General features: G+C 35.3%; 29 protein-coding genes and 1 long non-coding RNA gene across 61 annotated transcripts; 13 read left to right on the top strand and 17 right to left on the bottom strand.

The window, feature by feature from the left end:
• Positions 1-8914: 8914 nt before the first annotated feature.
• On the bottom strand, positions 8915-9829 carry LOC105225163 (trypsin alpha-3-like). The gene has a single exon (XM_011203505.4). The coding sequence runs from the start codon at positions 9794-9796 to the stop codon at positions 9023-9025; it is 774 nt and encodes a 257-aa protein (XP_011201807.2). The 5' UTR covers positions 9797-9829; the 3' UTR covers positions 8915-9022.
• A 22517-nt stretch (positions 9830-32346) lies between these two features.
• On the top strand, positions 32347-34612 carry LOC125778677 (uncharacterized). Of its 2 annotated transcripts, none has more exons than XR_007422858.1 (2): positions 32347-33050; positions 33201-34612. It is a non-coding gene; the product is annotated as an uncharacterized LOC125778677 (long non-coding RNA). The 2 variants fall into 2 exon arrangements; XR_007422859.1 differs by having other exon boundaries at positions 32347-33125.
• Positions 34613-51552: 16940 nt separating this feature from the next.
• Positions 51553-52491, top strand: LOC105230157 (serine protease 1-like). Its single transcript, XM_011210805.3, has one exon. It carries the CDS (start codon positions 51706-51708, stop codon positions 52432-52434), a length of 729 nt encoding a protein of 242 aa, XP_011209107.2. The 5' UTR covers positions 51553-51705; the 3' UTR covers positions 52435-52491.
• A 3104-nt stretch (positions 52492-55595) lies between these two features.
• Positions 55596-71490, top strand: LOC105225174 (trypsin alpha-3-like). The gene is made up of 2 exons (XM_049457906.1): positions 55596-57123; positions 71459-71490. The coding sequence occupies exon 1, from the start codon at positions 56203-56205 to the stop codon at positions 56962-56964; it is 762 nt and encodes a 253-aa protein (XP_049313863.1). The 5' UTR covers positions 55596-56202; the 3' UTR covers positions 56965-57123; positions 71459-71490.
• On the top strand, positions 62512-63371 carry LOC125778745 (trypsin II-P29-like). Its single transcript, XM_049457907.1, has one exon. It carries the CDS (start codon positions 62512-62514, stop codon positions 63271-63273), a length of 762 nt encoding a protein of 253 aa, XP_049313864.1. The 3' UTR covers positions 63274-63371.
• On the top strand, positions 70524-71371 carry LOC125778746 (trypsin II-P29-like). Its single transcript, XM_049457908.1, has one exon. It carries the CDS (start codon positions 70557-70559, stop codon positions 71310-71312), a length of 756 nt encoding a protein of 251 aa, XP_049313865.1. The 5' UTR covers positions 70524-70556; the 3' UTR covers positions 71313-71371.
• A 60170-nt stretch (positions 71491-131660) lies between the features above and the next one.
• LOC105225168 (trafficking protein particle complex subunit 11) lies at positions 131661-175494 on the top strand. Of its 2 annotated transcripts, none has more exons than XM_011203510.4 (16): positions 131661-132181; positions 132247-132490; positions 132554-132713; positions 132774-132957; positions 133169-133399; positions 133489-133628; positions 133685-133857; positions 133926-134059; positions 134123-134330; positions 134985-135175; positions 135251-135676; positions 135757-135911; positions 171737-172257; positions 172320-173183; positions 173246-173440; positions 174848-175494. In XM_011203510.4, the coding sequence occupies exons 1-16, from the start codon at positions 132039-132041 to the stop codon at positions 174872-174874; spliced, it is 3996 nt and encodes a 1331-aa protein (XP_011201812.2). In that variant the 5' UTR covers positions 131661-132038; the 3' UTR covers positions 174875-175494. The 2 variants fall into 2 exon arrangements, with proteins under 2 accessions (XP_011201812.2, XP_049315292.1); XM_049459335.1 differs by having other exon boundaries at positions 131699-132181; positions 133489-133622.
• On the bottom strand, positions 136840-137607 carry LOC125779017 (seminase-like). The gene has a single exon (XM_049459340.1). The coding sequence runs from the start codon at positions 137605-137607 to the stop codon at positions 136840-136842; it is 768 nt and encodes a 255-aa protein (XP_049315297.1).
• On the bottom strand, positions 140530-141488 carry LOC105225162 (trypsin beta). The gene has a single exon (XM_011203504.4). The coding sequence runs from the start codon at positions 141437-141439 to the stop codon at positions 140636-140638; it is 804 nt and encodes a 267-aa protein (XP_011201806.2). The 5' UTR covers positions 141440-141488; the 3' UTR covers positions 140530-140635.
• LOC125779015 (seminase-like) lies at positions 143110-143913 on the bottom strand. The gene has a single exon (XM_049459337.1). It carries the CDS (start codon positions 143875-143877, stop codon positions 143110-143112), a length of 768 nt encoding a protein of 255 aa, XP_049315294.1. The 5' UTR covers positions 143878-143913.
• Positions 143939-147481, bottom strand: LOC125779016 (trypsin-like). Its single transcript, XM_049459339.1, has one exon. The coding sequence runs from the start codon at positions 146343-146345 to the stop codon at positions 145578-145580; it is 768 nt and encodes a 255-aa protein (XP_049315296.1). The 5' UTR covers positions 146346-147481; the 3' UTR covers positions 143939-145577.
• LOC125779014 (trypsin I-P38-like) lies at positions 148213-152875 on the bottom strand. Its single transcript, XM_049459336.1, has one exon. It carries the CDS (start codon positions 152203-152205, stop codon positions 151438-151440), a length of 768 nt encoding a protein of 255 aa, XP_049315293.1. The 5' UTR covers positions 152206-152875; the 3' UTR covers positions 148213-151437.
• Positions 156772-157809, bottom strand: LOC125779018 (trypsin alpha-3-like). Its single transcript, XM_049459341.1, has one exon. The coding sequence runs from the start codon at positions 157678-157680 to the stop codon at positions 156916-156918; it is 765 nt and encodes a 254-aa protein (XP_049315298.1). The 5' UTR covers positions 157681-157809; the 3' UTR covers positions 156772-156915.
• LOC105225165 (trypsin alpha-3) lies at positions 160631-161948 on the bottom strand. The gene has a single exon (XM_011203506.3). It carries the CDS (start codon positions 161780-161782, stop codon positions 160997-160999), a length of 786 nt encoding a protein of 261 aa, XP_011201808.2. The 5' UTR covers positions 161783-161948; the 3' UTR covers positions 160631-160996.
• On the bottom strand, positions 167694-168579 carry LOC105225166 (trypsin alpha-3). The gene has a single exon (XM_011203507.2). The coding sequence runs from the start codon at positions 168534-168536 to the stop codon at positions 167760-167762; it is 777 nt and encodes a 258-aa protein (XP_011201809.2). The 5' UTR covers positions 168537-168579; the 3' UTR covers positions 167694-167759.
• On the top strand, positions 168898-169856 carry LOC105225167 (trypsin alpha-3-like). The gene has a single exon (XM_011203508.3). It carries the CDS (start codon positions 168950-168952, stop codon positions 169775-169777), a length of 828 nt encoding a protein of 275 aa, XP_011201810.2. The 5' UTR covers positions 168898-168949; the 3' UTR covers positions 169778-169856.
• A 1891-nt stretch (positions 175495-177385) lies between the features above and the next one.
• LOC105225161 (protein KIAA0100) lies at positions 177386-187921 on the bottom strand. The gene is made up of 17 exons (XM_011203503.4): positions 187754-187921; positions 187568-187694; positions 187261-187494; positions 187032-187193; positions 186840-186977; positions 186489-186776; positions 186263-186406; positions 185910-186195; positions 184515-185698; positions 184307-184450; positions 182552-182997; positions 182002-182482; positions 180906-181938; positions 180404-180846; positions 178605-179321; positions 177594-178514; positions 177386-177537 (listed from the first exon to the last, which is right to left on the bottom strand). The coding sequence occupies exons 1-17, from the start codon at positions 187804-187806 to the stop codon at positions 177481-177483; spliced, it is 6858 nt and encodes a 2285-aa protein (XP_011201805.2). The 5' UTR covers positions 187807-187921; the 3' UTR covers positions 177386-177480.
• Positions 187922-188347: 426 nt separating this feature from the next.
• On the top strand, positions 188348-193059 carry LOC105225160 (cell division cycle protein 27 homolog). Its single transcript, XM_011203502.4, has 5 exons — positions 188348-188877; positions 188937-189046; positions 189127-189202; positions 189265-190470; positions 190540-193059. Exons 2-5 carry the CDS (start codon positions 189023-189025, stop codon positions 192024-192026), a joined length of 2793 nt encoding a protein of 930 aa, XP_011201804.2. The 5' UTR covers positions 188348-188877; positions 188937-189022; the 3' UTR covers positions 192027-193059.
• A 1121-nt stretch (positions 193060-194180) lies between these two features.
• LOC109579467 (uncharacterized) lies at positions 194181-195994 on the bottom strand. Its single transcript, XM_029549749.2, has 2 exons — positions 195414-195994; positions 194181-195242 (listed from the first exon to the last, which is right to left on the bottom strand). The coding sequence occupies exons 1-2, from the start codon at positions 195740-195742 to the stop codon at positions 194567-194569; spliced, it is 1005 nt and encodes a 334-aa protein (XP_029405609.2). The 5' UTR covers positions 195743-195994; the 3' UTR covers positions 194181-194566.
• Positions 195995-196086: 92 nt separating this feature from the next.
• On the top strand, positions 196087-197526 carry LOC105225157 (uncharacterized). Its single transcript, XM_011203500.4, has 2 exons — positions 196087-196613; positions 196694-197526. Exons 1-2 carry the CDS (start codon positions 196171-196173, stop codon positions 197424-197426), a joined length of 1176 nt encoding a protein of 391 aa, XP_011201802.1. The 5' UTR covers positions 196087-196170; the 3' UTR covers positions 197427-197526.
• LOC105225158 (39S ribosomal protein L50, mitochondrial) lies at positions 197421-198362 on the bottom strand. Of its 2 annotated transcripts, none has more exons than XM_011203501.3 (4): positions 198227-198362; positions 198060-198169; positions 197799-198001; positions 197421-197734 (listed from the first exon to the last, which is right to left on the bottom strand). In XM_011203501.3, the coding sequence occupies exons 1-4, from the start codon at positions 198266-198268 to the stop codon at positions 197499-197501; spliced, it is 591 nt and encodes a 196-aa protein (XP_011201803.2). In that variant the 5' UTR covers positions 198269-198362; the 3' UTR covers positions 197421-197498. The 2 variants fall into 2 exon arrangements, with proteins under 2 accessions (XP_011201803.2, XP_019845406.2); XM_019989847.3 differs by having other exon boundaries at positions 198060-198166; positions 198227-198329.
• Positions 198213-230118, top strand: LOC105225156 (mediator of RNA polymerase II transcription subunit 13). Of its 13 annotated transcripts, none has more exons than XM_049459329.1 (14): positions 198213-198853; positions 203297-203859; positions 206869-207178; positions 216876-216969; positions 217033-217116; positions 217407-217870; positions 217948-218815; positions 219499-220146; positions 222298-222481; positions 222585-223261; positions 223551-228240; positions 228333-228459; positions 228747-228862; positions 228932-230118. In XM_049459329.1, exons 2-14 carry the CDS (start codon positions 203791-203793, stop codon positions 229313-229315), a joined length of 8715 nt encoding a protein of 2904 aa, XP_049315286.1. In that variant the 5' UTR covers positions 198213-198853; positions 203297-203790; the 3' UTR covers positions 229316-230118. The 13 variants fall into 13 exon arrangements, with proteins under 13 accessions (XP_049315286.1, XP_049315281.1, XP_049315283.1 ...); XM_049459324.1 differs by having other exon boundaries at positions 202194-203859; XM_049459326.1 differs by having other exon boundaries at positions 198213-198885; positions 202194-203859.
• A 7244-nt stretch (positions 230119-237362) lies between these two features.
• On the top strand, positions 237363-239756 carry LOC105225155 (uncharacterized). The gene is made up of 6 exons (XM_011203497.4): positions 237363-237572; positions 237641-238422; positions 238482-238720; positions 238786-239000; positions 239066-239328; positions 239389-239756. The coding sequence occupies exons 1-6, from the start codon at positions 237487-237489 to the stop codon at positions 239442-239444; spliced, it is 1641 nt and encodes a 546-aa protein (XP_011201799.2). The 5' UTR covers positions 237363-237486; the 3' UTR covers positions 239445-239756.
• An 857-nt stretch (positions 239757-240613) lies between these two features.
• LOC115066074 (odorant receptor 63a) lies at positions 240614-246271 on the bottom strand. Its single transcript, XM_049458616.1, has 10 exons — positions 246147-246271; positions 245965-246061; positions 245741-245879; positions 245492-245683; positions 242176-242280; positions 241954-242119; positions 241787-241892; positions 241518-241619; positions 241296-241451; positions 240614-241217 (listed from the first exon to the last, which is right to left on the bottom strand). Exons 1-10 carry the CDS (start codon positions 246269-246271, stop codon positions 241161-241163), a joined length of 1245 nt encoding a protein of 414 aa, XP_049314573.1. The 3' UTR covers positions 240614-241160.
• A 1362-nt stretch (positions 246272-247633) lies between these two features.
• Positions 247634-249891, bottom strand: LOC115066073 (odorant receptor 63a-like). Its single transcript, XM_029549744.2, has 10 exons — positions 249719-249891; positions 249530-249626; positions 249306-249444; positions 249058-249249; positions 248667-248771; positions 248441-248606; positions 248274-248379; positions 247991-248092; positions 247769-247924; positions 247634-247690 (listed from the first exon to the last, which is right to left on the bottom strand). The coding sequence occupies exons 1-10, from the start codon at positions 249841-249843 to the stop codon at positions 247634-247636; spliced, it is 1245 nt and encodes a 414-aa protein (XP_029405604.2). The 5' UTR covers positions 249844-249891.
• A 1868-nt stretch (positions 249892-251759) lies between these two features.
• Positions 251760-255753, bottom strand: LOC105225172 (odorant receptor 63a-like). Its single transcript, XM_011203514.2, has 10 exons — positions 255340-255753; positions 255172-255268; positions 254956-255094; positions 254708-254899; positions 254220-254324; positions 252545-252710; positions 252371-252476; positions 252094-252195; positions 251878-252033; positions 251760-251816 (listed from the first exon to the last, which is right to left on the bottom strand). The coding sequence occupies exons 1-10, from the start codon at positions 255462-255464 to the stop codon at positions 251760-251762; spliced, it is 1245 nt and encodes a 414-aa protein (XP_011201816.2). The 5' UTR covers positions 255465-255753.
• A 2193-nt stretch (positions 255754-257946) lies between these two features.
• LOC105225171 (odorant receptor 63a) lies at positions 257947-262482 on the bottom strand. Its single transcript, XM_019989835.3, has 11 exons — positions 262422-262482; positions 261151-261291; positions 259918-260014; positions 259706-259841; positions 259434-259625; positions 259145-259249; positions 258710-258875; positions 258534-258639; positions 258310-258411; positions 258089-258244; positions 257947-258021 (listed from the first exon to the last, which is right to left on the bottom strand). The coding sequence occupies exons 2-11, from the start codon at positions 261276-261278 to the stop codon at positions 257965-257967; spliced, it is 1245 nt and encodes a 414-aa protein (XP_019845394.3). The 5' UTR covers positions 261279-261291; positions 262422-262482; the 3' UTR covers positions 257947-257964.
• A 12179-nt stretch (positions 262483-274661) lies between these two features.
• On the bottom strand, positions 274662-486989 carry LOC105225153 (potassium voltage-gated channel protein Shab). 15 transcript variants are annotated; one of them, XM_049458611.1, is made up of 14 exons: positions 486296-486989; positions 471814-472141; positions 396855-396872; positions 364148-364654; positions 361286-362777; positions 339793-340636; positions 335241-335327; positions 312490-312638; positions 311596-312078; positions 294576-294689; positions 278744-279971; positions 278479-278672; positions 278136-278406; positions 274662-276181 (listed from the first exon to the last, which is right to left on the bottom strand). In XM_049458611.1, exons 5-14 carry the CDS (start codon positions 362765-362767, stop codon positions 275997-275999), a joined length of 5037 nt encoding a protein of 1678 aa, XP_049314568.1. In that variant the 5' UTR covers positions 362768-362777; positions 364148-364654; positions 396855-396872; positions 471814-472141; positions 486296-486989; the 3' UTR covers positions 274662-275996. The 15 variants fall into 15 exon arrangements, with proteins under 15 accessions (XP_049314568.1, XP_049314561.1, XP_049314560.1 ...); XM_049458604.1 differs by lacking the exon at positions 335241-335327 and having other exon boundaries at positions 278136-278418; positions 312490-312713; positions 486267-486988; XM_049458603.1 differs by lacking the exon at positions 335241-335327 and having other exon boundaries at positions 278136-278418; positions 312490-312713; positions 486273-486988.
• On the top strand, positions 301323-303489 carry LOC105225151 (uncharacterized). 2 transcript variants are annotated; one of them, XM_011203494.4, is made up of 3 exons: positions 301323-301958; positions 302029-302232; positions 302307-303489. In XM_011203494.4, exons 1-3 carry the CDS (start codon positions 301931-301933, stop codon positions 303245-303247), a joined length of 1173 nt encoding a protein of 390 aa, XP_011201796.1. In that variant the 5' UTR covers positions 301323-301930; the 3' UTR covers positions 303248-303489. The 2 variants fall into 2 exon arrangements, with proteins under 2 accessions (XP_011201796.1, XP_049314572.1); XM_049458615.1 differs by having other exon boundaries at positions 301323-302232.
• Positions 486990-502741: 15752 nt separating the features above from the next.
• Positions 502742-535762, top strand: LOC105225150 (protein spaetzle 5). Of its 2 annotated transcripts, XM_049457668.1 has the most exons (9): positions 502742-502890; positions 503407-503464; positions 521974-522104; positions 522652-522803; positions 528809-529093; positions 529161-529400; positions 529473-529669; positions 529759-529825; positions 535285-535762. In XM_049457668.1, exons 3-9 carry the CDS (start codon positions 522048-522050, stop codon positions 535451-535453), a joined length of 1167 nt encoding a protein of 388 aa, XP_049313625.1. In that variant the 5' UTR covers positions 502742-502890; positions 503407-503464; positions 521974-522047; the 3' UTR covers positions 535454-535762. The 2 variants fall into 2 exon arrangements, with proteins under 2 accessions (XP_049313625.1, XP_049313626.1); XM_049457669.1 differs by lacking the exons at positions 502742-502890; positions 503407-503464 and adding an exon at positions 514696-514844.
• The last annotated feature ends 40954 nt before the right edge of the window (positions 535763-576716 follow it).

Genomic DNA, 576716 nt, shown 5'->3' with positions numbered 1-576716 from the left:
CTTGACCTAGGGCAGATATACAGATACTAAAATAAAAGCTACCAACAATGAATAATAAAAACAAACGAAACTCATTATAAAACTCAATTTAATTTCCTGTACACGCCTACCCACCGCGCTCCCCTCACCCTCAAACTAATTCTTAAAAACAAGGGACAACGCAGCGCTCCAGCGAAGGACACAAATCCATAGCATGCCGTAGAGGCTGGACTCTGCTGCTGCACATAAAAATGTACGCGCAGAGAAAACCTAATTAGCCTCGGTGTAATTTTCACCGTCTGCCACAACTACAAACACACATACATATACATATATACCCACAAACTTTCTTCCGTGGAAGACAGCTTAAACACATCCACCGACTTTGAGGTTATGTCTGTTGCGCTGCTCTCTCTATGCGGCAAATGCTTTATGATTTGACCAACAAAGCAACAACTCTAACTGCAATAATAACAACAATAAGCGGGTCTAGTCGTGAAAGTTTATTAACCTTCAGGGGTGGACAATGCTCCCAGTAATGTAGTTAAGCAGATGAAAATCAGTGCACGTCCAAGTACATAGTGTACGGTATATTTCGGAATTCCCTCATTAACATGAAATGCGACAGAGAATTTTAAATGAGTATGAGGTAGGTAAGGGGGAGAGGGTGTGTAAGAGCTTAATGAATGGCGATTCAAGTACGCGAGCTTCGGTGTTAATAAGGAGATGTCGGAAGGAAGCTCATTTGCATTTTGACATTGACCCAATTTTTAGGTAGTTATATGTATATAACTGAGTATATATGGTTGGTATATGTATAAGTTATGACGTTTCTGGTGTGGACTGTTAAGAAAAATAATTACTAGAATTGAGGAATGAAACGAGAGCTCACGTGTTATAAACCAGAAGTTGAATATTGGGGATTTCGATGAACTTTAAAGTTTTTAAGTTTTATAAGGTTTGCAGAGAAATATAAAAGTGAGGTTGCCACATAAAAAAATTAATAAAAACAATTATTACATAAAAAATGTGAAGCTTTTAAGCTTTAAGCGTCTCTCTGGAAATTTTAAGGTTGCCATATGTAAAAAATTCCAGAAAATTTTGATAAAAATTATAGAACTAAACAAAAATTAATCAAAAAAATATTCCAAAAAAAATATTGAGAAATATACAAGTAGGGTTGCCACTTAAAAAAAATTAAGAATTTTTTAAAACATAAAAATATTTACTATATGAAAATTTTGAATCCAATTTGAAGTTCTTAAGCTCTAAGCGTTCTTCTAGAAAATATAAGGTTGCCATATGTTAAAAATTGCAAAAATTTTTAATAAAAATAATACTAAACTAACATTATTCAAAAAAAAAAACAATGTTACGAAGTACATCAATGCAGGAATAAAAATTTCAATTTTCTGATGTTGCCACCTTCATTTATACAATTTTTTTTTTATAAAATGATAAGCTCTTGAAAATATTACTAAATTAGTTTTGGGAAACAGTTTCAAATTTTGCCAAACAATTGATTTTGGCATAAATTTGCAAAGGAGTTGCCAGATTTTCTAACTTTTACCATCATCCAACGAATTAAAAAATTTTAAATAACATAAAAATGATTTTTATAATAAAACTAAGAATACAATTAGAGTTTTTTAAGTTTTAATTGCGGTCCCATAGACGAAAAATGTTGCCACATTTAACAAAATCAAAATATTTAAATAATTTTTTTTTTTTACATTATTCAAAAATAATATTCCAAGACATGTCATAGAAGCAAATTTTGTAATAAATAATATTATATGTTGATGTTGCCACCTTAAATTATAAAAAAGATTTTACAAAAAAATGATTTGTTGAAGATTTTACAAAATTAAGTAGTATTGAGACACAGATTTAATTTTTTTAATTTTTTCAATCGATTAATTACAGTATAAATTGCATCGGAGTTGCCATTTTCACCAATTTGTTAATACATGCTATAAATTAAAAATTTTCATTAACACGATAATGATTTTTTATTAAAACTAATAATATAATTTGAAGTTTTTAAGCTTTAAAAGGGATCCCAAAGGCAAAAAATGTTGCCACATTTATCAAATTCAGAAAATTAAAAAACTGCATTACATTGTCCAAAAATAATATTCCAAGGACATCATTGTGTTAGACTTTGCAATATAATAATTTTAAAATATTCTATGTGGATGTTGCCACCTGAATTAAAATTAATTAAATTCTTTTTAAATAATTAGTTGAATAGTTATAAATTAGTATGATTACGCATTTTCACCTACCTATCTACAAGATATTTCAACGGAGTTGCCACTTTTACCAACTGTATATTCAAATACAGTAAAAAAAATATTAATGATATAAAATTGAAAATGAAAATGCGTGTAATTTGAGAAAAATTTAGTACTAATTATCAAAATTATTAATTGATAGCGTTGCCATCTTATTCAAATTTGAAATAATATGAAATGATACCATGTTTATCAATAATAAATTATTAGGTAAGAGAAGCTGTCCTCAAGACTTTATATTTGGTCTCATTCACTTTATTTTTATTATATTCATATTTATTTTTATTTAATAGTGTTGCCACCGAATTTTAAAAATACTAAATTAGAACAAAAATTTACATAATAAAATATTAGAAAAGAAATTTTTGCTCAAAACTTGATGCAAGGCACATAATTTATGCTAACTTTACTATAATATTATTAAATGATATTGCCACATTATTTTAAATAAAAATTTCTTAAAGCAATCAACTGGAATTTTTTTATTGTGAGTATACAGTTCAAAACTTTTTCATACGCTTGTATTCTGGTGTTGATAATGTTAATTTTGGTACAGAGTTGCCACAATTTCTAACTTATATATTAATTTAGAACTAAAGAAACGCTATATTGCCTTCTTTTGTATATGAAATGAGTTTTATTTAAGAAAAATTGTGTATGATACTGCAATATTATAACCACATGGCGTTGCCACATGATTGCAGTGAAAAAAAATATTAAATTATATTGAAATTACGAATAAATTTACGCTTAAAAAGTAAAAAGTGTTCAAAAAACTCTGAAGTTGATCGCAGGCACGTTATTTACTAAAGTATTATTTTATGCTGTTGCCACCTGAATTTAAATATAATTATTTTTTTCCTAATTTACTAAAAATTAACATTATGATATGAATGCATTATTTAAAATGTTGTTTTACGTTTGAGGTTTGGTAAAAAATAATTAATATTGATACAGAGTTGCCACTTTTTCGAAATTATTGAACAGATTTATTTTAGTACTATAACCAAAATCTACTGAGATGTGTTATAACATAAGAAGAAAATAAAAAAATTGTGTACACATGGCGTTGCCACCTGATTAAAATGCGAAAAATGTGCAATTGTACTGTTATAAGTAATAAGACAAAAAAAAATTTTGAAAACTTAAATGGAATAATTTTTTTATTTTAGATTTAGAATTTTTTTTCCGGAAATAGCATAATTTTAAATTCAGTTTTTTTTTAAATCCGTGGGTACGTACTATAACTATACCCTACTTTAAATGAACCTATGTACACAATATACATACATAAGTACATATAAATTTATGGTGTAGTGCTCTCTAAAAGTTGTAAAAAAATGTATTTGCCACCTGTTGTTGTTGTCGTGTCGGCTCTCAAAAGGACACACGGCGCAACATTTTCTCAATTTCGTGAGAACCAACGCCTGTTCGGGCTAGCAGGCGCCCAGCCGATATAGCACAACGCTGAATAGCCGCCACGGACACACACACACAGCCAGCATCCTTCAGCGCATTTAATATACTTTCAACTTGCTGATAAAGAGACGCACATACATACATACAGAAACAAAAAAGCTGACTCGACTACAGCTGACAGCCAATCCAGCGACAGTATGCGTATATTTGTGCCTCCATATATAGATATACTATACATACATATATACATGAACATGTATGTGTTTGTGTTTGCGTTCGAGTGTTGGAGAGTTTTAATTAACTTTTTGCTGCACTTACAACTTTTAACTTTCAACAGCCTGACGACCTACTGCCATTGCTGCGACTACGTCTACGTGGCTTGTTAATGTGTGTCATCAGTGTTGGCCGGCCGGCAGGGCGGGCTTCTAAACCCCCCACCTCACCCACACCGCTTACTCTCGTTGTCGTTTGAAATTTCAATGGCAGACGAAATTTTCACTTTGCTCATTCATTTTGCCGCTTTGCTGCAGCTTTGCGCCTTGAGACAACGGCGAGAAAATGTCCTTGCCCTAGAACTAACTAAATTGCACAGCTCCTACATACACGCACACAAACACACAAATACCTTCATAATTACATATAGACGTTCTTTAACTAGTGTCATTGCTGCTTTTCATTCTGCTAATATTCAAGTTTCACAGCAAATTCCTCCGGTTGTGGGTTTTGGCGAGGAGTTTTAGGTGTAAATGAAGCTGCTTTGTGAACTTTGTTAAGAATGCGAATAATTGTGCCAGTTAAGCGGTCTTTGGGTATATGTAGCTGGATTTGTGAGAGTCTTAAAATTTGCATTCTCTATTACACCATTTATATACTCATAGTATTTATAACCAACGGTGTCAGTATTTCAAATGAAATTGGGTTAAAGCGATTTTAAGTGGCGCTGGAACGAAGCTGGTTACAAAAGTGAAAGTTTCGGATGACAATTCTTGCTTTGGTACAATATAAAGAAACTTTGGTGCAGTATTCAATGAAATGTAAAAATTAATTAAATCGGGTCAATAACACCTCTCGCTCCATATTTTCTTTGAAAATTGCGAGAGTCCGAGTAGAAAATGTTTGGCTACACTCAAGTGTAGCCATTCCCTACTCGTATTTTGTCTCTGATTCCCTTATAAATAAGATATTTTTTCGACAAAAAATAATTATACTTCTTTGAGATCTTTAATCTTGAAGTTTCTCACCCTTAGATCGAAATTTGATATATTGAAAAAATAAAAACACAAGTCCCCAGACAACAACGTCAGCCCCGAAATCCAATGCAGAATCACTCTTGCCAACAGGTGCTACTCCGGACTAAGCAGACAAATGAGAACTAAAGGTCTCTCTCGACGAACAAAGACCTAAGTCTCTAAGTCACTATTCATCCCCATCCTGATATATAGTGCGGAGACAAGAACAATAAAATCATCTGATGAGTCGGCCTTATGAGTTTTCAAGAGAAAAGTTCCGCAGAAAGATTTATGGTCCTTTGCGCGTTGGCCACGGCGAATATCGCATTCGATGGAACGAGGAGCTGTATGAGATATACAACGACATTAACATAGTTCAGCGAATTAAGAGACAGCGGCTACGTTGGCTGGGTCATGTCGTCCGAATGGTAGAAACATTCCAGGTCGGAAACTATTCAACGCAGTACGCACCGAAACAAAGGACGAGAAAGACCACTCCTTTGAAAAGACCAGGCGGAGAAGGACCTGGCTACACTTGGAATAATAATATAGTACAACTTTGAGGAAAGGTAGTATTATATATTAAGGCTTCAAAGCTTTCAAGCATATACAATTATCGTCGTATCTGGTAGTCTTTGTAGGCTCAGTATAAGTGAAGCCTATAAAAGCAGATTTGTGGGGTTGTACATTAGGCGGAACTTTAAGACGCACTCTCAAGATAAGAGGACTCCTTCGAGACTAAAAAGCTTCAAGCACTGCTTCCACAAAGCTTTGTTACGGCAACTGAGATATTGGAATCATTTTACGAAGAGAGATATTAAATTAGAACCCATAAAATAAAAACCCTGACAATTTCAATAAAATGATCCATGTAAGCTTTTTCATGAACTAAAGAAAAATCAAAGTAGAATCCGAAAAATAAAGAACCTTCATAAAATTAATAAAAAGCTCATTAAAAGCCTTTTTCATAACCCAAAAAACTAAAATTTCAAGTTTATATCCATGTTTAGGCTCTCTATCTTTAGACATTAAAACCCACAGCCAGTAACTCAGAAGTACGATAACGTTATCACGATGTAAAAGCTTGCAAGAATTATACAAATATCGTCGTAACAGGTTCATTGTGGGTTCAGTTTAAATGAATCGCCTAAAAACCACCTTAATAGATTTGTTGAGCATTATATTTGCAGGAAAAATTTAAACCCATAGACGAAAGATTTTATGGGGAAAAAAACTTTAAAGACAATTAATTATACTTTATTATAGTAACAACGATATTGATATATTTTTAAGAGAAATGATATTAAAGTAGAGCCCGGAAAACAAAAACTTTTCACAAAATCAATAAAAAGCTCGCTAAAAGCTCTTTGTCAAAACTTAAAAAAAAAACAATATTAATAGACTTTTACTATATAGTCTTGACTCTCCATCTGTAGAGAACAATAATATACAGCACTTCGCTCAGAAATATATACATATGTAAGTATAGTTAGCACTTAGGAGCTTTCAACCTTATAAAGGTTAAGTATCCTCGTATGTTTTGTAGTTTTATTATATGTGAACCATCTAATAGCCATTTTAATTGGATTGTTGAACCTTAAATGTTCCGAAAAATGAAGGTCAACAATACTTTGATAAGATATTTGGTCAATTTTTTGGCAAAAAAGCTTTAATGACTACAAACTATGCTTTCTCATGGCAACTACAATATTGATTAAGCTTTAATTAAAAAAAAACAGTTAAAAAAAGGCAGTATGTAATATATTTGGTAAAATCACCAAAAAAGCTTAGTAAAAGCTCTAAGATGATTTGCAATGTAAATAAAGTCCGTTTATTTCGTAAGTACCTTTTTTATAATGCTTTAATTGAAAACGCATTAAATTAGAAGTAGGCAAAAATAATTACAAATTCAGTAAAAAGCTCACAAAAAGCTTTTCGAATCTTTGAATTGAATTTCACTTAAAATGCTCACAAAAATATTTCCAACTTTTTGAATATGGTTTCACTTAGTAGACTTTTTAAGTCTACTAAAAGTTCTACAACTTTTTGTAGACAAATTGACTTAAACAGCTCAATAAAAACTCTGTAAACCTTTGTATACGTATTATCTTAAAAAGCTGACTAAATGGTTTCCAATAACTATTTTTATTGCTTCAATTAAAAGTGCATAAAATTAGAATCCGTGAAAAAAAATTACAAAATCACAAAAAAAGCTCTCTTTTCTCTCTTTGTATACAAATTCACTAAGAAAAGCTCACTAAAATCTCTCAAACACTTTGCAAAATGTAAGCAAAGCACATCAACTTTAATGCAATCGTTCTTCCATAAACTAAGCATTTAACCCTTCAAGTGAACATCTATGCTGTGACTCCCCAGTTTGAATTAAATTAAATTTTTCCCGCCTAAGCAAAGAATATATTTATCACACCATTAAATCGTACTTAGAAAATACACCAATATTTTTTTTTATTTTTATTTCTTAGTTTTTTTTTATGGTTTTGTTGGCAGAAATCAAAACATAATCAAGTTCAAGAAATCAACGGCGCATAATAACTTCCTTGTAGTCCGTCTTTGCGCCGCAGCGCATGAAAAGGTATCGCGTCGCCAACTTATCCGCATTATAACTTGAAGGGAAAACTTTTCATTTTCTTACGCGATTGCGATAAAAAGTAGTTTAGAAGCGCAGAAGCCATTTGCAAAACGCGCAAATAAAACGCTAAACAAAGCGGTGAAACTACATATAAACAACTTTATTTCGTGCAGACCCCACCCCGCCCCCGGCCGTTGCAGACCCGGCTACTAAGTGCAACATAAGTCGTGGAAAGTAGTAGAAAGTCACAAGTTTAGACGCTGGAGTTGTAAAACCGGGCCGGAAACGGATACAAGACGGCAGTGGCAGTTTTTCGCATTTGTTGCATGCATTTTCATATACTCACCGTTATATACCGTTACAATTTTTATAACAGCAAAGCAATAACAACTGCTGCGCCGCCATGTGGTGCTCTTTTTATGGCTGCGTCGGTTCAAGAATGAGTGTCGGTGGAAGTTTTAAGCTGCAAACAGTGCATCCTGCCAAGAGAGCGGAGAGTGTGGCTTGTTTGTGTGGCAATGTGTAAGTTGTTGTAAGTTCAGGCAGGCAAGTGCTGCATTTAAAGGTTAAAAGTTGCGTCTACTTTGCTATTGTAAGCCGGCTTGTGTTGCTTTGCCTTCGGTTTTCGCCAATTTCAGTTTTTATCCGGCTTACGTCACTCTAACAGTATTTTATTGTTTTATTTACTCTAAAAGTAATGCTATTGTTTTGTTTATTGAGAGAGGAGAAAATCTGCACAATTTCTATATTTTGCTTGAAATTGGTTTTTATAACAATAAATGATTGCCAATAGTTTTAATCAGCTTTAGAAAAACGAAAAACTTAAATATTTTCATTTGAAAAGTCATTGTGGAAATTTAAAATATAGAGGTTGAGGTTGAGGTTGGAAATACAGCATTTGATGTCAACCACACGAACTAAATATGTAAAATGCAGTTACATAATTTTACTTTCAGTTATAATCGTAGCTCGCAAACAAAATGAGCACTTTGTCTTCGCTATTGGAGCCCTTGATACCCTTTTCGTATGTGAACCGAATTGAGGCAAAATTTCCCAGTTGTTGTTTTCCAAGTAGTTTCCATTTACGTGTCGCCAGGGATATTTTGCTAGCCTTAATGAAACAGTCTTGCGACTGTAATATCGTAATTTTAAACTCACTGGACAAAAGCCTCATTATGCTCAATAAATAATAATCATATATTGACTAAGATATTGGCTAAAGTCAACCCAATAAATTGATATCTTCGTAATAAGTTACTTGTTTGCCAGAATGTAAATTAACAATGGCTCCAAAACGCCGACAGTTTCGAAAATCCCATTTCCTTTGTTAGAAGTCAAGGCTTACCTGATTTGTGCTTTATTTCCGGCACACTAAACCATTTATAATACATACATATGTATAATATATAGATTATTGTGTATTTTTAATAATTACTGCATTTAAATAATTGCAATATCTTTAATCGTAATAGCATTAAGTCAAGCAAAGATGACAGTACTTATTGCAATCACATATATTTCTGCTCCACTTCCTGCGCATACATTTTAAGTGCCCTTTCAATGAAACTATACACCTTGCTTATGTCTGTGTAAACGGTCGGATATTTGACACGCCCACAACCCAAACTCCACGAAACAATGCCAGCCTGTTTGCCATTGCATATCATCGGATCGCCAGAATCACCCGAACACGAATCCTTTTTGCCCGGTTCGGAAGCACACATCATAGACTCTGTAATACCATCGAAATCGCGATACTTGCGCTGACAAACTTCCCGACTCATGACATGTACATGGATCTCTTGCAATTGTGTTGAGAAGACGCCGTATTCTTCGATTTTGCCATGACCAATAACCAGGCACCTCGTACCGACAGGCACCGCGCTCTTATCCAATGGTATCACCGATGCACTCGGTATGACTGAGGAGAGTATCAACACCGCTACATCATAATTTAGTGTCCCCGCATTGTACTCGTTTGGAACCAGCGCGGTCTTTATCGTTCTCACCACTCCAGGGTCGCCCAAATTAATGGTGTCCGCGTGTACGCTCAGCTCCTTCACACTGTGGTCCTTGACACAGTGTGCAGCCGTGAGTACAGCATTATTCCGCACCAACGAACCGCCGCAAATAAACTCTCCTCGATAGTGCAGACGCACAAAATAAGGATATATCTTTTGTGTCACCGGACGCCCGTCAATAATTTGCGGGGACCCATAAATATGGCCAATTGCAAAATATAATATTAATTGCAAAACTAAAAGTCGACTGAATTGACACATGGTAAGTCACTGGCACAACTGAATGCCTTCCCGTGTGCGTCTTGTGTTTTTATAGGTATAGCTATCTATGTATATATACCTGTGAGGTTAAGCGAAATCGGCGTTTCTAGGCACTGTGTTCTAGCTCAGATTTTCAGTCAGTGACTGTATATTTCGTGCGAAATTTACAGAGACTTACATATATAGACTAATTTCTCGAGACTCATATTAAATTCTTAGTAGTGCTAAGCGATATTTTAATATATTATTTATCCATATTCATTAAAACGTTGTTTATACTCATTTTAATTGGAAGTATAATTTATAGTAACTTGTTTTTATTAGAAGTAAGATTGCTAAACAAATAAAGAGGAATTTTAGCTAAACAGATGAAATGCTCTTATTTGCTTATTATCAATGACAACACCCCATTTCCTCATAATTATTAACATATAAATAATGTCAACAACGAGAGTAAAAAGTAACTAAAACAAGGAAGGAAGGGCTAAGTTCGGGTGCAACCGTACATATTATACTCTAGCAAGTTACAAGAACAAAAGTCAGCGACACACTTTATGGTGGAAAACATCAACCTGGGGATCGAAATCCAAGCAATTTTAAATATATACATTAGGGTGTTTTTTTGTTTTTTTTTGAACTACTAATCAGTCCCGTCACTAAATTTCCTTGGAAATACCCTAAAAAAATTCCCTGAAAATTTTAGCCCTTAATATTAACATTAAGAACTGGACCAAGGTCTGTAAAAATTTTCCATAGAAAATACACTACAATCGTGAGTTTTTATCTTTAAATTCCTACAGATCAGAGGTATTTTATGGCATCGCTTTGATTTTAGACGCATATTTCTTAGAATTGTTCGCTCTACAATAGTGCCCAGTGCAACAAAGTCGTAACTCACACCGGCGAGGTAGTACGGGGCTCTAAACCAGATTTTTCCAAGAATTTCGCATTTTTTTGTATATATCTCGTAAATGACAGGAGCTATAGAAAAAACTTTAATGACAAATTTGTAGAAAATTTTATTTGCTATAAAAAAGGTTCGAGGTCAAAATCGCTATCATTAATACTTCTCGAGATATTCGGCTTTTTAAGTAAGGCTTTGTAGAATTTTAATACACACTATACATGGTGGCCGACTCGACCCGAAATAGATAACTTTATAGGATTACATTTTTTTATTTAAACGCGTTTTTCTGTTTTTGAAGTCGGTTGACAAGATTACTCGAGAACTACTCAACTGATCTGTATGAAAATTTTACACAGGTCTTTAAGATACAATTTTTAAGGACTTGGCCGAAGAATTTTTTTCGATTACAACTATTTGTTGCGAAATTTTCACTAAAATTTTCTTTTGTTTTTAAAAAATATCTGCCAAAAATTCAATTTTCAGTTTTTTTCTTTCGTCCAAGTTTTAAGATAACGTTTTAACTAAAACACGTATTTTTTCTCTTTAGATGTTCCTGTAAGGAATTATCCTCCCAACGCTGGCGCATATTTTTCCGAGGGGTCACCGGAAATAACGTCGCAATGGCTGAGTTTAAAATATTTTTTTTCCAAAAATTTCAGAATTTCTTTGATAATAGTGCATGTTTATAACAATAAAAATTCTAATAAAATATTTCATTTTTTTAATTAGATAAAAACTATTGAAAAAAGGATTTTTTTACGCGAGTTACCCCATGTAACCTCTTAGCTTACGTTACTACTTCTTCTTCTTCTTATTTGACACAAAAACCGTCCCGTTTTTATCGAACTATAGGGTGGGTCATCTAACGTTTTAAATTTGAATTATCTATATTTCGACATTGGAAACGTCAAATACCATTCGGAAAGTGACAGATATTCAGTAAAAAGTCTAAAATTTACGAAATGGGTCGCTATTCACTAGAAAAAAGCCGTCTATAGTTCGCAAATTATGCAAAAGATCGTTTGACCGAGGATGGTCAATTTTACCGAAAAATCATCTTTTCGGACGAGGCTCATTTCCACCTCGATGGTTATGTTAACAAGCAGAATTGTCGCATTTGGGGCACAGAAAACCCGCACGTAATCGTCGAGAAGCCAATGCACCCAGCACGAATCACTGTATGGTGCGGATTTTGGTCTGGTGGAATCATCGGCCCATTTTTCTTCGAAAATGAAGAAGGAACCGCCGTAACCATCAATGGTGAGCGATATCGCGAACCGAACCGAATTTTTCTACAAGCAAATTGAAGAGGAAGACTTGGACTTTGGTTCCAGCAGGACGGCGCTACGTGCCATACAGCAAACGCTACACTCAATCTTTTACGCCTTATCTTTAAAGTAAAATTTTTTTTTATATTTTTTTTCCTCATAAGCTGAGGTCAATTTGAAACACAAAGGGAGGTTAGGTTAGGTTAGATAAGTTTGATAGGTCATTTGAGATACCAGATGGAGTTCAGTTACTAGCTCCATGAGGAGTAGTCATCATTTAGGATGCCTGCGCTTGACTTTTAGTCAACTATGTCGGTCAGTGTATAAATTAAATGTATAAAGAGTGATCCATTTAGAGGTTCAATACTTTCTTTAAAGAAAAAATGCAGAAACTTCGAATTTAATAGGGAATGTTTATTTCCATTCGAAAGAACATTCTTTGGCATTTATTTTTTGAATATTGTCTCTGTCAAATGTTGGCTGCAGCTACGTCTCAAATTGTTCATCCGGTAAGTCTGATTTTCAATGACTCGTTCGACCTTTGCGACTGGTAACTGGCGAATAACACGCGTGATGTTTTTCTCCAAGGACTGAATCGAAGCGGGATTCTCCACAAAGACTTTAGACTTTACATATTCCCGCAGGAAAAATCCTAACGGTGGATATCACACGATCTTGGCGGCCAATCGACCAGCCAAAAACGTGAAATTATCTGCTCAGTGTTCTCTCAATAAATCCATTGATTGATGCGATGTGTGAAAAGTGACGCCGTTTTGTTGAAATCAAATTTCACCGAGATCAAGAGCTTCAATTTCCGGCCTCAAATAGTCGATCATCTTTGTGCGATAATGTGCGTGGTTGGGGGTTACGTTCTTACTGGCATTATTTTTGTGCTTCAAACTAGGTATTTAAGCACAATATATCTAAAAAACCCACTTCTGAGAAGTCTTGGATACAATGATCAGTTAATTATTCAGTCTTTAACAGTGCTGTTAATACCTCAGGGTCTACGGACTCTGCAGTTAATAACAAAGACTAGCAAATGTCTAAATGGTTCTCAGTCTATGTAAACACTGACTCGTACCGTTTGCTTCATTCGCACTGTCACTACATTATCATATGAATAACAGTTATCCACAAAGTAACAATGTCTAATTGAAATGGTAATGAGATATCACACAGCAAACATCCACTCAGACAATGCGGTGGTAAATGTGTCAGCAACAACATACAATGACAACAATAACAAAACAACAACAAACGATAATAATATATACAACCATATATATTGCTTGCCAATACGAAATTTGCACTTATCCCATCGATTATCGACGAACCCATTCGCATGAAAAGAGCAACAAAAGATCCACAGAAGTCACAAGAGTCACAAAAGTCAATAAAGGACACTTCTGCTGCCAAATAAAGAAGGCTAAATGCGAAATTTTGCAAATGGAAACAATTGCAACAAATAGCTGGGGTGAGGATGACAAATATAATTAACCTACTCACTTGACTCCTAACCGAAAGTACTCAATGTCGTAATCCCACAAAATTAACAAACGATCGATCGCACAACTGTCGAGCGCACACGAGCAGCAGGCAACGAATGCAATATTGCAATTATCGGCTGTGAGCCGCCCGATTCATCGATACATCGTTGCGACAGCGCAAATGAAGCGCAAAAAAGAGAGGGGGACCAGGTATACGAGGCATATTGTTGAGGCGTAACGAATTGATTTGACACAATAGAGCAACAACAGGGTGTGCTCCTCGATATACTCATGTGCCGTTGCAAGCAAAAGGTCATGCAACAACGCAGTGGCGGCATTTATCTATGCATTACAAAAATTTTCAAGCGAACATTTCAAAAATTCGTGTTGCACAGTTACGTTTGGGCGAGTGATGCTGCAGGGCGCCGAGCGTTAGTACCCCGTTGTCGGTATGTCGAGTTGTGGATTTGCATAATTTAGCTGTAATTTCAAAAAGATTCGCACGCACATATCAAAATGTGTGTGTGTTTGTTAAGCCAGCTTGTGAGAATATATGTTGCAAGTATGCAAATGATGCAACCCATTGTTGGTTGCCGCACTATCAATGCATTCCTCTGCATGAATGCTGCGGCCGCTGCGTCTCTCTATCGTGTGTGTTGTTGCTGATTTCAAAGTTGACTATTAAAATGATCGGGCTGTAAATTTCGGTAGGTAATTCAACCCTTTTGGGACATCTGTATGCGCTGGCAGCGTGTGAAATATGGAAATTACTTGAAAATATTCGAAGAGTAAATAGTGGCAGCTGCAATTTGAAGGAAGATATGTAAATGCTAAGGTGGCAGAATATTTTTTTCTTTCTCAAGAATGTGTGACTTCACACATATGAGCTCAACGTGGTTCAGGTAAAATTTTGGTATGTATAAAAATAATTTGTTTCATTCTTGGCGTGTTTTAAGGTTTATCGAAAGTCTGAGAGTTTACTGACAGGTGTTTTATTTTGCTCGATTACTTCAAGACAATTTTATGCCAAATTTTCTACCGAACTTAGTCTTAGATTTGTAGACTGATTTATAAGGTATACCCAAAAACTATAGTCATAAATCTAAGAGTCGAGTTCTTGCTCTTAATTTTATACCCGACTGTCCAATGCTTACATAATGGATGAACCAAGTAGAGCGACTTTTTTCAATAGCCACGGCTGATTTCTTCAAAAATTATGTCGGAAATACGTAAAGTCAATGTTGACCATTATCGCCCATTACACCCACCTCTTGGAGTTATGTTGTATTATACAGAGAAGTGAGGAAAGTTCTCTGATTGCCATTCACTTTATTGGAAGAACGATTCTTTTACATATGAACCAAGCACCCATATTCGTCTTGACAAGTATCCTCTGGGTGTTAAGAAAATCCGTTTAAGGCGAGCTAAATTTCATTATCGGCGAAAATTGATATATGCTGGGTTTGGGACCATAACACCGCCTATTTTCAATGAAAAGTAGCAAAAAAGCCTGGGTGAGAGACCTTCCTTTTGATGACATACAACGCAGCATTAATCAATGTAAGAAAGTGAACTACGACGTTATATATTTCGGTTAATAATGAAAATAGGCATATTTTATGAACGAAAACCTTTGTATTCGTGGATTTGGCTCGTCTTTATCCCACGTTTTGCTTCGGGAACGCATAGATCCATGATTCGTCATGAAATCTTATAAACGTCTTTTGAAGCACCGCGATCGTATTTTTTCAGCATTCTTTACATCAATAGTAGTTTTCGAGATATGTATGTTAGTGCGGGCGACACCACGGCCATTTCCAAAAAAGTATGCTGGTGGGAGAAATGCATGCCATGTCTCTATCTGAAATGTTACATGACGGTCTTATTTGTTAGTCGGTTACGGCATCGATGTTTTTAGGTTGTTTTTGGACGACCTTCACGGAATTCGTCTTTGAGCGAGCGTGGCACGATTGAATTCGTTGCCCATTTTTCATAGTGCTATAGGATGGTGCTTTATAGCCATACAAAGATTTTAGTTCATCGATGCACTCTTGTCGTGATAATCTACGTCGAAAGTTTTCACGAAAATGTTCACGAGTTAATTCCATTTTTTTGGCCGAGATGAATTTTTAATTCCCTGTAAATAAAACAATTCACGATTAAATGACAAAACTTTTGAGTGATATTATGCTAAAAAATGTCAAACTGTCCAATGGAAATGTCATTGCACCTGGCAACACTTAATACAGTATATCAGCCTATGAATGTGAGTCAGGTAGTGAACGAGGACAGACAACCACATACATATGTGAACAAACTACATCTGACTTTGATCTTAACAGTCTCCTTGAATTCGCAACTTGATCTTGAAACTAGCTTTTACACCAACAACAATGTCAAACTAAAAATGCATTACAGAATCTCATTGGCAACTAGCTCTGATGAGCCAGCGTTCGGAGTTTTCGAGAGAATGGTTCTGTGAAAGATTTATGGTCTTTTGTGCATTGGAAACGACGAATACCGCAGACGATCGAACGATGAACTCTACGAGATATACAACGAAACTGACATATGTTCAGCGAATTAAAAACAGCTGCTTCAGTGGTTAGGTCATGTCGTCCAAATGGATGACAACACTGCAGCCTTGAGAGTATTCGACACAGTACACGCAGGTGGAAGCAGAGGAAGGAGAAGACCTCCACTCGTGTCTGCGCCAATAAAGACGATGAAGAATATCCAAAAGTTATTTTTCAGCTATTAAGAAATTTTTAAAAAGCTGCAAACATAAACATCGATGAAGAAGCTTCCGCTGATATACAATACAAACTAAATTTCACATATTTCAGACGTCAAAAACAGCGGAACAGCACCACAAACCCACCTTTTCTGAGACGAAAATGATGAACAGACAATTTTTTGTTAACTTCTTAAGTGGAACAAAACAAAAAGAAAAAAAAATTAATGAAACAGACGAAAAAAAACTCCGACAAAAACTTAAATGCGTCAAATGCAATTCGAAAGTCTTAAAAATATATGTGGAACGTCGGCAATAATATAAAAAGTGGCTGAGAACCAGTAAAAACTGAAGCCGATGCGACGCGACGCGAATATGTTTGTGATTGAAACAAATTGTTGGCATTTACTTGCCGCCCTCCTGTCAGACGCTGCCGCCACGCTGAATTTCACCAAATCGGCGCTGAGACTTTGCAAGTCGCTGGCAAATTTATCATTTCACTTGCCAAACATATTTTCCACCATAAATGCCAAATTTCACGAACCGACAAGCGATAAACGGCACAACAGACGCCGCGATACGAAGCCAAAGCTGGGAGGATCCCAAGCGTGGAGCAGCACATTGAGCAGGCTTGGTAAGTGCCAAATGATTAATTACGTTTATTTACTACCCCTAATTTTATTAACTGCACTCCGGCATACACATACACGGACACACGGAGGCGAGTATTTAAAATGAGCGCCGCCTCTGGCCGTTGATTACTGATTGTTGGCCGAATTGTTGGTCATTGCAGCCGGAGAATTTATAATTTTATGCTTTTGGTCCAGCCCTTTGTTAATTTGTCTTCGAACACTTGTGCCACAGCGTGTTGAACGTTATACTTTTTTTTTGGCCACGAAGTTTATTGATTGCCTCTGTATTGCTACTTGGAGTTCCTCTGCCATTAGGCCATGGTATATGAAATATGTCAGCTGCAGTAGGCCTCAGCCGGAGGGAGGAGGCCATATTTTTGCCTGCATGCCATTGATCAGCGAGTTGCTTCATTACTCTTTTGGCTTTGGCTACTAAGACTAAATGACGCAGGGCTCGGTTCATGTAGATTTATGAAATTTGTTACTGTTTTTGAAGGGCCATTTGGGAAGAGTAAATCGTTAATTAAATGGAAATGAGTTGGTTGTGCCAACGGTTTGTTGTTTATGGCCTACCAGCAATGATGTCGGCACATAAATTAGAAGCGGGTAATAAGCAGAAAATATGAGTATGATATTGAGCCGGTCGCAAAAGCTGTTATTGATTTAGTGGGGTCACTCCAAAGTTTCCATTTTGAAGCCCAAAAAATTGAAGCCTGGTTGCGAGTAATCTCTCTGGAAACCGGTCCGCCGCTATAAAAATCTAGGGTTAGTTAAACACTGCAAATCCTCATGTAGTGTGATTATATGTTAAACTTAATAACCGCCAGACCCATCATTTGCATTGAAAATAGTTGGAATGTCTCGGATTGGAAATGATCAGAACCTCAACTCAAAGTTATTCACCTTAAATCTTCGAAAATTTCTTGAGGACCGAGGGAACGCATTTGCCACGCAAAACATAAAATAAATTGGAATTTGGATTCACTGCTTAAGCGGATATTAAACGATGGGAATTTAAAAGCGCTATGCTACAACTTCTTCTTCTTTATTATCGTTTTATAGAACAGTCTAGAGATTGACTGATCTGGCGTGATATGGTTAAGCCAGTGACACTGGTGGTGTTGTTATTAAGACTATTCCAAATAGAGATTTTGACATTGCCAGGGATTCAAGAAGTCCAACTCTCAATGACTAAGGATGAGTTTCAACAATCTCGTTTACGGATCTGCTTCTTAATTGGCGTAGACACCGCATATACGGTTATAGCCGATTTTACAATAGCGCGCCAAGTATTCTTCCTTTTCGCTAGGTCCTCCTCTACGTTGTCTTTCCAACGGAATAGAGGTCTATCTCTTCCTCTGCTTCTCCTGGCAGGAACTAGGTCGAATACTCTCAGAGCCGAAGTTTTTTTTTCCATTCGGATCCTGTCTCTTAATTCGCTGCACTATGTCAATGTCGCCGTATATTTCGTACAGCTCAGCGTTCCATCGACCGCAGTATTCGCCGTTGCTAAAGCGCAAAGGTATGCCTTCTCTATTCAGCTCTGCAACTCGAATTATTTCTTCCAGCAGTAAATTGAAGAAGTCGTACGAAAGAGAATCACCTTACCTGAAACATCGTTTATTATCGAACGGCTCGGATAGATCCTTTCCTATTCTGACGGAGCTTTTGGTATTGCTCAACGTAAGTTTACACAACTGTTTTAGTTTTGCGGGGTACAGCGGCATAAAGATAGCTCCTTTTCGCACTGTCAAAAGCAGCATTAAAATCGACGAAGAAGTGGGGTGTGTCGATCCTCATTTCACGCTTATTTTCCTAGATAGGCTATTCGTAGTGTCCATACCCTCGCAAGCTAAGGAGGCAATAACGAGACTCTCAGTGTGAAGCTCGAGAAAACTCATCTGGCTACCCAGACATATGGGAGTAGAAGGAAACCAAAAGTCAAGCGAGTAGGCAGTCAGGAACGCAATCCTAGATCATTCGCTGCTCCAGGGTAGCTTAAAGCAATTGATGCTAGAAGAACACCTCAGGTCTGGAAGCACTAGCAACAGTGTGGTATTGACGATGGGCTAACCAAAAACCTTTCACTTTTATGCAAGAACGGACTTAGTAAAATTGAGAAAGTTAAAAATGTTAAAGTGGAATCGGGCCAAGGCACAGCATGAACAGAGGAAGATGGGATACTGGAATATTACTTTTGCCTTTTAAGTTATCAGTCCTATGCTATAACTTAACCGACATTGCGTAGCTGGGATGAAAAATAACAGGTATTTTTCAGTTGCTAGATGACTAAAGCTCATACTTACTTAGCTAATTGAGAAGTGATATATATAGGATAGGAAAATGTGGCATCCTTGTTTAACAGAGGCAAATTTTTTCCATAAGAGTTGCATAAAGTTGCGGAATTAGAGAGAATTCAAAACACCAACAACAAACAAGATTGACCAAAGCTTAATTAGACAAGATGTGACCACCGTTATTAGTCATACTCAACCCATAATTTATTAATTTCAGAACTTTCCTACATGAAATATAATATCAATTGTAATTAATAATCCCAATAAATCTCACAAACCCTGCAAGTCAACATTTCCACCCAAATTCACTAATGAATTCAAATCGACAAAGAGGCAACCAATCGACCATGTCAACTATGATTGCAACTGCTTTACTCGCAATAAGCATAATGACAAACCACCGCTGCAACTGAGACTCAACGATTTTGCCACACTTGACAACGCCGGCTACATAATGTGCACATTATTAATGACAACTCAATCGAATGGAAGCGAAGAAGAAAGGCGCGCTAAAAAAGCAAAACCGCAAATCTTGTCAGCATAATTATGCCACCATAGGCGCTCGACGGTAACCTGCCGCCCGCCCAGTTGCTTAATTTGATGTTTGTCACCGCGTTAAGTGGCGCCACCGCCATCGTTGGTGCAGGTGCCTACGCAAAAACAACAAAAGTATTATACTTATTATTGGTGAGAGGGCAGACTTCATTTTGTAGCACAATTTCATTTTTTTGTTTTTTGCTTTTTCATTTTCAAATTTCTATGCCCGCTTGCGGCGACCCTCCCTCTCCATTCGCAACCATTGAGAATATGCTGCAATTTCGTTGTCGCTGCCGGCTCGTGGGTGCTCTTGTGCTAAGTGCACCATTGTGTTGCATGCAACCGCACTCGAAGTACGAGTATAATTGCTTTTTTGCCTTTCTTTTTTGCTATGTTTCCAACTTTTTCGCTTTTTTATGCATTTTTTATACCCTGAACCGGGAATATTAAGTTTGCCACGAAGTTTGTAACCCCTGTATAGAAAACCTTCTTTTTGATAAGATATCTCCACAAAAATTGGCATGGATTATTATCCAAAGTAGCCTTATAATTTAGGAAGAAATTGTTCAGATCGAACGACTATAGCATATAGCTGCCGTACAAACTGATCAGTCAAAATCAAACCCTTGTATGGAAAACTTTTTTAATTTGCTAGATATCTTCACAAAATCTGGCATGGGTTGTTTTCTAAGATAGCCTTATAATCTCAGGAGAAATTTTTCAGATCGGACTATCATAACATATGGCTGTCATACAAACTGAACGATCAAACTCAAGTCCTTGTATGGAAAACTTTTTTATTTCAAAATATATCTTCACGAAATTTCACATAGCTTAATATCTAAAAAAGTTCTATAATTTTCACAGAAATTATTCAGATCGAACCACTATAGCATATAGCTGCCATACAAAGTGATCAGTCCAATTTAAGCCCTTGTATGAAAAGCTTTTTTATATGAAAAGATGTCTTCACAAAATTCAGCATAATTTACTATCTAGAACAGTGCTATAATCTCTGAAGAAATTGTTCAGATCGAACCACTATAACATATAGCTACCATACAAAGTGAACGCTCAAAATCGAGAAAATTATCTTATTATAAACTTTTATGCGATAATCTTCCAAGAAATTACACCTGTGCAGGGTATTATAGCTGCAATTCAACAATGCAAAGTTAACATTTTTGTTGTTTTTTTCGATTTCTCCAACCATTTTTGTTTCAATATGCGCGCTTTCAAATTGCAATGCTATTTCTCCTATATCACGGCAATGCAAAATGCAAAAACACGGTAAGCAAATGACACCGGCAACAACAAAAATTGCATTACAACACCACCAACAACAACTGGCAACAACAAGCAACGCTGCTAAAACCACATGCAGAAAAGTTGTTTGTTGTTATTGTAGTTGTTGCTTTGGCTGTTGGCGGTTACAGCGTGTAACTCCCCTGCGATTACACACACCGTTCGGGGTGGCATAGGGGGTCATGCTCGAACAATTTCTACTGAAGTGCAATTTTTTCACTTTTGCCACATTTTTCCCCCCCGCCACTGTGGTGCTGCCGCAGTGCTCATAAGTACATAGCTATGTATTATAAATCAAGCTGCTTGCATTAAGCGAAAATGAGAAGTTTAAGCAAAAAAAAAAAACGAATTTTTTATTTCACTCATTACTTGCAACATTGTTGTAAGCGTTCGAGAGTCTTAAATATTCACGGATGTAACCACATTTATCTGCCACCACCTAGTTACTAACACAAATACCAGCATACATGCATACATACCGTGTTACCGCTGGCTACTGTTGTTTGCTGCCGTTTTTCATGCACCTTTTTCGCCTGCGTGCCACCTTGCCATTGGTTTGCGCTGCGGCGCTATTGTTGTTTTTGCTACTTAATTGCAAAATATTTGCGTTGCAATTCTTTCATCATTACGGCAGATACATATCTGGCAAGTAAAAAAGAAAAAAAAAAACACATTGTAAAAGTAAAAAGTAAATACCACACAGTCACTAAAGCAACAACAATGGGTACATTACAAAAACAAATTGTAATAATAAGTGGCAACTACAATGAAATATCTCTGAAATTCGTATCTCTGACAGTCGTCGACGGCGAATAATTGCAGTTTTTTCACCACAAGCAGCCAAGCGCCAGCGCGTTCCGCCCCGCCCACCGTACCGCCTTTCGCTCTGCACTTCAGTGCACATCGCTACTGTAATTAAAATAGTGTGCTCCCTGCCTCCATCTCTCTCTCTCGCTCTCACTTACTTCGGCAATGGCATTTATGAATTGCGTTGCGGAGCTCTAAGCCGGCGAAATTATACTGAAAATATTTTGCATTTTCCAATGAATATTGTCTAAGGAATTTTTATGCATACAAATTATAGAAACCCATGTCGGTATGTGTGTGCATATGTTTGGCTGTGTGTATGGAGGGAGGAGGCTATGAAAATGCTCCGCTGTTGTAATGCGTTTCAATTTCAGTTTAATTTGTTGCTTCTGTAGTTTAAAAACGGATTTCAATTCTCTGCTGACTACCGGTAATAGTAGTAATAAGGACTAACGGTAAACCTTATGCTATTGCATTCTCAGCTTGGTAACACTGCGGTGAGTGAGCACTATAATGCTAGTATTAAGAGTAGAATAAGTAAGAAAATAGAAGTACATAAGTATATGTATGTAAGTTAAAAAGAAATTAGTTAAAAAAGTATACAAAAAAATAATACATATTTCCGATAATGCAGACATATCCTAAGAACAATTCTTCAACTCAAGGCGAGATTTTTTATTTCAATTGACCGTAAGATCTGGTAGATACGGTAGTTCCATTGATCCCCGCAGTTCAAAGACTCTGAATAGGGAGTCTTGATGTCATCAAAAATTTTCCAACTGTGTGAGATGCGGTAACCAACTCGTGTTAAACTCCAGGAAGGAGCCTTAATGTGACCATCCCCGCAGTGCATCTGGATTAGGCTAAATGAACTGAGGCCTCGATGTCTTTTAGTCTTCTAAGGATTTTACACTTGACACAAACCTTACAAAAGAACATTGAATTGATTTCAATGGTGGGCTGGTGGTCGAGAGGTATACAGTCACTTGAGTATACATAGGTAACACCCTGCAGTAGCATTTTATCTCATCCGTCTCGTTAAAACCCTGGGAGACGTCGGAGTATGTTTCTGGCTATGAACGCGCCTCTTAAGAAACTACCCTAGCCTAGTAACAGAGATAACGTTGAAATCATATAAGACGACTACCTTTCCGGCAAGGGGATAGCGACTCTGATTTGTTATCCTTAGCATATGAACATTACTGGAAGATTAATGACAACAAAAAATTAAAAAAGACGACCGAGGGATAAAGTCGAAACCGACTTCAATGGACATTCTCTGGAGTGGGAAGCTATCACCCAGGGCAACGAAACCATCCCCTGAACAGAAATCGATCCAGCGGCTGAGATCGCAAGGGAGAGAATCCTCCTTCGAAAAGAAGCCACTCCGTAGAGCTTGGCGGAACGACCATAGTAGGGGAGATAAGTTCATCTCCGGTGAGGTATGAAAGCGGGTACCAACTGATAATTGCATTGTTTTCTAGCCGAAACCTCCGCACCGGAATAAATCGGGCCAGATAGAGAACATTTTAAACCTCAAATTGCACAAATGTAAGCTTTTCGTAAATAACCTGATTTTAGGGGCAAAGTATACATGGAATGAAAATAAGATTCTTGATAGAATTTTCAATTTTTTCAATTTATATGGGCTTAGAATAGCTTTCACCAAATGGAAGATTATTAAGTGGCGAAGCGTAGGTTTTTCTGCATAATCCAAGTTTTAAACTTTTCTCATCAAATTTGACCCGGACTGACAAAAAACTACATTTTCACCTTCATATAGTTTTTTTTGTTCCGAGCCTCTGCTTCGATGACTTTCAGTACCTTCAACGAATTTCGGTTTCAGCTCATTAGCTAGATTGTTGATCTCCAGTAATGATTTGTTTGATGAACATATCCTGAACCTTTATCTCTTTTGCGACCTATACTCGTCGACGATTTTTTTAAAAGATTCAGGTCTTTTAGTACGAGTCTAGCATTGGCACGCTTCATTGCTCATTGCCTTAACCGAAGTTTTTTGAGCCGATCCGTAAGATATGCTAAGACCGTCTGCTATCTCTCTAATGCCAACACTATGATTTTCAAGAAATGTTTCAGTAAGTTAACCGATGTTAACCATTAACTGAGGTGCATGGATGACTCGTATAAGGCAAGTTTTCAATGACTTGTGCCACACAAGGACTTGTGTACGTGATAAAGTAATGTCCCCAAAATATAATATTTCTGTAAAATTTTTAACGCATTCGTAGCCGTGAAGCACCAGACAAACTTTTCAATTGGAATGGACCAGTCCGGGTCAAATTTGATCGTGTGGTATGTCCTTCGGAACATTCTCTGGGGGTGATCTAGTGTAAAATTTTTATTTATTTTTCACAGTTCGATAGCTTAGATGCACAAAGATATCTCCCTAAAAGAGTTTTTCAAAATTCAAATTGTATCCGAAATTATCGCCAAAATAATGACTCTCTGCCCCAAATATACATATGTACATACTACGTCTATGATTAATTTCATTTTGCCGAAATGAAACGCTTTAAAGAATTCTCTGCGCGATTAATTCTACTTTATAGACAACCTGCCGTTATCTGTTTCTTTCAATGTTGCGTCAGAGTCATGTCTTTTATCTTTGTTGCCACATTTTTATTGCTCTCTTTTGTGTTGAAATACTCGTGCTCGTATTTTGTATTCTCCTTTGATAGGAGCAAGCGAAATGTCAACAACCATTTTTGGCAAGCTGCAATAAAAATTCCGTTATTACTGCACAAATCTGCCGAAGCAGCAAAAAAACGAAAAAAATCGTCCGCCACACGAATTGCCGCTGGGTGCTGTGGCTCTCCGTATGCACTCTTTGATGCCGTTGTGATGCGTTGCGGTGTCTGTCAGCACAGACGCCTACGGTCAGTGACGGCGACAGAAACAAATCGATACACAGACGTTGACGATGTTGACGGACAGTTGGACGCACTCGATGGGCATCCACGTGTTGCTATAACCGTGTCACAGAACAATGAGCGGTGGCTCGTCCAATGTATCAATATGCTGACCAGCTGGACAATCATTGCCACAGTGCGGCAGACACGGCGTCGCAATAATATTAATGCAATAACATTTTTGGTTGCGTGAGTGTGGCTGCCCATCAAGCGATGCCTTCTTTGGTCAGACAGTTGATCGTTGGCCGCAGTTGATGTGTTTGACTTTGACAACAACACGACACGCCATTGCATGGATTCGTCAGGTCTCGAGAGACTGTGCAACAAATAAACATATATAGTATGTGCAATTTGCGATTTTGGGTAGAAGGAGACGCGATATTTTGGTTCAGATTTATGTATTCCACACGCGCACAAAAATACGTCTGTCTAAATGTCGGCTCTAAACGCTTGTAGACGGAATTTTGAACTGACAGCTTATAAGGAATACAGGTCATAGATGTTGACCTTGAACCTTTCTAACGCAATTTGGTCACATGTTGTCTCTTAACTTTATGAGACCCTAAGGCGAAAGGTAAAAACCTATTTTAACAAAGCATGATTTTGGTAACATTGGTCCCATACCAGAAAGTCATAGTCCAATATGGGCCTACCCAAATTTATAAAAAGAGTTTAAGGAATATATGGATTTCTAAACTCATTAGATCATCGTTAGGTTAGGTTAGAGTAGAAGGCTGAAGGACTACTATATGTATGTATATATTATTTTGTGAGGTCATAGAAAAGAAGAAGTCTTATGTTGGAGCTTATAGATTAGCAAAACACTTAAAAAATAATACAAATTTGCATAAGCGTTTAATTTCAACTCCCGCCAGTTTGATGAGATGTCCAAAGTTTTTAAGTCTTGGCCTCCCAAACATGGGACAGTCAAAAAGGTAGTGTTGAGTTCATCTTCTTCCATACAGCTTCTGCACAGCCTTCCTGCGTAGACGCCAATAGGGCAATGACCCGTTAAAAGCCCCAAAACTAAGGAGAGGCTACACGTTCTGAGGGCAAAGAAATCACTAGATCTCCTGACATCAATCTTGGGCTAAAAGGGTTTTACGACAGCGCAAGAACCGATGGTGGTTCAGCGCTGGCCAAGCTTCCGCGAAGCCCAGCTATATAGTAGTAGAACACAAGAGGATACGGGACCACCGCTCCGCTCATCAACTCTACAGCTTACTGCAATTCCGCTGTGACTTGGCACCCATACCAGTCGTATCACAAAGAAACTCGATGCTATTGATAGCGAGGTTAGAGACAATCAATGAGTTCAAGGCTAGTATCGTCACTCTGCTATCTCAGTAAATGGTCACTTCTCTGAAGGAGCCTACACTCTGAAGCAACAGATCGACTACTAACTTAATGGCTATAACCTCGGCTTGGAAGACACTGCAATAGTTAGGAAGTCTGTAACTAGAGTTGATAGAAAGGTCCTGACAGTAAACAACCTTTAACCCACCCGTAACGAAGCTCAATACCCCTCTCCTCCAACTGCTTCTTTTCACCCATAGCTCCCACGTCGGTATATGGTCAGAGAAGGAGACGCCACAGTTCGGTTTTGCGACTCCTTGATCTAAGTGATCCGGTCCGATATCAAAGTGTTAAGGATATCCAAATGTTCCTTCCGGCGATGTCACTCTGCTGCAAAAAACCTTTCCCAGAAAAGGATTCATTTAGTCAAAAATTAAATTCTGGTAGTCCGATCAGTACCTTTTTACAAGTATATTTTGGATTTTTGGATTTCAGATAATTTTAAGCAAAAAAGTCTTCGTCACCACCAGAAACCATTTTTCGGAAGTTCTTATGCAGATCGACTACGGGAACAGGGAAATCCAAAAAAACGCTTTTTTTCTTACACGCAAATGGATTCAACTCCCTAAGAGAGTTATGAATTATTATTATTGTTAATAGAGAAAGTGCAAAAAAACGACGTTTGACCACAGTCCAAGGTATTCTTCGTGGGTTCAGGGTAAAATGTGTTTCAAGAATGATATTATTTCCGGAATTTATGCCAGGTAAATGGCAATGACTGTTGATGTGATGACATGTGATATGATACTCGTATTCACCTTGGAACCTGTTCATGTCTAAAACTGCTCTTAGTACCAAAAAGCTACAGTCTTCACTAAGGTAGCTCCAGACATAGTAGAATAAATGTATATTTTTGTCGAGCTTTAGAGTCGCGCGGATAAAAATTCTTCTAATTTTCAGAACGGTCTCTAAGAATCGCTATTAGTCTAATATTCATTCATCCAATTCAATTTTATAACGACTTTATATTATTATTATTATTTATATAAGTTAACTTATTTTGAGTTTAATTTTTCTTTTTATTTAAAATTTCATTTATCTGTGTAAACATTTTGTCACGCACTGTACAAGTTAAGTATTTAATTTTACTTTTTATATTTTTGGAGTAACATCCAACTAGCGCAGTGAACAGCCGAATTAAAAGTGAAACTTAAATCTAAGCTTAAGCTATCACCAACTTAATATTCTAAGCGCCGGCAGAGCGAGACGTCGGCAGCGACGCATATTGTTAGTGGCGTGCTAGTAGCGTCATTTAGTTTAGCGTTCTTTTAGTGGGTAGCGGTAAAGTGGCGTGCTAGTAGCGTCATTAAAATCCCTGTTTTTAGTTTGGCGTTCTTTTAGTGGGTAGCGGTAAAGTGGCGTGATGCGTTTGCCAAATTGTGTACCTGCATTCCAGGGCATTCTTAAGCTTACATGGTACAGCAGGTACAGCACACTGTGTAACAAAATATTTATTTTGTTAACTCCTCCCTTCTTAATTTCGAACGTCCGCGTTTGACAGCCAAGTGTAAAGTTTTATTTGGACAACTGAGTGACTTCGATGTAAAGAGTACTATGGCTGAGCTGCAGAATCGTGTTTCGTACTGTAAGCTTTTATTTATAAAATGTTTCAATGAGCGACATATGTATGTACATACATATGTAGTGTATTTGGCACTGGTATCGTATTCAATGACGGTTAGCTTGATTCCTTAGGCTGGTGATAGGTGCTGTTTATTCGCCCTTGCGCAATTAAGTGGTGTATTTCCTAACTATGTACATACATATTTTACATGATTTACTGCTTAAAGTATTTAAATATTAGAAAAAGGGTTACAATTCATTTTCATTTTTCATATTTTACATTCATATTTAAATATTGGAAAAAAGTTTACAAATCATTTTCATTTTTCATATTTTACATTCATATTTAAATATTGGAAAAAAGTTTACAAATCATTTTCATTTTTCATATTTTACATTCATATTTAAATATTGGAAAAAAGTTTACAAATCATTTTCATTTTTCATATTTTACATTCATATTTAAATATTGGAAAAAGGTTTACAAATCATTTTCATTCCTACAAGTGATTCTTACTCTAAATGTTTCTTAATTTTTTAATTTATATGAAGTTATAACATTGGCCTTGGCTCAGTTAATAACATGAGTATATGTAGTAATTTTTTCTTTTTACAATTTCAATTTCAATTTTAAATATTTTTATTTTTACTTTTTAGTTTTATTTTTGATAGTAAAGTTATATTCTATTTACTTTAACGTATTTTTTCTAATTCTGATGCATATTATTTTTGTAATTTTTCAATAAGTTATAATTTTAACTTTTTACTTAAAGCAGTTTTTAATTAAATTTTTATGAACGGTTTTACCCGATTTGGTGAGGACAGTACTGTTAAAGTTTTTAGCGACTATTTCCTCTTTATATCGTGGAGTTAATTTATTTCCTAACCTTTTATTTATATTTACATAAATTGTGTCACCTATGTCGTAATTCTTCATGGGCGTTTTGTTTTTATTATGATAATTTAAATCGGTCTCTTGTTTTTCTCGTAGCCTCTTAACGTTTTCTTGCCTATTTATTTCTATTTGTTTGGAATCGATTAGTGTTCTGTGGCCAAAGAAGAGCTCGAGAGGTTTTTTACCGGTTGTTGAATGGATTGAGTTGTTGTATTCAAAAATTGATCTGTCTAGGAGTTCCTCAAATGATTCATGCGTATTTTCTGATTTGAGGCAACGTATTATTTCGGTAAGAGTAAGGTGAAATCTCTCAACTTGACCGTTCGAACAGCTTTTATAGGGTGGAGCTTTGTGAATTTCTATATTGAATTGATTAGTCAGCATGAATGTGATTGGGCTGGAATTAAATGATTTTTCATTGTCGAATATAATAACTTTTGGTATTCCTAATGAAATTATGATGTCTCTAAGAGGTTGTTTCAGATCCTCTGCCGCTCGTGATTTAATTTGTTTAATAAGAGCATATTTCGAAAATTTATCTATGGCGGTAAGAATGAGTTGTTTGTTTGTGTGGTATATATCGATATGGACAATATGTCCGGGGTACTCAGGTATTGGTGTGCTTTGAATAGCGTGTTTATGAGGGTGACGGTCGTATTTATTAAATTTACATGTTCTGCACTGTTTCACGATTTTTTTAATCTTGGCTCTCATTTGTGGAAAATAAAACTTTTCTAGAATTTGCAACTTGTTTTCTTCGCTATTTCGGTGGGCACGATTGTGTTCATTAATAATTTCCTCATTTTGATCGGCTGAATTTGTTAGATCTCTTACTAACTTCCTAGTGAACTGTATTTTGTATCTGTTGAAACGATCGGCAAAAATTTTTTGTATCATACCTAGTGTTCGTTCGTCTGTCATGAGGCCATTAGTAACCGATGGGTTCAGATATGATTTAAGGATATTGGCTAATTTTTCTTCGTTGAAAGTTACATCAGTTACTGTGTGACGATGATATGTTGGGAATGGAATTTCAAACTTGTAGTCAGTGTTATTTCCTACATTGAGGATGATTTGGTTTTTGAATACGTTAAGGGGTACATTGGCAAATGGTATCAAATTCTGTGAGGAGCTTTCGTCGCTGTTCTGGGTCAACGTCATAGAGTTAATATGTGAATTGCGAGGGGGACGAGATAAAGCATCTGCAACTTTATTCCTTGTTCCGGGTTTGTACTGTAGTTCGTAATGGTATTCTTCTAAAATTGATTTCCATCGCTTCATTTTAGAATTGGAATTTTTGTTAGATAAGGCGTATGTTAATGGTTGATGGTCTGTAAAGATCTTTACTTTGGCAGTCCCGTACAAGTAGTTTCGAAGGCATTTCAAAGCCCAAATAATAGCTAGCATTTCTCTCTCGTTAGTGGCATATGCTTCCTCCGTTTTACTTAGGGTTCTCGAAATGAATATAATGGGTCTATTTTCCTGTGTTAATACTGCGCCAATAGCGTATTTTGATGCGTCCGTCGTTAGGTGAAATTCCTTATTATAGTCGGGATAAGATAGCATAACGTCTTCCGACAATAGAGAATTTTTTACCTTTTGGAATGCATCGATGGCTTCTTTGGAAAGGTTAATGTATTTCCTACTAGAAAGTCTTTTGGATATATGTCCTTCCTCCCCCCTTAAAAGGGATGTCAAGGGTTTCGTCAATTTGGCGTAATCTTTTATAAAACGACGATAGAAACCGGACAGTCCTAGAAATGACCTGAGGTCTTTTATAGTTCTTGGACAGGGAAAGTTTTTAATTGCCTCTACTTTTTTTGGGTTGGTTCGTATACCATTTTGGGATACAATAAAACCAAGGAATTCGACTTCTGTTTTCAAGAATTCACATTTGTCGATTTGCACCTTCATATTAGCGTTTTGTAAAGTTCGAAATATGGTTTCGATATTTTGGAAATGTGATTCGGTATCTTCACTAAATACGATTATGTCGTCAATGTATACGTAGCATATTTTCCCTATGTGTTCACGTAAAATATCGTCGAGTGCACGTTGAAAAATTGATGGTGCATTTTTGAGACCGAATGGTAGTCTTGTGAACTCGTATTTTCCGTGTCTTACGGAGAAAGCCGTTTTTTCTATATCGTTCTCTTTTAGAGGTATTTGGTGAAATCCACTTTTAAGGTCTATGACTGAAAATAATTTGCTTTTTCCTAGTTCTGAGAGTACGTTACTGATGTCGGGTATGGGATAACGATCAGGAATGGTGACGGTATTGAGTTTCCTATAATCAATAACGAGTCGATATTTTTTCTTTCCTGAAGCGTCTATTTTCTTTGGTACTATCCATACCGGAGAATTATAAGGAGACCGTGAAGGTCGAATTATGTTATTGTCAAGAAGTTCCTGTATTTGTTTTTCAACTTCATCTTTTAGGGAAATAGGATATGGATAATATGCCGAATATATTGGCCTTTCGGTTGTAGTTTTTATTTCACCTTTTACGATGGTTGTGAATGTAAGCTTTTCGTTTGGTTCAGCAAATAAATTTGAGTATTGTCTTATTAAATTTTCGATATGAAGTTTTTCTTGTTCAGTCATGTGTTCTGTTCTGATGCCAATGTTATTTAAGGAATTTGCAGATTGTTGTTTTATTTTGATTTTATAGTTATTGCAAATAGTCATATAATTTTCTTTCGTATGAATGATGGCGGATAGTTCTTTTAGGCTATCATTCCCTAATATTCCGTCGAAGGATTTTAAAGGTGGCAATAAAAAGAATTTTACATTGAAATGATTTTGTTTAAATAAATTTACCATTGTATGGTGAGTTATCTTAACATTACCTGCTATTGAATTTACGTAGAATATATTTTTATTAGGAATGGGGTTTTGAACATGTTTTGGTTGTATGTAATTTCTGTTCGAGCCAGTATCGATAAGGAATTTGAGCAATTCACCGCTAGTTGTTTTGCACTCGAAATATGGTAGTGATGAATTGCTTAATCTAAAAAAATGTATGTCTGTAAAGTCTTCAGTTTCGTTAGGAAATGTCTCGTTTATAAATTTTGTTTTGTTCGTGTATTCAATTAAGTTTTGTTCATAATTATCTTGTTCGTTTACGATTTCTGAATTATTGATATGAAAATTTCTTTGTAGTTTTGGTGGATTTTGATTATTGGAAAATCCACTTGTTGGTCTTTTCCCTGTGTATTTAGGAGCAAAAGATCTGTTCACATAGTTAACATTAGCTGTTTTTAGACTTGGATCTATGTCCATAGGTTGCGGTGGTTTTGGGGCAGTTGGCCTAGGTGGAGGAAATTTATAATCATTATGTCCGTAACGGTATTGGTTGTAAGGTCTATTTGGTTGGAATACCCTTTGAGGTGTTTGTGGCGAGCGAAATGGTTGAGGATAATCTCGATATTGGTTAAATGTGTTAGGGTGTGAACTATAGGAAAAAAGTGGTGGTGAGCTTGTGCTTAGCCCTTTTCCAATATTATTAGTATGTCTGGCATACTGAGCCCTAAAGTTTTGGTTTTGTAATTTTGTACATAGATATAAAGCTTGTGGTAGGTCTACTGGTTCCTTCATTCCCAATAATCGCGGTAGGTCGCCTTTAAGACCTCTAATAAAAGTATCTAAAGCCTTATCGCGGTATGTGCCTATTAAGACGTTCATGGATTCACTTCCGATTTCCATACACGAAATTTTATTTAAAATAAGAGACAAATGTTCATACACGGCTTGATAGAATTGTTCCACCGTTTTGTTGCCTTGAACTAGAGTAATCATTTGGTACTCAAGTGTGCCGAGATCCCGCTTATCTGCATAATGCAGAGTCAAACATCGTGAAATGCTGTTCCAGTTTAGTGGAGTATTATACGACTCCAAAACATTATCAGCAGTTCCAGTTATTTTATTTCTTATAGAATTTATAATACCAAAATATTTAGCTGTTCCTCTGATAGGTTCGTACAACTTTAAAATTCTATCAACGCTCTTCTTCCAAGAGCTGTATTCGATTGGATTTCCCGAAAATTCTCTGAGGCAGCGAACTACGTCAGGAACCTTATCTAGATCATCAATATTATGCCTATATTCGCTGTTAATTACTTCATCTGTACAGTTAAGTTCGTTATGATTAGTTTGTCTGCTGTCTTCGGTGAGGCATACATTTCTCACTATTCTTCTAATCAGAGCTTCTAATTCTGGTGTTGCGTTTACTTGCTCTATAATTGGTGTATTGGCAGGAGAGGGTACGGATGGTATATTTATTATTGGTGGACGAATAAGGTTGTTTGGGTTAGTCATTTTGATTATTTGTTTGATTATATATTTTTATTCTATTAATTTTTTGTAGTTTTTTTAGGTTATATTCGTATTTATTATAAGAACCGGAGGGTCCCCCCGAAGGTGGTGAATCGCGGTCTTTTTAGGTATTTTTAGTTATAGCTGTATAAGCCTCTAAAATGGTTATTATTGTTTTAATATCGAATTATATCCGATCTCTGGAGGGTCCCCCCGAAGGTGGTGAATCGCAGAGGCGTTTTAAGTTAGAAAATGGTTGATATTATGATTGTTCTCTGGAGGGTCCCCCCGAAGGTGGTGAATCGCAGAGACGTTTTAAGATAGAAAATGGTTGATATTATGATTGTTCTCTGGAGGGTCCCCCCGAAGGTGGTGAATCGCAGAGACGTTTTAAGTTAGAAAATTGTTAATATTATGATTATTCTCTGGAGGGTCCCCCCGAAGGTGGTGAATCGCAGAGACGTTTTAAGTTAGAAAATGGTTAATATTATGATTGTTCTCTGGAGGGTCCCCCCGAAGGTGGTGAATCGCAGAGACGTTTTAAGTTAGAAAATTGTTACTATTATGATTGTTCTCTGGAGGGTCCCCCCGAAGGTGGTGAATCGCAGAGACGTTTTAAGTTAGAAAATTGTTACTATTATGATTGTTCTCTGGAGGGTCCCCCCGAAGGTGGTGAATCGCAGAGACGTTTTAAGATAGAAAATTATTATAAGGATTAAAAGTTCCTTTTTAATGTGGTGTTATTTTATATTGATTTTCAACAAAATATTATAATTTTAATTTATGATTGTATTTTATTTTATTATAAGGATTATTTTAAATTAAAATTTAAATTTGCTTTTATGTTATATTGAATTGAAATTAATATTTCTTAATAAATTTAAATAAGTAGTAGGAAAACAATTTATTTTATTTTTACTAATAAGTATTCGTATATACATACATATATAATATATATTTTGCTGTCTCAAAAAAAGAGATTTTTTTTGAACTTTTTTTTTTTTTTACTTTTTTTTTGTTTTTTTTTTTTTGTTTAGTAATAACTATTTTACCTCATTTTTCAATTCATTATATTAATTTTTTGTGTTCAACTAAAAATACACTTTTACATACACTTTTGTGAAATGAATATCTGATTCAAATTCTTCTTTTTTTGGTAAAAGATAATATTTTTTGTTTGGAAAACGGTTTTTTCTCGATTTTTTTTTTTTTTGAATTTTTACTAATTTATATTAATTTTTTGTGTTCAACTAGGAATACCATACACTTTTTTGAACCACTTATTCAAATTTTACATTTTAGATAGAAGATAATATTATTTTTAACACTTTTCACTTACATATGTATTTAATTGATTGAATTATATAATTAAAAATGGGAATTAAAAATACTTAAAATTAGCATCTTACACGTGCATGGCTGGAAGAAGAGTCCCTTTTAGTCCTTTGCGTCGTTACTTGGGTTCCCCCGATGGCCACTTCCTCGCACGCTTCTCTTCCTCAAGCATGGGTAAGAGATCGAGGTTGACGATTAATCCGGCTAGGAGGATAATTGATTAAAATTCCTCTGCAAACTCCTTCAGGCTGTTGTGTGGTTCTCCAATCCGTTGGGCGCCAGTTAACTTATTTTGAGTTTAATTTTTCTTTTTATTTAAAATTTCATTTATCAGTGTAAACATTTTGTCACGCACTGTACAAGTTAAGTATTTAATTTTACTTTTTATATTTTTGGAGTAACATCCAACTAGCGCAGTGAACAGCCGAATTAAAAGTGAAACTTAAATCTAAGCTTAAGCTATCACCAACTTAATATTCTAAGCGCCGGCAGAGCGAGACGTCGGCAGCGACGCATATTGTTAGTGGCGTGCTAGTAGCGTCATTTAGTTTAGCGTTCTTTTAGTGGGTAGCGGTAAAGTGGCGTGCTAGTAGCGTCATTAAAATCCCTGTTTTTAGTTTGGCGTTCTTTTAGTGGGTAGCGGTAAAGTGGCGTGATGCGTTTGCCAAATTGTGTACCTGCATTCCAGGGCATTCTTAAGCTTACATGGTACAGCAGGTACAGCACACTGTGTAACAAAATATTTATTTTGTTAACTTATACAAGGACAAACAATTCTAGAATTGGAATGGTTCGAAAAGCACACAGATTTCGATAAAGATTTTACTCAGCATCCTTTCTTAGCTTGCAGACTTGAATTTTTAATGCACCAGCGTACGAGCATGAAAATTGTTCACAATCTACTATGTTTATACATACATATTGGATGTTTAAGAGGCTGAGCATGTGAGTGCATCCTTTTGCTTTTCCTTTCAATGCAAACGTCCCTTAAAAGCAGCAGCTCAAGACAAAGGCCCATTTTATGCCGCGTAGCAAATAAAAAGTAAACGAACGAAATGGAGTGCTTGACAACAAGCATCTCTGATATATAACATATACAACCTATATAGACACATACTTATATCCATAAACGAGTATATATACTATATTACATATTCCTGCATGCTCAACAAAAGAATATTGCCACAGCGAGCACAGCAGCATGTAAAGCATGCGCCTCAAATAGCCTATTCAAGTTGCTGGGCAAGGATATTGCCCGGACTCATACTCGCACTCGTACTCATGCAATATCATTGTCATCGTCGTCGTCGTCGTTGGCGTTGTTGTCGTTTCGGTTGATATTGCTGCGGGTGTTTGCTGCACTGCTTGTTTGCAATGAAAGGCAAATGATGTCGATGATAACGGGTGATTTTTTTGAGGTTAGGATTTTCATGCATTAGTATTTGACAGATCACGTGGGATTTCAGACATGGTGTCAAAGAGAAAGATGCTCAGTATGCTTTGACATTTCATCATGAATAGACTTACTAACGAGCAACGCTTGCAAATCATTGAATTTTATTACCGAAATCAGTGTTCGGTTTTTTTTTTTTTTCGGACAAATTTTGTTCAGCGATGAGGCTCATTTCTGGTTGAATGGCTACGTAAATAAGCAAAATTGCCGCATTTGGGGTGAAGAGCAACCAGAAGCCGTTCAAGAACTGCCCATGCATCCCGAAAAATGCACTGTTTGGTGTGGTTTGTACGCTGGTGGAATCATTGGACCGTATTTTTTCAAAGATGCTGTTGGACGCAACGTTACGGTGAATGGCGATCGCTATCGTTCGATGCTAACAAACTTTTTGTTGCCAAAAATGGAAGAACTGAACTTGGTTGACATGTGGTTTCAACAAGATGGCGCTACATGCCACACAGCTCGCGATTCTATGGCCATTTTGAGGGAAAACTTCGGACTTCGAATTCATCTCAAGAAATGGACCCGTAAGTTGGCCACCAAGATCATGCGATTTAACGCCTTTAGACTATTTTTTGTGGGGCTACGTCAAGTCTAAAGTCTACAGAAATAAGCCAGCAACTATTCCAGCTTTGGAAGACAACATTTCCGAAGAAATTCGGGCTATTCCGGCCGAAATGCTCGAAAAAGTTGCCCAAAATTGGACTTTCCGAATGGACCACCTAAGACGCAGCCGCGGTCAACATTTAAATGAAATTATCTTCAAAAAGTAAATGTCATGAACCAATCTAACGTTTCAAATAAAGAACCGATGAGATTTTGCAAATTTTATGCGTTTTTTTTTTTTAAAAAGTTATCAAGCTCTTAAAAAATCACCCTTTATAAGTGTCCTATGTGTGAATGCATTTTTATGTGTCTCCGTTGATGTGTTGTTGTAAATCAGAATTTCGTTTTACTGTTTGCATATCATCATTTGCAATATAAATGAGCGAAATGCTGAATATGACTTTCCGGCTGTCGCTTGCCGTCGGGCGGTTTGAGTGATGCTAGGAGAGTGAGTGCGAGAGGGTGCTTGTGCTTGACATGTAGGAAAACGTGAGCTCAGAAGTGAATGTATAGCCAATAAAACTATAATCCGAGAGAGAAGTTATTGGTCTTATCAGACTTTTATCATACTGATCCACAGGCAAACGTACATCCGAAGATCTATCAAAACTTACTGATTCAAACGAGGTTAGATCCTTCACTGCTTCACTCCTCACACGACCACGGTTATTGCCAAAGTACAGAGTAGCAAGGCGCTACGAAGATATCAGAACACTGCACTCCGGACTACAGGACGCCTCTTGATGTCTCACATAGAACACTTGCACAGTGAGGCCCGTATGCTCCCAGTTAAGAAGCATAATGAACTTATCCTCCAGCTGCTTGGAGCAGAACCGCCCCCTAGGAACATCAAGAGGTGCTTCCTCAACTACGTCGACGACATAGAACAATACGCCGACAAGACTTCGGACTCAACAAACTGCAGAATGTCATTCATTGACATTAACACCTTCACCGACTCCCTCTCAGTGAATGGATGCAAACCAAACCCCATTGCTGACATAAAGCTCGAGTTGTCACGAGAATCAAGAGTGACCCTTGCGCAGCTTCGTTCTGGATACTGTAGCAGGTTAAACTCTGACGAGTCCACGCATGACACTATCCGCCTCTTTGAATGCCCTGCTAACCATACACATCTGACATCCTTCTTCCTATGGTCCGACCCCGGTGGGTAGGTGGTGACCCGACCAGGTGGATATGATCGACGTTCTCGAAAAACGCTTTACCGACTACCTCAGAGCTGTGTTGCGGAACTCGCTTAGTAACAGAAAACTGCTGTACCAAACGACAGTTAGCGGTCACTACAGGAGCAGCACAAGGATCCATTCTAGGCCCAGACTTGTGCAACATCAGCTACGACGATATACTAAATCTCGAAATGCCAGACGAATCGTACTTAATTGGCTACGCGGACGTCATCGCTGCAGTAATTACAGCAAGATACACAGAAGAAGCGCGAATGAAGCTTAATCAGGTCAGACAAGCATGGCTCGGCTACACACGACTACGGATATTCTTAGGACACAAAAAGCAGTAAACTACTTAGGCGTAAGACTGGACCCCAGACTAACCTTCTGTTCTGGGTACAAATCCAGCATGCCGCAGAAAAGGCAGCGAAAATCACCTCCAAACATAAGAGGCCCCAACCAAGAAATGAAAAGAATCCTAAGGTCGACGACAATCCGCGTCCTATTATATTAAAAATCGAAGAGCCGTCATGCTTATACAATGACGCGACAGAAGACGACGTTTCACATACATTCTTTGAAAGAACGCACCCCCGTAGAATATCTGGTTAGCCCAATAAACGTGGACAATTTAATAAGCGTCAAGCTGGAGAGTCAAGCAAACTGGAGGATTATCCAGAAATCCCAGCAAACTTGCTACGCAGCATGAAGCGGTATCTGGACCAAGTGCACAGCTGTAAATCTCTCAATGAGTAAAATGGAACGCCACCCTGAAGTTATACAAATGTGGTCCCAGGGTGGGCGACGGTTCCTTAGAGTGAGGGTTTTTAGTGATCTGCAATTGGCACATACTGTTACTGTGACGACAGCACTGATGATGCGCAAGGCATTTTACACCCCCTCACATGCAAGAAACTATATTTTTTTATTTTAATTAATTTTATTTTATTTTAATTTATCTATCTTAATTTAATTTAATTTAATTTGGTATAATTTATTGTTATTTTATTTTATTTCGTTTAATTTTTTTATTTTATTTTATTTTATATAATTTTAATATAATTTATCTTTCTTTAATTTAAATTTAATTTACTTTTTAATTTAACTTAATTTAATTTAATTTATTTAATTTAATTTATTTAATTTATTCAATTTAATTTATTTTAATTTGGTATAATTTATTGTAATTTTATTTTATTTCGTGTATTTTTTTTATTTTTTTTTTAATTTTATTTTATTTTATATATTTTTAATTTAATTTATCTTTCTTTAATTTAAATTTAATTTAATTTAATTTGTTTTAATTTTATTTTTTTAATAATTTTTTTTTAATTTTTAAATTTTAATCAAATTTTTTTAAATTAATTTTCTTAAAAATTCTTTTACTTTATTAAAAAAGTTTCAAAATTTCCGCATGACCCATACGCACACCTACATACATGTACCATTCCACATGTATGCATTTTTGCCATTCTCGCAAGGGTGGCCTCAAGTGCCTGCACATTTTGCTCGCGCAGCTATAAAAAATATGAAAATTTTGCAATTTTCTTGTCTTGGAAACACTTATGTGCGCCAGCACATGCACACACTCACACTTGTAGAAAAATAAAAATGTACATTTGCAAACACGAAACTCGAAGGCGCATTTTTGGGGTTGCTGCCACAGCGGCTTGTCGACGCGCCGACCAACGACTCGCAAAAGCCAGCCACATTCTCGGCCAAAGCACCCCTGTTTGCACAACCAACTGAATATGAGCGAAAAAAATGCAAAAAACAAAGAAGAAGAAGAGAAGAAGTCAAAGTAACGTATGAGCACGATAAATATAGAAATGAAAGAAAAATACTTGTAAAATAAAAATGAGTATGAAACATAGATTGCACATGTCCTTACAAGAATCGCGCAAACAAAAGGATGTGCCCATTAAAGCATGCTGCCATTGCCACGCTGCCATTCAACCATTGCATCAGCGCAATTATCATGCCACCATTGCCATACCACACACTGCTCCTTCTCACCTCATTGCAAGCATTCGCGGACGCAGTCAGTGCGCGGAACGTGTGTCCACGGCGGCGGCGACGGCGGCTGGTGGAAATGGCCACCAAGGGACCACATATGCACACGCATGCTTGCTTTTGTTGCTGTTGTGATGTGTGGTGGTGGTTACATCACTTTGGCGCACACGTGATGCCAAATGTGAAATATTTTACAAACACATACACTTAAATGTGTGCTTTAGAAGTGTCCTTTATATGCATGTGTGTGTGTGTATGTCATTTGCACTGGTGAACGTCTAAGTTGCCCACTCCTTGCGTTTTTGCAGCGACTTTCAGCTAAAGTGGTTGCAAACATTTATTGTATTGCGCCGCACAAAGCAACAACAACAATAGCGCAATCTTATTTGCCCACACATACATACGCGTGTGTGTGCTTGTGCGGCGTGCTCTCACTTCCAAAGCCATTTCTCACATAATTGACTTGCAAAAATGTAAATTACGAGCGCACCCAGCCCCTAACGAGCAACCCTTTCCAGAGACTCCGCACCACACACTTAAATATATTCGCATTCTTCCATGCTGTGCAACATCATCATCATCATGTGGCAACAATAAAAATTGCAATAGAGTAATACATAATTTCCTTTTCATTTGCAGACGAACATGTGTGCCATTAAAAGAATAAAAATTGCGCAAAAGGTGAGGAGAAAGAAGAGGAACAACGCGCGCAGCAGCTGAAGCAACGCCACACCAGCGACGCCAAATGGCCAAGCAACTTTTACAAATTGCCTACGCACGCACATACAAGCACTCTCCTGGAGATATATTTATACATACACACACACATACATGCACATTAGTCCCCACAAGTGTACCGACTGTAGATTTGGGGGCAATCTACGCGCCGTTGCAACAACAGGTGCCACAAATGTGCCGCATCCACTTTCCCACTTGTTGCCACCATTTCAAACTGCAAACTGCTTAGCAATGTGCCCCCAAGTTTTGTTGGCATTTATTTATTGTCCTGCAACACATTTCATAGACACGTTCAACATTTTCGCAATTGTTATTAAAAGCTATGTATGTATGTATGTATGTATGTGTGCATCCTAGCGACGCTCTTAGTGTGTCCTGCACCTTGCTTTGTCTATTCAGCTATCCGTAGCTTCCTAGCAGATGCGTCCATGTTCTACAAGCTGATCATCTATGCTCCCCTGGAGGTTATGTATGACATTTTAAATGGATCTATGCGTATTTATGTATGTACAGGTATAGTGTTATGCGTAGTTTTAATACTCTTGCAACATGTTGCTGCAGAGTATAATAGTTTTGTTCAACTATCGACTGAAGCACCTAAAACTTATCGATGTAGAAATAATATTACATATCATCACATAAAATGCTAAACAACGTATCGTCAAAAAAAATTGAAAATCATTGTCAGATATAATAACCAATATATAACCATTTTATAACGAAAACTCAAATTTTTTTTCAATATGAGTGTATTATAACCAATAGTTAACCAATACTTAACCATTTTATAACCAATACATAACCATTTTATAACCAATATATAACCATTTCATAACCAAAACTCTAATTTTGTTTCAATATGAGTGTATTATAACCAATACATAACCATTTTATAACCAATACATCACCATTTTATAACCAATACATAACCATTTTATAACCAATACATAACCACTTTATAACCAATATATAACCATTTCATAACCAAAACTCAAATTTTGTTTCAATATTAGTGGTTTCTATTTTGCCGTTTTTCCTTCGCCTGTAAACTTATGAGAAGTATATAAATATATTTTCCCGTAGTTCCTAGGTGGAACATAGGGCCTAAACTTATGAGAAGTGATGTTACATTATTTTGCATATTAGGTGACGATATATCCATATATTGGGTAGTCAAAAAAGTTTTTTCGTATTTTTAATCAAACTTCAACTTATTTTTTTTTTATGTTTATACTAATAAATAAATAAATAAAATGAGACAATTTAGTGGAGGTAGTACTCGGCATCTCACATAAGAAGTGTGGTTCTAAATATGGAGGTAATCGATCACAATTGTAACAACCACAAAATGCCGTCATTCGGAAATCTCTACGCTCTGAGGCTTGAAAATTTTAAAATATGTGTGTGGTCATATCCAATAACAGGTTTAATGTACAACTAATAGCCTCAGGGTTAATAATTTTCCTAGACCCCATAAACCTAATAAAATATTTTCGAATTTTCGGTTAGCTTTAAATCCTACACTTGTATATCGGCCAATAAGTGAGTTATCTTAAGGAAACTCAAAGAGCTCCTTTTCTAAATGCATGTAATACATAAAATCGGGTCCTTAGATACATGGGAGCCGAATACGTGTAAGGATTTTCAAGCTTCCATAGAGAATTCTATGGATTTCTAGCAGGATTTATATCGAATGTATCAGTCAATGCGGGAGCTATCTTCCTAAAGTTTTGTGGAAATATTTCCTCGAAAATACTTGAGTAATACAATCAATATAAGCCCTACAATATCTTGAATATATGCGATATAGTGATTTCCGACTTTTCACCTGACTTTAAACCGTTACTGTCGATAAATATGTGTGATACTGCAATAGAGTTAAGTGGTCAAGTTTCTTAAAATTTATAATAAACTAATTTCCGATACTCCAGTCGATGTTATACTCATATATTTATTTAATATAGCCTCTTTAGTTGGATTTATATCGCATTAATCTCATTTCAGTGAGGTTAATTTTGGTACCAATATCCCGGATATGAAATAAAAAATAGTAATGAGACTAAGTGAGTCCCAGACATATAATATTTAGTAAGTCAGAAAATAAACAAATATGACTGAATTGAATGGATTTCAATACCAATCCATTCGTGAATCAATGAGTATTAAATTCTTTGGACTAGCATACTACTTTTGTAAATGAAGACTTTAATCCGGCTTTAATCTTTGCAAATTGCGAGAGCATAAAAGATTCGGTTCATTGCGAACTTAACTCTTCCCTACATGTTATGTATGTAAATTGCAAACAAACTAAAATTTCTGCACTTTCAATTAGCTTGAACGCATGCAACAACCCCTCAGAGCTGTACAAGAAAGCCGGATGGTTTCACATATTTTACTATTGGCTATCTATTCTTGATAAAAAATTGTTACATAAATACAGACATACGCACATTCTTGAATATCTATTCGGCCTTATCTCCACTCAAACTCCACTAATCCGCTGTCATGTCTTACAAGTTCTGCTCAGTCTATTTTGCCTTACTCGCTGTCCTGTTGTCCTTGGCATCCTTGATCTCCGTGTGTCGTCGGTCAATGACTCATGCCAGTTAGCTAAGCACTAGATTGTTACCAGCGCTAATTCATATATGAATTTGTTCAGCAGCTGCTCGAATTGTTAGTTCTACTTTTATTTTATTAGCACGTCAGTGAATCAGAAATGGAGTTTCCGGTTTGGGTTATCTTTATGAGTTGTATACAAATTTCAAAATTATATTACAAAAGCGTCTTTACTTGTGAGAAAGTGATGATCAAACTTCTCATCAGCTTTTGTGTTGATTCTTCTGAATATTATTCGGTCAATGGAATAACCTACAGCCTTTAAATCGCCCACAAACTGCTATTAGATTTAGTAGAAATGATGGTGATTTGAATACAGAACCCAAATTCAGAAAGTCACAGATGTCACACTCAGCTACGGTAGAAGCAAAGTCTAACTTTAGAAGATTATACGTAAGGCTACACAAATTAAAGTGATTTAGTCCGTACTCAGGTGTTCCTTTCCATATTTTTTCATCGAATAAAATCAAATTTCAACACACACGATCTTTGCGAGCAACGAAGTCCTTTTTCCGTGATATCAACATGTGATGCCCAACCCATAACCTCAGTAGAAGTATGAGGAGTTTATTACTTGATTTTTTTTTTGAAGGAGGACTTATCATATTCTAGGACAGGATAATATACACCAAGAGCCTACCGGATCGGATGGGCACTTTTCATAAAAATTTGTTGTCGGTAAAATTACACAAGGAATTTTGCATCAGCTTTTAGCCAAACTGGATGGTGAGTATTTAAAGGGATATCTACGTTAAAATTGGGAAAAACAAATTTATACTTTGCTAGCCTTTCAAGTAATCTTCTCGTTTTTCATCATATTTGATGAGATGGTATTCTATGAAATGTTATTTATTTTTAGTGTAACGTATACTCATAGGATTGGTTTATGAGGGTATACCAGAAAACCAAAACAATGCATTTTACAAACTCTGGAATAAAGAAAATGTTGATTCGAAGAGTAGTGTCTAAAAGGAGTTCGCTCTAGGAGATCGAATATTTTATAGGAGAATAGTATTAAAGCGTTTTACATCGTGGAAGAATAGTAACTTCACTTCTATTTATTCTCTCATTTCAAGTCCGAATTTTCTTCTTCAATTTCCGAAATTCGGAAATTTTCAAAAATTCTATTTTTTATGGCTGCCATCTCTCGTTAAAAAATTACAGCTCAAGAGCATGAAGTTTGTATCCTTCTCAAATAACAAAAACACTCCTTATTTTATAAAATTCTCGTTACCTGCTCCAAATTTTACTCTTTTTACGAGATTTTTATGTTTTATATGCTATAATTATGCACTGAGCGACCTCCAGCGTTAAATAGTCAAACACTATGAGCAGCTTCTTATGCTCGACTCAATCATATAAACTGTACTCACTCAATATTGCATGCTGTAACTGTTCCCTGCTCAAATGGCGAAAACATCGCCGCTGCAACCCCAGTCACTTCTCCTCAAAGAGGAGGAGCTGTTAAGCAGCCGAAAAACACTCAAAGCTGCACAACGAGCAGGAGGCATTGCTTTTAAGCTGACTGCAGCAATTAAATTGAAGCAGAATTTCTCCTTTACTCCGCTGCGCTGCAGTGAAGGGGAAGCGAGATAAATTTGATTTTGTTTTGTTTTAGTCCTGCTGACGCTTTTTATTGGCTGCTTATTGGGATGAGTTTCGCTGATCGCGAAAAAAAGCTTAAATGGTTTTTTGGTTAGGTGTGGGTGTGTGTATGTATGTATATATGGATGTATGTGTATATTTATATATCACAAAATTTTGCATTGACGGTTAGTGGGCTTGTTCTGCGGCTTATGCGCTAGTGCTTACGTATGTACATATGTTTGTAAGTATATACATATACATATGGCAGTAAATATATTCACATATGTTCCTCTGCTCTGCCCACAATACCGCAACTCGTTGTTGCCTTACGAGTCAAACTAATTACCTTTGCTTATAATGGCCTTCTAAATGCGATTGTCATGCAACAATTTGTACGAGGCAAATAGAAAAATTAAATAACGTTGGAAATTATTGCACTGCAAGGCAATGTTAATATTTGCATAAATACGTAATGCCATACGATTTGCTCATGTGCATTGATATGTATATAGATACACACATACATATGTATGTACATATTTTTTAAACCGATATACATATGTATGTATATCTTCTAAAGCTGTTGCGTCAAAAGAGCATAATTTATAGGAAGCATGTAGAAGATTTCTGAAAGAATAGCAGGAATAGATTTTTTGGCTTTAATTCGATCTATTTATTGCTTAAGGAGCTCAGCTACTGTAAAATTAGAAAAAAAAAAAAATAATTTTTTGCATATTTCAGTAATGAACCTTTAAAATGTTGCTATGAATATTAATTTAAAATTTAATTTCCTTATTATGATCCTCATTGTGCTTGTAGCAGTTTCAATTTGCCGGCTTAGATATTCCGCAATTCACGATCGTCTTATATTTGGTCTGCATTTTTATTATTTTCCTTTTCACATATAACCATGAAGGATCGTCTTATACTTTTTTTTTATGAAAAAGTGACTTCTAAATGTATAAACACCTTAATAGTATAGAGCGAGGTGGACAAGGACACAGGGGTAAGTAACTATACGCTTGCATCCAAACTCGATAATCGAGGGAAAGTTAGTGTCTTTTCAGCTTAATAGCCACTGCAGTGTATTCCAAGCGGAGAGCAAATAAATTAAATAAAGCTTTCTTGCTCCGACAAAGAGCATACTTTCAACAAGACAGCTAAGCAGCTTTGAAATCACTAAAGTCGATTAAAGTTTCACCGAAGATAGTAAAATAATGCATTGATATCTTAATGGATCTAACATCCTATTTCACGTTGTACCTACAGTGGGTTCTAGGACACAGTGATATTCCTGTCAACTGTGAAGCAGATGAAGTAGGCGTAGCAGCCATCATCATCATCATATAATTAGACTCCGAAAGGGAGTATATATGCCTCTTGCAACTAATATCTATGTAGATTGTATCGCATATTCGTATGTAGTTTGATCGCCATATGTCAATTTTATATAATGGGTCAATGGACTCATGACGCGTTCCTCATTTTCGCAAACAGAAAAACGTCACGGAAGCCAAATCTGGCTGTGAGATGACTATCGTTTCGCAATCAGTCAAAATCATGTTAGAAGGTGTCAGTGCATTCAGGTCGTTTGAGGCGAGTCTTGCACTCAGACAATGTTGTGAGTCGCTCCTTGAAATATATGCAATCTCTCTGATACCAACACTATGATTTTGAAGCACTTTCTTAAACATTATCGGTATTATCATCATTAACAGAAATGGATAGACGATTGACAAGTTTTCAAAGTTATTGCAATCTGGAAAAACATATTTATCGATTCAGTTTGCGCATACAATTTAAATGGACCAGTACGGGTCACATTTGGCATTGAGTGAATACTTGAATGACCAGGACTCTTACCAACATCTCTTCTAATTTTTCTGAAACTTTAAAGTTTAATTTTTAATAAAACCCCAATAAATGGTTTATAACTGTTAATTTTACCTACGGTTACTTCGAAATAATTTATAGACTACTGTTTAGTGGGGTCTTTTTTGCATTTCCTGAGCAAGTTTACCATAGTAATGTATGTATATGTTTTTAGTACCATCAGAGAGAAGAGACATAGGCTTGCCGACTTTTAAGACTTTTTTAATATAAAATTTGTTTAAAGAGTTTGTTATTTGTTCTTCAAATTTTTTTTTATTGAAAATAAGGTTTTTTTTCGACATTTGGTCAATATAAAGAGAAACAATAAATATTATTAAAAAACAAAGCAGTGTATTTGCTACATAAGAAATTAAGTTCACACCAATTTTCGTGAAATAAACAAATTTTTTATATAAAATAAATATAATAAACCCAAAAACTTGGTTATGTGATTTTTTCACATAAATTTTGAGGTTACTGAAAAAGGCCGTATGCAAAAGTTAGAGATATTTTCATTACCTACAAGATTGCCATATAACTTTTTTCTATAGGACGAGTCGTTTTGACGGAAATCGAGTTAAATCATTTTTAACCTCTAAAAATTCAGCCACCCTCCATTTCCCGACCTCAGATCGCCCGTATATTATTTTATTGCTTCTTATTTCATCCTAGTATAATTTATTTTTTTGTTTTCAAAAATTATCTACCCTAATCTATTAGTTCAGTCAAAGCAGACCAAAAACGACCAAAACTCTGTGCGAAATATTTTTTTTTTTTTGTAAAGACGCCATTTTGGCAATATTTTATTTGATTTCGACCGAAGGCTATTTTTTGGTCAATATCTTCTAGTAGAAAACTATTTTTAAATTTCATTCACAGTAAAGGTCGAAATCACAGCGGCAGTAAAAGATCTGCTTTTTAGCGCCGCCGCCGGAGGTCACATGCAATTCGAAAAATATTTAATTTTTTTCTCCAAAAATGTTGCTATTAGGTCTTAGGTATAGTCTCATAAGGTTTCAAGTTCTAACGAAAAAGCAGAAGAGATGACCTACTCGACGAAAATCAGGAACACAATTCCCCTAAGCTGCTCTTCAGCTTCTAAAGAGTTGTTTGAAACAATGGATCTTGGTAGTATCATAGACCATGCCACAAATTTTCCTTGGAATGTGTTGATGATGGACGAACCAAACAGCTGCTACTTCTAGGCAAAAGCGAACTGAGTAACATTATTGGGGTCATCACAGCGCGTCTAACCTTAAGTTCTTACCTTGAGAAAATTGGAAAAGTGGATTCGGCGGCATGCAGAGTTGACGTGGGGCATGATGAGACGCTGGAACATTATCTCAGCGAATGCCCAGTCTTCAACCATTAAGTTATTAATTAAGGTAGAATTTGATTCCCACCCACTACAGTCCTAATAATGACATAAGTGCGGCCAGATATTAGAGAGATGGAAAGAGAACTCGACATCTATTGTGAGTCCATTCGAATGATTTTGGTGGATATTTTGTGTATGAAGGCGTTCTTATTCTACTCGTCATGATAAAGCTGATTTTTTTTTCAAAAAGAGTACCGAAAACAGATCCCACATTCATGGAGAGCATCATAATGCCGATGAGACATGTGTTTAAGAGTTTGACATGCGAACAAGTCAACAAAGATCGGAAGGTAGGAAAAGCAAACCGAAGCCAAAAAGTGCTTATGAAAAGTGTTTCGAGGACTGATCTAGATCAGGTGGCGGTTGCTTTGAAGGCGACATAATAAATATTGATGAATATTTAAATATTTTGCGTTTTATTTACAATTTATTTGTTGTCAAAATGTATTTCCAGTCTTTGAGACTGGATTAACTGTAGAAATGGTACAGAATACCACCCGAAATCTCGTTTTGACCTTTCAGGGTCAATAAATATCCTAGTTTTGGATATACATATCTATTTTAGACCTTATTGGTAAATGATCTTATTTCTATTCAAATTTGTTAATTTTGGTTTACTTTTGTGTTTTAATAGTTATAACTTAGCACTAAATGCAAATAAAAACAAAATGTGACTAACAAATCTCACTCTCCCATTCTCTTATACACCTACACACCTAAACTCCCACCACATTCGCTATAAATTTCTTATATTTTTATGAAAATGTTCACTCATCGCTTCGAATAATTTGCGCTAATGAGCTCATTAAATGGAAATTGTGAAAATTAGTTTCTCTACTTAGTGCGCTATTCATTAGTCCACTTCAGGTACCCTCGCAGCACTACCACCACCAACTACCGACGAAAATGAAATTTACTATGCACACAAGTACACGACCGAGATCGTCAAGAAAATCAGGAAAATCCAAGTGTGGTAATTGAAAATGTAAAATCTGAATATATTCTACTTCAAATTGAATTCTTTTGTTCATATCTTCAGCCGCACACACACACATACATACATACAACCAACGCCACCACCTGTCCACTTGTCAAGTGGCCATGGCCCACACCCAAACCCCAGCCTGGCGTAACGGCCAACAGCAGTCGAACGCCTGATCAGCCAACCGAATCGAACTAACAACGAAACGAACCATTAGAAATGCCAACAATAGCGAAAGTTTAATGCCACTGGCACGACCGGATGTCAGGAAAGCGACGACGACGGCGAGGACATCGCCAGCGCCGAGAAGCTAAAATATCTACTGCGAGCATTTCGTGTGCCATAGCAAACGGCAAATGGGAAATGAGTATGAAAAGTTGATCAAAAACAAAAAAAACATAGAAAAAGTTCAATTTTCAAATTAAAAACGTAAATGAGCAAAAAATGTTAAATTGAAACGAAAATTACCTATTCTGATGCGAATTCGCCACAGTCGCGACATTTAGTGTCAGCGTAACACCCCAACCGACCGCCAGCAGCTCGAGCCGTTCCAGCGCGCTCAGTACCTATTTGGTAAGACGAAGTCTGTATGCTTCAGGCCGTCAGGCTTTATTAGGCATTTTCTGCTCAATTTGTGCCAGCGGCAGGATAACAAGAGAAATTATTTTTCCTTCATTTATTATAAGAAAACATTCCCGATATGAAAATGGCCAGCAGGCCACAAGTTGAATGTTAACTATGAAGACATGAAGGAATGACGCGAGCGACGGTGAAGATTGCGCGCAGCTGAGAGAAAGCCAGTGAATGGCTGCATGACTGGGCTTAAGTAACAGGTTATTAATGTAGCGCGAAGGCGCGCGTAAAGGGATCAGAGGTGCTCGTAAAACTATTATGTGAGAAGATATGTATATGATTTTTGATTTTTAATAAAATATTTAGTGGAGCTCACTGAAGTCGTAAAGTTACTGGTTCATTAGAGTAAACGCGTATTTTAAGCCCAAGTGATGTATGAATGAATATTAAATTTCAACAAATATGTATGTTACTACAGTAGGAACTCGATTAACCGGACTAATTGTTGTCGATATGCATTCGGATAATCGAAAATCCGGATAATCGAATGTATGAAGAAAAACAAATAGATATTCATATCCTGCAACGAAAATCAATGTTTATTAAGAAATGAACACTTACTTATGTATGTATGTACATATTTTCTTAGATTACACTACATACGTAATACTAAACTGCAGCATTAATCATGAAATACAATAAAATATTTAGGTACGTATGTACGAATAATTTGTCTACAATATGTATTTGGGAATTTGCATTTGGTAATCATGAAATAAGTAGGTAGGTAATAAGTTTAATTTGGTTTAAAATGGTAATTGTCATTTAACGTAAGCAACTTTTTCTCTTCATTGCTGCTATATCACGAATTCGTTTCAGTTGTAGTAGACTCACAGTATTACTCTAGGGGTATTCTCTCGCTCTTGCAAACCCCTTGCACGGTGCAAGAATTGCATATATTTCCTCTCGGTGCACTGGCACAACAACAAACACACGCAGAAAAACGCGCGGGGCAGCGGCAGCGACCCCACACTGCGCGAGCGGAATATGCAAGTTCCGACACGTTCATGATTCCATAATTTCTACGTAGGTACATATAAATTGGTCGCGATTGGTAGTCCGGATAATCGCGAATCCGTATAACTGAGGGCCGGATAAACGAGTTTCTACTGTATGAGCGAAAAATAGTAAAATTTTGTCCTTGATTTTAAAATTCCTAATTTCTTCTCCAAAATCTATGACATCCCTTCAAAGTAATACCTCTTGGCCACAATACACCTGTGTCAATGTTTTTCCAATCCTCGAAACAGTCGTTAAAGTCAATAAATGGCAAGAGCTATAGAAAAAATGTACATGACAAATTTGTAGAAAATTTTATTTGCTATAAAAAAGGTTCGAAGTCAAAATCGCTATCATTAATACTTCTCGAAATATTCGGCTTTTTAAGTAAGGCTGTATGCAATTTTCATAGATTTTTAATACATACCATCTATAAAAATTCTATAAAGCTTTAATTAAAAAGCTGAATATCTCGAGAAGTATTAATGATAGCGATTTTGATCTCGGAATTTATAGCAAAAAAATTTCCTACAAATTTTGCATGTACATTTTTTCTATAGCTCCTGTCATTTACGAGATATATACAAAAAAAATGTGAAATTCTTGATAAAATCGGGTTTAGAGCCCCGTACTACCTCGCCGATGTGAGTTACGACTTTGTTGCTTTGGGCACTGTCGTAGAATGAACAATTCTGAGAAATATGCGTCTAAAGTCAAATCGATGCCATGAAATACCTCTGATCTGTAGGAATTTAAAGATAAAAACTCACGATTGTAGTGTATTTTCTATGGAAAATTTTTACAGGCCTTGATCCAGTTCTTAATGTTAATATTAAGGGCTAAAATTTTCAGGGAATTTTTTTAAGGTATTTCCAAGGAAATTTAGTGACGGGACTGAAAAAGATTAATAGTTAAAAAAAAAAAACAAAAAAACACCCAAAAATTGCTTGGATTTCGATCCCCAGGTTGATGTTTTCCACCATAAAATGTGTACCTGACTTTGATTCTTGTAAGTTGCAAGAGTATAATATGTTCGGTTTTACCAGAACTTAGCCCTTCCTTACTGGTTTTCGTTACTTTTTACTCTCGTTGTTGACATTATTTATATGCTAACAATTAAGAAGAAATGGGGTGCTGTCATTGATAATAAGCAAATAAGAGCATTTCATCTGTTTCGCTAAAATTCTAATAAAAACAAGTGACTAATGAACTATCTTTCCATGCATATGGATAAATAATATATTAAAATGTTGCTTAGCACTGCTAAGAATTTTATATGAGTATCGAGAAATTGGTCTATAGACTAATTTTCTTTGTAAATTTCGCACGAAATATCGAGTCAACTGAAAATCTGAGCTAGAACACAACGCCTAGAAACGCCGATTTCGATTAACCTCACAGGTGTATATAGATGGGTATACCTATAAAAACAATAACGCACATGGGAAGGCATTCAGTTGTACCAGTGACTTACTATGTGTCAATTCAGTCGACTTTTAGTTTTGCAATTAATATTATATTTTGCAATTGGCCATATTTATGGGTCCCCGCAAATTTTTGGCGGGTGTCCGGTGACACAAAAAAAATATCCATATTATGTGCGTCTGCACTATTATGAAAAGTTCGATTGCGGCGGTTCGTTGGTGCGGAATAATGCTGTACTCACGGCTGCCCACTGTGTCAAGGGCAAAAATGTGGAGAAGCTGAGCGTACACACGGACACTATTAATTTGGGCGACCCTGGAGTGGTGAGAACGATCAGGACCACGCTGGTTCCAAACGAATACAATGCGGGGACACTAAATTATGATGTAGCGGTGTTGATACTCTCCTCTGCCATACCGCGTGCATCCGTGATACGATTGGCAAGGAGCGCCGTGCCTGTCGGTACGAGTTGCCTGGTTATGGGTCATGGCAGAACCAAAGAAAACGGCGCCTTCTCAAAACAATTGCAAGAGATCCATGTACCTGTCATGAGTCGGAAAGTTTGTCAGCGCATATATGGTAACTACGTTATTACACAATTTATGATGTGCGCTGCGAAAAACGCACTCTGTAATGGTGATTCTGGCGGTCCGATGATATGCAACGGTATACAGGCGGGCATTGTTTCGTGGGGTAAGGGTTGTGGGTTTCCGGACGTTTACACAGATATAAGCAAGGTGTATCCTTTCATTGAAAGGGCACTTAATTTGAATGCGTAAGCAGGAAGCGAAGCAGAATTGTATATTTTTGCAATAAGTACTGTTATCTGCTATTAATGCTATTACGATTAAAAATATTGCAATTATTTAAATATAGTAATTATTAATACTATACAATCATCAATATACTATATGTACATATATATGTATTATAAATGGTTTAGTATGCCGGAAATAAAGCACAGGTAAGCCTTGACTTCTAACAAAGGAAATGGGATTTTCAAAACTGTCGGCTTTTTGGAGCTATTGTTAATTTACATTTTGGCCTACAAGAAACTGATTAGAAAGATATCAATTTATTGGGATTACTTTAGCCAATACCTTAGTCAATATATATGAATATTGTCAATATTATTATTTATTGAGCATAATGAGGTTCTTGTCCAGTGAGTTTAAAATTACGATATCACAGTCGCAGGACTGTTTCATTAAGGCTAAGTAAATGGAAACTATTTGGAAAACAACAGCTGGGAAATTTTGCCTCAATCGTCCTATAGCCCAAACGTTGCCCCTTCTGACTATTTGTGTGGTACGGCCTCTTTGGACGGTTCACATCCGAACAGGGTATCAAGGGCTCCAATAGCGAAGACAAAGTGCTCATTTTCTTTGCGAGGTACGATTATGACTAAAAGTATTGTATGAAATGGTTTCTTCTCGGGAGCGCAGGAAGTTAATTGCCTAGAAGTTCATTTTGTAAAAAAATATTCTATAATTTTGTTCTAACGGCAGTTGATACTGAGATCGCATTTGAGAGTGTAAAAACTAAATAAATGGATGTGTCATGTGTGTTATATATGTGTACAGTTGCGATCAAAATCTCCGTAGAGTGCAACCGTAAAAACGGAACTGCTAAAAAGTATGCGATATCGCCATTATAAAAAAATATATATTTCATACCATAAAAGCCCGAACAGTAAGTAAAACAATTACAAAAAAAAAAAAATAATTTCAATGAATTATTATAGCCTCCCACAGCTGGGTGGTTGATATCGGCTTACATATGGCTGTTGCCGCCTTGACATCAGTCCACAAATTTTTGACAGTATTGATATTTGGGGCCTTAAGCGGCCATTCAACGCGGTTGTGACCTTTAAATTTCATTCCTCAAACCACCTTTTAGTAACTTGATTTGTGTGCTTGGGATCGTTGCTGTGCTGGAACATCCAAACAAGCGGCATTTCTTCACTTGCATATGACACATGGTTTTCAGGAGTATTTCGACATACGAATCAACAGTCATGTTTTCCTTAATTCAATGAATCGGTCCTATACCTTGCCAAGAAAGGCATGCCTAAACCATGATACTCGCATTTCCATGTTTTACCGATTTTGTTGTATACTAAACTTGGGCTGCTATACGTTATTGGGTGGACGTCTTGCATATTGACGCGATTCCTTTCCACCATACCGACATTTTCAATCAAAAGTGAACTATTGCTACCGGAGTCTAAATATTCAGTACCTAGGGGATTGAAAACAGTTCAATTGGATTCGATTTAATTTTGGGTTATAAGGTGTCACACACTAAAGACATTATTCGTGCAAAATTTTATCTCGTTATATTGATTGCTTCTTGATTTGTCTACTGGAAACTGAACGAATCAAGTGGAATTTAAAATTTAGCTACATATATGGGAAGTAGGCATGGTTGTTGTCCGATTTTATAAATTTCTAAATTTAGTCAAAATCCGTTGATCGGGTCCAGCGATATGGGATTTCACTATAAAGGGAGCGGTGCCACACCCATCATCCAATTTTCGCTCCAGCTCCCATAAAGCTCGCTCATACCATCTTGGTGGTAAAATTTAATGTCTCTGGCCTTTTCATTTGGTATTTAAGATGTGGCAACGCTCGTTTTCCGCATACAGTAGATATCGGTTATATGACGAAACGCTTTTATTCTACTTTTGGTTATATACAAAATTTTCATATTTCAACGCCATATACACGGTTTTATTATATGATATTGGTTGTTTGAATACAAATCGTTTATAGGCAAATATCGCGTTTATGCAAAAAAAATTTCAGCAAAATTAAATCGTTACCACAAATTTTAAACTGTTTTGAGCAAATTTCCCAACACTGAAACACTGAATTAATTCTATTGATTTATCGACTGTCAAACATATGATTTTGTAATACACCTGCTACAATGTCGTTTCGTGCCACAACAGCCAAATACAAAATTGCAGTTTTAAATTAACTAAACTACCAAAGATCAAAAAATCATTGCGGCTATGTAAAAGTAAGTATTAGCACTATATCGCATATTAAAATCAATGAGAGCAAGATCCGCGCAATAACAAATAGCAATACGAAACAGGAACGCTGTTGTGCTGGCTTACCCAAATTCGTTCTCAAAATGGAATTGTTAGCGGACCTGTATTGCTTCCTAAAGCACATGAATTTGCTTTTAAATTAAATGAAGATTATGTGCCAGACCGTAGTTGGTCGCAGAGTTGGTGCCAAGGCGAAATGCTGAAGCAGCTGGCGAAAATAATGCAACAAGTCCAGAAGCCTTCGTCTCTAACCGTTTGCCTCATATTCTGGACAAATTTTCTCCCGATTGCATATTTAATGCCGATGAAAATGGAAGCTGCAAAGGCAAGTATGGGAATCCATAGGGATTCATAACTCAAAAGCATCGTCTCACATTTCTGTTTCTATGCAATGCAACCGTCAGATACAAATGTACATATCGAACAATATTATTGGATTTTTTTGTCACCAAATACAACTGCCCTTATACAGCCGCTTCATCAAAGTATCTTATTTAAAAATGCAATATCGCCAAATCTTTATTAAAAAAAAACAAATTTGTGCGTTGGAGAAGGGCCTATCTACGATATAATTGAATTCCTGGAATCACTCACTATTTTGGAGGGTATCAATAATGCAAATCGTACTTGGAACTTTGTTAAGCAGCAAACAATTAGTAATTGTCTCTAAAAGGTAAATTTCACTTTCAAGATCGTACAGGTTAAAAGTAAAATTGTTCATTTCAGGCAGGCATTGACAACATTTAAGTTACAGATGAGATTGCAGCCACTGAAAGCGAACACTATGAATGGCGCACACTTGATAACGAATACATTCCATAATAACGATAATGAACTTGTCTGCTTTGGAACCATGTCCGGGGCTGATATTGTTGGGGACGTATTGGCAGCCAATTAAAATTCAATTGAAGATAAGGAAACGTTCGCGAAATCTGATACTTGCATTAAACACCGCTCAACGAAAGAGATCTTGCAAAGTTTAGACTCGCTACATGTCTATTTTTTGCATAACAATATAGATCCCTTAGAGCCTTTTGAAGACATTGAAAATTTAATCCAAGAAAGTTCTGAAAAAAAAACGTGCCAAAAGAAAATAAAATATTTTTTAAGTAACTCTTGACAATTTTCAAATGAAATGAACTGAATGAATTCAGTCCCCGACCGCCAAAGTAATCGGAATCGTGACATAAAAAAGTATGATCACATATATTAAAAGAATGTCTAGCACAACTAAGAATTTTACCGAAACTTTATATGCAATTCTGATGACTAATATACTTATGGGTACCGCAATTATTCCATATAAGTCTTTGTAAATTTCGCACGAAATAAAGAGTCATGAACTGAAAACCTGAACTAGAACACAGCGATAAACTCACAAGTGCGAAACGCTGATTTCGATAAACTCCACGGATGTATAAGGTTTGTATCTATAAAAGCACTACGCGCCCACGGGAACACATTCAGTTGTGCCAGTGACTTACTTACTATGTGTCAATTTAGTCGACAATTAGTTTTGCAATTAATATTATCTTTGGCATTTGGCCATGCTTATGGGCAACAAATGTTCGAGCGTATTGTCGACGGCCGTGCGGTGACACAAAAGATATATCCTTATTTTGTGCGTCTGCACTATCGACGAGATTTCATTTGCGGCGGTTCGTTGGTGCGGAACAATGCTGTACTCACGGCAGCACACTGTGTCAAGGACCACAATGTGAAGGCGCTGCGCGTCCACGCGAACACCATTAATTTGGGCGACACTGGAGTGGTGAGAACGATCAAGTCCAAGTGGGTTCCAAAAGAATACAATAAGCACACACTAAATAATGATGTAGCGGTGTTGATACTCTCCTCTGCCATATGGAGTGCACCGGTGATACCATTGCATAAGAGCGCGGTGGCTGTCGGTACGAGTTGCCTGGTTATTGGTCATGGCAGAACCAAAGAAAACGGCGTCGTTTCAAAACAATTGCAAGAGATCCGAGTGCCTGTCATGAGTCGGAAAGTTTGTCAGCACAAATATCTCGGTAAATTCGTTATTACACAGTCGATGATGTGCGCTGCGGAACGGGGTAACAAACACGCACCCTGTAAAGGTGATTCTGGCGGTCCGATGATATGCAACGGTAAACAGGCTGGCATCGTTTCGTGGGGTAAGAGTTGTGGGCGTCTCAAATATCCGGACGTTTACACAGATATAAGCCAGGTTAATGGTTTCATTAAATATGTGCTTAAGAAGTATGCGTAAGCAGGAAGTGAAGCAGAATTGTATGTTTTTGCAATAAGTACTGTTATCTTTGCTTGACTTAATGCTATTACGATTAAAGATTTTGTAATTATTTAAATATAGTAATTATTAAAAATATACAATAATCTATATATTATACATATGTATGTATTATAAATGGTTTAGCATACCGGAAATAAAGCACAAATTAGATAAGCCTTGACTTCTAGCAAAGGAAATGAGATTTTCGAAACTGTCGGCTTTTTGGAGCTATTGTTAATTTACATTTTGGAAAAAAATAAACTGATTATGAGAATATCAATTTATTGGGTTGACTTTAGCCATTATTTATTGACCATGGGATAACATTCGACCATATAGACTACGTCCAGCACGCAGTGATGTAAATATAGCAGCTGGAGCTGAGAGTGTCGGAGGATGGAATCATGTGTAGAAGTTCACGCAAGTGAGGAAAGTTCTCTGATCGCCATTCACTTGGGAGTGGCCAGAAACGATTCTTTTACATATGACTCAAGCAGCTCACGACTTCCGGTCTTTGACATCGTCGGGCATGCCTTCGTCCGGCCATATTCTTCAAAGAAGCTGATGCATGCTTCTTATCATTTCTTCGTCGTGGTTGAATAGCTCGGCCCCCGCCGCTTTTGTTGTTCTTAAGACGGGTAATTGAATAATAATGCTTCAGAAAAGCAAGCGTAAAACTGAACACTAGTGATAATCTTGATGTGGCATTAGGCAAAGATGTTACTGACAGTCATACCAACCTAGAAAAAAATATTTTGAGGAATGGGTTTTCACGCGAAATTTAAATTAAAAAGTCTTGCTATTTTTTGCCCACAGTAGTAAATCTGTACAATATTTATAAAGGTATTTAGACAAATTAGAAAATAATGTAAAACTTATTCCACGATAAAAAATTTAAAAAACGTTTCTGCAACAAATTTTGAAGCTATTGCCCTAAAAATATCTACGAAATATACATATCTACAAGGTGCTTTCCAAAGTAAACAGGACTAAAAAAAACAGAACAAATGGTTTTTCGGCAAAATCAATTTATTTTATTCAAAATAGTCTCCTTCTGCTTCAATACAGCTTTTTGCACGGTCCAAAAGCATGTCGAACGAGTGTTTTAGCTTGTTGGCCGGTATGGCCGCCAGTATGCCGGTGCAAGCCTTTTGAATGGCCTCTACGTCTGCATAACGCTTTCCTTTCATGGGCAAATGCATTTTTTCGAAAAGGAAGAATTCGCACGGTGCCATATCAGGTGAATACGGGGAGTGGTTAATGGTTAAAATGTGAGTTTTGGTCAAATAATCGGTCACAATGATGTCCTTCGAATGTTGGATTCTGAGCAATTTTTGGTCGTCAGTCAATTTGTGCGGAATAAACCGTGCGCACACCTTTCGTAAGCCCAAATGTTCGGCCAAAATGCGATAAATCGATGTTTTGGAGATATTCAATTCCATTTCCTTGAATTTCAATGAAGATTTCGGCTGATTTTTGATGAATTCACGCACAGTTTCGATGGAGTTTCCGGTGATCACGGATTTTAATTGGCCCACATGTTGATCGTATGTCCTCACGACCACTTTGAAAACGTCGAAACCACTCGTGCACTCTCCTACGGGACTGCGGGATAGGCACTAATCATCATAAACTTGTTTCATCAATTGGAACATTTCGGTAAAAGTGTTAACAATTTTAAAACAAAATCTAATGTTGGCTCTTTGTTCGAAGCTCATTATGGCACCAAAAACATAAACATACTGACACTTAAAACGCAATAACTTCACCTCCAATCGATGAAATGTCATGTCTCAAGAACAGAGGGCTGATTCTAACGCAGTAGTCGACACATAGATGGCTCCACTAGGGGCGCTAGATTCAAAAATCCTATTTACTTTGGAAAGACCTGTATAGGAATCCGATATTGGCGGTTCGGACGCCTGATCAGCCAACCGAATCGAACTAACAACGAAACGAACCATTAGAAATGCCAACAATAGCGAAAGTTTAATGCCACTGGCACGACCAGATGTCAGGAAAGCGTCGCCGATGGCGACGGCGAGGAGCTCGCCGGTGCCGAGAAGCTAAAATATCTACTACGAGCATTTCGTGTGAAATAGCAAACGGCAAATGGGAAATGAGTATGAAAAGTTGATCAAAAACAAAAAAAACATAGAAAAAGTTCAATTTTCAAATTAAAAACGTAAATGAGCAAAAAATGTTAAATTGAAACGAAAATTACCTATTCTGATGCGAATTCGCCACAGTCGCGACATTTAGTGTCAGCGTAACACCCCCACCGACCGCCAACAGCTCGGACCGTGCCAGCGCGCTCAGTACCCATTTGGTAAGACGAAGTCTGTATGCTTCAGGCCGTCAGGCTTTATTAGGCATTTTCTGCTCAATTTGTGCCAGCGGCAGGATAACAAGAGAAATTATTTTTCCTTCATTTATTATAAGAAAACATTCCCGATATGAAAATGGCCAGCAGGCCACAAGTTAAATGTTAACTATGAAGGCATGAAAGAATGGCGCGAACGAAGGCGAAGATGGCGCGCAGCTGAGAGAAAGCCAGTGAATGGCTGCATGACTGGGCTTAAGTAACAGGTTATTCATGTAGCGCGAAGGCGCGCGTAAAGGGATCAGCGGTGCTCGTAAAACTATTATGTGAGAAGATATATGATTTTTGATTTTAAATAAAATAGTTAGAGGAGCTCACTGAACTCGTAAAGTTACTGGTTCATTAGAGTAAACGAGTGTTTTATGTCGATGCTGATGTCAACAAATATGTATGTTACTATGAGCGAAAAATAATAATTTCATCTCCAAAATCTCTGTATCAACGTTTTTTCCAATCCTCGAAACAGTTGTTAAAGTCAATTTCCGTAATAGCCTTGAATGCGCGTAGTGATTCACGTTGAATGTCTTCAATTAACTCAATATTCGATATTGGTTCAGAATTTGTCGAAAAACTTACGAAGAATCAATGCAGTTTGCGAACGTGCATTATGGTGGTGCAAAAACCGAGAGTTGTCTGCCCATAATTCCGGACCATTTTTACGAATATCTTTACACAAATGACTCATAACACTCAAATAGTAGTCGTTGTTGACAGTTTGGCCGGTCGGAAGGAGTTCGAAGTGCACCACAACTCGACAATATAAGAAAACAGTCAACATTGACGTGGTTTTTAGGTTTCGGGTCACTTTTGCCACGACACATATTGGGATGACTGATTATCTGTTTCTATCGCCAGCAATGAAGTTTCCTGATATTCTGGTAGTCGGAAAGTATTGTTTCACAGACGTTAACGCGATGCGGTTTTTCGAAAAAACCTTAGTGATTTTGGAACCAATCATGCTTTTAATTTTCTTATCATCGTTCATCATTCCAACGATTCCAGTAAGATCTCTGACTTTAAATTGTCAATTCTGAAACTACAATTTCTTTATTTTATTGACGTATTGATCTTCAGTTGGTGTTGATGGCCGACCTCTTTGAATAATTTGCTGCAATCAAAAAACCTGCTCGAGACAAGCAATTATCAGTTTTCTAATATTTTGGATGTTTCAGCACCAGATACTTGATTCCACACACACAATTTAGTGAAACTTCTTTTTTGGATAATTTCTCTCAACGTAAAAATCGTGAATGCACCTAAAACCGGGTCCGTCCATCAGTCCGTCCGTTGAGACTGTAACTTGAGTAAAAATTGAGATATCTCGATGAGACTTGGTATGCAGGTTTCTTAGTACAAAAAAATTGCGAGGTCGTAGATGAGCGTAATCGGACCACTGCCACGCCCTCAAATTACCTTTAACCGAAAACTTATAAAATGCCATAGGATAGGTTATATGGCTGATCAAAGATCGCACGTGGACTACTATATGTAGTACTTTGTGAGGCCATAGAAAAGAGAACTCGTGTGCTCGAACTTATAAATTAGCAAAACGCTTAGTGACCAATACAAATTTGCATAGGCATATTAAGCGCCTATTCTCCCGCCAGTTCGATGAGATGTCTGAAGGTAGCGCTCCCAAGTGTTTAAGTTTTGACTTTCCAAACACGGCACAGTCACGAAGGAAGTCTTGAGTTGTTTCCACCTCATCTCCTTCCATACAGCTTCTGCAGATTGCGTTTGGTAGGATTCTCAGCCTTACTGCATGGACGCCAATAGGGCGATGGCCATTATGGTCATTAGAACACTTGCGAACGATCTTCGGCCAAATGACTTTTACGACATCGTATGTACCTATGGTGGCCAGCGCTGGCCAAGCTTCCGCGAAGCCCAGCTGTCTAGTAGTAGAACACAAGAGGATACGGGACCACCGATCCGCTCATCAGCTGTACAGTTTACTGCAATTCCGCTGTGGCTTGGCACCCATACCAGTCGTATCACAAAGACACTCGATGCGATTGTTAGCGAGGTTAGGCACTCTTTGACCAGCTCTGAACGAACTGTTAATGATTTCAAGCCAAGCATCGCCGTTCTGCTATCTGAGTGAAAGGTCACTTCTCTGAAGGCGGCTGCACTCCGGAACAGTAAATCTACTGTTACCTTAATGCCGGCAACCTCGGCCTTGAAGACGCAGACGCAGTAGTCAGGAATAAGTATAATAAAGTGTCATAAATAAAGACTAAATTAAGATATAAAAACGAAATTTGGCATAATCTTCTAAACTACTAAAGCTACAACAACAAAATTATCTGATATAAGAACTCCTACCGACAATGTGAAAATGGATGAAATCGGAAGATGACCCGCTCACTCCCAATATAACGGTGCGGTTAAAAACTACTAAAAGCGGGATAAATCAATAAATATGCCAGAGATGTTAAAAGTTACCTCCAAAATAGTCTAAGAAGGTTTTATGGGAGCCAGTGTGAAAATTGGACGATCTGCATGGCTCCGCCGACTTTTTGGTGAAATTACATATGGTATTTCGACAGTCATATATATTACGAGTATATATGTACATATATAAAATTGCTTGGATTTCGATCCCCAGGTTGATGTTTTCCACCATAAAGTGTGTCCCTGATTTTTATTCTTGTAACTTGCTAGAGTATAATATCTTCGGTTGCACCCGAACTTAGCCCTTCCTTACTTGTTTTAGTTACTTTTTAATCTCGTTGTTGACAATATTTATATGCTAACAATTAAGAAGAAATGGGGTGCTGTCATTGATAATAAGCAAATAAGAGCATTTCATCTGTTTAGTCAAATACCCCTTTCTTTGCTTAGCAATCTTACTTCTAATAAAAACAAGTGACTAATAAACTATCTTTCCGTGCATATGGATAAATAATATATTAAAATATTGCTTAGCACTTCTAAGAATTTTATATGAATATCGAGAAATTAGTCTATAGACTAATTTTCTTTGTAAATTTCGCACGAAATATAGAGTCAGCAACCGGAAATCTAAGCGATACACTCACAAATACGAAACGCCGATTTCGATAAACTCCACAGGTGTATATAGATGGGTATACCTATAAAAGCACGGGAACACATTCAGTTGTGCCAGTGACTTACTTACTATGTGTCAATTTAGTCGACAATTAGTTTTGCAATTAATATTAGGTTTGGCATTTGGCCATATTTATGGGCAACAAATGTTCGAGCGTATTGTCGCCGGTAGTCCGGGGACGCAACAGAGATATCCTTATTATGTGCGTCTGCACTATCGAGGACTGTTCAGTTGCGGCGGTTCGTTGGTGCGGAATAATGCTGTACTCACGGCAGCACACTGTGTCAAGGACCACAGTGTGAAGAAGCTGCGCGTACACGCGAACACCATTAATTTGAGCGACATTGGAGTGGTTAGAACAATCAAGTACATGCTGGTTCCAAAAAAATACGATGCGGAGACAGCAAATTATGATGTAGCGGTGTTGATACTCTCCTCTGCCATACCGAGTGCAACAGTGATACCATTGCATAAGGACGCGATCCCTGCCGGTACGAGTTGCCTGGTTATTGGTCATGGCAGAACCAAAGAAAACGGCGTCTTCTCACGACAATTGCAAGAGATCCATGTACCTGTCCTTAGTCGGAAAGTTTGTCAGCGCAAATATCTCAGTAAATTCGTTATTACACAGTCGATGATGTGCGCTGCGGAACGGGGTAACAAACACGCACCCTGTAAAGGTGATTCTGGCGGTCCGTTGATATGCAATGGTAAACAGGCTGGCATTGTTTCGTGGAGCGTGGGTTGTGCGCGTGTCAAATATCCGACCGTTTACACAGATATAAGCAAGGTGTATCGTTTCATTGAAAATACGCTTAGAATGTATGCGTAAGCATAAAGTGAAGCAGAATTGTATATTTTTGCAATAAGTACTGTTATCTTTGCTTGACTTAATGCTATTAAAGATTAAAGATATTGCAATTATTTAAATGTGCCAATTATTAATACTATACAATAATCTATATATTATACATATATGTATATGTATTATAAATGGTTTAGTATGCCGGAAACGAAATCAGGTAAGCCTTGACTTCTAACAAAGGAAATGGGATTTTCGAAATTGTCGGCTTTTTGGAGCCATTGTTAATTTACATTTTGGCCTACAAGAAACTGATTACGAAGATATCAATTTATAGGGATGACTTTAGCCAATATCTTAGTCAATATTTATTGAGCATAATCAGGTTTTGGTCCAGTGAGTTTAAAATTACGATATCACAGTCGCAGGACTGTTTCATGAAGGCTAGCAGAATATCCCTGGCGACATGTAAATGGAAACTATTCGGAAAACAACAACTGGGAAATTTTGCCTCAATTCGGTTCACATCTGAACAGGGTATCAAGGGCTCCAATAGCGAAGACAGGGTGCTCATTTTGTTTGCGAGGTACGATTATGACTAAAAGTGTTGTATGAAATGGTTTCTTCTCGGGAGCGCAGGAAGTTAATTGCCTAGAAGTTCATTCTGTAAAAAAATATTCTATAATTTTGCACTAACGGCAGTTGAGACTGAGATCACAATTTGAGAGTGTAAAAACTGAATAAACGTACGTGTTATGTGTGTTATATATGTATGTATGTATACAGCTGCGGTCAAATTCTCAGTAGTGTGCAACCGTAAAAACGGAACTGTTAAAAAGTATACGATATCGCCTTTATAATTTTTTTTTCATACCATGAAAAATAATTTTTGTTTGTTAGTATCGCTAATGCTCGAGACCCGCTGAACCAATCTTCAGGAAATTTTCAGAAGCTGTTCGCTGTGGTTTTGGAAAGGTTTAGAAATAAAAAACCTTGGGCCCTATTCTGTATCTCGATTCGTAAATGTATTCTATTCGAAATTCGGATTTACTTTATAATTATGCGAAAGTTGTACCACCTTGTGCCAGAATAAATACGTACAATTTTCGTTTTTGCTTTCTACTACTCAAAAGCTAACGAATATTTTATTCGAAAATTGGCTTGAAAATCCGAAAATCGAGTTACAGAATATAAAAAACCGAATTCGAGTAAATTTTTTTTCGAATCGAGTTACAGAATAGGCCCTCTTATACATACTTTTTATAAGTAAAAGTCGAAAAATTGGAAATTTCCAAAAAGTTACTTTTTTCCATACAATTTTTTTCTTTTGTTTTTCAATATTTTCATTTGTAAATTATTTGAATCGTTTAATTTCGGTCGCTTGCTTTTTTATTCCGGCTATTCAAAACAAAAATTATTGAAAATCATTCAGTGAAAACTTTATGTGTGTTTAAGACGAAGTGATCAATTACAGATTGAAATTTTTTACGAAGCCACGAGAGGTCGCGCTAATATCGGTCGGCGTTCTTTTTGCCTATGACATTCCAAGGCATATGAACGAGTACTCCCAGGATGCGATGACATACGTGTGGAATTATGGATCGCGGTGAAATAGCAAGCGATCGTCACGATGTCACAGCACTACTTTTCAAACAGCGATTACGATGTTTGATGGACTTTATCTTGAAGCAACGTATGTATACATATATGGTGCAGTTAGATGCTGGATGTACTCTGTTGAGCTGCAAAATAGAGGTTTGCCCGACGTACACATTCTTCTTTGGATGGTAGATGGTGGTTGCACCAGATAAAATTGATGAAATCATTTCTGCGGAAATACCTGATGCAGAGAAAGATCATGTACCTTGCGGACACTACAATCCCTTTTCGGATTGTATGTCTGACAATAAATGCACAAAGGAGTATCCACGTGCTTTTCTTTTGGAAACAAAAACTAGAAATGATGAATATCCACTCTATCGGCGTCGCTTACCAGACGACAATGGCAGAACATTCAGCATTCAATTTAGAAGTGTGAATATCGAAGTTAACAACGCATGGATCGTACTACGAGTATATTCACCATTATTGTCTAATTCACATTCAAAACTCATATCAATGAAATCGAATCATGGTGAAATCGATCAAATACGTTTGCAAATACGTCAACAAAGAAAGCAACATGGCGGTTATTGGCCCTGAACGAGATCAGATCAGCAAGTATCAAATGAGTCAATGCGTGAACTGCAAACAAGCGCTTTGTACCACCACCTCTTCGTCGATTTCAATGCTGCTTTCGACAGCACGAAAAGGAGCTGCCTTTATGCCGCGATGACTGAATTTGGTATCCCCGCAAAACTAACTCGGCTGTGTAAACTGACGTTGAGCAACACCAAAAGCTCCGTTCTGCTTTAGTTCTGCTTTCTCCAGACTGGACAAGAAAGCAAAGCAAATGGGTCTAGTGGTGAACGAGGGCAAGATGAAATATCTCCTGTTATCAAACAAACAGTCGTCGCACTCGCGACTTGGCACTCACGTCACTGTTGACAGTCATAACTTTGAAGTCGTAAATAATTTCGTCTATCTTGGAACCAGTGTAAACACGACCAACAATGTTAGCCTGGAAATCCATCGCAGGACAACTCTTGCCAACAGGTGCTACTTCGGACTAAATAGGCAATTGAGAAGTAAAGTCCTCTCTCATCATCATAGTTCCCGTCCTGCTATATGGTGCAGAGGCTTGGACGGTGACAACAACTGATGAGTGGACGCTGCTAGTTTTCCAGAGAAAAGTTCTGCGAAAGATTTATGGTCCTTTGCGCGTTGGTCACAGCGAATATCGCATTCGATGGAACGATGAGCTGTATGAGATATATGACGACATTGACATAGTTCAGCGAATTAAAAGACAGCGGCTGCGCTGACTAGGTCATGTCGTCCCAATGGATGAAAAGACTTCAGCTCTGAGAATATTCGACGCAGTATCTGCCGGGGAAAACAGAGGAAGACCTCCACTTTGTTGGAAAGACCAAGTGGAGAAGGACCTGGCTTCGCTTGGAAAATCCAATTGGCGCCACGTAGCGAAAAGAAGGAACGACTGGCGCGCTGTTGTTAACTCGGCTATAATCGCGTAAGCGGTGTCAACGCCAATAAAGAAGAAGAAGATAGAAGAAAAACCGAGAGTTGTCTACCCATAATTCCGGACCATTTTTACGAATAGCTTCACGCAAATGACTCAAGTAGTAGTCCTTGTTTACAGTTTGGCCGGTCGGAAGGAATTCGGAGTGCACCACAACTCGACAATACAAGAAAACTGGACACATAACCATGACTTTTGCACTGCTTTGACGTGGTTTTAAGGTTTCTGGTCACTTTTGCCACGATACATATTTGGTCGACTGATCATCTATTTCTGGGCCGTAAGCAGATCCGAAACTCACGACCAGCAATGAAGTTTCCTGACATCCAGTAATCAGAAATCATTGTTTCACAGACGTTAACGCGATGCGGTTTTTCGAAAAAAAACTTAGTGATTTTGGAACCAATCATGCTTCTACTTTTCTTATCATCACTCATCATGATGCCGGTAAGATCTCTAACTTTAAATTGTCGGTTCTCAAACTCCAATTCCTTTATTTTATTGACTGGTGGGAGGAAAATAAACACCTTATTCAAGCTGAGGAATATTTCATTCTAATTTTATTTTTAAATTTGTAAACCTTATTTACTATTTTTGGGTTCTTAGTTATCTACTTAAATATTTGTGTGTGGACTGCACACCACACTGGGTTGTTTTGGTCTATACAATGCAATACATGTGTGTGTGTGTGTTATCATATAATAGATGTTGCATGGTTTGGGTTTTCAAGTGCACATGTGCATTTGTAATCAATTGCTCAAACCTAATGGAAGGCATACATGCAAAAATTAGTTGGTTGATTGAGTTGGGCTAGATATTGCCCTTGTCGCAACATACGACACAACTTTTTACACAATTTTGAGGCCAACTTAATTTTGAATATTCACTTCGTTGCTTAAACATGAGTTCGGAAGTTGTTGCTTTACTTATTATAAATGACGCGCTCTCTTTGACAGCCGAAATAAAATGGCGAAATCGTTTGAAATCGCACGACCAACCCAAACCCGATTCAACTAACATCACAAAATATCAAAAAATTTTGATTTTCATCCAATCAGTTGGTACAACTCATACAACTGCCCCATATATGTACGTAACAATCAGTTGTACAATACGATGAAATTGGTACAATAATTGTTGCGTGTATGCCTTCCATAAGTAAATATGTTTATATTATAGTTCTTGAGTGCAGGCGTATTTCATATAAATGCATACGTCCCTCATATATGTATGTATGTACATGCATGTATGCAACAATAAATGCATATATGTATATTAATGTGATTTGTACTGCCTCTGCCTTATCTAATATACATACATATGTGGATTGTATTATTATTATTACTACATAGTAAGATTTTTCTTATCTTATTTAACATTTGTGAAATATACAAAAGGTTTAATTATAATGTTGTTGTTGTCGTAGCAACGAACATGTTCAATTTTGAGCATTCTCCCAGGCGACAAAAGTAACTACAGTTTGTGATCGTGTCATGTTCGTCAACTAAGTGACGTTCACGATGACTATGCGCTTTTCTATGTTGAATTAATGATAGCTTGCTCATAACTATTTCTTCAAATTCGCTATAAAGGTATCCTGCCGACTTTTCTTCTTTCACATCGGACGACGTTGTACCTTTGATTTGACGCTTCTTTTTTTGCACTTTAGTCTTCTCCTCTTCACTGCTTTCGTCTTTCGGTAATTGTTGGATGTGATTGGTTGGTAGACATCCCATCCGTTTCTTCTTCTTGGCTTTTGGATTCAGTACCGCATCTTCCGCTGTCATACCTCCATCGTCAGCGACTTTAATTGTCATGTCTTCATTTGGCTCTTCATAGCAGGCAGGTCAAGATCCATTGTTGCTTCCGCCGAAGTGATAACTCTCCCGGGGATTAAAATGCCTCTTAAAGTCTTCTTTTCCCGTGGTTGTTATAATCACTTGTTTAAAGTCATTATCCAAAATTTTAGCTCTCCAATATTCCATTTGTTCTTCTATTTTCTTGGTTTCTGCCAGAATGCATGTTTTTTGATCGCATTTAGTTATCGACTTGTTGTCAGCTAACATTAAGTCGTGCTCTTCCCTTGTGTCATCAACTTCAACATCTCTTTCTGCAACATCTTTTATCTCATCTTTTGAATTCTCCTCAATTTCCAAAGGAGATATTTTATTCTTCACATCATTAAATGTGCATTGCTCCTCAAAAGTAATTTCTTCTACGCGTAGCTTACCTTCTTTCGATATGTCATCAACGCAACACTTCTCGAAGCGTATATCTTCTACCCGCAGCTCATCTTTTCTATTTTTTAAATTGCTTTTTTTGTTTCTTTAATATAAAGATAGATCTTCTATCTCAACATTAAAATATGAATTTTTGTAATAGAGCATCAATTCGTGGATATTTCTTTCCATGTTGCTACATCAATTCTTGAGATGGTCTTCGTAAAATTCGATTTCAGTTTCGTCTCTAGTATTTATATTTATTTTTGCCTCTACAATTGTAGATCGAATTCTTTCCGATCTTTTTTCAATTGCCTACTCTATGAGGTCTATCATTTTATCAGTTGGGCTATTTCTTCTAGCATTTATGACCATCTCTTTGGTAGCGATTTCCATTTTGAGCTCATGCACGCGCTTTCTATTGTCTTCAGCTCTCCTCCATACATTGTCTATATTTATTTCCTTAAACCTAATATCTTCTACGCGCAGTTTCTTCTCAAATGTCGGTGTTGAAGACGCAGACGCAGTAGTCAGGAATAAGTATAATAAAGTGTCATAACTAAAGACTTAATTAAAATATAACAACGTAATTTGGCATAATCTTCTAAAGCTACAACAACAAAATTATCTGAGCACATATATTATAAGAACTCCTACTGACAATGTGAAAATGGATGAAATCGGAAGATAACCCCGCTCACTGCCAATATAACGGTGCGGTTAAAAACTACTAAAAGCGGGATAAATCAATAAATACGCCATGGATGTTAAAATTTATCTCCAAGATAGTCCAAGAAGAGGTTTTATAGGAGCCAGTGTGAAAATTGGACGATCTGCATGGCTCCGCCGACTTTTTGGTAAAATTACATATCTCGGCAGTAATATACATATATTATATATGTATATTAGAGTGTTTTTTTTTAAACAATTAATTTTTTTTTAATTCCCGACACGAAATTTCCTTGGAAATACCCTAAAAAAAATTCCCTGAAATTTTTAGCTCTTAATATTATACGTAATATTAAGAACTGGACCAAGGCCTGTAAAAAGTTTCCATAGAAAATACACTCCAATCGTGAGTTTTTCTCTTTAAATTCCTACAGATCAGAGGTATTTTATGGCATCGCTTTGACTTTAAACGCATATTTCTCAGAATTGTTCTTTCTACAAAAGAGCCAAGTGCAACAAAGTCGTAACTCACACCGGCGATGTAGTAAGGGGCTATAAGCCCGATTTTTCCAAGAATTTCGCATTTTTTTGTATATATCTCGTAAATGACAAGAGCTAAAGAAAAAGTGTTCATGACGAATTTGTAGGAAATTTTAATTGCTATAAAAAAGGTTCGAGGTCAAAATAGCTATCATTAATACTTCTCGAGAATAATACTTTCGAATTAATACTTTCGATCCCCAGGTTGACGTGTGTCCCTAACTTTGATTCTTGTAAGTTGTAAGTGTATAATATGTTCAGTTGCACCCGAACTTAGCCCTTCCTTGCTTGTTTTAGTTACTTTTTAATCTCATTGTTGACATTATTTATGGGGTGCTGTCGCTGATAATAAGCAACTAAGAGCAATTCGCTGAAATTCATCTGTTTAGCTAAAATTCCTCTTTCTTTATTTAGCAATCTTACTTCTAATAAAAACAAGTGACTATAAATTATATTTCCAATTAAAATGAGTATAAACAATCTTTCCATACATATGGATAAATAATATTATATAATATATTAAAATATCGCTTAGCACTACTAGAAATCTCAAGAAATTAGTCCATATATGTAAGTCTTTGCAAATTTCGCACGAAATATAGAGTCAGCAACCGGAAATCTAAGCGATACACTCACAAATGCGAAACGCCGATTTCGATAAACTCCACGGATGTATAAGGTTTGTATCTATAAAAGCACTACGCGCCCACGGGAACGCATTCAGTTGTGCCAGTGACTTACTTACCATGTGTAAATTCAGTCGACAATTAGTTTTGCGATTAATACTATGTTTGGCATTTGACCATATTTATGGGCAAGTGTCCGAGCGTATTGTTGGCGGCAGTGCGGTGACACAAAAGATATATCCTTATTATGTGCGTCTGCACTATCGAGGACTGTTCAGTTGCGGCGGTTCGTTGGTGCGGAATAATGCTGTACTCACGGCTGCACACTGTGTCAGTGGCAGAAATGTGGAGGAGCTGAGCGTACACGCGGACACCATTAATTTGGGCGACACTGGAGTAGTGAGAACAATCAAGTACATGCTGGTTCCAAAAAAATACGATGCGTATACACTAAATTATGATGTAGCGGTGTTGATACTCTCCTCTGCCATACCGAGTGCACCAGTGATACCATTGAATAAGGACGCGGTCCCTGCCGGTACGAGTTGCCTGGTTATTGGTCATGGCAGAACCAAAGAAAACGGCGTCCTCTCGAGACAATTGCAAGAGATCTACGTACCTATCATGAGTCGGGAAGTTTGTCAGCACAAATATCTCGGTAACTACGTTGTTACACAATATATGATGTGCGCTTGGAGATTGGGCAAAAAGGATTCGTGTAAAGGTGATTCTGGCGGTCCGATGGTATGCAACGGTAAACAGGCTGGCATTGTTTCGTGGGGCTTGGGTTGTGGGCGTGTCCAATATCCGGGCGTTTACACAGACATAAGCCAGGTGTATGGTTTCATTGAATATTTGCTTAAAAAGTATGCGTAAGCAGGAAGTGGAGCAGAATTATATGTTTTTGGAATAAGTACTGTTATCTTTGCTTGACTAATGCTATTTCGATTAAAGATATTGTAATTATTTAAATGTAGTAATTATTAAAAATATATAGTAATTATTAAAAATATATTAGCAAGGCTTAGCATACCGGAAATAAAGCACTTATCAGTTAACCCTTGACTTCTAACAAAGGAAATGGGATTTTCGGAAGTGTCGGCTTTTTGGGGCCATTGTCAATTTACATTTTGGCAAAAAGAAACTGATTATAAGGATATCAATTTATTGGGTTGACTTTAGTCGATATATTAGTCAATATATGATCATTATTTATTGAGTATAATACTAGTACTTTGTATGTCTGGTATACGAGTATGTTATAACGGCTGATCCAAGTAGATACCCTTTTTTCAATAGCCTTTTTTTGACAGATTACGCGTGAGTAGTGCCAAGTTGTCATGTTATATTTCTTGAGTATTGTTTGACATTTCATCATGGGAAGACTTATCCATGAACAACGTTTACAAATCGACAACTTTATTACGAAAATTCATGTTCTGTAAAGAATGTGTTTCTCGCGCTTCGCTCAACTTATGGATAATATTCGACCGAATAGACCACATCCAGCACGCAATGGTGTAAATACAGCAGTCGTAGCTGAGAGTGTACACGAAGACCATTTAGGATCGATTCAGCGTCGTTCGCAACTATTCGGACTGACGTATGGAACGACTTGTCGCATGTTACGTCGTGAAAGTCGTTGAAAGCGTACAAACTACAGCTTTTCCAAGAAGAAAGACCTTCCTTAGTGGAACCGCTTCACTGTATGTGCTCTTGAAAAGTTCCAAGATGATCCGACGTTTTCGAGCCAAATTTCTCAGCGATGAGGCCCATTTCTGGCTCTTTGGGTATGTTAACAAGCATAATTGCCGCATTTGGTACGAAGAGAAACCTGAAGAGATTCAAGAAGTACAATTTTAACCAGAAAAAACAAAGATTTGTTTTGGTTTTTAGCTTAAAACATTCTCTCTGCTAATTTACCTAATTTAATATTAGTTTTAGTAGAGATTATTTGATCCAGTAGGTGATCACTTCCGCACTTAACGTAATTTAAGGAAACTTCGGACGATAGGGATTCGCCTTGTCTGAAATCTTGTTTGCTATCAAACGGTTCGGAGAGATCCTTCGCGATCCTGTCGGAGCTTTTGGTGTTGTTCAATGTCAGTTTTCAAAGCCGTATTAGTTTTACGGGGATACCAAATTCAGACATTGCGGCATAAAGGCAGCTCCTTTTCGTACTGTCGAAAGCAGCTTTAAAATCGACGAAGAGGTGATGTGTGTCGATTCTCCTTTCACGGGTCTTTTCCAAGATTTGGCGCATGGTGAATATCTGGTCGGTTGTTGATTTACCAGGTCTGAAGCCACACTGATAAGGTCCAATCAGTTTGTTAGCGGTTCGCTTTAATCTTTCACACAATACGCTCGATAGAACCTTATACGCGATATTGAGGAGGCTTATCCAACGGTAGTTGGCACAGATTGTGGGGTGTCCCTTTTTATGGATTGGGCATAGCACACTTAAATTCCAATCGCCGGGCAGTCACCATCCTTTTCAAAAATTTGTCGAGTACGTTCCGTTTCAGCAGCATATCGCAGGCGTTGATTCGGTCCAGAAGGTTTTTTTGCATCAAATCATGCAGCACCCAAGCATCAAGCTTTTTTGTGTATCCAGCCTGCTGCAGATGGTTTAAAATGGTTTGGTGACTAACTCCCTTCTTCTGGTCATGAGAGGCCACATGCCGGTCTAACTCGATTTTTACATCGGTATTCGTCGTCACATGTCTTCCGCCAGGTGGTTTATTCATGGTGTCGTTTTCACCGACTCTGAATCGTCGAAAACATTCCTCCGCAGTTCGAAGTGATAGAGTACCATCCCCCAAAACACCATTTATCTCACGGAACGTTTCTCTAGCGCATTTGGATTTAACGGAGGAAAACTTTAAAATAGCGCGAATTCGGCGTTAGTGAACTCCATGTTTACACGTCTATAACTGTAGAACGCAATATCCAAACTAATCATTTATAGCGTCGTTTTGTAAGTTCTGTCAAGACCTTTCAAAGATATATAGTATTGCCAGATACGAGCTCTGTAGCGCTTTATACATACATAGCCGCGAAATTCAAAAGACAAAAAGGCAGAAGAGAGATTTCCGAAGTTTTCTTCTGAATGTTACAAATTTCGTGTTCAAGGTGAAAATATCAGCATCATTTATTTATCCATTATGCATATCTCACAAAATTGTTTTAATTTAATTGTATTTTGACTTTCATATTATTTATTATTACTACTTCTTATTAATATTGAAATAACGAGCAGCTGCAGCATGAAAAATATCACATTATATGGTTAATTACAAATCAAAAGACTATTGAGCGCTTAAAGCGATTTTGGATTGACATTTTTTGCATTTAATTTTAATATGGTTTTCTCGTTACAGCAACAAATTCCGCCTACATTCATTTGCCGGCCAGAATTCAGCCATTATAACAAAGCAATTCAAAATGGCAAAAGAGCAGAACGGCGCGAGGGAGCGGCAGTGGGTAAAAATCAACTAGGAAAAGTACATAAAACGCAATCACAATCATCGACAATAATCTGCAGCAGCAGCGGCAGTGGCAGCGGCAGCAGTACACAAAAAGTGCTTATTATAAAAATTCACAGTTTTCAATGAGATGCAAATAAAAAGCGAACGACAAAAAAAACAACAACGACAAAAACGGGAAAATAAAAACAAGAGGCAAGCAAAAAATGCGCGCTGAAATGGCTTTTAAAAATCATAATGGCAGCTAGTAACAAGAGTTTGAAATACAGCACAAAAATCCGCATCGCAGCAAGCAAAGCGCGCGAGCACACCCACCCCACGACACGACGCCACCACGCGCACTCACAACTACCTACCCAACGCCCAGTAAACGGCACACCACCACGCGCGTCGTGCCGCCAGCCGGGGCTGACGAATGAACCAAAGAGCTGCAGTTTGAGACCGATCAACCGTCCCAGGCAGGAATGCATAGTACGAGCAGCCGGCTCGGCAGCAGCCACCGCCGCCTCAGTCACACCTCAGCAGCAACAGCGGCGGCTTCCTCACCGCTCCACGCAGTGACGCTACTGCACGAGCGACCACTTAAAAACTTATTCGCATTTGAAACGGCAACCCACAAAACAAGCGCACCGAACACGCGCCACCGCTTTCACTAACGCCATGCCACACCACACCGCACCACGTCACGTCACATCACCCCGCCCACCGTCGTCGTGTTGCGCATTATTTTGGTCCATTGACGCCGCTGGGCGCACTGACTCGCTACAGCCACCATATTAGCACCAATACTGAGCGACTCATCCGCCTGCGTTGCTGGCTGCCGCATAGCACTTATGCACTGCCGTTAAGTGTACGTATATATGTATGTATGCACATAAATATGTAAATATTGTGCACAATGCCGAGCTCAGCATATAATGTAAAAGTCCCGTTGTGATTTGAAAACGCACCCTTGTGTTTGTGTTGCCAACGCTCGGGCTGCTGATGCCGCCTAGGTCACCTCTACGCCATTCTACGCTGCCGCTGCTGCTGTCCCGTTTCGGAATACGTCGCTGTTGATGTGTGTGTGTGTACGTGAGGCCAGTGAAGTCGCTATTAATGCAGCCGACCGACCGCACCATGGCCGCAATGCCAGCGCTTTGTCCGTCTTTTGCCGCGACCAGCCAGCAAACAGCATGTCCTGCCAACCCGCCAACGCCATGGCCACCCCACGCCCACTCCACGGCTCAGATCAACGCTCGTTGGCGCGATTTGACTATGCTCGGGTTGCTGACTTGACTGGGCACGTCAGTTTTTTGAGTTTGTTGCATAGGGCAATTTTTATAATTTTAGTCTTGTTTGCGATGAAATTTATTTTCACAGATTCTTTTCTGTTCCTTGACAAGCCGTGACTTGTGCGCTTGTTTATATTTATTTATAGTCTTGTATTGGTTTTTAAAGACATGCACTGCAAGAAATTATGTGATAGAATCGTTTTGAAGAAATCTATGAAGCAACTTCTCAAAGAGTACCGTCGGAATGAATAGTCCAACTGAACAAGTCATTCTGGCAGAAATATCCTAACAATTGCAATTTAACGCATCTTTCCTTAGGGAACAGGTCCATAAATAGACAAAAGGCAATAGGCCTTCGGAAATGCTCTTTCCTTAAACCTTAGGTCCGTCACCAGACAATGAAAGCGATAGGTCTTAGGTACAAGGTTGCTTTGCTAAGATCATATTGGTCCTTCAAATACTCTTACAGAAACTAACCTCGCAAAAAAGTAGACAACCTCACTACTAGAACCCAAAAGTAACCTTATAAGAAATGGAAAGACTTAAAGACTGCCACCACTGTTTTTCTTCCAGTGAAACGGATGTTCAATGAGAATCTGGAACATTTAAGGTTATTTCTGGGATTCGTTCTTATAATCCTATATATTTTCCAAAACTATCAAGGAATACCATCTCAATTAGAATGATTTTTTGCGTGTGGCTCAGATATTAATATCGACTCTGCATTTTCTGTCAAGCTACCATAACTCAACTCTCCACAACTCAAAACTACATAACACAAGATGAGATAAATATTAAGGCCAATCTTAAAGATCGTTAATATATATTAAGATATCATAAAGGACCTTTACAATAATTAATAGTTGAATATGGAAAAATTATCCAGATTTCAAGTCAAGGACTTCTATGAAACCCATCGAAAGTCTTAGATAAATATCAAAACCTTCCAGAAATACCAACTCAAGATGAAAGCTAAGGAAAATATTTCAGTATTCGATTGATGAAGATAATTAAAATTACCCGGACTTAGACATTATCCCAAAATAATTTAATTATGACAACTCAGCTGTTGCACAATTTCTCGAACTCTTGAAGATGCCGACATACTTCGGAATTCCACCTAAGGACGAAAATTAGAACTGAATAAACTGTTAGTTAACGGAATTTTTAATGGGAACAACGGTAATTTCTCATGTGACGTCCTAGAAGAACGGTCAGTTGCTCCTTGGTGTGGTCCAGATAACCTTAAGCAATAGTTTTCAATTCGATTCCATAAGAATTGTCTGCTGGTGTTATTCAGATAACATTAAGCAACACTTTTAAAATTGTAAGAAAAGAACTAACACTTCTTACAGATTTCATAAACCTCTGGTAACCGCTGTATTTTAACAACGGAATCATTGGTTGAGCTTCCAAAAGACCCAAAACTGAATGAAAGAACATTTTATCATTTCCTGTAATATCAGAATTAATCATTTTAGGCTTGAAAGAATGAATAACGGTGATTCCTGTTTCTGGATCAACTTTTTATAAAGAACTCCGAAGAATATTGAACCCACCAAGTCATATTACTAATTTTGCATTTTTTCATATTTCCTTCTCAGTCAGTCAGTCAATCAGTCTCTGCTCACACACTTTCGGGGAAAGTATGAAAGGGAAGAAGGTGCTGTAGAAAAAGGAGCTTTTTACGGATGAATCAAACTTGCGCGGAGGCTTGATGGAGGTGCACACGGTCAGAAGTTATCTATTAACTTCAGCTTCAGACCTTCTGTTCATTAAATCGTCTTCCAAGCGAAAAGGGAAGTCACTGTCTCACAATTTTCAGAATGGGATCAGGTAACAGCTCCACTTACTTCCTTCGGATCCCCACTCATCGGTTGGATCTCAAACGAGCTCGAGCGGATTTTTTCATATTTCCTTTTGGTCAGTCTCTGCTTACATACGAGGCAGTACGGCAGTGAGCTTTTTTATGGATGGATCAAAGGTTGCGGTGAGGGCTGGTGGATGTGTATACGGTCGGAAATTATTTATTAAATTCAGGCTTTCTGTTCATTACATCGTCTTCTAAGCGGAAGTGGAATCAGGTAGGAGCTCCACTGCCTTCCTTCGGATCCCTAATGTATGGTTGGGCCTCAGGCGAGCTCGAACGCTGATCAGACACTACGCGATGTCAAGGGCCTTATTGCCCATGGTAAATCGTGAGAGGTGCAGTGAGCTGTTCGAATATTTTACCAATTATAACTTGCAAAAGCTGCTTGGAAGAGGATGACATATAATCATCTTAACTCTTCCATCCCGCCTTCACTAATATCAAGGCTAAAATACCGCTTACCTCACAATTTTAGATATCCAGATGAATTAGCGTTCATATAAATTAAGTACCTAAGCTTTTTCGTAATATATTCAAAGCGTTTTGTCGAGAATTATCATCTAATTGCAGAAGTTTTTATCTGAATTCACAAAGGACTGTACTTGGCAGTTAAAGAATGAACCGCTCATCATTCTGTGGGATCAACCAACTAACCTAACTTAAACCAAACTTTAAGTCAGCCTGAATTTTGCTAATTTTCTTGGAATCCATCTTCTAGCGTTTGACCAGTACAACGAAGTAAGCTTTGCCACAATTTCTCTCAGTGCCTTTGACCCCAGTGTCTTTCATTTGAATATCTTCTTTATACTTTTCTTCACCGTTTTTTATTACTTTTCATTTCACATCAACGCAATTCACCACCCCAATGTTGCATGCAGAATGGTTGAGTGTTAAGCTCTGCTTATGTCCGCTTTTTATTTTCTTTTATTTTACAAATCATTTTCCTTTTCATTTTCCTTCATTTACTCTCATCAGCTTTTAATTTTATGTTCTCTGTGCCCTTCACGCTCGCCTTGCCGCGCTCCCATTCAACGATTACGTTTTTATTTTCGTTTTTTTCCACACAAATACAGTTATATACCTATATTTTTGTGACTTGCTCGCTAGCGCCTTGCCGTATATTCTTTCCCCCATGACTTTTATACAATTCCACTTATAAGGCGACACAAAAACGTAAAAAAGCAAGAAAGAAACTTCCTTATAAGCACTCTTCTCCGACCCGCATTACTAATGAGATCTCTTACAACGAAGAAGGGGCGTACTTCACCAACCCGAACCTAATGGACAACAAGTACGTGTGTACGTGTGTACCGCTGTGTAATTTCATGCAATTTTCTTTCTTTCTACTTTTTGCTGCAAATATTTCTTTTGCTTTGCCTGCTTTTCCTTTCCCCCTCACATCTTCTTATTGTTGCGCCGCTGGCGCTGACGAAGTCTCCATGCTGGAAATAGCATTGGCGTTGGAACAGCCGTGCCCTGTCATGGACTAAATGGCAATGTCCGCTACGTAGTGGCGTCCCCACACCAGCGCACCGGCTTTCGCCCGAAGATGTCCTTTCGCTTAGGCGTGTTTAAGACTCGCCAGCAACAGTGCAGCTAACGGTAAGCGTGCATAATGGCGGACGGGCTTGTGCGTTGCTAGTTGCTGGGTGGTGCAGGGAGATTATACATATATAAACACACACATATATATATACACACACACACACAAGTTCATCTTAAACCAATTGCCAGCGCATTTGTTGGCTGTAAACCTCTCAACCACTTTTCAAATACGCTAAAAAATTAGAAAAATGTAAATTTATTTTAATTAAGATAAATAAGTAACAAAGTGTTTGATGGAAATTACCGTTAACGATGTTGCTTGTTTCGGTATGATTTTCAAGTGGACACTTGCCAACAATCGCACAAGCAGTCACCGTATTTATTTATGATAATGTATTATAGATGTGACAAAAGCGTTACTTTAAAATGCGTATAACGGTACTACTGCAGTTAGTGGGACGGAGAATTTATGCGAAAATCAGATAATATTAAATAGGAGTATGATAAGAGTTTAGTTGACACATCCAATCATTATTTTAAGCCAATCTTTGAAAGTGACGAAGCGAACTAGCAACTGGTATAAATGCAAGAGACTGGCATAATTACGTAAAAAAAAGTTTCTGGAAGTTATACCATTTTAATGAGACATTCTTTTGCTCTTTTATATTGGATTAATTTGACAAATTTTACAAGAAAGCAGAACTAAAGTTTAGCTAGCCGAGAAGTGTCGAAACAATGCGTCAAGGTAATAGAATAATAGAATTTATAAAGGTCTGTTAACTGACAGTGACTCTAAATTAAAGATGCTTACTGTCATCTGATGCATTAAACTTAGAACTTTCGTCAACTACCCTGGAAAATACAATAAAAATAGGTACTTCAAATTAATATTTTGGCATTTTGAAAGCTCTAGGCAAAGTAGATGGAACTCAATGAATGAAAATCATGATAAAATTGCTTTAAATTTACTCCAGATCCATCATACTCTATGGATATGGTTTCCAACGACAGTTTTCCTGCTCGCTGGAAAGAAATTTGGCGTCGATGTACAATATATTAATATTCTGGAGTTCAAAAAATTTGAGATTAAGATACGAGTATGAGATCCGGATCATCACCTATATCATAATTTGATTAAAGAATGCTATACGCCGTTCTCCTTGTGTTAGGCTTTAACAATTACACAGAACACAGAATGCAGACAGTAAAAAAAAAACAGAAACAGAAATAATCGGAGAACAACTTAATACATTTCTCTCCTTCCGATTGCCAGATTGACCATCATATTTTAGGCGTGAGTGCTGAGAAGATCTCTACGGCGCTAGCATCCAAGAATGTAGGAATGATGGAAGAACGTAATCAAGCATTCTGGGGAAATATAATAAGTCAATTGTGGCCCAAGATGACACATAAATGTCGTTATTAGAATTAGATACATATGATATTTAATCTCAACCATCGAATGGCGGGTGTATAACTACACTACGACAGCAAAGTGAACCACCAAGGATGGGTATGCTAAGCTTAGACGTGGTGAAATGAGCACCAAAGACGATTGTTACCAAGGAAGAGATTAAAAAACTCCTCAAGATAGTTTTGGATGACCATAAAATTAAGTTGTTCGAGATAGCAAACACTCCTAAGATATCAAATGAACGTGTACGTCATATCATTCACGATTATTTGAGTATGAGAAAGCTTTGTGCAAAGTGGAAGTCGCGCGAGCTCACTTTTGACCAATAACAACGAGGATTTGGTGATTCGGGCCGTGTTTGGAAATATTCAAGCGTAATAAATCCGAGTTTTTGCATCGATAAATGACATTGAATGAAACATAGCTCCACCATTTCGCTCCGAGTCCAATCAACAGTCATCCGTAAGGATGAACCCGCTCCAAAGCGTGAAAAACCCCAACATTCGGCTGACAAGGTTAAGGGGTCTGTATTTTTGGATTCGCCTGGAATAATTTTTAGTGACTACCTTGAAAAAGGAAGGACTGTCAACAGCAACTATTACATAGCATTATTGGACTGGGAAAAACAAAAGAAGTCGTGTCAGAAATCAGTGAAAACGATGAATTTGCCTTCGAATTGCTACCGCATTCTCCAGATCTGACCCTCAGTGACTATTTCATGTTCACAGATCTGAAAAGAATGCTCGGTGAAAAGAAATTTTCATTTCGAGTTAACAGGTGATCGCCAAAACTATTTTGAAACATAGGACCAATCATACTACAAAAATTGTATCGAAAAGTTGGAGGGCCGCTATAAACATTGTATCACACTTGAAGGGAACTATGTTGAAAAAAAAATAAAACGAATTTTGCCAAAAGAAAATGTGTTTGACTATGGAAGGCCGGGACCTTTTCAATTGACTTCTTATGGAGTAACCAATAATATAGTAATTTCCGGGGTTCCGTACTCGGAGACAGCAATGAAAGAATCAGATAGACGGAGATCAGAATCAGATGGCGGAGTCCAAGCATAAGAAACAAAAAGTTTTGGTTGTCGTGAGATGTCAAGTAAGAATCGCCGCGATAGTTTCGTCAGCTCTCTAATTAATCAAAACGCGAAGGTAATATTTGTCGTTAAACGAAGATATGTATAATCATTTGTGCACCTTGTTTTAAAGTTATTATTTTTTCTTCTCCCTGAGAACTAGATATACATGTGATGGCTACGTCTACCCTAAAGATTGAAGGAACAACGGAAGTAGCGGAAAACAGATTTCCGAAACATAAAGAATGTAAGACCTTGAATTTGTAGTGGATAATCTCTATCACAATGTGAGATTTTGGGTCTGAATCGTTGGATAAATTTAGAACGAGAAAGAAATATATAAAAGTCTAACGCCCCAGCTTTTCTGGCTTTCGAAGTTTTCGACCTAGTTTATGTCTTTTTTTTGTTAACGAAGAAGACATTCCAAGACATCAACTGGAAACCAGAAAATATATTAATAAATGGTTTAGCCCTGTCCATCTGCCTGCGATGAGTATATACGCGAACTAGACCCCCCGTTTTAGAGATCTCGATCTGCATCGTCTTTCCAAGAGCTACTTATTTGTCGGAATCGACGACATTGAACCACTCACTATAGAATATAACTGCCATATGATGAAAATGAAGTTCTTATATGGAAAACAATATATCTTTACGCAGTTTGGCATGGGTTATATATGAATTTATTGTTCAGATCGATCAAAATCACGATATTTTTATAATATATATTTCATTCATCCTGTTAGGAATGCACCTGTGAAGTACATGATTTATATATACTCGTACATATAAGTATGTATGAATGTATGTACGTATTTGCACACCCATCATCATTGAATAAATATATTTTTATTTGTTTGATTTATTTTAAAAACTTTTAATTAACGGCTTTTTATTATTTCATTTGTATTTATTCAATGTTCCATCTCGCTATTGTTTTCCACTTTCAAACATCCCCACACACACACACACCAACACACCTACAGAGCGGTATGCATGAGTGTCTGAAATGCGCATACAAGTGTATAGTATGCCTACTTGTGTGCTCGATGGCCACTTTTGCTGCAGAAAATTTCAATAGGCTTCTTTTAATGAAGCAACTTTTGCGATAGCACCATGGAATGCCTTCGGTCAAACAGGCTTTAAAAGCAAGCAAGCTGATTAATGCGTAAACAATTGCGTCTATATGTACATATGTGTGTGTGTGTGTGTAGGATGATGCATATGTAGTTGTAGGTGCTCGTTTAAGGCCGACAAGTGTAAGCACTAATTACACTAAGTTCGAATAATAAAACTTTCCAAACAGATTTTCAAACTTTAACAGAAAAAATAAAATAAAATAATAAGCTGGTTGGAGCGAGTAAATTAAGTGCTGCTTCAGGAGTAAAATTAAAAATCAAATGGTTTTTTGTACAACTGTATTTTGGTTATTAAATAAATTGTGTAAAAGGACTTTCGTAACCTAAAATATAATAAATAATGTTTTCTGTTCGTTGGTTCCAGCAGTGGTGTCAGACCAGAGTTTATAAAAAACGCACTCGGAAATTGTAATTTAAATTCCCTGGATAAATGGTATTCCAAAATAATATATTTTGTTAAGTTGCTGGGACAATCCATAATTACTATGCCAAAGTATTTGTCCCAAATTTTCTATTTCTAACCAAGTTTCGTGTGCGAAATCGTTGCAAGCGTTGGAAAAGGCTTACGGTGACCCCGTTTTATTAAAAACAGAAGCCTACAAATGGTATAAAGCCTTCAAAGACGGTCGAGAGATCGTTGAAGACATGCCTCGTTCTAGACGACTGGATAAAAATATTTAAAAAAAGTGAAGGATATGGTGCTTGGAAATCGTCAGGCCAGTGTTAGAGAGATGGCAAGAAACGGGTTCCAATGATTTCGATGCATATTTTGGGTATGAAACGCGTTCTTGCTTAACTCGTTCTGATAAAGCAGAATTTTTTTCAAAAAGCGTGTCATAAACAGGTCTCTTCGGCCCTGCTTGATCGAGCGAATTCCGATCCCACACTCATGGAGAGCATTATAACTCCCCATGAAACATGGGTTTATGAATTTGACATGCAAACAAGTCAACAATCATCGGAATGGAAGAAAGAAACGAGCCGAAACCAAAAAAACCACGCCTATGGTTATAAATCTCCACAAAATAATGGTGGATGTCGGTAAAGTGAAGTTGTTCGAGATATCAGGCACTCTAATGTTATCAACTGAACGTGTACATCATTCACTAATATTTTGATATTAGAAAGCTCTATGAAAAGTGAGTATCGCACGAGCTCACTTTTACCAAAAACAACGAGGAGTTGATGATTCGGTGCAGTGTTTGGAGATATTGAAGCGTAATAAACCCGAGTTTTTGTACCGATATTGGACAATGGATGAAACGTGGCTACTTAATTTCACCAGTCCAAGTCCAATCAACAGTCATCCGAGTAAACTGCACACAATGAACCCGCTGTAAAGGATGGAAAAACGCAAGAATCGGCTGGCAATGTTAAAGCGTCTGTATTTTTGAATGCGCATGGTATACTTTTCACTGGCTACCTTGAAAAAGGAAGGATAATCAACAGCGGCTATTACACAGCACTTTTGGACCGTTGGGAGGACGAAATCACCAAAAAATGGCTCCCAGCTTGGAGCTAAAATGAATCAAGCCAACTTTTGTTACCTTGTTCTGTTTTTCAAATAGTTTTAACCGGTCTTGCAACATAAAACCAAGGGTGATCTAGTCGCGAATACCGTGCGTTTTCAGCAACCGGCTGATTCTATATACGAGTATTTAACATGTTGTTCTTGATAGTATTTCTTATTCATAATTTCATCCAATTTTTAGCTCATAATAGAGTAGGCCCTTCTGATTCCACCAAATACAGAACATTAACTTGGCCTCATGGATATTCGATTTTACCATTGATTTGGCTGATTGGTTCAAATTCACATATGGTTATTTAAGTTTAGGATTAACTTAGAAGATGAATTTTTCATCATTACTCACAATCCAATGCAGAAACGGCACCCAATTTTCTTACTTTGAAATGTTTTAAAATGGCTGCTTGAGTGACTCTTAAAGGTTATGTGAGCTCTTTCTATTCGCTGTTTCTTAATTTGCTGATCGACTACGATATTCGCCGTCGCCAATGTGTGAAGAACTATAAATCTTCCACAGAAACTTCCCCTCTCGTAACGCAGACTCATCAGAGGTTGTCATCGTACATGCCTCTACACAATATGTAATCCCCGTGACAAGGCACTTCTAGAATTTGGATTTTGTTCGTCGAAAGAGAACTTTACTTCCCAATTGCCTACTCACTCCGAAGTAGCAACTGTAGCAAGAGTTATTCTGTGTTGGATTTCAAGGCTAAAGATGTTGTTGGTATTAATACTGGTTCAAAGATAGACGAAATTATCTACGACTTCGAAGTTATGACGTGGTGATAGAAGAAGTCGCACGATAGGAGTCGCCTTGTCTGAAACCTCGCTTGGTATCGACGAAAGAGGTGCTGTGTGCCGATCCTTTTTTGTAGATATGCATATAATTTTCTATATTTTTCATTGTGTTTGAAACGTCCGTTAGAAAAAGAGTTCAACTGTCACATTCCATCAAAATCCAACCAGATGCGTACAAACCGGTTTCCAGTTGTTTTTATCCATTTTATAAATACAACCGAGTGTATGTACATATGTGCATACATATGTACATATGTATATATATGCAATAAATTTAATGAAATTTTTTTCCACAATTGTTTTTCGCCACATGGGAATGTGAAGCTGTCCCGCTTCCTGTCTCCGGCCTGCAATCCCATCCCAAAACACACACTCACTCAACAATAAAACTAATTTAAAATCCAGATAAACCCCGAAATAATAGCGTTATTATTTTTTCTATTAAAATTTCAGGTATTTTTTCGTGTTTTTTTCAATTTCAATTCTACATTTGCCAACGAAATGAGTTGAAAAACACCAAATGCTACTTAATATGCAAAATAGGCGAATGGAAGGGTTAAACGCTGCAATCACTGCGCTGCCAGATGCTAGCAAATGTGAACTAATTGTTGTTGTTGTAAAAGTAATGTGTACTCTACCACTTTTACTCCCCTCGCTTAGTTGCGGACGTGAAAAGACGATCGCAGCATCATATGCAAATTATGTCACCGTGCTTTACATACACACATATGTACGTGTGTGTGTGTTTGTGCAGGATGCGTCCAAATAGTTGATATTTCGGCTTGCTCCTCTTACGGGATGGTAAGACGATCGACATTGTTGGTCTAGCAAATAGTTGAGAGGGAATTGTGTGTGAACAATCACCCTTCAGCTGGCATTATGTGCCAAACAACAACAACAATAAAATACACTGACTCATTGTAAGAAACCCAAATGTCTGTTGATGATTTCTTCCTGATTTACGTTTGTCCTTGGCACGGGCACTTCAATGAAATGACATATATTTTTTTTATAATATTTAATTATTCAGAGATTTTCAAGAAGTTCGGAAAAGTGCTCGGCGTTATTGAAAATAAAAAAAAAATATATTAAAAATCTCTTTCCCACGATGCCAGCGCTGATTAAAACTACAAACAGCCAACAACAAATGTTGTTGTGCTCAAACAATATCCTTGCTCTACAATGTGTCACACTTCAGCTTCCTGAAGGTAAAGTGCCGTTGAAGTGAAAATCTCTAAGCATCACTGGCATTCAACGAAAGCAACCTTTTCAATTAGTTCGGGCGCACAAAGATTCGTTTTTATGCAAATTAAAATATTTATTTGGGTTAGCTGTATGAATGTACCGCCGGCTGCCCGTAAGGCGAACAGGTTCCGCTGAAAGCGTCGCTTTTCTTTTATTCCTGCTTTGAAAACTCAAGACCTTAATTGTTTATTGTTGCCTTAAAGGTTTTTTTTCACATTCTACTTGCATAGTGTTGCAACTTCTGTGTTTTTTAATTGAACAGCAGGATTCAATAAGTTCCTGCATTGGAAATTAGTTGTAACCGGTTACACTTAACCAATTAAAAGCGCGTTGAATGGCAACAACAAAACGTGTATGGTATTTAAAATGCTAATTGTTTAAAGATTGTTGTACAAAGCACTAAAAGGGAAGTACAGAATAAGTGAATTAATTTTTGGAGAAAGTGAAAAATTCCATCGAAACTTTATTTAAATTTTTTTTGATGAATTCGTGGCGAAAACTGGTGAAATTGAAATAAATCCAAAGGTTTAGAGTTTTTGGGAATATTTTCTAATAGTATAAGACAGTGGCGGATTCAGAGTGCGGAGAGGGCACGGTGTTAATTTCCCTTAAAAGCTATTTCTGTATCCGCCCCTGGTATAACATATGATCAAAATTGACCGGACTTTAATTTTCATGTCAATTTTGATTTATATATATCAATTAAAGTATGTTTAATCTAAGATGCGAAGTTTGTCTAGCGGTTTTTACCATGAAAAAATTTTAAGAACGAGTTTGCCTGAATTTTTTTATTTTCGAAGGACTCATGCCTTTAAAGTCTTTGAAAATATATGGTGGAAATTTTGGTGGAGTCTACTTTGATACGAAGGCAAATATTTGAGTGGCACAAAGCATGCTGTGAAGGTTGTGAAGTCATCGAAAACTCATGCGAACCAAAGATGCACCTTTGTTATCGATGATAACAGTGAAAAGTGAACATTATTTGCAAATAATTGTATTGGCATCAGAGAGACCTTAACATATTATGGTTATTATGAAACGTATCATTTCTGACTCATACCAAAGACCTGAATCTTTAACAAAAACGACGTCGAGTAGAGGTTACAAGAGAGACAACGTAGCTGAGGATCTACAATCCACAAACGCATCATTACCAAAGTATCCAGCACTCCAGAAATGAATCAAACCGAAAAAACAAAATTATCTGAAGGCACTGAAAGCCAAGCCAACAGAGGCTTATAGTAAGTACTTGATATAGTTGAATTAAGCATTGGTACGCTTGTAAAGACTCAGAAGACTATTTTGTAGAAGTATTTTTAGTATTTTGAGAATGAAGAATTGTATTAAAATACATGAAAAGGTGTGTTTTTTTGTCAGTCCAAGTTGATCAGATGGTAAGTCCGTTTTTGGCGATTCGTTATGTTACTGTGTTTTAAGTACCTAATCCAAACTCCTTAACAAAAAGTTTTAACAGCGATCGCAAACCGTTTACAGTTATTGAAAAAATATATTCTTATTTATCTACATGTTCATGTTAGAATTGCGAAGTTAGCTTTCATGGCTGTTGAGATATCAACAAGTGGATCACCGTTGGACTTTTCAGTGCAGTGCATTTTGAAGCCAAAATAACTGTTATCGATTTCCACCAAAATCTTAACCTTATTGGAAGAACGTGATCATCAGATTTTTATGGAAAAAATTTCATATAAGAGATCATATATGGATGCTACGGCTTTGGAATATCATCACTGAAGTACCTTTGTCGAAATTACAACTAATACAGCAGATAATCTTCACTAGTCTAAACCATAGGTGTGATTACATAGCACTGTTTCTAACAGGTATGTCAAAACCAATAGAAGCACTCAAATCCTTGTCTGGTTATGCAAAGAGAAATTGGTTATCTTTCAGTAATGAAAAAGTTGATCATTTTGTAGCCTACTACTCTCTCATGCACTGGTGCTACACAGCTATTGTTAGACCAATTCTGCTCTACAGTACAATAGTATGGTGGACAGGAGTACGGAAATCTACTCACCGGAAACCAATGAAACGGGAGCTTTAAGAACAACTCCAACGGCGGCTCGTGAACTGGTACTAAACCTGCCACCTATAGACCTCTTCGCTGAAAACTGCGCAGAAAAATCGGCGGGAAGACTACTGACTACAGGAGAATTTACATATAGGACCTTCGGCCATAGCTCGGTGGGTAATGGCGGCTGGGCAAACATCGACTATATGATATCACTTTTCAACTGGGATAGAATTTTCAAAGTAAACAAAGAAAAATTGTTGGAGTAAACGCTCTAAACATTTATACAAATGCCTCGAAAATGGAGGATGGAGTTGGCGAGGAGATATACAGTCCAGAGTTATGCATAAGGCAGACTTTTGAGTTGCCGGATCACCGTACTATATTTCAAGCGAAAGCCCCGGATCTGCCCTCTAATGCACCTGCAGGCAATTCCAGGATCAACATCTACGTAGACAGCCAAGCAGCAATCAAGGCAATAATCTCGTATCGCATATCAGCCATAAGTGTTTTCGGAAGCAGGGCAGCATTGGAAAGTGTTGCGAGAAGAAGGTAACTTCACTTCTACAGGGTGTCAGCTCATAAAGGCATCGAAGACAATGAAATAGTGGACGAGATTGCCTAGAATGGTGTACGGCTAACACTCGAAAACGTGGTTATTGTTGGCATTGTCTATATGACAATCTAAAAAGAAGCAGGTAAAGAAAATCAATACCAGATGGAACGAACTACCTGGGCCAAGTCATGTACAAAACAATATTTTGGAAATACAGAAAATTCCTATTGGCACTCGATAAAAGAGACTGTAGGAACATGAACGGAATACTAACTGATCGCTGTCTGGTGGGAGAATGGGGCTGCCAGGTTGATAAGACTGCAGGAAATGTCTAGAGCAAGACACCAGGGAGACAATGAAATATCTCTTGTGCACTTATCGCGCATTGGCAAGACTACGCTGTAAGCATCTGAAGTCCCCACGGTATAATACAATGGAATAGGTATCAAGAGGGAGGCCACAGAGTCTATTAAAACTCGCGTTAATCTCAGGCATCCTAAAGGATGACTACTTCTCATGGACCTAGTAATTAATATCCATCTGGTATCGCAAAGGACCACAACTGCTCTATGCGTGGCTTATTGGCAAACCAGACCAATCTAACCTAACATTATAAAATATTATACTCTTATTTGTAGTACTATATAACATAGTCTGGCATATATGTAAACTGCAGCGGCCTTTGACGCAGGATATTTTAAGTTTTTGATACTTGTATATCGAACTAAAACTTGGCTCACGACCTTTTCTCTCCAAGAAGCTACTCATTTGTCGAATCACTATGACATGTAGCTGTCATATTAAAGATTTACATAAAGTCATAATCATATACAAATACATGAGTATCCACATCATTATAGATTCATAAGTTACTATATTTCCTAAGACTCTCATTCTCATAAACTTTTAATAACTTTACATTTACATAGACCCATACGAGTATTCACCAAGTACAGTATGCGTGTGAGCTTAACAAAAGCGTAATGAATCGTATGCATAAAGAACACATGTAAATTTGAAATTCATTGAGTCACCATAATTTAATGGCATCAATGTGTTCACCATATTTTCCACATCAGCAAAGTCAAACCATCGAACACAACCAACCAACCAACGAATACGCGCAAACAACCGCCCACCCACCGGCCTTTGGCAATGGTTAAATAGATCATCATTGACTGAAGTAATAATGTTGCAAAAAGTAATTATAGTGACTGAGTGCTTCAGCAGACATCCCATTAAAAGCTAAAGCTAAAGCGCCTATGCAATTTTAACGCCGCAAAATCAGCGCTTCACAAAGTCGTTGCTTTGTTGCAACTTGCCCACACTCGTCCCAATAGATAAGGTGAATGCAAGCGCTTTTCTATACCTTATATTAGAACTGCGAACGCTTTTTTGTGCCGCTCACCCACACACACATACACACGCACGCGCACATAAGTTGTGGGGAAATAACTATGTAAATCCAATGCCAATGTGCCTAACGGTAGTTAAAGTCAGCAAGCTAGCGTGTGGGTGCAGGTGGCAGCTTAAAGAAATCGCTGGCTAGCTGGAATGCATAAAAATGCGCCAAGTATGCCGCATGCACTTGACAATGTGCCGCACAAATGAAGCTATGTACATGGGTGCGTACGCAACGGCGCGCTTCCCAGAGAGCCAAAATGTCAGGTTGCAGGTAAAACCAAAAATTGTCTCCTACGAGTTAGAATACGCCCGAGTTCTAGTTCTTATTTGTGGTGAGCTTTCCCGAAGCACTCATGTTCAGTGTTGAACAGGTTTCATACTTCGGAAGAGTTCAGAAACTTTCTTGGAGTATCGATATTAACTCATATTCTGTAGATTTGGTCTCATAGTTTTTTTTTCTAACCCGACCGGGTCTTGAAGCACCAAAACGAATTTCGTTCACGCAAACACTGTTAAGCGTACTAGAAGCGAAGTCCTGCGAACAGCGTCAGACCTTCTTCCCTCTTTTTCCCACTATAATCTTAAAAATAATTCGTTTTGAAAACCATAGAGCATTATGTGCCCATTTGAGTAATTTCTTTGAGATTTTAATACAAACTGATTAAAGTCATTAATTTAATATGTTCTGTTGATATCTATGGTTTTGTAGACATAGCTATGATCTAGTCCTATACACATTCCATTGAATTTTGGTATTAAAATTCCTGTTATATGCCACAAAGAATCGCCAAGGAAAAAATGTCTTCTAAATTTGCTAGTTTCACAACTTTTCTACCATTTTTACCACGGGTACAAGTTCTGATCGAGAAACATTAGAAGAATGTCCAGCAAGATGAGACAATATATTTCGCTCCAAATGGATGATGTCTTTTATCGCAATCATTAAGACTTTAAGTAGCATTTTAAGACTTTTCTTTACCCCTAGTAGATACGGCAAACAGGGTTTTTAGAAACTTTTTTTAGAAGCAGTTTTCCTAGACTAGTCTAAATTGAAACGTAGGAAGAACTGGTGTTACGACCCGACTTCTTTTATCTCGAAAAGCTTAATAGCTATACAATAACTTTGGCCATTCTTTATACTATGAAGCCTCAAGAACCTCTTAGCTCTTTAATGCAGACTTTAGCTCCCCATTACCCACTCTTAATCCAAGAAAGCTATTAGCTGATGAATCGATCAAATTTGACCCGGACTGACAAAAAAGAACAACATTTTCGCATATTTTATTAAACAAAACCTTTACTGTCGTCTTCAAAATAGGTTTCTGAGCAAATAATGCCATACTTCTTCTTCTTCGTTTATAGCCGAGTTTACAACAGTGCGTCAGTCGTTCTTCCTTTTCGCTGTTTGGCGCCAAATGGAGATTCCAAGTGTAGCCAGCTCCTTCTCCACCTGGTCCCACCGGGTACTGTGTCGAATACTCTCAGACTTGGAGTGTTTTCATATATTCGGATATTGGCATTGGTTACTGCAATTTGTTCATACTATTGCTTTTCCGCTTTCGGTTCATTCTTGGAGCGTGATTTACTGGATTGTTGGACAGTTTCGACGTAATATTCATAAAACCACGTATCGTCACCAGTACTGATGGGTTTGATGAATCTATGTTCCTCAGGTATGTTGTCTCTCTATCTTTTGGGACTTCTACTCGACGTCGTTTTTTGCAAAAAATTCAGGTCTTTTGCTACTATAGCATATATGTATCTCCAACAAAAACAATTATTATTAAAAAACAGACGACTTCTTTCATATCTCTTCGAGTTTTCAATTGAAAAATATTTTTCGAATTGGATTGTTGTCCGATTTTCTTTATTTTCACCCATAAAATGCATGGGTTATGGATGATCCATTTCGAGGTTTCCTACTTAAAAAAAACACAGAAACTTCAAATTTATCATTTGAAAGAACATTCTTTGGCATTTATTTTTTTAAGATTATCTCTTTTGATTGTTGGCCGCGGCTACGTCTCAGTTGGTTCATCTGTTGAGTGCAATTTTCGAAGACTCGTCCGAGCATTTCGACTGGTAAGTGGCGAATGACATGCGAGATGTTTCCCTTCAAGGCCTGGAATGAAGCAGGATTGTCCACATAGACTTTAGATGTTACATATCCCCACAGGAAATCTTGGTAGATTTGGACCCAAAACTTGGAATTTTTTGCTCACCTAAGTGTTCTTTCAATAAATCCATTGATTGATACGATAACGATATCAAAAGTGGTTCATGTTCAAGAATCCAAAGGTCGCCGATTGATTCTCATGAGCTCACAAAGCACAACAAACCGTTGTTTTTTCTGCATGAAATGGCACGGTCGCCAAGTTGACTCTTCAATTTTTTTGCTTATTCGTCCCAATCGGTGGCTCGGAAACCGGTTTTGAAAAAAATGTGCACTTGATTCCCCCTAGGCAAAACCATACCATGATCAAAGGTGTTTTCGCATACGAAATCCGAAATCAACCTGCTCTTAATAAATATACACAAGCTTTCTCCCAACACGGACACGAGTATGGTTCAGCAACTTCTAAGTCTAACTTTATACCCTCTCAAGACCGTAGACCTGTTATTGTTCGTTGGCTTACTGCATAGAATACTAATACTATATTAATTCCTAAATATGTATGCGCATAAATAGATTCTACAGAGAGCGAGGTTCATTATAAACCATTCACATTTTTCTGCAATTCTCTTTTTTTCAAGTCGCTGCACAAATGCATAGGCACAATGCGCACACTTTGAATGAAAGGTCGCGGGGCCGGTGTGAAGGAATCCGACGAAGAGTTTGAGCCTGAGCTCGCGCTGCAAGTAGCAACTATGTGTTGCTTTGTGCGTCGAAAGCGAATGCAATGAGGTAACAAGCGGCAATGTACGGCATTGTGGCACATCTTATGATAGATAGGCAAGTGTAGTAGCAGCAGCGGCAGCAACAGCAATAATGTGCCACTTGAACACACCCAATGAACAAAACACGCGCGTACGAGCCCATTCACTTGTATCTATATATTATGCGGTATATGCCTATAAGCATATCTAGGCATATCAATGCAAATACACTTGTGTATTGGTCGCTGTGTTGGTGTGGCACGCTCCTTGAAATGTTGCCACCTCTCTAACAAAGCTTAAGTATTTATGTATGTATGTGTGTGCATATAAAATGAGTCTCCCACTAGGACGTCGGTGCGCTCCTTCCAATAATGAATACAAGCATACATATTTATGCTCATCGACTCATGCATGTATGCATGTATGCAGGTATGTGCGTGCCACTCGCATATTTATTGCATATGAAACATTAATGCCCGCCTATTTGCAATGCAATACATTTTCTCCATATTCATCACACAAACATACATATATTCATATGTAAACGCTGTTGGTATCGGTTGCATTTATAATGCAACGTGTCGCAAGTCATTATACGGTGGCAAAGTGCGTCGGCTCACATGCGAAGATAGCGGTGCAAAAGAATTTATATTCTCTCACTGAAAGAGACTTTTTCAAACTGCAAATACACGTGAAAGAAAGAAGATATCCTTGACCTCACGCTCCCTCGCCTGTTTCCTGTGTATGCCTACGTCTGTTTTGCTTGGCCCACGCCGCCTATTGCCCAGCTTATGTCGGTTGCTGTCGTGTTAGCAACGTTGCATTAAATTTTTATTTCCCATTGAAGATGTCCCGCTGGTATTTACCGCTAGTTCTCCCACTTTGTCGCCGATTCCCCAGGCCTCCTTTGTCAAATACGCTTGTCACAGTGGCAAGGACAACCTAAACTCAGCTATTTCTATTTGGTCGTTAGAGTGCAGGGTGACACAAATGGGGACTTTTTATTGGAAATTAATGAAATCAAATTAATTCAGCACTAGAAAGCTCAGATTTCCTCTTATTTACGAAAAACGATTCCAATTACATAAGTTCTTCCTTTTCACTGTTTGACGCCAATTGAAGACCTGGTGTTTCCAACGGATTGGAGGTCATCCCTTTCCTCTGCTTCCCACGGCTGGAGTGTTTTCATCCTATCGGACGACATGACCTAGTCAGCGTAACCTCTGTCTTTCAATTCCCTGAACTATGTAAATGTCATCATACGTCTCGTACAGCTCATCGTTCTATCGACAGCAGTATTCACCGTTGTTTATGCGCAAAGGACCATAAATCTTCCGAAAAACCCTTGCGTCGAAAACGGACCGAGATGACCTTTGCCCAAGTTCATGTCTTTGATTTTTTATCGCTAGATATCGACATCATCGACGTACGCCGCCGACCCTTTTAGTTTCGAACGTCTCGGTGCGGTCCTTTCCGATCCAGACCGTGCTTTTGGTATTACTTAAAACTCTTATTTACGACAATAATTCCATTTATGGAACTATGACCCGCTAAGCAGCTTTCCGAAACTTTAGTAACAGTATCTTATGAATGATTTACTCGATATTTGCCTCAACAGCATTATTCGACAGTGCATCATAACAACAGCCATATTCGGCTCTGCTTCACGGAATATCACACGTTGTCGAAGCCAAACAGCGCGGCTATAACCGCTTAAGCCATGTTCAATAAAGAATAAGAAAATGTCAAGATGGCTCCAAAATTCTAACCTATGCCGAAAAATACAGTTCAAGTTCGTCCAAGTCCTTGTCTAAAATGTTCCACTTAAAAAAAGTAATGTTTAATATCTAATCGACGATAAAAAGATCTTTGAAGCAACAAAATGGACCAGTGATGTTACCACTCCAAAAACTGATATTCTCTAACGATACTTTATTTTCCAGACTTTCCTTTTCCCAGAACGTGTTGGCGCCGTCATGAAAACAAGCTTCCAGTTCTCTATTAAGAAACGATATCGAAAGGGAAAACTTTGCATATTCGATTGCTGAATTATTGACGTCGTAAGCAATTAATAAGAGATCTTTGGATTTGGGTGCCGTACCCACGACAGTCCCGTCTACGTAACCGAATGGAACCGGGTTTTTAGCCCGCCAAAGACTCTTAACTCGGTAGCATTCCTCCAAACTACTTTATGGATGTTTTCTGACACTACAAGAACAATCAAAAGGTCTTTTGTATAATATCCATCAGGGCGTACCAGTTCCATAACCTAACGATTCCGTTTCATCTCATTCAATTAAATTTCCAATACACACTTTCTGTCAACATTTCGTTTGACAAAGCATGCTTCCCTGCGACTTAAAATGAAGTACACCAAATGCACCACCCGTTATATATACTTGCAAGTATATACATTTGAGTTCGTCAAATGTATAATTCATTTCATGCAATTTTATTCAACGCAATTTTAATTATGTTTCAGTTGGACGGACAAATCAACAAATGCGCTGACAGTGTGCTGGTCGCGACGCGCTAAATGTCTTTTACGAGAGCATATTTGACGGCACTGACTTCCCAGAAACCGTTGCGCACACATAACCATAACCATAACCACCAGCAGATCTCCAGAGGCCTTGCGTCGGCTTGTTAGGCATATTTCCTTGACAATCAGCCAAAGAATGTCATTCCATTTGGTTCGTCGGCAACTATCCTCTGTCTGCTCTAGCCACCTAGGCTTCATAGCCGCTGCGTTCGCTGCTTCCTCTTGATTTCCATTTTTCTTGTCGGCATTAGTTTGTTTAATTTACGCTGAAGCTCCACACCAAACAGCTAATGCAATCGCCAATGTAATTATTTTTCTCCAGCGAACTGTCCCGATTTCTCCTTTACGGTCTTCCATGGCGTTGATGGGAACACGGTACACGCCCCATAATATTAACACTGTATAATGTGAAGGCCACCTAACTTAGTATTACCTTATAGATATGTATAAGATTAATTAAACTGCACTTGGAAAAATTAATAGCTCCTTTTAATAGTTTTAGAGGCTTTTGAGTAGCTTTTACTCCAATCGGGTAGATTTTTGAATCCCTAACTGTTCGTCTACTGGCCTCACTATAGTTCATTATCTAGCTCGAACTTGGAGCTAAGTCCAGCGAAGAAGTAACCCCAATTTGAAGGTATACCAACTGCCTAACTTCGAAACAATACAAGCCACCTTCAATACTTTAAGTTCAGAGACTAAAATAGTTCATTCAGTTATCTCTCTCAAGTTTTTGATTCACCATACCTGAAGAGAATTCCATAAATTTACCATAAGGAGAGTTTTTGCTAACTTTGGATATATGAATGGACCTCGTTCCACTCTTCAATTTGCCAATCGTCTACTCTAAGTGTGTGAAAAAAGTTCAGGCCTAAGGAAATGCTGATCATTCGGTTAGCTTTTGCTTTTTAAATCATCGAAATCAAATGTCCTACCTTTGAAATATCTCACTTAGTTTAAAATTTTCTCCGTGTACTCTGCAATCAACGCCCCCAGCGACATGCCACCGTATAAGGTTTGAGGTTGTCTCAATGAGCATCTTGTTGGGAATTGTTGCGAGCTTATTCGCTGTTTTGCTTTTAGAAGTGTGGACAAAGTGCATTTTAATTATGAGTAAATATTTGAACCAGCGCGATGAGATGAGACACAAACAGACTTCGGAGGCACTGAGGTATGGCAAATTTATTTGGATTTTCTAGATACGAGTAACAAGGTACAAGTATAATGGCTTACAATGTCAATACTTCGTGAATGTGAAAATACAATCGATATAAATATATTTAAAAACTATAAATGTGACTTTTTAAAATTTAGAGAGAAACTTTTTATGACAGAAATATATCATATAAATACAAGTATATCATTGAACTAAGAATCAGCCAGTTTTGGACAAGACAACGCCAGGCCACATATACATAAATAGTAAACCGCCAGAAGCTCCGACAGCTAATTTGGCAGCTTATTATGGATAACTACTACTTGACCCTGTCTTTGGCGAATGATTTTATTCATGAAAAATTCGCCACAAAAAGAAAAAGTTTCGAAAATCGATTGCGTCAGTTTCTTTCCAAGGACGAGAGTTTCAGTGAGCGTGGCATTATGAAATTTCCTCTAAAATATCATCAAAATACCGGCGCATTTTTGACCGAATCGAATTATTCTAACTATACTTACTAAACATTCAATTTTATGAGTCGCTATATACTTAAGTATAATCAGCAGAGTCATAACTACTTCCAAGGACTGCAGTGAAATGTATAAATACATAAAGAGCCGACAAAATGGTTTTCGTTTAAGCTCAATTCTAAGCAATTCATATGAGTTGGAAGAGTTATTATAAACACATAAAATCAATCTGTAGAGTAGTCATACTGATTAGGATAAAAAATTTATATACACCAAATGATCCTTAATTGTTTTAAATCAAATTATTGACGATTATTTTCATTAGAACTTAATTTTGTCCAGAAGACTTTTACAAACCCAAAAGTTCCTCTAGTCTAGATTTTGAAGAAAAAATATCATGATGTACTAGGTTTTACCAACTATTTAAGAGGGACCTCCTCCGAACCACCAATACTAGTCAGCGATTCTGAAGGTTTATCTAAATAGAGAAGCTTCATATAGCGAATATATATATATATTCATTGCTTAATAAGTTTAGACTCTCCCTCAACGGACTATAGACCTTAAGGAGTTATATCCACTTACAAGTCAAAAAAATGTAAATTGGCTGTATTTAATGTACTATCTTGTTCGGGGGTTCATTTTCAAAAATTTCGGATACCCTTGATCCCCTAGCCGATATCCAGCGGGATCTCGGAAAAAAGGTTTCTAGTGGTAAGAAATATTTTCCCGCTTAAAATTATGACAAAATGGCAGATTCGCAAGAAGAACTGCATAATTTAGAGTGTCTCAAATTTCTGATTCATTCGGTTATTAATTGCCATTCTGGTATATTGAATAGTCCACGGCCTGGCACACACATGGCGATACTAGAATCAATTCCATATTATTTTTAGTTAGCTCTAATCTTCAAAAGTCACATGTTATAAATTTGTCAGCTGTCGGATCATTAGTTTGTGATTTAGATCATTTTGAGTGAAGTAAATAACTTATTATTATGATATTATTGAAAAAAAAAATGGATAAAAAGGAGTTTCGTGTGTTGATAAAATATTGCTTTTTGATGGTACAAAATACAGTTGAAGCAAAAATTTGGCTTGATCACGAGTTTCCGCGCACTGCCTCAGGAAAATCAACCGCCAAGGATTGGTATGCTAAGTTTAGGCATGGTGAAAACGAAGACGGTGAACTCAGTGAACGCCCAAAAGAAGTTGTCACCGATGTAAATATCAAAAATGTCAACAAAGTACATAATTTTGGATGACCGTAAAATGAAGTTGTTCGAGATAGCAGACACTCTAAAGATATCAACTGAAAGTATACATCATAGCGTTGACGAATATTTGGGTATAAGTAAGCTCTGTTCAAAGTAGGTAGATGCAAAAATGACGAGGTGATTATTCGGAGAAGTGTTTGCAAATTTTCAAGCATAATAAAACCGAGTTTTTACATCAATATGTCATAATGGATGAAACATGACTCCATCACTTCACTCCGAAGTCCAATCAATAGTCATTCGAGTGGACTGCACACGATGAAACCACTCCAAAGCGTGAAAAACACAATAGTCGGCTAGCAAGATTATGACGTCTTTATTTTGAGATGCGCGTGGAATAATTTTTATTGATTACCTTGAAAAACGAAGGACTTACTTACGTTATTGGAACGTTTGAAAGACGAAATCATCGAAAACAGCCCTATTTGAAGGAAAAGAAAGTGCTGTTCCACCATGCATCGTATCACAAGTCAGTGAAAACGAAAAATGAATTGGGCTTCCAATTGCTTCCGCATCTACCATATTCTCCAAATCTGGTCCCTAGCAAGTATTCTCTGTTTTTATTCCCTATTTTTGTGTTCTCAGATCTCAAAAAAATGCTCGCTGGGAAGAAATTTACGTGAAATGAAGATGGTAATCGGCGAAACTTAGGCCTTTTTTGAAACAGACATAACCAATAATGTTACGTTATTTTGCATCTTAGGTGACGATGTGTACATTCGAGACTAAAAAATCGATTTATTGAAATTCAGAAGTGGAAATATATGTAAGTGCTTGATGGCCTAAATAGAAATATAGATCCCAAATCAGTTTGATGAGGATTATAAGACATCCACTCTAACTGACAGAGAATTCGGTGTCATTTTAACGTCATTTTTTTCATGAAACACCCTGCAGTAATCAAGAAGTCTGTACTCAAGTTTAGTGAAAGCTTCACGACAACGCATGACAACTTTCAATCAACTTTTTATAAATTTTAATCTCATTCGATGCACTGCTTGTTAAAATCTTGACATCTCTACAACGTTGATCCTTGTATTTTTTATATACATACATATACTTATGTATATACTATAATACATACATCTGTGCATTATATATTCAGGCGTAAACAGAAATTAAAATTGTAACATAAATCCATTTGACTTTATCTAACATTCAAATCGTACACTTTCAAAATTTCTAAGCAAAAAACGTAATTTTATACCAAAAAAATAAAAAAAAAATGTATTATGAGTAGAAAAAAATAACATTTTCACAGCTTTAAACGCATTTTGTGACTATTGTTGTTTTTTTTTTTAAGAAGAACTCATACATTTATATACATATATGAAAGTTCACGTGTATGGAGGCACGAGGGGTGGGCTGCGTTAATGGGCATATAAAAACGGTAGCCACCCCTCAACGGCGTTGATACTAATGCTGATGCTTACGATGATGATGATGAGGATGATTGTAATGTTAGTTGGTGGTGGCAGTGACTCCCTGGATTAGTACCCAAGCGAGAGCCACCGTCGTCAAGCAACAACGTCAACAACAAAAAGCCAAAAAAACAACACTTTTTGGGCAAAAAATAATTTAATTGTTAAAAAAGCAACTATTTCTAGTGCTGAGCGTCAGAAAAAAATAAACGAGTTAATGTCAGTAGTGTCGCGATGTGCTGACGGCTTGTTAGGTTGTTATTTTAATTCAGATTTCATTTTTTTTGCATTGACGCGCTCTCTTTTTTTGCTTTTATTTGACACGCTCATAATTTCCGGGTTAATTTTAATGAAATTTTTCAAAAGTTTTTTGCCACACCGAATTTTTTTCTATTTTCAATTTTCATTTGTTGGTCCCATGCTGGCATATTTCACTATTGTCTAACCAATGAAGAAAAAAGTCCATACAACCGAAGCCGAACCGAAGGATGCGAACAATATGTAGCAATGTTTCCGGAGTGTGTGCACTCGTAAAAAGTAACAGCGTGTATCTGCTTCAAGGAAAAAAAAGGTGTCGACAAAAAAGTATTACGCTCTATAAATTTTAATGAAAATACAGATGTGCGTTTTAACGGCAAATATGTTATGTAGACCCTGAAACACTGAGCGAAGGCAAAAAATTCGATTTGCGTCGCCTTTTAGGACAGACTATCCGCTGCATTGAAGCGAGTGTGCATAAATCTTGAATTGTTATAGTTCTTGACAGCATAATATAAGAGAATAAAAAACAGTTATGTAAAAAATTGACTTTTGTTGTTGCCGCGATATGTATTTCGTAAAGCTTGCAATAAAACAATACCGAATTTTGAGACTGACATTATATTGTTGTATTATAAAAATATAAAAAGTCTAGAGATTCTTGCAGCCATTTTCTCAGGCAAAAAACACATCAGAGTCGGGCGTTTCTGGCGGATTGCTTCGAGCAAATTGTGTATAACTTGCAGGTATTATTTCCTATTGACCGTACGATGCTTTGGCAAGAACTTATGATACAAGACGCATCGGCTATCGAAAAAAAAACTGTTAGCAAAACCTTCACATTCGACCTAACTTAGCTTCCATTGAGATAATTGAGCTTTAGTTTTCACGTCATAACCATAAACCCATTATTCGTTACCAGTACTCTCTGGAGCAGATACTCATTACGTCGCGGACTGAGTCCAACATCTCTTGAGCAATGTCAACGTGAGGCTGTTCGAAAGTGAGCAATTTTGGCACAAATCTCGAAGACGAACCCAAATTAGTTCAGGTAAAACAGATGTCACGCAGTTAATTTTATATATATATATACTTCATTGGATTTCCAACGTTTCGCTGTGGATGTTACAAACATAGTGGAAAACTTAATTTAGCCTGTTCAGGGTATAAATATCTTCAAAGTTAAACATTTTTGGTAAGGAATAATATTCCCATATATCAAAAGAAGTTGAGTACTAAAATATTGAAAATCCTGCTTTCTTATACCACGAATTTGGAGGTTATAGTAATATTTCACAATCTGGAAGAACCTTAGTATAAACTATGCTGATACCATGGTCATCTATAAGGTTTTCGTTGGTGACTCTGCTGAAATAATATCCAGTATGATGCCCATTAACATCCAGGGCGATGAATACGAACAGGTATACAAAGCCGTCTATCGAAACTAAAAGAAAACAGAGAGTCAAAAGCAGCAACGATGGCAAACCTCACTCAAAGGACAGTGAACCGACAGACTGATACCGGACATCCATACATGGAAAGACAGACGGCAGACCTGGATTTCCATCTAACCCAAATACTAAGTGTACATGGGTGTACATAAGTGTTTAGAAGCTACCTGTAAAGATTTCATCACGACATTAGTCCGAATTGTCCGACGTGTTCAGAGTACTTTGAAGACTCTGGGCATGTACTTTTTTATTGCTCTCGGGAAAAACTTAAAACTACACTCGGTGGTAGTTTAACGGTGGAAAATTTGACGACGCTCATGTATCACTCCTCTGAAAACTGTAAAGCTGACAGGCAGCGGCAGCCTCAACTGAGACATATAGAGCATATTAGGCTCTCGTCAGTCCGTGCCATAGAGGAAACCTAAATATCTTATCACTCCCATGAAGTAATACTTAATCAGGTGATTCCGTTGGAAAGCCTGGAGTTGCAAGTAGAATAGGTTTAGCGGGTTGAAGTTCCGCACTGCGGCTTTTAATGCTTCTCCTGCTTTAAAAAAAAGTCCAAAGGGCTTTATTAAAGATCTTTGTAAGATATGGCGATCGTTCAATAAATTTACTATGCCGAAAATAGATTATATTAGAATAATATGTTGTGATTAGGAAATAGTGTATGCAGTTCTGGAACTAGGAAACGGAATACAAAATGAGCCCGGATAAAATAATTATTGAAAATTGTAGATCTGTAGTTAGATATTTCGAGGTTATATCAAAATATCGCTTTGTGGAAGGACCTTAGTGTAAACGCTATTTAATCAAATGTGGGGATATGACACGTAAATATAGGTGAAACTATGTTCGAAGACTAAAACCATTTAAATTAGATAAGATTTGCAAAACATATTACCAATTCTGATATTTTCTTCTACAATTGTCTTAAAATTATCCTACGAAAAATTTCTGATAATACAACAGCGACATCTACACACTTCTATAAATTATTCCTGAACGATTAAAAAACAATAGAATCAATAAAATTGGCATCGTTAGGAACAGTTAGAGCAAATAGCAGTCATCAATAAATACAATAAATACCTAATTGGCAAACATTATACTCTACACTGTAGGGTACAATGAAGGTTTGCTAAAATGTAACAAACACAAATTGAACAACAAACAAGCAACAAAGCAATTCTCACAATAAATGCTTAACGCCCCATTAAACCAATCACAATGCTACCAATGAATACATTAAAAAGTTTTCCATCATCGATCAATGGAAAAAGAGAAAGTGATCGACCGCAATTGATCGATCACAACAGATTCCAATTGAAAGGGGAGATCCGACAATAGCGAAACACACACGGAAGGGATCGCGACACATTGTTCGGCTCGGATTTAATTTTTTTTCGAGCCGACTGCTAAAAAAATGAGGGTTAACAAATTGCGTCGAGGGGTGAGTTGCAGTCGCACGGTGAAAAGTCGGAATTCAAACAAGCTTTGACAGCATGCAACACATTGAATAGACAGCGCTCATCATTGCAGGAGAGTTCGAAAAAACACAATTGTTAAATAATCAAGGCAAAAAATGTTAATAGGCTTAAGTCATTTTTTGCCAGCAGCACTTGTAAATTTTGCTCAACACTTGAATTTGTCAGTTCAGTTTTTGGTACAGGCGTCTGCCAATTTTGAGGTTACTTATCACGGACCGCGCTTCAGCCTATAACCCTGAGTTGTGCGTATTTAATTGACTTGTTAACTTCGTGATAAAAAAGAGCAAACAGTCAGGCAGTCAGGGAGTGTGTCAATAATTCGTCATGTTTGCAAAAAACGCGGTGCAGTACATTTTTTTTTCAGCAGAGGGGTGAGCTCTTTTTGAAGCCATGAATAAAAAAAAGATATAGCTTTGCTGAAAAATGAGTTTTTGAAAAAGTGATTAATTTTCATTACTTACTTAGTTCATGAAATGTGGCAATAAAATGTGGCTTTTAAAGAGATTAATTACTTTTTCATTTCTCATAAAGATTAATTGTCCGACTGGTAAAATTAGAATTTTATAGTGAATAAATACACTGGTCGCAATTTTATACGTTGGTTTCGGTATTTTGTTCTCCCAGCATTTGACGATGTGATTTGTCATTTTCATTATTACACTAAAAACATAATAGTTTTAAAGAGAAATTCTAGTCTAAAATTTTTAAAAATCATAAAAATTTAAATTTGTAGAAATGACTAGTTCATAAAGGCGAATTCCTAATAATTTCAAATAAACCGGTTTACAGTACCTGAAAAAAACTTGAGTATCTCTTTGAAAAAGACAGTTTCAGGCAAAGCGCGTTTAAATTTTGAGATCCGCCCAAACCGGTTTGAATGCTGAATTAGCAAAATGTTGATAAGCATATCCGCGAATAGTTTTAGTTTTGAAGAATTCTATTGTATACCTATACTTAAATGGTTAAACATTGAAAATATAAAAAAAAATCGGTCGAAGAATCGGGGATACTTGGTCTAGGACCGGAAGTCGTGAGCTGCTTGAGCCATATGATAACATATAGTATACGCGATTCTTCACTTATCCTCCAAGGCTGGTTTGTTTTTTCGTCTATAACCGTGTAAGCGGTGACTACGCCAATAAAGAGAACTAAAATAGCCCCTTAATGTAAGTTTGATGGGCGGTAATTGGAACAACAATGGACTGGTTTCGCACCATGTTTACTCTAATAGATAATTCGCATCCTCAAAGATGCCATACAGTGCGTTCCGAAGATACTATTGCTGCAGTGGAGCAGGCAGAATATCAAAGAAGACCCGGATGAGTCCATACGCAATCGTGCTTCGCAATCGATTCTGTGCCCATTCACGTACGGAAGACTTTGCGGAAGGATCTTGATTTCGAACAACCATTGAGCCCATCGCACATTCCGTAAATGGACTCAAAACGATATGGTCACCGATCCCAATTTTCACCATTTGTACAACGCTAAATCTCACTTTTGGTTGAAAGAGTACGTGAGTACACAAAATTGCCGCATTGGAAGTGATAATAATGAAGTCGGCCATGATGTTGCAGTCAATGGGAAACACTATAGAGCCATGATTAACAACTTTTCTAGCCTGAAGTGGAAGGATATTGATGTAGATGACTTTTGGTTCCAACAAAACGACACTAGATGAGAACGAAATATACATCGAAAAATGTACTGTAGCGTGCCCTGTAGGATCGTGTGTTCTAACACCGCTGGACTATCCTTTGTCCGATTTATGCGAAGTCGCTTGTTTACATAGGAAAGCATGAGTCGATTGACGCCCTGAAAGAGAATAATCGGCACGTTATTGCTGACATTAGGCCTCAATTACGGCAAAAGGAGGTCTCTCTTTACCAATACTTTACTCAGCGATTCTTCAATTTCATTAGTTCATCTGAAAATACGTTTTCTGAGAAGGTCTTTAATAGGTAATCCTTCGTGGCGACGATAACCTTTTTAAACTTTGGAAACAAAAAAAGTCATACCGGACCAAAGCTGACTGTGGCAACAGTAAATAGTACAATTTGACTAATTTGACCGTAGCTACAGCAGAGCTGTTAGTCAGTGCGTTGTCATTGTGGAAGAGCACTTTCCCTTTCGCCAAAAGGGATCAACTAATCAATGTAGAACACAGCACCTTGTAAATCCCAAAAAAATGTGTGTTGTCACCTTCGAGGCAGGTTCAACGGCTAAAGTCTATTCTTTCAACTGTTCACTCATCTCTAGGATATGGCAAAGACATCCAATATTTCTACCAGGTTATGACGCATGTAGTTTTTTGAAATGCCAACTATCTTAGCTATCTCTCCTATCTTCAATCGGCGATTTGTCAATATGAGATCGAAGATTTTTACGACCTTACACTCCATGGGAGCCGTTTTCGTGCTTACCTGGGCTTAAAATATGCGACCACTTTGAAAATCAGTAAATTAATTTTTTATGGTCGCAATCGAAGAAAAAAGAGTTAACGTTTACAGCATCTCATCTCTGTCCGATTTCACTGTGGGATTTCCTTATTAAAAGTTTCTTAGAATATAACATTGAAGCAGTTTAAAGAGATTAACGCAAATGCGAGATCTTCTAAAGAATATTTCAATCACTTATCGGTCAAAAAGTAAAAATTCTTGAGCTTTCGGCAATGATTAGTGCTTACAAACCTTTAATCTCACTTTTAAAGCATCACTGTACAATAAGGGAGAAAAATAAATAAATCATCAAAAAGCTTTAATTTCAATCACGAATTCTGCCGAGTCGAATAATTATTTTTATCCAGCAAAGCCCTCACGGCATAGCCCATCCACACACAAATTTTAGTAGGCAGTGGAATTAAATGCGTCATAGAACAGCCAACGAACCGGAAGTTCAAATAAAAAATAAAAATAGCAAACGCCCCAACGGACCGTCATAATTGCGGTTTGGTATTTTTGTTGCCTCTTTAGCGAATGCAATGCGACCACCAGCAGCAAGTCAACCAATGGCTCCTTCTTCTTTTTTTTTTGTGCACCGGCAAACCGTCACATAAATATGCCTACAAGCTACCAGCGCTCCACTCACCTTCACACTGGCGAACGCCAAATGCTAAATTAACACGACCGACCATCTGGCCGTAAGGAGCGCGAAAGAGTGGGAGACGAGGGAGGGGCAAAAACGAAATCTAGAAAATTGCATTTCCTCAATTTACGTGAAATTTCCATAATACTTACTTATTTCGCAATTATTGCGGTTATTTATTTGCGAACAGCTAGCAGCCGCTGCGACCGCAGCCAACTTCAAGTAGGAGGTGATAAATAGCGAAATTCGCGCTTAATAAACGTAGGGTTGGCTAAACCTTGAAACATTGCTCATAAACGCAGCTACCAATTTTTTAAGCGCTGATCAGAAATTCCCTATGTAAAAGCAAGCTGAGACTCTCCGAGGACACTTACTGGCATCTTCTAACTATAATCTAATTATGACTGCGACTTTGATGTCACAGGTCTTCATTTCGGACATACACTGCGTTGCCAACGCGCCAAAAGAAATCTAGCATTGCATTCGCTGTGCGCTTGCAAGACTTTCTTTGCACGTAGTGTATGCAACGCAGCACATATCCCAAGGGTTTCCTTATTAATTTTCAGCGTCTCCATGCAGCAACCATGCTATGTGCCATCTTATGACTCGAAGAACCACCCACTATGAGCTGGTTCTTTTTTTTTCTAGTTAAAGCTGAGTAATCGTAGCATTATGGCTACCAATAGCTGCTGCTGCTTTGAGCATCATAAAAGAAACCCGGAGACTCGCGCCATTTCTCAGAGGGAAATCTTTTCAATTACAATTCGTGCAGATGGTTGCCTTTCCTCTTTAGCATTCGCTTAAGTTGCATTCTTGCTTTTTTTCCTCGACATTTTTTCACTTTGCCAAACTGAAATCATTGCGTCCTTATGGTATTGCTTCCTTTAGCTTCTCTACGACTCTGTGGCTCTTCTTGGCCGCCGCAAATTTTCATTAGAAGGTGCTTTTTCGTTTCGTTTGCTCTTCCTGTGTTGACAAGCTAAGCTCGGGGAGCTGCAGAAACAAAGAAGTTTGCATTGAATACCGACCTCTCGCCCAAGCTTATTCTCGTTCGAAAAGAAAAATCCGCTTTGGTAAATTGGACAAAATAAAATAAATGAAATGAACAAAAGAAGAAAGCATATAAAAAAGAATTCACTAAAAATTAGTGAAACATAAAAGTATGGAATTCTTTTGAGATTTCTTAGAAATATTGCCATTGCAGTTCATTTTCTGAAGGTGAACTCAAAATGGCACTTTCGCACAGTGCTTTGTGGCAGCGAAGCATCAGAAGGTGTAGTCCAAAGGCACAGTTATTAATTTTCTCTCATTGTTTGAAAACGCCAGCACTAATCAAGTGATTTGCAAACTGTAAAATAGCATCTGCGGGAAGATGAAGGTGACAAGAGGAGAGTATGAAACAACCGTAGCACAATCGTTTTTGTTACATAGAGATCGGACACTGAAAGTAGGGAAGGAGAAAGGAACTTATTTTAACTTCATAGAAAATACTGATCCTACGAAAGCAAATATCTCCAGATACAAATATAGAGGGATCATAGTTTATATTTGACTTAACTGCTCAACAATAAATGAGTTCTAACTGGTACGAAAGCTAGAAACAGAACATTTTCCATTTTGTAAAACGAACCAGAATGAAAAATTAAAACCAAAGGTTACGCTATATGAGCATGAATCCCTTAGAAAGATCTAGCCCAATCTGTATGGAAAGGTCCACCGTATACTCAATATATTATAGTTTTTCCTCTCCACTGGTTGGCTTTTCACCAAGCATCGGTAAACGAGAAAACTTTTATTTTTACGAGTATAATTCTTGGTCTAATATCGACTTCTCAGTAAAAAATAATCCGTTCTGAGTAACCAATGAACAAAATATCATTTTGATGCCATTAATCTTATAATGTGATTTAACTCACGACTTAGAAATTGGAGTAATCAAACCAGACCCCGACATCTTTCAGACAATCTGTGGATTCTATACCAAAAATATTTAATATGTTCTAAAGTGAACCGTATTTCAGTGAGGACGTTCAGAAGTCAGAAGGGCGTCCTCCTGCAAAATTAGGACAGAGTTCTTATGATGGAATATTATTGCCATGTGACTGGTCGCAATTGCTGGATATTTTTCGACAATAACTCGCTTCAATTTGATTAGTAGTTGTGGGTAGCGTTCCTAATTAGTGGTTTTACCCGATCCCACCAATGTTGATAGTAATTAAAAATTAGTAAAGTATTTATAATGATAGTCTCTCCAGCTAATTTTGTGGACTCAAAATTGGATGGAGCCATGTGAAACAGTTCACGCAAGTGAGGAAAGTTCTCTGAGCGCCATTCACTTGGAGGTGGCCAGAAACGATTTTTTTGAATATGGCTGAAGCAGCTCACGACTTCCGGTCTTAAACCGAGTATTCTCTAGGTAGCCAAAAAACATCCGCCTGAAGGCGTCCTAAAGTGAGAAGGCGAGTCATGCCCTCCACAGGGTTGTGCGGGTTTGGGACCCATCACGTAAAAAAAAACACCCAATGAAAAGCTTCGGCTGTTGGAAACTCAGCTATCTCCGCGTAGGCGGTGTCTAAGCCAATAAAGAAGAAGAAGAAAATTTTAGCCAAGTAGAACCCCACACAACACATCTGCATCGTTTTCAATAGTTCCTTGCCGATAGTTCCAATTTTTGAAGTTAAAAGCCGCTGATCAACGTGATCATAAAAATATACAACTATGTGAATGTGTGTATACAAATTTACTCGCCACCAGTTTTTATAACCAATTTTTATTATTTATAACCCATTAAGACTCATTTACATTTAAATGCTTTGAGGTTAGGCGTGTCTTTTGATGCGGTTTAAAGTCATTAAATTCAGAAGTCAACTCCTCTTCATAGTACTTCCCCACTCGTAAATCTCTCACTTGACTATAAAATGTACGATCGCTAACACATACATACATATAATTGTATACATTATATACATATATGGAAAGACGTGCCTACAACTCCAGCAATAGCCACTTGGGAGTATCGAAATAACTTTGTAAGTAGTGGCAAATAAGTTTATTGGTGACATTGATTAAGAACAGAAACTTACAAGGCACGCAGCTAGCGGGTAGCCACTATTTTAGCCAACAAGTTTTAGATTTGTAAAAGGTGGTACAAAAGTTAATATTTATTTTAATATCAGGTTTTTAGTTTTTTTTAAGGAGAATTAGGATTAAACGGTTAAAAAATTGTATTTTTATTTCGTAAAATGTTAGTAAAAATATTGAAAATATGTTCGTAAAATTTTAATGAAAACTCCGATTCATTCAAACATACACAAATTTCAAATTTATTGGGGTATATTTATTATCATTCGAAAAAACATTCTTGGCATTTATTTTTTTAAGATTATGTCTTTCAAATGTTGGCCGCGGCTACGTGTCCGATGGTCCATCCCTTGAATTCTGTTTTCGATGACTCGTTCGAGCATTTCCACTGATAACTGACGAATGACACGCGTGATGTTTTGTTCCAAGATCTGAATCAAAGCGAGATTTTCCGCATAAACTTAAACTTTACATATCCTCACAGGAAAAAGTCTAATGAAGTGATTTTACACAATCTTGGTGGTCATTGTCCGGCTCAAAACGTGAAATCATCTGGCCACCGAAGTATTCTCACAATAAATTCATTGACTGATGCGATGTGTGGGAGGTGGCGTCGTCTTGTTGAAATCAAATGTCACCGAGATCACGCTTCAATTTTAGGCATCAAATAGTCGGTTATGAAGTGGATATAACACTCGCCATTGACAGTTACGTTCTCACCCGCATCAATTTTGAAGAAATAGGGACCGATGATTCCACCGGCCCATAAACCCTACCAAACCGTTTTTTTTTCTGAATAAAATGACAACTCCCCAAATATTTTCTGTTTACATACCCATCGAGCCAGAAATCGCTGCACAAAATTTTGTTCGAAAATATCAGATCTTCTTGGAACTTTTTAAGAGCCCATAGAGCGAAGCGAAATTTCTTGGGAATGTGGGGCGGCACAAGCTGTTTGTAAGCTTTAAATTTAAGATATTGCCATAAATGCATCAGATCGTCTCATTCGTCAGTCCGAGTAGCTGCGAACGGCATCGAATCGACTATTCATGGTCTTCCTGTACACTCTCAGCTACGGTTGGTATATTTTCTTCACTGCGTGCTGGACGTGGTCTATTCGAATATTATCCAATAATGAATGCTGGGTCTCAAGATAAGTGATGATGTTTCGATTAGAATGCTCACGTAGGCCATGTTTTTGTGATTTTTTTTTTCTAACGACAACAGTTAAAATATATTTATTTAACGAAAAGTACATTAAAGATGGCATTCATATGTCATTGTGAACTCCAAACCATTTACGTTTTATTAAAAAAAAAAAAACTTTTGTACCGCTCTTATTGAAAAACCCCGCTCTTAAAGATGAGGCCACTGACTCCGAATTTAGATATCTCCGTCAATTTTGCTTTTGTTGCTCATAATTTTCACAGATCTTAAGACATTAATGGCAAACCTTACGAAAAAACGAAAAAAATATTGCGTCGTTTGCTGTCCCTATCGGTCTACTTTTGTAGCGTCCCTATTGAAAGAAGCATGACGTCCGAGTTAATGCAAAAACACCGCATATACCAAATCACCATCAGTAGCAATCGCTGCAGGATTGCAGCCTACTCCATATTTCTGTTGAAATGTTATAGATTTTAGTTCATGAGAGTAGCACTATAAAATTAACTTTGAGTTACCGGCCATGATCTTAAATCGGATCATTCTAACAAAAACAGTTAAATTAATGCAAAAGTAGTCGATTTCTTTTTAACAGACCTATATAGTAATAGTATTTCTTTGCTACTGCGGATTGAGTAGGCAATAGAGAAGTAACGTCCTCTCTCGATGAATAAAGGCCTAATTTGACATGTCACTCATGCAGGGGCATGGACGATGACATCATCTCATGAGTCGGCGTTACGAGAGAAAGGTTCGGCGGAAGATTTATGGTTTGCACATTGGCAACGGCGAATATCGCAGTTGATGGAACAATGACATTGACATACATAGCTCTGCGAATTAAGAGACAGATGGTACGCTGGCTAGGTCATGTCGACCGAATAGATCAAAACACTCCAGCTCTGAGAGTATTCGACGCAGTACCCGCCGGGGGAAGCAGAGGACGAGGAACACCTTCACTCCGTCGGAAAGACCAGGTGGAGAAAGACCTGGCTGCACTTAAAATCTCCAGATGGTGCCAAGCAGCGAAAAGGAAGAATAACTGGAGCGCCCTTGTATAACCGCGTAAACGGTATCTACATCAATAAAGAAGTGGTGTCCGCGTTGGAACGTTGTCATGTTGGTCATGTCGGTTATATGAACTGGTTTTGTATGAAAATATTAATGAAAATGTTGTGCTCATGAAATTTGTCCAGTTATGGGACCTGTCCAGTTATGAAGACTGTCCGTGTCAGTCCACTAAGGTTTCGACAATTTTTGTTTTTATCAAACCAATTTTTCGATCAAAACTCAAAACTCACAACTAAAAAAATTCGAAAAATATTTACACTCAACTTTTGATCTACCCACTATCCGTAGTAAATGCATTTTATGAATTTTAATTTCGCATAACAGATTATTTGACAGTTTCACATGCGTTGATGATATAAATGTGCTCACGCCTGCAACCAGGCAACTGGAACCGCAACGAAGTGCAATACGCCTACAAGCATAAAAACGCTCATAAATATAAGAATGAAAAATTCTTTATGCCAACTACCTACAAGCACACGTGCATACCCCAACATATATATAAATGTACACACATACTATTATATATACATACATATACTTATCGATAGCTTGGTGGAAGCTTGCAGGTGAGCAGTCAGTCCATATCAGGTTTCCCGATAAACAACTGAACCTCAAGCCAGCTGCAGCTAAGCATTTGACATGTCAGACATTAACTTGTCACTAGACAAGTGACAAAGGCAATGCAGCCTAAATGCAGTAACACACATACATACATTGATATAAATACCGCATGTACTTATATATACATAGCTATGAGATTTTTATTTATTTTGCTTGCTTACGCCTTTTGAAATAACTTGAATTTATGAATTCATTGCACAATTAATAAAGCGCAAATTCACATTTGATTTACAATTCTCATTTAACACATTGACATAAGCCACAAACAACAGTTATTGCCCCTACGCTCCTGAGCGTGTGACCAATTGCTCCGCAGCTAAGTTTGGAGCTTAATTGTTGTTAGACATGCAGCGCCATTAAATCTTAGCGGCGATGAATTTATGAAGGCGATTCACGACAACTAGAACATATGTATGTGTTTGTATTTGTATATACCAAGCTTGAAGCTACTTTGTAGAGCGGCTAATTAAAATTCATTACCATGATTTGTATTTTAGTAGCGTCGCTAGCTTTTCAACACCTCCACCAAAGCCGCCGTTTAAAGACAATTTTTTAAGATTAAAGGTAAATCAGAGCTGTAGCTCTAATAACTCACTGAATACATGACGTCTCGAAAATACGGCGATAATCACGATAATTATTAATGGCAATTATTGAGACAAAGCTAATCATGAAACAGAGCTGCTGCCTCACAACAGTTAATCTGGATCACACACAAACAAATTATATATTTAATAATGGCTTCTGAGATATCAAAAAATATATTCATGGGCATGTTTTTCTTTCAGACTTTATAAAACATGTATTTCAGACATAGTTGACAGTACACCATTGGGCCGTCTGAAGCAAGCAATCGACCAAAACATGCCACCTTTGACCAATAGTAGAGAAATTGTCCTCCATCAGAACGACATTGTTTGTAAAAAAAATATAAGGTAATACAATAATATTAACTTTGATAAACTTTAAGACTTTATGACAAATTCCTCAACCAATGGTGCTTTAAATCGTCAGGCAAGTGTTAGAGAGATGACAAGTTAGTTCGACATCTCTCGCGAGTCCCTTTCATGCTGATAATCAGGTTTCTTTGTACATACGAGTATTTGATCTTGCGAGTTCCGATCCCATATTAATGGAGAGCATTATAACTTCCGATGAGACATAGATTTATGAGTTTGACATGCAAACAAGTCAACAATCAGCGGAATGGAGGGAAAAAACGAACCGAAACCAAAAAGAAACCACGCCAAAGGCGCTCAAAAATCAAGGTGATGCTAATTTTTTTCAATATTCGAGGTTTGGGCATCATGAATTTGTTTCGGAGAGACAGACGGTCAATAAGGAGTTCTAGTTGCCCGTATTGAGGGGTTTTACGTGAGAACATTCGTTGAAGAGGCGGGATAATTCATGAATCTAACACGATAACAATGCACCATTGCATCGATTCCACGATGGTAATTAATTTAGAGGCAAAAACGCAATGAATACTATCGATCAACCACCGTATTCACCAGATTTGGCCCCGTGTGATTTTTTCTTGTTCCCCAAACAGCAATTGCTACTCCGTGGAACCGGTTTTGAATCGATCAAAGAAATTAAATAAAATTCGCTGAAGAAGCTGAATGCCATCCCAAAAAGTGCTTATGATAAGTGTTTCAATTCATTCAATAATTGAAGAAGACTGTCAACATAACATTGATTTTTAACCTCCTTTGACGTGGTGTTGTTGGCTTCGGTTCACCTTTGCTAGGATATTCGGCCGATTGATACTCTGTTTCTTGGTCGTAAGCATAGATCCAAGACTCATCGCCAGTACGTATTATTACATATATACTGATTGTCGGAAAGCATTGTTTCACAAACGTTAATGCGACTCTATTTTTAAAAAATTTCAATGATTTTGGAATCAATCGTGCTGTCGCCTTTCTTAGGCCCAAATGATCTTTTAAAATGGTTTCCACTGCCCTTTTTGATATTCCAACGTCGCCAATAAGATTTCTGACTGTTAATCATCGTTCCTCAAGCACCGATTCTTTTATTTTATTGACGTGTTGATCATTAGTCGATCTTGATGGCCCCCTGGACTCATCGTAAAAAAGCGTTTACCAAACATTAATGATTATTTTGAAGTGACATTTGCAAAGATGTCACTGACAGTCATACCAGCCAAGGAAAAAAATCTGTCGACGAATGGGCTTTCGCGCGAAATTTAAATTAAGAAGTCATACTATTTTTTGCCCACTGTAGTATTTTAAGAATATGCAGTCTAATTTTTAAAGGAAAAACTAAATATTATACGATTTACAAGCGATCTCTTAGGCCGCTAAAAAAGTTCTCCACTGCTGCAGTGATTCCGACCTTTTTTGTGGATGAAACTTAAGAAACTTGACTGCCCCCTGGTGGCGCCATCGATATATCGACTGGTGCGTTAGAATCTGCTATCTTTATCGATTGTCCAGTAAGAATTTCATGACATTTTATCGATTGGAAGTGAAGTTATTGCGTTTTAAGTGTCAGTATGTTTGTGTTTTTGTTGCGAAAATGAGCTTCGAACAAAGAGCCAACATTAAATTTTGTTTTAAAATTGGTAAAACTTTTACCGAAACGTTTCAATTGATGAAACAAGTTTATGGCGATGATTGCCTATCCCGTAGCAGAGTGCACGAGTGGTTCCAACGTTTTCAAAGTGGTCGTGAGGACATAAATGACGATCAAAAAAATAAATGGGCCAAGGAAAATCCGTGATCACCGCAAATTCCATCGAAACTGTGCGTGAATTCATCAAAAATCAGCCGAAATCCTCATTGAAATTCATGGAAATGGAATTGAATATCTCCAAAACATCGCTTTAACGCATTTTGACCGAACATTTGGGCTTACGAAAGGTGTGAGCACGGTTTGTTCTAGACAAATTGACTGACGACCAAAAATTGCTCAGAATCCAACATTCGAAGGACGATTATTTGACCAAAAATCACATATTAACCATTAACCAATCCCCGTGTTCGCCTGATATGGCACCGTGCGACTTCTTCCTTTTCGGAGAAATGCATTTGCCCATGAAAGGAAAGCGTTATGCAGACGTAGATGCCATTCAAAAGGCTTGCACCGGCATACTGGCGGCCATACCGGTCAACGAGCTAAAACACTCGTTCGACATGCTCTTGGAAAAGCTGTATTAAAGCAGAAGGAGACTATTTTGAATAAAATAAATTGATTTTGCCGGAAAAACTATTTGTTGTTTGAAGTCCTGTTTACTTTAGAAAGTACCTTGTATGGTTCGTTTAATGACTTACGAAAAACAAAATTTTCCCAAATGGCGGCATTATAAAAAGAAATAGAATCAACATTTTTGTCGTTTTCGGCATGCCAAAATTCGATTTTAGATCATAGAACTATATACAGAACATGCTGAAAAAATTTCGTAATAATTTTATCATTCATCTTGGAGTCTTGTAATCACTGCAGCCAATTCGAAAAGGCTGTTACTCAAAAACTATATGAAATATTAGTTTAAACTTTCAGTATTTCATTTTTTTAAGGTATAAACTATCGAAATTTCACATCAGCCGTGCCTAAGGATTGGAACTGAGTAAGCTTGTGCCTGAGATCTCTAACCTAAAACCCATATATTATTTCTCTCTTAACAGCTGACCTGTCTCACACGTCACCTTAGCATCTATCTATGAAAATCGTTGCAATCGTCAGCTGATAGATGCACACTTTCCATTAAAGGCCCATTTTATCCATCGTGACAGCTGCACTAATACGAACAATACGCTTTAAGAAGTATTTATATATGTATGTATATGTGAGCAAAAAGAGTTGAAGTTATGGTGCTGTTACAGCGGGAGATGTAATAAAGCTATTTAATATCGAAGCCATGCAAATCAGCGATCGATAAGTACCTCTACAATGCACACACTCATACATACAAACATACATAAGCTACCTTTATTTTAATAAGCCTCTAAGCATGTTTGCTCTGCTCGTTTTTGTTGTATTTTGTATTTTGTTTGTGATTTTCAATTTTTGTTTGATTTTTCATGGCGTTCATCCATGCATCGGTCAATAAGCACATCTGCCCCGTATACCGGGATGTCACGGCCAGCATCAGATAGCAGCACTCAGCAAATATATTCACACACACACGTACATACATATGTTCGTTGGAAAGCAGCATCAGCACATGGGGTTGCTGAAGTCCAGGTTATTTTAACCCTTTCCTGTTGGCACGCTGCGCTGTGTCCTGCATTGCCAACCATTCGCTGTGGAATAATTACACACGGAATTCCATTGTTTTGTGCTAGCAGCTTCGTAGCTCAACTGTCGGCTCTTTTAACTACAATCAGCTCATTTTTTGCGCTTTTATGTCCATCATTTTCTTATATTTCTTCTTTTTTTGCGGTTGTTATACCCTCAACAGGGTGTAATACGTTTGTTAGAAAGTCTGCAACATTTGGAAGAATATATGGGTGACCCTATAGGGTATGTACATACATACATTTATGGATGATCAGCGGGGAGAGTTGAATCTATTCAATCATGTCCATCTCTTTGTCAGTATAAACGTGAACAGATCCCTCAATTTCTGAGATATCGATCTAAAATTTTACATAAGTCTTTTTCTTTTCAAGAAGCTTCTTAGTTATCGGAACAGCGGATATCGGACCACTTTAGGTTATAGCTGCCATACAAACTGATTGTTCAAAATCAAGTCCTTGTAAGGAAAACTTTTTTGTTTGACCTGATATCTTCACAAAAATTGGCATGAATTATTGTCCAAGACAAACTCAAAACCTCAGAAGAAAACGTTCAGATCGGATGGCTATAGCATATAGCTGCCATACAAACTGAATGATCAAACTCAAGGCCTTCTATGAAAAACTTTTTTTCTTAACAAGATATCTTCTCGAACCTCAGTCTGTATTATTGCCCAAAACCATGCTCCAATCTCCGGAAAGATTGTTTAGATCGGACCACTATAGCATATAGCTGCCATATAAACTCAATCAATAAAAATCAAGATAAATATCTTTTATACTCATTTATGCTATAATAAATGCAGCTGTGTAGGGTATAAAAGCTTTGGTTCAGTCAAAGTTATCATTTTGCATTTTTTTGCTTTTTTACTTTATTTTTTTGTTTTTTGCCCTCCGAAAAAAGGACGAACTTCAACGCACTTAAATAAGCAATTACAGACCACAGGGCAGAATTAAAACAACAATAAAAACGTATAGTGGAATAGCGAACGGCAGCAGTTCTATGCAACAGCAGCAGTGGCAACACCAACAACAACAAAGCCAACAATCATTGCAACATCGGACAGTAGAGCGTTTGTATGGCGATAAGTGTGTGGGGAAACAGATGCAACGAAGTAAATTCCCGCACAACAGGATACGTGTGTATGTATGTTTGTAACAGCAACCAATCGTTCAGTCTTTCGCTGTTCGCTTTTCAAAGAAAACAAGGAAAAGGTAGCAAAAATAGCTTAAAAGGGGGCAACGGGCAGCAAAGGATGGTCTGCGAACTAGCCAAGCCAACCCTTCAATGCGCAGTCAAAAGCATCCGCCGTCCGTCCGTAAAAAAAGGGTTAAGGGTTAAAGCTGTCAAAACTGATTTAAATTCAAATCTCACAGCAGCGCTGACACATGAAACGAACGGCTAGCAGCGCTGTGTCCCCGGCCGCGGACATTCAACTCGTTGACGCCGCTGCAGAGAATGAACAAAATTAGGCTATTGTTGCACACGCTGTCCCGTATAGGGAAGGCAAATGAGGACAACAAATATACATATGTGCTAAATACAAATATATATGCATATAAATGCAAAGAGAGATATACATGTGTAGTACACATACACACATACGAAGTGAGAAGAAATTTTCAATATTTTTTAAATTCGAGTCCCCCACTTTAAAACCCATACAGTCTCTCATTAACACTCGTTGTTGCTGTCACACAATTCCTGTTTATTGATTATCAGCGCGCGACCAACGCTTAAAAGCTGCGGCCACAGGCGACATACCCAGTTTTCTAGTCAACTTCAGCAGTCTTTTAAAATTCAATTTCATTACAGCGGAATTCAAAACTTTGCACATTTAATTGAAAGTCGGCGAGCTACAACCGGTTCGGCGTTACGTCTTTCCGCCGCCAAAATGTGGAAAAAACGCAATCCGCTTAAGATTTTAATCCTTTTCGCTGACGCCAAGCCATTTCTTCCGTCCGCGTTCGCTTTGACCCAGATTTGGCTGGTGATTTACAAGGCTGCGACTTATTAGCTGCAGCTCAACAGCGCTTCACCCAACCTCCCGACCCTCCCTGTGCATCCTTTCTCCCGCAACAATGGTGAAAGCGGCCGGCGCTTCAGCGGCATCATGACCGTGACCTTTCACGCGTCGTCTAATTAAGTATGCAATTAGAATTCGACCTTTTCGCATGTTAATTACTTTATATTCTTAGTACGTTGACCCTTTTGTCGGTGTTAAGGGATGGTCAACTATGCGCTGAGTTTTGAAATTCTTTATGTCCAAGCATATTAAATTGTTGCTTAATCCCTGACCATAGACAATTCCGCTTTAAATTGCATTCAAATTTAATGGGTTCAAGTTGTAATGTAATTGTTTTTGTATTTACAACAATTACATATGTTTTTTTTGTCATTATACAATATGTTATTCTTCCTCTTTGTTTCATTGTAGAGATAGAAATAGACCTAGAGATAATATTTCTGAAGAAACAGGTTTTTATAATTAGCCATTTATGTGGATAATTATACAAACATTACATGGTAAACAGTTTTTTGAGATAAAAATCAGATTAATTGATAATTAATTGTCCTCAATCTTTAAGCCAGCAAATAATTCGAAAAACTTAAACTTTTATTTTAAGGTTACACGACTCAATTTTGTAATTTATCTAACCCGATTGTAGATCTTCACTATGAGAGAAGTAATTTAGCCTTAAGAGAAAGATAAATATTTTTGAACGCTCTCTACATATTTGTAGAGGACTGAGATGTAGGGTTGATCAATGGAACGTGCGAGAATTGGTACGAAAATTGAAAGTAAACGGTTAAGACTGTCTGCTATCACTTGGCACAGAGCTACCATCTACCTAAAATATTCTTGAACGGTATATTCAAAATGTTCCTTTGTAACCGCAGTCGTGTCAAGCTGTCATGTTATTTTTGTTCAGTATTGTTTGGCATTTCATCATGGAAAAACTTACGTCTCAACAACGTTTACAAATCATTCAACTTTATTATGAAAATTCACGTTCTGTAATGAATATGTTTTGCGGACTTCGCTCAACTTATGGACAACATAATTGGCCTACAGACCGCACTATTCGCAAAACCATCACCCATCTTGAAATCCAGCATTCATTATTGGATAATATTCGACCTAATGGACCACGTCCAGCCCGCGAGGAAGAAAACAAAGCAGATGAAGCTGAAAGTGCAGACGGAGACCGTGGAGAGTCGATTCGACGCTGTCCTCAGCAACTTAAACTGGCGTATGCAACAATTTGGCTCATTTTATGTCGAGATCTTAAATTGAAAATATACAAAATACAACTTGTGCTAAAACTGAAGCCCCTCGACATTCCCAAGCGACATCGCTTCACTCTATGAAGTCTTAAAGAGTTCAGTGGATTTATCGCTCCATTTTTCTTCAAAATTGATGACGGTGAGAACGTAACCGTCAAGGGCGACCGTTATCGCCCCATGATAATACACCTTTTTATTCCTGAAAATGAAGCTCGTGATCTCAACGACATTTGGTTTCAACAAGACGGCACCACACTTCGCTTCAATCAATGGATTTATTGATTTCACGTTTTGGGCCGGTCGGTTGACCACCAAGATCATGTGATATCACATTGTTAAACTTTTTCCTGTGGGAATATGTAATGTATAATGTCTATGCGGACTATATCGCTTCGATTCAGGCCTTGAAGCAAAATATTACGCGTGTCATTCGTCTGTTACTAGTCAAAACTCAATGGATGGACCATCTGAGATGTAGCCGCGGCCAACATTTGAAAGAGATAGTCCTCAAAAAATATATGCCAAAGAATATTCCTTCGAATGTTAACCAACATTCTTTATTCAATTTAAAGTTTATATATTTTTTCCTTAAAAAAGATGGGATCACCCTTTTTAGATTAAAACAATTTCTTCGCAGATGTCACCGTCACTTTGGTCAATAGCCCGTTCCAAATTTCCTAAAGATTTCTTGTAAAATTAAAAACTTTTTCATTCAACCACGTCATTCCGATCGTGCAGTTTAACAGCTAAGTATATATTATACGGGTTCGAAATCGGCTGTTCCATCAAATGCACAGCACACCGAAAGATCCCACTTTGATAGATGAGAACGGACATCCTTTTGACGCCAACAATCACCAACTCAACGACAGTTGGCATCCGGCATAATTTTTAGGCCTCACCTCATTAACACCTATAGGACAGTATTCAATTTCGGCGAAATGAAATTTTATAAGAGCGGGCAATTCAGTACACTTCTTACGTTCCGTTCTAGGCCAGAGCTGACCCTAATAAGCTCGCGCGGGGTACATTGTTCCAATGCCAGAATGCAAGCGGATAAGGTATCACCAACTCATTCCCAGCCATGTGTGTTTGGTGAGTGAGCCATCACTCGGGCTCATCAGCGATTTCGATTGGAACATGAGCTTAAACAAATCGAATGCCGAAGTATCGCGTTGCTATTGAGCGCACTGGTACTTAAGCCTTCCAACTACACTTCCGAGCAGTATATCTTCTGCTACCTTTATGGTCATCGCCTATGAAAAGTTGCTTTGGAGGTCCCGACCGACGTCGCCTATCTATCCGTGAAATTGTGTTTAGTTCCGAGCCCTTGAGCGATGGCGAGCCGAAACCCGAACACACCCAAAAAAAGAATACAGCTCGAAACGACTAAGTTTTTCAAGCTCAATATTGATGCCAAAGTCTGGAAAAGACGATCTCATCATGGATATTGGTATGAATAGATTATTCTAACTTTCTATCGTTCTGTTCTGTTTTTTATATTAAAACAGCTGCATATGGTTGGCATTTATATTTTTTGTCTTATCGTGAATATCACAATCAAACGATGCAATGAAAGGTACAAACTAACTGACTTTAGTATTAGTTTAGCACGCGAGTTTATGTTTCTTGATCCCTTCACATATGTAGCATACGACATTTAACATAATATCCATAAATCTTTTAACGGCTCGTTTCTAAATGTCCATAAATTTCTCTAATGTTCCCGCAGCTGTGTTCTTCACTTCTTTAAGCAGCAAAACATGTGTTCTCATGCGTTGGCGTCCCTTCGATTATTGTAGCTTTGCAGGTGAGCCAAGTTCAATGCCTAAGTATACTTAGAGAAACATACTTATACCTACGTATGTATACAGCAAACCAACTTTACTTAAAGCCCTAACGGCGCTCATGATCGTGTTTGAAAATATGTCAACATTATCTCGATCTTGCAGGTGCATTTGCGTGCAAAAACTCGTCCTGCTTGAACCGTCAAGAAAGTGGGCACAATAAAAATGCAAACTAAGCTCAATTGCCTAAGCGATTGCAGTGGCAAATGTTTTTGAAATTGATTTATCGATTTTGCTGTCTAATGATTTTGAAACGGTTGTAGAGCACGAGCCATTATTGCTGTATCAGACATTAATTTATAGCGATAAAAACAACCTGCAGCTGCAGCACAAACAAGTAAGGAAGGGATTAGATACGAGCGCTGCTATTGACCTTAGATTTAGGAGTACATATTTACTGTGGGCAAAAAACAGTAAGACTTTGTTCACATTTTTTAAAATTCTTTATTTATTCTTTAAAATCTATGAAGGCCCATTCAAAGTAATCTCCTTTGACTCGAATGCACCCCGAAATGGTCGTTTTGAGTTTGCCTGAAATCCTAACAGTCACACAAAGCTAAATCAGGCGAATATGGTGGTTGCGGCACGATATTGGCTGAAAATTTGGCGAAAAACTCACGAAGAATCAGTGCAATATCCGAAGGTGCTTCATCGTGGTACAAAAACCAAAAGTTGTCGGCCCATAATTATGGCCTATTTTTACAAATAGCCTCGCAAAAACGACACATAACACTCAAATAGTATTCCTTATTGGCAATAATTCAGCGTAGACCACACCTCGATAATCGAAGAAAACTCAACATAACCTTGATTTTTGCTTAGTTTGGCGTGTTTTTTCGGCTCCGGCTCCCCTTTAACACGATATTCGGTCAATTAAGCATCTGAATACGGGTCGTGAGCATAGATTCAAGAGTTATCGCCAATGATTATACGTTTCATGGCATCCTGGTAGTCGGAAAGCATTGTTTTAAAGATGTTAACACGACGCTGTTTTCGAAAAAATCAAGTGATTTTGGAACCAATCGTGTTTTCATTTTTCTTAGGCCCAAATGTTTTTCCAAAATGCTTTTAACTTATCTTTCCGATATTCCAACCATGGCAGTAAAATTTTTGAGTGTAAATCGTCGATTCTCAAGCACCAATTCCTTTATTTTATTGATGATAATAGCCGTCCTTGACGTGGTTCATCAAGAATTGGGACTGTCTCCCACCACAACCTGGCGGATTGAGCACGCGCAACAACCAATTGCGAGAATAGTTTGGAGATTCGATTATTTTCAGAAATTGTCACATTGAATGGCCTCCAAGAATCTGTGATTTAACACCATTAGACTACTCATTGTGGAGTTATTTAAAGTCCATTACAGTCCTTTAAGGCAATAAATATGTACTCTCCTCAAGCGCTTTAGAAGTCAATATTAAACGTACTATTCATGACATACCACTGGATTTAGTAGTAAAAGTAACTTGTGAAATAATGGGGTATTCATTAAATTCGTCACTCTTATTTGGAAACTTATCACTGGTATAATCCTATCCGTTGGTGGCCGTAAACCAGCTGAAGAGCTTCGTAGTTATATTGTCCAGTGTAGGGAGCTTAACTGCGCTTTAGGGACCATCTGTCCTTTTCCCTCCGTTTTCATACCTTTATAACCCAGTGGCGTAGCTATAACTTCGGGCGCCCGGGGCCAAGGATGTTCTGCCCGCCCCCTTTATCTTACCTACCTACACAAGTTTCCATTGAGGTGGTTCGAACTAAAAGTGACCTTTTTACAAATATTTTCGATATTAAAGTATATAAAAATTTAAGTACTAGAAGCCACTGCAATTCTGAGTTCCGAAATTCTCACAATACGGTTTTCCTTTCTTGAGAAATTAGAATAGTAAAATTGTCAGAATCTTACCTCTTATGAAAAGCCCCTATATAGCTTGTACAATTTTTTGACACAATTTGCAAAAAAATTTTTTGCCCCGAATTGGAGTTTTTACAATACCAAATTTTTTGAAAACTTGGAGACTTACAAGTATTTGTTCCCCCCCCAGCGAATATGGTAGACATTGGTCTTGACACAAATTGTATAACGAACCCAGAGACCTCATACAATGAAAAACTCGTCGAAATTAAACAAAAATTCTAGCCAACTTGCCGAATCCTATCCAGTCTTTTTGGAATAACAAAGATTTTATACAGTGACATCCAAGAACGTCCTAACTTTTATTAAAGAGAGCGAAGAAAACAAAGAACAAATTTGTGATTTTTCGCCAGAAAAAAATTTATTATTCATTTTTTTCAATGGGACTGGAAGCCTACAAAGACGTTAACGACAGCTTTTAAGAATACTACCCACCTATACCTGTATCAGTCGCATCTTGAGAAAGATCTTTTTAGCAAACTTAAATTGATAAAAAATCCTTACTTGAGAATCGACCATAAGTCAGAGTATACTGTTCCATCTTTCGATCGTGACAATTCTTCAATTATCGAATGAGAACCTGCTTCAACTTTTAAATTACAATGAATATGATATGTGATTTTGGCAGCTAGAAAAGTGCATCTTTAATGTTATAATCAACTATTTTTAAGAAAGGATATAAGCCAAAAAAAAAACAATTCAAAGATTGAAGATATTCGAGTAAAATTAATATTTTTCATTGTTATTTCAGATTATTACATTGTGAGTGTACAACTCTTTATCTTTTATTATTTATTATTTTGTAAAAAAATTTGTTAAAGTATTTTTCTGAATATTAAAAAAGAGGGAGAAGATCGTTTTGGTCGCCCCCAAGACGTGTTGCGCCCAGGGCCACGGCACCCCTTTGCTTGTTGGCATAGACCATAGACTAGATGTAGCACCACAAAAAATAGTCTAACGGCGTCAAATCGTACGACCGAGGCGGCCAATCGACAGGGCTATTTCGTAAGATAACACCATCACCAAACTTGGTTTTCAATAAACAGATTGTGACATTCGCTATGTGGCTTGTGACAGCGTCCTGTTGAAACCACACATTGCCCAAGTCATCCAATTTGGGTCAATGAGCGGTAGAGATTTCCATTCACAGTAACGTGCCGGTCTTGATCATTACGGAAGCAGTAAATCCCAATGACGCCGCCGGCCCATTTTTTCGGGATGCAATGCCCAAGGAGTACGTGTGGATTGCTGCTTGACCAATAACGCATATTTTGCTTTTTGACAAAGTCATTCAGCCAGAAATGAGCCTCACCGCTGAAGATGATTTTTGAAAGTCCGCATCATTTTCTTGTTGTTTCTCAGTCCAATTCACGAGTATTCGACGATTATAGTGGTCAAGCGACTTCAGTTCTGGCGTCAATTTGAACTTGTAAGGATGTAGGACAAGACATTTTCGCAAAATTTGCCACAACGACGTCATAGAGATGCCCAACGCTTGAGAACGACGTATGAGAGACCGATTTGGGTCTTCCTCAAATGATGGAATGGAAACACTGTACTATGCCTGTGGAGAAAATGTTCTTGGATATTTTGGCTGTGCTTAGAGAACGACTAAATGAAAGTATCAGTTGACTAAAAATTATAAATTCTTGAACCAGAGGTCATATAATACAATACATTATTGTTCCGTTAACTACTTTCCGTATATTTTCCTAAGAAATCAGAGTGATTCATAAAACTTCCTTCAGAACTTATAAGTGCTTACAGGTTGTTTTTAAGAATAAGAACAAGGTCTCTATTTTATTGATTCCGACTCGTACTCTACTATTTCTGCACTGGAGAGAAAAAACAAATGGCAGAGTCAAAGGTTACGGTGATGAGCGAAAACGGAAAGACATGAAAATCACACTGATGAGGCGAAATGTAAGCATATTGGAAGCTTATAACAAAGCGAGCAGCCAGTCTTTGTGGCAATACATTTAGACAGTAGTTTTCAATGAAATAAAGAAAGTTGAAAAACTGCCAGCCCGGCAAGCAGTCAAAGTACGATGGGGAGCTGGCAGAGCGGCCGTGTGGTTTGCGAAATACTAGCAAGTGCTTTACAGTCATTTATTCTTTACAATTTTCTTTCCAATTTCCATACACCAATTTGGATGAGTTTTGTTTCTTGCTTTTTTCAGTGCGCACACGACTAGCTACCCATCAAACTCGACAACCCAATTTCAGGCACAGGCAGGACGTAGTCAGTCCCAGCACCATTCCGTCCGAATGCTGGAAACGCAAAAGAGACGGTGGCTTACACCACTACACATGCACTTAAGACAATGTCGACTACAACAAACACAGCTAGTATGTGGAATTACAGAAATCTAGAGAGACCGTTTGATGGGGTTGCAACCTGTGCTGCCGCCGTGAATGCATCATGCATGCAAACCTGCTCGAGTTAATTGCAACGAAGCGTAAGTCAATGTTGAGCCAGCGTTTGTAGAAGTGCAACCGCTGTTGCGATTGCAACGGTACTACATACATACATATGTATGAATGTATGCATGTTAGCGTGTATGCAAATGACTGGCGCGTCCAAGTCCAAGGGCGTACACGCTATGTAGGTATGGTACGTATGGCTACCGACCCGTTGCCGGATTGTTGCCGGTAAACGCCGGCGTTGGTGGTTTGGCTTTGTAGTGGTTTGAGATGGCAGCAACAACGCTGCGCTCCCCAATACCGTCAAGCGGAAGACGTCTGGTGAAAAGGTGAAACCCGGAAACCGGACTGGCATTGAATGCGGTACGGCACGGCTTTGTAATTACCTCAAATTGCGGGAAATACAAAAACCGGCTGCTGTACAATGAATGAATGGTGCCACACAACGCTGAAGTACCAAGCGACGGCATTAAAGTCGCTTGCAACGCGGACAACACGGCACGATGCGGCGGGCAACCTCAAGTTATTCAAACTTTCAACTTTTCAACATTTCAGCAGTTGTTTGTTTGCACGCTACAATATTCGCCTAATGGATTCATGGCTACCTTCAGTGGTCCAATTGACGGACAACCAGCCGCGCTGATAATGGTAATGGCTATTGGAAGCTCGCTTTGATCGCCCGACTATCGCCAAAGAACTTTATTTTATTTCAATTGATTCTCGAGGTGCTGCACGGAGTCAAGCACTGAGAGCGCTGCACCAAAAAAAAAAAACAAAAACTAATTAAATTTTCCAGCAAAGTCCGGTTGAATTTTTTGCTCCGTTTTTCTCTCGTTGTTGTTGCTTTTTTAGCCCATCAACAATATTTAAAATGTCGGAAAGAAACTTTTGCCAAGTTTTCTGTTTGCCAGTTAGTCGTCTTGTTAATAACGGCCAGCGGAAGAAATGTAAAAATGTAGCGCGAGTGTAGAGCGAGGGGAGTGCGGCAAGGCAAAGTGGGCGCATAATAGCATCTGCTCTGCTCTAAACAGCTGCTGCAGAGTTTTGCTTTCCTTTTTCAACCAACAAAACTGCAATATTTTCTGCTTCATTTTTCCTTTTTTTTTTTTTGTACTCCGTTTCATTTTTATTTCTGCCAACAACAAAGGCAATGGGTATTTGAAAAAAATTGGAAAAAATGCTGGCGCACAGTGAGGTGTCCGTTCTCCTCTTTTGCCATAGTGTTGGTAATTAAGACCGGCAAGCCTGCGTGTGTGTGTGTGTGAGTATGAGCGAGCTAGTGCGCTCGAAGGGAAAAAAGTTGTAGCCGAAGCAGCGTACATGCAGGCTCAGGGGTTGATTTTTTATTTCTGTCCGCGCTGATTTTTTTCCACAGTTTTTCTCTTTTTTTCACGACTCGTCTCATTTGTTTAGACATTCAGCAGTCGACATACATACATACATACAGACGTAATACGATGGCAATACATATCGACTTCTCGTCGACGTCCTCAACTAGAGCAAAGGCAGCAGCAGCAGCAGTGGCGGCCGCGTCAGCGTCAGCGCAGCGCGGTTCACCATCACACCAAACGCCAACCCCCGGCAGGGTTTGTCGCTCGAATACGTATTCTATATGTATTGGCAGGAGTGAGGGAGTGCAGTCACATGTATAGCTTGCGGTTCTAGTTGTGTAGTCGGACATAGCCGTAGTTGTACCAATGGCCGTGTTGGTGGTTGGGGTGGCACAGTAGTTAGTGCAACAACAACATGCTTGCAAACAAAATCAGGGGTCTCATTGTCGCTGCCTGGACAAGCTGAGGGGTTGCAGTACTTTTTATATTACTACTTATGTATGTATATTTCTTTATATACATATATAGTCAGGCTGTAACCGCCATTTTTTCTGCACGCGTTTTTTTAGTAATTTTTTTCATGTCATGAGTAGAGGGTGTCATTGCAAAGTTGTTAGGGGAAAACTCTGTGGGTACTTCATATGAGGGTGTGTTCTATACGCTAATTTGTATGTAGAGTGGTCCAATCATACTACTCTTAGACCTTACGTAGTTATGCTTTAGGGCTATTCGTGCTGTAGGAGTTTGAAAATGGCGTTCATAGAGAGAAACATGTCTTCGAAGTTAGGATAATTTGGCACTTTTTCAATCATTTTTAACGGAGATTGCATGGCGATAGAAGTCCTTCGATGTCCATATCAGCATGAGTTACAATTTATTCCAAAGACCTTGAAAAGCAAACTGGGAGTTCTACATTTTAAGTTTTCGTGCAAAATTCGAATTCCTTACTTTCAGTAGCAATTGTTAAGTGTGTCAAAATCTAGTTTCGAACTAGTTTTATTTTCTTCTTCTTCTTTGTTGGCGTATACACCGTTTACGCGGTTATAGTCAGTGAGCCAGTCGTTCTTCCTTTTCGCTGTTTGGCAGCAATTGGAGATTCCAAGTGTAGCCAGGTCCTTCTCCGCCTAATCTTTCCAACAGAGTAGAGGTCTTCTTCTTCCTCTGCTTTCCCCGGCAGATACTGCGTCGAATACTCTCAGAGCTGAAGTCTTTTCAACCATTGGGATGACATGACCTAGCCAGCGTAGCCGTTGCCTTTTAATTCACTGAACTATGTCAATGTTGTCGTATATCTCGTACAGCTCATCGTTCCATCGAATGCGATATTCGTCATTGCCAAAGCGCAAAGGTCCATAAACCTTCCGCAGAACCTTCCTCTCGAAAACTTATAAACCAACTCAACAGATGTTGTCACCGTCCATGCCTTTGCACCATAAAGCAGGGCTAGGATGATGAGTGACTTGTAGAGTTTACTCGTTGTTCGCCGAGAGAGGACGTTATTTATCAATTGCCTACTCAGTCCGAAATTTTATTTTACTGCATGAGATATTCCGATGTAACCCAAAGTTCAATTTTATCTTTTATTGTAGTTCCAATACAGAGTTTGTCCGGAAAGTTATAGGGCTGAGTCGATTTAAAAAAAGTTATTGAACCAATCGTTACAATTCTTTCAAAATAGGCTCCTTCTGCGTCGATGCACCGCTGCGAGCGCGATTTCCAAGCATTGAAGGTGTCGCGTAAGGCATTCTCTGGAATAGCCTCATAGCCGAGGTGAATGCAGCTTGACCTCCCACTGCCGTCTCAAAATGCTTGCCTTTCATTGGCCTTTTCAAGCAAGGAAATCAAAAAAGTCCCGAGGGCCTCATCTTGACTGTAGTTGGTTGCGGAAGCGTTGGGATGCCGGCCTTGGTTAGGTAGCTGTTCACAAGAAAGGCGGTGTGAGCCTGTGCGTTGTCATGGTGCAACTTCCAATCGGCTGCGATGTCTTGTCTGACCCGATTGACCTTTCGTTTGAGTCTCTTGAGGTCTGGACAATTAAACGAATACTTAGTCGACGGTCTGAGTTCAAAACTTTGCGCATACAGCTCACATTGTTGGTGTTCCCGACCTCTATTCGACCCTCCAAAATAATATAATAAAAATATATAATATGATCCATAAGACTATACGGCAAAATTAAAATTTTTCAGGGTATTGACAGAAAATTTTTTTTAAATATTAAAATCCTTTAATAAAAAATGGAAAAAGCTTAGCGGAACACCTAACGAAATACAAGGTCCAATTACGATAGGTGATCAAAAATTTATTGTTGTTTTTTGGGTTATCTAATCGACACTTGGGTTACAAGGTTCAGGTCGGTTGTCATCGAAGTCATCTAACGGTACGTCCACGAAACGTACTATTTCAATGGGATCAGACCAGAGGAAGAGGATTATTATATGAGTGGGGTTGGCTGGGCATGCAAAAAAGTGGTTCGAGTCAACTCGTTGCATGCTGGACATATATTTGGTACGACGGGGTCAATTTTGGGTAAGTACGAGTTTGACCTGCTACAATATCCAGAACGAAGTTGCGCAAGGATTTCTCTAGATTCTCGCAGCGAGCTCGTCATCTGGTTGGTGGTTTGATTCCGCGTACGACATTCACTGAGAGTAAGTCGGCGAAGGTGTTAATGGCACCACTGCGAATGATGGTCATTACATGTCTGAAGTGAGTTGTATTCGAAGTCTGGTCGGCATAGTAGCCGATTTGGTCTTAGTAGTCAAGGAAAGTCCTTTTGACGACTGCAGAGATGGTTTAGTAAGAAAACATCCCAGCAGAAACTGCTTGGACAGAAGTTCGTTATGTTTCTTAACAGGAAGCATACGGACCTCGCTATATAAGGGTTCGACCGGAGACATTAAGACGCATCCTTTTATAACCCGGAGCTCCGTGCCTGACAGGTCTGAAGCGTTCGTGTACTTTTCACTGCATCCAGGCGACCATATCGGTGCGGCGCAGTTTAGAACCGGACGGTCGATTGCCTTGTATGCGGGCTAACGTCTTGAGGATTTTGTTGCTACTCTGTATTATGGCGGTTATCGCAGTCGTATGAGGAGTAAAGGAACACATCCTGTCGAATGTTAACCCTAAAATCTTAAGGTCGGAATTCTAACATCATCGACTGCAACGTTTAGGTTCAGTCTGTGATCCTTCGTCCAGTTCGTGAATATGATCGCTTTATAGTATTTGTAACCTTTTGATGTGGATTTTTATGTCGAGGCTTCCTTCAACCAGTTCTCTTAGAGCTTTATGTCCAAAGTTTCTAACTAAATTGTGCTAACAGGCTCCCTTATTAGAGAAACATATTTAGCTATTGGAAAGTTTAGACCAGATTAATACTTGAATACTCATGTTGTCGAGGGTCAAGAACACGGTAATGACGAACCACGTCCAGGACGGCCATCAGGCATCAACTGATGAGCAACACGTCTATAAAATAAAGGAATTCGTGCTTGAGAATAGTCAGAGATATTACTGGCATCGTTGAAATATCGAAAAGATCAGTGAAACAACTTTGAAAGATCTACTGGGACTTAAGAAAAGTAAAAAAACATTGGTTCCAAATGTTTTTCGAAAACAACTCGTGTTATCGTCTTTGAATCAATGCTCTCCGACTATGCTTGCGACCCGGAAACACACGATCAATCGGACGAAAAACGTGGCAAAGATGACCCAAAGCCTAAAAAAACCATCTAATTCAGGAATTTGACTTTAACAACTGTTTCTAGAATCGGAAAAAACGTTGTCACACATAGAATTTAAATAATAAGTTAAAAAATTTAAAATTATGAACAAAGTATTATTATTTTTTGATCATAGTACAGAAATAGTTAGGTATAAAAATTGCTATAGCTACAATTTATTTTAAATTCCTTACATATTCATATGTAATTTTGTAGTCAGGAGTCTTGACCTCGCCATGTCATCAGAAATATTGTAAGATTACAGAGTGATACATTGAAAACCCAAAGAGGATTATTATTAAAAAAATACCCTGAAGAAGATAAGTCTATTAAGTTTGTCACGAAGTTTGACTTCGCTCCCTTTATTTTACCCCAACAAATAAATTATAGAACAAATTAAACAACAACAACATACTAACTAATAATACAGACATTTGGGATCGGCTAATTTTACACGACACAAATATGTATATATGTATGTATATTTACTCCATGACATAATTCACGTTCATAAACACAGCAGAAAGTTATTTACATATGTGCAAATACACATAAACAACCCTCTTTCAAACGGCTTTATAGAAAGTTAGAAGTGACTTGACTGGTATGTGCTAAAGCACGTATAAAAGCTTTAAGCTTTCTAACAGAAAGCTCCGCACGGGCCATGGTCTGTATGTAGTAAGGAGATATTATTTTCTACAAAAATAAAGTTTAGAAACAGAAAAGCTGAGAGAATTATAAACATTAAAACTCCTAACAGGAGAAAACAAGTAACAAGACCGCATAAACGAAAAATTGTCTGTAATCTTGCTTGCTATAAAAATACGTTTCAATTACTTTGGAAGTCGATGTAAGACTAATAATTCATCTGTATTATGCAATATTAACAACAATAAGTATAGACTAGTTCGTTTTAATAATTCTTATATTTTGTAAAATTTTGGTGTTTGTACTTGTATCTAAAATCCTTTTTGGCCCAGTTGATTCAACTGGTCCTTTATCTTCGTACTCGCTCATTACAAATCCACACAGTTGGGTCACGCCGAAATGCCGTCATTATTTTGCAAACCAGTCTGGCAACGTACCACATCAGCTGTTTATTTTGTTAACGTCAGATGAGACGTCAGACCAAATTGTTTCCGTCACAATTTCTAAGCAAATTTTTTCTATTATAGTTGTTTTGTGGGAGTGCAACTCATTTTCGATTAATTCCAATATAAAAGTGTTGAAGGTTGTATGTGAACAAACCTAGCTTTTACTAAATTGAATATATATGTGTAGAGCAAACACGATTACTTGCTACGCAATGCTGTTATAGTCTCACTGGATGACCAACAATATAGAAATCGCTCTTCTAGTTTTTCCAATAAAATCTTACTGTGTTTTCCTACGTACTCTTAACTACAGTGTGCCACCAACTCTGCTTCAGCTTGGATAGAATTATAGTTTCAGCTTAGTTATCAATAAACATGTCAGTCGATGTTACTGTCCTGCCGTCAGAGCTATTGGTTGCACCACAACCGCTAATTGGTTTCTGTGGACTGGACACGACGCACAATGTTGTACACAAAGCTATATGGGATGCATTTAGCACCAATAGGAAAGCTGATAGGTAAGCAAATTGTTATATTTTTATTAAATACAAATATAAATTTTATGTTTTTTTTTTTCTTCTAGAGCTACCGTGCAGTTCAAGCTACTGCCACCGGGTTACGAATTCCCTGTGGCTAAGCCAAAACGTGCTTCCTACGACTGGTACCAACCTAAAGGTATACTTAAAAGAAATTGGATGCTAAAGCATTTGCATGTACTGCCTGCGGTAGTTGTGTTATTCCAAGATATGGAATGGAACGATCCACAATGGTCTGAGAAGCAGGTCCAATGTGCGTCTACAATTCAAAGCCTTAAAAGCGCACTGCAGGTATGTATTACATTTTTTCAGTGATTTTTGAATAATACTAAATTCAATATACATGTATTATAGGAACGAAATACGCGCTTATGTCTGGTGTTATTGCAAAAATCTTCACCGCTACCGCCGGGAGAAGATTTACTAGCTTCTGAACGTGCCGCCAGTTTAACCACAGCTTGCGGTATCAATAGCAAAATGTTATTTATCCTGCCGCATACGGAGCATTTAATGGGTGCGTAATGCAAATAACTAAATGTGTTCAATTTAAACAAAGATTCTCTGTTTTACGCAGGTTACACACTACGCCTGGAATCTGCGTTCCTAGACATGGCTCAATCCTACTATGCGCTTATGTCTAAGCGTGTGCGTGGTCATCGTGATCATTTAACTGTGGCGCACACTACACTTAAAATACGTCATCAGTTCAAATTAGGGTTTGTTGCGGAAATAAGACAGGATTTTAGTACCGCACTGAAGTAAGCGTTTTTTTTTATTACATAAGTACTATTTTTTTATGAGCTGAACATCGCCAAGAAGTATTTAACATCGTGAAGAAACTAAAAAAAATGTATATATAAATCCTCAGTGTTGAGCAAAGTCGATTTGGCCATATCTGTCCGTCTGTATATACTCGAAATAATAATTATTTTAAAAGAAACCTAATTACTAATTATAAATGTATTTCAGGCATTATACTCAGGCTTACGCTACGCTCGATGAGATACGTATAACCGACACTAATTGCCTTGAAATGAAAACTATAGCCGGGTTCCTGAATTATAAACTATGTCGGTTAATGTTTAAATTGAAGGTGCCGCGTGATGCAATCAATCATTTTATAAGTCATATAGAGAAATATAGAAATCGTGTAGGCTTTAAGGACTTAATATTCGAACACTATGCCTGGCTCAGTACGCAGTAAGTCGACAACTTTTAGAAGCAATAAAAATAATTATAATATTTTAAGGGAATTTTTATGATACACTAATTTCATTTCTCCTCTTTAGGCATAGCGTATTTGCGGAACTGTTTTGCGAGGCGATCAAAAATGGTTTACCTGCGTTGCAAACTCAAAATCCTGGCATTTACTACAATAAAGCGGCGGAATATACCAAAAAGCGCAAAGAAGCATTTCTTGAAAGTAGCGGTGAATAAGCGTATTGCATAAATCGAACTCCGAAAATTTCATTAAATTTCTTTTAGCTATGTTACTAAGCCCCACTGATCCTAACACACCAACCGGCGTACAAAATAATAACTCGCTAGCATTATACACGGAATTCTTTGGCATACGTGCTGTCAAAACTGGCGACCCCATCTCGGAGCAACAAACGAATTTGTTGATACGTGAGAACGAAAAATCTTTCAATCACTCGGTGAGCACAATAAGCTTAAATTTGCCAAAAAAATACGAACAAATAACAACAGTCCTTTATAATTACAGAACGCAATAATAAATTTACTTAGCTTAGCACGTGCACAGTTCAAAATTTACAAATGTCCACGTTTTCGTAACAAACTCGCGATTGAGATGGCCGAAGAGTATTACAAAAGTGGCGATCACGCCAATGCATTAACGTTAGTACTACAAATTTCAAACAATTGAACGCCTACGATATAATTTCATCAATATATTTGCAGGCTTTACTCAGTCATGCTGACAGATTATCGTCGCGAACAGTGGTCCTCTATATTCTCAGATGTTTTGTTGAAGACATTGCGTTGCGCCTTCTTAACAGCTTCCATAACCGACTTTATAGCTTGCAGTATTGAAGCTTTAGCGCTGCGCGTTAATTGCGAACAAAGCGAGCGCATAGTTGTGCTGGAGAATCTGTGGAAGGTTTTCCAAGTGAGTATTCATATATCATATATAAATTAAATTATATTTTTGAAAATAATTTTAGCCTGATCAGGGTATATTTAGCTTGCAGCACAAAGAAGCAAATATCGGGCACCCTATAATATATTTATTCAGCTTGACTCGCCGAGTCGATTTACCCATGTCTGTTTGTCCGTCCGCCTGTATATACGCGAACTAAGCCCTCAGTTTTTGAGATATCGATCTGAAATTTTGCATATGTCCTTTTCTCCTCAAGAAACTGTTCAATTGTCCGGTCCGCCGATATCGGACCATTATAGCATATAGCAGTCATACAAACTGAGCGATGGCAATCAAGTTCTTGCATGGAAAAAATTTTTGTTTAACAAGAAATTTTCACGGAATTTAGTGTGAATTATTGCACAAGACAATGCTAGTAATCCATTAAAAAATTTCATATCGGTCTACTATGGCACACAGCTCCCATACAAACTGCGATCAAAATCAAGTCTTTGTATGGAAAACTTTTTGGTTTGAAGAAATATCTTCACGGAATTTCGCATGATTATTGCCGAACCATTATAGCACATAGTTGCCATACAAATCAAACGAGCATTATTTATTTATTGGTGAATGGTGCATGTTAACGTTTTTTTCTTGTTTTTTGTTTTTATTTTTGTGTAGGGCGCAGCGCCCATCTCGCAAGGTCAAAGCGCACCTGAAATTATAGAGCGTTGGGACAATGCCTTCGCAGCTGCAAAGTCACCCATTACAATAGATATGGATAAGCTCACCAAGCTTATAGAAATGTATGCCACTTTCAATCATTTGGAGTTGAAGAATGACGATACCATCAACGTGCAACTAATTATTAAGTAAGTTGGTGAAATTATGATTTGGAAAAAATAAAAATAAAATAAAATTAATGCCAAACAATTTACTCCATTTAGGCTGCTCACCGATGTACCTATTAAAATACGTCACTGTGTCATCATACTGACAGATGGCACACACTTTTACCGATTGCCAGCTAGTAAATGTAAATCATTCCAGAGTTTGAGCGAAATGCATGCCAATGAAAAGCATAACGAACAGCAACAACAACAACCGGAAATTGCAATACAACACTTCGATCCGAACTTGAAACTAGAACCGCATCTGTACTATCAAGTGCATTTCTATACCGAGGCGTATCAATTTTTGGAAAACACGCAATTGCGTGTGGCACGCATTGAAGCACAAATGGGTTCGGAAAAATTGACTGTACATTTAACAAAATCAGCATTTTTTGCACGCCATCCATTTCGTCATTACAGTCGTAGCAGAGATCTGGATGACAATATTGAAATTAATCAAGTGTGTTACATTACTCCCACGTAAGTTGCAACACAAGCCGGAAAATTGTAATTTTCCGTTTTTATTGTTTTTTTCTAAATGGTTTGCAATTTGTTTTTAGATTCCATTTAAATACGCAATGCAATCTAGGCAAAGAAACGCAAATGCTAGTGAACGAATACTATCCGATAGCGACGACGATAAATAATCCGTATAATGTTTTCCTGCAAAATGTCAGTCTCAATATAAGCGTGCCGAATAGTTTGCGTAATCAAGGTAAGTCATGAATGATGATGATGAAAAGAAAGTATAATGAAATCTATTTTTGATATAGAACATTTAAATATTTAATTTAAAACAAAAAATTCTAACCTATATAGTAAAAAATTACTTAAAAGTCATAGTATTAAACATAAGAGAGATTCGCGACAGTAAACTGATTCGAAAAACAAAACCAGAAACGTTAACCCTTCACAAATAACAAAATCTTCCATACAAGAAATCGATTTCGACCGTTCAGTTTGTATAGCAGCTAAATGCTAGAGTAGGTAGGAGTGCAGCCCTATCGGGCTCAATTAGCACTTGATGTGCCATTTTGATAAAATGCTAGAGTAGTCTGATCCAAAATATTTGTACGGAGATTGTAGCGATGCTCTGAAAAATAATCCATGCGTAATTTCTAATTTCGTGAAGAAATGTTCTCAAATAGAAATATTTTCCAAACATAAACTTACTCGTAAGACTTGATCGGTAAGTGTGTATGACAGTTATATGTTTATTATTTGAACAATTTTTTCGGAAATTATAGTTGCTTGTGACAATGATTCATACCTACAATTTCGTGAAGATATCTCATCTATTAAAACAGTTTTCCATACAAGAACTTAAATTTCATTGTTCAATTTTTATGGCAGTTATAAGTTATAATATTCCGATACCGATGGTTTCGGCAAATGAACAGTACACAGTATACGTCGACGACAACCTGGATAACCCTTGCCATCCTAACGGGGATTGATAACCGTTAGAACAACAACAACAAATGAGCAAATGACCCTGAACTTTATGCTTAAACAAAACTACAGCTGTAATTCTTCAACATAGGAGACACTGTAAACAACAAGTAAAACATAAACTTATTAACTTTTTCCAATTAAGAATTCGGGTAAATATTTATTGCGGCAAACAAAACAAAATATTGACATTATTGTGCCAATGCACGGTTTATAAATCTCCGCACCATCGGTACACTTGTATAGACACCAGGGAAGTTTGGACGTGCACAGCCGTAACCAAACGATACAATGCCGCACACACGTCCATTGTGTACCGCCGGGCCACCAGAATCACCCGAGCATGAGTCTTTGGTTCCAGGAACACCAGCACAAAACATGGTCCTTGTCAGAGCTTGAATACCGCTATATCGTCTTCGGCATCTCGCTTTTCGTATAACTGGTACATTTACTCTACGCAAAACATTCGATGCAGTACTACTACTTTCCGAAGTCGTTCCCCAGCCTAAGACTGTCATTCTAAGTCCAGCAGTTATTGTAGTATTGCACAGGCCAATCGGTTGTGCATATGTGCCATTGATAGCTCTGGCTAACTTCAATACAGCCACGTCCATTCTTTTAGTTGCTTCCGTGTATCTTTGTGGTACGAACGCTCTTGAGACGCGGCGTCTTATACCCGCCTCTGATAACCTAGTGGTATTTGCATGTATGATGAAGCCAGCGCGTCTCTTGCCTTTGATACAATGTGCAGCTGTCAGGACGTGAGTTGTCGATATCAAAGTGCCACCACACTCGAATTTACCATTGTAACGGATTTGCACCATATATGGTGCCTTGGCAATGGTCGTAGTTTGACCACCAACAATCCGAAGAGTTGCATCAGCTGCTAATGTTGTTGTGTGGCATAGCCACATAAACATGAAAGCAGAAATTACTAATTTCAAGTGCGTGTACGACATTGTAGTGCTTTGCGTTGACTGTGACTGACTAGCGTCCGAAGTTTCCTTAAATTGCGTTAGGCGCGGAAATAATCGCCTACTGGAAGTAGGAGCAACTGTTCAAATAATCTATACTAAAAACTATGTTTATATTAAATTACGCAAATTAAGAAAGCGAATGTTTTAAGCTAAAAAGTTTAGCAATCAAACGACTGTTTTTGACAATGCAAAGCTCTTTTTGAATTAAAAAAGACATCAACTAAATATTTGCTAAACAATATCTACTATTTACTCCAATTAAATAATTCCTTAGAAAGTTGTAAAAATAATTCAAATAAGATATTTTTATATTTTTCAAACCATGTTCTTTTTCATTTATTTGGTGGTAACATATTTGTTTGTTCATAAATAGTATACATACATACATACATGCATATATATGTCTGGTACTTTTTCATTCATCACTCTTTAAGTAAACGTTGAAAACAAAAAAAGTTAAATAAAATATTCATTATGTAATAAAATGTTAAGTTACATATTTGCTTGTTATTAATAACACCTTAGCACTTTTTAATTGTAAAATATTGTTGTACAAGTCTGTACCTCAAGTATTTAATTACACTTGCTTGCTCAAACAGTGAAAAAAAACTATTGATTTACCTACGCATGTCCAAATAAAGAAAAAAAATATTAACAACTTTTTGAACCAGCTGAGCTCGTGTAATAGTCGCGATAGTAAATCAAATAAAACTTAAATTTGGAAAATAATTGTACGCATGTCCAAATAGCGAAAAGAACTAATAGCAACAGCTTTTTGAACCAGCTGAGCTCGTGTAATAGTAACTTCATATACTACGGCGACGGTAACTTAAAAAAAAAATAAATTTGAAAAATTAAATACAATAGCCCAGAGGGAGGTTGTTGTTGTTATAGCGGCAGAGTTTGCCGAGTTGACAGTCCTTGGCCGGATAAAAATCCGAATCCGTTCCGGTTACATAGACTCGACTGTCGTGGGAACGAAAGTTCGTAGACCACGGTAGATAATTTTAGAAAAGTCCACCAACCTTATCCGCTTCCTTTTCCTGGCCTCAGATCGCCCATAAATTATGCTTTCTTTCATTTTTCTTATTGTATCTTCTTTTTCAAATGAATTCCAACCTAGTATGATTTTTTGTTCCACTTTGCATCATTTTCAAAGGTTTCTACTAGCCTACTACTTAGGTATAATGTTACATACCCGTTTTCCTCACACAAAAAATTTAATTATGTTACAAAGGAGAAAACAGGATATAAAAATAGGGACTCTGGTTGTATATGTGGTTGTTTGTCTTGTAATTGGTTTCATATTTATCACATGTTTGGCATAGATCCATAATCCAAACTATCAATAACCAAATCGCTAGCTCTCAAGATCGCCATCTGCAAGAACTATGTTAAGTCCTCAGGTTTTCATTACCTCTGATTGTTTTGTGCATATACAAACATATGTACATAGCACTAAGCAAGCGATCCGCAGTTTCGAATCTTAATTTAGTTACTTATTAAATTAAATGCACTCACCTGTAATTATTTTCACATTGTTTGCTTATCCTAAGCGCCAATGATTATAACATATTTTTCATATTTTTTCACAAACACCACACCACTTTTCTTTTGCTCACTTATTTCACCGATCACCACTCAGCAATATTGCTTTCATACACGCACACAAATAACGCATGGATTTATTATATATTTGCTTTCAATGCATATCACTTAATATTATCAATGCATTTAGAAATAAAACGCACTTAAAATAACATTTTACAGAAATTAACAAAATTTTATTTTAATTGTCAAAAAAGCGGTAAACGTTTTCACTCGCGCCAACGGAAACTGACAGCAGGCAATGCAAGGTAGCCATAGCTAACTGTAATTAGAGTTGCATTTCCTTTGAAATAAATCTTAATAATCTCGAAGCAGAAGTGTTTTTTTATAAATTAAAATTAATATTTAAAATATTTGTTAAAAAATTATTTAACTTGAAAACCTATATTCAAATTGTATGCCAAAGCTAAAAGACCAAAACCATCAAAGCAAATCGAAAATATAAATATAATATATGTACATATGTATGTATGTGTATTTTTATACGAATATTATATATTTATAATATTTTTTAAATAAAAGTATGTGTGTCTAGAATATTCATACAATCATGTAATTAAAAATTAATTCCGTTAAAAATATTATACTATAATTATAAAGCTTATTATTATTATCCTTTGTGAACAACTTTTCACCGCTAAGGTAACCCTCTGTTATGTCTGTTATGTCAAACTTCCGCCGCCATTTGAACAGTTCCGATTATGTTTCGCAGCCGTAGGTGCAAAATTGTTGAAAATTTTGATTATATCATACAAATGTGTTGTTAAATTTAGTATTTTGGTTAATGTACAGTTTTGTGACATATTTTTATTTAAAAATCAGTCAAAAATATCGGTAATAAGTGTTTAGCAAATGTTTCCTTGAAAAAATTGGGCGTCATTTACACAATTGCAGATGGCTCTCGATTGCTCGCGAAGACATGTGCATAATAAAGGTATAAAAGTAATGGCCAAAACTATAATTAATATGTACAACAAAATATGTTTAAAAGAAGAAATTTTGCCTGAAATATACGCATTGCAAATGATTACGTGAGTTGCAACCGGTAACAAGCGCTCCGTAGGAACAAAATATAATAACAGCCGCGACATCTGTATGTAAGTAGCTAAAATTTTGCTACATTTGAATGTATTGCAACAGCTGTGACTAGGTAAATATTGTATATAAATTTGAACAATAAGTAGATATTTGTAAATTACTTATATTTTCTATTTCCAAGAATACCCATACTTAACGAATATATGTACGCTTTGGTTCGCCGGAACCTTAGAAACCATGTCGACAAAATCACAAATATTTGGTAACTGCAAATAAAATTTATTCGGTGAAACACGTAGATACATATGTACATATGTAAATACATAAATATGCTCGTACGAATATTACATTTCAAAACTTCAATTTATTGGCAGTGTAGCATTAATAGTTGTTTCACAAAAGCATTTACACGACGACTAGCCACATTGGTATAGACACCAGGATACTCTTTGCGTGCACAACCGAAACCCCACGAAACAATACCACATACTCGTCCATCATAAACGACCGGTCCACCAGAATCACCAGAGCACGAGTCCCGTTCACCCGGTATGGTTGCACAGAACATCGTACTGGTTAACAAAGCCTTACCCAAATATGCCTGCATGCAATCACTCTTGGCAACAACACGTACAAATGTCGTACGCACTTGATCCGGTGGTTGATTATTGTATTCACTGGTTATACCCCAACCACTTATTTTCACAAACTCCTCGCTGGCAGGCTGTTTATTACACAAACCAATTGTAGAAATGTTTGGTCCACTCAACGGCTCGTTCAATTTCAATATAGCAACATCCATATCTAGTGTTGAGGTTGAGTAGAATGGCGATACAAAGTGCTGCTCCACTTGACGCATCACACCCATTTCGGATAGTCGGCTAGCGCCTGCGTGCACTGTTAAATCCGCCGCTGGCACGTTTTTCACACAGTGCGCCGCGGTGAGTACACAGCGTTGCGTTACCAACGAACTGCCGCAAATGAATTGACCACTACGCCGCAAATTCAGCAAATATGGCACCTCGCCGATTGTAGTCGGCTGGCCACCCACTATTTTACCATCCAATAGTGTGGAGAATGTGTGCGCTACACTGTTTGAAATAATTTGCAAAAACACCAGAATAAATCCTTCAATATGCGGAAAACGTCTATGCAGCGCGAAATACATTTTTCAAATCCGTGTTGAAATTTGTATTCGGTCGTTGGCTGCTAGTAAATAGCCTGCGAATTTCATTTTAAAAGCAAGTTCTATTGAATATGCGTATAATAACAGCAAAGTATTATTTCGTGATTTTTATGAATAGAAATTTTCCGATCCTTTGTATTGCAATGCTATTAGAGACACGTGTTGAGCAATCGAACCAAATTAAATATATTTACTTAGCGAGTTTATAAAATTATACCAATTTAAATTGTGTATTGCTGCATATTTACATGTATTGCTACAAATAAAAGGGGGTTTCTCTTTATAAATTATCTCGTTCGACCAACGGCTCGTGTAGTGCATTAACTGCTGTCACATTCGGAAATTTAAATAAATAAGTGTTAACAACAGCAGGTTCCGAATTTTTGCCATTACTTTCCGAAATTAAAATTAAAAATTTTTCAAAAATTTCGGATTTAAAACTTTAAATTTACTTAACAATAGCAAAATCAGAATTAAAATTTTAAATATAAATTGTTTGAATGTGTAAGTTTGCCGAAGCTCTGCTGTAGAATATTGAAGATGATGGCTCTGTACGAACTCTTGTTAAAAATGATAGAAAATGAAAAATGTACTTTCAAAAACCTCCAAGGCCTGAATCGAAGCGAGATTGTCCGCATAGACTATAGACTTTACATATCCCCACAAGAAAAAGTCTAAGGGTGTGATATCATACGATCTTGATGGCCAATCGACCGGCCCAAAACGTTAAATTATATGGTCACCGAAGTGTTCTCTCAATAAATCCATTGATTGATGCAATGTGTAGGACGTGGCGTCGTCTTGTTGAAACCAAGTATCGGCGAGGTCACGAGGTTGACGGTTACGTTCTCGCCGGTATCTGTTATGACGAAATATGGACCGGTGACACCACTGCCCTCCAAACCACACCAAAACGTTGGTTTTTCTGAATGAAATGGCAGCTCTTGAATCTCTTCAGGTTGCTCTTCGTCCCAAATGCAGCAATTTCGCTTCTTTACACACCCATTAAACCAGGAATGGACCCCATCGCCGAACGAAATTTGGGACAATGATTCATATCCAACATTTCGTGAAGATATTTCGTCAAATAAAAAAGTTTTCCATACAAGAACTTAAATTTCATAGTTCAGTTTCTACGACAGCTATATGTTATAGTATATAGTATACAAACAGAGGGACAGACATACACGGCTAAATCGATTCAAATTGTCACGCTGTTCATTTATACTTGTATATACATATATATTTTTAACATAGTCTCTGTCATTTTCTTCCGTATGTATAACCTGTTCAGGTATAAAAATGCTATAAACAATAACTTCCACTCGGAAATCTTATGTTATAGCTATTCACAACCAATTTGCAGTGAATACTTAAATCAATATAGAAATACTAGCTTTATTTACAAATATAATAAAATCATAAAATTTATTTGCTTTAATGCTTTTTTACTCATCAAGTAGAGCACATTTTGTAGTTGATATTATACTTGACCCTGAACTTCATGCTTAAACAAAACTACAGCTGTAATTCTTCAGCAAAGCTGACACTGTAAACAACAAATAAAACAAAAAGTTATTAACTTTTTCCGACTAAGAATTCGGTTAAATATTTATTGCGGTAAACAAAACAAATTACAATAAATATTGACATTATTGTGCCAATGCGCGGTTTATAAACCTCCGCACCATCGGTACACTTGTATAGACACCAGGATAGTTTGGACGTGCACAGCCGTTACCAAACGAAACAATGCCGCACACACGTCCATTGTGTATCGCCGGGCCACCAGAATCACCCGAGCATGAGTCTTTCCTCCCAGGAACACCAGCACAAAACATGGTCCTTGTCAGAGCTTGAATACCGCTATATTGTCTTCGGCATCTCGCTTTTCGTATAACTGGTACATTTGCTCTACGCAAAACTTGCGATGCAGTACTACTACTTTCCGAAGTCGTTCCCCAGCCTAAGATTGTCATTCTAAGTCCAGCAGTCAATCGAGTATTGCACAGGCCAATGGGTTGTGCATATGTGCCATTGATAGCTCTGGCTAACTTCAATACAGCCACGTCCATTCTTTTAGTTGCTGTCGTGAATCTACGCGGTACGAATGCTCTTGAGACGCGGCGTCTTATACCCGCCTGTGATAACCTAGTGGTATTTGCATGTATGATGAAGCCAGCGCGTCTCTTGCCTTTGATACAATGTGCAGCTGTCAGGACGTGAGTTGTCGATATCAAAGTGCCACCACACTCGAATTTACCATTGTAACGGATTTGCACCATATATGGTGCCCTAGCAATGGTCGTAGTTTGACCACCAACAATCCGAAGAGTTGCATCAGCTGCTAATGTTGTTCTGTGGCATAGCCACATAAACATGAAAGCAGAAATTACTAACTTCAAGTACCTGTGCGACATTGTAGTGCTTTGCGTTGACTGTGACTGACTAGCGTCCGAAGTTTCCTTAAATTACGTTAAGTGCGGAAGTAATCACCTACTGGAGGTACATAGGAAGCAACTGTTCAAATAATTTATACTAAAACTAATATTAAATTAGGTAAATTACCAGAAAGAATGTTTTGGGCTAAAAACCAAAACAAACCTTTGTTTTTTCTGAATAAAATGGCAGCTCTTGAATTATTTTCAGGTTGCTTTTCGTTCCAAATGCGACAATTACGCGTGTTCACATACTCATTGAGCCGGGAATGGGCCTCATCGCAAAACTAAATTCTGCTCGAAAACGTCGGATTATCTTGGAACTTTTCAAGAGGGCATACAGTGAAGCGATTACACTTGGCAAGGTCATTCACCTTACAAAAGCTGTAGTTTGTACGCTTTCACGACGTAAAATGCTACAAGTCGTTCCATACGTCAGTCCGAATAGTTGCGAACGACGCCGAATCGATCCTCCACGGTATTCGTGTGCTGGACGTGGTCTATTCGGTCGAATACTGTGTCTCAACATACATAAGTGATGGTGTTTCGGATATCAGTACGCTGATTATAATGATCATCATTTGAGTGAAGCGTGGAAAACACATTCTTTACAAAACGTTAATTTTCAAAATAAAGTTGAACGATTTTTAAACTTTGTTCAGGCGTAATAGCCCTGACAGACGACAGCGCTTATTTGCATTAGCGGGCTTAATTTACATTTACTTGCGCATTTGACCCATGTTAATGCAAATTTGTAATGCACAAGAATTTCGTGCATTTAGCTGAATTTACCAAATTTGAGTAGGCAACACTGCTCAAAAATGGCCGATTTTTGCTATTTTTTAACAGATGTCGCTGGAAGTCTGCCGACTCTTTTGCGTTTACAGCATCAGAGGTAAGCAGTTCCGTTGCCGTCTGTCACCATAAAATTTCAATGCGCATTAGCGTTGCTTAATGCGTATTAATTTTGCTCATCTGTCAGGGCTATAAGTCTTTCCGTGATGAAATGCAAAACAATACTGAACAAAAATAACATGACAGCTTTGCACTACTCACGCGTAATCTCCCGTAATCTTGATCACCCGGTGTAACATATTATGTAGCAGCCATGCAAACAAACCGATCCAAATCAAATCCTTTTTTATTTGACACGATTTAAGCTGTACAGGCTCTGATTTAGTTATCAACTGCTCAACCCCTTTGTTCCATCACAAGGCGCACTACGGCGTACTTTCTGAACTATGACATGTCATGAAACATTCATACGACTGTGATATCGTAATTTTAGACTCACTGTGTCGTTTCAGCGGTGTCGTAATGCCGTGCAAACCTGATTGTGCTCATTAAATAATGGCCATTAATTGACTAATATATCGGCTAAAGTCAACCCAATAAATTGATATCTTCATAATCAGTTTCTTTTTTGTCAAAATGTAAATTAACAATGGCTCCAAAAAGCCGGCAGTTTCGAAAATCCCATTTCCTTTGTTAGAAGTCAAGGCTTAACTCATTTGTGTTTTATCTCCGGTATGCTAAACCATTTATAATACATACATACTCGTATCTATAATATTTATTATTGTATATTTTATTTTAAATAATTACAATATCTTTAATCGTAATAGCCAAGCAAAGATAACAGTACTTATTGCAAAAACATACAATTCTGCTCCACTTCCTGCTTACGGATACTTTTTAAGCGCATATTCAATGAAACTATACACCTTGCTTATATCTGTGTAAACGGTTGGATATTTGACACGCGCACAACCCACGCTCCACGAAACAATGCCAGCCTGTTTACCATTGCATACCATCGGACCGCCAGAATCACCTTTGCAGGGTGCGTGTTTGTTATCCCGTTCCGCAGCGCACATCATAGATTGTGTAATAACACGCATGCCGCGATATTTGTGCTGACAAACTTCCCGACTCATGATAGGTACGTGGATCTCTTGCAATTGTTCTGAGAGGTCGCCGCTTTCTTTGGTTCTGCCATGACCAATAACCAGGCAACTCGTACCGGCAGCGACCGCGCTCCTATCCAATGGTATTACCGATGCATTCGGTATGGCAGAGGAGAGTATCAACACCGCTAAATCATAACCATAATTTCTTTTCGTCATAACGTATTCTTTTGGAATCAGCACGTACTTGATCGTTCTCTCCACTCCAATGTCGCTGAAATTAATGGTGTCCGCGTGTACGCTCAGCTCCTCAACATTTCTGCCCTTGACACAGTGTGCTGCCGTGAGTACAGCATTGTTCCGCACCAACGAACCGCCGCAAGTGAACTCTCCATAATAGTGCAGACGCACATAGTAAGGATATATCTTTTGTGTCACCGCACTGCCGTCGACAATACGCTCGAACATTTGTTGCCCATAAATATGGCCAAATGCCAAACCTAATATTAATTGCAAAACTAATTGTCGACTAAATTGACACATAGTAAGTCACTGGCACAACTGAATGCGTTCCCGTGGGGGCGTAGTGCTTTTATACATCCGTAGGGTTTATCAAAACCGACGTTTCGAATCGCTGAGTTCTCGCTCAGTTTTTCAGTTCATGACTCTTTATTTCGTGCGAAATTTACAAAGACTTATTGGAATAATTTCGGTACCCATAAGTATATCAGTCATCAGAATTGCACATAAAGTTTCGGCAAAATTCTTAGTAGTGCTAGACATTCTTTTAAATATGTGATCATACTTTTTTATGGCACGATTCCGATTACTTTGGCGGTCGGCGACTAAATTCATTCAATTCATTTCATTTGAAAATTGTCAAGAGTTACTTAAAAAAATCTTTTATTTTCCTGTGGCACTTTGGTTTTTCAGAATTTTCTTGGATTAAATTTTCAATGTCTTCAAAGGGCTCTAAGGGATCTATATTGTTATGCAAAAAATTGACATGTAGCGAGTCTAAGATTTGAGCGGTGTTTAATGCAAGTATCAGATTTCGCGAACACTTCCTCATCTTCAATTGAATTTTAATTGACTGCCAATACGTCCGCAACAATATCCTCTCCGGACATGGTTCCAAAGCCGACAAGTTCATTATAGCATTGAGTGTATTCGTTGTCAAGTGTGCGCCATTCATAGTGTTCGCCTTCAGTGGCTGCAATCTCATCTGTAACTTAAATGTTGTCAATGCCTGCCTGAAATTAACGAATTTCTACCTTTTAGAGACAATTACTAATTGTTTGCTCGTTAACAAAGTTCCAAGCACGATCTGCATAACTCATATACTCCAAAATAGTGAGTGATTCCAGGAATCAATTATATCGTAGATAGGCCCTTCTCCAACGCACAAATTTATTTTTTTAATAAAGATTTGCCGGTATTACATTTTTAAATCAGATACCTTGATCAAGTGGCGGTATAAGGGCAGTTGTATTTGGTAACAAAAAAATCCAATAATATTGTTCGATATGTACATTTGTACCTGCCGGTTGCATTGCATAGAAACAGAAATGTGAGACGATGCTTTTGAGTTTTGAATCCCTATGGATTCCCATACTTGCCTTTGTACCTTCCATTTTCATCGGCATTAAACATGCAATCGGGAGAAAATTTGTCCAGAATATGAGGCAAACGGTTAGAGACGAAGGCTTCTGGACTTGTTGCATTATTTTCGCCAGTTGCTTCAGCATTTCGCCTTGGCACCAACACTGCCACCAACTACGGTCTGGCACATAATCTTCATTTAATTTAAAAGCAAATTCATGTGCTTTAGAAAGCAACACAGGTCCGCTAACAATTCCATTTTGAGAACGAATTTGGGTAAACCAGGGCAACAGAGTACCCGTTTCCTATTGGGATTTGTTATGGCGCGGATCTTGCCCTCATTGATTTTAATGCGCGATATAGTGCTAATACTTACTTGTACTTAGCCGCAATGATTTTTAGATCTTTGGTAGTTTTTAGATAATTTCAAGCTCCAATTTTTTATTTGGCTGTTAGAACACGAAGCGACATTGTTACAAGTGTATTACGAAATCATATTGGGTTGTCAAAAAAGTCTTGCGGTATTTTCGCTAGTTGGCGCTGAAAGCGTGTAGTTCTAGTTTTATTCGTCGCATCGGGTCATGCTATACCTTTTTGGAAAGCTCATTTCACACGCTAACACGCGTTTGATTGATTGTCGTTTCTTTTAAGTCGTTCGTGAGTTATAGCGTCGCAAACATGGAGCAAAATAAAGAGAAAATACGGCATATTTTACAGTACTACTACGATAAAGGCATAAATGCATCTCAAGCCGCCAATAAAATTTGTGCAGTTTATGGACCCGATACAGTTTCCATTTCTACCGCACAACGATGGTTTCAACGTTTTCGTTCTGGTGTAGAGGTGGTCGAAGATGCGCCACGCTCCAGAAGGCCTGTCGTCGAAAATTGCGATAAAATCGCTGAATTGGTCGAAAGAGACCGGCATAGTAGCAGCCGTAGCATCGGTCAAGAGCTGGGCATGAGTTATCAAAATTTCATTTCAATTTCAATAAAAAAAAAAAAAAATTCAATAAAAATACCGCAAGACTTTTTTGACAAACCATTATTTAATATAAATATTTTCAAACTTCGGGATGACTTTGTACCACATATATCGGCCAATATGTGAGTTATTCCAATGAAAAAAGAGAGCGTGTTTTATTCACAACAGTGTATCTTTGTGGATAAAATAGATAAATTTGAGCGAAAACATGGCCTTGTCCCTATATAACTAACATCAGGATTTTCAAACATCCGACTAACTTTACTCTGATAAAAAAATTGGTTTCTGTAGGCAAAACTTATGTCGAAATCCAAAATATTTTTGGTTGCTCACAATGGTACGTAACGCTATCAAGTACTAACCAAGTAATAAAAAACATGGAAAAAAGCCAGCAATGTCAGCGAAATAAATCGATTCTTTTGTCAAAAGATGCCTTTAATGTATGTATGTATGTAGCTGCAATTATTGAAACTGTACACCGACTTTTACGCGATCACGACATGAGTGCCCACAGTCCAAGAAAAGTGCCGTTATTGTCTAAAACGCAAGTTGAAAAAAGACTTCGATTCGCCAAAGACCCTTTAAAGTGGTCTCCGACAAAATGGCGGAACATTTTATGGTAGGACGAATCGAAGATTGTTAAGTATAGCGGAAAGGAATCGCGTCAATATGTAAGACGTCATACCATACCCTTATACCAGCCGAAGTTTAGTATACAACAAAATCGGTAAATCATGGAAATGCGAGTATCATGGTTTGGTCATGCCTTTTTTGGCAAGGTAAAGGACCGATTCATTGAATTAAAGAAAACATGACTTGTGATTCGTATGTCGAAATACTTGTGAAAACCATGTGTCATATCCCAAGCACACAAGTAAAGTTGCTAAAAGATGGTTTGAGGAAAGGGATGTAAAGGTAATGGAATGGCTGCTAAAGTCCCCAGCTATCAACTCCAAAATTTGTGGACTGATGTCAAGGCGGCAATAGCAAGATGTAAGCCGACATCAACCACCCAGCTGTGGAAGACTGTGAAGAACGCATGGGGGTCTATTTCCAACGAAAGATGCCAAAAACTCGTTGACTCAAAGCCACGACGCTGTGCTGCAATACCAGAAAATTAAGATTCCGCAACTTAATACTAAGTAATTTCATTAAAAAAAAACAACATCCATTTTGAAAAAGAAATAAAAAAATAATATTTTACTTTCGGGTTTAATACGAGGGCTGCTATATATATTTCTGGCCTAATGATGAAAATATTCATATTTATCAACGAAAATGTTTTTTTTTTTCGTTGGATTTGGCTCGTCTTGGAAGACTCACACGGTCGATTGCTGTTTTGTTTCGGGCTCATACGCATAGATCCATGATTCGTCACCTGTGACGATCTTATAAACGTCTTTTGAAGCACCGCGATCGTATTTTTTTTGCATTTCTTTACACCAATCCACACGAGCCTTTTTTGAGCGATTGTCAAATTGTGCGGGATCCAACGAGAACAAACCTTTTTTACGGCCAGGTGTTCATGCAATATCGAATGTATGCTGGTAGGAGAAATGCATAGGCATGCCTCTATCTGAGGGTATGTTACATGACGGTCTTGCATTATCAGTTCACGTACGGCATCGATGTTTTCTGGCACAACGGCTGTTTTTGGACGACCTTCACGGAATTCGTCTTTGAGCGAGCGTCGGCCACGATTGAATTCGTTGTACCAGTTTTTCACAGTGCTATAGGATGGTGCTTCATAGCCATACAAAGATTTTAGTTCATCGATGCACTCTTGTCGTGATAATCCACGTCGAAAGTTGTGAAAAATGATCGCACGAAAATGTTCACGAGTTAATTCATTTTTTGGCCGAGATGAATTTTTTAATTCCCTGTAAATAAAACAATTCACGATTAAATGACAAAACGTTCTGAGTGATGTTATGCTAAAAAATGTCAAACTTTCCAATGGAAATGTCAGATTGCACCTGGCAACACTTAGTGTTGCCTAGTCCAGAAATATATATAGCAGCCTACGTATGTTACACTACCAGGTTATTGGCCGTCAAACTTCCTCATAAATTTTATTGATATATTTAAGTATAATTCATTGAAATTAGTTTTTTTTGTTTCACTTACTGTTTTTTTTTTATAAAGGCGATATCGCATACTTTTTAACAGTTCGTTTTTACGGTTGCACACTACTGAGATTTTGACCGCAACTGTACACATATATAACACACATGACACATACATTTATTTAGTTTTTACGCTCTCAAATGTGATCTCAGTATCAACTGCCGTTAGAACAAAGTTATAGAATATTTTTTTTACAGAATGAACTTCTAGGCAATTAACCTCCTGCGCTCCCGAAACCATTTTATACAATACTTTAAGTCATAATCGTACCTCACAAACAAAATGAGCACTTTGTCTTCGCTATTGGAGCCCTTGACACCATGTTCTGACGGGAACCGTCCAGGGAGGGCGTACCACACAAATAATCAGAAGGGGCAAGGTCTGGGCTATAGTGCGATTAAGGCAAAACTTCCCAGCTTTTGTTTTCTAAATAGTTTTCATTTACTTGGCGCCAGGGATATTCTGTTAGCCCTAATGAAACAGGCCTGCGACTGTAATATCGTAATTTTAAACTCACTGGACAAAAATCTCATTATGCTCAAAAAATAATGGCCATTAATTGACTAATATATCGACTAAAGTCAACCCAATAAATTGATATCCTCATAATCAGTTTCTTGTTTGTCAGAATGTAAATTAACTTTTGAAATTTCAAATTTGGCTCCAAAAAGCCGACAGTTTCGAATAACCACATTTTCGGTAGTAAAAGTCAAGGCTTACCTGATTTGTGCTTAGTTTTGTTTCCGGCATACGAAACCATTTATAATACATTCATATGTACAATATATACAAAATTTTAGATTATAATTTTTATAAATAACTACATTTAAATAATTGCAATATCTTTAATCGTAATAGCATTAAGTCAAGCAAAGATAACAGTACTTATTGCAAAAACATATAATTCTGCTCCACTTCCTGCTTACGCATACATTTTAAGTGCCTTTTCAATGAAACTATACACCTTGCTAACATCTGTGTAAACGGTCGGATATTCGACACGCCCACAACCCACGCTCCACGAAACAATGCCAGCCTGTTTACCATTGCATATCATCGGACCGCCAGAATCACCTTTGCAGGGTGCGTGTTTGTTATCCCGTTCCGCAGCGCACATCATAGATTGTGTAATTACGCGGATACCGCGATATTTGTGCTGACAAACTTCTCGACTCATGATAGGTACGTGGATCTCTTGCAATTGTTCTGAGAGGTCGCCGTTTTCTTTGGTGTAACCATGACCAATAACCAGGCAACTCGTACCGGCAGTGACCGCGCTTTTATCCAATGGTATCACCGATGCACTCGGTATGGCAGAGGAGAGTATCAACACCGCTACATCATAATCATAATTTATTTTCGCCATAACGTATTCTTTTGGAATTACCGCGTACTTGATTGTTCTAACCACTCCAGTGTCGCCCAAATTAATGGTGTCCGCGTGTACGCGCAGCTCCTCCATATTTATGCCATTGACACAGTGTGCTGCCGTGAGTACAGCATTATTCCGCACCAACGAACCGCCGCAAGAGAACTCTCCATAATAGTGCAGACGCACATAATAAGGATATCTCTGTTGCGTCACCGCACTGCCGTCGACAATACGCTCGAACATTTGTTGCCCATAAGTATGGCCAAATGCCATACCTAATATTAATTGCAAAACTAATTGTCGACTAAATTGACACATAGTAAGTCACTGGCACAACTGAATGCGTTCCCGTGGGCGCGTAGTGCTTTTATACATCCGTAGGGTTTATCAAAATCGACGTTTCGAATCGCTGAGTTCTCGCTCAGTTTTTCAGTTCATGACTCTTTATTTCGTGCGAAATTTACAAAGACTTATATGGAATAATTTCGGTACCCATAAGTATATCAGTCATCAGAATTGCACATAAAGTTTCGGCAAAATTCTTAGTAGTGCTAGACATTCTTTTAAATATGTGATCATACTTTTTTATGGCACGATTCCGATTACTTTGGCGGTCGAGGACTGATTTCATTCAATTCATTTCATTTGAAAATTTTCAGGTGTTACTTAAAAAATCTTTTTTTTTCTGGCACTTTTGTTTTTCAGAATTTTCTTGGATTAAATTTTCAATGTCTTAAAAATGCTCTAAGGGATCTATATTGTTATGCAAAAAGTAGACATGTAGCGAGTCTAAGATTTGAGCGGTGTTTAATGCAAGTATCAGATTTCAAGAACACTTCCCCATCTTAAATTGAATTTTAATTGACTGCCAATACGTCCGCAACAATATCCTCTCCGGACATGGTACCAAAGCAGACAAGTTCATTACCGCATTGAGTGTATTCGTTATCAAGTGTGCGCCATTCATAGTTTTCACCTTCAGTGGCTGCAATCTGTCTGTAACTTAAATGTTGTCATTGCCTGCCTGAAATTAACGAATTTCTACAATTAGACAATTACTAATTGTTTGCTGCTTAACAAAGTTCCAAGCACGATTTGCATAACTCATATACTCCAAAATAGTGAGTGATTTCAGGAATTCAATTATATTGTAGATAGGCCCTTCTCCAACACACAAATTTATTTTTTTTTTAATTAAGATTTGTCGGTATTACATTTTTAAATGAGATACCTTAATCAAGTGGCTGTATAAGGGCAGTTGTATCCCTTTGGATTCTCATACTTGCCTTTGTACCTTCCATTTTCATCGGCATTAAATATGCAATCGGGAGAAAATTTGTCCAGAATATGAGGCAAACGGTTAGAGACGAAGGCTTCTGGACTTGTTGCAACGCTGCGACCAACTACGGTCTGGCACATAATCTTCATTTAATTTAAAAGCAAATTCATGTGCGTTAGAAAACAGCACAGATCCGCTAGCAATTCCATTTTGAGAACGAATTTGGGTAAACCAGGGCAACAGAGTTCCCCTTTCGTATTGGGATTTGTTATGGCGCGGATCTTGCCCTCATTGATTTTAATATGTCATATAGTGCTAATACTTACTGGTACTTAGCCGCAATGATTTTTTGATCTTTGGTAGTTTTTAGATAATTTCAAGCTCCAATTTTTTATTTGGCTGTTAGAACACGAAGCGACATTGTAGCAGGTGTACTCGTATTACGAAATCATATGTTTGACAGTCGATAAATCGATAGAATGAATTCAGTGTTTCAGTGTGCTTAAGGTGTTAGGTGGGTTTGAAAATTAAAAAAAATCGTTTTTTTTTTCTGTATTTTATTAAATTCTACAACACCTCTAGAATATTGTCCCAAATTTTCAAGTTGAACCGAGTAATAGTTTCGGCGATACAGTCTTGAGAACTTGTGCGGTTGAGGCTGGCTGGGCTAAGTGCGCCGTCTTTAAACGCGTTTTTCTCGAAACTGAGTTTTTAAAGTCGTTGTACACGATTTCTCGAAAAGTTTTGGACCGATTAGTTCGAATTGTGCACACATCTTTAAAATAACATTATCTGTTTTTTTTAGTTATTTTTTTATTTCATTACATCTGATTTTTTTTTAATCAATAAATGGCGAAAATTTTGCTAAAATATTAGATTTTTTTTCAAAGTCTGAGAAAAAAATTAAAATTTTAATATTTCTTTTTTTATTTCCTGCGTTCAAAAAAGAGATTTATATATGTACTTACGGAATGTACTTAGTTTTGTAATTTTAGATGAACCAATAAAAAGTTATGCTGTCCACGGCGAGAGCACTTTTTGCGTAAGACACCCAGGGAGATAAGGTCTCATCGGCTGAATTTTCAACATTTTTATATCAAAAGTTCAGAAGACATTGCTCAAATATGTACCTTTAATATGCCAAATACATATATTCAAAAAAATGTCAAAATATACTTTTGTTTGTACCTCTGAAAATCACCTTACCCCTTAAAACAGATTAAAATTTGTGGTACGATTTAATTTTGCTGAAATTTTTTTTGCATAAACGCGATATTTTTGTTATAAACGATTTGTATTCCAAAAACCAATATCATATAATAAAACCGTGAATATGACGTTGAAATATGAAAATTTTGTGTATAACCAAAGGTAGAAATCAAGCGTTTCGTCATATAACCGATACCTACTGTATGAGGAAAACGAGCGTTGCCTCATCTTAAACACCAAATTTAAAGGCCAGAGACATTAAATTTTAGACTCCGGTACCTATAGTTGACTTTTGATTGAAAATGTCGGTCAATGTGTGATATACATATACATATATAACTGAAATTAAGGGATCCATCTCTTATAATGATATGTCTGTATACCAAAAATGGGTTCAATTGAACCAATACTTCCCTTAGCCCCAATATATTTAATATAAAGACTTTCAAATTTCGGGATGACTTTGTACCACATATATCGGCCAATATGTGAGTTATTCCAATGAAAAAAGAGAGCGTGTTTTATTCATAACAGTGTATCTTTGTGGATAAAATAGATAAATTTAAGCGAAAACATGGCCTATATAATTAACATCAGGATTTTCGAACATCCGACTGACTTTACTCTGGTTAAAAAAGAAATTGATTTCTGATGGCAAAACTTATGTCGAAATCCAAAATATTATTGGTTGCTGACTTTTACGCGATCACGACATGAGTGCGTACAGGCCAAGAAAACTGCCGTTATTGTCTAAAACGCAAGTTGAAAAAAGACTTCGATTCGCCAAAGACCCTTTAAAGTGGTCTTCGACAAAATGGCGGTGACACCAGTGACTAGGTCAGACGAATCGAAATTTGTTAAGTATGGCGGAAAGGGATCGCGTCAATATGTAAGACGTCCACCCAATACCGTATACCAGCCGAAGTATAGTATACAACAAAATCGGTAAAACATGGAAATGCGAGTATCATGGTTTAGGCATGCCTTTCTTGGCAAAGCATACTCGTAGAACCGATTCATTGAATTAAGGGAAACATGACTGCTGATTCGTATGTCGAAATACTTGTGAAAACCATGTGTCATATGCAAATGAAGAAATGCCGCTTGTTTGGATGTTCCAGCACAGCAACGATCCCAAGCACACAAGTAAAGTTGCAAAAAGGTGGTTTGAGGAAAGGGATGTAAAGGTAATGGAATGGCTGCTAAAGACCACAGATATCAATCCTGTCAAAAAGTTGTGGACTGATGTCAAGGCGGCAATAGCAAGATGTAAGCCGACATCAACCACCCAGCTGTGGGAGACTGTGAAGAACGCATGGGGGTCTATTTCCAACGAAAGATGCCAAAAACTTGTTGACTCAAAGCCATGACGCTGTGCTGCAATACTTGAAAATAAAGATTACGCAACTCAATACTAAGTAATTTCATTAAAAAAAAAACAACATCCATTTTGAAAAAGAAATAAAAAAATAATATTTTACTTTCGGGTTTAATATGTTAAACTACCAAGTTTTTGACCGCCAAAATTCCTAATAAGTTTTATTAATATATTTATAATTCATTGAAATGAGTTTTTTTGTTTTACTTACTGTTCGGGTTTATGGTATGAAATATATTTTTTATAAAGGCGATATCGCATACTTTTTAACAGTTCCGTTTTTACGGTTGCACACTACTGAGAATTTGACCGCAACTGTACACATATATAACACACATGACACATACATTTATTTAGTTTTTACACTCTCAAATGTGATCTCAGTATCAACTGCCGTTAGAACAAAGTTATAGAATATTTTTTTTACAGAATGAACTTCTAGGCAATTAACCTCCTGGGCTCCCGAGATGAAACCATTTTATACAATACTTTAAGTCATAATCGTACCTCGCAAACAAAATGAGCACTTTGCCTTCGCTATTGGAGCCCTTGATACACTGTTCGGATGTGAACCGTATACTAGAGAGGGCGTACCACACAAATAGTCAAAAGGGACAAGGTCTGGGCTATAGGGCGATTGAGGCAAAATTTCCCAGCTGTTGTTTTCCAAATAGTTTCCATTTACTTGTCGCCAGGGATATTCTGTTAGCCCTAATGAAACAGGCCTGCGACTGTGATATCATAATTTTAAACTCACTGGACAAAAATCTCATTATGCTCAAAAAATAATGGCCATTAATTGACTAATATATCGACTAAAGTCAACCCAATAAATTGATATCCTCATAATCAGTTTCTTGTTTGTCACAATGTAAATTAACTTTTGAAATTTCAAATTTGGCTCCAAAAAGCCGACAGTTTCGAATAACCACATTTCCTTTGTTAAAAGTCAAGGCTTACCTGATTTGTGCTTAGTTTTGTTTCCGGCATACGAAACCATTTATAATACATTCATATGTACAATATATACAAAATTTTAGATTATAATTTTTATAAATAACTACATTTAAATAATTACAATATCTTTAATCTTAATAGTATTAAGTCACGCAAAGATAACAGTACTTATTGCAATCACATACAATTTTGCTTCACTTCCTGCTTACGGATACTTTTTAAGTGCCTTTTCAATGAAACTATACACCTTGCTTACATCTGTGTAAACGCCCGGATATTTGACACGCCCACAACCCATACCCCATGAAACAATGCCAGCCTGCTTACCGTTGCATATCATCGGACCGCCAGAATCACCCGAACACGAATCCTTTTTACCCGGTTCCGAAGCGCACATCATATATTGTGTAATAGCGCCGGTACCGCGATATTTGCGCTGACAAACTGCCCGACTCACGACAGGCACTTGGATCTCTTGCAATTGTCGTGAGACGACGCCGTTTTCTTTGGTGTAACCATGACCAATAACCAGGCAACTCGTACCGGCAGCGACCGCGCTCTTTTCCAATGATATTACCGATAAACTAGCACTCGGTATGGCAGAGGAGAGTATCAACACCGCTACATCATAATTTAGTGTTGCCGCATTGTATGTTTTTGAAACCAGCGCGTTCTTGATCGTTCTCACCACTCCAGTGTCGCCCAAATTAATGGTGTCCGCGTGTACGCGCAGCGCCTTCACACTGCCGCCCTTGACACAGTGTGCTGCCGTGAGTACAGCATTGTTCCGCACCAACGAACCGCCGCACTTGAACTCTCCTCGATAGTGCAGACGCACATAATATGGATATTTTTTTTGTGTCACCGCACTCCCGCCAACAATACGCTCGGACACTTGTTGCCCATAAATATGGCCAAATGCAAAATATAATATTAATTGCAAAAGTAATTGTCGACTGAATTGACACATAGCATGTCACTGTCCCAACTGAGTATGTTCCCGTGTGCGCCTAGTGTTTTTATAGATACACACATCTATATACACCTGTGGAGTTTATCGAAATCGGCGTTTCGCATTTGTGAGTGTATCGCTGTGTTCTAGCTCTATTTTTCAGTTCGTGACTTTTTATTTTGTGCGAACTTTACAAAAGCTTATATTGAATAATTTCGTTACCCATAAGCTTATCAGTTATTAGAACTACATATATATATATTTATATCAGATGTTGAAGTCCCTATCGTTTATCATTTATTTACACTCTCAATTGTGAGCTCAGTCTCAACTACAGTCAGAGCAAAATTATACAGATTTTTTTTTTAAAGAAAGTGAACCTCTAGGTATTTAACATCATGCGTTCCCGACATGTACCCTTTTTATACAATGCTTCGGTCATAATAGTACCTCGTCAACAAAATGAGCACTTTGTCTTCGCTGTTAGAGTCGCTTTTAGTTTCCTAACAAAAAAATCAATAAAAGCAGTAAAGTTCAAGTGTTTTTTTTTACATAAAGTTAAGATGACGTCATCCCACTAAGTGAGCTGCCAAATAAAACATTCCTCCTTCTATCATGTATTTTCCCCTGCCCCCAGACTGCTTACGCATTACTTGAGACAAGTTAAAGAAGTTCGATATATTTTTAATATATTTTGTAAATAACGATGGTAAAGGTTGTATCGTCAGATGGCGCTGTAGAGAAGTTGTTCTCAAAAATAGTTTCATATTCGTAAAAAAGGTAAACTTTTGAGTTTAGCATCTGCAGACCGAATAAATACAAGAATAAAAACCAATCACAGGCCCGACTCACAGGAAATAATTCCTATTGACGAACGAATACCCTAAAATTTTGTGAATATTGGAAAAACTTCCATTTTTGAATCCATTTCGCTTAAAGTAAAATTTTATTACAATAATGGGAGAGCAATAATTACAAACTAGTTCTCTTGGAATCCGTTCGAATTAGATGAAATATTTTTGTTATAATAACGGGTGTTTTTAGGTATGCGGTATCGCCAAAGCGTACTTAACAGAAATGTCAAACATATGCGCTTACTTTGACAGCTAGCTGGCTGATAAATACATAACCTACAAAAGCAAAATGAAAATTTGAAAAAAAAAGCGATGTTTCTCAACGTAGTGTCCTTTTAGCTCGATAACCTGGAACCCAGCGATGGTCTATTTTCTTTAGCACTTCTATAAAATATTACGCAATAGTAAATTTCTCTCTCGAAATGCTCTTGTCTCACCCTGTGTGCTTTGGTTTGCAAATTTGAATATGAATCTGTATCAAACAGTAGAATAGCTATTATTTGCTGAATTAAAAAAATTTGCATATATACATAAATGTAAGTATATATGCACATATATATGTACGCATATGGGATTTTTGCGTTTGATTGATCAAAGCAATTAAAAAACTCATTAAATAATTTGTCAACATTGCATATTATTTCTGAGTACAATGGTTGCTGAAACAATACGCAAAATGTCATAACTTTGAATATACATATGTACATATGTATATGGAATGTTAATGTAGTTCTTGAACAACAACAAACAAGAAAACATTTACAAATAAGTATCAGGTCAACGAGGATTGTTGGATGAGGCAAAACTTCCCAGCTGCTGTTTTCCAAATAGTTTTCAACCGGTCTTACAACATAAAGCTGAGGGTGTTCATGATGGAAAATTATTGTCTCGTGCGTAGTTGCCAATTCCGGGCGTTTTTCGGCAATCACTCGCTCCGATTTGATGAATTGTTGTCGAAAGCTTTTTTCAGTAATGGCTTCACCTCGTTTCAGAAGCTCATAATACAGCACGCTCTTCCGATACCATCAAATACAGCTAATTTACTTGTCGTAAGGCATATTCAGCTTTGCCGTTGATTTGGCTGGTTGACCAGATTTTTAAAATGATTTGTTACGTTTACATACAAGGATCGTTCCAAAGTAAACAGGACTTTTTGAATCTAGCGCCCCTGGTGGCACCATCTATATGCCGACTGCGTTAGAATCTGCTATCCTAATCGATTTTCCGGTGAGAATTTCATGACATTTGATCGATTGGAAGTGAAGTTATTGCATTTTAAGTGTCAGTATCCCTGATCACCGGGAATTCCATCGAAACTATGCGTGACTTCATCAAAAATCAGCCGAAATCATCACTGAAATTCATGGAAATGGAATTGAACATCTCCAAAACATCGATTTATCGCATATCGAACATTTTGGCTTACGAAAGTTGTGTGCACGGTTTGTTCCGCACAAATTGACTGACGACCAAAAATTGCTCAGAATCCAACATTCGAAGGACATCATTGTGACCGATTATTTGACCAAAAATCACATTTCAACCACCTGATATGGCACCGTGCGACTTCTTTCTTTTCGGAAAAATACATTTTCCCAAGAAAAAGAAGGGTTATGCAGACGTAGAGGCCATTCAAAAGGCTTGCACCGGCATACTGGCGGCCATACCGTCCAACGAGCTAAAACCCTCGTTTGACATGCTTTTGGACCGTGCAAAAACCTGTATTGAAGCAGAAGGAGACTATTTTGAATAAAATAAATTGATTTTGCTGAAAAACCATTTGTTCTGCTTTTTTAATTCCTGCTTACTTTGGAACTTTACTGCTTTGCACTTGAAAGTTAAGATCAGTTAACATGGTTGTTTCAAGATTCACAAGATCAAGATCAAAAAATTGTTCGCGCACGAAGACTTTCCAACCAAATGCGTGCCTGTTTTTTGAAGCAACTGGATATACCTCAACCTTGCCACTAGAACAACTCAAATAAATTCTGAGTGATATACATACGACCATCTGTTTGTCAATTGTCTGTAAAGAAATCAAGAAAACCAGACGGTTCATTCTTCACAACGCAATGTCTAACTCTCACACATCGACTGAAACAACTGCACTTTTGTGTACTCAAAATATCAAGTAATGAGTCATCCGGCGTCTAATCTTGACTTCGGACTCGAAATGACTTATTTAATTCCCGTAAAAAATATTTTTATTCCCGCAAAGTATAAGTCAACGTTTTTCAACACCTGAAGCGGCTGAACGCATGTTTTCGAAAAAAATTATTGCTTTTGCAGTTAAAATAATTTCGACAAATTATTACGACAAACCTGTCAGATAAAATGTACTACTATTGCAAAGTGGTATGCCTGTTTTCTTTTATTTTACATTTGTGTTATGATATATGCATTTTTCATAGATGAAGTAACTCGTATTAGTGATTCACTCCAAATAGTCGTTAATTCGATACTTAGAAAACTACTAAAATTCACTTAAACCGCTCAAGCGTTCTTTCGATAAAAGTATAAACCCTGCTGATATCGGTATAAACGCCTGGAAATCTGGAATCCGCACATTTCACACCCCATGATACAACACCAGCTAGCCGTCCATTACATACCATTGGTCCACCGGAATCACCTGCACATGAATCTTTTCCCAACTCCCAAGCACAGAGCATATACCGCGTAATATATGCAACACCTGCGTATCTTAGTTGGCAAGCGGTACGACTCAACACCGGTATCCAAACTTCTTGTAATTGTATCGGATTAAATTCACTTTCCTTTGTGCTCCCATGACCGATAACCACACATTTCGTACCAACAGTCACTGCAGTCTTTTGCAATTGAATTGCTGTGAAACTAGAATTTGGTACGGCAGAGGCGAGTATTAACACAGCAACATCGTAGTTCGAGGTACGTTCATTGTATAAATTCGGGATCACCACTTTTTTAACTTTTCTCGCAATTCCTTCATCTCTTAAGTTAATAGTGTCCGCATGTACACGCAATCCGTTTACGTTGGCGTCGCTGACACAGTGAGCTGCTGTGACCACCGCATTATTCCGCACCAACGATCCACCACACACGAATGAGTCTTGGTAATACACACGCACAAAATAGGTGTACTTCTTCTCTGTAACCGAGGTGCCACCCACAATTCTCTCGCCAATGCCTGTGCAAGGTATGTGGTGCCATGAAAGATATATCACTAGTTGGAAAATTAACTTTAGTTTGAAACCCATAGCGTAGTCTTTTGAAACTGAGTACATTCACAGCCGAGTACTATGTATTTATTGAAGTCAAGCCTAAACTCGCGTTTTCGCACGAAAGAAAGTTATTTAGATTTATTTTGACAAGTTTTAACATTCTACATTATATCTGCTTTTAATTATCTCATAAATATTTTAAGTATAGGTTAGTGACTTTAAACTCATTAGTTCATAGTATTGAAAGTCCCGAACAATATCGTTGATAACAGTGTAAAAGTCGTTAAAAATTGCACGTCTTATATTCTATAACTCGTCCCGTTCGTTCATTCATTCATCTAAACCTTGAATTCTCAACATGTTTAAGCGAACTTGTGTTTGATGGAAGCCCCTGCAGCCTAACAACTTTAACATTTTCTTCCTTCTTCATATTTGTTCTACCATATATAACCTACCCACTCCTAAGCTTAAACTACGGGCTTGAAAAGCGTTGCTGGTATTACCTTCTCTAGTATTACGTATGCAAAAATTGCTCATTATTTCGAATCACGTTTCCCCCGTACGCAATTAGTTTTTTTATGTTAAAAAAAGTTAGAGAAAGTTATGAAACTAACGAGCAATTAAACATTAATTAACAAGTACGTCATTTGTACTATGGAATATTTCGATATTTGTCAAAGTGTTTATATTTAACTAAATAATTCCTTCACGTAACTAGTATCTCCTCCATATAGGTAAGGTAATCTCTTCCCAGCGCATGAAGGACTTAAGTGGCAAATACCACTGGCTCTTCTTCCAAGGGGCAGCATTACCAGAAGTATAAACTTCATTAGGCAGTTCAAGGTTACCCTCAGCAGTAAGGATAAATCGAACGATTTCGCTCTCGAGCTACTGCTTAGGAATAATACAATGAAGTGGTACACGAACCTCTCGAAAACGTTGGAGGGAATTTGCGCAGGAGTCGCAGGACCACGCACCGAACTCTCCATACTTATAGATACTTTTTCGAGCATATTCCAAGCAGAGGCCTTTGCTTCGATGCATATAGATAAACCTCCAATGCAACCATCGCAATTATCATATATTTAGTCAAGCGGCACTCAAAGCGATCTCTGCCTACGAGATAAATCGCTATTGGTGCAGGAGTTTATAGAACGATTAAACATTCTATCAGATCGTAACCATGTGCACCTTATCTGGGGTAGAATGAACTCGCTGATGAGCCCGCCCGCTTCACAGCATCCACCAACATGGTAGAATACGAACCTTTCATTGCGGTTAGTCCACATGCCATAAAAGAGCTGTTCCGCAAGGATGAAGGAGTGGGTAGGAAAAGGTATTGACAACAACTCTTAAGGCATGCGCCATGCCAAGTTGCTAATGGGTGGTTATAAATAAATACGTAAGCAGCCTCCTATGGGATAAACTCAGACTACTTATCGCCTTCTACACTGGTCATTATAAACTCAAAAAGCACGTATATAGCATGGACCTAGCTTCTTATGCGAATTGCCGGTTCTGCAACGTGGAGCCTGAAACTCCAGAACGCCTACTAATTGACTGCACAGCTGTCTGTAGATGCAGGATAAAGGCTCTTGGATCCAAGTTTCAAAATTAGTATCTCACAATAACACCTAGCAGTTTATTGGAATTTATCAATATGCTAGGGCTAGGTGAGTCGTTGTAACTTAGGGGTTAGAGGGCACAATAGACCTTAGATCGCTGAGCAATCCTCATTAATTTATCTAATCTATACGAATTTTGGCTGGACTGAAAAAAGTGTCTAATAAGCCTCAGAAAGACTAACAGGTTTCATGTGATGATTTTTCTATAATGTAACATAATTATGCATTTAAGATACTGAAAAAATGTAAACTATCTTTCCAAGTTTTGATCGTTTCTACTTGGAAAAGATATTAAGGCAGGCTGTCCAATCTTACAAAAGAAAGAATTGCCAAAGGCCAAAGAAGCGCTGTCAAAAATGATTTTTCGGAGCTTTGCAAGTAGAGAAGAAGTAAAATTTATTTTTTTAAGTAGTTTGCCTTTTATATTTCGGGATTAGAGAACAAAAACATGGATTCCTCGAAAATTGCCAAATTAAATTCAAAATATTATCTATTAAGAGCTATATTTTTACATGCCTTTGAACCAATTGTCGAAGCACTTTTACCACTCTGATTGAGGTATCTCCAAAGCATGCGTTCTGAACACATCAACCGCCTCTTAAGGTGTCGAAAAACGTTATGAACAGGAATGAAAAAAGTCATTCGGTGCCAAGCATTACTAAATTATGGAGAACGTCTCATCAAATCGATGTTTTGAGTGCTCAAAAATGCAGTTGAGTCAGGCGATGTATGAGAGCTCGTCTTATCGTGGTGAAGAGAGAAAAACAACAGACAAGCAAATGTTTACGTTGCCATAGACATGTTTCGAAACACCGTTATCATATTCTTTTCACATTTCTCTCGACCAATCGACTCGAGCCTTTTTTTGAACAATTGAGAGATCTAAAGAAAAACCATTTTTTCTACTACAAAATAATCGAGCAATATTAAATATATTACGCTGGTCCCACTAATGCCTATAGTTGTCTAAATCACACGAAAATGTTCACGATTGAATATTTTAAGTTACTATAATCAGCACAAACATTGTTCGTATGACAAAACATTTTGAGTATGTACAACAACAAAAAAATGTCGCACTTTGCAACACAATTGTGAATTGGCAGTTTGTAATTGGACTACTTTTAGGCGTCTCTTGATATATTTTGCTTCTATTCACCACAACAAATCGAACATGTAGTGGATCTGTAACTATATTCGTGCCAAAAGTTGAACGTTTATTTAAGAAAAACATCTACAATAGTTTTATGCAAAGCATTGCCCATTTGAATCTATAACATTTTCCCATATTTCTGGCAATTTCTGGATTCCATACCAAAATAAATGCGCCGGTTTGACGGTCATGAATGAATCCAACCGATTTTTTTTACCGTATTCCAGTAAAGGCATTCTGCATCGGCCGGAACAAATGGCACTCCAAAGGGACATTAAGTTGAGTGAGACAAAACTTCCTAGCGGCTGTTTTCCAAATAGTTTTCAATCCTTCTTGCAACATAAGGCAGAGCATTACCATGATGGAATATTATTGGCTCGCTTCAATTTGTTGAGTTGTCGGTATCGTCCTCATTAATGGTTGCGTCTGGTTTTAGACGCTCATAATATAGCATGCACTTCTGATCCAAGTAAATACTGAGCATTACCTTATCGTCATGGATATTCGGCTTACCGTTGATTTGGCTGTTTGGCCAGCTTTCACATATGATTTTTAACATTTAGTGTTGTTCTAATGGATCCATTTTCATCACTACTCACAATCCGCTGTTCTTTTTCTTGCTTTTGGGTGTATCCGACACCTTTGAATGGTTTTGAAATGGCTGCTTGAGTTTGGCAACAACCTTCGTCGAATATTGCTTCCAGGTACTCTTCTTCAAACTCTTTTGGCCGTCGAGGACGTTCTTGGTCTTCCAAACCAAAATTACCAATTTTAAATCGTGCAAACCAAAATTGGCACGTTCGCTCAATTAGACCAGGTTCACCATAAATTTTCACCCAAATACACTGAATTCGGGTAGGATTTTCTATATATTAAAATAATGAAGAACACCTAACTGCTAAAACACTTTTCACACAGTTATTTCCGCTTATTGGAACAAGTCTCTTGACACTCCGTACGAAAGTATGGTATGTGGTTATAGATCCAACGGAATTCAGAAACATTTCTGCTTCCAAACCCCGAAGTTTTACTTCGAAAAATATGTCATTTTTGTTGATCTTCTCCAGTGTCGCCAAATAATTAAATTCATATCCGATTAAAATTATTGTCCAAATAAAGAATTTTTTTGTGTGTAAGTTTACAGCTATGGCTTTTCTTTTATTTTTTAGTGAAAATATAGCACCTACTTGTTTATAAAAAAAAAAATTTATTGAAATTGGTAAAATAAGCTAATTTTTATAAATTTTCAAAAATTATACTAAAAAATATCAACTTTTCATTTTTTGATGGAAAAAAACTTTATGTGCTTTGCCTTGCTTAGCCCTCTTACTGTAAAAAAATGAAAGTTCCGAGTCTGTACTTTCAATTAAAAAAAAAACAACCGCCAATTACCGTCCCTTTTAGTAACATCGATTTTAATTTCAAAAGTCACTTCCAATATTTTATACAAATGGTCAATAAGACAAAAAATGTAGTATACTTTCAGGCTCTCATGTAAAGGGCAAGGAAATTATTGTATTACACAAGCTTCTTTTTACAATGCTGGATGGTAAAACCACTCAGATGGTGACACATACCACTGCAGCAGCAGTATGCTACATTTGTGGAGCGAAACCTACTGAAATGAACAACTTAGAGTTAGTTTCCATGAAAACAATTAAGCCTGAGGCATGTGAATTGGGAATTTCATTCTTACATGCTAGAATCAAGTTTATGGAATGCATTCTCCATATAGCTTATAATTTACTATTTCAGAAATGGGCTGCAACCTTCCAAAACAAAGAAATTAAAATACAAAATAAATTAAAAATACAAGCAGCCTTTAAAGATAAAATGCGGTTGCGAGTTGATTTTGTTCAACAAAGTACAGGAACTTCTAACGACGGGAACACGTCAAGGCTTTTTTTTAAACCCACAATTGGTTGCGGATATTACTGGCGTCAATGAAGACCTTATCGATCGATTCAGGATAATTCTTCAAATAATTACATGTGGCGAAAAAATTGATAGTGACAAATTTAAATTATACTTATGCCTGTTACTGTGCACAAAGTACTAATGCCAGGAAGCCAACAACAAAGACTACAGGAAGTATCGATTGATGTTTTCGAGAAAGTATGATCGAATTTAAACAAATACTGATGTCTTCAACAGACTTCTTATAACTTCGGATCTTTACATAAGTAGCTTAAGGCGTCATTCGAACAAAATTTCTTTAGAACTAGATCCCATTGTTAAAGATATGGTGCTTGCATAATATTACAAATAAAAACTAACACAATTTTTCCCCTGTTACATATTCAATTAAAACATTGCATATTATATTGGATTTTTATCAAGGTAAAGGTATAAAAAACGTCACTTCGCGTTTAAGTTTAATTTTTTTTTCATCAGGAGAACTCAATTAAGAAGTGTCCCGAATTTCAAGTCCCTAGGTCCAAAAATAAAAATTTTGGCAATTGCAGTTATATGGGAGGTGGGTGTGGCAGTGGGCGGTTTTCCAAGATTTTTTCAAAATTTCTTAATTTAGTCCAGAGAAGTGTTTCTGCAAAGTTTCATTGTTGTACGACCACTCCTTCTATTTTTTTCCAAGAAATGTATGGAGCGGTGCCACTGTGCGCCGTACGAAAGTATGGAATGTACCCTTGAATTCAGCATCATTTCTGCTTCCAAACCCCGAAGTTTTACTTCGAAAAATATGTAATTTTTGTTGATCTTCTCCAGTGTCGCCAAATAATTAAATTCAAATCACTTACTTATGGCCGAGTAAATAGAAGACCAAAGTGAGATAAAACCATATTATCTCATATTGTTTTAAGAACGATCTATTACAGTATTTGGTTAGAGGAACACACTTACTCAAAACACAGGAACAACAGAGATTGGACCTGTTTCAAACAGAAAATATAAGATAACGTTTTCAAAATCACAATTTAAATGCCAGAGCGTGATCTTCAACTCAGTTGACGATACGCACGTTCGTTTCGTCACCATTTAAATGGTAGTCAATTTTTGTAATACATATTCCAAATACATTTTCGAAGCTTCTTCATGTATAGTAATTTTCTAAAAGTAAAAAAAATCGCCAATCTGCTATATTATTTCAGTCTCATTTTATTTGTATTAAAGTAACTATATGATTATTTTGATACAATGTAAGTAATAGAGATATTATTATATTTATTATTATATATATTCCCGATAAACCAACCTATGCTAACTTAAATTTAACGCATTATTATTGATAAATTTTCATAGTCTCCTAACAGTGTTTGTACAGTACAGACATAATCCACTTCTTAACCATATTTAATCTCACATAGACACCCGGCGAATCGGCGCGACCACATTCACGCCCTTTACCCCACGACACAACACCGACAAGGCGACCGCGCGCCACTGCAGGCCCACCGGAATCTGCCAAACATGCATCTTTTTCACCCGGCACCGACGCACAGAACATCGTGTCGCTTACATTACGATAATCATCATAGAAGGCTTTACATTGCGCCTGCTCTAAAACACGAAGACGCACCGTGTGCATATGATTCGGTGGTAGGACAGCATGTTCACGCGTGAGACCCCAACCGGAAACGGTTACATATTCGCCTTGTGCGAGCGCAAAGTCACCGATTGCTATCGGTTTGATATTCACACCTTGTAGTTTCGTATGCAGACGCATAATGGCCACATCATGCTCGAATGTGCGATTATTATACTCGGGCGGTACGAAAACTTGTTCAACTGTACGCCGATTTTCCACATCAGACAGCCGAGTATTTCCACCTCGCACAACAAAATCGTTCGGCGAATTGTGGCCGATGCAATGAGCTGCCGTTAAAACACAACGTGGCGTCACCAGCGAACCACCACAATGGAAGTAGCGATTCAAACGTATATTCACCAAATGTGGCACTTGTTCGATTCGTGCCAACTCACCGCCGACTATGCGTCGTTCACGTTGTATTTCGCTAGTTGCCAGGTACGCCAAAGTCCTTTGAATGAACAATAACAAGATTACCGTAGGCGAGAGTCTCATTTTGGTGCGCTTAAAGTACCGCTAAGCTCATTCACAAGTGCAACTCAACTAATGTAAAAAATATACAACAATTCTGTTTTTTATAATGCCTAACAATTAAATAAATATTTACTGCCAAGGTCAATTTGTGTAGGCCTTGTAATTCAAGTTCCAAAATAAATATTTCCCAACGACTTTACAAGGCTTAATGCCAGTTGTTGAGCGCCGAAGTGGAAGTGGATTATGTAAATATGCTCTCTCAATGTAACATAAGCAATAAAAATAAATAAATAGCGCTTTACAACAACAATTGAAGATCATGGACGCGGTAGCTTGAAAAGTATAAAAGGTTGACGGAAAGGCCAGACTGTTTTCTTTTACTAAAGTGCCATTGAAATACTGCTGAAAGACATAGAGTGAAAGTTGTCGGCCCGATGTCGAATCATAAAACGTGCAGTTTCGGCATTTTGCTAATTTATCTAGTTCTATACAACTATTTTCCACACATTACTGCCACAAATATAACGATCGCCGATCAAGTTCCGTCATTAACGAAAAGCACCATAACCAAGAAGATCATCGGCGGTGATTTCGTAGCGTTACGGGGCGCACCGTTTATGGTGAATCTTCGTCGGGATGACGAATTTATATGCGGTGGCACTTTATTGCGTCACAATTGTGTGCTTACTGCTGCCCACTGTGTCGTCGGCACGTCTGCCTCTCGCCTCGACATACAAGCCGGTTCAACGCTACTCTCGAACAGTAGCCAAAGGTCCGCTGTGCAGTCCATTTTCATACCGAGGCAGTACAGGAAAAAAACGAACAATTTTGATGTAGCCATTTTGCGTTTGGACACATCTTTGACGGGTCAGCGTGTGCAATTGGTGAAGCTCAGTAATGCCTTTGTGAGACCGGGACAGCGTGCACGTGTTTATGGTTGGGGTAACCGGCGTGAGGATGGTAGGAGTGCTGTGGGTTTGCGCGCCGCTGTAGTGCGTGTCATTAGACGGAGCAAGTGCAATCGCGAGTATCGGCAAGACGGTGAAGACGATTTAAGTAGAACAATGTTTTGCGCTTCCTTGCCGGGCATAAATGATTCCTGTGCAGGCGATTCTGGTGGTCCATTAATGTTTCGCGGTCGACAGTATGGCATCGTTTCGTGGGGTACTGGCTGCGGTCGTGCGAACTATCCTGGTGTCTATACGAGCATTAGAGCTGTGCAACCGTGGATTAATCGAATTGTGGCACAACATTGTCAATAGGAATTAATTATTTGCTATTAAAATATATTATCCTTTGAATTAAGACTTTTATTTTAGAATTACTTCATGAAATATGGCAACTATTAATTGTTAAAATAAATGATTTGATAATGAATGGTAATCGCAAGAGTTGCAGTGAGCTCTTTGCTTCCAGCAGGGCAAGCTTTCTTTGATTTTGGGAGTTCAAACATGTTATTGACCTATCGGCGTCCATGCTGTATGGTTAAAAATCTTATTTGATGCCAGCTGTAGAAGCTGTGCGAGATCAAGACTTAAACACGTGGGAACTCAGACTTTCATATATCTCTCCCAGCTGGTGGAAATAGAAATTAACCGCTTAGGCAAGTTTGTGTTGGTCAGGAGGCGCTTTGCCGACTTATAAGACCGGATACAGAAGTTCTACCTTTATGGCTTTACAAAAGGACTGCATACGCGATCCACATCTTCTTCGTTAGGAATATCTAAAGAAAGCATATTAGAGGTAATATGAAGTCTGTCGCAAAACAACGAACGCATGCCAAACAGCTGAGAATGTGAATAGATATTTGGTTCTGATACTGTAGGAGTCCATCATGCGAAACCTTGACTTCGCGAGATTTTTAATATCAAAAATGCACAACGCAAACTGCGGAGACCAATCGATAAATAATGTTTCGATTGCCCTAGAGTTAAAAATAAAAAGAAGACGATGAGCAACACACGAGTTAACACAAAAAAAATTTCATGGAACGGCTACATTAAACAAAAGCGATCGTAGTCGAATAGTAATGAGCTGGCATAAATAGCGAACAAACCAGGATTGACTTGAGAAAGGTTTTGGTGTGTGTTTCGTGGAATTAGTAGGGAATTATCATCTTTGAGGTGTTCTCTTAAAGCCAAACACTTAATTCAGACCTGTTCCGTCAACAATTGGACTGTCTAAAAGTAGCAATCGCCCAACACCAGGTCACATACAACGAAAGTGACTCGACAAAAGCTTCGGAAGCTACATATGTTTGCAGGTTCTTCTTGGTAGTTTGGACTTAACGCCAATTAAATACACCTGTATATGGAGATTAGCTTTGCTGGTGAAAAATTTGCCTCTAAAGAAACTTGGGAAAGCGACTGGTACATTTTATGCTCCCAACACGAAGGTTTTCCAAGAGAGTATCCAATATTAAATTACCTTCAAATTGGCCACATATTATCAAACAAAACGGAGTAAGTTTGTCCTTAATCTGATCATTCTGGTGATCTATTTCAAGTCGGTTATCATGGCGCGATAACGGTCGCCATTGACGATTACATTCTCACCGGCATCATTTATGAAAAAATATAGACTGATGATTCCACGGGCCCGCAAACCACACCAAACCGTTATTTTTTCGGAATGAAGTGATAGCTCTTGAATTTCTTCATTTTGCTCCAAAAATTTGGGTCTTCTTGGAATTTTTTAAGAACCCATAGAGCGAAGTGATGTCACTTGAGAAGGTCGATTGGTTCCAGTTCTTGCACAAATCTCGACGTAAAATGCGCCAAGTCGTTCCATATGGCAGTCCGAGTTGCTGTGAAAGGCGCAGAATCAGTTCTCCACGGTATTCGTGTGCACGCTCAGCTACGGCGGCTATATTTTCTTCACTGTGTGCTGGACGTGGTTTATTCGGTCCAAGATGGGTGATGGTTTTACGAATAGTACGCTAGGCCGATTAAGATCAGCGAAGCGTGAGAAACACATTCTTTACAGAACGTGAATTTTCGTAATAAAGTTGAACGGTTTGTAACGTAACGTTGGTCAGAGGAAATCTTTCGTGATCCGTCAAAAAAGGCTATTGAAAAAAGTACATCTACTTGGATCACCCGTTAACTATGCTAAATAAAACTCTGAATTAAATGTAAAAATAATTAATTTTTTTTTAATTAAACTATTCGCTCTCCAATCAATGAATTAATTATCTCTCTCTCTCTCTCTTTCTTTACCAGTATTTCTTACCACAGATCTATCGCCCGGTCGCCAGAAATTGCATTCGCACATACAAATCGACACTGGCGAATTGTCCATGCAAAGTTCGAATTCAGTGCTTTACTATGTCTTCAGTTTGGTAGAGACACCAATAGCGCTACAGCAAAAGACATCCTATGTCATTGACATACAACGTCCAAAGACAGCGACCGCCATGACACAGATCGATAGTGGCACAACCAGCAGCGTGGAAAATTCGCCCGAAAACGTACGCAATTTCATTCCTCCGGTGGATGTGCAGCCGCTTACGGTCTCAACACCTGTCCAGATTGAGTTCCTCGACGAGAGTCGACTACGCAAAACGCGCGAAGACACCATCAACATCAAATGTGAGCTCGACTTTCGGTTCTCTGCACGTTTCTACACGCTTAGCAAGCGACCGCTAACGAAGGTATATCGTGGTGAAAATTTCCTACTACGCGCCAATATCGAAGTGCGGGCACCGGTCGATATTGACATACTCGAAACGTACTTCATTTGTGTAAGTGTTTCGAATACATTTTTACTGTTCCATTAAATATATATAATTTTTGTATTTTTCAGGATCACAACTTGGTGCAGTCGACTTACAGCTTTAAGAGGAAAAAGTTTACGCAAACCTACCGCAATCGCGACAAACTCGAGGACGTAATCGTGCTACGTACGAACGCCACAACCAGCGATTGGGCCACTGCGAAAGATTTCGAACGCACCAAAAGTGGCGACATACAGTCGGAGCTCTTCAGTCGTTCTAGGCATGCGCGCAAACTCAGCGCCATTAAGAATATGCAGCGCGACGCGGTTGTCGGTGATGCGACCGACGTAGTCGCCAGTGCGCACATGAACAAACACCTCATGGGCAAAATACCGAACAACATGACAATAATAAATAATAGTGCCGGTTCTACGAATTCGCTGTTGGCGCCCAACAATGCGATGACTGCTTCGGGTTCATCGTTTGATGAGAAATTCAACTCCACAACGCTGGAGGCGGCAGACGGTGTTGATAATTCGACAGCGTTGTCGGCGACGGCTCGTGCATTAAATACGCGTGTTGTCTTCAATAAAGCAATAGAAGCGATTCAAGTCACCGGTCACTGTCGTGGTTTCTTCAAACGTATCGTTACAGCCGAACCTGAAACGCAAGCTACAACAACAATACAACAGCAACCCAATTTCGGTGTTTATTGTATACGTTGGCGACGTAGTGGCCATAAAGAAGAGAACGAATCGAAATTTCTCATACAAGGTCTGGAGATCGAGGAGCCGCCACTGAATATTTACTGCACCATTGAGGAGAAAATGTTCGTAAAAATGCCTATGACCTATAAAGTTGTATTACGCAATCCCACCTCGAATGTGTTGCATTTGGTAGCCACCCTAAGCATTAGCATAGCGGATAATTTTATTTGCTCCGGACACAAGCAAGTAAGCGCAAAAGTACTCAAACATGTCATAGAGTGAAAATTATTATTTTTTTAATCTTTCAGCTCGATATCTCCATTTATGCGTACAGTGAAAAGGAGCTGGTCTACAATCTCTACCCACTATGCGTTGGCTGGGTGAACTTGCCCGAATTAACAATAGAATACAATATGAAGGCCGATCCCGGCAAAGACGACTCGCATAACAATGTGCTCAGCGAACTGGTGCAACGCTCAATACCGAAGAAGGTGTTTGTATTGGTAAGTTAATACCAACATAGTTTCAGAAAAGCAGCTACAAGCTTTGTAGTTGTAATAATAAGTATTCCCAGATATTTTGCACTCGCTTTATAAGTAATTTTTCCTTCGTCGGCGAAAGCCAACGAATTAAAGTATGGTAGTTTCTTTCGAATCGTCTCTACAGGGCGCAAGATCAATTTAATATGTGATAAACGTCATGCGAGACCTATTATAGGTTACTTATGTTGGGTATATCAGTGCTAAATCTACATGAATCCATTAAAAGAAAAACGCAAAGCATTTTTTGTGAAAAAAATTACTCTTCAGAGTGGCTTATAGATATCATTCCATGAGAAATATATCAAGAAGGTCATGTGATCAAGTCAATCGGTCTAGCCGTTTCGGAGAAGTTTTCTTCATCGACTCTGAAATCAACATTTCCAGAAAAAACTATTTGCCGGTTCAATCTCAAATAGAGGGTATTCTCAAGTACGTGTATATAACTTGAGGCCAATGATATCAATATCATTCACGTACGGCAGCAGCTGTACACTCTGTACCTTCTTTATTAAGTTCTGCAGCTTGAATTATTTTCTCCAGCAGCAGTTCGAAGAAGTCGGACGATAGGGAGTCGCCTTACCTAAAACCCTGAAACCTCGTTTGGTATGTAATGGATCGAAGAGATCTTTTGGTACTGCTTAACGTTGGTTTGCACAGCGTTATTAGTTTTTTGGGGATGACTACTGTTGAGCAGTATTAAACTCTCCCCAAATAAATTTGAAGTAAATAAATTGACAGTCTTTGATAGGATATAAGACCAGAATTGTCATAGAAACGGATACAAACCCTTTGAAGGAATGCATAACTCATAATTCGATGTTGCTTACGTGATTGGTGTGAAAAAAAAATTTTGAATGGCCGGACAGCCGGGTCTATGTAATTGAAACTGGCTGCGATTTTTACCTAGCCATGTAGTGCTAACCCGACAGTGTTCGTCAAAATTAAAGGAGGAAGTTTTTTGGCGTAATCAAACCAACAACAACGACATATTCAGAAGCTTATAGAGATATTTTGCTCAACATGCTGCCTCTAAGGGGGTCGAGTAGTTCGGAAATCTATGTTTTTGTCCACGCAATGTCTATGACACTGTCGAAAGCAATTGTTAACGATGTAAAACACGAATCAATTCCGGTATTCGATTTTCTCAGTCGAAAAGTTATTAATAAATTTTTATTATTAAAAAAAAATATATTATTTATTTACCTTTGCAAACCTATTAAAAATTTACAAACAATTTCGATTTTTTCTACATCCTTCAATTAAATTCAAGTAAATAATTTCCACATAAAACATTTGCAAGTGCTCTTTATTGTTACTAAAAATTTCTTCACTTTTTTGTTTACAAATTTCTTTTTCTCCCTATTGCAGCCACCGCTGAAGCAACAGTTGAAATAAATAAGGATTGCAGTGTAATTAGTGTGCGGCGTCAAGGATCTGCTGTTTAATATTGTATTTAGGCTAAATAGTTCCAGAATGTCGAGAATACAGTGTTTAGATATGTATACCAACAAACTGATGAAGGAATATGTATGTATAACGGTTTTGATATTCACAAACAAAATGGATATCTATTTTGAAAACTTTGTAAAAAAAAACATAGAAATTATTGAAATTTAGTAATTCTAAAGCAATTTTACTGTAATGTCTCTTAACCATTGTTTAAGTGAGGAACTACACAAAAATTATGTATGTAACGGCATAGATAACATTTAATAGACATCTAGTGTTACAGTATATTTTACATTACTGCATAGCATTGTATTTTCTTATACACTTATTATTTCGTATTTTTTACTTTTTTCCTGTTTTTTTTTCGTATGGTTTTCGTGTGAGGGTAATACATATTGCATAAAGTGTGCTAATTAAAATACATTAATTATTATAGTAGTTTTTTAATGGTTATGATACAAACGTTCGTACTAGCATTATAGTGTTGTGTATAACTAAAATTAATTTAAATTGTAACTGTGTTAAAGAAATCTAAATACACATTATTAAAACTATAATAAATAGAAGTGTTGATGTATTTTATTGCATTGGTTGGGTGTATATATCATCTGATCAAAATTGACGCGGACTGACAAAAAAAAAATATAAAAAAAATATAAAAAAATATAAAAAAATATAAAAAAAATATATAAAAAATTAAAAAAAAAATATAAAAAAAATATATAAAAAATTAAAAAAAGTATAAAAATATTTAAAAAAAAAAATAAAAAAAAAAAAAAAAAAAAATAAATAAATAAAAATAAATAAAAAAAAAAAAAATTAAAAATAAAAAAAAAAAAATTAAAAAAAAATATAAAACAAAATATAAAAAAATAAAAAAAATATATAAATAAAAAATAACAAAAATAAAAAAAATAATCTAAATCTAATGCGTAACAAAAATAAAAAACTATAAAAAAGTAAAAAATATAAAACAACATAATAAAAATATATGAAAAAATATAAAGCAATATAAAAAAAAATATGAAAAGATATAAAAAAATATGAAATAAATATATAAATAAATATAAAAAATAACAAACAAAATAAAAAACTATAAAAGAAGTAAAAAATATAAAACAACATAATAAAAATATATAAAAAATATAAAACAATATAAAAAAAAAATAAAAACAATATTAAAAGAAATATTAAAAAAAAAATATTGCAAAAAATATGAAAAGATATAAAAAAATTAAAAACATTTAAAAAGTATAAAAAAATATAAAAGCAATATTAAAAGAAATATTAAAAAAAAAAATATCGAACAAATATAAGAAAAATATAGAAAAAAAAAAAAAAATATATATAAATAAATATGAAAAATAACAAAAATTAAAAAGCATATAACAAAATATAAAAAAAAATATATATAAAAAAACTAAAAACAAAAAATAAATAAAATAAAAATGAAATACTAAATATAAATCAAACAAACATAAAAAATATAAAAACAATCTAAAAACATATTAAAAGAAATAAAAAAAACGAAAAATATGAAAAAAATAAAAAAATATAAGAAAATAAAAATAACAAATAAAAAAAATTAAAAACAAAAAATATATAAATAAAAACAAATTTAACATAAAAAAATAAAAAAAAATTAAATATAAAAATACAAATAAAAAACATTTTTGATAAATTATCGCTTTGAAATTAGGCTTCTGAACCAATACAAGTAAGTCAATGTTTAATACAATTTTCATACACTAGTTATAAGCTTTGACTGGGATGACCTTCAGCATTTTCATTTTCAGAATTTGGTTTCTTTTTCCGTTTCTACTATTTTCTGGCGCGCCAGTCGATAGATTATTGGACATTTTCGACGTCAGATTCATAAACATAAACCAGCGTTTGATGAATCTAAGGTCCTTTGCTATTTTATCAAGCATTTCGTTAGCGGCTACCACTCGTCGTCGTTTTCAAAAAATTCGGGTCTCTTGGTATGAGACTAGCATTGAAAAGTTTCATATCCAAAACATTAAGCGAAATGAGTTGAGTCGACCCATAAGATATTTTCAGATCCTCTGCTATCTCAGTGATGCCAACACGACGATTTTCAAACTCTGTTTCTTTAACCGTTTCGTTTTTATTATCATGTCAATAACAGCGGTGGATGGACGAGACGCGCATGAGACAAGTTTTAGGTGAATTCACGACATTTATTGAATACTTTGTGCCACTCAAATACTTATGTTGATGATAAAGTAGACGCCCAAAAACACTTCTGCAACTTCCAAAAACTTCGCGTCGTAAACAAACAGCTGCCAAACAAACACTAATTGACATATGGAGCTCCAACTGTGCTCGAACATGAAAAAGGTGTACAAACTGCTATAGTCTAGGGAAAATATTTTAATAATTCCTTTTGAATGCGGTTTAAATGGGACAGTCCGTGTCAAATTTGAACAATAGGCATGTATGTATGTATTTATATTGTATGTACCTATGTAGAGTATAATGTATGTATGTGTATAATTTCAGCACTTAAATCTCATAGTTATCACGGCATATCACTTGTTACTCGAGGTGAATTTGAAAACTCCTCTTCTTTGGCTGCGATTTTCATTCTACAAAAATAAATGAATTACAACAACTCACTAAAACTACAACACATTGCACTCACCAATAAGCGATTACCAAACAGCATTTTTGCTTTGTCCTCCTCCTGCGGCGACGAACGTTCGCCAGTCGATGTACCCGGTTGTCGGCGATGTATTTGCAATTTCTGCTTTATTGCTTGTGATAATATCACGCGACGACTCACTGATTTCATAGCTAATAGCAAGTCTAACCACGTCCAAGTGACATTGTGGTATTCAAGTGTTGGTATGACTAGCGAAAAATCCGTTATGTCCTCAAGATTCTTCTCTTTGTTGCCCTTGTAACTGACACGCACAGGCACTTCTGGAATTTTTATATAGATAAACAGTTTATTCTTCTCAGCGCGCTCTTTCATCTTTTCCACATCGTCCTTTTCAATTTTCACATAGAATTCCGAGTCTTTCGAACCCTTTTTTGTTTTCGATGGTTTCTTAGTTGTTTTCGATTGCACGGCCGATGATGAGCTGGAACTGGAGGAATTCTCTTCAATATCATCTACAGTCTCCGTTTCGGAAGCGTCGCGATCGGGGAAGCAGAATTTCAACATTGTGCTGTAGAATTTTTTCGTTATAGCAATAGTGATGGGCGCCACATTGATCTCGAAATGCTCCTTCACTGAAATACCACCCACCGGCGGTTTCTCACGACAAAAGACGCGCAAAACACGTTTATGCGTGTCGATTGGCATATCTTTTTGGATTTCTGTGGGCATTAAGACTTCACGATATATCTCACGCGGTATCAGATTGCTCATGCGTATATTGCCCAGTTCAAGTAAATGTTCGACAGAATCGTCACTTTTCGACTTTTTCGTATACAAGAAGCCACTTAGCACCAGATCGGATATGCCGATTTGGCCATCGGTTTCTGTGAGACGCCACTGGGCGCGCTTAAAGCAGATCTCATTTGCACGCACGATGGTTAGCGATTTGTCGGAGCGCACCTGGTGTTGAAAAGCGAAAAATAAAGATTTTGATTGACAATTAAATTATGTTAAATGAAATGAAAACATTAGTTTATAACACCCACTCACATTCGATATTTTGCTCAGCTGCGATAGCTGTGTTTCCTTATAGCACAACAACATCATGTCGAGCTCCTCGCTAAGCGTATTCAATTCCTCTTTACTTTCGCGTATTTGCAATTGTACACGTTCGAATTCGTGTCTCAGCTCCAGCGTGTCGCCCTCTTCGGCACGATCCTTGCCAATGAGATGTATGTCCTTCTCCAGCCCACGGATCTTCATCAATAAACTGCGTATCATGGTTTGTTTCTGTTGTATCGGTCGCTTCTGATCCTCCGTGGAGTGTAGCTGCAATTGAAAACGCATGCGCGCCAATTTCTCCAAAGCCTGTTTGCGTTGCGGTTCTACGTACAGCAATAGATTGTTCACAATATCTAGAATCATAGCGTATTGCAAGGAATTCGTGCAGACATCGAGGTCGTGATGCATTAAGGTGAAGGCATCCACGGGATCATCTTGTTTCTCCCACGGTGATAGCGTTTCCTCGGATGGTGGTGGTGGTACTTCGGTTATGGAATTTGGATCTATCGTGTCGCCATAGCTGACATAGAAGAATTCACATTTACAACGCGACACAATGCGCTGCAGCTGCACAGGCTGTGTTTCACCTGGATTCTCAATCGATAAGGCACCCACAGTCTCCGAAACAACACCGCCCACACTGCGTCCACTACCGACTAGATGCGGAATATCTGGCAAATCATTGATCACAGTATCGTCTTTATCCTGAAAAAGAAAATATTTTTAGTATAAGCAAAGGTTGTTGACCTGGCTAAAAGAAAACAAAAGGATCGTTGAACTCATAAAATGTAAACAAAAGGGCCACTGACCTCGCAATGCAAACAAAGAGGATATTAAAGGATGTTGTCATGGCTAAATTTAAACAAAAGGGTCATAACCCCATAATGTAAACAACTTTGTTGTATGGGCTAACTGTGAACAAAGGTTGTGAACTTGACTAAATATAAACAAAAAGGTCGTTGAGATATCAAAATGTTAACAAAGAGACTATTGACCTCATTATATATTGGTTGTTGTCTTGGTTAAAAGTAAACACAGGTTGTGGACCTCTTAAAATTTTAACAAAGGGGTCCTTGACTTCGGCAAAATTTTAACAAAAACTGTGAACAAAGGTTGTTGTTGTTGTAGCGGCAGAGTTCTGCCGAGTTGACAGTCCTTGGCCGGATAAAAATCCGGGTCCTTGACCTCGCAAAATGTTAACAAAAACTGTGAGCAAAGGTTGGGGACTTGGCTAAATATAAACAAAATGTCATTGAGATATTAAAATGTAAACAGAGAGACTATTGACCCCATAAAATTTAAACAAAAGTGTCCGCGACCCCAAAAATAAACATTGGTTGTTGACTTGGCTAATGTAACCTAAGGTTGTGCACTTGGCTAAATTTAAAAAAAGGTAATCGACCTCAAAAAATTTAAACAAAGGAGCCTCATAAAATATAATCAAAGGTTATTGCCTTAACTAAATGTAAACAAAGGTTGTGGACTTGGCTAAGTGTCAAACGTCAGTGACCTCGATAAGCAAAATGGTTATTTAATACAAAGATTTGCTACACTGGCAGATATTTCTTCCGCTTTGATCCTTGAAATTTCATAGAGCATAAAATGTACGTTTACTCACGAGCTACGCCATTCCTCATTTGTTTAATATTGATTTTAAAATTCATAATTGAATGTCAAACATCCGTACCACATATGTATGTATATCTATCCTATTGGTTTCTAAGAGTATATAACGTTTGAACCCACCCGAAATTAGAGCGCCCTTAAATCATTTCAAATACTCTTACCTGAATATTATCCACCGTCAGCCACATGATCTCCTTTTCAATGAGCGAGTCATCTTCACCAGCGCTCACTGTGGCATAGTACTGCATGCACTCGAGCAAACCCTTCCAGGTCGTCTTGGATACCAACGATCTATCACGCCAAACGGGACGGTGTACACGTTGCAGAATCTCCGCTTTCGCCGCGCTAATAATTACATAACCCGATGTCTCACAACCCTTGAGCAACACTTGGGAATTTACCAATGATATGGACCAATTCTCATGTATCACATCTTGCGCCGAACACGCCTGTAAACCTTGTAGCTGTAATTCGCGTGATTGCGTGCTTTGGTCGTCGCTGTAAACGTTGAATTTGTGATCGGCCTCAGCTATTAGCTGCTGCAGCATCGCTGTTGCATGGCTGGCGGGTTGTACCTTCTTGATGGCGCTATTGGCATTGGTAACTGTAAGTTTCGAGAGATTGTTAATATATATTTATAACTTGGATAAGTGGAGGACTTACTCGGTAGCACCTCTGTGGTATTATTTGTGAGTGTGATTGTGCTATCGCTACGCTTATTCTTTATAACATTGGAATTAGTCTCCTTGCGATAGCTCTTCACGGCCTCTGTGGATAAGTTATTCTTCAGCTTCTGTGACTTCATGAACGAATCGAAGAGCGCGAACGCCACATCACGATTGTTTTTCGTCCAAGCGCCTTTCAAATCGTAAACGACCAATTTATGTGTGGGCGTGGTATTCTTGGTCTTCGACTCCTCATCTTGACTGCTGCCGGTTTGTATGAGCGCCTCACGTCCGTACGAAACTTTGGCCACACTTAAAAAGTAAAAACGCACTATTTTGAAGGCATCACCGACACTGGCCAAATTCTCCGCACTACTATCGAGCTTTTCGGTAAGTATGCTCTTCAACCATATTTCAGCGTCATTCAATTCACAATTCATATACACGGTCGACCAGTCAGCACGCGGCCTGTGAATCAGCCCATCATCGATGGGACAAAGCGATAAACAGTATTCGGAACTAAAGGACACGCGACCGCCGTTCAATTGGAAACCCTTATGCAGCGCATGGGACATCCAATAGAGCACTTGAAAGTGATGTAAGCTCATTTGTAAATTTGCCTTTTTATAATGGCGACTGAGTTGCTTCTTGCGTGGGCGCACATTGTTGAATACCGGACCGCGGCGTGTTGGACGCGTAACACCGGACAGTATAAGCTTGAGGCTCTCGAACCAACGCAAAGTGCTGCCGTACAGAACCAAGCTTGGAATGTCGACTTCCACTTCCTCACCATGCTTCGGTTTCGTTTCAAATGAAATCCAAATATTTAGGTTAAGCGAACGGAAGGCGCGGAAGGAATCGTGCACTTGATTGCTGGAATACTCGGGCAACTTGTCGGGCGCACAAGGCATAACTGCGTGATGATCATTTGGATTGGCCAGGCAAACCCAATTTAATTTAAATGTTAGTTTAAGATTGGGAAAATGCAGCAGCCGGCAATCGTCGTAACGTGAAGCTGTGCGTACCGTTATCTACGAAGGCATGTCAAAGTTGCAAAAAATTCCTTATAGATAAAAAAAACTCTTAATACTCACATTTAGTTCACCTTTGAACATGATCTTTGCATTTGTCCACACAATGCCGGCGTTGTTCCATGTCAGCTCCATTTCCTCGGTTGTATTATAGGGATCCAATGAAGCATGCAACAAAACCGTGAATTGCTTAACAATCATTGTTAGACGTCCATGAAACAGCAAGCGCATTTTATCCCAGAAAGGCAAGGGCGGACTTGGATCTTTAGAGGGTGCCGAAATTTTCTCGAAACTGAGATTACACTGCGCCATCACCGGCTCCCAGCAGGGACCAAAAGCATAGCTGCAAAACTCCAGTTCACAATCGAAGTCGTGATAGAATTTTTGCGACGGCATGCTGCGCTGTATAACATCGGTGCCGAAAGGCTCGCCAACTTCTATGAAAACATCACGCTTAGCGCGCTTGGACGCAGCTTGCTCAGCGCCGCATAAATTACCAAAGAGACGCATCGATTTGACATAGAACATGGGTTGTGGAAAATCACTGCAGGAAAAAAAAAAAATCAAAATTATCTTCAAATATAGCTAAAAATAATCAATTCAGTAAAATCACCGCAGCATGAATTTCCACTCTGTGCAACTGATATTCACGCTGCGGCACCAGAGTGTGGTGAATTCCAAGCCCTCCTCCGGCCAGGGGCTTTCACAGTCAATGTCGCGCATTATACGCGTCACATTCTCGGTACCATGTAGCGATGGATCGGCCATTGCCATTATTTCCACATCCGTCATAATCCACGCCAGCAAGCGCGTGCGCACCGGTCCACTCTCTCTTATTTTCTTCGAGCGTTGTATATAAATTTCGGAATTTTTTTGCACTAAACTTGCATAGAGGCTTTCTATTGTGCTCGCCGGCACCAGACAACGCTCGGCAATTTTCTTATCGAATATAGCCTTGCGTTTGAGACCCTCCAAATATTCATCCACAAGCAGCACATAATTGTCACGCAATTTCACCTCAAACGGATCGTCGCTGATTTCGAGCAAAAATTCTTTGATCTTAAAAATTATAGAAACAAATTAAATGTTATTTTTTAAGAGTGTAAAAAAATTAAGTAAAAATATATACATACATATATGCTGTAATACATATAAAAAATAAAAACATACATATATGCAAAAAACAAAATATATAAAAATATAAGAAAATTGGGAAAAAATAAAATAACTAGGAAGCAAAATTATAAAAGCAAAAAACCGTTAACTTGTGCTGCATTGAAGATATAATACCCTCCACAGGCGCATTTATTACAGCATAGAAGGGTATAAAAACATTTCAATCTTGCTTTTGATTGTTAACTTTGTATGACAGCTATAAGCTATAGTAGTCCGATCCGAACCATATATTCGGAGATTGTGGCATTGCCTTAGAAAATAATCTGTGCTAAATTTCGTAAAGATAACTTGTCAAATAAAAGAGTTTTCCATACAAGAACTTTATTTTGAACGAACAGTTTGTATGACAGCTATAAGCTATAGTAGTCCGATCCGAACAATATATTCGGAGATTGTAGCATTGCATTAGAAAATAATCTGTGCTAAATTTTTTAAAAATAACTTGTCAAATAAAAGAGTTTTCCATACAAGAACTTTATTTTGAACGAACAGTTTGTATGACAGCTATAAGCTATAGTAGTCCGATCCGAACCATATATTCGGAGATTGTGGCATTGCATTAGAAAATAATCTGTGCTAAATTTCGTAAAGATAACTTGTCAAATATAAGAGTTTTCCATACAACAGCTTTATTTTGACCAATCAGTTTGTATGACAGCTATAAGCTATAGTAGTCCGATCCGAACAATATATTCGGAGATTGTAGCATTGCATTAGAAAATAATCTGTGCTAAATTTTTTAAAAATAACTTGTCAAATAAAATACTTTTCCATACAAGAACTTTATTTTGAACGAACAGTTTGTATGACAGCTATAAGCTATAGTAGTCCGATCCGAATAATATATTCGGAGATTGTGGCATTGCGTTAGAAAATAATCTGTGCTAAATTTCGTAAAGATATCTTGTCAAATAAATATGTTCACCATACAAGAAGTGGATCTTCAGCAGTCCGATTATATGATTTGACAAGTGAAAATAAGATATATACTATATCTGTCCGATATCGGCGATTCCGACAAATGAGCCGGTGCTTGGAGAGAAAAGGACGTGTGCGAAATTTCAGAACGATATCTCAAACATGAGGAACTACATATGTACATATACTTTATAGGGTCTTTTGATAAGTGAAAATAAGTGTTTGTTAAAACTAAGTATCTAAAATAGTAAAGTATATAAAATTTTTAATTTACCTGTATGACCATATCACTTGGGAGCGGTGAGCTAGCTGTAAACGGCTTCTTCTTGTAGTTATGCACCAATTTCAGCCACTTAAAATGCGACACGAACTCATTTTGCACCGCATCATAAAAATCGTGATCGTAGGGAAAGATGGCCTGCAAGTAAAAATAAATATTGTTAAACTGCACTCAAATCAGCATATTTTAAACACTAACATACCTTAAAGGCGCCAATTGTTGTTACCCACACTTTGTTTGTGGGCAGCACAAAGCCCTCGCAATTCACACGCTCCTGCGTGAGCATATCCAAGCGTGGTAGCGACTGCACGTCGATTTCCTTCAATGTGAATATGTGCTGGTCATCGATTTTGATGAAAAGATTCTCCGCAGAGATGAAATTCGCTTCTTTATGACTGAAGAATAAGTTCTCGACAAACCACTGCATCGTATGCCGTTCGGAGAGTTTAATCTCGAATACCGTGCTCAATTCAGCCGATAGTTCGATGATCCACTTTTTCTTAGTATGCGGTGGCTTGATTTCCGCCGTGTGTTGCGGCAAAGCCAGCTCGGTGCGCAAATCGCTCATGTCACGTGCCAAAGTCAATATATGCATGTGCAAATTCGCGTTCCACATGGCTTCCGTATTACTTGGAATGTAGACCGACACTTTATTTTCGCTTTTTTCATGCTCAATGCGTATTGTTTTGCAACTGGCGAATATGTCGGTGAAGTCGTTGAGGCATAGCGATGACGCATTCATGGAACGCATAATGGCCATTTGAAAGTCCTCAAATTTGAAGCTGGACACCTGTTGCTTGCGCGATAGCGATATATCTGAGAAGCTTAGGAGCAGACAAGCTTGATGGTGATTAATAAAATATGCTGTGATATCCTTAATGCGCGCTGATATTAGTAAGCCACCAGAAATGGAATTTGTGCCGGTGTTTGGAACACGTGACACACGCTTGCCAACGCCACTTTCGTTGGAATTGAGACCACCATACTGTTTTATACAATTGACAGACTTTACTATAAATTCAGCAAGACTCATGCTATATTCGGTGCGTAGCGTGTGTATGGACACCTCTAGTTTCGTGACACTGGCGTATGAACTCAATTTGACCAAGCTGAGTCCGAGAAAGAATGGCGAGCCTGGAGAATGTGATTTCTTTAAATTGTTGGTGTCATTTATGGAATTCCCCAAGGACCACCACAATGATTCAATCATTAATTCTGTGCTCCAATGACGCTGATTCAAGAGCAAATTCAAAAGTCGATTGCCATATAAGGAGCTGCGTTTCTCTTCGGTTTGTTCCAATATGAATCTGGTATGACTAACGCTCATAGCAGCGTTTTCATCGTCCAACTTCATGAGCACGGAAACGTTCCAGAACTCTGCACAGCCTAAATGAAAGAAAAACAAGACAATACGTTAAATAAGGTTACTAGAATATCCTTCACAACTGACAAGTTTCCATACAGTTCGTTTGTATGGCAGCTAAATGCTATAGTAGTCCGAACCGAAAAATTTATACGAAGATTACAGCGTTGCCTTGAACAATTTTCTATGGCAAATTTTGTGAAGTTATTTTGTCAAAAAAAAAGTTTTTCATACCTTTAACCACTATGCGCTTTAATATGCTTTCAAGTATGCCATTATTCGACGGTTTGGACGTTATAAGCAACGGATCCAGTATATTCTCGTTGGGTGTTGCATAAAATGTATCCGGGCCTAAACGTTCCGGCAACGAGCGTTTCATTGCATTTAACTGTAACGGCTGCTGACTTATACGCTGACGCGATAAAAAGTTATTGTGTACCCAATCGTAGATTTCAGAATGGTTATATATTATTTGGAATGTTTTAAGCATTACATATAAATTTAGAACATCATTTTCCAGCTAAGAAGGAATCGGTAAAACAATGTAATTTACAAATTTTATTGTGTGATAGTTAAATTATACTCACCACGGAATCAATAGTAAATTGTTCAACAAAAAGTAACTTTTCATATTTGGTATCAATGTCCAAATGCTGTAGCAACACTTTGGTAAACAATGCTGGAAGGGACGCATTTTCATTCAGAGATTTCGAATTGAATTCCCCAGTAATCTAAGCAAGTGTATAGCAGATGCATAAATATAATACATATACGAGTGTAGCACTCAAAAATAATCATTAATTTCACACTTACACTGAATAATTGAATTTTTGCGCTAAAATCATTTTGGGAATTCTCTTTCACTGCCGAAAAGGTAGCTGCTTTAATCACAAAATTAAAATTCTTGGGTATAATGGGTGAGATCTTCTGATATGACTCGTTACTGAAACTCTTTCGACGCTGCGAAAGTGAATTAGCCGTGCTTATCACTCTGCTCTCTAAATTTTGTTGTGGTTTTGTACGTTGCTTCGCTTCACTTAAGAAATCGTATAAACTACCGTGTATGGTGGAACGTGCATTATTCATTGCCAAAGAGAGTTTCTAAAAAATAAGAGAAAATGTTTATAAAATGAAAATATTGTTCTATAAATCTAATTTGCTTACGTCCACTGATAAAGGGCCGTGCGCAAAGAGTGTAGCATCTAAGGCAATGTCGAAACTAATCTCGCCCAAACAAGGTTGTATCTTATTTAGATTTTCCAAGGATTGACGACGTGAAGGACAATGTCTCAACATTTTCGCCTGAAAAATAGAAAAAATTTATATAGAGAAAATCAGTAAAAGTACAGATCTTACCTGAGCATCGTTAAGCGCCGCATTAACTAGTAAAGTTTTATCGTTATGCACAATACTGCCATCCAGATGTAACTCCCTTGCTGTTGCATGTATGAACCAGCCGGGGTCGAAATTATTATTCATAAGTACCACGGAAATATTGTTTATGTGCATAGCCATAAACTAAAAAAAAATACAAAATAAATAATTAATATAATATAATCAGTCATAAGCCATTATATATTTTTACCTGAGCGAACGTTAGTATACTCGGTGGTACTTTAGCTCGCCGGAAATCTGGCACATCTTTTTCCTCCTCCTGACGAGCTTTACTATGTAGACGCTCAGAATCCCGAAGTGATTCTGCTGTGACATCATTGCTTTGTATATCTTTGTTTATACGTATATCCCGTATATAGATTGATAGCAGTTTCGTTACCTCTGTGTTAAAAAAACTGCTACGAAGACAAATTTCTTCAATTTGCTGTAAATAAAAAAAATAAATTAATTTACTATTTTTTGCATAATTGGTTTATATTGTTCTGATTAGTGCTTACCACAATAAAACCACTTTTACTGACATCTACATTTCGCAACGCAAGATAACGTAAGCTAATGCTTCCAATTCGTACTTTTACCTTAAACTTTTTAACTAGATACCAACTGATCCCTTTTGGTAGAATGCTGAAAATCGTGTAAAAATTATCAAGTCTCTTGCAAAAGACATTTATCTATATACTTACCAATATGCCAGTAGAAATACTAACAAAACCAATATTATTAATTTAAGCAACATTTTGTAAAATCATCATTTCTATGCACTTTTCCTAATTACCCATCGATATTAACATGAATTTTGTGATAAGTCTGAGAAATAACTTTGTTGACGTTTCCCCACCTTATAAATTACAACAGCTGTTTATGCTAGTATATGTCAAGGAAAAAACATTTAAATACAGGGTGCTCATATTAACTGTTTACAGTGGTTAAATCGACCATGTAGTTAACGTAAAGAAAATTAGAAACAAATGGAAAAATGTTATATATATAGTCATATATATATAATTTAAACACCATTTTATAAGTTTCAAAATAATTTAAATATAATAAAAATAAATTTGTTTGCTTAAGGTTATAAATGTATATGTATGATATACAAAAAATATAAGCCTTTATAGTTTCATATAATGCATAATAATAAATTAATAAGGGCATATTAAATTGTTTTCTTATCAAAGCTTTTCGTTTTTCATAAGTTCGCCGATGCGTTCAGTAGCAAACCATCTTTGTCTAAACATCTCTGTTTTAAAGTTTTTGTTCTACTATTTATATAATGTGGCATCTCCAAGTTATGTGATTGGACCTCTGCGTTGACGAAAAAACGAAGGGTTTTACAATATTTCTTTATAAAATTAGAAACCAATAATTTTGTTATAAAAATTGGAAAAGTGTTACAGCACATAATAAGTGAAGTATTTATTATCTATTGAGGTTTAAATATATCGACGTAAATAATACAAGAACATTGGAAATGGTGATGGCCAATGCATAAGCACCAAAGACTGTCTGTCAGTCACAGGCGTCCCCCGAAGTGAAGTTGGAAAAAATAACAAAATTTTCTTTCCCAATTGTAAAAAGACAGATCTTGCAAAAACGTTTCCCTTTTTTTTGATATTTTAAAGTAAGGCAAAATGTACAAATTAATGATATAATTTTACATTAAAACTAGTTTTTTGTGGTGAGAAATAACATTTTTTTGTGTCATGTGTGACGTTTTGTGGAAAACAGGATTAAAATACTAAACTCACAAAACTCCATGATAAAACTTTTAAAGTAACAATTTTTCTAAACTACTGCAAGTATAAAGGTACAATATATTGGAGAAATTGTTGAAAATGAAAGTGTTTAAATATTATTCTATTTTAGGTGTTGTGCTTCTGAAGTAATACGTGTAAATTGATTGTAGAAGAGTAAATGCGAAGGGTTGTATTTACAAACAATTAACAGATAACATGATTATACAGGAGCCAGTGCAGGTAAAAAAAAATTTTAGCTTTTATTAATAATGTAAATATTAATACATATATAAACTATTTACTATTTGTTCTTTCCAAAGGCCGCCATTTGGCATTGTCTAAACTTTTACGATTACAAAGATGCCGTTTTCCTGTCGGAACGTCTCTGCTGTGAAGGTAAGCGGTCGTCTAAAATAAATTCTACAACCAATGAAATTTACATTTATATTTTATTTCAGTCGAGACAGATGAAACAATTTTTCTGCTCGCCACTAGCTATTACAGATCCAATCTGATACACCAAGCTTATTGGTTACTTAAAGAGAAAGCACGTCGTTCGCCGTATTGTCGGTTTTTACAAGCGAAATGCGCTTTCCAACTAAAGAAATATGCAGAATCCGAGTGTGTGCTTGTCAACGGCGGTTTTGGTGATATAAAAAATCTGGAAGATATTGCGAAAGAATTTGGAGAAATCGCATGTTTTGTGCTGCAATTGATTGCCCAGATATGTGTAAAAACTGAAAGAAGTAAAATGGCTGCAGAAGCACTACGCCGTGCACTAAAACTCAATCCCTTTATGTGGCAAACATTCGCCGACCTATGCCACATGGGCGAATATGTAGATCCAGCTGCTACGTTCCAAATTTCCAATACCGATGTCTTCAATACATGTCAAGGCAGCGCAAATTCTAATTCCATGGTTTTATGTGGTAATACGGGACAAAATATAACGCTTAACGATAGTGGTACTCAGTATTTAAGTAACATTGGCATAAATAATCCTTCTTCGGATATCCTAATGAATAATACAAATAATAGTTCAAATTACATACTTTGCACACCAGTAGAGCAACAATGGCAACCGCAATCACAGCCGAATATCATTACCCTCCAGAGTCTAATCACCCCAAACAATAATAGCAACAATTTAAACAATTCAATGTCCATGCTACGCGGTGTCAACACAGCAAATATATCTGTTGGCAGTAGTTTGCAAAATTCTGGCATGATGATGCTGGAAGATACACCAATTGGTTATACCACCAGCAACAACAGCACTGAACACACTAGCTTAAATCCAATACAAAATTTCGACGTTGGAGCCGGTACTCCATTTCGCCGGCAATTCAAATACCTCTCAGCAATCTCGCCAACAACACCCAGCTTCGGCATTTTACCCATTCATAGTCCATGCGGTGGTGATTCTTCTTTTGTCGGCACAGGTCATGCACAAACGAATACAAGTGTTCTGAACACACCTTCACCACAAACATTAATGGAAGCAAATCAGGAGTCTAAAGTAATTGGAAAGAAAATGAAAAGTCATGTTAGTAGTCTTATAAATCGAAAAGAAAGTGGCACAACCACCAACAAACCTGCAGTTTTTACACAAACTGGCAATGTTACTCCACGCACACCCAATAATCAAGGTGGTGTATCGTCAGGTACGTCTACATTTATATATTTCAAAATATATGTAGTAAATTTGAGATTTTTCCTAATTTAATTTCCAGGTTCACTTATTCCCAACGCAGCTGTAAGACGCAGTTCTCGCTTGTTTAGTAATAGTGCCTATTCCGTAAAAGAAAACAACAAATCTCCGAATATTACTAGCAACAAGTTTGCACTGCCACGTTCTCCGCCACGGAAAACTAAGACGCGCATGCCTAAAATTTCTCTAAATAACGAACTGATCGAAGATAAAAGTATTATTATCAATGCGGACAAGTTGAATGAGAAGAACGCACGAAAAGACAAAGAAAAGATTGAGACAATAACATCAGCTACTGGTCACAATCGTTCCATCGAAGACACCAAAGTGTTACTGAACAATAGTTTGAATAACGCACAAACAATGGCGCATCATGTGCTCTCACTAAAGAAACAGTCAGCAGATGGCTTAATGTCATTATTGCGGGATTTAGGTGAAGGTTATAAACTGCTCACACTTTATCAGTGTAAAGCAGCTATTAAACATTTTGAAAGCAAAATACCAAAGCATCACTTGTGCTCCAGCTGGGTACAGTCCCTCATTGGTTTAGCTCACTATGAACTGCGCGCATACGAATCTGCGATTTCCGTATTTAAAGACATACACGAAAATGAGCCTCATCGTTTGGAATTTATGGAGATATACTCATCCTCGCTTTGGCATTTGCAAAAAGAAGTCGATTTATCAGCTCTAGCACAGGACTTAATCAATCAGGATAAAACATCACCGATCACTTGGTGCGTGGCTGGTAACTGCTTTTCATTGCATAAAGAGCACGAGACGGCAATTAAATTCTTCAAACGGGCTGTACAGGTGGATCCCGATTTTGTTTACAGTTACACACTGCTTGGGCATGAACTCGTTTTAACCGAAGAATTAGATAAGGCTGCTGACTATTTCCATGCTGCTGTTGCCCGCGATCCGCGTCACTATAATGCGTGGTTTGGTATGGGTACTATATATTCCAAGCAAGAAAAATACGAGTTAGCTGAATTATATTACATCAAAGCATTAAAAATCAATCCGCAAAATTCAGTGATTCTGGTGCATATTGGTGCAATGCAATATTTTATGCAGAAAAAGGAGCAAGCACTGCAAACTTTAAACACAGCAGCAATGTTGGATCCGAAAAATCCATTGGCACGTTTCCATCGTGGCTCAATTTACTTCTCATTGGGCAAGCATCAGGAGGCATTGCGCGAACTCGAAGAATTGAAAGAGGTTGTACCAAAGGAATCGGTAGTTTTCTATTTAATTGGTAAAATTCATAAAACCCTGGGTAATGTGGATTCAGCACTTATGCACTTCAGCTGGGCCACCGATCTGGATCCGAAGGGCGCAAATAACCAGCTGAGAGATGCTTTTGACTCAGCTGTTGTACCGATGTTTAGTCCCGCCAGAAATGATCAGAGCGTAGACGCAGATCAGGATCCAGAACCGACCTCCGATCGTTCAGATGACTCAACGCAAGCACAACAAGACATAAATTATGACAGTGATGCGTATTGAATTGCTAGATTGAGTGTTTGCTCTATTTCTCCACTCTGCACTTACGAGTGTTAAGCGTATTCAAAACAAAGGTGAAACCAATTGATTTGTTAATGCTTTTTGTGTTTAATATTAAGTGAGTGCTACTTCGGTTGATTCACTGACCGACCCAATTACAAACACACGTAAAAAGACGAAAAATAAAACAAAAAAATTTAATTCGAAAATGTCCCTTGGAATAAAATGATACTGATACGAATATTTACCTAAATTTAAAATTTGCTAATCGAAAGTAAGCTAGGTCAAAGAAAATCCGATTAAGAAATACATAAATAATTGTGAATATGATTGTTTATATATATATATACATCATAAATTGGCATACTTTCCAGTTATGTTGTATAATCCATTTTTTTATATCTATATCAATTGGTTGGGATATGATGCACCAATATAGCCCATAATTTTTAGCAAAAGTAAACCCAAACAATGAGTTAAAGTAAACGCAAATGTTAAAATGAAAGTCGTAGGTAATATTATTCAAAATATGTATTCCTAGGTACGCTAATGCAAATTAAAACTAAAAAATAAAATTATTTTATTTTTTAATGTCTAGAGGCATACTTAAGAATATGCAATATTAGTTTACTACAGTTGGTAAATTCTTGAAAAGAATTTGTAAATATTTCTAGTTTACAATTTATACATTTAACAAGTTTTTTTTGTTTTCTGCAGCTATTAATTATGAAATACAAACATCAAGTCGTTGCCGCTGCGAGGGTCATTAAATTAAGAATATAAATGCTAATAACTAATTACGTTAAATAACTTACCAGTTATTAAATTGTTCTAATTGTCTGAAAACGTTGACAAATTGGGACTGGCTATGTTTGAAATGAAATTAATGTAAGGTCATAATCGAAGAGGGGCGGTTAGCAAAATAACAAAAAACTCATGAAATAATATATGGCATATTTGCAAATCAATAAATACCTACTGATGTATGTGGAAATTAATTTTTTTTATATATCCGTCGTATAAGTTTTCCTCGTCATTTCTTGTTTTTTTTTATAAACGGGCGGGTTAAGTACAGCACCAATACTGTACATATAAATATGTATATTAAACGCAGTGTGTGCTAAAATAACTATGTGAAAAGATCTTATTGCAAAATTTCCCTTATTTCTGGTCCTTGTCGCCTCCAACTTGTGGTACGAACTGTAGACCTAGAGCGGAGATTGTAGCGTTGCTTTGAACAAGATAGCTTGTCAAATAAAAAAGTATTGTATACAAGAACTTGAGTTTGAGCTGCCAATTTGTATGCCAGCTATTTGTTATAGTTACCCGATCTCAACAATTTGACCAGAGACTTTGCGCTGCCTAATCCGCCATTTAATCTACGCCAAATTTCGAGAAGGTAACTTGTCAAATAAAACAGGTTTCCATAAAGGGACTTGCGTTTTGGTCAGTTTGTATAACATGTATCTACATGTGTATGTATGTATATGCCATATCAGTCCAATAGCGGTGATTCCGAAAAATCAACAACTTTTTAATAAGAAGAAAAAAGCATCTGCAAAATTTCAGATCAATATTTAAACAAGTAAGGAAGCGCTAAGTTCGGGTGCAACCGAATGTTTTATATTAAATTAAAACACGATCTGTAATTTTTATTGAGATATCTCACATATTGGACGATATATACTGCATAAAATCAACCAGAAGTTCGAAAATCTTTATATTAGACACATGCGGGCTCTGGGAAGTATTGACCGGATTCAACCCATTTTTGATTCACAAAGTTACTATTGTCTGGAAAGGATTCTCTCTGAATTTCATTTTTGGTCAAAAAAAGGCATACTTTAGAGGAATTATTAGTGGACAATCTTATCCCGTTATATTAATTACTTTTGGATTTGTGTTTGGGATATAGGCGTCCGATTTCACCCATTTTTACCAAAAGTTTATCGGTGTCACGCTTATACCATCACGGAGGTAAAATATATTGCCTCTCACCCGAATTTGCTGGTTGTAGCTTTAGTGGTTTAGGAGACACGTACATAAAACTTAATATAGGGCCCACAGGCGCCCCTTGCTACTGCGATACTCCGTGCCAAACTAAGTCTCAATTTTTACTCAAGTTACAGCTTGTACGGACAGACAAACAGTCCCCCGGATTTCAACTTTTCTCGTCATCCTGATCATTTACATATGTTTTAGGTGATACGTACAACCGTTAGGTAAACAAAACTATTATACTATGTCGCAACATGTTGCAAGACTATAAAAACTGATGGACTGCTTCGCTTATATACAGACGGACATAGCTAAATCGACTCAGCTTATCACGTTGATCATTTATATATACATTTTAAAAGGTCTTCTACGTTTCCTTCTGGCAAAGGGTATATTATCAGGAAGAGGGTATTAATATAGTTTTTTTTTTTTTTTTTGAATTTAAAGACAAACCAATTAATATGCGTTTAATCAGTTTGACCTACTTTACACTGTTATTTGCTTATATTTATTTATAAAACCACTGTGAATTATTGTAGATTTAATTATTTATTGATTTCAGTGTTATATTTAAAATTTGCTTCCGGTTGAAAAGCAAAAATTACTTTCTGTAAAGTCTCTGTATCCAACTTCATTATTTTTTCAATCAAATCACGCAAATAATTAAACTCTATATTTAACACATATGCCAATGTTTGTAAATGCAATAGACGCATTCGAAATACTACTTTATCCAATTTTAAAACATCGCGAATGTCATCACATCCGAACAGTTCGCGAAGAGATTCCGGCAGCGATATTGTAGAAGTGGATGAATCTAAATCAAGTGATTGTGTTAATTCTGGCGTGGGAAAGTGTATTTCTGGTTGAACATTTGACTCCATCGCTGCAAAAGACTGCAATTGTTGTGGATTAATTAAAGTGTTGGTGTAGTTTTGATTGACAAAATGATTCGGATACACCGGAGGTAATAGCGAGTTTTTATTGTAGGAATAAAAATCATTATTCTGCCTCGGCTGTGCATTTGCCGCAACTTGCAGCAATGGATTTCTTATGGGGTTAAAATAATTGTCAATTGATATGATAGGTGTTTTCACTTCATCCTCATTTGAAGCAGCTTCGAATCGACTTTTTTTATGTTGTCTAACGTTTTTAGACCTACTATATCCTCTTTTTCTGCCTCTTTTAGTAGTTGGTGCTGCAGATGGCGCGGTTGGACATCTAAATTTATATTGAAGATAAAAAATTGGTTAGAAATTCATAATTTTTAATATGAGCTCTACTTGATATATGTATGTATATACATATACTTGTAGAAGTTCACATGTTGCATGTGGCTACTTTTTATACAGATATACAGATATACAGATATAAAGCTCTTTTTGCTCTTACTGTTTATTGTTAGTCCGCTTTATATATTTCAAATTTTTTTCTTTTGATGTGTTATTAGTACTTGTATTTACTTCTTGTACCTCAACGTTGGGTTTAGAAGTATTTAACAATGTATTTTTGTTAACGTCTGTGCCTTGATCCTCACTTATTTTTTTAAATAACTGAGATAAGCTTTCATTACTGTTACTTCCGTTAACCGTTTTGGCTTCTAAAATTTGAATATGTTGTTTAAAATTCCGATCTTCAGCAAGTAATTTGCTACTATCATCTAAACAATTAGGTTTATCCGCAACATCTTTATATTTAATAAGTCGTTGTGATCGTCGCATTTAAAGGAATTAATATTTATTATTGTATTTTAATAATTTAACTCAACTGCGGAAGTGGCTTTGTTCCCTTCTTTCCCTACTGTTAATGTTTACACCTCCTCTACCTTGGTTTACACAACGACCAACTTTTTGATGACATTTATGAGTATATGAAACGTTATGACCATTTTCCGTGTTAAGCACATCACTTTAACTCCTTAGGTCATTGGTTCAAATCACAAGCGGTGGATTATATACAAAACCTAAAAACAATAAGTTTGAAAGAGGCGTGCTTATTTCATTTGCAATTGTGAATTACTAATATCGAAAGATTCCTAATCGATATTTTTTGTAACCGATATACTTATTGTGAATAGTAAAATATCGTTTGTATCTGATTACCATTGGATTTTTGCTCAAATTGTGAAAAGTTGTATTTGCTGAAAAAAATGGCGGAGAACGACAATAAACAAAATTCGAATGCTAATTTACAAATAATACGTGATCCTAATTTGGCAAAGAATCGAATTTTTGTTGGTAATCTTCCAACGTGTACCCGTGAACAGTTGGAGAGTATATGTGTCCCTTATGGCAAAGTATTAGGATCACTGGTGCAGAAAAATTTTGGTTTCGTTCAATTCGAATCAGAGGAAGTAGCTAATAAAGTCGCTTCATCACTATCCAAATCTGTATTTAAAGGCAATGTAATTACTGTAAGGAACGCAGCATCCAAGCAAGCCCCTAAGCGACCGGCGTCTGATAACGTTGCACTTCCAACAAATATAAATACCGGCTTTTTTGGAGGACCAGAATCTATGCCAACAAATACTACGGCCAATATGAATCCAGATTACAATGACTGTGAAATTATTGTAATTGATCGACGAAATACGTAGGTTTCATAATTTAATTTATATTTACATACATACGATTTCAGATATAGAAAAATTAAATTTTATTTTACAATTTCAGAAAATATGCGGAATACATTGAACAGCGTCTTAAAGATATTAATTTAAGAGTGGATGTGCTTTTTCCGAACGAAGATGTGCCACTCGGCAAAGTTTTAATAAATATCTCGTCCCGAGGTTGCTTATATGCAATATTGATAACGCCCCAGCATGAAGAACACAATAGTATAACAGTCAATATATTATATGGTCAACCAGCAGAGCACCGAAACATGCCCGTGGATGATGCAATAATGTTGATATCAAAAGATTTTCGCCAAAAAATTGCCAACGATTTGATGAAAAAAGTATCTTTTGCTGCATCTCTACCGAAGCCCATGACTGGGGTAAATATGGGTAATCCTATGCAAGAATATCGCCATCCCAGTGCTATTCAAACGCTTTTAAATTTACTTTCGGACAATATGCCGCTTACTGTTCTTCAATATGATAGAATAATAAAATATCTTCAAGAACGGCGGGAGCATCAAGTAAAAATTGAACTTGGTGATGCTGCAGATGTAGGAACAAAAGTGCCCGATCCTGAAATTGAATTGCAAAAGAGAATCCTAGATATAATGAATAAACCGTCGGTAGCTGAAACCCATTACAAGTTGTTATATCCCACGTTAGAAGCAGTAAGGTCCGATTACCGAGCTATGGATCTCTTGAAAGATGTTCGCGTTCAGAAGGCCCTTGAAACGTTAATGGATTCTAGTTTGGTAGGAACTGTAGAGAACTACATGAAATATTAGTATAATATAAGTTTATTATATTTAACCAACTCAATCGTATTATAACAACTTTGCAAAATTAAAATAACCAACTTATGGCCAAGAGCGCTTTGCATTATAACCTTCATATTTGCCTCGATATTTTAAACCCGTTACAAGAGTCGAACTCTTTGGGAAAGCGGTCTGACCATTAAACTTTGAATCGGTGTCAGGATTAAAACGTACGTAATCATGTTGTATATGTAAATTTTCTGGAAGTTTGGCATTCTTTAAAGCATCATAAGGTACAGTGGTGTTCACAGAGGTCTCGTAAAATTTTACTACATCACCTGAAAGTAAGTTATATTCTTCAATTTACCTAATAATTAAAGTGGCGGTTTTTTTTAGTTTTACCTATACTTTGCAATTCATGAACTTGTGAATTTGGAACACTATGTTGAAAATCTTGAAAACAAGCATCTAAAAATTTAAATTTTTCTTCCAAATTTTCTAATTTATAATCGCTTGCGAAGGATATTTTTAGATTGTTACATATTGACCGCACTTTGTCCGGAACATTTTGAGGAGGATGATATGGCTTGTGTGATCGTAGGAACCTGAATAAAATTGTTAAATCAATTAACTTTCTTTTAAATTTATTTAAATCATAATTACCCCTTGCAAGCCAAAGATTTTCCCACATCAGTCACATTTCGTTGCGCTTGTGCCTGTGCTTTCTTAGTTACCGCAGTTGAATATGCTGATATTATGTGCCATGTTTTCTGCTATATTTGTAAAAAAAGATTTTATAAACATCTTATGACATTTAAAATAATACTTACATTTAAATTTATTGAAAATTGTGCACTTTTATATAAACTCATCTTGATGTTTTTTACTTCGGTATCAGATGTAATAACCTCTTCTTCTTAAAAAAAAATAGATCACAATAGTACTATTGGAATAGCCGAAATAGACGGTTAATATTAATTAATAGCTTTTATTTGTTGTGTGATCGTTTCTTAACAATAATCAAATATATACATTGTAACAGAAGATGGCCGTGATTTTACTTGGATGTGTATTAGGTATTTGTTCGCTGGAATTTTAAACTATTACTTATCCAACTTATAAAGCTTTTATTTATTCATAATTTACGAAATATTTCAGAATTACTTTCTGAATTTGAAGCAACATATATTTATGTAAAAAAAATTTTGAGATTTTTTGAAGAAATTCCACGGTATTATTGTAAAAATACACCTAACATTTTAAAACAATTGTATCGATATTTTAAAGTTCTTTTATCGATCCGATAAATTATACTGATATTTTTTGGCAGAGGTTGTCATCTTTAGTTTCTAAACTGTTGAACTTGACAGCGAAACGCCGATTCAATGGCTTCACAACATTAGAAGAAAGCACGGTGTAGAGAATTTGGATTGGTTTCTGTTTAATTAATAATAGAAGTAATTATTATTTTAAACATAATAGAATTGTGGTAAAAGAATATTTGTGCAATTATTAAAATTAAACAACTCGTATATGAAGTAAATTTTGCACCAGTGAAGGATTTTGCAACTACGATTGGCGAGACCAATATATAATCGGTGTTTATAACAGCGTTTGTTAAAATGAATACGATAGATAATTTGTCAGCAAAGTGAGAGGAAATCAATTATCCCACCCCCTAAATACAGTGTTGTGTTTTCACGGCGTCAATACATTTTAACTGAATTTGTAACATTAATTTGTTATAATTTAATAATGCTATTATGAATAGCAAGGACATTGACTTAACGCAATTTGTCGGAAAAAAATTTATTAGTTGTTAAAAATGTTGTAAATTTGTTGAAAGCTTTCGAAGTGAATAATAACATATACTTTTAAACTTAGATAAATTAACATATTGCAAGATAGGGGAAATAAATTTCTTTTTAAATGTCAGTGTTTAAACACAAAAGCAATAATTGTGAAGCATGGATTTATTCAAATTAAAGTGTAGTAGTTCTCCATTGTAAACTACATTTAAATGTAGAAAAATACATCCCTGATTGTTTTTACTAAGAATTGGCTTTTTCTCTTATAATCGCCATTTTCGATTCCACAGTCGCAAATGTCATGTCGTCGTTACCGTCAGCTATTCGATTTGATTTTGGTTGGTAGTGTTCGGTATTCGTATATTTAATGGAAATTTTGTTTAAAACAATCGCTATATAAATTATCTCGCACAAGGCAAAGTGTAAGAGAGCTTTAAATTAATAAATTGTGTGTTGCTAAACATAAAAATAATCGAACGGATAAATATTCAAAAGACTTGAAAATATCGATTGGTCTTTAATAAAAAAAAGCATAAAGAGTACGAATGGAAAGTGGAGCAAAAGTGTACCATATGCATGTGTGCATACTGCTCATATATGAAAGAGATTGTGTGTATAAGTAGATGCGTGAAGTGTGGATTACTCTTTATATGTGCTAATAGGAGAATTTGAAAAGGGAAGAACGGAAGAAGTAAGCGGGAGAAATAAGTGAATTGTGCGAAAGTGTACAAAAAATAAATACAATTGATTTGCATAGAAATAGCTGAAAGTCTCTTATTAACGCTTTAATTAGTATAAAAAATAAAAAGTGGTGTGCTGTTCAAGTAGTTTAACAGTTCATGCTCAAAAACTTAAATTTTGAAAGGTTGAACAACGGATTGTTTATAATTTTTTTTTTTATTAATTTTTTCTAATGTTAACATTGCGTTTATGTACAAATATGCATTATTATATATAAATAATTTTTCAAAGGTAGTAGAGATATAATTCATTATATCCAAAAGAAAATAGCAGATGCAATAAAAATTTATTTACAATAAAAATAATTCAATTGATCGAAGTAAAGAAACAACAGTAACAAAAACAAATATTTGATTAAACTAAAAAAATTGTAAAAAGCGAATAATGCCAGTAAGGATAGCGTGATAGAGCAGAAGCTTGGGAGAAATATAAATTAAGAACCGAAGAGAAACTAAGTTGTTGTATTTTGTTGCAGTCGCTGCTGCAATTGTTTTTGTGGTCATCTCTCATCGATTCATTCGAGAATAGAGTTAATATTGGCTAATCTACCGCCCCAACGATGGTATTTAGTAATAGCAAGCTCATCTATATATGTATGTATATTTTGAAGCTACAAACTTCAACAAGGAAATAAATATAAATATTCAAGTAGTTTTAAAATTACTTTGCTATATTACAATTAAAGTAAACCATGAATTTCACAATTAATGATGTTCAAAATGAATCGCAGTAGAAGTCAGATTAATATCAATGCTAAGTAAATAGCTTTTAATTTTACTAAAAAAATATTTAAAATTTGAATATTCTATTATTAATCCACGTCGTTTACCAACTCTCTGTAATATTTTCCATTTTCTTTCATAAGAGTTTTAAATGCTATTCGAAAAATTTATTTTCTGATATAATTCTTTGGAGAGATTAAATATTTTTTTTTGTAATTTTTTAATGTTTTTTTTATTTTATTTTAAAAAGGATTTGAAAATTCATAATTAACATAGTAGTTTTTGCATTGCGGTGCTTTTCGTATAAGAATAGAACTTATGATTCTTTTAATCTGTTATCTTACTACATCATTTGAGTCATTTTAGTTCGAGAAGTGATTCCTTATTGTACAATATTTAGTTACATACTTGCTTTCCGCATTTCTCTTAAAACATTTATTTATGTATGTGCGTACATAGTTCAATATATATTTGTGAAAGAGTTTCGCATTGCTAAGATGAAAACTAAGATTTTAGGGCCACTGTTTGATTTAATGAGGGTCTATGAGATAACGTCGACTAATATACGGTGGGTTATTGGAATGTGGGCTCCGACTTGACAAAGTAGCTGAGGTCGACCGCTATGTGTCGGCTTTTTATTTTAATAGAGCGCAAAAGAGAACACCAAACGCCGCGTTCCGCACTCAAATACTCTCTTTTTATGCCTATCATATCGAGAAAAATTTTATTTTTCGAAATCTCTTTCATTATTTCTCTCTCCTTTAACTAAGCCCTTTAAATATTGTAATATACAAGTTGATGTATGTGTGTATTATACATATGTACAATTCGACGTTTATTATTTTTTGTAGGAAAAATAAATCAAAAAAATTTATTCGCTAGTTTTGACATTTAAAATCGAAAATACTGAGAACAAATGCAACCCTGTTAGGTGTTGTTGTTGTGGTTGCTGTCTCTTTCATCTGCGATTCGGTTCATTTCCATTCCGAAGTAGAAATAGAAGCACAAGTAAAAAAGACAAAATTTCCATTGTGTATAGACGACTTTGCAGCACTTGTATGTCGTTTATTCGTTGGTTAACATTTTTTCGTGTTCGCTATCGCTGTGGTCAATAATATTTCTAGTGAGGAGGAAATTTTATTAAATAATATTGCAAAACCGAATAATAAGTGAAAAAATAATTATTTTTACGAAAAAATTCAATAATTGTATTGTTTATAAACATGATATTACTCATAACTACATTAATTCAAGGTGTGTGTGTTTTTTTAATATAAATAGTTTTTTGTATTGAAAAAATTCACAACTCTTACAATACGGCAGAAGTAAAAAGATTTCATGTTAATGTACGCACTCATGTATGCACATTTGTAGATATGTATATACCTACGTATGTAAGGAGGAAAAGTGCACATCTGTTCGTTGAATGCGTTAACAGTGAAACAAAATGCAATAAAAGTTACAATCTTAGTGAAAGCATAAAAAGTGTGATAAATTTTAACCAAATATGTTATTTTATTCACCAGGTTTGATATAATCAAAGAATATAAAATTCAAAATTTTCTTAAACTCATCTAAAGTAAGATTCATACGCATCATACGAATAATTGAAGAAAAATGTCTACACAAAATATTTGAGCATGCAGTGGAAAATTTAATAAACTACATACATTACCTACCTATTATTTTATATTTTGTCTACATCAACATCAACGATTAACGAAAAGCCAGCAACAAACGGTGAACCACAAGCAAAGCAACCAGTCATTCAGCCAACGACCATCGACTTTCATCGCAATTCGCTCTCTTCTCATTATGTTGCGTCGCAACAAAGCAAAAAAAATCTGAGGGGCATCGGTATTAGTCGGTGACTGTTGTGTCGGAAACAGTAGTAGCAGTGTTGGTGCTACCCTTCATCATCAACAGTGAACAAGAAAACTGAAAAAAATATACTAAATAAAACCAAAAAATATTAAATGTGTTCATAGTCGCGCGCGCCGCTGTTCTTTCTATCTATCGTAACGTCACCGGTTCTCACATTGTGCACCACTCGTCTGCTCGTTTGTTGGCCGCTTACTCGTTCGCACGTTTAGTTAGTATCCCGTTCAGTTGTGCTGTTTATCGGTGGCGGTAGTGTGGTGGTGTTTGTTGTTGCACGAGTCGTCGTCATCGTCATCAGTGGCAAAACTCGTGCAAAAATTGCGAAGAGCACAAATTTCATTGTCGCTGAACTGTGGTGTTTATTTGTGTGTATTAGTGAGAAATCGTAGCTGCAGTAGCGACTATAGTCGATCGTAAACGTCGGCAGAGTTGTTAGTGTTTGTCAATGTACTAAATGCACACTGGTGTTAGTAAAAATTGTGGTTGGTTGGTAATTTCGAAATTGATTTACCTGAATCCGAATGTTAATTCGAATCGGAATCCTAATCCAGTATAGTGTTAAAAATGTAAAGCGGAATACAAAGTAAAAACGACATTATAACAAATAAAAATTTAGTGCTTGGAAAACCAAAGAAAGTGTTTAATAATGAGAAAGCAAGAAAAAGAAAAGATAAATATAAAATAAAAGCATGAAATCATAAACAAGTAGTAAAAAAGTATCTAAATATTCGTTTTTTTTATTACCTAGCGACCGAAATAAATTTAAAGGCGAAAGAATAAGTGTATGTGAGACAAAGATAAATAGTGAAAAAGAAATAAAACAGTAACAGTAGTGCAACAAGGGCACTTCCTAATTCCTACCTGTACGTCAGACCGTTATAAAGTGTGCGTGTGTGTATGTGCTTTGCGAGTTTATCAATTCGCTTTCGCATAGTATGCGATACACGGTAGTAGATGAAAGCATAAAAAGTTATAAACGGCAAAATAACGATAGCACTATATAATTTAAATGAATGTAACAGTAACTGAGCAAACGACACGGTAATGACGTAGGCACGTTAGAGAAAATAAAGCAAAAATATCGTTTAGTTAATCAAAATACAGAAGCTACGAAGCTTTTGTCTTATGTATTGCTGCTGTGTAGTTCTCATTTAATTGAAATTTTTGCTGAGACGCAAATTGCTTATTATCAACGATAATTGAGAAAATGAGGAGCTGTTGTGTTAAAAAAATACATGAACTATGACGCATCAAAATCATCAGACCAACGGCGCTAGTTTGGAGGATTGCCATACAAACTTCTTTGCCCTGGTGAGTTCAACATTTATAAAAAACAATATGAATATATATTTATGTGCTGTTACAGCCATAAAATCAATATAATTGTTTCAAAAATCATTTGATCACAAATATACTCCAGAGTTCATATTTTCAAAAATTCCCGACAATATGTGAGAGAGTGTGTTTGTTTGTTGTCTTGTTAGCAGAAGAGAATTTGAGCCGCATATTTTGATTAGTTCACCTACTTACATAAAAAATGTTTGTTAGATTTTACAAAACAAACTTAAATATGTTTTTTAAATTCATGTTATTGACTTGAGCATAGCATTTTTGTTTCTTACACCCACCTGACTTGTTGTGTTTTCACATTTCGCAGTTTCACTGAGGGTCTTGTTGTTATTATACAGTGTACATACATACATACATACGTGCGAATTAATCAAAAACTCTGCCGCGAACACAGCAAAAGCTGTGTTTCTTTATTAAAAAATGAATCATTTAATATACATATATTTCAAGTAATAAATATTAAAAAATATAAAATTTTTATTTGTACATGTCTCTATATTTTTCAAATCTCGGTGGATACTCCTTCTGGTTTCTAATACTTAATCTTTAAATATAAATTTATAGTAGTATGTTTGCAAATAGTAGTCACCTGTATCTTTGTCACACTTAATCATGCATTATCTGTTAAAACCACTGTAACTTACATACATACATCATTATATAAAGTGGATTTTATTTCGCGCTGCCTTTCATAGTCTAAATATATGTACATACATACATACATATGTGCATATATAATTTTAATTAAGTAACAATTTGCATTACCGGCTGTTTTTACTTCGAAGTAAAAGTAAATTATAGTTTTATATTTAATTTTTTTTTTTATTTTGTAAACGAGTTAAGATTACATTTCGAGAGTAGATCAAGGTTGTAGCGAAAGAAGAATGTCTGATTCATTAATATATAGGGAGCACTCGTTTTTTATTTTTCTTTCCTCTATTTATGACCAATATTTGATGTTTTGTGTTTTCGATTTCGTTGTAGCATTTGTTGTGACTGTCAGTTATATTTATTTATGTATACACTTGTACACATTTCATACTTACATTATATATATTTATATACAAATATATCCGCCAGTGTGCTTCAGCGCATCATTTTCTTCACTTGTTCCGATGCGGCTGTATTTCTCTCCCGTATATTTAGCTCATTCGTTATTCCTTTTTTTTATTTATTCAACATGTATGTGTGTGTTCGTACTCATTTCCAAAGTCAAAGCAAATAAAAAATGACAACAGTTTCATTCCTAATTGGTGCTGGTGTTTTGTTGACTTCGGCGAGTAGGTGCTGCTTACATTTAAACGTATAAATGTTTGCTGTTTACCACAGTGAAGTGAACATTGAGAATTGCAATTTTTTGGCGCTTGCACTACCAAAGATAATGCTTACGGCTGAAGACCGTTCGCATGTTCCACATTCTTTCGCCGCTTTGGCCATGTTTTCGTTTTCAATGCATACTCATTCTCTTTTCAAGGTGTGCATGTACATATGTATGTAAGTATTTTTATACACATGCATACTTACATACATATGTTTATGTGTATAATAGTACGAATACAAGTAATATTTGTTTTCATTTTTGCTGCTTGTAATTTCCTTCTTGTTCGTTATGCTCTATGAGTATCGCCAATTATATTGAGCAAATTGTGTATTTTCATCTACGCTACAACTTTTCTCAATTCCTATATTTTCTGTTTTCATAGATATATTTACATAGAATTGGCGTCAACTTTTGCACTTGTTATTTTTGTTGTTGTTATAGCGGCATAAAACGTTTACATATTTTTAAAGAATGCTTCGATTTGAACAGTTTTTGATTAATAAGAATATACTCGTCTTATACATTGTTCGAAGATACTACTGCCTTACAGTACTTTTCTTTGCTCATTTGTATGAACCCTTGATATCGGGCCACTTTTGCATATATGTATGTACATATGTATGGTAGCTGTCATACAAACGGACTAATAAAAACAAAATTCTTGTATGGCAAGTATTTTTATTTGAAAAGATATCTTCACGAAATTCCACATATGTACATAGTTTATTGTCCAAAGCAGCGCTATAATCTCCGAAGAAATTGTTCATATTAAACTTTTATAGCATATAAATGACATGCACACTAACTCCGTGTTCAAAACTTTAATTTTTCATGATATGTTCACGAAATTTGGCATGGATACCGCTAAAATCTTCGAATATATTAGGGGTACTCACACCAGTTTTGTTAATTCGTTAGTCGTTACTCGGTAGTTTTTTACGTGGGTTTTGTTTTTGTAAAATTAACAGATTATCGTTTTACCGACTAACGAAGTACCAGAGTGGCAAGGATGATAGTTTTTTCGTTACTTGGTAACATCGCTCAGCTGTTTTGCTTGCGTTGTTGCCTCAAAATTTAACTTAATTCATTGCAAAAAAATACATTTGCCGTCTACTACAAATTAGTTTCAGACAAATTTTTCAAAATTAAATATTTAATATAATTGAATCAGCTGTTTTGAAACAAAATTTACACCCACTACTGATGTACAGCAAAAAGTATGTTCACAGTTAAGTGTTTTAACGAAGTATCAACTAACGAACTACCAGATTAACAAGTTCGGTCTGAATACCCCTATTGATTAGTTTGGATGACTATGGATATAGCGTGTGTATTTGATTGCAAGGCATTCGCCAACATTGTGGATATGTAAACTTTGGAATTCTACTTCTGGTAGCGTTAATTTATTTATTTTTAATAGGTCTTGTTATGCTTAAAGTTGAACATAATAATTAATATTATAATTTTTTCACAAAATCCGTTATAAAAAAACAAACAAACTTTTTTATATACTGACTTAAATTGAATTATAAAAATAAGTTCATCCAGAACATTGCCGTTTTCTTACATTTAAATATTAATAAAAATACACATATTGAACGTTTTGTAAACGTAATCAAACGAATTCTAATGATAATTTTTCTTTTCAGACTGATTTATGCGGAATTAAATGGCGTAAGTTCGTAAACAGCGAACGAGTGAATGCGTCAAGTGATCCATTAGATGATCCCATCCTGCGCTCCTATTCACGATGTATGCAAGCTGACATTCTATGTGTGTGGCGTCGCATACCGTCCACCAAGCAGGATAATTCGGATTTAAATCCGATTTTTGAGATTAGCACATCGAAAGTTCATCCGCCACTTTCGTTAGCCGCCGCCAAAGAATTATGGATATTTTGGTATGGCGAAGAACCAGATCTTAGTGAATTGGTGGATGCGGAATTGTTGAAAGTTGCCGGTAAGTCAAAATACTATGAATTAAATTTACTATGTATAATTTGTGCATAAATTGGACGATTTCATAGAGGTTAAAGCGATTTTATTTTGATGGTTTTTTGATTTTTCGGTTCCGGAAACGTAGGGCCGGCTGTCGTGGGAATTGTTAATTGTAGATAACCGTTACAAAAACATAATATTTCCGCCTATATGTTTCACTGTCTTTTTTGTGTACCTGTTATTCAAAGATTAACCTTTAAGACGATAAACAGTTCATTTTCTATCAGGACCAATTCTATTAATTTCAGTTTAATTCGTCTATTTTTCCAAAAAATTAAGTGCTTCCCCCTATGTGTTTTCGCGAAAGGTAATAGATTTTGAATGTGTGTCCTTAAACATCTTCCTTGACATATTTAGCCCATATTCTTTATTAATTTCCTGCATTATTTGATTTGAAGACTTAAATGGGTCGGCAGTGCTTTACTGCTTCAGTAATTGTTGACTTTCGCTGTGGTTTTCCTATTTTTGTTTTAGGTCAAATAGATCTCGTTAGCTTTCATGAGTTTGAGGTGATTATAAACCATTTTCTAGAGCGATTCAATTAAACAGCAATTTCCGCAACAGTTTTCCGAATTTTTTCATATTATTAAAAAAAAAGTACCGTTTTACTTTTTCCTCCGGGTCTGAAATTCTCAGGGAAGCCCGGTGTTCTGCCAAAAAATTCTTGCAAAACTTTGTCTCCAACGATTCACTGCAATCGTCCACGGCCCTGTATATAACATAAAGTAAAAACAGTGTTCATACGTACTTATGTACACACAATAATATTTTCGATTAATTATTTTTTACTTTGTTTTCGTTTCAACCCGTTATCGTTTGTATTAAACAATGCCGCGTGCAACACTTTCTCTTTTTTGTATTTTTTCGCTAAATATTCTGTATGCAAAAATATATTGTATACAACAAAGGCGATAAACAAATAAAAATGATTTAAAAATGCAATCGTGAGAAAAAGGAAAAAGTTGAATGCCCGAGAGTTGGATGAGATGTGCATGGGAAGAAAGTAAGTTAAAAAGCGGATAAAGCACAGAGCAGGTGATGATTGCGGCAGTTCATAAGCCTATGCACATAGTAAATGCACAGCTGTATGTGTGTGGTTGTGTGAACGCTTATACAGGTTAGATGCGACGTGATTGCGCGTGGCTGGTGGCTGATTTTTTTCTGCCGACAGTTTGATGGAATTTCGAAATGCTTTGTTTGTAACTTCCTGTGAGCTGCTCTCATGATATTCGTATTTGCATATGTGCAGATACTTATTGAAACACATGCGTGTTTATGTTATTACAAGCTGATGCCATTGATCAAAACTTATATACACATACATATAAAAAAGAGCATAATAACTTGTTTTAGTTAACTACTTAGAGTTATGAGTGTGTGTATGTACATATGTATGTATATAAAAAAACGGTAGTTTTGAAGTGCAAAGTTAAGATTAGATTCGGGCTTTCGCCAATACATATTCTTTGCGAAAAGGCTGAACGGCCTTGCGGCTACAGCAACAACCACAATGGTCTCATCCAATTTAACGCAACTCATCCGTCGTCTCACATCTGCCGGTTAGAAGTGTTGTTGGTGAGTGTGCCATTCATCCGCCCGCTTGTAAGAAAATTGGCAACGGCGCAACAAGAGTTGGTTTTAATACCAGTTGTGTGATAGACGTCACAATCTGATTTTTATATTCGTACACATTAATATACAAACGCGTATGTCCGTATACCCCACAGTCTTTGGCGTAAAACAGCTGTCGTGTAAATGCTAATGTAGTAGTAAACACCTCACCGCTGCCCACTTTCTTACCTACATAAACACATATGTACATACATATTTACATAGTACGAGTTTTATAATTTTTCGAATTTTCTCATCACGCAGTTATGTGTATTGTTTACGTTCGTTTCGCTACCACGCTGCTAGAGCTCTTTGACTCTTTACTGAGTGTTGAGTCAATATTTGTATCGCTCTCTTTATACGACTTTTCTTCTCGAACTGCTGCAATCTCATTCTCTATGCTTGGTATGCGCAAAACAATAATAAGTTGTAGATATAGTAAAACCTGTTTGTTCGAGAGTCGAGAGGGTACGTCATGGGAAAGCCTTAAATGCACATACAAACATACATACCGACATAAGTATATGCCTTTTTGTATTTACAAATATTCATATAGCTACATATGTCTATGCACATTTGTAATCGCTGTCCCATACTTAACAACTTGTTTAACTATTATTCCCCATGCAGACACTTGTAGACTTGAATAACTGGCATTTCTTTAAATGGATAAAGAAATGTATTGAGTTCAAAAAATAAGGGCTTGACATTTAGAATTTTGAGGCTTCTTATGTTGACCTATTAAAACATCAATATACAACTATTTAAGAATAATGTCAAGTGAATCGGAAACGAACTATTTGCTATATACATATGTACATATGTAATGTATGTGTAATAATACTCTTCATGCTTTCTTCAATTTTGAATTGCCGTTCGGAATATATCATTGACTTTTATAGTAGTCATTACTTTTTTTTGACTGTCCAAATTTACAGTAAGCAGCTTGGGAATTGTACAATATTTTCGAAATCCCTTGAAAGCATTTTTGCATATACGAAAATGGTAGAGCTAAATTAGTTGAAAAAGATTTTTCAAAATAATTAAAAAATTTTCTGTTTTCGCACTTTCAATTCGTAAACATCAATTTGTGCCAGTTACGGCCTTCGGGCGTCATGACTACCCCGTTACACCCCCCTCTATTCAGAACAATAAAATGAAATGAGGGATGTAATTTATTGTATTTGGATAAAAATTTATGTTATTATAAATTATCTGAAGAAATTTACATTTTTTTATAAACTTGTTTTAATAACAACTGAGTTGGTTTAGCTACATATGTACATACATATGTCAGACCGACTTTCATCTGAATTTTTCACACACCCTTCCAATCGATTCAAATTCCCATGCCGATCATTGCTCTTTATATTATATTCCCTTATACAAAGATTTCATCCTTGTGAATTGAATTTCATACACATACACATACATATGTATGTATATATGAATATATTTACATGCTGTGTGAAATATGCGCTTCGAAAATTAAAATGTCATATAAACATATTTTGTTTTTGTAAAGCAGGCAGTAGTCCAAAAGTCAAATAATAATAGTTACTAGTTTTTCCGTTCTTTAAAAAGTTACTTAAATTGTGTTTACGGGAAAATCTTTAGTAGTGACACATTTAGCATGTGATATTTGTAGGCATTTACATACATATGTACATGCATACATATTTTTATGTTCAGGTTAGCGTTCGCCAGTGTTAACTTGCGATTATAATGACCCTCATTGGAAGTACTTGTACATAAGCACACACACACGCACAAACGCATCAAAATTAACAGACAAACACAGCTATGGATTTCTGCTTGAAGATAAAACAAAATTTGCTGTTTTTGCTTTGCTCTCATTAACGGTGTCTACTCGCACGCCCGTTTGGTAGCATTTTACTTCGTTGATTTACCCGCATCCGTAGTAATACGTGCATACATACATACATATATACAATTTTGTGCGAGTTTCTTATTTCAGTGTCGTGCTTTGGTCTCATTTTACGGGTTATTGCACTGCTTAACAACGACGGAATGGACCCACTGAATATGTAGATATGTATGTTTCTAAATACATACATGTGTGGATGTACGGCCAACACATTTTAAACGGCACAGACCGGCGAGACCTGCTTAGGTAAGGCGGACGTTCGGTTGGCTTGTGATGCCTGCTGACAATGAAGAAGCAACTGTGAATAACAGAAAACGAAGACCGAAACGGAGACTAAATCTAAATTTATGCTGTTAAAATATGAAAGAGAAGAAAACAACAGAATTTCTGTTTACTGAAGCTACCTGGCGCGCTGTTAAGCTGTTGGTGGTGGCACGCTCTGTTCTTTCCAATCGTAAACATTGAAAATTTGCGCAAAAATTTAAGGCATAACACAACACAAATATATCTGTTAGATACTTACCCATACATGCATGCGTGTATAATACAATAAAAACAGCTTTTCGACTCATTATAGGCATTTACCGCTAAGATTTGTTGTCTGATATAACTGTTATTCATATGTTAATGGCAAATGTTGTCGATATACTAACCAACATATAACATTATCCACAGTTTTGTGCAGTCACCTCTTCGTGAGTAATTTCTGCGTTTAGTATATATATGTATCTGTATGTCGGCGTGCCATGTGTAATTTCTCATTTATTTAGTAATTTACGCTAATTGGAAGCTTGGAAGTCCGGGTTTAAATCTCTGTACTTAACTATTTTTTTAGCGTGTGGAAATTTTTAACCTCACATTATTTCTATTGCAACTGTAATAAATATTTTTATGTCAAATTCACCCCTAAGCAGAATTGTAGAAAGAGGCAATGCTGCACCACAATGGCAAACCATCAACATCCATACATATGTATGTGTTTGATGCTCTCAAGGGAGGAACTAGAAAGAGCGAATCGCTTAATGACGCCGGCGTTATCGGTTGTTGGCGCTTTGTTTTATGCATGTACATGTGTACATACAACTGTTGTGGTTGTGCGTTTTTGGACCACCGGACACAAAAAGGTACAAATTCACAAACTTGGGGTGTGTAACACATCCCGCCGCCTATATACATGAAAATGTACATGCTAAGTAATGTATTTATGTATGGTATGTACATGCATCAATAACTGCACTCTGTTACTTGCCTTTTACATAGGTGTTAGTATATACCTTTTTACTATGAACAGCCGTGTAGCAGAGCATAAAAATGTACACGTGCTGGATAATATAAACGGCTTTGTTGTTGTGTAACTTCCTTCCTTCATACATTCATATGTATGTAAATATGTAGCCGCACATTCGCTTATGTGATTGCAGAAACTATTGTTTAATGGCTGGGAGTGTATTTTGCCATTGTTGAGGTTGAATTTATGAACTTGGTTGGGGGTGAAGTAAGGGGGGTTTGATCGCCGTTGTGAGGTTGGTGCATCACGGTTCAGTCGACTTATCGTCGTAATGCTGGTACTGTTTGCCACTTTGATTGGATGGTTGTTTTACAAAACGGTGCACACGAACTTAATATTTTATTCTTTCATTTTCGCAAACGTGTATTGTGGGTACGTCTTTGGGATACATGGGTCTATATTTGGGTGTGTGCAGTTACAAAGTTATATACATATTAAGATATTAATTTATATTTTCTTTTATAATTTTCTTATTTTTATACCCTTAGCAAGGTATATTAAGTTTGTCACAAACTTAATGAAACCTAAACGGGAAAATCGGAGACTCTTAAACTGTGTACATATACATATGTAAATGATCAACATAAATCGAATTAGCCATTTCCTTTTAGCTGTCCGTCAACTCGGCAGAATTCTGCCGCCACAACAACAACTGTCATTTAAAGTTAACTGATCGATCACCACGAAACTTTGTTTGGAAAACTTTTTCATTTCTCAAAATAATTTCGAAAAGTTTGGCCTGGATTATTCTCCAAGGCAACGATAAAATTTCTCAATATATTTTTCAGATCGCAACACTGTAACATTTAGTTTGATTTGATCGAACAAAACCAAGCCCTTGTATGAAAAACTTTTGCGTTTGACAAGATGTCTTCACTAAATTTGGCATGGATTATTGTTCAAGGCAACGCTACCATCTCCGAAGATATTGCTCAGATTGAACCGCCATAGCATTTTTTGTAATTATGTACTTGTGTTTTTATCACATGTTTTTAAATTCAAATTCCCTGAGTCCATGATAATGTCAAAGATTTGTATTTATAACAATAATATTTCAAATATATTTGCGGCTTAGTTTTTAACTAGCTATGCGCTATCTCATATCAGCATTCTGATAAAGCAACAAATGTGCATACAATATAAAAAAAGTTGTGGTGTATGACCACTTCCTCAGTAATTAGATAAAAAGTTAATTTTTATTTATTTAATATTCAATTTAAATCTAAATGACAATAAATTAATTTTGTTGACAAAAAAAAAACAATATTGTTGATTTTATACTGGGTGGTAATTTAAATCTGATGATATTAGTAAATAATAGTTTTTAAAATATTTGCAACCCATAAATTCCTTTTTTTTTTAACTTATACACATATGCACTATTACCCTCCTCGCACTACAATTCCCAAAACGGCAACATTGCATACGATATGTGTCAATAATATCTCGGCAATGCTTCAAATACAAATATTGCCGCATATAGGCAAGAATCCAAGAGCAGTGTATACCTGTGCATGGTTGTGTGCATGCAAAAATTAAGTTGTTGCTATTGTTTGTGTTTTATTATCCCGCTGTCGTCATTACTTATTATTTCTTTCATTTTCCTCTATTTGTTGTCGTTTGTAAACATCACCAGAGTGCGCCACTAGCAGCTACCTTATCAAGACCTCTTTTTCCACAAACCTTTTATTACAATTTGTCTTTCTTCTTACTTCGCGCGAGCACCAAGGTGAGATAGGTAAATATATTGCTTTCATCACACAGATATTACTTCGCGCTACTTACTCTCGTATCTTCTACATATACTACACTTCGCGTTATAGGTAAAATAAATTATTGTCGTCTTTTTCTCGCGCATTCGCTCTCTTTACTCCTTCTCTATTGGGCATCTACTGCTGTCATTTGCTGCTCTCTGGCGGTCAGGGTGGTATTGCAGCATTATTTATGATTGTTCACATCCTCATCGCTCACAGTTTCTTCTGATCTCGCTTTTGTATTTGATTTCTTTATTCGTTTGCTGCTTGTTGCCATTTGAGATTGGTTTATTAGCTTATTCTTATTCGTTCATTCATTAATTTTATTTGTCGATTTGTATTTTGACATCTCTTCATCTCTGCTTGTGTTTATTCACAGGTTTATTTTTAAAACGTGCTGTTATTATTACCGCTGTCGCATGTTATTATTATGATTGTTGTTATTGTAAATCTCATATCACTGCGAGAGCGCATGGAAAATAAAAGCAGATTCAATGTATTTTCACTATAATATATAATAAGGGGTGACCTGACCCCATAGTTCCTTGTACCAATGCTAATGTACACACATATACGCTGTCGGGGGTTTTTTTCGACCAAAATTCTCAGCCGTACTTTTTATTACCTTCTTTTTTTTATATGCATACCCTTTACAAGTGGGTTGAATTAATTTGTTAGGCTTAGCAGATTATGGTATTGACTTCAGATTAGCACATTTTTGGCGCCAGTATAAATATTTATATTTCTATATACAACTTCAAATTGAATATGTAAATATGTATAGCATTTGAAAAAGTTACATTTTGTTATTTTGTATAGAAATAAATTTTAGCTTAAACAATATTTGTTATTGTTGACACAAGTTTTACTATTACAGAGTCGCTGTTAGAGTTATACACGGTAGATAGAAATTATTTTTTAACCACTTTTCTATAATTTAATTATTCTTAACTTCTTTACTGTAAATTTTATTTGTTTTGTTATATTTAGAGTTTTACTGTTTGTCACCCCGCATATAAATTGTTATAGTTATCTTTATACCCTGTCTAGGCAACATTAAGTTTATCACAAAGAAGACTCCATAAAATATACTTGAACTTCCCGAAGTCGAATCTGCATAATTTACAAAAAACTTCGAGTTAGAAAGACTTCGAGTTATGGAAGACAATTTGTATGAAATTGGACTTCTATTACCAATACAAGAGTTCGGGTTTGGAAAACTTCGAGTTATGAAAGTTCAACTATATATACTTATAATTGATCAGCGCGTTATACCAACTGAGTAGATTGAGCCATGCTCATCTGTTTGTCTGTATATACGAGGACTAGTCCCTAAGTTTTTGCGTTGTTGCCCTGAAATTTTGCACCTGCCGTTTTAGCACAAAGAAGCTCAATTGCTCGTAGCGATCGAGCTATTTCAGCATAAAGCTGCCATATAAACTGAGCGATCAAAATCAAGATCTTGTATGGTAACCTTTTGTATCTGAAAATATATCCTCACTAAAATTAGCATGAATTATTATCCAAAGCGACGATACAATGTCCGATAATTTTTTTCAAATCGGACCACTATACTATAGCCTATATCATACGAACTGTCATATCAAAATAAAGCTCTTGGAAATTGTGAAGGGTATTCAAGCTTCGATGTAACAGAAGTTAACTTTTCTTTTTTTATGCTGGTGACACGATACTACAATTGATTACTAACAATTAGTAATTATAAAAATAACGGTTAATAAAATTAATTAATATAATAAATAAAAATTAATATTTCATACCTTAGGGTTTATATGGAATTACCTTTTAATTAACCACTCATACAAAAAACTTTCTCTTCCGTGATGTGCTACTTCTCTTCGTTATCTATTCGCTCATACAAACATACATACATATGTATATCTATGCAAAACTTTTCATGTTTTTTGCCTTCCGATTTTCTCTGTTTAATTCTACTCAATATACTTACTATGTACATATATTTTTCAAACTACCTTTTATAGCCGTGCTTTTGAAAAAAGAGTATCTTTGTGTTCACATTCGAATTAATCTTCGACGTTCTCATAATTATAATACATAGTAGCGCTGATAGGCATATCAATTTGTTTGCATTGAAATTAGTTAAAGACATTGTAATTGTTATATGCTTGAGACAGTAGTCTTAAATCAACATGTTTATACACAGTCTGTTTGGTTTATTTACATTGTGGTTCATATGAAAAAAAAAACACTCATACCCAAGGTCTAGTTTTCCTCCGTCAAAATAGTTTTTATGCCGTCATTTTACATTAGGAAATTATTATTTTTTGCTTTAGTTATTTTCTTTACAGAAGGTGAGCTTTTTTATCTGGCATTGACAAAGCGCAAAAAAATTCCTTATCGTTTAGTAATGTTCTGTTTAAAAAGTAAAATTGCTTCGCACTGAGCATGCTCGCTGAGAAGAGAGACTGTAAAATGTATATAAACACTGCAACCTACATTCATACCCACAAAGTCTCTATAAATTGTTTTACATGTTGCTGTGCCTTTTTTTCGGATGCACATTTTTGCAATTGTTAGTTTCTCACTTGTATTTGTATTTTATGTCTTTTATACATAAGCTACATACATATATGAGTATGTGTGAGTCTGTTTAGGTATCAACTTTTGACAGTTGTTTACTTATATTATTCGTTCTAAATAGCCTCATAGTTGAACATTGTTGTAGGCGCGGGTTGAAATCATTTAACTGCCTTTATTTGCACTTGCATACAAACATATACATATACTTATGGGCATGTAATATTGTATTTTCGCCCCGCAAAACCAACTACATCTTTCGAGTATTTCAAAAATTCAATATTTCGCTCCAGGTGTGTTCTGCAGTGAGATCCACACGTATGTACATATTTGTACATTTCTGATGGCTAGATTCTGGAGTGTGCCGTGGGTGTTAGAATTATAACGAATTCTCTTCTGGAATAAACATATGTACTTATATACATATATGATTTTTAAACTGTCGTCCAATTAATTTGCAAATTTTTTTTTATTATATTTTTCGTATTTTTCTTCTCATCTGTATGCATTTTAACAATCATTTCTAATAATACTTTTTCTTTTGCAATTTTTATTCCAGCAAACCAAGCACTTTGGAATGGAACATGGGAACGAGGTCTTACTTACGAGTGCCGCTCGCTACTATTCAAAGCTTTGCACAATTTAATGGAGCGGTATATATAATAATCAAAAGTAATTAACAATTGAATATTAATAAAAAAAAAAAATTTCTGCAGGTTCGTGCTGACCAAAGATATTGTGCGTTTTGGTAAATGGTTTGTTCAGCCGTGCACTTCCAATGATCGACTCTTTGGCCGAAGGTGAGTGACACATACATAAATATATTAGGGCATACAAAACATACTGCTGTTGTTTGGATAACCAATAATATAAAAACTTGCTGTTCCCGTACAGTTGTAAGGCAATAAGTTGCTTGGAAGTCCTAGAGAAAATGTATAACAAGTTCTCTGTGGTTCTGTTTTGAGATACAACACGAATCATCGTTCAACTTGTTACATGTATTTTTTTATTATAAGAATTTTTAAAGTGGTGTGAAAATCTAATAATTTTCTTAACATTCTAATTGACATCTTGTTTTTTTGGTTTTCAGTTCTCAGCACCTTTCATTCTCGTTTACGTTCTTTGTGCACGGCGACACGGTATGCGCATCGATCGATTTGAGGGAACACCCCGCGGTGCGTCCCTTATCAAAGGAGCATTTAACTGAAGCGGCGGCGGCTTTTGCTGCCGCTGGTAATTCGCAAACACTGTCGCAATCTCATGAACATGGCAATGTAACGAATTTGCCAGAAGATGTGGCAAGTCCACACAGCCCCAATAATGGCGGGGCTGTGGGAGACGGTGTCACCAACTCAAACTCTCCGAATTCCTCTACTACACCCAAGCCGCGACGAGTAATACTAGCGCCATTTGGTATGGCGGCAACACTAACCGGCAATAGTTTTAAAGCTACTGATCCAATGGCCGAGAAGATCTTAGAAGATTGGGCATCATTTTTCCCACTGTGCAATAAGGAAAACTCTGATGTGCCACCGGTGGTTGAAGTTGTGTCGGGTAAATATATAAACATTTTTTGTGGGCATAATTCAATACTAATTTTGCAATCCTGTATAATTTTCTTTGCTGTCTAGGTGGACATAAAATGTATCATCCCTCAATTTATGTACTAGTCACTGATTTGGATGACATGGAGGAAATGGAAGCGGCTGCGTCGCAAAAGGGCTCACTGGGCACAACATCTTCGGCGGAGGCTGCCGCACTGGCGGCTATTTCATCTGCGAATACAAATGAATTTATAGGCAACAGTCGAAAGTCCACATCAACGCAACAACCCGCTAGCTTGCAACAACAACAACTGCAACAACAGATGCACACTGTCACTACTGTAACAACAGTTGCCACGTCGTGCAGCCAAGCGAACAGCAGTGGGGTTGGCGGAAGTAATGGCATTAACAGCAATAGCAGTATTGCAATGGTTGAGCAACATTTGCATGAACTGTCGGCAAGAGCGCAACCCTACTATGACACCACGGCGAGCAGTTTTACTAGCAACACAACTAATACTCACGCCTCACCACAGGCGGCTACCGAAATGCCAGAGCGCGTATGGCAGGATTGCATAACGAATACGTTGCATGTGACATATGCGGCCAGCGTTGCTGCCACAGCAATGAGTACTGGCGCCACAACCGCTCAAATAACTTGTTCATCCCTCTCTACTTCCACCGGCGGAGTAACAACCACAACTGCCACAGGCAGTGGTACAGTAGGTGGCGAGGACTGCAATTCCACCAGTGGTAATAATGGCAACAACGACAACAATGCCGGCAACGGTGGCGGCGGTGGTAACAGTAGTGGCGGTTGTAGTTCCATGGACACGCAAAATACCAACACAAAAATTGGCGACGCCAATGAAGTGGAGGCCAAGCTACGCATGCAGCAAATGCAATTTTGGGGATTTGTTGATCCAACGGAAAAGACACCCTGTACATGCACAAAGTAAGTTCTCAAAGCAATGTATTACTTAAATTTGAATGACTGCAGTTATTTACTTGTGTGTCTAACATTTTTGGATCTGTGATTTCTTCGAATATGAAATTTGAAAAGTCACTAGTAGGCGTATATGATAAGGAGCACTTACAGTTAAGAGTTAGTAAAACGCATAAGTGTCTATCAAATTTAATTTATGTATTATGATTCAGTCGTTGATTATTTCACAATATTTGACCTTCAAAAATGTTTAACTTAATTTTTATTTTAACGCATAATGTTCATGAGATAGTAAACAAACAAGTCTCCTAGTGTTTATTGCAAGTATTTCTGTTTCGTATTTATCTCGTTTGCAAATTTAGCTTATCTTCTATATACATATGTGTACTGCATGAAAAACCTTCTGTATTTTACACACTACTCTTTCCCAAACAATATTAATTTGCTTTTTGATTGTAATATGACTATAACCTCAAATTTCAAATGTTTACCTACAGAAATGTCATGTGAATTCTGCTTTCTTAAGATTCGAGTGCCAAAGTTAATTAATTTATTAGCTGTCTTTTTTAACAACACATAAATCTCTATAATATATTACAATATAAACGTAAATACGAAAATTGTTAGGGAGAGCACAGGAAAGAAAACATATATTTAGTGTAAAGAAAAAAAAATTGGCCAACAATTTTCAGACTTTCATCGTCGTCGTCGACACTATCCGTTCTCACACATACTACTTCTACTAGCAGCAAAAAAACTGCAGCTTCTACTACTTCTTTGTCAATGACATCCCCTATATATAGTGTTTCCGGGCCGGCTTCGTCAGTGCGTCTGAGCAACAGCATGATGATGGCATTGGGTGGCAAAATGCACACCGGCTCGGCGGGATGCGGCAGCGGCAGCAGCAGCAGCAACAGCTACAACAATAGCCACCAACAACAACAACAATATCGTACTGCTACACCAACAACATTCTTTTCGTCGCCATCAACGGCAACGGCAACAGCATCATCGTCTTCGTCTGTATACCACAGCAATGTAAAAAGTATTACATCTCGCACAACAGTGTGTATTCCATTCCATCGGCGACAACAATATGACTTATACAGCACCGATAACAGCATCACTACTGGCGGCGGCGGCGGCAGTAACTATTTGAATACAAATCTATGCAATTCGCTATTGCAGAGTCGTAGCGAAAGCGTTGGCGGTGGTGGCGGTGGCGTTTGCTTTGACGTCGTTGACGGTGCAGGGAACACAGTAGACGCTGCCGCAGCTGCTGCTTCCAATGGCATCACTACTATGCATTATCAAACTTCAGACACCATACCAAAGCAAAGGTTTGTGTTGTCGCACTCTCTCTTTCTCTCTGTATTTCTCTCTCACTGTCTCACTTTCTCTTACCACCTCACGCTCTTACTCGCAGTTATTCTCTTATCAACATGTATACACTTGCTCTTTATCCTGTTCCATATCATTATTAATCGTTTTTTTTTGGGTTGGTTGGAAATGGACTGCAAACTCCCACACAATTACTTGTCTGCTATGGTCCCACATAAATTCTCTCAATTCATTAGAATGCTATTTTCTCACACACTCAAAAGATATGGTGCTAATGTTTGCATAAAAGCTGGTGAAGTTGGAACATATTCATACTCCCCAGAAAATAACAAAACTAATTTTGGCAGTCATACATATAGTATAAATATATATGTATATATTTTTATTTTAAAAACTATTATTATGGTGATGCAACTACACAAGTTGTTTTTCTGTAAATTAGTAACTGAATTTCATATGTATTTAGTTTTACACGATACTGAAATTGTTTTGATTGTACAAAAGCGCATTCATATAGTATGTACAAATATACATACATACATATGTAGTGTATTAGGTGAAGTTGAAGCCATAGAAATGTAAAGAAGTAAGGTTATAATAAGTTTTAGTTCAAAAAGTGGTTAAACTTAAACATTTCACTTGCTCCTCTTACATTATAGTAGGTTTAATTCGTGTAACACAAATCCTATTTATATGACTGGGTTTCTATGAAACAGTTAAAATCTATTTTTAAAAACCAATGGTACATTGTGGTATCATTTGAAGACTGTTATATAAATTTTCATGGAGAGATCTTAAAATTCAGGTCATTGGACTCTGAAGTGTTTTGAAAAAAGTTAAATTGCGGTGCATCTCGTAACTCGATGTTGGATCAGCTGAAATCAAAAAATCAAAATTATATCGTTAGATAGATAAAAATTGTGTGAGAGGTACTGACTTTACAAACGAGAGTTACTGTCCATTTAAATATAATAATATTATTATATTAATATTAATATCAATACACCATCTGATCAAATTTGGCTCGGACTATTGCCCGGATTGGTACCACCTTATGTAGGTGTTAAAGTTTGAATTTGCTTGAAATTTTGTATTTCAAATGGAGTCGCGGCTACGTTACCGAAGAAAATGTTGCAAAGTGCTTTGAGCAGTCTACTTTATTACGATTTGAGGTGCACGAGACTTTCAGAAAAGGTCGTGAAGTCATCGAAAAATTGTCTTATGCGAGTCTTCCATCTGTCCTTTTTAATGATGAAAACATCAAAAAGTTATAAACAGTGTTTGAAAATCATTGTCAGAGAGATAACAGCGCAATTCTTATGTATTATGGAAAATTGGATAACTCGTTGCCATACTTAAAATGAGACTATTTTGAAGGCGGAAAATTAGGTTTTGTTCAAAATGCGTGAAAATATTTTTTTTTTTTGTCAGACTGGGTAAATTTGATCAGATGGTATAAGCTTGCAATTACAAACAAATTAGAAATTTCGAAAGGCTTTTGGTTTTGGTAACTAAACGATTCTTATTTTGCTGCCACAAATATAAACTTATAACATCATTATAAATACATAAAACTCGAAAGCCCCAAAAAAAGTTGTTACTTGCCTAACAGCTGGGTGATGGTCACGGTATTTGCATGTCAACTTAATGAGAAATATTTGCATATAATTATACTCAGTTTTATTATTTATTAAGCATGCGTTAATATAAAAAATATGTATATTTTACAAGTTTAGCGAATACTTGGCTATGGTTTGGGGTCATGCATTGAGTATTGAACATTAATTTGAATTGAATTTATCACCGCCACAATGCACACGAACAAATTGTAACAATAACGCTGAACAAGAACAAAATATTGCTCTAATAATTGTATGAATACAAAGTTTAGACACATAAAATCGAATATTCCATACTATATAAAAAGCTGTATGGTTGTAGCTGAACATTTGCATATATACCCTTTACAATATATAATCGTACATCAAAACTCTTAAAAATCAGTTTAGGAAGGTGTTTGAATGCATAACAGCATACCAACATACATATGTACATAAATAGCATACATTTTGCTAAAAGACAAAATCATAATAAATTACTTAAATTTTGTTGCCAAACTAATTTTTATATTATGCAATTTTTGTTTACAGAACTTTGAATCCCGCATCGATGACGCCGCACGACACACCGCACGGCGGCGCTTCAACTTATTCGCGCAACTCTGTGGGCGACTTGATGCCGGTGCCCTCGGTGGGTTCGCCTGGCACACCCGCACAATCGCCTCATCCGAACTCAACGCTATCACAGCCAACGTCTGTACCACCGGCCGATCAAGTGAGTGCTTGAGGTTTATACTAGTTCTTTTTAACACCCTTTCATTATCGACTAAATATTTTTCAAATATACAATTAACTATATTTTTGCTTCTCTCGCTTAGTTGTTAACAATGAGCCCACGTGCACCACCATCCGTGCCGAATTTGCAACAACCACCAACACCGATTGATCATCTATTGGACAAGAATACACCGGCACCCACACCCACCGATCAGCATGATAATAAAAGCATCACAACATCGCCCTATGTGCGACCTACGCCAAGCGTAGAGCCGCCACCCTCTGTTGAGGCGGGTAATGGTGGTGGTGGCGTGACTGGCGTGGGACCAAATGGACCTGGCAGCGTGCCACAACCACCAAGTGTCGGGCGTAGCACTCCGACTATAAGCGGCCAACAACAGCAGCAGCAACAACAACAACAACAAGGTTCACAACAGTCACAAGCACAAATTATGGGCACAACGGGTTCGGCTGGTCCCCAATGTGGCACTATAAGCATTAAGAAATTCGAGATACAACAACCGTCATTGACCACACTAAGTGTTGATCAAATTAAAACCGAACCGGGTTATGCGCCGACACCATTGTCGGGTAGCGGTAGTCGAAATGGCCTGCCAGTAGTGTCCACGTCGTCTGCCATTTCGGCGGCAGATGCGATCAACGATTATTGGAAATCGTTTAAGATGCCAGAGATAAAAGTTAAGGATATCGATAGTTTCGCCAATGATGACTGCTCAAAATATAATGTACTGTATGATTTCACGTATCAGAATGCTTGGTGAGTATTTTTTGAACTGCTTTAATTCCCTAAAATATACATTACAGAGTTCTTGGGGAAATTGCAGTTCAGTTTGTGCATATTTCTATCTTTAGACTCTAAGATAAACAAAAGCCTGTGTTTATGTGTTCTGAATAACAGTTTTACATTCCATAGTGAGGGTATAAATTGCACAATTGATAAACGCACAAATATATTATACATGCAATTTTTTTTTCTATAAATTGCAGTCGCTTACAAATTTGTTTGCATTACTTAACATCAATTAACTTTCAATTTACTCTTTTAGGGCGAATCATCCAATGAAACGTTTCAAGCTCAACGATGTGACCAAACCGTGTCGCAGCATGTGTACCAAAAATCTCTACGAAGGTCATACTCACTCGAAACCGCTTATGCCGTCACCGGGCTCCGTATATGGTTCGCAGCTACTCTCTATAGATGCTTCCCTCAATTCGCTTACGAGTTCCGCCATGAATGCAGCGTCTGCGAGTGGTAGTAGCAGTGGCGGTTTGGTAGGCATAGCCGCGCATTGTGGCAATTTGACAAATATCAAAGAGGAAAATGTGGGTAGTGATGGCAATGGTAATGGCGGCGGTTATTTCCGCGGGCTCGACATACAAACCACAGATGCGCTACAGGGTACAGCTTCACCTTGCAAAGATGGCAAAAGCAGTGCCAGTGGTGATCTGTATACCGCTGAAGGCTTAAACCCAACAATGAACGATCTTGAGCAGCTGTTTGAGACATCAAACGATGGCTGCGGCAGCGTGCAAATACATACACCGCCCGACTCGAACAACCCATCCAATGGCTCTACCGCAACGACCACAATTGACGATCTTAAGCGCAGCACTGCAGTTGCTGCTGCTGTGAACGCCAGTGCGGTCGCAATCGCTGCGTTGCAAAACTGCACGAATACACCGAATGCCTCGAATAGTATAGGTAATAATGGTAGCAGTAATGGTGGCGGTAACGGCGGTTCCAGTATGGCGGAAGATCTGACTAAGATGTTTCCTACACCACCATCACATGAACAGCACCATCCTAATTCCAGCCCGTGCCAAATGGACATCCAAATGACGGATCTCAGTGTAATTACTGCTGCAACCGCTATATCGGGCGGCTTGGATGCCGGTATGGGCGGTATGATTAAAATCAAACAAGAATATTTTGCCGAACTGGGTAGCCCCGTTGAAGAGCCAATTGAAGATTGGTCATATGTTTATCGGCCGCCGAAGCGTGCAAAGTTTGTGGGCTCATCCAAATACGCGCCTCTAACAAACCTACCTAGTCAAACGCTGCCGCCACTGGCGTTACCAACAAATTGCACCTACAAACCATCATGGACAACACAGAAATCGCGTGCGGTGGTCGCTGCTCAAGCTGCGGCAGCACAACAGCAGCAACAACAACAGCAACTGCAACAACAACATCAACAACTACACGAACTACTCTCAGCAGCGCCGCGCACACCGCTACAGCAACCGCGCACACCTTTGGGGCCCATACCATCACCAATGCACTCAAACACGGTGCCCACGCCGTTGAGCAGTGGTGGTGGTGGTGCCGGCGGTGGAAATAATCTTTTGCTGAATCAACTAAACTGTCCGCAGGCAGCACTCACAAATACGCCCGGCAGCACGAGTATGCAGCAAATGATGCAACGCGCCGGCATGTCACCGATATCACCATCACCCGCCTCGGTGGTACCGTTTCCAATGATGCAACCACAACGGCATCCACCGCCACCTTATGAAATGGCTGTGGCCAGTCCAGCCACCTCAACATCGTCGTATTTGAATAAACAGTATCATTCGCAAGAGCATCCTCCAACACCGCAAAGCGTTGGTATGCCTTCAACACATCTTCCTAGACCGCTAAGCGCAGCGGGTAATCTGCCATCCGCCGGCGTTGCGACTGGCGCCGTGGTGGCGCGTGAGTTGCCCGAAGTTAGCTCTTTGATTGTGAATATTCTGCTATATGACACAGCGTTAAATGTCTTTCGAGATCACAATTTCGATAGCAGCACCGTTTGTGTGTGTAATGCGGATTCTCAGAAAGTGGGTAACATACGTGGTGCAGATTCAGGTGTTTACGTGCCTCTGCCAGGTGGAAGCTTTAATCCGTTACCGCCTTCTACAAATGCAAGCGGGAACCCAGCTGTTGCCGGCATCAGCGGAAATAGCGGTAGTGGTGGTGGTGGAGCTGCCGCAGGAAGCATGCGCCTGTTAAGTGCCTTTGGCGGTGGCAGTGCTTTGGATTCACCAGCATCGCTGCCAGGAACATCGGGGCACACGGGTTCAGGTTCATCTTCATCTTCGAACACACCTGCCAGCAATCAACATATTACGGGGTACGTGGACGACGATCCGGTAGATTGTACCTGCGGTTTTAGTGCTGTAGTCAATAGACGACTTGCATTTCGTGCTGGTCTCTTTTACGAGGATGAAATGGAGATAACGGGTGTTGCCGAAGATCCCGCCCGTAACAAGAAACAGTCATTACCTTCCCTGATAGCAAATTTGGCGGCTGCTCTGACGCCAACTGCTGCGAAATTGACGTCCTCTCTAGCCATTAAGGGCGCTAATCCATTGTTACCTGCTCAAGCAGATAAGGCTAACCACGTACAGCCCGACGCGCAAGCACTCCAACATGCGCACGTCATCTTTGATTTATTACTTGAACAATGTTCCATCATACAAACGTCTAGCAGTGCAGTACACCGAGCTTTACAACGTCACCGACATCGTTTAGCTCGACAAAGCCGACAACCACAATCGGTGGCCGCCATCTCCAATGTGTTAGAATTCGTCGACGCAAATGATGTAATATGTTTGGCACTTGAGCAGGCGAGATTAGCTTTCGAAAGTAACCGTATGGATGTGAATGAATTTTCTAGCCAAAACCAGCTCTCACCTTTCGACCCTAGCCGTCCTGGCGCGGCCAAACGGAATCATCAACTCTTTGGTGGCAGACTAACAGTGCATAAGTGGCCGTACATTCCAGTTGGATTTTCACGCAGTAACAAAGAGATTGTGCGCACCATGAACTTCATACAACCCATGTTGCAAAATGCATTCCATTCGAAATCTCGCAGTGCGGCGGGCAGCAAAGATGCTACTTACACAGTAAGCGGACCATTGACCTGGCGACAGTTCCATCGCTTGGCTGGACGTGCTTCTGGCCAATGCGAACCACAACCGATACCATCGGTGATAGTTGGACATGACAAGGATTGGGTCTCAGTAGCACCACTAGCCATACACTATTGGGACAAACTTCTGCTGGAACCCTATGCTTATGCGCGTGATATTGTGTATCTGGTTGTGTGTCCGGAAACTGATTTTGTGGTGCAGAATACGCGAACATATTTCAGAGAATTGAGTTCTACGTATGAAATGTGTAAATTGGGTCGTCATACGCCCATTCGCGGTTGGGATGGTTTGTTGACGGTGGGTCCACGTACGCCCACAGATAATACACCAAATAGCACGCCACTGGACGATTGGTTGCGCACCTTAGATAATACCGCTGTAGCCGAAAAAATACGACTGTATGCGAGCGCGTTTCATAACCAAATAGCGCCGTACCTCAATCGTGTGCCCGGCGACAAGACGTTGCTTAATCCACCTGAGAATAGCAGTTGTCAACCGGGAGCAGGACGCGAACGTGGCACCACTAGTCCAATGGGCAGCATGAGTTCGATACACAGTTCGGCGAGTGGTGTTGATCAAGACAAAACGCATACCTCGCCCAAGATCGAGGGCATGGATCAACAGCAGCAACAGCAACAACAACAACAGCAGCAACAACAACTCCAACATCAGCAGTTGCAACATCAACAGCAACAACAACAACAACAGAATTCTGGCGAATCGATCGACATGAAGCCAGACATCAAACCCGACACAAAACCACCAATTGTACTTAGCGATCCTTTGGGTATGGGTGAAACAATGGAAGATATAAACCCACCGGCAATTGTGCTCTACGTAGTTGAACCTTTCACGTTCGGTTCCGACTCACCCGAATTGGAGCGTTTAGCTTGTATAGCCTTGTTGCGTTGCTATGCTGAGCTATTAAAGTCCATACCGGATTCGGTACGTGCAAATATCAATATTCAAATCATATCGTTGGAATCGATCGTTGAATTGGGACGATCGCGTACACGCAAACGTTTCTCCGACGAAATTCGTTGCTTGGCTTTGAACATATTCTCGCAGTGTCGTCGACATATGGTGCACACGCAGGCCGTGAAGAGTTTGACCGGTTTCGGCACAGCCGCCAATATGGAAGCATTCCTAAAGAGCAAAGACGACAAGAACCGACAACCATACAAAATGTACACACCGCCGTATGTATTGGCGCCAATGCATGAGAAAAATGACAAGACAGACTTCTCTCGCCAATCATCCAGTATGCGCGCACTGAACGAGCAAAAATATTCAGTCATGTATTGCAACTATTGTCTGAGTGAAGATCAGAGTTGGTTGCTCGCTACTGTGACCGATGATCGTGGTGAGATGTTTGAAAAGATCATCATCAATATTGATGTACCGAATCGTGCGCGCAGACGTAAGGCACCGGCGCGACGTGTTGGACTCAAGAAGCTGATGGACTTCATAATGGGTTTGATCTCACAGACAGCGCATCATTGGCGGCTGGTTGTGGGCCGTATTGGGCGCATCGGTCACAGCGAACTAAAATCATGGAGTTCTTTGTTGAGTAAACAAAATCTACAGAAAGCTTCCAAGCAACTAAAGGATATTTGTAAGCAATGTTCCTTCATGTATCCACCTGGTATACTCAGCGCCTGCTTGGTGACGTTGGAGCCAGATTCAAAACTGCGCGTAATGCCTGACCAATTCACTCCGGATGAGCGGTTTTCGCAGATTTCCATGCAGAACCCGCTATCCACTCCACAAGATGTAACATGCACACACATACTAGTATTCCCGACAAGTGCCGTTTGCTTGGTAAGTCATGGTCAATCCATAACACATTAAGCAATCTAAATTTTTGTAATCTTGAAAATATTGATGATGAATATGTTTCCGCCTCTTTACAGTCATTTACACGTCAATTTCAAAATGAGCCACAAGTAGATTTGGAAAATGATATCATATTCGATGATGATGACGAAAATGGCGGCTTCACTGATGCTGAGCTCATGGGTGATCTGCTCGATTGGGATCGTAAGTATTTTTTTATATATATTGAGTAGGGTATATTAAGTTTGCCACGAAGCTTGGAACGTCCAAAATAAAACAGCGTGCCTATAGAAGTTACAACTACAACAAAGTATTTTGGATTGTGTTATTGTCAATAGAAATTGTTCAGATCGGACATCTATTGCATATAGTTGCCATACAAACTGTTAGCTCAAAATCAAATTCTTGTATGAAAACTTTTATGTTTTTGTTATTATTGTTTTTTGTAACAACGTAAACTCACACATCCACTTATTAACTATTTTTTTTAGCTCAACCTGGTCGCTTATCGAATCACTGCAGTCCCGATCGCATGGAAGATAATCGCAGCTGGCCGAGTGCCGGTGGCAATAACTTCAACTCGGCACAGCAACAGGATGTTGAAGAGGTAATTTCACCTACTCACTATAATAATTATAGTATATTAATAAACTAATTATTTATTTCGTCCTTGTAGGTGGGCTCAATAAATCAGCAACCGCTAGCCGTGGGCTACATGGTTTCTACAGCGCCAACTGGACGCATGCCTTCCTGGTTTTGGGCAGCTTGCCCGCATTTGGAAGATGTTTGTCCTGTATTCTTGAAAACGGCATTGCACCTCCACGTGCCAAACATACAGACCGCCGACGATATACTTAACTCGACAAATGCGCATTCGTCAGCCATAGATCATCCACTGGATTCCTCACTCACTGCCGATGTATTGCGTTTCGTGTTGGAGGGTTACAATGCCTTGTCCTGGCTGGCATTGGACTCCAACACACACGATCGTCTATCGTGTTTGCCAATTAATGTGCAAATGCTTATGGATCTGTACTATCTGACTGCAGCGATAATGTAAAAGCTACAATTTAAGCAAACAAGTCAGATTGTATATACATATATATATATGTATAAAGAAAACGTGTCGTCAATTGTGTATTGTAATATATATATATATATATATATGCGCTAAGTAGTTAATATGCGAGGAAATGTGTTAATGTGCAGTATTTTTATACGATAAATGTGCAGGGTGTCGATAATGCGTACTCAAAATAATGATTGTTGCAATTTTAGGTATTTTATTAGTTTAAATTAAAGTGAACAAAAACTAAACAAAACAAAACAAACAACAAGCATTCTAAACAAATTGGTCGTTGCAATTGTGTGTGTTTCGAGTCTAATTTTGTGTGTTTTATATATTTATTATAATAATGTTTGATAGTTTAAACTTTTGTGATATAAAGTTGAGGTTAAGAACCAAAATCAAATAATTTCATACATACACTTCCATATGCACATATGTAACAGCAAATACTTCAATATTTGATATGCATTTCGTCATAATACATATGTATACCCAATGTGCCGTTCAATATGCAAAGAAACGATTTTCGATACTTATATCCGTCGAACGTTCTAAATGGTGTAAGCATTTGTGTGCTTCCGTTTGCCAAACTTCCAGACTCCAATTTGCTTTTACAAGTGTACGCCATTTGTTTTTTTTTGTCATAGTATACAAGTTTTTTTTTTATATAAAATTTTATTTCAACGAAATAAAAGTGGCTTTCTAATAGTTCTATTTTTTTAATATTCACCAAAATTTATAATTTGTTTAGACTTCAAGTAAATAATTTTTCTTGTTTTTTTTTTTTTATATATTTTCTTTTTTGGTTGTGTTTATTAAAATGTTTAATTACAACTAAGCGCTGAAACGCTGCTTACAATGTCATCGGTAGTAATTAAATTAGCCGAAATTTTAATGTTTTCTTGATAAAGTTTTTTGTTTAAAAAATGTATTAATTTAAATTTGTTAAAAATTTAATTAATTTAATTTTTTAAATTTATTAATTTATTTTTTTTTTATTTATTAATTTATTTTTTTTATTTATTAATTTAATTTTTTATTTTTTAATTTTTTTATTAATTTACAATTTTTTAATTTTTTTTAATTTTTTTTTATTTTAATTATTTTTTTTTTTTTTTATTTTAAATAAAAAATTTTTTTTTTTTTTTTTTTTTTATTTTTTTTTTTTTTTTTTTTATTCATTTTAATTTTTTTTTATTATTTTTATTTTATTTTTTTTTTTTTGTAATTTTTTTTTTAATTTTTTGTTTTTTTTTTCTTTTTTTTTTATTTCTGTTTAATTTTTATAAAGTTTTTTTTTCATTATTTTTTTTCAATTTTTATTATTTGTTTTTTTTTTTTTATTTTTATTATTTGTTTTTTTTTTTATTTTTATTATTTTTTTTATTATTATAATTTTTTCTTATTATTATTTTTAATTTTTATTATTTTTTTATTATTATTTTAATTTTTATTATTTTTGTAAATTATTATTACAATTTTTTTTGTAATTTTATTTATTTTTCTTATATAAAATTTTTTTTTTGCTAATATTTTGTTAAATATTGTTTATTTGTCCAGAAGCCATGGCGCATTTTATTAAAAAAAAAATTGGAATGACTTTGTATTCGTATGAAAAAGTTTCCATTCAACTATGTTTTACCATTTCAATGCAAAAAACATGAATTGCCTTATATTTCACACAAAATTTAAGATTAAATAAAAAGTAATATTAAAACAAGTTAATAATAAAGCGGAAAAATGTAAAAGCAATGACACAACAGTTTTCAATAATGACTAAGCATTATTGTTATATACTATATAAATATAAATTACCTATAATTTTACCACTTTTGTAAATACATATAGCTATAAGTTGAGCAGCAGGTAGAATTTAACGAAACCAACCACTAAAATTATAAAAGGAAAAACTCAATGAACAAAACTAAACAAACCGATTATGCGCAAATTCATATAAGCATTTTATTAAAGTTGAGAGGCGGCTGGCCGCAGTGCCACCAATTTGAACGTCTCGAAGCAAGGCGTAACAAACAATTGCATAATTTTAAGTAAAACTAACACATTTATCATAAGTAGTTACACACAATGATTAAAATCGAATTAACAACTTATAAGATACATATATACATATATATACATAGAGTTAGTTGTAACGAGGAATATTTTGTAAGACAATTTCATTTAAGTGTAGATATAATAAAATTATAATTTTATACATAAATGAAGTTTGAAAACCTAAAAGGATGAGCAGAATGCACAGCAAAATGTTGTAAATGCTGAACTTTAATAAGCAAATTTAATACATAATGTATGTATGTAGTTCATAATTAGTATTAAACATTTTAAATTTAAGCATATTTAATGTATGGGCGAGTTGTAACTATAATAAAACAAAATATATATACATATATATATGTATATAGAAATATATATTTCTAAATATACAAACGTCTGCATATGTAAAATAGAACTTTAATATTTACTAACTAAATTTCACTGTCGTATCACACGTGTGAAATTATTGCCGTTTCGGTTATCAAATACACACTCATATGTATGTATGCATGAGCGCCTTTGTGGTGAAAACATTGTTAGCATAGCCTATGTAATTTTAGTGGAAAAAATTAAACAAATTATGTATGCATGTGTGTGTGTAAATTATATAAATAAGTGGAGTATGTGTAGGAGTTGTAGTAGAAATGCAAAAATACTAAACTATCATTTTGTAAAAACACACAAAAAATGAAAATCCAAGCGAAAAATTTCAATAATTCACAATTATTTAACACACTTATTTATTCAAATATTTGTATATATAAATTATTGTTATAAGACAACATTATGTATTATGCTAATGCACAAAGCTCCATTAACTGCACGCCAATATACCTATAACCCAAATGTGTGTGCATTTTCAGCAAGGTTTTAGTTTTTTTCTATTTAAAAAAATACAGATTAAAAAAACGAAAATGAATTTTTTTAATTAAAAATTATGAAAATTATTAAATGTTTTTATTAAAGATTACGAAAAACTTGCGTAAAATTTTTTTTTATTTAAATTTTTTTATTTTTAATTATTTTTTTCGTTTTTTTTTTAATTTTTAAATTTCTTGTTTTTTTCTTTTTATTTATTAAGTTTTAGTTTATTTTATATTCATTTTAATTTTATTGTTCATTTATTTATTTTTTCGTTAATCTAATTTTTTGAACAAGTTTTTATATTTATTTATTTTGTTTTCAAGATTGTTTTGATTTTATTTCTTATTTTTATACATTTTATTTTTATTTATGACATTTAATTTTATCTCATCTTTTTATTTTTTTGTTTTGTTTTTTTTATTTTTATTTATATTTATTCTTTTTAATCTTATTACTTTTTTTAATTTTTTAATTAAATATTTTTTAATTAATTTTTTTAGTACTTTTAATTTTTTTAATTAATTTTTTTAGTACTTTTAATATTTTTTTTAATTAATTTTTTTAGTACTTTTAATTTTTTTTAAATACTTTATTTTATTTTATTTTTTACTTTTTTATTTACTTTTTTAACATTTTGTTTTTTTAATTTATTTTTTTTAATTTTTTTTTAATTTTTTTAATTTTTTTTTTATTTTTTTTTATTTTTTTTTTTTATTTTTTTTTTTATTTTTTTTTTTTTATTTTTTTTTTTATTTTTTTTTATTTTTTTTATTTTTTTTTTATTTTTTTTATTTTTTTTTTTATTTTTATTTATTGCTTAATTTGTTTTTTTTTTTTTTCTTTTCTTTGTTGCACTAATTTACATACATACATACGCTTTTGTTTTATGAAATGCAGCACACTTCTCTTTAATCCTGCCACAATCACTCTCCCTTAATTCGCAATCCCTTTCTCTTCAGCTATTTGTAAATAAGCAAAGTGGTATTTGTAAACGAACAAACAAAAAGTACTTGTAGTTCTTAGGCTACTTCGCAGCTTTGCTGCATTTCATTTACAAAATGTAACTCTTCAAACTTTTTATACATTTAACTGTATGTGTGCATGCTTGTGTGTAGTGTGAATTATGAAAATGTACAAAGTGTAGTTTAAATAAAGATTATAAACAATTACTAGCATTATTGCATTATTGTTGCAACGGTCCAGCAATATAACGCATTATATTTATATTTTGTAAATATCAGTTACAGCAGCAATAGCAGCGTGCTAGTGGCGAAAAAAGCATATAATTTAAATAGCAATTCGTATATGTATAGTGCTGGAAGTACTATATACAAATATATATACTTATACTAAACAAATATGTAATGAAATTATTTAATACAATTGGAATGCAAATGCCTGATACTGTTAACTTGCAGTGTTCAGCAATATAACGGTTAATTTACCTATAAGTTAATTTTATTTTGCAACTATTTTAATTAACAGCAATTTATGCAAGCCTTCATGCATATACACAAGTATCATTTAAAGACGTATTGCTTAACTATATATACCATACATACATACACATATATTTCTGCATAAGAATTTTTATATTTTGTATTTAGCTACTAAATCTTAAATCTTAAAATGCGCATATGTTTTGTAATATTATTTGAATATCATAAATTGGGTCCAAACATCTCGTTTTAGTTAATTTAATTTAGTTTATTTTTTAAATACACAATTACCTAAGTTTGTTATAAAAAAACATTATGATAATAGCTATGGAATGTAAACGTTTTGTTTTATATGTAAATTACTTGTATTTTAAACATGGACAAATTTATAAAACGGAAAATACAACATATATTTTTAAACACACATAGATTTGTGCACGATTTTCATTGGTTTCATTTTAGATAAAAATAAATAATAGTGAAGAGTGTTTATACATAGTATAACTAATATATTATACATACATATGTATGTTTGTGTTTACAAACCGAGCAGGATTTTGCAAAAAAAAGAAACTAAAATGTATGAAAAACGACATAAACTTGAAATCACAAATTTCTTGATTATTCATACAAAACTTTCATGAAAACCAAAACTTGTCTATTCTACTTTGTATGTGGAAAACACTAGTACCGTTTAATGCCTAATCCTGCTTTTGAGGTTAGAACTTATCTTTTACTTTTTAGTATACTTACTCACTTCTTATAAACAAAATATGTTTATTTAAGTGCAATTCTGTTAGTGAAAATAAAAAATAGTGCTGATTTTGAAATGAAATTATGTATTTAATTAAATTATTTTAAAATTTATTATTTGTACATACATACATACATATGTACATATACGATCAATTTAATTCAACAAAAAACTTTTAGTTTTCTTCATTATATATTTATTTTTATTTTTTTATATTTACTTTTATTTTTTTATTTTTATTTTATTTTTTTATAATTTTTTTATATATATTTTTTTAATTTTTTTATATATATTTTTTTTAATTTTTTTTATAATTTTAAAAAGTAGAGATATCTTGTTGAAACTTGGTATGAGCTTTCCTTGTTAAAAAAAAAGTACGAGTGTTTTACTCAGAGTACTTTTCTGCCTAAAATGGATAGAATTGGGCGAAAAACTTAACCTAACCCCAGTATAACTATTACCAGGATTTACGACGTGAGCAATATAAATCTAGTGTCTTTCGAAATGCAATGTTTCAAACAGATTTTGTACTTTATTGGATCTATTAAAATTTGGAATAATATTCAAAATAGTAATGATTTTTTTTGCTTTATAATTGGTTGAAATTTTATGTGTGTTTAAAAAGTGGTTTCAATTTCGCAATAGTCAAACAAGCTTGGTAATAATTTATAAGCAAAAGTATTGAGTAGCATTAATTGTAAAACAAATTTTGCTTCCAAAGTTCAATATATGTATGTATGTATGTATGTATGAAGCGGGTTAGAATGCATGTTTTTATATACATATACCTACATATAGATATGTATGTATAAGCTTAGGTTAAATTGCAGGACTTTCTAGTGCTAGTAAAATTTACATTGAGTGGCTATATAAACAATGTGCACATAAATGTACATATGTATATAAAAATTACGCATAAGTTAAATTTAAGTAAAAATAACTACATATAAACACTATAAACATACATATGTACATACATATGTAAATGTGTGCGGAGCCAAATTGCTCTTTTACAATGAAAAGTATGCGGTCATAGAATGTATAGAACAGGGCTGTACATACAATATTTCATATGTAGGTATATTTGTACATATGGATATGTAATTACTAAATATTAAATATAAAATAATGAGTAATACATATGTATGTATAAAAAAAGTTGTTTATTATTTGTTGAGCAGAGTTTTTGTTAAATTTTTAAACAACAATAAAAACAAATTAATATCATGCCTACACAAGCACTTATACATTTATACATATGGATGTATATACTCTATTGATAATGTTAATTTATGAATATTTTTTTGTTTCAAAATACGTTTGTATATATTTAATTGTAATTACTTGTACATTTTTGATTTTTATTTTTACATTGACTCACATACATACATACATATATACTAGCGAAAGTTTTATATGTGTACATACATAAATGACTCTGTTAAATAGTTACTAGCTATAAACAATTTTCAGTTAAACTGTTTTGTAAATATGTATGTTAATTTTGTAATTACTTAATATTAAAAGTTAAGTTTATAAAAATGCATACTGCGACACTAATGTATGTATACAAATATGCACAGTTATGTGCATCAGAAAAAGTGTAACTACGCTCATACTTATACACATCTTCACATACATATAAATATATTAAAAATATTTACAAGTAAAACTAGTAGGCCAAATTATTTTTAAAGTCCTTCTGTAAAAACTGGAATATTTCACAGAATTGCCGCTTTCTACGAGTATAAAATACATGAATGCATGTCTTGAAATAACATGCTTACAATTACATACATATGTACGTCGATGGAAATCTCGTTAATACGGCTAATGCATCGAAGAGCAATTGCATTACTTACATACATAAATTGATGCATATATACAAGCATATAATAATATTTAGCGAAAAGTTAGTATAAACTAAATAAACACAATTATACACATACTTACATACATGCATAAAGGCATAAAAGCAATGATATGCTTTGTGGTGTATTGACAAAACATACCATAAAATTGAATATAAGTTGTAGTTTAATTACAATTAAGTGCAGTTTAAATGAATATATATTATGATTGTAACTATGTGGTAAGTTAGCGTTTAAGTTAGGCATTTTTGAAAGCAAATACAATTTTTCAATATAAAATACTTATTATTGTTGTTGTTTATTTAAGGAAATACAATTTGAATTGTGCCGGTAATGTATGTAATTTACAATGATTGTTTCATAATTTTGCCGAAAAAGTAGTAAAGAGGCAGTTCCATCAAAATTATCAGTATACCGAACTGAATTATTGTTTGTGACCATTGTTCCGTCCCCACGACAGTCGGATCTAAGTAACCGTAACAGACCCGGATTTGTCTAGCCAAGGACTGTCAACCCGGCAGTCGGTCCATTGTCTTTACTAGCCCGATTTACTGACTTCCGCCTTCCTGACTGTCTTTATGGTAGAAGCCTTGTCAATGGGGAATGTAAGATTGCTTGATGAGACTGCAAAACTAGATACATATGTATAGTATAGACTATTTTGATAGGGAAAACTTTCTTCATACCACTTTGTTTGATAAGGAGAATATATTTATATTTAATGCTTGATTCATGAACTAATCCCTTGTTTACTTTAAATGATGGTCGAACCTATACGTATCAACCGTTGTAACCGAATATAAGGTACACTGATTTATTTGTGGGATGCTGTTGTGGTAACATTTCTTCAGTGACTAAGTTCGTCGTTAAAAGAGCATTTATTTTTGTAAATGCAATTATTAATAAATTTCTTAAATCATGTATACCTTTTACGATGCCTTAAATACTTTTGCTAACGATTTTTTAATTTTTACTGAAGTATATAGTAAGCTTTAATAAGCAATCGTTGTTATCGATAGCAATAATCGTGTCCAATTGCTATCAACATTGTACGCTATTGTGAATGATCAAATAAGCACGTGTATTATTTGTTTACAATTTCTAAAATGACATTTAAAACATTTACCGACTAATAGTCGGTGCAAGTGAAATATTTTGAAGTGTTTTAAGGAAATTAAAATGAATAACAGCGCGCAGCTGTGTGAACCCATGGAGCAGGAGCCGGGAGCAAAGAGGCGAACAGTTGTTGGTCCATGGAAAGATGTGTACGCTAGTATTTTTTTTTACAAAACAATGCTTAAGTATTGATAGTAATTGGTACATTTTATTGTAGTAAGGAATTCCGCAACGTCTACGAATTCTTATTCGATGAAGATACCGATGTGGATCAACAAAAACGTGGACTAAGTCAAATTAATGTTTGGAGCTTGCGACGTAGTACACAATGCCCAGCGGGTGTGCTCGCAACTACAGCACTTTTAGAAGTGCAGCACTTAGATAAGGCTGAGGGCCAACAAGCATCTTCTGAGAGTGTTCTGCAAACGTTGTATGCGAGCGCCTTCACGCGTTTCTTTAATTTCATGTCATCGACGATGCAAACACATAATATGCGTACAATGTATGACACAGCACGTATGCTGGGACTACCATCGTTTGTTGTAGATTTGCGACACATCTGTGCGCACGGACAAGTTCTGCCACCCATTGACATGCTACGGACCTCCGTAAGCTATTGTTTGAATTGGTTACGAAATTACTATTGGTCTCCACAACTAGAGTCAATGTGTGATGTGGAAGCGAGTAAAATACGTCGCAAGGATAAAACGCTTTTCGAAGAGAATATAACAAAATTATTTGTAATATATGATGCAGCACTGGAATGCTATTGTAAAGGTGCGCATAATATGAAAAGTGGAAAGCGACATATTAGCGGCAAGCGGCTGGCACAATTGCGTGTATATTATGCTGAAAGTAAATTAACTTCTCTAAAGGACACGCTCGAATTAGTTGTAAAGGAAATAATTGCATTGGTCCATCGAGAGATCGGAATCAAAGATATGTCTGAAATTTTCATAGAAGCTCTATTCAAGATGAAATATTTTTTTAATATTGGAGGTAAAAACGATACTACTAAAACTTTGATGGATGAATTATAACTTTTTATGTATTTTTAGAGTCTCATAGCTCTGGTGAGCCACTTGAATTTTTAATTGCTGCGACGCAGAGCTTTTTCCGCATGTTGGCAGTTTATGGCTTTATTGAGGATGTATTTTATAGTTTTATAGAATTGGCAGAGAATACAAGCGCATTGGAACAACGGCGAACTGGTGCTAGTTTTTGGGCAGTACGAATAGCCGCCGGCTTTGTGGCGTTTAGAAAATGCAAGCAAATGTATAAAGCTGAATTGGATGAGGTAATTTGCAATACAATCTAGTTGCTACGTTTGAACCAGATACATTGTTGTTTTACTGTTTATAGAATCCCAACACCACAGATTTTGATTTCACCTGTTTGAACCAAGAAAATATTTCGAAGAAAATGAGGAGACATTTAATTTATGCAGGCGTCGATCTTAAATGTACACCAATATTTGGGGACTCTATGCGTCGACCTTGGGTCTGGGTGGTTGAAAGAAGTTTTGTTGAGCAAAAATTGCGCGATATCAATCAATATAATGCACCAATTATTAAAAGGTTTGTTAGTTTGTAACTCCGCGATTCCTAACTAACCATAATTATATATATAAATATTTATTTAGCATACTGCCGCTGGTGGAGCCGCCGCTAACAACTTCGGAAATTCGAGGCATCTCGCTGCTTATTGATGCCTACTTTGGCAAGCGAGTTGGTCTTAAAAAGAATGCTGCTAAACAAACAAATGAAGACGAAACCATACACACCGCTGCTGAACTATTGCAAGCGCTTGAAAAGGAGAACAGCACTCATGAAAAAATGGATTGCGAAGTTACAGAACAAGTGGTAAATGATAAAGAACAGTATGGCATTTGGACGATAGAAAAAAGTAGGCATTTCATTATGTCGTTATAATATCTACAACTAATTATTTTTAAAATATTTGCAGATGATGAATTAATCAATTGGACGGTATGTCCTTTGGGGCGTTTACCATGGGAGTAATCAATTGATTGACTCTAATTAAGTCGAGGACTATATTTCCCTACTATAGACATGTGTGTAGATAAAGATCAATGAAATATGATAATGATATATTATAAATATCAATGTTTAATTGATAACCGCGTTTTCATTTTTTAATTGTTTTATACTTGGTTTAACATAAAATATTTTGTATATGCCTTTAGCCAAATGGTGCTGACAATTTTCGTCTAATGCTAATTTATTGTATTTTTCTTACATCTTGCATATGAAATAAACGAATTGAGTATAAATTTGAATAAAAATGCTATGAAGTTAATCATGATACATTCATTATTCGTGTACATTTTCCCATGTAAAAGCTTGTAGTTCTCCCATTCATACTCGTAGATCGCAGGTTCGAATACCACCACGGGTGAGTAAAATTTTAATAATAATTTTTTAAAGTTTTTTTTTTTATTATTAAACAATTTTGCCAATTTTTACTCAATATCATACCATTATTTACAATTTATCAAAGTAAAACAAAATATTTCAAATACTAAAATTTTTCCATACACAAACTCATATTTTAGTATGATACTCGATTCGTTAGGTCGCAGGTTCGAATACCATCAAGGGGAAAATTATTATTTTTTAATTTAAAATTTTATTTTTTTTTTAAATTTTTTTTATAACTTTTTTTATTTTAAATTTTATTTTATATTTTTTTTTCTTAAAAAAAAAGTTAATATTATTATTTTTTTACGTTTTACTCTGATATTCAATTAACAATTTTTACTCAAAATCATTATTTCTTTTTCTAAAATAATATGATTTGCTGTCATGCGCATCCCAGCAAAAATTTTAATTTACGTTTTACTCTAATATGAAATTAATAAATTTTACTCAAAATCATTATTTCTTTTTTCTAATATAATATGATTTGTTGTCATGCGCATTGCTTTCGCTTACGTACGCATACACGTATGCACATTAAGCGCAGCTGTCGTTTCTAAAATTAGAAACAAAGCGAAAGCAAACTGGTTTGCTGCAGAAATATGCTCGCAGTCAATGAACGAACGAACAAACAAGAAGAGACATGTACGCACAAGTAGGTGAATGTGACCATATGATTTCGACTGGAAGGTTGGCATCTTCTGTAATCACGCTTCTGTGAAGTCGGATTGTGGGATGGCCTGAGGCCGGGAGTCCTGTGTGGTGGACCAGATCATGTTGACGGAACGTCCGCACTAAGCTTGCCATCAATATGGGTGTCAAGGAGGAGTCCTAGACATTCAGGTTGGCTAAGGAGGGATGAACCGGGCCAGGGGTGAAAACCAGCAGCCAAGAGTTCCCGTGGTAGGCAGTAGTGGGATAGCGTACCGGAGTGAAATGCCACTACCAGCCTGGTCAATATGGTCAGACCGCAATCTTTTTGATGTTTTTTTTTTGTATGTTTTTAATGTTATTATTAATAATTTTTGGTGACCGCATTAATTTAAATTTATTACTAAACTATTTTTAAAGCTGCTAAGTACATCAACAACGTATAATAACATTATAAAGCTAAATATAAATTGCGCTAACTCGATTTCCGACCTATTACCCGAATGTCTTCGCAAAAATATGCACAAAAATAGGGTTGTCGGTCATGCCATAAGATTCCGTGCAGCAAAAAGTAAAAGTCTATTAAATTAATATGTGAAATTATTATTTATTTATTCGTTTCCGTGACATTCACAATTTATTAATAATTTATTTTTCTTGAAGGTTGCGCAGTAACAAGAAGTACGAACCACTCATTCTGAAAAACTGCAAAAATATTTAAATTAAATTATTAATTTTATTGTTATATTATTATTTCTATAGAAAAGTTCATAGTTTGCTTACCGCAATCAAGGTGGCCAAATTCATCAGAGTAAACCAAGATACCTCCAAATTAAAATGTCGATTAGTCCTCATAATCATCATGCGTAACAGTTGTTTGAACTTGCCGCTTTCTTCATACCAGTTGCAGCTGTACAACGCTAACGGAATCTCTTTGCTCTTTTTGAGTAAAAAATGTATGTATTGTATTTTTTAAATCAAAATTTTATAATAATTAATAATTACCACGGTTGTTAGGTGCTGGCCATTAATACAGTATAAACTAATTTGGGTTCCTGATGCCAAAATATAAAATATCATACGAATAACGACAAAAATGCTGGATTTCTAAAGATTTATAAAAAAAAATTTAGAAAAAAAATTATTAAAAAAAAAATATAAAAAAATTGTAGAAAAAATTTTAGAAAAAATTTAGAAAAAAAAATTAGAAAAAAATAAAAATCAGAAAAAAATTATAATTTTTTTTTACTTTGAAATAAATTGTGTTTACTTACTAAACCGAAACTCATTTCGAACAGTACGATACCAAATATAATCAAGCTCAGTACGAATTGTGACAAGCTGACCTGTTTGAAGCTCTTTTGAATCTGCTGCACATAACTATTATGAAAATTTATAAAAAAAGTGTTTTTTATTCTCAGTATATAATGCTAATACTTACATATATATTCGCTGATACGTAATGATGGTATAACGTAGATACTCAACCCGCCTCTCAGCCGGTATCAATGGTGAGGTGGATCGTAGCACTAACAAATTGTGGACCTTCACCAAGCCAACAGCATGCTGGCATAGCACGATGAAGACGCCTTCGAAACTCATCGCAGCTGCCGGGACTAGGAATTAACTATGGGTTCTACCTATATAATTAATGTATACTCACACATGCCAGCGATATAGTTAGCACAGCCCGTGATATACATTTGCAATGGATAGTAGGGGAATGTCATGCCCTTATCTTCCCAAAATGGATACAATGCGGGAAGTGCTGAAATTATGCAGAAAATAATTTTAAATTCAGTAAAGTGAACTAAATATTTATCATTTCAACCCAAGTCATAAAGATAAGATAATCGGTAGATAAGGTAAAACTACTCAATGTTGTCCAGTTTCTATAACCATGACTGCAATCCTCGCATTTTTTCATCAGAACTTAACTATAGCTTGGTGGTCAAGCTTCAGTTTCTGATTAAGCATATCAGCTGCTTATATAGGGTAGGCCATCTAACGTTTTAAATTTGAATTATCTATATTTCGACATTGGAAACGTTAAATACCATTCGGAAAGTGACAGATATTCAGTAAAAAGTCTAAAATTTACGAAATGGGTCGCTATTCACTATTCTACAGTTCGCAGATTGGGCAGAAGATCGTTTGACTGAGGATGGTCAATTTTACCGAAAAATCATCTTTTCGGACGAGGCTCATTTCCACCTCGATGGTTACGTTAACAAGCAGAATTGTCGCTTTTGGGGCACAGAAAACCCACACGTAATCGTCGAGAAGCCAATGCAATGGTGAGCGATATCGCGCAATTAACCGAATTTTTCTTCAAGCAAATTGAAGAGGAAGACTTGGACAACATTTGGTTTCAGCAGGATGGCGCTACGTGCCATACAGCAAACTCTACACTCAATCTTTTACGCCCTATCTTCGAAATTTAATATTTTATATGGCCCACCCTACATTTCGCATATTTTCCAGTAATCTCAGGAGTGATCAAACCTACCAGTAACTGAAGTCCACTGCAAACATAAAAAGCTAACAAAAAATTCGAAATTCATCAGTATCAGGGACTCTACTCTAAACTCTAACCTTCAATAGACGATACGGAGTCACGGTACTCTCTTTAACCCGACCACAATCCAACTTTGTTACGATATTATGGATGTACAACAAATCCAAGATGTATCGACTGTAACGAATGAAGAGATTCGAGATGTATGTGATCGGTTAAACTCATCTGAAGTTCCGGGACTAGATGGAATTCGAAAAGCGCTGAAAATAATGGTTTTTGTGAACAGATACCCGAAGAAAGTATAACACACGCAATGTAAAGAAAGCTGCTTCGCCAAGTTAAGGAAAGCCCTATATTACTGCCAAAAATAAATAAGCTTTAGACATACTCATCCAATCTGCAAATTACTCGCTGAGAAAATCCTAGGATAATTCATGATGCTGGCGGCCTATCCAGCCAAATCCACAATCGAAGCTGTGATTCTAATAGAGACACTGGGTGAAGGCTCTATTAGTGGAAATAGAATTCAATAATGTCATGAACATTCCGATTAATCCCTAAAATTGACCTTTGGCTAAATAAATCACAGTGATAGATTTCTATTTAAGCCAAATTCTCACTATTAATCGAGGATTTAGAGCATACGTTATTCCATTACCCGAAATAAGAGGACGAAAGATGGTATTAGTAAAATATATATATTTGGTATAGACTCAATACCTGAAAACTTAGTAAATCAAATGGGGGAATCACTCGAATAATGTGGTTCGGTCACAAAATTTTTAAAATCATAAAAAGCCGGAGAACAGCAGCGGAGAAGGGAACTTCTATACGGACCCCTAGGGTATATGCAAAAGAAACGCAAATGAAAACAAGTAAGGAAGGGCTAAGTTCGGGTGTCACCGAACATTTTATACTCTCGCATGATAAAGTGATAATCGAGATTTCATTATCCGTCATTTACATATTTTTTTATTTTGCTGTAAAATTAATTAGAATTAAATTCTGAGAGATTTACCGATATTTTCGGTGAAAAATTAGGTTAGGTTAGGTTAGGTTAGGCACTGAGTTCTTCATGTTCGATACAAGGGACCTTGAAAAGTTATATATATGTATGTGTAAAGTTTTATTCCGCTATCATCATTTGTTCCTAATGTGTATATTATAAAGAGAAGGCATCAGATGGAATTCAAAATAGCGTTATATTGGAAGAAGGCGTGGTAGTGAACCGATTTCACCCATATTTCGTACATGTCATCAGGGTGTTAAGGAAATATTATATACCGAATTTCATTGAAATCGGTCCAGTAGTTCCTGAGATATGGTTTTTGGTCCATAAGTGGGCGACGCCACGCCCATTTTAAATTTAAAAAAAAAGCCTGGGTGCAGCTTCCTTCTGCCATTTTTTCCGTAAAATTTAGTGTTTCTGATGTTTTTTGTTAGTAGGTTAACGCACTTTTAGTGATTTTCAACATAACCTTTGTATGGGAGGTGGGCGTGGTTATTATCCGATTTCTTCCATTTTTGAACTGTATATGGAGATGCCTGAAGGAAACGATTCTGTAGAGTTTGGTTGACATAGCTATAGTTGTTTCCGAGATATGTACAAAAAACATTTTAGGGGGCGGGGCCAAGCCCACTTTTCCAAAAAAATTACGTCCAAATATGCCCCTCCCTAATGTGATCCTTTGTGCCAAATTTCATTTTAATATCTTTATTTATGGCTTAGTTATGACACTTTATAGGTTTTCGGTTTCCGCCATTTTGTGGGCGTGGCAGTGGACCGATTTTGCCCATCTTCGAACTTAACCTTCTTATGGAGCCAAGAAATACGTGTTCCAAGTTTCATCATGATATCTCAATTTTTACTCAAGTTACAGCTTGCACGGACGGACGGACAGACAGACATCCGGATTTCAACTCTACTCGTCAACCTGATCACTTTGGTATATATAACCCTATATCTGACTCTTTTAGTTTTAGGACTTACAAACAACCGTTATGTGAACAAAACTATAATACTCTCCTTAGCAACTTTGTTGCGAGAGTATAAAAATATAAGGAGCCAGAAACAGCAGCGGTGAAGAGAACTTCTATACGGACCCCTAGGGTATATGCAAAACAAACGCAAATGAAAATGACTAGAATATTTGGGAAGAACATTGAACGAGGCAGAGTTGTATACCAACAGAATGCATTCTGATCAATGCATATGCATGAGCATTGCTGAACCCTCTTTCCGACGACATACTTTGTTTAGTTAGGGTTAAATGTCTTCAAGTGTTCGATGCTTTCTTTTCGTTAAAAATATGTATAAGAACAAAAAGGCGGAAGGGAGACATTTTCCAACCATATATAATATAATTTTGTTAAATATTAAGATAGCTTAAATACAAAGACCTCCAGAGTAAATCTTTTAAGGTTATGCAAAAGTATATTATGCAGTACATGCAGTACTTACCTAATCTATGCTCATAATCGGGTGTTTGCTTCAGCTGATGATAGAGATTGACGAAGACAGCGCCAAAAAAGTAAGTGGAAGTAATACCCACACAACAACAGAAATAAAATAATATTTGTCGACGGGCGTTTTGCCAAGCCCCACTCATTATATCATCGATCTCCTGCTTTAACTGGCGATTTATTGGAAAATCTGTTGGAAAGGGAAATTACAGTGCTTACAACAAGGTAAACATAATTAAGAACTAACCATGTTCAAATATTTCTATTTTGCGTATTATTTCATGTGTTAAAGTCTGCTCTAGACGGCGATAGAAAGTACGTTGTGTGAAGAGGTAATACACCATTTTTACAACGGCCATAACAAGTTGCAGAGCAATGCAAACGGTCTGCGAATTTGTTGTTAAGAAGTAGAATTTGATAAATATACAAAAATATAAGTATTTTGATATTATTATTTATGATAACACAAACCTCCGCTGAAAGTGGTATGTTGTCAATATGTCGGTGGAAATAACACCACTGCCCATATAAGGATAGAATACTGGTCAACACCAAAATCACATTGAAACTGGCGTGGATATAAGGATAAAAAAATAATTATAGTATAGTTTATTATTTTTTTGCTTTAATTAATTCTGTATATTCACACTTACAGTTTCAAAGCATCTTTTATTTTACTAGGCGCTGTCAAGTTCACACCCAAACTGAAGGATACTCCAAAAAGCACTTTAATTGAATTGTAATTGCGTTTATATATTTCTTCCACACTTTCTAACATCCTCTTGGCTATGGAACTGATTACTTTGTGATTACTTAATTGTTGGCTCTGATATCTTAAATGCTGCGCTTCCTCGTCCTTGCTGTCTATTTAAAGTATTCACGAATGGACGTATAACTAGCGTTTAAATTTTTATTTCCGGTTTTTTATTGTGTGCGTGCATTAAGTAATTCATTTTGGGGCGTGAATACATTAAAATTTTTAATTGCTCTGGGGTAGGTTTCTTAAGAGTTAAATATCTGCTTTCGGAAACAAAAATAATTAGTTCTGTAATGTGCATAGATTGCAATAAAAAAATGAGGAAAACGCAATTTTTGCTGTACTTTCTTTACTTTTTCGTCGGTTGATAACACTGATTGATCAAATTTTAACTGGTTTGTCATATGTCTAAAATTGTATATGACAAATTTTGACACCAAAAAAGGTGTTTTCTTAAAAAGTACAAAAGGAATATTCGACGTCGAAAAGCTGTAATCACAATAGACAGCCAAACGATTTTCTGCTCAACTTGAACTGCTGCTCTCTGAGAGCACTCATCAGAAGATCTATATAAGGAAACAGCATTTCAAGCTTCTTACGTACAGCTGCAACCGACACCATTGCGAGGTGGGATAGATACCGAAAGTTGAAGAGGGAAACGAGACGCAATTTAATACAAAAAAAGAGAGATTCTGAAATGTGTGTGCACGACGTTGAAAAGGCCAGGAGAAGAAGGACCTGCCTACACTTGGAATCTCCAATTAGGGCCAAGCAGCGAAAAGAAGAAATGACTGACGCGCTGTTGCTAACTCGGCTATAACCGCGTAAGCGGTGTCTACGTCAGTAAAGAAGAAGAATAAGACTACGTCCAGCACGCAGTGAATAAAATATAGCAGCCGTAGCTGAGAGTATGTACGAAGATCATGGAAAGTCGGACTGACGTATGGATCGACTCGGCAAGATCTTATATTGGAAGCGTATGAAATACATCTTGTGCAAGAACTGAAGCCGCTTTATCTTCCCTAGGGAAATCGCTTCGCTTTATGGGCTCTTGAAAACTTTCAAGAAGATCCGATGCAATTGCCGTATTTGGAACGAAGAGCAACCTAAAGAGATTCAAGAGCTGTCATTTCATCCAGAAAAAAACACGATTTGGTGTGTTTTTTGGGCCGGTAGAATCATCGGACTGACTATTTGATGCCTGAAATTGAAGCTCATGATCTCGGCAACATTTCAGCAAAAATTTTTCTTCAGAGCCATTTCCTACATTCCTGTAAAAATTCATATATGAAATTAAAAAAAAAAAACTAGTACATTATAGAGTTTATAATAAAGTTGTTCTTTAATTATTTATCTATGCCAAATTTACAATTTATTTGGAATTTATTTTTCTTGAAGGTTGCGCAGTAACAAGAAGTACGAACCACTCATTCTGAAAAACTGCAATAATATTTAAATTAAATTATTAATTTTATTGTTATATTATTATTTCTATAGAAAAGTTTATTGTTTGCTTACCGCAATCAAGGTGGCCAAATTCATCAGAGTAAACCAAGATACCTCCAAGTTAAAATGTCGATTAGTCCTCATAATCATCATGCGTAGCAGTTGTTTGAACTTGCCGCTTTCTTCATACCAATTGCAACTGTACAACGCTAACGGAATCTCTTCGCTCTTTTTGAGTAAAAAATGTATGCATTGTATTTTTTAAATCAAAATTTTATAATGATTAATAATTACCACGGTTGTTAGTTGCTGGCCATTAATACAGTATAAACTAATTTGGGTTCCTGATGCCAAGATATAAAATATCATACGAATAACGACAAAAATGCTGGATTTCTAAAGATTTTCCAAAAAAAGTGTTATAAATTGTACAAAAAATTTTTGAAAAAAAAAAATTATAAAAAAAAAATTGTAGAAAAAATTTTAGAAAAAATTTAGAAAAAAAATTAGAAAAAAAAAAATAAAAATCAGAAAAAAATTATATTTTTTTTCTTTGAAATAAATTGTGTTTACTTACTAAACCGAAACTCATTTCGAACAGTACGATACCAAATATAATCAAGCTCAGTACGAATTGGGACAAGCTCACTTGTTTAAAGCTTTTTTGTATCTGATGTACATAACTATTATGAAAATTTATAAATTAATTAAGTGTTTTTCATATTCAATATATAATGCTATTACTTATATATTCGCTGATAAGTGATGATGGTATAATGCAGATACTCAACCCGCCTCTCAGCCGGTATCAATGGTGAGGTGGATCGTAATACTAACAAATTGTGGACCTTCACCAAGCCAACCGCATGCTGACATAGTACGATGAAGACGCCTTCGAAACTCACCGCAGCTGCCGGGACTAGGGATTGACTATGGGTTCTACCTATGTATATAATTAATGTATACTCACACATGCCAGAGATATAATTAGCACAGCCAGTGATATACATTTGCAATGGATAGTAGGGGAATGTCATATCCTTATCTTCCCAAAATGGAAACAATGCGGGAAGTGCTGAAATTATGCAGAAAATAATTTTAAATTCAGTAAAGTGTTTATGTACTTGATCTAATTATTTATCATTACAACTCAATTACTCAATTTTCTATAAATCTATCGGTTAATTGATATTCGAATGGAATTCGAAAAGCGCTGATAATAGCTGCGACGACATACAGGTGTTTGTCTAGTTTAAATTAAAAGTCTGATGCTTCCTTCTTGTTAAAATATGTATATAATTTGAGTATAGACAATATTAAAACAACCCAATTAGTGGCTCCCTTGAATATGCAGTACTTACCTAATCTATGCTCATAATCGGGTGTTTGCTTCAGCTGATGATAGATATTGACAAAAACGGCGCCAAAAAAGTACGTAGACGTAATACCCACACAACAACAGAAAAAAAATAATACTTGGCGACGGGCGTTTTGCCAAGTTCCACTCATTATGCCATCGATCTCCTGCTTCAGCTGGCGATTTATAGGGAAGTCTATTGAGAAATGAAAAAAAGTAATTTCCTCAAGATAAAACCAACCAATAACAAACCATGTTCAAATATTTCTATTTTGCGTATTATGTCATGTGTTAAAGTCTGATCCAGAAGGCGATAGAAAGTACGTTGTGTGAAGAGGTAATACACCATTTTTACAACGGCCATAACAATTTGCAGAGCAGTGCAAACTGTCTGCGAATTTGTTGTAAAGAAGTAGAATTTGATAAATATACAAAAATATAAGTATTTTGTTATTATTATTTATGATAACACAAACCTCTGCTGAAAGTGGTATGTTGTCAATATGTCGGTGGAAATAACACCACTGGCCATATAAGGATAGAATACTGGTCAACACCAAAATCACATTGAAACTGGCGTGGATATAAGGATAAAAAAATAATTATAGTATAGTTTATTTATTATTATTTTTTTGCTTTAATTAATTCTGTATATTCACACTTACAGTTTCAAAGCATCTTTTATTTTACTAGGCGCTGTCAAGTTCACACCTAACCCGAAGGATACTCTAAACAGCACTTTAATTGAATTGTAATTACGTTTATATATTTCTTCCACACTTTCCAACATCTTCTCGACTATACAACTGATTACTTTGTGATTACTTAACTGTTGGCTCTAGCATCGTAAATGCTATGCTTTCTAAGACGCAATGGGTTAACCAAAGCTCGTCTCTGCCCTAAATTATTCTTGTCTAATTAATCACGAATGGGCGTAGAAGTAGTATACACATTTCCTTTTCCGGGTTTTCTAATAGAATTTGATATGACCATTTTATATCGCTTGTGTGCGTGCGTTATGTCAACCCTTTTGAGGCGTGAATACACTAAATTTTTAATTGCTCTTGTGTAGGTTTTGTGTGGCTCAAATAATTGCTTTCGGAAATGAAAATTTCGCTAGTTCTGTAATGTATTGTATATAGATTGTAATAAAAAAAATTGAGAAAGGCGCGATTTTAGCTGTATTTTCTTTGGTTACTTTTTAGTCTGTTGATAACACTCTTCTTCTTCTTTACTGGCGTAGATACCGCTTACGCGATTATAGCCGAGTCAACAACAGCACGCCAGTCATTTCTTCTCTTCGCTACGTGGCGCCAATTGTTTATTCCAAGCGAAGCCAGGTCCTTCTCCACTTGGTCCTTCCAACGGAGTGGAGGTCTTCCTCTTCCTCTGCTTCCCGCGACGGGTACTAGTTAACAAAATTTCATCTTTTTTGTCATATGAAAACTCTTATGTAAAAATTGGCACGTTAGGTTTCCTTTTGGTACCAAAACAAAGTTTTTTCTTTAAAAGTACAAACTTTAGTTACATTTTGAGGCATTATTACTTAATGTAGAAAAAATACTTATGGTTTTCGTGCATATTTTTTAGACTCCTATAGAAATACGCTAGCATTCCTGTGCTCCACTTCGTTTGATAACGCTTCTCCAATAAGGAGATGTCCTGATGGTAGCTTTCGTCTTCTTCGTCCCTCACTGCACCCAATTTTGCCGGAAAGAAATCTAGATGAGAGCACATCACATGTATTTTTAAGAACATAAACATATTACATATAATCCAGATCACACGTGAGTCGTGTCAAACTGTTTTGTTGTTTTTGTTCAGTATTGTTTGACATTTCATCATGGAAAGACTTACTCTTGAACAATCTTAACAAATTGTTCAACTTTATTACAAAAATTCACGCAAAGAAAGTGTGTCGCGCGCTTCACTCAACTTAAGGTCAACATAATCGGTCCACTGAGCGTATAATTCACTACACTATCACCCGTCTTGAGATCCACCATGCATTATTGGTCGAGATCTTAAATTGTAAGCGTATAAAATACCGTTTGTGCAAAAACTGAAGCCGCTCGGCCCTCCCAAGAGTCATAGCTTTGTTCTATGGGCTCTTAAAAAGCTCCAAAAAGATCCGACGTTTTCGAGTAATATTTTGTTCAGCGATGAGGCCCATTTCTGGCTCAATGGGAATGTAAAGAAGAAAAATTGTCGTATTTGGGATTAAGAGCAAACTGAAGAAATTCAAGATTTACGATTTCATCCAGAAAAAACAACGGTTTGGTGTGGTTTGTGGGCCGGTGGAATAATCGGTCCATATTTTTTTTCAAAAATGATGCCGGTGAGTCTCGAAAGGGATCACCATTCCTTTGTATAAGTTCATTTGCTAAGGATATGTAATTTTCCGATTTATGGTTCCCTAGAAAATTTGGGTCAACGTTCACTAAACATTACCTCGTGAATTTTTCCTGATCATTAAATAAGACTGGATTTTGCCTCCCATCGAAGCTGTATTGACCACGTAAGTACGCTTCGCATCATAATCGAGTAAACGCTAAAGTAGCGCTCGCCGCTTCATATTATATTTACCTAGATTCCTGTAAATATTTATATAAGCATAAAATTAAAAAAAAAAAATGGTATATTGTAGTGCTCATAACAGCGTTGTTCTTCATTTATTTGACGCCAATTTTAAAATGTATTTGTAGTTTATTTTTCTTGCAGGTTGCGCAATAACAGAAAGTACGAACCGCTCATTCTGAATAACTGTGAAAAATAAATAAAATTGGTATTTAAGACCATTTACAGTAGTTCATTATTTGCTTACCGCAATCAAGGTGGCCAAATTCATCAGAGTAAACGAAGATACCTCCAAGTTAAAAGGTCGATTAGTCCTCATAATCATCATGCGTAACAGTTGTTTGAATTTACCGCTTTCCTCATACCAATTACAGCTATAAAATGCTAACGGAATCTCTTCGCTCTGTCAGAGTAAAAAATTTATCTTTTTTATTTTTTATATATAAATATTTTTAATAACTACCACGCTAGTTAGTTGCTGACCATTATAACAATACAGAATAATTTGAGTGCCTCCTGCCGCAAAATACATTATCATGCGAATAACGATAACTATGCTGGATTCCTAAAAATTTGTGGAAACAAATTTGTATTAAAAGAATTTATTGAAAATTTTGTTAAAATATTAAAAAGTAAAAATAAAAATATTAAAAATTAAAAAATAATAATAATAAATTATTATCGAGAAATTTCTTAAAGTTTTTTTTTGCTTTAAAATAAATTTGTTTGCATTTACTTACTAAACCGAAACTCATTTCGAACAGTACAAAACCAAATACAATCAAGCTCAGTACGAATTGTGACAAGCTGACGTGCTTGAAAATTGTTTGGATCTGCTGCGCAAAACTGTTTTGAAATTTTAAAAAATTTTTGACTTGAAATTGTTTTTAATACTCATTATATAATTCTATTACATATTTATTCTTTGATAAGTAATTATGGTATAGCGGAGATATTCAACCCGTCTCTCTGCTGGTATCAGTCGTGAGGTGGATCGGAGTACCAACAAATTGTGGACCTTCACCAAGCCAACAGCATGTTGACATAGTACGATGAAGACGCCTTCGAAACTCACCGCGCCTGAGATTTATAAAATTTAATGTTAATTTTTTCTATTAATTAATTTAATAATCCCTTTCATTTCTTAATTTTTAATGTGGTATATACATATATACATTGTGACAAAAAAGCATCCGGAAATTATATTTCAAAAAATGCAGTTTTCTAACTTGGTATGACTGTCCTTAATTACTATGCCAAATATGAGCGCGATCTGTCAACCAGTTTATTTACAGCAGCTACTTAAGTCGGTACACCTCAGAAGTGCGTTGGGATTTTTACAATAGATACAATTATCGAACAAAGAATTTGTCTCAAAATTTGTCTTTCTAACCGAATTTTGTTTGCGGAATCGTTGCCAATTTTAGAACAAGCTTACGGTGATACAGACTTATCATAAACACAAGCATACGAGTAATAAAAAACCTTCAAAGACAACCGAAAGATTGTTGAAGACATACCTCGTTTTGGACGACCTTCGATCTCTTCAACTAATGGAAATATTAAAAAAGTGAAGGATATTGTGCTTGAAAATCGTCAGGCAAGTATTAGAGAGATAGCAAGAGAGATCGACATCTGTCGCGTGTCCGTTCGAATGATTTTTGGGAATACTTTGGGTATGAAACGCGTTCTTGTTCGACTATTTTCGATAAAGCTAATTTTTTTTTTCAAAAAGTGTACCTCAAATAGGTCTCCCTGGATATAACCTTTTTACTTTAGAAAAAAATGGAAGAAGTGGGCCCTGTTGCGAGCGAGGGCAAGACAAAGCACCTGAAGACTACAAGACAAACATTTCTCGCATCTTGGGAAGTACGTTATTGTTGGCAGCTATAAATTTGAAAAATTGAAGCATTTTGTATAACTCGGAACGGGCATTATCACCCCCAACAATCTAAGTCAGGATATCATGCGCAGAAGAACTCTTGTCAGTAAGATATCCAATATGAATTCTCTCGACGAACAAAAATTACGCTCTATAAGTCTTTTATCATTTCCGTCCTACGATTCTACGACGCAAAAATATAGGTGATGGCGAAAAGATATCAGAAAACACTTAGAGCATTCTATCGAACTGTTTTCCGTAAGGTCTTTGGACCCGTCCGCGTATGCGATGTGTACCGAAGAAGATGAAATCACCGACTGCATGAGCTCTACGAAGGCATATACATACATACATATATGTATACAAGTAGATAAGCGCATACAAATCTAACGAATGTGCTGGTTAGGCCAAGTCGTACGCATGAAACACGATGCCCCAGCGAAAAGCTCCTTCGTTTCGTAAACCATGGGAGGACAACGGAAACAAGGCCGACCAAGCATCCAATGAAAGGATTAAGTGCATAGAGACCTATTTGTACTGGTGATGAAAAACTGGCGGGCTCTGCAAAGATTAGAGGCAACTAGTGTCAAAGCAGTAGAAGAAGACTCAGAATAGTATAAGATATTGACGTGTCTCAAACTAAGTTCTTTCTTACCGAGTTATATTTTCGTTCGTAATTACTAAATAGATAACTCATTTATACTCACACATGCCAGCGATATAGACAGCACTGCCAGACAGATACATTTGCAATGGATAATAGGGGAATGTCATGCCCTGATCTTCCCAAATTGGATAGAGAGCAGGAAATGCTGAAATTATACAGAAAATAATTACAAACTTTGTAAAATGTATTTTTTTTATGGGTTAACTAATTGTTTGTCGTCATAACGCTTTTAAAACAAAACGGTTTTTGAAGAAAGTTTTATCTTTTTAAGGATCAGATCTAGATCGAGAAATTTCTGGGGCGATATACATAAACAAGATATATTTAAGACAGGATTAGTTCGATTTTTCTCAGAGCTCGAACGACGAGTAATATTATCAGTTCAATTATAATTGGGAAGAAGAACTCACTTGCTTTATCACCAGAATTTGTATCATGGTAGCTGTAAGTTCTTCAATTGAAATTATTGAGTGCATTTCAAGGTTATGAAGAATTATACCATTGGCTTTTTTAACATGCGGTACTTACGTAATATATGCTCATAATCGGGTGTTTGCTTCAGCTGGTGATAGAGGTTCACGAAGAGGGCGCCAAAAAAGTAATTGCAAACAATACCCACACAACAACAGAAATAAAATAGTAATTGGCGCCTTGCACTACGCCAGACACCATTCATGATACCATCGATCTCCTGCTTCAACTGGCGATTTATAGGGAAGTCTATTGGGAAATGAAAAAAAGTACTAACTACAAGTTAAACCAAATCAATAACAAACCATGTTCAAATATTTCTATTTTGCGTATTATTTTATGTGTCAAAGTCTGATCCAGAAGGCGATAGAAAGTGCGTTGTGTGAAGAGGTAATACACCATTTTTACAGCGGAAATGAGAGTTTGCAAAGCGGTGCAAACGGTCTGCGAATTCGTTAAAAAAATAGAATTTCATAAACATAAAACATGAATATATAAAAATGTTTAAAGATACCACAAACCTCAGCTAAAAGTGGTATATTGTCAATATGGCGAATGAAATAACTCCAGTGGGCATATAAGGATAAAAGACTGGCCACTACCCAAATCACATTGAAACTGGCGTAGAAATTAATATTAATTTATAATTATAGTTTAATCTAAATTTATCTGTATATAGTCCCACTTACAGTTTTAGGGCATCTTTTATTTTACTAGGCGCTGTCAAGTTCACACCCAAACTGAAGGATACTCCAATAAGCACTTTAATTGAATTGTAGTTGCGTTTATATATTTCTTCCACACTTTCTGACATTATCTTGACTATGATATTCTCTTAACTATGCAACTGATAACTAAGTGATTACTTAATTGTTGGCTTTAGCATCTTAAATACTGCGCTTTCAAAGACAGAATGGGTCAAGCAAAGCACGCCCCTGTTAAAATTTATTCTTGTCTAATTATTGCCTTCGCGAATGGGCGTGAAACCAGCACTTAAAATTTCATTAATGTTCACACCCAAACCGATTATGACCAGTTGAATTTGATATGACGATTTTATTGATTTTTTTGAGTGCCTTAACCAACCCTTTGTGGGGCGCGAATCCACCACTTAATTTTTAATTGCCCAGACGCAAGCTGAAATCACTTATTTTATGAGTCAAATAATTGCTTTGAGAATGTGAAAATATTTAGTAGTGTAATGATTTTAAGATGGGTTGCTACAAAATAAGTTGAAAAGGGCGCCATGTTTGCTGTATTTTTTTGTCGTTGCTTTATTATCGGATGGCAAACAGCAGTCTAAAAGGTGCAGAATTGATTTGGGATTTTGTGAAAAGCTAATTATCTTCTCTTAAAATTGCTAGTGCAAAATGGTTTAGACTTAAAACTAGTTTTATAATATCTAAAAAAAGAAAAATTGTTTGCCATTGTATCCTTAAATCCAACCTTAAGCACGTCATTTTCAGTCTTCTGTGCGACAGTGTGATTGAAACGGTATGGAGCAACGCACGCGCTCGACGAAATATGGGTAGGGGAGCCCCACAAGGTGTAGTTCTCTCTCCTCTTCTTCTATGGGTCCTGGTCGTTAACGACCTGCTTGACGATCGCGGCTGCCAGATGATTGCCTATGTAAGGTCTAGACGATGTAGCACTTATGGTTAAAGAAAAGTTGCTAAGTACCGTGTATGAGTTGACGCGCGGGTATCTCAGCGCCATAACAAATTGGACAGTCGGAAGTGGTCTCGCCATCAGTCCAAGTAAAACCGACATAGTTTTATTAACTAGATTATATAAGATCCCGGCAACGGTGCCAAAAATGGGAGATATCCGTCTGCAACCGGTGGATGCAGTGAAATATCTAGAGCTCATCTTGGATAGGAAGCTTTCATTGAAATCGATCGAAGGGAGAGCAAAAAAGGCATCGATGGTCTTATACTGCTGTAGGGAGCTTTGCCAAAGATTGGGGTCTCTGACCGAAAGTAGTCCTCTAGCTTTACGACATCATAGACTCATTAGGTTCTATGGAGTTTTTATGTGGTGAAGGGCTCTAGAAAAGGCCACAATTGCAGGGTTGTTAGCATGTGTTGGGTATTAACGTCCTCTCCAACCATGGCACTTAACGCCATCTTGCACATAGTGCCCGTAGACAACGTCGAAAGGTGTATGTCTGCGAAAGTTGCTATCAGACTCAAAGAATCTGGGTTCTTAAAAGAACACGTATCGGAACACTTGGATATCCTAACACACTTTGACTGCATACCGGATCACTTCGGTCATGGAGTCGCCAAAGCGAACTCTGGCGGCTCCTTCTCTGCCCATATGCCGACGAGGGAGTTGTGATTGGAAAGAAAGCGGTGAAGGACGGGTCAAAGTTGGGGAGAAGATTGGTGGACAGTTTTCTGTCAGGAACTCTTTTTCAACTGAAGCTTCAGACTTTCTGACTATTGCAGTGTCTACCAAGCCGATGCTGCAGCCATTAAGGAAGCAGTAGATTTACTGCTCAGGAGTGCAGTCTCCTTTAGAGAAGTGACTACTCACTCGGATGGCAGAATGGCGATACTAGGCTTGAACTCATTAACAATGCGTTCAGGGGTGCTCAAGTAGTGTCTAACCTCGGTATCAATAGCATCGCTCCCATATGCTCTAGTGTTCTACTACTAGATAGTTGGCATTCGCGAAAGGTTTGCCAGGGCTGAGCCACCATCGGTACATGCGCGGTTAAAAAAGCCTTCGGCTGAAGATCGTTTGCAAGAGATCTAGAGATCCTTCAGTAAGGCTAGCCTCTCCCTAGTTGTGGGGCTTTCAACAGGCCATTGCCATATTGGTGACCATGCTGTATGTTTGGGAATCTAACCAGACGCTATCTGCAGAAGCTGTATGGAAAAAGATGAGGTGGAAACCACTCAACACTTCCTTCTTGATTGTCCCGCGTTTGATAGCCATACCTTCAGACATCCCACCGAACTCTCGGGAGCGGAAATTAAACGCCTGTCAAAATTTATATTGGCTACTAAGCGTTTTGCTAATTTATAAGTGCGAATACAGGAGTTATTCTTTTCTATGGCCTCACAAAGGACTTCATATAGCAGTCCACGTGGGATCTATGATCAACCATCTAACCTAACCTAACCTAACCTAAGTGGCTTTGAGTAGAATATGAATGAAGTGGGTCTAGACTTTACTCTAAACCTCATATCTCATATAATGATTTCCGGTCCTTTGCTTGATGCTTTTCTCAGCATTTCCCTACTTGTTTAAGTTCTTTATTGAAATATTAAATTTAATTTTTATTTATAATATATAATGTTATTAAATCAATCTTCTTGAAGATTTTGCAATAGCAAAAAGTAGGATCCACTCGCTCTCAGCAACTGTGAAAATAAAAATTATTTAAACAAATGAATTTTAATATTACTTATAGAGTCGTAATTCACTTACAGAAATCAAGGTGGTCAAGTTCATCAGGGTAAACCATGATACTTCCATATTAAACTCTTTGTTTGTTCGCATAATCATCATCAATATGAGGTTTTTGAATGTTTTGTTCTCGCCATACCAATCGCAATTGTAATAAGCCAGTGGGATTTCTTCGCACTTATTAAACAAAAGAGTTGTTATAGTAGAAAAAAATTTATATATTTTTAATTATGATCTATTACCGCGCTAGTAAGTGCCTGACCATGATAGCAGTATATAGTGATTTGAGATATTGAAGCCGATATATACATGATCATACGTATGAGGATAACTATGCTGGCTTCCTTAAATATTTAAAGAGATTTGTGTTTGAAAATTAATGTACTCTCCAGTTGATATATGTAAGTAATAATATAGTTTAAATATATATACTAGTATATATATAATATATGTATGTACAACTTACCAAACCATAACTAATCTCAAATAACACAAAGCCCATTACAATCAAACTAAGCAAGAACTGTACCAAACTGATGTGCTTGAAAATTATTTTGATTTCTTGCAAATACCTGCGAGGCGTAAAATGAATTTTTCGCTTAAAAGTGCTTAGAATTTTTAATATAAATAGAATTGTATTACTTGCTTACGCGCCGATAGGTAATTATGAGATATCGCAAGTACTCTAGCCGCCTCTCAGCCGGTATCTGCGGTGAAGTGGCGTGTTGCACCAACAAATTGTGGACCTTCACTAAAGCAACTGCATGCTGACATAGCACCATAAAGACGCCTTCGAAGCTCACAGCACCTGTGATAGGTATAAATTTAATGTTAATTTTTTTAATTTTTGGTTAGTTTTTATGTCTTTGAATTATAAATACATGTATATTATTATTCAATTTATATCATGCCAGGAATTTGTTTTGGCACTAAGAACAGCCTGTTATTTGCGACTCTGCTTCAACCCGTCGCCTCCACGTATACATGCGACTCACCATGATTTTTCTTCGCACTCCCTTGCTATGTTTTATTATTCTACCGTTCGGAAGTACTAGTTAGAAGTATTTTTATACTCACCTAGGCCTGAAACATAGAGCGCAGCACCGGTCATATACATTTGTATAGGATAGTAGGGAAATGTCATGCCCTTCTTTTCCCAAAATGGATAGAGTGCCGGAACAGCTGGTTTATAGAGAAAATAAATATCAATAAAGTATTCAATGTCAAGTACTATGAAGGACATAAAAGACTACATATTCTAGACTACATATTCTTTTATTTAATAATATCGAGTTTGAAGTAAGAATTAAAGGACTTGATTCCTACGATAAATGAATTATGTCAATCATAAGTTGGCAATACTTACGCAGAAAGAACTCATAATCGGGTGTTTGCTTCAGCTGATGATAGAGATTCACGAAGAAGGCGGTAAAAAAGTAATTGGCAATAATACCAACACAACAACAAAAATAAAATAAAAATAGACGTCGAGTATTAAGCCAAACTCGATTCATTATATCGTCGATCTCTTGCCTCAACTGCCGATCTATTGGAAAATCTGGAACGAGATTTTTGTTAAATTGCTTCAGGATACATTTGACCACCATATAATAAATAATATAAATTTATCTAACTAACCAGTAAGTATTTCTATTTTGCGTATTATTTCATGTGTTAAAGTCTGATCCAGCAGACGGTAGAAGGTGCGATGTGTGAAGAAGAAATATATCAATTTAATGGCGGCCATGCCAATTTGCAAAGCAGTGAAAACGGCCTGCGAGTTTAATAAATAATTTTGAATCTAATAAAAATACAAAATAAATATAAATTTTTTATATAATATTACAAACCTCAGCGATAAGTGGTATGTTGTCAATATGTCGCTTGAGATACCACCAGTGGGCAAAGAGTGAGAGAAGGCTGCTTGCTATCAAAATAATTTGGATACTTGCGAAAGAATAAATGGAAACATAATTCAGTTAGTAATCAGCGAGAGTTTTAGTTAATTAATAGGCGATTTTTTACTCCCACAACATGTTGTTGTCGAGTGTTATAGCATTGTTCACCTAACTGTTGTCAAAAATAATCGAGATATATAGGATGAGTAGACGAGTTGAATTCCAAATGTCTGTCAATCTATATATTTCTTCAAAAATAATGCCGGAAGAACGTAACCGTCAATGGTGATGCTTTAAATTGAAATATATGAACTTGACAACCTTTGGTCGCCACTTCCTATACATGGCATTAATCAATAGATTTATTGAAAGAACACTTCGGTGAGCCGATAATTTCATGTTTTAGGCCGTTCGATTGGACACAAAGATCTTGTAATATCACACCGTTAGAAATTTTCTTGTAAGGATATGTTAAGTCTAAAGTCTATGCGGACAATTCTGCTTCGATTCATTCCTTGAAACAAAACATCAGTCGAAATACTCGAACAAGTCATCGAAAATTGAACTCAACGGCAAAATAATGTTCTTTCGACTGATAATAAACATTCCCTATTAAATTTAAAGTTTCTGTGTTTTTTCTTTAAAAAATTAGGGAACCTCGAAATGGATCACCTATTACCATATATCAATGTTCAGCCGTACAAGCTGTTGCGTTTTAGCCATGTTCGTCGTACTACAGCATGTGGCTTTCATACAAACGGAACGCTCGGAATCAAGTGATTGTGCAGAAAACTATTTTATTTGAAGAGTTGCAGGTATATTCACCAAAATATGTATGAGTTATTGAGATAATGGTGCGATCTTCGAAACTATCTAGATCGGACTACTATAGCGCTGGCCTTAAAAAGCTCTAACTCTAAACGTGCCTTGCTTCTTGGGCAAAATTGTTCAGAACGATCCTTAGTATGCGGCAAATCCGCGATTTTTCCGTTTTTTCGGCTTCTTGAAAATCAACCCGCTTTAGTTTTATACTTATCTTCGATGCAACCGAAGTAAATGCTTATGCTTGTTTAATATGAAGTTTGGTCGACACCCGACTTTGATCTTTGATAATTGCGGCTGTATAAAATATTCGGTTACACCCGAACTTAGGACTTCTTTACTAATTATTATGACTGTACTTACACTTTTAATGAATCCTTAAATTTATCAGGCGCGGTTAAATTTACACCCAACGTGTAAGATACCCGAAACAACACTTTGATGGAGTTGTAGTTGCGTTTGTATAGTTCTTCCTTATTTTCCAGAGTCATTGTGAGCGATTAGCTACAAAAATTTTAATTTATAACAAAATTAATGCTTTAAAAGATTGGCACATAAATGGTATTATATTTTTGAAAGCGTAACTGATATATGATGACATCGTTTAGAATTTAAACACAACTCTTTCACGGTGTTATTCAAATGGTGAGTTATGTTACTGCACTAAATTATTTTACAGCACTGTTACAGAACTGTTACGCCATAATACATAGTTGGAGAATGTCTGAATAAGATCACATAACTTCCAACAAAAAACTGCTTACACTTAGTGCAATTTAATCGAATTTGTTACATTTTTGATGAATACGGCGACCTTTTTTTAGATAATTTATGATTTTAGCGCGGTCTGAGGTTATTTAAGGGGTTATATACAGTAAGTGTTTTCAAAAAATCGATTTTTTTTCTTAATGTACATATATTTAAGAATACACAAAGAAAATTTCATACCGTCCCTGTGAATATTTTCGAAGTTACACGCAAATTTGAAAAGGCGGTTCAAAGTGCTTGAAAGTATAAGGCCAAACTTTAAACGCGTTAAAGCCGGTGACCAACATTACTCGAAAACGGCTAAGCCTATTAGTCTCAAATTCTAAGACGAGCTTTTTAAATACATTTTTTAGTAATTAATCGAAGATTTTTTCTGACCGATACATTTTTTTTATAATTTTTTTTTTTTTATAAAAAATTTAACGACGAAATTTTTGTTGAAAATCTATGTTTTTTTTTGAAACCGCCATTTTGTCAAACATTTTATTTTGCTTATCCAGTTCACAGATACAGTGGTCACCGCAAAACGTTCTTTTTTGAGAGGAGATCACCTGTAGTTCCTTTCCAAAAAAATATTTTTAATAATACTAGGTCATAAAATACAGTTTAAAGATACTACAACTCGTGTAAAAAATTTTGAATTAATAAATTTAAAAGTTTTCTCAGAAAAAAATTCTTGAAAATTCGCTTTTTTCGCGTTTTTTCTTCAAGCAAATAAGAATTGTACTATGTCTTTCGTGTATCTTAATAAATATGCTTGTTTCACAAACTTTTTAAAAACTTTACAAAAATACTTTAATATCTTTTAGTTGAGATTTCTATTAAAATATCTTATATTTTTTAAAATTTTGAGTACACAAATTTACCGTAATATGAAAGTCGTAAATTAATTTTGTGTGCAGTCACGTCTGTTGAATTCACTTTCAGAGTCTTTACACTGCATGCCTGCGGTTTTTATATCATTTCCTACCCTTTGTTATGATTATAGGTTTACTCTTTAATTATCATAATTTGTTAACTTATTACATATTATTACATGCTGTTTAAGTTAATGTGTGCATAACGAATTTATAATGAATTAAAAATTAAAATAATGATAAGTTGTGTTCCTTAATATCCATGGAAGATCGGCGGTGTACGAAAACGACTATTACCAAAGGTATTATGAAAAATATGAGTGCTTAAACTTAATTTGAACCAAATCTCGAAACTTTTAATACGCTTATTATCACATAGCTTAATATTTTTCACATTTTTCGTATACATACTTATATCAGCTCAAAGTCTAAGACCAACTTTAGTAAAACACTTTTTTGGGCAACATTTGGTTTTTTATATTCCACACATAGTAGTTTTCTTAAAGAGTGATACACGGATTATAGCGACACTTCAACTTTTCGATACCATTTCTGTAATACGATTTGTCCTTTGCTTCGAAATAGGCCACGGTTTCGGCGAACGCCTCTTTGCTCGACCGCAATTTCTTCCAAGCGAGCATTCTTTTGAGATCTGAGAACAGAAAATAGTCGCTGGGGCAAGATTTGGAGAATGGATGGATCGAGAAGCAATTCGAAGGCAAATTCATGAATTTTGTCATCGTTTTCACTGACTTGTGACACACTGCACTGTCTTTATGCATTGTGTTTATGAAACAACACTTTCTTTTACCCCAAATACTGTCGTTTTTCGGCGATTTCGTTCTTCAAAGGGTTCAATAATGCTATGTAATACAGGTTGTTGCTAGGTCCTTATTTTTTCAAGATAGTCGATAAAAATTATTCCCTTCGCAACCCAAAATACGGACGTCATAACAACTGTATAACTGTTGCTTTGGAGCGGATTCATCGTGTGCAGTTCACTCGGATGGCTGTCGATTCAACTTCCAAGTGAAATGATGGAGCCATTTTTCATCCATTGTCACATATCGATACACTCGGGTTTATTACGCTTTAACATCTCCAAAAACTGCTCCAAGTCCTCAACTCTTCATTATTTTTGGTTAAAAGTAAGTTTGCGAGGCATTCACTTTGCACAGAGCATGTCTCACACAAATATTCGCGAATGATATGATGTATTCATTTAGTTGATATCTTTAGATTGCTATCTCGAACAACTTCACTTTGTGGTCATCGAAAATAATTTGGTGGATTTTTTTGATGTTTTCGTCGGTAACAACCATTATTTATGGTCATTTAGGTGTCCAGGATTGATCTCACCGTCTTCGGTGCGCATTTGAACACGTTTAAACTTAGTATACCAATCCTTGATGACTGATTTTCCTGGTGTAGTGTCTGTAAACTTGTCATCAAGCCAAGTTTTTGCTTCAACTGTTTTTTTTCCCATCAAAAAGAAATATTTTATCAACACGCGAAATTACTTTTTATCCATTTTTTCATAATAAAAAGTTGCTTCATTCATAGTGATAATGATCCGACAGCTGTCTTCTTTTGAGGGTTAAAAGTATAAGTTTGTTGAATAGAAAAATTTAAAAATCTGTATGTAGAATCAATCGGGATTTTACTAGGAATAATGGAAATAGGAATACCTAATAAACCAACGACAAGTGCTCAATTGGAGGCCAAATTTTAGCGATTAATGGCCGAAATAAGAATGACTGTGCCTGTGTGCCTAAGAACTGGGGGTCATATCATCTCAAACCTTCGCCAAAACCACGACCAATTTAGTGAATTTTGGCAATGAACTGTTGCCCATATTAAATATTTCGTTTTTGTTTCTTAAGCTTAAAAAAGTCACTCACAAAACATTAATTTACGATAAAAGAAGACTATGTTGAAAATTTTACCATGGCAAGCTCCTGCGTCAACTTCTTATTGTTCGCTCTTATTCCTAATGCTGCAGTTGTGTTCAAAGTTTTGTTTAAGCCGATTTCGAATATACTTAGGCATTTTCTATCTGAGAATATTTTACGAGTATGTCAAAACCAAATGTCCGCAAATTTTTGAGATATATTATTATATTGCATTAAAACAATTTATATATACGATAATGATACACTAATAAATATTATTATCGTATGAGTTATACGAGTTTTGGCAAGAAACTATTATTAAAATAATGCGAGGTCAAATATGAAATGAAATGAATGAAAATATATCGATTGTGTGAAATTCAAATATATATTATATATCAATACTGTCGTCGTTAGCCTTTGCTGGAGCGCAAATCGCATATATGGGGGTCAGAAAGAGCAAGGTCTGGGCTAAAAGCTGGTTGAAGCAAATCATCTCACGGCTGTTTTCAAAATAGTTTTGCAACATAAAGTCGCGCGTTGTCATGATGAAAAACTATTGTCTTGTGGCTAGTTGAAAATTGAGGACGTTTTTCGGCATCCATTTACTATAATTTGATGACGGTAGTGCACCCCATTAATGGCTTCCACCGTTTTCAGAAACTCATAACAGAGCATGCGCTTCTAGAGACTTCCCTGACTTTGATTTAACTCGCAACGCATGTTCCGCATATTGGAACAATGGAATTACGATCAAGTTATGACATCTCTTTTCAAATCGCAAAAATATTGTTCAAGACCCAATACCCTTGGGTAATTGCTTACAAAATCGGAATGTCGCGATTTAAAAATAAGCAGCAGCAACCTAAAGATGCACCTTTTATGGGAAAAGTCCTCGAAATATTATTACGCCAACATGAACGGATTTTCCTATGCCAAGCTACTAAACAAAGCTGCTAGTCACGGAAGAAGAGCTATTGACCATAGCAATGATAATCAAAAACGCCAAAGCATCTGGATTGGATAGCATACCCAACATAGCCCCGAATGAAGCAATAAGCTCAAAACTTCAACTGCTCACTAAAATGTACAACGCTTGTATAAAGGAAGAGGTGTTCCCTCTTCGAAAATACAGCATTTGGTTGTGTTCCCAAATCCAAAGAAACCACTGAATAACCTTTATCGTACCGACCTCTGTGTATCTCGGCGAAAATATAGTACGAAACCGTTTGAAGTTAGCCAAGAAGCCGGCGAATCATCAGAAAGAAAATACGGCTTTATAAAAAAATAGATCCACTATTGACGCCCTACGAGAAATCGTCGATACTGCGAAATGTGCAGTAAGTGGCAAAAGATGGAAGGGTGGCTCAAAAAAGAAGATTACATGGGATGTCCAGAATGCGTTCAACACGGCAAAATGGGTACACCTAATCAAAGCCCTGGATGAAATACGTGGTCCTTATAAATATTATAACGAATTATTTTAAAAACAAAACGCTGATTTTTTACACGGGCGAAAGAACCAAGAGCTATTCTATCTCGTGTGGATAACCCCAAGGCCCACTATTATGGAACCTCATGTATGAGCAACCAACAGATGTGAAACTAATAGCTTATGCGGATGATCTCATGTTGTTAGTGTGACTAAACAATTATTCGACCTAAGAAATAAATGCAATGAGTGCTTAAATGGTCTACGTCAATAGAACTGGCGGACCTCTATCGAGAGTGATGGCCAATATAAGCATAGGCTTTTTGAAATTCGAGTAATAAGTGCTGTTGCAGTTGAAGAATGCCGCCTATTGACATCCAGGAAGATGAAGTCGAGCGAATATATCAGATATCAGCGCTTAAAACAGTATCGGCAAAGGGCGCTGGACTGACATCCATTTGAGGATAGACAGACGACAAGGGGACCTGGATTTCCATCTGACCCAAATAATTGGATATGGGTGCTTTAGAAGCTACCTTTACAGATTTCACAAAGGCATTAGTCCGAACTATCTGACGTGTACAGAGTATATAGAAGGCGCTAAACATGTAATATTTTATTGCCCCGGTTTTCAAATAGAACACTCGGTGGTAGATTTGCGGTCGATAATTTAACGACACTAATGTGCTGGTCGACTGAGAAATGGAAAGCTGTTAGCAAAGAGATTTTTTCAACAGATTATGCGTCTGTCAATCCGCAAACTAGTGGGAACTTAAATGTCTTGTCCCTAGTCAATACGTCAAACTTTAGTTTCTGTTTTTTTTATGTTAATTCCCAAAATTAATTCTACACCCGACGCTCTAAGGCCTTTAACTTTTCAAGTAAAACAGCAAATGATTTCGATTTATATATTTTTTTATTTCTTTCAATTCATTTTCGTTTTCTTTTAATTTTTTCAAGTTTTGTTATTTTTGTTTTTGTTTTTGCTTATGATAATTTGTTCACATGTCTCTTTATCAATTTTATATTAATTGTTTAATTAATAACATATCATTTGTTACTTATAAACTAACGGTTCGCACATGGCTTATAAGGACAATAATATACAAACTACATACGTACAATTGAATGTTTTAATGTTTTTTGTTTTTGTTGTTAATTTTTATTATTTTGTTTTGTTACTATACCACGAATTGAATGCAATTACAGTTGAACGATTTTGCTTTAACATTTTCAGCTTGAATGGAACATAATAAGCGTTAATTTGACTATATTCTAAAAGTACATATACAAATATCCTAACTGGTAGTATACGAATGTGGATGTGGTGTGTGTGTGTTTGTGCATGTGGTAGGTAGTATGTAAATAGTTTAATTTATGTGATCCTGAGCAAAATCGTTTGCAATTATAAATTTGTATTCTGTGAATGAAATCTGAAAAATTTTTTAGTTTTCGAAAAATATTAATGAACGGCTTCTTATTTTTGTACATATGTATATGTAAACGTATGTATGTATATATGTAATTTGAGTTATTGCTCTATTTTGGTGTCTATTTGAGTTCTAAAAGTTATAGATAGGTAAAAAATATATTTAATACCATTTACACCACGGTGCCTTATTTACATATAAATATGTTGAATTTCAATGCTTAAAGATATTTTTGGAATGTTGCCGTATTTATTTGAAAATATTTTCTGAAAAATAAGAAATTCTATTTTTTTGGGATCCAAGAATAGGCAAAATTATATCAGTTTTGTAATTCAAACGTGAATCGATTAAAATTTGTCTTGTTGATAAAATATATCGATAATTGTGATAAATTATACAGGCCTTATTACGAAAACGCAACGTTATAGTTGCCTTGTCGGAGCGATAAAACCATTTTTGAATTAAAAAAAATCGATTTTGGTTTTTGCATATTTATCGAATGCATATTTTTCGAAAAAGACTGATATTTGTATTTCATGTATATCGAATGTGCATATAGTTGCAAATGTTCTCCGAAAATTTGATGCTTAAGTCGCTTGGAATTTCAGTAGTGACTCGATTAATTTTTGTTTGATCGATAATATATCGATGAATTTGTAAAATTATAAAATCGATTTTTTTGCATATTTATCGAATGTGCTTATATTTGCAAATATTCTTCGAAAGTTTGACGTTTACATCGCTTGGAACTTCAGAAGTGATTCGATTAATTTTTGTCTGATCGATAATATATCGATAAATTTCGGAGCAATATATCTACTACATATATTTTCAAATATTCTCCGAAAATTGGAAGTTTACGTCATTTGGAAATTTAGAAGTTACTCGATTAATTTTTGTTTGATCGATAAATGTGTTAATTTATATAGGTTTTATTTCCAACTCGTAAAGTTGCCCTGTCGGGGGTATATACCCACTTTTGAATTTCAAAAAATCGAAAATCTGCGAAAATTTAATGTTGATTTGGTAATTAGTTTCGGAGATATGAGCGTATTTCCAAAAAAAAATTTGACTAAATTTAATCGGCCCCAAAACTTCAAAATCGTTTTCTTGAAAGGCTATTCTAGAGTTGGTGGGGAAGATTGTTTTCCAAAAAGGCTGGACCGACTTCCAATTTAGATCTTAAATATATTTGTCAGATAATGATCGCAGAAGTAATATTTTGGATAAAACGCAAACTTTTTTGAAACACTTTAAAGAGAAAATTTGTTCACAAACCCCACTTTCTTTATTGGGAAGCCATTTTTTGACAAAAATCAAACATTTCAACCAGTTCTTCGATCATTACGTACATTTAGCCTTGTAAAACTATTTTTTCTTAAGTTTCTGGATTTTAAATAGTTTTAATCAGACAAATCTTCCTCACCGCCAGACAACTTTTTTCGGAGACCTTCCTGGATTTTGATTTCGGGAACAAGGCGAACCAAAATTTTTCAAATTTACTCCCGGATTATAAAAATTGCGAGCAGTTTGATTGATCAAGGCGTAAAAATATCAAGTAAGGTTCTAAGTTAGGTGTTCTGATAATATAAATAATTTGTAAAAATTATCGTTCTTTTTGTCATGTTTGGGTTGCCAAAAAGAAGTTTAAAGATGAAGATTAGCGAGAATTTTCTTTAGATCGCTTCTCTTCTTTTGAAGAAATTAGAAAATGTTTGTTCAACTATATTACATTGGAGAGTTTCTGGTATAAATTTGGGAAACGATTTTTTTCTAGAATATTTCAAAATATTTAAAACTTTCTTAAATTCTAAAAAAAAAAATTGAAAATTCAAAGATCCAAAAGATTCATTTTACTCCCAAAAACACTTAAAATTACACATTTTCAAAGAAAAACATTCTGAAAACTTGAAGTCCCAAAAGTCCTTAAAATTAGACACTTTAAGCTCTAATGGCATAAATAGTAAATTTTCGAACTTAATTGGTTTCCAAACCTCACTAAGTATGAATTTTTAAGACATTTTTTGAATTAAAAAACATTTGGCAAAATTGATTAATTTTATTTTGAAAGGTTTTTAGTGGCACAAGATTTCCTTATGAAAACCAGCGCTCAAAATCAAAGAAGTACAGGATCTACTTCAGAACTTACCAACAGGTTTTTGTTTAAGCAAATATGTATATGTACATATGTGCATGTATGTGTGTATTCAAGTTAACAGGAAGGGTGTTTCCGTGTAGCGTTAGGTTTCGGTTTTTCTATGCTTGACACACAATTATTTAAACAACATATTTATAAATTGTATTCGTTCACTTCATTGATATGTTTCTAAGAGGCTAAATAACGCATGCTTTCAATGGCTTTTTACTGTACACTCAATAATTTTATTTATTCATATATATATTACTTTCAATTTTAAATTTCTTTTTTTTCAATATTTTCCGTAGTTTCGTCTTTGATGTATGCAGGTTTATTGCAGTTAATAAATTTATTACACAAGAGCTTAAGAATTATATATTTATATATATATTTTAGTGTGTTTGTGTTTGTGTATGTGTGTGTGTTTTATATTCAATTAATCTTAAAAACTTTAACAACTTTATATAAATTTCTAGTGTTTCAGCTTATTTCGCTTTGTTTTTAGCTTTTTTCCCAAAGTTAATGTTTTTTGTTTTTGCTTTATTTCGGTTTATTGGACAATATTTTAGTAATAAATGCGTTTAATTTGTATTCAATTTCGTCTGTCTGGTTGTTTGTATGTCTGCCTGTCAAACTGTGTTAGTTGTTGTTGTGCATTTTGCTTTTGTTTTTTTTTGTTTTTTAATCTCATTTATTTGCTTACTAGTTGCAATAGTTCGAAAGCAAAAAACTGCGTTGTGGCTGCAATTGTTGTAGTGTTTTAGAATCCATACGAATTTTTTTGTAAATTTGCCTATGTATGTATATTTATATATATTCTTTATGTAAATAAGCTTACAAATTTTGGTAAATATTTTCCTCAATAAATATTTTTTTTTTTGCATTTTTTCATTGATTTATTTCTTGCTTATGCTGATTTATCTAATCGTAGCTTTTTATGTAAGCGGCTGTGTAAATATGAGAGGTGCTAGCGATTATTCTATTTATATACAGCTAGAGATGTATTGTATGTATGTATGTAGGTATGTAAGCTTTTGCATATTTGTCACATTTTCAAGGTACTGTATAGGTGTTTTGTGCCAAAATGAATTTATATAAATAAAATAAATAATAAAAAATGTATAAATTATAATAAAAGCAAGTTAAAATAATAGAAAAAATTATAAAATTAAAACAAAGTGAAATACAAAAATACAATGAAAGAAAATAATGCAAAAAAAATAAATTACATATATAAAGCATGAGAAATAAAATAAAATAAGATAAAATAAAATAAAATAAAATAAAAAAATAAATATATAAATATAATTCAAAATAAGGTTAGAAAAATTGGCCACGCTTTTGACTAGGTCACCGTCCAATTTGCTTCAAAATATACACAGAGATTCTTAAGTAAGATAAATTTGTCGTTTTTGGTGGAAAATAAAAATCGGAAATAAAAATTAAATATTATATTAATAAAATTATATAAAATCATTAATTTAATGCAAAAAGAGTACTTTGTTTGAAAAATAAAAACTAATATACATATGCATGCTTCTTTTATTACATATGTATTTCTTTTATTTTTTATTTTATTTTTATTTAAAACCGAACCATGAACTGTTCAATTTTCTTTAATTTCATTTTGTGTTTATTTATTGGATTTTTTTTTAATGTTGCCTAATATTTTTTCAAAATTTCACTTTTTTTTTAAAAAAAAAAAATCCGCCAAAAGAATTATTTAAATGTAAAAAGAGTTATTTTTCTTCAAAATAAAAACCCTTATATATTTAAAATTTTTTTGAAAAATAATTTTGTTCAAACATTTTTTAAACATTTAAAAATTTACTGTGTTGAGTTCTCCTTAACTTAATTTTTATTTATTTAGTTCATTTACTGGAAATTCTAATTTTTAATTTTATTAAATAATTTGTCAAAATTTAATTTTTATGTTAAAAAATTATCCGCTAAAACAATAATTTTTTTTTTAATAAAAAATCGAATAATGCGGTATTGAACTTTATTAATTTAATTTTATTTATTTATTGAATTTTTTTTTAACTTTTCACATTTTCATTTTTTGTTAAAAAAAAATCCGCCAACAGAATTATTTAAAAAAAAAAAGTATGTACTTTTTTCTTGAAAAATTAAAACTAATATAATTTGAATTTTTTTGAATATAATTTTTTTTAACATTTTTTATTTAAAACTGGAATATTGGGTATTGACATTTTTATTTTTTCTTATTTTGTGCAATATTTTTTAAAATGTTAGCTTTTTTTGTTAAAAAAAATCAGCCAAAAGAATACTTGGAAAATTATTGTATTAAAAATTCACCAAAAGAATTATTTTAATGCATTTAAGAGCATTTTGCTTGGAAATGAAAAACTGGTATTTTTTTCAAATTTTTTTCAAACAAATTTTTTTATTAAAAACCGGAACATGGGGTACTGAATTTTTTAAATTTCATTTTGAATTTATTTAATTTATTTATTGGATTTTTTTTTATTATTTTTGCAATAATTTTTCAAATTTTCTCTTTTTTATTAAAAAAAAAAAACAATAAAAAAATCCGCCGAAAGAACCCGTGGAAAATTATATTAATCATTATAATAGAGAAACCATTTTTTACATTATTCAAATTATGCATGAAAGCATAATTTCTGAATTAAGCCCTTCTGAGTAAGTATTTCCACAACAAAAATTTAGTATTACTATATTAAGCTTTTATTGTAAAAATACGTATGTATATTTAAATATAAAAAATAAAAATCAACAAAAATAACATATAAATATAAACATAAATTAGTAATACTTTATTAAATAAAAAACAATTAAATTCTTTTTTTTAATTTTTTTTTACTAGATTGTGAGCTCCCTTCATAAATATACACACTAACACAGCAAAAGCAGCTCATGAATTTCTCATAAAAAAATCATATGTTCACAGCAAAAATATGTTTTTTATCCGTATTAAATAATAGTAAACTGTATAAACTTGTTCTTACTCTCGCCCGTTTACTTATGTAGCAGCCTCGGCTTGTAAGTGTACTCATATTTGTGTGTATAACGGTAATATTTGTAAATAATGAATCACAGATAAAAGCCATCCAACAATTTCTCTACATCCTTAACTAACTATAATGACGTCGCCATTAAAATCGACCAAAAATTGTACATATAATTGTGTGTATGTAATAGTATACAAATACATATATATTTATAACTAAGTAATATCATGTGCGGCATTAAGGTTAATACAGAAATTCGTAAGCTTTGTTTTAACATAATCAGACTGCAAAAAGGAGTATAAATCCCTTCAAAAAAAAAATTAAAAAAAAAATTTTTTTTTGTTGCAAAAGCTGTATGTAAATGTTAAATTTTGATTTTAAAATGTTTAGCATGTTAAATAAATATATGTATATAAATGTATATGAGCTTATATACAAAGAAAATTAGCATACAGTTGAAATATTTTCAATGCTTTGCTCATGCTTTTCTCTAACCTTTTACTAAGTAGAACATTCATTATTTTTCTAATCCATATGTATTTTATATTGCTTTCGTGTGTATTTTTATATGTTTTTATACATATTTATGTATGCATATATATACTACAGACATATACTTTAAAAACTGACATCTTTCCCTTCTAGATTTTTCATACTTGTGTAACTTAAATTTATAGATTATAAGTAATACTTCAGTTTGAAATTAACTTGATTTTCTGCTCAATCGAGCAGTAATTGAAGCATACGTTATGGCGCGTAGTTTTCGCTTTCAGTGAAATTAACAAGCTAACGTTTATTTTAATACTACTTAGCATGCAACTGAATCCGATCGAGGTAGCCGACTGCAATTTTTCTATACAAGAAATTGCGACTTATGGATATTGAAGGTTATTAGATGGCCATTGTCAGATTTGTGTTAAAAATGTACCAGTTTCCCAATAGTTCCCAACAGAATCGGATTTTTGAACTTACATATATTCTCAGTAAAATTTTTTTAATGCTTATTTTTAAAAAAAAGATTCCGTAACTTCCTTGCTTTTTCAGAACCAACTTTATATTTATGCCTCCATTCATATACATAACATACTTAGGACTAACTAATACACATAACTCGGCTATAACCATGTCAGAGGTGTCTACGCCAATAAAGAAAAAGACACATACCATACCATAGACGCTAGCTGTAGTGCTGAGAAGCTTATAATATCATCAATATAACCTAACTTTTTCAAAAAAACAAAAATATTTGTTGGAAAATGGGAAGAATATAAGCTACAATATTTGGGTCCAAGGTTGAGATCAGTTTCATAAGAGATGTTGTGGTAAAAACGTTCACATTTAGGGATGAAATATCGTAGAAGAGAGTCTAAGCAAAAGCTTAATCCAAAAGAGGTGCTGTTAAGACCAAAATTAAATTCTCTTCTAAGTCCAAGAAATCATATGTTATGAAAATCTTGTATGGAACAGGTCGTTTCTTAGCAGTTTAATTACACCAGCTTTCAGGTGATGTTTGAGGCTGTGCGACTAATTCTGGGCTCCTAAAACTGATGCTAGCACAAATTTCTTAAAATTTGTTAAAATTTTTTTGCTGTAGTCAAGAGGTTTAGCGGTCAAATCACCACCATTTTCTAAATCGTATTGAATATTTGCTTGAGAAAGCAGGATCCTTAATCCATTTATGATATACCATCTGAACAAATGTGATTTGTACCTGCAAAACAAACTGTGTGCGCCGAATATTATAGATTGTTTAGCGTATTTGACCATGAAGCAAGATTTGAACAGCGAGTTTGCTTAATATTTTGTATTCTTAAACTTGGAGAACTGTTTCGAGGAGTCTACTTTATCACAAACAGAACTGTTTGAGTAGCAGAAAGCATTCAGTGGAGGTCTTAAAGTCAATGAAAACTTGTCTCATACGAGTCGTTCATCCACATTTGTTAATGATGACAACATCGAAAATAAGTTAAAGAACCGGAGAATCCTTTTGTTGGTATCAAAGAGATATTACAGGATCTTCACATCTGTCATGATTCGACTTAACACATTTTGGTTATTGTTTTGGGTATGAAGCGCGTTAATTCTATCTTCGCAACAAAAGACCTGAAGTTTTGCTAAAAACGACGTCGTAGAGAAGTCGCCGCTTCCTGTGATTTTTTCTTTCGAAACTGAAAAATATGCTTCTTGAAGCGTGCAATGAGTCCATTAAAGTTAATAAACGTAACACGTTGAAGGCGCTCAAGGCAGCTTCCAGCCGTGAGTTATAACAAATATATCGAAATTGCTGGAAATTGTCAGTCCGGGTTAAATTTGATCAGTTGGATTATTTAATAAATTTGTTAAAAGCACTCAAGGTAGCGTCAGTCCGGGTCAAATTTGATCAGTTGGATTATTTAATAAATTCGTTAAAAGCACTCAAGGTAGCTTCCAGCCGAGTTTATAACAAATATACCGAAATTGCTGGAAATTGTCAGTCCGGGTCAAATTTGACCAGATGGTTGATTAAGAAAAATTCAAAAGTTGAATGTTCTCATAATCAAATAGTCCAGTAAAAGCTGCATACTACATATATTATAGCTTAATTGAACAGAAATTAATAAAAAAAAACATACATACTTTTTTTTTTTTTATAAATACTTGAACATAAAATTGTAAATTAGTGCATTTTTTATGCTCGCGAATGTATGTATTTGGATTGTTTGCGTTACTATTCCCTTAAAGATTATTCAACATGACTTTAGTGAGCTAAGTTGTGTATGTGTGTGTCATAGTTGTACAAATGTGCATGAGGCAGGATATTATACAGATTTTTTTTTTCAAAATTTCGATCAAAAATTATCTAAGCACTTTTTTTTGCTAATCTATGTAAATATGTATGCGTGTATATTGGTGAATGTATATACATAAATATGCATTTGCGCTAATATAACATACTATGTACACATATTATGCATGTATGTATATGAATTACGAATCTGAGTATATAGTTATATATATATATATATGTATATATGTATGTATGCAGGTAAAAAGCGATTTTTGGTAAATATTGTTCTATTCTGAAGTTATTGTATAAAAATGGAGTTACTTTTTTTTTGAATAATATATTTTTTGAATTTTTGCTTTCTTGTGAGCCGACCAAGGGATTTTTTTATACAAGAGTCATATGTTTGTATGTATGTAAAATAAATTGAAATTTTAATGCATTAAATCTTCAATTGCTGCAAAGCACTCGCTCACTGCTGCGAATATTAGCGAATATAATATATATAATTTGGATTTTGTCTTTTGCATTTTTATATACAGCGTTGTGCCTCTTTGTAGGTGAATCTGCTTATTTTAATGTATGTAAGTATGTATGTACGTTCTAAATAACTTTTACTCCACTTAAATGCTAGAGTTAGAGTTCATTGCTTTTCATTTCACATGCCGTTTCAAACATTACTCTTACATATGTACATATGCATGTAGGTATGTATAAGTAAATGTTTGTATGTTTCTATGTGTATATACTTGTGTGTATATGAATTTTAATTATAATATAAAATGTAATATAAGTTTTACTTTGTTGTTTTTGTTTTGTTTTTTGTTTTGCATGCTTAATCGCTGGCTGCTAAGCGTTTTATTCACTATCACTGTCACTGTCGGAGGGAGCGGAAAGTAGGCGTTATTATTCGCTCTTTGGCTTTTTCAGTAATTGCTACGTGGCGCCAGCATCAGCGCCAGCACCGTCATCTCGCTCATTCTGCTCATCAGAGTTGCCACGTTGTAGTAGCGAACGATTTTCATCGCTTGAACCGCCTGCTTCGCCGTTGCTTACTGTCGCACCACCATCACCGAGATCGCTGCGTATATTCACATTGGATGTGAAAGTGGTCTCCGAGTCTACAGCGCGGATAAAGAATCATAAAAATATTATTTTAAGCCTGGATTATAAAATTATTTCGATATGTATTCATACATATAGTATATATAAATGTATGTGTATAATGCTTTTGTGAATACCTTTATATAACGGTACATTAGCATACACGTGGATCAAAATGTGATAAGTAGTAGATCATTATATAGAAAAGAAATTTCCTCGTTCTCATTTTGAACTATCTATCCTATTACAAACTGTAGTATTTTGGTGAGTCTACATTATAGCGAATTTAAGTACTTGTGTGGCAGAAAGCATTCAGTGAAGGTCGTGAAGTCAACAAAAATTTGGCTTATGTCGTCCATTCACTTCTGTTAATAACGAGGATTCCGAAAAAATTAAAGAGCAGTACTTGAAAATCGTCGTTTGGGCGTCAGAGAGATAGCAGAGGATCTCAATATTATTTACAGGAAACTTAGCTGACCCTTTATCCATAAAACACTTCGTTACTGGTGACCAGTTGTGGGTTTATGAATATTACTTCAAAACTGTGCAACAATGCCATTTGTTAAGGCGCTCCAAAAATGAGCTGAAACCGAAAAAAGCGAAAATTCACTGATGATACTGAAGACCATATCAGCCTTACAGGGGTTACATGGGTTTAGGGATTTCAAAAAATCAATTCTTTTATTGTCTTATTAAATTCTACAACATTTCTAGAATATTTTTCTAAATTGAAACGAGTAAAAGTGTTGGAAATACAGCCTGGAGAATTTGTGCGCTCGAGGCTAGCCAGGTTAGGTGCGCCGTTTTTAAATGCGTTTTTCTCGAAAGTGTGTTTTCGAAGCCGGTTGATAAGATTTCTCGACAACTACTTAAGCGATCCTCATGAAATACATACAATAACAAATTCGAAAAAAATATTTAATTTTTTGTATTGAAAAAAAAAAATTGTTGAAGAAGGGTCATAACTCCCATGTAACCCCTTAAGTCGGATAACTGAACGCAATGTTTGAAGAAAGGCGTAGTAGGCGAAACATCATGGGACCGATTAGATTCGAATTCATTCCATTTTACTTCACTCTATGGTACGAGTATTGTCGATATCTTTGGATGTATAATAATCAGCGAATTATATATTCTCTAACTATTCGAGCCTACTTATACTTTTGGACCTCAGTGCTTGAGAATTAATAATGTTACCAAGATTACGATCAAAGAAGAAGAGAATCAGAAATAGAGTAGATCAATAGATCAAAGCTTGTAGGGGAGAACAACAATTTTGTGATTCTTATAAATTATTACTAAATATAAAATATATCCTGATGTCCAGTGGATTTTATTTTTATCTCGAGTTTTTGAAGAAATATAGAGCTTTGTATACGTATTTCTTTTTAATTCTTCCACATTAAATTTTGAGGTTAACTTTTGTCTAACCAATTTGGTATTTATCTCAAGAATATTTATCATATTTTCATTAGCTATATTTATTTACATATAATAATTCAAAAATAAAAATATGCTCTTCGTGCTTTTAAGCTTTAAGTGCCAATTGGTGCTTATGAATTGGAAACATATATTTTTTAAGCCAAATTGTACGGAAGCTTTGTGTATTGAAGTGATTTGCAAAGAAAAGCAAAAGACATCAACTTTTTTTTAGCGTTATACTAAAAGCGATAGAATTTTGGAATTTTTCATACCGACGAACGACTTCAATTCGGACAATTCGGAATGCGAATACGGCTAACAATGGCTAACATACGGTGTTGCCCCTTGTGCACAATGAAGACTCAACATGACGAATGTATATTGATGAGTTTTATAAAGATTTATAATGCGGCTTCGAAAATGACTGGTTAATGGTAATAAGTAAATACACATATGTGATTTTTTTTTGTAAACGAACACAAATAACGGTACATTTTGCGTTGTAACTTTACCAGTGTTCGTATTGGTAAACTTCGGACGTTTATTTACCTAAACTGCTATCTCTATTAGTCGAATCGTAACGACTGTCGCCGGACATATGCGATGTGGCCGAAGCACGCGCCAGCATCGGTTTGACTTGACGTAGCGCTTGCTCTTCGGGATAACGTGGTGTTTGGAATTTGGTTGGACGCGACTGTAGAGTCGCCGGTCCGGAGCGTTGCTGTATCAACATGCGATGCCGTAATGGTGGTGGGGAAATAGACTTGGCTAAAATTGAGTGAGGTAATTTATTCGGTGAGTAATCGCTGCCAGATTCGCCCTGCAAGCAAAACTGAAAATCGATTAGTTGTACCGTTGACATGTATATGCACTAAGTAATTTTAATAAATACCATGACAGTGCCGTTGTCAGAAACACCCGAACCCGACATATTGTCGGCGAGTAGACGCTCACTCTCCGGGTCGGCAAGTACGCGCGAGATATCCGACTTGTTCTTGAGTATCGATTTGGAGCGGCGATGTTGTTCGAGATTTGGTGAGGCATCGATAGAGTCTATCGAGGAGGAATGTTTACTTTCGAATTTCGCTGCAATGATAGCGTGACAAGGTATTATAGAATATAGAGGAAAATTTTAAGTGTTGGGTGCTTTGTCATACCTTTTTGTCCAACATTCTGTATACCGAACAGATGCTGATTGATCAGCTTGGTGGCAGTGGCTAAACTTTTACCGGGCATAAAAGAGGAACGTTTCTTTTTACTCCCGCTGCTGGCCGGACTACTCTCGTGGCTACCGCTCACACCGTCCTGTATGATTTTGACCTCTTCGAAACGCGCACGCGGCTTATTCGTGGCACCAGCGCCGCTTGGCATTGATGTGAAGCTTTGGAAACGCGTCTTACGATGTTTTGGCACTGGATTCTCATTGAGACTGACGCGACTACCACGCTCTTGCACTTCGAAATTTTGATATATCTCATCCATGGGACTCAGACCGCCAGCGGCCAAATTACGCAATGCCGTATCGCCAGATGCGCTCTTCTTCACCTGCGAACGCGCCAATCCCAACGCTGTCAAGCCGGTAGCACCGGTCGGTGGCAGTCCAACGATGTAGCCGGTTGTGCCGGTCGAGGTTGTCGTCTCCTTTTCCAATGGATTTATATACAAATTGTCCATGTCAATGTCCAGCGCGCACGCCTCGTCGGCCAAATCGGCAGTGAGATCACCTTGTGAATGAAATGGATGTGTTTGGCAGCTGGCATACGTGTCCGAACTATCGACGCTCGCCAAATCGGCATTGTTATTATTGTTTATATTGACATTGAAGTTGTTATTCAAATTACTACCCAATGTCAGCGCAACATTACCGGTGGCCATTGATAGACCCGGACACGCACCCACCGATGTTGTGTTGAAATTATTATTATAGTTATAATTGAAATTATTGTTGCTACAGCTGGTGATGAAAGGTGGGTAACGAAATGGTGTGTCCAGTGGCAGCGCAATTGTTGTGGACGTTGTGGTGCCATACGACGACGAGGTGGACGATGATTGCGATGCAATTGGCGCAAGGCCAGTGGCAGTGTGGTGGGGCAGATGGCGTGGTGTACGCAGAACGCCGCCACCACCACCACCGCCAATTGAGAAAATGACTTCGGCATGCGCGTCGCCAGTCGTGGCAGCTAACCCGCCGACTAGCTGTGCCTGTGACGTGGGCATCAATTGACCGGCCATGTGTGTAGGTGGGGCCAGCAAACCATATTGATTGGCGCGCAGTTGTCGGTTCGCCTGATTGGCGGCCATACGCATCTCCAGGCAAACGGGTTTGTGGAAGTCCGACGTTGGAAGCGAAATTACACCCTCGGCATCGGTGAACTCCTTGAAGTCCTGCAATGGCAAATCAAATTGACAAAGAAAGCGAGAGAAATGTTGAGTTAATTTGACACATTCGACACAATGGCGCTACATAGGTTAGGTATGTAAGTATGTGTCGAAGCGTTGCTGGACAACAATGTCAACAACAACAACTTGTTGATGGTGGCATTAAGTAGTGGCATGTGGCATGTGGCATGTGGCATGCGCTTGTGGGTGGATGTTTTGTGTGTGTGCTGCATAATTACTGCAAATCTATTTACATATGCAGATTAGAAAACTTTTTCATGATGTTCAGATGCTGTGCGTGTGTTAGTGCGCCACTAGTGAGATGCTGTTTTGGATGTTAGTGCTTGTGGAACGTAAACAGTGATGTGTGTGTCAGCGTTGCTCACTTTTGATTAAAGAAAACATTAATTTGCATTTACGCCAATATTTTTTGAATGAATTGACTAAATTAACTGCTTAAAATAAAAAAAAATAATGCTGACGGATTTATCAGGAGGAAAGTAGTAACTAGCCACAAAAAATAAAATTATTAAGAATAATATTATTATATTTTATTAGTCCTTAGTTTTAAAGATATCAATTCGAAGCTATTCTGATGTCTTTTTCTCATTATGAAGCAGCTCATTTTCTTAAATTGTCAGTACCTTTCTATCACCTGCAGTTTCAGATTTCCTGACTGCTGACTATTTGACAGGTTGTTGTTAAGAAAGCTCTAGATTTACTGCTCCAGAGTGCAGCCAGAAGTGACTATCTATTCTGATAATAAGACAGCAGCACTAGACTTGACTTGACTAAGCGTGCCTAGAAGGCTTAAATGACAAAAACATAGTCTATGAGGCTCATTTAGTACATTTTAGGAATTGAGAATTCGGGCCTTACAAAATTATTATTTTTTTTTAAATAAACCACGTCCAGCACACACTGAAGAAAATATATCAGCCGTAGCTGAGAGGGTACATGAAGACTGTGGTGAGCCGATGCGGCGCAGTTCGTAGCAACTCGGACTGACGGAAGCGTGCAATAACTGAAGTCGCTCGATAGAGAAATTTAGGAGGTCCCATTTAATCCGGAAAAAATAACAGTTTGGTGTGGTTTGCGGGCCGGTGGGATTATTGGTCCGTTTTTTTAAAAGTTGTGCCGGTGAGAACGTAACCGACATCTGGTTGATGGGCTCGCACGCTCCGCCGCATCCATTTACATGGTAAGACCTGAACCTCTCATCACGGTGGGGCCTCATATCATAAAGGAGATGCCCCGCAAAGAATTAGGTGTAGGCAGAAAGAGGTATTGGCAACAACTCCAAGGCATGTTCCATGACGAGTTCCTAATGGTGGGGTTATAATCCCAGCAGGTTTAAATAAGTAATCAATCTTCCTGGGGACAAACTCAAACTACTTGGTGAATTCTACACTGGATACTATAAACTTAAGAAGCTTTTATATACATAATATGGGCCTATTGTGCAAATTGTCAGTTCTGCGACAGGGAGCCTGAAACTCTAAAACATCTGCTCATTGCCTGCATAGCAGTCTGCAGACGCAGGATAAAGACCCTCGGAACCATGTTTTCAAATAAGAATCACGTCATCTCGGTAGCACGTAGCAGTATATTAGAATTTTGCTGAACTCCGTACTAAGTGAGTTGTTGTGACTTAGGAGAGGGCACAATAGATCTTAGGTCGCGGTGCAATTCTCATCTATTTTTCCTATCTTAACTTATGGCGACCGTTAACACGCCATGATAATCGACTATTTGATACCTGGAATTGAAGTTCATGATCTCAGCGACATTTGGTTTCAACATGACGGTGCGACTTCCCTCACATCACATAAATCAATGGGTTTATTGAGAGAACACTTCGGTGAGCAGATCATTTTACGCGTTTTGCCGTTTGATTTGTCACCAAGATCGTGTGATATCACACCATTATACTTTTTCCTCTAGGGATATGTACAGTCTGAAGTCTATGCGGACAATCCCGCTTGGATTCAGACCTTGGCGAAAAACATCAGGCGTGTTAATCGCCAGCTACCAGGCGAAATGCTTGAACGAGCCATCGAAAATTGGCCTCAACGGATGGACAACTTAGACATCTTAACATTTGAAAGAAATAATCTTCAAAAAATAAATGCTAGAGAATGTTCTTTCGAATGAAAATCATTATTCCCTATTAAATTAAAAGTCTTTTTTTTTCTTTAAAAAAGAGGGAACCTAGAAATGGATCAGCTGTAATACGCGTACAACTCATATTATGTTTTTACATTTAATGGCCCTAAAAACCAAAAAAAAAAATTAAAAAGTAATAAATTTTTATTTAAACAAATTTTCAAAAATGTCTCAGCATAAAAAAATTAACAAAATATGAAAAAGTGCAAATTAAAGAAAGAATTCACTTATTCGTGTGTAGTACTTACCACTTTGCAAATGGGTTTTGTATTTAATTGGATTGGTGTACGTTCAACAGTGGTCAATTTTGAGATGGCTTATGTGTAAAAACATTTGATGTTTGTTTTTGTTTATGTTTATGTGACAATTTGAAATTTTGTCCATCGCATCCAATTGGGTTTAGTAGAAGTTTTTATTAAAAAAAACTATTACAACTGCCACTACAACTACAATTCAATACAAACAACTACTGCTGCAACGCTATAAATCTATAAATTGGAATTCAAACTGGTAACAGAAACATTCGAACTGAAAGTTGTCAATAAAGTGAAAGATTATATAATAACACTACAGACGTTCCCAACATTTGATAAAAGTTACAGAAATAAAATAAAACAATTTTAAACAAAAAATCCATTTTATATTGCTTTAGTGCAGAGTTGCATGGTAAACATAATTTTCTTTTCAAAATTAAATTGACAAAAAATATATATAATTTATTTCGTGATTTCATGTATTGATTATATTTAATTTATATTAATTTACAATTCAATTAAAGTATTAAATTACATTAAATTAAATAAATTGCCGTTACTTAAAAATTATATTTAAAAGCGTGTTGAGGTGTTTGTTATGTTAAACTTCTATGTTAAGCGAGAGTACCGCATACCGTTATGATATTTTGGACACATCATCGCCTTAATATTATTTTTTATAATAAGCATGCATACATACATACATGTTGTATCGGTATACATATATAAATATATAGATATACATATATTGTAAAAAATGTAGAAATTTTTAGAAAAATAATGCGATAGAAAAATTTTTAATTATCGATTATGTAAACGTATTGTGAAAAATTTTTAAAAGTCTATATCCAAAAATGAAATATATTATTGAGTCATTATGAAATTGGTTCCAATCAGTGCTATGTAGGAAGCAGCTTAACTGTATATACCGAAATAATAAAGTAATTCGAAGTTTTATAAAATGATTAAATTAACGCTTCAGCAACAATGGTCTAACTCGATATTGTTTTTCTACTTTTCGAACTGTTAATATTCCCAGAGACGAGTAGATACAAGTATTTCATTTAGACATAGGCTCTCTGAGGTTAAGATTTTATGAGATTGCCTGAATTCGAGTCTACATTTCTAAGCAATTTCCTGCATGGCTTCTATTTTTTCCGGTCGAACAAAGAATATGTCTCAAATTTTGTATTTCTAATCAAATTTATTGAGAATGACGAATAATGCTTACGATGATTAAGTTTTATCAAAAACACCTGCCTACGAGTGGTACAAAACCTTTAAAGATGGTCGAGAGAACATTGAAGACAATCCTTGTTTTGGACGGCCTTCGACCTTTTCAACTGTTGAAAATATTAAAAAAGTGAAGGATATGGTGCCTGAAAATCGTCAGACAAATGATAGACAGGTGACAAGGGAACTAGACATCTCTCGCCAGTCCGCACATAGGTTTCTGCTAGTGCATACTGCGGCTAAAAATATAAGGAGTTGTCGCAGGACAATGACATTTGGTACATCATTGTTTTGGATGCCAATCAAGAAAAAAATGAAAAAATTTTTTTAAAAAATTTTATTTTACGCCCACCTCCCATATAAGGTGAAACTTAATTTTTGACCTACAGCACTGATTTTTGGTACATAGCATTTTTATGACACTATATATGTTGGTGTTAAATTTCAATAATATCCGCCCACTTTTACGCCCACCTCCCATACAACTAAATTCTCTTTTATCAAGTCTCTTTTAGCAACTTTTTTACATCTTCGTGACATTCTGACATTGTTTTTTTCAAGGCGGGCAATTTGGGGCAGCTGAATTTTTTTTATCGTTTAGCTGAGACTTCAGGCTTTAATTCGGTATATGTATGTCGACAGCGGTAGACAGCGCTAAAAAGATGCACCACTTTGAATTTGAAGAACATTGAAATTTTGACGTCCAAATTATGTTGTTCCACAAAATTTTTTATGCATTATTTTTTTCAATGGATTTTGATGCAAATTTTTTCTTTGATACATATTATAAATGAAAAATAATAACAAAGTTGAATTTCAATAGTTGTTTTATTGTATCAATGATTTGACTTTTGAGTAAATTTTTGCTAGTTTTGATGTTTTCTACATTCACCAACTTTGGGTATTTCTGGACAAAAAACTAATGTAGATAGAATCCTAATACTTTGGGGAAATAATGTATAGATAGTTGGTAACAAACTGTGAAAATTTTCATTCAAATCAGACAGCACGAAATTTTTGAATTTCGGCCACAGATATCCCAATGTGGTCCGTTCCAATGATTTTGGTGGATATTTTGGGTATGAAACGCTTTCTTGTGCGACTCGTCCAATAAACCTGAATTTTTTCAAAAAGAGTGTCGTAAACAGGTCTCTGTGGACTTGCTTGATCGTGCGAATTCCGATTACAGATTCATGGAGAGCCTAATAACTGCCGATTGGACATGGCTTTATAAGTATAACATCCAAACAACGCAAAAAATCATAGGAATGGGGAGAAAAAACGAGTCGCAACAAAAAAAAAAACACACAAAAGCCGCTCATAAATTAAGGTGATGTTATAGGTTTTTTCGACAAACGGTCAATAAAGAATTCTAATTGACCGTATTGAGGTGTTTGAGTCAGAACTTCCGTCGAAAACGACCGTAATCGTAGAAGAACAATTCATGGATTGTCCACGATGATAACACACCTTCGCATCGACCCACGACTGTGACCGAATTTAAAGCGAAAAACGCAATGAATATCATTGATCAACGATCGTATTCACCAGATTTGGTTTCGTCTGATTTTTTCTGTATATAGCCTGTGATTTACCATGAAAAAAACTGAGGCAAATCCGTTGGCTTAAAATTTTGTATAGTATTTCGAATGGAATCGCGGCTATGGAATCATTGAATTGAAATTACAGAAGTGTTTTGTGGAGTCTATTTTATTATAGACACAAGAGTGGCGTAAAGCATTCAGCAATGGTCATAAGTCGTCCATATATCTCTGTTAAAGTTAAAGAAACAGTACTTGAAAATCGTGGCATCAAAGATATAGCAGAAGATCTCTACAACTCCTATGGATCGACTCAATATATAGTATTCTGGGTATAAAAACGTGCCACTGTTAGACTCGTACTAAAAGACCTGAATCTTTTACAATTGACGTCGAGTAGAGATCGTAAACGAGATAGTTGATAGCAAAGCTCTCTCAAATGCATCATTACTAGTGATTAGAACTGGGTTTACGAATGTTATTGCCAAAATTTCAGCAAATAGCGCTCCAAAAATGGTCGAAATCGAAAAAACGCCGTTAGAGTCGATACAAAATCAAGGTGAGACCTTTCGTTTTCTAAAACGATCAACAAGGAGTTCTATTTGGCCATTTTGAAGCAATCTAAGAAATGCAATTCGGCGTAAATGACCCAATTTGTAAGCAGTGTGTCTGGATTTTCAACAACAAAAAAGCTATCTGGCATTCTAGCAGGGCGTCTGCGTCATATTTGGCTACCCAAAACTGAAATTCCACTTGAAAATTGTCGTGTGATTTGCTGAAAGCGCTGAAGGCCATCCCAACCAAGAAATTTTAAGAAATGAAAGGAAAATTGATTTAAGTGCCACCAACATGTATTCGCTCAGACATCTATTCATTTAAAAAGAAATATTCCCGATTTGTATTAAAAAAGATAAAAATGTTTTTTTTTTCGTTGTCAGTCTGGGTCAAAATTGTATTTTACGGGCTAACCTGTGGATCACAAGCCGTAAAATTAAATAAGTAAGATTTTACGCAGAAACTCGAAATGTGGATTTCTAAAAAAAATAAGTTAACTTCAAAGCAAGTCAACAATTTTTAAATTAAAAATTCGAATAAAATTTATTCCAATGGTTTCTTTGTAGTATAATCAAAATAATACTAAAAAACTGTAAACGAAATCATAAAATGCCAATATTTCAACCGATACGGTACTTGTATGCATGCATGCAATGGCTACATTTAACACTAAATAATATAAAAATTATGAATTAGTTAATTTCCATTTAGTTGAACTAAATTAACTTATTTGTAAAGCGTTTTGTTCCATTAACTGTATTTCACTCGTTAGTAATTAGTTGTAATTTTTGTCACACAAATTTTCACAATTTTCATTAAAACAAATTCTTAATGTTTTCTATGTCTTTTAGGTTGCATTTATATCGTGTGGTACGCCCTCAAGTTTCAACATACAAACAATTTGCTTTTAAAGTGTTCGCTTATTTTCTTAAAATTTTAAATTTTTCAATTTTTCGTTGTCAAAATTCTTTTTCTCTTTCGCATTTGGGTAAAACATACACACAAACATAAAAAATGCGCTGCGCTTCTAAAGTATATATTTTTATGTATGTATGCGTGTCTGTATGTGTGTTTCCTAAAACCACACAAATCGAGTATGAGTTCAGTTTATGTGAAAAATTCTCAAGGCCATTTAACTGTACTTAATTGTTTCTCTTATTCTGGTTGCTTCTAAGTAAATATACTTGTATGTGTATGTAATTTTATTTTTTTCTAATTATTGACTGTGTGTGTTTATTATTTATTGTTCTTGTGAAATTTTAAACGCTATTCGCACGTAATGGTATACATTCGCCTTGACATCGTGGATAGCCCTTTAAATGAAAAAAACATAATAAATTAAAATTGAAATAATTATTGAAATAATGTAGAAAATCAAACCGATTATTTATATTACGAATAGAACAAACAACAGTTTATGTTTTTTAAATAATTTTCAAGCAAATCAAAATTAAAAACAAAAACAAAAAACAAACATTTTTATATCACAGATGAGAGATGGGCACATATTGCGTATTAGAGTAGACACATGAATGAGAAAATGGCTTTGAAACGACAAAAGTAACGGTATATAGAAGTTGCAATAGAAGCGTGTTTGAAAAAAAAGAAAACAATTCGGATGAAGATGGAATAACGCATATATATTTAGTTATAAACGTAGTATGAAATTATTCAGCGAGTCTTTTAAGAAGGTACTCGACTCGACGGTTTTCTATAAATATATTTATTAAATAATAATGAAATTAATTCGAAATCGAGTAACATCAACAAACCTGTTTTTATAAATTTCTTAAGGATAAAGCGGTATACCTAGTATTGAAGACTTAAAATTTATCAAATATTATTGATCAGTGCTTTGATAGTGACTTGCGCGTTTTTCTGTATGAATGCAAATTATTATCTGAGCCTAAGTGAATTCGATTGGGTCTATAACTATATTCGTGTATCAATATTCCGAAAATGATTTGGAAGACACACTTGGACAATCTTTTTCAGTATACGTCATTTATTTGAAATATGAACTTTTAAAATAACGTATGGTCTAAGTAGAAGTACGCACGGTGCCATAACAGGTGAATACAGGGAGTGGTTAATGGTTAAAATGTGATTTTTGGTCAAATATCGTCTTTCGAATGTTGGATTCTGAGCAATTTTTGATCGTCAGTCAATTTGTGCGGAACAAACCGTTCACACAATTTTCGGTAGCCCAAATGTTCGGTAAAAATGCGATAAATCGATGTTTTGGAGATGTTTCATTCCATTTCCATCAATTTCAATGACGATCGGCTGAGTTTTGATGAATGCACACACAGTTTCGATGGAATTTTCGGTGATCACGGATTTTGATTGGCCCACATGTTGATCGTCATTTATGTCCTCACGACCACTTTGAAAACGTTGAAACCACTCGTGCACTCTGCTACGGGATAGGCAATCGTCGCCATAAACTTGTTTCAAAAAAGTGTATTATCAATTTTAAAACAAAATTTAATGTTTTCTCTTTGTTCGAAGCTCATTTTCGCACCGATAACACAAACATACTGATACTTAAAACGCAATAACTTCAGTTTCAATCGATGAAATTCATGAAATTCTCACTGAAAAATCGATAAAGATATTAGATTCTAACGCACAAGTCGATATAGATGGCGCCACCAGGGGCACCAGATTCAAAAAGTCTTGGTTACTTTGGAACTCTCTTTGTATAGCTTTATATTTCGAGATAGTCTCCATCTTGAGCAACGCATTGAAGATTTTAAAAACTTTGATACCAGTTCGATACTGTGAACCTTCGAGATCTTCAAAAAAGATGCTTGTTTCCCACTCGACCTCTTTGATTGAGTGAAATCTTTTCCCAATAAACAATGTTCTAACCTTTTTTTGAGGGACAACCGATATAGTCGCTAGGGTCCGACTTTGGCGAATACCCTGTGTAGAGTAGAAATTTCCAGAATACGTTTGGGTCACTAAAAGAAGGAATTTTTTGTTTGTGATCGTCCCCATGGTGCCATAAGTATAGTATATCGTAGTAGAATAATATATAGAATATATATTCTATACTCGATGGCATATACCTATTTTAGATTATAGTTTAGGCAGGAACCAACATACATAGCAACCATAAAACCATTTAAATTTATATCTTTTCTATTTATGTACAATATATTGTAAAAAAAAGGGATTCATATAACCCTTATGGCTTTAATTCAAGAAATCCTGTGAGCACAAAAATCAAAAAAATTCGAGCTTACTAGCAAAGGTCTACACTTGAAAATACTACGTACAATACAAATCAAAAAATAAATAAAAATTTAAAAAATCTACAATTTCGAAAAACTTTTTTAGTCCAAAGCAACAATTATTGCATTTTACCATAACTTCGCCTAAATGTAGTAGAGGTTGACCTCGCCTGTTTCAATCATACGCTTGAGCGCGTAAAAATTCTTTGGCGAAGGCGGTGGCCTCGCTAACCTTTGCATCGTGTAGCCTCGGCCGTGAAATACACAAACGCGATTCTGCAAGTTTATAATCAAATTTATTTTTAAAACATTTTCGAACAGTGTTTTTTTTTTACAAAATATCTATGTACATACATACATGTATGTGATTTGCACACAATACTTTTAATTACATGACCAAATATTAACTACATTTCAAATTTTACCAATGAGTTACTATGACTTTCTGTACTTTGCTTTGCTTGCGAGCCGGTACTTATTCAATGCAAAATTCATGTGTACGATCCTTAAGTGTATCGCTCAATACAAATGTACGCAGATTTTGGGGTAAGCTTGTATCGATAGTCTGCAAATCATATAGGCATATTCAGAAATATTCAAGAATTAATAAAGGATGAATAATTGAGGCGGCATTACATCGAATACTGTACAGCGAATTACTTGATGGTGGTATTTATAGGTGGTATGTTCTTATTTTACAATATACTATATATGATATTATATTTATATATTTACAGTAGTCATTGTAAAAAGAAGTAATTCTACCAAGATTGTTTACCAGACTAAGAATTTTTCATAGTTTTGGTAGTTTACTGCTATGATGTATAGCAAGTAGTGCTCCGTATTCCAAAAACGTACAAATACCACTTTTGGAAGTTGAAAGTGGTATTTTCGGTTGTCTTTTCTGTTCTCCTTCACAAAAAGCGTTATAAGGAGCGAAATCATGGTGCGAGAGATTTGCTTTTGATTTAATTTTTTCCATTTCAGAAATTTCGAAATGGTTACGTCTCGATTTTTGTGCACCAAATTTTACTCTTAACAATAATTTGACTTACATTATCAGATTTTGGGTTTTCAGTAATTGCTCAAGGCAACAATATCGAGCTAAACTCTCTGCTTGCAACTTTGGTATAGCATGACTGTAATTATGGTAGAACCATAGTTTTGCTACAGTAAAGTCAATCGAATATAAAATGAAAAATTGGGTATCCTTAAAATTTATTTTGTATAAGGAGGAATACCAACAACTTGTTTAAAATGTAATAATGAAGTATCCTCCAGGGCGTATGAGTAACATCTTATGTTCGCTACAGCAAAATAAATAATACGGGTGAACCAAGTAGCGATATTTTTTCAATGGCCTTTTTATGAAAGATCACGCCTGAGTCGTGTCAAGATCGCAAGCAATATTTTTCAGTATTGTTTAGCATTTTATCATGGAAAGACTTACGCCTGAACAACGTTTACAAATCAATTTCAATTTCGTTACGAACATTCATTTAAACAAACGAAATTGCCGCATTTGGGACAAAGACCAACCTAAAAAGATTCAAGTGCGGTCATTTCATCCAGAAAATATAACTGAAATTGAGTTCGTACTCTCAGCGGCATTTCCAACAAGACAGCACCATTTCCCACACATCGCATCAGCCAATGGATTTACTGAGAGAGCACTTCAGTACGCAGATAATTTCACGTTTTGGGCCCGTCGATTGGCCACCAAAATTGTGTGATATAACACCGTTAGACATTTTCCTGTGGTAATATATAAAGTCTAAAGTCTATGCGGACAATTCCGCTTCGATTCAGGCCTTTAAGCAAACATCATCTTTTTTTTTTCATTAAATATTATAAATTTTCAAGCGTTTTCTGGTTTAAGTGCTTTGGAAATTTTATAGTTGGGCTAACTTCTGGCACGTTTTAAAACATTATGGACAGTACGAGTATATATTCTCGCACAGAAAATTTTGTAAAAAACAAAAAAAAAAATAGTTCATTTAAAATAACCAACTACTAATAAAGGTCATTAGGCATTTTAAGTATTTATTAAAATTTTAATTTAATTTTATTTTTTATTTTACTCAAACTTTTTTTTTTAAATGATATTATTCGAGAATAATTTAGTTATGTATTTTTATTATTATTTGTTGTATGAAAAAATTGAAAAATAAATATGTTACAAATTTAATGGTCTACTAAGTTTTTTATTTTTACTATAAATATAAAATTTTGAAGTTATGTAAGTAGAAAATGAAGTTTTATGTTTATATTATTAATAAAAAAAATTCAGAAATTTATACTTTTTTCAAAATCAAGTAAAATTTTTTTAAAAATGGAAAAAAAAATAATTGCGTACACCAACCGTTAAATAAATATTTGGTAAAAATATATTAAATTATTTACATTACTGCTAAAAATACTAGGCGTTTTTTTCAAACTACGCTACAATGGCTTTCAATTCTAAAGTTAAAAAAAATCTAAACGACATTTTGTTTTCAAAGGTCGAAAACGTGTCAAACTAGCTGATTACTAACGAAAGTTAAGAGTAAATACAAGTGCGGTAGTGCGCCATGGAATGGATTAAAATTATACTGACATATTTGAAATAAAAGTTAATGATGCTGATAGCGGAGCTGTTCGAATATGTTAACTCTACTTTGACGAATGGAGTCTTAAAGAATCCAACGTTGAAATAAAAGTGTTTGTAAGAAAGTAATACAATTTTAGAAAAGTGTTTTTTAGTATTTTTATATTGGTATTTGAGTGTAAAAAAATCGTCAATCAAATTTAAAATTTTTCAAATTGTGACCGTTGTAAACTACAACGTTTTTCTCGAAACTAAATTTTGCGAAGCGGTCGTCATTATATCTGAATTTCCAATCAGTCGTTGTACTTGAAACTTGCCAGGAAAATATCAAATATAACGGGTGATTTTTTTGAGGTTAGGATTTTCATGCATTAGTATTTGACAGATCACGTGGGATTTCAGACATGGTGTCAAAGAGAAAGATGCTCAGTATGCTTTGACATTTCATCATGAATAGACTTACTAACGAGCAACGCTTGCAAATCATTGAATTTTATTACCAAAATCAGTGTTCGGTTCGAAATGTGTTTCGCGCTTTATTTTGTTCAGCGATGAGGCTCATTTCTGGTTGAATGGCTACGTAAATAAGCAAAATTGCCGCATTTGGGGTGAAGAGCAACCAGAAGCCGTTCAAGAACTGCCCATGCATCCCGAAAAATGCACTGTTTGGTGTGGTTTGTACGCTGGTGGAATCATTGGACCGTATTTTTTCAAAGATGCTGTTGGACGCAACGTTACGGTGAATGGCGATCGCTATCGTTCGATGCTAACAAACTTTTTGTTGCCAAAAATGGAAGAACTGAACTTGGTTGACATGTGGTTTCAACAAGATGGCGCTACATGCCACACAGCTCGCGATTCTATGGCCATTTTGAGGGAAAACTTCGGACAACAATTCATCTCAAGAAATGGACCCGTAAGTTGGCCACCAAGATCATGCGATTTAACGCCTTTAGACTATTTTTTGTGGGGCTACGTCAAGTCTAAAGTCTACAGAAATAAGCCAGCAACTATTCCAGCTTTGGAAGACAACATTTCCGAAGAAATTCGGGCTATTCCGGCCGAAATGCTCGAAAAAGTTGCCCAAAATTGGACTTTCCGAATGGACCACCTAAGACGCAGCCGCGGTCAACATTTAAATGAAATTATCTTCAAAAAGTAAATGTCATGAACCAATCTAACGTTTCAAATAAAGAACCGATGAGATTTTGCAAATTTTATGCGTTTTTTTTTTTAAAAAAGTTATCAAGCTCTTAAAAAATCACCCTTTATAAAATAGTAAGACTTTTTAATTTAAATATCGCGTGAAAAGCCATTAGTGAAAATATTTGTTTCTATGTTTGTATGAGTATCTGTGACATTTATGCTACTTAAATGACACATCAAACTAATCATTAGTGTTTAGTATTTGATTGTCTTTCTGAAGTACATAAAAGGCATTTTTACTTTCTTGTGCCAAAACGTTCAGAATGTTGGCCAAGACATTCGGTGCTAATTATTTGTCGCGAACAAGATCAAAAGTGATCGAAAACGCGTTGATGTGGAACCAGATGGATGGCCATGAACATCCACTGATATCAAAACGTTAATAAAATCAAAGAATTAGTGCTTGAGAAAATACAAATTAACAGTCAGAGATCTTACTGGCATCGTTGGAATATCGGTAAGATCAGTGATAATCATTTTGAAAGATAATTTGGGCCTAAAATAAGTGAAAGCAAAATCAAACAATTTTTGTCGAAAAACAGCATTGTGTTAACGTCTGTGAAACGATACTTTCTGACTATCAGGATGTCATAAAACATATTATTACTGGCGATAAGTCTTGGATTTATGCTTACGACCCGCAAACAGACGATCAATCGGCCGAATATCGAGCCAAAGGTGAGCCGAAGCCGAAAAACCACGTCAAAGCAGTTCAAATTCAAGGTTATGTTGACATTTTTCTTCGATTATCGAGATATGGTGCACTCTGGAATCCTTCCGATCGGTCAAAGTGTCAACAAAGGTTACTATTTGAGTGTTATGAGTCGTTTGCGCGAAGCTATTCATAAAAAGAAGACGAAATTATGAACCGACAACTCTTAGTTTTAACACCACGATAATGCATCGTCGCACACTGCGTTGGTTTTTCGCAAGTTTTTCGCCAAATTTTTAACCAATTTCGCCTTATTTAGCTACGTGTTACTTCTGACTTTTCAGGAACCTCAGGCGATCGTTTTGGGGAAACCGTTTTGAGTCAATTGAGGGCATTAAACGTGAATCGCTACGCACATTAAAGGCTGTTCTGGAAATTTACTTTAAGAAGTGTTTCGAGGTTTCGAAGAAACGTTGGCACTCTGAAGAATAAGTTAAGAATTTTAAAATTAATCACCGTATTCTCCGGATTTAGCTCCGGACTTTAACTGTTTCGAGAATTGACATAGGTGTATTGGGGCTAAGGGAGATTACTTTAGGGGGAACAACATAGATTTTGAGGAATAAATTAAGAAAATTATAAACAAAGTCTTATTATTTTTTGCTCATAGTCAGACAAGAATATCGCCGTAAAAAAATAAATAAACAATTGTGTTTTTTAAATTAAATAATTTCTGACTCCACGCGTCTCATTAAGGGTTAACATATTTGACCAGCATATAGTAAAATAATGTTTGAAATTATGGGTTTAGTAGGTTTAATTTTGTAACAGTACAAAACTAATTTTTTATATTATTATATATACTTGTAAACAAAAAATAGCAGTAAAACACGATGCAAACAACGGCGAAATGTCAGAATACGAGTAAAAAGTGCTTAACACAAATGCATAATTGGCAATAAAATAATAATATAATGACTAATGATTACTTTTTAACAAATTCCAAAAAAGAATATTAATAAAAAAGCATGCGTTTCCAATTAATTTAAATACAGCTTTACTTCAGCTTAAGCTTCTGTTTCAAATTAGATTATTGGCTTATGTTGGTGAGTGTATTTACAAAGTAAATTTAATATGATTTTTTATTAATAATAATAAGTAAATGAAAAGAAAATACCTTCGTTGTGCAAAAACAGCATTCAAATTCCACAGGTACATCCTGCTCCAGATTATCCATTCTTTGGTTTTGTAAATTCTCGAGTGCCACCTGACGTCGCAGCTCGGCCACTTCCTATAAAATTGTGAATAACGATTTGTTTTTGTTTTTCGCTTTCATTGCACTTAATTATAGTTTTTTGCTAATATTTTATGTTTGTTGTTTTTTGTTTGGGTTATTTTGTTGGAATAGTTGGAGGCAATTACACAAGTGGTGGGATAACAGTTGATGGCTAGTCTTTTTTCTATTGGTTCTGGATGTGGAATGTTGGACGGGGCTTGGACGTTATTGTTGTGGTTGAGGATTGAGGTGGTATTTGTGGGTGATGGGATTTGGGGTTAGAGTGGAAAATTACAAATCTCAAGTGTTGAAGAAAACAGAAACGCTAAAGTAGTCAGCTATTCGCATGCCAAGCAGCACCTCAAATATTTAAAGAGTAAACTTAAATGCATAAGATGGTGCTAGAGAGAGAGAGATATGGTGCGTGCAAAGATATTTACAATTACATACATATATAGAGTAAGTATATAAGAAAAGTGTTAGCGCTGCGTGCGGTGCTATCACATTCGTGGCATTTTAATCGGCTTTTAGCAGCATGCCGACGGCAAGTGGTGACTAGAAAGTGGCTGAGTAGTGGCAACGCGACTTATATACACACATACATACTTACTACTGGCTGTGAATGAACACACGTGTTTAATAAAATGTGACAGTGCTTGTGCGTTAAGGCGTGCGTAGTGAAGCGGTTGTTGAGTTTATGTTAAGAAAGCACAAACATATTAGTTTAAAGCGGCGGAGCAAATACATACATACATATTATAATGAGTAGATTATGAAAATTGTTAATTAACATATATAATAATTAACGGTAAATATTAGCCTTGTGTGAGTGCGATATATTTGCATGTATTGGTGAATGTGTGAGCAAAGTTAGCATATCTTATAAGAGTTATAAAATAATCTTATAAATGTTAAAATGCATGTGTAGGCTTACATATATTATTAATGTGTCTAATACTTAGTATTCATAAAGAAGAATAAGAAAAATTTTATAATTTTTTATAACTAAGTTATACGAACAGATTAAGTGTTTAATTTGTAAAACCAGTTAATTTTCGTTCCCCAAAAACTATGACGAAAAAAGGAAAGTTCCTATAATTTCTATGACAGTGTGACCTTAGAACAGAATCTAACTGTTTTTCATTTAAATATAACATCAAATAAGAAGTGCATACATTTCTATTTGAGCGATGGATGTTTTGATGCAACATATCCCTCATTTGCGCCCACGCTCCGACGGAAAATAAGGACGATGTGACCAAAAGTGTCTCCATGAGCGTTTGAATCGCATGCTTGAGAGCTGCCCCCGCCACGATGTCAAAATCGTGCTTGACGACTTTAACACCAGGATGGCACAACGGTCAGTAAATTCAGGCTCCATGATAAAACATCCCCAAATGGGTTGAGGCTGATCGACTTCGCCGGGACTCGAAATATGGTTATGTGTAGATACCAGTCTCTGGATCGAAAAGCCACAACCAGATCGATCATGTTGTGACAAACGGAAGACACACCTTCAATGTTTTAGACATCGCACGCTCCGAGGTCCCAACTTTGATTCGAATCACTCTCTTGTTGGAGCGAAGATACCCACCCGCTTCTGTGGAGCAAAAAACGCACGTCAACACAACCAAAGTTCGACCTAGAGAAGTTGCAATCACAACAGACAGCCGAAAAATTTTTTACTCGACATGCACTCCAGCTAACTGAGAGCACTCATCAACAACTTCTTACGTACAGAAAAGGAAACCATTGGTTTTCAGAAAAACAAAAGAGCATACTAAAATTATGGAGGGAACACTTGTCTAGCCTGATGAATGGCAGTGAAAGTATAACGACAAGGCGAAACGATGGAACAGACGTTCCATTGCACAACCATGAAGAAGTTCGAATAGCAAATACCCACCTGAAGAACAACAAAGTTGCGGAGCCAATGGATTTCCGGCCAAGCTATTCAAATACGGCGGCGAAGAACTGATAAGGAGCATGCATCAGCTTCATTTTAAAACATGATCGGACGAAAGCATGCTCGACGAATGAAATTTAAGTGTGCTTGTGCTTTTATTGTGTGAAAGACTGAAGTCCACCGTCAACAAACTGATTGGACCTTGTCAGTGTCGACCTTATTCATCATGCACTAAATCTTGGAAAAGACCCAGAAAGGAACACGGACACACACCACCTCATCGTCGATTTTAAGGCCGCCTTCGATAGCACGAAAAGGAACTGCTTCTATGCCGCTATGTCGGAATTTGGTATCCCCGCAAAACTAACACGGCTATGTAAACTGACGTTAAACAATACCAAAAGCTCCGTCAGGATGGGAAAGGACCTCTCCGATTCGCTCGTTATCGTGTACCTTTGGACTGAGTAGGCAATTGAAAAGTACAGTCTTGATGAACAGAGACCAAACTCTACAAGTCTCTCATCATTCCCGCTATATTGTGCGGAGGCATGGACAATGACAAAATCTTATTGGTCGGTTCTTTTGATATTGGGCAAGTGTCTCCGGTATATGTTATTTAGAGCCAAAGGGTTGGTCTTACCTAGTTTCTTCTGTATATAAGTATAAATCAGCAAGTTTTTTGTCATCTCGTAATGCCGTTACGTTAAATCATTTTACACGTTTTCGAAATCTGCGTTTAAATGTTGAAGATTCAACCAAGTTTTTTTAATAAGCCTTGTAGCCATAGCTTTTGACTTAATCTTCAAGCAAATATACGAAGAGGAAAGGAAACAATAAATAACGCTAACTTAAACAATTTATTTCAACAAGTCTAATTTAAGTCAAGTTTTTCGTTTATCTTTTCCGTTAGTGGATTTTGCTCATATTGCAGGCCACGAAACTGAGACGACTTAAGCGCTTTCCACATCCGCTTGCTAAGCCATTATTTATACGCCTATGTTATATATAGGTATGCGTGCGTGTACAATAATATATACGTAGTCATGGCCTGGCAGCAAATCTTGGAACTATTAGTTGTATTCTTGGACCAGTAGTACTACCAGTAGTTTGCGAATTGCCGGTGGATGAGAAAGCTATAGCGCTTATTTGTTTACAAAAAAATCAAGTCTCTAAATTAAACTTCTATAGCACCTTTTTTGGTAGATAGAGATACTGATCGAAGAGGATATAAAATATATATTTACTTTTCTTTTTATCCGGCTGTTGAAACTTTTTTTCCCGAAAAAATTAATAAGTTTTATTTAGCCATTTCTCAAATTTCCGGGTTATTTTTTCTGTTACGAACTAGTCTTTATATTTCTTGAAAAAAGCTAGTCTGGACCACCAAATCTCTACTGCGGATTAGCAACTCATATAAGTTATATATAAGTGCTTATGTAGGTATATATATACACGAATGCGGCACGGAAAATCACCCAAGGCGCAGCATCCGCAATTGTTTCGTTTGCTGCTTTGTGCAACATTTTCGTTGCATGATTGCAATTGCGTGATTGTGTGTGAGCACATTGCTCAGCACTTTTGCTTGAAAAATTGTACATTCTTGTGCTCAAGCTTTATATAGCCCACACTAAAACACATCAACATATGTATTAGGGTGCGTGAAAAATAGATTTTTAGACACCTTGAAGAAAGTCTCACCAAGTGTGAGCTCTTAATTGTAGCGGAAAGATCCTTCGCCATACAGTTAGTTTTTTTGCTATATTATCAGACAGAAAATTCAAAATTCGCTTCCAACTATGTTAAAAAATATTTAATTTTATGGATTTTGTAGGAAATATAATGCTCTATAAAAACCTTTTGGAAACCTAAACCTTTAAAAGATACTAACGATTGAAGTTTGATTATTTAAAGCTATATTTTTTATAAATTTTTTTTTTAATCGACAACATTGAAAAATGGTATTCGAAACATAAAATTTTGCTTACGAATAAGATTTTAATGATTTTTCTGGGAAAAACAAGCATTTAATAGTTATACCCAGATAAAAATATGCATCAAATGTTTTATGTTCATACAGTACAACAGGACGTATGAGCAACATATAAGGCACTTGTATCAATGCTCAGTTCATTTGATGTATAACTTTAACTGCATATAACTTTTACGTATTATTTTTATGGAAAATCTTATTTAGGGATCCTATGCTGTATATCGATTCGAAAATGTATTCTATTCGAAATTCGGATCTATCTTATAATTATGCGAAAGTTGTACCACCCTGTGCCGGAATACTTATATTTTTCGCTTTTGTATTCTACAACTCAAAAGCAAACGAATATTTTATTCGAAAATAGTATCGAAAATGCGAAAATCGAGTTACCGAATACAAAAATCCGAATTCGAAGTTTTTTTTTCGAATTGAGTTACAAAATTTCGCCCTATATCTTGTTTGTAGAGCGGATAATTTTGTGTTAGAATATGACTTCTTCGAAGACATTTAATCAAAAATATAAAAAAATTCCATGTTAAATATTTGGGAAAAGTAAAATGACTTAGGCACGAATCGAATTGGAAATAAAAAGCTTGTTTTTTGGGGAAAAAATAGGCACCCTTATGTATTTATGTACTGGTATATATAGTATGACAAATCCTTTCATCCGCGTGCAACAATTTGTGGGATCTTAAGGCTGTGACGGTGAAATGCTTAGACATGTCTTTTAAGCTTCCGTTTACGTCATTTAAGCGCTTAAAATTTTATATTAATAGCTCTTAAGCTACTAGTGGCTTTTTATGCCACATAAAATTTAATAATCGCTGAAAATTTTTCTTAAATATACAAGTATGTTTGTTTTATGTACCCAACATCTTTAGAGAATGGATCTCTCCATATAATGGTATAATTATAGTTATACAACTTTGTTTTACTGAAGTTAAGTGGAGCCATGATGTTTGTAGAAGTAACAGAGAATACATAAATTTTTTAGAAATTAAAGAGACAAAGTTTAATCCGAATAAAGAGAAGTGTTTTAAAATGACATTTTTTACGTTTTTGAACATCTGTATTGAAAATCTGGCAATGTCTTTATTTCCAGATATCGATGGCTAAAGAAGATAATCTGAAGCAGTTACAGCATAATGGTTGTTTCTTAATTCAAAGTATTTTATACTCACGTCCTATATACTATTTAATTTTGGAGAGGAGAAAACCGATGTTCCATATAAATTTTTCGTCTTGTTGGAGAAAACTCGCCTTTGAAGTTATTCTCATGATTTAGCCAATCGATTTTTAGTGCGTTTGACATTTAGCTGTAGGTGGAGTGTGCGGCTCTCTATATTCGAATGTGGTTCAATGTCTCTTTATTATTATGCAAAGTCGAGCTTTGACTTTTCTTTAGCACATCTATACAAAATTTACTTGTTTGTGTTAACAGTTTCGTGCCCATTGCATCTGTTCTCAGGTTTTTGCATCTCGAGACCTATTTTTTTTCAAATAGCCGTGAGAGCTCTCTTAACACCTAGATTTTGCAATATGAAATCTTACCAGAATTCTTATGAGCATATTAGCGTGTATGAATTATTCCCTCTATTGAGAAAATACCCGTTTTGCGTTCTGTACTTCTCTATCAGTCTCACCTTCAAGAAATTAAGCAGGATGAGTTAATAATCTAATCTTTGTTATTATCTCTGTCAAACATTGTTGCTACTAAAGTCATAATAAAAACAAGAAAAATGTCAAGGTATCCCTTCAAATTAAAGAGTTCCCATACATGTACTTGATTCGGATCGTTCAAATCCTATTAGATCAACAATTGAGTGTCTAGTGGAAAAGTTTTAAACGTTCCTGTGCCAGTGAGACAAAGTGTAGAGAATATTTCTGTCGCTAGCGCGTCAATTGGGGAAGACCCAAATCAGTCTCTCACACGTCGTTCTCAATAGATCCAGACCGCCACGTTACTGTGAATGGGAATTTCTATCGCTTAATGATAACCGAATATTTTTGGCCCGAATAGGATGCTATGGACTTGGAAAAGATGTGGTTTCAACAGGATGGCGCCACACGCCACACAGCGAATGTTATAATCGATTAAATGAAAAGCAAGTTTGGTGAACGTGTTATTTCACGAAATGATCCAGTCAATTGGCCATCTCGGTAGTGCGATTTGACGCCGTTAGACTATTTCCTGTGTGACGACGTCAAGTCTATGGTCTATGCCGACAAGCCAGTGATGATTGATGAACTTTGTACGAATATCCAACATGAAATTGCAGCAGTACCGGGCGTTTTATGCTTGAAAACCGCCGAAAATTGGGTCTATATTTTTGCAATCGTGCCTATGTGGCCATGCAAAAGAAATTTTGGTAGCGATCTTATTGAAAATCCCATTATAAGGGATAAAAATGTTTCTAAAATGTGTCACCTTATAACAATATATTACCCGCATCGAACCAAAGCTATTTAAGCCCTTACATATCGAATATATAGACTACAAATCTGATTACAACGACGACTTTTTGTCGGAAATATCGGTCAATCTCTAAGATATAATATGGAAGATTGCAGAGAATTCTTTTACTATAATATTATATTCAAAAAAGGTTGAAACAGAATAATAATTTCTTTACCCTCCATATACTCAATAAAAAGATTTTTTAACTTCCAGTTAACTTTATACCGCATATATCGGCAAATATGAGACTTATCTTAATAAAATCGAGGAAACATTTTTTTCAAATAACGCTGCATCCTTGTGTTTAAAATGAATAATAACGGCAGAAAACTTGCCTATACTCCATATAACATCGATTTCGTCGAACAATGAATGTATATCCAAGTTCTCGATCCTTCTAGGAAATGTTCGGTTACACCGGAACTTAGTCCTTCCTTACTTGTGTTTTGAATAAATTTGTCCACGAAGGCTAACATGACATCGTGACTAAACAATTTTAGCAATTAAGGTCTTCAAACATATACAGCAATAACTTCAATAAACCCTAACTACAATATTTAAAGGTTGAGCTCTGTAATTATTCACTGCAGCCACGTAACTCTGTAATTAACATTTGCTGTAACATTATATGTACATTCATATTTTATTTGCTACCTCATACTTTCATTTCGTGTGTCACAATCAAGAAACATACGAAAACTCAAATTTTTATTTTGTTTTTCTTCTTCGTGTTCTTGAAAAAAGTAAAAGCCTGTCATTGTTATTTTTTTGAGTGAAAACAGAAATTTAATGTACGTCAGATTTGTTTATTTATTATTTATTTCTAGCTAGACCAATTTTGACAAATTGCATTCGGAATACGAGTGAAAACGAAATAACAAAGAACCCTAAATGTCATTTCAATGCAACTGAGGCGCTGCATATGGACTGGTGAGTCCAATGAGTTATATACCATATATACGGTGCAAGAGAGGCTTTTCTTCGTTTCACTTCGTTGCAGTACTTCTGGTGGTGATTTTGCACATTACAAGTACAACTCCAGTACCGTTTCGTAGTGACGATTATTTTTATTTGGAACCCGACATGGATGATGATATGGACTATATGCAGAGTGCCAATTTAGCTGACGACGACTATCAACCAAACGAATCTGAATCGGACTATGTTATGTTTCCGCGCTCAGCGGAGACGACGACGGAATGTGGTGTGTGTAGAGAAGAACTGTTGAACACTAAATGTTGAATGCTATATTTTTCCAACATTTTATGTCTTCTCTAGAAACTGAACCGCCCAAGCATGTAGAAACACATACGCCCAGCACGCATGGTGTAGTGGCAACGACGTGTGTGGCTATTATACCGGGACAATCGGCAAAACACGAAATGCACGCTACCGAAAAGCCACAAACAGCACCGCAAAGTATGACGACGGCGCCTCAACCGGCCGCAACGATTCTACAACCAACCACAGCAGCGCCAGCTGCAGTAACCGTCACCGTTGCTCCACAAACCACGACAACTCAAGCCACGCATACGACGACATGTACGCCCGAAGTCGAGACGACAACGTGCATACCGGAGGAGGAATCAACCGGAAAAAAAGGCGGAAAAGGCGCCGTCGAGGCGACCACCTGCATGTCGCTGAAGAGTCTGGTAGGTGGCGCTGGTAACGGTTCCTATGACGGCATACTAATGCCGCCATCGGAGGTTTTTCCACCCGTCTCGCTGACTGAACAGGAGGGTAAAACTCGTGCGCTGCACTCACTTGTGCAACATCTGTATGTGGCGCAGGCGCGCGTCCAACTTGAAGCCATTGAAATCAAGAAGGCCCAAGCAGTCGCCAATTCGGCGCAGCAACAGTTGGAGGAAGCCGCCAATCATGTGCGCAGCGTAACAGCGGCGCTGCAGAATGCTCAGCAAGAGGTCGCTTCGGCGGCCATACGTGCCCAAACGGCGCAATTGCAGTTAGCCGCGCACGATCAACTGCTCTTTGCAGCGCGTCAAGATGTGGACGCGCTCTCTTCGCAAATGGTCGGCTTGCAGGCGGCGGAAGGTATTGCCGTGCCGACGGTGAAGTTCGATATTGGTGGCTTGTTGGATAAGTTAAAGCAACCGTTGGCAGCTGCGGAGCGGCCGACAGCGGTGCCGCCGGTGTTATCAATGCAAGAGCAAGCACCAGCTGAGCCGGCGCCACTTTATGCTGACTATGATTACGATTAAGTTTCAAATATGCTTTTTACTCCCTCTACGTATATATATCGCTATCAATCTATATACCATTAGTCCCTTATATGTATGTGTACGCCTGTATATTTTTTTAAACTGTATTTCTGAAACGATTTGTGTTGTTTTGTGCACTTCACTTCATAAATGAAGAGTGTTTATTGTATTTTCGATTATTTTATTTAATTCCCATGTCTACTCACACTCATTAACCACAATAAATGACTATTTATAAATTATAGGTGGGTCTTTTGGAGGTTTTTGTCTTTTTCATTGTTGATGTTCTCAATTTGATACAGAAGAGAACCAATCTGGAAGTTCTTGAAGTATTGTAAATTTGTGTAAATCCTATGATGATTTGGAGTACGACAAGTTCTAAGGTTGGGGCAGACCCAGAAATTAATTTTGCATCTTTTTTACTTCGATATCACAGTTTTTTGTTATTTGATAAAACTATAGTAAACGACCACCAAAGAGCAACATTTTTCGGCGAATGCCAAAGTAAAACGCAAATTTCATTACGAACTCATTAAGATACCTCATGATTCACACAATATGGGAATATATGAGTAGAGGAGGCGTTAGTCTTATCGTGAGAAGTTTGAGCACACCCGCCGCATCACTATCCTTAGTCAAAGTGCCGAGCTGATGGCTGAAAGGAGAGACGGCCTTATGTAATTTGCAGGAATGCTGGCGAGTTGATAGTCCTTGCCTGTTCCGGTTACTTAGACTCTACCATCGTGGAACCGGTTTGTGAACGGTTCCCATCAATGCCCGGACGAGGTGGGGCATTCTCGCATCCAGTAAAGAGATGATAAACCGGGTCTACCAGCCATAATACGCCCAAAACTTAAATATTGGACCGTGCACCACCAAAACAGCTAAAAATACTAGCCGGTATATCATGGCAGCCAAAATCGAGGGAATAAATAAGAGAAAGACCGCAACAGAGAACAGCCTTTGTACTCGTAAAGATAGCCAAAAGTTCAGGCTCCTGGGAGAGGTAGGAGATCCAGCGCCAAAAACAGATAGCGGAGAAATACAAAAGTTTTGTGAAAGGAAACACTGGAACCTCCCACGAAAATCTCCTAATTAAGCAGTTCCCAGGAAAGTAATCGCTGCCACAACGGAACGGTCTTTCTAAAAACTCTAGCAGATGGAGTCGAGCTGAACAGCATCAGAACAGCTTTTGTGATGTGGCCAATTACATCCTACACACCAATCTCCTGGCAATTTTTTTCAGAATTTTTTCTTATAACATATTTGCAAAGGAGTCAAACCAATTAGTTGATTTATATATGAGTACATATCGCATATAGTTAAAGAAACCGCACTCTTTAATGGTTAATGAGACCGTTGAGATAATTTTGTTAATAAAGGGTAAATTCATTTATCTCTCTTAACTTTTACACCTCTCTCCTTTAACTTTGTTTGAATTGGAATGCTTCGAAAGTGGATATTTTCCTTATGAAATCTATACTCTAATTATCGATTTGTTTATGTCGATTTCATTGTAGAGATTATAGGGGTACTTTTTTCATGATAATCGATAATTTGATGCCTGAAATTGAAGCTCGTGATCTCGGCGACATTTGGTTTCAAGAAATTGGCGCCACTCCCCACACATCACATAAATCAACGGATTTATTAAGAGAACTCTTCGGTGAGCAAATAATTTCACGCTTTTGGCCAGTAGATTGGCCACTAAGTTCTTGTAATTTCACATATTTAGACTTTTTCTTGTGGGGATACGTAAAGTATAAAGCCTATGCGGACAATCCCGTTTCTATTCAGCTCTTGGAGCAAAACATCACGTGTCATTCGTCAGTTACCAATCGGATAATTTTTCTTTAAAAAAAAGCTAACCTCGAAATGGATCACCCTTTATTAATGGGTCATGAACTATTTTACCAAATAATTATTTTTTATGATTGTAATAGTGTATAAATGAATTGAGACTTGTACGTACATATCTATTGGGTCCTACCCCATATCACACGTACTCACAAAGGCCCAGCTCTTTGGTAAATTCCAGGTACCTACTGTGCTCTATCGAGGCAATATGATAAATATATATATATAAATCCATGGATCTTTAATGTCTTAAGATTAAGTCACTGTCAATGCTGACATCATTAGCCGAAAATATCAGATTGCAATGAAAAATAAAAGAAAGCCTAAAAGTAGGCAACATGCTTCTCTATTTAAATTTTTCATTTAAAAAATTTAATCGAAAGTAATAAGAAAATTGAAATAAATTTTAAAAATATTTGTTTTTTAGTTTGATTAAATGAGCCTGTATGTTATATAGTATATTTTGATTTATAAACAATAATTATTAAGCACCATAGTTTTTGCTACTTACACTACTTGGATTCTAATTGATTTTAAATTGAGTTTACAAGTTAAGAATAAATTATTTATTGATTATTGTATTAAAATTGAATAATTTATTTTATTAGTCAGCATGACAAAAATGCTTGTAAATGTTTATATTTAAAATTTGTACAAAATATTTACTTCTTCAATTATTCCAAATGCAAAACTTTACATAGTAAATACTGAAACTTTTTTTATAAATTGATTCACGCGCAATTTGAGTGAAATGAAATTGATAATTATGAATTAATTAGCTGCGTTTTCATTCTTGCTGTTGCAAATCACGATTTTCGTAAGAACATGAGCATTTATGTAGCTAAGAGAATGCTGCAGCCACTAAAGAGTCAAGACAAATTTGCAAAACCCATTCACTGTTTAAGAAACGGTATATGAAAGAATATAGAAAATTAAGTACGCAAATTAATAAGTGAAATGTTTGATAATCTTTTTTGTACCTCCTTACTCTTTCCCCGTAAGGTCTGGTATGGGTTAAGAAATGTTATGTTATGTTATAGTTGTTTGCAGTATTTGTTAATTGTAGTTGTAGTTGTATTGTATTTGTAATTAAAGTGGTTATTAACATTTGTTCTTGTAAAGTGGTGTATTTTCATAGATGTAGAGATGTATTACAAATTTATATATGTATAATTGAAAAACATCAATGAAATGAAACACATTATTACAGACTTTACTAAATATCTACAAAAACATCTAATTATTTGGATTAGTTGATAAAGTGTACATAGGTGTAATTTATATTATAAAAAGCTAAAACAAAAACATTTATGAGATTTAAATAAGAGAAAAAATTGTTTATGAGAAGGAATATAATTTCATAGTGCGGATGTTGTTGCTTTGAGAATCATTGAAGAGATATTTGAAACCCATGGGAGAGAGTAATCATTATCCACCTACCAGTTCAGTCAGAAAACTATATCTAACGGCTATTTTGTGAGAAAACTTAAAATTTCTTGCGATAATTTTTTTATGTTCCCAGACTTGGAACTCCACTTTAAAGAGTGTTTTCTTTGAGGAAAAACTTACTACTATGAGCAAAAAAAAGTGAGACTATTTTCATAACTTTAAAAATCTTAATTTATTCTACAAAATCTATATCGTTCATCCCCCTTAAAGTAATCCACCTTGGCACCAACACACTTGTGCCAACGTTTCTCCCAATCTCGAAACAGTTACAGTTAAAGTCAATCTCTGGATAGCCTTCAATGCGCGTAGTGATGCGTATTTAAAGGCCTTAATTGACTCAAAACGGTTTCTCCAAAAAGTTCGTTTGAGCTTGCTGAATAGCCAGTAGCCCACGAAGCTAAATCAGGCGACCACGGTAGTTAAGTTAGAATACCGTATGCACCGGTTCATTATCGTGGAGGAAAAATCAAGAGTTGTCGGCCCTTACTACCGACCTGTTTTACGAATAGCTTCACGCAAACGACGCATAACACTAAAACAATAGTCCTTGTTGACAGTATGGCCGGTCGGAAGAAATTCAGTGAGCATCGAGGTGTGATAATCGAGGAAAACTCTTAACATACAGTGTTTGTCTGTAAAGTAATAGGACTGATTTTCTTCCGCCGCGACTGAAGAAGCCAAACTTGCAGCGTTCGTTAGAGCAGAGGTACCCGAATGAATTCTGTGTGAAACTCGGTAAGTCTGCGACAGAAACGTTTGATTAAGAAGGCTTACCCAGATGTTGCTTAAGCAAGAAGTGGCTTGTTTCGGTGGCACCAGGTGGTGTGTTTTGGAGTGCCGAGAAGAGATCGCTGATGAAGACCGTGTTGGGAGACTCGGGTGCGCAAAGTTCTGAACACAGACCGTCGACTAAGTATTCGTTTAATTGCCCAGATATTAAATTAATCAAAATCTGTGGTTAATGACATTGTGACGGCGAGTGAAAGTGTGCTAGAAACCTGTGTGAAAGTGACAATTTTTGAATAATGTAATCACAGGTGACCACTCATGGATCTTTGTGTGTGATCCCGAAACAAAGAGGCAGCCTTCCCCCTCTGATCGTCTGTTTCCGGGTTGTAAGCATAGATCCAGAACTCATCGTTAGTAATAATACATTTTATCACATCCTTATAGTCAGAAAGCATTGTTTCACATGCGTTAACGCGATTCTGTTTCAGCGAATGGGTTTTCGTCCGAAATTTAAATTATAAAGTCTTACTATTTTTTTCCATAGTTCAAAAACCACACAAAAAGGTAAACAAATGGCAAATTTTTCGATATTATTGTGCCGTCGATTAAAAGGGTGCAATTTAGTAGATATCTCAAAGAACGGCGTGAGTCATATGAAATAGTTACTCGACGGAGAGAAATTTGAGTCGAATGATAAAGTAATGGCTGCCTCGGAATCGATAGTAGATCGATTATAGATTGTAGACCCAGAAAACGTATTTCTCTGACGAATTAAAAGAGTTGAACCAATTCTAAGTCAAGTGTATCGACTGAGAGGGAGAATGTTCAGTGGAGTTTCTAAGATACATTCGGCTCATATACTGCTTTCTTCTTCTGTACTTAATGAGATTGCTGTCGAGGTTTACCATTGCTTGCTGGAGCCGCTGAATGCCCATTTGGAAAAAGTTTATTCTGTTCAGATATTGGATCGTATACCTATACAATAAAAGGAGGGCATTACAATTTAGAAGAGCTTAAAGAATGGAAAGCTCTCATGGATAATTTACACCGATTTTTTGTACCAAATTTTTGTGTTTTTTAAATGAGCCAAAAATTTAAATTAAGTACCTCCACCAAGTATTATGATAAATGACATCTCATTACATGCCATTCAACAAGTTAACAAAAGAGAACCACAATTAAAATGCCGTTAAAAGCACATAATAAAAGTTCAATGGCAACTGACATGAAGGCGAGTTTGCGTGCCAGCTAATCATGTGATTATCACGCGAACGAATAAAGATACAATTGAAGCGTAGTCGAAGACATCAGGCAATTGCAAAATTGACTGGGCGTGAATGAACACCCATACAGACATATATAAAAGTTCATCTATGCATGCATAAGTTTCGCATGGCAACCAATTGTTGCACGAGAGGAGAGCGAAAAATTCAACAAGCATGCCATAATTGCAGTGAGTGCACTGCGAAGAGTCGGACTAGGCAGCGCGTGTATCAAAAACTTTCTCCGAGAAGGGATCAAATTTGTGTCGATGTGTATAAAGTAATAAATAATTATTCATAATTGCAAATAATAAGTTTAAGTTATTTATATGATGTTATAAATAGTTATGCCATAGTGATTATATAAATTTGTATGAGTTAACTTTTATGACACAGAATTAATTGTAATTTAGCTGAAAACAATTAGGGAAACACAGTGATTTAGTAAGAGAAACATATTCGATAATTCAACTTGAAACAAATACAATTACTAAAACGATTATAAAGTACCAATAAAGGACGTGGGCGGATGTTAAAAACTATAGTGACTACAAAATTTTGCTTGTGGGTCTAGATAAATGTGTATGTGTATTGTTGAAGGGAAATCTCGATAACCGTGTAAGAAGTTTTCTTTTTATTTCCTTAGAAGTGTTTCTTGCCAACAGCTTGTACTTCGAACGGAGTAACCAATTGAAAAGTAAAGTCTTCTCTCGTCGAACAAAGACCAAACACTATAAGTGACTATTTATTCCCGTCCTGCTATAAGGTGCAGAGACATGAACAATAACATCATTTGATCATTTAGGTATAAGAGTGTTTGAGAAAAAGGTTTTGTGGCAGATTTATAAGAGAGATGATTTTTTTGATCGGATCAGATCAATCCTTTAGGTAGGTTGGTTCGATTTCTGACGACGTACCTAGATCCTTAGGAGTCTCATTTTGAAAGCAACGGAACTAAAATCCCTCCAATCTGTTATGTCCACTCTGAACTACCCTGTGCTTTTGATGAAGTTCATCAATTCAAAAAGGTTTATATGTGTGACATCGCCAACAAACCCTCGATTGTCAGTTGTGATTCCTTTCCTAAGTATACAAAACCATGTGTTTGCTTAGAAGACTTTCTGCAGTCTCTTCTTATTCTACCTCTTGACATTTTTGACAGAAAACAAAATTGGTATTTCTAGCACAAAAGTAATTTTGGTTCTTTCTAAAGGGAATTACAAACGAAGAATCCACCGGTTCAAAACCCACACTAAATAATACCATATTGTTTATAAACAGAGATTTAATATCTTGTCGAGATGTGGGGCTCAGTAGTAATGATTCAATGATTCTGGCTTAGCTACTAGTAGGGTCACCCAACACGACAAAGTCAAGGATAAGTATCGAAGCAAAAACAATTTACGTAACACATTCTTTCTGCGTGAAAGGGGGTAGCGGTTGTTTCACATGATGGTGACGACTTCAGCGGACGTCTGTCTGGAAGCAATCGGCTCGAGTCATAAATGTATATTTTTATGGCTAGTTTGTTAGAGTAGCAATTCCTACAACGAACTAGGAAACCTGAGTTAACCACCCTACTTTTCGATGATACTTCATTTACCCAGCGCAGGGTCACTTCGTTTTTGATGACATTTTTTCTCTCTATTTCGAACAACTGATGTCTTTTCACGCAAAGTTTGTGAAACAAAAAATAATTTCAAAATTGTGATACGTTCTCAACAAACTTTTCCGGCTGTATCGGTTGTCACATTAGAGGTTTGTTCGACATGTATTCACAGCGTGTATTTTTATATTCTTTCCTACACAGTTATATGACATTTTACTTTTGGAGGATTTGCTTTGTCTTAACGGGCGATAACCACGACTATCAATTGCCATATTTTGAAACTTTCTCAAAGGAGTACCGAGTACGAGCTGACGCAGCTCAGCGTCGTAACAAATTGGGTGGGCGAAAGTTGGGGAGACCACCCAAGTAAAACCGACATGGTTTGTTTTTACTAGAACATATAAGATAACGATGGCATCGATAGTACAAATGGAAGACACGGATAAAGTGAAATATCTACGGCATACTGTATAGGAAGCTGAATATCGAAGATAAAGGAAAGAAGGCATCGATTGACACCATAGCCACGCCCATTGTATTTTATGGAGTTTTCATGTGGTGGAAGGCTCTAAAAAAGATCAAAATTGCAAAGAAACTCGAGAGTGTTCAACGGGCGGCGCTCATCAGCATGTGTGCTGCACTAAGGTCCAGCCCAACCATGTCAACTAACGCCATCTTATTCATATCGCCCGTAGACATCGTTGGAAGGTGTACGGCTGCGAATGTGGCTATCAGACTCAGAGAATCTGGGTTCATAACAGAATACTTATTTGAACACTCGGACATCCTCACGCAATTTGACTTCATACCGGATCATTTAGATCATGGAGCCGCCAGATGTTCGGTTTGGTTTTATTTCTCTGCCTTTATACCGACGGGGTAGTTGTGGGTGTGAAGAAGCCGTCGGTAGATAAGGGCAGTGAACTTCTTTACGGATGGGCTAAAACTTAGGGCGAAGGTTGGTGCAGGGGTTTACTGTCAGGAGCTCTCTATCAACTCCAGTTTCAGACTTTGTGACTATTGCAGTGTTTTCCAAGCCGAGGTTACTGTTATCAAGATAGCAGTAGATGTGCTCACTTCAGAGAAATGACCATTCACTCAGATAGCAGAGCGGCGAAAGTAGCCTTGAACACATTTTATTTAAAAGGGGCCGGGAAAAATATATGTGGAAATTAAGGTTAGCATGAACTAGCTAGACTTTTGGAGTAACTTTAATACGATTTCCCAAAATGCGCTGAAAGAAATGCTTTCTGTTTTCTATGGTTCCCTTGTAACAAATTAATTTGCCGTTCTCTACATGGTTATCGAGAAAATCTCCCGCAACAATATGATTACTATAATTTATGTATGGGTTCGTGGGCATAAGTGCTTGTTTATATTAGTGTCTCTGTATATGTGCGTGTGAGTGTGTGTGTTAATAGAGCGAACTAAACTCCACTTACCCCGGGTGCGATCATCATTTGCAATGGCCGTGGACCGGATGGGACTAGCGACACACTATCACCAGCTTGCGACGAATTGGCGGCCGTATCCTGATCCGCCGCTGATGCTGCTGCCGCTGCGCCGGCCGCTGTGGTGGACCCCGAACCAGCCGTATTACCGCTGCCGGCCACAACCACCGCACCGCCATTCGCAGTGGCTGCACCGCCGACGACATTGGCGCTGGCTGGCGTTGTGGTGCTCAACGGTTTGGCGACGTTCAAAAGTGTGGCGGCCGCTGTCGTCAACAGCGCGGCATCCGCTTCCTGTCGCGCTGCCAACTCCAGCTTCTCGCGTTGTTCGCGTAACAGCTGCTGCTGCAGTTGACGTTGCTGCTGTTCGCGCTTATAGCTCTCCATGGCCGTCATGGATGTTAGGTGGGCATTCGGCGTATCGACATAACTATATGGAGGAACTGATTCCTGATCAGGTACAGATGGACGAAACTATGCATGAGCGCGGTCGCCGAATTGCGAAAAGGAAAGAAACATTATTAGTTTGTTGGTACATGCTGTGCCTTTATATACATTATATACATATGTAGTACATAGATGACTTGAACACATTCAGTACTAGCTCTATACTTATTATGCTATGCTTGAACGAAATGTTAGTTAGTCCATGTAAAAGATACGAAAAAATTAGTTTTTGGGGGGAAAAAACAAACAAACACACATAATTTACTCACAACAATTGCTCTGGCCATATACATATACATACAGACATACATACGCACGTACACACCAACATATACCTATGTATATACCGTGTATATATCGCGTATACATATGTATGTATGAAATTGTACATATATGTATGTGTGTAGAGTGTACAGAGGCGCGTCTGTTGGAACTTACGTGATGCGTCATATTCGAATTCCTCAAATTGGCCATATGATCATAGTTGCGGTAACAGCCGGCGCCGGTGGTAGCCGGATTGCGACCGCCGCCGCTGGTCGACTCGCCATCTTCGGTGCTGTTCCCATCGGTCTGCGAGAGATTGTGCCCTGTGGAGGACCGTCGTAGCGCGTGGGTTAAACGATGCCAATTGTTTATTGATCTATTGCGACTTTCGCGCTTTTCTAATGTTTTTGTTTTTTTTTTGCAATTTTGCATGTTTTCATATATACGAGTACATATATATGTATAGGTATATATATATATAAATTGCGAAATTATGCATGATCATGTGTATGGGTGCGTGAGTGTGCGTGCAGATATGTTGCGCATGCGTGCGGTCATTCGGTTTTTGTGACATTTGTAGATTTATAGCATTTTGGAGATTTTGAAATTTAGAAAAATTTTGAATTACGTTTTTTGTGTTAAATTTTTTATTTTTAATTTTATTTGAATTAATTTTTATTTTTTTTAATATTTAAAATTGTGTTTTTATTTCATATTTATTATACAAAAAATAATAATTTTTGTATTTTTAAATTTTAATTTTATATATTTTTTTTGGTTTTTTATTTGTTTAAGTTTTTTAATTATATGTTTTAAATAAATATTAATTTTTTATAGATATTTTTTCATGTTTTAAAATTTTATGTTATTTATTGTCGAACAAAATATATTTTTGTTGTTTTAATTTTTAAGATTTTATTTTATTTATTTTTATTTTTTTTTAATATTTTTTTTAATTTAAATTTAATTTTTTATTAAATTTCGTTTTATTTATATATTTTTTATTGTTTTAAGTTTTTATATTTAATAAAGTTTTTAAATTATATTTTTTATTTAATTTAATTTTTTAATGTTTAAAAGTTTTTTATTGATTACCGAAAAAATATATTTTTGTAATTTAATTTTTTTTTAATTTTATAAAATTGTATTTTATTTATTTTTATTTTTTCATATTTGTTTTTTTATTATCAGTTTCAAATTATATTATTGTTTTTTTTTATAAATATTGTAATGTTTTAATTTTTATTTATTATCAGAAAAATATTTGTCGTTGTTTTAATTAAAAAAAAAATAATTAATTACATTAATTAAAAAAATAATTATATTAATTTTTTTTTAATTTTTTTAATAAATTGTTTATATTATTTTTAATTTTTATTTTAATTTATTTTTCATAATTTTTATAAATTTAATTTTTAATGTAATTTTGTAATTCAATTTTAATTAATATTTTTTAATGTTTAAATATTATTTGTATTTATTATCAAAAACATATTTTTTGTAGTTTTAATTAAAAAATATATATTTTTTTTATTGTTTATATATTTTTTTTTATTTTTTGTTTATTTTATTTTTATTATTATTTTTCAATAAAATTTGTTGTTAATTAATTTTTAATTTTTGTTTATTAAAATTGTTAATTAATTTTTTTTTCGTGCACAAGTGTGATAATGTGTGATGTTGTTGTTGGTGAGCGTCCATGAACACATAACGATATTTGTTTTTGCGTGCATTCAGTCAAGCGTATGTGAAATTGTAGGCCATGATCGAGTGTAATTTACACAGAGTTGCATTTTCATTGAGTATTTCGATTATTCAGTTTATTGTTGTTCATTGATGTACGAACATTTTTTGATGATTTTTTTGATGATATGCGAAATGGTTGAACGTTTGATTTCGTTGCAATAATTTATTAAATAAGTATTTTATTGTTGTCGTTTGCGGCACGCAATCAGCCATGAATGCCAGTTAACAAATTCCAGTTAGAAAATTTGTTTGGTTTCCAAATTCATTTAATACATTTTTTTCCATTTATTTCACCGTTTTGCATTGTTACAAGCGCCATTATGAAAATTTTCAATTTTAGCGCAGCATTTGTCAATTCATTTTCATTAATTTGGCGAGCGGAAACGAGAAGAAAGTATTGAAGAGAATGGTTCCAGTTAATTATTTTTGCGTTAGAGCGTTTCTGTGAGCGTCTCTACATAGTATTGAGACAGTGCAACAACTTACAACAACATCGAGCGTTGATGAGACGACATAAAATACTGGCTATAGTACTTATTATCTGATTACTTTGGTAGTAGTACAACAATAGTACGAAAATATCATATATTTATATTATATAGACACAAATATTTAGAAACATATTTAATTTGTGCGTAGCTTGTGGTTATCACACATATATGTATATATTTATTTATATATATTTGAACATTTAATATTCTTTAAGATAAATAGCTAAATTTTTTACGCCGCTTTTTTGGTTAGTAGTGAAAAAAGACGCTTAGATTTTCGAAATACATTTTTTTTGTTAGCCACACATTTTATTTAGTACATTTACTAGTAATATATAATACAAAGAATGAATAAAAAATTATTTTTTAAACTCCTCATTTTAGGTGTTGACAAATATTATGATAAATACAACGCACATTACACTCAAAAATGATGCAATTCAAACATTTTCGATTTTTTTTTCATATTTTCACTATTTTGAATAATGTCGACATCTATCATCTAATCAAATTTGATCCGTACCATCTAAACTGCGGGTGCAAACCATATCGAAGATATTGCCCTACATTGCTACACTATTTTTTATGAAAGTCAAACTTCTTATGTCCAATGGACGGTATGACGGCTCAGGCAAGGTTTTCAGTGAAAGTCCTGTAGCAATTTGTCTCATGCGATTTGACGATACCATCGGACTTAAAGAAACTGTTCTTCAAAATAGTCCTGTTGGCATCTGAGAAATAGCAGAGGTTTTCGTCCTCATTTCCCATTCGTTCCCATGACAGTCGGGTCTATTATCTAGTATTATCCGGTTAAGGACTGCCAACTCGGCACTATTCCTATAAAATGTTTTCTGGCGCAACAACAACAAGAACTACATCTCTTGTGACTCATTTCGGTTAATTTTTTAGGGACACGTGGGTTTAGCATAACCGTCACATTTTGGCATAAGTGGGACTGCTTTTAGGTCAAACACTAAATGAGAGTCATTGCTCAGCCACTGTATTCGCAGGTTTGGCCTCTTATTATTTTTTTCTATTTCTTCTTCTTTTTTGATTGGCGTCGACTCCGCTTATAGCCGAGTTTACAACAGCCCACCAATCGTTCTTCCTTTTCGCTGGGCTTTGTTATTCACGAAACTGAAAATCAACTTCGGAGATGGCGCTATGGGTCCATTGAAGGTACTTAAAGTCAGTCGCTGAGGTTGATAAAGATCATCCCAGCTGGGGCTTATAATAATATGCTTCTTATGACTCAAAAAGAGCCTAATAACTGAAGACAATAACACAAAATTTTGCGTCACAATTTTTTTTTTAATTTTTTTGGCAGTCAGATGGTACACTACACTGCTTTTAACTTTTGCTTTTTTGAATTTTTCTAATTTTTGAGTTATGTCATTTTTGTGTTTAGTCTGCAATATGTTGATAGAGAATATTTGGTTTTATAAATAAAGGTAATAGCTTTTAGGTTTCAATTGCTACAAACTATATAATATTTTAATACCGCCTATAAGTAGAAACTAACTACATAATAAATTCGTACAAATCTACGGAGATGTTTTATGCTTTCTTAGAAAGCGCCATGCTTAAACATAGTTGTTATTTCTACCGTGAATTGAGTTACCACTAACTACTCCTAAACGCATTTATTTTATTCCTTAATATTTACAGTAATGAATAAATATGCTAATCAGGGTAAATTTGAGTTGTGCGATAATTATGGGTATATCGAAGTGCTGGGTGTCTAACTTTACTGATGGAACAAAATTTGGGTGATTTTGAAACTTTATATACCATTTTATAAATTTAGAATAAAATCGTGGTAGGATGGAGTGAAGTAAATGCTGTCGAAGTTGAAGGGAACCCGTATAATGTGCGGTTTCTAAAACGTTGCCTCCAATATGAATTTATTGTGGCTTGTATGCTTCCAGATTTATGAGGAATTATAAAGCCGGATGGATCATCAGTTAACATATCTATTCTAAGAAGCTGATTTTGTGAAAATTTTTAGTGCTTCCCCCTTACAACAAGGTACATTGTTAACTATTTCCGACGCCAGATCAATCCGCCAAAGCATTAGAAATATAGTATGTATGTAAACTAAGAGGTTATATGGGTTTACGGGCTTAAATTTTTTTTATTGTCTTATTCAACAATACCTCTGGAATATTGTCCTGAATTTTTAAGTTGATCCATGTAATAGTTATGGAGATACGTTCTGGGGAATTTGGGCGCTCGAGACTAGTTAAACTCGCTTTTCTCGAAACTGTATTTTTGAAGTCGGTAGGCAAGATTTCTCGAGAATTACTCAACCGACCCTTATGAATATTTACACAGCTCTTTGAGACATAGCTCTTAAAGGCTTGACGAAGAATTTTTTCGATTACAACTATTTGAAGAACAAATTTTTGTGAAATTTTCAGTGAAATTATAATTTTTTTGTAAGAATATCTGCCAAAAATCGATTTTTCAGTTTATTTTCCAAAAATTTCAGAATTTCTTTGTTAATAGTGCATGTTTGTAACAATAAAAAATTTTAATAAAATATTTAATTTTTAATATGAGAAGAAAATTGTTGAAAAAGGGCTATTTCTTGCCTGAGGAAGCTTATAACATAAGCTTAACTTAAGTATCGCGGTTTTTGAATCTATTCGAAAAAATAAAAACATTTTGTTCCACTAATTCTTGTAATTCTGGTAATCTTCTCGAAATATGAAATATGTAAGAATAGTAAATATAATAAAATAATACTTTAGCACACTTAACTGACTCAAGCTCAGTTTCGAAATTCGCTGTTAAGAATTTCGACTTTGAAGCTAACTTTGACAAATAATGACATTACTTTTTTTACTTAAGACTCAATCTCTCGAAAAGAGCATAATAAATAATTTTAATAGAACTCAATTTAAGAAAGACTATTGACACTATATCCTAATATTATGTACAATTTTTGTTATAGGCTGCCATAATTTATATAATGTATACAATTTCTTTACATACAGACTTTCTACTGCATAAAGTTGCTTAAATTGATACAAATCGGTAGAACAAAGGTAAATAAAATACCAGAATAATGTTTTCGTAAACTAAAGTATTGGCTTCATGGTAAATAGCGAACCGACAAACGATCATCATGGAGATACCAAAAGAATAACGAGAGCTTTTATTTACAAGTACTTAGGTTATGAATATTGAGGAACTGTCATTCTCAAAAAAAAAAAATAATAATAATTGTTCCATGGCAAATAATTTAATCAAATGTTTTTGATACGTTTAATGTTTTGAACTATCCTACTGTTCTTTGAATTGTTTGATAAGAATATGTAAAAATTATTATATGAAGATTCGGCGCCGTTCGCTGCAACTCCGACTGAAGCCGCGATGACCTTCTCAAGCGACATCGCTTAGCTCTATGGGCCCTTGAAAGGCTCCAAGAAGATCCGACCTTTTCAAGCCAAATTATGTCTGGCTCAAAGGGTATGTAAACAAGCAAAATTGCAGCATTTGGAACGAAGAGCAACCTGAGGAGATCCAAAAGCTACAATTTAAATTAGAAAAAACAACTGTGATTTGGTCATCGGTCTATATTTTTTCAAAAATGCTACCGGTGAGAACGTAACCGTCATAGGCGACCATTAACGCGCCCTGATAACGACTATTTGATGCCCGAAATTGGAGCTCGTGATCTCGGCGATATTTGGTTTCAACAAGACGTCGCCACTTCCCACACACCGTATCAATCAATCATTGGCTTTAGTGAGAGAACACTTCGGTAAGAAAATAATTTCACATTTTAGGCCGGTAAATTTGTCATCAAGATCGTGTGACTTTTACCTGTGGGGACATGTAAAGTCTAAAATCTACACGTAAAATCCCACTTCGATTCAGGCAAATAAATGCCAAACAAAAAATGTTTTTTCGAATGATAATAAACTTTTACACATGTAAGATATAAGCTATCGATATTGCCTCAAAAATATTACAAATTTAAAAGGATTCGGTAATGAAATGTTCTTAATTGAATGAATGAATACGAAAATGGTTATTGAAAATGGCTTTTGGCTGACAGATGAAAATGGACTTCAATATTATTAATATTTTTAAATCACTTGTATAATGTCATTGGCAACTTTTATTAGTCCTAACAAATTAATTGCTGATGTTTTAATTATGTCAGAATTAACTTGATGGATTTATAAGCCGAAGATCGCTTAGAAATATTGAATGATAACTACATATATTAAACAAATACGATAAATGAAGTAATTAGCGAATGCTGACTTTAATTGATAGACTACAAATGAATGCCAAATATTCTAATGCGATCTGCGATGAGTATTAGGTATGAGAGCTTTTTGTGTAACTACGAAGGTTTTTGTAGCATGTGATCAAGAAACACCGGATTACATTAAATAACTACTTTATTTAAAGAAACAATGATACTAAGCGTAAAAAATGGGAAATATTTCAGCCAGTGTCTCTTGAGCACTTCAAAACACTTTTTGTTTAATGTATCGTCACTTAAAATGCAAAATAACGTAACATCGCTTTTCATAATTTTACGGGCGAAGAAAAAGCGACATAATAGAAACCACGCATATTGCAACAAAATTTGAGTTTTGGTTATAAAATGCTTATAGAAACGTTATATACTGGTTATATATTTTTTATATACGGGTTATATATTGGTTACATATTGGTTATATCTGTGAGCGGTAGCTTGAAATTCTACATTATTACAAATATAGCATAAAAACTCAATTTCGAATTTTTGCTGATACGTTGTTTTGCATTTCAGATGACGGCATACATACTATATAAACGATTATGAGCGCTCTACACATAAACATACTAACCAATATGGCGAATATTAAATCTTAAAATCACACATTGCGGTACACTTGTTATAGCGGCATTAAGTCTGACAATAATAACAAATCCAGTTTTAGCACTTTATAAAACACACATTTACTACCATTTACTATATCTCTACTATTTGATACGCCTGCACATAGCGACAGCTTACGAATACATATGTAGTTGCGATTAATAGACAAATAAGAGCACGAAATACATAACACAGTGAAATTATGTGTATTTTTAGTTAAAATTTTTTAATAAATAATTATGTATGCAGAGAGTGGAAGTTAGCGTCGGCTTTTAATTATGTAAGTAATTATATTTTATTTACTTATGAGTGCATTTAGCACTTGGCATTTGTTTTAGTGGCGCATGCACGAACGAATATTTCGAAGAAGAGAAAATTTCGCATTCAGTTTGCAGTAGAACACATATATATTGCATTTTTATGAAGAATAATTATTATTTTAGGTTAGAATTTCGAATTAGTTGTTTATAGGCATAAAAGTGTGCACATTTACGAGTAGAAGAGCACTGTAGAAATTAAATTGCTGCTCAATTTCAGAATTAGATAAGAATTTTTAATTAAATGTAAGAAATAAAATAAATGTGAAATATTAAAAAATTAAATTAAATTAAATAAAAATATGTATGTAAATTATATATTTTATCAGTTAAGAAGGTAAAATTAGAGAGATTTTGAAAATCAAAACTATAAAAAATTTAACAAAATGAACTTAAGTGAATTATTAAATGTTTTTAAGAGATAGTTATGCTTAACGAAACTTATGTTGTACCGAATATTCTTGAAGAGATAGTGGTTCTTAATGAAAAATATGCTTAACTGAATAACGTGAAGTTAATTTATTATAAATTGGCAATAATCTACGCCAAATTTCCTAGAGATATCTGCCAAATAGAAAGTTCTCGATATAAGTACTTGATTTTGTTCATTCAATCTGTAAGACAGCTGTTTGCTATATTGGTCCGATCTGAGCGATTTTTATGGATATTTCAGTACTGCTCAAAGCAATAATCTGTGTCGAATTTCGTACATATTTATATCTCTTCAAATATAAAAATTTTCCATATAGACACTGAATTTTATTCTATCAGTTTGTATGGTAGCTATATGCTATAGTGATCCGATCTAAACAATTTGTCTGGAAATTATAGATTTCTTCAAGACAATAATCGGTGCCATATTTCGTGAAGATATCTCGTCTAATACAAAATTTTTCCATACAAGAACTTTATTTTGATGGATCAGTTTGTATCACATCTATATACTACATCGGTCCGATATCGGCGATTCCGACAAATTAGTCGGTTTTTGGGAAGAAAAGAACGTGTACAAAATTTCAAACCAATATCTCAAAAACTAAGGGACTAGGGGAGGCAGACAGACGTTCATGCCTAAATATAACGAATGTTATGAACGGATTGTTTCCAACCATTGATTTCGTTTTATATTTTTTTAGACATCCACAGGTCTTAGGTAGTAGAAAAAGCTTTGAAATTCCTATTGATTCATTGTGGTTTCAGTACTATTTTATGGATTGTAGAAATTTTATTAATTGAGTCACACATTTCTTGATTCTAGAAAGCTGGAAGTCGTAGAAATGGAGCATTCAGCTACTCGGGTCACAGCGACCTGAGGGCACTTGCGGTGGGTTAATAATTTGGGGCTTATAAAGAGGAGATTTAATTTATAGTAGCCTTAAAACTACGGCTTTTTATTTATAGGAAATGTTTTGGATCGCTATAAAGTTTAGTGGACAATTCTGAAATCAGTACAGAGTAGTATAGGAAAATACTTCAAAAGAGTCTGATTTAGTAAAAAAATACTGAAAAAAGGTTCGTGCAGAACTTTTTAAATTGCATCATGTTAGTAAACTGATAATCTTAAGCCAGACAGCATTGACTTGCAAAAAATGCCTTATAAGTCATTCAAATGATATTCATAGTCATGTGTACGTATATGTATAGAAATATTGAATAGAAATAAATCTAGAAAACTATAGTTTTGACTTATAAACACATATTGTTAAAAGGTATGAATAAAAAAAAATTAAAAATGTTCACTTATAAACACATATTGTTAAGAGTTATAAATAAAAAAATTTTTAATTTGAAAATAAAAATTCTTAAATATTGGTTCGAAAATATTCTCTCAAAAATGTTAAAAAAGTAACTTAATTTTTTTTAATTTTTTCTTAATTTTCTTTAATTTTTTTTTAAATTTTTTTCTTAATTTTTTTGAATTTTTTCTTAATTTTTTAATTTTTCTTAATTTTCTTTAACATTTTTTTTAATTTTTTCATAATTTTCTTTAATTTTTTCGTAATTTCCTGACATCAAATAATTGTATACCTTACCTCGATGATAGAAATTTACAAAATCGTAACATAACTCATTTCTTTCACAAATAAAATAACGAATAAAGCTTGAAAACAGCTTTCAAAAAATTTAAAAAATGCAGCTTTTCTTTCAAAAAACCTAAGAAAACAACTGTTTTTCAATTGTTTTAAACAAATCCAATATATTTCGGTTTTGGAGAAATTTAGCACACTACAACGCTGACATACATTACATATACACTGAACATACTTACATGCTAAACATTCATGTTGTGTTCACTTTATTTGCTTTATTTTAAATTTTCAATTTTTTTCAAAATTTTTTTTTTCAAATTTTTTTAGTAAATTTTCTTGAACCTAGCGAATTTTGTACAAAACATAACATATTTTTCACTTATATTCTACAACGCATAACAACAACATCCGTTCAGTGTTTTTATATACACATACATAAAGTTTTTACATATGTATATACATATATAGCACATGTATGTGTATGTGTATAATATTTAATAACAGTGTGTTTTTTGTTTTTGTTGTTTTTTTGTATTGGTGTATATCATAGTTTCACTACAACCACATAGTAAATATATACAAAGCTATGTACATATGTACTATGCGCATACTATTTACGATAACTACCTATAGTTCCGTTATATCGCAAGAACCGACTGCTATGTGACTAATGCGTTTCGAGTTTTCTATACGAATATATTTTTGTTTTTGTTGTTTTTTTATATTTTTCATATAAATATATTTCTTTTTTTAATTTTTTGTTACGTAATCGCAGTGTTTTTGTTGTTTACTGATTATCGTTTTCAAATCGCTTAGCTACATTAAAATATCAAAAACTGCATTGGCTAAAATGAATATCATTAAATAAGGCATTTTATATGCACACACATATATCCGTATATACATGTTATATGTATGCGTTTATATATGTGTATGTGTGTGTGTAAATATTGCAATATATACATACAAACTGTAATAAATTGTCGTTTCAATATAAATATATAATGTATATTTTCTAAATGTTTATATAAGCTAAATTAGGTTTTAAGGCTTTCTTTTTTACACATTTAGCTTAATTTCATTAATTTAAAAATTCTTGCGGAACTATGAATTGTCAATTTGCATAAAATAGTTTTTTCTTTCTAATTCAAAAACGCAAATTAAAACAAAAAAAAAAAATTAGCAAAAATAAAATTTTAAAGCTTAATAAAATTATTAAGTCCAAACTAATTTTTTTTAAAGCATAATAAAATGATTAAGCTCGTATAGTTATAACTTACGTGGCAAGGAAAGAAACTTTGGCCGATATTTTTAAGAAAAAACTCCAAATTTGTTAAAACTTACTAACTGAATAACAGAAATGTGTGATTACAGATAGAATTAAAAAAAAAATATATAATTAAATAAGCCAACAAATAAATCCTCAAAGCAGTGTTCATAAAAAACCGCTCAAAAGTGATCAATCTTCTTTATGGAGAAAGGTGAATATACTTCCTCTGTATCCATATCTCTCTATGCTGTGTACTTGACAAATCAGCAAAATATTGACAATTTAACCAGAATTTTATCAAGTAAAGTGTTTTTAAATGCAGAGTAACGGCATCTAGATAAATATAAAGCACTCAAAGAAGTTTAAAGCTACCAGAAAACTTATAACGGGTGATCAAAGTAAAAGTACTTTTTCAATAGCCTTTTTTTGACAGATTACGCGTAATTCGTGTCAAGCTGTCATGTTATTTTTGTTCAGCATTGACTGGCATTCCATTATGGAAAGACTAACGCCTAAACAACATTTACAAATCGTTCAACTTTACAACGAAAATTCACGTTCTGTAAAGATGTTTCGTTCAACTTATGGGCAACATAATCGGCCTACGTAGCACCAGCACCCATCTTGAGACCCAGCATGCACTATTGTATAATATTCGACCGAATAAACTACGTCCATTACGCAGTTAAAAAAATATAACAGCCGTAGCGGAGAGTGTACATGAAGACCATGGAGAGTCGATTCGGCGCCGTTTGCAGCAACTTCGACTGACGTATGGAAGGAGTTAGCGCATTTTTCGTCGAGAGCTAGAATTGAAAACGTACAAAATACAGCATTTGCAAGAACTGATGCCGCTCGACCCTCCCAAAGTCATGGTCTACGGGCGCTTGAATAATTTAAAAAGATTCGACGATTTTTTGATGAACTTCTTTCTGGCTCAATGTGCATGTAAACCAACAAAATTGCCATATTTGGGACGAAGAGCAACCGGAAGAGAGTATGGGCAGCTATTTCATCCAGAAAACCACCAGTTTGGTGTGATTTGTGGGCCGGTAGAATCCATTATTCTTCTAAAGTGATGCCATAATAATCGACTATTTGATTAATGAAATTAAAGCTTGTATTTTCGGCGACATTGGTACACATGGCGCCATGATAACCGACTATTTGATGCCAGAAATTGAAGTTCGTGCGGACAATCCCGCTTTGATTCGAACCACCTAAGTCATTCGCCAGTTAACGAAGTCGAAATGCTGGAACGAGTTATCGAAAATTGGACTCAACGGATGGACCATCAGAGACGTAGCCGCCGCCAACATTTGAAAGAGATAATATTCAAAAAATAGATGCCAAAGAACGGTTTTTGAATGATAATAAAAATTCCCCATTTAATTTGAAGTTTCTTTGTTTTTTTATTTAAAAAGTAGGAAACCTCGAAATGGATCACTCTTTAGAATAGAACTTCTGTATCCGACCTAAATAGTCGACAAAACGCCTTGAAGCCATTCTGTTTCGGCGTTTAATATCTAACTATTGCTGCCAGCTCTGTGGGATATGTGAAAAAGGGAGCTCTCAAGTGTTTAAGACTTGATTTCAAAAAGCCTTGAGAATGAAGCAGAAACCTTTGAGCTTTTTCCACCTCATTTACTTCAATATAACTTCTACAGCTGGTATCCGGTAAGATTCTCAATTTTACAGCGTGTTTGCCCTCAAAAACTACGGAGTGGCTAGCCTGACTGAGAGCAAAGTGCTCATTGGAGATATTACGTTCAGTATTGGGAAGTAATGGATCAATCGGCAGCGCAAGAACCGATGTTAGTCCTGTGCTGGCTAAGCTCCCAACTAAGAGAGTAAATACAATTCATTCTGTAGACAGTAAGTTTCAGAGATTTCATGATAAAGATTTTGGTGTTCTACGTAGCTATAGACACTAGTTTGAATATCGCTGTGCTTATACGCGGGAACGAACTTGAGGTATAAAGCACTTTGTTACAAATATAATAACAATATAAAGGGCGGTCGTATGCATTAGGCTAAGCCGGTTCACAAATAAAAATGAAATAAATAAACAAAAGAAAAACAATTTCCACAGCTATACACTTAACTTAGACACATAATTTATAATAAAAAAATTTTAAGAAAAACTTACTAAAATTAAATTATAAATATTTTATTGTATTGTATTTGAATATATAAAAAAGCCGTTTATGTAAAGAAAAATCTGTAATGTGAGCATGAAATTTTCAAGTGCTGACTTTGTCGCGTCTCCAATGGGTTCTTCAATAATTCAATATAAATTAGATTAAGGCAACCTTTTGCGTTTTTGATTGCGAAACTTTTAATATTAGCAAAACCAAAAAATAAAGTTTTTAAATTCATTTTCAATGCAGACTTTGAAAACAAATGAGAGTACAGTACTATAAGTTATATATGTAATACACTATAAGTATGTTTGTAGTACTGCTTCAGTAATCTAGTATTATGGTAAGTCGGCTAAATAAGATTTGAGCGTACTTATGTAGTTAAAAGCATTATCCCTAAACGCGAGTTAATTAGTTATGTGTGTGTATATATTTTATGTGAATGTGTGTGTGTGCGTATGTATGTCTGTGAATATGTCGGATGTTATAGTATGTGGTCGTAGGTGTGAGGTGTAACTTTCTATGAAACGAGGAAGCATTGATTTCGTCGGTGTTGGTGTATTGGTATGTGTGGCATCGAATGCGCTACAACTTCGTTATTACATATATTATATTATGTATATCTATATATATTTGTGGTTTTATTTTATAGATTACTAGGACTCATTCACGAACGTTTTAATCACATTTAATATTTTGATATTTTGTGATAAATTTACCTAATTTTTTTTTTTTGAAAGGTTGTCTTTTATCATAGTGGAGCTTAACTGACTGCAGCGTGAGTGGATTGAGGGATATTTTATAAAAAAATGGGAATGTTATTTAAACCCACTTAGAATTTTATTAATCTAATTAAGAGTTAAGATTAAATGGGAGGACCTCTTGAAAACTGAAGCAAGCTTCTGACAAAATATTACATTACGCTCTTATAGTGGCCTTTGATAAAGGTGGTGAGGGGAGGCAAGGTAAGCAAATGGCTCGGCCGGTTCACTAAACTCATATTATTGAAGATTTGTACAGGTATGGTCTAAAACATAGGCCAAAGCAAATAACTCATTATTATTTAAGATTTTGGGTATCTAAGCGCGTAACAAATTGATTTACTATCAGGAGCTCTCTATCAACTCCAGTTTCAGACTTCCTGACTATTGAGGTGTCTTCCAGGCCCAGATTTACTCTCTCAGAGAAGTTACCATACAGTCAGATTGCATAGTGGCGATACTAGCCTTGAATAGTACGTTTAGGGTGGTCAAAGAGTACCTAACCACGCTATCAATAGCATGGAGTATCTTTGTGATAAGACTGGTAGGGGGTTCAGGCCACAGCGGAAATGCAGGAAACTGTTAAGCTGATGAGCTGGTAAGAAAAGGTTCCCTAGAATCGCTATCGGTAAAATGGGAGCGGCTCGCGGATTCCTTATCCTCTTGTGTTCTACTATTAGACAACTGGGATTCGCGGTAGCTTGATTAGCGCTGGGGCACCATCGGTACATGCGCTGTCGCAAATCCTTTAGGCCCTAGATCGATCACAAGAGATCGAGGGATCTCTTTGCCCTCAGTAAGGGTAGCCTCTCCTAGTTTTGGAGCTTTTAACGGGTCTTTGCCCTATTGGTGTCCACGCAGTATGGCTGGGAATCCTACTAGACGCCATCTGCAGAAACTGTATGGAAGGAGATGAGGTAGAAACAACTCAACACTTCAAATAGTCTAGAAAATAAAGGTTAGGATACTTTTCTCGAAATTGAAATTAAAGATCATAATTGATTTGCCGCAGTTAGTAATGATCCACTCACGCTACTCACACGCTCTTCACATTAACTGTACTTTACCTTACAACCTAGTGTATATATGTATGTCTATGGATTGTGTATAACTAACATCGCTTTTCGTTAAAAACTACGTACATATGTATGTATGTCTGTATGTAAATCTATACAATTGTATGCAAAATTTAATATACTACATATATAATTGTATTTATGTATTACTAGTAACAACAACAAGTATTATATACTTGCAACCTAATTTTGTTTGGTGTATAAAATATTTCAAGCCTTGGAATTCGTTAATCTTACATACATATATTTGAATATACTACAATATTTCTTTTGTTTTACGTTGTTTTTATTTTTGCATTTTGCTTTTGGTTTTGTAAATGGAATGACATCTATAAATTTTTTTACAACAATTTCGCGTTTATATGTATGTATAGTATATACATTTTTTTTTAATATTTTCTAGAACACAGCAATCATTTGGATTTGAAAAATTAAAAAAAAAAGTTTAAAAAAAAAAAAAAAATATGTAGATAAATAAAAAATTTAATAAAAATGCAAAAAATATCTACGACTCGAAGGCTCTCATTTTATTGTTGTTTTTTTTACTTTATATTTATTTGAGTGGTAAGCATTTTGCTGGAAGTTTGAATATTCTCTATTGGAAGCTTTTGTTTTTTATGTACTTTTCGCTTTATATTGTTGGTATGCATATTGCCCAGTTGTATGTATAAAAAATGCACTCAAGCATAATATGTCTTGTATAAACAACTTTATGGCGTATAACGGTTTTATGGTTTTTAACCTTAAGTTTTCTATTATGTCAACTTCTACGCGGCGCCTTTGCTTGGCTATGTATGTATATACTCGTTCTATGTATTTATGCTATTTTCCGCCATGAAAAGTAGGTTTGTATATAAGTAGGATTATTTTTGCTGAACATAAGTGCACAAGTTCATTGGTATGGCAACGCTCGCAACTGCTAAGACTTAATTATAGAATGTAGGATTTGTTGCACATTAGTTTGTATGCATATAAAGAGCTAAGCATTTAATTCAACAGGTCTAGGTTTCTGCAACAATAAGCTTTTCATGTATATAATAGTATATAGTCACTTACATTTGAATGTGTGTGTGTTTTGTGTATATAATATATACCCTGCAGTGAAACAACGAAATTTTGTGGTGGACGAAAGTATGTCACATTAGGGGACTGGTGATTCTAATATTCAGATTATTGAAAAAAAACTAAAGGTTGCCACCTGTTTGTAATTTTTTTATGTAAAAGAGTTTTCTGGAAGTACATACTTAACAGAGATATTAAACTAAATCGATTTAAAGTATTGGTTCTAATATTCAGATTATTGAAAAAAGATTAAAGGTTGCCACCTATTTGAAATTTTTCTTGTGAAAACACTTTCTGGAAATATGAAATACGGATATTAAACTAAATCGGCTTAAAGTATTGGTTCAAAATATTACAATTTTTGAAAAAATATTAAAGGTTGCCACTTGTTTGTAATTTTTTGTTGTAAAAAAGTTTTCTGGAAGTATTAAGCAGAGATATTAAACTAAACTGGTTTAAGATATCTTAGGGTTTCAAAATATTTTACGAGGGTTGCCATATGTTGTAAGTTTCAATATGTATAGTTTTATGTAAACATAATAATAATACTTTTAATGTAAAATTCAAAAGATTTAAGCATTCTCATATTTGGAGCTATTATTTTTGCAGTGTTGCCATCGGCTTACAAACTTTAATTCCACATAATTACAAGTATAAGAATAAACGAAATATTACAATATGGTTGCCACACAAAACAATATCAGAGTTGAATTGAAGTAGAACTTGTTCTTGGAAATTATTTTATGTAGTGTTACCACGTGTTTAAAAATTTTGTTCAACAAAATTGATCGAAGTAAAGAGTTTTCAGAATGATTGCAGACGTAAATATGTTTGAGTAGAGTTGCCATCTATTTAAATTTTCAATAAAATAAATTTAAGGTTTTAATTAGGTTAAACGAAAGAAGTATGTTTTACATATGGCACAAGCAACTCACGACTTCCGGTCTTAGACCAAGTAGCCAAAAACACGTCCGTTTGAAGACGAGCTAAAGTGAAAAGGCCAGGGTTGTGCTGTGCTGAATCGGTTTAAAAAATTTTAGAATTAAAATAATATTTTTCGAGAGTTGCCATTTGTTCAACATTTGAATTGAAGAAGAAAATAGTAAGGTAAACTAGTTATTATAATTAATGAAGAGTAAGTTCATAGTTGAAACTATTTTTTGGTTCAAATGTTGCCACCCGTTTAAAAATTAAAAATTTTACTCAACAAAATTGTAAAAATAAACTAATTATTGCAATATAGGTGGTTTAAAAAAAATTCCAGTGAGATCGCAGCTGTGATTATTTTCGAGGAGAGTTGCCACCAATTAATTTTTAATAAATTGGAAAAAAAATTAATGAACCCTTAGATTATGGGTAAAAAACCCAAACAGGTATATTTATGACTGTCAGACAAATATTTTTGTAAACGGTTGCCATCTGTGTGGAAATTTTTTTACAAATAAAAATATTAAATTAATACAATATCTTAGTTTTGATAACAGACTAAAGGTATTTCAGAAGTTTAGTTGGCATAGGACTTAAACTTTCAAGAAAAATTTATAGTTCACGGACTAGTTAGGTTCGTACTAGTCCTAAGATATGGTAAATGCATACCACACATTTCACTGCAGGGTATTTTTATATACATAAATGTCTGTGTATGCGTATGGTTGTTTCATGTTTTCAATGTTTATGTTTGTATGCGAATTTGTATGTGTGTGATTATATTCTAAGTTCGTAAATGGTTGTATATACATATCTAACGCATTATATAATCCCTCAAACTTAAACGCTCGTTCAAAAAAAATCTTGATCTTTCATAAACTTCTATGCTCTGCTAGTATTTACGTGTGCCCTTGTTCAGATATATTATCAAACTTATTCTCTGCGCCAGCAATTGCTCCAGCAGCGCTTCCTGTTGTTGCTGTAATTTCGCCGTTATCACGTGGAGCAGCCATTTGCATTTCGTTTGCATTAAAAATTATCTACTATCCTCATTATCACTGGAACTGTTCTGGTTTTGGGCTTCACGCTCCTCCAACAAGCTGCGATTCAATTCCTGTATTCGCGCCGAGAGCGCACGACGGCGTGGCGTGCTGAAAGTTGGCGGTGGCGGTTGTTCGATTAGTGTGTTCTTTTCACCTGCTTCAACGACGACGACGACGACGCAAGCAGGCGGTGCAATTAAGCGGTTTCCGGCGAATTGTGGCCGCCAGCGGGTGATAAATGTGACGAAATTGCATGTGTGTGTGTGTGTGTAGGTGCCGTAGTAGTAGTAGGTGGTGTGTGTTTTAGGCGCCAAGCGTGAAAGTGCCGCAATGTTTGCATGAGCGACGGCCATTTTCACGGTAATGCGATTTTTTTCGGTTCATAAAATTTGAATTTGATTACAGTTTTGTTATTGTTGCAATAAATTTTTATTTTTTATTGTTTGAATTTATGGTTGATGAGGAGCCAGCGTGTTGGATGACAAATACGTGTACAAAATTTTTTTTGTCAATATTTTTTTTTCCATATATTTAAAAAAAATTATTTTTTTTTTTCATTTTGCATATGTGATGGTGATGTGTGCGTGGTATATGGGTAGGCGTGGTTAGCGTTGTTGGCGTTTATGATGTTTGTGACATTGTTTTTGTATTTTTTTATTTTTATTTTTTGGTGAAAGTGTCGTTTGATTTGCATTTGGTTGTTGTTAGCGGTGATTGTGTCAATTGTTGTTGTGATTATGTATAACACATGGTTTTTTTTCATACAAATGAACGTTATGATGATGATGATTTGTACCGCAAACGGTGAACAAATATGAACGATTTGGCGTAGAGTGAGAGAGAGGAAAGAGAAAAGAGAGAAGATTTTACAGTTTTTTTAAGTGAAATGTTAGCTTTTATTAGCATAAACATTTAAAACCTTGTTTCACTAAATATGTAAGTATGTTTGTATATATAACTAACTACTTATATGTAATTATTTTAATTATAAATTACTTGTTTTCGCTCAGAGAGCTTTTTCGGCAATAGTACGAAGCTAAGAGAGGAGCAGTTGAAGCGAAGTGATGGTGTATTGTGTTGATATTAAGCAATTTCACACTAATTTAATGAACTATTATTATTAGATGTATTTACATAACTGCAATACTCGCTATTAGGGGGGTTCTAAAAATCCTATTAAACTTACATTAAACTGCTGCAGCTGGTTTTGGTAGTTAGGAAGGCTTGCAGTGGAGCAGAAATATTAGGTAGGGGACGAATTGCTTATTTTTAGATTTTCGAAACCTGATTGGTATTAAAATTTAATAAACGGAAAAAATCTAATAATTAGAAAAAATTTGATAATAGTTATTATTCATTTATATATGTATAACAATACTATTTCCCTTAAATTTTGAAGTTTAAGTAAAAATTTTGAAATATAGTCAGTTTAAATTTTTGTTTAGAAAAAAAAAAATTGTTGAAAAAATATTATTTTTTTTTTTAAATATTATTATGAAAAAATATTTTTTTTTAAATTTTATTATGAAAATTTTTTTTTTTAAATATTATTATAAAAAAATATTTTTTTGAAAAGTTTTTTTTTTGAAAAAAAAAGTATAGTAACACTAATAACATCAGTTGCAGCAGTTTTATTAGCATGTTTGTAAAAATTTTTTCTATAAAAAAATTTTATAAAATCTACTGTAAAATGCTTAAAATGTTCGCTAGAATCGTTTACCTTTTCTTTTGAAACTGCAAATCTATTATATACATGCAAAAATGAGTTTTCTAAAATTTTAGGAAATACGCTATGAAAAATAATTTTTCAAAAATATAACATTTTTGAAATTTTTTAAAATTTTTACTATTTTTGAAAATAAATTTTGAGTAAATTTAAAACCAATTTCAGCCAAATATTCATGACATACTTATAAAAAATATTTTTTTTGGTAATTTAAATTTCTATAACAAATTTCAGCACTTGAAAATAGCATACTCTCAATTCGACAATACGAAATGTTTCAGGAGTTATTGTTGTTGGTGTATGTTGGGGAAATAAAAAGGTAGTTGTTGCTATTTCTATTTATAAATAATAGGTTTGTACCAAAAAAGTTCATAAATTAGACCAAAAAAATAAAAAAATTTATGCTGCCGTACTTATAAAACTATTTTTTTTGAAAATAATTTTTTTTTAATTAAAAGCTGCCTGCAAACTCAACTTAAATACGCAGACAGGCAACGCAACTCAATAAACGTTTGAAAACCATAACGAAATAGCAAAATTTAAGCATAAAGTCACCAATGATGTTGCGTAAAATATGGAATTAAAAAAGAAAAAAAATCATGGTACTTTATTCTAACTTTTTTTCACCTTTTTTGCTCATTTAAACACTAATTTCTTGTTATTTTTGTGTTTTTTTTATTATTTCTGTATTCATGGTAACCCTACATTGAAATATACATATAAATTACTGTACTATTAATTACTGCGTGCGTTTTGGTGGATTTGTTTGTTATTTACAGCAGCAGCTGGATCCCAAGTGTCTCATAGCGTACTAATGGATATGTCCAATGCAGTGGTGTTCCATATCAAATATTATACATATCTCTTATTTAAATATATTTACAAATAATTGTATACTCCAATATGAAATATATTTATGTTTTTTGCCAGCATGTATATATAAGTATATGGATCCCAGAAAGGTGTTTATAGCGAAGCAATCGTCTTTGAACCCCTTTTTATCATATAACAAAATCTGTATACAAGTTCGCGCTTAATTTTAAAACATATAGTAAATGTAGTTAATTTATCTAATAATATTACAAAATATTTATAATGAGGTTGTGAGTATTTGTGGTTTTACTGACTTTGCATATATTATATTTATATATTACAATAGTAGAATGGGTGAGGTTGTGAATAAAAAACAATGTGTGTAAGTCTGTGAAACATCCTACACTTTGTGAAAAAAGCACAGGAAATTGTGATTAAATTCCGGATATTTCAAAACAATTTACTTTGCTAAGTTGGTAGGACTATTCTCAATTCTTGTGCCAAATATGAGCGCGATCTGTCAACCAGTTTTTTAACAGCAGCTGCTTAAGTCGGTACACCTCAGAAGTGCGTTGGGATTTTTACAATGGATAAAAATATCAAATAAAGAATTTGTCTCAAATTTTATATTTCTAACCAAATTTTGTGTGCGCATTCGTTGCGAAACTGAATCACCGAGTCTTATCAAACACAAGCCTACGAAATGGTACAAAGCCTTCAAAGACGGTCGAGAATACGTTGAAGTCACGCCTCGTTCTGGACGACCTTCGACTTCTTCAGCTGATGAAAATATTAAAAAGTGAGGAATATGGTACTTGAAAATCACCAGGCAAGTGCTAGAGAATTCGAATGATTTTGGTGGATATTTTGGATACAAAACGCGGTTTAGCTCGACTCGTGCTATAAAGCTGGATCAGTCGAAAACGGCCGGAAGAATTCATGGATTTTATACACAATAGTGCAACTTCGAATCGAGCCACAATTGTTTCCGAATTTATAGAAAAAAAAACGCAATGGATATCAATGATCAACCACGTTTTCACAAGACTTGGTTCCGAGTGATTTTTCTCGTCCCCCTACTGAAATTACAGCAACGTGGAACCCGTTTCAGGCGATCGAAGAGGTAAAACGAAATTCGCTGAAGGAGCTAAGGCCATCTCAAAGAGAGCCTTTGAGTTTCGAGGACTGGAAAATGTGACTTTAGTAGGGAAAATATTGGATGTATAACTATTTTCGTGCAATTTGCGAAGTGTAGGCGTAACTTGATTATTAATTCTTACTCAATTCCGAACTTGTAAAGCTAATGGCTTTGTTCGTCTTTTTTTAGAAAATTTCAATTATTTGAAAACAACAATTCTTTTATTCCCAGGCGGCCAATAAAGAAGATGACAAACTAACAGCATTACTTGATAAATATTGTTGCCAAATACAAAACGAGATCGCAGTATTCGAAAAAATATTTTTACGCTGGCTTTTGCCGGTGTTGGCAGACAAACAGCTTATTCCGAATCATCAGTTAGGCTTCAACAAACTTCATGGGACTATTGAACAATGTATTAGGGTAGAACAAATTATAACTGATGATATGGAAAATAATAAATACAGCTCTACTGTGTTGCTTGATGTCTGCAGGTATTTGACAGAGACTGGTATCTAAGCATATTATTCAAATTAGCGGAAAAACTCCCAATGCCTTATTACGTGCATAATCGGACTTCTGTGTTAGATGCCAGGATGTTGAGTCCTAGAAAACTGCAGATGCTATTGAATGTTCTAGAGCTGTGGCTTACTAAATGAAACCTTGGTAACAACACTAAAAAGTTCGTAAAAGTAGTACATGCCATATATACCATCAAGCACAAAAAAAACTTCAAGTGGCTTTATATGGTGATTAAAACTGATAAGAGGCGCACTTGGAAAGATCACGTTAAAATAAAAAGAACTCAGCTTTGATTAGAGTTGGCGCAGCAACACTGCCTCCTTAGGCCAAGGTCCCGCCTCAATTTAGTTAAAAACATTCTAATAAATTGAAATTTATAAAAAATAAACTCTGTAATTTCTATAATGATAGAGGAAAGGAAGATTTGACACTTTTATAAAATACCTTCGATCAAATTATTTCGACTTTGGACAATTATTCTTAATTTATTACTCGGTTTATTAGCTAAGTTCTTATAGTATAAACATTATATCTTAATTATTGTTTAAATCCTTTGAAAGTGTGTTAATATTATACATTGCGAACAAAATAGTGTACAAAATTCAAAACGGTTTGCTTTAATTAAAATCTCTTTATTGCAAGTGTACCTTCGTAAAAACAAATCTTCGCTTTGTAAATACCTCAAAATTATAAAGGTGACAAGTTTACAGTGCACAGTTATATTCGTAAGTGTCACTATAATGCTTATTTAATTTGTAAGAACCATTTTGTTTGTATGTATGTACATATGTTAGTATATTTCCTAACTATGAAAACTAACTAAGTATGAGTAGATTTGCGAATTTTGTAGTTGAAACGGTGTGGAAGCAAATGTGATTTATTTTTGTTTTTGCTTTTGCCTTTGCTATACAAAGCTCAACATTAAAGGAGGTGGAGAAGAAAAATTACGCTAATTACGTATGTAAGTGTGTATTCACCTGCGATTACAGCGCTCAATGGTTGTTTTCCTATATTTGGCGCTTTCTGATTTTTACCTTTCGGATGTACGACATTTGTCTGCTTGCCTACAAGATACACATACACATAAACGGTAAAAGTTAACACATGAAAGTAAGTCACACTAAAACTACACATATGCAATTAGGTACGTAAGTCTTTACGTATACGCTACGAGTAGGTATAAATACTTATGCGGTAAGCGCCGACACTTTGGGGGCACACTTAATTGCCCTGAGTGATGTCATTTGCACTTTAACTAAGTTCCCGTTGATAGGGATGGCGAAAAAAAGATACATACATAGGTATAAAAAAAAAACAAAAACGAACAGAGAAGAAAAAGCGTTTTGCACTTGAAACTTAGGTAATCGACTGCAACGCTGCTTGAAGCCATTTTGTTTTTGCTAAGCTACTTTTTGCCGCTGTTTTTCCGGTTGTTGCTGTTTTAGCTACTTTTTATTCAGGCAATTGTATATGTATTGATATTTGTGTGTGTGCTTGTCTGTCGGTTGTTGTTTGTGTGTTTTTTGCATTTCATTTTTATTGCTTTTTTGTTTGGTGTTGGTGTTTGCCTAATAGTTAGACGCTTAACGTTGGCTTGTGGTCACATAACACCAACTTAATGTCATGTAAATGCGCTGCTTAAAATACAAAGACTTTTACTTAATTAATCTACTTAAAGTGATTGGTAGGCAGGTGCAATTCCAATTGAGTATTCTCAGTCAACTGTGAGTGTTGATGATTTTGAGGCCCTATGTTGCACCTGAGCACTATGGGAAAATGTGGGTATACATATATGAGTGTTGACAGTGGATGTGCCAATAGTTTGAGTATTTAGGTAAAGAAAAAACAGTTATTAAACATAACAATAAATATTTATTTCTTGGAATATCCTTATAGACAATGCTTTCAAGTGGTTCTGCAGTACAAATACCTAGTATAATAAATTGAGTCATAAAGCTTTCGAAAATATAACAAGGAACCATTAATTAATGTTTTGTTGACTAAAACATACTTGAACTATTGCCATAAAGTACTCTGCGTTGCTAAACATTTTCCAAGCAAAGATAATTTTTATACCAAATGATCAAATTTGACCCGGATTGACCGCGTGCAAACCTAATCAAGAAAAAATTGAACAACTAGCTTGTTTGAAATTTTTTTTGGTTTGAGTGGTATCTTGGCTAAGGAATTGTTGAAAATATTGCACACAGGTTTTGGCAGTCCACTCTATCACGTATGCATATAAGTATTTGAGTGACACAAGACATTTGGTGAATTTAGGTTAATTTTTTGGGTACGAGGTTAATGCTGGAATCGTACCAAAATACATTTATCTTTGCAAAAACCACATCGAGCTGAGGTCGTAAAATGGATGCTTGAGAGTATGGCTGAGGAGCCTACATTCAACAAACCGAAACTCTTTGAAGGCTTATGACAAGTTTGTGCTAAATTGGTTTGAGTGTTGGCAATCTCGTATTGGCTCAAGAGCTTATTTTGAAAGCAATAATAAAGATTTTTATTAGAAAACATGAAAATGTAGTTAACTTTTATTGGTCCGGCAAATTTGATCAGATCTTACAAGATAGCTTAGAGATATTTTTTCTTATATATGTAGTTAGAAGTACAAGGGGGCTGTATGATGTATACGAAAGCTGAAAACTCTGCGATTAATTATATAGGAAAACATTTAATTCAGAAGTGTTCGCTAAGGATGACATTGGTTCTTTTCAAAATAATTAGACGATTGAATAGTATAGTCATGTCATGTTGTTTTTCTTCAGTATTGTTTGACATTTCATCATGGAAACAAATCGTTCAACTTTATTATGAAAATTCACGTTCTGTAAAGAAGAGTTCGCAGCAACTCCGACTGATGGCTGGAACCACTTGGCGCATTCCACGTCGAGATCTTAAATTAAAAGCGTACAAAGTACAGTTCATGCAAGAACTGAATCCGCTCGACCTTCCCAACCGACATCGCTTTGCTCTTTGGACTCTTGAAAACTTCCAAGGAGATCCGACGCTTTCGAGCCAAATTTTGTTCAGCGATGAGGCCCATTACAGGCTTAATGTTTATGTAAGTAAGCAAAATTGCTACATTTGGTACGAAGAGCAACTTGAAGAGATTCAAAAGCTGCCTTTCATCCAGAAAAATCAAAGTTTGGTGTGGTTTGTAGGCCGGTCCATACTTCTTCAAAATGATGGCTGTGAGAACGTAACAGTCAGTGGTGACCGTTATCGCGCCATGATAACCGATGATACTTGAATTTGATGTCTGAAATTGAAGCTCGTGATTTCAGCGTCGTTTGGTTTCAACAAGATGGCGTGAATTCCCACACATTGCATCAATTAATGGATTAATTGAGGGAACACTACGGTAAGTAGATAATTTCACGTTTTGGACCGGTCAAAAGGTCTTGGAGCGAAACAACACGAGTGTTATTCGCCAGTTATCCTTCGAAATGCTCGAACGAGTCATCGAAAATTAGATTCAATGGATGAGCCATTTGAGACGTTGTCGCGGCCAACATTTAATGAATTTTCTTTCGAATGATGATAAATATTTCCCATTAAATTTGAAAGTTTCTGTGTTTTTCTTAAAAAAAAAAGTAGGAAACCTCGAATTGGATTACCTTATTCATAATATAAATTTGAGATATGAAAAGTATGTATAAATTAAGACAATATTAAGTTTTACTCTCTAGGATAATTGCTGCAGTTAATTCAGGACACTTGTTTTCATTTAATGAACGTAAAATAGTATAATACAAGGGGGCATTATTAAGAAATCGTTTAAAATAGTGTTGAATGTTATACTTGTACTGTGAATCGCTTAGAGGAAGAATAAGTATGTCACGTAATGCACATTACCAGATTGTAGATATCTTCTAAAATTCGTACGGACTACTGTTTATTAAACTTTTCAATATATTATTTTCGATAATTGGTATTTAAAAGGTTTGAAGATATAGACAAATCGAGTTAGAGAAGAGGCGGATTGACTTCACAAAATTTGTTCGAAAATATGCCTGCTGTTAAATGTATTGTTCAAACTAAAGCGATAATAAATATAAAATTGCCTTAGCTAAATAATAAATTTTACTAAGAACCTCTTATATAAAATTTATTGCTAAATATTAGAAAAATTTTACTGTGCACATGATATTTTAATGGTATATATTATAGGTATTGCATTTGTCTAAACATACTAATCATTAAAAGTTATCTTCGATTCGTCATGCCTTGAAGAGTAAAGTATTGAAATAACTGGTATAAGTGTGCACCACAACCATTGCCTCATTTTCCATTCGAAATAACTGGTATAAATTTTATACACTGGTATAATCCAATATTTCATATGTTGAATAATAATATAGCAGACTTCAATGAAGCATTCATAATCTCTCTCCTCTTATTCAGTCATTAACTTTGTCCTTGCGTACGATTCTTTTTCGATAAAGGATCAGAGCTTAAGATTAGCGCGCAGTAAAGTGGCGAATCGAAGATACTTATAGTTACTAACTCTAAAATACTATGTACTTATCATTAAGTGGGGATTACAGGTTTGCATTTAATATTAGTCCAAGTTTATAAATACTTTTTGTGTATGTATATATATTTTTTTTAATTTTTTACTTATTTTTTATGGCAATGTGTACTCTATTTAAACTACTTAATCGTTCATTTTAAGCTACAACTAATTATTTTGAAAATTTCTATCATCAGAGATTTATTTAAATATTTACAGAATAGTAAGTATTTTTTTGAAATTTCGCTGCAACTTAATTTCTGTGTTAGAAAAAATATACAAGAATATTTGTGAAAATATAAAATTTGTGAAAATATGAAATTAATAAAAATATTGAGAAATGCATGCCGAATGCCAATTTTTGTAAATTTTTGGTTAATAATAGTTTTTTTTTTTGAGAAAAAATAGAACAAACCGGTATAAGTATATGGAATTTTGAAAAGCAAGCTATAAAGCCAACCAGAAATTGAATTAAGTGTGTGTGAAAATATGTAGGAAAAGCGCACGAACTCAGGAGTAATGAAAGTAAGCAAATAATTGTAAGCAATATACCGCAAGGCAGCTACAACTACAATTTGTAGATTTAACTAAACAAATATTATTTTTTTTTGTGTAAATGTAAATGTAAAGGTTTAGTTATATTTTTAATAACAACAAATACCTATATTTTTACGTTACAATACAAAAACAATTTTTTAAATTTATGGTTTGTTGTAAACATATTTGTAATTTTTAAAAATGTTAGTCGCATATGTATGTATATGGTACAGTAGTACAAATAAATATTTTATGCTATGAAAATGTACGACAAAAAAGTATGGGCATGATGTCATAGCATAAGTATGTTTTTGAAAGCATAATTAAATTTTTTTTCCAAAAAAAAAATTGTTTTGCTAATGATTATTATTTTCGTGTGTTTGAATTTTTTTCTTCATATAAATATATAGCATATATGACCATATTTATATATATATGTAGTAGATATATAGTTATTTACGCACCTGTATCCACAATGACATCAATGAGATCCATCGATTTGGCGAAGGCATCTTTCAAATTGATATGATGAAATGACACAATACTGCCCTCACGTTTGGCCCGATCTAGCGCCTCGCGCCGCTTGAGCGCCTTCTCGCGTCGCATCTGATTCTTATAAAATTCAGCAAAATTGTTAACGATGATGGGAATAGGCAAAGCGATTACCAGAACACCGCATATGCAACACACAGTACCAATAACCTTTCCCAGTGCAGTAGTGGGATAGATGTCCCCGTAGCCAACAGTTGTCATTGTAATACCCGCCCACCAAAATGTTTCCGGTATTGAAACGAATTTTGTATCCTTTTCATCCTTTTCGGCAAAATATGCCAGCGAAGAAAATATGAGAACGCCCATTGCCAGGAACAGCATTAGTAGACCGAGTTCCTTATATGAATTACGTAGCGTAAAGCCTAACGACTGCAGGCCCGTTGAGTGACGGGCCAGCTTAAGGATTCGCAGGATGCGCATGATGCGAAATACTTGCACCACCCGGCGCACATCCTGGAACTGGTCCGTTGCATTCTTATTCGTCTCCAATAAGAATAGGGAAACAAAATATGGGAGTATTGCCAATAGATCGATTATATTAAGGCCACCCTTAAAGAATTTCCATTTATCCGGTGACGCGCTAAACCTAAGTATATATTCTAAGGTGAACCACGATATGCAAACGGCTTCAACCATAGCCAATTGCGGATTATCAGATGGTGTACCATTCTCACTGTGTTGTAGTTGTGGTAGGGTGTTCAACGTCAGGGCTATGGTAGACAGGACTATAAATAGTATGGATATCACTGCGATAACCTGTTGAGAAGAATATTCAATTCGATTCAATTCAGACGCTTGTTTCTTTCATTTTCATTTTCATTTTTTTTGTTTTGGTTTTAGAGTTTTTTGGTTTTAGCATAAACTTCGTTACAAAAAAAATTGTTTTTGTTTTTGCTTTGAAAATCGCATTATGTTTTTGTTGTATTTTTTGTATTTATGCGCCAAAACGTTATGGGAGTTACTTTGCTTTTGCTTATTACTTAAGATTGCTCTAACAAAAATTATACTTAATTAAATATACTAAATTATAAGCTTAACGAAGTAAGAAGTAAGGTAGACAGCTTTAAAGAGCTTAAAAATTTGAGGAATTTTAAAAGTAAAAGGCGGTAGTGTCTCAGTAGTCGAATATTCTGAAAGAACATGTGAAAGCACAAAATACCTGGCTGAAAGCTTCAGTAAGCTTCAAAGCTTAAATGCCGTTAGTGCATTATGTGGCGTTTCAGCTCTAGAAAACTCGTGTAACTTAGTGGGTTCTATTTGAAACTGCGAAAAACGAAGCCTTTAAGGCTGAAAGCTTTAGGGAGCTTAAAAGTTTAAAACTCGTGTAAGTTTGTTGGTTCTGTTTGAAACTTAGAAAACCAAGCTTGTTAGGGAGAAAGCTTTAGAGAGCTTAAAAGCTTAATAGCTAAGAGACAGTTTCATCTATAATAAAAATATGCATGCTCGGTTTTCAATAAGAAATAAAAAAAATTAGGCTTTTTAGGAAAAAATCTTTTGGAAGCTTAGAGGCTTAGAGGCTGTTGTAAAAATATTATTTTACTCCTAAAAATTAGTAAAAGTTTGTTTTCTGTCTACGAAACACAGAAAAACAAAGCTTTTTTGGAAGAAAGCTTCGAGGAGCTTAAATACATTTGGTGTAAAAATAATGTTTTACTGTTAAGTAAATCGTGAAAGCTTGTTTCCTGTCTCTGTAACTCAGAAATACAAAGCTTTTTCTGGGGAAAGCTTCGAGAAGCTCAAAAGCTTTTGGTGTGAAATCATTATTTCACTTTTAGAAAATAATGAAAGCTTCTTTTCCGTCTAAGAAACACAGAAAGTAAAGCTTTTTTCGGCAGTAAGCTTCAACAAGCTTAAAAGCTTTCGATGTGAAATCATTGTTTCGCACCATAAAGGTATTGAGAGTAAAAGAGGGTAATTGGATAACTCAGTCAAGGCGCTGAAAATTGTTGTTGGTTACTTTGTTGCAAGTCACACACACAAAAACGCAAGCACTTTCTGCTTGTCTGCATCAAACCAGTTCCAAAGAATTCATTTCAGCTTATTTGTTGTCTAATATGTATATACAGAAATAAGTATGTCTTTATACATTTTGAAATAACGCATTAGAAAAATGTGAATTATGATGGAAATATGTTGAGTTGCGCTAAGAACTAGCTGTTGGGAGTAAGGGTTGTGTCAAAAGACAAGGTGCCAGGGGCTTAGGGGACTTTGACGAGACTGTACAGAGGTCTTATAAGCATTTAAATTTTATATGATATATGTACCCTAGTCATATTTTTAAATAATACAAGTATAAAGTAATACATAAATTAAAAATAAAATAATGCCTACGTGTACAGCTCTCTAGTTATTTTACGTCCTAAATACTTTTTTGATTCTTTATTTGATTTTCTGGCGAATTATGCACACGTAATAACAGAGCCTTGACTTCCGAATGGATTTTCGTAATTAGTGTTAACACTACTGGACATAATTACTTGGATCAAGGGGTGGGGAAGACACGAAACACACGAGCTTTGCTACTAATTTCTAACGGTTGTGAGACGAAGACAAAAAAACATACGAATAAGTAAAAACTAAACTAAAATTTACTAACAATTTAAAATAAATATATATATATTTTTTTTATAATAGAGTTAATTTAAAGAAAAAGTAAAATTATTAATTTTTTATTCAAAAGCAAGAAATAATAAGATTGACGTGACAAATTCACACAACACAACAAAAGACACAAAACATATACCGTTACATATTTGCAAGTTTTCAGGTGGACATAAGAAACAGATAACAGAAAGTATAGAAGGGTTAAACACAGTTTGCTTGTACGCAATTGTTGGTGGTTAAAACATTTATATTACAAAAAAAATAAATATTTATAATTAAATTAAATTACGAAAATATTTATTATATATACATAATAATAGCTTACACAGAAATAAAAATAAAGAAATAATTATTTAGAAAAATTATTAATTATTTTAAAAATTCGTTAGGCTAATCTGAACTTGCTGCTGCAGCTAGTTGGTATATTTTTATTTATTGATAGCATAGTTTTAGGGGCGCATATTTATATTGGAATGCGATCGCAGCACTAACTACTTATTCATCTAGCTAGCGGTACTATAGAGTGGGTTTGTGAGGCGCTTTGCACACTACGGCTATGAAACTATGTTGCTGTTGGTTGGCGTGGTGGTAATGAGAAATAAAAAAAAATTGTAAATTTATGCATAACTTTGCGTCTTTTGTGGTTAGAGTGAGTTTTTTGAGACTTTTTATTCGAGTTGAATTTTTAGACTATATTACATAAAGATTGATGATTACATAATACCCAGAAATTTCTTAACAAATATTACTACTATTGAAAAAGCTTAAAAAGGCTTTCATCAACGTAAAACTTAAGCGAGCTTTCATCGAAACTATTTCTGAGTGTTTTTAAACCAAAGCTTAAAATAGCTTTCATCAAAGTAAAACTTAGCGAGCTTTTACCAAACCCTTTTGGAAACGATTACAATCGTTGTGACAAACGTCAGTGAAAGCTTTCATCGGAACTATTTCTGAAAGTTTCTAAAACCGAAAGCTAATGAAAGATTTGAGGGTTAAACTTAAGAGAGCTTTCATCAAACTCTTTTAGAAACGATTACAAACGTTAATTAAAGCTTCCGTGAACTATTTCCGAAAAATTTAAAAAACAAAAGCTAATGAAAGCTTTCATAAAAATTATGTTTTAAAAAGCTTTTTCGAACCAAAGCCTAAAATAGCTTTCATCATGGTAATACTGGGAAGAGCTTTCATCAAACTTTTTTAGTAACGATTAAAATCGTTATAAAGTTAGAATGTTAACAGCACTAATGAAAGCTTTTAACGGAACTATTTCTGAAAAGTTTTTAAGCCAAAGTTTAAGCGAACGAAAGGCTTTTAAACAAAAATTTTTCAAAGAACGTTAAATATTGTTGTTATATTAAAGAAAAACAAAAGCTAATGAAAACTTTCATCGCAACTATTTTTTAAAAAGTTTTCAATGCCACACTTAGGAAAACTTTCCCGAGAATATATTTGTATTTTAAAAGTTTAAGTTATTATAAGTGAGACAATTGTCCAAAGCTTGCGCTAATGGAAAAATATAATAGTGACTATCAGCTTTAATTAATATTTTAAATTTCGACTTTGAGAGCTTAGGAAAGCTCGTTCGCATAAATCTACCACTTATTGACTGAGAAACACGCTTGAAGAGATAAAATGTTAGTAGAGATAATGCTAAAGTGAGCTTCCATCTTACATATCTTACAAAACTTTTAAGAAAGTGGCTGCCCCAATTCGGTTTATTTGCAAATTTAATTAAAAACAGTATTTTTTTAAAAGTGTATGCTAATATAATAATATAAAATATTTTATACTTTTAGAGATTTTAAATAATTTCGATTTCGACTATGAAAGCTCGCGAAAGTTCGAAGTTTTATACTTTTAGAGATTTTAAATAATTTCGATTTCGACTATGAAAGCTCGCGAAAGTTCCGACACATAAATTCATGATAACTGCTTAAGGTAAATGTTTGAGTAAACTATTTTGTAAAACACGTCTCAGACCTTCGTGAGCGACTGAATCTATGGACTTGGAGCTTTTAAAGCACAGTGAAGCTTTCACAATCTTTTTTTAATTTTTTTTTTTAAATAACAAATTATCATTTGTAAGTTTTTTCTCCAATTTTTAATAATTTTTTATAATATTTATTATTTTTTGATATTAATAATAAATTTTCTTAATTTTTCGAAACTAAGCGTCCACTTTAACCCAACCAAAGATACAAAGCTTGCATTAGTTAAAATAAAAGTTTAAAATCACTACATAAAACTACATTTTATCGCTAAACCAAGCTAATCAAACACAGCTAAAGTGGGTAAGGACGTACACAATACTAACAATCGGGTCTGCAGTCGATTTTTGTTTCTAAGTTGAGCAAAAAAATTACTATTTTGCTTGAGAAAATAGGATAAAATTTTATAAAATGCCCACAATTTCGGCAGTTATTTTGCAAATGTTTGCTTATTTGGTAAAACACTTGTTTTGTACTGTTTTTGTTCTGTATTGTTTGACAAAAAAAAATATTCTTTTTTTGAAAACATATTGACATTATAAAAACGTAAGAATAAGAGCAACGCAAATGTGGCGCCTAAAATCCAAGTTGGAATTTTTTTCGAGTTATTTGAAGAAAAATCAAAATTCAATTTACTAAAAAAAATGTACGAATATCGCAAAATATGTGGCATTTGCAATTATATATATTTTTTCTCAAAACTAACACAATATGGATGTAAAATTTTTACAAACTCTAAGCGCTCGCAACCAATTCAAACAATTACAACTACAAACAATGCAAGTAAACTTTTTCGAAATATTTTATAATACTATGAAAAACGGCAAATATTCAATTAATGAACTTTTGGAACCAGTAAATAAACGGTTAGCATTAAAAAGCGTCCAAAAATGCTTCGAAAAATAACAAAATATTTTTTTCGGATAAACCAAAAATACAAAAAAAAAATTAAAAACGAACACTGCCTGAAATTAGCACAGCAAAGTTAACGGTAAACTTTAGTACTGAACGCACTCAAATTTTTTACTTGAGTCTTATATATATTAGCAACAATTACAAAAAAAAAAATAACCTGCATATCACAACAACTGTATTGGGATGGTACTGTAGCTGGTCGGGTGGGGGTACTGAAATATTGTAATACGAGTATGCACATCGCGACACAGCGCCACTACGAGCCATGAGCGTGTGCACCCATAGCTCACTACTTGCAATTTGTCTTGCGCTGACACGCTGTGCACTTATGTACCTACATACTAGTATATATAGTATATAAGATATAGTTAATATACGATTCACTTTCACAGCTCACATGCCATAGCATATTGTATATTGTTGTTGCTGGCTGACACATATTGCCCTTCGATTTGACACATTTCTCTTTGTCTTTGATGCAGGAGCAAAGCTTAGCAATTGTTTTCGATTTCTCTTTACTTTTGTTGTTGTAATTATGGTAATTAATTTAGGTAGGATTGCCAAAATCAGGCATTAAATAACAATTCTCGCTTTTTGTGTAGTTAGTAGTTAGGCGTTTAACAAGAGAAATATGATATATAGTTATATACGAGTATAGAGTTGAGTTATGTAATATTGTATTTTGTATCTGTATTTTGTATATGTGAATATGTCCACATCTACCATGGCGAACACTGTACGCAACAACGCATTAATAATCATTTTCAATGTTGAAGGTGACATTTTTGATTTCGATTTGGTAAATGCATACAATAAAATTAAAAGTTAGGTGTCAACTGGGTTAGAGAGACATTTTTTGTTTTTTGGTTTTACTAAAAGAACACATTGCAAATTGGCAGGAGAGGGTCTATAAACTATAGGTATACACATACATACACAAGCATGTTTGCCTTCAGAGTGTAAAAGAGTTAGTAAATAACTAGAAAAGTATTAAATTTTTGCTATATAAAAAGTTGGAGGGGGTAAATTTACTAGAGGGGATAAAGCATACAGATCTCAATAATAAATTGAACGTGAGAAAACACGACTTGAATTTAGTTTTCGGTTCCAATCACAGCATTCTTTGTGTTGTAACGATAAAGTGGTTTTACAGTCGAGAAAAAACTTGCAGGACGCTAATTTTATGGGGAATATCAAAAGTCTTAACGTTTTCATACAATTAGGAGGTAATAAAAAAAATTAGCTAGTTAAAGTATCATTAAATAAATGAAATTTTTATTAAATTTGTTTTTTTTTGTACATAAAAGCTTTGACGATTGAGTAAAAGTAGTTTCAAAATCGCAAACCGGGGAAATGAATTTGTTATATGATTATAAAAAAAAAACTAATATCAAAAAGTGCTTCTGAAGCCGTTAAATGGTTTTCTGAGTTTGTAGCATTATATACAGATGCATTCAAATGAATGAATAAATTTTTTGTTAACAATAATTCTTCCTAAAATTTAACTTGGATGGAAAAATATATAATTAGAGATTAGACAATTTTTGTTGACCATAAGTGGTTTTGCCTTATTAAATTCTACAACACCTCTAGCATATTTTTCGAAATTTTCAAGTTGATCCTAGTAATAGTTTTGGATATACAGCCTTGAGTACTTGTGCCCTCGAGGCTACATAGGCTAAGTGAGCCGACTTTAAAGGAGTTTTTCTCGAAACTGTGTTTTTGAAGTCGGTTGGCAAGATTTCTAGAGAACTACTTAACCGATCTTCATGGAAATTTTCGAAAACTATTTGCAAAAAAAAATGTTGCGAAATTTTCACTGTAATTTTTATTTTTTTGTAAAAATGCCAAAAATGCAATTTTCAATTTTTTTTCTTCTTACAAGTTCAAAATTAAGAGAAAAAAAATTCTAATAAAATAGAACGTATGTAACCCCCATTTTTCAAAATTAATTCCCCGCTTTCTCGACACGGACCTCGGACAGGTAATCGAGGTGTTCTGTCACCTGTGTAAGTAGGGGTCACACGATGCAGAAATCGTTGATGACTTAATGCCAAGGATGCCTCCCGCCAAAACGCTGACAGTTCTTAGAGTACGCTCCTCTTTCGTCATCATTAAGTAGGGCAAGGTAGGTATAGGGAGCTGACTCCGCCTTTGCTATAGTCTTCTGTGAATGCACTGAGTGCGTCAAACAAGATATAAATTATTTCAAAGAAGGGACACCAGTAAATAGAAAATACCCTATATTTTACAGTAATTATTCGAGAGAAGGTTTGATACTGTAACAATCGATCAAGCTCAATTTTGGTTTTATCGATTCCGTATCGGTAATTTTGAAGTCAGAGATTCAGAATTTCCATCTGAAAATTGCAACAAAATGGATCTATTTTCATTTACTGGTGATGAAAATTCGTTACTTATAACAAGCGAAAACGGTAGAGGTCGACGCCATGAGCCGGCGCAAACGGAGGCTAAGCCAGGATTGACAGTCATGAAGGGTTTAGTGTGTGCTTGGGGAGATTGGAAGGCTAGAGAGAGATAGTAATTTCGCCACAAGATAAGCCTTTGAAGCGGTTCATTACAATAGAGAGATATGGGAGTCGCTTTATGAAATTACTTTCAAAGTCGTAAGAGATTGATGAAAGAAACAGTATACATTTCACCTAAATCTGGTCATTCTATGATAAATAAAATAATGGATTTGTTATTAATAGATCCTATATAATATTTACGTTCATCAAGTATCCGTTACGTTGAATGCTTAAACTAAAATTAAGACTGCGAATTCGGTTAAAGTATATTATTTTACTTGAGAATGGTTTGGAAGTTGGAGAGCTGACAGAAAATAGTAAGAAAGAGAACAGTTAATTGTAGTATTATTTTAAACTACTATATGGGATTATTGCTAATTGGATTTTTTCCAAATTATTTGTCAATCGTTTCCTCTGGTAATCGATTTTATACTGAATTGCATTAATCGCTAAAAAATTACAAAATGATGAATTTTACGCTCGATCTACATACTTCACACGTACGATCTTAAGGTAATATAAATGTTGGTAGCGTGAAGAGTTTTGAGAGTGCTTTCATGTTTGACACACCTTTTAGAGAATGGCTGTCATATAGGTCCTTTAGTAACAATAATATCTATTTATTACTCACTGTGTGACGTTTTTGAGAAAAAAATTCTAAAATATCTTTTTTTATTTATTATTGATATTGTTTTTGTTTTTACAAGTTGGATGAAGCTTCCAGTCCTATCATCTTACATTTTGGGAATTTATTCTAATATATACTTTCTTCAAAGTAAACAAAGGCAAAAAATCCAATTGATTTTGGATCATTGGATCAAGTCGTACTTTTATTACTCAAAAAGATAGCTATACTATCTAAACTAACCGCCTTAACTAGCTATAAAATATAGAACCGTGAAATTGAAACTGCAATCAAAATATTTTTGTATGAGAGAGTTTTATAATTTTATTCGAAGCTGACTAGACAATTTTCTAAAAAAAATTTCAGCACCCAGAAAGTGTATTTGTTTTAAACCACTACTTAGCACTACCGTTATGTGTCACGTGTGTATGTGTAACATTCCAACATGCTGCAGAGTTCATATTAAGCATAACCAATTTCGAAGAACTCAACTCAAAAAACATGCAAAGAATCTTTTCAATATTTCTATGGCAAATCGAAACTAAGAAACCACACTTTTTGCAAAAAGTTGTAAAAAATACTGGAGCACATACATGTATATACTACATACTTATATACACATTGAAGCAATGCATTTATACGCTTATTTACAAAACTAATTTATTTACATTTATATTTAGACTATTATGTACACAGTGCTAGCTACTAAACTAAAATTTAAATAAATAATTTTTACATACATACAAATACACATAATAAATAAATACCAAAAATATAAATTACGTAAAAGAATCGGAAATAATTTGTTTAAAATAAATACTTAAGCCTGATTTCACAATATTTACATAAATGTTGCAATATTTTTTACATACATACAACTACACAATACGGGTATTGTTGTTTTTTTTTGGTACATCACCGGGAAGCAAACTCAAATAAAAGAAAGTAGGGTAAAAATAACTCCATTCCATGTCAGAACAAAAATGAGTACAAAGACGCACACACTTGTCTCGAGCGTTTCGATTTCTCAAATTTCAATATTTCGAATATAATTTTATTTTAGTTAAACTTTTTTTTCAAATTTATTTATTTTTTTTCGAATTAAATTCAAAATTCAATATTTGAGTAATATTATTAAAAATTTGAAGAAAAAAAGATGATAATATTTTTTTTCAAAAAATTAAATCTGGAAAGAAAATTATATATGAAAAACCATTTCTTTTGAAAAATATATTAAATTATATTTATTTTCAATTTGAGAAGATTCTTTTTCTAAATAAATTAAAATTATTTTTAAATTCATAGAAAATTATTTTTGAAAATGTCTGCTCACTTGAAAAATTTTAAATTAAATTTACTTCAAATTAATAACACTAAAATTTTATTTTCAAATTTAGTTTAATTTTAATTTAAAAAAAAATTTATTAATTTCTTTCCAATCTAATTTTTTTATTTAAAATTGAATTGAAGTTTGATTTTTTCTGATTTAAAAATTTATTTAATTAAAGTAAATACAATTTTATAAAATTTATTTTTATATTAAAAAAATAAATTAATTTATGTAAATTTATTTTTATTTATTTTATAAAAAAAATCAAAATAAAATTTCATTTTTTTTTCCAAAATAAACTCAAGGGATTTTTATAAGAATTAATTTTATAATGCATAATGTAAAAAGTTAATTCATTAATCATAAATTTTTTTAATAATTTTTTTTTAATTTCATAACAAATTTAATTGTCAATTGAATTAATTAATTTTAATATGAATTAGATTTAAATAATAACTTTTTTAATTCGTTTTTTTTTCTTTCTTTTTTTTTGAATTAAATAACAAATTATTTTTTTCTTAATAAATATTTTTTTATTCGAAAACTAATTTTTTTATTTTTTTAACGTCATATTTTTCTTAAACTTTTTAATTAAAAAATTTTGTGAATTAAATTTTAAATTTGTGTATTTTGGAAAGAAATAAAATAAAAAAATAATTTTCCTTTTTTTCAAATTTAAAAAAAATTTTTTATATAATTTTTTTTTTAATTTTATAACAAATTTAATTATATTTTTAATACTTTTTTTCGAAAATTAATTTAATTTAATTTTTCTTCAAACATAATTGAAATTTAGTTTTTTTTAAATAATTTTTTCAACTTGTCAATTAAATTTGAAATTTTTTAAGCCCTTATTTAATTTTTTTTTCAATTAATGTTGTTTTTTAATTTAAAAAATTAAATTATTTAAATTTAATTAAAAAATTAATTATTTTAATTAAATTAAATTAATTAATAATAATTATCTTTTTAATTAAATTAAATTTTTTAATTCGAAATTGGCTAAAATTTAATTCTATTTTGCAATTGTAATATTTTTTTCAAATATAATTAGTTTTTAAAATTTAATTTTTTTTAATAAAAATTATATCATCTTTGTTTATTTGAAATTTAACTTTTTTCTATTCGAATATTTTTTTAAATGCAACATTTTCGACATTTTTAAAATTTTTGCAAATTTTGAATTTTTGGTCTTTCAAGTTTAATGTTTTTTTTATTTCTTGTTACTTTTTCTTCATAAGAGTAGCTGTTCTGTATTATGTAAGCATCGAGCAATCTGGTGTTACGAGTATACTAAAAAACTTGCTATTATCATACTAATTATTATACATAACAGTATATTGAGGAAAACAAATATATGTAGATATATATATCAATATATATATATATAGAATATATGAAGAAACTGGAGTACTTATGGGGTTGTGGAGTGCATGTGGTTCACATCCTTTTCTTGGCTTTACCAAAGAAAACAAACAAAATTCGAAACAAACAACGGAATGGCATGGAAATTGTTGTTGTTTGATAAACTTTTTTTACATATTTTTTTTTGTTTTTTTATTGCTTGTTAGGCAATACGTTTATGTATTATGAATCACCATTATCATTTGGCGGGAGATTATTATTACAACAATACTACAACAAAGGAGAAACACCGTGGAAACACCAAAATTGAAGAAAAATGGGTTTAAAACAAACGAGAACAAAACTAAAAATAAATGAAAATATGTAAAAAAATTTTACTTTTTTGGTAAATAAGTATTAGCTAATAGTAAGTATTATAAGGACTAAACAAAGTTTCACTTTGCTGCTAAATAATAAATTAAGGACAAACAGAGCAGTTAATAGAATCGTAATTGAGTAAAGTCTACTACAAATTCGCTTACGGGATACAGTTACGAGTATACGACTTTTGAGTTACAAGCTTTCGCAAAAGCCACTACAACATCACAACAAATGTAGTACAAGAAAAAAAATGTATGTATGTATACTATAACGGTTCAATTAGCGACTGATGCTCACATAAGTATCAACAATAGATTAGACGTCAAGCAATCAATCGTTTATCGCTAACAATACGAGGAAGTATAGATTTGTATGTACTAGTTACTAGTTATATAACTATAAGTTCGTTGGAGTTGAGAGTTACGCCACCAATTTACAAAAAAAAAAAAACAAAGAATTAAGACAAGACAGATAACTTTTCAACCGAAAACAATGTGAATACGTTTACAAGTGTTTTTGTGTATTTTTTTTGTAATAAAAAATAGACAGCTTCAAGTAGTTAGATGATAGAACAACAACAACGAGAGGATCTTGAAAGTTTTGTTTTAATTTTTGTTTTTGTTTACGCATTGCGTACGTACAAATTCGCAAGAAAGTTATTGCAAGAATTGAAGAATTTTTTTAATGTTTGTGGAAGTTTTTGTTATTGTACGAGTCTTGAAGTGAGTGCTACTAGAAGAGCTTGCCTGCGTAGTGAGTTTTTGAAAATAGAAACTTTTATTATTTTTTTTTTGATTTTTGTAGTGAAAATTCATTTCAAATCATTTTTTTTTTGTATATAAAATTTTACTATATTTTTGTTGTATTTTTTACTCGTTGTATTTTTTTCTACATTTCATTGTTTTAGATTATATTTCGGTTTTCGGGGCTACTGTAGCTTTTTTTATGTAAGGGTTTGAATGTTTGAAGCAATAAATATGTACTAACGTGATAATTGAAAATCAAAATCATAAAAACAATAATAAAATATATGTTTATATATATATATTTTGTTGGTTCTCATATTATTCTTATTTATCGTTCAAAAAAGGATGTGGTTTCGGGCGGTATATCGGAAAAAGAAAATTATAATCAAATATCATTTTGTAGTTAATTTTGGAAAGTGAATAAATTTCGAAAAAACAGCACAACTGACGAAGAACTCCGGAAATTTTTCGATGAAATTAAAAGAGACTGGGAAATTATTAGTAAAAGGTAAGTTGAAAGTTAGAAAATTAAGAGTAGAAATTATTATTATTACACTTTCTCGTGGTATTAAAATGGTTGATCATAGCAGCCTGTAAAACATAAAGAATATACATACGTATTTTTCTATACTTAGCCAAACTTGACTCGCTCTCTTTTGAATAACTCTTAAGTTGATTTGACAAAATGATGGGTTGCATTAATTATAAGCTGAAAATCTGAAGAGATTCATAATAAAAAAAAAAACTGTTACAGTGCTTTCGTTCGGGTGCTCGGCAGTTTTATTAAAGCTTTAAGCTCGTATGTTTCATCTTTTACAAACAATGTCGAAGACATTTATAAGCAAAAAACTATTACAGAGCTTTCGTTCGAGTGCTCCGCAGCTTTATTAGAGCTTTAAGCTCCTTTGTTTTATCTTTTACAACAATGCCGAAGATATTTATAAGAAAAAAAATCTTACAGAGCTTTCGGCCGAGTGCTCGGCAGCTTTATTAGAGCTTTAAGCTCGTTTGTTTCGTTGTTTACAACAATATCGATCTAGTGTTAATATTTCCCTATTATTCTGTATATTGAGCCAACGAAACTTAGTATGATCTGGTTATTGCCTCGTTTAGAGATTCGGTTCGGTAGCTTTATTAGAGCTGTATGCTCGTTTGTTTCATCTTTTGCAACAATGTCGTTCTAGCGCCAATTTTTCCTTAATATTCCTTAAATTGAGCTTCGGAAACTTTGTGCGATCTAAAGATTGGTTCGTTTAAAGGCTTCGACTCACCATATTGTTTCAAAGAGAAAGTATGAAAAGTTTGTTTTAGTCTTGTAAAACCAATCCACGCTATTTTGGTCTTGTGTCTGTACAGTTTTCTACAAAATGCTTCCAGGTTTTCTATAAATTTATTTTTGAGAATAGAGTTATCTATATATCAAATGCTACTTTTGATACTAGACACTATTTATGGAATGATATTATCCAAGAACTATTACTGCAGAATTTATTCAAGAAGATATTTCATAAGATATGTTTTTGGATATATGCAAATCATTTAAGAAGATGATGGAATTGAAGTTTGTGTGATAGACTATGGAAGTCCCCAAGAATTATTTAATAATCCAAAAACTGTTATTGGAGAACTTATCCATAGGTCATGATATATATTTTCGATATACAAAAATGACTTCAATAGAGAATAAAAGTGAAGCTTGGGGTTTCGGCTCCACCGTCTAAACTGTGATCTCGTCCACATAAAATTGCTTTTTCGAAATGTTGGGTTCTCAGTAGCACTTGAAATCGATCGAAAATAGATATTTGCTAAAATACCTTACAAAATATAATCTCTACGCAGAACTTGAAGCTTCAAAAGTTTTTGATGAAGTATACTACCAACGAAACACCATTTTTTGTAGTCGGAAAGCCTCGAGCAACATCGTTGAAAGCTTAAACAGTTATATTTATTGCTCATACATATATGATAAATATATAACAAAGTTCTTTATAAGTCAAAAACTAACAATTTTTCTACATTTGAGCTGTCATATGACACACTTATGTAACACATATATGAAGTATATAATGTACGAAACACTTATTTACTTATCTTTTACGACTACCACGATCTACACCAATTTAAACACCATTTACTTCGAAAGTACTTAATTTGTTTTGAAAGAAAATTAAAAAACATTTAACTAAATATATTCAAAAAATTAAAACAAAGAAAAACATTTATTTAGTAAAAACATAAAAATCAAATAAAAATGTATAGAAAGTGTGAAAAATTGTCAGAGATGTCCCCAAATGTGTTGTAATTATTTCCGCTTTTTGCAAAATAAATGAAAATCAAAATAAAAATGAAAATACTAAGCTCTGGCTGCAGACGGTGGTTTGCTTGAAGCGCTTGAGTAAAATGTTTGACGAAGCGAGAGGAGACAGTTATTTACATATGTATTGAGAGCGCATGGTTGAGAAGTTATACCTAAAATGTATGGAGAACCTATAGGCGTACATATGTAATACATTAACTGTTTTTCTATTTACAAATGGTCGTTGGATGGTCGGGTGGACTCAAGCAAAGCATGGTTGGTTGGTTGGTGGTTGATTGGTTGGTTTATTGGCTTATTTTGGCTAGCATTATTATAAATATAAATATAAAGCGGAAATGTATTACAACACGTATTTGGCCACTTCTCCCCAGAGTTCTTGTGTGTAAAAATTTATTTCGAGGATTTCTACAGCACACCTGCCGCCTGGTCATATCGCTTATTGCCCATTCCCAAACATGGTTATTGGTTCGTATTTTTTTTTTTATTTCATATATATTTATTAGTAAGATATTTTATTAGCTTTTATGTTTTTGCAAAGCATCAACACTTGAACGTTTATCGCACGTGCTGTGTGTACAATTGGATTAATAGAAAAGTAATTAGTAAAAATTCAATATATATATATTAGTTGTTCAATTTCTAGCTATTAGTACAACATTGACAATATTTCGATATTGTTCCACATTGCATCTCTTGGCTGACTAGTGAAAAACAAAAATTAAAAGTACACAGTTTACGAATTTTGCGGCCTAGAAAAAGAAGTACTTTAAAGACTCATAAATGATAATAATAATTTGAAAAATATTTTTGTTTTGGAAAAGTGGTTAAAAAAATAATTTTTACAGATTTTAATAAAAAAGTTTTACCTAAAAATTTTTGTAAGAAGTATTTTTGTAAAAAAAAATATTTATAATTCATAATATTTATAATTTATAATTAAAATATTTTTTTGGAAAAGTGGTTATCAATTTTTTTATGAATTTTCTAACAAAATTTCTAAAAATTTTCGAAAAGAATTTTTTTTAACAAAATTTCTTAAAATTTTTGAAAAAATGTTTGCTTAAGATTTTTTAGAAAAAAATTTAAATATTTTTTTTAAAAATTTTAATAAAAAAATTTTGTCGAAAAGTAAGTATCTAAAAAATTTAAATACTTTTTTTTGGAAATGTGGTAACCATTTTTTTTATGAATTTCTCTAGCAAATTTGTGAGGAAATTTTTTTAAAAGTAAGTTTTTTATCAAAATTACTAATAAATTTAATTTATTTTAATATCTTTAAAATTATTTTAATGAAAAATTTAAAATTTTTATGTTGAAAAGTAGATAATGCTTTTTTAAATTTTAGAGATTTCTGTCATCAAAACATTTGTATCAACTTTGAACAAAAAATTTAATTTTTAATTTTGATAATAACTTTTTTTATTAATTTTTTTGTTTAATAAAAATTTGTAATAAGTTTTTTGGTTTTTGAAAAGTTATTTGTAGATTTTGTTAAAAAATTTAATATATTTTGAAATAATTTTATAAAAAAGTTAAATAGTATTTTTTCGCAAAATGGACAATAATTTTTTTTCTTGTTTGACAAAAATTTCGTATCGACTTTTAAAAAAGAATTTATTAAGTTTTCTTTGAAAAGTGGTTAAGATTTTTTTTTCATATTTTGTACTAAAATACATAAATATAATTAATTTTTTAGATGTATTTTTCTAAAAAAACTTCTAAAAAGTTTTTGAAAATAATTTTTTAACAAAATTTGAAAAAAAAAAAATTTTACGAATTTAAAAAAAAAAAATTAGTATTTTTTAAAATATTTTAATAAAAATTTTAAATTTTTTTTAAAGTGGATAATATTTTTTTTTTAATATTAGACTGTTGTGATATAATTTCTTATAGATTTTTGAAATTAATTTTTTAATTTTTAAAACTTGTGTAAAAAAATTTACAATTTTTTAAAATATTTTCATACAAATTTTTAAGTTTATTTTTTGTCAAAAGGAGATACAAATTTTTAAATATATTTATGTAGCAAACTTTTTATAGATTTTTGAAAACAAATTTTTTTATGAATTTTTTTTTTCGAAAAGTGGTTATTAAATTTTTTTTATAGATTTCTGTAAAACAAAATTCTTTGATATATATTTGTAAGCATTTTTTTTTAGAAATTTTGAAAGGAAAAATAAGTTTTGAATTTTGTTTTTAAGAAGATTTTTGTTTTTAAATAGACTTTTGTGAAGACATACGTTTCTCTGAAATAATAAAACTTAAAATAAATAAAAATAAATATAAAAATAATTGAGAACATTTATTGAGAGAAATAAAATAAAACACAGAAAATACGCAAAATTACGATGATGAAAAATCATATGTACAGTTGTAGGTTCAGAACTGAGAATTTCTTAAGCGGCGGGTTTCCAGGCTTGTTAGCTGCCGTTCGTTTAGAACAAATGGATCTTAGGTGTTTGGCTCAAAAGCAACATTTATTGCAGCAATTAGGTAAGAAAAGTTCGTATATAATTCCTTATATGCAAATACCGATCGTTAAAATAACATTTCGCGCTCTAACGGTAATGTTTTGCAGAGAATACCTCACTGCGTTGGTTCAAAAGTAAGAATATGCAAATTATTTAGAAATGTGTGTGTGGGAAAACTTGAAGCACATTAAAAATAACGCAAGGTTTGTATATTCAAACAGTTAGAAACTTTATATATGTATCAAAAGAGGACTTTAAAATAACACATACACATATATATTTATATATAAGTAGATATTTATTACGTACTCATGGCCATTTCGCAAAACGCTCCAGCCGGTAATGCAAATGAAGCAGCAGTTCAGAAGCAACGCGTAAACGACACTCTTAGTTATATATGTATATATATGGTATATATGTATTTAAAAAATGGCTGGCGTTGTAAAAACACAACAACAACGAAACACACATATCGAACATCATTTCAAAAAGATATGGCAACGCATATGCTAACGTACGTACGCATGTATGTATGTATGCTTGACACCCTACAACTCTTACGTCACTAACATTAAACGTTGAAAATTCGTAATGGAAATGTAAGCGGCCATTAAAACGGTACTTGCAATTATAGTATATGTATATTCATATAGTTAAATATTTATAAAAAAACATTTTGCATTTATTTACAGCGCGCATTTTTGCGAGTTTTGCCAATTTTCAAAACGGTGGCAATTATCTTGCAGCATGGATAGTTAGAAGAGTATGACAATAAGAAGTTAACAAATCGATAGTTTAGCTATTGTTTTTTTTTTGTTTTTTTTTATAGTAAAAGTAACTTATATAATGGTTTTGCCATATTTATCGCACAACAAACACAACAAAGCCGAGAAACATCAATTTCAACATGTAGGCATGTATTGTATGTATGTATGTATATCTTGTCCAATGCGTTCTTAAACATGGAATACTTATTTGTAGTTGTTTGTACTACTTTTTTGTTGTTTTTGTAGTCATAAAGCAGCGTATAATAGTAAAATAAGTGATAAAAGTGATTGACTATTTGACTGTGATGACTGAGGCAGTAATTTACAGCGTTCATTGTGGGTTTTTAATGTCTCAAGCGATAAGATTAATTTGTTGGTTTTTGATTTCTTTCGGTTTTAATGAAGTAAAATTGAAGATTTTCAAGCTATTTAAGGTTTATTAAAGCGCTAAGTTGTATTATTTGGTTCGAAATTTAATACTTTTCATTGAAATAACTGACCTGTATTATATGTTGCTCAGAAAGTAACTCTAAACAAAATATTGGTTTGAGCTTTTATAGAAAATACAAGCTTAAGTGGATTTTGTGAGCTTTTTGTAATAATATAGAGCTTTTTTACTTTTCGAAATATCGTTTGACCTTATTATCCCTAAGAAGCTCATTTGTTTGACCTTATTATCTCTTACTTTTCTTTTATGAGGCTCAGAAAGTCAGCTTCTTTACAATATGGAGATAAGTTTTTGGGTATACAGATTTAGGTATTTTTAACGAGCCTTTTGTTTTGATATAGAGCTTAATTATTATTTGTAATATTTCGATATTATTATCTCTTGCAATGGAGGTCACAATAGTTGCGGTGCAATCCACGTCTATCTATCTGTTACTTTTCTTTGAAAATTTTCCACAATAAACGAGTTCTTTGATCAGCTTCTCTTACAGAGAGTTTTCTGTAGTTAACCTAACATCATCTGGCACTTTATGAAAAGGAGCTTTAAGTACCGTAAGTATTGCCACTTAATCATTTAGACATTTAGAAAGCAGAAGAAGGAAAAAGAAATACCAAAACCAACAAACAATGGTTCAAATTAGATGGTTATGTTAGGTGTTAAGGCTGATTCTAGAAACTGAATTTGATTTGGAAATTAGCTAACAAGATCGTTTAGATTCCTAAAACTTTAAAAACCTGCGTAGGAAATTGATTTTGATTTCAAAAGGCATGAGACCAAGGTGTCTTAAAATTAGCTTCATGAAAGCGGGACAGTCAAGAGGGAAGTGTCAAAATAACTCGTCTTCTTTCAAATATATTTTCTTATACCATTATTCACTTTGAATGATTAGTAGTCACATTAGTGAGAAACGCCAAGATTAGAGAAACCTTGCCGAAACAACGTCACGGAATCTTATTATTCGTAATGGGAAGAGGCGTCTTCAGCACATCACAAATCTGCTGAGGTTTATGGTATCTGACATAAAAAAGTTCCAATGGATGACTGAGTGTATGAAACTCAATGCTTTTAATCTAAATTTCACCAAAGTGGGACAGTTAAGAAGATAAGTGCCGAAAAGCTTGGCTTTCTTGCAGATATATTCATCTTTTTGCCTTTGGAAGCATTAGCAGACATGCTTCATAGATAAGTAATAAACACTGATCAGTTAGGAACCCTAAAACTAAGGAAAACTTGCTGAAACAAGTGTTATATTGGAGCTCTGAATAATACAGTATACCACATGCAAATGTATTTAATCTTAAGAACTTCTTCACTTCTCCTTACATGCTGAAAGGTACAGCCGAATGAACTGGCTGATGAGCTCCCTTCGTAGCATCCACTAACATCGTATGACCTGAACCTTTTATCGGAGTTGCCCTCATACCATAAAGAAGCTGTTCCGTAAGGGAAAAGGACAAGTTGCTAAAGAGGGTTATTGCCGGTTCTGCGACAGGGAGCCTGAAACTCCAGAACAACTGCTAACTGACGAGATAGCAGTCTGCAGACACAAAATACAAGTAAAGGCCCTTGGGTCCATGTTTCCAAATAGGAATGGCATCGCCTCACACTGGACTTCATCAATATGCTGGGTCTTTGTGATTTACTAAAGAGCAGATTTGACCTAAGGTCCCGGTACAATTCTCGTCTATTTATCTTATCTTATATGCTGATCACCTTCACAGTTTCCCACGTAAGAGCATGGTTACAGTTTAGCATAGTCTAAGTTATACTGGAAAGCTGTTACATTGACCTACTGCTGCTTATAATGTCATTTGGAGGCTTAGTTTAATTTGAGGTGCAGTATTCGTTGTCAATAGGACGTCAACGGTTTTTGCGCACTTTAAGAGCGACTTGATACCTTATTTTGATACTTCAAGTAGTCCCTTGAATTGCGAAACTGCTAGATAAGAGGAGTTCTAGCTAATGATGGACAGAAGCAAAGATAGTGTTCCAGCAGAAGCAAAGCAGATGTGCCAGAAACTCTCTTCCCTTTGAAGAAGCAAAGGAGGCGTTCCTCTCTTTTCCCTACATTTTCTGAAAGTGTCGTCATTACTTATGTCCAACCGGCTCGCATGTGATGATTGGTTGTGACCAGTCATTAGGCCAACAACCGTTCTGCAGTCCTTTTGAGACCGTGTTGGTAAAAACGCTTTTCTTCAAGACTCTAGCACATGATATTGGCGATCCAGCATCTTCTTAAGGTGTTCCACTTAGCCCTGCGCAGTCTCTCAGCCCTTTCGAAAATTTCATTACATACTTGTATTAGGTTTAGTGACTACCGTATTTTCTCTACTGGTTCGGTAGCTTCTTCTATGTGGCACAGAACTTTAAGCTTAAAGTTTTGAAACCCGATTTTTAGACGCTCAAATATGTACTCTGTATTTAATCCCATATGAATTTATTTATAATACCACTTAGACCCTTCAATAAACCTAACAAGTGTGAACCAATTTCATATATCGATCATAATTTTAAGCTAAACCTCAAATAACCTTATCGCTTAAGAGTGTGACTTATGAATATGTATATATGTGAATATATAGTTAATGTTAAGTACTTAAAAAAATTAATGCCATGAATTTGCTTAAAAGTTATGTGAAACCCAAGAGAATTCAAAGAATGAGAAACTTAACGAACAAAACACAATTAAATAAGAAATAAACTTAATAAAATATTGAGAAAATAGCAATAAGAAATACAAATAATAGAATATAAGAAATTTACTGACAACAACAAAAACATTTTCGCTTCCAAAAGGGACTTACTAAAGTTGTAGTTAAATATTATTCGGTTATTATTTGGCCAGAAGAGATATACATACGTAGGTTTCAATATATAGATATATGTAAATATATATGGTTGAAAAAGTTGGCGTTGTTACCAGAGCTTTTTAACTTACCCGCGCCGCGAAGCTGGTGTTCGGTTTCTCGAGTAGCTCCCACAAGTACTTTTGATATTCGGCGCATTTGCCTTCGCCGAACTCCTCTTCGTCGCGTTGACGCAACGACTCAGCCTCTTTGCGCATTTCCTCGTGTACGTTCTCTTTGCGCTGATGGTACTTGTGCTGACAGCAGGACTCCAGATACAGCTCATCAACTCCCCAGTACTCGAGATCATCACTAAATGCCAGTACGCACATCTCGTCGACGATGTGCAATTTGCCAGTGCGATAGAAATTTAATATGGAACTAAAACTTTTCGGATGCCGATCGAAGAAGTACTCGTTGTCGACGATTGAATAATCATCGCATAGCTCAATGATCGCTTCGTGTGTAGTACATTCACGTAGACGTCCTAAACGTGTGTGCGGCAGTCGTTCGAGCGTACGCCAGAGCACCTCATGCTTAACGCCGCCAACATTGATGGAGACGCGACTATTCATTTGTTTCGATTGCGCTATCATAAAGGGTTCGGGTGGCGGTATGGAGGACATGGATCTGGAATGTGCGCGTTGCAATGCGCCCGCACCCATGCTGCCGTGCAGATGGGAAGTTGTCGGATTCGAATGTGTCGGTGATGGTATCGGGAATGGTGCATATCGTACTTCTTTGCCAACAGCGCCGGTACTGCCAGCACCGGTGCTGGCACCGCTAATGCCGACGATATTTTGACTACCAGCGCCGACCATGCCGCCGACACCGCCGATACCGCCATTGCCCATAGGACCGCCGGCAGTGTGCGTGGTTGTGGCGGATGCGCCAGTAATGCTGCCGCCATCAGCATAGTCCAGGTTTCCAATGCTGCCGCCACCTCCGCCTCCGCCGCCGCCCCCGCCGGCGGCGATATTGTTGAGATTGCGTTGACTGATATTGATGGCGGCTGCCGCAGCAGCAGCTGTGTCATTGTTATAAGCAAGATTGCCAGTTGCTGGGACAGCTCCAGTGCCGCAACCAAATGAACTAGCTCCACCGGTTCCCATCGCTCGGCCCCAATCGACATTACCGCTTGGATCGTAGTAGGCTTGATTATCGTTGTTGTCGCTCGGTTCGTGTGTGACGTCGATTCCGATGCCGACACCGATGCCGTAACCTTGCGCTTGGATGTGACCGATGTTGCCAATGGCACCGGTCGATCCAGTTGCCGGGTTGCGTCCAAGCGTTTCGGCTTCAATCCAGTTGCTGGTCTGCTGTTGTTGTTGCTGTTGCAATAATTGTTGTTGCTGTTGCTGCTGCTGCAATTGCAATTGTTGTTGTTGTTGTAGCTGTAGATCACGTTGAGACTGTTGCGATTTTTGCTGTTGCTGTTGTTGTTGTTGGCTAGCAGCCTGTCCACCATGCAATTGTCCGACCATTTGCATACCTCCATTATTAAATTGGGGCGGTGTTGCATCACCCGTTTCCCAGCGTACCGTATCACGGTCTCTATCGCGTTCGCCGACCATAAGTCCGCCACTGTAAGGAAATAATAGAATTATAGTTATAAAGTTCCCATTTGATGGTTATCTAAATATGGTATTCGGGAGCGATTGTCTGGGGAATAGTGCCTCATTTCACAGAACGTACAAATTCGAAAGCGATTTTCTAAAGTAATGCGAGCTTAAGATGAGTTAATTTGAGGAAGCAAGGACTCGTTGCGTTCAGCTAGAGTCTAGGTTGATAAGCCGGAACAGAGCGTTAAGAAATCTCGAGTGCACAAGAAACTATTCCACTTGTATATATAAATGATCAAGATTCTGAGTCGTCTTAGCCATCTGTCTATTTGCCTCATTATGTGCGAACTAGTCTCTCAGTTTTCCAGATATCGATCTGAATTTTGCATATGCTCTATTCTACCCAAGAAGCTGCATACTTCTCAGAACGGACGACAAAGGATCACTATTTGCTATAGCTTCCATACAAACTGATTAATCCTTGCATGTAAAACTTTTTTATTTTAGAAGATGTCTTTACAAATGGAGGAGGATGAGCCATGTGTAGAAGTTCACACAAGTGAGGAAAGTCTGAGGAAAGTTCTCTGATTGCCATTCACTTTAGAGTGATCAGAAACGATTATTTTACATATGGCTCAAGCAGCTCACGACTTCCCGTCTTAGGCCAAGTATTCTCTGGGTAGCCAAAAAATATCCGTTTGAAGGCGAGCTAAAGTGAAAGGGGCAAACTCAGGGTCGGGCGCTGGGTAAGGAACTCGCCACGGAAGAAACCCTTCCAATGAAAAGAAGAAAACCGCTGTCCAAGAAATGCGATGGATGGGACAAGGAATGTGGCGAGCAGGTCCTTGTGGCATTTTTTACAGTGGCCATATAAAGGAGCGCAAATTCGGTGTGGGATTCGTGGCGGCGGAGAAATTCCATCACCGATGCCATTCACTCCGTAGGCCACAATCAGTATAAAAGCGAAGTTATTCGACTTGTCGCTGATTTGCACACACGCATATATTAAAGCATATATCTTGGAATAAGTATTAAGCCTAAGAGTAGAATTACGGTTTGACAATTAAGTAATGAGACTAATTTTATTGCCGTGCTTGTGGTAAACCTGTGACCGGTCGAAGCGTTCCAGAAATGTTACGAAGTATGGAAAACGCGCTAGACTCGTGGTATAGCTGCCCAAGGGGACTACTTTGAAGGGGATGACAGAGTTGTTGAATAATTTTCAAATATTCAGTTTTTATGGAATCAGTCTCATTACATAATTGTCATACCTCGTATATCTCGGTATAAGGATTAAACCTAAGAGTAGAACTATATGTAGATAATATTTTCTCACAAAGGAAATATACACAGTCAAGAAATCAATAATAAATTCAAGCAAAGTAAACTTACCGCTACATTGCATCAATTTTGTTATTATAGTCTCACAATTTCAAATGAATGAATTTTCTCACTTCGCTAAGTCTGCAGCTACAAAATTGATGCAAATTGTATATTTGCAACTGTTTAGGATCCCAATTCAAATGCGTTTCCAACACCCAAATACACAGGTGTAATAACGGTATTATCCACTTTGCAACTACTTATTTGTGTTGAGCAGCGGCCACTCCTCATGTCTTTTGTTCCTTTAATCACAGCTTATTGAGTTCCTCTAACTTCTACTCGTACTCGTATCTATGTGTGTGTATGTAGATGTGTCTGTCCGTTGAATGCGCTGTCAGTCAACTATTCATACTAAACCGCCTTCGCGCTTCTCGCATTTATTTATCACAACGGAGCGTATTATAATTTTTGGCAGCTTATCAATGTGGATAGCACTTAATGATGACATTCAAATCAATATATACATATCCATATATCGGGGTGTATGTATGCTAGCGATTATATATGTAGGTGTATCTGAAAAAAAGAGGTGAATAAATTGTATAGATAAATATTGGATCACGCTTTTTAATGAAATGTTGTGGTTTTTGTTGGTGGGAATATATTTACATATATATTTGTAGCATGTGCTTATTTATATGTTTTTGGAATTTTATGGTGATTTTATGTCACTTTTATAGTACTCGATTAGAACACCAAATAAATATTAGACTTATGTCAACTGTGACATTTATTTGAATGCGAGATAATCTTATTCATTTTAATAACAAATGGAATTTATTTAACTACTACTCATAGTTTGGCTACTAGCTCAAAGTGGTGATCAAATAAAACTCGCCTAATATGACGAACTGGTCTAATTTAGACATGTTCTTCTGTCTGTATATACGAGTACTAGCTCCGCAGCATTTTAGGTATCGATCTGAAATTTTCGCTACGTCCTTTTCTCTCAAAAATCGGCTTATTTGTCAGCACCGCTGATATCGCTACTCTACAGCATAGGGCTGCCAATTAAACTAAACTAGCGGAATTAAGTGCTTATATTATTGTTATTAACAACGATACAATCTCCGGAAAAATTGTTTAGAACTTACCACAATAACATATAGCTGATATACAAACCGGTCGATCACAAATAAGTTGTTATATGGAATTTGTGAAGCGGATGGGCAAACACAAATTGGGATAGAAGTTTCAAAGATAGAACAAACATAGAAAAAGATGGCTGGCGTAAAAGTATGCAGGACTATACTGTCCACTGCAGTATATTTCAAGCTGAGGTCTTTCACGGAGCTAGCCTCTAATGCACCTGCAGGCAATTTCAGTCAACATCTACGTAGACAGCTAAGCAGCAATCAAGGCAGTAACCTTTATCGCATATCGGCCAGAAGTATCTTGAGAAGTAGGCCAGTTGGGTGTCAGGCCACAAAGGCTTCGAGAGTGATGAAATAGTGAACGAAGTGGCTAAGAATGGTGTACGGTTAACATCCAAAAACGTGATCAACATTGGGATTGTCTATACGACGATCTGGACAGAACCATGGTAAAATCAAAACCCGATGGAACGAGCTACTTGAGAGCAAAACTACAAAAGTCATGTGTAAAACGGAAGTACACAAAATTCCTTTGGCACTCGATAGAAGAGACTGATTACTAACTGGTCTTGTGGGGACAGACGTCCGCAGGAGGAGGCTGATTGAACGAGAAGACTGCAGGAAATGTCTAGAGCACGGCACCAAGGAAAACGCATTGGCAGAGGCCGCAGAGTCTCTTAAAATTCGAGTTAACCGCAGGTATCCTAAATGATGACTACTCATCTTGGACTCAGCAACTGAACTCAATCTAGTATTGTAAATGATCAAACTGGTCTTTGCGTGGCTTATTGGCCTACCAGATTAACATAACCTAACCTAGTATAGAAACCAAAGTATTTTATTAGACTACAGCATTTGTTACAGAAACATATCTAATTGACTTTTTACTTGAATGTACACTTTCTGGATATTCTCACGTGGCCGGGTCAATCATCTGGCAGCTACATTGTAGAAAGTTATGGCATTTAATGAGTGGGCCTCGATGGTTACGTTAACAAGAAGAATTGTCGCATTTGGGGCACAGAAAACCCGCACGTGATCGTCGAGAAGCCAGTGCATCGGCCCATTTTTCTTCGAAAATGAAGAAGGAACGGTAACCATCAATGGTGAGCGATATCGCGCAATGTTAACCAAATTTTTCTTCAAGCAAATTGAAGAGGACGACTTCGACAACATTTGGTTCCAGCAGGATGGCGCTACGTGCCATACAGCAAACTCTACACTCAATCGTTTACGCCCTATCTTCGAAATTTAAAATTTTATATGGCCCACACTATGGAAAGCTTGGATGTTATTAAAGGGGAGGCAGAAAAGATGAGGTCTCTTATATTGACCTAATACTATTAATATTTGCATACAAATTTAATTTTCTATTTAGATTTAAGAATCGGTAGTCAATCATCAGTATATTAGAAATGCAACTAAATGGATACCACTGCGTATGAGTAATATTTTATTTGAATAATTCGTCATAGGAGTAGAAACTACACAAACACACAGCTTTAAGCACATCTGTGATTGCAAAATTAGTCTGAATTCGGCATCCTGTGTATATACATAATAAGTATATATTTATATAAATCTCGAAGCTATGCAACTTCCGAAAAATTTGTGAAATCAGCAAAAAACTGCTGAGTTCTTAAATATTTATAAGCAAATGCATTTGCATACGTGCGCTCAAATATAAAATTCACTTCCTAACTATGCAAGTGTGAGTGCAGCGTACGATTTTGTGCAATCTTTTAGTGGCAGTAACTGACCAGTGCGCTTTCTCAAGTGCCATGCAGGAAATTTTTGAATTTTTTAAAAATATTTTTGTTTTATAAAATTTGCCAAATTTACTTTAAATAAGAAAAAATAAATGTAAATAAATTTAGTTTAAACAAAAAAATAAATATATATTTTTCATAGCGAAAAATTTTATTTTTAATTTTTCCTACTGGCATGCTGAAATAATACATATATGCAGACAATATTTGCTTAGTCCAACAGAATAGCTGATGCCATGAGTGCGCTTAATAAAATAGCATATGCAAATGTTTTTAAGGTAAAATGTTGCAGTGCAATCGTGCTAAGCTTCTCAGAAACATTGTCAGTCGCAAAATGATAAGCCAACGAAGTCCGTCAAAGGTTAAGGAAAACTGTAAACTGCTAAAATATGTTGGTAATCAAGCTAAAATGTAAGCTAAATGCACAACCTGTACACGAATCCATGGGCGAATAGACATGATTTGACGCACACACTCACTTAGAGACATATATGCAAATACAGTGTACAAGTATGCGCCTGTGTAAGTGCGTGTGGCTGTGTGTTGTAAACTGACAGCTTAGGTGTGATTTGGGCTGGACGCTCATTTATAACTGTGTACAATGCCGGCTAAGTAATAACAATGTTTTGCTCGCCAAGCCTGGTCGCCTGGTGGCCTGGTGGTGAGTAACGACAATGAACGGAAACAACACGAAACTAACAATTGGGCGTTGCACTTCCGTTACAAAATGGAGCAAAGCTATTTGTATTTACGACTACTCATTTACAAATTCACAAGGTTAACATAACTGCAAACAATAATTCTTGCCAGCGCTAACATATACAGTCTGTTGTTGTACATATACAAAAATTTAAGCTCATTGAAGCGCGAAAATTCCTTTACAAAACTACAAAATACCTGCTCATGAACCAACGGTCATAAATAGATTAAACTCTAAGGGCGAATTTAGGGTTAAACGTTTTAAAAAATCGAGAAATATTGTGAAATAAAAAAGTTTTTCATACAAGGACATTATTTTGGTCGGTCAGTTTATATGACAGCTATGTATATGCTATATTAGGCCGATCCGAACAATATATTGCAAGATTGTAGAGCTGCCTTGGATATTGCTTTATACCGAATTTCCTGAAGATATCTTGTCAAATGAAAAAGTAGTCCATACAAGGACTTGACTTTGATCGGTCAGTTTGTATGACAGCTATATGTTATAGTTCTCTGATCTTAAAAAATTCCGCAAATATTATAGCGCTGCTTTGGAAAATAATTCATGGAAAATTTCGTAAAGATAGCTCTTGAAATAAAAAAGTTTTCCATACAAGGACTTGAAACTGATTATTCTGTTTGTGTGACAGCTATTTGATATAGTGCTTTGATCACAAAAAATTCTTTACAGATTACAGAGTTAACTTGAACCATAATTTATATAAAATTTCATGAAGATATCTTTTTAAATATTAAAGTTTTCCATACAAGCACTTGATTTTGATAGCGAGTTTGTACGGCAGCTGTGTGCTATAGTGCTCTGATCTGAACAAATTCCTCGAATATTATGGCGCTGGCTTTGAAAATAATCCAACGAAAATTTCGTTAAAATATCTTGATAAATAAAAAAGTTTTCCATACAAGGACTTGATTTTAAAAGACCAGTTTGTATGGCAGCTATATTCTATAGTAAGCCGATATCAGTGAATCCGACAAATGAGCAATTTATTCGAGAAAAAAGGTCATGTGTAAAGTTTCAGACCAATATCTCAGAAACTGAGTGAGTAGTTCGTGTATATACAAATATATTTGAACTACGGGACTTGCTCAGGGTATAAAAATATTGTACTAATTCTATATCCCACTTTAATAACTAAAAATCACTACAATTCGTTTGTAACTATGAATGTAACAACAAATATATGCTGGTAATTTAAGCTCAGTAGCGTCCAAGTTTTCGCTGTAACATTGTTCTTTTCATTATTATTATTGTTTGTGCGATGCCTCAAACCACTGACAGACTCTCCAAACACTCCACCCCTCTTCAGTGTCTATTATTATTATTATCGAACAATCTCTCAAGCACTTTTCAAGCTGTGATTGTTATGGCTTTGGCAAATTATAGCTGCGATTAACCACAGGCGACCTTCACTCTTATCTACAGTCTCAAGTGTGCACTGGTACTATGTACACGTGTATATTATGTATGTATGTATATACTACCAATACTTGTACATAAATATTTTAAGCTTTTGGTCAATAATTTTGAATGTTCTTCGTCGAAGCCATAGTAAGCAGCCAATCAACCTACTTGACTGGCAGTGCCAACGTCAATCAGGCTGAAAGCACCTAGACAGTTTGTATTACCTATTTAAGAATAACACTAATAAACGTAACAACAATAATAGCAAAAGCACAGTTAGATTTCCGTTGGACAATAAGCCATTTCATTTGAATTTTCATAGTTATTGCATCTTGGCATTTTCAAGTAGAGAAATTTTGAGAAATTCGATTTGCTGTTGTTGCTGGCCCACGTGTTATTGGTAAATCGGCGTAAGCGTCGGTGAAGCGCACTTGTCATGGCTCTTAGCTCTGCTTGTCTTTAATGGCCTAAGTTTGGTTTCAGTTAGTTTTTAGTTAGTTCATGGCAACATCAATATTGCTTTAGTATATGGATATATACTGGAGTAGACGTAAAGACATTATTTGTTCAGACGGTAAAAATAATTGATTAATTTCTGTTGGATTTTAATTAGAAAATGTTGTATACCATTTTGTGCAACTGCAGGTTTCCTTGGTGAATTATTGTTTAGAAAATGGTCAGCGTAATCAAGTCATGTTTCTTTATAACCTCTATCCACAATTTTCTCGCGACATTTGGAAGAGAATTTTTGAAAGAGTTTTTGTTTTCATTATATATTCACTACATATTTTGAAATCTATAAATTTGTTATAAGAAATGCGTTAGAGTATCGTGGTCTACTGTGAACATATATGTATATAGAATATGATCCAAACAAGACCGTGATTCTAAAAATTATTGTAAAAACTCCGAAGTCATATAATATATTTTCCAACATCATAGAATATTCAATAAGCAAATATATACCATTTGTCATTCCATATGTATAGGTAATTGGGCTATCCATTAATTTAGCAAGTTGTTTTGATTTTTATACTCTGAACTATACCCTGTTTTTTGCCATGAAGTTTGTAAACATTCAGAAGGAAGCGTCGGAAACCCCATAAAGTCTATACATATATACATATATATAAATTATCAGCATGTTGATCTGAACCTCACTGAAGGATCAGAATCAAGTTCATCTATGGAAAACTTTTTTAATTTGACAAGGTACCGTCTCGAAATTTATCATAGAGTATTTCCAAAAGAATCGCAATAATATCAGAGTTTAATTGTTCAGCTCCGATCACAAACAATACACAGCTACTATACAAACCGACAGAACAAAATCTATTTTGGAGAGGCGCTAAAAGTGAATTCTTCGATTTTTACTATGTCTGAATTTATTTGAACAAAGAAGTGTGATAATGCGTCATCTCATACTGGATTGGTTATTCCGTGATCATTTCGCGGCATTTCAGCTAATATCGTGCCGCAACCACCGGGATTTACCTTCGTGTAACTTCTGGATATTCAGCAAATTCACATGACTACTCCAAGGACACCCTTTTGTGGATATAAAAGCTGAATCGACGAAGACGTTGATTGGCCACGATAGATGATTTTTCCAAGTGTTATGATGACTGATAAATTTGTTTTGGTATGAGTGTATTGCAGTGGGAGGGAGTTATTTTGAAGGAGACGAAATGTGCAAAATTTACCTTTCAATTTGATCACAGTAGTATATTTCCGTCAAATGACCTGAGCATTCACACAAGCGATTTATATTTTGTGTTGCTCATACGACATGGTGTACTATATGCACATAGTAAATTTGACGCATACTTTTAAATGTGGATAACTTATAATGGAATGTTGTCACGAAAAACAGTTATTACAATATTTTTTTTTGGAGTGGAAATTGTTCATGAGAATATCACTTCTTAAAATTTATAAATTCATTTGCTTTGGAGACAAAAAATTTCAACAAATTGCACTTGAGTGCACCAGAACTAAAAATCTCATAATCTACCATATTGGGAAATTACATACAATACGAAAAAATCCCTGAAAAAATATAAAGTAAATTAATTATAATCAAGAAAGTTGCCATTTTATTTCAGAAACAAAATTAAGACTGTCTCCATTTTTTGAATATAATAAATAATGCTAAGAAACCATTGAAGTTACAAAAGTGTAGCAACGTATGCAGATTATGTTGTTAATAAATCAATCAGAACCGTGACTGAAAGTGTTAAATTTGAAGCCACGCGGCTTGATAAAGAAGATGCTGCATTCAAGCTTCAACTGTGATTTATTCAATTGATATATTCTCCTCTGTTTATTCTTCAAGTTTTCCAACATAGAAAAATTAGTATCTGGCAAAATAAGAAAACAGCGGGAAAAGTAACGGTTCTTATCGCAGCCGTGTACAAATTTGTATTTATAATTGGTATTTTTTGCCTTTGTGATATTCTATCTCCAACTCATTCACTCAGGTTGTTTCTTCAAAAAGATTCGATCGATCTGGCAAAGGCATCAAATATGAAAGATAAGCTGCTTGTAACGTTCCGAAATCGAAGACAAAAACCTACATTTTCGATCCATTCACTCAGACACGAAAAAAATTGCGGCAATATTGAAAATTGGCGAAGAAAAATCAAGAATCTGCGCCGACAAATAAAACGTGATTGAGAAAGATATGAAGACTTTTGTAGAGAAGTATTGGATGGATTTCAACTGAGTTTTTTTTTATGTGCTTTGAAAACCAAAGAAATGGAACACCTTATTGACTGCTTGACAGATAGATTCAAAAGGAAATAATGATAAGGTCGTGCGACGTTTGAAGCTCAAAGTACACTTGATCACTAGCCAGTGCCATTGGGGTCAGAAGCAAAAAGTCAAAAGACAACAAGTTACCGAAAACTTCATTGCAACTGCATAGTTACCCTTTCTTTTAAAGGAGAATTGGCTCGAGAGACATATCATTTTGTGTTAAGTGTTAAATATCGTCAAGACTATATGACGAAATGCAAAATTGCTAGATTTAATTACATGAACATCTTAATATCCAAAATTGGATACTCAGCGTATTTTTAAAGCCCTGAGACCTGCTATGCAGAAAAAATACTCAGTATTGCCAAAAATTTTATAACCAAGAATCATACGAGTATAGAATTGCTGTGTTTTGGGAACAGAAATTATATTCGCGATTCATGAGACAGGTCATTGTATCACTAACAAGTAGTTTTAACAAAAAGTATTATTTAACAATTGTCTTTCGTAAAAGTGTATACTCGGCTGGCTAAAAGCATTGACACTTTTACCTAATGCCTCAGATCTCAAAATTAAACTTCATGTGACTTATTCTTGTTGCTTATTTCAATAGATAAATTGAGCCAGCACCTGTCGGACTTTAAATGAGCCCGAGAAAAATATTTTTATCAAAATTTTCGTTTAAGCTATTAAAATTCGGTCAAAGCGAAGGCATCCTAAACGATGACTACTCCTCTTGGACCTAGCATCTGAGCTCCATCTGGTATCGCAAAGAACCAAAGGTCTATGCGTGGCTTATTGACCTTCCAGATTAACCTAACATAACCTAACCATGAAGATTGACCAATAAAGGTAACTTGTTGCGTTATTAAAAAATTTGCTGAAATAAATTATAATAGTCAAATTATCAAAAATCCAAAAGCGTTATAAACCGACCTATACATTTCTATACATTTTGGAATCAAGATATCGTCTCTTCATTTTTATGACATAAAAAGTAAACCATAAAGAAGGTACAAATAATCCAGTGGCTTTGTGACAAAATTAATAAAATTTTATGAAAATCCACAACAATGAAATTTGACTCTCTTAAGTTTATTGAAATTGTTTTACCATTTGTTTTTTTGTTTTTTTATTTTTATTCAAAGTTAATCCACAAACAAAGCCGAGCCACTTGAAACGCCACATATGTATGACGTCATCGTCGTGCATATCTCTGCGTTTTCTGGTTGAGTGCGCACATGCCTTGTTGTGAAGTAGTGGAACATGGTTTTGCCTAAGAAGTAACAAAGAACAAAGCGAAAGCTTGACCTTCAGCTGATAGCTGTTGTCTTTAGCAAGCTCTAACACATATACACACACACAAGCAAACGTTTTTAGGAGAAACGGAAACACAGTAAATTGTTGACCATAGATATTGCGGGCAATGCCAGTGTTGCATAGCGATAGTTTATTGTCTTCGCATACCTTCAAGTACCTTCGAAGACAATGCAAATGCTATTAGTTGCTGCGCCCATATACTCGTACATACATAACGGTATATATATTCTAATAAAAAGCGGTGAAAAATGATTACTGCCAAGTACTTCTTAGTGCTGCTCAAGTGTGTAGGCAAGTGCTTGCCAGTGGATATATGAATATTGCATGAGAGACTACTTGTTGAGTTGGGAAGTTGTTTGAGGCACACACACGCACACTGTTTATGTGTTTTAATGTATGTGTGTATGTGTTTGCACTTTCCTCAAGTCCACTTACGGCCATGCAAACACTAATATACCTGCCTGTGCGTGTGTGTGCGCTTTCTTGTGCATTTTCTAACAACCTCGATGACCTCGCTCCATTTTCTGCGCCAGCAAATGCGAGTATACTCACTTCAAGACACACACACTCACACACCTGTGCTTGGGGCGCGTGTTCATTTGGCATTTAAAAATGTTGAATGCACACACACTTATATTGCCAGAGCGCGCCTTAGACCAGCTAGTGCCGAGACCTCGAAGTTAAAGGTGGGTAAATGCTTACCAACACACACACACACACACACATACATACAGGCATATACATGCCACAAGTTCACTGGTGTAACGGGCTACGGTAAGTGAGACAGCGAAAGTGATTGAATAAAGGTGCAGCGTGCGAAAGTAAATTGAACAATTCAATAAATTGTCAAACAACTGCAACGAAAATTGTTTAGAAATTACAAAAGCAAAAAAAAAAAACTAGAAAATATATGTTTAATATACCAACTACCCTTAACAAATATAAAAGGTTCTTTGTAAGAACTTTTGTATGGTGGCTATATGCCTAAGTGAACCGATCTGTACAATTTGTTCGGTGACTATAGCTTTCTCTTGAACAATCATTACTGTCAAATTTCGGGTGGATATCTTCCCAATTAAAAAAGTTTTCCATACAAAAACTTGACTTTTTTGTTCAGTTTGTATAGCAGCTATATGCTATAGTTGTCCGATTTGAGCAATATGTCCGAGTATTGTGTAGTTATTTTTGGCGGTAATCTGTGCTGAATTTCGTGACGATATCTTGTCAAATGAAAAAGTTGTCCTTACAAGGGCATGCGTTTGATCAATGAGTTTGTATGGCAGCTATATGCTATAGTGCACCGATTTGAACAATTCTTTGCAAGATTATAGTGTTGGCTGACGAAATAATTCATGCTAAATTTCGTGAAGATATCTTGTCAAATAACAAAGTTTTTCATACAAGGACTTGTATTTGATCGTTCAGGATATATGGCAGCTACAAGCTATTGTTCACCGATCTGAGCAATTCCTTAGAAAATGATTACGATGGATGTGAAGAGAATCTGCGCCAAATTTCGTCATGATATCTTGTCTAATGTAAAAGTTGTCCATACAAGGACTTATATTTGATCGTTCAGTTTGTATGGCAGCTATAAGCTATAGTTCACCGATCTTAAAAATTCTTAAGAAGATTATGGCACTGACTTAGAAAATAATATATGTCAAATTTCGTGCCGATATCGTGTCACATAAAAAAATTTTCCATAGAAGGACATGTATTTGATCGATCAGTTTGTATGGCAGCTATATGCTATAGTGGTCTGAAATCAGCGTTTCGAAGAAAAGAGCAGTTTCTTGAGAAGGAAATGGTGTATGCGAAATTTCAGACCGATATCTCAAAAACTGAGTGATTTGTACGCGTATATGCAGACAGACGGACATGGCTAAAGCGATTCAGCACGTCCCGCTGATCATCTACATACATACATACCATACTTTATGGGGTCCCAACGTTTCCTGCTGTGAACTTTGTCCCAGTCGTAATACACCTTGTTTAGGGTATAAAATTGCATACCTGTCTCATACAAAAAACTATTAACACAACAACAACAAGCGTGTCACAAAATTATTGAAAGCGACCATGCTGCTCGGGCACTTAGCGGCATTAAAGGTGTGTGACGCGTACAAAAACAATAGAGGGAAAAATAATAATTTTGATTGTTGTTGCTTTCGCAATAGAATTTTATGCCACAGCACGTACGCGCGCGTGTGCAACAACTATTAAGTTTAGAAACAAAAGCGAAAAAAAACGGCAAAATGCACTTGAGTGCACAAAGTGAAAGCTTTCAGTGGCGCGTAAGGCGTTTGTGTGTCGGTGTGTGCGTTTATGTTGCACCCATTGTTGCAAACAAAGCGTGCCACAAACCTCGTATGCCACGGCAACGCTCTTTCACTTTCACACACACACACACACACATACAAACTTTAAGAGCCGCATAACCGTTAGCATGCCACATGGCATAGCCATCTTTGTCGCCACGGCCAACAAGCGTTATATATGCAACGCCAATTGCCACCAGCTGCATATATGCTGGAAATGTTTGTGTGTGTGTGTGTGGCAATAAGTGGCCACAAGCATGTACGGCATGGCGGCATTGACAGTGCCCACGCCAGCAACATTAGTAAATGTGGCATGAAAATGACACCTCTGGTGTATCCCTTTAGCGATCGTGTGATAAAAAGTTGTTACGAGTAATTGTATTTGCTGCTCCTATTACAGCTGCTGAGGCTATGCTATAAGCTTGTTAGCATACTTGCATGTGCATAATGGGTGCACCTTTCGGTCTAGTGTATGGCAATGAATTGAACTTTAGCCATTGGTAAATTGAGATTTTGAGGGGGGGTGCAGGTTCTTAAATGTTGTCTTTTGTTACCAAGAATGTTGGTTATTCTAAATAGTTCGATTTGTTGTTGGTTACAGAATGTCGGCTTAAAGATCTTTTAACAAGGTGAAATGCATTTTTTCTCTCTGGAAATTTCGGTGTTTTTCTTATAGCAATTATAGGAAGAAAAACTAAATCTGAAAACGTAATCGGTCAAGTGTTTACATTGAACATTATTGGTATTCTAGTTCTTTATAGCCACGTTGTTCGCTATTATTAACATTAAAGTCGAATTAGGATTATTTGATAACGAAGAAAATACCAATAGTGACAATCTTTATATTCACTGTGATCGATTAGTTTACACGTCAGCTACATATATATATGCCAGAGTGGTATGGCTGATGCGTATGGAGATTGTTCGGTTGCCCTGAACAATAATTCACACCGAATTTTGTAAAGAAATCGCGTTAAACAAAAAAGTTGTCGATTCAAAGACTTGATTTTGATCGATCAGCTTGATAAGTTATGTCTTTTAGGGATCTGACTTCGACGGCTCCGACAATTGAACAGCTTTTTGGAGGAGAAAAGGACGAGTAAAACAATTTTAAGGCGACATCTCAAAAAATGCAGGCCTAGTTCGCGTATATACAGACGTATGGACCTGGGTAAATGGACTCAACTCGTCACGCTGACCACTTATTTACCAGGTGATTGGCAATCAGAGAACTTTCCTCCTTGCGTGAACTTCTACACATGACTCCATCCTCGAATACATTCAGATACATTTATTCCAATTGATTCACATTCCGGCACAGTGCTTCTCGCAATGCGATAATGCGATAAGATATAATCACCCTAGAGCTTAAAAGAATCTACAATACCAGTAAAAATCTTGGCAGGTCGTTAACTATAGAAGAAGGAAAATAAGAAAGTCAAAAGAGCTTAAACCAGTGGAAAACTTGTTGGGATATAACAACCAAAGGGCGATGGATGCACCGACTTATTTAAAATGTCAAAAGCTGGGTGGATAGAAATCATGGGCATGCGGATTTTTATATGACACAATTTTTAACTAGCGTTGGATGCTTTGGAGAGTACTTATACTATAATGGAGTGGCGTGTTCCTTTTGAGGAAATATTAGTGAAAATTCTCTGCATAATTTCATTTATTGCCCGAAACTGAATGAAGAAAGATCTTTTCTAGAACAGCAGATAGCAGAGCGCGTATTACCGAATAACATAGTACCGCATATGCTGCGATGTCATCAGGTGTGACTCGCCGTAAAAGACCTGATCGGAAAAATTATAATAGAACTGAGAATAGCAGAACGGCAGCGAAAGAGCGATACGAGATCAGCAAACAGAAAATGAGTAAAATGAGATTCAAGCGCAAATAGGCTAAGCTAACATTGCGAAGAAATACTTAACGGTAGTACCGCAAGGTAGATACGAAGCTTACGGAGTTTAAGGGCTTAGTACGTAGGGTTACCGCTGCGCATGTTCGGCATATTATATATTGAGTAATATGGATCGAGCGTTATCAAAAAAAAGACCAACTGATTTACTTTTAAGACTCGATATTATTCATATCTATGATTTTTATACTCTCGCAACAAAGTTGCTAAAGAGAGTATTATAGTTTTGTTCACATAACGGTTGTTTGTAAGTCCTAAAACTAAAAGAGTCAGATATAGGGTTATGTATACCAAAGTGATCAGGGTGACGAGTAGATTTGAAATCCGGATGTCTGTCTGTCCGTCCGTCCGTCCGTCTGTCCGTCCGTCCGTCTGTCCGTGCAAGCTGTAACTTGAGTAAAAATTGAGATATCATGATGAAACTTGGTACACGTATTTCTTGGCTCCATAAGAAGGTTAAGTTCGAAGATGGGCAAAATCGGCCCACTGCCACGCCCACAAAATGGCGGAAACCGAAATCCTATAAAGTGTCATAACTAAGCCATAAATAAAGATATTAAAGTGAAATTTGGCAAAAAGGATCGTATTAGGGAGGAGCATATTTGGGCGTGGCCCCGCCCCCTATTAAGTTTTTTGTACATATCTCGGAAACTACTATAGCTATGTCAACCAAACTCTATAGAGTCGTTTCCTTCAGACATTTCCACATACAGTTCAAAAATTGAAGAAATCGGATAATAACCACGCCCACCTCCCATACAAAGGTTATGTTGAAAATCACTAAAAGTGCGTTAACCGACTAACAAAAAACGTCAGAAACACAAAATTTTACGGAAGAAATGGCAGAAGGAAGCTGCACCCAGGATTTTTTTAAAAATTGAAAATGGGCGTGGCGTCGCCCACTTATGGACCAAAAACCATATCTCAGGAACTACTTGACCGATTTCAATGAAATTCGGTATATAATATTTTCTTAACACCCTGATGACATGTACGAAATATGAGTGAAATCGGTTCACAACCACGCCTTCTTCCAATATAACGCTATTTTGAATTCCATCTGATGCCTTCTCTGTATAATACGAGTATGTATATACATTAGGAACCAAAATAAAAAAATATGTAAATGACGGATAATGAAATCTTGATTATCACCTTATCATGCGAGAGTATAAAATGTTCGGTGACACCCGAACTTAGCCCTTCCTTACTTGTTTAAATATATTTTACTGAGAGCATCTTCGCTTCTTATAGGTATATTAACCAAATTTTGCATGTTTTTGGATTATAGCATATTTTAAGCAAATAATGTCTGTGTGCACTTATTTAGACTATTTCACAGTTAGTGCATGAGTCTCGCGCTCTTCTCAAGTCAAATAAGGCTGCTTTCGTTATAACATCTGCATTTTGAAACTATTTTACTGAACAATCTTATCTCACCACTAGCTCTAGTAGTTTATACGCTATAAATATTTATCTCTTTATCATAGTTGTAATAAATGTACTAAGACTCTCCTTAGAAAGTCGTCTGAATAAAACTATCTACGTTTACCGACACAAATTTTACATCGACCGGTATTTTACTCTTTTCGGAACAAGTAAGAAGAGATAACTCTCTGTGGGGGTAATAAATTTAAGGTAGTGAGGTCTAGCTCCGGATGCATATTTGAAATGGACTCCGGTTAATGTGTATTTGGGTTGCTTTAACTTTGTGAAAATGATGTGGTTATTTAGGAATAGATTAACTAAGTAAGAAATAGCTAGTAGAAAAAGTTCATATTATTTGAAGACAAAAAAATGTGTTTTTGGTGAAAGTGGAATTTGTTCGAAAACAAGGTTGCTGTTGGGGTCGATAAACCTAATATAGTTTTTCAAACTATTTTTGTAGAAAAAGCTGCCTTTTTTTAAGATATATGATTACTGTAGCAGGAAAAAGTCACTGGAGGTCAGATTTAGTCTATTTCGTTGTTACAAGATTGCTCTCGCTCTTACTTTAGATATTTAAAATGGATGTAGGTAGTCATTGGTTAAGTGGAGGATCTAGATTAATGAAAAAATTTGATTGTATTATTGTTATATTTCAGTAGTATGGCGTGAAACACTTTATGGTAAATGGAAAAGGGTATTCACATCGTTATTAATGTCGGAATCTAAACGGAATATTGGTGTTCCGTTGGTGACTCGAAATGTTACAAAATAGTAGAAGAAAAGTCTGACGCGATCTAAGATAATTAGAATCGCAACTAATCAGACATAAATTAGAGAGGGTAATATATTTATATACTAAATTGATCCAAAAAATATATGCATATTTTTGATGTATGAATATAAATCATAATTTTTTAATATCAAATTTTATGAGATTTTGTACATATCTACGACTCTAACTCATAAAATCTAACTCGTAAAAAATTTATGAAAGTCTATATAAATAAAAATGAATCGCCAAAATGTATGTACGCGCATCACTTTCATACGACTGAACCAAATTTGACAATTCTTTTTTTAAAATGTTCGTTGAGGTTCAGGGATGGTTTATGCGGAGAAAAAAACTCGAAAATTTGCCGGAAAACCCCTAAAAGCGGCCATTTTCTTTTTCCCATAGAAACGAATGGATGTTTGTTTATTAACAACGCTAAGGGAACGACTGAACCAATCTTGATGAAATTTGCAGAGAATGTTCTGCGTGGATTGGGGAAGGTTTAGAAATAAAAAAACCTATATGCTTTTCTTGAGGAAAAGTCGGAAAATTGGACGATTCCAAAAAGTTAATTTTTTCCATACAAATTTTTTATTGTTTTGTTTTTCAATTATTTAAATCTTTCAAATTTGGCGTTTGCTTCAAAAATTTTTTAAAATTCAGTGAATATGATATGTGTTTTTCACACAAAGTGATCAATTACAGATTGAAATTTGTCATGATGCCAGGAAGAGGTCGCGCTAATATCGGTCGGCGTTCTTTTTGGCATCTTCATATGTATATTAGCAGCCCAAGGCACATGAACGAGTACTCCCAGGATGCGATGACATATGTACGTGCGGTATTATGGGTCGCGATAAATCAGAAAGCGATCGCCACGATGTCACAGCAAGACTTTTCAACAGCTTCGATGGACATTATCTTGAAGCAACGCATATATGGTGCTGTTAGATGCTATATATACTCTGTTGAGTGGCAAAAGAGAGGTTTGCTGCACGAACACATTCTTTTTTTAATGGTGGAAGGTGGTTACACCAGATCAAGTTGATGAAATCATTCAATAATGCGGCAATTTCTGATGCAAAGAAAGATCCAGTATTATACAAAGTGATGAAAACCAATAAGGTTCATGAACCTTGCGGACACCACAACCCCACTTCGGTTTGTATGTCTGTCAATAAATGCACGAAACAGTATCCACGTACTTTTCTTTCGGAAACACAAACTAGAAATAATGGATATCCACTCTATCGGCGTCGCTCACTAGACGACAATGGCAGAACATTTAGCATTCAATTTAGAGGCGTGAATATCGAAGTTAATAACACATGGATCGTACCATATTCGCCACTGTTGTCTAATTCACATTGAAAAGTCATGTCAATGTTGAGTATTGCAATTTGGTGCAATCGATAAAATACGTTTGTAAGTACGTCACCAAAGGAAGCAACAAGGCGATTATTGGCCTTGAACGATACGGTCGATACGTGAACTGCAATAAAGCGCTTTGTAGGATATTTACTTTTGCAATTCATTAACGTTTTCCGACTGTTGTGCGTCTCGCAGTTAATTTGGAGAATGGCCAAACAGTGTATTTCAACCCAGAGAATACAGTATAGCCAGTGGAAACATCGCCAGCAACAAAATTAACACTGACGAGTTTTTTCTCAACCTTCGTCAGTGATGCGTTTGTGAGATCATTGCTCTATTCGAAAATACCCCGATATTATGCATGGAATGCATCGTTGAAGGACTAACTACACAGAAAGCAAGGCCAACCAGTAGGTTGACATCCAGGTGTCTTATCAGCTAATGCATTAAGACGAATTTACACAATCCACCCGAAATATGCCATTGATTAATGTACGCGGTTCAACTTTATTTGAGTCATTGCTTACTGTGAATGGTTCGATGTGTGCAAGTTTTAGAGATGTAAGCCAGCAGTTACAAATGCTGGAACACGCTAATCACTGGAATGAAAATGAAGTTCGCATACTTTTCGATATAAACACCGACATTGTCAAAGACATTTTACATCGTCTTCGCTAAAAATTGGAAATGGTACAATTTCGGTTGATACTTCCGGTGGTTCGATATCAATTCCATCTTCCCTTTATCAATTCACGAAGGACGAACTCAGCACAAATGTTCGGACATTGGCCAAATTATCGTAACTACGATTCCTTAAGTGCACGCGCAATGTTAGCTGCCAAAAATACCGATATTGTTGACTTCAACTGGAAGATTCAAAGTCAAATTCCGGGAGACTTGCGCTCATACAAATCGATCGATCGTCTTGACTATGAAGACGACGCCGTGACAGGTTTGGTATACCACCGCATCATTTGCGTCTCAAAGTAGGATCCGTCGGTATTATGTTTCTCAATCTTCCTGCGCCGAAACTGTGTATGGAACCCAACTGATTGTGACGCACCTATCGAATACAAGGGGACAGAATGCTTGATCCTACGGATTCCTTTGAGTTCTAACGATTCGCCATTTCAGTTCAAACGTATTCCGTTTCCAGTGAAAATTGAATTTGAGATGACAGTCAACAGGACCTAAAGATAGTCGCATAGTGTGAGGCATAAATTTGGAAATGCTATGTTTTTCACACGGCCGTAACGTGCTCACGAGTTGGAAAACCATCTCTTCTGTACACCGGAACAGAAACCGAAAAATGTTGTTATAAAGCTGCGTTACATTGAAAAAAAAAATGAAATGATAAATTTAACTTTCTTTTCATTTCAAACTACATAATTTCACGCAGGATAGCGGCTGCGGGGTCAGCTAGTTTTATTAATATTTTTTATACCAACAACAAATTGCAACACCCCATATACGAGTACCACGACCAATACCGCTTGTTGCTGTCAATACAGCGCTCACAGTATTTCGAAAGGCATTGTATAATTATTGCAAGTAAATATATGCGCTAATAAATATGTCACCATATATAGAAGTATATATATTTAAGCGTATTTGCATTTGCTTGTTAACAACTTTCGAACAGCTTGCATGCTGCAAATTGTTTTAATTTCACTTTCGTTATATTTAAAAATACGATTTTAATTGGTTCACTCCGTTTAAATGCCTGTTGCAACATTAACATGCAACTCATTATTGCCGTAATACACACAAAGGTTATATGGGCATAACTTTTGGGAAGTGACCTTTATGAAAGTATATAATACATACATATTTACATGTGCGGCAATACTACCTGCCATTAATTGTAATTAAATGTGTGCTTTTATGAAATTATGATGTTTTGCCACCTGCAGACATGCACTCGCGATTTGGTAGTTTTTCTTTGTTTAAAGCAGCATTTGATCTTTTGCGTGACACTTTTGATAATTTTAGCAAAATTCTATACAAATTATTACGTTCCGTTTCAATTTTTTTTTTAACTTTTAATTTGCAGTTTTCATATTTTCATTACGTCAATGACATTCAAGGGTAAAACCATTGAGAATGGTTTTGAGTTGATCTCTTGAAATTTTTGATAACTTAATGTGATACAAATGTGCAACTAGTGATGAAAGTTGAAACCCCACTTTCTTCTTTTAAATTATTATACTTTCTTGATAGATCACTTACAATTACTCTAGGCTAACCGGTTGTTATCGAAATGCAGTGACCCAACCCAAACGACGATCAAGTTAGGATTCCAGGAAGGTAACGGGTGATTTTTTTGAGGTTAGGATTTTCATGCATTAGTATTTGACAGATCACGTGGGATTTCAGACATGGTGTCAAAGAGAAAGATGCTCAGTATGCTTTGACATTTCATCATGAATAGACTTACTAACGAGCAACGCTTGCAAATCATTGAATTTTATTACCAAAATCAGTGTTCGGTTCGAAATGTGTTTATCGACAAATTTTGTTCAGCGATGAGGCTCATTTCTGGTTGAATGGCTACGTAAATAAGCAAAATTGCCGCATTTGGGGTGAAGAGCAACCAGAAGCCGTTCAAGAACTGCCCATGCATCCCGAAAAATGCACTGTTTGGTGTGTTGTACGCTGGTGGAATCATTGGACCGTATTTTTTCAAAGATGCTGTTGGACGCAACGTTACGGTGAATGGCGATCGCTATCGTTCGATGCTAACAAACTTTTTGTTGCCAAAAATGGAAGAACTGAACTTGGTTGACATGTGGTTTCAACAAGATGGCGCTACATGCCACACAGCTCGCGATTCTATGGCCATTTTGAGGGAAAACTTCGGACAACAATTCATCTCAAGAAATGGACCCGTAAGTTGGCCACCAAGATCATGCGATTTAACGCCTTTAGACTATTTTTTGTGGGGCTACGTCAAGTCTAAAGTCTACAGAAATAAGCCAGCAACTATTCCAGCTTTGGAAGACAACATTTCCGAAGAAATTCGGGCTATTCCGGCCGAAATGCTCGAAAAAGTTGCCCAAAATTGGACTTTCCGAATGGACCACCTAAGACGCAGCCGCGGTCAACATTTAAATGAAATTATCTTCAATAAGTAAATGTCATGAACCAATCTAACGTTTCAAATAAAGAACCGATGAGATTTTGCAAATTTTATGCGTTTTTTTTTAAAAAGCTAGCAGTTATCAAGCTCTTAAAAAATCACCCTTTATATTTTGTTATGTGTTCGTTTTGCATGGAGTCTTCTGTTATGAACTGCACCCCTATGGCCAAACTTTTAATACGGACCTCTACTTTCAACAAACATTGAACAAGCGATCGCCAATAGCGGGCAATAGGAGAGGAGTTGTGTTCCATCAGGACAACGTCAGGTCACACACATCGATAGTGAGCAATAGTGAGTCGTCAGAACCTCCAGTCTCAAAATTAATCACCTTTCATAAATTATTAATCAGAAATGGTAGGTAACCTCGAAATGGATCACCCAAAAATTCAAACACCCTGAAATAAAGCTTATAAAGTATAATTATAACTACCGATGATAATAGGATCTAAAAGATGGCAAAAGTTCGTGTTAAGTCTCACCGAAAGGAAATCCTTATATTCACTTAATTGTGTTATCAGGAAAAACCGAGACCACTTCAGAGAAACAGTTTTGGAATTTCGTATTTTCAGCCGTATGTCTTTTCGTTCTCATCCGTAAATATATGTAGTTCAAGCCTCGAAGACAAGAAACATATGTACTACAATAGCTAGCACAGTAGTCGAAAAAGGAATTATATTCTTGGATATTTTAAATATTTGATTGAATGACACTCTAAACTTAACCATGCAACCCAAAAATATGCCAAAAACGAATTGTCATAAATCACAAAATCAACATGCCAAGCTACACATCCATACATATAATACATGCTGAGTTGCACACTGTAGAAAATAACGTACGCTGTGCTGGTTGACTGTCGAAATTTAAAATTCACGAGTACAAACGGAACACATAGTAACAGCTATTTATATCTGGTTCACGATAAATGTGTTAACGTGGTGTCGCGAAAACGGAAAGTAGTACAAAAGTCGGCACAATATAAAAAATAGAAAGAATCGTGGTTACTATTGCCTAGCACACAAACCAAGCACAGGAAAGTCGCGGCGTGTGCGAGTCACCAAATTTCTCCAACAATGTCGAGCAGCAGCAGGAATGGGCACAAAATTTATTGCTCACATCCTTCGTAATTTAAATATTTCACACTTTTATTGTTGTAGCCGTAGTCTATGCCCATTTTGCTAACAACAACTATAGTAACACGGTCTAAATAAAACGATAAAATGCAAAGTGTGCGCCTGGTAATGGTTAAATAAATTGAATTGAGTGAAATGTGTAATGGATTTCAAGAGTGAATGGACGAAACGACCAAAAAGTATATAAATATATATATGTATTTATATAAATATATAATAAACATACATTGACTCATTTAAGGTAAAATAGGAATTTAATATTATTAAACTAACTTAAAAATTGTGTCACTATTAAATACTCAGCGCAAGCAATATATATCGACCAAGTATCGCCCTACAGAACTTGATTCTCTGAGTTGTATCTATCATGCCATTTTATCTGCCTTTTAAATATTTGATCTACTAACTTGCGTTTAAAGTAATTTACCGCTCGCCTTCGCGGAGTCCGCTTAATACTTTTCTTGGAAAGATATGAGTATTTTCGAAGATTGTCCTAGCAATTGCCATTGATTGCTCAATTAACTAAGAAAATCTATCAATTTGTTGACGATGACTCAATTATTTCGTATTAGAAGCTTCTTAGATCAATCTTTTTTTTTCATTGTTGGTTTTATTTTTATAAAACATATTTAGTCAAACCAAAATGGGTATAAACTTGGGTCAGCAAAAATAACGAAGAGTTGTTAAAATGAAATTATGTGGTTGATGTTTTTTATTAAAAGCCATCGATTTTATGTGGGAGTTACTGGAAATGATGAAGACTTTTATAATAAAAAAAAAAATAATTAAAAAATATTCGAAACTTGTACCGCTTAGTAAATGTATGAAACAGTTTTTTGGAACTTAAAAATTCAAAATAATTTCATTTCTTAACTTAAAAAAATTCTATAGAAAATGTTTTCGTCATTCAGTAAAATTGGAGTATGGTAAAAAGCTTGGAAAGAAATGGTTGGTTCTAAAACTTTGTATGAATACTGCAAAGTCTGGATATGAAACCGGTGAAATGAAAGTGGAATAAACCTGTTAATTTCCACTATTTGGGAAAGTTGATTTTTTTCAAGGTACATTAGATTGGATAAATAAATGAGGATTGTACAGTGACCTATGGTCTAACATTCCCTCTTCTAAGTTACAACGACTTACTTAGCCCCAGTTTATCTACTGAAATCCCAATATACTATTAGGTGCTATTGTTGCTATTGTTGCGATGCGTTCCCTATTTGGAAACATGGATCCAAGGGCCTTTATCATATGGCTGTAGACTGCTATGTAGTCAGTTAGCAAGTGTTCTGGAGTTTCAGACTCCTTGCCGTAGATCCGGCAATTTGCACGAGAGGCCCATGATATGCAAGTGCTTCCTAAGCTTACAGTGGTACTTGTTTTACTTAGAGATTCAATTTCACGAAAAAATTGTTTTGATCCAACACCCAGCTGAGGTTCAAAAGCAAAGCATAATTGTTCTCCAATAGGTGCCGAAGGTGGCTACAAACTAACTGTATTTAATTAAGTATTTTACGCAGAGATATGAGGTATTGCACTGACTGTTGAAAGAGTTTGCTTTTTATATGGAACATTTTTTATGGGCCTAATATATGTAAATGTTAGTTTGTATAAAGAAGAACAAAGATACGTAAAGATTGGTCACCGTTTCTAATAGTCATGGTTACGGGAGGTAAGAAATATAATAAATATGAATAAATAATAAATATGAGGACCAATCTCGAAAAAATTGCAGGACGGTTATTGGCCAAGTTACAGATCACAAGGCAATTGACATGCGTTGGAACGCCTTTTATAACTAGAATTCGGCTAAGAAATCTAGAAGCTTCACAGTTCAAGGCACTGAATGAAGTATCAAAATTATCAAGTCTTTATTCAACTTTGCAAAAAGCTTTGACATTCTGTATGACGTGAACTTCAGCTCGTGTTAGAAATTAATTTTTATCTGGCAATAACAAGGAACTCCTATTATTAAGAAGCTCCGTTGTCATACAAAAGTCGGGTCTACGGAATTGGAATGGACCCGGATTTTTATCAGGCCAATAACGGTCGATTCGGCAGCATTCCTACAAATTACTTTGGGGATGTTATCTGCTGTTACAACAAACTAGGTCTATATATGCCATGGCATCAAGTCAATGTAAGCTAACCTGACCTGAAAAATGTAAATATTCACATATTTGTTTGCTTGAACTATTATTTCATGGATAGGGTTAGTGCTTAATATTGTATGTTATTTGTTTTGCGGCTACGCTGGCTAGGTCATGTTGTCCGGATGGATGAAAACACTCTAGCTCTGAAAGTATTCGACGCAATACCCGCCGCGGAAAGCAGAGGAAGAGGAAGACCAATGGGCGCCACGTAGAGAAGAGAAGAAACGACTGGCGCGCTGTTGTTGACTCGGCTATAATCGCGTAAGCGGTGTCTACGCCAGTAAAGAAGAAGAAGATTTGTTTTCATACATCAACCAATAAAAGAATTGAAAGAATATGAACATGAGTCTATAGAAGTCTCTCTGCGTCTCTATGTATCGTTTTGTACCACAATAAAAAATTATGTTCCAACGTCCGTTGAGTGGTTAGAGGAATGGTTTAATAATTTATGTTGCTCCAATGTAATGCAGTATCATTTCAAATAGGTCAGACTAGCCAGAGTGTTGATGTGTTTCAATATGTAAACAATTTATTTTTTTTGGTCAACTTATAAAATAGTTCAAAAATACTCAAATTGTTCTAAAGCTTCACTAAACACCAAATAAAAAAATCGTGAAATCGCCAAAGTATGACCTTTATGATCAAAATAAACTGCCTATCCAAAACTCAAAACCCTTTCCAAAACTGTATATATTAAATATATTTGTACATATGTACTATATATGCATATATAAGTATATTTGAATGCATCACAAGGACAAAAGAGCTTTTATTTTTAGGACATTACTTTAGAAACTCAATATGCACTCTCGCCAATGTGAAAGCCTTTGAAGTTGCCCATACACACGAGCGTGGAAACATTTATGCCCAAGTAGTAAGTGGTTGAGGGGGGTGTGTGTGTGTTTGTTGTGCATTTGTGAAATTTATTGTCAGCGCGATGCGTACTTTATTGACGCTTGCCGCCATTCAGACGGACAGAGTACGTAAATAAGTGCTGGTACTTATGTAATTGAAATGCAAAGAGTGAAATGCAAGGCACTGACGGCAAAACTTCTCGAAACGCATTTGTAACCGCGGCTGACGCGGTCGGCGTTCGATAGCGTAATCATTCACAAAGCATTGCCTCTGGCCGCGCTGCTTTTATGCCTATTTATAGGGGAATATGTGGGTATTAGGGTGGTGCTTTGAAGTAATAAAATGAAGGAGTTATTTTTGGTCCGTATTTTATTATTAAAATTGTGGTTATCAGATATGATTTTTAATCAAATTGGATATTCTTATATATATATATATATTGATATATTTGATATATACTCGTATTACACCGATAATCATAAATCCGAACAAAATTTGTTTATGTTGGACGATATATATGGGGATATAGAGGCATCTGTGTAGAGGTTGTTGGGTGAAAAAAGGTTCTTAGCAGACCAAATAAGACTTGAGCTATTTAAAATCTGTTTCAAAAGCTTCTTTAGGCCCCACCCTAATATTTATATATACATATATGCCTATAAAAATATTCATACGCGCGTTTGTTGGCTTTCGTTTACTTGACCCGCTGCACTTAAGGCCTTGATTGCGTTTCGCACGCTTTTGGCCATTTGATCGAAATATACAAACATACATACAAATACAGAAATATATACCTACGCACATACGTACTCCCAAACTAACGCCAGCGTCAAGCATTTGTAATCACAGTTTTTGATTTTTTTTGTTGTTGCTGTTCTTGTTTTCTCGTTTTGGTGTGCATAGGATTGATAGGCCAAGTGTTATCCAAGAATAATACATATATCTTAGATGTGTGTAAATGTGTCTGTATGCCGATTTGAGGAATTCGCAAGTTTATTGGACTTTGGCACGCTAATTTTGGGCCAATGTCGTTGGCGTTGTCCGCTGACAGCTGGCCTTGGTCAAGATTTAAACTCTAATTTATTTGTTGTACCAGCACGTATTTGTAGTGAAAAATTTCGACAATTTGCACTTAAAATACAATTACAATGCGCTGGCTAACGCTTGCGTGGGTGGGCAGCCATTACGTGTTAGTTACTTAATAAAACAAAAATGAAAAAAAAAAAAAATTAGCGTCACCCACTCAGTAAATTTATTTGCCCTTCTGCTAGTTTATTGCCACGATTTCTTAGTTTTTGATAATTTAAGGCGACAAGACTTTTGCTGTTTCCGACAAAATAATATATTGGGTACTAAAACGGTTAAATTTGCTTTTGTAAGTTATAAGAAAGGTAAGAGTATTTTCAAATTTCTTGGTACCAAAAGATGTTGCTATTACATCTGATTACATACTTAATTAAATAAATAAGGACACACCAGAAGTGATCTATCTACACTTTTAAAGTGAAATCAGCGAAATATGGTTTGGTTATTAAAGCAATTTGATTAGAAGAGAGAAAGAAAAGCAAACTTTCAGTAAAAGACTTCATACAATCATTAAGCCGAAAAATATAAGAAAAATGTTGCCATTTTAGGAGACGTTTTGATAACCAAATTATAAAATTTGTACTGTATAGAAGTTAAAGATTCGTTAACAATTTAATGAGAATTCGAGTCCATAATGTAGGGTCTACTAAAAGAAAACCATTATTGTTGCATTAAATTTAAGATGTTGGGCAAAGCTTTATAAACATTGTGATAAAACAGTTGCCGGAAATCAAGTCCTCGAAATACTTTTCATAAATACTTTTTGGAATGGCCTTCAGCTTCTACAGCGAATTTTGTTTTATATCCTCGATCGACGAAAACGGGTTCCACGTGCGGCAGTTTCAGTTTGAGGAACAACAAAAATCACTCGATGCTAAATCTAGTGGTTGATCGATGGTTAATCCTTATTTACATGTCAAACTCATAAGTCCATGCCTCATCGGATGTTAATGCTCCTTATGTGAGATCGGAATTCGCGCGATTAAAGATTTAAAGGTAATCTCATAACGCCACTCTCTTAAAAAGCCTATTCTATTGAAAAATACTGCAAACTGTCGATTTTCTGAAGAAGTTGCCAACCAAGTTCCTGAAGCTTTTGTAGTGTCACTGACGATGTGTGCGACCTGGCACTGTTCTGATGCAACACAATTCGCGGTTTGTTGTCCAAAGTTGGCCACTTTTGAATTATTGGTTACATCTTCTGTCCAATTGTTGACATTGCACATACTAATTAAGAGTGTTGACTCACAGGAGCAGTTTACAGTCAATGACTTCCTGTTAAACCCACCAATCAGATATCAGAACTTTTTTTTAATTCTAGCTTTGTGAGTGTTTGCTTGATTTAGATTGCGTATATGATAACAAATCTTGTAATTAGGGAAGACATATGGCATATAAATACTGACAGTACCAGATTTTTTGAAAAGTTAATTTCATATATTCTTCTCACGCTGGATCATTCGGTCTACGATAAAGAGAATATGAAAACAAATACAAATTCCCTGCTAAAACTATTATTTAGTTTGTTACTTCTATTTCTATTAATTATATATCACTTCACTTTAAGGAATTCTGAGTGTTTCTCTGGCATTCACAATATAATAAAACAATTTGCTTCATAGAGGTAACTCATACGCCAGGTATCACTTCTACTCACTTTTCTCAAACGGTTACTTGCGCTGTTCTTGTCATCAATTATATTTTCCATAACTTTATCTTCTAAGGTGTTGCCACATTTTTCTGGCCCCTAAAGCATATATAAAAGTTCTTAGATTTGATCGGCTGTTGACAACATTGAAAAGTAGGTCGATAAGCATTTCATTTGCACCTTTCTACACTGGTATTTCGAGTAAGCACTTAAAGCATACATAATTCATTGCCGACAGATACTAAAAGCAAGTATGCGAAATGATCCACCATATAAATGTATATATATCTTACTGCTGCTATGAAAGAAATTGTAGACAAGGCACGCAGACATGTATATGTCAATTAGCGTTGGTAAGTGTGCGAGTGTTTTGATATACAATTACCCTGCAGCGTCGTACTTTTATATTTCTAATAGTTTATTGCTTTCCAACAGCTGAATACTGGCAATTTCAATTTAAATAATTAACTAATTGAATGACAACGCAATTACCAGCAAAAGTCATTAACCTCATGGCGACGTGACAGTAAAAGCTGGTCCCAGGGGAATTGTGTTAACATATATATAAAGATAAGGATATAGGAGTAGGTGAAATTGGAATATAAATATAGGGTGACAAGAAGTTTGGAATTTTTAGTGGCGATGTTAGTAACTTCAGTTCAAAAAATATATAAATTAACATTGTATTCTACTAAATTTTTGAGAAACTTGTCATTATGCCATATTTTAAATTTTTAGTTTTATAATAAGTAACATTTTTAATAAAAAAGAAAAATATTGTAAATTGGAAATTGAAAAAATTAAGAATACAATTAGGCGCATTAGACTATTTTGGTTATTAAGTAGTTTTGTGTGAACTTGGTGATCGTTCTCCAAGAGCTGAGATTTTTATCTACATTTATAATGAAGCTGAAAAATGCTAAATTAGATTTTTTAAAGATTATTATTAACATTTCATTAAAATCTCGACTTAGTGTTAAAAAAAAAATTATTTAGTTTTTAACTAAAAATTTAGTGAAAATATTAAATTAATATAAAAAATAATCAAATTTTTATTTAGAAGCCTAAATTATCGTTAATTCTTAAAGTTCTTGAATTCTATTAATAATCATTTTAATAAAATTTTTCTTTTGAAAATTCAAATAGAAATTTGAAAAGTAAAAAAGGTGACGACCCTAATGTCAAGTATATGCATCTGTACACACTGTATGTGGATATTAAGGTGTTCATTATGTCCCAAAATGATTTTTCTGAAGTAGGTGTCTTATAGATTTTATGTTGCTCATACGACATGGTGTACAGTATCAATGCTCAGTACATTTGAGGTATAACTTCAACTGCGTATAACTTTGGAACGAATATTTTTGACGAAAAAATTATTAAAACATTTTTTCAGAGCGAAAACTGTTGTACTAAAATATGCTTCTTTCAAATTTCTAAGTTCGGCTATAACTGTGTAAGTGATGTGTCAAAAAACAAAGAAGAATAATAAGGTTTATTTATTAAATAAAAAATATTAAAGAAATCCCACTTTACTTAAGAAAAGCAACACAATTAGAAAAGAAAAAGCTTTCTTATGTCGGAAATTTTTTTTAAAGCAGAAAATGGAACTACAGGGGCGTTTGCAAAAAACTGAACTGGAGAAATTACAGACACCCTAGTATATACAAGTATATGAATGTACTTTTGTTGGTTTAACAGAATTCCAAGAAAGCCGTTCCCATGAACACTAGATATGCTTGGCATAAATCGAAAATTATATACACTTAAAGTTGGCGCTTGTCTCCGCTTTCATGCTGCTCGCAGTGAAGGACATGCAACTAAATAGTGGCTAAGAGGATAGTAACAATATCAAGTAAACTTACAGAGACACAGCGCCAGCTATTTGCAATGTAAGCAGGGTTGCATTTAACACAAGGCGTGGCGCGCACAATTTTAAAGTGATTGTGAGAACAGAGAGACTTAATTAAATTGTGGTTGTAATTTCAATAAATGTTGTTGTAATTTCAATAAGTTTTGTTGTAATTAAAAACACATATTTGTACAATTTTATGAAAGTATATATAATTTTTTAAAGCAAAAAGTCTAAAATTTACAAGTTGCACTGTTGTTTACCTACACTCTTGCTTACTTATAACCAGACAATGCATTTAGTATGGGCTTTCTATTATTAATTAGAATTCATTGTTCTTGCTTCCACGAATTGGTGCTTGCTTGCTGCTGAATTTGTTTGTGCAATCATCAATCGATTTTCAATTATTACTCATTTAATGCATATTAAGTTTTGTGACCTAAAAAAATAGATTGAATGAAAGCAAGACATTGCCTTGCACACGACATTTTGTTGTGGCTATTGGTTGTTGTTGTTTTGCAATTGAGCAAAGACAACTCATTCATGTGCCGTCTCATAGGTTAGGGTATACATATTTATAGATGTACATATGTGTATGTGCAAGCAAGGTGAACTGACCTAAATTTGTGTGACAGCGAAATGCGCTGCGCTCGTCCATTTTGCAATTAGCGTTAAATGTTTTGTGTTATTGTGGCTTATTGCTGTTGTTGGTTAGCAACAATGGTGAGCGAGCACCTTTGCTAAAGTTACAGGGAGACAATTTACTGTTAAACATATGTCTAAGGTCAATTTGGTGCAAGTAGGTGCAAGAATGGTAGGTGGAAAACGCTGCCTTTACAATTATTATGTTTTCCTAATTGATTTTGTTTAGTCTTCGTGGCTTTGAGGCATTTGAATTTATGAACTATCGCTAATAAATTTTAAATATTTTACAGATTATATTGTATATACCAAGTTAAAGTTTTTTATTGCTTTTATGTGGTAAGTGTTCATAATAAACAATTTTAATGTCATGTGGCGCCCACATGGCGTATGAGTAACATTATTAGTACTAAGAAATTGTAGCTGAAGTTTATAGCACATTGTGGTCATGTCATAAACGGCAAGATATGTGGAAAATATTTTAATTATTTTATGTGAACTTTAGTAGTTGCCACCTATTAAAAAAATATTTAGAAGAATCTTTAATGAGCGCCTTTTAACAACTGCTTACGGTGAATACCGTAAAATTTTCCTATTTTAAAAGTATTTTGTTTTAGAGTTGCCAACTATAATAAAAAAGTATAATTCGAAAAATATTCGAAAATATGTGCCATACATAAATCGCTTAATAGATATTTCCTGAAAGTATTACATTTTGGCCTAGAGTTGCCAACTACGCTTGATGAAAATATTATATATTAATTGCGAAATGATAATTATTTGGGGTTACATGGGATTACGAGTTTCAAAAACTCGACTTTTTTATTGTCACTTTGAAAAAAAAATTCGCGATTTTTCAATGAATTTTTAAGTTTTTTTGTGAAAATGTCTGCCAAAATCTAATTTTCAGGTTTTTTTCTTCGTCTAAGTTCTAAGTTAAGGTTTTAACTAAAACACGTATTTTTTCAGTTTAGTTGGTCCTGCAAGGAGTTATTCTGCCAACGTGGGCACACCAATGTTCCGAGGGGTCACCGGAAATGGCGTCGGAATGACCGAGTATTTTTTCCTAAAAATTTTCTTTTTTTCCGAAATTTTTAGAACTTCTTTGGTAATATGTTAGTAACAATAAACAATTTTTAATTTTTCATTTTTTATATGAGAAAAAAGTTTTGTCTTAAAGGAGTAAGTTGTAGAAAAGACATCCAACTTTTTGCGAAAACCTTAATTTGCTTATTTCTAAAAGAAGGGGTTTTTAATGAATTATTTTTCTTTTATTTTTGTTAATTTAGCCTTCGTTTCCAATGGTTTTCATTCTACCTTGATTTGTTAGAGCGATTAATGTTACTCATACGCCATGTAGAAGACAATTTAACTATATTATCATTCATAAATAATAAAAGGAATAGAAAGTTTATTGCTCTTAGCAAGATTTATATCGCCGCAAGGATGGCGGTTCTAACATGAAATGCTGCTATGGGCACTCAGGCGATGAAAGACGAGCTTTTTAATCCATGCTGAGTAGTTCTGAGCATCACAATGAACAGGCTACTTTAGCTGTCCAAGTGGCTTTACTCGTGACCTCACAAATATGTGCCTGTTTGTTTAACATGACATAACTATGATAAAAATTGCATTTCCATTGAATTAGGCAGGAAATTCTTAGGAATTAACATTCTATCACACCCTTTGCAACACAATCAAAATATCCACAAAAATTGCAAAAAAATTAGCGCTGAGTGTTCGCAAATGACCAATTTTTCCAAAAAACATTTTAATTTTTTTTTAAATATTTTTTTAGTATTTTTAACTGTCATGCCACTCGCAGCATAAGCTTTACACTCAGACACGAATATGCCACTGTTAACAGCAGCGAGCGTCTGTTATTGTATTCTTGAATTTCAACATTTATTTATGCCATGTGCACAGCCTTATCTGCACATTTGCTCGTTAAAAAGCTGTTGGCGAGTGACAGAATTGTGGCAACGAAAACAATAGCAAATGACTTACTAACCAGGCCACAAGTCAGACGCGTCACTGTGCAACGAAAACTTGTCAATCAAATATGTTAGCAGCTTTTGTGTTTGCCCGAACGACAATTGCTGAAGTGACAATTTCGACTGACACAAATTATAGATTCGGAAAGAAATTTTCCTTTCATATGTGAAGTCGCCGTTCAAAAAAAGGAAATTATTTCCTCTTAAACATATAAGAATTTTAAATGAAAGCATTTTTATATAAAAATTCGGGTATTATGTATTCTTGAACCCTTAGCGGTGAGGGTGTTATATATATGTATGTGTCATATGGATGGAAGGTTTGATCATTTTGCGGCAGTTTGGGTAATAATCATTATCAGTCATTATTGTCGTCAAAGGTCATATAAAAATTATTAGGACACAATTTCATTTCAAATTGTAAAACTTATAATACCTTCTTTGTTGTAAGTCGCTTAGACTACATAAGTCAAATTCAATGAAAATCATTGGCAAAATAAGGGGAGTGACTGCAAATTTAGTTTTTGACATTAAATGGAAAAGAAAATGAAGTAAAAGGAATTGTCAGCTTGTTGTTAGATGAATAATTCTCTTGCTATAGTAGAAAGTTTTATTACTGAAATAATTTGTTTGTCATTTTAGTGTACAAAAAAATGTTTACTTAACGATAATCGACCATATTTGTAGCACTATCGTCTCTAAAATATTTGAAAAATTTGTAAACATCATATGATCAAATTTGACTCGGACTTATTCATTTGAACTACGCTCGAGCACCAAATCGTTAAACGCGATTTTTAATTTTTAGTTAAACCATTTTTTATGTTCCTGCGAATTTTGATTACCACATATTTTAGTGTGTGATTGACAGCCATTTTTTACCACCTGATAGGTGTTTCTGGCAATTTTTGCATTGGAAAAAAGTGAAGTAAGGCTTTGTTAGAATGTTTTTATTTCTCGGGGAATCACAGATACGTTATCATTGGAAACGTTGCCGAAACATTTTGGCGAGCTTACTTTATCTCAAACACAAGTATATGAGAGTCTCTAAAAATTTAGTAAAGATCGAGAAGTCAGCCAAAAATTGCCTCATGAGAGTTGTATATCCACCGCTGTTGATTAAAATAACATCGAAAAAACTTAAGGAAACGGTGCTGAAAAATCGTAGTGTGGGCATCAGGGAGATAGCAGACGATCTCTTATAGAATGACTCAACACATTTTGATTAATGTTTTGCGTATGAAGTATATAAATAAATATACCACATAATACCTGTCTGGCATCGCTAATAAACCATATTATTTCATAAATTCCTTCATTTTGGTAAACTTACAGGCAAGCAGAGGTTTTTCTGAAAGTACAAAAAGGAAAAATAAATACTTTTAGTCCAAATTATTTATGAATTTGTGCAAATAACCAAAACTATTAATTAGCTATAATAAATATAATATTATATATATGGATTATGTCTAAATAAACCGCTTGTTTATGCCCACCAAGATATTTTGCCATAAATTCTAGCCGAGAGTCTCTTGAGGCGGAACAAAAGAATAATTAATTTATTTACTTTTAAATCTATTAAAAATCCATTAACCAGCCGTAAAATAAGCAGCAAGTATGAGAAGAAAAATAAACTGAAAGTTGTTTTTGGCACTCTCTAATGCCGTGAAGCATTTCATAAAACTGTTAGACAAACAAGTGCTGAAGTAAGCGTTGGAAGTGTGAACAATAGTATATTCTTTAGCTGTTTTGTTTATCAAATTGTGAGAATAAGCATGAATGGGCAGCCGTCGAAGCAGGTGTTCGAGGGTTGATTGTCTGTAGCAAAAATCGAGTTGCTATTGATATACATACATACTATATGTATGTATAGTACAAATATATACACACTTAATATAAGCACATACATGCAGTACTGTAGTACTGTGCTCAAAAAGTAAGGCAAATTTGGTTATAAAATGTAAATTCCTTTTGTATTTTTCCAAATCAATATCATCTCTTCAAAGTAATCTCATAAAATGGTTTTTTCCAGCCCTGGGAACAGTCGGAATAGTCGTTTATGGGTATCGCCTTCTATATGGATTTTTTTCTATGCAATCGTGTCGAAACGCCGTCATCGCATTAGCGTTTTGAGTTTATTAAATATGCAGGAGTCGCATGGAGCCAAATCGGGTGAACACGGTGGTTTCGGAACGATAGGTGACGAGTTTTTAGCAAAAAAGTCACGAAGAACAAATATAGTATGACTCGGTGCCTTATAGTAATGAAAGAGCCAAGTGGTGTTGCCTCATAATTTCTTTCGTTAGACGATTAGTTTGACATACACGATGCATAAGCCTCAAAGGCCGAAGAAATTATAAAATATCTGGATGATTTTCAAAAATATTTCGTAGTCATCGTCCAATATGACAGCCGTCCGGCAATGACTACCAGTCTGTAGCGCTCTATCGCAAATGAGATAACTTTCAAAATTTCAACCAATCCTGTTTGAACTATGCTACGAGCTTCTTTCCCATCATCGATGTTCTCTAGATTAAATCTCTGCGACTTTCTTCCATTTTCAAACGGGAAAAAGTCATAGGTAAAGTTTCGCGTCGTTACTAAGAAGATTTTCGCCACCGTTGTCTACTTTGCAGATCTTCAGGAAACGTATTTAATGTAGGTTTAGGGGTTACATGGGTTTAGGGATTTAAAAAAATCGATTTTTTTTGTGGTTTTATTATATTCTACAATACCTTTAGAATATTGTCCTAAATTTTCAAGTTGATTCGAGTAAGAGTTTCGGAAATACAGCCTTGAAAACTTGTGCGCTCGAGGCGAAGTGCGTCGCCTTTAAATGAGTTTTTCTCGAAACTTTTTTTTTTTTAAGTCGGTTGGCAAGATTTCTCGAGAAGTACTCAACCGATCTTCAGGAAATTTTACTCATGTCTTTGAGATACAATTCTTAAAGACTTGGACGAAGGATTGTTTTTTCGATTACAACTATTAGAAAAAAAATATTTCGCGAAATTTTCACTGAAATTTTCATTTTTTTTTTTAATCTCTGCCAAAAATCAAATTTTCAGTTTTTTTTCCTTCGTCGAAGTCCTAAATTAAGGAGTTATCCTGCCAACACGGCCTCATTCTTTATCCGAGGGGTCAATGGCACAGTTTAGCATATTTTTTTCCAAAAATTTCAGATTTTTTTGTTAATACTGTGTGTTTTTAACAATAAAAAATTGTAATAAAATATTTTATTTCTAATATGAGAAAAAATTCCTCAAAATAGGATTTTTTTACTCGAGGAAATTCATGTAACCCCTTAAAGAAGTTAGATAATCGCTGGATCAAATATATTGAGCTAAAAAGAGAATAAATTAAAAAATTGAGCCATTTTCAAAAATTTCTATTCTCTTTTGTATACAGAGTAATTATTGGGTCTATGTACAGGTATATACAGTATATGTTTCCGGGGTCTTTACGGACGAATGTATGTAGATACTAGTCAGATTTTGTTTCGTCATTCTTCGCTTGAAAGTTGGGCGAGTTGGGAGATATTAGTTTATTTATTTCTGAAACATTTTCATTCCAACATATTTGTAATCGTAAGGGCTGCGGCGATCTCATTTCCCTTGGTATGGCAAAATGTATACAATTCTTCGGTTTGAAGCGCTGAAAAGCACTAAATATTGACCAAAACAATAAGAGAAAGTGGAATTATTTATTGAAACAAGTTCATTAACCGACCGATGCACGAAAATTTTTTATTATAAATAAAAATATAAGAAAAGCAGGAAATGTATACATAACTTAGAGACCTTACTTGCTTCAACTTAAGCAACCAATGGGCAATTGCTGACAATTCCAGAGATCTTGTGTGTGATATAACTAAAAATGTAAGCAATAAACGTGCCATAAGTAATTGCGATGCAATAGATTCGGAAGGAATTCACAAAACAGAATTAGCGTTTCTCATAACACACGAAGTTATGTAAACGGAGTGAGGACTTAACCACAACCACAAGGAATCTATAAGGAAGTAATTTTTTACATTGTGGGCGTAAAACCGAATTTTTAATGAATTATTGTCGTATTTGTGTTTATGCAAGACGACGCCGCTTATCGAATTGCGTGTCTAACACTTATTAATGCGTGATTTTATCGCAAATACTTGAGAGCCGACGTCAGCAGTTGTGAGTGGCGCAATGGCAGATTCATGGTTCGATGGCAACAGCAGCCATTGCGTATCAGGCAGACCATTGCCGTTACCACACAAACACTCATACACACGCAGACAAAATATGAATGACGTTGGAGACCGCTAAAATGTGACCAAGCATGTGCAGGCGTTTGTGGGCGCGCTCGCACGGTGGGAGGGTTATTTCAAGCACGTGCCGTGAATTTTCCTCTTCTTGTTTTGTTTTCCTTGCTCTCATATTTTATTTTTATCTTTCTTGTAATTTTAATCCTTGCCAACTGCCTTTTTTTCTTACGTTAATATATGTGCGTTTTCCTTTGCTATTTTATCATTTGGCGTATATTTCACGCAACTTCATATTCTTATATACATATATAAATATACTATATATTTATTGTAATATTACACCGTGTTGTTGCTGTTTTTGGACTTTCGTCAATCGTGCGCGTGCGAAATTGTTGTGGCGGCAAAAGTCTGCTTTGCAGTGAATGCTTCCTTATTGCTTTCATATTGTAGGTATTTGAATGGATATTCATGAACATTAGGGTGGGCTTTAAAAAATTCAAATTTAACTTTTTTCGCTTGCACTTCTCAATCGTGATTTCTACCAGCAAAGAGTTCACATACAAATTTTGGTTACCTTTGTGGACTCTTAAGACTTATATAAAAGTATTTGAAATTCAGACCTTCCTGTCAAGTTACCCACATAGTTATAATATAAGTATTAACTCTGAACTAAATAGCATAACATGTTTATGTCAATAATCTATTTTGGCTATGAAATAAGATAGAGCTTTAAACTATGGAGCCTTCATTAAGCGGTTAGACCAGTTTAGGTTCAAAAGGCGACTAATTTTGACAATTTATTGTGAGAGCAAGGGAAAAGAAGGAACGCAGTTCTATATTTCAGATTTTGAAAGATATATACATATGTCAGTGTGCAAAAAAATTGTATGTTAATTAAAGATTGAGCCTATGGTTGTGCGATAGAGAGTTAAAACGTTTAAATCAACATTTTCACTGACGGATCAAAAGGTGAAACAAGAACAAGAGCACGCTTCTTCTGCAGTAATTCGTACATAGAAGGTAGCTTCAAACTAAATTACTACAATTCACTCTTTCAGGATGAAATTGTGGACAGAACAGAAGGTACCAAAGTTTCTGCTCTAACCTATGGACTTGCTGGTGGATACCCAAGCGACAATTAAAGTCATCCGTAGCGTCAATACTAAGTTTCAGACGTTAAATTATGCGAGCAGACAACAACCACACTTTTAGTGGGTAACTCGGTTAATATAATTTGAGTTACCAGTCTACGCCAGTAGGAGTAGAAGAAGAACCAATCAAGTAGTAATAGAAGTAAAAGCAGACGGGCTGGTCCACTCAGTGGCAACTGGAAGCACAATTCACCTAAGCTGTACAGGCTTTTTAATTGTTATTTGAAGTAATGGACCCTAGAGGAATGGCTCAGTTCTTGGAACATAAGCAACACAGGGTAATGAGGTACAGACCAAAAAAACTCATAATGCTAGGTTAAAGGCAGCTAAGTAACATTACTCTTAAGGCACCATCTTCATAAAATGTGCTCAGAGGATGATGAGAGGCTGAAACATAATTTTTGCCCACCCTTCAAACGGATGAGGCGGTTCTTGCAATACAAGCAATATAGTACAAGGTATACCCCAAAGCTAATGTAGCGTAGTTTTGATGGGAGACAGACCAATCTCCTACTGCTATGGAAATGGTTACATAGTAGGTCACCTACCCTTAAGATCGTACCTTCATAAAATGTGAAAAATATGTTCGGCGGAATGCAGAGCTTTCAGGCGGATGAGGCAGGACATATTCCACGGCTCAAAATGCTCGAACTTAAGACCACGTCTGCCCAAAGTCTCTTAAGATCGAGCTTTAGTGGTAAAGAATCAGTTTTTTCCAATGTAATGAGTTGCTGGACTTAATTTGATTACCACAAGGGAGCATAATGGGTCTAATGATGGGTCTAGTGCGGCTGCCTGTGGTTTCATGCGCGTTTCTTTTTAAGCAAGCAACTAACGAAAACCAAAAACTCTGCGCGGTGGTAAATGTGTCTATAACATTACAGTCATATTTTAAGTATATGCGTGCGATAGTCTTTGGCCACCATTGTCGTTTGATTTGAAAGTTGCTGCTTCGAGCCGAACCCCTAGACACTTGGCTTGGTCATGTATAAAAAACTGTTTGCACCATTTTGTCAATTGAATAATGTTTAGAATAATGAATAAAGGGTACAAAATGACAACAGAGTTTTTTGACCTTTCGATCAAAACAGGGTTAACCTATCAGAAATCTGTGTTTCGACCTTAATAATGATCTTCACCGATTTATATCGGATTAATTTTATATTAAATCCTTAAGTTTAAAAGTTTCGATTTCTTATTTTTGATGATATACTACTATATATTTTAAAGCTCTCGTAAAAAATTGGAAATATGAGACATGTGTTGTTATGAGCTGTCTGACTAAATTTTTCGCTATTTTGAAGTTTTGGTTTCATATAAAATTTCACGTATCAATATTTAGAAAGTCTACCGCATAGATGTTGGCTAAGGGATTACATGGGTTTACAGGTTAAAAAATCGACTTTTTTTTGTTTTCATATTAAATTCTAAAATACTTCTAGAATATTGTCCTAAATTTTCAAGTGGATCCAAGTATTAGTTTCGGAGATACAATATTAAGAACTTGTGCGCTCGAGGCCAGCTGGGCTAAGTGCGCCATCTTTAAACGGGTTTTTCTAGAAGCTGTATTTTTTAAGTCGGTTGGCAAGATTTTTTAAGTTAAGTTTTTCTGAAATATGTATTTTTGTCCTCCTGCTAGCGTGGCCGCATTTTTTATCCGAAGGGTCACCGGAAATAGCGTCGCAATGGTGGAGTTCACAATATTTTCGTTCTAGAGGGAGAGAGAGAGATGGATGGTGTGATTTAAGTGATATGATGAAAAATATTTTCTAAAATTAAGCACCACCCTAACGTATATACATTTACAATATATGCTATTCATATTGGTAAGCCTTCATAACACCGTAAGCATGTAAGTGTGCGTTGAATGCTAAAAGCCTACAAAAGCGACTTAGAAATGATTTTTCAAATCAACAGCCAACAACAAAGACAAGCACTCTAAGAAAATGTGCTTAATCGCCAAATTGGAGAGAGTGCTTTGGCGCCAAGCACCGAACAAATGTACACATACATGCGAACACTTTGGCATACATACGTACGGGGAAGGCATACATCAATCTGCTGCGCTACAAATCCATTTCGTATTATTTTCATAATAAATATTTTTTCAACAAATTGCTTAGAATTTATTTACAAAAAATTAAATGAAAATTCCAATTAAAAATGGCAACAACAATGCATATAAAATGTTTAGACTTTGTTTATATTAACACGGGAGGTTTTCCTTTTTACTTTTGTGGTTTTAAGAAACTTTTACGAGTTTTCATTCAAATCCCTGCTATGTTCATACATACATATATGCATATATATACAGAACGAATATACATATATATATATTTATACATTATTTATCGTGATCGCTGCTAGGCGCTCATCACTTGCGGCATGCAGGGGTGCCCAAACTACCCGCTACATTGTTTCCTTGTTTATGTTTTCGTGCAATGCCATCATTGTTGATTTGCTTACTTAATAAATTAGTGTAGAATTGTTGCAAGTAGAGTGAATCTTTGAACTCATAAACGTTTACGGCTCGCGCATAAAATATCGATTGTATATATTTAAATCGATCTATATAAATGGGTGTGTTTATAATTTTTCCCCAAAAAAATCGTGCCCCACACACGCTGTTCCAAGCGTTAAACAAACGGTATATGCCGCCGCCAATGCCCAGCTGGCGTATAATAACAAAAACGAAGCGCTTTATTGATGCCCCAGTAATGACGTCATATCGCCATGAAATACCGTTGTACGCTTGTGTGCGCGCGAAATTGGCGTTTTTAGCCGCTTTATGATGGTGTATGCAAAACGTGTTGGCATCATCAACGGCCAGCGCCAGCCGCCGATCCAATATGCTTTGGGCAGTGCCGTTTTGCTCTGCCATTTTTAGCGTCTTCTTTTGTTCTGCTTTGTTGCCGTGTTTTTGCAAATTTTCACATTTATTCAGGCTTTTATTTGTTTGGATTTCGGCCAAAGCATTTGGCCGTGTGAGCAGCAAAAATGCAATCGACAATCAGCGGAGCGTGATTTTACCGAATAAACTGAAGTTTGTGTGTGTGTGTGTGTTAAAGAGTTTGCGAAACTGGAAATTTAATATTAAAATCCTTTGTATGTAAATAGTCTGTGTCAAAATATTGGTGAAACGGCATTTCGCTGAGTTGGAGTTGAGTGGTGAGTTAAGCGCGCAGAATTTACTTATTTACATAGTGTAATAGCCTTCTTCGAGTCTGTTCTCGCTATAACAGAACTGTTCCGATTTATAACAAAATTTTAAAGTAACAACAAATAAATCCATTTGAATTCAATTTAATAGAGTATATGGTTACTACGATGAGTTGGTATAAACTCTCTTTATTTTATTTCTTTGCATTATTTTTATACCAGTGTAATTCATTTATGCTAGTTTTTGTGAATTGAAAACAATTTGTCTTTGAATATGTCAGTCTGCTTAGTTTATGTCTGTAGTGGATTCGATTCGTAATTTTTCTGCACTTAACATTGAACTTCGTCTGCACTACGATTTTTCTGAGAACGAGAGTTTGGTTACTACATAAAATTGGTATAAAATCCTTTAAGTTTACCTTTATACAGTTATACCAGTTCATTTAATTTATGCCAGTTGTTGTTCGATTCGCTACTCTTCGAGCTTTTACTGTAAATTAAAGGTAGTTTCTCTTTTTCTGCTTTATTTATGCCAGTAGAGTATTCGATTCGCCACTGCTTTGCTCGGTACATCTGACCTCCACCTTCTTATAGTTATTACCATTTGTTTGGAAAAGAGTATGAGAGGTCCTAAAAAAAGTGGTATAGAATCGCTTATTTCTGTCTCTAAAGATTTATACCAGTTTATTTGAACTTCTTTTAGCGCTACACTTAAACTTTGCTCTCGTATTAACTTGTTTTTATTTTTTTTTTTGCAAAAGTGTATCAGAGTTTATTTATCTTCAATAAAATGGGTGTAGAATCTTTTAGTTCAGCCTCTAAAGGCTTATTCCAGTTCTTTTAATTTTTTTCCGCTACATTTGAACTCCGCCTTTTTCTAATACAATTTTTATTTAAAATTTCTTCGACAAAATGGTATAAAATCAATTAATTCCATTTTAAAAGATTTATACCAGTTCATTAGATCTTCCTTTCTAGCTAAATATGAACTCCATCCTCTTTTAATACAGTTTTTATGTAAACGAAGGTAGAGTTCATAAAAAGATGGTAAATAATCTGTTAGACATGTCTCTAAAAATTTATACCCGTTTTGTTTGAAATTGAGCTTGCTACAGTTTTTATATAAAAAAGTTTAGAGTTCTTCAACAAAGTGATAAAAAATCTCTCAATTTGAAAGTTTATACCAGTCCATTTTAACTTGTCAGGTATATTGGAACTCCAACCTCATTTAATAAAATTTTTATGTGAAAGTGTATAAAATTTCTCCAGTAAAATGGTATAAAATCTGTTAATTCCGTCTCTAACGATTAATACCAGTTAATTTGAAGTTACCTTCTCGCCTCATTTGAACTTCTTCCTCTTCTAATACCATGTTAATGTAAAATGGTACGAGAGTTCTTTTACAAATTGGTTTAAAATCTCATATTTTGTGTCTAAAATTTTATATCAGTTTATTTAATTTATGCCAATTGTTTGTTTGCATCTCTTCTCTCCAAACTTTGGTGAATCGAAGACAGTCGTTCCTTGCTTATGTCAATCGGTTTGATTTATGCTAGTTCTTTCTTCGATTCGCCATTATACTAGTTTTAATTACAATTTGATATTGGTTTTCCATTATCGTAGCTTACAAGCTTAGTTTTTTATGCCAGAAAAAAGCTGTGTATTTTGCACAATATTTTCCAAAAATAATTTTAGATTCTTCTTAGGTTGGTGTATGCAACATGACATGTTTATATATAACAGGTATATATGTATGTATTTGAAACCCTTTCTGCGACTTTTAAAGCATAATGCAAAAATATTGCAATTTCCAGTCAGCGAAGTGAAAAATGAATTTTAGATTGGCACATATGCTCCTAAGTCAAGCCAAGTCAAGTACAAAGAGCGTAAGGAACATAAAACGCAGAAGAAAAGCTGAAAACGACCACATGTGGAGCATTATGCTGTTACAAAAAAGAATATGCTCAGTGAGACGGATGCGTGTGCCAGCCAAGTGGGTCGGGAAGACAGCATGGGGTGACAGTCTTTTGAGCTCAAGAATGAAGGCAGAGAGGAAGCAAACAAATTTGGAATTGAGCGAGAAAATCAATCACAAAAATTTGAAAAAAATCTGCTTTACTTACTGTGTTTGAGTTTAAGACGAAAAACGCTTATTCGCCACATTTTAAATATTAATATAAGATAATATAATAATAAAATATATATATTTTTGCAACATCTGCATTTTAGAAGACAAAATTTTAATTGCTGACTTTGTGCCAGTTTCGCAGTTGTCGCTACATTAATTACTCCAGAGTAATCAAGTTTTGCAATAAAACCAGTGGATAACTGTGACTGAAAAAAGCAGTAAAAGCGAGATTATGCGGACGCCAATGCGGCCAATCGTGAGGCTGACGAGCGCGAGTGGCGGCTGGAAGGTTTGAGGGAAATAATTTTACGCATTTCTTTCCTGCTTCTGCCACGAACGAAGAAAGTTTTTGTGATGGATGGAACGTGTGTGAACATTTTGTAATTAGTTTCAGCAGCTTGCTATTTTGACATTTAAATTATTAAGCGTGCTACAGTGCTAAATGAAACGGTGAATGGATATAAATGACAGATCGGCGTATATTTTTTATGGTAGACCAAAAGTGATAGATCTGAATACTGGTCATAATTAAGAGGTTTGAGTAAATATTGATAACGAAGTAAACACAAAAATCATCGCCAGCTTATCATCAATGGATTCTTCACTTTTCTTCTCTCTAACTTTCTTCCTTCATCAAAATTCATTCTACTATCGCGAGTTTCGAATCTTAGACGGATTGAAGCCAGAATACGTGGAAATTTCGACTAAAATTGAACCTTACCTTAAATAATTGCAAGAGAGGTTATATAATTATAAGAAATATATAAAAAATTATCATTATCGAAAAATTTGCATAAAAAAAAGTGAAACATTTTTAATATTTTTTATCTTTGCAAAAATTTATTATCGAATCTTAGCTCAGTTAAATAAGAATGCACGCTCCAAATCGAGCCGAGCATACATTTGCGTGTTGCCCACCTTGTAAAATATGCATGGCTCGACTTTATAATCTATAATATTTTATAATAAACTCGTATATACCTCACATTAGTGGTCATTTCAATAAAAGATCAAGATACCAAGCATTTTAACTGAATGCATGGTGCATCTATAACATATGATCAATTTTGACCCGGACTAGCAATGAAAGAAACCACGTCTTGAGCCCATTCAAGCATGCCAACGCTTTTTCCAATTTTTCATATACTTGGTCTTTTGGTTTCTTAGGTTTCAGCTCATTTGTAGAGCGCGATTTGCTTCATAGTTGAACACTCTGGACGTCATATTCATAAGCCCCCGTATTGTCATAAGTTATAATGTCTTTGATCTTGTTATATGCTCAGCTATGTCGTCAGGCATCTATTTTGTGACCGCTACTCATTATCATTTTAGCAAAATTTCGGCTCTTTTTGAAAGAGTTTAGCATTGACGCGCTTCATACCCAAAACATTAACCGAAACATTAACTAAAACATTAACCAAAATATTAATCAAAATATGTTGCGTGGATCCATAAGAGATATTAAGGCCCTCTGATGTCAAGTTGACGATTTTCAAGCACTGTATCTTTAGCTTTTTGGCTGTTATCGTCATTAAGAAAGGACAGTTGGAAGATATGCAAGAGGCAAGTTTTCGATGTCTTCCGGACCTTAACAGAATGCTTTGTGCCATATAAATTAGCAGGTGATTAAGTATTAAACTACGATTATTCTCGTAAGCTACTTATAAACGTAAACAATCCTAAACTACTTTATAAAAATGGTCTGAATTGAAGTGGTCTGAAGCACAAACCTGTGCATATGCGCGTTTACTCGTATAATACATATTTTTCTAAGAAAATGTTGGCACGAGTACCTTGAGCGATTTGTAACCTAATACGGTATAAAGCTTACAGTAGCCAATTAAATTCACAAATGCTCACTTACTTACAACAACATGTGGATAAACGCTCAAGCCTTAGGAAAACCAATTTTACACAACTAAATAAACCAAAATGGCTAAGTCAACATGCCAGGGACCATACAAGACCGCAAGTCTCAGAGTGCCGTCATAAATACATACATATACACATGTAGTACATATATGATTGCGTCTGTAGAATCCCGCATTTCCTGGATTTCTATTCAGAGCCCTCAACTAGTATAAAAGTGAGCGCCACTCGTTGGATGACAAATCTGCTGAAATCTGCTTTTCTTGAAAGACACATGTGAATGAGGAAAAGTAATTTCCTTACCCTAGCTACTTACGTTTACTTCATTGTATGTATGTACATATGTATGTATATGGCAGCCGTTATATTTTTACATTGCTTACGCAGAAAAGGCATTTTCACAATTCTCCTTCAACTTAAGGCGAGCGAGTTGCCGTTCAAAGAAAACACACACAGTGGGAAGCTGGCACAGCAAAAGCCTGAACTGCCAAGCTAATCGCTTGAATGGCGGCGTTTTTGTATGCGTCTAAAAATAGCTTTTTAGACTTACAAACTCTCGCTCGCACTCAAGATTTATTTGTTTGTTTGTATAATATCGGGTTCAGCGTTGAGCCACCGCCAAAATGGGTGTATTTCACGTGCGCTGACGGCAAGCAGACACTTTGCTTTCGCTAAATCTGCATGATGTCTTTGTGTGAGTAAGAGTTTAAGCATGAGATTATATGTAAATGACGTCAATTATTTTCGGGGTTATGTAAAAGGGCGCATGCCGAAAAAACAGTGGAAATGAACATTTTGTGCGGTGGGTGGTTGAGCACGACAAATGATAGTCCAAAGTGTTTAAGTAGCTTTGGAATCGAATATCCTAAATATATTATTTTACTATTTCCATTTCCGTTGCTACCAAGTATTGTATTACAAAGGGTTAATAACCCGATGTGTGCCATGTGAAACAAATCCCTTTCTAAAATACTTAAACAAAAATATTGTTTGGTGAGTACTTTTGTAACTTCGTGTCTACCAGAAATTGCTCATACGCCTTGTAAACCCAGTTTTCTCTTTGTGGAAGGAGGATTAAACTTTATAAATATAATTAATTTGACAAAGTTTTTTACAGTTTTCGTGTAACTTCTGGATATTCAGCAAATTCACATGACCACTCCGAGGACACCGTTTTGACTCAACTGAGGATATAAAAGCTGAATCGAAAAAGGCTCTGATGGCCATCACGACGGACGATTTTTCCAAGTGCTATGGTGACTGGAAAATCCGTTGGCATAAGTGTATTGCTGCCGGAGGGCATTACTTTGAATAAGATGAAATAGACAAAAGTCACTTTTTAATTTGATAATAGTAGCATTATAGTCCAAAATTTAAAATTATAAAAGAAAATGCAGTCTTTATACTATTTTGAGTTCCAAAAATGGAGAATTTTGTTAGAAAATAAATAAGATAGTAGCCGTACAAAAACACCTGAATTATAGTCTAAGATATTAGATATCATAGAAATATGTCTAATAGAAAAACTTTCCAAGTTTGCCATTTTCTCATTGTGATATGTAAAGTACATGAAAATATCTGTTAGATTTGAGTCATCTAGCATCACAGCCTATACGAAGCCTATACGAACTACCATGCGAATAATAGTAACAGCGAAATCAAAAAGCAAAAGATAAAGTTTTTAGTGAACAACCTAAATTCTTGACACAAAACGGTTTCTCATATATTAGTCAGTCCATTTAAGTGTTAAAAGGGAGAAATATGATTACAACAGCTTTTATATACAATATATAAACCTGTGTGTTATCAAAATATGCGATTTTTTTATGAAAAATTACTCGTTTAACGTTGTTACAATCTCGTTATAGATTAGTTATCAGAACTATAGTTTGAGACATTTCCCTAGATACTTATTTAACAGAAAAATGACATTTTTATTGCTCGATTTTCCCATTTTCTCATAACCATAAGACACATTTTTTTCCTGTATTATTGCCCAACCGGAGTATCTTGTTGACGTGACTATTTCAACGTCGGCGGAATTTAAAATTAAAAGATGATATTCTTATATAATATCCTACACTCTCCTCAAGTAACAGCTTTTAGTCAATACTTTGAGGACCCATAAAGAGGAGAAATAAGGCTGGAATTTCTCCAAATGAAACTAAAACTAAATGTGTGTTGTGAAATCACAATGTAAACTCTTTCAAAACTATTCGATTTAGGTTTCTAAAATCGGGTTTTCTTCTGTTAATAAGGGACATTTTAATAGTTAGATAGTTAAATGTTAAGATATGTATGCATCTGTAGAGATCTGTAATGCGAAATGCGACAAATGAACGAGAAAATTTGTGATGTTTGGGTACCATTATTACTTTTTCTCCAAAAACAAAAGATCATTTTATATTCTAGTAATATTCTAATTATTGGTTAATAACACTCAAAAGAACACGTCTGATATTCTATAAAGTATACTTTTCTAAGCAAAAAATAGTAAGACTTTGTTCACGACTTAACAAGTCTTAAATTATTCTTCAAAATCTTTGTCGCCCCCCCCTCAAAATAATTTTCTCCCACTTCAGTACCGATTTTTTTCCAATCCTCGAAACGGTTTTAAAGTGTGGGATATCTATCGTTTTAAATATGAATTATCTATATTTCGACATTGAAAACGTCAAATATCATTCGGAAAGTGACAGATATTCAGTGAAAAGTCTAAAATTTACGAAATGGGTCGCTATTCACTAGGAGAAAACTGGAAAACAGTTCGCAGATTGGGCAGAAGATCGTTTGACCGAGAATGGTCAATTTTACCGAAAAATCATTTTTTCGGACGAGTATCATTTTCACCTTGATGGTTACGTTAACAAGCAGAATTGTCGCATTTGGGGCACAGAAAACCCGAACATAATCGTCGAGAAGCCAATGCACCCAGCACGAATCACTGTATGGTGCGGATTTTGGTGTGGTGGAATCATCGGCCCATTTTTCTTCGAAAATGAAGAAGGAACCGCTGCAACCATCAATGGTTAGCGATACCGCAAGCCGAACCGAATTTTTCTTCAAGCAAATTGAAGAGGACTGCTTGGATAACATTTGGTTCCAGCAGGACGGCGCTACGTGCCATACAGCAAACGCTACACTTAATCGTTTACGCCCTATCTTTAAATTTGAAATTTTATATGACCCACCTTATATATGTATATTTAGGAGGAGCCTTCAATACGCGTAGTGATTCATGTTTAATGGCTTCAAATGACTCAAAACTTCGCCGGAGCGATCGTTTGAATTTTTCGAATAGCAATTGTCATTCGAAGCTAAATCAGGCAAATACGTTAGTTGCCGCACTACACTTACGGCCTCTTTTACCGTATAGCTTCACGCAAAGGACGCGCAACACTCAAATAATATTCCTTATTAACAGTTTGGATCATCAGCTGACCTTAATGGCCGTCTTGGACAAGGTCTTCAACGCGTATGTATGTACTATTCAAAAATACTTGCTCGCTGCAAAAAAGTATCACCGAAGGCACCAGAAATTTGATTCCGCTTACTAAATTTAATGAAAGTATTTCTTGAATAATTTCACTTTTCGAAAAATCGCCGAATACCCTTTATTTACTTTAAAAAGACAAGTGTTTATTTTGATGTTAGATTTGGCACAGCTGTCACCGACAGTCATACCAACGTAGACAAAAAAAATTTCGACAAATGGATTTTCGCTCGAAATTAAAATTAAAAGTCTTACTATTTTTTTGCTCACAGTCGTGAAATTTTTTTAAATTGATTTAAAATTAAATATATGCCCTCTGACTTTAAAGAAACACTACTAGTATGTAGAAATTTCTGACAATTAAATTTACAAAAAGTGCCGCAAAAAGCGATTGAGAAATTTAATTCGACTCCCCTTCCTGCTCATTTTGTCTTACAAAGATACATACATTAAATCTTCTGCGACTGATTGCCTTTTCTAATAACAGTCTTATGCAAATAACTCTCACGGTTGTATGACCGAATTGTATAGACTCATGTTGAACCCGAGCGCGTTGTAGAGTAGCGTATCGCTTTGAAGTGAATGGAAAATGATTTTACATCGATATCATACAAATAAAATTACATGTGCGCAACTTTAAATAAATACATACAAATATATGTAAATACACGCACGAAGCGCGTATAATATGCATATCCTTTCAGGTTCGACTGACGACGCATGTCAAAATGTCACCGACAAAGCACACCGCCATAAATCCATTTTACAGCGCAGACAAAGGCGGCAACATAGTAAAATACGATGCTGACAACTTGGCTGGCATGCCTAGGGTGCGTTGGCAAGGATACCGTGGCCCATAGACGACGACGATGACACAGTCCTAATGGAGACAGCGATGCGCGTTAGCCACAGCTAGGGGAATACGCTTGCATATATGTATATACTCGTGTGTCTATGTCGAGTAGTAGTGTACAGCAACACAAAAGGTCATGCCAGCGAATGACGTGAATAAAATGGAATAAAGAAGTAAGCAAAACAAAATGTTGTTGTAAAGAAAGCAAGAAAAAAGAAAATCAAATAAGCGTAAGGAGGCGCACACAGACAACGGTACTTGAGCGAAGAGAAATTTATATTGTGTCTAAGTGGTAGTAGAAAGGCAACTTGTAGTACTGATGAACTTTGGAGGAAGTGAATGCTAGATAATAAATGAATAGAAGCTTAAAGGAATACAAAAGAAAGTTGTGTTCGAAAGTCAAATTCGTAAAATAGAAAAAAAAAAATAGAAAAATATAAAAGCGAAAAAAAAATTCATAATATTTCTAAAGCTTCCACAAGCGCCTTCACTATTAATTGTTTGCGCGCCTTAAGCACATGAAGTCCAAGACACGCGCCCGAAGGAAATGCTAAAACGCCTAAATTCCATAAATTCAGCTAAAACGATTGCTAGCAAAGTGCGCGTTGACAGCAAAGCCTGCTGGACGTCCATACAATGGTTTTTAGCATAAATTTATTTTCTACAAACTTGCTTTGTGGCTGGCCAAAAACACGCGGCGCTGCGCTCACAAATTTTTTTGGTTTCCTAAAAATTCCAACAAAAAAGAAAAAAGTATATGAAAATATTTGCATTGCTCGCTCATTGACATTTCTGGCATGTGGTAGAAATATTTCGAAATGCACTGCGCAGACGCGCAAATTCACAGGTAACGGTGAACTCTTTTTAAGCAGCTACCATAAGCAAGGTTACGACGGCTGGAAGCTTAAATGAAGTTAAAAGACATACTTGTATGCCTGCATCTGTAGCTGTGTGTGTGTATGTGCCTTGGAAATATATAACATTCAGTAAATAAATAATGTGGCGATTTCCTTTGCTGGCCCTACTCGGCTCTCGATAAAATAAAAATTTTGTTTTGTTGGATATTTCTTGGCGGTAACAATTATTTGACAAGAAGCTAGAACTGGTTTCCCTTAGTATACTAGTATTAGAAAGAAAATTCAACTTTTGTATGTAATATGTATATGTAAAATGAAAAAAAAATTTGACTGCTCATTTCGAAAATGAAATTATAATTTGTATAGTATGACTTACACATCCTTTTAGGAAATGGTTATATCAGAGATATACATACATTTTGATAGCATATAACAGGAAGATAAGTATTATAATTCTTTATTTAGCTCAATGTCCATAAGTATGATTAAAAATGAAGTTTTTTCGGAACAGAAAATAATTGAATATAAAATTTCGGAATAAAATTATATAACATAATGGAGTTCAAAGTAGTCTTTTAAAAAGCATGGTAAAGAAAATCAAAAGTCATATGTAAAAAGGTGGATTGGTAGTACACGAAATTTCTATTGGCACTCGATGGAAGAGACTGTGGGAACATGATGGGAATACCCCATGTCTTATGCTGACCAACGCCTGCAGATTTGGGCTGACAGATAGAGAAAATGTTTAGAGCAAGTCACCAGGGAAACAATGGAGCATCTCTTCTGTACTTTTCGCGCCAAAAAATTAGTGAAAATTCGCTTTATTTTGAATTTTTTGTATAAAAATGGGAAGAATGCCACGAGCCACCAATGAAATTTGTGAAGTTTACGGAGACGAGCTGTATCAGTTTGTCCTGTACGACAATGGTTCACTCGCTTCCATTCTGGAAATTTTGATGTGAAAGATGCACCTCGTTCTGGTCAACCTATCGTTGAAAAAGTCGATGAAATTATGGAAACGATTGATCAGGACCATCACGTAAGCAGCCATGACATCGCCAAGGAACTTAATATTCATGATCAAACGGTTTCGAAGTATTTAAAAAAATACTGGCTACAAAAAGAAGCTCGATGTTTGGGTACCACATAAATTGTATGTGAAAAATTTAATAGACCGAATTAACATCTGCGATTCTTTGCTGAAACAAAATGAAATCGAACCATTTTTGAAGCGAATGGTAACAGGAGACGAAAAGTGGATCAAATACGACAATAATGTGCGAAAAAGATCATGGTCCAAGCGTGGTGAAGCTCAACAAATGGTCGCAAAGTCAGGATTGACGCCTCGAAAGGTTATGCTGAGTGTTTGGTGGGATTGGAAAGGAATCATCCACTATGAGCTGCTCCAGTCTGGTCGAACTATTGATTCTACATTTTGCTGTCAACAACTGCTGAGATTGAAGCAAGCAATTGAAAAAAATGACCAGAACTGATCAACAGAAATGGCACACATCTTTCATGATTAGCGAAAACCACTAGAGCTTGGTTGGGAAGTTTTAGTTTTAAACTATATAGCCCTGACCTTACACCGTCGAACTATCAATGGAGAAAAGTTGGCTTCAAGAGAAGCCTGTGAAAATTACTTGTCGTACTTCTCCGCCGAAAAATCAGAAAATTTTTCCGACTACCCTATATATCTCAACTATTGACTAAGAAACATTGTCTAAAGACCAAAGAGCAGACGTTATTCAATTAACATCTAAATTACATTTGCTATGTGAAAAAATTAAAACTCTGATGTGAGTCATGAGCCCATTAAAGATTTCTTCAAGGTTTTACATCCGCTTGCAAATCAGAAAAACCGCATTTTTTTGTGAAATTTTGTTAGAGAGGTCTTTTGTGTAATACAAGACAGTAAATGTAAATTTATAGCATTTAATGTATTTTAATAATCGGTGATTTGTTTCGAAAACTTCTGGATTCCCTTGATACTGAAGTCGGTCCCCAGGAAGGCCTTCGAAAAAAGATGTATGGTGGTGAGGAAATTGTTTCTGCTTTCAATTATCTTAAATACAGAAACAAGAAATTAAGTTTGTAGTTTTGCTATAAATGAAGTGAGTTAGTCAAAATTTTTGATTTTTCACATAACCGGCCGATTTTAAGTTGACCGGTCCAGTCAATTTGGAGAAATTTTCACACTGACTCTAGAAACGAAAAAATCTTTAAAGTGGTGTTTTTTGAGACCTTTAAGCTATTTTTACAAATAATCTCCGAAACTATTTGCCGGAATTTTGGAGAATATTCTTAACTATTCAGAAGTGGATATAGTCGCTTAAGAAGAAGGATGTGACCAGACTAATTTATTAAGAGTATTATCAAACTATATATATATATATATATGTTCTTATTAACATTTAGACATGTTTGTACAAAATAAATTTCTAGTTAATAAATTGTCTTTATTATTTTTATATGTTATCATTTGTAACGAATAGTGAATACTCCTTTACAATTTTTCCTATGCAAATAACTCACACACATCATTAACGCTGCTTACTAGAAAACACATTCCAAAATAAAATCGCCGTGAACGCAAAGCATTTCCTCAATGACAGTAATCTAATCAGGAAAACACAAAGCAGAAAAAACAACAAATATTCCAGTGAGAATGCAAAGGGAAAAGAAGTGGGATATGCCAAACATTTCCGAGGCATTGCAGAGCGCCACAAGCAAAAGAGGGGAGTGCACAAAGCTGACATGCGCACTGAGTAAAAATTCTTCCAAGTACACGAGTACTTTCATTTACAATACGCTCAGTGGCGCTCTGCGGCGAATGAGCACAGGAAAGCACAAAGCGCAACCAATGACGTCATTGAATTTTGCAAATTTGATGACGCGAATTTGAGGCCGACCTATTTTAGGAGGCCTTTGATGTTGCGAGCACTTGGCGCGTTTTTTTGTTGTTTTTGTGTGCCATAAATAAAGAGAACAAGCGTGTGAATGATGAAGAGAAGTGTGGCGCGAAGAGAGTTTTTCTCATATATGATATACCATACATACATATGATTATTGGGATATAAAAAGAAAATTATTTGAAATAATACAAGAGAACGGAGCAAAACTTTCGGGGAAAAAGTAAGATCCAATACAATAAATTGAATAAGATGATGCAAGTTGTAGTAAATTTGCATGAATGGCGCTTAATTAGAGTTACAGAGTTACTAAAAATTGTGAAAGAAGGTTAACTCTTCCAATGGAGTGCCTGTTACGTATACGCTATGGTAGGTTAAATATCTTCCTATATATGTACAGTCAATATAATATTTCTTCTAAATAAAGCAAAAAATTTAGTAAAATAGTTTCTTATTTTGATATTATTATCATATAAAAACAAATGTTAGAACGCAATAATTATGAGACTACTTGGCTTGGTTGGCTAAGAAATAAATATTAATGCTAATAAGTGCGGCAACTCATTGAAACTAGGTAAGTGTTTTACCCCTTTTTAATGACCTAATTGGCTAATAGCTCTGCAAGTATTTGGAATCCTTTCTGATATACCCCATAACGGGTGATCTAAGTAGAGGTACTTTTTTCCATAATCTTATTTTGACAGGTCACGCGTTAGTCGTGTCGAGCTGTCATGTTATTATGTTATTTTTGACTACTTTTGGTAGTATATCTAATGCTTTATTTGACCCTAATTAAATGTTTCTCAATTAGTACAACATACGAATAAATATTTAAAACGCTACAGAGCTGGATGAACACATGTTTCTAGAAGAAAGAGAAAATAATGAATTATACAACTTAAACCTTTATTCCTCTTCAATGCTTTGTTACATGAGTTATACAGAGATGAACGATAATCAAATATTTAAGGCCATGTATTCTGATTTTCTAACGACTTTAGAAACAAAAATTGTTATAAATATTTTTAAGAAAGAAAAAATCTATAAGCGAACTCCATATTTAGTTTTTGTTTTTGTGGGGTAAATAATCTAGATCTAGATTTTTCTTTTGCATCTGGATTCTATAATATATGTATCTATATCAAATTTCTTGTGTCTATTATTTAGCTGACCGTGTGAACATTATACCCTCTACCAAACAAAAAGAATTATTGGAACCCATTTATTAGACAATTGTGGACCTTTTTCCTTTCTATTTTTTGTTACTTTTCGAATTTAGTGTTCCAGTATCACTAGTTGACTTTTGGCCAAAAATATCGGTTATGGTGTGATTGCCGGTCAGAATAATCTAACATCACTTTTGTATTTGAATATCTCTCTATATAATTTTCTTTAGGAAATCATTCCAATATTTCAGCAAAACGGATACCATTAGATCGGTATAGAGTGTTACTGTTACTAAGCCAGCTTTGTCTGTATTATACAATTCCTACTATTCCTACAATAATACTGTATGAGACTCGGCTGGGTTTTGGACTAATTTAATTCTTCGAAAAATTGAGTGAATAGGAAGTTTTCGTTTTTCTCGGTATTTGAAGCTAGCCTCCAACAACTAAATTTTCTTTTCGAATTTCGAATTTTTTTCGAATTTCAAAATTTTTTTGAATTTCGAAATTTTTTCGAATATTGAAAAAATTGTTATTTATTTCGGCTAGCAAGTGCCTGAAAAAAGCAATCAGAGGTCAAAGTCGCATCTTCGAAAAAAAAATTATATTTCATACTTTAAATAGTGGTCTGGATTTGAAATATTATAACGACTATGAGGCAAGCCTGGATGCCCATCATTTTCGTTTTTTTAGAGTTTATAAAATAAAGTTTTTATTATTAATGATTAAACTCATTTTCGAAATTCGAAGGCATGTATTTCGATTTTGGCGGCTAATTGAAAAAAAGAGAAGCTACATTTTTTCTTAAAAAAAAAATAAAATTAAAAATCAAGTCTTTCGAAAGAGTGAGGTAACAGGAATTTACCCGTTTTTCGAAATAAGCCTCCAAGAACTATTTAATCTTACTTAATACTAACAAAGTTATAAGATCAGATTTCTAAATCTTAATACATTTATGACATAAGCATGTATGGTGCCCATATTTTTCCCTTTTTATAATTATTTTAATATAATTTTTTTTCATTAATTGTTTCTTAGATTCATTTTCGAAATTCGAAGTTGGAAAATTCGATTATGTAGGCTATTTTCAAAAAAAACGAGAAACTTCATGTTTTCTTTAAACAAACAAAATTGGTCGATTTTGCCATACTCAGTAAGTCTGGGAAGCACTTTCATTGATTTTTTCCATGTCCGAACTAGTTCCTATAAAAATATGTGGAATTTTTTACTCAAAAATTTTTTCTACAGATTTGTTTTAAAGAAATTTTATTTTACGATATTGATAAATAAGCCTTATAAGGACTTTAGGACTTTAATATATTATTATATATATTAACTTCAAACAAATACTTTAATTCGCCAAAAGTATGTATATTATCGCTCTCGTACCCAAACTGAAATCACGAATATGAACATATCAAGCAAATTCCGTTGGCTTTACTTTATTAAGTGCGCTTGGCAACGCTGTTTAAAACAACTTTCGTTAATAAAGCTGCCAATTCACATTTTATTCTTAAGAAATATTAAAATCTCTTCATAACACATCAGTGCATATCGTAAAAACTAACATTTATTGGAATAAACATTTGCATAACATAACCTCAAATTGCGTTATTTTTATGGACCGTCACCTTCGAAACTCCCCAGCGCTTGGGTAAAGCGCTTTGAGAGCAATTTCAGCCAAAATCGCAAAATGAAAATATGTGGGCATATAAAAGTAAATTATGGAAAACTATGATTACCCAAATTTTAATAGTTATTTATTGCTTTTACATGAGCGCGGGAGGCAGTTCCGCATGCCAGAAAAAAGTTGACTGGGCCCCGTGCCAGCAGAGCGACAAAACTTGTTTATAATAAAGAAAGTATTAACACAACAGCGCCTAGAGGCAGAAAAGGCTTGTAAAAATTTTCCCTCACACATGTCTATCGATATACAATATCTATCGTGCATAACTAAACACACACATACAAAAATCCATAAAAATATAATATATAGATTTACATGCGAACATTTAGTGCTTTGTTGTAGTTGTGTGTATATATTTATAAATTCGCGTTGGCGTTTGGCATTTATTTGCAGTGTTTTGCCGTGACAATCAACTGACAGCTAAACAGCGCACTTTAAATTCATCGTTTAGCTGTCGTTAAATGCGAATACACGATTTACGAGTTCGTACGTTGCCAATAATATCGGCACAACACAACCATTAGCGCGCTCCCCCACGTTCCTGCAAATCATAAGTAGAAAACAAAGCGCTTTCTAATTAGTTGCAGCATCGATGTTCAGGCTATCGCTGACGTCAAAATGGAAAAAATAACACTAAGAAATTAAAAAAAAAATTAAGAAAAAAATAAAAAAAAACCAATAGTAAGCTTCGTCATGTGTCATAATTTTGGCATTTGTTCGTGGCATAGCGCACATACATATGTTTGGTACAAGTAATGGCTCGTGCAATGGATTATCTAATGGCAAGAGAGTATTTTTTAATGGGTTTTCCATAGCGAATAGAAATCTCATAACTTTAAGGTTAGCCGAAGTATAGCTTTCTATTATAAGCAAACTATCTCCCTGCACCAATTTGTTTGTTAAAAGGATATAAAACAAACTACATCTTGAGATCAGTCGCATGTATGGCAGAGTGGTCTAATCTGAACAATTTGTTCGAAGACTGCATCGTTGCCTTGCAGAATAATCTATGCCAATACAATTTTTCCTGTCTTCGAAACATTTTTAAAAGCACTTTCTGGGATAGCCTTTAGCTCCTTCTGCGAATTTTTCTCTTCGACTGACTGAAAATGGGTTCCGAGAAGCGGCAATTTTAATTTGAGGAACAAGAAAAAATCACACTGGACCAAATCTAGCGAATACGGTGGTTGATCTATGGTATTCATTGTCTTTTCGGTTTTGAATTCGCTCGCAATCGTTCCATCCTTTTGAAAATAAAAAAATCAGCGTTATCGGAGAGATAGAACGCGTTTCATACCCAAAATATCAGACAAAATCATTCGAACTTTCTTGCCTTCTCTCTAACACTTAACTCACGATTTTCACCATATCCTTTACTTTTTTAATATATTTATCAGTTGTTATATGTCACCTCTTCCTTCTGTTAAAATTCGTCGAAGCTAAAGCAACAGTGAACATTCTAACGTTATTCACCATAACATTAGGTTAAGGTCGGTTCGATGGCGGGTCCAGAGTTCGCACATAGACTACTGTATGCAATCCTTTGTGAAGCCATAAAAACATAACTCCTGTATTCGACCTGAGAAGTCAGAAAAGCGCCTTATGTCCAAAAAAAATTTGTTCAGGCGTTTATTTTTTATATTCACCAGCTCGCTGGGATAACTGAAAGCATGAGCTCGCAACCACGACACAGTCCTGAATGAAGTGTTGAGATGTTTTTATTTCGTCCTCCACACAGCTTCTGCAGTTGGCTCCCGGTAAGCTTCTCAACCTTACAGCATCGACGCCGATAGGGCAATGACCTGTTAGAACTTTCACAACTAGGCAGAAGCTAGTCTTAATGAAGGCAAAGTGCTCGCTGGATTACTTATGTTCGATTTTGAGCCAAAAGAATCTTTCGACTGCGTATGAACTGATGGTAGCCAAGCGCTGGCCAAGCTTCTACAAAGCTGACTGTGATTATCGAAGCGTTAGAGGGTGGTAAATATAACAAACACTCCCAGCTAGGAGTACATATTTCCTGCGAAGCACAAATTTCTTCATCTTTTTGGAATAATATTGAAAAATTACTGTTTAACCAGCGAAAGTTAATTAATCCTCAGATAACTTTATTTGTATTTGTATTATTTGAAGAGCTTAAAAGTTCAAGGAATGGAACTTGTTTCTAAGAGCAGGTATATACACTGTTGGACACTCTGCTGGGAATTGAACCAAACCAATTTTTTCCATAGATTGAGTGCCATGTAAAAAGTAATTTGCCCGAATTTCATATTCAGCCTTAAAAATCGAAATAGTTTTTTCGAATTTCGAATATGAGCTTATTAAAAATATCACTATTAATTACAGTATGCAAGTTCCCGAAAAAGTGATAAGAGGCCGAGGTTTGATCGCCGAAAAAATAAAAATTGTATATTTCACAAATAATGTCCCAAGTTTGATACCGTTTAACATCAGTCAGGTCTAGCTCGAGTTGGTTTAGCTTTTAGCAAGATTTAGCTTTTTACACTTTCTCGAAAGTTCAATGACGCATTTTGATACATATTCTGAGGTAACCTTTGCTATGTGGCTTATATCATTTCAATTCTATGAATACTGAAGTACGTTCTTCTTAAAAGTTATAATATTTAAGTCGCTTGGTTTACAGATTTTGTGATATGCAGAGGTGCAGCACCCTTTCCAGTGATATGGTGGGTACATATTTGGAAAGTTAGTTTAAGATGTCGATCCCAACAGGCACTTTACTTGGGCAGCTGAGAACGCGGGTCTGTTGTACTCTAAAATTCTATATAAATGATCATAAGCTCCACTCGAAACGACAAAACGCTTGGACCTTGCACAGACTCGTTAAGACAGCTAGTGTAGGTTTCGGATATGTTAACTCCTGGTTTGCCGAAGGTGAAACTATTTCAATCTCGGTCTTGAAATGACTGGAAAATGGAGAAAAGTCCTGCACGGTTTCAAACAACTTCGACAACAACAAGATTTTAAGCCATACCGTATGAATGCTTACTGAATAATGTACAGTAAGAACTCCTACGAATATGGCAAGGTGAACTTTGCAAAAGCATAATACAGTAATATTAAGCATATAATCATTTTCGCATCACTGGCTGTCGGCTAAATCCAATTGACTAATGGATATATTGCAATAAATTTAATTAGCTTGAATGAATATACATTAAAGCGGGTCGATTTACAGGGGACCAAAAAAAGGAAAATCGAATGTGCGGGAAATGTTTTACGGCGCGTCTAAATAACTTTGCACAGCTGGTCCAAAACCAGTTTCGAGTCAATAATTTTTAAGGCGTATTTTTTTGGGTATCAAGAAATTTGTGCGCCACTTTTTGAGATATCCGAACGAAATTTAATACAAAAGCGCATTTAGATATTTTATTGATAATTTGCCGGAATCGCTCAGATCGGACAACTACAAGGTGAGTTCCAAAATAAACAGAACTTAAAAGAAAAAACAGAACAAATGTTTTTTTTTTTGCAAAATCAATTTATTATAACTTCACTTCCAATCAATGAAATGTCATGATTGTCTCACTGGACAATCGATAAAGATTGCAGATTCTAACGCACCAGTCGACATATAGATGGCACCACTATCAAAAAGTCCCGTTTACTTTGGAACGCACCTTGTATATCACATATCTGCCATATAACCGATTTTTCATATTTTTTTAAGAAGTTTCAGGCACAATAGACCTGCTTTCTCAGCTGTCCCCTGTTGGGATCAGCTTAACCTAACCTAACCTCATGAATATTTTCCAAATATCTACCCACCTTATCACAAGATTCAAAAACTAAGCGACTTAAAAATTATAAGCTTTTAAGAGAAACGTACTTCAGTATTCCTGGCCTTAAAAATCGGTAGTTCGAAACCGATTTTATAGACTTTTAGGGCAAGTTATCCAGACCCGCTCTAATGTACCTACTATATATGTACATATATTATAAATAGGAAAGCGAAATGAATGACCACTAACATTTATGCGTACAGCCACAATATTGAACATGACACACGCATTATTAATGAATAGCTACAATGCAGAACAGCATAACTCCATTTCACGAAATCCTATAATTAGCACATCTAAAATTTGAAATATGACATCAAATTTTCTATATTAAAGTTATAAATATGCAGACTGTCAAAACGACAACTTAAAACGATTCATAATTTCTGCAATGGAGTGCAGCACAAACAAATTTGTGGCAACAACGCAATTGCGTGCCAACTGGACTTATGCGCTTTGGGCTTGCGTCCACAAATAGGCGCATATGCTAATTCCGAAATAAATGTAATCGCATGCGCGCATATTAATAATTAAGAACACGCATATTTCGTCGATTTCGCGCTATTTTAATGACGGCGATGAGTGCGGTTTGAATAACGAGCTCGCGAAGTGAGAATGCACAGTGCTTGCACTCAGGCGCATTAAATGAGTACTTCAAATTGCAATTTTAATTAATAAAATTCACATGTGTATAAACAAAACTACAAATAACCACATAAGTTATTTATAATTTGCAATGCATGCAGTGTAACTATTTTTTTTTTTGTTTTGTAAAATTCGGCTGGAATTCAGCGAAATTATAATTATTATGTAAACACTGAAGTTCAAAGCGAATTTCTCTGTGAAGATGCTTGAATTATGACTGCGTTTTTAGTGAATGCATATAATAAAGCAGCAAAGATTTACAACAGTCGACTGTTGTAGGCGTGTGGGTTGAGTGAGCGATTGCCACTCGGTGGGCTGATAGCAGCCTGGAAGAAAATTCCGCAATTTTCATTGAAGGTTTGAGGTAACAGTCATAGTATGAAAGAAATTCACAAAATTCATTAGGTTGGAATTAAATTTGAGTGAATTTTTCATGTCTTTCACTTTTCCAAAATGTGGTGAATTTAAATCTCCGCCTTCGACAGCATCCCTAAACTCTTGGATCATTGCGTCGCAGCAGCTATAGGTGCTTACTTTTTCTCTGGTCACATATCGATGAGAGATATGTAAATAAGAAGAAGTCGCTGGAGAAGAGATGCAGTGGGCTTACTCTAGAATGAGTCGAAACTAAGAGAGAAGGTTGGAGAAGAAGTTTTTTGTAAGAATCTCTTCGTGTTTAACAGACGTTGGTCTACAACTAGCCTCTCTGCTACTGCGAGTTCCTTTCGACCTAGCGTGTTCTTCGCTAGATCTATCTAAACTTCATGGCTTTTGCCCTGAGCTCGTCTGTGGAATTTTATACAATGAATTTGGTATAAAATGAAGTATTATGACTTTTTGGAATCTTTACGAAATTTCTTTGCGGTCGAACTTTAATTTATTATTTTTTCATAAATATTTTCCACGATTCCACATCTTATTTGAAAATTACGAACGTTTTTTTCAATTTTTAATAAAAGGAAAACTTTGGGCGTCACATAGCTCATTTTGAATTATTAGAGACTCGTTTTGAGGAGAAATGTCAAATTACAGTGAACTTTTAACCATAAAAAAATAAAGTGTGGAAGTTGATGGAGGAATTTTGTAGTGAATAGAGCAGCTTGAGTGTAAAACTTGATCAAATGCACGTCGGCCAAAAATCACAAAGGGTCAGCCTTCTTTAAACCGCTTCGGGAAGATGGAACTTGGGAGTTGATAATGACATGAAGACCTGGATTTCCACATAATCCAAATACAAAATTATCCTTACATTAGTCCGAAAGGTTCGACGTATACAGAGTACATAAAAGACTCTAGCATGTATTTTTTTATGGTCCTCGCTTTGCAAGCAAGTATTATATAGATATAGATCACTTGAGGAGGCTAAACCAGGCACTCCGTAAGATTGAGGAAGAAAAGTGTAAGTATATTAGTACTAAGCGAAAATTGAGACAAGTTGTTTTTAATCCTTTAAAATCCAACCACCCCTTTCTTTTTCTATTCTCAACCTCAGATTACTCTTAAATTATTTTTCCATTCGATTTTTTTTAAATGATTTTGCCACTATGATATTCTTCTGCTTTCAAAAATTATTGATCTTTTTTTTGAAAAAGTTTCGTTTGAATTGTCAGTATTATGAGATAATCAGCTGTCAAATCTTCAAAAAAATGTAGACTAAATCAGAAATTTAATAACCCACTCATATATGTATGCATTAATATTTACCACAAAAAAAATATATATTTTTTTAAAACCTGACTTTTATTCCAGTAAATACCACCGTTTATCCCAAACACCTTTGCGCCTAACTCCTAAAAGAATGCTACGCCTAAACACTTGCTCTGCACGTCGACTCGTTTACCATGCCAAATTAGGCCTTTTGTTGCATTTAGTTTGTGTGCGCGTTGGTACACAGCCAGCAACATGCAGTTGCAACATGCTGCAGCGCTCTGACGCTTTCTCAAAATCACCAGTGACGCGCGCGACTGCAGTCAACTCAACGTCCCTGAAGAGTTTCGATGCTTTTGTGTAGGCGTTTAGGTGCGCTTGCCAGTCTGCACGTGTACGGCAGCAAGTGTCATATTTATTTAGACACACACACGCACATGCAGATTTCTAATATTTACAAATATGTTTATGACTACAGGGAAGTAAGGGCATAAGTGCTTCGCATGGCAAAAGCGCTTTAGGCTTGCCACTAACAATTCTGCAAGGCAATATGCGTTTGGAAGCAGCTGCGTGGAAAATTGCATTTTACAGGTCTCCCAGCGGCACAAAACCATTACTATTAGTATGCAGGCACTCACTATACATATATGTATGTATATATGTGTGTGTGTAACATGCATTATACATGTTTTTGTATGTATTCTTTGGTCACAAAACAAATTGCAGTCACGTCAGCTCTTTACTAGGCTCCTATGTGTTTGCGTGTGTGTGTGTAAGCGCTTTCATTTTAAAAATTTATTACAAAACATGCCTGCAATTTTAGCAGAAATAAATTGAACCTTTTTACATAATATGGAGATTAAATTTATGTGGTTTTCCACCGGCTGTCACTGCGTTATGTAAACATATGCGAATTGTAAAATTTAACAGCAACATGGAAATATGTTAATAAATTATATGTTTTGCCATAAATGAGATATTTTGAACTAAAGCAAATAATGCAAAGTGTGGCTATAGTAATTTGGTGCCGATTCATTGTATTCATAGAATTTTGGTATTACTTAATCCGGACTGACACATAGATGGCGCTGGTAGAATGAAATTCATATGAGTTTTAGTTAGACTTGACTTTCAAAAAGTACGCGTATGAATTTGACAGATATCTGATCATTAGTTTGTGAGTTATGTCATTTTGAGTGAAGCAACATTGTTATTGTGAAAAAAATTTATAAAAACAAATCCCGCGTCTTTATAAAATAATAATTTTTGAAGAAAAAAAATACAGTTGAAGCACAAACTTGGCTTGATAAAAAGCTTTCGGACACTGTCCCCGTAAAATCAATCATCAAGGATTGGTATCCTGAGTTTAGACGTTGTGAAATGAGCACCAAAGATAGTGAACGTTCAAAAGAGGTTGTCACCGACAATATCAATAAGTCCAGAAAATATATTATGGATGACCGTAAAGTGAAGTTGTTCGACATAACAGGCACTCCAAAATATCAGCTGAATATATAGACCGTATCAGTCACGAATATTTAGGCATGAGAAGGCTCTGTGCGAAGCAAGTGCCGTGCGAGCTCATTTTTGAGCAAAAGCAACGAAGAGTTGATGAATCGGGACAGTGTCTGGAGAGGTTCAAGCGTGATAACACCGAATTTTCGAATCGATAAGTGACAATGGACGAAGCATGACTCCATCATTTCACTTCGAAGTGCAAACGACTGTCATTCAAGTGGATTGCAGATGCCAAACCAGCTTGAAAGCAAAAAAAAACAAAAAACAAAACAGGACTGGCACGGTTATGGCGTCTGTATTTTGGGATGCGCACGGAATAATTTTATTGACTACCTTGGAGAAGGAAGGGCCATCTATAATGACTATTAGATTGGACAGTTTGAAGGACGAAAAAGCCAAAAAATGACCGCATTCGCCAAGACAATGCACCGTGTCTCAAGTCGGTGAAAACGATGAGAAAAATCCATAAGTTGGGCTTTGAATTGCTGCCGTATCGACCGTATTCTCCAGATCTAGCCTCGAGCTACTTTTTCTATTTCCAGATCTCAAAAGAATGATCGCTGCGAATGAAGAGGTGATCGTCGAAACTGAGGCCTATTTTGAAGCAAAGCATAAATCATACTACAAAATTGGTATCGAAAAGCTGGAGGGTCGCCATAATCAGTATAATATCCTTGAATAAAGCTGTGTTGGATTAAAAAAAAAAAGCGAATTTTGCCAAAAAAATGTGTGTTGTATTATAATAGGATGGGAACTTTTTAATTGACGTGTTATTTATAGCTTGCAGATGGACGGACGGACGGATATATAGTCTCTCGGAATTCAATTCGTCTCGTCATCCTGGTCATTTGTATGTACATAACCATATGACCATCTCGTTTAGTTTTAGGTTAGGTTAGGTTATACTGGCCGGCTATCACATCATACATGGACCTACTGCCAGATGAAGATTCAGTATAATTTGAGGTGAATAATTTGTCACACAGCACATCAAGGTTTTTTCCGAACTTTAATAGCAGCTTGATATCTACGTTGGAAACTACGTTCAGTGCTTTGAACTCCGAAGCTCCTAGATATATGAGTCGAATTCTAGATAAAGCTGGAGAAAGGCTTAGTAAGTGTTCCAGCGCATCTCTCATGTTAACTTCTCTGCACTTTTGGTTGATTCAAACAACCTTTAGGTGAACTAAACTAATATATGTAGTCTGTGAAACATATTGCCAGAGGATAAAAATTGTTAAAAACTATCCTAAAAGTTCCTCAAAAATATAATTTTAACGCATCTATAATACAACTAAAATATAACAAAAAATAATTTAACTGTCGGAACACCCTAATATACATACAGTCGAGCCCCAATTTGCCTTTGTTTGCTTAATTTCCGTATCATCTTTATTTACACATAACGACGGCGTCAAACAAACTCATAAATATCTGATTAACTGCTGTTACGCGCTGGTAAAACAATATTTAATTGGCTCTTTGATAAATATATTTGCACATGGATGGCGCTTTGTATGTATGAGCATGAGTAATTAAGTATAATTACAGTGCGATTAATGGGACTTGCGCAGATGGTTTAAGTATATCACCCAGCTTAAAACTAAAATACATAAATAAAGTTAAATATTTGATGTAAATGCTTATAGTATATACATTGTATGTAGGTCTACTAAGAGAATAGTTCTATAAGAAAGAATAGATCTACTAAGAGAATAGTTCGACTAAGATCTGATCAAATTTGACCAGGACTGACAAAAAGTACATTCTACATTAGACACGAGTCTAGCTTTGATACTCTAAGAGAGATGAGATCCTCTGATATCTCTCTCGCTCTCTGCCAATACGACCACTTCCAAGCACTGCTTCTTTAACATTTCAATGTTATCATCATTAACAGAGATGGATGGACGACGCACTTGAGACAAGTTTTCGATGACGTGCCATAATCCTTCTACAACAGTTTCAACTATTCCATATTAGAAATTTCCTTGGAAAAACAAAAGCGTTTGTAGAATTTTTTTTTATTAGTAAAATTCGCCAAACTTTTACAGACAGCTGTCAAACACACCCCAATCGGCATATAGAGTTCAAACTTCAAACAAACATCAAAAAGTATATACCAATCTAAAAAAAATATTTATCAGTTAGACTTGCACATGAAGCTTAAATGGACACATCCGCGTCAAATTTACTACTCAAATGATTAAAAAAATTTTTTAGAAAATTCCTACTTTAAATGAGTTCCTTGACACATCTAAATATTCATATCTAACGGCCCAAAAGTACAAACTTTGCTAACTCTTAGCCAAGCATATCATTTTATTACTTTCAACTTGCAACTTCAACACGATAGTGTGGCTGTGGACTTGCTTTTGGTGCGCCGCCGTCAGCCGTAAGCCAGTAGTTGGTGCTATCAGCAGCTGCAGCCACCAAGAATTGCAGTGTAAATTTAAACTTGTTTACAGCTATGCGCATATACACACAAGCACACGCGTGTTCTTACGTTCCACAGCTGGCGAGCTCATAAATCACTCGACTTCCACCAACCACAACTCATGATTTACGCTGTGCGCCGTGTCGAGACATTAACTTTCTTTATGAAAACTGCCACGCTGGCGGAGTGTGTGTGTTTGTGTGTGTGCATTTAAAAATTTAACGGTTTACTAAGCTGCACTTCTTGCACGAGCACTTTCTGGCGCTCAAAAGCTTGTAAGGGCTTGCGTGTGGCGTGGTTTGGGTTTGAAATTGAAGTGAAAGGAAGTGCTCTTGTAATGTTGGCAGTTATTGCAGATGCTAGGAAAAGTAGTTTTAAACCATCGCAACATGTTGCAACAGAGTATAATAGTTTTATTCCACGAACGGTTGTTTCTAAGACCCAAATTAAGGAGGAAATGGTTTGAGGGTTTCGAAAAATCAAATTTTTTTTATTGTTTTATTAAACTTTCAAGTTGATCCGAGTAAGAGTTTCGGAGATACTGCCATGAGAATTTGTGCACTCGAGACTAGCTACACCAAGTGGGCTGTTTTTAAATGCGTTTTTGTTAAAACTGTATGTTTTGAAGTCGGTTGATAAGATTTGCCGAGAACTACGCAACCGAGCTTCTTGAAAATTTGGACAGGTCATTGAGATACAATTCTCAAAGACTTAAACGAAGGAAGTTTTTTCACTTTAAATGGTCCTGTGAGGATTTATCTTGCCAACCCGGGCGCATCTTTTTTCCAAGGGGCACCGAAAATGGCGTCGCAATGGCCGAGTTAAAAATATTTTTTTTTTTCAAAAAATTTCAGAATTTCTTTGTTAATAACGTAAATTTGTAACAATAAAAAATTCTAATAAAATATTTAATTTTTTATATGAGAAGAAAAGGCTGTTTTTCCCCGAGGAAACCCATGTAATGCCTTAATAAGGTATAGATGACGAGACGAGTTGAATTTCATGTGATTGTCTGTTTGTTCGTCTGACTGTGGCTTAGGTGAAAATTATGATATCTTGATGAAACTTACTATACATATTCCCTGGTTCTCCTATATTTTTATTGCAGGTCGGATATGATTGAAATCGGTCTATGGTAGACGTTGATATAAATTTCATATCCATAGTATAGTTGTTTTTCGGCAAAAACAACCGTTGTCTCTTTTATAAAGCGACAATCTCGTGTCTGAGTCCCCTAACACTCGATGGCAGGAAGTTGGATGTGTCTAAAGAGGTAAAATTTCTTGGCCCCACATTAATCTCAATCTTACGGTGGAGTAGGCATGTGGATTTAACACTGTCCAAAGCCACCAAGGCACTTATGGCAAGAAGGCCCCTAGCCGGCAGATCCTGGGACTGCAAGCCAAGTATCACAAGATGGCTGTATATCATGATAAGAAGGCGTACTATCACTTATGGAGCGCAGTCTTCGGTATGCGAACCGCAGCACTTGAAGTCATACCGCTGCATCTAGTGATCAAACAGGTACCGAAACATACTTTGCTGCTAATGGGAAAGTGTTTCGGAAAAAAGAGAAGATAATGTCGTTTCATTAAAAAAGGTACCCCACAAGCCTTTCTTCTAAGGGGGAAGAGGGTTAATTTAACAAAGAAGTTCAGAGTTACTCTCGACAGTAAGTCAGAGTGATTCCACGCTCGACATACTAGTGAGGGGCAGCACTATTCAGTGGTATACTGACGGCTCGAAAACACCCGAGAGAATTGGAGTAGACATTCTGTGACCGCATACCAAACTATGCATACCAATCTGGTTCCACACTATAAACAAGCTGCTTCCAACGGAGAAGAGGGTGACGAGGGAACCACATTGGCAGCAGGCAGCAGGAATACGCCGAGCCATCTGGAAGGGTACAACTTTGCAAGGTTTAACTAAATGATCGGGAGGTTGAGACAAATTCCGCCTCTGCTCTATATAGGGCCTTGGAGACTCAGAAAGCACTTGTGCAACATGGACATAGCAGCCAGACAGCAGACTCCTAGAATTGTTTAGGATGTTGGATCTTTGTGACCATGCGTGATATAGGGGAGGACACAATAGACTATAGATCGTAGTGTAAAGCCTCAATTTTTACTATCTATCTATCTATAATAATTGCCAACCGCCGACTGATTTTCATATATGTACCTAATGTAATAAGCCCTTTTTTGTTTTGTGCCTTTAGAAGAGTATACAATAATCGGTTGCATCCGCACTAGCCCTTCCTTTATTCGATTTCTTTAATTTTTCCGTTTCTTAACGGTATGTGGTTATTGGCCACGTTCAACTGCTGCTCTAATTAGTACCATTTATTTTCTTTTTTATTGTTTGCATTGTGTGCGTGTGTGTGTGCGCGTGTATAAAATGCCAATCAGCACTAATAGGATTATTCCAGAAAATTTATTTCACACGCACAAATCGTAAATTTAGCATTTTGCAAAACATTTTCGAATTGCTGCGCAGCGCTTTACACACGCCAGCGCTTACACATACATATTTATCGATATATATGTATATGTGAATGTGTATGTTTGTAATTAAGTATTTGTCACATTTTGTGCATAAGCTCGCCTCACCTACACGAAAATGTGATTTGGCCACTATTTCCAAGCTTTCTATTTATACGAAATTGTTCTGCCGTCCGGCGATGAGTAAACAACGCAAAGGTGACATAATAAACGGAAATAAAACGCTGAATCAAATCGCTTTGTAAACGCAATGTTTTACATGTGTAAAAGCAAACAACATAAACAAACAAATAAATAAGACGACCACGAATAAATGCCACTTTCATGCAAATGCAAAGCAAAATAGTTTCAATTTTTATTCGCCAGCCGACGGCATCGTCAACGCCGTCGCCGGATTGCAAGCGCCCACGCATTATGAGTACGCAGAGGCGAAAATATACATTTCGAAAATAAATACAATGACCTTCTTAATGAAATGCGCGCCATGCCAGGCGATGCGTTGCGCGAACACACATGGAATGCGCCGAAGTGTTGGTTCAACACACGGGTATGTATGTGTATGTGCCTGTGTAAATAAATTCCATAAAGCTACTTAACCTTTCGAGCGCACTTCGAATAATGCATGATTTATTTATTATGCGCACTCACATACTTATGTACATATGTGTCTAAATATAATTGTAGTTTTTATTATTTGCACTCGCGTATTTGCTGACTTGCAGCGGCTGTAATAGCGCCAGCGCCCTTCTCATGCTTCGTGTGGCAATGCTGGCACGGCAAACCTGTTTTCCGCTAAAATTTTTCAATAATTTTAAATGGAAATCGCGAAATTTGTGTTTACAAACAAAGTATTGCCAGAATTTATGTACTGCATGTGGGTGTGCGGTTAATGAAAATACTTAAGTTGGCGTTATAATAGCTATGGTTGGAGTAAATAGTCGCACGGCGTTAGAGAACATTATTTAGTGGCGGTTTTAATAACATAAACACCATTTATTTACGTCAAGCGACGCAATATTGATTTATGAAGTGATTTTTACTTATGGAAATTTTTGAAAATGTTATCCACCGATATTTATTAACACCACTTTACCAATTTTCTTAAAGGAGCTTAAATTAAGACCATGCAAGGAAATCAAATATGCAATGAGGTAACCTGAAAGCTATCGACCAACATTATAAAGCTGCTTTGAATCATTAAAAAGTAATATATCATGAACATTTCTTAAACTGATGTTTGAAAACGTTTACTGCATGTTTATGCCTTTATGGTTTGACAGTGCGTATGAGTAATTTACCGAACACAGTAAGAATTACAAATAAGAAAAATAGACAGATAGATAGGAAAATTGAGGCTTTGTACTGCAGCCTTTGGTCTATAGTGCCCTCGCATAAACCACAAATCGTCACAAAGGTCCTGAACAATTCCATGGAACCTAGGGTCTTGAGCCCACTTCTACAAATTAATTTGCAATCCAGAATCAGATGTTCAGGATTTTCCTGTTCCATGTCGCAGAACCGACAGTATGTGCAAGAGACTACACCGTTGTTGTACAACTGCTTCCTGAACCTGTGGTGCCCTGTATACAGCGAGACAAGAAGGCATAATTTGTCTCGTGGGAGGTTGAGCATTTCCTAAAACCTTGCAAGGTTGTACCCTCGTAGAAATAGCTTGGCATGGCGTATTCCTACTGCCTGCTGCCAACGTTATCCTTTCCACATTCTCTGCTCCATGCGGAGCAGCTTCTTTACAGTGTGGGAGCCCACTGCAATGCATAGCTTTGGCTCCATTATTTTGGATACTGCCGCAGAGCGGGCAAGAAAAAGTAAGGAAATGTTAAGTTTGGTTGTAATCGAACATATACACTCTGCATGTCGCAAGGGTTAAGATAGGTTAAGAGGTCGATCCTAATAGGTATCTCACTTGAACAGCATTGAACGCAGGTCTATTGTAGTACATAAAAACTCCAATATACTGCCTTTTAAGAACCTTACGGATCGACCAAGCACTTTGAGCCTGTTACAAATTTGTGGTACCGGCTAATATTAGTTTCGGCTCGCAAGGATCAAAGCTGGGAAAATGTTTTTAAGAATGAGGAAAACGTTAAGCAGATAAACGATTCCTTAAACTATTACAGATATGTATAAACGATTTTAAGTTGGAAATCCGGTAGAAACTATATTGAGGTTAAGACAAGGTGAAGACCGATTAAATTAACTTTTGACATTGCTCAAGTATATTCGAAACTGCGTAATTTTGTTGACATATTCTATATAAAGTTGGCAGAATAACATAAATATTTTTGTACGTGGTATAAGGGTGCTGGGCTGCTTTCATACGACTGCGGTATTAGGCTATAGCACATTCAATATTATTCGTTCACTTAATTTTGTTAAGACATCCTTCATATTAACCGATGTATACGGAAAAGGCCAACCAGAAGTTTGATATTATGGTATTAGGTGTTTGGTGACGGATTTATATGGTTTTGTATGGCTATATACGCGAGTCTACCCATTTTTAGCACAAGAGCAAGATGTTATCATAAAAATATTCTCTCGACATTTTAATACTAGACCTCACAGACTGAGCGGTAAAAGGTCAGCCATAGACAACGCGACCCATATATTCGGGAACTTGAAAAGTCATGTGCTCATTTCGACAATTCTCTGTTCTGAGAGCACAAATACATCTTCAAATCACTTCTCATATTTTATTAATGTATTATAATTATATATTTCTCACAGCTGGTAGCCCTTTTCAAAATATTTTTGCTCAAAACCATGCTTTAAACTGTCTAGTGTGATGTACATAATCAAATATTTTATTTATTTTAACAAATTATTAGATTTAATATTAAAGTAAGTGGAAACTCAAAAATATTTTAATAGGTACTTATATTATTTTGTTATTTTTTATTTAATGTTACATCGCCAATAAAATAATTCATTGAAATTGAATACAATTCGATTATATATTTTTTTATTATGAACAAGTGGCAACTCCCTTAAAATATTTTTCACCTTAAAAAATTCTTTCTTAAAATTCTAAAGCTTGTAGTGTCTTTTAGTTAGAATTTTTGTAGCTAAAAATTTGGACAGGTGGCAACCTTACCGTTGTTTTATATGGAACGTATAATGCTTTTTGGTAACGTTAATATTTATATTAACCTTGTCAACTTACATATAAATGCCAGATGTAGCTCTAAATTAATTGATTTACGTATTAAGATAAAAAAAGAGAAATAGGAAAAAAGAAAATCCAACATTTCCCTGCGTAAAAAAACATTCAACATTTTTGCGCATTTAAAAATTTTATTAGTTCTTGATGTTTTAGTAATTTTAGTGTACAAACGGGCATTTGTTTTTACATTTTATTTATATTTTTCTAATTAATCGATTTTGGTGTAAAAAGGGCATTGACTTTAGGCCTAACCTCGAAAATATATTTTACTGAATATATTTGTTTTGTCGTTTTCAATGTCACGCACACTTGTAGGATGTAAAACAAAAATATTAGGGTTGTTCTATTTTTTCTTCAACTTTTCAAATTATTTGTTGCTTTTTATAAGCAAATGATCCTCTGCGGTTGAATATACATATACTACATATACGAGTATGTAAATAAACGAATACAGTTTTTATAATCGATATATGTGCATCTTTTTAAAAGGATGGCTAATCGCACTCGGTATATTTTTAAAAGAATAATTCTATGAATTTGTATTAGCCAACCTTCAATAAAAGAAACATTCTGTGTAACAAAATTAGATTTATTTTTTTATATTTTTATATTTTATATTTTTTTGCTTTGTTATTAAATATGTCGATATAAAATAATCGATATCTACATATATAGATATATATAATATTAATCGATTATTTTATTTTCGATCTTATAAATAATATATCGATTTTATTTTAATGTATTGATATAAATCGAAAGTTTTATCTTCGAACGCGGTTTATTTTTAAATACATCGACATATATCGATTATTCGAATATCTGTTATTTGACAATCGGTAACGGCTTATATCAAAATATGTAAGTACAAACTTACTATTGTGATTTCCATCGTGGATCATTTTAATACATACCGATATAAACCGATTATTGTATTTTAGATATTGTTTTTTTTTAAATCTATCGATTAAAATCGATTATTACAATTTCGATGTTGGTTTATTTTTAAATATAATGATATAAATCGATTATTTTACTATTATTAGTGGGTTATATTGAAATAATTCGGTATAAATGGCTATTTTATTTACCATCGCGGAATATTGTAATGTACATATATCGATATAAATCGATAATTTTATCATCGGTATTGGTTTATATTGAAATAAATAAATAAATCATATCAATTCACTGGTTTTTGTATCGTGGATTATTTTAATACATGCCGATATACATATATCGATTATTTTATTTTCGATGTTGGTTTATTTTTAAATACATTGATCTAAATAATTTATTTTACCATAGTTAGTGGTTTATATTGAAATATCGTGAATTATTTTAATATATATCGATATAAATCGATTATATTATTATCGATTTTGGTTTGTATTTATATATATATATATCGATTGTTTTACTATCGATCTTGGTTTATATTTATATCAGTTATTTTAGTATTGATTTGGGTTTATTATAAACATTGGATGTTTTTTAACTTTTATATTTTCTAATTGTTCTTTTCTTACATTTTAAGTAACTATCGGCTGTTAATTATATCTTATAAATATATATTTGTGAATTATAATAAGCCAACTGCATTATATTTTTATGTTCTTATAGAAAGGGAGAGATTATAAGAACACCCCTAATGCTGTTAAATTAATTCCAATTTGTCTTATCCCAAAGAAATTTACCAAAACCTGTTATGGCAGCTTACATATTGTTCACAGCCACAAACACTGAAGGAATTTGGTTGAACATTTATTGAGAAGCTTTCTAATTCTGGCAATGAGTAAGATTTTATTTTTGGTTCTTCAAGACGTGATCGCGCACAGAATTTATAGTTATGTGAATCTAAAGATATGCGAACACGCTAAACAACAGCATACTAAATTGATTTTTTACGATCGGATCAAAAGCGACGTGAGTTATTCAGATCGACAAACCAGAAATGATACAGCCTGCATATAAAAGGTGTTTTTTATTTTACTGCAAAATCCGTGCTCCTCTTCCTAATTGTTACTAAAGTTTTTGCTCTAAAACGTTTTGTACACACACAGCCATACAACTTTTATTAGGAACAGTCACAGTTTTTACTCCTTGCAACTTTTTTGTAGTCTCAAGCACGTTTATTGCAAACTTCAAGGCAGAAAAGACAACAAAAAATTTTGTAAACAAAAACACAAAAAGAACTAAAAAGCAAGAAACGATGGCGTATGTGCGGCTATTTATAAATTTGGTAAAATTAACGCAAAAACAACATTGCCGCACAGCTGTTGAATAAGGCAACAATAACAACTAGTTGAGGCTGTAATGGAAGCGTTGCGAATAGCGCATATTGAAAAACGCACAAAAAACGAAATAAAAACAACTACAAATGTACATGTAGCATACATATATGTATGTAAGTGTGTGTGGATATGTATTTATGTGTATGTGTTTGTTACAAACGCAGTGTAAGCAGCAAGAGTCACAGCATGTGCAACATCTAAATTTAGCTGCAGCAATGCCGTCGAGAAAAACCACCTGATAAGTAGCGTCATCAACAGATGTTGTTGTTGCTGCTAAATGAAAAAAGTTGATATTTTAGTAAAACAAAAAAAAAATATGAAAATTATAAAAAATATGGAAAATATGTAACAGTTGGGGCAGTGTAGAATTGGCAGGTGAGAGTTGCTAATAATGTTGTGGAGTTGCGGTGTAAACGTCTTCACTATGGACAAGGAAGATTTGCGTTGAAATTTTAACATCTGGGATTCAATAAAAAAATAAAATGTTCTAAGTACACTCTAATTTTCTCAATTGGTGGTATATTGAAGAAATTGTTTTCCTCTGTTCAATTGATTGTAGTGTCGAGTTAAAGTTAATAAAATTCCCGCCATCGGCATAAGCGACCATGAAAAATGTATTTAGGAAGGATTGAATGGTTTTCAATGAAAAAGTTAGTGTAAAAATTAATTTTTGGGGTCAAAAGAATTGTTTCGTAGAAACTGAATGAGAGAAGTATTATTCGTTTTTTATCCTCCAAAAATAAATTATCATAGTTAGAAATTTTTGAAGGCTTTAGACACTCTTTATCCCTTAATAAAATTTTAATACATGTTTTCCTGCATAAATTTGAGGCTGTCAGGGTAGTAAAATAACACTGTGTGTTAAAATCCACTTTTGTTCTTGGATATTAGACTAAACTAATGCTTCTTGAGAGATTGAGCCCTAAATAAATTTTTTCGTTTTTCAAAGTTATAATATTTGTCTTCGAGTTTCGAGCTTCTCCAGCTTTAATAATTTTTAAATGAGATTAGTTCTTAGAAAGGCAAAAATATGGAGTTATTTTATCTCTTTTCATTAGATCTTTTTTTATTAAATCGACATAAATCGATTAATCTATTTTCGATATTGGTTTATTAAAAAAATTATCGACATAAATATATCGATTCTTTATTTTTTATATGGGTTTCTAAATACATCGATAACTTATCTGATGTTCGATTTTAGTTTATTATTAAATATATCGATATAAAACGATTTTTCTGTTTTTATCTGGGCATAATTCTATTAATATCGATATTCATTGATATTTTAATTTACGATATTATTTTATTTAAAAAGTTATCGGTATAAATGATTATCTTATATTTTATATGGGTTTTTAAAATAAATCGATTCTCTAAATTTCGATACTCCTTTATTTAAAATTTATGGATAAATATCGATTATTTTGTATTTTATATGGGTTTTAAAATATATTGATATAAGAGGATTTCTTTTATTTTTTATATGGGAATAATTCTATTAATATCTATATAAATCGATTATTTTATTTTCGATATATCAATTATTTTATTATGTATATGGGTTTTAAATATATCGATATAAAATTTATTTTATATGCGATTATTTCGATTTGTTATTTTTCGATCAGATGAAATTTAATTTATTTTTCCTTGGTTTCTCTTTTTACCTAGCATAATTTATGATAGACCAGGGTTTATTCTTAAATGTATCGATATAAATTGATAATTTTATACTTAATTTGAGTTTAAAGTGAATACACCGATATAAATCCATTATTTTACTTTCGATTCCGCATCTATATATATTTTAATAACAAAGAGCGGCAGTACTACATACTAATTGATTGCCAGATCCGCCAACTAACAAAAATCTATTGCAAAGCAGCCTTAGTCCACTTCATTTTTTTTTTGGGAACCTTGTGCAAATCTTGGCTTACTTTAAACAAGAGAGATTAGTAGAGAAAATTTTGTTTTGTTTTCATGTTCCTAATTTGTCTAAAAACCTACGGATTAATCGCTAACATTTTTATTTAGATTTAAAATAATCTCTGTCACTAACAGTTAAAAATTTCGTGGAAATTAGAAACATTGTGCCGCACAGCAAAAGCTCCATCATAAACAAAAGCGCGAGATTTATACAAATTTTTGTCAGTGCGTAAGCAGACCGTGCTAAATTCAGTAAAAAGTAAGCGAAACAAGAAAATGCTGCAATTCTGGTATAAAAGGATGCTATAAAATGGCGCAATACGTGACAACCGAACGAATGCTAAACGAGAAAAAAGCCTGAAATAAAATGTTAAATGCAAAGCATACGCCGTCGTTAAATTGCATGAAAAAGCGAGCAAAAAGAGACATATTCAATTTAGTAACGTTGCAGAAAAAGGATATTGAATTTTTTAGCAAAACAGCAGCACTGTGAGAAATAAAAAAGAGAGCAGCACAAAAGCTAAACGCCGAGCTATCCGCTTTGAGTTATGTCGAGCTGATGGAAAATGCATTTCCTGGCCGCGCCATAAACGCAACGTCAACACAATTTGTGCAGGAGGGACGACAAAGGATGTTGGGGCGCCAACGGAAAAAAGTCCTTAGAAAGTGGACATTGGGAAAAAATCGTCGAGGAAAATTGTAAAAGCGCAGCGGGCGAATTCGTAATTTGTAGAACATAAAAGCAATTGTTTGTGCAGTGTCGGTGTGCAAATGTGTGTTAAAATGGTTGCGACAGTTTGTTTTAGTGATATTGTAAATATGCAATGGGTTTTTTTATGCTTGTATGCCCCTAGATTTACAACTACTGATGCTTATGTATATGTTTGTAAATTATCTACACCACATATGTATGTATGCAGTTTGTGCCTGTTGGAATTCTTTTACGAATAATTATTTTTTAAGTTTAAGACACTTTGATACTTAGTCAAAAAAATAAAATATCTTATGGGGTTGCCACTTGGTTTCAGTTGTAAATAAAAATTATTTATTTGAAAAATTATTTATGTAACGACGCTCTAACAAGCTTTTCAAAAAAATATTTTATAGTGTTGCCACTAGGTTTTAGTTGTAATTTTTTTTTATAAAAATTATTTTAGTATAATTTATACATACTATAACGACGCCTTAACAAGCCGAAATTTTATGGGGTTGCCACTTGTTTTTTGTTGTAAATTGTTCCAAAATAAAAATAAATTATTTTAAAATAATTTATATTATTATGCTTAACAAACTTTGTTGAAAAATATTTTATGGGGTTGCCACTTCTTTTTTATTTTAAATTATTTGAGAATAAAAAAATATTTGAAAATTATTTAGCTAACCGCACTTTAACAAACTTCGTTGAAAAAAATTTGATGGAGTTGCCACACTGTTTTACTTATAAATTGTTTTGAAGTAAAGAATTAGTTGTAGGATACTTGGCTAACAGTACTATAACATGCTATGTTCAAAAAATATTTTTTGGGTTTGCCACCTGGTTTTATGGTAAATTGTTTGAAATTAAAAAAATTATTTAAATTTTTAATCCAATGCCACTTTAATAAACTTTTTTTTTTAAACATTTTATGGAGTTACCACGTAGTTTTTTTTGTTCTATTGTTTGAAAATAAAAAAATATTTGAAAATTAATTAGCTAACGGCACTTTAACAAGCTTTGTTAAGAAAATGTACGGGGTTGCCACATTGTTTTACTTGAGAATTATTTGAACATAAAAATATGTTGAAAATGTCAAAATAGAAATGTTTTATTTTTAGTGCTTGATTTTTTTTAAACATTGAGAGTTGGTGTTGCCACTCTTATAGAATTTATAAATATTTTTCTAAAATGAAAGAATTCATGATATGTAGGAAATGTTTGATCTTCAAATAATAAATTTAAAAAAATTACTTTGTATGTTGCCACTTATTTACAAAATAATTGTTTGGATATTTTTAAGAAACTTTTTCGTAATTTCATAACTTTTTGTATGAAACCTGCACTATTTCTAAAAGGGTGAATATAGTAAATTTTTGCTGTAATTTTTAGCAAAATAATTATGCTTTTTTCTTCACGTTTCTACTATAAAAAATATAAACACATACATATGTACTTATTGCTATGCAGGCATGGAGTTCCCTTCAACATTTCCATTGGGGAACTTTGCAGCGCTCATACAACGTAACAATTTCCCTCATATGCGACACAAGGTGGATATTTGCATACACACGTTTGTATGTGTTTGTTGCAATTTGTGTGCTGTAAGTCATGATTTTTTAGTGCAAACATATTTCAGTGCAGTTTTTATGCCCACACACCCACACACACACACACAAGGGCATGTGTTTGCTATTTGCTTATTGCCATTGGGTGTAGTGGCATTGTTGTCCAATAAATGATGAACAACCTTTTATTAAAAACTCAAACAACAACAAAAGCATACAAATAAACCTATGATGACCACGCACACAAACAAAGGCAACTTAAACACATACACACAAGCGAAAACTTGTACGTCCATCACGCTACAAATGCCTTTAGATGTGCTGATGTCGCACAATATATTGTATGTATGCAAGTAAATATCTGCTGTATACAAATATTTGCGCATAAATACTATGCGTGTGGGTACAACAAAGCGAGCGCAGTGCGTGGGCGGTCTGCTGTCATAAACACTTCAGATACAAATCGCACAAAAAATGGGAAATGAGCATCATAACATTGTTTATCTCCTAGCAATTAGTTTACAAACAAATAAGTTGCCAAGCCTCTCCGGGAGTCATTGGGTCAAATTGTTAGACACCTGTGCCTTTCCATTGTTTATACAAAACTTTTTATTATTTTGGAAAATTTTATGACTTTTTTGTTTAAAAAATAGTGGTAGCAACTGGCATGCTGAAAGGTGTGTATAATAATGCGTTTGTTTACTTATTTTCTTTCCAAGTTTTAATTTAGTTTAGAATATTTAAAATAACATTACTAAACAAAAGTAAATTGATTTTTGATGAAAAAAGTGTGAAATTACGAAATAAATTTTATTTTCTATTAGATATGTCTAAATTTAAAAATAGTTTTTTACTTAGTTGTTTATTTAAATTGTTCATCTAGCTTTCGTGTGAAGGTGAGATTAATAGTGAAATGTAAAAAAGGGTCGATATATCAGTACATACCTTTTCTTCTTCCAAAACAAAATTATTATTAAATAAATGAAAAATCAGTAGATTATCCTGAAACATATTGTATATCCTTTAATTCATAAAATATTTGAAGTTTTGATTAGATAATTAAATGGTTCGAAGGTCTCTGCTTCTACACATTATTATGATAAGTTAGTATAAAAAGAGAAGGTTAGAGAATTGATTCTGGAAACGAGATCATCAACATAAATTATTGTTCTTTTTCTGTGTTCGGAAGTGAGAAAAAGTGAGGTAACATTTAAAGGCCATCGCCGATTGGAATTGCTATTTTTAAATTGATATATCAATCCACAGTTTATCGCCAGACTTAGAAATAATTTTCTCAATACTTTCAATATAAATCGACTAAAAAATTTGTTAATCCTTTTTTATATAAGTACAGGGTGGGCCATCTAACGTTTTAAATTTGAATTATCTATATTTCGACATTGGAAACGTCAAATATCATTCGGAAAGTGACAGATATTCAGTAAAAAGTCAAAAATTTACGAAATGGGTCGCTATTCACTAGAAGAAAACTGGTTCGCAGATTGGGCAGAAGATCGTTTTTTACCAAAAAATCATCTTTTCGGACGCGGCTCATTTCCACCTCGATGAACAAGCAGAATTGTCGCATTTGGGGCACAGAAAACCCGCACGTAATCGTCGAGAAGCCAATGCACCCAGCACGAATCACTGTATGGTGCGGATTTTGGTCTGGTGGAATCATCGGCCCATTTTTCTTCGAAAATGAAGAAGGAACCGCCGTAACCATCAATGGTGAGCGATATCGCGCAATGTTAACCGAATTTTTCTTCAAGCAAATTGAAGAGGAAGACTTGGACAACATTTGGTTCCAGCAGGACGGCGCTACGTGCCATACAGCAAACGCTACACTCAATCTTTTACGCCCTATCTTCGAAAATCGCATAATCAGCAAAAGAGGTGATGTGAATTGGCCTCCCAGAAGCTGCGATTTAACTCCGTTGGACTATTTTCTGTGGGGAGCTGTTAAAGATAAATGTTACGCCAACCATCCAGAAACAAATTCAAGATCTAAAGTACGAGATTCAAGCTGCTGTAGCTGCCATAAGGCCTGAAACCATCGAGAAAGTACTCCAAAATTGGGTGGATCGGATAAGCTACTGTAAACTCAGCCGTGGTGGTCATTTGTCCGAAATTGTTTTCCACAAATAAATTTCATAAAACAACCTTTTAAATAAATATTAGACCTTTGAAAATATCAAGCCGTTTTTTTATTGCGTTTTTAAATTTAAAATTTTATATGGCCAAGATCGATTTAAAACGATTTAATCGACCAGTGCTTGACCCTAGAGACATCTATTCGAAAACGGCGGAAGCAAAGTTGTAGACCTAATAAAAATCAAAAATTATAGAATATTTTAAATTAAGCAGAATATTTTTCATTCAGATCGAAAATATTTTCTTTGAAAATGAGATTTAGTATTGTTTTTAGTTTCTTTTTTAATATATCGTTATACACCGATTATTTTGTTTTCGATGAGAGCTTAATTTTATCTAATCCTTTATAGGTATATCGATATTAATCGATTATTTATTTTCGATATTAATTTATTTTTTATACTTAATCTATATAAATAAGTTTTTCCTTATTTTGGGTTATGGTTTATTTAAAAATTTATCGATTTATATCGATTTTTTTGGTTTTATATGTGTCGATATGCAGCGATTATATTATTTTTTACATATATTAATATCGATATAAATCGATTTCTTTATATTCGGTATCTTTCATTTAAAAATTCATCGATATACATATATCGATTATTTTATTTTGACATACCTGCATAACTCGAGCAATGCCAATAAAAGGATTATACAATTACATACCCGTAAAATAAAAAAAAAATGATTGTATTACATATTAATACATATTTATTATAGAAATGATATATGTATGTATGTATAGCAGGTTTTCTTTCTGATATACATATATAGTATATTTATTAATTTACAAAATACTGATTGTGGTCACTACTGAAGCCTTTGAAAATCATAAAAAGTGACTCATTGTAAAATGAAACCCAATAGTATAATTAGGTAAAGGGGATCGCTGTAGCGAGGAACACATGTGGGCTGAAAGTTGTTGAAAAGTAGGTGTGGCCCAGTTGCCATTAGTACATGTCTTCCAAACCGTCTAGGGTAAATTAACCAAATTTGCTGAGAAGATGATTTTTAGCATTTCTCCAGACACTGCGAAAATCAGATAATAACCACGCCGGCTTACCAAATAACGGTTATGTTTAAAACCACTAAATTTACTATAAGTGTTCAAGGACTAAGACACCAAATATGTGGACCCCAGTGCATATAATTGATTTTTTACCGAGAATATCGATCAATCTGTTGCATCTAGTATTAAAATCGGAGAGAATATTTTTGTGAAAATCGCATACTTTGTGTTTAAGGTTTAAACATTCTCGTGTCCGGAACTTTTACCCTGGGCAGGCTTTTCAGCTCGATAGCACACCCCGAAATTATTTGAAAATGGTTCTGTGGCACTTAAAACATTAATAAGACTGTTTTAACCTCCCAGACCACATATTGGAGTAGTCAAATAATCTTAGAAATCTTAAAGTTTATTTAAGTTAAGCTCCTTTAGAAATTAGTAGGTAATCAGGGAATATAGCTGAGCCACTTTTGGAGTTTCTCAGCTAGAATAAAGGAATAAAGTCACAGATTTTCACGTACGATGTACATATGTACATGCCACTAGGTATACTTTCTTACGTTCAAGTTTTCTGATTATACATAGACACATAAAGCAACATGAGTGGTGAATTTCTATTCCAGCGATTAGGAAACGTTGCGTGTTTTTAATTAAAATTCGCAACTTTCACCTGACAATACGACCCCGCGCCAATCACTATTGTCAACCAGAGTATTACCGTGCTGTTGCATGTTGCCAATTGATTGGCATTCGCAAGTCAGCTCGTGATTGAGTTGGCAATGCCCGATTTGAAAAGATTTTCCACGCCATCACTTCGAACTTAATTAAGACATTAATTAAAGTGCATGACAAAGTGCTGCCCCGTCACTCCGATGTGTGTTACTATTATATAGCAAATACATATATTATAGTGTGCGAGTGTGTGTGTATGTCAGCTATTTTAGTACTTGCGGTTGTGGTGGTGCGTAATCAAGTCTAATTTCGCTTTTTATAGAATCGCGTGAGAGGAGAAACGTTGACAGCGTGAAAAAGTTTCCAATCAATTGCCATTTAGAGTGCGCACACATACAAAGTGGCCCACACGCACACACACACACATAGACACATTACATACTTTTTACGCAATTAATGAGATGGCAACACTAACGCTTCACATCAAAGTGCAATTACCAGCTGCTCTTCAACAACCTTCGTCGACCGGTTATCAACGCCATCAACTTAACTCACACACACAGCTACACACGCACAGCACACAGCAATGCCTCAAAGGATGTAATGATGTGAATGCGCATATCCTGGCGTGGGTATATACATATACACAATTGCAGCACTCACACACAGCCAGACGTAAGTACTTTCACTAGCAAGTAAGCAGGCTAGAAAATCAATAAACGGATGTGCTGCCTCCCGGACATTGATGTGAGGTAGGTGATAGTAGCCCGGGGTGCTAATTTCTATTGCAGCTCTACTTGCTGCGTGGAGTGGACAATTTGCTTGCGCTGTGTGGGTGTGTGCTCAGCATCGTTTTATGCCACTTCTGCGGAATGATGAGGTAATTTGCAAGGTACTCTCTTCCGCTGCTTCTCGCTGTGCCTTAAGAATCAATTGTGCGATATTTATGCAGATATGCTGAAGATGGATGAGAAGTGCGTTGGATTTTAAAGAAAAAATATAATATTTAAGAGTTATAACACTGATTAACTGCCTAACAGAGAAACAAATAGCCATGAAATCTATCTTCAATCATAATAATAAACAGTCGATTCTCAGCCTTTTCAATGATATGGTGTACCACATATGTACAGGGTTTGCCCGGAAAGTAATAAGACTGAGTCTTCACATCAATGATCACTGTTTAGATCCCCTCTGTCACTGAAAATGCTTGCCTTTCATAGACCTTTTCAGGCAAGGAAACAAAACAAAAGTCCGGTGTGCCACATCTGGGTTGTAGGGCGGCTACGGAAGCGTTGGGATGCCCGCCTTGGTTAAGTAGCTGTTTACAAGAAAGGCGATATTAGCCGGTGCATTGTCATGGTGAACTTTCCTATTTTCAAGTGCTCCGTCAAAATGTCATGAACCACAGATTTTGATGAATTTAACATCTGAGCAATTAAACGGTAAAACGACGGTTGACGGTCTGAGTTCAAAACTTCTCGCACATGAGTCACATTGTCGGTGTTTGTCGAAGTCGCAGGTCACCCAACACGGTCTTCATCAGCGATCTATTCCTGGCTCTCCAGGGGCTGGTGCCACCGAAACACACCACTTCTTGCTCAAGCAACATTTGGATAAGCCTGCTTGATCATATCAATTGTCTCTGTCGCAGATTTATCGAGTTTCACACAGAATTTATTCGAGTGAAAACTTATGTTCCGATTTCGAGAATTTTTAAACGTTGTTGATATAATTTCAGTAAAGCGAAAGAGTCAGAGAGATTTTACAATTGTGTCATTTGAAATGTAGCAGTATTTGTACCATTTTGGACCGTTTTCGACATAACATAAGAATGATGGTAAGTTTTCACATATGGGAGTTTAGCACAAGGTTAGCGGCTCTTTTAAATAGGGCTGTAGAGGAAAAGTAGTGCATTTTTGAAGAAAAAAAAATTTTTCAGAGCATCGGGTGCCCTCTTGAGAATTCGGGTTTGGAATTTTTGTTAATCTCCCCTTTTTCCATTTTTACTGTTTATGAAGCCCCGTCGTGCATCTGGTATTAAATGGAATGACTCTGAGGCATTAATTTATTGAATTATTACACTTTTAGTAGTTTTCAGCGTTATCGTTATATGGAGAATGGGCGTGGGTATCATCTGATAGGTGAATTTTCACTGCTGGTACAAATGTGATAGAAAGACTTATTCTCACTATCATCTACAATACCAACCTACTCATGGTGCTTGCCAAGATCGAGTGATATCACATTGTTAGACTTTTTCCTGTGAGGATATGTCAGGTGTAAAGTTTATGCGGACAATTCCACTTCGAGTCAGTCCTTGGAGCAAAACATCACGTGTGTCATTCGCAATGTCAATGTCATTAAATACAGTATAGTCGTCTCATTTATCTTATAAACTTGATTGTAATTTAGAATATTAAAAGTTTGATGTTCACATCTCATCCTCTATATGAGGTCCTCTTCTCCCTAATGTTATGACTAATGTAATGATCTGCTAGTCTCTGTTAAAAAGAAGTGTTAAGTGAACAAAACCCTTTATCAGATAATTAATAAGAATTTTGTCAAATTTTCGAAGTGCAAATAATCGCGGAAATACTGTATATTAAAAGCTCACATGAAACATATTGCGATAATTTGAAGATTGATTGAAACTCATTGAAAACATCGCACGTTTTGACTGATTTCAAGAACGCGCTTCATGATATTTCCGCTTCGAATATAGAGCAATAAAAATTAAGCACATACATATGTACTTATATGCCAACATTTCATGAGTAATTTATTGCTCAGCAGCTGCTCGTCAATCAATAATATTTATTGTTTCAAAATGATTTTTGAATTCTGGAAGAACACTTGACTTCAGATACAATTATTTATTTAAAAATGTTATTATTTTGATGTAATTAACATATTAAGTTTGAATAATTTTGAATATTGTTTGATTTTACAGCCAATCATTAGTCAGAAACTGAGTGAAAAAATATTGAAATATCATGAAATATTACAAAAAAGCACAATAACAAGTTTTTGGGTTATAACAGTATTGTTGATGCATATGGAAATCAAGTAAAAATTTGTATTATTGATTCAATCGGAAATCGCTGTCAAGCGCCTATTAAAATATGCGGAAAATGCTGCCCTGTAGGCATAAAAGCTTTGAAATATGACGTTTCTGACCTTGAAGTCATTTCGAAATCCTATTATAAATAGTTTAAGTTCTTGTTTTCTTATTCCTAATTGATTGGATAAATCTGTTTGTCGAAGAACACATTTTCACGCTGTCTAAAAAATATGTTTATTTTTCATTGGCAGCGAATAGTCGGCCAGAGAAAGAATAATAAACTTTAAATGTTGATGAGTTGGTAAAGAAAATTCCGGAAAAAAATTAGCTTGTTTATGAGTTTTAAATTATGTTTCATATTTTCATTCAATAATGGCTAGGGCATGAGCCGAAAAATAAGTAATAAGCAAATAGTTCGCGCGAAAAACTATCGGAAATTTCAAAGCAGAAGGAAGAGAAATGTTGATAAATGCCAGATTGAGTGAGGAAACTCAACGTATGATTAAGAAAATATTCGGAAAATATTTATTTTGATTACTCATCAATCTTGCTGTCTAATTTTATATATTTTTGTTGAAGGAGAAATTTTTTTCGAATAACGTTGAGAGTCGACAGCTGGAAAACTTTGAGAACAATAAGAAAAGTTGTTGTCGAAAGGTAACACGAGGTGATAAACGGCAACAAAATGGAAGTAGTTGCCATTTTTTGGACAAATAATTAAGGCGAATAGATAATAGGCTTATTATCTACATTTCGACAATTATGTTCTGATCAAATTAGACAATTTCGTGAAGTTTGGGTGAGATTTGACTGTTAGTATTTAAAAATTATCTACCAATGAGCCACCTATTGATTAAGTCACCGGTTAGTTACCAAATATTGGTACCAGATATATATGGTAAAGTTACTGTGAGCTTCTTAAGGTCCAATTCACATTTCTAGTATTTGAAAGTTACGCTGCAAATCACCTACCGGTTAAGTCACCGGTTAACCGGAAATTTCTGATAAAATTTATATGATTTTCTTAAAACACAACTCATATTTCTAACCGAAACTTTTGTGTACGTGTGTAGCACCGAAGTGGCACGAACAAGAACACGAAACGTCCCAAGCGATCACAAGCAGTGCAGCCACTTCGCCTTTTTGGTCGCCTCCTTGTCAGAGTTTTCGATTTTTTCCACCAATTTGTCTTAAAAATGCACTGAATGAGCGTCGTGTTAATTTTGGAGAGAGTGCAGTGGTTATCGCCATCTCTTTTCAAATCTTAATTTGGATTAAAGCGTGTCGTTTCATGAGTTATGCTAAAAGATCAGAGCTTCTTCGAAAAAAATATCGGGTGTTGTTAAAAATCACATCAAAATCGCTTTTATATTGAAGTTACTTTAGGTTAATAAAGTCAAGGTATCATTTTTGCCTATTGGAATCATTAAAATTACCATCTTCTTTTATATTCTTTGAAACTTAGTCTGAGTTGATGAGTGCTGAGGAACGCCAACCAGGGCACTATGAAATTCTCGCCCATTTTGATTACGATCTAAAGTAGCTGGATTGGAAGCCCGAGCCCGTCGAGCCTAGCCCTGGCTGTCTTTTCTGTGGTCACAATCAAAGCTTGCGAGACGGTTTGGTGTTGGAGTACACTATCTGGAACTTTCCATCGGCTCCAGGTTTAGGCTTCCTGACCACTGCAGCGTTTACCAAGCGAAAATGGCAGCCATAAAAATAGTAGTTGCCTTGAGTTCGCTGACTTTGTGCTGAAGAGTAGCAAAAAGATGTCTAGCTCCTTAACTCTAGCATCGAATTATTTTACGATTAGACTAGTTTGGGTGCTTGGTCTTAGCGGAACTGTAGAAAACTGCAAGTCTGATGAGCCTATTCAGATACTTCAGTCTCAATACCTACGGAAAAGGAATGATTAGCAGCTCCGTTGGCTCTTGTGGTTTAATACAGGATTATTCGGTCTCAGATCAGCTCTGCAAGCTCTGGTTAACTACCGTTAGCATAGGGTAAATGAGAAGCGGTCTAGGAAGCTATCATCTTTCAGCATTAATCATCTTTCAATGGTTGTACGAGTTCCTGCTGGGCATCTATAAGTTTCTGCTTAAGAAATAATGTTGCATCAAAGTCAAGTGAGTTGTGGAATAAAATTCCTAAAAAAAATAGGTTATTGTAGTGATAGTTCGATAGCTTTAGTATTGGGACGTTCTCAACACAGTCCAACCAACGTAAGCTGAACAAATCCGGTGATAATTATTTGTGGAGAGCAAGTATTCAAAGAGTGTCGAGAACGCGTTGACGACGAACTACTTCCAGGAAAACCATTTAGAAAGACCTTTTGGGCCTAAGAAAAATGAAAGCACAATTGGTTCCAAAAACACTGATTTTTTTCCAAAAGGCTTCGCGTTAACATCTGAGAAACAATGCTTTCCCTTCTACCAGGGTTATATGAAATTTAGTATTACTGGCAATGAGTCTTGGACCTATGCTTACGACTCGGAAACAGACGATCAATCGGCCGAATACCGTGGCAATGGTGAGCTGAAGCGGAAACACCACGTCAAAGGAGGTCAAAAATCAAGGTTTTTTGTGGGGTTTTTGCAAAAATTTTAACTAATATCGTGCCGCAACCATCACCTGATTAGCTCTGTGTGACTTCTACCGAGTCAGTTGAATACATTAAATGTGAATAGCTACGCGAATTGAAGGCTATTCCGCAAACTGACTTTAACAACTGTTTCGAGAATTGGAAAAAACGTTGAGGGAAACTCTTTGGGATCAAGTGGGATTACTTTGAAGGGAACGACTTTGACTTTGAGGAATAAATAAAGAATTTTAAAATTATGAACAAACTCTTACTATTTTCGGCTCTCAGTAATACATCGAACAAAGAACAGCAAGTTATTAACAACTTCCGTTTCGAATACCGGAACTAAATATGTGGTAACATACTTTTGACCCTTGTAACACTTTGAAATAATTGAATACACATATGTAATCGCAACAACAATAAACAACATTTTGTAATGGAATAATTCCCAAAGTGGTGCACCCAGTTTATGCCTAACAATGATAATAACTAAATGTAAACTATTGTCGCCGCGTTAAACTCATTTATATAATTACTCAGGTACGTGTGGCGCACACACGGTCAAGTACAGTTAGAAAATAACATGTAGGTTTATATAAAAATATACATACATATACATACTTATATACATGCATGTGTACATACAGATAAGTATGTCCTTGTATATGTTCAACAAATAGAAAATATAGAGAAAGTGGTCTCGGTCAGTTCACGTTCGACCACCGCTGAGTCACCAGCTGTGCAAATGCTTAATGAATGCACAGCTACACGCGTACAAACATACACACAGTTCCAACTACACATACATATGTATATACGTTGAATTCTATATGGTATGTATATGAGATTTCTTGCATTTGTAACAGGGCCTTACTGCCATTAGTCTCCCTGCCAACAGAATACCAAATGCAGAGTAGAAGAAGAAGCAGCGAAGTAAGACAAACTTAAGGAGCGTATAAATTTATGTGCGTTTCATTATTGCCTTCGCCATCCCTTGACTGTTTTATTTCAGCGCTTATGCTTACACACGATATCCTCTGCGCTGTTCCTGCTGCTGCTGCTGGTGGTTATCGCTCATGACCGACTGACCATATGCGCTGTCCTTCCTTTCGCTTTCCGTTTGCACTGCTGTTCGGTGCTCGGTTGCTCGACGAATAATTAATTGTACACGTAACGGTAATAACGCTTTTTACTGTCACTTGGCGTTGCCGTAGCGCTGTTATGCCGCCATTGTTATGTTATGGTGTGTGTCACTTCGCTGCCACTCCATTTTTCTTCATTTCCGGCAGTTGGTAAAATATTACTTTTATTAACTTTTTTCTACACCATTGGGTGCCTTCCTACTCTAGTTATGTACATAATTGAAGTTATGGGTGTGCGTTTGTTAATTTTTATCAGCAATACGGCTTGTCTTTCTGGGCGCTGTTGGAAAGTTGTGTTTTTATATATATATTTTTTTACAAATCAGTAGGCATTTTTTGTATAGATAAGAATATAAAAATTTATTGAACAGACTTTGGTTCATTTTGATAGAAGTTCTTAAATAAGAGAAACGTTGGTTGAGCCAGAGCTATACCAAAATTTTTTCACAAATACAAAAGGTTCTTTAAAAAACTTGATTCCGCTCATTCAATTTGAATGACAGCTATATGCTCTAGTGTTCCGATATCAGCGCTTGCAGCAAATGAGCAGCTTCTTGGGGAGAAAAGAACGTGTTCGAAATTTCAGATTGATATCTCAAAAACTGAGGGACTAGTTCGCATACACACAAACAGATGGACAACCTGGCGGACATTGGCATGTTCAGGGCAAAGTATCGGAGCTTATATGTTCTTAAAAACAATCCATATTGGGTCCCAAGTACTATTTTACTATATAACAGTTTTTTTCTCTTTAACTAGGGATCATTTTCAACGGAAAGAACCTACTATATGTACATCTAGCTCTCAATACATTTATTGTGTGGACCGAAAGACTAGTATCCACAAAAATGTATCTGTTTTTTTACGAGTAATACAGCAATAGTGTCCCTCCCTCTATTTATCAATTATAGTACTAAATATGTTAGAAGTCATTGGTAAAAGCCAGGAAGACTTATTAAATTCCGGACTTCGGTCGATGTCAGGAAGTGCCTCAGTACAGAATTCAGTTCTTATTCAGGTATATTGGACTGTTTTTTTTTGAAGATTTCATTGTGTTTTTCCTTCAATCAGATGTGAATACGGCATTGTATTTCTTCGACCAAAGCTCTTGATCTTTTTACCAGGAATCTTCTTCGTATCAAATGGATAGAGCCTGGGATTCACAAGATTTAACCAACATCGAAAGACAAAACGATCACACTGATCTACTATACCGTATTTCTAGGTCGATTCGATATCGTGGGACAAGCAAAACAGTGGACTTCACTTTACAGTTAACCTGCTCTGTATAGGCAGAACTGCCCTATCAGTCGAATGTGATCAACATCGAAGAGAAAAAGGACATAGTTCATTTCTATGCCGAATTATTGGGACTATTCAACAGAATGCAAAGAAAAGGGCTCTTTTTTTCCAAAAAAATTATTTTTCAGATTGAGAGATATAACACCACTTTTCCAAAATTTTCATTTTTCTTTTCTCGTTTAAATATTTATAGTTATCGTATTAACTGGTTATACTCATTTGTTTAAGAAGTGCTGCAACTTCGCCTGAAAACCGCAACTTTGAAAAAAGTACTTTTCAAAAATTAAAATTTTTTTCGCATTTCTCTTTCGCACATTCGGAAACTAATTTAAAACATTACAAACATACATTTGTCTAATACAACTCATATTCCATTCTTTTGTTGATTAAATTCTTAATTCGCACTTTAGCAATTTTCTTGTCGCTTTGCCGTCAACACAAGTGACAGTCCGCGCGCTTGATAGGCCCTGCGGCAAGGGCACGCAACCACTGTGAACAAGAACAAGTGACAACATTCCTTAACATTCCGTTATGTAATGCGGAAAACCCACATAGTCACTCGAGTGCCGTTACTGGTGATGGTACGAGTGTGAAAACATGTAAAAGTGAAAACGAGCGTGAGATTAAAAAATAAAAATGGAACAAAAACAAAAGCAAAAAACAACGTAAAAGTAATATGAATTGCAATAATGAAAAGAAAACATACCACATAGGAAAGGCTTAAATGCTGAGCAACAAGCAGTGGGTGCATGGAAAATATTTATGCATCCAAAGTACACATACAAATGTATGTGTATGTGTATGTAATGTATGACAACCTGGAAAAGTATACAGGATGTCACAAAAGAATATTCCGATCGTATTTCGCTAGAGTGCTAGCATATAGAAATCTGAGTGGTTTGTGTACCTTTTGGACCAGTGCAATATTTCGTTGGTGTAAAAAATTTCAAAAGAAAGATGCCACCTTTTTAAAATTTTGGGTTAAAAAAAAAATTTAACTTAATTAAAACAGAGGTTATTTAAAAAACTAACTGTGAAAAATTTTTGAATACGGGGTTGCCACCTGTATGAAAATTTGTAGTTCTAAAGACTAGTAGCAAAAATTAAGAAAAACAATGCGAATTGAGAAATCTTCTAACATCTAATCTAATGGTAACAATTGTAACATTTTTCAAAAGGGTTGCCATCTGTTTGAAAATTTTAAGGCTAAAAAATTAGTGAAAGAATATTAAAAACACCACAAATTTAGGAGATTACCAATAACAAGCAAGGGAATTATTATTTCAATAGCGTTGCCACCTGTTTGAAAATTGTAGTTAATTCAAAATGGTTTCAATATGAAGGAACATTGCGCAATGAGCATCTTACTGAAGAGGTTTCAGTTTACAGTAAAAAAAGTTTGATTAGCGTTGCCACCTGTTGACAATTTTAAATAAATAAATAACTAAAAAAAATGCACTTTAGATATCAAAGAAATAAATACAAAATATTTTTGCATGAGCGTTACCACCTGTTGTATATCATTTAAATAAAAATCAACAAACTAAAAATATATAAATTACAATATGGCATCAAAGGTTTAGGCGAAAAAGAAAAACCTAATATGAACAAAAATTTGGGGTTGCCACACGTTTGACAAAATTTATTCATATAATCAAAAAAATTTCTTTATTTCAAAATCTTTCGATTGCACAAAAAACTGCCGGCTTGCACGCATATTTTCGCTTGACTACTTGGCCATCGGCTTCATACTACTTCCATGGTAATGGGCAACTGATTCCATTTCCAGCATGGTACCATATGTGATGTCTACATGCATAATAACACACTTGCTACTATCTTTGTGTACAACACACATGCACTTGGCGGCTTATCTCTCATGAGACTATTTATTGCCATCCAACAACAACAAAACAACAAGTTGTTCTGACATTGTATTGCATTTATGCTGCTAGTAGGCCTCGCTGCGTCGGTTAATGTATGTATGCTGTTCTAATTATGGCAGCAACCACAACCAACGGCTGTCATTTGTTGCACATGCATTCGCATACAAACCGTTACAGTTGCAGTTACACTGCAGTTATGCAGTCGCTCGCATGAATGGCTTAAGTTTACGCTTTGGCATTGTTAAGTGTTTACCTTGTGTCACTTCATATGCCATTATGAGCTGTAAATTTCTTTGTTTTCAAATTTCGCAGCAAAACTAGGCTGATGCTGTTGATTGCACTTAGCATTTACAGCTGCAGGAGGAGAAGGTTGTGTCTGAGCAAGTCGGCGCTTGCTTGCTTGCCGCGTTGCATTTGTCGTAATTACATTTGCTTTGTTTGCACACACGAGTAAGTTGCTTAATAACACAGATTGCAGATTTGGTGCCAGGTTGGCTCAAGAAGGTTGTGCTGAGTTTAATTAACTTAGTTAAAAGACAGTTAGGAGATTTGTTAAATTTAAAAATAGTTTCCAGTTGCAGTTACAAAAATGTTCAAGGAAGTTTCATGTTAATCATACGTCATGTGGACCCAGTTACTGTACAACATTATGTTACTCATACGTCATGTAGTCCTTTTTTATCTATGATGGTGAGGAATGACCCATATTTTCTGCGCAAATACCGTCTGGAATATGCTTTCTATGCACACAGATGCTAGGATTATTTCTTATGGTCAATATCTACCAAAGCTACGCAAACATTTTTAGTTTAAAAGGGCAATAGTTAGAATTAAGAAGAGCTTACATTTTTCAGTATAATAAAATAGTTAAAAAAATAGTTTAAAAAGATTTGTATAAAATATTTTACTTTTTATTGCATTATATTTCAAAACTGTGGCTGACTTCTAAAGATCAAACTAGAATTTCGCACTCATTGGTGCATAGAGGAAAATAACAAGGAAGTTTCAAGCTTTTACATCAGAAGGAATTGCATTGTGTCTGGATCAACTAAAAATGTTATTTTATACCGTGATTTATATTAGAAAACCATAAAACTTTATTCTTGTGTTCAATGCAGTATTTAATGCCAGAAACATAGCACTGAACCTCATCAATAAATGCAAGTTGCAACCATATAAAATATAATACATAATTATTTGGATCCCATAATATACCAAATAGCTTTGGAGAATAATGTGAAAGCATAATATTGAGAACTAATAGTCAGATTGATTGGAAATATTTGAAAAATTAAGCTTCAACATAATCGTTGATGAGGTCCATTTCTGGCTCAATGGATATGTAAACAAGCAAAATTGCCTTCTTAGGGACGAAAAGCAACCTAAAGAGATTCAAGAGCAATCATCGTATGTAGAAAAAATAAAAGTTTGGTGTGATTTATAGGCCGGTTTCTTTAAAAGTGATGCCGGTGAGAACGTAACCGTCAATGGAAACCGTTATCGCGCTATGAAAACCGACTATTTTATGCCTGAAATTTAGGCTAATGATCTTGGCGCCATTTGGTTTCAACACGAATGTGCCACTTTCCACACATCGCAATAATCAGTGGATTTGTTGAGAGGACGCGTCAGCGAGCAGATAATTTCACATTTTAGGTCGGTGGCTTGGCCATCAAGTTCATGTGATATCACACAGGTAGACTTTTTCCTGTGGGGATATGTAAAGGTTAAAGCTAAGCGGACAATCCTCTTTCGATTCAGGTAAATCTATTTTACTAACATCCTTTTAATTGGTTTTTCATCAATGTGGCTTAAATTGCGAGTTCTTTAAATTTAAAGAAACATTTGTGGCTTTGCATGCGGATACATGTACATAACAAATATCGCTGGAATCACTGCATAGCAAATAATCACACTTCATTAAGTTTTCACACCAACAGTAATTAGTTCATCTATCAAGTTAATCGCTATACGGGAAAGTAATTAACGACAACCAAACGGCAAATATTTGTTCAATTAAGTCGACAAAAGTATTTTATGGAGAATTTATCTGCCAAAGAACAACATGTTCTGTTATTATTTTGCGGTGAGATGTGGATATGTAGCTGCTAATTGAGGGGTCAGTAGGGTAATCTTTAAATTTTTTTTTTTGCATTTTCTTTTCCCTTATACCCTTAGGGTTAATGTAGAAACCCACTTTACCATTGGAAGGTTTCGAAAAAGGGCCAAAAATAATAATATCGCTCGGCGTTCGGTGCGCTCGGAGTGCACACCTCAAACTTTAAACGCGTTTTTCTCAAAAAAAAAAACATATCAAAAAAAAAAAATGTCCAGATTACCCTACTGACGGCTTAATTAAATTTTCTGCTAAAGGTGAAAAGTTTATATACCAACTCAGACGTCTGTAAAATGTATTTTAAAGATCTTATGTAGATATGTATGTTTGATGAAGTTTTGAGATCACTTTCTGGGTTGGATATTAACTCCTTTTCCCGAGCTGGGGTTTATACTTGAGTAAGTATAGACCAGTCTAGGTTAGAATTATAGACTAATAGCCTAGAGCCGATTCCAAATCTGCTAAAGTGAATGATTTTGATTCCAGCTAGTTTGTTTGAGGGTAATGTTGGCGATCTCAGATGTTTGAACCTTTGTCGCTCAATAGAACAATAATGAAAGAAATCCCGAGCAAATTTCACTTCTAATTCTTTCAAACAGATTCGAACATTGGGATCCGAAAAAATTTTTAGTCTCATCTCATAGAACGCGAGTGATGGATTGGAACCCATACAGCTAAGGAAAGACAAACCTTGCTATGGGCTCTAGTGAGAGCCAGCTATCCGATAGTAAACCGCTAAAAACAGTAAAATGATACTGAGTCAAGGCAGTACTTCTTTGAAAGGTCATCAGTTGGCAGGTTCAGGAAAGGAAAAGTTTATCGTGAGGTTAAGACGTTAGGGTTAAGCTTGCAGAAACTCTAAGCAAATGACCATATATTTTTTTATAAATCCACATTCGAACATGTCTGTATATTTATTCATCATTAGTTGATTCACGCTGCTAACTGTTAATAAGCGCTTAGTATGCGTGTTACAAAGTACACAATCAAATTGTACATCATTATCATTGCTTATCATTATCTTTGTCACATGTGCAATTCAGCCGCGTCCCCAATTCTCACGCCGTTAGCTTAGCACCTCTGCATGATAAACGCACAAATGCGCGCACATCATTCATACGAACTGCAGCGCATAACGATTCGGCTAACGGCATAATTTACCACGAAAATTAGATCATTAATCTGGAAAGTTTTGTGGTTGTCATCAATTTTAAGAGATGTACCAACCGATGATGAGCTACTTTACACGTCGCACTAAATTAGCAAATGCAAACCGAAATAAGCCGCTTCAACTCCAAAGTGTGTGTGTATGTATGTTTATAAATATATGTGTGTATATGTGACTATGTGTGGTCCGGTGCGTGCGTACGCCCCTGGATATCCTTTCGAAGATGAATGTGCTGGCATCCGCTGCTGTGGTCAATGTCGGCATTGTTGTTTTTGCTGTAGTTCGAGTTGTGCACTTTGGGACTGACAGCAACAAAGAGCGGGCAACAACAGCAATAACTACGGCAACGCGGTAATGAATGATGAATATTTACTTAGCCAAACCGCAACACTAAACAGACATGAATAAATTGGTTAAGTGCCGTTTTGTTCGCCCTTTTTTGTTGCTTACGGTAATTGCTAGGCGTAAGTAATTCTTACTGGGCAATTTACATAAATATCCTTCTGTACTACTTCAAAAAAAAAAAAACAAAAACAAGAAAAAGAATAAACTCGAAGCGAAGCTACTGGATATACAAGTGAAATCAAGTTTTTCAATGGACGAACCATAACTCCATCAATTCACTCCGAAGTAAAAATTTACAGTCATCCAAGTGGACTCCAAACGATGAACTACCTCGAAAGCTTAAAAAAACGCAACAGTCTGCTGGCAAGGTTATGGCGTCTGAATTTTTGAATGCGAATGGAATAATTTTTATTGACTACATTGAAATAGGAGAGGCCATCGACAGCGTTATTGGACTTCAAACGGCTGCACTTGAAGAAAAACAAAGCGAAAACGGTGAAAACGATGACAAAACTCCATGAACGGTGCTTTGAATTGCTTCTGTACCCACCGATCTTCTCCAGATGTGGTCTCCAGTGACTATTTTGTGTTCTCGGGTTTCAAGAGAATGCTGGCTGGAAAGAAATTTTCGTCGAATTAAGAGGTGATCAACGAAACTGAGACCTATTTAGAATCAAAAGACAAATTGTACCACAAAAATGGTACCGCAAAGTTGAAGAGTCGCTATAATCAGTGAATCATCCTTGAAGGTAACTATGTTGAATGACAAATAAAAAGTTTTGAAAAAGAAAGGTTTGCGGGGACTTTTCAATTCAAACTCCTAAACTGCTGAACCGATTTTAATAAAATGTATCACATTGTGTCCAGTTCGAACCAACTTAGAAGATAGGATAGTTACAACAATCCATAAATAAAAAATGCAGTGAAAGAAATGGACGCCCCATTAAGCGGACAATTCTATAAATCACATTATTGAAGATATAGATATAGATATAGATATAGATATAGATATAGATATAGATATAGATATAGATATAGATATAGATATAGATATAGATATAGATATAGATATAGATATAGATATAGATATAGATATAGATATAGATATAGATATAGATATAGATATAGATATAGATATAGATATAGATATAGATATAGATATAGATATAGATATAGATATAGATATAGATATAGATATAGATATAGATATAGATATAGATATAGATATAGATATAGATATAGATATAGATATAGATATAGATATAGATATAGATAGATATAGATATAGATATAGATATAGATATAGATATAGATATAGATATAGATATAGATATAGATATAGATATAGATATAGATATAGATATAGATATAGATATAGATATAGACATAGATACACAAACGATGAGAATGACGTGGGGAATGGAAGCCAGCCTATATATCTTTACATATTAAGATATGTTCATAAAACTTGATAAACGAGTTTCTTGGCTGAGTAGTAGTCTACTTCTTCGTACAGCGATGGCCCAGTCCTGATATAAAGTTTTCTTGAGAACTACGAAAGATGCGAGCTAAATAATTCAGAAGCACAAAACTTCATGATACGAAATGGCTATATATGTAGTATAGCCAGTATCTAAATTGAAAAATGTTTGCTTACCATCTTTCCTGGTATCGTCATTTGCTCTTCAACTAATTTCGCCGGGACGAACTAAATCTTAAGCAGTAGGTAACATAACGGTCGAAGCACCATGCTAAACTTCGGACTAACTGAAACACGGGCATATCAATGTTGCAATTAGTCCGAGGTTCAGTTCTGATCCCAGCTTAGAATAAAACTTGGCTACTGAAGGATTTCTTTGTTCCATGATATGGATGGTAGTGGCAAAGTTTTTTTCAAATATTCGGTCTTTTGAACTTTTTCCTTTGATTGTTGAAAAGAGAAAAAAGTTAATTCTCAAAAACATGAAATTTTCCATTAATTGGCTTGTGACCACAGTTTAACCGGGCTGTAGACGTATTTTTAAAGAAAATTACTGCTCCTGTATTTAAATACTTATCCCTTTAAGTTTACAGCAACTCTATAAACAAACCACAGCAAAAGTAGCTTTCTTAAATTTGTCACAATATCTCAATAAACCGAAAAATTGAAAGTAACCCAAGGTGAGGTCAAACAGACAGCAAAACAACTTAAATAACTCCATTAAAAATTTGGTTTCACTATCACAAGTTAATTTCTTTCTTTCATGCAAGAACTTATTTGAGCGTGACGACAATATCGTGATTCCAATCTGCACGTGTTTCTCCACCCACACGACAAGCGAAAGGCCAAAGAGCGCCAAAAAATACTCAACGACATAGCAATTGCCAAAATGAGACCATATAATGACAAATATAATATATATTGATAGTAAGCCATATGTGTGTGCTCTGTGTGGTAAGGTGAGTGCTTATGTCTTTAACTTTTTTTTACTTTTTCTTTTACTTTACTTTTTTGTCCGAAATCCGCCAACAAAGTACTCGTAAGTGTGGTCAATGGAGAGGAGAACGGAGAGTACTGCACTACCAAAACCTCTGTGAATCTAGCAATCCTTTGAAAACGAGCTTACCTACGCTGAAAAACTTGCACAAATAAATGCAGTCGGCGGTCATTGTAATAGGGACAGGTGAGAATATTTTGGACAATAAAGTGATTGGTATATATTATGGTATATAAAACGGTTACTTTTCTATTTGATTAAAATTTGGATCAATGTATTCTGCAAGTAAGAAACATATTAAAATAAAATTCTGATCTACAAATTTTTCGAAAATTTAATTTTCAAGAAATTTATTATTCGAAATTTCGAATTTTTTATTGCAAAAAACTGATATTAACAATAAATTCAGATAAACTACAGGCCTTTCGAAAATCTTCGAATTTTTAATTTGGAAAAAGCTTTTATTTCGAAATTTTGAATTCTAAAAAAACTGATATTAACAAGAAATTCAGATGAACTATAGATTTTTCGAAATTATAATTTGGAAGAAATTTATGTTTCGAAATTTCGAATTTTTTATTCCAAAAAACTGATATTCTGATGAGCTACAGACTTTCCGAAAATTTCTGAAATTTTAATTTGCGAAGAAACTTCTACTTCGAAATTTCGAATTTTTAATTCCAAAAACAGATATTAACAAAAAATTCACTACAGATGTTTCGAAAATTTTTGATATTTTAATTTGGAAGAAATGTATAGTTCGAAATTTCGAATTTCAAAAAAAATGATATTAACAAGAAATTCAGATGAACTACAGATTTTTCAAAATTTTAATTTAGAAGAAATTTATGGTTCGAAATTTCGATTTTTTATTCCAAAAAATGATATTAAAAAGAAATTCTGATGAGCTAAAGAATTTTCAAAACATATCAAAATCTTAATTGTTCGAATTTTTAGTTCCAAAAGAGGAAGATGCTACAATATTTGGTTAAGTTTGAGGGTTAAATTGGAAAGTCCTTCTGTTGTTTACACTGAACTGTGTCTTTGAATTTTCAACATTCTTAAAGAGTCGGGCCTGGCTTTATCATTATTTCGAACTTATCAAGAAGACGCACAACGCAATATCAATAGTTTTCGGAACAACAACTTATTTTGGAAGGAAAATTTTTTATTTTAATGGGTATCTTCAAGAAATTTTGTTAAGTGGCGCTGCGGTACAAAAATCGTAAGACTCAAAAATTACGAGTTTTTACTCAAACTCGAAAGAACAATCCCATATTTAATAAATAACTGTAAGAAGTACTTCACAATTAACTCAATTCAACACAAAACGCTTTATATCCTGTCAGTTTTTCCAATACTTTTGCCACCGTGCACTTTTCAATGGCCGCAACTGTATATTGCAAAACAGTGACAACAGAAGCAAAAACATAATTGCTCGTAGCTTTTGATAGCTAAATAAATTACAAAGCAGTTCATATTGTAACTTTTATAACTTTCACGAAAAACAACTCCAAAAAACAAAAAGGTCAAACGGCAAGGGTGGCGGGAGTGCCAAAGAAGGAAAGTGTACTTCATTCAACACACTTTGCAGATAGCAGCGAGACAAAGCAAATGAACACTTTGATATTACTCACTAAAATTACCGAGTTTTGTATGCGAGACAAAGAGTGTGAATGTTTACTGTTATCTCGTTGATATATTTTGGGTACTGTTTGTCTGTTTGTCGTTTTGTTGTTGATATTTACCCTCATTTGCTAGGCAATTTGTTGTTTGCTTGCCAGCAGTGAGTTTACTCAAAGCTTCAATGTTCGCTAATGTGCTTACATATTCACACACAAACACACATACACGTAAACGCTCGTAAATATTCGTACATTTTTGTGTGAGTGTGTTGGCGAAGATGCTAATGTGTGCGCTGGCAGCGTAAATGCATTCGGCGCGTTGCCAACTATTGATCCTGCAACTGTGGCGAGCATTATTTAGTTGTCACTGTGTCTTCTACCATTTCGACTTAGAAGCAAACTAATACATCTATGCATGTGCGTGTGTGTAAATACGAAGAAGTTGTGCAGTTGAAGCAGTCGTTGGCGTCAACAATGCCGGCGGTCCCGTTACTGTCTTAGCAATCGCTATGGCATCACTCTGCGCCTCTCGAGCGTTCCCCGTTAGCTTCGGTCTCGTTGGATTAGCTGCGAATGTTAAATCAGAAAGCTAAGCGAAGGCAATCTATGATCGCACACAAATGAAGTTTTAATAAAACAATAACAATAACAAGTAAGTTCTATTAAGAAAATCGATTTTGTGCTTTGGCTTACATTAGGAAAGTGAAATCAGAACTTTTGTTGTTGCTTTGTGAGCCCAAAGCGGTTTATTATTACCTTCTGATAGTTTAAGAGTGTGTGTGTGTGTGTGAGGTTGTATGTTAGTGCTAAGCTTTTCAGGTTAATTAGTCTAATTGTTCTAATTCATTATGATTATTCACAAAGCGCCTTGTATTTGTTGTAAATCTCGTGATTAGTTTTATTTATATACATTGTGGTGCAAAGTAGTAGAGTGGGTGAGTCAATAATTGGTGTTATAGTTAAAGTGAAATGTTTTGCTACGGTTTCTGAGATTCCAACCTAGTAAGAACTCTACAGTGTCTAGTTTAGATTCATTCGTCCAAAAAGTTTAATCAGAAGATAATCGTATGGCGTTAAAATCCAGTCTCTGTTGATGATTCTTCGGAATAAAGAACAGTACTCCATCATTTGATTTATGGATTCCAGATTATGGTTAGTAATAACTGTTTCTGAGGACTAACTCATTATAGTCATTTTCTAAAAGAGTGTACAACTGCGGGCGTACGCCGATCTTACCCATGGCCATAACTACCGCGCTGTTAGTTCCGCTTCCTCCACGTGGAACAAAGCAGCTAAGCAAATGGGTCTGGTAGTGAACGAGGTCAAAACGTAATATCTCCTGTCATTAAACAAACAATCGTCTCACTCACGACTGGCCTCCCACGTTACTGTGGACAGTTATAACTTCGACTCCGTAGTCATTTGTAAATATGTCGTCTATTTTGGACCCTAAATTAATACCAACAACAATATCAGTCTCGAAATCCTATGCAAAATAAATGTTGCCAACAGATACTACTTTGGACTGAGTAGGCAATTGAGAAGTAAAGTCATTTCTCGACGAACAAAGTCAAAACTCTACAAGTTCCCCAAAATTCCCGTCCTGCTACATGGTGCAGAGGCATGTACGATGACAACAGCTGATGAGACGGTGTTACGAGTTTTGATAGAAAGGTTTTGCTGAAGATTTATGATCATTAATTTCGCGAATTAAGAGACAGCGGCTACAGTAGTTAGGTCATGTCGTCCGAATGGATGAAAACACTCCAGCTCTGGGAGTATTTGACGCAGTACCCGTCGGATAAAAGCAAAGAAGAGGAAAACCTCCAATTTGTTGGAAAGACCAGAACCTGTCTGCATTTCGAATCTGCAATGTGCTCCAACCAACGAAAGGGAAGAACGACTGGCCCGCTGTTGTAAACTCGGCTATAGTTCCGTACGCCAACAACGAAGAAGAATAACTCATTACATTGAACTTTACTAAGAAATTTAGTTGAGTTCCGGATCTTGGGTTCGTCGGAATATCAAACCTTGTACATATATACCTTAAACTATTTGCTTTGGATCGGATTGGATTTTTGCTAGACATTTTCGTACTAAGCTGACAAATATTCAAAGCTCAAAGTTCACTATTGCTATATGTCAGGTAATTGCATAACAAAACTGTTAATTCAAGTGCTGACTGATCCTTCTAATATTAAAAAGTCTAAGAAATCTGAATATTTAGTCTTAATTTATGTATAGTTAAACTAAGTATTGTTAACTAACAGAAGAAGAATAATCAATGGTCGAAGTTAAACAAATTTATGGTTCATTGAAAACAACAAACAAATATGGTTGATGATCGTTTATCTTTTTACAAATTACACTTATCATTTCGCCACAAAGTCAGTATGTCAATAACTCACATCAACTCACTGACAATTTGTTTAATACAGCTTAAGATGTTATAAATTTATAGTACTTCAATGTTTGTTCATCAAGTATTCTATGAAAAGATAAAATATATGCGAATGCTCAATAATTCTTATCAATACATGTCTATTATTTACAGCAGGGCTTTGGATGTAAGGCATGAACATAACTCTTAGCACGTTGTAGAACGCATGAAAGGTCTGGTATTCAATTTAAAATTTTTTTTGATTCTATATATAATGATTTTTTTGAAGATAAAGAGTTACGAAGTTCGAGTACATCCAACTGAAGTTGCACTTATTCAACAAATACGAGATAAATTGCTTAGACAAATTCCACAATGGTATACCTACAATCCGTTGGTTCTAGTTCTAAGCTTTTACTAAATTTTTTGTTTTGGTAGATGATAGTTTCTCAGAGTAGATATGGACTGTATACGAACGAAGTTTATCATTTTAGATACATATAATTAAAATATCATCAGAGCAATTTCTTAGCAAACATTTTTATACCTTTATTTAATTACTAAGCTCTGAAGTTTTTAATGTAATACCAAATGGTTGCTGTCAAACAAGACCTAATTATATTAATAAAAACCTCGGAGATATTCAGAGGCTTCAATAAACGATTTCAGTTTCTCCGAGTAAAATGCGGCTAACTTCACTTCAAGCAATTTTCTTCGAAATGTTACTTATATCTACAATGGCAATCTTGAAGGCGGGAACGCTCTGAGAAAGGCTACTTAAACTCTAGACAACACAGCTTTAGACCCGGCAGATCAACTCTAGGAGCTATAAAATGCGTCATTGAAAGCGTAGATTGCATAAATACAAAAGAATAGTTTTGCTGGCGACTTTAGATGTCCAACAGCGTTAGATGGGTGGATATAATCGATGCTCTCAATATAAGCTTTAAAAATTCCGAACTACTTTAGAACTATGGTGCGGAGCTAACTTAGTAAGAGTAAACTGCTGTACCAAACTAGAGAGGGATCACGACAGATAGCGGTCCCATAAGGAGCAGCACAACGTTCCATTCTAGGCACAGACTTGTAGATCATTTGCTACGATGCTATATTAAAGCATGAAATGCAAGACGAATCGCATTTAATAGAACAATTAAAGAAAGATACACTGACAACGAGAGAAAGAGAGTCGCAGCAGATCGACGGCCAGACTAAGAAGATACTTAAACTAATTTTACACAACTCAGCTGTTATCCGGCCACGGATACTTCCAAAAGTACTTCCAGAAAGAAAAGTCGAAGAGCCGCCATGCTTATACACCGACGCGGCAGAGGACGACACTGAACATTCTTTAAATGTCTGCGATGGCAACGAGAACGCAACGTCGAAGAAGTCTTAGTTGACCCAATAAACGCGGACAATTTAATCAGCGTCATGCCGGAGAGTGAAGCACACTGAGGGATTATCCAAAAATTCACAGCAATTTTGCCACGACGCAAAAGCTGAACCTGGACGCAGGTGCGCAATAAATCTCTCAATGTGAAAAATAGAACGCCACCCTGAAGCAAACTAAACGTGGTTCCATGGTGGGCGATGATTCTATGGAGGGTTATTTTTAGTGACCTGCAGGTGGCACATACCAGTCAAGTTGTTATCAATCATCGTAGTCTGAGATTGTCGTTGTGTCAAAACAGTCAAAAATCATATGAACTGATTTTGAACCAAAGCACCTTTGGCAAAGTTTAATCCTTTAATAAACTATATACAAGCATATATTTAAAGCAGACAAACTCAAGTTCGAATTAACATAAAAAAATGTGTGTTAGAGACTGAAAATAAGTTGAAATCAGTACAAAAATACAATAAATAAATAGTTTATGTAATGTTTTTAAAATACCATCGGAACAAGTTTCATTGGAATTTTCTGTTTTCAATAGACTTACAACTTGGAAATTGTTAAAAATTTTGTTCGAGACAGTCTACTTTATCATGAACACAAAATGAGAACAGGAGGCACAAAGCATTCAGTGAAAGTCGTGAAACTACTGAAAACTTGCCCACTCTTGATGACGCTAACATCGAACTAGTTAAAGAAACAGTACCTGAAATCGTGCTGTTGACGTCGGAGAGATGATAGAGAATCTTTTATAGATCGGCTCAACACATTTTGGTTAATGTTATGGGTATGAATATTATGAATACTAGACTCCTTGAAACGTTGCAAAAAACATGTTGAGTAAATATTGACAAAGGGATGCTTAACAACATAGTTGAGGAACCTATAACCGTCAAAAACATCATTGCTGAAACTGTTCAAAAATTCCAGCGAAAGACGCTCCAAAAATGAGTCGAAACCAAATGATATGGAAATTGTGGTTTTCCAAATACACTGAAGACCTTTCCAGCCGACTGTTATAACAAGTGTGTTGCCATGTTTGTAATAGCTCAGAAGACTACTTTTGTTTTTCGAATAGTTTTCGAATATTTATTGCTGTGTGGCAACACTTTCACTCCACTGTCTTTCCAGCTTACAGTGAAATTCAGAAGCTTTATAAAGTGGTTACTTGTGAGAAAAATTTCATTGCTTGTCTTATCCAAAAACTCTTGGGACGAAAATGCTAGTGTCAAGTATTCTAAATAAAGTTGAGAGATGCCACTCAGTGCCACGTTTTACAAAAGATGACTTATATTACAAAAATGATTATACTTGTTGTATAATCCTGAAATCCCAAAACCGAAAAAGGGTCAAATAACATTCAACAAAAATATGAATACATGAAATATGAACACATACACTTTCATCAACATAACGGTATAGTTATCTGAGTTCAATCAATGGAGCACATTTTTTGCGCCTTTTTCCACGCTTTTATTGTGAATACATGAAAAACATAATAACAATTGGCATAATAAAGCTATACGAAAGTATAAAAATAAAAGAGAATTATGAAAAGGATAAGCACTGACAAGCGGCTGCATGAGAATAGCGGATAAGTGGAGCCAGGGTACCACAATACAAAATAGATAATGATATCCTTTGACAAGCTCGTCCACGACATGTTGTTCGAGTGTGTTTTGTATGTGTATGTGTGTGTGTGCGGTGCCGCTCTATCATTGTGGCGGCAATTGGAGCGCATTGTAATCGGTGTAGGTGGCTGCTCGGTTGGGTACGAAACAACCCAATAACACTAATAAATGAGCATCGGCTGCCACAGCAACGCTGACACAAATCGACAACAATGCCAACAAACAAACCACGTAAACAGAAAATGAATACAAAAACCAAAGTAAATAAGCTTGTACACCAAATATTATCTGCTATTAATATGGGGCCCGGCAGCGCAAGCACTTATAAACACACACCCACAGGTACATATACATATTTGTGAAACAACCTCATCGTCGGCAGCAAGTGGGGCAGCGAGCGAAAATGAAAGTAAATAATATATGCTCGTACTTAGTCGCCAAATGGAGAAAGTTTTATTGTGTTTTCGTGATATGCTTCCCTACACTTGCATATGTGTTTGTAGTGTAGCAAATAGTTTTATGTCTCTTTGCTTTTGTTGCGCATGCAAAAGTACCGTAATTCTTAGGGTATCCTCTTTCTTGTACTTAAGCCTTTATGATGGGCTATTTTTTTCTGTTTTTTGTCTCTTGTACTTAAATTTCCGCCAAGTTTGCATTAAAATCAAGCGGAGCAGGGACAACTTATCTTTTATTATTATTTATTATTTTTTTTGGGTAAATAATTTTAAGTAATGTATGAAACTAATTTTTAATTTTACAAAATTTAATTTACTTTAATAACGGGTTATTTATTTTGAAAAATTTTGCATTGATTTGTTCTCTTAGCTGTTTTCTAATAAACCCTCTGAAGAAGGATGTCTTGCGATGATAATGATTTTATTGCTTAAAATCAGCGCAAAGCGTAACGCAAAAAAACATTTATAACTATAAATATATTCAGGAAAGACTAATCAAAATTTTGAGTTTTGACAAAATAGCGGTTTTGAAAATTTTTTTCTATAAAAAAGTTCGCATTTTAGAGTCCTTAAATATTATCAAAATTGTATTCCTTTGTTGATGAACTGACATCATATGTATATATATTTGTAGCTAAGAGAGCCTCGAAAAATTTTGAGTGGTTCGGTTCAGACTTCTCAGAGAATTTTTCCTCATCGTTCCGAGAAAAAGGTGATTAAGGTTTTGGGAACCGATTACACTACACATAAGTTAAAAAATTCCGACATATAAGCTCATATCTCAGAATTTATTTTTCAGATTAACTCTTTTGGATAATATTTTCAAATATATGTGCATTTGATATATGTATATGCAAAAAAATTTGATTTTTTGAAATTCCCATGTGGATATAACCCTCTATGGCAAAACCACCGCAACTGCTTATATCTTCCGGTTCAATGAAAAACAATAGGATCCCCTTTCATTGACAATATCCATATAAAACGTAAAGCTTGCGGAATGAATGGATAAGCCTACGTCAACAGAATTTCAGAAAAATTAGGGTTCTCGTCTTATTTTGTTTATGCTCCAACTAAAGTTATAGTCAACCGCAATGATGGAACGATGAGCTGTACGAGATATACAAAATATATACGACATTGACATAGTTCAGCGATTTAAGAGACAGCTAAAACACTCCAGATCTTAGAGTATTAGACGCAGTACCCGCTGGTGGAAGCAGAAGAAGAGGAAAGCCTCCACTCGGTTATTGAAATGCCATAGGATTATTAGAGACACAGTTTTGCCGTAAAAACATTTTGTCTATTATTATGATAATTTTCATATTATTATTTTTATTATTATCTAATCATTTTGATACTAGAAAAAATATTTTTGATTGAATCAATTATCCTCAATATTTCATCTTCAGTCTCACCTTGTTTGTCCGCGATGGACTCCTAAACTACTGGAGCGATTTTAGTCAAATTTAGCACACTGTGTCCAGTTCGAACCAACTTAGAAGATAGGATGGTAAAAATAATTTATTAATAAATAATATAGTGAAAGCTCTATTAAATGGTCGCTCTATTAAGCGGACAATCCATTAACCATGCACATTGGCCGGTCTTAACTGGACAGAAAGGCTGGTAACCAGATATTGAGAAACCGGTCATAAATTCGTTATTTTTTCGAATGAATTTTATTTGTATGAGCATATATTAAATAAAATCTCAAGTACAATCCCTTGGATTCTTACATAAAATTGTCACTGTATTGAATAGTTTCTTATATGAATAATAGTATAATAGTTAAAAAGTAGAGCTACAATTTGACATTGAGATCTGGAGAAATGATTCTACTACTGTTAAAATGTTTGGTCACAGCTGAACTGCCAGAAATTATAAAGTCTATTCTATCCATTGTCATTTATCGTTCTACTGCTGGATCTATGAACTTCGTAAAAGCTCGATAAGTATTAGTTAACGACCAGTAGTTGTACGAATGTGAAGTCTTGCTGGCTTTTCTGAAATGATAGAGAACCCTTGAATAGCTTGCTTCATCTCGCCGCAAGCTGAAAATCTCAGCGTACACTAATGGCAAAGTTGTATGTAGGAATTCGGAATCAAAACATTGAAGCACAGCAGCACATAGGCAGCTTTCGCCAGACCGAGCTTAAAACATGGCGATAGGCAATCTTCGGCGAACATTGCGAATTAGCTGGAAATTATACTAACTTACTTAAGAAATTTGTAACAGTCTCAGAATGGTTTTTTGATTTGTGGGTTTTGGTATTCACCCATATCAAAGGGTTTTGGGCACCACAAAGAACAACAGCATTCATAGCTGTCTAGGTAGAATGCCTAGTGACCTTTGCTGCGAAAATCAAGCACATTACCTAGCTTAATATTACTTACCCTAACTGCTTAATCTACCCTATTACTCAGATAACTCACTTTTCAGGGGAACCAATTTTCGGTTCTCGACATCACTGAAGCATCAGCCTAGCTATGCTTGAGAAGCACAGCTTTCTCTTGAAGGTCTAGTGTACATAATAGTGAAAAATCGAGATCAGAACATGACATTCAGAGTAGTCTTTGTTTATACAGAAAAAATCGTTCAGAACTCTAGGTGAAGATCAAGTTCGAAAAGCTTTAGGTAGTTCGGAGTCCGGAACTCTAAGAGACGATGAAGTTCAAAAAGCTTTAGGTCGCTCGCTTGAGCATATGCTTACTATTTATATGAGTCATACATATTACTTTTGACTTTTCATGCTGTTTTGACAATATTCTACATATTATACTTCTGTTAGTGTTGCATCGGCTTGGTTGATTGAAAATAGAGGCGCAGGTGTTCCAGACTGTAGGCGGCCGTGCTTATTGAACTAAATCGTGGGAGTAGGAGAGAGATAGCGAAAGAAACTTAGACATTATGTCATATAAAAAAATTATATTAAATTCAATTACAATTTTTCCGGAGTTGCCAACTGACGCAATTTACAAAATAATTTAGCAAAACAATTTCCATTCATTCATGCGACAAGACTGTTAAACTTTTTTCCCTCAAATTTAATTACAAATCTAAACATTAATTTTAAGTATAATTAATAAAATCACTTTAATTATTATAATTAATCAGATTTCATGCAAAGTGAATTTTACTCACCTTTCACCTCTCAGTTATACATGTAAGCAGCTTCTTTAATGAGTATTTCGTCACGGAAAGCTTAATTTTTTTTTTTATTTCGAATTAGCAGGTTATTAGCATAGTTGAAAAAGCAGGATATTTGTGAATATATTTCTATATATATGTGTATAATTTTTTCCTTATTAATCCTCAACACTTTCTAAGACTATTCTTCACTTCTTCTCTTTTAATTTAAATCGGCAAATTAGCTGACGCCAGCCACTTCAATTATGTAAAAATTTCTACATTAAATCGCACTTATTCGCATTTGCATAGCCACATTTCCGGCACATTTATTTCGCCATCGCTGTAACGAAACAAAGCAAATAGTAAAGCATAAATATGCATAAATTAATACGATTAAAAATGCAGCGAACGCTTGAAATTTAATCACACTTGCAAAGTTTTAATCCCAACAAAAGAAGGAAATGTGTAAAATAAAAGTAAAAAGTGTAAAAAAACGAGAGGAAATTATAATAATTATTGCCGCAATTGCCAGCCACAACAACCACCAAACGGAACGGACGGAAATGAAGTGTGTATGTGTATGTGTGTATGTTCGCTTTAAAAAATATCTACTTTCAACGGTTCGCTCTGGAGGTGATAAAGGATGAAATTTACATAGTACAACACGCTATACAAATATTATATAAAAGTCAATAGCGTTGAGTTAAAGACAAAAGGATATAAGAAGAATTCGCAAGATAATGATTTCCAGAAATAAACTTGGCAAACGGTTTTGCGTATAAATTAGAAATTTCCAATGCGACAGTGGCTGCACAAAGGAAAGTGAATGTATTGAGGAGAGAATGAGTGCTTAAAATTTCAAAGAATATTTACAAGGCATGAGAAATTAAGAGAATATAATGTATAAGTATATACTTATAAGTGGAATACTATTTAATTCATCAGTTTACTAGGAAACGGTGATCCAAGTAGAGGTACTTTTTCCAATAGGCTTTTTTGACAGATCATGTGAGAGTTGTGTCAAGCTGTCATGATACTTTTGTTCAGTATTGTTTGGCATTTTATCATGGAAAGACTTACGCTTGAACAACGTTTGCAAACCGTTCAACTTTATTAGGAAAATTTATGTACGTTCTGGAAAGAATTAGTTTCGTGCGCTTCGCTCAACTTATAGCAACATCATCGGCCTATCGAACGTACTATTCGCAACACCATTACTCATCTTAAGATTCCGCATTCATTATTGGATAATATTCGTCCGAAAAGACGACATCCAGCACGCAGTGAATAATATAGGTATAGTAGCCCTAGCCCAAAGTATATTCGGACTAACGTGTGGAACCACTTGGCGTATTTTACGTGGAGATCTTAAATTGAAATCGAACACAATAAAGCTTGTTTAAGAACAGAAGCCGCTCGACTTTCCCAAACGATATCGCTTCACTCAAGAAGATACGACGTTTTTGAGCCAAATAGCAATATAAAGAGATTTAATAGTTGCCATTTCATCCAGAAAAAACAACGGTTTGGATCCGTCCTAATTCTTCAAAAATAATGCCGATGAGAATGGCGACCACTATCCCATCAATCAGTGGATTTATTGAGAGGGCCAGTCGATTGGCCAACAAGAAAGTGTGATATGACACTGCTAGACTTTTTCTGTGGGGATATGTAAGGTTTAAAGTCTATGCGAACAATTCCGATTCAGGTCTTGAAACAAAACGTACGTAATGCTAGTTACCAGCCGAAATGCTCGACGAGTCATTGAAAATTGGACTCAACGGGCGGACCATCTGAGATGTAACCATTGAAAGAGATAATCATCTAAAGTAAATATCAAGTAGTGTTCTTCCGAATGATAGTATACATTCCCTATTAAATTTGAAGTTTCCGTGCTTCTTCTTAAAAAAAAAAGTAGAGAACTTCGAAATGTATCACCCTTCAAATACTTTCTAATTGATTATGATTGAAATGTACTATTTGTAATATACTTCAATTGACTTAAGATTTTGATATCTTATAAACAGAATTGTACTTGGAGCTTGAAATATGGCGAATCGAACAAACAATTCGTATAATTTCCGCAGAGTGGCAAATAAAGTGGAATAAAGAATGCAAGTGGTTGTTCTGCTCTTGCTAAATTGTCCAATTGCATTCGATTGAAAAACTTTGTTATTGTCTTCACTTGCATATTTTTGATAAGAAAACAGAGTTTCAACTTAAAAATCTCATAAGGGGATGAGTGAAGTTAAAAAAGAATACTTGCTTCAGCATGTCGGCCGGAATAACTTTTTCTACCATGAAGAGAATGCACTATGGAGACCCTGAAATGTATGTATATATGCAAGCAAGTCCTTCAGTTTTGGAGATATCAACTTGGAGTTTTTCACACATCATTTTCTCACCCAGAAGGTGTTCACTTGTCCGATTTGTTGATATTGTGTGATTCAGTTTTATCAAAACTATAAACCTACGAGTGGTACAAAGCCTTCAAAGACGGTCGAGATATCGTTCAAGAATTACTTCGTTCTGGACGACCTTTGACCTCTTCAACGGATAAAAATATTAAAAAAGTGCAGCATAGCCTAAAAATTGTCAGGCAAGTGTTGAAGAGATGACAAGAGAGCTCGACATCTTTCACTAGTCCGTTCGAATGATTTTGGTGAATATTTAGGGTGAATTTGTTCCGGAAGGACAGATTGTCAATAAAGAGTTCTATTTGGCCGTATTGAGGACCGTGAGAACATTTGTCGAAAATGACCGAAATTGTGAAAGAACAAGTCATGGATTTTACACGATGATAATGCACTATCGCATCGAGTCTTGTTTATGACGGAATTTAAAGGCAAAAACACCACAGATTAACCACCGTATTCTTTTGATTTGGCTCCGTGTGATTTTTTCTTGTTCCCCATATTGAAAATGCCGCTGCGTAGAACCCGTTTTCAGTCGATAAAACAAAAAATCAGATGAAACAAAATTCGCTGAAGGAGCTGAAGGCCAATTCAAAAAGTGCTTATGAAAAAAGTTTCGAGGAGGAGATATCTTCACAAAATTTGACACGGATTCTTAATAAAGATAACACTTTAATATCTGAAAATACTATAAGATATAGCTACCATGCAATGTGACCATTGGTCGGCTACGTTCTCAAACTTGGTCATACATTTCGTTGCTATTTGAAATGCACCTGTAAAGTTGTTATTATTGGGTTTCGGCCGAAGTTAGTACTTTTATTGTATTTTTCCTAAAAATTTTCTCAATGCTTGTCATAAAGCTTGTTATCGAAAAAAAAATATATTTTTTAAATAATCTAAATATTGAATTTAGTTCCATTGTTGTTCTACTGAGTGGAGGAGACTACTACTTTCGGTATTTTTTGTGGCCAAAAATTTTCTAAAATCTTGAAATATTAATATTCTCACTTTCTCAACTTATATATATATATGTATAAATGATTCATGCTACATATATGTATTTATATTTTAGTGTATTTAATTTTTAATTTATACCATACTTTTTTAAAAATCTTCACAATATTCTCTCAATCTATCACCACAAACTTCTTTAAGGCTTTTTTTAGGCGCCCTTGTTATTATAGGTGTATATATGTATATTCATTCACAGGTGGTGTGGCGCCATTAATAATTATTTCATTTAACGTTTTTTTCCATTTTCTCAACAACGTTTTGCAATCAATTTTTTTCGAAATAAAACATGGAATCGCTGTCTCTCACTTCAAAATACACACACTTCCAAAGACGCTGGCTAAACTTGACAATGAAAGTAGCCACATGTACATATGTATGTGTACGTGAGTATTTCAGCTACAAGATATTGTAAACAGAAAACGAAACCGCACGTTTGCGGCGACCTCCTGCCCAACTTAATGCTGTCATTCAACCAGACATTTACATTATGTAAATTTTGAGCGCTTACAATACACGATTCGGTGTTCCTTTTTTCTTCGTTTTAGAATAAGAACTAATATTAATCGATGTGTGAGTGACTACATATATAGGAGTATGAATTTGTGTACGAATATGTTGGTATGTATATGTTTGTATGTATGTGTGAATGTGCTGCCCTTGTCTTGTCAAATACTTCAGCGCAGACAACTCGTGCCTCGGTGAGGGTAGCCTATTTGGAACACGCCTAAGTTTCGTTAGCGCTGCTTCCACAGAAAACGTGATATAGGCGATTAGGTTTATGCATATGTGTATGTGAATGTATGTATGTGAAAATTGTGTATTTTTTGTCGGTAGTCTAGTGAAGACCCAAGTTTCTGCGTTAACACAAAACAGACTGTATCGCAATGGAAGCAAGGAAGCTGTTGGTGAGTGGTGAACTGCGAGGAAGGTCAGCAGCAACAATTCCAGATTCATTCAAAATATCTATATAAAAGGCTGTGTACACATATACACACATATATATATAATATACATACAGACACAGCAGTGTGTCCTGGAGTAAATCCTGGAAAGTTATGAGTACGCACTCCCCCACGCGGAGTTCGTGTAAACAGCTCAACTGCGCAGCACAGCGTTGTGGCGCAAGACAAGCCAGCAACAACAAGAAACAACGTGAAAAAGGAAACGAGTTTTATAGGTTGAGGTTAGTTTGAAGGATTTTACACTTGCATGGCTAACTGTTAAGCAGCAACAACGCAGAAAACTCGAAAATATAAATTTTGACGCTTTGAAGTTTTCACTCGCTAATAAATATCACTTTTCATTTGCCCTTCAGCACAGCAACAAAATGCACATAATATGTATGTATGTATGTATGTATATATTTTCAATATTTGTGTAGCAAAGACAACGTTTCACTTGGCCACCGCGCTGTCTCAAACTTCACTGACAAACAATACCCGACGCACTGACGTGTTCCTGCGAACTGACCATTCTTTCAGCCAAAAACATAGCTTCCAAGCAAAGCTCCAACCGAGCGCAAACGAGGCAATGACCGAGCGCACCGAACGCGCTAGTGCAAAGCGACGTAGCGATTGAGAGCGTGAGCGTGAGCAGAGAGAGAGCGCCCATAAATTAATAAACATACCGTTATGTTATGCAGCACAGTTAACTGATAAAATTCCTCAACCAGGATACCACCTTCAGTCAATTGAAGCCTTACCACGTAGCACAAGCGGTATATAAGTTTACTCTTGTAACGCTCTTCGTTCTCTTCAGAACTTTACCTGCGCGCTCTTTTAAACGTGTTTCGTCGTTTTCCAACCATTTCGCCTAGCTGCTCGTGTCAACTTGAAAGAACTCCGCGTTGTTTGTGTCTGTGTGCTCCTCAACCGGGCATGTCCTTTATAGTTGATTTTGTTGTTGTTGTATTTTTTTCCAAGTTGCACGCACGTCGCAACTCAAAGTAATAAAACTTTGTGCTTTTTTTCACAGACAACTTAGCGTTTTTCCAGCCACTTTTGCTGTGGAGCTGCTTCCTTTGAGCGCGTTACATTGCGCACGAATCGTTCGCATTCCCTTTTAAAGCATTCGACATTCATTAACTGCATATTTTGTTAGCGTTTCTGGTTTTTGTTTGTGTGTGTCGACGTTTTTGCACGAAAATTTAATCGTTTTTGTACTTCAATTAAACGAGCAAATTGTTTTAAATATTGCAATGAAGCAAAATGTCAATTTCAATGAAGTCAGTTCGCGTCATGACAATTTGAGAAGGGAAAAGAGAGTTCTTAAGTACTAGAATATACATATAACATGCTTAAAAAATATGCAGGAACTATTGTATTCCTAATCATCGAAATATATTTGAAAGTGTCCATTCATGAAATGTTGAAAATTTCGAGCATACAATGCCAATTAAACAGAGAACCACTCGGGGTAATGAAAATATTGTTGCCGGTCAAGTAAGTGATGCTGAGAACCGCAATTGGTCGATTCCAAGGCGTTGAATTTGCTGATTTTGTCTTGGTAAATCTTGCAAACGATAACAATTTTCTCAGATGAGACTCACTTTCATCTGAGTCGTGCGGTAAATAAAAAAAACTGTGTTGTGTTTTGTTTTGAAAAAAAAAAACTCAAATTTCTCTAATGGACACCCCTGTATTAATAATCAGTCCAGAATTATGAAAACTGACGTTTTTCCTTTCATAGCAGCAATAAAAAAATTAGGTAGTCTCTTCAGTCTTTTTTTCAGAATTTTTGTTTCCCATTTGTAAGAATCGGTATACATCAGCACTGCTAAGGAACGTCCATATGAACGAAGAAATGATAAGGTATAGAGAAATTACTTCAGACAGAGTTTTAATCAGAAAAGTATAGTATATATAATGAAGAACATGCTGCTGTTTTTGTATTGATAGAAGTTCTTAATACTATGTATGAGCGTTTTCAATTGTTAAGCCAGGCTTAATACATAGGCTGCTATATATATTTCTGGACTAGGCAACACTAAGTGTTGCCAGGGGCAATCTGACATTTCCATTGGAAAGTTTGACATTTTTTAGCATAACATCACTCAGAACGTTTTGTCATTTAATCGTGAATTGTTTTATTTACAGGGAATTAAAAAAATTCATTTCGGCCAAAAAAATGGAATTAACTCGTGAGCATTTTCGGTGCGATCATTTTTCACAACTTTCGACGTGGATTATCACGACAAGAGTGCATCGATGAACTAAAAATCTTTGTATGGCTATGAAGCACCATCCTATAGCACTGTGAAAAACTGGTGCAACGAATTCAATCGTGGCCGACGCTCGCTCAAAGACGAATTCCTGAAGGTTGTCCAAAAAACTTTAGCCGTTGTGCCGGAAAACATCGATACCGTACGTGAAACTGATAATGCAAGACCGTCATGTAACATAGAGATAGAGGCATGCCTATGCATTTCTCCCACCAGCATACATTCGATATTGCATGAAACACCTGGCCGTAAAAAAAGGTTTGTTCTCGTTGGATCCGCCACAATTTGACAATCTCTCAAAAAAGGCACGTGTGGATTGGTGTAAAGAAATGCTGAAAAAAATACGATCGCGGTGCTTCAAAAGACGTTTATAAGATCGTCACAGGTGGACGAATCATGGATCTATGCGTATACGAGCCCGAAACAAAACAACAATCGACAGTGTGGGTCTTCCAAGACGAGCCAAATCCAACGACAAAAAAAAAAAACATTTTTGTTGATAAATATGCCTATTTCCATTATTAGGCCAGAAATATATATAGCAGCCCTCGTATAAGCAATTTTTATGTGACGTTCGCCTTAATTAAAATGAAAATAATTATTACAGACTGTAAAAAAACCATCAAAAGCCCATATTTCCAGTCTGTTCCTCTTTAAGATAATAGCTCCCAACTTCCTGCTTCCGTATATATAAGTACTTTAATTTTATAAAAAATTGTCAGAAGGTAAATATATCGTCGAGAACCAGTATCCTATTTGAACGAGAAGGAGGAACATGACCTGTCTACCGTGATATATGGTATACGATACTTTTGTTCTCTACGAAGAATATTACACACTGAATCACTGCTTTCTCACCATTGAAAAAAAATAATAGACGAAATATATTTTATTTAAATTATTATTATAAAAAAAATTAATTAAATGTTTAAAGTCTCAAAATATTATAAAACATTTGATACTGCAATCAAAAAGTAAGGAAAATTAAAAAAAAAATCGAAATCCCTTATTTACTTTTTCAAATTAATTTTATCAGTAAGCATTGTCCTTTAAAACTTTCTCAAAATTGTTTGCTAACAGGTACCTCTTGCTTCTGTGATTCCCTATGGCAAAATACAGTTTTATATTTAATTGAGCGCTGAGCGTTGGCGTGGTAGGGGTTCGATTACGTCCATCTACGAACTCATATCTTTTTTAGAAATACGAATACCAAGTGTCATCATGACATCTTTCATGGACGGACGAACGAACAGACAGGCAGACAGTCACTCGGACTTCAATTGTTCTCGTCATCCGGAATTTACATATGTATCTCGGTTATATCTACCTCGCTTAGTTTTATGTGATATGTACAGCCGTTAGTTAAACAAAACTACAATACTTTATAGCAACATGTATCAAGAGTATAAAAAGGCTGACCAAATTTCATAGTGGTCGGATCATTCAAATTTGAAAGATTTACTTTTGGGCAAAATGCTTTTAAATATAAACTCATAGAGTAGATTGACCTAAGCAGCCAGACTTTTAGACTATTTTAGATATGGATTATAAATTTTTTAAGGTTTTTTTCTCAACTAAATGTGCCACTTAATTTGTTAAAAAAGAATACATAAATATTTGAAAAATCTTTCATTAGACGTTTAGCTCATATATTTTTGAAGAAAGAAGTTAATATAATTCTACGTTAATAGTTTAAGGAGAAAATATTTAAATTTGCGACTATTCAAGATATTATTAGATACAAATTTTTAATTAGTCGAAAACACTGAAATTAAAAAAAAAAAATAAAAAAATTAAAAACAGTAAAATATGTTAATAAAATGTTTAAATTAAAGTTGCTGACGCCATTTCCTCATAAGTACGCCCAATGATCAATGAGCAATCTTTCTGCTTGCGTATTAAGAAAAAAAAAATTAATTTAAAATATATAAAAAACGTCATTTACTTTTTACTAAAATTAGAATAGTCTAAATGCTTGCGCTTCTAAAAACAGAAAAACAAACCATAAAAATAACCATTTGTAGAAGATAATACCGTTTTTACGACTCAGTTTCTGCCTCACTTTGTCGGATTAAAATAAAATTTTTACACATCAAGGCTATTTTATAACGGAAAGTATAGCAAAAGTCATTTGGTCACAGACGCAACGCCGCTCGCATAAACAACGTCACCCACGATCGGCCGAACGGCTGAGCGGCCTAACAACAAGCTATGTACACACATATAGTATAAGCTTCCTACTTACACACATGCGTACATATATATGTACATAATGTAAATACATAAATACGAAAGTCGAATTGTTTGTTGCAATAAAATTTGACATTTTCTGCAATTTCCCGTACAAAAATATTTATGCACACAAAGAAGCTCAAGTTTACTTTATTAATAGGTCGCCTGAACAAACAGCCGGACGGCAACGAGTAATACACGACCGTGCTAGTGTGTGTGTGTGTGGGTGCGTGTGCTTGTCGAATAGGAAAATAGAGGAAAAGCCATTAACGAGTGAAACGAAGGAAAATCAAAATTTATTGGAATTGCCGCTGACGCGTCGCGAACGTTGCGAGCACAAAGAGAAGTGTGCGAGAGTGTGAGGGTGGGTTGATATGGAATTTTTGTTAAATATAAACTTTAAGTACAAGTTTTTTTTTTTTTTTAAGAAGAAATTTTAATTATTTGAATTTGAAGCGGGTTGTGAATTTTTTATTTAAAAAAATTTTAGATTAAAACTCAAATTACAAATTTTTAATGGTAAAAAGTTGGTTGATCTGTTTAGTGGGATTAAAATTCGAAATTTTTGAAAAAAAATTAAATTTTAATTTTTTGAAAAAAAAAAAAAATGAAAATTTTTGAAACTTGAAATTTAAATTAAAATTTTTTGATACAAAAAATTGTATTTTAAACTTTTGAAAAAAATTAAATTGGAAATTTTCAAAACTAAAATGAAATTTTAATTTTTTGAAAATTTTCTAGAAAAAATTTTTTGAAAAAAATAATAATTTTGAAAATTTCTTGAAACAATTTTTTTTGAAAAAATAAAAATTTTGAAAAAAAATTGAAATTTTAAATTTTGAAAAAAGAAATTAGTTTAAAATTATAGTGAGAAATAAGAAAATCTGTTTCAAATTAAAAGCTGGAATTAAAAGGAATAAGAAGGGAAAAATTCACATATTTCTTATAGAAATTGAAAATTAGTTTTTAATCCAATTTGTGGTGTTAAATTTTTTTTTTTTCAATTTTCATTTCGGTATTTGTGAAAAATTTTTTAATTTTTTTTATCAAGTAATTAAATATTTCATTTTTTAAAATAAAAATATTTTCCGAAAAAGTTTTACCCACCCTAATACATGCATACATTCAGTTAAATCTAAGTTTATGTTTTAATTTAATTATTGAAAAATTCATTTTTAAAATAAAAATATTTTCCGAAAAAGTTTTATCCACCCTAATATACATATGTGTATATTCAGCTAAATCTCGCTGTGTGTTATTATTTGGTGCTGTTGCCAAAAATTTCGAATTAGAAAAGTGATGGCATCACAACCATGGCATCATGTTTAGAAGTCGTAAAATACCGCCACTCACACATACACACCAATTTATTTACACATGGACTTGAAAAATAAAAGCAATGCCTTTAACGTAAACACAATTATGCTGCCCATAGAGCATAATTCCTCTACAATGACAAGTCTCATTATCAAGTTCAAAATGCCATCAAACAAATGAGTAGCTCTTGAACCCCTCCCACACCCACGGCATCGCCCTCACTAATACGACATGACATGCAGCACACTGTTTACAGCCTCATGATGCGTATGCTGACCTTAGACAAAGCTCAGGTGGGCAGATAGTGGGTAAATGGAGATGAGATGCGTTGAAAGATGAGCGCGTATGCTGAGGCGTATCTTAATTTATCAAATAAATTATTAAATACTAAGGTGATGTAAATAGTACACGTTGAGTGATGCGTATGTGTGCGTAACTAATTAACAAAGTGGCAGAAAATTGAAACTAAAAGGTCCCTGGGAAGGTGTCAGCGCTGGCGGTTGTGTCTTATTTGTGTTGTAGGAAAATTAAGTTGCATTGTGTAAAATATTTATTTGCTCAGAAATATATTAATGACACCTTTCATCATAAGACTTTTCCTTGAAATATAAAACTATGTTGCTGTCCTTAAATTTCTTTTCATATAATTTAAATTTTTCTTTCACTTCAACTCCTGAACTTGCTGTGATGGATTTAACCTCCTTAACTTCTTTCTTAAGCATCCTTTGAAAATTGATATTCTGTATCATTTATGTTGGAAATAATAAAAAAGTTCTTTTTCAACATAGAACCTTTTCATATCAAAATAATCACCGTACTATGGTAAGGGTACCTTAAGCTGATATTTGAAAAAGTTTCGAGCCATTTTAAAACTATTGTTTATTCAGCGGAAGAAAGCTGTCAGCTGTTAAACTCGCAGAAGATATAAAATGGTCTCTTCAAAAATATTTTGAAACAACTACAGACTATTTGTGCGGACTTGTCTAAGAGCCTGACTACATTGTAAAACCGATGAGCTTGTCTTACCCAAATCCCATCAGGATGGCAGCGAGCAGGCGGTTTTCTTGTATTCGCGCTCTCGAATGCTGAATTTATGGATCTTGGGCGAGCACGAGAAACGTTGGTCAGCAAATAACTCCTGCGTTGTTGTGAAAGCCTTCTGGCACAAAGTGGAACATAAAAGGTTCCTAGTTTCTAACAAGATTTACATGACCATAATGGTTGGTGTTCTAACTAGACACTGTCCCATTAGCACACTTGCGGTGTGACTAAATATTTTGGTGGACGCAACTTGTCAAAGTTGCCGCGAAAAAGATGAGGTGAAATCATCTATACACTTTATCCTTGACTGTCTAGATTTTGCCAGACTAAGGTTGAAATATCTTGGTTGTCATACCTTTTACCAATCCGCGAATCGGCTGAAATCCTTAAGAGTTCTGGGCATCACAACGAACAAGCATGTTCAGTTGCCCTAGTGGGATTAGTGACGGATAAAGTTAGTTAACAAAGAGGTTGACTGTACGTTAATGAATAGTACGATAGTAAAAACATTATATGATTCTTCATACTTTAACTTGAGAATTTCTAAAAGTCGATGTTTTTGCACATATATAGAATATTTGAAAATATTCTCTGAAAACTCTAAGTTGATTCGGCAAATAGTTTCGGAGTTGTGACCGTAATATATATGTAGGAATTATTTAACACATTGAAATTGGCTGCCAAAATTTTAAATGCGTTTTTCTGGAAACATTGTTCTCAAAGCCTGTGAAGAAATCTTTTCCGAAATGGTTGGACTGATCAATTTAAATTTTCACACAACCTCCTTAAGGGGCTATACCAGTGTAACTCTTTAGGTGATTTTCGTGAATAAAAAAAAACACTCTATTGATTGTTCCGAAGTTTTTTGGACATAATAAGGAATACTTTCAGCAATATTTTAAGTTTTTTTTGCAAACATTTTGAAAAATAACGGAGTTAAGTGCTGTCTTCGAGGTGCCAAAAAAAATAGTGCACCAACTGCTGACATAATTCTGGTCGAATGAGTAGCATGTCGTTTCGAAAAAACGCGTTTAAAGTTTCACTTGTAGATGTTTATATATTTTTGGAAATATAAGCTATGGAAAAAGCAAAAAAGAAAAACATTTTTTGAAAGTGTGACATTGGTATCACCCCTTAAATATATTTTTCAGGTAATGGTAGGAAGAATAATAATCATTTCGGTATTATGCTCTGAAGTTTAAGTTTTTTCACAAAAAAAAAAAAAAAAAAAAAAATAAAAATAAAATTTTTTTAAATATTTTGCTTTTATTAAAAATATTTTTTTTTTGGAAGCTGCCATTTTGTCAAAAATTAATAATTTTTGATAAATCCTTCTTTAATTTTTTTTATCGTTAGACACTTTTTTCGAGGGTCTCGGCGATCGTCTACGGTTTTAAAGAAATTAAAAGTTTTTTCAAAATGAGTCGGGAATTTATTAAAGTACATTAAATTCTGTGAAGTTTTTTATATTTACATTTTGAATAAAACACCTCTTCAAAAAAAAATATATATATACAAAAGACATGTTTTTTCTACATAAAAAGTCGATATAGCTTCTTAAGTATAAAGCTTGTTGGTTTTAGAAACGTTAAAATTTTAGTTTCAAATACATTATGATGTTCATTGGCTACCACAATATTAAAAACTCTTAGTCTCTTGGAGTCTCAAAAGAAATTTTGTTTATTACTTGTCGTATTTACTTCGTTCTACTAACAGGCATTACGGAATTCTCTTTCAATATTGAAATTTTCATAATGAAATATTTAGAATATATCAAAAAGAAGCTAAAAAAACCAACTCACGCCATTTTCTATTCAAAGCTCATACCAAAAATAATAATTTTTTTTTAAATATTTATAAAGATTAGTATCAAGTTCTTTTAACGAAACCATTTTTATCTCCGAGGGTTTGCACTGAACTTCTCACAATTTATTTATTTACTTTTTTTATGAAAAAAAACTTTAAGACTTAATATTCTCTGTAAAAATATGTGAATACTGCAAGTAGTATTTAAAACATAAAACTTTTTCAAACAAACTTTTCCAAACTCCAATATATACAAATGTTGGTAGGGACGTATGAGTAACTCATGCTACGCATGAGGTATGACGTAGCGTATGAGTTACTTGCAGAAACACGTTGAATATATTTAAAATATTTATAATGCCATTTATGCATTTATATGCGGCAATTTTTTATGCTCTAAAAAGCATTTTCAAATTAATTTGCAACACTTTCTTCAGTTCTATTTGGAATTAAATGAGAATTTTTTTGAAGCAAGTAAGAAAACTTGTATATTTTACCAACAGCGAAACAATAAGTTGTCTACCAAAGCACTCGTAAAACTAATTGTATATATTACAGTTAGTTTGTATGCTTTTTCTACTACATGTTGGCTCATTTTCGCCTTTTCTTTTACGACAGTTTATTTATTTATGTGCATTGCGCTCCCAAAGGAGCAGCAATTCATTCAGGTTTTTTTTGTTTTAATTTTTTTTTTGTTTTTATTTTTCTTCGTTTACCAAAACTCGCACTCGGCAAATTTTATTAGATATTTGCTGCTTCTTTTTTACTAGCTACTCTTTCGTTAAAGTCATATGTCGCTGGTATTTCTTGTGCCCTTTCCATTGCGTGTAGTATTTGTCAAATGCTCAAATGCTTTTGTTGTTGCTGTTTGTTGGCGTTTTTGGTTTTTGGTTTTGTGTCTCGAAGGGTTGGAAATTATTAATTTGCTGTTATTGATTGATCGCGCGTTCGCTTTTCAAGCATTCGCTTTATTTTCCAACACGACTAAGGTACATACAGACAGACATTTTTGTATTTTGTAAAGAAATTTTCAGCGTTGCATATGTTGGGGGGGATAAAATGAGGAGTTTAAAGGACTTTAATGCATTTTTGTTGGGTACCCGGTACTAAGGTAGTTTGTAGGAGGTCTGCTGGCTTTTATTTTGGAGTTCAAAAATTAAGCATTGGAATTCGTTTCTTGTAAAATCTGTGTGATTTCATCGAAAAAAAATTAATATTTTTTTGGTACGCAATCATAACAGAAAGGCTGCTTTTCATGCATTTTAACTTGGCACATATGTTTTTGATATTTTTGCGTATTTTACTAACTAAAACACAATCATTAAATGCCCAGCCGAAAACTCTTTAATTAACAAAATATAGGAAACTGTCTGTCTAATGAATAAAAAATAAAAAATGTGTTACATTTTCACACATACACTCACACACATACATGCTAATATATTACATTTGCTAATGTCGCCCTTTGCTTTTGTCAGACAGCAGGTTTTTTTCGTTGCCACTGCCAATCGTTAAGTAGGCCTTTACACTTTGCTTGCTTTTAGTTGAGTTGTTGACTTATTTTTACTTTTTCAGCATAGACACTTGCACGCAATTTCTTCGGCAAAAAGCGTTTAGATAAATTTTACTTGAAATCGTTAATATTACTTGGCTCCACTCCTTGCAATATGTATAAGTATTTTCACACAGTAGTATATACATGTATATTTTTCACGAAAATATTTTCACTGCCCTTAGCACATACATATATTGGAGATTTTTTTCCACTGTGCAACACACACACACGCACTTTTCTTTAAATTTCAACGAGCTAAAATGCTTCTTTTTCAATTTTTTTGCATTGCGCTTTTCAGCCAATTTTCATTTTTCAAGGCAACACCACTTCTTTTCCTGCTTATTTACTTGTCGCAACACAAAAAATAAGAATCTATAATTTTTTTCATATATATGTAAATTTTTTCAATATTTTTTTGCTTGCCTTCCCTTGATTGTGGGAGCACCCCAATACTTTCGTACGCAGCTGAGCTCTACCGACGTCCGTTTGCAGCTGTGGCCGTTACTCCACTAAACGTTTGCCAATGCACGGTCGTCACAAGTTTTCCAAGCACACACATCGGCAGCGTTGCGCCGAGTCCAATAGACGAACTAATGACGAATGTGTAAACACACTTTTCCTACACGAATTGCTCTCGCGCTAACCTTCGCGCGTATGCTAAAGTTTTTGCTGTGCGGAAAACCGCTCGGCGTTTGCTTTCGCTCGCATTTATAACAGTATACTCGGCATTTGCTTCCGCTCGCATAACTGTATACTCGCGCTGCTTTCACTCTCTGCGTCACTCTCCTCGTCACTACCCGCGCTCTTCTTTGCACTCGCTCTCATTAAATTGCCTCTAGTGTTGCGACTCTCTATCATTTTCGCTTTGTCTCTCTGCAAGCTTTGCCATTTTTCGGCTTTTTCATTGTCACAGTCATTTGCTGGCTTCTTTGTTGTGTTTGTAATAATTTTTCCCTTCTCGATTTTCGCTTATTTTTGTTCATTTCGTTTTGCTCTTGAGTTTATTATTTAATTTGTGCATTTCTTTTGCTTTTTCCCGTAATTTTTGTAATGTTTGTTGTGATAGCGCGTTGGGAAAGCGGAGCGCATAATTTCCGATTGTTTTCATTTTCCATCCTCCTTTTCGCTGCTTTTCCTGCTGGCTCATTCGTGTGTGCCATCATTTGTTGTGTGTGTGGTTGTGCATGTGGAAATTAGTCCGTCGCTTCTGCTATCTCGAAGCTCTTTGTTCTTGGTGGCCTTACCACCGTTGCTACAGTGGCATGTGAATGACAAAAATGCGTTTGAAAATCAGTCTTCGTTAGGGTACGCCATGCACTGAGAGGGAGTTGATGAAAGTGTTAATGGCTCCACTGTGAATGGTGGCCAGTGCATGTCTGAGGTTTATGGCGTCCGAAGTCTGGTCGGCGTAATGTCTTATGTCGTCGATGTTGTTAAAGAACGACTTCTTGACGCTCTTGATTAGCACCATCGACTGAAATTGATTTAGTGCTGTGGATTAAGTGGGGGATAATGTTAAGTGCCGTGTCGGTAGTTCATAGTCCACCTCTTCAGCCCTGATGGGAGCGTAGATTTACCGATGTCCTCAAGTAGTTTCATGTGATTGACTGTGTCAAAGGATTGCCTTCTCGCAATGTGGTTTCTGGTTAAGGCCACAAACTCTCTGGGCGTTTATGGGAAGCCATGCTGCTGGTTTACTAGGCTCAGGTGGTGTGTGAAGGTCGGGAGTAGCAAGTCCTCAAGTGTCCTCATTTTCCTCTGCTTTGTTGACAGGTTTCACAGATTTCTTCTATGAGTTTCTCTTGGTAAATTTCACACAAAAGTTTTAGTTAATAGACATAATAGTTTTTAAATCATATGTGAGGGTCTTCGAAATTAGCTGACAAATATTGACTAAGATCCTCAGCAGTATTACTAAATTAGATCTTAAAATATTGACCAACAAACGTTTTTCCAAAAAAAAAAAACGATAACTATATATACTATAGCGACTCTATCGGGATGTTATTATTTCTCTAACCTTAGTGCGAACGATAAGTAAAACATGATGGAAATACTGAAACACTTTCTAGAGTAACCACCTAACAAATATTAATTTACATACTTTACATTTTGAGGGATATGAGAAGATATCAACCGATTTCGTTAATTCCCTACTACCACATTACATTATTAGAGCAGATCATTTCTGAAAATAACAATATGATGAAAATGATTCAAAAAGAGAGATAAAATATCCAAAATGAAAGACTTACGGGCCATCTGAGGTTGAGAAGTGAATCGGGGGTTAAAAACGATATATCTCGACGTACGGCTAAACAAAGAATCCTATGGAAAAATTTGTTTTGTGTACCTTCTCACAGTGTCCCAGAGTATATATACTGAGCTTTACTAGGACTCATTGGTAAAATCCTGTATCTCAAGACCTCCTCAACGAATTGCAACCAAATTTGGTGGCTAACATTGATCAGACATTGCTATAACACGTTGTCAACGGAGACGAAATCGGATTATAGCTCCGCCTACTTCCATATATCACAATTTTTAATTTAGCTAAGTCTAAAACTTTACCCTATTGAAATAGGGCACAAAATTAAATCGAAAGGTAACTTTGCACAAAAAGTACTTTTCAGTTAAGTCACATCCGGTCTGAAAATGTTTGAAATCGGTTCTTATAAGATTTCATGGAAACCTGTGCTTGAGTATACTGAGAAATTCCAAAAATTAATCCACTTGCCCTTGGTCTCATTTATTCATTATGATAGTTTCCGACTTTGCCCCGTTATGTTGAACTAATATAATAAATTCCGGTTCTTTGGTTGACCTTTTGTTGGTGTAACCAAATATATTAAAATTAGTATCCTTGAAATTATATATATTTTTCCGCTGTGTGTCTTGACAATTGTGAGAGAGAGACAGCTCAGTTCCACTCAAACTTACATATACGAGTACATAAATACTTTACTTAGTTAGGGCCGCTTTCTTTATCGTTTACCCAATGGTTATCAATCATCTGTCAGTTAAGTTCTGGTGAACTTAATCAAGACTCATTTATTCTTTCCAAGACTCCATTTTCTCAATGTCTGGTTAGGAACTATCTGCCTGTTAAGCTCTGGTTAACCTAACCCAGACTACTTCTTTTGGCAAAGTTAACCAGAACTTAGCTGACGGTGGTGGTTTGCAAACCAGACATTGAGAAAACGTTTAATGTTAAAATACAAATCTATATCGATTAAAGTGGGAGGTGTTCGAAGAGTTACAAATTTTTTTTATTTTTTTTTTAATAATTTTTAACAGGAATCTAATAATTTTAAAAAATAAGCGACATTTGCTTCCAATCGAATTTCCTAAAGATCGTTGTCTAGAATAAAAATCTCTTAATTAAGTGTGAATGAGCGAACATTATCGCATTTTTATTATGCCTTCAGTTTAATGTTCGAACAGAAACTATTCGAACTTAGCAAAGACACACACCAAATGTATTTGCTGCTTTTGTGAGCCCTGTTAAATACACAGGGTGGTATTTACATTAATAATATATATGTAAATAATTATACAAATTTATATAAAATGTGGCAGGTATTGTAGTTTTATTATTAAAAATTGAAGTAGATATCAGGCGAGACAAAACGATTTTGGATGTCTTTCTCAATGCTTATTTATGAAAGAGATAACAGTAAGGCTTGAGAAATCTAGGTTTAACTTGGTAGACCTCTACATTGGCGTGGTACTTTCAATTTCTTCTTATTCTTTATTGGCGTAGACACCGTTTTCGTGGTATCATACAAAATAATCAACCCATTTGAACTAAATCGTTCAAAAATTATCATTAAATCTTCTCAATAAAAGCAATGAAAAAGAAACCTTGCAAGAGTTATTTTCTTGGTATGAGATCACGAAATATTTCACAAGGTTTGGGCGAGTCTCTAAATATATCACATCTGATCAAATTTGACTCGGACTAATCGTCTACGCTCTTTTACACATTTTATCTTTTCACCATTTATATATTCATTTATATATATCATCTGATATTATCGCATTTATCATATGATCAAATTTGACTCGGACTGATCGATAAAAAATATTTTTCTTCCAAAGGAAAAAAATCTTAATTTGCTTAAAAATAGCGCTATAAGAATCAAAGAGATAGCAGAGAACCTCAACATCTCTTATGGATCGACTCAAGACATTTTGATTAATGTTTTGGGTATGAAGCGTGTCAAAGGTACCAATTAACCCGAATATTGTAGTTTACTAAACAACCTCGATTAAAAGTCACAAAAGATATGCTTGGCAACAAAGTTGAGGACCCTACAATCATCAAAATCATCATTACTGATGACGAGACGTGAGGTAATGAATAAGTCGAAAGTAGCGAATGGTGCTGCAAAAATGAGTCGAAACCAAAAATCGCTGAAGGCGCCAAAAATTTTTTCTCACCTATGTTAATACTAAACGAAATTTACGCGGGTTATGTATTATAAATTGCATATGTTGTTTTTCTTGTACAGTTTAGTAAACACGAAAGCGTGATCTTTCCAACATTCAAGTTTTCAGCTCATTAAATACAACACAACATGATAGATTGCTACTGTAAACCAGCCTGTTAACATAAGCTCTACAACTTTCGTTTAAAACCGCCAGGCATGACCTAGTAAAGTTATCAAATCCTAAAAAAATCGCCTGCAGTAAATCAACAGATTAAGTCAAACAATAAAAATTCCAAGCGCTGAATATGAAATTGGGAAAATCCCTAAAACGTCTAGGCCTATTAGTAACACATGTGTGAAAGCGATTTACGTTGCTTGCCAAAAATATGCGTTCATTTGGCTGCAATAAAGCCACGAGCCTACGGCGACGTATTTTGCTCTAACAGTAAACCAAAATAGCTTAAGTCGATTTAAGCGAAAGAGAAAAAGTTATAAATTATTATGGTTTACACGCAAAGTCATGACATTTTGAATTGTGTAAGACAAAGCAGTCATTCATAATTATTTGTAACAAAGCTTCCAAACTTGCTTGAGGTAGAGTTGTGACATTATCAAACATAATCGACATTATCTTGCTTATCTACTTACATCGTTTTTCATATTAGGCACTGAATTCGTTAAATTACGTTTGAGTAACATAAATGTATGCTTAGTATGCCTAGCATTCAATACTATGTATCAGTTACAGTTGGTCTAAGCCCATAAAATTGCATGTGTTCAGCATTTTGAAGTCATCAAATCAGGTGTCTGTTGTATAGTGACTACGAGGGAGTCATTGCCTATGAAATAGTTGCATAAAGTATTGAGGATGTCTAAGTAATACAATAATAATAAGACAGTTAATTGCCTTGTCTGCAAAGCAGGAAATTCCTCATTTACTGACACCGCTCTGTCGAAGCAATTCATGGTGATTATTGTGTTAAAATTGTGATTCAACGCATCGGACTCAATGTTATTCCTTCTACAATATTTCATTCTAATCAACCAAATCCTTTACAGAGAATATTCAAATAGTTTATTATACAGACGAACTTTCTGTTATTTTATTTGGTTATAATTCGGGTATTTTATCGGAAATTGTTTTTATGGAAATTTGTTTTTATGTAAAATTTACCAATTCAACTCTTTTGTAAAGAATAATGTTGGTGACTTTAAATTAAAGAAGTTATGTTGCCATTTAGTCAAAATAAAGACTTTCAGTTTCGCTCGATTTCCAAGCATTCTCCGGAATAGCCTTGAGAGTCGAGGTGCTGCTTGCTCTATCGTCTCAAAATGCTTACTGTTCATTGGCAGGAAATAAAAAAAGTCCGAGGGGCCACATCTGGGCTGTAGGGCGACTACGGAAGCGTTGGGATGCCAGCCTTGCTGATTTAGCTGTTCACAAGAAAGGCGGTGTTAGTTGGGGCGTTGTCGTAGTGCAAATTCCTAATTCTTCATTAGTCCGTAAGAATTAATGTTCATAGACTTAACTAAATAAATAAATAAATTTCAATCGGCTGCGGTGTCTTGTCGGAGCCGATTGACCCTTCGTTTGAGTCTCTTGAGGACTTCCACGTAAAACTTGTCATTGACGGATTGTCCAAGAGGAACAATTTCATGGTAGACGATGCCTTTGATGTCAAAAAAGACAATGAACATCGTTTTCACCTTGGATTTGCTCATTCATCAGCGACGTCTCCAACTAAAAAGGCCTGGTGTACACCGAAACACACCACTTCTTGCTAAAGCAACATCTGGGTAAACTTGCTTGATCATATCAAACGTCCCTGTCGCAGATTTACCGAGTTTTACACAGAATTTAATTGCCTACCTCTGCTCTAATGAACGCTGCATTTTCGGTTTGCGCCACTAACAGAAACATGTCGCACGAAAATGTTTGTCTTGACTCTCCGAGACAACTGATCAGCCGCTCGTACGTTAGCTAGGAACACCCTCTACGGAATACAATTGGTGCGCGAAGTACAGTCGCGGCAAACCCTGTAGTCCTTAGTATAGGCAATTTAATGCAAATACAAAAGTATTTTTATATATCCCTATGGACTGCGAAGTAGAGACGGGGGATACTCCGTGGATCTTGATAACTCTCAGTCTTCCTATCCGTCTATCAAACGCAGCTAGCATCTTCGAAACGGAAGTACTAAACATAGAGAAGACGGAAGGATTCAGAAAGCTACCATATACACAGATAACCAAGCGGTATTACCAGTCCAGTTTTGTTTCGGCCAAAGATTAATTTCAGCGTAGGCAACAAATATAGGATGGACAACTCAAAATGTGCTTGTAGGTCAACTCCACTTGTCCATAATTTGGTTTCCCGGTCACAGGAACATTTTCGGCAGCAAAAAATCAGACGAATTAGCCAAGTCAGGAACCTCTCTAGACGAATTCGAGGCAGAGCTAATATGGTTCCCACCATCTTCCCACGATCAAGATGAAGTTCAATACACAATTTGAAGAAGTAGCTCGGAATCGATGGAGATAGCTAAGTAGATATGATAATTTGACAAGACAAAAACCGAGGACTTATTGAAGTGCTCCAGCGGAAAAGTATATACAGTGATGGTTGCCTCAATTTTCTACCAAAAAATAAAAAAATAGTTTTGACTAATAATTGCAGTTAAAAAATTTCACTGCTTTGATATTAAACCCTCTGGGAAATTATATGCCTCTTGAAAACTCTCTATTGAAAAGTACATAAAATAACCATCGTAATTTCCTGCATTTCTAATTGGAGCATATGGTCTCACAAATAATAAGTAATATTCGTAATCAATAAATAAAATATTTATAATATCAAATTCACTTCTGTAAAATTCTTGTACAAAATTCATTTGAAACGTGAGTTTTCTATTTTTCTGCCCACCACTCTATTCGTTCGCTCTATTCCCCACTCTTCGTTGATTTCAACAAAATTTGAGTTATGGTTTCAAACGTTTTGTGCAGTTCTTTCTAAGCATACAAGTATAACGATCTTGACTTCACTAAAGTTGACTGCATAATTAAGACGACCATTAAAATCTTATTGTAATCAATTCATCTGAATCGACAGTCCGAGTTAATAAGCGGCGCCAATGACAAACAAAACAGACAAAAAATTAATGTTATCTTTTATATTTTCAAACACAATTTAAATTTAGTTTTTGCATAACATTTAAAAGCTGATAAAAATTCTTTCACATGACAACCACAGCATTGTTGGAGCACAATGTCAGGGCAGTAAACGCATACACCACAATGACTAATCACTACGGTTCATTGCTACTTCATACGCGAGCAGCTTTAGGATGGGCAAAATATTTAAATATATATGTAAGTATATATATATATATATATTTATTTATTTATATTCATATCAATATATAGTAACAAATGAATGCATGTTTTTGCTACTGTAAAAAGTAGGCGGAATTTGAAATGAATACTGGTCTCTTTGCAAATAAGCTCGTGAATGCAACCGTCTTTGTCGAAAAAATTCTAAAAAAAAATAATTCGCAAAAATTTATAAATAATTATAACGTTGGTTATATAAAAGTTATAGAAAAGATGAATAAAGCTATATAAAAGCGAAACAATGAGTTGAAAGCTCTTTGGCAACGACCTTCGTGCTTGACTAATATGAAATAAAAGAAAATACAATAACTGTTAGGCTTGGTCATTAGCAAAAATGAAACAAAAAAGCAAAAAAAGAAAAATAAATAAATAAAAAATCACGAAAATAGATGTCAGAGTTATGTCGAAAAAATTCTTCTCCGACTTTGCGGCTTATGAGTAATTTACAAATCATAGTTAGAATGTCTTAGGTTAGTGAATTTCGGATGAAACCGAAAGTGAGTTCATGTGATTATGGTGAGTCATTAAAATAATCTTGGACGTTAACCTATAGAATCTGATTTACATAATAACGAAGTATTAATTAGTGTTATATCCAAGGGAATAGATGACCTCATCTATTTGAACCTTTGACCCTCAAATTAAAAACTCCAAAAGAAGGTGTAAGTAAAATATAGAAAATAAAGTCGGGTCCGTTTACATTTATATTAAAAGCGAACCTTAAAGTATGAATATTGACCCAATTGAAAGAATTTTGAAGTTAGTTCTTTTTAGAGGTTAAGTTCGTAAGCAACTGTACATTTATACTCTTAAAACTTGCAAGAATCAAATCCAGGGGAGTACTTTAAGGTGCAAAACGTGAACCAGAGGATCGGAATCCAAGCAATTTTATATATACATTCACTGAGCGACAAATTCGGTATACGATTTGTTGGAAAAATAAAAATCATTACACGTAGTATGTGGTAGTTGGACCGGATTTTATCTACTAAAATACTATAAATATGTTCCCTGAGTTTCAGTAAGGTACCTCACATACAATCCAATCGTATGGAGTAAAGTCGAAAAGAATGTTCGAAAATCCTGATATTCGCTAACTGGGGCTAGGTCAAGTTTATGCCAGATTTTATCCATTTTTGGCGCCAAGATACAAGGGTATGAATAAAACAGGTTCTGAAATTTTCATTGAGTCAACTCATATATTGGCCGATATATCTAACATAAAGTCATCGAAAAGTTCGAAACTCTGTATATTTGGGGTATGGGGGCTCAGGGAAGTATTGACCCGATTCAATCCATTTTTGATGCACAGAGTTATTATTTTTGGTCAAAAGTCAAGTACAGATTCTGGGGTCTACATATTCGGTACCTAGGACTTGAACAGTTCTGACTCGATTTTGGCAATATTTGCTCATAAAGTGACTTACTTTAAAACAACTTTTAGTGCAAAGTTTTATCTCGTTATATCATTTGCTTCCTGATTTGTGTACTGGAAAGGGAAAGAATCAAATGGAATTTAAAATTGTGTTATATGGGAAGAAGGCGTGGTTGTTGTCCGATTTCGATCATTTTCACACTGTGACATAGGAAAATGAAAAGAATGCCACATTCCAAATTTTATCGAAATTGGGTAGTTGGGTCCCGAGACATGGGATTTCACCAAAAAGTCGGCGGTGTTCCGCCATCGTCCAATTTCCACACCGCATTCAATAAAGTCTTCTTAAACCATTTCAGAGGTAAAATTTAAGGTTTCTGGCCACTACCGTTATATGGGAAGTGAGTGGGGTATGCTCTATATTGCTGGAGTTCCAAATCTGAGGTGCTCTCTAACTTCAAGTAACGTTTCAAGGAGTTTAATGGTCTAGGACAGCCTAAGGGAAGAGCACACTAGGCTACCACCGAACGAGCCAAATTACCTGCCTTTTCATGCCTTCATAAATGGTTAACTGAAAGTCTAATTATTGCCTGCTTATATAATTTTACATAGTTCACGCTGCGGACTTCTTTTACTGACGCTTGGCTATATACTAAAAAGTTAGACTTGTTGATTAGAACCGAACCCCACATGGTGCTTTCTTTGCCATTTTCAACCACAGTACCCTTGGTAAATTTCTCTGAACTGGGGAGAAAACAGTAAATTTTACTCGCACGGATCCCATTTTCTTGCTTACATTGCCAATCGAACCTGAGTTTTGCAACAATACAAGTATATGGAGTATAATACCATGTCCGCAGTGACGCTGAGCTTGGCTTTAAAGACTTAGAATTTGAAGTCGGCTAGCCGTATATACTAAATTATACTTCACTTGAATATATAGCGAATAAATATCGAGGATAATCTTCAGGGCCTTTTTGATGTGGTTTTAATAGCGCCTGTTATCCTCAGCAACAGTTCCAGAGACATTTTTTATTAGCGTCTGACATAATACCGACGCATCATTAAATATGTTAGTATGGAAAGAAGAATGATTTTGCGTAGAGCCAATATACCATTTGAGGTTGTGCTCCAAGATACTGAATATGAGAAGTTCAATGCGTATGTCTGACTTTATATAAAAAATATCGGCTATTTTATCCCTTCTTTATCACTTATTTTATCAAACATATACCATACAAAGCTTTTTGAATTTTCGTATATTTAGATTAGGGTATATGAAATATTAAAAAAGTTAGATGGAGAGATTTTCTTAGATATCTTGAAGCTTGGTGCCGAAAATGTCTTGAGCATACTCACTACCACCTTTTCTTTAGTACCTATATAGTGATATACCTATTGTGGCTTACCGTATAAATTAAATGAAAAATTATTTCTTCGAATTTACAATAACCGAATACTTCATTAACCATTCGTTTCATCACTAATCAATGTGATTTGCATATGTTTGGCGGCAGTGTAAAACAAAGAATGGCGTGTACGCGTATTGTCCAAACCAAAGAAACGTGAACAAGACAAGCCATGAAGAAGCAGGCGAGCGAGAAATGAACTAAGGCTACCGAGATGGTAAGCATACAAACATAAATATTCAAATGTGTACAAACGAGCATGTCTTTTAGAAAATAACTCTAGAAACGAGTCGGTCATAAATAATCGATATTGGCCAAAGGCAGTTTGTCAACTTCCGGAGTTGTTTAAATTTCCGGTTTTTCATAGTCGACTACCCAAAAATGTCCACAATAACTTAATGTTTGTTTGTAAAAGTCAACAGCGATTTTCGTCGTCGCTGATTAAATAACGTCGCGTGTGTAGCCATTAAGCCAAAGTAATAATGCGCTTGTGAAGCAGAGAAAAACACACTCGTTTAACAAGTGTTTGGCAATCTCACAGGTGGGCTGGTGTACCGCTGATATGTCACTCGACATGCGACTTCGTGACATGTTCTATTCTAATTTATGCTCACATACCAATTGTATCGCAAAGCAATTAAAAGTGTAACACATTGCGAGCAGCGACACGGAACTCGTTACTCCGTTAGCATGTCAAATCGGCGTAATATTTATTCGAGCTAAAAACCTAAGTGCACCAAGCTAACAAATAAAGTGATTTGTGTGCGCAGATAAATGGTCAAATATGTAAGTTTTCAACAAGCTTATTTATTTTGTTGTCGCGATTTATCTGCAAGCATGCCATATTGGCTAATTGAGCTAGCAAAAGTTGCGACATGTTAAGAGAACCATAAATGGTTGGCAATTATATTGTATATTATTCTTGTACTTCGCATAGGAATGCAAACTAATATAACAATATCTAGTGCAGACCAAGAAAAATAATATTTTATTTTTACCAACTCATTGAAACTTTTTAAATAATTAGTACTGAGCAGAATGTGGGAACCGATTCTTCCGTTTGTGCCAACCTTTATTATGTAATTGTGACATTGTGTGTTTAATTGCATTGAGATATGTCCCTCACTAACCGAAATAGACGGTGTTAAGTTAACCGAAAGCTCGTAAACAATTATATTCGCTGTATGATAGTTATCTACCCTAGGGATCGGACCGATTTTATACCGTTTGTCACCAAATTGTATTGTGGCTAAGTTTTGTTTTCATATCTTTATAAAGGGATTCGATTCTAAGAGGCTAAGGCTAAGATTAAAGAAATCAAATTTCAATTTTTTTTATATGAACGTTTTGAGACAAAATGGCGTGTATTAGAACGATCTTCGGAGTTACCTTCTCGAAGAAGGACACTATGGACGGTTGTGTTTTATTTTTCATAAGCAAAATATTGTATCACTTTTCTACCAATTAAATAATATTCTGACTGTAAACTTTAAGCTAAGTTTGGTAACAAGATCGATCTTAACAAAAATCTCACTAGGACAGCTTGGAACGCCGGTCCGTTGTGTTTCTTAAAACTCCTATGGAATAGACCATTCGATCCTTTCCAATCTACAGAGCACTTTGAGACTATCACAAATTTATATAGACGGCTAATATCTATTTCATTTTTGTTTCTTGTTCGCGGAAGGTAAGAGCCGAGACTTGTATCTGTTAAGATTTTTAGCCTTACTGCATGAATTCCTTTGGGACAATGTCCAGTAAGTACCTATGATGACGGCAAGATGAACTTAACTAAGATCTACTGCGTTCTACTTTAAGACAAAATAAACTTGCAATCTCACAAGATCAGGTCGTCGTTCAGCGGCTGCAAAACGCACGCGAGCTTCATTGGCCCAATGCTAGAAGGCCAATGGAGATGTAACTCCGTCCCCAATGTAAGTGAGGCAAGCAAGCCTCTTCTGGGTATTTGATACGCTTTCAGTTACCAGTGATTTCGCTATGACAAGGCATCCAAACAACTCTGCTGATGAAGTAAATTGATGATAGTTTTCAAGTTAATGTTCACCACCCTGAAAGAGATTGCACTTCGTAGCCGTACGTCTTCCATCAAATTAATAGCAGCCACTTCTGCCTGAAAAATACTACAGATGTCCGGTAACCTGGAGCTAACAATGACGGAGAGTTCCTTACAGAAAGTTACCCCTCCGACCTTCCCTTCTAGATTCCACCCATCGAATAAGCTCACTGTGCCTCTTCTTCAGCGACTCCTCCTTATCTCTATATCTTTCGTTGGTACGTGAGTGGAGGAGAAGGCGCAAGAAGTAGTCTCTGCGACGCTGAGAACCAAGTTTTCAGTAATGCAGTTGAAGCTTTATTTAACTTTAGCTGAAAATAAATACTAGACTGTTTAATGTTCCTAATTTTCCTCTTTAACATAAAAGCAACTTTCGCAATTCAAAATGACATTTTATGGAAAGTGAGCGTGTTTGTAATCCGATATCAGCTAGTTTGAAACCACTCAAAGAAATCTTGTTGAAAATGTTTAAACCGATTTTTGTTCCTCCTTTTTTCACAGCTTGTCTCTCCTATTTTCGAAAATGGACGCCATTGAGTGACTACTTCCTTCGAACTTTGGCAGTAGAGGTACGGTTTATAGTAAGTGATACACTGCCAATACCACAAAACATATTTCAGAAATAAGACGATTTCGTTTCGAATCATGAGCTATTCGTTTAAATCGAGCTTTTTTTTAGCCAGTCCTACTTGTATATTAATGGTCCCAAACGGGATTTGCGCAATACCTAGTACTTACGGAATCGAAAAGGTGCCAATAGGATGGATGGGTTTCCATTATTTATCGATATTTTTGACTATTGGTCTTCCAGAACGGGTTGCATCTACAATGATTGCGTATGATGGCCGGTTTCAGTGTCCAACTGGCTTACGTTTTCGCGGCTATTGAAAAATATCTGTAAAATATGTCTTCAAATGAATCCGCGTCTGTTAAAACGCACTTTAGCCAACACTTTTTCCAGTACTTGAAATAGTCGGAATAGTTTTTTTCGGTAAATCCTTTAAGACCGTCTTCGGCTTTTTTTCTTCTCAATCATGTCAAAACGACGTCTCGGATTGGATTTTTGAGTTTGGTGAATAGCCAGAACTCACAAGAAGCCAATTTAAGCGATTTCGATGATTGTCGAACGATCTAAGTCAAGCTTTTGAAAAAAAAAGTTACGAAGACCTTGGTAATGATAAAACAGGAGTTGTTCGTCCACAATTACGGCTAATTTGTTAATATTTTGGTCCGGTGGAAGGTACTCCATGAAAGTGCAACACACCATGAAATCCTCTCACCTTACTTTATATCAGCACTAATATATCTTAGCCATATGTGGCCTTACTAACATTACCTAAGTGCGCCTGCCATTAAGAAAAATAAAAAAAAAATAAAAAATAAATATAAAAATAAATATTAATGTATAATGAACGCACGCACACTAACACAAAAGAGAAGAGGAAAATTTTAAGCTAATTTTAGGAACTAAAACAATAAATAACCACCACGAAATAGCAGATAAATTTTCTAAAAATAGTTGAAGACAATTGAAAAGCCACAATACAAAACCCGAAATGCAAGCTATGATGAAATATGTAAATATTCGCATGCGTGTATTGTGTGTGTATGTATGTCAGCAGATGCAACGGCAGGTTGCGCCGTCGCACTGATACGTCAGGCTGAAAAAATGCCGTTGGCTTTTTGGAGCAACATCCAAACGTTGTGTGACATCACAGCAAGTGGCTAAAGCAACAAAAACACAAGCACAACAACACGAACAATGCAAAAAGCAGTAAGAGCAGCTGGTAAAACACGCGCACGTTGCTACCGGCGCGTACACGACAATGCAACAAAAATAACAAGTAGCCAAAGCCAACAATGTTCGCAGCTATTAAATGACAAGCCAAGCCGGTCGGACGACAAAGTCGACAATAATCCATCTGGTCAAATGCATAAGCACCAAATTTCGGGCGACTCACAAATTTCCGTTCACAGTTGGAGCGGAGTTGGAGCAAAGGTATCGCGTGCAAGTGGCGAGCAGCAGAAATTCGTATAAAAATGGAATAATTAATTAACTAAAACGCTTTGTTGTGCGCGCGCGAGTGCGACTGTGAGGCAAACGAAACAAAAAGCGCTCAAAACCAGTTCAAAGCCAGACGCAAAAAATAAGCAAAAAATAAAATAAATTCAAAGCAAATAAAAGCAAAAAAGAGCAGAGACTCATTTTAAACAATAGCAAAGCAATTGCGTTGTGTTGTTGTGACGAAAACAGCTGACACAGCTGTAATGAAGCGCTGCCAAACCGGCATTTCGCTGCCCACCATTATCAGCATTAGGAAAAAGAAACAAACAAACACACATGAACACTCAATTGGAACTTTGCAATCAAACAAAACTTATATTTGTAAAAAGTGTATACATATATGCATGTAGAGACCTCTCCTTTTCTTCACTCGATGCGCTTACGTTGTGCTAGAGCCTCATGAAAGCGCACAGTGGAGCGAGCATGTTTAAATATGTTAATATTGAGTATCGGAAATATGTAAGTATTTATCAATATTTATTGCGTCGTCTTCAAAGTAATTTCCACCACTAATACACTTATGCCTACGATTCTTCCAGTGCTCGAAACACTTTTCATAAACACTTTTTGGAATTGCCTTCAGTTCCTGCAGCGAATTTGGTTTTATCTCTTCGATTGACTGAAAACGGATTCCACCGAGCGGCAAATTGAGTTTGGGAACAAGAAGAAATCACATGGAGCGTATCTGTTGGATACGGTGGCTGATCGATAATTCATTGTGTTTTTGGCTTTAAATTCGATCGCGATCATGGCTTGATGCGATATTGTATTATCATCGTGTAAAGTCCCTAAATTGTTCATTCCCAACTCCGGCCGTTTACGACGATTTTTCTCATGCAACCGCTTCCATACGAACAAATAGAACTCCTTATTGATCGTATGTCCCTCCCGATCAAGTTCATGATGCACGAAATCACGAATATCAAAAAAAAAAAACAATGAGCATTACCATGATTTTTGGTTCCGGCTCGTTGTTTTTCACCCCATTCCTATTATTGTTGACTTGTTTGCATGTCAAACTCATAAATCTATGTCCCATAGGCAGTTATATGGTATCCAGGAATGTGAAATTGGAATTCGCACGATCAAGTATGTCCAAAGTGCCATGTTTACGATACTCTTTTTGAAAAGGAGATGGCGGCGAGTGGAGCAAGAATGCTTTTCATACCTAAAATGTCCGCCAAAATCATTCGAACGGACTTGCGAAAGATGTTGAGCTCTCTCCTGATCTCTTTAACACTTAGCTGACGATTTTCAAGCACAATATCCTTCACTTTTTTAATATTTTCATCAGTTGAAGTGTTCGAAGGTCGTCCAGAACGAGGCATGTCTTCAACGCCTTTGCAGGCTATTCCAAAAAAAAAATCCAAAAACAACTCATATCCACTGCTTATAAACAACCAACACACTGTGCGGCGCCTTGCCTTAAGGAATCACTCAAATGAAACGAAAGACTTAAGCAACAAACTCGAGCCAACTGAGCACATAAACTTCCTGAGTAGTGCACGAGCCAAATACTCAACTAGCGCAAAGTCAAAAACTCCAATTCTACGTTGGTGAGCGACAAAAAGGTGCAGAAATTTGGCCGAAAAACGCAACGACCGTCAGTAGGTTTTGTAGTTGGCAACGGTGAGCAGCGAAAACGAGCGAACTGAACGCATGCTTTGCGCAAAGTGTCGAGTTATACCGAACTGAACGGACGTGCTTTTGCGGCGACGCGTGAAACGAAATAGGCAACTAAGTATAAATATATAGAAATATTAAAAAAAATATTTAGAAATATTTAAAAAAATAGAAATATTAAAAAAAAATTTAGAAATATTTAAAAAAAATATATATTTCGAGTTTAAATATCAATTTAGGTGGAAATTTTTTGAGAAAAAAATAATTTCGAATTTTTGTTAATTTTCACAAAAAAAAAAAATTTGGTTTTGCATCTTTTTCAAAGTGCAAATAAAAACGTGTTTAACTTTTGTGTTTATATATATAAGAATACGTGAGTGTGTGGGCAAAAGTCAGATATTTAATTGCCCAAATAAAGCAAACAAATCCAAGCGTTAGAAAGCATTCCACATTCGCACGACTTGTTTTGGCAGTTTTGCATATAAAACAGTGTTTCAAATACACAAATTTTATTTCTTAAATATTTATAGAAGTGTGTTAAATGAAGCGCTGAAACAAATAATCCAAATTTTTTCAAAAAAACTCTCGAAACTAAATTTTACACTCCCATTTGTATGCATTTGTGAATTTTCAGGAAATAAAGCAGAAATACACTTCACCTACGCCGCGCAGTTGCTTCGTGTTTCAAATTGGTAATTTTGCTTATTTTTGTCAAAATAAAAAAGTAAAAATAGCAATAAATTGTATTAAGTTTAAATGTGCGATCGATCGCCCGAGCGATAAAATAACACAAGTGAAATTGTTGTGATTTGTGTGCGCATGTTGTGCGACCGACTGGCAGTGGCTGCAGAATTAGCTGGAAATAAAGAGTTGTGTGGATTTTTGTTGTTGTTGGCCTAAGCGGTTCATATTGAATTTCGTTAAAAGGTGTAGTAAAAATTCGTAGTGCCTTCGCATTCGCCCAATCACATTTCGTTTGGCTGCGCACTTATCATTCCCGCAGCCTAGATAGTGCTCGATTTCAAGCAGCACGTGCGTGGATTATATAAAGAGCGTGCACAAGTGTGAATAATCTGTAAAGTGCCGAACACGAACGGAATACGAAAAAATGTAAGTGATTTTAAATATACTGTTGTGTGTGTGTGTTGAAATTTGCTTATTTTGGTTCCTTTCTAATCTAGTTTTATTAGAATGAATTAGAATTATATTAGTGAGAAGTGTGTGTGATTTTCGAATTTTATATTTTGGGTTGCATATTTTATTTATTATATAATTATACGCGCTTTGGTCGATTTTTGAATAAAGAAATACGAAACAAAGCAGTGGTTACCAAGCAATATCAAAAATAGCTATCGCTTTAAGAAATTTTTTTGACTGCAAAAATCAATATTTCATCACGGAAAACAACTTAATGATGGAGTCGCGGTTGCAGAGTCGTTAAAAGTATTGCAGGAGTTTTTGGAGAGTTAACAATACCGCAAACACAAGTATTTGAGTGACAAAATGCATTCGGTTAAAGTTCAAGTGATCGAAAACTCGCCTTATAAGGCTATATACAGTCAAAAGGCGGAAAAACGAATTTCCAGAATTTTTTCTTTTAAATTAATTGATCCAATAATTTGTACACATGTTATGGAAACTTTTAACTGCATTTTAAGACTCACAGGTCATGGGCTTACGAATAGACATTGGAATCGTCTAACAATCTGCCGCATGACGCTTCAAAAATGAGACGAAACCGAAAGCGATGCTTTCTTTCCTTCCATGGTGTTCTTTGATTATTGTGGTATCGCTCACAATGAATACGTTTCACAGCATCCAATGATCTATAAGAAGTATTACTTAGCCATTTTAAGATGTCTGTGTGAAGCGGTTCCTCGTGGACGACCGAATTTGAGAGCATAATATTCATGGATTTTTTACCATTTTGAAATATTCATGACTTTTTAGCCAGACACGAAGTGAAGTTCATCGGTCAGCCACCAAATGTTTGTTTTTGCCTGTTCAGGTCAAATTTGATCAGATGGTAAAACTCATATTTGACCAATAATTCTTCATTTTGGCTAAATTACTTTTCTATTAGTTTTATTTTGAAATAAGAGCACAGGAAAAAAAACACTAACCACTGAGAAAGGAAAATACGATGAATTGGGTTGCAGTTCAAATACCAATTCTGTAATTTTTGTCAAAATTTTCACTAGTTCCATCATTCGCTTGATGAAACCGCACTCTATTATTTCTTAAATAGTAACGTTTTTCTACGATTTGATTTTTTTTAAACTAGTCACTGAACAAATTAATATCTATCCCAAAAAATAAATATTATAGTATTGCCAGGTGCAAAGCCAGCAGTCGTCTCGACTGACTGTCAGCCTTAAGCAAAACATGCTTCACACTTAATCGAAACATAAACTTAAGTTTACTACGATTGATTTGTTCAAAATCAAAGATCCATTGTTGGGTTTTGCAAATTGTGGTCTCGCATGGCACTCTCTTTGTTTGAAAATTTCGCATACCCTGCTACTATAACATTTCATACACGTTCTCTTGATATTTATACCTTGAATAAGGTTTAAGTTCGCCACTAAGTTTGTAGACAGGAGGAAATTTCGGATACCACATACGTAGGCTACCTCTCATATTTCTGGATTAGAAAAAAATCAAATTTTAAGTATCGATTATCATTATATCATTTTTCAAAGTATTCTCCAATAAAATCCATCTCGTATACTTTTGCATGCGTTTGCACCAATTTTCGAAGCACCTTTGTCACTCTGGTTGAGGTAGCTCCGAAACATGCATTTTGAGAGTATGAACTGCCTCTTCAGGTGTTGAACCCTTAGGTTATTTTTTTGATGTGATATCAAAAGAAGTCATTCCGTACTAAGTTAGGACTATACGTTGGATGACTCATCAAATTGAAATATTGGGTTTTCAAAAAAGTCTTGCGGTATTTTCGCTAGTTGGCGCTGGAAGCGCGTAGTTCTAGTTTTATTCGTCGCATCGGGTCATGCTATACCTTTTTGGAAAGCTCATTTGACGCGCTAATACGTGTTTGATTGATTGTCGTTTCTTTTAAGTCGTTCGTGAGTTATAGCGTCGCAAACATGGAGCAAAATAAAGAGGAAATACGGCATATTTTACAGTACTACTACGATAAAGACAAAAATGCATCTCAAGCCGCCAATAAAATTTGTAGTTTATGGACCCGATACAGTTTCCATTTCCACCGCACAACGATGGTTCAACGTTTTCGTTTTGGTGTAGAGGTGGTCAAAGATGCGCCACGCTCCGAAAGGCCTGTCGTCGAAAATTGCGATAAAATCGCTGAATTGGTCGAAAAAGACCGGCATAGTAGCAGCCGTAGCATCGGTCAAGAGCTGGGCATGAGTCATTAAAAATTAATTTCAATTTCAATAAAAAAAATTCAATAAAAATACGGCAAGACTGTTTTGTTAAACCAATATATAAATAAACGATCAGCGAGACGAGCTGAGTCGAGTCGATATCTGTATGTCTATCTGTCTGTCAGAATATACATACAGCATAACAAGTATATTTTTCAGCATTTGGATTACTTCTATTGATTTAAAAGCATCACGTGATGTTATGTTATGTCATATGATTTAATATTAGTTTTCATGTGACTGACAAATTTTTAGATTTTGATTTAAAATTGCGAAACAAGCATATTTTTTTAGCATTCTACTTATTTAATGATTTGAAAACGTCATGTCATATTGTGCTACATGATATGATTTGATATCGCATTTTAGGTGTCTGCCAAATTATTGAATTTTGATTTAAAATTGATATATAAGTATCTTTTCCAGCATTTGGATTAATTTTATTTATTCAAAACCGTTGATGATGTTGCGTTACATCATATGATTTAATGTCGCATCATATGACCTAAATATGTACCATATATCAAATGACATTTATACTTTTTTGGCATATTTTTTGGTAATTCAATAAATAAAAAATGATTTTAATATTCTTTTGAATTTTTAATAGAATTTATTAATATTTAAAGTCAAATCACAACAATTCTAATATGATGTGACATCACATCTTCTCCTTACTGAAGTCATTTGTAGCATTTTCTTTAACTATAATTTTAATTTATATGTTCATGGCCCCTCTCATGCTTAGAGTTGTCGTTTTATGCTTATATGGCATAAGTTTGCGAATTAATCTGTATAACTTGACTCCGTTTTTCTGTGACTACCAAATTAGTGAATTTAAAGCAGCGCAAAACCTAAAAATGTAGCATTTTCAGCAAATTGTAAGATCAGATTTTACCAAATATGCTTTTTGTCATATATTGGCGTTGCTTATAATAGCTTTATATAACGGCATTAGTGGTATAATTGATTTATCTAACGCAAAGTCAAATGTATGTACATAAATGGACTGCCTTTTTATAGGGAAATGATATTTGCAAACTATTAGAAAGATTTTAAAACTTGGCTTCACACAAAAAAAACGTTTTTTCAATGCAATCTTTGCTAAACACTTAACATAAATCTACAAGACTTGCCAAACAATTTAAGGAAACGAGGAAGGCAGCTTGACACTAATCGACGACAATGCCAAATTCGGCAGAAAAAATATAGCGCTGAAGGTTAAAGCAGCAAAGCAATTTAGCAAATGCAAAAGAAAATAGCAAAATATTTTTAAAATGTTCACACTTAATTAAGTAAGAAGATTGATTGATATGACCATTGAGCTATTAACAGACTTGAACCATGCGGGTGGTTGCTTGATTTTTATAGTTTTCTGCATAAAAGGTGTTATATGTATATATATGTATATGTGCTAAAATATACGCTTATACATAGTGGTATATGTATGGTACTTTAATACCTTGGCACTAACATGCCGTTGAATCATATGGCTATTGTTTCGTCAAGCAAATTTTTTGTCTAAAAAAAGCTACACAACAGCTATTGCGAAGCTTTGAGTGCATGCTGAGGGCGTAGACGTCACATAATACATATACATGTGCACATATGCTTGGCTTAAGCCAACGCCAAAACTTGTCAAATCCCAACAGAGATACACGCGTCAAATGATCATGGCCAAAGCCGGCTTTGTTGAGATCAGCTAACAACAAAAACACCACTATCACAACATAGTCAGATAAAATCTGACAGTTCAGCAACCACAAAGTGGAAACAAAAGTATAAGTATACATATGTATATAAACATGTATGTATGTATTTGTCGTGATGCTTCATTTATGGTCTGTGCAAAGTTTCCACGCAATAAAACACATTAACGCTATCTGAAAGTGAATAAAACCATAAACAGAAAACAAAAAGCCCACAAGCAACGCCAAAGCACACATACTCTTATACACACACAGTTATATGAACACATGCACACACTTATATGAACACACACATACACTTATATGCACACGCATGTCACTTCGCCAAAACAACGGCTGTCAACTCGCCTGTCAAAAATCCAATATTTTGTCAAACACTTGGACATGCGCGCACACAAACACACTGACAACAGCAATATAAAAAGCCGAAGCAAAAGTAAAAGTGTTGAAATAACCGTTAAAAATTGCTTTGCATAACTTTTGTCATGGCTGTCAAACATTTTGCGGCGCTGCGCAACAGCCGGGAAGCGAAAAAAGTTGTTGCTCGCATCGCCGTAGAGGACACCAGAAATTCAAAAGCTTCAACATACAAAGTAAATGCATTGCAAAAAACGGTGATCTATTGTGCGAACAACTCGGCACATACTTACATACCTACAAAGTAACCCATCTATTTATATATACTCGCATTTATATGCATATATAACCTTTGTATATGGTATATAGCAGAGTATAATAAAATCTGCCTCCGCTGCTATTGAGTTTGATTTGAATTTTTGGGCTAGTCTCTGGCACAGTGACCGGCATTGAAATGCAAATAAATTGGTTTTTCTGCAAAAAAATAAAAATAAAGTCAAAGTGATCTATTGTAGTGCGGGCGGTTTGACCGTTATGCCGCTGATTGTATTTTTTGCTGATGCCATTTGGAGCAGTGAAGCTGCTTTTATCGTTGCCTGATCTCTTAATGTTGAATTTTTTATTATACGGTAGGAAATTATTTGCTGTTCGATACTGTAAGAGTGTTTCACGTATGTTGGCAATCCTAGTGTTATGATATTATACATACTTATATTTACAGTAACTTGAAATATACATCTCGGCCAAAAAATGGAATTAAATCGCGATCATTTTTACCCAATTATTCTTTACAACGTTCGAATTCCATGAACGGCGTCCAAAATCAGTAGTTATTTTGGAAACTATTGATGCTGTGCGCAAACTGATATCGTAAGATCGTCATGTGACCTATCGTGAGATTGAAACTACTATGAGCATTAGTGGGAACAGCATACACTCAATATTGTATGACCATTTGATTGTCAAAAACTAACTGGAACAACTGTATGTTTGAGCACTGAAAACATCGATTGGATGAGCCATCTACCGTATAGTCGAATAACTCTTTTTTGTTCCCATTTGACAAAGATTCGAACCTTTTTCGACACCTGAAACTGCAATGGATTCATTCAGAACGCATGTTTTGGATATACCTCAATGAGAGTGGCCAATGTCTCGGAGCATTTCGTTCAAAAATATGCGAAAGTCTATATATCTTAATGAAGCTTGTTTTGAATAACAATAAACCAGTTTTCGATGATTAATATTGGTTTCTATTTTCTAATCTCTTAATATAAAAGCCAACCCTTGTATCTAATCTAACCATTGATGACTGTTAATTACCTTAGTCTGGTTACGCTCCTTTTCTTTGACATTTTAGCGGCATAATGCAATCTATCTCTGTCGGTTACTGTACCAATCTTCGGAATAGACCTTTTCAAAGGGAGCTCTATAGGCGACGGTGATTTTAGGAACTTATTTACGCTAACTGAACTAAAATGAATAATGGGGTCTTTACCTACATAAGACTAGCTAGTGAAGTGGGGGCGTTCTTAGCTTCACATATTTTTTTCACAAATTGGTGAATTTGTAAATAAAACTTTTGAAATCCATTCATCTCGTAGCCGATCTCCAAAAGTAACTTCCTAAAAAGTCTGTCTGACAGCGGTGAGAAGTATTTATCTGCTTAAACAGATCTTAAGTTCAAAAATCAAACAAAGGAATTGTTATTATTATAACTTACAATACACAGTGGCATAAAAAAATTATTTTTTTCTTTCAAAAATCTTATTCATTCGAATATTATGTATATTATTGGATACTTTTCCGGAACATAGTAGTAGACTAATTACTCAATGGAAACAAGACAACTATATTGTAACATTATATTGGTCGTCACAGTCACTAGACGCCAATGCAATAGAGAATGTTTGGGCTTTAATGACAGCCACAATATCAGAAAAATATTTAATGCCAACAAAAAATTTCATTCGGCTACTACAACATAACTAAAAGTCGCTTCCTGTGTAATGTGCGAAAAATTTAGCTGAATATCTAGCGGCCTAGCTTCAGAGATATGTATATCAGTAACTGAAACATTTTGTTCCTAAGGCTGGAAGAGGTCGTCAAAAACAAACTTTCTAACAAAATGAGAATGAAATGCATCACTTGACCAAAGACTTAGCTCTTTACGACAGCCGCCTCGTGAGTAAATTGAGATTATCTATTGGTTGAGGAACTCTAGTAACTATGGCATAAGATCTATTTAGTTTTATTGCTTTATGAAGTTTTAACAACTGAAAAATCTCAAACAGTTATTTAATGAAATTTTTGGCTTTTATAGGACGATCATTTTTTATACTCTGAGCCTCTTGGAATTTTGTTACGCAATATAATTACTACAAAAATCTAACTTTAAAGAACAAGAGCACTAAAAAAACTTGAATTCACTTTCGTACAAGTTCATAAGGAGACTTTTAATAGTTTGAATACATATTTCATACTTACTGCCCGCATTGAACCCGGAAGAAAAGGAATAGCTTGATCATTTTGCAATCCATATAAAGTCCTCATTTCTATAACGCACACAAAACTCACTAAAAACTAAACTCGTTCAACACATTCAAAGCAAATATTCCGACATTCTTTCAACGTTTTACTGCACTAACAAGGTTGCGCAATTCTTTTGTGATTTACTTTTTTTGTCTTTTCGCACTTTGGCACCCTCAATTCAGAGATGTAAAAAAGTTGATTGATTAACTTGCAAAATCAATTAGCGCATTGTGCGCGCCCTCATGAATATTCATCTATGTGTTATATGTGGTACATGGATTTGTAGAATGGATACTTTTATGTGCACACACCTGCTGAAGTGATAATAAGAATGTCCTAAGGTCCGCATATGGTTAAGTGCTTTGTGTGTTTGGTGTGTCAATGGCATTCAGCATGAATAGAGCGCATTCAACAATAAAATAGATTTGTTATTTATGAAAATTTATACCCAATGATAAAAAACAAACAAATATTGATAAATTAGTATGAAAATCATACAAAAATAACATGATTGTTATGAGCAAGCCAGCTTGGATTTAATTGTTCCAAATTGGCTTTCAGATAATTAACCATTCCCCAGATTATTTTGAGAAATGCTGCAGAGTCGCTCGTAACATTTACTCAGACACGAACAGGCAGTAATAGTCCTTAATATATCAATCAAATGTGTCTATGGAGATGTGTGTCTATGGAGATGTTTCAACCACAGTCTGGATAGTTGAGATGAAACGATCTAAATGGTTCCAGCTCACCTTTTTCCATTCAACTTTGACAATTTGCGGTCGATAATATATTTAACATACCGAGGCGCGATGCACCTTGCTAAAAGCAATTAGTTCGGATGAACTAGAAAACCATAAAAAAGTAAAATACATTAAATTTAAGTGAGAAATATTCAAAAATCGTTCAAGATCTTATTTAAATACCAAATTGGAATACAAAAGTGTTCTGATTTCAACTAGGGTAGTATGAGGACGTAACAGTTGAATCAATATGAAGAGAGCAGCCAAACCTTATATCCGAATTTAAGTTTTATGAAAAAGATATGACTGACTTGGAAACAAATTTAGCCAACCTTAAGGGATTATACCATAAAAATGCAATTTTTTTGAAGAGGAAGATTAATTTTTTGGGAAAATGGAGACCTCCAAAAAGAAAGACGACACTTTGTCACAAAATTTTTTCCGAAACCGAAATTATTATCAAAATTTTTATTTCTTCTGTCATTCCTAATATTTCTGATATAAATGTCCACAAAGGTTTTATTGGGTTGTCAAAAAAAGTCTTGCGGTATTTTCGCTAGTTGGCGCTGAAAGCGCGTAGTTCTAGTTTTATTCGTCGCATCGGGTCATGCTATACCTTTTTGGAAAGCTCATTTCACGCGCTAACACGTGTTTGATTGATTGTCGTTTCTTTTAAGTCGTAGTCGTTCGTGAGTTATAGCGTCGCAAACATGGAGCAAAATAAAGAGAAAATATGGCATATTTTACAGTACTACTACGATAAAGGCAAAAGTGCATCTCAAGCCGCCAATAAAATTTGTGCAATTTATGGACCCGATACAGTTTCCATTTCCACCGCACAACGATGGTTTCAACGTTTTCGTTCTGGTGTAGAGGTGGTCGAAGATGCGCCACGCTCCGGAAGGCCTGTCGTCGAAAATTGCGATAAAATCGCTGAATTGATCGAAAGAGACCGGCATAGTAGTCATCAAACCGTTATAAACCATTTGAGGAAGCTTGGAGTCACTAAGAAGCTCGATGTATGGGTGCCACACGAATTGATTCAATAAAAATACCGCAATACTTTTCTGATAACCCAATATAAATAATTCAAGTCGATCGGTCCAGCCGTTTTGACAAAGACTTGCCGGTCTTGATCATAGCGGAAGAGGTACGGCCCAATGCCGTCGCCAGCCCGTAAACCGCACCAAACCATAACTTTTTCGGGATGCAATTTTGACTCATGAAGTACGTGTGGATTACTGCCTGACCAATAACACATATTTTACTTATTGACGAAGCCATTCAGCCAGAAATCAGCCTCAACGCTGAAGATGATTTTTCGATAAAAATCCGGATTATTTTGAAGTTGTGGTCAAGCAGCTTCCGTTCTTGCGTCAATTTGTCCTTGTAAGAATGTAAGTCAAGGTCTTTTTGCACAATTCACCACAACGACGTCACAGAGATGGCAAACGCTTGAGAACGTCGTGTGAGGGACTGAGTTGGGTCTTCCTCAATTGATGCGCCAACGGCAGCAATATTCTCGACACTATGGGCACTTCTTTGTCTCACTGGCACGGAAACATCTTGTGCTCTGCCTGTGGATTCAAATTTTTCCACTAGACGCTCAATTGTTGATCTGGCAGGACGCGTATGACGATCATAAATTGAACGGAGTGATCTTTAAGTTGATTCCGAATTTCGGTAGTAAATTTTAATAATTTCGACTCGTTGTTGGATCGCACATATATTTTTCCATAATAAAATGACAAACCTTACTGTAGAGAAATTTCAAAGAATGGGAAAAAATATGACGCTGTTTGCTGTCCTTATTGGTCTACTTTTTTTTAGCGTCTTGGAAAGCAATGATTTGGATGAAAGCAATATGACAAGCCACCAAATCATTATCTTCATAACTTCTTTCTGTAAATAAATAATTGCTGTGACATTAAAACTGAACTCATACCACTACAAAATGGACCAGTTCTCTAGTAAAACGATTGTTTTACTATTTCACAGAAGGTTATGTTCGCCAAATATATTTGCGTACTTCAGGCAACAATTGTAAAAGTAGTCCGGCACCTAAGGCCACCCCCATACGAGGAAGGAGCATTAGAACACAAACATATACAGTTGTGTGTACATAAAATTTGCACATATGCTACATATGTAAATTTATACTGACCAGGTTTTCGGACCACATATTTGTTTGCTTTCAATTTGACTTGTTACGCTCCCGGAAGTCTACATACGCGCTTATTTTCTTATAACCAGACACCGACAATATGAGTACATTCTATGTGGGAACAAAAGTAACACTTTATGACTTTATATTTAATTACAAAAAAAAGAAACTTTCAACTTATGTGCTCAATCTTGTTATTGCGTGTCCATAAACAACACATCTGCGTGTATGTATGTATAGTGTGTTCGAATGGCCATGCAAGGCGAGCATTGAAAATCGGTTCTGAACGAGTAGGTAATGAATACTTGAAAGTAGTTTGAACGAACTTTGAAACACCAATTGTAATTGATTTTGTTTGATTTTGTTTCGTTGTTGCTTTTCTAATATATGTACGTCATTGCTTGACATAAAAAGTTGTTTGATCTGCTATCGACGCGATTGTAACGAATTTATTGGTTTACGCACGCAATTGAGGGCCTTAAATGGTGTTTACTTTTTCAGCGGAATTAAATTACTGGTGGCTAATTGAGTTGTTCAAAGAGAATGTGCATATAACAAAATGACAAAATAATTTTATGTAGTTGAATTGAATTTTTTTACAATGCTTTTTCGCAGTGCCGCTCGAAGTCGTCTGACCACACCTTAACTACGCAATTATGTCGAGAGCTAAACTTGACGTAAATAATTGAAAAAAAAAAATAATAATAATGCTAATGATAACAAATAAATTATAGAGCAATTGTTTCTTAAACCAAATACCAAAACTATCATTTAAGAATACATGCACATTAGAGATCAATTTACCAATTCTTTCCGTTTTATTTTCAATATTTAATAGAATACTCTATATTGCCCACAATTATAGCAGAATAAATCTGTACTTATATAACATACTTTTTGTTACTTTTTTACTCCAAGCAGTTTGTCTCGCAATTACAAAGTGTTATAGTTTTTCTGTCGACGCATATATAACTGACCAAACCATCGATTAGACGGCCATTAAGTTAGAAAAACTGCTATTAAAAGTTGTGTCAGTGCAAAAGGAGTGTTTGGTAATTGATTTGATTTCGAACGGTTGTTTTGATTGTTCGTGTTCATTAGCAAAATTAACTAATTAGGCGACAATTAAAAATTAAGAGCTCAATTAAGCCAATTATTAGGTGAGTTTAATAATATCAACCCTTCATAATTGGATTAGATTTTTTACAACCGTTGTTTCATTAGCTGAGAAAAGTGCTTCAAGAGTTGAACCAACACATATAGGACGGTAGGTTAGGTTAGGTTAGATCATGAACCACATTAACCTACCATTATACATGTCCTAGTTTAGTTGGAGAAGCGCTTTTCTCACAAAAATCGTTGAATCTAAGTTATGCAGAAATTCTTTTGTGTTACCCAAAAACTTCTAAAAGACAGATAATAAGATCCTCATCAATGGACGAAACAGTTTGTGCTTACAATAAACTTCTTAAGGCGGTTAATATCTATCTCAGTAACTTCATTGGGTTCGCCAAAGTTGTGTCAACCGTGATATTTGCAGTGACGAGATGATTCCAACTCGCCTTCCTCTATATAGCTTTGGCAAAGAGCGTCCGTCAGAATACTCAGCCGCACTGCATGTAAGTCTATTGGACAGTGTGCAGCCAGAACACCTACAATTGTAGCGAGATTGGCTTTGCTTAGAGCCCGTAGTTTGGATTACCTCTAATGGTTCACTTTTGGACAGAAGTATCTTGAAGACGCACAAGTTCTTGTTGTTAACCTCCGCTTCCTGAGCTCACTGATGATTCAATGATCCCATGCCAGAACGCATGCAGGGATCGGAGAGCCGATTTGGCTTTAATCAGATGAAATTGAGGAAAGAGTGGCTTCCCTAGCCAGCTCATCGGCTTTGCAGTTTCCGGCGATGTCAATGTAGCCGGGCATTAATACTAGTCTAATATGGAAAAAGCTGAAAGCTAATGCTAATAATGTGAAGCACTTCTTGACTAGTTTTCGGTGAGCTCAGAGCCAGTATAGCCGCTCGGCTGTTACAGTGGATATACATTTTTCCGAAAGGTCTTTGGAGCTTGAAAGATAGAAGATCCGTCGGTGAAGAAGCTCAATGCACCCCTTCTCAAACGGCTTCGCCTCGTCCAAAAAAAAGGTGTGTGAACCAAAGGAACCGTTAGGATTCTGCAGTGCAGTGAAGTGAAGTTGAATGGAAAGAATGCAACCAAAGGAGTGGAGAATTTAAGTGTGTCCGTGTCCGGAGTCCCTCATATACCCAGTTTTCCTAAGTCTAATATAAGTCTTTGTGACCAAGTACCTACCGCTCTTTGAACATGCTATAGCTGCTTAGCTAGCGTGGTTCTTCCACACGCCCTAAACCAAAAAAACGACCTCATAATACATTATTGGCTTAACTATGTCTTCACAGAGCCAGAAAAACCAGCTCTGCCCAATCGCTCCTCTACAACAGTATAAGGCGGCAAATGCCTTCCTCACTCTCTTCTCTATGATAGGGTCTTATAACTCTAAGCTCTAAAAAGCAATAGTGTTTAATCTGCTATCAGCGGATGCCAACACGATGGCACTGTTTCTTTAAATTTTTCGATGTAATCGTCATTAACGGCACTAACGATGATAAGGCGGATTTTCAATAACTGCATGACCGTCAACGCAAAATTTTGAGTAAACTCGTTGTCCAATACCTTTCTATGGCAAAAATTATTGAAAAATGGTTGCACCCCAACTAAATGAGATTCCATTATATTAGTACCTTCTATTGAAGATTATAATACAGTAAGCGTAGTAATAGGAAAAGAATAGACATTTACTATGTGAAAACTGGTTAGTAGGAGGAATCCATTAATCTTGACAGTAGAACGACTATAGTTGTATAACACGATGTCTTCCTCTGATTGCCAATCTTATATCAAACTCTAACCCCCAGAAAATGGAACATTCTATTTCAAGATTCATCGTTTGTAAATTTGAAATTTAAAAGTGTAACAATAAGCTTTAGCTCATAACCTAACCTAACATTTGTGATATTTCTCACTCCATAAGTGCTTTTAAATTTTACTAAACCCGCCACTTAATATTCCTTATCAAGTTGCACAACAAAAATAGAAAAATAAACAGAAGCTATATTATTTAATTAATTTAGAGAATATTCAAACACAATCTCACTCCAAACAAAACATGTTGGATATTCCAAATTGGTTACAGGAGGGTTTTTTCATAGTGTTAACATGATGTATTCAGCGTGTTAGTTAGTACTGTACTATTTTCTTATGCTATTTCCGGCACTTTATTGCTAATATGGTTTAATACACTAGGAATTACGTACTCCTCTTTCCCCTTTCCATTTACTTTTTACTTTCTGTAGGTGATCTCAAAAATATTTGTAGTCACAACAACTACAACAAACAGTTTATGTGCACCTCGAAGTTAACATCTGTTCGCTATTTGCAACAATAAAATGTAGCTTAAAATTCAGTTCACAATTGATTAGGTAACTGGAATAATCCACTGGTTGCTGCGAAACTCACATGTAATCCCACAAACGTAGCGTAAAACAATGAAAATTTGCTAATAAAATAAAAGCAACAAAAGCATTTTACTTTTCCTCACAGATGCAAGTACTAACTGAATACGAAATTAGATGCTATCACACACACCGATTTTTATAAAAGTGCTATAAACAAGCTAATTTATATTTCTACCAACAAAGTCAGTGAACGAGTTGGAGTAGCACACAAAAAAAATTGCAAAAACAAAACAGAAACAACAACAAAAACAATAAAATACACCCTGCGCAAATAGAAAAGTTTCCATACAAGGACTTTAGTTTGAACGAACAGTTTGTATGGTAGCTATATGATATAGTGGTCCGATCTGAACAATTTTTTCAAAGATTTTACCATTATACTAGAATAGTTATGTATGTCAAATTTCGTGAAGATATCACGTCAAATAAAAATATTTTTCATACAAAGACTTTTATTTGATTGGTCAGTTTCTATGGTGGCTATATCATATAGTTGTCCGATCTGAACAATTTCTTCAAATATTGTACCGTTCACTTGGACAGTCATGTATGTCAAATTTCGTGAAGATATCATGTCAAATAAAAATATTTTTCATACAAAGACTTTTATTTGATCGGTCAGTTTCTATGGTGGCTATATCATATAGTGGTCCGATCTGAACAATTTGTTTAGGGATTGTGCCTCTGCCTTGAATAATTGTTTGTGCAAAATTTCGTGAAGATATCTCGTCATATAAACAAGTTTTCAATAAAGGACTTGAGTTTGATCGGTCAGTTTCTATGGTGGCTATATCATATAGTAGTCCGATCTGAACAATTTCTTCAAATATTGTACCGTTCACTTGGACAGTCATGTAAAATAGCGTGAAGATATCACGTCAAATAATTTTTTTTTCATACAAGAACTTGATTTTGCTCGGTCAGTTTGTATGACAACACATAGATATAGTGGTCCGATCTCAACAATTTATTTGGATATTATGTCGATGCCTTGGATACTAGTCTATACCAATTTCGTGACGATATCTTGTCATATAAAAAAGTTTTCCATACAAGGACTTGAGTTTGATCGCCCAATTTGTATGGTGGCTATATCATATAGTTGTCCGATCTGAATAATTTGTTTGGAGATTGTGTCTCTGCCTTGAATAATTGTTTGTGCAAAATTTCGTGAAGATATCTCGTCATATAAACAAGTTTTTCATACAAGAATATGCTTTTGATCGATCAGTTTGTATGACAGCTATATGCTATAGTGGTCCGATAAAAAGGATTTCGACAAATAAGTAGCTCATTGAAGAGAAAATAAGATTAATAAAATTTCAGATCGATATCTTCAAAACTTGAGGACTAGATCGCACATATATAAACAAACGAACGGACAGTTAATTTACCATGTGTAGGGTATAGAAAATGAGAGAAACATCAAAAACTCAAAGTGACAGACCTTTCACAGGTTTAAAATAAGAGAAATAAAGCAGATACTCACTCACCCACACACACCTGTATATACATATTCGAAGCTTGTTAGCTCATCAGACAGCAATTGACTTTTTAGCAAAACGTTAATTTATACCAAACGATGCGCCAGTCATGACGGCACTTTTAACACCATTTTGTTGTTGACCCGTTGTTTTTGTTTTCACTTTTGTAACTTGCATTTTCTATTTATTTGCTTAACCGCACAATGACTCTCGTAAAGTAAATAGACAACATGTACAACAACAACAACAGCAAAAACACTGAAACGAGATAAACAGACGAAAGATAGTTTTAAAAACAGTTAATTAATAGTTATGACACGTCAACTACTTAGTAAGTACTTATTCATCGTAATGAGTGACTGCTGGGCACTACGCCCACCTGAGCGTGTGCTGACGTTTATTTCGTGCTTATTAACTGTTAATTTATAGCAGTTTTCGTTTTAATGTTTAAATTGATGGGTTTAGGAAGTGATTGTTACTTGAAAACCACTAATTGTATACAAAAAGTTTAATATTGTGGTTACTTTTTTTAATGTGCAATGGTGATATTTCATTTAGGGCAATTTGCTCTTAATTAGATTAGTCGTTAAATTAGAACTCAATTAGCCTCATACAATCAATTTGCAGCTAACTGAAATGAAAATTGATATGTGAATCGCCACAAATATTCTAAACAGAAAGCGGATGTCTAGAAATTTTGTGCACTCAAAGAAGCAGTATAGCTTCTGTGAACTTTATAATGATAAATTTTAAGGGAGGTCAGCTAATCTGATTGCCCCATAACGGAGCGGATTGAGAAATTGGTTTGTAAACGTGCCTTTATTTTCTCAATAACAGTGGATTAGTATCTAGATGCTAAATGTTCAGGTATTCACAAGGAAAAAATACTTTTTAGATACGAGTAAATGTGGTCTATGAGAAGAAAACACTTTCCTCCAGCATTTTATGAGATGGTGCGAAATCAAGTGAAATCGAGTAATAATTACGCCATAACTACTGAAATAGAGTATCTGGATAATGGGTACTGCTCCGACTTTTCTTATTGAAAGAATTTGAAGTTGTTACAAACTTCTCTTAGCAGTTAGGTACTAATATAAGCATCAAAGTACCTACACATGTTTGATTTTACACCGAAAATATCGGCAAATTTGCGAGATATGGCAATAAAATAAAGTTTATATGCTTATGTATTAAAAATGAATAAAATTTGTTCAGTTCTTCTTATAGACTCAATATAAGAAATATCATAATTTTTACTATTCTAGCTGATTTTATACTTTTTTAGTCGACCATCTTAATGAAATTAACTATGTTTTGAAACCCGGTCACATTTTAATCTGGGCAAAAAATAGTAAGAATCTTTAATTTAGATTTCGCGCAAAAACTCATTCCTTGAAATATTTACTCTTTCAGGTTGATATGACTGTCAGGGACATCTGTGTCAAATATCACATCAAAATAGTCATTAGTCTTTAGTATATGCTTGTCTTTCTGAAGTACATAAAGTGCATTTGGCGATTTTTACGATGAGTGAAATTATTCAACAAAGTTTCCATTAAATCTTGTGTGTGGAATCAAATTTCTGTTGTCGAAACATTCAGAATGTTGGAAAAGGCCCTCGGCGATCATTGTCTGTCGCGAGCAAGTGCTTTTGATTGGTGCAACTTATTCAAAGGAGGTCGAGAACGCGTTGACGATGAACCACGTATAGGGCGGCCATAAACATTAACTTATGAGCTACACGTTAATAAAATGAAAGAATTGGTGTTCAAGAATTGATGATTAACAGTCAGAGATCTCTTGATTGGGTCAAAAATCACGAAATTCCTTCGAATAACAGCATCTCTTTTTGAAGCAATGCTTTCCTACTATCAGGATGTTAAGAAACGTATTACTACTAGCGATGAGTCTTGGATGTATGCTTACGACCCGAAAGAGTCGAAAACCCACGTCAAGTCAAAAATTAAGGTTATGTTGACAGTTTTCTTCGTTTATCGGGGTGGCGGTGCACTCCCAATTCCCTCCGACCAGTCAAACTATCAACAAGGAATACAATTTGAATGGAATGCGTCGTTTGCGCGAAGCTATTCGTAAAAAAGAGGTAGGAATTATGGGGTAAAAACTCTTGGTTTTGCACCACGATAATGCACCGTCACATACTGCATTCATTCTTCGTGAGCTTTTCGCCAAATTTTCAACCAATATCGAGTTGCAACCACCCTGATTTAACAGTTTCGAGGATTGGAAATAATGTTTGGAACAAGTGTATTGGGGCCAAGGAAGATTACTTTGAGGGCGACGACATAGATTTTGAAAAATATATTAAGAATTTTAATATTATGAGCAAAGTCTTACTATTTTTTTTATAATAGTATACTGGATATTTGATATTTGAGGACCAACAAATAGTTTACCTTTGAACTTTTCATTACCAAGCTTCGGAAATTTTCTAAAAATGTAAACAAAAGAATTTCTTTCCATACCTCTCATTTTCAGTGATAGATTTTGCCGTTTTCTGGGAATATGACGACATCATTGCTTCACGCATGCAAATTACTACTGAAACGCAAAAGTAGTTTTTTCATGAATAAATTCGTAATCTGGACACATGAAAATTCATAGTTTTTGTAGCGCTTTGTTATGAAAAATGAATAAAAAATGTATATAAACATTTTCTCGAGCTAAAATTAGTACCAAAAGTAACAGTCCAGAGCCTGCTTTTGCGTCCACAAATTTAATATAATGATGCCCACCTCGGGGATTGAATTTATGACGAATTTATGTTTTGCTGGCAGTAATGGAAGAAGTTAGATTATACAAAATGCGATATGGTGCTAAAATTTGAAGAAATCGGTTCATATTTCCCCTCAGCTACCGTTAGTTACCCGATGTAATGACTTTCATTCTATTATTGATATTTTGTAATTGATTTACAATCTCGTCAAATAACATAAAAATATTTGATTCACATGTGTATACAATTTTTTTCTGTGAGAAGCTATACGAGTACATATGACTAAGCCGCTTATAATTTTGATGCAATAACTCGCATTAAATGATCACTAATTACCTTAATAAATTTATAGTTTACATATTCCTTATGCGTCACAATGATCACACAAGTACAAGCAAAGTTGTACCAAGTAATTATATTTTTGTATTTATAGTATATATTATTTATTTATATAATTATTTTTTAATTACCAATATATTAGCGAATGAAGTAACTAAAAAAGACTGATTTCATTTATAAGCTCTTCCTCTTTTCAGCTGTTTCATCGCGCTCCACGTCCACACACACAAATGCCTAAACCACTCGTAGATATCTCCGCATCTATGTCACAATGAAGAGTATTATTTCTCGTTTCTATAGTAATTATGGCTTTAGTCTTATTTATGTGGTAAGTTGAATGTTGAGTACACGGATTTTATCGCTTCTAAAATATATGCATTTAGTTTAACGAGCACCAGCGAACACATATTAAATCATAGGTAGTTATAATACGAATTTTATTGGTCGAGATTTTATGTTTCTGCTTGACAGCGCATTGTGTAGCTGTCGAGGATGATTAAACGATAGGTCGAATGTGAAAATTACTTTTTTTTAATTTTGGGTAAAAATCTTAACGAATAAGTATATAATATAGCGGTTATGTAATATTCGTGTGATAATAATTAAAACAGGGTTAAAAAATATCGGTTAGATACCTGATTTTAGGAAAAATTTATTTCTGCTGGAATGGTTTATCATTTAGAAAAATTTTATAAATTCTCTATATTTTAAATATAAGTCTTTAAAGCACTCAGTTCGACAAGTAAATTGGTAATCGAAATAAATATTTTAAATTTTAGAAGAAGTTTTTTATTTATAGCCAGCTCTGAATCACATTTTTAATGGTTCTGTTTCATTTAATGGTTGAACTAATTTTACGCATTCTTTCTTCGCAGATACTAGTTTATACAACATTAGCGCACAGTGTACCGTCTTGCGGTTTATATGGAGCGCCGCCGTGCCAGTTTGTACCAGCGCCGCCGGGACAAACACCATCATGTGCTCGACCCGGTCGAACCTACTGCGAGCATGTGGACAATTATCCAACGTAAGTTAATAGAATATAAAATTTTCTTGCGCTTTTACAACCGAGAGACTTTATTTGGAAATACGTTAATTTTGGTAGTGCAAGTTTTGAGAACATCAATAAAGAAGAAAGGTTTTAAGGTACCTGAGAAGTAGTATGGCTTCCTATGTTATGCTAAGTGGCGTTATGTTGTGTAAGTAATTTTATGTTAAATTTAGTTATGTTAAGTTATGCTAAGTTGGGTTATGGTATGTCATACTAATTTGTGTTATGTAAGATTATGTTATGCTTATTTATGTTAAGTTAAGCTAAGTTGGATTATGATATGTTATGCTATGTTATGTTAAGTTGTGTTATGTAATGTTATGTTATGTCAAGTTAAGTTATGGATTATGGTATCTCATACTATTTTGTGTTATGTAATGTTATGTTATGTTAAGTTAAGCTAAGTTGGATTATGATATGTTATGTTATGTTATGTTAAGTTGTGTTATGTAATGTTATGTTATGTTGACTTATGTTATGTTAAGTCATGTTAAGTTAAGCTAAGTTGGATTATGATATGTTATGCTATGTTATGTTAAGTTGTGTTATGTAATTTTATGTTATGTTGATTTATGTTATGTTAAGTTAAGTCATGTTAAGTTTTGCTCAGTTGGGTTATGGTATGTCATGCTATTTTATGTTATGTAATGTAATTTTATGTTACAAAGTTATTTTTTTTTAATTAAGTTAGATTATGTCATGCTATGTTTAGTTCTGTTATGTTAAGTTATGTTTTATCATCTTAAGTTAAGTTATGCTATGCTATATTATGTTATGCTATTTCATCTTAAGTTATGCACTTATTTTAAATGTACCAACAAAAACTTCAAAAAAAAAATAGTTTTTTATACTCAATCTCACTGAGTTGATATGAGAACTAGCATTTTTTTAGGCTGACAAATTCGCATTTTTCACTATTATTAGCTAATTAAACAAAGGCCAAGCAAAACTGCTAATCTTCTGGTAAAACCACTATACCCCAAGACTAATGTTTAAGCAATTAGGCAAAGCCGGTAGCGGTGACTGGCTTGGCGCCAATATATTTTATCGTTTACTGTTGCTCACCAAACGTATGAACCAATAGCCTGATCTACAAAAAGTAAACAAAAAATGAAGTTCATAAAAATAGCCAATAGTTTTAAGGTATTTGTGATAATTAAGTAGGTTTGTCTATGTTTTAATAAGCACTACTGCTGTGGTCCGCAATATAGGAATTCCTCAAAGAACTTAAAATTATTTATTCTCCATATTACTTAATAACACATGGTGACTTGAAGAGCTCGTTGTTACTGAAGTGTCTGAAGGCTTAAGTGGAAATAAATTAACGCTTACGTATGAATGTTTACAAAATAAGTCTAAGTTAGAGGCAATAAATAAGATTTTGCTCCAAATGACGCTGGTAGGTCCAGTTTCTAAACGACGAGACAAAAAAAGTATAAAGCAAACAAGCCAAGCTATCGAATCATGTAAAAACAAAAAGTAATGTCTAGACCGATTAAAATATGCTGATTAAAAGCCACATGACTAGTAAATGAAATTAAAATATAAATCTCTATAACGGCTGTAATTAAAACACAGCTACTTATGCAAAAGTACATCAAATTCAAAAAAACAACTATTTTTAAACGAAATTATTTATTTTGTGACATTATTAATTTTAATTTGAATATACATAAGTCCATAAGTAAGATCATTCAACCCCTGAAAGTCAACGTTTATTCTTTGAGTGTAATTGTAAGAGTAACTAACTGAAGGTCTTAAGGTCATCGAAAACTTGCCTCACGTCATCCATCAACCTCTGTTAATGGCGATAACATCGAAGAAGTTCAACAAACAGTGCTTGAAAATCGTCATGTTGTGATCAGAGAAATAGTAGATGAACCCAAAATCTCTTATGAATCGAATCTCAATACATTTCGGTTAATTTTTTGGCTATGTAGTAAGTTAATACCGCGAACGTATTAAAAAATCTAAGTGCTCTGTCACATTTTTGTATGAATGTGACTGACCTTTTGGCCAAAAACGAATCGATAGAGAGTCAGCCACTCAGCATCGCCAGATTTAGCTCGCTATGACATTTTTCCGTCTTCGAAACTAAAAAAACTGCCTCTGGGAAAGCGCAATAGCTCCATTAACCCAATTTTTAAAAATCACCAGACAAATATTTGGTGTCGCGAACAAACAGGCACTAATAAACCAGAATGTTTCAAGTCAAACTACTGTACTAACAGGTCAACTGAAAAGTCCTCGGCTCTACTAGAGTTAAATCCTTGTGATTTTTTGCTAGTCGCAATCTTCCGACAGCCGTTGGATCATTAGTTTGACAATTATATCATTTTGAGTGAAGCAACTTTCGTTTCTCTGAAAAATTGGATAAAAATGAATTTCCCGTGTTGATAAAATATTGCTTTTTGAAGGGAAAAATTTAATTGAAGCAAAAACTTGGCTTGATGACGAGTTTCCGGACATTGCCGCAGAAAAATCAACCATCACGGATTGATATGCTAAGTTTAGACGTGGTAAAATGGCAACCGAAGACAGTGAACGCCCAAAAAAGGTTGTTACCACCGAAAACATCAAAAGAGTCCCTAAAATCATTTTGGATGATCGTTAGGTGAAGTTGGTCGGGAGAGCAAGCACTCTAAAGATATCAGTTGTGTATGAGAAAGCTCTAAGTTAAGTGGGTGCCGACCGAGCTCACTTTTGACCAAAAACAATGACGATGAATCGGAGCAGTGTCTGGAGATGTTCGAGCGTAATAAACCCGACTTTTTTCATCGATATGTGACAACGGACGAATCATGCTCCCTCATTTCACATCGAAGTCTAACCGACAATTAATCGCTCCAAAGCGTCGAACAACGCTACAGTTCGCTGGGAGGGTTATGGCGTCTCTATTTTAGGATGCGCAAGGAATACGAGTATTTTTTTTTTACTACCTTGAAAAAGGAAGTATTGCTAACAGCGCCTAATAAATGGTGTTCTTGGACCATTTTAAGAACGAAATCGCCGAAAAACGGCCGCAGTTGAAGTTGCTGTTTCACCTCAGTCAGCAAAAACGATGGCAAAAAGTCATGAATAAGACTAAAAATTGCTTTCGCATCCACAGTATTTTCCAGATCTGATCCCTAACGACTCTTTCCTGTTCTCAGATCTCAAAGGAATGCTTGCTGGTAAAAAATTTTCATCGAATGAAGAGGTGATCACCGCAACTGACGCCAAATTCGTAGCAAAGGACAAATCGTACTCGTACTATGGTATGCCGAGTACTTTTCAATTGGCCTATTAATTTTCAGAAAAAAAAAATCATTAACAGTCCGAGTACCTTAAATAATACAGGAACTCTTCCCGAAGAATATGCGTTACTTCATCTTAAGTGGTTAAAATAATCTTTTAATTATGGTCCAGATGACTTCCTTAAAAATGCGCCCAATATATCTAACTATTTGCTATCAGGGGAATTGCAAAAATATCACCAATACCCATTTTGAATCTACTATCTCAAATCAACCTCGTAAAATTTTTGTGTCAATGTTTCAGTGGGTTTTAGGGAGAATAATTAACGCTAACTTGAGCAAAGTACGAGTAAATCACTTTTTTCTTATGCGAAAACTTGAGCTTCTTGGTTTTTATTCAGGATTTCTGAATTGACCTAATCCCTTAAGGCTTAAGAGGCATATTCTGCTAACGTCTATATACTCTGAAAGTATAAATCGAAAATTCAGGAAAATCAATTAACTAAAGCAGTATGTGAGAAACCTGTATCTCGTAAACCCGCTTTAATAGAACAAAGGCACGCATTTCTATAAAAACTGGGTCAATGGCATTAGACATACTTAGTGACAGCTTAATCTAAGCTTCATCAATATTTACAGATATATTTTCTATAATTAATATTATTTGAATAGTCTTAGCTTCGAATGTTAGAAATTTATTTCAAACAACACGAATGCTCTGCGTGTTGTAAATAGTTTCTTTTTATGCCTCCTACGCCTGCGGCGCAACAGCTTAGCGCCAGGTCGCACTGCTATAAAGTTTATGTAAATCCGAGCTAACACATGTCTGGGGATTTTTAACCGAAGGCCTGTTACACAACTTTATTGTTATTTATTTCGTTTTTTTTCTCTTTTTTTGTATTTGTGTTTTTTTCTTGGTTTTTGGTTTGTGGCTTGCTGTTGATCTTTTGGAGAAAATACCTGTTTTGTTGCCCCAGTCACCAAATTTTTATTTAGTCGCACTGTCCGTCCAACTGTAACTCGGTCCGTCTGTTTGTCACATGAACACAATCAACTGATGGATTGTCTACATTATGATTAACTTCATTTGTGTGGTTTTTGTTTTTGTATTTTAGTCGAACACACTTTTACCGTTTCGTACATTTTGGGTTGGCACGTGACCAGAATTAGTTAAACGAGTGTTGATTTTATGTTGCTGCCGCGTTTTGAATGAATTTTACAAAGCAAGTTTGTATACATAATCGGATCGAATGTAAAGTTACACCTTACTTTTGCTTTTTACGATCGTATTCGTACACAGTGTTGCGCTAAATTTAAGCAGTATTTAAGTTTTGTTTTCTGAGTTTCATATTCAAAGCATTTGAGGTCACTAAAACACTTGTGGTAAAGTAAACTCTCAGATAATATTAAGAGAAGGCAATTAAGGAAATTTTGTGTTTCGGATTATTTCTACGACACGTGACTTAAGCCAATCAAAATTTGCTTAACTGTCTAAAGTGGACCATCTAATAAAAAAAAACTTCTTAAAACGACACGGAAATTTTCATTTCAACGCGACTACAATATCCGTTCTTTCTTCTACTCTGTTATCGGCTACTTAGGAAGGTTAGGTTCCATGGGTAGTCCTCTTCAAGATCGCGAAGCTTTGCGAAAAAGCTGATAACACCGCAAATTCGCTAGAGAAACGTTCCGTGAGATTAATGTTGTTTTGTGGGATGGACTCTATCACTTCGAACCACGGAGGAATGTTTTCGACTATTCAGAGCGGGTCGAAAATGATACTATGGAGAATCGGAAGACTTGTGACGATGAATACCGATCAAAGCACGGAAAACAGCGAGTTAGACCGGCATGTGGCATCTCGTGACATCGCCCAGAAGATGGTTAGTCACCAAACCATTTTAAACCATCTGCAAAAGGCTGGATACACAAAAAAGCTTGATGTTTGGGTGCCGCACGGTTTGACGCAAAAAAACCCTCTGGACCGAATCAACGCCTGCGATATGCTACTAAAACGGAAGGAACTCGACCCATTTTTGAAGAGGAAAAATTTCCAAGCGAAAATGTTCGTGTACGAAGGCCGGTGAATCGTCCCAAAACAGTGGCCAAGTCGGGATTGATGGCCAGGAAAGTTTTGCTGGGTATTTGGTGGGATTGGAAGGGAATCATCCATTATGAGCTGCCCTCATTTTAGCCAGACGCATAATTCTACCATCTATTGCGAAAAACTGGACCGCTTGAAGCAGGCGATCGACCAGAAGCGTCCAGAATTGGCCAATAGGAAGGGTTAGTGTTCCACCATCACAAAGCGAGAACACACACTTCGTTAGTGACTCGCCAGAAGCTCCGGGAGCTTGATTGTGAGGTTTTATCGTATCCAAGTGATTACCACCTCTTCCTGTACGGCGTTTATGTAAAGTTGACTCATAGAGTACAAGTGGTTTGAAACTGTCCGAGTTCTTCGCAAATAAGAAGGGCGGTTTCTACGAGAGGGTTATAATGAAGTTGCTGTCAAGATGGAAATAGCCAAATCGAACTAAATAAATCACAGTAACACTTTTTATAAAGCAATAAATAAATAATAAAAAAGCGGAAGGGAGATATTTAACAACCTATTTATATTCTTTTCACCCAAGAAATTAAACGTTAAAGCACCAAGCAAAACTATATAGAGTCTCAATTTTCTTACCGCATACCTGACTATATCTTACTGAACTCCTTTCATTTTTCCCATTTATTTCACAGCTATCTCATCAAGCATCTCGTCCATAAATGGGGTTACGAAGCCAAGAATCTGCTCGTGGATGAATCCTGGGATGAATTCGCTGCATTGACGTGGCACGAGTCGCCCGTTTTCTACGATCCAGCCTTTATTTTTAATCGCCCCTATAATAGCGGCAGTGATGACTTCAATGGCTACAAATATGGCACACCCAGTGCAAATGGCAACGGTGGCGTCGGAGCCGGAGCTACTAGCAGCAGTGAGAACACATTTATTATTACGAAAGCACAGACGACAGAGACACCAACGTAATTAAACATAACGAGCTCTATCAAAAGGATTTACATACAATAATTGTTTTCATATACATTCCAGCTTCCTCTTCTACACCTCCGCTGGCCAACGGCCGAATAAAAATCAGGTGAACAGCTACAGCGGCACAGGGGCCGGTAGTGGGCATAAAACGTCGTCGAATAGTCCCGCCTTTTGGCTTAAACGCATAACACGCAACGTTGACGGTGTGGTGGGCGTAGAAGTAGGTGGTAACTTAACCGCCGCCTTGACATCATACGGCCCCAATGCCGACCCAGTGACGGCTAGTCGTGCGAAACGCAGGTAAATGCACAGAAACGCTAAAGTTTTTAATTCTTATTTGATTTTCTGAGTATCTTTTTGTATTCTTTTTAGCATTTCTTCATCCTCCCAAAGCATATCATCTTCATCGAAACTGTCACGTGACGTTTCACTAAATATGGATCTCTTGGATATCGTCGGTGCCGATAAAGGCGCCAAAACGCGTACCAAACGACAAAGTCCCGGTCGGGAAACACTCTGCAAGACCACCTCACAATTTATTGCACCACAAGCGGCGCTCAACAACAAAGGTGAGTTTGACTTATTATGGCACATTTACTACGGTTTTCAGTTATTATAGCATTTTTGTTGGTTTTTTATTATTTACTTGTTTTCTTAGGCAACTGGATGTTCGTGGTGAATGAGCCGAGCACAGCGCGTCAAATGGTTAAAGCGGAATTATGCGCGTAAGTTTGCTATAATCAAGTATGCAGTTAATTTTCGCTATAAACACAGGGTGTCGTTAATACACTAAAACTTTTATAGGGTGTCTCAGATGCATATAAAATAAAATTTTTGGTACAGGGTGTTGGCAGTTATAAAAATAGCAATTTTACTTCTGGGAAGAGTTTTTACACTGAAAAAAAAAATAATAATTGAGTTTCAGTTTGAAGGGACTTTCAACTTATTCTGTTACTTTTAAGCGATTAGAAAGCAAATAAAAGAAAGGAAAGTCTACTTCATCAAGCGGACTAGAAAATGGCAGAAGTAGTCCTTTTTCTAAGACCCGAAAACTTAAAAGTCATTCGAACAATTGAGATTTTAGTCTCCCAACGCCTGACTATTAAATCAGGGAATCAATTTCACATTTTTTGTAAACTATTCCGAACTTGGCAGACCCTCAGCCCGAACGCCATTGATCTCACGTTTTGATGTTTTCCCATTTGTCTTTACCGCAAAGGGGAGGATGAGTGACTGGTAGGTCTTTGTTCGTCGAGAAAGGACTTTACTTTTCAATTGCATACACTATCTGAAGTAGCACCTTTTGGCACAAGTTATTCTGCCTTGCATTTTGGTGTTAATACTGTTGGTGTTAATACTGGTTCCATGATAGACGAAATTATCTGCGACTTCGAAGTTATGATTATCAAAATTTAATGTCTTCGTTCACTACCAGAACCATTTGCTTCATTTTCCGGTGTGGAGAGTCTCATGTGAGGCTCTCATGCGAGGCTCTCATTCGAAGTAGTGCACAACTCTGGAGTTAGCTCGTCTTCAATCGGCTGTTTTTTGGCTACCTAGAAGATCCTTGGTTTTTCCTCATTTGCGTGAATTTCTACACATGGCTCCATCCTCTGTCGTTATACTATATATTTTAAATGTACTTCAAGCGCTTTCCGTTTAATCACCCTATCGATGATCTAAAGCTGTAAGAATGCATAGTTCATACAATTATCGGGCAGATATAGTTCTACAACGACAAAAATAATAATAAAAGCACCCTGGCAGCCAAGCCTTCGAAATATTATTCTTTTCTGTACGGTTGTAAAGTTGGCAGCCTGGAAGTATTATTTATAATTCGAAATCGACTCTCATCTGAACGAAAAAAAATGAAGAATGCGGTATTAGGATCAGCAGTTATAGACCTCCTATAAGATACTTAAACTGTTAGGCATCTGATATTTAGGAAAGATAGACAGTTTTTTCCTTGTCTTATGAGAGTCATTTATCCACCTCTGCTAAAAATAGAAACACTGAAAAACTTAAGAAAATAGTGTTTGAAAATGATCGTGGTGGCACCGAGCGATCCCAACAACTTTTATGGAGCAACTCAACCATCTTGATTAATATTTTGGGTATAAAGCATACCAATGTTAAATTCCAATCAATAGAACTGAATCTGTCTTTAAATGAGACGTCGAGTAAAGGTCGTAAAAGAGAGGCTTGACAACCCTACATTAACATTTTACTAGTGGCAAGATGTGGGTTTATAAATAAAACGGCGAAACTGTCCAACAATCTTGTGAATGGCGCTCAGAAAAATAGCTCTGTAGCAAATACTGCAGATCAAATTAGATCAATCGTTGGTATATTTGTTTGGCTCAGAAAGCAATTTTTAGGGCTATAAAAAATATGAGCCTACGTGAAAATAGAGAGAGAGAGAGCTAGTAGAATAAAAAGGATAGTCAAAAAATCCGTCTATTCTATATTTAATTTCACAATGTCACTCTCGTAGAAACCCTCGTGCCAATTGGTAAAAGAAATGTGACAGTCGATTTTCGCAAGCTTCTCTTGAGACACATTTTTCACCAGCAAAATCATGCGTCATTAGCAGAAACAGCTGGTATCACTTGGTGTCAGGCCCAAACTATAGGATGAATGTGAAGGAACCCTTCCGAGCAAGTTTCAAGAGCTCTTGGCGTGTCGCTATCGACATGTGTAGTCTGGTGATTGAGAGATTGCTTTTTTTGGACGGTTATTTTATGAAGAGCGCGGATTCGATATTGTGGGACATCATCTGATAAATCTGCCCTAAGAGTGTTCGAGAAAAAGGTTTTGCGGAAGATTTATAGTCCTTTGCGCATTGGCAACATCGAGTACCGCAGTCGATGGAATGATGTGTTGTACTGCATATTCGGCGACTCAAGAGCCAGAGGCTGCGTTAGCTAGGTCATGTTGTCCGAATGGAAAAGAACACTCCAGTTTCGAAGGTTATCGATTCAGTACCCGCGTTTGGAAGCAGAGAAAGAGGGAGACCTCCACTCCGTTGTTGAGGTCAGGTGGAAAAGGACCTGGTTGCACTTGGTAACCCGAATTGGCGTCAAATAGCGAAAAGGAAAAACGACTGGTGCGCTATTATTAATTTGACTATAATCAAGTAAGCGATGTCTACGCCAATCAGGAAGAATAAGACGGATTCGAATTAGTAGTTTGGCCGTAAAACAGCTGTTCATAGTAAATGAATCCTTGCCAATCCACCTAAAATATATAAAAATCTTCTTGATAGCCAATCCTGGCTTGGCCACAGCAATCCGAGCACAACCATTTCCAATTAAGTTTGTCGTAAGTGATTCACTACTCATTACTAGTAACGTTACGCTTCAGAAATGGATAGGAAATGGATTTTGTTGTTCTGATAAGCGGTGGTCATGGAGATATCGAAATGCATTTTTTGCTAGATTAAAATTAGTCAAGAAAAATATTATCACAACACGAAATTTTTAATTGAATTTAAGATGAGACCATATATGTAGATGCAAATTTTACACCGCCCTGAATTCCATTCAAATCCACTAGTTGCTAATAGCAGGTGAAGACAAAGGAGTGGTATTGGAATTGTGCCAAATTCTATGTGTTTTCCACCTTTGAAAAACATATATTTTTGCCCTAAATGCCATATTTACACACAACTGACTCTTTGTTGAATTAAATAAGTCTTAATTGGGGTTATGCATACCCCGATTTTATTTTGGACAAAAAGCGTACCCCTTCAATTTTCAGTGCGCTACACGCCACACTTATTGACACATAAATAATATAACTGTAAAATAAAATGAAAATCAAAGGCAAACTGACACAGTCTTAACCCTCAAACGAACAATCAATCAGGGGAACAAATTAGCTGCATACAAGCTTTGCCAGTAGCGCACCCGGCACACAGGGGTACACAGCGGAATGGCATCTATTGTGGCAGCATTGTATTACTTGCTGCACATACTGCATTTGAATTTGACTATTCGACTGTGTAGGATATGGGTTCAATGGGAGAAAGAGCGTCGTACGCTGCCGTGACTTGCTCTTATTCGTTTGAGCTGCTTTTCGGGGAATAATTGACGATTGCTTGCTTTCACAGTCCAGTAATAATTGCGGTTAAATACAAAATTTCACACCTTCCAGCACAAAAACCATTAAAAGAGCATATACAAACACATACTAATATTTGAAGGGGAAAAAATATGGAATTATATAAAAAAAAATGCTTAAAAATAACTGGGCGAAATTGGGTCAGCGACAAAGGAAACATCTGCGCGTGCGCATAAACTCTGCTGGCGGCGCTAACTAAGGTCCTGCTTGTTATTTGTGCGCAAGTATGCGTATAGGATTGCACGGGTTTGCGCCAGCAAGGGTACATGCTTCCCTATATATGCGTTATATGTACGTAAAAGGGTTTGTGTGTGTGTGTGTGTGTGCATGCTTGGAAGGTTCCCCTAACAGCAGGAAAAATTGCGTACAAAGTGACTTTGAACCGAAGGGGGTATTACAAGATGATTTGCTAGGGGACAAATAAAGGCGATAGCCACGCGCACAGCCAAACAACAAGGGGATCCCAGTTAGAGAGGGGCTACAATGCATAACCGTTGTAAGGGAAAGACACGCGTGCAACATGGTGCATATTTAAATATATAAACATATTTTTTATATAAAAATAAATATGTATATATGTGTGTGTGTAAATTCCTTGCTACAATGAGTAGCCATGCGAATTACCTTAGAGATATCTACCTACAACTTTTAATTAAACAAACACTTGTTACTGCTGCGCGTACAGCTTGCAACACGCATGTGTGCACAATGAACCTTTGCAATTTAGCATGTATTAGTATGTGTGTGAAACACAGGTAGATACGTATGTATGTGTGTGGATGTGCATATAAAATGCATTTAATTGTGCATTGGGCATAGACAACAACAACAAAGATGAAAAAACTGAGTAAAAAACAACAACAAAAAGGAATAACAACAACAAAAGCAACAACAAACAAAAAGAAGAAAATTGTTGACTTCGGTTACACCAAAACTATAATACCCTTCACAAATAAAAGAGTGTTTATACAAAAACTTAATTTTGGTCGCTAAATTTGTATGGCAGTTATAAGATATAGTGCTCCGATCTCAGATATTTTTTTTCAGAAATTGTAGCACTGCTTTGGAGCATAGTCTGTGTCTAATTTTGTGAAGATATCTTGTCAAACAAAAACGTTCTCCATACAAGAGCTTGAGATTGATAGATCAGTTTGTATGACAGCTATATGTTATAGTGGCTCGATATTGATGATTTTTACAAATAAGTAGCTACTTGCATAGAAAAGGTTGTGGACAATGTTTTGGAGCGATATCTCAAAAACTGACGAGCTACTTCACGTATATAGAGGCAGATGAACGTGGCTGGATCGACTCAGCTCATCGCGGTGATCATTTACTATAGTTTATCGTCATTTATAATGCAACATAGCAGATCGTCAAAAAATCAAAATTGAATTTTTATTGCTTACGATTCACTAGATCATATTACATATATATATGTAGCATAACCAATATGTAACCAACATATAACCAATATATAACCAACATATAACCAACACATAACCAATTTTATAACCGAAACTCAAATTTTGTTTCAATGTGAGTGGTTTCTATTATATCTTTTTTTCTTCGCCTCTAAACTTATGAAAAGTGATGTTACGCTATTTTACGTTTTAGGTGACGATATATGCTTTATAGGGTCTCTGCTGCATCTCTTCTGAGTTTTACAAACATTTTATTAATCTCAATACAGCCTGTTAAGGGCATAAGAAAACATAATACAACATTACAAAAAAGGCAGCAAAATATTGCGTGCGAACCTGCACAGGATACGCTCTAAGCTGCACACGCATCACTGCTGTGCTTATTGTTGTTATTGCATTTTTGGCATTCTCCGCTGATGCGCGCCGCTTCGCCACTCACCTTTATTGCACCTTTAAAGTGCATTTTTTATAGCTTTGTACACTCTTCTTGTTGTTGTTGTTAATGCATGTTTTATAGCTATATACACTGTAGTTGTTGTTGTGAATGCATTTATATTTTTTACTTTTTTCCTATCTTATTTTATACGTATTTATCTTTTTTGCCCTCATTCTCATCTTATGCTCATTCGTTTTTGCAGCTCGAACACCTGCTCGAATCTCTGCCAACTGCCCAACGGTTACAACTCCAGATGCGAGCAGAAATTCGTGCAGAAACGCCTGATTGCCCTGCAGGCCAACGGTCAGAATCTCTACACGGACTCATTTTGGTTTCCGAGCTGTTGCGTTTGTACGATAGCGGCGAATTGAGAGCACACCACGGTCGTCTCGTCTTCAGCTTGACGGAGGAATGCTGTGACAGCGGCGGCACTTAGGCTGAAGATTCTTTAAATCATTGTTTAATTAATTTATGGAGACTTAAATAATTTATATAATAACGAATTTGTTAATAATACAAGCTTACAGCAAAAACAAGAGCAAGAAAACTCATGTGAGAACTCCAAATCATGAAACATTAAAAACGAAAAAAGAAAAAAACAAAAACACTTTCAACGATCTGTAGCATTAAATAATTTGTAGCGAAAAAAGAAGATATTTGTAATAATTACATAATTTAAAAGCGATAAAATATGAAAAAAAAAAAAACAATTTGTATTATTGTCAATAATTGAAAAAATAGATGTGTAAAAAATAATAAAATGGCGTCATTTAATTTTTTAAGAAAAATGTAATAACGGGTCATCCAAGAAGAGGTACTTTTTTCAACAGCCTTTTTTCTTTATTATTTTTTTTTTTCATTTCATCATGGAAAGACTAATGTCTGAACAACGTTTACTAATCGTTCAATTTTACTACGAAAACTCACGTTCTGTAAAGAATGTGTTTCGCGCACTTCGCTCAACTTATGGTCGACATAACCGGCCTACAGAGCGTACTATTCGCAACACCATCACCCATCTTGAGACCCATCATTCATTAATGGCTAATATTTGGCCGAATATACCGCGTGAAGAAAATATAGAAGCCATAGCTGAGAGTGTAAACGAACACCGTGTCCGTAAAGAGTCGATTTGGAGGCGTTCGGAGCCACTAGGACTAAAGTATAGAACGAATTGGCGCATATTACGTCGAGATATTAAATTGAAAGCTTAAAAAAGACAGTTTGTGCAAGAACTGAAGCTGCTCGACCTTCCAAGCATCGCTTCATTCTATGGGTTATTGAAATGTTGCAAGAAGATCCGACACTTTCCAGCCAAATTTTGTTAAGCTATGGCTCAGTGGTTATTTATCAAGCAAAATTGCTGCATTTAGGACGAAAAGCAACCTGATGAGCTTCAAGAGCTGCCAGATAATTTAACGGTTTGGGCCGGTCGTTTGGCTACCAATATCGTGTGATATCACACTGTTAGACTTTTTGCTGAGGGGATATGTAAAGTCTAAAATCTATGTGGATAATTCCGCTTCGATTCAGGCTTTGCAGCAAACCATCAGTGACTAGTCGAAATGCTCGAACGAGAAATCGAATATAGAGCTCAACAGATGGACCATCTGAGACATAGCCGTGGCCAACATTTGAAACAGATAATTTTCAAAGAATAAATGCCAAAATATGGCACAGCGGAAGATAAGGTGATAAAAATCCACGAGCTCGTATCGAGCTGAACGTGCGCGAGGTAGCTGATACATATTGTAGGCATCTCCAAAAACATTGTGGGTCCGCGATTGCCGCTGCCACATTACTGAAACGGGGCTACAAAAAGCGGCCGCGTCCGCCTTATTACCAAAGTTTGCCTCCAAACAATTGAAGCCCAATGAGGAGGTTATCATTACCACAGAGGGTTACAGTGAAGAACCATTCCAGATATTATATTTGTATTTTTCAGACAGTTTAAAGAATTCGAAGAAGCGCTGTTTCAAGTAACAGGGAGATTTGCTTTGGCCCAGTTGATCATCTTGTAAAACTGATGGTTTTCCCCACACTCTTCACTATTCGCGACAAAATTGTATTACTCTTCATAAGAAATTGTTCAATTTATGGTAACTCTTTCTTTAGATCGTCAGATCATGTAGCAATAATTCTGTTTGTACAGTATAATTTCATCAAACTCGTGGCAGTTGTTAGGTCTTGGTGCTTTATTGGAAAATTACCAATTTTGGATGGACTGGGTTCATTTTTAAAATCATTCGAAAGCTGCTGAGTAAATCTTTCTGCTGTTATGAAGTAATTACTTTCGGAACAAACATAGTATATAATACATGTTTCAAGTCTTAAACTTCTAAAAATCCTTTATTAAGTCCTCATTTATTTAGGATTCCTCTCTCACGAGGTCTAATATCATACAAATTTTTAGTTTACCTCTAACGATGTCGACCCTCGATCTATGACAACAACCCGTGAATTCTCGAATATTTACCTCGAGGTACTGTAGTGATCTTAAGTTTTCTTTTCCCTAACACTCCTTCTTGTAAATGAGACCTTCTTCTCACCGCTTAACTTGATTTTATTACAACTACTCCCATCGCTTGATCGCAAATTAAGCCAAGTGTGGATAAGAAAATTGCATGACTATTTCACAATGCGCACGAAATCATATCAGGCACAAGCGAAGAACTACCTCAATCATGAACGTCTTGTGCCAAATTACAAGTTCGAAATACCAGTGTGTATGTCAGCAAAAGGACAAAAAGAACAAAAACCCTAACGCTCGGGTACAACAACCACCACTGGGATAACTGTAGCAACAGGCAGACGAAATAAAATTAGGATCTAAAACACAATCAGAATCCTTCGGTGTCCTACAGAGTTGCGTGGAAGTGAAAACAGTTGAAAAGGTATGTGAGACATCACATATATTTAGTCACATAGAACACTTCTTTTGTTTAAAATGCCATATATTACTTTTTGATGTCACGCTTCGTTATTGCTTTTAATTGGAAATTTTAATCGCTTAAGTTTTTCATAACATTTTAAATGCTTGTGATTGAGCAGGGATTAGGATTTTATTTTATTTTTATTTTTTAGTTTTATTCCTTAACATTTATTAAAAAAGAGAGACTATTTAGTAAGTGTCTAATAGAGAAAAAATTCAGTACAAGAAATTGTTTTGAAAAATTGAAAGGCTTCGCTCAGTTATCACCTACCGACTATACAGTGAAATCCATCTCACATGTCAAATCATTTATGTTAAGAACATCCACTTTATGAAATTTCCAAAACCAGAGTAAAAATGGATGAAAATATGAACAAAGAGTTTGTCTCAATTTTTGTATTTCTTTTCAAGTTTCTTATGCGGAATAGTTGCAAGTGTTGGAAAAGGATTCAGTTTTATGAAAAACCCTTCAAAGATGGTCCAGAGATCGTTGAAGACATGCCTTGTTCTGGACGACATTCGAGAGATTGTTACAGAGATGGCAAGAGAGTTTGATATCTCTCACGAGTCCATTCAAATGATTTTAGTGGATATTATAGGTGCGAAATGCGTTTTTTTTTTCAAACAGAAATTACCGCTTCGTGGAACCCTTTTTCAGTCGATTGACGAGATAAATCAAAATTCGATAAAGGAACTGAAGGCCATCCCAAAGCGTGAAAAGTTTTTCGAGGACTAGAAAAATCGTTGGCATAAGTGTATTATATCTGGTGAGCATTACTTTAAAGGCAACAAAATAAATACTGCTGAATAATTAAATATTCTAAGTTCTATTTACAATTTTCGGGTACTTTTTTGTAGTAAAACACCGATAATGTTATAGAAGTTGAGGCCTTATTCGAAGCGATGGGGTTTCACTTGATTCTATTTTGGGTTGACGGCTATGCTACCTTACAGTAATCTACCAAAAGACGATTGATTATATACATACGTAGGTAAGGATCTCTGCAGCATTTCATAAATCGGCAAAATTTCGAAAATCTTACATTTCTCTCTAACAAATATCTAAGTCCTTTGAGCTGGGCAGTTCAAGGACCTGAATAATCTTTCATATACATACAATAAGTATATTAACGCGAGTATGTTTATGAGTACTCGTCAAATAATTTTTCATTTGAAATAATGCATACTTACTTTTTACAACTGATATTTTATTCAAATGAATGATGTTGAGAAAGTTTTTAACAAGCGTGTTATTAAAAATGCGAACAACTCAAGTTTGGCGGTTGCAATTGCCAGAACACAACAACAACAACTTTTGCCATATACTTTTACCCTTTTAGATTTTCCACGATAAAATAATATGTAAATACACCAATAGTATATACATACATATATTAACTGTATAATAATAAATACCGGCATTTGTTTGTGTAAGTATTTTGTTGTTGCAAAGTAAGTAGCTGCAAAAGTTTCGTGCCTTTTAATTTCCTCTCAAGGATATTGACACATTGAAGCGTTGAATGGCTTCATCATTAGCTACTGCGCGAGCAGCGTAAGTAGCGAAGCAGCAATAACAACAACAACAACTAACCACTTGAAAGGAGCAACAACAACAACACGCGCACACACAAATTATGCACTCAAGTACTCATTCGCCTATAACAAAGATAATTAAGGACAACAACAAAAACTACTGCAATAAACGGATGTAGATACATACAAACATATACTTATATATACATATGTATATATTTATCCATATATTTATATGCATATCTACTATATGTTAATGTATATAACTTGTTTATGTAAATGAGCGTCAGTGTATGCGCGCCAGCTCATTATTGCTGTACACATCATTATCTGCGGCAGTTGAAGTGTCTGCAACAACAACAACAACTACAGTGAATTATAACAACACCATCATTAGGAACATCATTAAGTTTATTTTACGACAGCAACTGCATTGCGCAACGCGAAAAGCAGTGTTGCCAAGGAAGGCAACAAAAACAGCACATGAAACAACAAAAGCAACAACAGCCAAACTGTAATCGCTTTAACTGCCAAGTAAATACGACGACAAATGAAAAGGCGAAGCCTGCGCAACAAAAACAATTCTATGTGTGTGTGTGTGTATGAGGACGACGAGCAGTAGCAGCAACAAAAAAGAACAATAATAACAAGAAGAACAACAAGAGACGCAGTGGTCATCACTTTCATGCGGCGTGTACTGTTCCACGTCTGTTTGCTCGATCAGTTCACTGAAGGATGAGCAACAGTAACAACAAGAATAGGTGCAGCAACAACAACAACAGAAAAAGTTACAACAATAACAACGCAAAATGTTACAACAACAACCGTACTAACAATTACAAAAGCAATTATTACAACAACAACAACAACAACAACAACAACAGTGATGGCTACAACAACAAAAAATACAGTAACAAAACAACAACACTAACAATTACAAGTGAATGAAACAACAACAACAAATACATACATATATTTACAACAATAAAAAATTACAAAAAACAACAACACTAGTGTCTACAACAACAACAAAACAACAATCCAAGTGAGCGAAAATAACAACAACAATATGCCACAACAACAGCGCGCAGCATGTGCGATTGTATTCGTTGATGATGCTGTTGGCAGGCTGCAAACAGGCATCCAACCAGCCGACCGGCCGAGTCAGTCATGCCTAGCCATGCCGAGCCAAGCAAGGAATCATAATAACAATGGAAAAAATTTAACATCTGCTCCTTTCATGATTTCGGAAAAGCTGAAAACTCAAAAACACACACAAGTAATAAAAGCAACAAATGCAACAAAAACAACAACGACAACAAAAGCCATAATATTAATGTATTATTTCGTTGGCAACGGTGTGCGCTCACAGAAACCTTCACATACACAAATACACACCTTTGTCTGCGGAGTGTTGTACGTTTTTGTTGTAACTGTTTTGGCATTTCGTTGCTTGCACACGATTCCCGTTCTCACTTTGCTGCGCTGGTTGCAGTCACAATAAAATTTGTATGTATTTGTATGTTTGTACATATGTGTGTGTGTGTGTGTGTGCGATAGAGCCTTCCTTGGTATAACTATCGCTTGTTGACACTTTATTTTGTTATTGTTGTTGTATCGGTTCTCATGAGTGTGAACTTGCAGTAAAGACAAACTTATTGCACCAGCGCTCATGCGCTGAGAAAATTTCGCTTTTAAGCTGGCGGCGTCAATTCTGACAGTGTGTCTCCTATACGCTTAGGACAACGAGGAATGCGCTTGAGAAAGGGAATCCTAGTACTATACATATAGACACATGAGGGTGGCCTTAAAATGTTGTATGAAAAATTCTTATAGTTTCGAATTTCGGAGTAGACATTCAAAAATTCCTGAAATAATAAAAAAACGGATCAAACTTCCTAAGAAAACCAACAAAAGACAATTTTTGGTTGTTCGGAATTTATATGTTCAACCATACCATAACTTTTTAAGCCTCTGGTACCAACCTCTCGCTTCAATCCCGAACTTGTCGAATCAGTCCCGAATTAATCCCGAAATTGTTTTTTTTGCAGACTAGTTCCTTAAAATTTGTATTTTAGAAACAATCCCGAAAGTGTCCCGAAAATTTCGAGTCAGTCCCGAACTAATCCCGAAATTATTTTTCTTTTTTTTGCAGTTTATTTCCTAAGCATTTTTATTTTCGAAGTAGTCCTGAACCTGTCCCGAAAATTTTGAATCAGTCCCAATTTAATTTTTCCTGTTGTTTGCAGAATAGTTCCTAAAAATATTATTATTTTAGAAATGGTCCCGCTCCAATCCCGAAAATGTATAGTCAGTCCCGAATCAATCCCGAAATTATTATTTTTGTTTTTTTTTGGAGATTACTTCCTAGAAATTTGTATTTTAGAAATAGTCCCGAACCTGCTCCAAAAAATTTTAAGTCAGTCCCGAATTAATCCTGAAATTATTTTTCTCTTATTATGCAGATTAGCTCCTAAACATTTGTATTTTAGAAATATTCCCTAACCAATTCCGAAAATTTTGAATCAGTCCCGTACTAATCCCGAAATTATTTTTGTTATTTTTTGCAGATTATTGTTGGAAAATTTACATATTTTCTAAAAATGTGTATTTTAGAAATAGTCCCGAACCAATCCCGAAAATTTTGAATCAGTCCCGAACTAATCCGAATTAAGTATTAGGACTACAAGAGAATAAATTCCACTATAGTATATTTCGAGATTTCCAATAACTTCTGTTTAATTTTTTCCGTTATTTAAGAACCACCCTATGTGGAATATATACTAACACACATATGACAAATGCAGTCGTGCGTACATTCAACTTCTGTTCGAGTATTTTATTTATTTAAGCGTATACATAAGTATGCTTGCATGCACCAAAGCACCCGTGTGCATACAAATGGATGTGTTTGTGTGCGTGTAGATACTCAGCGAAGTAAGCTGCACTTTCCTGACGCTGCTACTTTAATTTTATAACACTCTTTCGCTGATAGATAGATAGCATTTTCTTATAGGCGCGCACGACTTACAGCCGCACACAGACACGCATACACGAGCGCAGGACGAAATATGCACCTAGTTGCATGCTATCAAACATACAAACAAGTATGTAGTCGCATCTGTCTTGCTGCCGCACACACACATACACACAAATATACAAACATGCACATGTTTGAGCAGCAAATAGTCAAGGCAAGTTAACGAAAATGTCCCTGCACTTATGTTTATCTACGAAATGTCTGTATATATGTATGTGTGGATGTGAGTGTGTGCTTGCATGTTGAGGAAGTGGCATTTGTGCGCATCTGCTGCTTGTTATTTGAACTCTCAATGTGAATGTCCTTTTCGCAGGACACTTTGATTGTCGAGTTAAGTATTTTTTCTTGTGACTTCCAATATTTTTCTATTTGCCTTGGCTGTGTGTGTGTGCGCATGACAAATATATTCCGTATTTGTTGCGACCATATTGCGTGCTCAGGCGCTGTTGTTGTTTTTGTGCTGGAATGTTATTATTGCTGTTTGTTGGTTTGTATGTATGTAAGTATAGTTATTTATGTACTCCTTACTTTAAGTGGCTCACGAGTTTATGCCTTTGAGGATCACATTACAGCGCTACAAGGTACTCATATGTACAAACATATATAAATATAATAAATTCGATATCCTGCAATAGACATGTTACTAAGCGCACTAGGAAGTAATACGTTTGAAAATATTTTGAGGTTATGCTAACAAAGAAAGTGATGAAAAATATAAAGCTTGCGCTTTTATATAAATAAATATTATGTAGATAATTTGATTTAAATATAATCAGGATAAAATTATACATAGTGGTAATGACAACAAACTTCCTGATGTTTCTAGCATCACTTGATGTCTTGACGTAATCTAATTTAACCTAGAAGCCTTTAACCGTTGCTGTGTAAATTGCAAAAATATTTCAAAATCTGCTCAAAGTAGTCATTATAGCCACAGGATCAGCTTATCCTCAACTTGGAATCAGTTCCGAATTAATCCCGAAATTGTGTTCTATTTCGGAAATTATCCGAAATGAGATAAATTTTATCTCTGAAATTATATTTAAATATTTGAAAAATAAATCTTAAAATGTACTGTACTAGTCCCGCGCTAGTGCCGAAAATCCCGAAGTAATCCCGGAATTTTTTTCTTTCTTTTTACAGAATAGCTCTTAATAAAAATAAAATTTATAGGCTCATAAGTTGTTTAGACTAATTCGAAAATAATTAATACATATTTAATTATAAGACGAATCGCTAAAAGAAAAAAACTTTTGGAAGTACATGTAATACATATTTAATAAATAAATTTCGAAATGGTAAAACGGCTGAAGCGGTTCTCACACAGGAATTGGATTTCAAAAAGTGAGGTTCTTTGTGAAATAATCTTGAAAGAATATATAAAACTCTTTTTTGAAACAGTCCCGAAAATTTTGAAGTGGTCCCGAACTAATCCCGAAATATTTAAAATTTTATGTTCAAATTAGATATAAAACTAAAATTTTGAAGTGGTCCCGAACTAATCCCGAAATTATTTTTTTCTTTTTTGCACATTTTTTTCGAAATAATGTTAAAATTTTATGTTCAACACTATTTTGAACTACTTCCAAATTGGTCACATACTAGTATTGAAAATCTCCGAAACGTGCCTGAACTGCTTTCGAAAGGATTTTATATTACTTTCAACAAATTTCGAAGAAATCAGTAAACTTTCATTCAGCAACAATATTGAACTAGTGCCATATTAGTTTTGCAGTAGTATTAAAGGATGACAATATTTTTCCATAAAAAATTCTAACTTTTCAGTTTTATTAAAAAAAAATGTTATTAGCAAAACACTTTAACCTAGTCCTTACCCATAATCTGGAAATTTGTCAGTACCAGCTAAATTTCGTCTCTGAAAAAATATCAAACTCTGAGCAAAATATGTATAAAAAAGTCCAGAAATGTTTATGCTTCAGTCCCGAAAATGTCGAAGTGATCCCGAACTAGTCCCGAAAAATAATTTATATTTTTATTTACCATTAGTTAAGTGTTTTTATTAAGATTTATGTTTGTAAATAGTCGCCACTTATTCCAAAATGATCCCGCACTAGTCCCGAATATATCATAGTTATTTAGAAGTAATACCAAAATTTTTTTTCTATCGTTAGAGATTCGAATTTGTATCGTTATTCAACGCTATTTATGTATGTATGTATGTATGTAAAGAAAAAATTTTAATTAATTCAAAAAAGACCCTGAACTAGTCCCGAAAATGTCTGAACCAAAGCCTCTTACATACAATATATTCAAGTGCACTAGTTCCAAAGTAGTCTAGTAAATTTTTATTAAAACAATTCTCGCTTGTTTCTATACTAGTTCTGTAGTATTGGGTAGTCGAAAAAGTCTTTTCGTATTTTGTTAATAGATGTCGTTGCAGTCGTATATCTCCAGTACTACCGATCACATTGTGTCATACCAATATTATGAAAACGGTAGCAATCCTTTCACATACCAAAAAAATATTTTCTTGCAATTAAATTTGAAGATTTTTATATAGACTTTTTATAGTATATGTGTATGTATATATGATATGGAAATAATATTTGCCAAAGTGAGTAATGTTTGGCACACAAATAGCAACAAATCAACAAAAGAAGTCGAATATGATATACTACAAGTATAAGGTATTCCAATGGGTAACCAATGCAACTCTATCTACAAAATATATGGTAGATCAAGTTCATTAAATCGTGTACTCTCCACTTTTTTCGAATATGCAAACATCATACTTGTACATACATACATACATAAGCGACTAAAATCCAACGAAATGCGAAGAAATTCGGCAGAAGACCTCTGAGTGGCAATTATATCTAACTGCAATAAAGCAAGAATACACAATCATATAGACACACATATCTACAAATGCATATACGCGTACACAAGTATGTATGTATGTTCGTATTCCATTTCGCATGTGCGTATCTTTGCCAATCTGGTGTTCAAAAAATGCGTAAGACAGGTCAGGGGCCGCAGCGTGTTTGCATGCGTTCAACAAGGATACTACTACAGTTGATTACAAGCATACATACAGGCACATCTTATATATACGTACATATATACATACATTTGTATGTGACTTTGCTAATAGAAGCATGCATGTATTAGTTTGGCACCCCTAACTTGTGCAATGTCAACAACTTGGCTGGTCGAGTATTTCGAAACACTCATTTGCTCACTTGTAGACATCTAAGTTTGTGTATGTATGTATGTTTATGTGTCTGCAGCAGCATAAAAAAGTTGTATGAAAATATGCGTCTGCACGCACTTTTGCACGGCAAATAAAAACGAAAATAGTTTTTGTTGTTTTTAATATTATTCCCAAACACGCTTTACTGAGAGTTTTATAATTTCGAATACAATTTTTTTTATTTCGAATAAATTGAGTGTTAGAAATTAGCGATCTTCCTCCAGAAAGCATACATGAGCTATATAAAACTCTCTTCAATTTAGCAAGACTTGTAAAGTGGCGAATCGAACAAACTTGTTAAAATGGAAATGGTACTAACCGATAACTAGGATAGCGGTAATCAATAGTATCCTTATTCGGGGTTTATTGGCATGATTAACCTAATAATCTCGCTATACTAAATAACTACTACGAGTACTATAAAATTCTGTAATAAGTATTATTATATTATTATACAAAATTACGACTCTAATTTGCTATCACTGAGCTGAGATTCTCAAATTTCACAAGTGGAAGGCAATATATTGAAGAATGAAGAAAGTTAGCTTGAAATCATCAACTGAAAAGACAAACCGAAAGCAAGTAATCTACCACAGTGGAGCTTCTGAAGAAGCTACCTGTACATTTGCTTGTAAATACCCACAATCTTTTTGAAATAGATGTCATTTTCGTCACACACAGTGAGAGATTATGTCAGCTATATTTGACGTATTGACACCAATGACAAGTTGACATCAAATGACGTAGGGTTGGAACGATTATAAAAGATAAAAATTACATCGCTATCATCTAAGTGAATTTGGGCCGTTTTATCAATGTCTGGTGAGCAGCCATCTTTCAGTTATGTTCTGGTTAAAATATAGGTTTTTATTGGTTTTTTACTGGCAAATTTATAGATTCACTGGTTAAATTAACTGATATATGCCTGTAAACCAGAGATAGTACTAACTGACTGACTGTCAGACAATAATTTTCATAGATCCAGAAGAAATTGCATACTGGTTAGATATTCATATTTGTCAAATTTTCAAACTCTCTGAGAATTTTTCAAGTTGAGATATTGGTTTCTAAGAATAAGTATTAGGCATACTATCACTTCTTTGTTATAAGCAACAATCTTGTATGCTTGGATCAATTTTCGTGTGAGATAATAATAATCACACATTAAAAGTACGAAACTAACACACAAGGTTGCTGAATATAGTTTAAGGACTAATATTATTGGTTTTTTGGACATATAGTATACTTAGGGGTGGATCTGGTGAGAAATTTCCAGTCATAGTTAGTAACTAGTGATAACTCAACTCTTGAAGACTTCCTGAATAAGTCCAAAAATATATATATTTTAATACTAAACCCAAGTATATTCATAAAATGGTTCATATGTAAGTGATTACATGGTTCAAACGGGTTTGTTGATAGGCCAGTTGGTATGATCAAAAATAACCCGGACAGGCAAATTTTTTTACAATTAATTCAATTTTTTATACATGCTTGCTAAAGCTTCGGCTGGGATGGCTTTCAGTACCCAAAAAATCTTTATCAAGCCCAGTCCGGGTCAAATTTGATCATATCGTATTCGAGATACAAAATTTAGAAAATGAAATATCCAATTAAAAAATAATAATAATAATTCTCTAGTTCATTATGATGTTGCACTTTATGCCGCTTTTTTACAAATAACAAAAATAAAGAAACTATCAATCCCAATCCGGGTCAAATTTGATCATATGGTAATATCCCATCTCTTGGAACTAAGAGGTAAAAGTATGAAAAGGTCAATTAAAAAAATTAGTAATAATTCATTCTCTTTATGTCTTTCTTTCCCTTTCTGAACACCGAAATTAGCTAACCAATTTACATATATACATATGTACTTAGGTGAAACAACAAAATCCTAGGTATTGTAACTGTTGAGTTAATGAAATTCCAATTGTTACCTTTTTATGATTTTGAAATGCAGATTGACACGCCCACTAGCAAAGCAGTGCATACAGTTGTATGAACAGGACGATGCCAACTGACGATGAACATACTATATGTACATACTACATACATACATATGAATGTGAGTATATGTATGTGTGTGCGTGTGTCTATATTCCAGCACATAACTATTTTTGTGCAGCGAATTTCGGGAAGACTGCATAGATAACATCGAAAAAATGGCTATATGCCAACAATAACAACATACAAGCACACAAACAATGCCATTAGCAGAAATGGATGCAAAGGAAACGAGCAAAATAAGAAGAAAAAAAGACAAACGAAATGACAACATTCGAATAACATTCAAAAAGAGAACAACAGCAAAAACAAGTAACTTGCTTACCCGCAATAATAGAATAATAGCTGGCAGGCTAGCGCAGGGATGGAAGTGATGCAAAATATGAGAGAAACGCGCTGGCAGAGGGTAGTTGCAGGGCTAGTGCATTTTTGCAACAACAACATAATTGAAATTTGAAAAAGTCAAAAGAAATGGGAAACAGTGAAAAATGCAACAAACACACAAAAACAATAATGAAACAAGGATAATAAAAATTGCCAAAAGGATGTGCAGCGCATTGAAAACGAAACAACGAATTGGAAGAATTGGCAAACAGATATTTTGGCTGGCTGAGAAAAAAATAATTGGAATAAAAAAATAATTGGAATAAAAAATTTCAAAAATAAAAATAAATAAATTACAAATTAAATATTATAAAAATTTAAGGTATCAAATTTGGTTTAAAACATTTGCTAACAGTTACAAAAACAACACAAAAATTTAATAAAAAAAAATTTCAAAATATTTTCCCTCTCTCTTTCTCTCAAAAAAAAGTTACAACCAAAAATTAATTAAAAACATTAAAATTATTTAATTGGAACAACTGTACAGCATGACAACAAAGCGGCACATACACCAAATACCAACAACAACAATTGCAACACCAACAACTGCATGCAACTCCAATTCGCTGCAACTATCGAGCCAACTGCGCGCAGCGTTGACAGCCAAAGTAGGTGAATTCATACAAATGCGACCGCATACAAACACACACACACATACACATACATATGTATGCTTATAAACAACGTTGGTGTATGCCGTTCGAACCGAGCCACCAAACCTCCAGCAAAAAGCGAATGACGCAGCGAACGAACCAATACAATCGCCCACCGGCAAATACAGTTGGTTGTATGTGTTTGCGTGTGTGTGTGTGTGAATGTGTTCAGTTGACTGTGGCGTTGCGGGAAATATGTCGCACACGCTGGAATGGGAACAAAGCGGGATGCGAATGATGAAAGAGGAAGAAAAAATGGAACAGCGCACAACGGCAACCGCACATAGCTCGCGTGCATACATACATACACACATACATAGCTGCCAACGCATGCAGCACACAATAATAAACCGAATCAACGAGTAGATGAAAGAAGTGTTTACAGTGTTTACTTTTCTTATTGTGAGTTTTAAATACTTTTGTTTGGAAATAATTTATGGTATAGTATTTTAATAAAATTTAAATAAAATATATTTATTTTTAAAATAAAATATATAATATTTTGGAAAATAATATTATATAAAAAGCCATGGTAAAAAATTTAAATTAATTTTTTTTTAATTATTTCATTTATTTTTTTATAATTATAAAATATTCCAATATTTTGGAAATAATTCAGGATCAAAAATAAAATAAAATTTTTTTAAATATGAAATTTCATTTTTCTTATAAATTTAAAACATTCGAAGCTGAAATCCATACTGAAGTATTTAAAACTAAATTAGATTCATATATTAAATTTATAATAAAGCAGTGGTGCTCAACCAGTGGTTCAATTGACTCACATAAATCACACGGAAGAACAAAGTACGAAGAGATTAAGGTATCGTCTACCTTCGGGCTCAAATTCCGAAGTCTCTTTTGGGCATGGATTGGAAGATTACAAGATTTTTGAATATTTTTGCTTAAAAATTCAACTTCTTCGTGAGTAAAAAATAATAATAATTTTTATCAACACTCACCCATTGAGTTGCCGATACGACATAGTCGACTTCTAGGCAATAGATTCCAGCTTTGGAACCTGAAAAACAACCTACATTTAATTTATAAAATTCCAGTTATGATTACGTATAAAATTTATGAGGTTTTCAAGCTAAAAAGGGTTGCAAAAATTGAAACGAATTCCAATACAACTAATAACTAAAGATAGCGAGAGTCGTGTGAATGAGTAACAGTCGACAAATTTAGAATAAATTTTAGAGTTTAGTCAAATCGTGTTAAAAAGTTCTATTTATGGGAAATCGGGTGATCGGAGCGATCTGAAATATCAGCACGGAGACGGGTGAGAGCCTCGATATCTCGTAAGACTTTGTTCATAATTTTGAAATTCTTAATTATTTCTTCAAAATCTATGTCATCCCCTTCAAAGTCCCTATTGGCCTCAATACACCTTTGCCAACGTTTCTATCAATCCTGGAAACAGTTGTTAAAGTCAATTTCCGGAATATGCGCGTAGGGATTCACGTCTAATGCCTTCAATGGACTCAAAATGGTTTCCCCCGAGCGGTTCGCTTGAGTTTGCTGAACTCAAGAAGAAATTCAGATTGCATCATACCTCGGTAATTGAAAAAATCTGTTAATATAACCTTGATTTTTCACCCGTTTGCATTTTTTTCGGCTGCGGTTCACCTTTGCCACAATGATTCGTCTGTTTCCGGGTCGTAAGCATAGATCCAAAACTCATCGCCAGAAATAATACGTTTTGTGATATTCTGGTAGTCGAAAATCATTGCTTCGCAGACGTTAACGCGACGCTGTTTTTCCAAAAAAATTAGTGATTTTGGAACCAATCGTGCTTTCTTAGGCCCAAGTGATCTTCCAATATAGTTATAACTGATCCTTCCAATTTTCCAGCGATGCCAATAATTCTACTGATAGATCTACATATCTCTGACTATAAATCGACGGTTCTCAGTCACCAATTCCTTTATTTTATTGAAATTTATACACTTTAAGCAAAATAGTATGTACTACAGTATTTCACTAATTATGTCCCACTGTGCCGCGAAGGAAAGCGCCAACTGCTGCTGTCCAAACTAGAACATGATGAACAAATTCACAACAAAATCCAAATAAAAACATACCAAACTATAGAAAAATCAGCAAAAACAACCAATGACAACAACGACAACAAAACCGTAGCACACATACACACGCGCATTACAGGAAAAATGTGGAACACGGGAGCGAAAAAGTAAGCAAACCAATGTTTCAAATATTTCACAACATTCCCACACCAAAAGCGCCAAGCAACATGTTGCGCCGTAGGGATGCATTGCTGGCAACTAGTTCGACAGCGCGTGTAGGGATTACCAGTTGTGAGAAGTTGTGTAGGAGAAACAACAACAGCACACACACAAAGTGCGTAATTTCGTTGCAACAACAAGTACATAATAATGAAGTCGTAACTGTTCGTGTGAAGGAAGCGCCGCAAAACGCCTCACCAAATCATGTAAATGCAGCACTGCACTCCAATCAACACGCAACATGTTGCAGCCAGCATGTTTGTTCGTTGGCGCGTTGCGTTTGCGGCGCTGCAGCTATGGGCACAGTATGGCATGTGGAACAGGGGTTGGTTTTGGCGTGCGACCGTGCGCTGCAAACAGTTGTAGTGTATCCTTCGAAGGGGTGAAAAGTTGTTTTTCACACACTTTGGCACCGTACAAGCGAAGCGGCCTGTCGTTTTTTGAATTTGAATTTTTTAACAACAATTGCCGTCGTTCATATAGTCCTCATCGCTCTCTCTCACTCTTCCGCATTCTCTTTCGCGCTGTCTACATCTCGGTCAAAATATATTTAAAAAAACAAAAACAACATACTCGTTTACTATTTTTATAAACAAAAACAAATGGAAAAAAGTTCAAATATTATTACAAAAACAAAAAGCAACGCAAAAAATTGTTTGTTGTAACATTTTTGTGAGCGTTTTGTGTTCAAAGTTCCAAGCTAAAAATTGTTCTGTAGTGTTACTTGCACCAGCAAAATGCAGTCAAAGCAAATATAAACAAATAAATCAATTTAACTGATGACACGTAGTGTTGAAAAAAAACAACAACAAATTTATAAGAAAAGTTGTGCAACGCCAAGCATACAAATACACACACACACACAGTTACCGTTTAGTGAAAGTGCATTTGATTTCGCGTTTTTGGAAAATTCAAACACAAAAACTGAAAATGTGCGTCGCTTTATGAAAACAGCATACAAAAACAACAACAAATTGCAAAACAAAAGCGAAAGTTTACAAAAAACAAAAGTTTATAAAAAACAACAACAGTTTACGAAACGAAGGATAACACGCCACAGCAAACAAAAGTGCAAAGCAGCAAATAGACTGCCAACAATTCTTAAATTTATTTGTATTGAATTCAAAAAAAAAATATTTTTGTAGTTCGAAAACGCATAAAAAGTGCATAAAAAGTTCACAAGCCCAGTGCAAAGTGTTATTTCCCCCATCCCGACCTTTTTTAAATTTCCGTTATTGTGTATTTCGGTTTCCCAACTCAATAATTAATTCCCTCTAAGAAAAAAAAAACGAAAAGTTCGGTGCATAAAGCCTTTAAAAACCATATACGTAGCAAATCTTGAATGACGAAGGTTATAAAAATCAACCAGTGAACCATAATGGATTAAGAAAGGTTTGTAAACAAAAAAAAAAAAACAATATTTCACCATTTTGAGCATAAAAAATATAAGAAATAAGCATCCAGCTAGAAACTATGGAAAATATAACATATATAAAGTATCTAAAAAAATTATCTGTCACTTTTTGTCCGGGCTAAGCGCCTAAACCACTGAAACAATTTTAGTGAGATTTAGCACACTGTCTTCAGCTTGTTGATTCAGTTTAAAAGATAGTATAGTTTATAGCTCAATAACGTTAAAAGTGAAACAATTTATAAATAAAAAAAATTGAACATGTTTCTGAACAAAAAATTAGTTGTCACTGTTTGTCCGGTGCAAACACCTAAACTATAGAACCAATTTTAGTAAAATTTAGCACAAAATCTTCAGTTTGATCAAAATTATAAGATAGTGTAGTTTATATCTTAATTATGACCAAGGAAGGTAAAAAATTGAAAAAAATCATAAATGAAATATATGTGTATATAGGATATCCAATATGTCAAATTTTGTCGAAAACATTTAATGAGAACACGATCTAATTAGCACTTGAACTGAAAAATTTGATAATATTGAGCTGCCAAGAGAAATCTCGTATTACCGATCTTCGGTTAGAACCTCTAGTAAACCTTTTTAGTTTTTTGCCCAGTGTATTTAATATCCAAAATCAACCAGAAATGGTTTAAGAAATTGTATTTAACTCTAAAAAAGTCTCTTACAAAGAATCCCAATATCAATTCGTGCCGCTTTACTTTCACACCTTGTCCTTCTTTAGTTACGTTACTTCAAAAGTATCAAAAGATATCGCTTATTCCTTCATCTCTTGGTTTTTGGAGGAGAAGTAATTTTGATGTTTCTTCAGCAGTTACAAAACGACACAACTTCGTTGAGATGATCTAGTATATGACAAGTATCTAAAAACTTACTTCGTGACTAAACATCAGAATGGTCTGGTAGCCAAAGCATAACATTTTTCCATAATATGTATACTTTGAGAATATTTATTTTATATTAATCGTCTTGGACACATAAGAATTTTAATATCCAGCCAGATACATCAAGTGTTCGGTGATATAGCCGTTTCTTGTTTAAAGAGATCACAAATCTGATTATGTTGAATAAAATGTTCTAAACAAATGATACGTGTATAATAATGCTTAAAATGATTTTCAAGAAGATAATGAATAATAAACATGTATGATTGCTTGTGATCAACGAGGAAAAAGCCAAAGACCATCAATTGTGCTAAAAAGGAAGATGAAAGGAAAGTTGAAAAAGATAGCCCTTGAAACAATTACTTTAGTGTAAAACGTAGGGTATAAAAATACTTAAATTGAATTAATAATTGACCGTCCTTACCCCAGGACGGGGATCAAATTGACTAACAAAGCAAGTCCAGAATTAAGGAATCATATTGATTTTTAATAGAAAAATATTAGAATAACATTAAAATTTAGTAGACGCTTTTACTGGCAATAGATATGATTCCAAAAACTTCATTATCTCTACTACTCTATTACAATTTTCTCAAATCACTGATTATTCGTATATTGTTTACCATAACCGAGTATGTGAGTCGTCCGTCGCATGCATATGACTACTGTTGCTTTGGTTTCTATAATCCAAACAAGTTCTTTGCCGATTCTAAAAAAATGTTTTAAAATATAGTTGGTTATATTCTTCGTAAGTGTACAATTTTATGGCAATTCGACAAAACAATTGTTAATTTTACTTTCAAGATCTCAATGATCTATAAACTACATGATATTTTGCGGAAAACTTCTTCAAAGTTGTTTGATATTCAATTAGTAAAGGTTCTGACTTCAGTTATCTTTATAGACTTCTTATGAAATGTGAACAAATCCAAGCGTATTAATATAATCTCACTTATATAGTATGCATGTCTGACTTCCGATATTCTTCTATGTGTTATACTTTTCGAATACCGCACTTTTGCCATATTCCGCTTGAGTTTTTTCATTAGATCGATATTAACTTTTTAATTGTAAAAATGTTTCAAGAATATAATTCACTCATTAACAACTTAATTTTACCAAGAAATAAAGAGCATGCGATTGTAACATAAAAAACACAAGACACCATTTAGGGGAGAAATAGACCTAGGATAGCGTCATTAATTAATTTTCATCAATATATTTTATAGTAAAAAATAATAACATAATTTAACGAGGCTTTGCTTTAAGATAGAAAATAGAAAATAATTGTGGTCTTGCACTGCGACCTATGGTATATTATGCCCTCTCCTCTATCACATATGGTCACAAAGGTCCAGCACTATGAACAAGTCCAGGAGCTTGCTGAGCGCGATGGAGGTGATGTGATCCCTGTTCACGTAGATGAAGCCATGGATCTTGAGCCTGCTTCTACAAATTGCTGGGCAATCTAGTAACAGGTGCTGCAGAATTTCTTTGAAAACACCGAAAACATTAGCGATTAAGTTTATACCAGGTCACAATCAGACTGTGCATTTTGTATACATATCTGAAATTAAAGTTGGTTGGAGTTTACTTTTTTATATTTCACTATATGAAATAAATCTAAAAGCTACCCAAAACAAAAAATAAAACTTTTTTTTAGGTGAAACCTAACGAAACATGATTTTTTCTGCAAATTTTCTCAACATAATAGATTTTTTTATGAATACATTTTGAATTTAGGTTCATAGAATAAGAATTTTAAAAGAGATTGGTTGACTGAGTCGGAATTCGTATATAAAATTATAAGAAGATAGTATTTTTCAAAAGCCTGCTGACAAGACATGAAATAAATTTTTCTCAATGCTTTTCATACATTTACAGGCGAAGGAAAAACGATGTTGTACTAGAGACCACTATTTGAAATAAAATTTGAGTTTTGGTTATAAAGTGGTTATATATTGGTTATTAAATGGTTATATATTGGTTATAAAATGGTTATATATTGGTTATATTTTAGTTATTATATCTAACAGCGATTTTCGATTTAATTTTGATGCTATGCTGTTTTGTATATTAGGATACGATATGTAATGATAGGTACAGATATAATTTAATTCACTGATATGTATCCATATACGCTCACAAATACATATAGTACATGCATAGTATGTAGGCGCTGCTTTGTCACCAATAAATCCAGTCAAAACTTACCGGATTATTATAAAACAATATTTATATGCCTTCTCGTACTGTATGTATGTATGTATGTACATTACTATGTTCGTATGTATTTGCATAAGGAGTACCATGTACATTCAAGGAACCAAACTTAGCTATGTACAACAAATTTCCTCAAAATAAAAACACTTTTAATGAACCCAAAGTATTAAATCATGCAAAAATAAACAAGATGACACATGTATATATGTATATGTACAAACAACCATACACACACATACACAAGGAGATAAGCGCAAACGAAGTCAGCTGCCGGCAAATGTGCGCCAACAAACGGTACACACACACGCACACACCAAGGTTTGTTGGCAGCAGTTGAAGCAACAATCAAAGTCACATTTCGGACATAAATAAAGGCAGCAGAGACAATTTGAAAAACAGAAAAAAATAAAGCAAAAAGCGATAGAAAAAAAGTTGAGAATTCAAAGCTCAAGCATTGCACGGCAGAAGTATGAAAGAAGGCCTGTTGTGGAACGGCTGTTCGCATGCGTTGGCGCAAGGCAAAAAATATTAAAAAAAAAATTATGTATACATGTATGTATATGTATGAAAACAACAACAAAATTGTATATGACAATAACAACAAGAATATATGAAAACGACAACTGCTTATACATACATATTAACAACAACAAAAAAGCGCTCGCAAAATATTGCTAAAGCGGGCGACCGAAGTGTAGCACAACAAAAGATAAATTCTGTCAGCAAAAAGCTGTAATGCAGGCATGAGCTTTGGTCAAAGAAAAAAAGTAAAAACAAAAACAACAAACTAAAGCCAAAAATGTACTCGTAAAAAGCGGAAAAGATTCTGTGCGCACAGGAAGAGGAAAATGAAAACAAACCGCTTTGGAGCTGCTAGCGCAAAAACCCGAACGCCGACGAAAGGCAAATGAGGAGACAGTAAAATAAAAATAAGCATAAAAACAACAAAAAGTAACAACAACAACGGTAAAATACTAAAAATCATAAAACACGAAACGACAACAACTTGAAGATAATCAAACAATTTGCTACCGTTTCTTGGATAAATGCGAGTTTGCGCGCCAGTTGCTGCGCTATGCTGGTTGTTAATGACGTTGACGACGACGACGACAAAGGACAAGCCAAACATAACTACAGACAGACATACAGCAAGTTGATGATGAGACAGCACGGCGTAAAGTTGTACGCTGATGTGCCGCACATCATAAAGGCAACAATAAAAATGAGTAACCGCAACAACGACGCACGGCGAATGTGGCACAGAGAAGAAAAACGTTTTAAGCTATAATACCCTGCACAGGTTAATTTTTTATAGCAGCAAAGGGTATAACTTGATTTTAATCGTTTAGTTTGTATGGCAGCTATATGTTATATTAGTCCGATCTGCACAATTTTTACCTAGAATATATCAATGCTTCAGATAATAATCTGTGCCGAATTTTGTGAAGATATCTTGAAAAATAAAAAAAGTTCTTACGTGGACCTGTTTTTGAACGATCAGTTTGTATGACAGCTATATGTTATATAATTTAATAAAACATGTTTTCATACCGGGGCATAATTTTGATCGTTTAGTTTGTATGACAGCTATATGTTATACTGGTCCGATCTGAAAAACTCCAGCGGAGCTTGTAGCACTGCTTTTAAAAATAATCCATGCCAAATTTCATAAAGTTAGCTTGTTAAATAAAAAAGTTTTCCATACCAGGACTTGATTTTGAACGATCAGTTTGTATGACAGCTATAAGTTATAGTGGTCCAATTTCAGTGGTGTAAAGAAATAAGCAACTTCTTAGCGTGAAAAGGAGGCATGCAAAGTTTCAGAACGATAACTCAAAAACTGAGAGACTAGCAAGGGGATATCCCTACTGGGTATAAAAATACAAATATTCAGTTGTGTGTGTATGTTTGCTTGCAAAGCGTTATAATGACGTTGCTGACAGTGAAAAATCAACTAAGAAGGCAGTTAACAACTGTGAGCGCCATTATGAGCACTTGCAGTTGCACCAAAACATAGATGTACATATATATACAAATATATACATATACAAACATACTCCACATACACCCGCGCCTTTGTCCACAATGCCTTTTTGGCGCACAAAATATAATAACGGGTGATTTTTTTGAGGTTAGGATTTTCATGCATTAGTATTTGACAGATCACGTGGGATTTCAGACATGGTGTCAAAGAGAAAGATGCTCAGTATGCTTTGACATTTCATCATGAATAGACTTACTAACGAGCAACGCTTTGCAAATCATTGAATTTTATTACCAAAATCAGTGTTCGGTTTTTTTTTTTTTTTCGGACAAATTTTGTTCAGCGATGAGGCTCATTTCTGGTTGAATGGCTACGTAAATAAGCAAAATTGCCGCATTTGGGGTGAAGAGCAACCAGAAGCCGTTCAAGAACTGCCCATGCATCCCGAAAAATGCACTGTTTGGTGTGGTTTGTACGCTGGTGGAATCATTGGACCGTATTTTTTCAAAGATGCTGTTGGACGCAACGTTACGGTGAATGGCGATCGCTATCGTTCGATGCTAACAAACTTTTTGTTGCCAAAAATGGAAGAACTGAACTTGGTTGACATGTGGTTTCAACAAGATGGCGCTACATGCCACACAGCTCGCGATTCTATGGCCATTTTGAGGGAAAACTTCGGACAACAATTCATCTCAAGAAATGGACCCGTAAGTTGGCCACCAAGATCATGCGATTTAACGCCTTTAGACTATTTTTTGTGGGGCTACGTCAAGTCTAAAGTCTACAGAAATAAGCCAGCAACTATTCCAGCTTTGGAAGACAACATTTCCGAAGAAATTCGGGCTATTCCGGCCGAAATGCTCGAAAAAGTTGCCCAAAATTGGACTTTCCGAATGGACCACCTAAGACGCAGCCGCGGTCAACATTTAAATGAAATTATCTTCAAAAAGTAAATGTCATGAACCAATCTAACGTTTCAAATAAAGAACCGATGAGATTTTGCAAATTTTATGCGTTTTTTTTTAAAAAAAAGTTATCAAGCTCTTAAAAAATCACCCTATATAATAATGACACATGCGTTTGGCTTGCCGTACGCTTTTGGCTGTCCAGTCAGCACGTAAATATAACTACGAGTATATGCGGCACAGCGAAGATGCGAAGACTACAAAACGCACACAAGTGAAAAAAAACACAGCAAAAGAAGATAGAAAAGACACACACTCGCAGCAAGCAACGCAGACGCACGACGAAATCATTATGTATGGAGAAAACGTGCACGAAACGTGTACGCGCTACCACAATAACAACAACACATACTCACACATAAGCAGATGAAAAAGTAACAGTACTGTGCGTACGCCAAGCGCACTCGTATTGACTCGTCATCGTTGGGAAGCGCTGATTGGTGGCTCCCTGTCTCGTACAAACTATTTTTAAGTTATTTGTAAGACATTGGTGGAAGAGGAAACTTTGCATGGAAAGTAAACAGATAATACTTTTATGCTATATCGGGCTTAAGTACATTGGAGGATAGTTTTCCCAGTTTGGAGAAATACTTATACATATGTATGTATATAGTGCTCAAATAATATCCGAAATATTTATATAACCCTAAAGCTTGCATTAGGAATCCTTTAAATAAATTATTAACTCATTTCTGTTAAGTTTAGAAAACCACATTTGTAATCAAGTTTATTTTAGAGAAGCAGCGTTTTAGGATTCAGAAATATATTATTTCCCATTTTAAGGATCATATGGGTTTCCTTGGGTAAAAAACTGCCGTTCTTTTAACATATTTTTTCTATATAAAAAATGAAATATTTTATTCGAATTTTTTATTCTTACAAACATACATATTCATAATATTAACAAAGAATATCTGAAATTTTTTGAAAAAATATTTTAAATTCGGCCATTGCGATGACATTTCCGGTAACCCTTTATAGGATCATCTAAAGTGAAAAAAATCGAAAAAAGAATCATTCGACAAAGAAGAATTGAATTAAGAATTGTATCTCAAAGACCTGTGTAACATTTCATTAATATCGGTTGAGTAGTTCTTGAGAAAGAAGAAACGACTGGTGCGCTGTTGTTAACTCGGCTATAATCGCGTAAGCGGTGTCTACGCCAATTCAGAAGAAGAAGAAGAAGTTCTTGAGAAATCTTGCCAACCGAGAAAAACGCGTTTAAAGACGACATACTTAGACTAGCTGGCCTCAGAAGAACAAGTTCTGTTCAATCTGTATATCTGAAACTATTATTCGGATCTGTCTGAAAATTTAGGACAATATTCTAGAGGTGCTGTAAAATTTAATAAGACAATATTTGGAACCCTTAAACACATATAACCCTTTAAAAAAGTTATTCTCACTAAAAATTCTAATAAGAAGATAGTTAAACTTTATTTTGAATTTAAGTTGAGAATTTTTTACATTTTTTTTTTCAAAATTCAGACTAAAACTTTTCTCAAGTTGATAATCATATCTCTCTAAACATGATTTGAGAAAAATAGTAAGAGAAATCTAACTAAATATTTTAACTTGGATTCTCAATATTATGATCAATAGGATCATAATCAGTGAGGTACTGTAGAGACACAAAATTTTAGAGCTGATTCTGACGAAATAATCAAATCGAATCCCAATTAGGAAATCGTTCGAGTATTCTATACAATACAAAATATCCATACAATTTGTATAATGACTTCGATTTGTTATAACTTCCGCTAAGATTATGTGTACTCATAGATCTTCAATTAATGCTTCATAAAGAATATACAGTAAATTTCTGCAAAACATAATTTTCGAGTTACACGCGATCTCCGACGATGAAACCGTTCAACCATCCGTTGAGTCCAATTTCCGATGACTCGTTTGAGCATTTTGACAAGCAATTGGCGAATGACACGCGTAATGTTTTGCTCTAAGGCCTGAATCGAAGTGGGATTATTTGCAAATACTTTAGACTTTACATTTCACGTACAGGAAAAAGACTTATGGTGTGATATCACAGGATGTTTGTGCCCAATCGACCGACATAAAACGTGAAAGTATTTGCTCACCGAAGTGTTCTCTCCATAAATCCCTGATTGATGTAATGTGTGTGGAAGTGGCGTCGTCTTGTTGAAACCAAATGTCGCTGAGATCACGAGTCTCAATTTCAGGCAACAAATAGTCAGTTATCAAGGCGCGAAAACACTATAACGCTATAACGTTCCCATCGGCAATATTTTGGAAGGAACATAGACCGATGATACCATCAGCTTGCAAACCACAGCAAACCGTTACTTTTTTCTGAAAGAAATGACAGCTGATGAATCTCTTCAGGTTGCTCTTTATTCCAAATGCGGAAATTTTGCTTGTTTACACATCAATTGAGCCAGAAATGGGCCTTAGCGCTGAACAAAATTTGGCTCGAAAAGGTCGGATCTTCTTGGAACTTTTCAAGAGCCCTTAGAACGAAACGATGTCGCATGGGATGGTCGAGTAAGATAGTTTTCGTAAGCTTTTAATTTAAGATCTCGACGATCTCGATACGTCAGTCCGAGTTGCTGCGAACGGTGCCGAATCGATTCTCCACGGTTTTCGTCTACACTCTCAAATGCTATATTTTCCTCACTGCGTCCTGGACGTGGCTTATTCGGTCGAATATTATCAACTAATGAATACTGGGTCTCAAAATGGGTGTTGTTGAAAAAAGTACTTCTACATGGATATATGAAAATAAAATCAATTAGTTGAAATACACAAGTCAACATAACCCCTCAAATCTGCGTCGACAGCCACATATCCTATATTCCTGCTTTTAGCACTTTAGCTAATAGCTTTGCAATACAGCATAATTCAAAGAAATACGAATTAGCAACTTTGTTAGCAACAACAAAAACAACATAAAACGCTCGGCATTGAAAGTGCGAGTGGCAAAAACGAATTTTCTATAAATATGCAACAAACTAAACACCGCCACACTGCAGACGCATTAGCGCTACCACTGAAGATCCCCATGCAATTAGAAGTATGTATATAACAAGGCGAAGCAACAACAATTTGAAGATCAAGTTCAAGTGTATTTGATAATAGATGTGTATGGCTGATCATAGGCGGATCGTTGCCTTGTAAACACACATTGCAGAGTAAGCAAACAGACTGCGGCATTTTACACAAAAGCATTTATGTGACTTGCTGCAGTATAAGGACTCATATATGTACCTATGAATATACATATGTAGTAGCGTCAATCAGCTACCGCGTATGTGTGCAAAATCCACATAATGCAAATTGCTGTGCGAAATGACTCAGACGCTGCTGATTGCAACACCCAGTGCATGCATTTCATGCAACTTGCAACATATAGCCAGTTTTCGTTGCTACTCCCTCAACGGCAGCATGAACAAACATTTGTGTGTGCGGCTGCAGACATCACAGTGTGTGCTTCCATAAATATGTGCCACATGCCACAAGACAACATAAATACGACAAATGAGTACCGCTACAACGGTGCGCTGCCACAATTTGTCTGTCATACGGAATAAATGACTGCAATTTCAATGTTGAAACTTTACCAGTGCGTTTACCAATAAGCGCTTGCAGACGCTGCCGCACTTCAGCAGCGCCAAACTCCATTTTGTTGCCACCAACTATTTTTAGTAGCAAATGTGGCGCGAACACATCTACACCGCTTACCGTTGCTGCGCATTGGGGTTGGCAGGCAGTCAAATACATAGAAAGACAATGTTGCAATGCCATAACGGGCGCGCTTGCATCTTCGAGATGAGCAGTGGCGCACGCACATTCACAACTACATACACCTTCATATGTGCAACGCATATATTGGTATGGAGATGCGACTATGTTGCGCTATGCAATGGAGTGCATGCACAAATCCATTTTCTTTTTTTCTGTTTTCGATGGAACGCGTGGAGTTCTCCCCAGTTTTGTAGTTTTCTTGGCCATCCCCAATGGAATTTATGCTTTTGGTGCGTGCGGCACATTATGCCATCAGTTGTTGTTGGGTAGCTCTAAAAATACACTTCTCCACTTTGGAAAATTTTCGAACGCATGCGACTCTATCTCTTGCATACTGACAGGCAGCGGCGCACACTAAGAGGGTGTACCGGGCGTTGGATAGGGAGAGGTGATGCTGTTGATATTTTTAAAATGGCGCATCACTTTTTGTCAAGGTGTACTTATGCGCTTATTGCGCGGGGATCGCAAGTTTAAGTGACAGAAAAAGTTTTGGAATATATACTGTTGTGCTAACTGTACTTTGGGAGCGTGTTTTCAAGTTTTGAAATTGAATATTGAGCAGAATTTTTTATGTTCACCAATTAGGTGTTAAAATTTGAGTCCATGAAGGTTTCTCAAGTCGCCAATATTATTCTCAATAGTGTCTCAATTGTTGTATAATAGCGTTCTCAACAGTGTAAATTTTTTTGTGTGTTGTATTAGTTTTATTCGTGAAAAAATTAAATTGTATGTTGCATGCAATATACATACATACATATGTGTTTTGACAAATTTTAATATATATTTAAGGCGAGAATCACCTAACCGGCGGTTAGTTTAGTGAATTATGTATATTTTTTACTCAATTGCAACCCATTTATCCTTGATTGTATGTTATTTTAATCAAACTTGGTTATTTCTATAAGTAGAAAATCACCTAACCGGCGGTTAATAAGTGTAAACTCACCTAACCGGCGGTTAAATTAATTAAGTAATCAACATGAACTCAATTTTGAGAGCAATTGGTTAATTTATGCAGTTTTAGTCAAATCCAGTTATTTATTAAAGTTAAGAATTACCTAACCGGCGGTTAAATTTGTAGAGTAAATTTTTGTACTCCACTTGAACGCAATTACTCTCAAATGTATGTCTCACTCTGATTATATATTTAAGTGTAATGTCCTCTAACCGGCGGTTACCTAACCGGAAGTTAGTTATTAAACTGTACTTTATAATTTAACTTCTACTCATTTATCAATTTATTAAACTATACTTTATAATTCGACTTGAACTTACTTATCCTTAAATGTGTCATATTTTGATAAAATCTGGTTATATATTTAAGTGTAAGGTTAACTAACCGGTGGTTAATTTTGTAAAATATACTATAATATTCAACTTGAACTTAATTGCCTTCAAATGTATACTGTTGCGTTCGATTATGGTTATTTAATTAACTGGAGACTCATCTAACCAGGGGTTAACTTTGTAAAGTAGACTTTAAAGTTCAACTTGAACTCCCTTGCCCTTAAATATATGATATTTTATTAAAAAAAAAAGAAGTGTAAAGCTGCCTAATCGTCGGTTTATTTACTAAAGTATACTTTAGTACTGCATTTGAACTCAATTATTATCAAATGTCTACTATTTGGATTAAACTTAGTTACTTATTTAAGAGTAAAGTCAACTAACCGGCGGTTATTTTTAATAAAGCATACTGCAACTTCAACTCAATTTTTCTTAAAAGTATGCTTCAAATTCTGAAAAAATATCTGAGAGGGTTAGAATATAGTTAAAGAATAATACTGGCTATCAACTCAAGAATAGCTCTATGAGAAGATTTGTGCAGTTAAATGACTGTTGTGAACCACAACATTCTGACCCTCTGATGGACTTTAGAGTACTATAAATTACTCATAATATGCCGGCATTATAGGGACCACACATTCTCAAACTCTCGTTGTAATTTAGTAAGAACTTTCTCTTTGTCAGAAAGACGCTAAAAACCTTCTGAATTCTGTTGAATATTGACAAGTTTCAAGTATTTTTTTCGGTTTTCGCGACTGATCTAAAACATTGTCAAGCAAAATGTCACTTGGAACACTTGTTTTATCGACTGCTACAAGGGTTCCACACAGTTTTTTGGAAATACGTGCGGATATGAGAACTCCTGCTTAAAGTGCCTTTTCTTCCAATAAATTCTGGTTAAGAAATCAAATTTAAAAACGAAAAGCACATTGACTAGATAGCAAATGAATGAGCAACAATTCCAAGCTTTATCGAAAACATTTCAATAATTATAACGATAACGGCAATTTGAAACATTTTTCATGTTCCATCGCCTAGAAACATAATAAAAATGTATAAATACCGGAAGACATGCCTAAAAGCCAGACAACCCAAGATAGTATGTGTATAAAAAGGCAACCTTAACTTTAACGTTTGGCAGTACATAGAAATTAACAATGTGGCATGCAACTTCAGCTGCTCGTACAGAATTTCCAACCCTTTCGCCAACTTTTCGCGTGGCAGTTACGAGTGGCATGACAACAAAAATGCAAAACGAATGTATCACTAGAAGCTAAATGCTTGGAATGCAACAACAACAAACGACAATACGAAACAACAATTACATATGTTGCATGTTTGACAGCAATGCAAGGAATTTGCAACAAAGTTAGTCATACGTTTAAGGACAAAAAACAGCATGTGTGCAGGGGTAGAGGGCTGCAGATGTAGTGTTGCTGGAAGCATAGATATAAATTAAAGGTCTACTGTTTGTAATGAATTGTTGAAGTTTTTTCGAAATATTATTTTTTTTTGAAATTTTTTCGAAATATTTTTTTTTAGAAATTGCTTCGAAAATTTTTTTGTACTTTTTTTTGAAAATTTTTCCCAAATGTTTTTTGAAATTTTTTCGAAATATTTTGTTTTTGAAATTTTTTCGAAATATTTTGTTTTCGAAATTTTTTCAAAATATTGTTTTTGAATTTATTTCGAAATATTTTTTTTTTAAATTAAAAAAAAAAATTTTTGAATATTTTCGAAATATTTTTTTTTGGGAAAAAAATGTTGTATGATAAAGGCACACCGAAAATTACGATATTTTTAATTTTTCAATAACTAACCAATTTTGTAACTCAACAACGCTTAAATAGCTATATTTCTTGCAATTACTGCCATAAATCTGTTGCAATAAAACATAACCTAAAAAAAAACAACTGGAATAGAGCAAACAGTTCAACTAAGGCTAATGAAGTAAATCGAGCAAATTTATTTCCGTCTTCATACCTTTAATTTGCCTCATGGCTTAATGCCCCCAATTCGTATTGAAGCCAATGTACCGCATGCAGCAGCGACTTGCCACCAACAAAGGCATGCAAGCAAGCACCCGGCTCAAGCTCACGAACTGATACACATAATTTAGCTTCATAAAGAGGGTTAAGACACGCACAAGTGCCAATGCAGCATGTCTCATAAATGTGTGTGCAACAACATGCAGCAATTTGCAGTCCTTTATGTCGCTTCGTGGTAAATCGGCAGGATACATAAATCTATACACATACAAAGACAAAAGCTTGCAGATTGCTTGTTGAATCCTTCCCCTTTGTTTACTTTTACATTCTTTAATGTTAAAATGTGTGCGTGTGTGTGTGTGCGGCAAGTGTGACAATGTGCAACACCCGCACATTTGGCCGCGAGCGCTTGGAAGGAAGTTCGCACTCGAAGTGTTAAATTAAAATGCCTTAATTGTGGCGCGAAATGTTCAACCGCATTTATGCATGCGCGTGTGTGTGAGTGTGTAGGTGTACTTGGCTCAAATATAGGCAAAAGCACGCGAAAATATATGCCAATAAAAAGCCGTTTGTCACAAAAGCCTTTATTAGCCGCATTGTTATACCCTGCAGAGGTTATATTAAGCTTGCTGTAAGGTTTATAGTACGCAGTATTAAACGTCGGAGAAGTATAGGTTGTCAGCGTAACGGTTTGAGACGATTTAGCCAGGTCCTTCTCTCTGCCCCCTTGTTTTGTATAGGCGAATTAACCTCTCGGTTTTTGAGATATCGATCTGAAATTTTGTACACATACTTTTCTCCTCATAAAGCTGCTTATCTGTCGGAATGGCTCATATTGGATCACTATGGCATATAGCTGCCGTACAAACTGAACGATAAAAACTAAGTGCTTGTATGGAAAACTTTTTTAATTTAGAAGTTATCTCAATGAAATTTGGCAATAATTATTATCCAAAACAAAAATTTAATCTCTGCAAAAATTATTGAGATCGGACGACTATAAGATATAGCTGCCATACAAACTGATCGATCAAAATGAGGTTCTTGTATGGACAACTTTTTTAGTTTAAAAGATATTTTCACGAAATTCAGCACGGACAATTTTCCAATATAACGGTACGATTTCTAAAGAAATCGTTCAGATCGAAACACTATAACATATAGCTGCCATACAAACTGATCGATCAAAATCAAATCCTTGTATGGAAAACTTTTTTATTTGATAAGATATCTTCACGAAATTCAGCACGAATAATTTTACAAGATAATAGTATAATCTCCCAAAAAATCGTTCAGATCGAATCACTATAACATACATTTTTGTATCGCAAACGTTTTCATTTGTGAAGGCTATTCTTGCTACAGTGCAACCGAAGTTAAGATTTTTTCTTTTCTGTGTGCTTATTAATATATTTGCATGTGTGTGGCCTAAAATGCGCGTAAAGTCTTTTTAAATTTAATGAAATACATAAGGTTCGACAGCCGCACCACATGTGGTATGCGTAAATGTGGCACGTACGGCATAAGCACGCTTTTTATGTTTGTTGTATCTACGCTCTACCGAAATGTGGCATGTGCAAATCAGTCTAATATAAAACCGAAAAACGTGTTGCACAATAAGCTGTACGCACGTAAATAATTGCGTATTCACGCCCATATACACATGTGAGGCGTGCTACATGTATGTGTGTGCCACATGACGCCATAAATGACATTTACACATATTCAAATCATATATACATACACATATATTGGCACTCTTCAAACGTGCACCCACAAATTAAGTCCATTATACCTACTCATTGCGATATTAAAACACCCACTGTCGCACACTCATTGCCCTTTGTGGCAGGCACTCAACAAAATTTAGCTGCTACTAGGTCAAAACGTACCAATACACCCACGCACACCTTTCCACAACAACTACGCTACAATTGTTGGTATTCGGTTTTTCATTTTGTGTTTTGCTTTTGTGCCGGCTACTTCTGTTGTTGCCTCATGTTGGCGCCTCATTTTCATGACCCAACCGATAGCTTTTGGGTGGCAGGCGCTCTGCACCCGCCTAATACCTTTTTTGCCGCCATCGACGAACACGAATTTATGAATGAGCCAAATGTAAACAAATGTCCCACCGTTATGCTTACGTGTGTACAAGTGTGTTTTGGCTTTCACATACTGCCAGCGTAATCACAAAGTGTGTGGGTGTTGCCTTGCAACTTCGAATTTTAATGGAAATGCTTCGGTCTCAAGCTTGATTTGTTGTTTGTTGTTTTGCTCGCAGCAGCTGAGTTTTTGTTGTAATATCTGCTGTTTAGGCACCTGTTTTCATGCAAGTGAGTAAGGACATGGAATTTCGGTTATTCTTTTAATGAATGCAAATGCATGCCTGTATGGATCGAAAGATCTACGGAGAATGCTGTTGATGAAGAAGAAATTTCATTTTGTGGAGTCATGACTTAACTCCAACATTTTTGAGAGATTTCTAAATGTGATTCGCGTTTAATTCGCATCACAACTACAACAAATGTTTATCTATAGTACGTCTGTATAAATCTAATACAAAGATTTCTTTTTCTCAAATACCGATGCCTCTTTTTAAAGCACTTTTTTGTATATAACGCCGATCTTTCACTCGAAAGAACTTGAAACAAATATTGATTCTGGAATAAAAGGTGGAGATTAATTATCTTTCAAATCTGATATCTTAAATGTGGCTACTAAAACTATGAAATCGAACTGAAAGATCTAGAAAAAGAAAATCATTTTATGACTGTGATGTTAGAGGCTGTTCCTTGTTAACCTTGGTTGGCTTATACCGAAACGTAAGATTTTTTGTACTGTGGTCAAGGGGTGTAGGAATCTGGTGGTTTGATTTCAAATGACAAAAATAGCTGCATATGATGGAATTTTTGAACTCAAACTCGTAATCAAGACCCTTCAAATACTCCACAGACCTCTTAGCCCATCAGTCATAAATACTTTCTTCCGATTTTTTCAGTAGAGTAATTTAAACCTTTCGTACTTGAATCGTTTCGATTGCTTCCCCAGGCACCAAAAACTATAATTAAGTTTGTATTTCCATTTCGCGAAAACTTCATTTAGAATCTCTTAATATGATGATCATAAATTTTTATAAGACATCACTTTCTAATCGGCATTAAAACTTGTATATATCGATCATTTTGGCTTAACTTAGATATATGGCGTCACCTGAAATGCAAAACAACGTAAAATCACATTTAATAAGTTAACAGGCGACGGAAAACGAAAAAAATAGTATGTAACAACACTCATATTAAAACAAAATATGAGTTTTGGTTATAAAATGGTTATATGTTGGTTATATATTTCTTATATGCTGGTTATATATTAGGTATATGTTGCTGATATATTGGTTATATTTGGCAATGGAACCTAAATATTTTATGTTACATATATGTAATATGATGTAATAAATTGTACGCAATATAAAATTCAATTTCGCTTGTTTGGTGATACGTTGTTTTATATTTTAGGTGATTGTAGATAATATTTTAATAACAAATAATACTTTCGGTTAATGGAAAGGGTTTATACGAGTATACACTTCTGAGTTTAAAAAATTTAAAGGCTATGTTCTTGCGACGCTGTATTCAGAGTCGTTGAGAAAAATTTCCTCAAAATGGTCCGGTCCGATCTGATTAACATTTTTCGCCATTCGCTTAGATAAGTGTGTTAGTTAGATCTGTAGGTAGAGTAAATGCTTGACGACGCGCCTTGGCCTTAAGGAAGCCCAATGTAAAGACACTGGGACTAAAATCCTCTCATTCTATTACATATGTAATCTCTGAACCACCTCGTGCTCCTCATCATAAATCAAGTGATGATTCAAGAACTAAGATACTTTTACCAAAAGTAAAAATTTTTACTTACTTTTTGAACATTGTCTGTACTCCTGATCAAGTGTCAGATTTAGAGGTTAGATTTGTAATAACAATCAGGTTTCGAATTTTTTCAAAAAAAAAAAAAAATTACTTTTGTCAAAAGTCAACATTTTGACTTATTCATGGAACATTATCTGTATTCCTTGATAACAATAATACAAGTTTTTTGATTATGGATTTGAAATAATTATAAGCAAAAAAGTCTTCCTTACCGCCAGACAGTCATTTCCGGAGGCCCGATGGTTTGATTACGGAATCGAGAGAAACCAAAGTTAGTGAAATTTAATTGGCGATACTTTAATAGTAAATTCAATCCTCTAATTTTTGGTTTATTTTAAAGTAAAATACCTCATCTATAATATCGCAGAAGCCTTTAAAAATTATATGAAAGAAAGAAATTCATTGTAGATTGAAAGCCATTGGAAACGAAAGATAGATTATAAAAAGTTAAGATGAAAAAAAAACACAAAAACTTTTTTATTTGATTTTTTCACATACGTTTTGAGGTTATGTGAGAAATGTCTGTATACAAAAGTTAGAGACCTTTCATTAGCTATAACATTCTCCTATAACTTTTTTCTATACGACTAGTAGCTTTGCCGGATATCGAGAGAAATCATTCCTAAGATTTAAAAATTAAGCTACGTCCCTTCTGCTCCTTTTTCCTGACCTCAGATCACCCATAAGTCATTTTTCACTTAATGTCTTTTATTTTATCTTTGGTTTCTGATGGGTTTCATTCCATTATGTTTTCATTTTTGTTTTCAAAAACTATCTACATTGATATATTCAGAAAAATCTCAGAAAAAACGCGTTTTCTCTGATTTGGAGGAATACAGCAACTTCATAAATGACAAAGAGAGATTTCTAGCTGGTTTTAAAGTCGATAAAATTTATTTGAAATGACATTCATATACATATCTATGTGACAGCTTATCTGACTTTACTTTTTTTATTACAACCTCTAAGTTACAATACACAAATCACATCTAAATTTCTGCCAAAAAAAAAAAAAAAAACTAAAAAAAAAAATCTTCAAAAATTCTATCCAGAGAATATGTGCTATCCACAGCATAAAATACATTGACCTATAAGCATTAATACCAATGAGGGTCCACATAAATGGAAATAAAATCAAAAGGTCCATTCTTTGCTATTTTTGTATGCTTTCAAAGGCAAATAGCGCATTCTATAAAGTAAAAGAAAAAAAGATCATAAAAATGTGCACAAAAGACCCAAATATAATTTGTTGCTCGTTTTGTTTTCAACTCGCCTTCACTGACAGCCACAATGCTACGCGGCGAAACCATTTTTTGGCAAATGTTGAATAAACGAAAAATTCATAGAAATATCGAAGAGCTGCACTTTTTCACTTTTATATACCTACACTTATATACTTTTCTTGTACATATATACAATATAGAGTATATAAAATTCTATGCGCATGAATCAACCAACAATTAACTCTGCCTTTGACATGTTCACCCAATTCGAGCGGCGGCAAGCAAGTCAAACTCCGATCGCCGGCGAATAAAGTAGAAAAGTACCGAAATGCAATTTTTTGTGTATGTATTTGTGTAGATTTAGGAGCGCAAACAATGCAAACTGAGTTTTATGTGTGTGTGTGTGCGTGCAGCACCCCCGCACTGTGGTATAGTAATGTGTTGCACGTGCAAGGTGAGTTGCCTTCACCTAAAATCACCAAAGCGTGTAGCTACAGGGTGCAAAAAAATGCAAAAACAGTTGGAAGAAAACAACAACAACAATTGCTAAACAACAAATGTGCATAAGAAAGGCGATGGTGCTGCAAAAAATGGGGAAAAGGTGCAAATAGGTAGAAATTGGTGGCGAGTAAGGCATTGCGTTGCACTTCAATTCCCACAATACGACGCGCAGCAGGAACAGCGAACCTGCCAGCGCGCCGGTGTGTTGGCAAGCGTGTTGAAACGTAGGGAAACGACGCGCAACGGAAAACGAAAAACAGCGAGGGGAAAGTGTAAACTTCAAAAGAGCGTTGAAACTGCAAAATGCAAAAAAAGGAAACAACAACTAAAATTGGCAGAAAAAAACAACAAAAAATAGGTGGAAAAAAATAGGTTCAGAAAACAACAAAGATGTAGAAATACAACAAAGCAAATAAAGTTGTGCGGGGAACGACTCAGCGCGAGGGCTGTAACAGTAAACTTAGCTGTTGCCAGCATTGCAACATGAGCGTGGTTGTTGCTGCCACGCGAAATGTGAAATGCGAAACGTTGCAATTCGCGAGGGCGCCGCGGCAACAAGCGCGTTGCACAACTACAAAACAACAACTATGCCACGGAGGTAACTTCAAGCTGCATGCCACCCCACCAATGTTGCACTTGAATCGCCATAAACCTGCTAAGCGCAGCAACCCTTTTGCTTTTCGTGGCGCTGCGGCAAGTGTGGCAGCCACAACGGTTGTTCCCAACGAAAGTAGAGTAAAGCATGGCGTAAATGACATGCCATGGCCAACGGTTATAGCTAGAAGCAACAAAAACAAATACAACGACAATAACGACTACAACAACAACAACAACCATCCATACACAGCTTAAGCATGTGCCAACAGTAGTATACCCTGCCACAGCGCGTTGTTTTCCGCGTACTTACTACCACACACACATACACACACACAAACTCACGCAAGGCACACACTCTCACACACAGGCGCCCATTGGCATGCATATTGGCATGAGTATGCATATTTGCTGCCCTCCATCCGCACCGTTGCACACAAGCGCCTAAGTAAAACTTACTACACGCGGCTCACTCACCGGCTGCTCTTACCACAACGCAACGTATACCCGTTATATTTACAATACCTTCGGTACTTTTTCCCCCGCAATCGCTCGGACCCACGTTGTCGTACAAGTGCAGCGGTATTTACCACCTTGACGACGCAGGCGGCTGCGCATTGTGCTCGTGGACTCAACGATGCGCGTTGCTGGCGTCCCCTACATCGCGCTGCCCTTAATGGCGCATCTGGCGTGTAAGTATTTATGTGCGCGTGTGTGTGTGTGTGGCAACGCGTATTGTCCGCGCAATTATTTGCAAGTTCGTAGTCACCTATTTTCCACTCGCTGCAGGCAAGCCCCGCGGCGCTGTTGCCCACCGAAGCTCCCTGCACGCACACACACATGCATATTTTACTATGTGCTTACACATTTATATACCTGCTTGCCTTATTTACTCTGCGCGCCTCCCTTGAATTCAAGCTTTTTTCGCTTTTTTTTTTGCTTTTCTAATTTTCTACGCTTTTTTGTACACAATCCGTTTTTGCAAATTCATAAAATTTTTCGCTGCTTGCATATCTGCGCCGTTGCCATGGCCGTTGCACGCGTAGTCATTGCTCTTGATGTTGCCATTGCTATCGCGCGCCATTATTATTGTTGCCGTTACTGTTGTTCTTGCTGTTGTTGCTGCGGCAATTCCCGACGCTGTTGGCTCTGCTGCTTTCAAATTCGCTATTGAATTGCTTGCATTGTTCCGAATGTTTATTTGTTTTGTATGCATGTGGCCAGGTTTTTCTGCTTACATATACACATCCGCACAAATATACATAGAAAAACGCGATTTTTATTATCATTTAACTGTGTTTCGTGTACTCGCGCTCGACTCTTATCGATGCGCTTGTGCTGCTTGAACGTGTGCAGGCATATTTATGTGTGTGTGTATGTGTTCTATCTACATCCGCATAATATAATCAGCTTTATCTATTCAGCTGGTAATTTAAGGGATCTGCACTACTAGAAGCCAAGTCGTGCACTGAGAAATATTAAAGTATTAATTATGATGAAAATTTGGTTCGAAAAAATTTGATCAACATTCGAATTTATTGAAAGTTTCCTAGCCGTTAGGTCCGGCATAATTCTAGCATAAAAAAATACTACACTTCACAGTTGCATTTCTTATAACATCAGAAGGTTTAAAAGATTTTTGTTTTATTTTGATAGATCAATTTGTGTGTGGGAGCTATATGCTATACGAGTTCGATCTGTACAATTTCTTCGGAGCGTTGCTTTAGAAAATAATTCATACCAAATTTCGTGATAATACCCTGTCAAATGAAAAAGTTTTCCAAACAAAAGCTCGATTTCGATAAGTCTGTTTGTTCGGCAGCTATATGCAATAGTGGTCCGATCCAAAAAAAAATGTTCACAGATTGTAGCTTTCTCTTGAAGAATAATCTGTGTCAAATTTCGTGAAGATATCTTATCAAATAAAAAAGTTTCCCGTACAAGGACTTGATTTTGATCGGTCAGTTTGTATGGTAGCTATATGGTATAGTGGACCGATATCGGTGATTCTGACAAATGTGCAGATTTTTGATAAGAAAACCACGTGTGCCAAATTTCAGATCCAGACTTCAAAAACTGAGCGATTAAACAGAATCTATATAAAACTAACCTCAAAATTCTTTAAAAAAACAAAAATATGAAAATATCATCGACAAATGCATATTTACGAAGATTCTGTAATAAATAAATTTTAACAAATGTTTTCAAACACACCTAATATCAAAATTATTTTGGAGGTAAATTTTTTTATATAATCCTAAAGGTATGCTATCTTTTTTAAACAAATAATTTTGTTTGAAAAATCGGTTAAAAAGCAAAAATGCCAAGGTTTCTCTACAATGAAACTAAACATTTTTAAGTTTGCTAATTTCAACTTAATCGATCGAAGTTTCGATTGAGGAACGTGGGAAGACACTTCGAAAAATACAAATTTTTACCGAAAACCAACTTCTAAGGATTTTTACTAGATAAAAAAATCAAGAAATTTCATATACAATAGCATATGTTACTAAAAATTTACATATACCGTACCTATTCCTTGGAACTGAATTCTGTGTATAACCCTAAAGGTATGCTATGTTTCTTTAAGCTAATACATTTTTTGAAATTTGAGTTCCATTGCAACAATAGGACAACTGCATTCCAATACAACGGAAATTTTTGAGTTTTTCAAATTTTAAACTTATGAAATGGAATTTTTGTCGAAGGTACTATCTTCCTCAAGTAAGATAAGTAAGTATCCACCTTCCTAAAATAAAATTCCATTTGATTAGAATACTTGTTGGGTAATACAAATCCTTAGCGCAATCCACCAGAAAAGAATTTTTACTACAATCAAAGTAGCAAGTTGCATTTCGTAATGCGAAATAGTATATACTTTCTCCAGTTCGTTGAAAACGAATTCTTTGTATAATCCTAAATGTATGCTACTTATTTTAAACGAACAATTTTTTTAATAAAGTTTCGAACAGAACTGAAAATTTTGAATAATCGAATTAAATTTTAAATGAGAGAACTAAAATAGTATCTTGGTAAATAGAAATCCTTATCGGAGACATCTTGAAATGATGATCGCTTAAAACGAAACAGAGGTGGAAGACATATCATTTTAGCTTTTATTTCCTCCTAATCCCAAAGGTATGTTAATTTTTATGAACCTCGGATACAATTTTGGTGACATATATTTTTGTTAAAGGAAAATACAATATCAATATCATAAAAGTATTCGGAAGTCATGTTACTCCAGCAAAGGGTTTCTACTTAAAATATCTGTTAGCACGTCTAGTAATAGATTATTAAACTTGATAAAGTTGGTTTTATAATATTTAGAAATATCGGAGTAGATATGGGTTTGAAGTTTCTCTCATTCGAATTTTCTTCTCATTCCACGCTTTATTACCATATATACGCATATAGGGAACAGATAAGGAGCTCTTTGAAACTGATTTCTGTTTGAATTCAAGTCAGAATGCTGTCTTGTGGTAAACATCTGTCAGCAAAGAGTTGTATACCGAAAGTATACATACTGCGTTATATTGATCCAAGATTCATGATCCATATTTCGAAAGCATCTAACCGTATCGACGTTTTCGACAGATTTTTCTTTACTTCGACGTCTAAGTAGTGGTGAATATATGACTTAAGTGAGTCAAACGGAGGAATTTTGAGGAATGCTCTCAAGTTGATAGTACTTAGCCGAATAAAAATCTGGGTCTGTTCCGTTTACGTACTCCCAAGTGTCATAAGAACGGTCGCAGGTTAAACCAATTTGACCATGCTTTTGAATATCCAGTATACTTTGAGATTTGAAGCTTCTTAACGTTAAGCGATCGCCATTCGGGAAAGAAATTTTCAAATACAAGTCAGCAATTGAGCACAAACACAGGTCCTATAGTCAGCTAGTACACTCCTCTCGCCACGACGTTTACCCCAGTAACCTCAATAAATTTCCACCGTGTATATTAGGTTATAAAAGTAACACTCGAAAGCGCAAAAGCGTGAAACGTAAGCAAGCTTTTTTGCTTTTAATTGAAAAAATAAAAAAATAAATAAAATATTATATACATATATGCCAACGGCACTGCTTACCGCCTTGTATCTCGTGCTTTAGCTAAATTGAAAAGTGAAGTAGTTGATTTTAACGAAGCTTAAATGTCCACAGGCATTTGTTTAACGCTGATAAGATAACAGCAAGGGGACTGAAGTATAAGATCAACAAATGTGAAGCGTCGGTTCCACCTATGCACACACACACACACATGCTCATATATAGCTATTTTATAAGTGTATGGGAACGTGTTTATACACCAACACATAATAAATATGTGGAACTGACACACATTCCAATTAACAATATGGCTACTCTGTGCTCAACTTTTATGCGCATGTGTGTGTGTGTGCATTTTCCCACACTGTATTTAGAAATTTTTATGAGTTTGGCATTTCTTGTGTGTACATTTGTCTATTTTTTGCAATGGCAGCATAAAAATAAATGATTAAATATGGGATAAAGGTAGATTTCTAACTGTATTTTTATATTTTTTTGATATGTTTTTTAATATTTGTTTGGTATTTTTTAAATATTTATTACTCTTAATTTATTTATAGCACAAAGTGTGTGCTTTTTTTGCTTCTTTTACACCTTAAAGGCGAATTTAAAATTTTTATACCCTGAACAGGCTATCCTATAAAACATATATCGTTGGAAAATCGTTATAAGAGATAAAACTTATGTTGAAACAAAATTTGTGTTTTGTTGGTTATATATTGGTTATATATTGGTTATATATCGGTTATAGGTTAGTTATATTTTGGTTATATCTGATGACGGAAGCTGAAAA

This window comes from Bactrocera dorsalis, chromosome 5, assembly GCF_023373825.1.
Source record: "Bactrocera dorsalis isolate Fly_Bdor chromosome 5, ASM2337382v1, whole genome shotgun sequence".
Classification (NCBI taxonomy): domain Eukaryota; kingdom Metazoa; phylum Arthropoda; class Insecta; order Diptera; family Tephritidae; genus Bactrocera; species Bactrocera dorsalis.
This window is presented reverse-complemented; position numbering and strand designations above follow the sequence as displayed.

Excerpts from the sequence above, each read along its gene's own strand:
- LOC105225150 (XM_049457668.1), top strand. The coding sequence starts at position 522,048 with ATGAAGAGTATTATTTCTCGTTTCTATAGTAATTATGGCTTTAGTCTT. Across the intron at positions 522,105-522,651 it reads GCTTTAGTCTTATTTATGTG|ATACTAGTTTATACAACATT; the intron begins GTAAGTTGAATG and ends CTTTCTTCGCAG. Across the intron at positions 522,804-528,808 it reads CATGTGGACAATTATCCAAC|CTATCTCATCAAGCATCTCG; the intron begins GTAAGTTAATAG and ends TTTATTTCACAG.
- LOC109579467 (XM_029549749.2), bottom strand. The coding sequence starts at position 195,742 with ATGCGACGATCACAACGACTTATTAAATATAAAGATGTTGCGGATAAA. Across the intron at positions 195,243-195,413 it reads AAGCGGACTAACAATAAACA|ATGTCCAACCGCGCCATCTG; the intron begins GTAAGAGCAAAA and ends ATATAAATTTAG.
- LOC105225155 (XM_011203497.4), top strand. The coding sequence starts at position 237,487 with ATGAATAACAGCGCGCAGCTGTGTGAACCCATGGAGCAGGAGCCGGGA. Across the intron at positions 239,001-239,065 it reads AATGCACCAATTATTAAAAG|CATACTGCCGCTGGTGGAGC; the intron begins GTTTGTTAGTTT and ends ATATTTATTTAG. Across the intron at positions 239,329-239,388 it reads CATTTGGACGATAGAAAAAA|ATGATGAATTAATCAATTGG; the intron begins GTAGGCATTTCA and ends AAATATTTGCAG.
- LOC105225171 (XM_019989835.3), bottom strand. The coding sequence starts at position 261,278 with ATGACTCTGGAAAATAAGGAAGAACTATACAAACGCAACTACAACTCC. Across the intron at positions 259,626-259,705 it reads CAAAATAGAAATACTTACTG|ATTTTCCAATAGATCGGCAG; the intron begins GTTAGTTAGATA and ends ATCTCGTTCCAG. Across the intron at positions 258,022-258,088 it reads ACTTGACCACCTTGATTTCT|TTGCTGAGAGCGAGTGGATC; the intron begins GTAAGTGAATTA and ends TTATTTTCACAG.
- LOC125778745 (XM_049457907.1), top strand. The coding sequence starts at position 62,512 with ATGTGTCAATTTAGTCGACAATTAGTTTTGCAATTAATATTAGGTTTG.
- LOC105225156 (XM_049459329.1), top strand. The coding sequence starts at position 203,791 with ATGACGCATCAAAATCATCAGACCAACGGCGCTAGTTTGGAGGATTGC. Across the intron at positions 203,860-206,868 it reads ATACAAACTTCTTTGCCCTG|ACTGATTTATGCGGAATTAA; the intron begins GTGAGTTCAACA and ends TTTTCTTTTCAG. Across the intron at positions 220,147-222,297 it reads GACACCATACCAAAGCAAAG|AACTTTGAATCCCGCATCGA; the intron begins GTTTGTGTTGTC and ends TTTTGTTTACAG.
- LOC105225153 (XM_049458611.1), bottom strand. The coding sequence starts at position 362,767 with ATGGTCGGCGAACGCGATAGAGACCGTGATACGGTACGCTGGGAAACG. Across the intron at positions 312,079-312,489 it reads ATTCGAATATGACGCATCAC|TTTCGTCCATCTGTACCTGA; the intron begins GTAAGTTCCAAC and ends GCTCATGCATAG. Across the intron at positions 294,690-311,595 it reads AAATGATGATCGCACCCGGG|GAAGTGGCCGAGCTGCGACG; the intron begins GTAAGTGGAGTT and ends ACAATTTTATAG.
- LOC105225167 (XM_011203508.3), top strand. The coding sequence starts at position 168,950 with ATGTCGAATCATAAAACGTGCAGTTTCGGCATTTTGCTAATTTATCTA.
- LOC105225168 (XM_011203510.4), top strand. The coding sequence starts at position 132,039 with ATGTCAGTCGATGTTACTGTCCTGCCGTCAGAGCTATTGGTTGCACCA. Across the intron at positions 134,331-134,984 it reads ATCTGTGGAAGGTTTTCCAA|GGCGCAGCGCCCATCTCGCA; the intron begins GTGAGTATTCAT and ends ATTTTTGTGTAG. Across the intron at positions 172,258-172,319 it reads TCGAAACGTACTTCATTTGT|GATCACAACTTGGTGCAGTC; the intron begins GTAAGTGTTTCG and ends TGTATTTTTCAG.
- LOC125779016 (XM_049459339.1), bottom strand. The coding sequence starts at position 146,345 with ATGTGTCAATTTAGTCGACAATTAGTTTTGCAATTAATATTAGGTTTG.
- LOC105225174 (XM_049457906.1), top strand. The coding sequence starts at position 56,203 with ATGTGTCAATTTAGTCGACAATTAGTTTTGCAATTAATATTATCTTTG.
- LOC105225163 (XM_011203505.4), bottom strand. The coding sequence starts at position 9,796 with ATGTGTCAATTCAGTCGACTTTTAGTTTTGCAATTAATATTATATTTT.
- LOC105225165 (XM_011203506.3), bottom strand. The coding sequence starts at position 161,782 with ATGTACTCAGTTTCAAAAGACTACGCTATGGGTTTCAAACTAAAGTTA.
- LOC105230157 (XM_011210805.3), top strand. The coding sequence starts at position 51,706 with ATGTGTCAATTCAGTCGACTTTTAGTTTTGCAATTAATATTATATTTT.
- LOC105225151 (XM_049458615.1), top strand. The coding sequence starts at position 301,968 with ATGAGTTATATACCATATATACGGTGCAAGAGAGGCTTTTCTTCGTTT. Across the intron at positions 302,233-302,306 it reads GGAGACGACGACGGAATGTG|AAACTGAACCGCCCAAGCAT; the intron begins GTGTGTGTAGAG and ends TGTCTTCTCTAG.
- LOC105225162 (XM_011203504.4), bottom strand. The coding sequence starts at position 141,439 with ATGTATTTCGCGCTGCATAGACGTTTTCCGCATATTGAAGGATTTATT.
- LOC125779014 (XM_049459336.1), bottom strand. The coding sequence starts at position 152,205 with ATGTGTCAATTTAGTCGACAATTAGTTTTGCAATTAATATTAGGTATG.
- LOC105225157 (XM_011203500.4), top strand. The coding sequence starts at position 196,171 with ATGGCGGAGAACGACAATAAACAAAATTCGAATGCTAATTTACAAATA. Across the intron at positions 196,614-196,693 it reads GTAATTGATCGACGAAATAC|AAAATATGCGGAATACATTG; the intron begins GTAGGTTTCATA and ends TTACAATTTCAG.
- LOC105225166 (XM_011203507.2), bottom strand. The coding sequence starts at position 168,536 with ATGAGACTCTCGCCTACGGTAATCTTGTTATTGTTCATTCAAAGGACT.
- LOC125779017 (XM_049459340.1), bottom strand. The coding sequence starts at position 137,607 with ATGTCGTACACGCACTTGAAATTAGTAATTTCTGCTTTCATGTTTATG.
- LOC105225161 (XM_011203503.4), bottom strand. The coding sequence starts at position 187,806 with ATGTTGCTTAAATTAATAATATTGGTTTTGTTAGTATTTCTACTGGCA. Across the intron at positions 187,495-187,567 it reads GTAAAAGTGGTTTTATTGTG|CAAATTGAAGAAATTTGTCT; the intron begins GTAAGCACTAAT and ends TTTTATTTACAG. Across the intron at positions 184,451-184,514 it reads CAACAATTGGCGCCTTTAAG|GCCATCTTTCCCTACGATCA; the intron begins GTATGTTAGTGT and ends TTTTACTTGCAG.
- LOC115066074 (XM_049458616.1), bottom strand. The coding sequence starts at position 246,271 with ATGTTAGAAAGTGTGGAAGAAATATATAAACGCAATTACAATTCAATT. Across the intron at positions 245,880-245,964 it reads ACATACCACTTTCAGCGGAG|ACCGTTTGCATTGCTCTGCA; the intron begins GTTTGTGTTATC and ends ACAAATTCGCAG. Across the intron at positions 241,620-241,786 it reads TCGAAATGAGTTTCGGTTTA|AAATCCAGCATTTTTGTCGT; the intron begins GTAAGTAAACAC and ends ATAAATCTTTAG.
- LOC105225172 (XM_011203514.2), bottom strand. The coding sequence starts at position 255,464 with ATGTCAGAAAGTGTGGAAGAAATATATAAACGCAACTACAATTCAATT. Across the intron at positions 255,269-255,339 it reads ATAAAAGATGCCCTAAAACT|TTTCAATGTGATTTGGGTAG; the intron begins GTAAGTGGGACT and ends TTTCTACGCCAG. Across the intron at positions 252,034-252,093 it reads GTCAGCAACTAACTAGCGTG|AGCGAAGAGATTCCGTTAGC; the intron begins GTAGTTATTAAA and ends TTACTCTGACAG.
- LOC105225160 (XM_011203502.4), top strand. The coding sequence starts at position 189,023 with ATGATTATACAGGAGCCAGTGCAG. Across the intron at positions 189,047-189,126 it reads TTATACAGGAGCCAGTGCAG|GCCGCCATTTGGCATTGTCT; the intron begins GTAAAAAAAAAT and ends TTCTTTCCAAAG. Across the intron at positions 189,203-189,264 it reads GGAACGTCTCTGCTGTGAAG|TCGAGACAGATGAAACAATT; the intron begins GTAAGCGGTCGT and ends ATTTTATTTCAG.
- LOC105225158 (XM_011203501.3), bottom strand. The coding sequence starts at position 198,268 with ATGAGTTTATATAAAAGTGCACAATTTTCAATAAATTTAAAT. Across the intron at positions 198,170-198,226 it reads AATTTTCAATAAATTTAAAT|CAGAAAACATGGCACATAAT; the intron begins GTAAGTATTATT and ends TTACAAATATAG. Across the intron at positions 197,735-197,798 it reads TCATGAATTGCAAAGTATAG|GTGATGTAGTAAAATTTTAC; the intron begins GTAAAACTAAAA and ends ACTTACTTTCAG.
- LOC115066073 (XM_029549744.2), bottom strand. The coding sequence starts at position 249,843 with ATGTTGGAAAGTGTGGAAGAAATATATAAACGTAATTACAATTCAATT. Across the intron at positions 249,250-249,305 it reads AATAGAAATATTTGAACATG|ACTTCCCTATAAATCGCCAG; the intron begins GTTTGTTATTGG and ends ATTTCTCAATAG. Across the intron at positions 248,380-248,440 it reads ACTTATCAGCGAATATATAA|TTATGTACATCAGATACAAA; the intron begins GTAATAGCATTA and ends TTTTCATAATAG.
- LOC125778746 (XM_049457908.1), top strand. The coding sequence starts at position 70,557 with ATGTGTAAATTCAGTCGACAATTAGTTTTGCGATTAATACTATGTTTG.
- LOC125779018 (XM_049459341.1), bottom strand. The coding sequence starts at position 157,680 with ATGTGTCAATTCAGTCGACAATTACTTTTGCAATTAATATTATATTTT.
- LOC125779015 (XM_049459337.1), bottom strand. The coding sequence starts at position 143,877 with ATGTCGCACAGGTACTTGAAGTTAGTAATTTCTGCTTTCATGTTTATG.